The sequence below is a fragment of the Panthera leo genome, chromosome D4 (genome assembly GCF_018350215.1).
Source record: "Panthera leo isolate Ple1 chromosome D4, P.leo_Ple1_pat1.1, whole genome shotgun sequence".
Taxonomy (NCBI): Eukaryota; Metazoa; Chordata; class Mammalia; order Carnivora; family Felidae; genus Panthera; species Panthera leo.
This window is the reverse complement of record NC_056691.1, coordinates 59238699-59810523: the sequence shown is the minus strand read 5'-3', so window position 1 is coordinate 59810523 and position 571825 is coordinate 59238699. Positions and strand designations below refer to the sequence as shown.

Genomic DNA, 571825 nt, shown 5'->3' with positions numbered 1-571825 from the left:
TGCCAGCAGTGTATGACAGGTCCAGTTGCTCTAAATCTTCTCCAGTCCTTGCAATTGTCAGTCATTTTAAGTTTAGTCATTTTAGCAGATGTATACAGATATCACATTGAGGTTTTTTAATTTGCATTTCCCCATGACTAATGATATTGAGCATATTTTCATGTGTTCACTGGCCCTTCATATATGTTCTTGGGTAAAGTGTCCATTCTACAGGTAGATTTTTGGCTAAGACATACCAGGAGGTTCTCAGAAGTCCATGGAAAGCTGACATAGCAAGGACAGGTTAGGAAGTTTGTTAACTTTCTTTGGAAATGGCCCCAAACCCAGGGAATTCAAGAATTAACTCCCATGCCCTGGATATATAATTGCATTTCAGGGAAATCGGAGATGATATCAAAGGATGACAAAAACTGGTTATTCTTCTGACACAATGGCTCTTGCCTCTTGTGGGATAGGAGGTCAGAATATGGGAGAGTAACACATGGATACGAAATTTGGCATATGATGTCAGAGAAGATTTTGGGGGCACCTTAAGTCCCACTAGGAACCTGTATTAAAAACTGCCTTAGATGAGGGCATATATCCTGAGGCCAAAGAACGGAGTTTTCAGAATGAACAAGACTGAGGTGGAAGGTATTCTCTCTCAGCAAAAGCCCAAGCTCATCTTTGGATGACTGGAGTCAGGGCCAGGAGCATCTGTGTCTCTCTTTCAGGAGAGGCAGGAACACTTCCCATCCTCAAGGGCTGTTGAGAGGTTGTGATCTGCTCGGATGGCTTTTGAGTGTAGGCAAGACAGATAGTAGGGGGACCAAGACCAGCTGGCCAGTGGGCAACAGCCTGGCAAGTAATCTGTGCCCATCCAAATACTTCCGAGAGGTTGTCATGGGAAAGGAGTGCTAATCAAGGCCCAGGCATAAGAAAGGAAGATGGCTTTATTGCCACCTTATCCTGGGCTGAGAAAGGTGGGAATATGTCCAGTGCGAAATGTCCACCTAAAGCCCTTCATGCATTTTTGTCTACACCTGGGGAGCCTGTTTGGAGAGAGCCACACTGGACACAAACACCAAAACACCCGTACAAGGCAGACAAGACCAAAGCCACTGGTTGAGGTGCATCTCTGTCTTTCCCTCCTTCCCTTCTCTCAGTCCAGCAAGCACCACTTAGGAAGAAGGGGAGACAGCAACCACATTCCAAGAGCACGCCTGTAGCTCATTTTGTTTTTATCTCACCTGATGGGGTTTCTGGCATTTGCAATGCGGTCTAAGAAAGAGATACTCCCAACCCTCCCTCACAGGGTCTCTCTGACGTTTCTGCTGTAGTGGGCAGTTCTTCCACTCTTCAAACTTTGGAGTGGCAATTTTAGACACCCCAGTTGTCCCCATTTCACTTCCCATCTGACCTCATCTGCCTCTTCTCTAGATTGTCTCCTATGAGGAAACCCAATCCCAAACTCTCATTTCTATCTCTTTGCCTACCACCAGATGAGCTGCAGGGACTTGGCTGTGGCATTATTTGGGGTCTTCATTAATTCCTCTCCTGGGAAATCTTCCTTGAAGCCCCACCCAAAAGTGACCTGCTCCCTTAGTGGAGCTCCTGTAGCACCTTGTCTGTCCCTCAAAAATGTTTACAGTAGGGGAGGATGTAGGAGATGGTCCCAGGTCTCATCTTCCTTGTGAACAACTTGAAAAGACTTATATTGTATTCATCTTTTTTCCTCTGAGTTATTTAATTGCAAATAATTTTAGCAATGATAATTCTAAGTCCTTCTTAAAGCTGAACAACACGTTCAAAGTTACATACGTGGACTAAGTCCAGCTTCACCTCACCTTTTTGCTTACATAAGGCCAGGAAAAATAGATGCATAACAAATGGAATCTTTGGACAAATCTACTTTTAATCGTTAACATCATGATCACACCCTCTCCTGTCAGCTATTGCCTCACCAACAAATGCAGAGGAATTTCTAGACAATTGCGTTTGTTTTAACTGAGTAAGGAGAAACAAAACAAAACAAAACAAAACACTGAAGGGAGAGATTGCTGGGGCGCTGCTGAAATCCAGGCCCTGGTAAAGCTGAGGATGTGCTGATCAAGCAAAACTCCCTAATCTGCCCACAAAGGCCTCCAAGGTGAGTCAGCTGAAAGGGGTTAATCCCCAGAAGGGACTGATCCCTAAAGCTGTAGAGGCCACCCAGCCACTGAACACTGGAAAACAGGGGATAACGAAAGCTTAAAGCCACATTGTGTAGAGCAAGGTCATAGGACCAACGGGGGAGGGTCTTGGCTCTCTAAGAGATGGCCTCTGCCCCTCTAGAGCTGTGGCTCATTTGCACAGCCCAGCCCTGGGCAAGGCCCAGAGAGAAGGACAACTCCCAGGATGCAGATATTAAGTTGGCAGCAGGTTAAGGACCCAGATGTGGGGTAGGGCATGGAGGTGGGGTAACTAATACTTTAAGCAAGGCAAGCAACTATAGCATTACTGATTCTGTAACAATCAATAAACAGACTGGTACAAAAATTATACTGCAGTAGATGCTAGGGGTGAGGAAGGAAGGAGGCAAAGAGAAGGAACCACGTAAGTCTACGGCTTAGTATAGCTTAGCTGATCCTGAAATCAAAAATGCGGACAGTATTCAAGAAAATGTGGTTTCAGAGCCCCCTGACTGGTATAGTTGTTAGAGCATGTGACTCTTGATCTTAGTGTCATGAGTTTGAGCCCCATATTGGGGGTAGAGATTACATAGAAAAATAATATCTTTTTTAAAAATGTGTGTTCAGATTCAAAGTGTAATACTCTGGGAGGATCATTGCCACTTAGTTGTTTGACCTTGAATAAACCAAAATCTTTTGTTAGATTCCCTTTAAGTGGCAAAATTAACCCAGTAAGTAGCAAAAGAGACTTCACTAGAGGCTTTTTGGACAATTCCCATTCTTTAGTGGGTCTCCATGAGAGCAACATCATCCCCTCCCCCCCCCAGGGCACGTTGGACATTTGTGAGGTTAATTTAGGTTTTCACAGTGATGGGGGGCACCTCCTCAGATTTAGTGGGCTTGGCTGGTTGCTTTTTGTCCTGCTGCCAGCAGAACAGCTCCCCAATATCCAAGGAGTTCCCTTTGTCCCAACCAACATGTGACTGTCTTGCCAGTCATTCATGTAGCTGAAAAGCCTCTGATGTATAAACACAAATAACTTTTTCGTAGTTTTATATATAACACGTTTTCCAAGTTATTTGATCTGTGAATTTCAGTTCAGGAAAGTAAAGGGAGGGGCTATAAAATATTCATTATAAAAGAGGGTGCTGGGGGCACCTGGGTGGCTCAGTCAGTTAAGCATCAAACTCTTGATTTTGGCTCAGGTCATGATCTCATGGTTTCATGAGTTTGAGCCCCACATTGGGCTCTGTGCTGAAAGCATGGAGCCTGCTTGGGAGTCTCCCTCTCTCCCTCTCTCTCTGCCCCTGCCCCGCTTGTGCTCTCTCTGTCTCTCTCAAAACAAATAAATAAACCTAAAAGAAAAAAGAGGGTGCTAGGTCAGATAGGGGTTGAGTGCTGCTTCTAGAAATCCCCCAACAGCCATTCTTACCCAAAGAGAAGCTGAACAAGACATTCTTGTTTACTCCAACAGACAGGGATGAATGCATGTCTTTATTAGAATTCTGCATCACCCCACTCCCAAATTACCTGATTTTCCCTAGCACTTACAACATGCTGAGGAGATTAAACACTGTTTTGAGAGTTCTTCCTGGAGTTCACTTAGCCCATAAGTAGAAGAGATGGTCTTCTTTCCAATTCTCTCTTCATCCTCTTGCACTTAGCCTTTTCCATTTAAAACTGGAGCCCCTGCTCTCAGTAGCAACTTCCTTCAAACAGGGTGTTTTATATTTGCAATTAGAAAATTATAGCACCTTGGGGCACCTGGGTGGTTCAGTCTGTTGGGTGTCCGACTTCAGCTCAGGTCATGATCTCGCGGTTCATGAGTTCGAGTCCTGCGTTGGGCTCTGTGTTGACAGCTCAGAGCCTGGATCCTGCTTCCGATTCTGTGTCTCCCTCTCTCTCTGCCCCTCCCCTGCTCACACACTCTGTCTCTCAAAAATAAATAAACATTAAAAAAAAGAAAAAAAATTATAGTACCTGGAGGCTAGCTGTTGCCTAAGAAAGGAGCTAACAAGGTATTGGCCAGAGCAAGCCACCAGAGGAGATTTCCTCCAGATAAGTGGTTCTTAATATGAAAGTAACACAGTCTGCAAGCACTAACACAGCATTTCCCTCTCTTCGTGCAGTACATGTTCCAAAAAAATGGATTTGAAGGTTGATATGTATATATATCATATATATATTCATATATGATATATACACAACCACATATATATATCATATATATATTCATATATGATATATATATGTGGTCCCTAATCAGAACGACTGCAGTGTTCTAGCGCTGGGAAATGCATAGAAAGTATAAAGACAAAGTAAACATCCCTCCCCCCCCCATGAAAATCTCTAAGGCAAGCCATAGACCTGCATAATAGAGGTTAACAAATGGCTTGCACCAAATCCAGGTACCAATTTACTGGCTGACAATTGTTCAGAAAGAGACTTGATCTTTACTTTGCCATTCTATATCCATGGAATTTTTCTTTTCACGTCTCCAAATGTTTCCAGTCAATTCTTCCAATTTTCTTCTCTACACCCTTTCCATCCTGGGAAGGCACTGTGTTCACCTCCAAGCCTGGTGGACCCTGGGTGGTAAGGTGGAGAACAGGCTGGAGGAGTGTGACCTGATACTTCTCCAGATGCTTGCTGACAACAACAGGCCAGACAGACAGACAGCCCTTACAGACTATTTGCAAAATATTGTTCCTCTGCACGGACCACCTCTGTATCAGTGGGGAACTTCCCCTTGTGTATGAGCCCTGCCCTTATTGGGAAGGCAGCTATGAATGTCAAAATGCCATTTTGATCTAAAAACTCTCTCTCTAGAGTGTCTACCTGTGAACTTTAGTGTTACCTGTTGGCTAAAGAGAAAGAATGGAAACTTCCCTAAAGCGGGGTTGTTTGATATTTGGAGAATGCTGTCACAACCTTCTTAAAATCTTCTCTTGGTCAATTGCCACACTTACCTCCTCTAAGCAAGCTTTAATTAATTGAATTTCTTGAAAGTGGCACTCAGAAAAAAGTTCTAATTTCCAGCTGGCTATTTCTTTGCAAATAAACAAGACCCATTTAGAAGGTATTTGTAACTCAGATAATGGCCAGTTGTTCTAAATAGCAGAATTGGTAACTTGTCAGAATCTTTCCTTGGGTGTTTTGGAGCCTATACTGCTAAAGTTGAAAAAAGCATTGCTCTGGGTGATTCCAAGTCTCAATCCTGATCTTGTAATGTGTCTGGGAAGATCAAGTGGCCTCTATTTGAAACTACAAGATTTGTGGGTGGGTGTTATGACATGTTGCATAAACCCCATTGCTGGAAAGCTGATTTTATAACTTGTGTGCAATGTTTACAACATCACCAGCAACCTGTTTAGGGCTGTGGTGCTAACAAGATAGAAGTGAAATGGAAATCTAGGTCAATGTTGTGTAAACCGGTGTTCTTGGACTTATTCTTAAAGGTCTGAGGTTCTCAATAAGAATGTAAAATATTTACATTTTCATTTAGATGATTATTTAAATAAATACAGCCACATTTTGCATCTTCTGATGACTACTTTATAACAAAGCAGTGCCATGCTAACAGTTATATATAAGATCTTTATGAGGAAAACTACAACTCTTGCAAAAGGAACCAAAAAACCATTAAGTGGAGAGATATTCTATGTTCATGGATAGGAAGACCCAATATTGTCAAGATGTCAGTTCTTCCCAACTTGATCTATAGATACAGTGTGATCCCAATCAAAATCCCAGCATGTCATTTTATGGACATTGGCAAACTGATTCTACAGTTTATATGGAAAAGTTAAAAAAAAAAAAACAACAGAATAACTAACACAGTATTGAAAGAGAAGAAAAAATTGGAGGACTGGCATTATCAGACTTCAAGACTTTTTATAAATAAAGCTACAGTAATTGATATAGTGTGTTATGGATGAAAATAGATCAATGGAACAGAATAAAGAACCCAGAAATATACCCACAAAAATATAGTCAACTGGTCTTTAACAAAGGATCAAAGGTAATTCAATGGAGAAACAATAGACTTTTCAACCAATGGTTTTGAAACAACTGGACATCCACATGCAAAAAAAAAAAAAAAAAAAAAATTAACCTTGATACAGAACTTTCACAAAAATTAACCAAAAATGTTGTGATGTAGAATGTAAAATTATAAAACTCCTAGAAGATAACACAGGAGAAAATCTAGGTGAACTTGAGTTTATCAGTAACTTTATTTTATTTTTTTTAAGCTTTTACTTATTTTTGAGAGAGAGAGAGACACAGAGAGAGAGAAAGCACATTTGCACACATGCACATAAGTGGGGGAGGGACAGAGAGAGAGGGGTAGAGAATCTTAAGCAGACTCCATGCTCAGTGTGGAGCCCAATGTGGGGCGCAATCCCACAAACCATGAGATCATGACCTGAGCTGAAATCAAGAGTCAGATGCTTAACTGACTGAGCCATCCAGGTACCCCTGTCAGTAACTTTTTAGATAAAACACCAAAGGATTGATCCATAAAAGAAAAAATTGATAAGCTGAACATTGAAATTAAAAGCTTCTACTCTGCAAAAGACATTGTTGAGAGAATGAGAAGATAAGCCACAGACTGGGAGAAAGTATTTGTAAAACATATTACATGATAAAGGACTAATACCAGAAATACACAAAGAACTTTTCAAACTCAACAGGAAGAAAACAAAAATTAATTATTGAGGGATGCCTGGGTGGCTCTGTCAGTTAAGCATCCAACTTCAGCTCAGGTCACAATCTCATACTTTGTGAATTCGAGCCCTATGTTGGGCTCTGTGCTGACAGCTTGAAGCCTGGAGCCTGCTTCTGATTCTGTGTCTCCCTCTCTGTCTGCCCCTTCTCTGTTTGTGCTCTCTCTCTCAAAAATAAATAAATAAACTTAAAAATTAATTACTGAATTTAAAAATGGACAAAAGATCTGAACAGACACCTCAGCAAAGAAAATATGAAGATGGCAAATAAGCATGCCCAAAATACACAAAGAATCCTAACACTCAACAATATCTCAACAAATAAAATTTCAAAAACAAAATAAACTCACTACCTCCAGAAAAAGTATCTCAAACAAACCATTTTAAAAATGGGCAATAAAAAAAAGGGGCAACAGATCTGAACAAATATGTCATCAAAGAAGACAAGAAGATGGTAATAAACATATGAGAAGATGTTCAATATCATATGTCATTAGGAAACTGTAAATTAAAGCCACAATGAGATACCACCAAACACCTATTAGAAAGGCTGAATGCAAAAAATCCCTGGGGGCACCTGGGTGGCTCAGTTGGTTAAGTGTCTGACGTTGGCTCAGGTCATGATCTCATGGTTAGTGGGCATGAGCCCCACATCAGGCTCTGTGCTGACAGCTCAGTCTGGAGCCTGCTTCCAATTCTGTGTGTCTCTCTCTGCCCCACCCCCGCTCCTGCTTCCTCTCTTTCTCTCAAAAAATAAACATTAAAAAAAAAAAAAAAAGAAAATTTAAAAAAAAAAAAAAAAGTCCTGATCATGTCAAATGCTGACAATAGTGTTGAACAACATTCCTGGTTGGAATGCAAAATAGTACAACCACTTTGGAAGACAATTTGTCAGTTTCTTAAAAAGCTAAACATAGTCCTACCATATGATCCAGTAATCGTGCTCCTAGGTATTTACCGAACAAGTGTTGGAAACATGTCTACACAAAAACCGGCACACAAATATTTAACAGCAATTGTGAATAATAACCCCAAACTGGAAGCAACCAAGAGGTTCTTTAATAGGTGAATGGATAAACAAGCTATGGTACATCCAGATGATGGGTATGATTCATCAATATAAAGAAATGAGCTATCCAGCCACAAAAAGACATGGAGGAACTTTATTATTTTTTTATTTTTTTTTCAGTATATGAAATTTATTGTCAAATTGGTTTCCATACAACACCCAGTGCTCATCCCAAAAGGTGCCCTCCTCAATACCCATCACCCACCCTCCCCTTCCTCCCCCCCCCCCATCAACCCTCAGTTTGTTCTCAGTTTTTAAGAGTCTCTTATGCTTTGGGTCTCTCCCACTCTAACCTCTTTTTTTTTTCCTTCCCCTCCCCCATGAGTTTCTGTTAAGTTTCTCAGGATCCACATAAGAGTGAAAACATATGGTATCTGTCTTTCTCTGTATGGCTTATTTCACTTAGCATCACACTCTCCAGTTCCATCCACGTTGCTACAAAGGGCCATATTTCGCTCTTTCTCATTGCCCTGTAGTACTCCATTGTGTATATAAACCACAATTTCTTTATCCATTCATCAGCTGATGGACATTTAGGCTCTTTCCACAATTTGGCTATTGTTGAGAGTGCTGCTATAAACATTGGGGTACAAGTGCCCCTATGCATCAGTACTCCTGTATCCCTTGGGTAAATTCCTAGCAGTGCTATTGCTGGGTCATAGGGTACATGGAGGAACTTTAAATACATATTGCTAAATGAAAGAAGCCAGTCTGAAAGGCTACATACTGTATGATTCCAACCATTTGACATTCTGGAAAGGGCAAAACTATAGACAGGGTAAAAAGATCAATAGTTGTCAGTGATTGGGAGAGGAAGAGAGGAAAGAATGGGTGGAACATGGGGCCTGAGGGTTGGTTGTACAACTGTTCTGCATGATACTATAATGGTGGATACATGGCACTAAAGCATCTGTCAAAATTCATAAACCATGTAACACAAAGACTGAAACCTAATGTAAACTATGGACTTTAGTTGGTCCGTAAATTTTAACAAATGAATCACACTATTATAGGATGTTACAAATAGAGTAAACTGTGGGGGCAGGGGATGGGATATATGGGAAATTGGTGTTCCTTGCTCAGCTTTTCTATAAACCTAAAACTGCTCTAAAATATGAAGTCTGCTAAGTATTAAAAAGTTTAAATGAGATAATATTTGAGAAATATACATAGCACAGAAAGTCAACTGTAGTTTATCTACTTTTATTATTAATTCATTGCAATTATTTATGTCAGGATCAATTACTTTTTATGTAAGTTGATTTGGGGTTCATATCATAATTTACTGATTATAGATTCTGCTATTGTAAATTTTAGGGATTATTATTTTTAAAAAAATTTTTAATGTTTATTTATTTTTGAGAGAGAGAGACAGAGAGACAGAGTGTGAGCAGGGGAGGGGCAGAGAAAGAGGAAAACACCAAATCCAAAGCAGGCTCCAGGTTCCACACTGTCAGCACAGAGCTCTACATGGGGCTCAAACACAGGAACCTTGAGATCATGACCTGAGCCAAAGTCAGACGCTTAACTGACTGAGCCACCCAGTCATCTCTAGGAATTATTATTTTTAATAATAATTAAAATTATGCATATCAAAATGTTTTCCAAATGTATTTTTTCTTCCATTAATCTTTAGTCCATGATAAACTTTGCCACGAGAAGTTTTAACTACTATTAGTTTTATTTTGTGTGTATTATTTTTCCTAGTATTCACCACGAGGGTCAAACATGGTGGGGTCAACAGATTCTATTCTTTGATTTACAGACATATGATTTTGACTCAGCTTTTTAGGAACATGTTGCTTGCCTACAAGACTTCACAACCCCACCTCTCTCCACCCCATTTATGAAATAGAAGAGGGTTTTCTGAGGTCTTCTTATAAGGGACAAGCAGATAAAAATCAACACAATCCCACTCACACACTGGTTTAGAACAGACTTTTTGTTCTCTCTGTGAATGAGTGAACACCAAGGAAAGAGAGGCTGTGGATGCCCCACGCACCTGGAAATAACCCCCTCTCCTCTTCATCTTGAAGTTCTGTGCAGGAAAGAGCACTGGTAGTTTCCACATTTTCATTCCCACTTTGCTTAAAAACCAGTTTTGATTTGGGAAGCAATTCAACAAATGAAAAGACTAAAGTTCTTAACCTCTCTGACAGCTAAGAGTGACCGAAGTTTAGGTCAATGACATGTGAACAGAGTATGATGGGGGACTTTGGGGAGGCTGGTCAGATGGGACAGATACAGCTGGGAGGGCCTCTTTTCCCTCCTTCTTTTCTCCTGCCTGCAGTCTCAAGTGTAGACCTGGACCATGGGCAGCCTTGATGATAGAAACCACATGCTAAGATGCTGGGGAAGGACAGATGACCCGTGGTCTTCCATGATGAGCAGTCAATAAGGACGGCCTGCCTCTAGAGTTTTTTTGGGTTTGGGGGATTTGCTTTTGTCTTTGGTTTGTTTTATTAGCAAATGTCCTCCCCCATAGGGGTTGTAGGAAAGTTTTGTGAATACAGAAAAGGGCAGGTTAAGAGGACGGCCCCTCTCCTGGAACATAAGTGATTTTCTCTGGTTATTGTCAGTAAGTCACAAATAAGTCAGTGCTATCGTCCAGTTGCCTGGGGTGGGGGTTACTGGAGTTGTCCCACAACAGAAAAAAGAGCTCTTTTATGTGAAAGAGATAGAAATCTCTTTGTTTGTGCCGCATTATTTTTCTACTGGATTTTCTACTCTACATAGGCAAATGTAGGAGCTTTGCCATTGAATCACTATGTGACCTTGTACAAGATAGGCCCTTTCTCTGGGACACAGCCCTTTGTGCATAGTGGCAGAGACAGGTATGCAGGCAGCTTGCATGATTCTGAGACTTGGTGTTTCTGCCTGGCTGACATTCATGCCCTCTTCTGTTGGGAACAGGACATTAGTGTTTCTTTAGGGAACTGCCCCTTCCCCACCCTTCATCCTAGTGGCTAAGTGAGACTGACAGCCCTTGCTGGGTCCAGTGGTGAACATATGACCCAGGCCTCGGCAGCTGTGGGGTGCACAGAGCTGGCTGAAGGAGACCCACCTCATGTGTGGAGCTACTAGTACAATGTACACGCGTACACGTCAACTTGCGGGCTCGTGTATGCACTCTTCTTGGGTCTTCCCCAGGACCCCTTGTGTGTGCCTGGCCATGGACACAAAGCCTGGCTACCATACACTGTGTTCCTTTCTGTACCCATATCACTCCATCTCAACACCCCAACCTGTTTCGATGGAGCTGGACCTCACTGAGCATCCACTTATGTGGTTCTGTATCAGGCTTTTGTTGCACAATTGGGAAACTGAGGCCAAGAGTGAGTCAAGGACCAGTCTGGGGCCCAGGAGGTGGGCAGAGTCCGGAGGATAAGGAAGGGCTTTGGCCTTGTAGGCCAGGGCTCAACACATCCTGAAAGAGTTTACTTGGTGATGAGAAACTCTAGGATCCCAGGGGGCCCCTGCCCACCTCCTCTCCATTGTGGAGGTCATTTTCCTCTCCACATCCTCACGTGTGCTCAGGCACATTCACTCACACTGACTTCTTGGGTGGGGAACATGGAGGCATGGTCAAGAAAGAGCAGACATGGGAGAACTTACAAGAGGGAGAATGGAAAGAGGTTGGAGGCAGCTCTATCATGGGGCAGTGGCATCCATTTCCCTAACTACCTGCTCGATAGGGAAGTCCCTAAGGTTCCAAGGGTAGCTTTGAGAGAAGGACTGGGGTCTTGCAGTCCACCTCTGTGAGCACCTGGAACTACAATGAGCCCACAGTCCCTAGTGTGGACAGTGGCTACAGGAAAACAGGTCAGGAGGTAGGTCAGTGACAGGCCAGGGGACAGGCAATGCAGGGTGGGGGACAGGTGAGGAGGACAGATGTGTCTGGTGTGTGTGGAGGAGGGTTAGAAGGGGTCTGGAGCAAGGCCAAGGCTTCTTCCAGGCTCCCCTTCCCCATGACCTCATTCATGCTTCTTGGGATCATCTCCAAAACAATGGCTTGCCCCCAAGTCTTTGTCCACTTTTGGGGAACCAAAAAGTACGCTGAGGCGCTATACTGGCTGTATACCTTTGAGGAGGTTGTCTTGACCTTCTGAACTTGGGTTTCCACATCTGTAAATGGGAGCAAAAGCCTACCTCATCAAGTCATTAAAACAGGTAAAGCATAGGAAAATCCAAACTGATGCAAAGTCAAAATGCAAACCAGGTAAAAGGAACAGGAGTTGATGAAATCAAGGAAGGAATATAAGCAGTCCATCGAAGTGCCACGAAAAGTATTAACAAATGAGATGTGGCATGGTTAGGCCATTTAATCAAGGAAGAGAAAATCAACAAGGAAGATGCAAGATGGAGGCTTCCAGAGGGAAGGATCTGAGTCTCACAAGATTTAAGGGGCCCCTAGGAAAATTAAGGAGTCCTGGAAGATTTTCCTCAAAATACTATAATTTGGTCAGGCAAGTTGCCAGGCAGATACCCAATCAAGACTGGATGAATTCTTTGTGGGTTGCATGGTTGCAATTATCTTACACTTTGTTAAATGTAAATATACCCATGCCCAGATAGTTTTATTATTTTCTTTTCCAAGATGAAGTGCCAAGCATGCCTATTGGAATTATGTCCTCTGAATTACTGGTCTCTATTTTAAGTGGCCCACTCCTGTGACCCACCAACCCTGATAACCACATGGAACCCCTTTCACCTCTGTCCTCCTTACCCATCCACGTGGGCAGGGACCACACCATGTCCTGGTCACTGATGAAGCTACAGTGCTGCGTATAGAGCAGGGATGGATGAACGGATGGATGGATGGATGGATGGATGGATGGACGGACAGATGGATAGAGAAGGAGTCCATAAAAAATGAACCTTTATGTGGGGTGGGTTGAGGGTGTCACAAGTATAGGCCCTGGATGGTATCCACGGAGCGCTTCCAGCTGTCCTTCCAGCGCTGAGCCTCCTTCACCTGCAATGTGTTGTTGTCCTGGATCTTCTTCAACTCCTCTTCAAATAATGCTAAATATTTCTGGGAGCAAACCAGCAGGAGGAGGCCAGATGAGGAGGGACTTTTGGATTCTGGGACCTACAGGAATGCAATACCCCACTGGCGGGTGGTTTTTAACCTACTCCAGACACTGACAAGGGTTCCACAGATCACTTCTCATGTAATCTGTCCAGCAACCCACTCGGCAGGTCCAGTCGTTTTATAGATGGGGAAACTGAGGCTCAGAATCTTGCCTGGGGTCACCCAACTAGAAAGAGGCTGAGCAGGGACAAGGACCCATCCCCCTGACTCTGGACTCTGCACCATTCCTAACTGCCATCCCGCACTGTGGCTTCCTTGGAGCTCAGGGGACTTGGTTTCCATGTAAGGCTGATCCCTCCACACCTTGAACCCTTACTGAACTCGACAGAGGTGTCCCCTCTGCCCAAGCTTGGCATAGTGGCCAGGGAAGGGTGTGGGCTCTCCCCCAGTGGGGTCAGCCTATCTTGTACCCTGGGCAGGACAAGATTTCTCTCTCGGCACCAGGACCAACACTGCCACAGGCAGCATCTGGGTGCAGCCTCCTCTTTAGACAGGCCCCAGGGGTGACTAATAGGCACTGGGCTCAAATCCTGCCTTTGTTACTTCATAGCAGCACGAGGGGGACACATTTCTTTAAGCTTCAATGTCCTCATCAGTACTAGGTGGACAATTCTTTTCCTCATGGGGCCATTATGAGGAGTCAGTGAGATGCCTCATGTTGAGAGAAGCGTGGCAGGTGCTCAGTAACTGCCAGCTGCTCTACCCACTGCCTCCCACTGCTCCCATGGCCTCTGTGCCTCTTACTACTCTGTCCCCTCACTCTGACTCAACTGTTCTTCCAGAGGTCTTCCTTCACCCCTCAGTCTGGGTGGTGTCCCTCAGCTGGGCTCCCCCTGGCACTGGGGCTCATGCCATCAGACCCACACTATCACTGGGATTGGACATGACCCACGAACATGGGTCTGCGAACATTAACTGTCTTGAGTGTTGACACTGTGCTCTGGGGCCCCCTGGCATGGGTCACCTTCCCCATGGGCCAAACATGAGGGCACCTTGGGATGGGAAGCTCCCTTCTTCCCAAGGCAGCCAAACTGAGCTGCCCTGTGCTCCCTAGGACATGCCCATCTGCACCCTGTCTCTCGACTCACCAGGTAGACGGCATCTCGGGCTTCCACGGCCGCCAGGTGGCCCAGGGTCGTTTTGGTGGTGATGATGGATGATGTTTTCCGGAGGAGAATCTTGTTTTGGATGGTGACGTCAGTGGGTTTGATTCCTGGCCACTTCCTACAAATAAACATGCATGTAAAAGTCTGACATGCTTGTCATCGTCCTTCATAGCGCACCCTCCAATCCCGGTGGAAACGTTTGGCATATCTTTGCCTTTTTTTATTTTTTAAAAGATCATGTTGTGAATGTCTTCCTTAAAAGAAAAACCTCACTGAGCATTTAACATTAAGTTTCTTCAAGTTCTTTTTCCTACTTTCACACTGAATCCGTGTGTGTAGCCGGTCTTGGCTTCTGCACAGGAGAGAGGAATGCTGCACTTCTAGTTGTCTCCCTTTTGCAGGCCTCAGTTTCCTCAGCAGTGGGCCAGCCAGGTGGCAGTCATCGATTCCTGGCCCATTTTTCCCACTGTGTTGGGCAAATCCCCGCCTTACTTCCTCTTCCAGAGTCACATTCTTGGGGCACAGAGAACAAGGACTTTGACAGCTCTTATCACACATTCAGCGCTCCACAGTGCGACCAGTGACTCAAGAATGTGCCCCATACTGGGATGGGCCTCCCTTTCTTTGGGGGCCCCTTTGTGGGTCCTTATCAAAGGAACTAATAGCTGCTGAGCTCTTAACTGTGTGCCAGGGGCACTCTAAGTACAATCTCATGAAACTTTCTCTTTGTAATACCACAGAAGGTGGGCTTCCATGCCCATTTCACAGGCAAGGAAACTGAGGCTTAGAACATAATGCCTTTCCAAGGCTTCCAGTCGCCCCTGACTATGCCGCTGCCTCGTGCTCCAGCAAACTCAGCCATTGGTGGTATTCTTCAATGCTCTTGGCTCTTACCTGCTCCCCCGCTCAATCAGGGGCTTCTCACTTTCTTCCTTCAGGGAAAGCCTAGCGAGTTTCCTCCGTATGAGGATTGATGTTTTCTGTTTGGTAGGTTCCATCCCTGGCAGGCAAAAGACAGGTTATGACCATAGCTTCACACACGGGCTGAGATCAAGGGGATTTCCCCTGACCCTACGTTTAGAGGGATGAGGGCTTGCTCCCTTCCTCCCGACTTGGAGTGTCCAGTGGGAGGCAGAGCCCAGTCCCACAGAGAAGCTGAAAGCACCAGATCTGAAGGCCCAGTGGGGGTGGGGGGGCTGGTGATGGGAGGTGTGATTTAGGCGGTCTTCCCAGCTCCAAAGCCCAGAGCCCGACGCTCTGACCTTCACACAGCTTCCACAAGCCTCCAAATAAGCTTTATAGACCCCTCTTTGGCTTATACCAGCTCAAATGGGTTCTGAACTATCCCTGGGGCAAACACATTCAATGTTGTCCCTCTGGCTTACTGACTGACCTGTCCTTTCAAGTGCCTTCCTGACGGGGCTGCAGCAGCCGGGTGACAGCCAGCAGGCAGGAGCTGCCCCGATCTGCCAGGGAGGGCAGGGCCAGGCTGCTTGGCCCAGAAGCCGGAGTTACAGCAGGAGAGGCCTCCCTGGGGCTGGTACGGGGCTCTTCCAGCTCCACAGTTCCTTCCAAGTTACCAAGAGTGGATTCCCTGCTGCTTGCTCTGCCCAGCCTCCTTCAGGCCTCATCTCTAGTGCCTCTGCAGGCCCTGCTTTCCCAAACAGGGCCTGCACTGGACACAGAGACTTCCAATATGGGAAAATGACCACTACCTCAAAATGCATATACATTGTGACCCAAAAAGTCCACTTCCAGGAACCTATTGCCCTGGAATAGAGATATAAGGATGAAGATGTTCCCTTCAGCACAATTATAGGAGTGAAAAATTGGAAATGGCCCCACGTTCAACAGCAGGGGACTAATGAATAAAGTACAATGCACAGCAAGTGAAAATGCTCAAGAAGATGATTGACTGGCTTGGCCAACGTCCACCCGAGGGCGAATTAGGTCATGGAAGAGCACACACCCTGTAACACACACACACACACACACACACACACACACACACTCAGGTCTGTGCCCAAAAGGAAAGGACTGGAAAGATGGGACAGCAAACATTAAGGGCACTTAGTTCTGAGTAGAAGGACTGTGTTCTTCCCTTTCTTTGTAATTAAGATTGAGTTTTTAATTAAAAATAATTTTTTAATGTTTTTATTTATTTTAAGAGAGAGAGAGAGTGATCAAGCAAGGGAGGGGCCGAGAGAGAGGGAGACACAGAATCCGAAGCAGTCTCCAGGCTCAGAGCTGCCAGCACAGAGCGTGATGCAGGGCTTGAACCCACGAATTGTGAGACCATGACTTGAGCCAAAGTCAGACGCTTAACCAACTGAGCCACCTAGGCACCCTAAGTTTTTAATTTTTACCATAACAATGTATTGTCTTTGTAATAAAAACTTTTGAGAGTGCACGTGTGAGCAAGTCGGGGAGGGGTAGAGGGAAAGGGAGAGACAGTTAAGCTGGCTCCATGCTCAGAATGGAGCCTGATATGGGACTTGATTGATCAAACCATGAGATTACGACCTGAGCCAAAATCGAGAGTCAGACACTCAATCAGCTGAGCCATCCAGGGATCCCAAAAGCTCTTAAAAATAAAAGTAATCTATTTTAATTACTCAGTAGGTAAGTAAATGGATAACATTTACTATATGATTTAAACCTTGGGGTGCCTGGAAGGCTCAATCGGTTAAGCGTCAGACTTCAGCTCAGGTCATGATCTCGCAGTTCAAAAGTTCGAGTCTGGGGGCGCCTGGGTGGCTCAGTCGGTTAAGCGGCCGGCTTCGGCTCAGGTCATGATCTCGTGGTCCATGAGTTCAAGCCCTGCGTCGGGCTCTGTGCTGACCGCTCAGAGCCTGGAGCCTGTTTCAGATTCTGTGTCTCCCTCTCTCTGACCCTCCCCTGTTCATGCTCTGTTTCTCTCTGTCTCAAAAAAATAAATAAACGTTAAAAAAAAAAAAACAAAAAACAAAAGTTCGAGTCTGGCATCAGGCTCTGTGCTGACAGCTCAGAGTCTCAGCCTGCTTCAGATTCTGTGTCGCTCTCCTTCTCTGACCCCTCCCCTGCTCATGCTCTGTCTCTGTCTCTCTTTCTCTTTCAAAAATAAACAAAATAAAAAAATATTAGTCTTTATATAGTTATAAAAGCAAAACACACGTTAGAAAAAGTTTAAACATCACCTAACGGGGGAAAAGAAAAAAATTTAGGAGTCTGTCACCATTCCACCCACCAGAGGTGATCATTGTCAACAGTGTGGGACCTGTCCCTCAGGCTCTGTCTTTCTCATTCTGTGTCTGTCCCTCACACAGATTCACATACATATATGTGAATATATGTTTATATCACATATGCACTTTTTAAAAAAAATGGTATCATAGATAAGTACTAATTGTGAACTTGCTTTTTCCCATAACAGTATTCCTTCCTGACTCTGCACACTGGCACGCGTAGACACGCTGACCCCCTTTAACGGCTGCCCAGTATGCACTTGTACATCGGGACCATAATTTACTGATCCAATCACCTACACGTGGATGTTAGTGTTGTTTCCAGTTCTTTGCGACATCAAATGATGCTGTGATGAATATGCTTGGAAAGATATCTTTGGAAAAATTGTGTAAGTATTTCTGTCAGATATATTCCTAGTGTTAGAACTGCCAGGTGAAAGGTATACACCGTCTGAATTTCGACAGGTGCTGACAGAGGGCTCTCCAAGACAGGGATATTGATGTACACCTCTCCAGGGGTCTCTGTGGTACCTGGGCTTTCTGACATTCTCACCAGGGGTGGGTGTCACTCAATTTGCAAACCTTGCCAGGCTGTTGGTGAAAAGTGATATCTTAATAGTGTTTACATTCTCATTATTCATCCTCAGTGAGGTCAACATCTTTTACACTCACTGGACATATGAACTGCTTCTCTTTTGCATTGCATGTGTTTGTCCTTAGCCTCTTTTTAGAAATGTAACCTCTACCATGGGGGAGGTTACGTCTTTTTCTGGCCTATAGCCTGTTAGGAACATTTGTCCAGTTGTGGTTTTTCTTTCAAGTTTTTGACATTTTTCTTCATTTTTATTTTGGCCATGGAGGAGTGCCAGCCATCGCCTTCACAGCTTCTGGCTCTCATCTCCTACTTAGGGAAGCTGTCCCTACTCCAAGATTATGAAAATATTTACTATTAGGGTTATTTTTTTACATATAATTTTTGACCCATTTGGGATTTACTTTTTTAATTAAAAAAACAACAACACCTTACTGTTAACGAAAACCAAAAACCATCAGTCCTCTCGGTAGAGAATCTGGTTTCATTCCAGTGAGCTGGGGAAAAGCAGATGCCCTGGGCCCGTCTGCCTCCACCTCACCCCCACCCCTGGGGCTCAGGCACAAGGTCCACGGCACCACTTACTTGCAACCCGGACATCGTCGATGGTGACCACTTCATCCAACTGCAGCAGGAACTTCTCGGTGAAGGTGGCCAGGCTGGCTATGAAAAACCGGCCGTACTTCCTGGTGAATTCCTGCAGGGAACATGGGGAGTCTGCTGCTGCAGGGAGAGGGGTCTGCCCCCAAGGCCAGCTGAGGGAGGACTTGGGAAGCTGGCAGGTGAGACGAGACCAAAGCCATGAGTCAACTATGTCCGAGTTAAGTGGCATCTGGTCCTCAGCCAAGAGGCCTCTCCCAAGAGCTGACTGGGCTCAAAGATAGGAAATGGTTTAGAACTGGTCAAGCTGGGCGCCTGCGTGGCTCAGTCAGTTAAACGTCTGACTTCGGCTCTGGTCATGATCTCACAGTTTGTGAGTTCAAGCCCCGCATCGGGCTCTGGGCTGACAGCACAGAGGCTAGAGCCTGCTTTGGATTCTGTGTCTCCCTCTTTCTCTGCTCCTCCCCCACTTGCTTACTCTCTCTCTCTCTCTCTCAAAAATAAATAAACATTAAAAAAAAAGAGGTGGCCAAGGAACACCCAGAGGTTATTCACTAAACACAAAATACATAGATGTGGGTCTTGAAAAAAGTTCTCATTAGTAATTTTGTAATTAATTCATTTAGAAATCAAAAGATGCAAGTTAAGCCAGCCAGTAATGACCAGCCAGCTCTATGAAACCTGCTGGCTTTCATGCCCCCTTTGGCCAGGGTACCATCTAGGGGCCATGCTCAGTGCTGTTGCTGGACTGTCATTTGGGGGAGACTCTCTGGGGGCAGTACAGCCCTCAGCACCCAGGCCTGGCAGCCAATGGCACCACTGACCTCAAGCTTCTCCCTGGTTGCCATAATCACAGTGTCTAAATCGTTCTGCCTTTTCTCTTCCACTTGACACAGAGACTCCATTTCTTGGATATGTGCGGGATGTCCGAGATTTTGATGGAGCTTCTGGGCATTTTCATCCTTTAATCAAACAATCCAGAAATCAGTGGGGATTTTGACCTGGTCTCTAGGTCAGGGCCAGAATGTCACGGGCCCATGCCCTCTGCTAAATGGCCATAGTCAGACTTGTGTGCTCTGACCCGGGTGTGGGAAAGGCCATGGATGGACAGAGGAAGGCAGAGAAGGCAAGATGGGGGCATGACTAGAGCTGACTCTGAGGGCTGGGGAGTGGGAGAGCTGAGCAGCAGCCCCAGTATAACCAGAGCCTTAAGTCCAATAAAATCAATGGCATCCATGTCTCTGCTCCAAGAACCAGGTAGACCTTTGCTGCTCATGTCAATGACCACACTCCCACAGAATCAGCAGACCCACTCATTAAATCCAAAAAAGGAGTTTATTGAACACCTTCTATGAAGAAGAAGGCATTTCTCCAATGCCCTGTGTCCCTTAGTCCCCATGCAACGATGCCAGCCTGGCCAGTTCTGCCTATTCCTTGCCCCCATTTCTGAGCTCCCAGGGGCCCTTGGTCCCAGAGAAGGAGGACTAGTCCTGGGGCTCCCACCTTCCTTATCTCCAGCTTCTCCTGATAATCCCAGAACTGTCCCCGGATCTCTTTGGCAGATGCACAGAATCTTTTCCAGTGGTGTTCTTTGAAGTTCTCCATCACCAGCCAGCAGACCTGGGGCAGCAGCTCCTCAAATCTCCTCATCTGGGCCCGTAATTCTACAGGAGTTGGGAGGTGGGGGACCAGGCAAGGGAACAGAGCAGAGCCAAGCTGCTGAAGTGATCTCTCCCACAAAGCCCCAAAGCAATTTCCCAAAGAGAAGGACTTGGTCTACAATGTGGTCATAGCTATCTCATTAGGAGGGATCCTATGGTCAGAGCAGTACAGAAAATACTAGATTAAGCAAATTCAAAGGACTTCTCTTCAATACGCTACAGGACTTCCCAGCTTATGAAAAGTGCATGGAGCCTTGAGGAGTCTGTTTTATCCATTATCTCCTCAAAGATTGCCTCGACCCTGGTCCCCTTCTGTCCCTGGGGACCCCTAAGTAGCTCTACGTTACACCTACCTTCTCATCCATATCCCTTTACCTCTCCCAGACTATCATCTCTTTGTTTCTCTGCATTGTGTTTTGGAAATTTACTCTGATAGTAGAAGCCATTCACAATTTCAAAATTTCAGCTATTTATTTTTCCAATATAGAAGTTCTATGTGGTTCTCTTTCCTATCTATTTGGTCATTTTCATAGTCTCTCACTCCTTCCTCATGTTTCCAGTATCCTTTTTAATTTAACTGTAATAAATACATTATTTTATATTCTGTGTCTAATAGGTTCAGTATCTGAAGTCTTTACTGATCTCCTTCTGCTGCCTCATGCTTTAGGGGCCTTTTCCCTGTGTGTGTGTGTGTGTGTGTGTGTGTGTGTGTGTGTTGTTTGTTTATTGTGAGCTCTTATTCTGGGAATTTGACTTGTGAGAATCCTTAGAGGCATGAATTGAAGGTGGGTTTCTTTTCTAGAAAGGATTTATGGTGTCTACCAGATAAGCATCTGGGCACCACTAATTCAAGACCATTTTAAGCTAAATTGTCGGTTGGAAGTCTTTTGGATGATCTACAAAAACAAAGTTAACTTCAGGCACCAAGGCCATTTTATAGCTACAGATTCTTATTAGAGTTTCCCTTCTGCTTTACCCAGTACCAAGGTTTTTTAATAAGACAGTTTCCTTCTAGTTGCTGCTGCTGGTGGTGCTGAAGGACAGGGGAGGGGGACTTGGTTTCTGTCTCATTTACCCCACTTTGCAGCTAGAGCCCTGAGGGGGTGGTCCCAGTTTTCTGTGGCTTGTGTCCTTCCGGACTTTGCACCATGGGTGGTCTGGGGCTTTGTCTTCTGCTCCCAAAGCCCTGGAGGCCATGAAAACAAAGGCTCAAGCTCACCTGGGAGTCAGCAATATCCTTACGGCAATGTGTTACTGTTCAATTTCTTTCTTGGAGTTCCTATTTTCACCCAATGTGGGACCCTTGTGTATTTCTTACTTTATGGGTAGCTCATCAATTAAAAGAGCTCATCCCAAAAATGGTATATCCAATACTTGTAAATGTTTTCAGTGGGAAAGGTGGTCAGGATACTGGACTCCCAAATTTCAGGAAATGGAAGTCTCCATTTAATGGGAACTGTGACTCTTCCAGAGAGGGACATAATCTTCGGCATTTCCCAAACCCATACATTTGACCACAGAACCTTTCTTTTGAGGAAGGTCACATAGGATAGGATCCCAGACTTCACATGGGGACATTCTGAGCTAGAGAAACAAAATGCTCCAGTAGTTTCAATGCCAGTCATTCTACAGCCACAGTAGTGAGAGCCACCACTGGTTATTTCCTCTGTATATGGCAAGTCTGTGTAGTGGGCTTAATCCTCAAAACACTTGCACAGTGAGTGTTGTCTTTATCTCCAGTTTACAGACAAGGAAACTGAGGCTCACAGAGGTGAGGTGACTTGGTCAAGGTCATAAGGCAGAGAGAAGGCAGTGCTGGGCCTTGAAACTAGGTCTAGCTCTCCTCCAATCATTTCCCCCTTCTACCCAACATAGCAGGAATAATTAGGACTTACAACCGCATAAAACACGCGTGGCTACGGACAAAGATGCAGAGGAACGTGGAGAAATGGGCAAAGGTGGGCGCTGGGCATGTTTTCACAGCCTCTTTAATGTCATTACAATAAATGTAAATGGCAAGATGTATTCTACCTGCCTGTTTTCACGTCCCTATTCTCCAGGAGGCTGTGTCTATCGGGGTCATCAGAGCCCAGCATGGGCCAGGCATACAGTTGATACTTAACAAATACCCATGGAAAGTTTTCTTCAAACGTTCAAATACAGAGTTACCACATGACCCAGCAATTCCACTCCTAGCTATACATCCAAGAGAAAGGAAAACGTACGTCCACACAAAACGTGTATGTGAATGTTTATAACAGCAATATTCACAGTAGCCAAAGGTGGAAACAGACAAATGTCTACTGATGCAGGGTAAACAAAACGTGGCATATGCACACAATGGAATAAGAGTGAGTCATGAAAAGGAATGAAATACTGACACATGCTACAACACGGATGAACCTTGAAAATGTTATGCAGAATGAAAGAAACCAGTCACAAAGGAGCACACAGTGATTCCGTGCATATGCAAGCTCAGAATAGGAAATCTACAGAGGCAGAAAGTAGTTGAGTGGCTGCTTAGGGCTGGGGCAGTGATGGAGGGACAGGGAAGTAGTGATCGTTGCCCAACTCTGAGAATATACTAAAATCCACTGAATTGGAGATTTTACACGGGCAGATTGTGTGGTATGTGACTATCTCAATAAAACTGTCAAAATTACCTGTGCAATGAACAAAACATTTTTGGTGATACATATCACTAGATTTCTCAAGAAAAGTGATTTTTTTTTCAGCGTTGTTGTGCCTCCCAGTTAAATCTGATCAATGTTTTTACCTAATTCCAAGATGGCAGCTTTTCACAGGGAGGCTCCTGTGCCTCCCTCAGTGACCTCCGGGTCAGGAGGGCACCCTCCAGGCTGTGAGGCCCAGGCTCTGCTCAATTGGTGGCATGTGCCACACCCTCGACCTGCCTGCCCACCTGCCGCCCAGACCCACCTATGAGGCAGGAGTTATGGTACTCGTCTGTCTGGACGTGGTATTCCAGGATCCTCTTGCAGATATTTTCTGCACACTGGTCAAAGTTTTCGTACATGCAGTCAGGCCTGGTGACTGAGTGCTTCTCTTTGCGGTAAAACTCCTGCAAAAGAGGTTGATGCTGTCTGGGCAAGGATGCTCACCATGGGGCTCTGGCCCATGCTCCTGCATCCTCCACCCCACTCTCCACACCTCCTAGCCCATTCTCCTGATGTCACTCTTCCTACCCAACTGCCCTTTTTACCACTGCCAATATCCCAGTACTCAAGGCATAAGTGACTGAATGGCAAAACTCTTTTTTTGTCCTTCAAGACCCAAATGGAATCTCATTCCAATGACCAGGTTGAGAGCGTTCTATGAAGTGCCAAACTAGGTACTAGGCCAAAGGCCACAAATATGGATGACTCACAGACCCCATTCTGAAGGATTTGCAGCCTAGTGGGAGGCCGACAGGAACGCACACAGACAGCCCTGTATGGGGTGTGCTGGAACTGTGCACTCGGTAGCTCCAGCAGCCCCATCCATCTCCCTGTGGTGCCGCCATGTCTGTTGCCCTACGCGGGGTGCTGGCCTCCCAGGGACAGAGACTGGGCTTGTTCCTCTTAGCCCACCCAGTATCTGACATGTAGTAAGTGTCCGAGAAATGTTTGGTGGCTCAGTAAATGGATAAATGAATGAATGAGGTTTAATTTTTAGGATGAAGAAAACACCACATGAAGTGACAGAAGCTAGGTAGCTGTGATTGTGGGTCCCTTTCTCTCAATTTCACCCACAAAGCCATTATCAGCAAAATCTAAGAGGCAGAGGTGGCTGGGGACATATGGCCAGCAGCCAGTCCAGGGGCACGCAGAGGCCTCTGGGCAGCAGCCCTCACCTCCACAACATTCAGCAGATGCTCATTGCTCTCCCAGAGGAGGGTCAGGATGATCCCTTTAAAATCCCTGAAAGACACAAAAGACAGATCCCTGAGGGGTCTTGTCTAATCACACCAAATGGTGTGGACAAAACCAAATGGACAGAACATTCTGAGTGCTCAGCAGCCCAGCCAGGATTGGACAGTTCATGTGATTCCCAGGTGTGTTCTCACCTAATATTTCTATTTGTCTAGTTTAATGGCTCTTGTATGTGATAAGCTGGGTTTGGCCCCTTCCAAGAGTCTATTCTCTTTTGGCCTCATCACTCATTGTAGCTACTTGCTCCTGCCCTGGGACCTTTGCACACACTGATTCCTCCCCAGAGAACATGGTTAACTTTCTTCTTGGTCACATTTGCTCCTGCTCTTCCTCAGATCCTAACCTGGTGGCAATTCCTGACCATCCTGGTCCAATGCTCTCAGAGTGGTCCTCAGCCCTACAACACTCCCCAGAGGGATTTGGGATTGATTTTTGTGACTGGCTTCTCTTCTAGAAGATGGTAAAGTCCATCTAGACAGACCGCATGTGTCTGTTTTGCTCACCATGGGACCCCCAGTCCTGCTACAGGGTCTGAACTTATTTGTACCTCAGTATTGGTTGAAAGAAGAAAGAACAATTTCTTATTAATCAAATAAGCAGGACTTCCTGTAGGACCAAACATCCGCCTTCCGGTACCTCTGCCATTTAGGCTGACTCTGCACACACTGGGGCTTTATTAAACAAAGTTGCACAATACCAGTGGATATTCCTGGCCAGTTAAGTCAATTATCTCAATAGTAAAAGTGAAATAAGGGAAGGGATAGATGTATTAGAACTTAATTTAACTTAGAACCTTAAGATGTAGGACACTTAATTTTTCACAATTTTTGTTAAGTGATGCAGCCAATTTCTAAAACATATGTATATAGGCCACTCACTGTTTCATTTTAAAATTCACTCATCATAACTAAAGAAAATTAGAAATATACTGAAAAGCAAAGGAGAAAATGAATGCCAACATTTTATTGTATTTCCTTCTGGCTGCTTTTAAAGTCAGTTTGGAATTAGGTTCATGTGTATTTTACATTCTGTTCACTTGTTAAGTGTTCCCCCACATTAAGATATCTTTTTAAATGGCTGTGTAACACCATCTAGTATGTAAGCACCATGGTTTGCAATCCTCTATTTTTGGACTGTTAGGTTTTCTGATTTTTTTAAATCTTTCTTTTTTTAAAATTTATTTATTTAAATTCAAGTTAGTTAACATACAGTGTAGTATTGGTTTCAGGAGTAGAACCCAGTGATTCATCACTTACATGTAACACCCAGTGCTCACCCCAAGTGCCCTCCTTAATGCCCATCCCCCATTTAGCCCATCCCCTACCATCTGTATTGAAGAGTCTCTTACGGTTTGCTTCCCTGTTTTTATCTTATTTTTCCTTCCCTTCCCCTATGTCCATCTGTTTTTTAAATTCCACATATAAGTGAAATCATATATTTTGACTGACTTATTTAGCTTAACATAATACATTCTAGTTCCATCCAGGTCATTGCAAATGGCAAATTTTCATTCTTTTTGATTGCCGAGTAATATTCCTGTGGTGTGTGTGTGTGTGTGTGTGTGTGTGTGTGTGTGTACCACCTCTTTATGCATTCATCAGTTGATGCACATTTGGGCTTCTTCCATAATCTGGCTACTGTTGATAGTGCTGCTATAAATATTGGGGCGCATGTGCCCCTTGAAATCAGCATTTTTTAAAGTTTTAAAAAGTTTTAAAAAGTTTTAAATTTTTATTTTGAAAGAGAGAAAGCACAAGTGGGGTAGGGGTGGAGATGAGAGAGAGTTCCAAGCAGGCTGTCAGTGTAGAGCCTGACGTAGGGCTCAAACTCACAAACCATGAGATCATGACCTGAGCCAAGTTCAAGAGACAGATGCCCAACCAGCTGAGCCACCCACGCACACCCCAAAATCAGCATTTTGTATCCTTTGGATAAATACCTAACAGTGCAATTGCTGGTAAGATACTTCTGTTTGTTTGGGGTTTTTTTGGAGGAACCTCCATACTGTCCTCCAGAGTAGCTGCACCAGTTTGCATTCCCACCAACAGTGTAAAAGAGTTCCCCTTTCTCTGCACCCCTTCCAGTATCTGTTGTTTCATGAGTTGTTAATTTTAGCCATTCTGACAGGTGTGAGGTGGTATCTCATTGTGATTTTGATTTGTATTTCTCCAATGATGAGTGATGTTGAACATCTTTTCATGTGACTGTTAGCCATCTGGATGTCTTCTTTGGAGGTGTCTATTCATGTCTTCTGCCCTTTTCTTCACTGGATTATTTGTTTTATTGGGTGTTGAGTTTGATAAGTTCTTTATAGATTTTTGATACTAACCCTTTATCTGATATGTCATTTGCAAAAATCTTCTCCTATTCTGTCGGTTGCCATTTAGTTTTGTTGATTGTTTCTTTCGCTGTGCAGAAGTTTTTTATCTTATTTTTTAATGTTTACTTTTGAGAATGAGAGACAGACAGAGTATGAGCAGGGGAGGGGCAGAGAGAGAGGGAGACACAGAATCTGAGGCAGGCTCCGGGCTCTGAGCAGTCAGCACAGAACCCGACACGGAGCTCGAACTCATGAACCATGAGATCATGACCTGAGCCAAAGTCAGTAGGTTAACCACCTGAGACACCCAGGTGCCCCCAGAAGCTCTTTATCTTGATGATGTCCCAATAGTTAATTTTTGCTTTTATTTCCCTTGTCTACTATTTGACTAGGCCTCATCCTTGGACACCGCCTTTGGCTTGCTATGTCCTATGTTAGTAAGAATACTACTAAGTCAGGGGCACCTGGGTGGCTCAGTTGGTTAAACATTGGACTATTGATTTCGGCTCATGTCATGATCTCACTGTTCATGAGATCGAGCCCCGTGTTGGGCTGTGCACTGACAGCATGGAGCCTGCCTGAGATTCTCAATCTCTCTCTCTCTCAAAATAAATAAATATTTTTAAAAATAAATAAATAATTAAAAATACTGTTAAGTCAGTTCAGATACTACCCACCCACACCCACCCAATATCTGAGCACCTCTGATTTCCAATAGCCATGGCCTGCCTGCAGCAAGAATCCTGCTAAGTAGGCAAGAATCCACTACCGTTGAATTTTCAATCTACTGACCTCCTCACTCTGCATTTTGGCTATAAATCTTCTCTTGTCCTTATTGTATTCTGAGTTGAGCCCCATCCCTCTTCCCTGTTGCAACAGTCTTGGCACCTATTGCAATGGTCCCACATAAAGTATTCCTTACTGTTTTAACAAGTATCAGAATAATTTTTTCCTTAACACCTCTCACTGGCAGTGCCTGGGAGGGACCATCTGCACCCTCCCTTGATAAACTGGGAACTTCCTCTAAAATCTATTTACATACTGGTTAATGTTGGGCAAAATATGGAATGGATTTGTTCCCTTTTCATTTGTTTGCATTCTAGTGAGAATTAGTGTTTTGTCCACATGTTTGTTCCTAATTTTATTTCTTCCTCGCTTGTGGTCTCTTCCAATTCTCCCCTTACCCTATTGTGTGCTGGAAATTTCTTTAGCAATTTTCTGGGGGAAGGGGATGGGGAGAGGAGCCAATTTTTCCTTTGTTGTCTTTATTTACCACTATTGTGTCTTGACTGGTTGTTATCTAACTTTTAATTGCATTTTATCTCAAAGGAGTTTAAAAATTTATTTGCCAAAATTTTCTATCTTTTTCCTTGTGATTTCATCTAGTGCTTCTTGGAGTGATGATCCTGCATTACTCAAGGGCGGCCTGTAGACAACTTGCTGGCTTGTCTTCACAATTCCAAGAAGAGGACTCTCTTCTACCCATGTGCACAGGGAAGGTGAAGGCTTGGGGAGAAGTCACTTAGCCAGAGTCCCAAGGTAGGGGTAAAAACATCATCAGTCTGATTCCATTTTCTGAGCAAGTCACCACTGTGTTATGCTAGGTAAGTCTCTCCCTTTCAGAGATTTCATAAGTGCTTGATTTTTTTTTCTGTTTAGCCTGTGATCTTTTTTTCACCACTAAAATACTGTGGTGCATCTATACTGTGGCTAACTATTTAGCAATACAAAGGGATGAACTACTGATACATGCGACCACTTAGGTGGATCTCAAGGGCAACATATTGAGTACAAAAAGCCACTCTGCAAATATCATACACTGTATGAGACTGTTTATATGAACTTCTTGAAATGACAAAATAATAGGGATGGAAAATGATCAGTGGTTGCTCAGGGTTAGGGATGGAGAGGGAGAGGGCATGGGTACGGCTATAAAGGGGTGACAGGAGTGACATACAGTTGGTGGTGATGGAACAGTTCTGTTTCTTGATTGTGGTGATAGTTACATGAATATACACATGTGATAAAATGACAGAACTATAAAAAGTTGAAAGTCAAGATTTTGATGACGAGGAATGCCTTTTTTTGAATGGGACAAGGGAGCATCTAGCTGCTGACTTGGACCCAACTTCTAGGTCCTGAAGTCACTCTTCTTTTCTTTATTTTTTAATGTTTATTTATTTCTTAGAGAGAGAGCTGGGAGAATGACAGAGAGAGAGGGAGACAGAGGATCCGAAGCACGCTCTCCGATGTCAGTTCAAAACTTGACATGGGGCTTGAACCCATGAGCCATGAGATCATGACCTGAGTCAAAGTCAGACACTTAACCAACTAAGCCGCCCAGGTGCCCTGAAAACCACCCTTCTTTGCAAACTTCACAAACCCCAGAGATAAGACCAGTGGGGCAAAAAGGCTGATGGTGAGTTCCCTGATTAAGGGGGAGAGGGTATCTCTGAGTCTCTTTGATTGCTTTCAATTTTCTGAAGTTGCTTATTTGCTTGAAATGCAGCCATTAAGTGGAACAGAGTTTGTTTTAATAAATGAAATTAAAATAAAGGGAAAGAGGAAAGAGGGAGGTGAGGCATTAAAAAATTGAAGAAAAAAACCCACAAACAAATCCCAGACTTGAAAGAGGTGTGCTTCCCACTACCCCAAAAAGCTTAACTTAGAAAATGTGAAATTTTGGTGAAAATGTCTCTCAACAAATTTAGGTGAAATGGGATGAGACAAACTGACCTTGACCCTCATCTTTCCCCTTGCAAATCTCTCCTGCTCTGCCCCCCCACTTCTTATTTTCCCCTCAGCTGTGTCAGATTTAGCCACCCCCTTCACAGAGACAACAAGTTAAAATGGACTTAAAGGAAAAGGTGCCACTTACTCAGCTGGTGGCGGTGGCTTCTCCCCGAGCACCTGGTACTTTCTGTCCATTCGGTTGGGCTTGGAGTACCGTGTGATGCTGTGGGACAAAGGTGGATCAGTGTTCTGGAGGCTGGGGTAGACAGGCAGGTCTGTGGGAGCCCCACCTAACTTGCTGGAGGCCCTGCATCTGCCTGTGGGACACCGTGACCCCCATGTATGGGCCTGAATCCTTCAAGATACTTCCCTACTCCTCAAAGCTTTGGAGATGCTTATCGTGGGGGTCAAGTCCTTATTGCTAAAACTGACCCAAGGCCCCTGGGAAGGGGCAAGGGGCCAGAAATTCATATCCTTGCTTTCCTGTGGGGAGGACCCAAAGAAAAACAGGTTGAGGTGCTTTTCAAACAAAAATACAATGTGCCCAGTTAAACTTGAATTCCATATAAGAAGCAAATAATTTTTAGTGTAAGCATGTCCCATGCAACATCAGACAGCCCCAGCAACATGGACTTCATTTTGTAACCACTGAGAGACTGAATATACAGATGGGCAATAGCTGGACTGTACAAAAATACAGAACTCTGACCCAGAACCTGCAGCAACGTGCCCAGGAAACCAATTCCTTGTCTATAATAAACAACTCGGGAAGCCAGCCTGATAGAAGTCAGATCTGGAGGAAGCCATATTGTCATCTCTAGTGGCAATCCAGAATGCCAAACAATAACTCCTGTAACAATCATCTCCAAATGGCCGGGACTTGATGACTAACTGACAGCTTCCCTGAATTTTGTCCCTGCTTGCAACTTAGAACCAATCAGGGAAAGTCAAGTACACACCCCTAAATAATCACATAGAATGCCCTGCTGCTAGTTGGCCTGCCTCCAGCTTCCCCACATCAACAGCCTCCAATAAAGGCACACTTAAAGCCTTCCTTTTCTCCACTATACAGTTTTTCACTCTTGTCTGCCTTTGAGTCTCTGCTAAAACATAAGTAATGATGGCTGACTCCCTTGCTGTACCAAGCTCCGAGTAAATAGCCTTTGCTTTTCTCATTTGGTTTGTCTTAGGTTTATTTCCACGTTGCAAATGGCATTCATGTTCATGGACCTTTTGGAGGTATGCAAAGCAGGAACTGCCTCACTGCTACTTCCTCAAAACCAGGAATCAAACCATATAAATGAGGGCTCACAGAGGACCCAAAAGTCAGTTCAGCCACTGGCTCTGTTACTTGCCTTCTGTTGAATCAGTGTCACTGTGGGCCCACATTCACTGAGTAATGAGTCTAATGACCCCTACAAGGGCATAATGGGCAGAGTGCCTGGCCAGGATGCAGAGGCTCAGGATTTCTCCTGGAGAGAAAGCTATCTCCAATGTCCCTCTTTTTGACTGGGAAGAATGGGCATGGGAGGAGGGCTGGGATCTACCAGTTGTGACCATGGAAAACCACTGAATGCCCAGATGGGCTCTCAAGGTGGGAGGCTGTGTGAGCTGCATCACTCAGCAGGAATGAGCACAGAGCTGACTAACACCAGCTTCAGAGCAAACTTCTCACTGGGTCCATTGGGGTCTCAGAGCTGTGAGTACAGGTGGTACTTTCCGAGGACAGTCTGATAAATGGACAGGGTGGTCTCTGGCCTATGTCTAGGGGGACAGGGAAGGCATCTGGGAAGGGGAGATCCTCAGCAGCCCAGCAGACCTACCTCGTTGTTGAAGTGGCACTGGCACTGGACAGGGCCTTTCTCACGACATGTTCTCCCCGGTTCCGGTGTCGCTTCAAGCCTTTGGGTGATGAGCACCCAGGACAAGAACAGAGGACCCAAGGTGAGGATGGACCAGGTGGCAACACTGGCTTTCCCACCGCCAGTGCCCCAAGACCCACAGGCCTGTTTGTCTCTACCTGTCTGGAACCGATCTTTGTCGCATTGCTGGGTTGAGCATTTTGAGTTGGGAAGTCTGAAACCAAAGGAAAGGATATGAGCTTTTCCCCAGTGACCATGAGGACAGCTCAGGGCAGGCATTGGGTACCATCCCAGTTAGCACATAATACCATGTGAATGTGTCCTATTATGAGGCCCATTTTAGAAGAGGAAACTGAGGCCATGTACACCCCATGGCCACTCACTGCAGGATCTTCTTGACCACTTCCACAGCTGGGTCTTCAATCATGGACTTCCCCATGCGGCTCGGCTGGGCAAAGGACTCAGGGGTGACCAAGTCTACCTTGGCTTCCTCTTCAAGGACTTCTGAAGACACCAGGATGTCACTCTCCACCTCCATATCGATCATGATGTCATCCTGCAGGCCCAAGAGAAGAGCCTGAGTGTGTGGGCCCAGTCTACATACTAGGGATGAAGGCAGCTGGGTTCATGTTCCAATACCACCTTGCCCAGGGGCTGCAGTGGGAGGCTAGCTGCCTGATTCTCTGAGTCTGTATTTTCCTTCTAAAAAATGGTAATGGTCATATCTCCTTTAGAGAGTCATTCATTCATTCATTTATACGTGCATGTGGCTTTCAAAAATATTTCCCAAGTACCTGCTTTCTGCAAGGCTCTGGCTGGGTCCTGGGACACAGGGTGGAGAGGTAACATGTGATCTTTGTTTTTATAGGGCTTACAGTCTAGTCAGAGAGACAAACATTTAACATGCACTTCTACAAATAAACGTCTAGTCAAAATTGTGACCAATGCTATGAAGGAAAAGTTCCAAAGTCTTCCATGAGGCTGAGGGTCGTGGATTTACAAGGCCAGCCCATAGATGTGTCCAGGCAGTGTTCTTAAAATGGGTGAATGAATGAATGAATGAATGAATGTGTGGACAAGTGAGTGGCCAACAGGCCCTACAAGTCGGACCTTAGAGAAAGGGTAGGAGTAGTGGCCCGCAATGAGGGCTTAGTTAGGCTATTCCCTATTTTATTTGAGTCTTGTCTCAGCAGTGGACTATAAGAGGGAAGGACCCTAGCTGGACTCCAGAGTTCTTTCTTGAAGGGCGCAGGTGGTATGATGCTGGTGGTATGATGGAGGGTTAGTATTGGTGGCATGGTGGGAAGCGCCTCCCCATAGAAGGAAGGACTGGTTCAAAACATGGCAGTGAGAGCAGAACTTGAGGGATGTCCACTTATTCCCATATTGTTCTATGTCACACACTCCTGGAAGTTGGTTGAGTGTCTCTGGTGTTCAAAATCTGATGTGAGGGGCTGAGTGCAGGGTGGGGGTGACAGAAGCTCTGCCCTCTTGGGGTACACAGTCTGGAGAGACAGCCCCTAAAAATGGAGACATCACTGTGGTCTGTGAGAGAAGGCCCAGTGGGAAGTGATGTCTTTTGGGTGGGAGTGGGGGTGAGAAATGAAGAGACCATGGAGGGCAGACCAAAGAGGCTGCTGTGAAGGCTCAGTTGAAGGATGTGGATTTCACCCTGAGTGATCAGGAGAGTGGCACAGTCAGACTGACCTTCTCCAACATTATGTCTGGCTGTAGTTCAGGGAGTGGATCATGAGGGAACGTGAGAGGAAAAGGGCAGCCATGTGGGCAGGAAGAGGTTGGTGGAGGTGGGGTGGGGAGAAGCCAGTGGTTGCTTATGCGCATGGGTGGGAAGGAAAAGGCTGAAAGGCAAGGGTAGCCTGAGAGCTGGCAGCTGGTAGGTCTTGGTGAAGGTGAGGAGATGGTGCCAGGAGTGAGGAATCTCCTAAGATGGCAGGGAAGTGGACTATTTGGGATTTGAATCCCAGATCTGACTGCACAGCCTATGGTCTTTCCAAGGCAACCTGGTAGGCCTGGTGTTCAGCAGGACCCTGGGAGCTGTCTCTTCCCTTAGGCTCTACTGAGCTCTGCAGGTCTCCTGAGAGCCCAGCCGTGACAGCTCACCCACCCTTCCCCACTTCCCATTCCCTTCCTCTACTGTCTGTTCCTTACAGTAAAGACAACTTGAGTCGTGTATACGATGTCCAGCCTGCAATTCAGGTACTGAATCCTCTGGCCCAGTTTTTCTTTCCAAGTCCGGACCAAGCCAAGGAGGTCATCCGTGGCCACCACCTAGGAGAAGAGAGCTGCAGGAAGCAAGCTGCAGGAGGGCCGCCTGCCTCCATCTGAACCACAGGCCTCTGGATTCGATGGAGGCCCCTCACTTGCAGGGAGGGCCCTAGGAGAGTGGGCAGTGCTGGCTGGCTCTCTCGGGCAACTGCAGTGGGGCAGCAAATCTTTCACTGACGGGGCATCAGGAGTTCTAGTCCTGGTTTTATGGGTTCATTCTGGGCAAATGATTTGAGTTAGCTCAACTTGGTCTCCCCATCTGTGTGGTGGGACACAGAATGTTCCTTGGAATCTCTTCTAGCTTTGACGCTCTTAGAAGGAAATGTTTGGCCCCAAATGGACACGTTGTGTGTGAGTGAAATGACCACAGCCTTTCTGGAAAGTGATCTAACCATTTCCACAACAAGGTCAGATACACACCCCCTCAAGCAGCAACCCCACACACCCTGCCCCCAGGTGTGCAGGAAAGAACGTGTAAGGACGTTCACCTTTACGTGTACCCACACATCACTTGTCAGTCCTCACACTTGGTCCCCTGCATTGTTCACTGACCTATGTATATGACCCAGGCCAGGAGGTGCCTTGGCCTCTTCTGCTTCCTTCATTTCTAGTGCATTCTGAGTCCTAACCATTCCCCCTCTACTCAACTCTGGAACTGGAAGGTGTCCCTGGTGGTACCTTGTCCAGGCCACAATTCTCTGTGCTTCAGTTATGACACGCTGCCTCACTCCTCCCTCCCTCCCTACCTTTCTGCACACAGCAACCTGAAGCCCCTCCATGTATGTGGCACTGAGCATGTGACCCTGGCCACACCTGTCCATGGTCCCCACTGCCTTCACCATGCAACTGATGCATCGTTCCCATCTCCTGATCACTGTTTTGCAGAAGTGTCCAACCAGTCTCCTCCATCAACACAGGATTGCCTGCCCACCCAAGTTCAAGTTCCTCTGACCTGGCCAGAAGGCTGTGAAAACCTTCCCCTGTCCAACACTCTGATACCACAAGAAGAGGGCAGTGAGGGGGTTGGAGAGGTGAGGAAATGCAGGAGAGCAAATGTTTCTGCTCTGGAGAGGCAGAGCTGTCCCTAAAGGGACTGATAAAGAAGTCATGGCAGATTAAGCTGGTTTCCCCCTGTTCCCCAGGGGTCATGCAGAAATAACTGCATGAAAACACAGAGGTCACAGGGGCTCTGCAAAAAAATGAGAATAATATGAGGGATGTGTATTCACTTAGTGCTTTGTGGATGTTTGAACTTTTCTCAAGAAGCATGTGTTACTATGCAAGAAAAAGCATAGAGACTAAATGTCCTCTCAGTGCTAACAAACATGAAACCTCAACTCAGTCACTGAAACGGAAGAGAAAAGACAAAGCTTGGTGAGGAAGGAACATCCCATTCAAGAAACCTCCAGTTGAGACATCTGGTTCTCGAGTGCCTGGTCGAGCTGTTGGGAAAAGATTGCCTGGGGAGGCCGGGACAGATGTGGAACAGGGGACAGAGATGTGTGCTGGTGGCAGAAAAACAAGCATGTAAACAACGTAAACATCCAGAGACCTGATGTGCTGATCCACACTGCTCTAATTTGGACATTTTAACCAGTAGTAATCGTAGAAAACAGTAGTAACCAGTTCATGTGCAATGATCAAAATGAGCAAATGAAAAATCAAACAAAAAGTGGTTGTTCAGAAGGCAGAGTCCTGCCTGCTTCTGTTTTTCCTCTAGGGCTGAGTTCCAATTACAGGGAGGGAAGCCTGGTGACATCAGCAGGGGAGTGAGATCAGACTGAAGCCCCACGTTCACTGGACTCTACATGCTTGCCAGGGAGGGGCTGGGGGCGAGAGAAGGTGGCTGTTTTCTCTTCTCTTCCTTAATTCCAATGGGTCCAACAGGGGTTAAGTAGGAAGGCTCAGAGGCCCCTCTGGAGCTGGAGAAATCTTGATGACAGATGTAAATTTACTTTCAGTTTGATTCTTGTATAATGGCATCTTTACTATTCATAGCTTAGCAAATACTGAATACTTACTTTTTTATCTCCCTTTGAGTTTCGACACATTTCTATTTTCCTTTGAAGCTGTTCCAGAGACGAATTCAATCCATCTGTTTGCAGATTGGATTTTGCAACCTAGAAAAACCAGAACTTCCAAGGTTTGTTTCTAGAATACTTATTTTTTTATTTATTATTTTTTAAATATGAAATTTATTGTCAAATTGGTTTCCATACAACACCCAGTGCTCATCCCCACAGGTGCCCTCCTCAATACCCATCACCCACCTTCCCCTCCCTCCCACCCCCCATCAACTCTCAGTTTGTTCTCAGTTTTTAAGAGTCTCTTATGTTTTGGCTCCCTCCCTCTCTAACCTCTTTTTTTTTTTTTCTTCCCCTACCCCATGGTCTTCTGTTAAGTTTCTCAGGATCCACATAAGAGTGAAAACATATGGTATCTTTCTTTGTATGGTTTATTTCACTTAGCATCACACTCTCCAGTTCCATCCACGTTGCTACAAAAGGCCGTATTTCATTCTTTCTCATTGCCACGTAGTATTCCATTGTGTATATAAATCACAATTTCTTTATCCATTCATCAGTTGATGGACATTTAGGCTCTTTCCATAATTTGGCTATTGTAGGAAGTGCTTCTATAAACATTGGGGTACAAGTGCCCCTAGGCATCAGCACTCCTGTATCCCTTGGGTAAATTCCTAGCAGTGCTATTGCTGGGTCATAGGGTAGATCTATTTTTAATTTTTTGAGGAACCTCCACACTGTTTTCCAGAGCAGCTGCACCAGTTTGCATTCCCAACAACAGTGCAAGAGGGTTCCTGTTCTAGAATACTTGCTTTGATCAGCAACATATTCAGCAAAACATTATCTAAGAGATGAATTAAATATTGGAAAAATGAAATTGGTGGGGGGAGATGCACAATGTTATCAGAAACTAGATCAATGCAAATGTAAAAGTTTTTGTTTTAGGGGTGCCTGGGTGGCTCAGTCGGTTAAGTGTCCGACTTCAGCTCAGGTCATGATCTCACAGCTTGTGAGTTCAAGCCCCGCGTCAGGCTCTGTGCTGACAGCTCAGAGCCTGGAGCCTGCTTCAGATTCTGTGCCTCCCTCTCTCTCTGCCCCAACCCACTGGCATTTTGTCTCTGTCTCTCTCAAAATTAAATAAACATTAAAAAAAAATTTTAAGTTTTTGTTTTGTTTTGTTTTTTTACTGTCAAACAGATAAGGTTTAAAAATAAAATCGACAACCCACAGTAGTGGTTGAGGGTATGAGGAAGAACACACTCATGACCAGCTGGTGATGAGTTGTCTGTAAAAGCCACCTGGAAACATGTGAAGCCTTAAAACATTCATGCTCTACCCCAGTAATTCTAGCTCTGGGAGATACCTTACAGACATAATCAGAGTTCCCTGTGCAAGGGTATTTATCATATCACTGGGATAATAAGTGAAATCCAACAACTATTTCTCCAAAAAGGATTGGCTAAGTAAAAATGGCAACACATTCAGGAGAGGGAAGCCAGAACAATAGTGTTTTCAAATAATCTTTAAAGATTATATAGCTTACAAAATTGTATAAAATAGAAAGAGGCTGGATTTTGTGTGTGTGTATGTATATGTGTGTGTGTATATCTTTTATATATTATATAATATAATGTATATATAAAATCTTTATATGCATAGAAAAAAGCCTAAAAATAATTCAAAGTCTTTCCTGGCTTTATTGAGATATAATTGACATGTAACATTATGTAAGTTTAAGGTATACAACGTATACCTTATTATAAAGGTATAATTTGCATAATTTGACATGTGTATATATTGCAAAATAATAGGAGATTGGATTAGTAATCAAAACCCTCCTGACAAAGAAAAGCTCAGGACCTGATGGTTTCATGGGTGAATTCTACCAAACATTTAAAGAAAACTTCACACCAATTCTTCTCAAGCTCTTCCAAAAAATAGAATAGGAGGGAATGTTCCCAAACTCATATTACAAAGCCATCACTACCCTGCCGCCAAAGTCAGGTAAGAACACTACAAAGAGGGTGCCTGGGTGGCTCAGTTGGTTAAGCATCTGACTCGGGCTCAGATCATGATCTCATAGCTCATGAGCTTAAGCCCCACATAGGATGAGCTCGTGCCCTGCTTCAGGTAGCACAAGCCCTACTTCCAGTGAGCATAAGCCCCGCTTTGGGTGAACACGAGTTCCATTTTTGGGTGAGCCCTGTTTCTCTCTCTCCCACCCTCCCTCTCTCTGTTTCTCTCTTTCTCTCCCTTCCCCTCCCCCCTCTCTCTGCCCCTCCAGGGATTTTCTCTCTCTCTCTCCCTCTCCATTGCTCACTTGCGCCCTCTCTCTCTCTTAAAAAAAAAACAAAATAGAACACTACAAGGAAACTACAGACCAATATCCCTTAAGAATATAGATGCAAAGTCTACGGCCATACCACCCTGAACGCGCCCGATCTCGTCTGATCTCGGAAGCTAAGCAGGGTCGGGCCTGGTTAGTACTTGGAAGGGAGAATATAGATGCAAAAATCCTCAACAAAATATTAGCACATGAAATTCAACAGCACATTAAAAGCATTGTATACCATGATCAAGTGGCATTTACCTCTGCGATGCAAGGAGGATGGTTCTACAAATGCAAATCAATCAATGTAACACCACATTAATAGAATAAAAATAAAAATCATTTGATCAGTACAATAGACACAGAAAAAGTAATTGACCAATTGGTCTATTCAGATTTCCTATTTGTTCATGATTCAATCTTGGTAGATATATTTCTACAAACTTATCCATTTCTTCCAGGTTATCTAATGTGTTGGCATATATAATTGGTAATAGTCTCATGATTCTGGTATTTCTGTGGTATTAGTTGCAATGTCTTTCATTTCTGACTTTATTTGAGTCTTATCTCTTTTTTTTCTTAGTCTGGCTAAAGGTTTGTCCATTTTGTTTATCTTTGAAAAACCAGCTCTAGCTTCATTGATCCTTTCTATAGTTTTTCTGGTCTCTATTCCATTGATTTCTGATCTGATCTTTGTTATTTCCTTCATTCTGCTAACTTTGTTTTTTTATTCCTAGTTCCTTGAGGTTTACAGTTAGGTTGTTTATTTGAGATCATTGACCTGGGTTCACATTTTGAAATTTAAAAACAATTTTTTTAATGTTTATTTTTGAGAGGGAGCGACACAGAGCACAAGCAGGGGAGGGGCAGAGAGAGAGGGAGACACAGTATCTGAAATGGGCTCCAGGCTCTGAGCACAGAGCCTCACATGGGGCTTGAACCCACAAACCCCAAGATCATGACCTGGGCCAAAGTCAGATGCTTAACCAACTGAGCCACCCAGGCACCCCTGAGCTAGGTTCACATTTTGGCTCTACCATTTAAGAGCTCTGTGTTCTTATCTAAGTCACTTAATTATTCTCAGCCTCAGTTTCTTTATCTCTAAAGTAGGAATAAAACAGTACTTGCCTCCTACAGTTCTTGTGAGGACTAACATTGCTAATCAAAATAAGTCAGTTATCAGGATGCATGGTGCGTAATAACTCAATGAATCCTAGAGGCTACTGTGATTTAATCTCTGTCTTCCTGGCTGGAATTTAAGTTTCATGGGGGAGAGCCCACAGTGGTATCCCCAGCACTTGGGACAGTGCCTGGCATGCAGGTGTGTGTGTGTGTGTGTGTGTGTGTGAGAGACAGAGATAAACATCTACCAGGTAAAAAGTGAATCTGTCCTACCTCGCTCTTGATGTTCACTTGTAGATTTGTCAGCAACCGCTGGATTTTCTCTATGAAAATAAGGTCCACAGACAGGTTATGAAATTTGCTTTCAAACTTATTGATGACATCATTGGCCTGTAGAGAAATATAAAAAGTAAAGGAGGGGGCCGCCTGGGTGGCTCAGTCAGTTAAGCATCAAACTTTGGCTCAGGTCATGATCTCACAGTTTGTGAGTTCGAGCCTGCGTCTGTGCTGGCAGCTCAGAGCCTGAAGCCTGCTTTGGACTCTGTGTCTCCCTCGCTCTCTGCCCCTCCCCCACTCACACTCTGTCTCTGTCTCTCTCAAAAATAAATAAACATTAAAACAAAATTAGAAACTGATCCTTTTTTTAAAAAAAGTAAAGGAGGGAGGTTTACTTGGAACGTATGAACTTTGGAAGCAGAGGGGGACAGGCTCAATTTTTTGGAAAGGGGGCTTGGCAGGGCTCATCAGGCAAAGTACAAGGGCGCCCCGGATGCCTGGCTGGAGGTCAGGGGCAGGGCTCCCCAACCTGGTCCAGGTATTCATTCTCCATCTTCTCCATGTTGATCATGATTAAACTTTCAACAAACTCTATTCGAGAAGCTTCCTTCTCCAGTCGATGACACAGTGAGTCAATTTCTTCAGCAGAAAAGTTGCCTCCATCAGAAAACAATCTGAAAATAGTTTGGGAGAAAGAAAAGCCACTGATCAGACATGAAACTTCCCACCCATTCCAAATCCTGTGGTCGACAAGGCTTTAGATTAAAAGTTTAAGATCATAGAAAAATGAATGCAGGTCGTTCAAAGATAGAAGCAGTGAAATAACCCAAAAGTCCTTCAAGGGATGAACAGAGAAACAATATGTGGTATGTACACAAAATGGAACAGTATTCGGAAGGAATGAAATTCTGACACGTCACATGGGTGAGTGTTGAAGACACTATGTTAACTGAAATAGGCCAGACACACAAAAGGACAAATATTGTGTGATTTCACTTATACGAGGTACGTAGAGAAGTGAAATTCATGGAGACAGAAAATGGAATTGTGGCTGTTGGGGGCCAGGGGGAGGAGAATAGGAGTTAGTGTTTAATGCGTTCAGAGTTTCAGTGTATAAAGACGAAAAATTTTGGAGATGGATCGTGGTGATGGTTGCACAACAATGTGATTGTACTTAATGCCACTGAACTGTACACCTGAAAATGGTTAAAATGGACAGTTGTACGTCCTATATATTTTGTCACAACAAAAAATGGAGGGGAAACAAGACCACTTCTCGATAGAGAAAGCCCAGTGTCCACAGAGGCCCCGACGCTGGCTCCCACCTGCAGTGCTTGATGAACTCGATGTTGGCGTAGTGAAGCTTGCCCAGGTTCTCCTCCAAGTACTGGCGGAAGCTGCGCAGGGACACCTGCACGACGTCGATGTAGCTGAGCAGCTCCTGGTGGAGTGTGCTGCTGAGAGTAACCAGCCTGGGAGACACAGGAGGGCAGGATGATGACGTGGGCATGGCAGGGCAGCCTGGGGGCACTGCTTGAGCTCCACTGCGGTGCCCATCTGTGGGGCTACCAGAACCACTGCCATGTTCTTCTGGGTAGAAAAAGAGGCTTTGAAGGAAGCTCAGAATGCCAGTGTGTGCAGGGCACAGTGCGGAGCTCTCAGTGTGCTGGGTCAGAGGACATCCCTCTCCTCTCTCTGGCCCTTGCCATCAAATTACTAAAGGAATTCCTAGGTCCAACTGATCTGGCTCCTCCCTGCAGCACAAACTTTCTCTCTCACTCCTGCGCCTGGTGTTCTCCTGAGGGAACACCCTGCAAGTTCCCTCTTCACCTTTAAGTCCACCCTAACCAGCGATCTCTTGTGTATCTGACCGCTGTCCAGACACCTGTGAGGGCTCCTCACCTGTTACCTGAGGTCTCCCTAAGCACGCAAGGGCCTCCATCTAAAATCCCTGAATGGCTTCCTTGGAGCCCTTTGCTCTGCCGTGAGCATATCCCCACCTCGAGCTGGGCCAGTGCTCCTTGCTGAAGGGAAAAATTCTGTCTCCTCTTCACCTTCCTCCATCTCAGACCAGGAGGCCTCCTGCAGGAAGTTCGTCCCGATTTCCCTTGATGGAAGTGGTCTCTCCCAGCACAGATGTTTCAGGGCAGGTTAGTAGCATCCCTGCATCCTGAACATGTGTGCCCTTTTCTCCCTAGCTGCTCACCCAGCCCCCAGCCCCCTGCCCCCGGAAAGAGAGTTCATACAGTTAGACTCACTTGTGTGGAGAGGAGAGCTGAAGAGCTGAAAAGAGAAGGTTGCTGTGGGGCCTGGCAAATGGACTCTTTTATCCACCAGGGAGGAACCACTCCTTTGAAAGCAGCCACCTGGCTGAGATTCTAGGGCTATGGGGCCAGAGCGGAGACTCCCAGGGCCATACCTCTGGCTCTTTGTGGCATTCAAGAAGATATGCTCCATGTCGTAAATCTTGCGGCGGAAGTTTTTGCTCTTTATGTTTTGCTCTTCTTGGAACCGGTAGAACATCAGCCTCTCCTTCCTCAGCGTCTCGATCACCCCAGCACAGTGGCTGTCCAGCTGCTCTTGATGAAGCAAGAGCTCAGCTGGAAAAAAATGAAGGAGAGCTGAGGCCCTCTGGGATCCCAAGTCACCTCAGGACGTTCCCCTCCCAGACAGTGACAGCTGTCCGTGCCAGGGGTTAGCTTGGGAATGGGTGCAGATCTCAGAGAGGCCAATCTGACACTGCCCCTGGGTGTCTAACTAGAGAAGAGGCTGTCCAGGCTGTGTGAAGGGAGGTCTCTGCTGGTGGAGACACCTGGGAACAGGTGGGATGGGTGGACATGTTGGGAAGGGCAGGGGTTGTGGTGAGAGGCTCTGGAGAAAACAACCAGCACAACACTGGGCAGTCAGAGTTTATTGCTTTAAATCAGTGACTACTCTTTCCAGGAGCTTGAATTCCAACAGACTTCTACGGTGGAGTAAACAGAAACAAGATTTGGCTTCAAAGCCTCCATCATAGGCCTTTAAAACTGACAGATAGCCCCAGGTCAGTCCACCCTACCTCCCTACTACCCACAGTGGTGAAAATTCTGTCATCCCAGCCATGCCAAGAATGAGTGCAGTGACTCTGGGGCATTGTTTCTCTGACCTTGATCTCCCGATCACGCATTGGGTCAGGGAGCCAGGGAAGAGCAAGAAATAGAGCATCTCAATTTATATTTAGTTTTAATGCACATATTTTCTAAATGAAGACAATGAGGTTCCAAAGCCAAGCAGGTCTCCCAAGGCCACAAGCATTGGGACTCCAGGCCAGGCAGGAAGAGTTTGTCACTGCTCCAGGCAGGAAGAGTTTGGGTCGGACCATGTGTGGTCTCTCTGGGAGCTGGAAGGGTCTATGAAGAAGCTTGAATTGTGACATAAGTGAAAACCAAACAGGGTCATTGAGGATCCAACTAAAAGTATGCCACCCCCTAATGGGGACCTCTGCCTAAGAGAGAAATGGCACCTCTTTTTAAGTTATAAACTATAAGCTGAAATTAATGCCTACCACTTGCTCAAGATTCCTCACTGTACCATTCCAGGGAGAGTTGATTACCACCAACAATATCCCCTTCTGCAAGCAAGGGAGGGATCAGAGAGGTCAGGTAACCTGTTCAGAGTCACATAGCTAGAGAGGTTGAGCCTGATAGCTCTGATTCCTGAGCTACAGGAAGCATCTGCTATGCAGGTATATATCTGACAGGTGTGTGAGCAGATCTGAGATTCACACTGCTAAAGCATGACAATACTCTTCATTTTAGCATCTAAAAGTCCTGTTTTTAAAAGAAAATTTTTTAAAAATCTCAAATGTGGGTACCTTCTCTGCCAGCCTTGGAGATGGAACCCTCACACAGGGGCACCTAATGAACGCAGAACTGTGGTGGCACAGACACCAGCTGTCTGGGGCAGGGTGGCCTTTCCCAGGATGGGTCTGTACCTGCTCTGACATTGTGGATGTCCTTTTCAATGTACTCAGCTCTTGGCTTGTGTAGGTGCAGATGCAGCTCTAGTTCTGAGTCCAGCTCATCAATCTTGGTGGCCACAGTGACCTGGGTTTTGAGGACACGTTGGTCAAACCACTTCTCTAGGTGCTCAAAAAAACCAGCTCGAAGTCTGAGGGAGAAACCAGTGAGGGTCAGCCAGTAGCAGTGGCCACAGAGAGAGCTTCCATATTGTTATATAAAGCATTTCCCTCTTTCACTTCTTATTTTATTTCCTAACTACATGATATTCTTTTGTCTGGATGGACCATCATTCATTTAACCAGATCCCCTTCTGGCAGACACTTTATGGTTTCCAACCATTTGTTCTTCAAAAAAGGCTGCAGTGAATAACCTTGTATATAAGTCAAGCGTAGAAGCATTCCTGTAGGATAAATTCCCTGAACTGGAATTGTTGACTCAAAGGCTAAAATACATATGTGGTTCTTGAAGATATGGCTTGACTGCTTTCCTGGCAAGGCAGTCTGTTCCTATTTCTCCGCCGCCTTGCAGTGTATTGCCGAACTTTTGAATTTGACAATTTTGTCATGTTATGACCAAAACTGGGCATATTGTCATATGTTTAAGACTATATAATTCCTTTTTCTGCATACTATGCATTAATATATTTTGCCCATTTCTCTGTTGTGAAGATGCTCTTTTTCTTTTCAATCTCTTTATATGGGAGCTCCTTATATATTAGGAACGTGAGGTCATTTGACTGCAATGTGAGTTGCAAATACTTTCCCCAATTTATCACTTTTTCCTTTTCAAAATGTATGTATTGTTAAGAAGGCTATGTGTTGTTAAGGTGTTGGTTGTCCCCAGATTTATCTATAGATTCAATGCAATAACAATAAAAATCTCAGGAGACATCTTCTTATAGACACCAGTGAGCTGATCTCAAGTTTATGTAGAAATGCAAATGGCCAAAGATAGTTGAGGAGAAGACCAAAATTGGAGAACATACTCTACCAGATATTAAGACTTGATATAAAACTGTAGTAATCAGGCAGGGTGAGGCAGTAATGCAAGAATAGATACACAGAAAAACAGAAAGGAGGTGTGGCAGAGCCATGGGGAGAGGGGAGTCTTCTGGGGTCAAGTGATTATCCATATGGTAGGAAATGAATCTGACTCCTATCTCACAAATTAATCCCAGGTGGATTTTACATATAAATGTGGAAATGTAAAACAATAACATTTGTAGTAAATACCATAGGAGGATATTTTCATGACCTTGGGGCAAGCAAAAATTTCTTAGATAAGAAAGAAAGTACACTAACCCTAATGAAAAAGGTTGATGAAAAGGACCTTATTACAAATAAGAATTTCTTTCTATCAAAAGATACCTTAAGAAAGTAAAAAAAGGCAAGCAAAGAGAGGGATAAACATTTGCCAGGTATTTACCTAACAAACGCCTCATATCTAGGATAGGTAACTTTCTCACATAAATTGATAAGAGAAAAGATTGACAACCCACCAGGAAAAAAAAATGGGCAGAAGATTTGACTAGACATTTCAAGAAAGACAACCAAATGTTCAACACTACTACACATACACCAGAATGGCTAAAACAAAAACTGCTGACAATAATCAAGTGTCGATGAGGATGTGGAGCAACTGGAACCCTCACACACTGTTGTAAACTGTTAAAACAAAATCGCTTTTGAAAACTCTTTGGTGGTATCTTTTGGTTGTATCTCCTCAAGAGGGACACACATATTACCCTATCTCTCAACAATTCCACTCTCAGTTATATATCTAACAGAAATGTAGCCGTATGTTCACCAAAAGACTTATACAAGAATGTTCAGAGTGGCATTGTTCCATTCCCCAGTGAAAAACAAGCCAAATGTGCATCAGTAGTAGAATGGATAAATAAAATGGGTTATGTATTTTTATAATGGAATACTATACAGGAATAAAAATGAGCTAACCCCACATTCAAAACTACATATGATGTCACTCATATGTGGAATTTAAGAAACAGAACAGATGAACATATGGGAAGGGAAGGAAAAATAAGATTAAAAACAGAAAGGGAGGCAAACCATAAGAGACTCTTAAATGCAGAGAACAAACTGAGGGTTACTGGAGAGGAGGTGGTTGGGGGGTGGGCTAAATGGGTGATGGACATTAAGGAGGACACTTTTTGGGATGAGCACCGGGTGTTATATATAAATAATGATTCACTGGGTTCTACTCCTGAAACCAATACTACACTGTATGTTAACTAACTTGAATTTAAATAAATAAATTTTAAAAAATACATATGAATTTTACAAACATAAGGAAAGAATCCTGACATAAAAGAATGCATTTTGTATGATTCCATTTAAATAAAGTTCTAAAATAAGCAAAACTACTTCATAAGTTAGAATATTTGCTGTCCTTGGGGAAGAGAGGTCAATGACTTGAGATGGGTACATAAGGGGGCTCCTGGAGAGTTGGTAATGTTCTATTTCTTGGGGGTGCTGGTTACCAGGTGTGTTCCCTTTGGATAATTCATTGAGCTGTACATTCATGATTTCCATACTTGTCAGTATTGTATCCTTCAACATGCAAATACAATCAGTTTGATCCAATTTTTTTTTTTTTTCTGGTTAGTAGCAAGGCCAGATGGCATAGTGTTTCTTTCAAAACTCTGGAATCACATGGTCTAGATTCATATCCTAGATCTAACCACTTCCTATCCCAGAGATCTTATCCAAGCTACTAACTAAGCTTCAGTTTCTTCATCTGTAAAGTAGGCTAATTATTGTACCCCTGTCATAGTTATTGAGAGTATTAAGTCCTCTCAATGCATATTAGCTCTGGTGGTGATCCTTGCTTTTCTTCTTTAAGGGGAGAACAGAAAATGGACTGTGGCAGAGGAATGAGAAAGGATGAGTTTCAAGTCAAGAGATGTTTTCAAGGTGAGATGATGCTGAGGTGAAAGAGAAGACTCCAAAAGCCTGACTTAACTCCTTCTACTCCATGCCCATGTATACACATAGGAGATAGACTAATCAGGTGATCTCTGTCTGGTAAGTCCTGCGATGATATCATAGAGTCAGGAGTGCAGTGGAAATGCTATCCTAAAGCCAATTGTAAATTTCCACATTTGGTCCAAATTCACTCCCAGAAACTTGGGAGTTAGGGGAGGTAAATTCTCAGTGGGAGAATTATGGGTCATTTTTATATTTTTCCTTGTACTTTTTCAATTTTCTAGTTGTCTGCAATTAATGTGTCATATAATCAGAGCCAAATACCATACTGATATACCTAGCATCTATAGTTATATAATTACCCCCCCCCCAAAAAAAGAAAGAAAGGAAGGAAGGAAGGAAGGAAGGAAGGAAGGAAGGAAGAAAGGGAGGGAGGGAGGGAAACCCTAAGGTTACATATATGCCAGGTTAGAATCCCAGAAATATCTTGCAGAGAAAGCACTATTTCTTATGTACAAGGCCCAAGCCAGCAAGGCATCATTGGACAGGTGAAGGGGGTCACTCTCACAGAAGATATCTGTAACTACAAATAATTACTGGAAATTTGTTATTTTTGTTTGTTTGTTTCTCATCTCTACCTTCAGTTACCTACACATTTTCTTTTTCCAGCTGAAACTAGTCCAATCTTTTGTTATAATACCTCACCTTGTTAATAAAACTCAGGACAAGAGAATGAGAATAAAGGGTTTCTACTCACTGCTTCTTAATTCCTAAAACTAGTCTGGATGGAATTATCACTTGGTCTAGGAGGTTGGCACTGGAAGTGTCATTGATGAGAATGGTAGAAAGGTTGGAATTGGGCCTTTTGAAACTCTCTTCTTCTTGTTCCAGGGGTAGAAAGACAAAATAAGTGTGTCCGCTGGAGGTTGTGAAGGACTCCATGTCTTCACAGGAGATCTCCCCCAGATGCTCTTCCTGGGCTTCGGCCTATGCAGAAAACAAGACTTTAGACTTGACATCATCACACATACCTGGGGACCCAACCCAGGATATATCCTTGATATCCAACCCAGACTATATCCTTGATATCAGGGTTATGGATCTGTGGGTGAAATCCCGCCTATAATTATTTTTTGCCCATATAGTGCTTTCAAAATGGGAAATTCTACAAATAGTCTAGATTTCTGATTTCTCTTAAAAATCAGAAAATCTGGCAATTCTGAGTCTCTCCATTCCCACGTGGCATTATTGTCTGGAGCTGAGTAATGACTGCCTAGTTTCCATAGACTGAATATTGGATGCTCTCCAAAATTCATATCCCCAATGTGTTGGTATTTGGAGGTGAGCTTTTTGGAGGTGATTAGGTCAGGAGGGCAGAGGCCTCATGAATGGGATTAGTGCCCTTATAAAAGAGACCCTGGAATGCTCCCTTGCTCCTTCCACAGAAACACAGTGAGAAGATGGCTGGCTCTCTATGAACCAGGAAGTGGGCCCTCACTGCACACCAAATCTGCCAGAACCCTGATCTTGACTTCCTAGCCTCTAGAATTGTGAGAAATAAATTTTTGTTGTTTATAAGCTGCCCAGTCTATGGTATTCTGTTATAGAAGCTCCAAGGGACTAAGACAATAATAGTTCTCATCACTTGTCACTACTTTACACTTGGGTCTCCAGACCTCTTCCTATTACATGCCTGTGGGCATTTGAATTTGGGATCCCTGTTGCAAAACAAGTATGCCAATTCTCCACAGCAATATAGGAAAAGGGTCTTTTTCAATTTTGCAATTATGGCATTCAAGTTACATTCAAGATTTATTAATATGAGGGTCACTTCCCTGCACTCCAAGGAGAGCTCTATCTGCTGACTTGGATGTGGATCTTTTGTGCTACACAACAAGAGAATGGGAAAAGAGGAGGAATGGAGAGACTAGGTTGGTCTGTACTGTAAAGAGGAGCCGGGAAAGAGATGACCAAAAATGGACAAGGGAAGTCATACAGTTCACGGGTGAGTTCAGAGTAAGTTGCAGGGTAAGATGTTAGGAGAAGAAGGTAAATTTTTAAAAGCATTGTTATCAGATAAGAATTGGATCCCTGTTGGTGGAAGTAAAAGATGTGCACACATGTGTAAATCCCCACAGAGACTGCACCACTGGGGACTCCAGCTTGTACTAGGGATATGGACAGAGAGCCTAGCACACTTTCTCCATACACAGGAATGAATCCATTGTTGGCCTACCTCATCCATAGATAAACTCTCATGTTCTTCCTTTTCCTCCTCCTCCTCCTCCTCCTGCTTTTCTTCCACTTCATGTTCCTCCTCTTCCTCCTCCTCCTCTTCCTCTTCCTTCTTCTTTTTCTTCCTCCTCTTCTCCTTCTCCTTCTTTTTCTCCTCTTCCTCCTCTGTCTCCTCTTCTTGAACCATCACATTTTCCTGGTTCTGGGATGGTTTTAAGGAGCTGTCTCTTTTAACTTGCATTTCTTCTAACCCCTGAATAGACTCCTCTCTGGACTCATCCATCTCGTCGCTCAGTGCAGATTGTTCCTGCTGGCTCGCTGCCATCTCTTCATTTAAGGAAGACTCGATGTCTTGATCTTCTCCTTCCATCTCTTCCGCTAGCCTGGATGAACTTGTTCCTGCGCTTTCACTGTCCTCACTTCTGCTCATTTCCACTTTAGCTCTCTGTTTACTCCTCCGTTTTCTCATACTCTCCTGGAAGAGCTTTTCCTGTGCTTCTGTTGATGACCAACCCCAAAGCACAAGGAAAAAAATGTTACCAAGGTCACCTGGATTGGGCCAGCTGGCCAACAAATGTACAGAGTGAAGTCAGAGAGGATCAGACTTGAATTATAATAGTGTTACCTGGTTCCCTGAGTTTGAAAATGACTTCCCCATCCAAGGTCTACAAAGAAAAAACACAGGACACTGAGTGAGAAGCACTGCCTTTCCCAGAACGCCACTTCTAAGGGCATCTCTTTTAAGTAAAAGGACCCATCCCTCCCCTTCATCTGATACAGGCCTTGATTACTTATTTCACTGGGATAATCAGAGTATTCCCAAACCAGGGAATCAGTTTTCTTTAATCCCAAGCAGGCTAGCAAATCTTTTTATCACACAATAGGTGTTAATAAATAAACTCTCATTCTGACATTTTGGTAGTGATCTGGGGCAAAGAGCAAGAAAGTATAAATTGAGAGATGCAAACAGGCGGAAAGGAATCTGCTGCTCCCAGTGCTGGATGTGAACATACAGAATGAACATAATTTACATGACCTGGGAACCCCTTCATTAACCCTATAAATTCTGAATGAAGTCACGAATGTACTGTGTTGTGGATAATGTCGATAACATGACACAGTGTGGGCTGTAGAGTTTGCAGTCTGGATTTGAATCCCAGCTCCTTTCAAGCTGAGTTACCCTGGCCAAGTTCCTTAAGCCCCACGGGACTCAGTGTCCTCCCTTGTGACACGGAGATCCTAATGGCACCTAAACTTTAACCCAGGCAACCAGACTGATCTCAAAGTGCAGATGGTAAGCCCACCCTTGTATAACTTGAGCTCCACCTTAACCCAGGTACCATATGAAGCATTTACTAACAAGTGGAACAGAGCTCCATCCAGAGAGGAAGGATTCTCTGAGGATCTGGGGACCCTGTATATATGAGAAAGCCTCATCTAGTTTCAGTGTTAACCACAAGTATTTTCAGGTCTGGCCATACAAGACTCCGGCTGGGTGTGTGGGAAAAAGACAAACTCTAGGAGTGTTGGACCAGGACATTCCAGGTATTCATACATTTACCCAGGGAGCATTCATTGTGTCTGAATCATGTGTAAGACACTGTGCTAAAGTCAACTGAAGCTGAATCAAAATTAGTGACGTGTACCTGCCCTTCAGGAAATATCCACTCTGGATGCTCTGTAACTGCTGTATTTGACTGCAATAGATATACAAACACATCCAGACAGAGAATGCCTGAATTCAGAGCCCTTCAACCTCTTTTAATCTAAGCAAGAGATGGTCTCTTTTAGAAATGCCTCTAGCTTCTTCCTCCTTGATTTCCTGATAGATTCTCACTGGGCAGGAGTTAAGAAAGGTGTTCAAAGTTAAGGCAGATCAGAGCTAGAAGATATCCTCTCCCCTTTGCTCTTTGGTGAGGGGCTGGGTTTTTGCAGCCCTGTCCATACCTGTTCAAAAATCTCACGAACATAGAAATGTTGGCTAAGGGTGGAGCTGTAGGAGTTGAGTTCTCTCAGTGTGAGCACTGGGTACTCCATCACTTCCTTTGTCAGGGTCTTGTGGAAACACTCATACCTGGGAGGGAGGGAGGCAAGAACTAAGTACTGCAATCATTTGACAGCGCAATTTCATATCTGTGAATGGTCCTTACAGAATTAGATGTACAAAGGCATGAAGACTTAAGGTAATTCACAGAGAACTGTTTTTAATATTGAGAAATTGGAACTAATCTTAAAAAGCTAATCAATTGGGAGATGGTTAAACCATTATGAAGCATCCATATTAAAGAATTCTACATGGATATTAGAAAATAGTTGGGGCGCCTGGGTGGCGCAGTCGGTTAAGCGTCCGACTTCAGCCAGGTCACGATCTCACACTCCGTGAGTTCGAGCCCCGCGTCGGGCTCTGGGCTGATGGCTCAGAGCCTGGAGCCTGTTTCCGATTCTGTGTCTCCCTCTCTCTCTGTCCCTCCCCCATTCATGCTCTGTCTCTCTCTGTCCCAAAAATAAAATAAACGTTGAAAAAAAAAAAAAAAAAAAAGAAAATAGAAAGATATCTGCAGTTATAGATATATTTGCATTGGATGATCTAGACTTTATTTTAAAACACTCTGTATGTGTATATATCCACATAAAAAAATGTACATGTCCACAAAAGAAAGATGTGGGCAGAAATGAGGGGAAATTTTCTACATGTTTGTATTGGTTAACTTTTTTTTTCTTTTACAAAGAACACATATGTTTTAAAATTTCAAAAGGTAGTAGGAGGGCCCATCCCCTGACTTTTTAAAAAAAATTTTTTTAACATTTATTTTGAGACAGAGAGACAGAGCATGAACGGGGAGGGTCAGAGAGAGAGGGAGACACAGAATCTGAAACAGGCTCCAGGCTCTGAGCGGTCAGCACAGAGCCCAACACAGGGCTCGAACTCACGGACCGTGAGATCGTGACCTGAGTTGAAGTCGGATGCTTAACCGACTGAACTACCCCTGACATCCCAGGGGATGAGTCCCCCATCCCCTGACTTTTAAACTACATGGCCCTGGGGTGCCTGGGTGGCTCAGTCGGTTAAGCGTCTGACTTTGGCTCAGGTCATGATCTCACAGTTCGTGAATTCCAGACTAGCATCGGGCTCTGTGCTGACAGCTCAGAGCCTGGAGCCTGCTTCGTATTCTGTGTCTCCCTCTCTCTCTGTCCCTTCCCTGCTCACACTCTGTCTTTGTCTTTCTCTCAAAAATAAATAAACCTTAAAAATTTTTGAAAAAAAAAATTAAACCACATGGTCTTGAAATAGCCCTCCATAAACATTTCGGATCAAAGTTCTCCCTGGAAGCTTCTGTGTTGGCTGAAAGCAGACCTGCTAAGGACCAGTAGGAGATTCTCCAAAGCTAGAGGCAACATTTTCATCTTGAGCTTGCTAAGCACACCCTGGACTCGAAAGCAGGTAGCCTCTGACCTTGATTATGAATTTCAGGCCATCCCCTTCTGTCTTTTGGGGTCTGGCCTTCCTACCTGTGTTTCATATTCTTCAGAAAATCTTTGGCCTTTTCCAGGTGAAGCTTCAGTGTTTCCTCAAGGCTTTGCTGCCTCAGTTGGTCCAAGAGCTTATCAAGGTGGGCTTCCTGGGCCTGGAAGTCATCCCCAAAATAGGAAGAAGTAGATGTGAGTTACCAAAGCTCAGAGAGGGCATGTGAGTGGCATACAGAGACCCTGCCACTGCAGATGCAGGCACCCCAGGGCAAATGCAGGACTTTTTCCTATAAAAAGGGGCACCAAATGTGCCACCACATTTACCTTCAATATTCCAGGCTCTTCTCTCTGCCTATATTCTTCTCTGTCTACATCCCTGGAAATCCAGCTCAGATGGGACTCCTCAGGGACCACCTGTCCCTTACACCCACCGGGCCCCGGCAGGCCCCCACTACACCTTCCCATGGTGCCTGCTCCTTGCTCTCCTTGTCACCAATTGTATTTGAAATCAGATGCTGGGTGTGCCCCTCCATTCCCTAGACCTTGTGAAGGCAGGTGGGGTGGGGGCCCAGATCATCTCCTGGGGGCACAGGGTGACTGCCGTAAGTAAATGCCCCACATCCCTGGTCTGTCTGTCTCTTATGCACACTCTCTTACAAACACATTTGGATCCAAGGACCCATCACTAGCCCAGACCTGACTCAGGTACAGATTTCTTCTATGACCATCCAGGCCCATGACCAAGGTGAGCCTTGGTTTCTCCATCTGTGCAGGTTTTTTAGCTTGAGGCTTTTACATTTGAGTCTAAGATAAGTTTGGGGTTAATTTTTATTTACGATGTGAAGTATACATGGTGGGATTTTATTTTTTTTTCATTTTCTTTTTCTGGCTTTGCCTCTGAATGCTGGCTAAGGTTACAGGCCACCAAACAGAGTCATCTGGGCATTGACAACCTGGGTGTGGCCCTTTCCTCATTCCCTGCAGGGGCTCCCCTGGGTGCCAGGAGCCACACCTGTTCCTCCAGGATGTGCTTCTGCCGCTGCTGTTCCATCCTCTTCTCCAGCTCCAGCTCCTGCTCGGACAGCGTGCTCTGATGTGCCTCCCACAGCCTCACGGCCTCTTGGAAGTAGTTGAGGAGATCCGAGCTCTGACATTCTGTCTGCTTGGCCAGGTCCTCGAAGGATTTCTGCAGGGGCAGAACCCAGAGAAGGGGCCCAGGGTGGGGAGAAGGCCCTCCCTCATGGGGCTCCCTCACCAGCCAGTGGAGGTCCCACGTCGCCAAGGGCTGGCTGTCACTGCCTGGGCACCATCCTTCAGGGTCATCTTCCTGGATCCCACATTGGCTCACGGCCCTCCCTCCTCTGGGACAGCTTCTGGTCTGCCCAAAGCCAAGCCTTCAGTTTGGCTGACCCCGAAGTCCCATCTCTAGACCTGTCCCATGCCCACCGAAGTCCCTCATGGGAACAAGGAGAAATTTCAGACCTAGAAGAAAGAAGAAGCCATCCTAGACACCAGCTTGGGCCCTTGGGTGGGCCACACCCATCTCAGCCTGGGAATCTTTCCTTCTTTGGAGTTTCTTGACTCTCAGCATCTGAGCCAACCACCACACTTTGCTGTTAAATCCTCACCTCTCCCCATTTTATAAATGTATTTTATGCATTCATTGGGGCCAGGGGTCAGCAAACTTAGCCTGTGAACTGAATTTTGCCTTCGGTCCATTTTTGTTTGGCCCTGAGAGCTATGCATAGATTTTACATTTTTTTAGCTGCAAAAAAAAAAAAAAAAAATCAAAAGAAGATATTTACTAATGTGAAAATTATATGAAATGCAAATTTCAATGTCCACAAATAAATAAAACTTTACTGAAACACAGCCACACCCATTCGTTTCTGCACGGCCCCTGGCTGCTTTTGGGTGACAGCAGCAGAGCGAGAATTTGTTACAGAGACCTGACTGGCTCACAGAGAACTGAAATATTTACTATGTGGTCCTTGCAGAAAACGTTTGCTCACCCAGCTCCAGACTCTAAGCCTCTTGGGGGCGGGGGCTTATTACTGCTCCTGGCCCTTCAGTGCCCAGACTCAGCAGGGGCTCCAAGGAGCACTCGCTACCTGAGTCCTGTGCAGCACGCGTGTCAGAGGGCAGCTGGGGTGTCGAGGATGAGCCTGGAGCACCAAAGGGCTGGCTGTGAAAAGGGGGATGGACTCACTAGTGACAGGAAAGTTGAAGGCCCCTGGACTCCTGGTCTTCTCACAGCCTGGCACTCCGGGTAACGCCCCCTCCCCGCTCCCCAGCCGTGCGGGTCCCCAGCTACGCACGTCCAAGAGCTCCAGCTCCTCTTCCACCTTGCTCTGGAGCACTCCCACCATCTGGAAGAAGTATGGGCTCACCAGGCTCTCTGCCTCCTCCTCAGTGAAGGCTTTCCAGTCCAGCAGCTGCTTCTGGAGGGGAGCAAGGCCGAGCCTGGCTTAGGACCAGTGGGGGCTTGACCTCGGTGCCTGGCCCTGCTCCCCGAGGGCTGCCTCTCACCCACCCTCAGGGGAGACCCTCACAGCGGGGGAGATGGTCCATCTTTATGGTCCGTCCGAGGCCAGGTGCTGTGTGTTGTCCCTGTTGTCTCACAGAGTCCCCTGAAGGTGTTCCAATTAGCCCCGTTTCACAGATGAGGAAACCGAGGCTCAGAGAAGTGAAGGAACTTGCTGGAGGCCACACCTCCGGCAAGGGGTGGGGCCGGGATCTGAACTCAGAACCGACCTACCATAGATTCTACAGGTATAATCAGGCCTCAGTGTTGCTGCACGTCAGACCCGGCTCCTATTTCCTAAAACTGAATTATGTCAACTGGCAAGCAGGCTCTTCATATTAATAAAGCCTTGTTTTTTGCACAAAATCTACTATAAACCAATCTCCCCCAAAATGAAAACTTGTCCATAGTTGTATACTTCCGATGCTGCTGAATAGGAGTAACCAAGTGCTCTTCCTCTGTCAAGTCTAATACGCTCCTGGGGTGTGTGCTGACTTCAGCTTATCCCCTGCTGTGCCCGACAAAGGAAGGGAGGATGGGCACAAGGGTCAGCACCCAGGACTAAGGGCCACTGGGCTCCTGGGAGGTCCCAGGCAGCAGGGGGATGGGAGGAGGCTGTCAGGGTCATGGTCCTGGGAAGGTTCTCCTAGGGCAATGGTTTTCCTCCCTTCTCTCCCTCCAGGCTTTACTTCTGAGGTTTGGCGCCCTGATAAAGCTGACTGACAGGCATGTGGCTGCCCCGAAGGCCACAGAGCAAATGGGCAGCCCTTGGGCCCTTTGCAAACTTGGTCTTCTCATCGCCAGATAGGGCCAGGGACACCCACCCTGCAGGAGCTTGTAGGATTCAACGCGAGTGTCAGCCCACAGGGATGCAGCACCAGCCCCACACGGCACTGTAAAGCACTCTGCCCCCTGTGAATTCTGCTCACCTCCGAGTCTTGGTGGCAGAACAAAAGCTCTACAGACTCATGAGGGGTGAAATAGCAGGAACTTGTTGGAGCCAGGATGCAGGGAGGGGGCATATCGACAAAACATCTCCCTGCACCCCAGAAAACCAGGCATTGTAATCGAAGCGGTTTGTGAGTGAACTCACCATCTCACTCGGTAACAGAGGCAGGCGGGGTGGACCGAAGGGCTGGGTGTGACAGCAGTGGTGGCACTACTTATAAAAAGTGAAGCCCTGGAAATAACCTCCCCCCCATACGACCTCCACTGAATAAATAATGTCAAGTGCTGTAAGTGGTACAGATGGTCAAGGTTGAAGTCTGACATGATCAGAGAGTGTACAACTTCATCCGTGGGGTCAGGGAAGTCTTCCTGCAGGAGGTCATGCAGGGCTATACCTTGAGCGATGGGTGGGAATAACTGGGGGTGGGGGGTCTGGGAAGGGGGATGCCCAGAGGCCATTGAGGGCCTGGGGCACGCGAGGAGGAAAAGCAGGGGATCCAGGCTGGAGAGGGGCAGGGGCGGGCCAGGAAGGGCACCCACCTTGCACTCCTGCACGCGGGCCAGGCACTCCTGCCAGGTCTTCTCGTACTGCAGGCGGATCTGCATCACACAGCCCATGTGGTAGGCATCTCCATGGGCAGAAACAAAACATGTCAGCTGCTCTTCCAGAGGGAAGAGGGGAGATTAGAGTTTCCCCTTTGCAAGGGAGGCAGTGTCTCCCTTTAGCGAAGATAACTGAGGTGAGATCATTGGCCCAGAGGCTGGAATCTCCTTCCTTACAAAGTCCCAGACAGCCCAAGATAAGGACCTCAAATGAGTTGTCTTTATCTGCTTTGAATCCATTCTAACCCTCATTCTTGACTCCATTTCAAGGCTAATAAAACCCTTTTCAGATGGCTGTACCAAATCATAAAACAAGGGTGTAAACTAATCAGAGTTTACAGATCGTGTCTGTGGTTAATTCCTTAAGTGAACGGACTAGCAGAACACTCAGATGCTGACTGATTGATTTTCTCTCCTACGCTTCTACTGCTTCCCACTTTACAATCAACTCAGCACAACTCTTGGTATAGAAGATAAGCAGCTGATGTTTAACGTTCCTGGCAGTTCTAGAAACTGAAAGACAGCACAAAGATGCTGCGGTGGTTGGTCTTTGACAAGGGCTGAGGAAGAGGATGGGGCAGAGGGAAGCTGGGGATAGATTTAGGACCCCAGGGAGGGCAGACATGCAGTGGAACTGTGAGGAGAGGCTCTGAAGCTGGTTCCTCCATCCCCAGGGCAGCTTCCTACGCCGGCACATCCTCACCCTGATCTGTGCTTCCACACTCCTGTACCACGCTGACCTCTTCCCGCTCTGACCTCATCGTCTCCAGCTCAGAACTCTGTCCTGGGTTCCCACTCCCGCAGGACGAAGCCCAGCCTCCCCCACAAGGTCACGTGGCCAGTACAGTCTGGCCCCTTGGCATGTTCCCGCCTCACCTGCCATGTTCTCCTTTCCCCCAAAGCCCCAGCTCTGTCTTACCCCTGAGCCTTCTCATGTGTGCTATTCTTCCTTCCTGGAAAGCTCTCCCCAGCCCTGGGCTTGGCTGACTCTAACTTGCCTTGCAGTTCTTGACCGGATGATCACTTCCTTGGCAAGATCTCATATGACCCTTAACCAAGCTGTGACCCCAGAAATACGCTGGTCACCTGTCTGCTCTGCTGTAACAGCCTGCGTGGTCTGATTCTGCTCTGGACTGGAAACACCCAAGGGGTGATCCACCCTGTTGGTTACCAGGGCCCAGCACCATGTCCATCTGTAGGAGGTGCCTGATAAATGGCAGCCATTGCTATCACCTAGGGTCTTGGGACATTTACCCTCGGCATTGTAAGTATATCTTTGCAATTCTTTTTTTTTTTAATGTTTTTATTTATTTTTGAGACAGAGAGAGACAGAGCATGAGCAGGGGAGGGGCAGAGAGAAAGGGAGACACAGAATCCAAAGCAGGCTCCAGGCTCTGAGCTGTCAGCACAGAGCCTGATGTGGGGCTCAAACCCACAGACTGTGAGATCATGACCTGAGCCGAAGTCGGACGCTCAACCGACTGAGCCACCCAGGCGCCCCTACCTTTGCAATTCTAAACCTGAGAGCCCTGGGAGCAATGGTGGGTACTATTAACCAAAGTACCCAGGTCAAGTGCAGGTGTGACACTTCATCAGCTGTGTGACTGTGGGCGGGATACTTCACCTCTCTGAGTCCTTCTCTATCACAGGGGGACAATGACACCACTGACCTTACCAGTTGCTGTCAGCCCCAAAGGAGATGGAAATATCATATATCTTCTAAATCAAGGCTTGACAAACTTTTTCTATAAAGAGCTAGATAGTAGATATTGCCGGCTTTGCCAGCCATAACGTTTGTGTTGCAACTACTTGTTTCTGCTATTGTAGAGCAGAAGTGGCCAGACACAATATATAAGCAAAGGAGATCAGCTGTGCTCCAGTGAAACTTATTTGCAGACAAGCAGGGACCCATGGCTAGGAGTTTGAGGGCCTTTGATATAGAACATTTTTAAATATTACCATTTATTATTGAACACTCTCCATGTAAGCCAGGCATTGAACTACAACTGGACTGTAGGCTGTAATTCTCATATCAACTCCACAAGGTAGGTACCTTTATTATTCCTCTTGAGATCCCTATATTATACAGGAGCAGTTTAAAGCCAAGAGACACCATGACTCCCCCAGGGTCACAGAGCTGGGACAACACAGAGCTGGGGGTAAAACCCACAACTCTCTGACTGCAAGAACACATGTTTGGCATCTCACATGCTTAGGATCTGACCCCCAAGCTGTCCTCACAGGAGGCCATTGGAACCATTGCTCTGACTCCTTGCTGGGGTCAAGGTTCAGGGGTCAGAGTGTGTGGCTGGTGTGGCTGCCAGCTGCGCAGTGACCAGGAAGCTGTGGGAGGGAGGAAGAGGGCTCCACCAAGCAAGGTTTCAGAGATCCTACATGAACTCCCAGAGTTCACTCTTCCATCTACATTCCCTCCTTCCTCCAGGGGGACTTGCCCTCACCCCTGAATTCATGATAGACTCTCACAGAAATGATTGGCTACTACTTGAACAGAGTTCTGAAGGGACCCGAGTGGAATCCCACAAACTTCACTCACCGAGGTGCTTATTTAGGGAGTTGAGAGAAGAATGCCATTCAGTCAGCTGAGCTTTGCTGTAATTGGGGGGCAGAAGGTCACTGGGGAAGGAAGATATGACAAGTAAGCCACGCTTGGGTAAAATGTTCACTTACCAGAATTGGTAGCATCTTCAAGGAATGTAGCCCCAGAGTAGTATCTATATAAATACTGAAGAAACAAATGATGTGCTGGGGATTCCTGATGCCAAAAAATATCACTCATAAAAGGTCTTTTTTAATATCAACAAGTCTGCTATTTAGAAAATCAAATTGAATTTTCCTAATGGGAAAAAAACCAAACAATTCACATCACTTGACAAAGAAAGGAAGTCTACGTCTAGGAATAGAATCCAAGATAACGATATGAAATGCATACAAAGTTTATGCATTAAGAGAGTTGCTTAACAGTACTGTTTATAAGCACTCAAAAAAATCATAAATAAATTTCATATCCAACAATAGGGATCTAAGTAAAGTACAGTGAATTCTCTTGTGAAGTCATTAAAAATAGTGTTGCAGGGGGGCTCCTGGGTGGCTCAGTCAGTTGAGTGGCCAACTTCAGCTCAGGTCATGATCTCAGGGTTTATGAGTCTGAGCCCCACATCAGGCTCTGTGCTGTCAACCTGTCTGCCAGAGCAGAGGCTGCTTGGGATCCTCTGTCCCCCTCTCTCTGCCCCTCCCCCACTTGTGCTCTCCCCAGAATAAATAAATATATTTTAAAAAATACTGTGGTAGGGGCACCTGGGAGGCTCACTCAGTTAAGCTTCCAACTCTTGATTTCTGCTCAGGTCATGGAATCAGGAAGGGTGAGATCTAGCCCTGCACTGGGGCTTTGCACTGACGGTGCAGAGCCTGTTTGAGATTCTCTCTCTCTTCCTCTCTGCCCTACCCCCCAAAACCCCCTGTCTGCCCCTCCCCTCTGGCTTGCTTGCCTTCGCTCTCTCAAAGAAAAAAAAATAGTGTGGCAGATTGAAAGATGGACAATATCATTAGCTCCTCCCGTCAGTCTATTTCTCCACCCCTGGGGCTGGGCTTGGCCCCGTGATTTGCTTTGGCCAATGAGACATTAGCAAACAAGTGGAGGCAGAGTTGGAAAGGCTTGGGTATTTGCCTTGCCCTCTCCTGTTACAGGCAGACTCTGCCACCACCACCAGGCCTCCCAGCTGGGATTAGCCTCCTGGAGACTGAGAGAGCAAGTGGAAAGAACCTCAGCTGCCCCAGCCTAGGCTCCAGATGCAGGAGTGAGGCCACTCTAGACCATCCAGGCCCAGCCAAGCCAGCGCAGACCAGGGGGAACACCCTGTGGGAAACAGCCCGCAGAACAGCGAGAAACAAGAAATTCTGGTTGTTTTAAGCCACTAAATTTTGGGTGGTGTTTAATGGTGTGGAAAGATGATCAAGGCTTTGCAACTTTAAGTTGTACGTTCCAGCCTGTGTTTGTAGTATACACCTCCAGACACAAATTGTGTCGTGTCTTCACCCCTTTCTATACTCCCTGTGAAGGAGCTGCTGGGTCGCGTATCTGCACACCCTTGCCTCTGATTTCATAGAGTAGCCTCCAACTTCCTCAGGTCAGGTTGAGTCACACACCAGCTCCATGCTCTGCCTGCAGATGCTGCCATTTTATAGTGTTTCCCAGTGGTGTCCAGAAGCACCAGGGAATACATTTTTCTCTGTGTCTTTGGCCCTGTCTCTCCCTTCCATTCAGGCAGGTAGCCAGCCAGCGCCATGTTCACAGTCTGTCAGAGATATGGTGGTGCAGAAAAGACAGCAGCCTAGAAATCTTTCTGGACTTTGTTCTCAAAGACTAAGTTCTGGGGAGAGCCTAGAGCACTGATGATGGAAGCCTGAGCTGGAGTGGGCCGAGAGCCCTGCAGGGGGAGATGGGCTGGCAGCTGAGAGCTGAGGACCAGGGTTCTCTCCTCACCCAACAGAAGGGGGCTGGAGGCAGGGGTGGACAGAGAGGATGGCAGGTGCCTGGCAGTGGCAGCCTGGGTCCTGCTTCCTGGTGGAAGACTGTGGGGGCAGCTGCCAAGACCCAGGTCCCCGGAGGGAAACACTGCCTGGGCATGAGGACATTCGGGCTCAGGGTAGCCTCCTCAAGATTCTCGCATCCAGCTGTCTGGAAAGGGCAGCAGTTGCCCTCAGGCATGTGGGTGGATCAAATATAGAGGAACAGACTCTATCACCAGGCCTGCATTGGATGGGGTTTCACAGTTCCCCTCCATGGACAGGACCCCAAGAAAAACTGAGTTTTGCCCAGTTCAGGGACTCAGAGTCAGAAATAAATATAGAGTGGGGCACCTGGTGGCTCAGTAGGTTAAGCGTCCGACTTGGTTTAGGCTCAGGTCATGATCTCACGGTTCGTGAGTTCGAGCCCTGCATCGGTCTTTGCAATGATGGTGCTCAGCCTGCTTGGGATTCTTTCTCTCTCCCTCTGCCCCTCCCCTGCTCGTCCTCTCTGTCTCTCTCTCTCTAATAAACAAATAAACTTAAAAAAATTTAAATTAGTATAGAGTTACAGGAAACAAGAAAAACTATTTACTTTATGTTGATATTTTTATTCACCTTGTTAATTTTACACCTGCACGAAAATGTGTCTGCCCTGAAGGAGACTGTGTGAGGTTCTAATTGTCACTGATACTTAGAAGAACTTAGGTTCTGTGGTGGGGAGACAAGAGGGTAACCCAGGGTTACCAGGGTTAGGGGTAGGAGGGCCCAAGTTTCATAGGAAAAGGAGGAGCATTTCCCAGCATGTGAAGTGTCTCCACTTGCAGAACCACGCAGGCTCCATCCCTTTACTGAGGGTGGATGCTATAGGACCCCCACATAGTGGGCTTCCAAGGTCTAGAACATTCACTGTGCCCCTCACCAAACAGCTTATTAAGGATCAGAACTGAGTGGGCCTCTACACATCCACAGCCTCTAACAGGTTCCCTGTCTGATGGCAACAGCCTCCTCACTGACCTCCAGGTTTCAGCCTCAGACCCTCCAACTCACCCCCGAAACCGCAGGGCTGCTGGAGACACTCTGCTCCCCACCAGATCTTAGAAAAAAATCCAACCCCTTAACCTGGCCCCTCCTCCCCCACTAACACCCCACCCCCTTTGCCATTGCCTCCTTCCACGTTTCTTGGCACAGTCACACTAAACTCCTTTCCCCAGCAAATGTGTCATGTTCTTTGTCACCACTGGGGCTGGAACGCCCCAGAACAAAGGCCCAGCCAGCCAGCGCAGGACCAGAGAACAAGGAGATGGCCAGGCCTGGAGGATGCCCCAAGAGAAGGGTCAAGGCTGAGGACTGTGACTGCCTCCCCCATGAACCCCCAAAGGCACCCATCCCCAGGGACCCCTCTCAGTGTACCAGATGGTGCAGAGATGCTCCAGCCGCTTTTGCTGCAGGGCTTTCTGGTTCTTCAGCATGCTCTCTATCTCCTTCTTCACGTCTGGAGGAGCCCGGATCCTCTCACTGGCCATGAACTCACTGGGTGTCCAGACACGTTGGCACCATGGAGAGGAGGAGCAGGGTGGGGGGGTGGGAAAGAGGGGATGAGGCCCATGGTAAGAACATTCACAATCTAAGCACCCTTACACCACTTCAGCCCCTCCCTCCCCATTGTAGGCCTCTGGGGCAATGATGAGAGGGGGGATCGAAGAGCCAGGGGGCCACCAGTGAGACTCTGGAGTTAAGAGCATGTGACCACTGGGCACAGATCCGGGTGTGGGTCCCGACTGTGGCCTGCCAGCTCTGTGACCTTGGGCAAGTCAGTCCCTTCCTCTGAATCTGTTTCCTCTTCTGTAACGGAGCTAATGAGAATACCTTCCACAGCAGGACCCAGTGAGATATTGCAAGCAAAGCCCCTAGCACCATGCCTGACTCACGGGAACTGCCCAGTAAATGCCAGCTCCTGCCATCACTGTGGATGATTACTGACATTTGTAACTTCCAGGCCCAGACCTAGATCAGTCACTTTCCATAGAGCACCTTGCTGATAATCACTGAAACCCTGTCACTGGCGCATCATCACGCCTGTCTGCATAAGGAGAGAAAGGCTCCGAAATGTTCAAGTGCTTGATCAAGGTCACAGGGAAAGTACAGGTGGAGCCAGGTCTCAGTACGCTTTTCTTTCACCCGGGGTGTCAGACTCTGGTGTTCTCCATCTGGAAATCTAGGTGTACAGATGGCCTCCCATCCCCAGACCCACAGCACAGACAGACAGACATTCTTTGGCATCCTCAAATATCTTGACCTGACAAGCAAAAGAAAGCCTTGTTTGTTGGCTAAAAGCTGCAGGATCCTTGTGTCGGTATTAACAGAAGTGCCACCTGGCAGAGGAAGCAGGGAGATGAGCCCTCTCTTCACCCCTGCTCCCATGGGGACCAAAGCCTGAGGGACCACCATTTGTCTTGGCCCAGTAACACAGGGTTCTGAGTAACAGTCGAATGGAAATTGGGAAGATAATCAGACGGGTGTTTTCAAACAATTTGTACTGTGATAATTCAGAAAATGCTTATGCGATAACATTTATGAAGAAAATAAGACAGAAAGTGACATATACAGTATGGGTCTAAAGAAGCCTGGGAAGAAATACACCAAAATATCAGCTGTGCTTCTCACTGTGGTGAGAAATTAGTAATGATTTTTAATTTCTTTTTTATACTTTTATCTACTTTAACTTTTAAAAAGGAAAAGAGCACATATTTTTACCCCCAGAAGAACAGGAGTGTTTTGGAGCGAGGACAGAAAGGAGGGTGAAGACCACCGGCTTGCTGGGCCGGCCTTCCAGGTGGGCTGGGGGGAGGCTGTGGGAAGTGTGGGCGGACACGGACCTGAAACTCTGCACCAGGGCCTGCTTCTTGAGAGCCTTCCAGGTGTCCACCAGGCCCTGCCAGCGGTGATGGGCCTCGAGCTCCTGCTGCAGCGTGGCCTCCATCAGGTTGACAAACAGCTGGGCGATGGCCCTCCGGTTGCCCAGGAGGGCCTGGTTTATGACCTGTGGTACAGGTGGGCAGGCTCTACATGAGGTGGGGGCTCTCCAAGGTCAGAACAAGGTTCAGTTGGAGATGGACAGGGGGAGGCTGCAGAGGGGCCAGGTGAGGTGCCGGCAGAGGGCCTGGGGCCCAGCGGGGCTGAGTAGGGCAGTGGCAGCATCTGAGGGGCACTGAGGGGTCACTGGGCACTCACGGAAGTTGCCTGGGGCTGAACAGCCGTGGACTGTGACAGGGGTCTTTCCTGAAGACTCACCTATGAACCTTGACTTAAGCATGTGCCTTCAACCCAGCCCCAAGACCGTATCAGATTGTTAAAGAAGCTGATTTTAGCTCACTGGAGATACGTACTCCAGTGGGTTCTTAGTGTTTAGCTGTTTTCTTTCCTTTTCTTTAAATGAATTTGTTCCAAAAGCAGAGTGCTCATGCCATCAGGGACCAGTCAGTCACCTATGGTTGTGATGAGAACGAAGACCCAATTACCAAATGAGACCAGGGCTAGAACATTCTTCTGCAGTCCTCCCAGTGATCCTCACCGGGCATCCTTGGAATGGCAGTGGGGACAATTCTTCATGGTGTGGTACTGTTCTGCTTTTAGTAGCCTGTCCCCCTCAATGAGAGCAGTCTCTCCCATGCCCCCAGGGAATGGAACAGCCAAATGTCTCCAGAATTCCCCAAAGCTCTCGGGGCACCTCCCTGGAGCAAGGGTGGGAACCTGCCAAGCTCAGCGGGTAGACATTCCAGTAACAATTTTCACTGGAACCTGAGTTTTATTGCTGGCTCTACTTCCTAGCTGGTGGTGGGGGGAGAGGGGGACTGGCAGGTATTTCCTAAACCTCCAATTCTTCAGCCATAAGGCGAAGATAATGTTATTGGCAGCACAGGGATTCTGTGAAATTAAATGAGATAAATGCACATAGAGTAAGTAGCAAGTGCCTGTTGTTGTAATGAGTAAAATACGCATATGGACGTCAGACATTGAAACATCCCCGGGATACTGCTCTGACCCCACCTAAGGGATCAAATGGATAAAAGTTAGGAACTCTTGTTTCTTTCAAATGACAGTGGCTACTGCTGAGACCTCTTTTGTCACCCCCTCCCCCCAACAGGTACTGGTTTAAGTATCGTTACCCCTGTTTTATGGGCAGGGAGTTCCAAGTGCAGGAGCGGAGTTAGTTTGGGAGCTTGTGTGTCTGGGCAGTGGAGAGGGAGGTCTGTGCTCACTCCCTGTCTGTGCTTCATCCAGGACTCCAAGATGTGGACCCGAACAGGAGCCCATCTGTGATTCTGAGTGCTGGGTTCCTTTCACCCCGTGTATTGCCGGGAGGCCTCCGCAAACCCGGCTTTCTGCACAGGCCCTAGAAGCCCATGCAAGCAAAATGTGCTTCTGAGTAGCCAAAGGAAGCAACAACATGGATGGGCCTAGAGGGTATAACGCGAAGTGAAATAAGTCAAAGAAAGACAAATATCGTATGATTTCACTCATCTGTTGAATTTAAGAGACAAACAAAGAAAAAAAAGAGACAAACAAAAAACCAGACTCTTAACTGCAGACAACTGATGGTTGCCAGAGGGGAGGGGGGTGGGGGGATGGGTGAAACAGGTGAAAGGGATTAAGGGTACACTTGTCATGATGAGCACCGAGTAATGCACAGAATTGTTGAATCGCTGTACTGTGCACCTGAAACTAATATAACACTGCATGTTAATTATATTTGAAGAAAATACATACACACACAAACATCCGTACATAGTGTCTTTTCACATGGCAGAGGAGTCAGGCTTAACTCTGACTTTGGAAATATTATGAACAACCTTGAATTTCTTGTTTTCTACACCCAAAGAAAGCAGCTGGGCGAGGGTGGGGTATGGACAGGGAAGCAGTGGGGACAGAGACCGGAGACAGGCCTGGTTCAGCACTAGACGCTGATGGCCAACAAGAAGGCAGACAAGCACCACTAGGAAAACAAACGGAGCAGGCTGGGGTCACCTGTGAGGGCACAAACCACTATGAGACCAGGACAGCTCCACCATCCAGCACCTATTGCATTGCACATGGTGGCTGAGACACGGCTCAGTAGGTGCTCGTAAAACCGTCAGTGATGAAACCAGTGCTGCTGTGTTAGGTAATCGGGATTAAGACAGCAGGGATGTAGGACACGCACTTTAGAGAGACTTCTACTGAAAATACTTAATAAAAACTCTGGTTCTGAACCCAAGCGACTAACCCGAGTTAGTTGGAAATGTGACACGTGAGAAACCCATCGGTCCTGAGACACCAGGTTCTGGGGCATCCTCAGGTCCCGCCCCTTCTGTGGGTTGATCCCCTGCACATGAAAACCACTCACCATGGCTTCCTTATTTATCAGCGTGTACACGTCGGGCTGCATGAGATAGGAAGTTTTCTCTATGATTTCCACATATTTCTTCAACACGCTTCTGAGCTAGAAACAACAAGGTGTCATTGTTAATGACTTTCTTTTCCTGGAGACCTGCAAGCAAAGAGACGATGCCTCACAAACCCCACAGGTGAAAATCACCAAGAGCCCATTCACAGGCCAACTCACTTTATCTGCCCGAGAGAACTCGGTCGAGGTCAGTGTCTCATCCAGCTCCTTAATCCCCTGCTTCTGGAACTGGAACTTCTCAGCCACCTGATCCCACAGCTCCATCAGGGTCTATACCAAGAAGCTGGGGTCAGGCCGGGAGGACAGATGGCAGGGAGGGAAGGAGTGGGACCCCGGTGGGGCAAGCCCAGCCACAGGGAAGCCCTACTTGGATGGTGTAGTCTTCAAGGTTGATGTCACTTTCCACCTTTTTGAAGAGCTGGTCGATTTCCTCATCAGACGCCGCCAGCTTTTTTAAAAGAAGTGCTCCTGGCTCTAAGATGAGAGGTTCCATTTCCTACAACAGGCCAGTAGGGCAATGCCTGTGGTCTCAACACCACCAGGGCAGGGGGAGCCCGTCCCTTCCCCCAATTCTCTGCCCTGTGGTGGGAAAGTGCTAGCTGTGGTCCTGCCTCAAAACTAATAATCATTACCTAGACCTAAGGAGCTAGGATTTACTATTCACAGCCAGAGCACAAGGGCAGGCACCATTTATCTGGGCATGTGCCATGTGCTGGACACTCTGCTCTAGGCTAAGCCCTTGTCCTCAGACTCACTTGGTCCTCACCACAGCCTGTGAAGTAGGTACTGGCATCAGGCGTGGCCCATGGTTGGGGCTCAACAAACATCCATTAAAGAAGTGGCCAGTGAAAGGATTCCAAGTTTACTTCAGATAAGGAAATTGAGGCTCAGTTATGTTGTATGACCAAAGCCACAGAGTCATGGACAAAAGTAGGGCTCATATACAGTTGGGACAGATGAGTAAAGCAATGACTGGCTGGGGGAGCTTCTTGGTGCTTTGGGTACAGAGCCAGCTGCATGAATCCAAGGGAATGACAGAAGTCAGAGAAGACATGGGGAGAGAATGGTGACTGCAGTCCAGGGCTCAGAGAAGAAGGGCAAAGAAGGGCCTCATTTAGGGAATATTCTGGGGACCAGGGTGGTTAGAGACGGAATGTCTCTGGAGAGGAACAGAGAGCCAAGTGAGGGTGGTACCAAAAGGCCAGATAGCATGAGGGGTGGGAAGCCAGAGGGCCAGGCCCTTTGGGCCCTCATTAGTAGGACTGCGTAGGGAGATCATGGGCTGGGCTTTGGCATCAGCCCTGGAGTCCAGTTCCCAGCTGGCCCCTTATGTGCCAAATCAGGCAAGACTTTGTGAGCCTAAACTGTAAAGTGGGAGTAACAGTGGTACCCGACTTAGAGACCTGTGCTCATAACGAGCGCTCATCATGAGCCACTCAAGCTGGCTACTCTGATTTCATCTACACCACTGGTGAGCCACTCAGGGCCTCTGAGCTGGGCAGGAAGGGAGGGTGGGTGCAGTGACAAGCCTGCCTTGAGAATGGCCCCAGAACAGAAGGGGAGAGAGGGAGGAGTCTTACCATCCCAATCTGAGCAATCTCCTCCTTAAAACTCCCCAGAGCACTCTCGTAGCCCTGCCTCTTGGAGTCTCTGTCCAGGGTGGTTGTGCGGATCCTCTCTGGAACTGGGGGAGAACAACAGAGGTGAGGAGGCTGCCCTCAGAGCTCCAAAGCAAGGGGAGGGCTCCCAGGAAAAGGCAGCAAGGCAGAAAGTGCCTTGGTTCAGGAGATGGACCCCCAAACCAGGTCACAGTGTCAGAGGCTTAAGGAAAAAGAGAAAAAACAAAGGTGATCTGTAAGTGCCATAAGGAATGAAGTCTCACATACACAGTTAAATGCCAGAAAAAGTTTCCAAATGGTAGGTACAGAATGGGACCATTTATGTTTTTTTTTTAAGTTAATAGAAGCAAATACATATACAAAGAAGAATAACCAACACTTATATAGCACTTATTATGCACCAGGCATCGTTCTAACTCAATTACCACTCCTGAAGAGGCCAAGAGGCAGGTTCTATTTTTTCAGCCCCATTTTACAAGTGAGGACACTCAGGCATGGGGGTTAAAGAACAAACACAGCAGTGGCTGAGCAGGGGTTTGGACATGAGCCATCTGCTCTAGAGTCTGCATTCCCGTCTTGTGCTCTGCGGTCCCCTGAATCTGGACACCATGTGATTTCATGGTGGGGAACATTCTTGGGAAGAGAAGCAGTGCTATCATGAAGGGAGAGTTTTTCCTTTCTGTTTATCTCCTTCCTTTGCTTTTCCACAGTGAGCCTGACTGGCTCAGTGGTAGATAGCACATGTGACTCCCAATCTCAGGGTTGTAAGTTCAAACTCCATGTTGGGTGCAGAGATTACTTATGGTGAGTATGTATCATTTTTTTTTTTGATCATAAAGGAAAAGAACCTTCCTCTATAGTATGAAGGAAGACAATGTAGATTGAAATGCTCTTGTGAAATTGCAATAAAGCAAGGAATATCCTTAACCAGCTGACTTTCATCGGTAAATTCTGACTGCGCAGAGCCCCCTGCTCCCTCCCCAGCTCCCTGCACTGAGGAGAAGGTCCAGAGGAGTAGGCTCAAGGGAGGAGCCAAGGGGAGAAAGCCAGCCCTGCCCTCATAGCTGAACAGAGACTCACCTATGGTGTCCATGAGGCCCCGGACCTCTCTGGCTTCAATGATGCTCTCACTTTCTTCAGCTTTTTTCTTCTTGATTATTTCCTTTTCCCTGAGGCACAAGTAGAGGAAACAATAACTCCCAGCCCCCTCCCCTACCCCAGGGCAGCTCTGGCACAGAAGGGAGTCTTCAGAGAGACCTCACACATTGGTGATAAGGTCCACCCCATTCCAGAGAGCCCCGAGGCTATGCCAGACTCCCAACAGACGCTGCCTGGGTATCTGCCACCAGTAGGCACCATGGTCCCTAGACAAGAAATCAGGGTCTGCTTCTGTTCTGGCTGCAAACCAAGCGTGGGTAGTAGGCAAGAACCATTTCCACATGGGGAAACTGAGAACAGTAGGGCATGATCAGCCTGGGAAAGGCAGGCCAGTGCTGAGTATTCAGGATTTGCTCCTTCAGCAACTCATCATCCTATGAGGCAGTCACAATAACCCCCTTGACAGGGATGAGGGGAGGGCGCTTAGAGAAGTGATTATACAAAGCACAGCTGAGACTCCCTGACCCACATGTGTCATGCCAAGGTCCATGGTCCTTGGGGTTTAGGTGTGGGAGGAGAAAGCTGAGACCCCAGAACAAGCTATCTCAGCAGGGAGGACCAGGGTGAGTGAGAATGACCTTAGCTTTGGAATAAAAATCTCTGAACGCACTGTCCATAGGACAAGCACCACAGAAATGCAACAGGTCTCAATGACACCTGCCATTCCTCCAGGCCTCCACATGTGCAGCGCTTTCTAGTCATTTCTCATCCAATCCTCACTGCACACCTACCAGCAAGGAAGACTGCAGGGTCTAGACTGACCCTCCAGAGGTGGGTCTTTCAGTCTTGTCAATCAGGTGCCCGTGGACTAAGGTGGCTCTTTGGGAACCTGGGTGCTCTGACTACTGAGCTAATGGCTCTGGCTCCTCGGGCACTTGACCCGAGGACTTGGGTCTACACTAGTGCTGATCTATCCCTACCTTGGGCTCCTCTTCTGCTCACCCAGAGGCCCTGCCCTGGGTGAATGAACACACAGGTTCACTGGCTTTGGCTAGCTGAACTTTCAAGAAGGGAACAAGGGACTTCAGAGAGACGCCAATGCTGAGTTAGTGACCCCAGTCATTTTGAGGGTGGCAGAGCCTGGCAGGTTACAAACACATCTTTCTCCCTGTCACAGGCCACAGGAAGTTGTTGTCTAGATCTACGTCCAGGGCAGAGCTGACTTTGTCTCGGGAAGCTAGCACAGCACAATGCCAGCACCCTCTATGGAAAGTGTCTTTCCTAAAACGCTGTCCTGTGGATGCTAAGAGCTCCTGATGGATGCTGTATCTGGTTATTGGGATAATGGGTGACCTTAGGCTAAACTCTGGGGAAGGGGGGACCCTTAGGAGTGATAGGTAACTCGCAAGTCAGCTGAGAGGGGACTTAGACCCTTGTAGGAGCCAAAGTCACAGCCAGGGGCAGCATCAACAGGCCCCAGATGTCTGTGCTTCAATCCCCACACTGGGCATCAGGCACATGGGCTAGAGAACACCGACCTCCAGTCTGGGCTTGGTGGCCAGTGGGTTTGCCCATCAGTAGGTAGTTAAGGGTGCTGAGGGTCAGAAGCCTCAGGGGAGATTTCTCTGGGAAGAGTCAAAGGTCAGGTCATCTCTGCCCCAAAGCAGGTGAAAGAGAAAACAAAGACAGGTAGAGAAAGACCGACTTCCCCTGCCAAGTCCCAGAGGGGACTGCGGCTTGCTCAGAGCTTGAAGAGCAAAGGGAAGATCAGCTCCAGGCGCCCCAAGCTCCCCGGTGAGGAAGATATTGCCCTCCTTTTCCTTTTCTTTCCTTTCTCCCTGCTTGAGGAGTCTGAGCTCAGGGAGTTGAAATGGCATACTCAGGAATCTCAAATTTCACTCCTGATCTCTCTGCTCCTAGACCATATGCACCCATCTCAGGGAATGGCGCCTGCTCTGTCCACCCAAGCACTCGTGGTACAGACCTCAGGCTCTTGGGACCCCTCTCCTCCCTCCAATCCACCACCTAGTCTGCCTCTAAAATACACCTGAAATACCCTACTCTCCCTCTTGTAGCCCTACCAGGCTTAGAGGGACAGCAGCAGCCTCCTCCCTGGCCTCCCGGTCTCTTCTTGCCACTCCCTACATTCTGCAAACAACAGCCAAAAGGCCTTAAAAAGGCAAATCAGCTGCTCACTTCAGTAGTCCAAAATCCCGACTGTGGTCTGCAAGCCTATCCCAGCCTCATCTACCGCCCCTCCCCTCCAGGCCCACTAACTTCTTCAGCCTTCCAGAGTGGACCAAACCCTCCCTGCCTCCGCACCTTGCCCCATGCATCTATTCCCTCATCCTCTGGTCTCCGCTGAGGCCCCTCCTCAGGGGCTTTCCTGACCCCTGTGCTACCACTGTCCTCTGGGTCAGAGCCTTCCCACCTTTAGGGGGACTTGCCTATTTATTTATTATCAAGGCCTCAAGTTCCAGGAGAGTGGGATCCCCAGACCCAGTACCTGGTCCTAGGCACTCAATCAATAATTACTGAGAGGGGAGGAAGAGGAAGAGAGGGAGAAGCAAATAGTGGAGCAAAGTAGGTGCTATTACCTCTCTCTCTCAGAGGAGATACTGGGACTTCATTCCTAAATGGCACTCATCTTGTGTGAGGGCTTTCTGAGTTTCTAAAGACTCTGGCACACCCCCCCGGGTGGGGAGGTACAGTGTGGACCACAGGACCCACCTGTAGAGAACAGGATTTTCCGTGACCCAGTCATTGGGTAGGCTGTGAGCCCACTTCCGCTGCCGAGGACACATCGTCTCCCCTTCAGGAATATCCATCTTCTTCATCAAGGGCTTCCTGCCATTCTTTGGGGTCATGGAACTCTCCACAGCGCGCTTCCTGGTGGCTGCCAGAGAGCGGACCAGCTGCACCTGAATGCACAAAAGATCCGGTGGGGGGTCGGAACTGCAGACTCCTCAGCACCCAGGGCTCACTCTGCAGTCTTAGAAGGACACGTGAGAACTTGCCAGCAGGAAGGCACTTTGCAGGGAGGCCTTCAACCCTCGGGTACATTCCATGCAAGTACCCCCCAGAAGACATTCAGTCATCTAGAAGGGTATCTCTTAAGAAATTTAGTGAGGACCAAGATGCTTATCCTAGCATCTTTTATAATCACAAGGAATTAGAAAAATGGGGCTGTCCAATAGCAGGGGACTGGTCGAGTAAACTTCTTATGTCCCTCCAGTGTAATGTTAGGCATTTATTAAGAATGAGACTTACAAAGGACTATTTATGACATAGGGAAATGTTTATGATATGATATACCATAAAACATCTTAATTAAAAGCACAACTTAAAAAAATTATAACCCAAACTATACAGTGTGATCTCAAAATTTTAAACTCATAGAAAAATGACCAGGAGAAAGTGTGCCAAACGTTAAGAATGGTGTGCTGCCTCCAGGAGGCAGGATCATGTGAGTAATTTGTTTCTTTGGCCTCCTTATACTTTTATAATTTCCAAGCCTCCTACATAGAGCATTATTTAGGGCTCAGAGTAGGAATGAAAATTCCTTTTAAATAAGCAGTACAGAACATCAAAGGAAAGGTTCGAGTTTGTGTGTTTCTTTTAAGATACTGTTCTTGTCTGTGCAGTTTTTTATAGACAAGTTTTTTATAGGCAAGGCAATTCCAGCAACCTATTTGGCTGTCAAGAGAGTGTTACTTTAATACACTATGGGAAGTCCTGGATTAACAACTGGGCAGCCTCTAAACATCTTGAAGTTGCATTAATGCCCCTTGACATGCAAAAGGTCTGTGCAATACTGTTAACAGGGAAGAAGCAGGTTTCAAAACACTGTTATAGAATCAAACCCAGGTTTTAAAAAGAAAAATTAGAAACGCTTTGGTGCATAGGAAAAGGTCCCAAGACACCCACTGGTTAATTTTGGCGATTTCTGAATAATTTAACTTTTAATTTAACTAAAACTTTAATGTACATTTTTTAATTTTCAAGAACAGACATTCTAATATTGTATTCCTACACTTTAAGAACCAATAAGAATTATTTTTTAAATCAAAACAATTTCAAAGCCCTTATTTCATTGGGTTCCCGGACAAAGAAGCCTTCAGAGGGAGGGAGGTTTGGGGTGCAGAGGGAAAAGGGCACAGAGGGACACAAGGGACACACCTACCTCAGCCTCGAAGATCTGCTGGTAGACCTTCCCGCTGGGAACCTGGGTCACCTTCCCCACTGAGGACATCTTGGCCGCTGGCTGAACGGGGCGCCCCTGTTAGGAATTCATTGTCTGGGAATCATGTCAGAGGTTTGGAAACCGAAGCCCCAACCTCCAGGACAAGTCCTCCGCCTAGGACCTGCGCCCCTCCCCCCCCCCCCCCCCCCCCCCCGCGGGCAACCAGGCTGGGGCAGGACCCACCCCACTGCTCTGAGAAAAAGCAAGCCCCGCCCCCCTCCCTCAAGCCTCAGGGGTTTCATTTTAAGCAAAAGTAAGGAGTGGCAAAGAAGCAAAAAGGAGACAAACCTCCAGCAAGAACCGAACTCCCGGAGAAGGCTGGCTTTTCCGGCCACGCAGTGTGCAAATCCAGAGGACTTTGGTGGGGAAGAATAATAAATCGTTATTGTTTTGTGCTTCACTCTCCCAAGCTCTCCTGGGAAAAGTGCTCAAGGTGTCACCTTGGATTTCAACCTGGCCTTGACCCCCCAAACTGGAGCTGAACAAAGTTGAAGGATCCCTGACTCCCTCCTTCCCCCACTCCCCGCCAAGAGTGGACAAAGAGAGGCGGAAGTGGAGGGAAGGAGCAGCCTGACTCTGGCCGTGCTAATTAGGCACCTAATGTATGCTGAGAAGACCCAGCAAGCTCCTCTCACGCCACCAGCCCGCCAGCCTACCGAGGAGCGCGGTGCAGTCCCCGGCCATCCCCTCTAAACCCGGCCAATGGAGGGAGGCCCTGCGCCCGGGGCTGGCGCCCCACCTGCAGAAGGCACCACTAGCCAGGGCCAGTCCAGCCTCAACTGCAGCTGGACGCACTCGGTCTCCAAGGCAACGCAGAGGGGCGGGAGCCCCGCTGGCCCCGCCCTCACTTCCTTTCCGAGGAGGGAGGGGATGATGGCCCGCAGCCGCCCGAGCGCCCCACTGGGAGTGGGGAAACTGTTAGCAAGTATTCCCTCCAAGCCCGTTTCTCCTCACAGCAAGGGGGCGCCCCGGCGCTGTCAGGAGCGTCCAGAGCAGTACACTGAATGTTCTGAAAACTGTAGGAGACCTGAGATGTAACTCCGAGCCACGGCAGTCAAGAAAATCCACCCTGTCTTCTTTACTTGATTAAAACCAACCTCTGCTGGCAAGCAGCACAGTGCTTGGCTGTAAGATGCAGAAAGCCTCTCTAAATAAGGCCAGCTCTTTCTCAGATTACGAGATTGAAGGGCTCAGAATTCAGGCATCAGGCTTGTATGGCATTACAATGAAAAGATTAATTTCTAGGACTCTTGAGGTCCATTCATCCTCCCACCACTGCCACATAACCCTGCTAAAATATGGCTCTGACCTACCCTCTCTCCTGCTCAAAAGTCCCTCATCAACTCTGCAGCCCCTGCAAAATCCAACTCATTCTTAGATGACCACAGAGCACCCCCCCCCAATCTGGTTCCCACCCTGACTCTCCCTGCTTTAGCAAACTCTCCACTCCTCCTGCATATGCCCCTGCCCCCCTGCCCTTCCTCATCCTGCTCTTCTGCTGGGATCCTTCTCTTTCCGCAATCCCAGACCCAGCCAGCCTTCCACTATCAGTAACAATTATCCCAACCACTCATTTGCCTCAGCCCCTATAACCTCTCCTCTCTCTGGATGTTGATTGCAGTCAAATACAGGAGTTCAGGACCTCTAGAGTAGGCGTTTCCTGAAGGGCAGGTACACCTTATTAATTTTGACTTAGCGGCAGTTGCTCTTAGCACAGTGTCTTGCACATGATTCAGACACAATGAATGCTCCCTGGGTAAACGCATGAATACCTAGAATGTCCTCATCTGACACTCCTAGAGTTTGTCTCTTTCCCACACACCCAACCATAGTCCTATGTGGCCAGACCTGAAAATACTTGTGGTTGACAGTGAACCTGGCTTGAGGGTTTCCTATGTTTTGTGAGGTACTCAACTCCCCCAGAAAAATCCCTCTCCTCGGCAGGGATCTCTGTCCCAATTGCTAGTAAATGCTCCCTATGACAACTTCCTAGAACAAGTGATCATTCCATCCAGACTAGCTTCAGAAATTAATTAACAGTGAATAGAGAACACTTTTATTCCCCTTCTTTGGTCATGGATTTTATTACCAAAGTGAAATATTGTAAAAAAGATTGGACTAATTTTAACTGGAAAAAGAGAAAGTGTAGGTAACCAAGGGAAGGGGTAAAAAAAAAAAAAAGAAAAAGAAATGTGCAGGAATTATTTGCAGTCATTCATACCTCTGTTTATGCCATGCTAGCTTGAACCTTATACACCAGAAACAGTGTTTTCCCCATCCAGATGTTTTCTGGGTTCTAGTGTCTAGCACATCTATAATCAGGGTTCTTTTTTTTCTAGATATTTGGATACATATATGTAGGTATGGATATATCATGTGTCGTGTTTTGTTCTGAGTAAGCAACACACTTATTGTATAAAGTAGGAAAAAAATCCATGGAGAACATAAAAATAACCCATGGTCTTACCACTGAGAATTTGCCTCCTTTAGCTCCTGAGTCTGGGCCTTTGTGTTTGAGTTTGGATCAAACATGGGAATTTGTGTTTGGCTTTTGGATGGCATTTGCATTGCCCTCCCAACTCTGCAATGTGATAACCAGCTAGAGATCATCTGGTTAGTCCCTCTCACGTTAGAGGTGGGCTGGAGGTGAGAGACAGGGAATGGTCTTTAGTGGAGTCCTTAGTGGAGCCAAGCCTTTAGACTCTTTTTCTGCACCTCACCATCATATCTTCCCCCTCAGTCTTCATCTAGAAAATGTCTCTTGACTAGAGTCTCATCCTTTTCCTTCCTCTTCGACTGGTCATTGTCTATCTTCTCCACAGTCCATAGAACGGAGACCAGTAAGGACCGACAAGAGCTAATATTCATTGAGAGGATTTAATCCCCTCATAACTATGCTCAGGGTAGCATAATAAGCCTATTTTCCACATGAAGGAACTGAAGCTCAGAGTTAGTAACTTGGCCAAGATCTCCAAGATAGGAAGGGGTTAGATCCAGGATATGAATTGAGTTCATGTAATTCTAAAATCTTGAACCAAACGCTATGCCATCTGGCCTTGCTACCAAATGGGAAAAAAATTCTGGATCAAACTGATTGGATCTGTGTGTTGAAGCATAGCATACATACCAAAGAGTATGGAAATCATAAGTGTATACAGCTTAATAAATTACCCAAAGGGAACACACTTGGTAACCAGTACCCCCAAGAAATAGAACATTACCAACTCTCCAGGAGCCTCCCTCATGTACTTACCCCAAGTCACTGCCCTCTTTTCCCCAAGGATAACACATATTTTAACTTTGAATTAGTTTTGCTTGTTTTTGAACTTTATCTAAATGGAATCATACAGAATATACTCCTTTATGTCAGACTTCTTTCATTATGTTTGTAAAGTTCCAAACATTTTTTAATGTGGCTGTGAGTTCATTTTGATTTCTGTATAGCATCCCATTATTTTAAAATGCCCCATTTTATTTATCCTTTCTATTATAGATGCAGTTGTTGGGTTGTTTCCAGTTAGAAAATTACCAAATAATGCTGCTCTGACCATTCTTTTGCATGGTGAACATATGTAGGTATTTCTACTGGGTATTTACCTAAGAGTGGAAATTTGGGGTCATATAGAGTATGCATAAGTCCATCTTTTTTTATTAAGTTGATTTATTTTGAGAGAGAAAGAGAGAGAAAGCACAAGTGGGGGAGAGGCAGAGAGAGACAAGACAGTGAGAATCCCAAGCAGGTTCTGCACCAGCCCAATGCAGAGCCCAATGCAGGGCTTGAGCCCACGAACTGTGAGATCATGACCTGAGCCGAAGGCAGGCACTTAACCAACTGAGCCACCCAGGCGTCCTTGTGTAAGTCCATCTTTAGCAGATACTACAAAAGAGTTTTTGAAAGTGGTTGTATGCATTTACACCATGGCAATGTATGAGAGTTCCAGTTGTTCACGTCCTCATCAACATTTGGCATTGTTAGCCTACCTGGGGGGCTCAGTCAGTCAAGCGTCCGACTTCAGCTCAGGTCATGTTCTCATGGTTCGTGGGTTTGAGCCCCACATGGGGCTCTGTGCTGACAGCTCAGAGCCTGGAGCCTGCTTTGGATTCTGTGTCTCCCTCTTTCTCTACCCCTCCCCCCCCTCAGAAATAAATACACATTAAAGAAAACATTGGCATTGTTAACATTTTTTATTGTAGCCATTTTGGTGTGTGTAGTGGTGTTTCATTTTGGTTTTAATTTGCATTTTCCTGATGAGTAATGAGGTTGTGTAATCTTTTATATACTTTTTGGCCATTCGGTTATCTTTCTGTGAAATATCTGGTCAAATCTTTTGCCCATTTTTTTCTGTGGATTGTCTCTCTTATTAATTGATGTGAGTTAGTTACATATCTTATCTGATGCTTTTTTCCATATAAACATATGACAAGTGTTTATTCCCATTCTGTTCTTGCCTTCTTACTCTCTTTTGACAAAGAGAAGTTCTTAATATTAATAAGGTCCAATTTATTAATTTTTGCCTTTATACTTAGTGTAATTTATGTCCTAAGAAACCTGTGCTTGCCCCAAGGTCATGAAAATATTCCCCTATATTATCTACTACAAATGTTGCTGTTTTAAACTTACACATTTAGCGGTGCCTGGTTGGCTCAGTCAGTTAAGCGTCAGACTTTGGCTCAGGTCATGATCTTGTGGTTCATGAGTTCGGGCCCCACATCTGGCTCTCTGCTGACAGCTCAGAGCCTGGAGCCTGTTTTGGATTCTGTGTCTCCCTCGCTCCCTGTCCCTCCCCCACTTATGCTGTGCCTCTCTCAAAAATAAATAAAACATTTAAATTAAAAAAAAAATAAACTTACACATTTAGATTTAAAACCCACCTGGAATTGATTTTGTTTATGATGGAAGGTAGGAATCAAGATTCATTGTGTTCCCATATGGGTAACCGGTGACCCTGGGCCATTTACTGAGAAGACTATCTTCCGCCCATTGTTATGCGTGCCTCTTTTGTTATATACAAAGTGTTCATATGTATGGGTCTCAGTTGGACTCTGTCTATTGCTCCTTCTGTCTGTCCTCGCACTATTATAGCTCACTGCCCTGATTACTGTTGCTTTATCCTAAGGCTTACCATCTGGTAGCGTAAGCCCTCCAAGTTTGTTCTTCTTTACGATTGTCTTGACTATTCTTGGCCATTTTTATTTCTATGGAAATTTTGAAATCATGTAGTTAATGTCCACCAGATATCTGCTGACATACTTTATTGTGATTGTATGAATCTATAGATCAGTTTGGGGAGTAGCGACATCTTAACAATACATAGAAAAACAAGCAAACAAACACACCAGGCCAAAAACACCACCAAAGCAACCAAAAAAAAAAAAAAAAAAAAAAAAAAAATCCCAACAAAAGAAGAGAGAAATGATAAACTGGGAATAACTATCTGCAATTCGTATTACAAAGGGGCTCACACCCCTAATACCTAAAGAGTTCCTAGAAATTGATAAGAGAAATAACAGACACACAGTGGAAAATGTGGCAAAAGACATGAAGCCACAGTTTATAGAAAAAGAAACATAAATAGCCTTCACTATATGAAAATGTGCTTAGGCTCAGTCATAATGTGACAAAATTGTGAAAAATTTGACAAATACATTCTAAAGCTGAAGGGGAAAAATAGAAAAGGAATTCTTGCCTCTCCAGGCTCTTCAGGCCCACCAGGTCCGACACCCTGTGGACCGACCTGACTGTACTGGGAGCACCCACAGGGCTCCAGAGGACTCACGGTGCTCAGAGGTGGCGGGCAGGTGTACAAAGAACTCACCTGAGCAGAGCCGTGGGTCCAGTGAGCATGGTGTGCAGGGAGGTGGGAATGCCAGATCCTCAGGAGCTTCTGCTCACTGTATGCCATTTGCCCGCTGAAGAAGACGTGGGGAAAAGTTTCCAGGTGGGTAGTCCTCTCTCCATAGGAGCAGGGTGGGTGAGGAATCTCCCAGAGGACTGGCATTGCCCCCTCTTTCAGCTGGGACCTTTTGGGAGGCAGCAAACCTCAGGGACAGGGATTGAGCTGGGGGTGGGGCCTCTGAGCCTCCCTAGAAACTTAGGCCACCAGTTCTGCTTTGGGTCTCTTCAATGTCAGAGATTGGGTTGAGCCAAATTGGAGATTTTTGAGTGCTTACTTTGTAGCAACAAATTGTATGTCCAGTTGGAACCCAAACTGGTCAAAATAATGCTGCTTAGAAGAACTGAGAATGGAGACCCCAGGTGACCACCATGAAGGCTCCCCTCCCCAGGCCCATAGAGCCCTTTGAGCTCAGAGGAGCCCAGTGGAAATGCTCATGCAGACAGTTTTGATCTTCTGGGTTCTCAAATAAAAAGTATTTATGCTCACACCCTTCCCATCAATCCCTCAAATTTTCCTTCCTTCTTTTCCTTCTCCTCCCCTCAGGAAGAGCTCCTGAAATTTTCAAAAACTTTGTAGCAAGACAACTCATGGAGCAGGGACGCTACTTATCAAGGTAGAGTGGAGGCTGGAAGTCTGGAAAGAAGGAAGGGGTGAGTGGAGGGAGGGCTACTGGACAGGGTGTGGTTTTATTTCTCACTTAAAATCTTTGAAAAATTCCAGTCTTGTTTACATTAACAGAAAGAAGGATCTGTTTGGTCCACGAGCAGGTGAGGAACACTTTGCAGGGCAGATGGCCCTGGTCATAGGATACAGTGGTGGCAGCTGGGCTGTTCCACGAGGGGGTGCTGAGCTGGCAGAATTAGCAGGTGTCTGGCTTCCATGGGGTCCATCCTGCTGGCACGTAGCTTCCTCCAGGCTGTTGGGGATCAGTGGGGGTTTCTTTCTTCCCTAAATAAGCCTGGCCTGTCCTCAGGAAGCCAGGGCCCTACTGCTCCTCCAGTACTCACTCCATCTCCAAGAGGAGGGCACCCTGCCTGCACCAGGGTGGGCGCTGCAGGGGAATCCCATGGGCCAGGTGGACAAACAGACACCTAGCCTTGGGTGCAAACGGCTGGGCCAGGGAGAGATATGTGTGCCTTCTGTGACTTCCTACTTTGCCCCTCAGGCATCAGTATTAATCAGTCACAGTCAGGAGACTCATCTGGGTGTCTAGTTGGCCATGACATATGTCCCAAATACCTTATAAGAGTTTGGGGGAACTAATGGATTCTTAGAGGATCCTTCCTGAATGGAAGTCAGAAGCTTCAAAAAGAGGAAACAAGGTGCTACCACCCCGTGCCCCGATTGCTCTCTACTCTGTCAGTCAGAGATGGCACCTCAGCAGTCCCCTTCTGAGTGGATGAAGAACACTGCTGTGGAGAGGAATGTCCTGAGGGGTACCTTGGGGAGGTGAAGCCTTTGGCCTGGTCTTGGGCCCAGCCTGGGTGGTAGAGACTCCAGTGGTCTGGAGCAGGCAGGGGCTACTCAGCCAAGCCCCCAAGACCCCTGTCCCTCTTCATCCATGGCTTGGCTGGGCTGGGGGCCTGGACACACATTGAGAGCCCAGAGGACAGGACTTGGTCAGCGGTGGGGCTGAGTTGGGGTAAAGGCAGCTCTAGGGCAGGACCTCTGGCTGGAAATGGCAGCTGCCTCTCTTTGGCCTCTGAGAAAATCACTGCCCCTCTTGGGGCCTCTGTCTCCTCATCTGGAAAATGGAGGGTGATGATCCCTCACCCTCACCTGTGAGGGTGCAGGCCTCACAGGGTGGTGATAAGGTTAAAGGGAGGAAAGGAATGTGTTGGAGGTATGAGAGGAAAATAATGATGATAGTAACACGATATTGAGTCCTCTGGAGACCCTGTGAGGTAGGTGGAGTTCACGCATTCTTCAGATGAGGAAACAGACTCAGGGAGGCCAGGCCACAGGCCCAAGGCCACGTATCGGGCGAGTACTGGAGCTAGGATTGTTCTAGAATCAGAACACACTAGAGGACAGAGTAGCACTGGTAGCCACTGACTTAAGTCAGTTGTCCAGGGTGTGAGGTTAGGGGATCTTGGAAGAAATGGGGTGAGGAGACAATGGCCTCACTGACCTTGTCCTTGACCCTGGCAGGAGGCATCTCCAAGTTTGTCACCCTGGAGATGATCCCCCAGAGAGTCAAGAAGAGACAGCAGCAGAAGGCAAGTATGCCTGTGGAGAAGGGGTTCTAAGGTCAGAGGAGAGGGGGCTCTTCCCTCCCAAACAGAGCTCTCCACACCCAGAGGAGGGGCCTTCCCCCTCCAGCTTTGCCTCCTGTGGTCAATGCCAAAAATCCTCCATTAGAAGTGACCAGGACCCAGGACCACACACCCTGTGATTGCGAAAAGCAGGCCCTGAGAGGTGATTAGTAGGAGTCTGGTGTTCTTGGAGGGCGGGGGAAGGAGAACTGAGGAACCCTGGGGTGGAAGCTTGAAGGTGAGGAGTTTTCAGAGTAGGGTTCCAGGGGACCCTGAGAGCCAGTGCTCATCCCCACTCCCACCCTGATGGCACAGGGTGTGTTCCCCTTCCTTGGCACGTTTCTCGCTGACCTGGGGATGCTGGACACTGCGATGCAGGATTATCCGGAGGTGAGAGAACCCGGGGCGGGGCAGCACGGCCAGGAGGCCAGGATCCGGGTGGGGGTGGGACGTGGGTGGGTGTTGGGAGGAGAGAGCCCCCTGCGAGTCCAGAGGTCACAGCGCCTGGCAAACCTCTCTGGCACTGGAGCATCCTGCTCCTCTTAGGGATGACCAGGCCGAAGAAGTTGCCTGTCCCGGTCACCCAGGCTGGGGGAGCAGCAGAGCTTCCCCACTGCAAAGCTGCGGGAGGTTTCGTGGGAGTGGGACCTCTCCTTCAGGAGGTGCCCACAGAGGGGAGGGAGATGTAGGGTTCCTCCAAGTCACTTCCTGCCTGAGGCCTTAGTCTCCCTGTCTGTCGTCAGAGTGGGTTGGGCTAGAGGGTCCCTGAGCTTCAGCTCTCTCGCGCCCTGTTCTCCCAGCCCAGAGCCTGGCCTAGGTCCCACGCGTTTTCTGTGCATGCCCTGCCCTCTGGAGGACCTCGGCGGTAGTGCAGCGTGAGATGGGGCGGGGAAGGGAGGCTAGTTGTGGGCTTGAGGGTCCCCCTTTTTTAAATTAAATTTATTTTTTTATTTATATTTATATTTATTTTATTTTTTATTTATTTTTGTCTTTATTATTTATTATTTTGTTTATTTTTAAAATTAAATTTAAATTAAATTTATTGTCAAATTGGTTTCCATACAACGCCCAGTGCTCATCCCATTGAGGGCTCTTTCTGATGGCTCCTGGCTGTCTGCCTCTCAGAGGAATTTGATCAACTTCCATAAAAACAATGAGGTGAGCAGCTGTGGGAAGGGAGGAGGGAGGGGCATCAGAGCTCCTCCCCCCGCTGGAGGGAGAGTTTGATAACAGACCAGTGGGAGACCCATCAAATTGGTGGGTGGGGTAAGTCCAACTTTGTGAGGAGGGGCTACTTATGCCCATCTCAGAGAATAGATAGGACCTGGATGGAATTGGAGGGTTTCCCTGTGTACAAAGACCCGGGAACCAGCCTCCTGCCTCTCTCCTCGACCACACATTGTCCAGGAAGCACCGCCCTGCCCTGGCCCTGTCTGCATCTGTCCTTCCCTCTGGCCCCAGGAATGCAAAGTAATGCAGCTGCTCCCTGTGGCTGCAAATCATTACAGCCTTGAGCCTGAGGGGCAGTTTGAGGTGAGACCAGGCAGGAGTGAGCAAGAGCAGGTACAGACTCTCCCTGGTCTCTCTCTTGTGGCTGGCTCCAGAGATCCTTTGGCCGTGACTCCCTTGCTGACCACAGGCCCTGTTGCCTGGGGACTAATGGGGCGCCTGGACTACACCTGCCGGGTGGGCACTGGAAGGGACATCTGACCGTGGCTCCTGGTAGGCTCACGGGTGAGCCTGTCCTGTAGCTACAACTTGTCCTGCTGGGGGAGCTCCTGTCCTATTTGGCCAGCAGAAAATTCAAGGCCAAAAAGAACTGGTCATCAATAAGCTCAAGGATGAGTGAGCACCCAGGCTTGGCAGTAGCTGAATCCTGGGGGCTTAAGGTCAAACTTCAGACTAAGCGTGGTCTTGGGGAGTGAAATTCCAGCTCCACTATCGACCAGCCCTGTGCCTGGGACAATTCACCTTAGGTTTCCGAGACTTAGTTTCCTCATCTGTGAAATGGGTGATGCTGATTGATCACTCGCGTGGCAGGGACAAATAGGGTACTGTTGACTAAGCATTTAGCGCAGTGCCCAGAGCACAGTGCAGTGAGGGCAGGGTGGGGAGGGTGGGCCATGACCATGGGGGACGTCCCTCTCTTCCAGCCAGCCACCAAGCCCCCAACAGAGCCCAGTACCAGCATCAGATCACACCCCAGAGGCCAGCTCAAGTGAGACCTCTTCCTCAACACCTGGGACCCTCGGAGTGCATTAGGTCAGCTATCCCATCTGAGGTGCAGAACATTGTGAGCCCTTTCTGGGGCTCCCCGGAGGACCAGAATAAGAGGAGGTGACCCTGCTTCATCTCCCTCTTTGTTCTTCCCCAAGGCCTATTTCCCTGTTATGGAGGGGTGTATCTATTTGTAGCAAATAGTAAATGCTGGATTTGAATATTATCTTAAAATCCTCTTTTTTTTACAGCCTGAGAATTAAGGTTTGGGTCTTTCATTTCCCATGCTAATATAAATGAGATACTGACTTTCACATTCCTCCATGAACTAAGAAATCCTGCAGGGTCACCAGCTTATTGTACGCGGGGAAAAGGGAGATGGGCCAGGCCCCTTCCCTCACTACTGAAGGAGGCCCCAAATCCCACTTCTGCAGAGGACATGTCATTTCAGTATCCCTAAACTGGGCCAGGAGCAGAGACAGCCCCTCAGAACTCTTGGGAGTCCAGCGGTTGAAGGCACCTCCATACGCATTAGCTACAACCACGGAAGCTGGGTGTCTAGAAATAACACTTACCAGGCCCCTTTCTGCCCCAGGACAGTGGCTGCCTTCCTACAGCTTTGAAAGAAGAGGAAACATTCTCTGCTTTTCCTGTTGACGTTTCTTTTGGCCACATATTAGGAACTGTCGTTTTCTAGTTCCGTCTCTGGAATTAGTACATCAGTACTATGTAGAGGAATCATGTAAAGAAATCAAACGTGTGTGGAAAGGACAAGACCAGAGAAAGAGAATTTGCCAGTGGATGAGGTCCCAGGACTTTCTATCCTCCGTCTCCCTCTAGGGGCTCCGTGTTTCCTCTTTACCTACATGAGAATCCTCCTGGGATCCTTGTCCGTGACCTCCACACTCTTCCTGCTTGCTTCATGTCCAGGGGCAAGATTTGTGAGGCACCTTTCAAGGCTACAGCTGGGCCTCATTCCATCAACATTTATGCTACCTATAAAGTAGGATTTCCAGCGTTCCTGTACCTCTTTATACAATTCTTTTAAAGACAGACATTCCCTAGAGGCCCCAGCCTGTCAGGTACATTGTGGCCACTCCTCCCTGGTGGGGACCTGATGGGTCATGGATGACTTCTGACTTTCCAGGTGTAGGGTCCATATATGTGGCCATGGGACGATCTCCACACTCTCCCTTGCTAGCCAAGATGCCTTCTGAGGCCAAGTCTACTAGTAGGTCTAGAAGCAAATAGGGCCGATGAGTGTAGATCCTGGGGAAAATAAGCACTAATTTGCAAGGCAACTACCTCAGGGGAGACCATCACAGGCTCCTTTCTTCATGCAGCTGAGAGCATAGTGAGGTGAACAGACATTAATCACATCATAACGAAGTGACACAATGAAAATGACAATAACTGATATTTATTCAGTTTAGGATGTATCAGGCACTAACTTAGGAGTGTTTGCATGTATTAACTCATTTTATCCTCAAAATAATTTTGGGTGTTGCAGGTATTGGGTTTTTTTTTTTTTTTTTTTTTTGAGAGAGAGAGAGAGAGCAGGGGAGAGGGGCAAAGGGAGAGGGAGAGAGAATCCCAAGCAGGCTCCATGCTCAGTGCAGAGTCTGATGCAGGGCTCCATCCCACGACCCTGGGACCATGACCTGAGCCAACGCTCAGGTTGGACGCACAACCAACTGACCCACCCAGGTGCCCAGGTATTGCCCTTTTTATTCATAAGGAAAAAGCAGCACAGAAAGGCAAAGGAGTTTAGCTGGTGTTACACAGCTGGAAGTGGTCATGTGGGGATCCCGACACGCCAGTCACAGTTTTCTCAGTTTCTGAAAGCGGAGTGACAAAGTCTAGTCGCAAAGGTTAAATTAAAAGAGATGAGTCTGGCAGACACGTCTAGCAATAGGACTAGGTTTACAGTAGATGCTTAATGTGATTACTTCAATGGCTCTGGGACTCATGAGGTGGATGGGGACTTCCCTCACCCTGTTGATATGTCCTCCTGGCACTTGCACAAGCTGCATGACTTTGGTCACTTTGTACAAGCCCTGAACCATCAGAGACCTTACACGAGGGTATGAAGACTCAGGGTGAGGACTGGGCCCTCTGCACACAGAGAAATGTCCAGGCCTGGCGTCTTCCAGCCTGGCGTCTGAGCCTCCCTAGGTGGTCTAACCCACCCCTGATTCCCTGCACTGCAAACACCAGAGGCCTCCCCTCCTCCAACATGCCTGGGGCTCTCCTGCTCCCACTCCTTTGCTCTGTTGTCCTCCAAGGAGAATGCCTGCACACCCCCATCTCTGACTCCACAGATAGGCAGCTTTCCTGGGGGATCCCCTCCTCGTCAGATGTGTATATCTTCTTTGTGCCCAAGACCCAGGTCAGTTCTGATCTGTTCCTCATCCCAGTGGCCATGGCAGGAAGAGCCCAATGTGTGCCTGCTCACACCACCAGATTAGAGGCTGGGGTCTCTCCCACCACCAGGAGGCCTGGAAAGTGGGGGAGCAATGAGGATCCTATTGGATTAAGGCCATATTGTCTCCCAGAGAACTGTGTCCAATAGTCAAACTCTCCTGGTATAGATAGCCATTTTACCACATTCTTCACTGACACAAAGTTCTGCCCTGTGGTCAAACTGTTTGTCCATATGGAACTCCCCAAGGCTGCCTCCTAACCATTGATAGTGGAAATCATTGAGAAAAGATTGTTCAACAGAAATTCTCTTTAGTTCTTGATCATTTTACCAGAGGAGTGAATTATTAGGGCTGAGACTTCATGGTTCAGCCCAGGTGCCATCCACGAGTGTCTGGTGCTGTATGCAGTGGACAGGGACTGTGCATCCTGTCACAATGCAGGGGACAGCTGCTGGGTAGCCTGGGTCCTCTCTGGAGCAGTCATCCTGGAATGGCCTTATAGCAAGGTCGGAGGTCACTGTCAGCTCTCCGAGCCCATCAAAAGAATCTGGGTAAACTCCCGGGAGCTATGACCTGGTCTTGATTTTCTGAGCATGACTAGTTTGGGATTGTTGACCAGGGTCTGCAGCAGAAGCCACCGCGTCCTGGACCTGGCTGAGACTCGGGGACCTGGGAGAGAATCAGAGCAGACAGACCTGGAGGACAGGGCTTGTCTCTGTCCTTCTCAGAGGCTATTGGAGAAGCTGACTGGTAGGTGTGAGGTGTGGGAGAAGGAGCTGCACCAGGACCCCTGGGGACATGAGGGTGACAGAAGGGACATGAGTTTGTCCCAGAGCCGGATATATGTTGGATATAGCTGGATATAGTTGGGAACAGTGATGAACTTAATCCAGACTGGTGCCCACAAAACATGACTAATTGGTGGGCTTCCCAGCAGAAGGCAGAGCAGAGTAGTAGGGGTGGAGGGGTGGAGTAGACGGTTATAGAGCCTTGAGGAGGCAGGTGTTGGGGGCCAGAAGCACTTGTGGTAAGCAAAACTGAGCCCCATCTTGGAGAGCACCTGTTCTGAACCCTGGGATATGGGTGGGGTCTCAAACAAATGGAATAGTGAACTCAGACAGTGGAATTAGAGCTCATTTCTGGGAACAAGGGAGGAGCCCACTTAGAAGGACAAGGACACCAGACCTCAGGGGTCCCATGGCCAGGCTGGCTGAAGACTAAGCCTCCTGCTTTCTCAGGTCAAAGGTCTCCCAGGGCAGGGAGTATGGAGGAAGGGGGACAGGGAAAGGGGAAGCTGGAACATCTCAGGGATCCCAGAAAAGCCTTAGGGTACTCGTTCCCTATTGTCCAACCCCAGCATGGGTTCAGACAGAGCCTTACCTGCTGACTGATTTAGGCACCAGTATTTGATGGCCTGCTGCAGCCTCCGCTCCCTGTGCCCTGTGATCAGGATGTTACAAAAGCTGACAAGCACAGGGTTGGTATGATAATGATCCACATAGAGCATGCCAATCCAGGCGCTGAACCCTGAAACCCAGAAGGCAAGTCAGGCCATGCAGTATGCCCTGTGTCCCAGGATGCCCGAGCTTGTGCTCTTGATGATGTGGCTGCAATGCCACTTTGTTCCTATATGGTGCCCATGTTCTCACTGAGAACATAGAAAACTAGGTCAGAAGAGCAGGAAGGGTTCTTAAGATAGCATTCTAATCCAACCATGTTATGGAGAATGTGAAGCTCAAAGCAGAAGGAGAGCTGTGGCTGATACGGAGAGGCTGTCAGTCCTACAATGAATGGACGAGTGAATGACTGGACACAGGTCAGAAATAAGACAAAAGCTGGGGCGCCTGGGTGTTTGGTCGGTTAAGCATCTGACTTCGGCTCAGGTCATGATCTCATGGTCTGTGAGTTCAAGCCCCGCGTCGGGCTCTGTGCTGACCACTCAGAGCCTGGAGCCTGTTTCAGATTCTGTGTCTCCCTCTCTCTCTGCCCCTCCCCTGTTCATGCTCTGTCTCTCTCTGTCTCAAAAATAAATAAACGTTTAAAAAAAATTAAAAAAAAAAGACAAAAGCTACTTTCGCTCTACAGAAATGGCTTGATTTCAGACTATTTCAACTGAACAGACCGTTTTCATAACTAAGTTAGGTTTCCAACTAATGACACACCAGTCATTCCGAGATGTGTTCTTTCTCAAAATTTTCAGAGCTGTGCATTCATATTTACATTCTGACTGTTCAGATGGAATTTCTAGTACCTCTTACTGCTCTCCATGATATCTTGAAGGTCTGTCAAATATGCAGCAGTTTACTTGCCTGAATTCTCTTCTGACCATTAGGCTGAATGTGTTTTTCTTTTTCTTTTTTTTTAAGTTTATTTATTTATTTTGAGAGAGAGAGAGAGAGAGCAAGCTAGGGAGAGGGGTAGAAAGAGAATCCCAAGCAGGCCCCGCACTGTCAGCATGGAGCCCAATGCAGGGCTCGATCTTATGAACCATGAGATCATGACCTGAGCCAAAATTAAGAGTTGGACGCTTAACCAACTGAGCCACCCCGGAACCCCCTGAATGTTTTTTGCTACTCAGCTTTATAGCCTCCATAAGAAGCTGAGCTCTGAGGCAAAGAGTGTGAAGTCCAGGCCTCTGGTACCCAGCCTGCAGGCACCACAAAGATACAAGACTAGTCCCCTCCACCTGACTCAATGCGTGGCCTCAGGGACTGGCCACTTACCCATGTCTGCACCCTCATAGCCATTCTGCATGATGGTCCTGTCGATGCGGGCAATCAGCCACGTGCCCAGGATGCAGCTGATGAGCAGCCTGGAGAGGCAGGCGCCCAGGCCCAGGAGCACATTGTAGAAGAACAGAAAGTAGTTGAAGTTGTGGAAGGCTTTCCTGCAAACAGAAGCAGGCAGACGGGCAGCACCCTTTCAGTATGAGGAAGTGGCTAGCAGGCTGGTTCAGCGCCCCATGCCTGTGATCAAATCCTGCTGCTCCCATCTCCCAGCCCTGTGACCTTGTGCTGTAACTGGGAGCTGACTGTCCCCACCACACAGCACTGCTGTGGGGACTGGCTCAGACACCACATAGAAGGCGCTGAGCCCAGTGCAGGACAAGTGGAGACTGTGATGTTTCATGGGATCCTTGGGTTTTGAGGTTTCCTGTATGGGAAGGAATCTCATGTGGCTACAGCTGGCTTTGTGGTTACAGCAGAGTTTGTGGCTTTCCCACTGTCTGTTGTAACAGTGACCTGCCCCCAGCTGGAACTGTTCCAAGTCCTCCAGGGGAAACTTTTCAAGTGACCACTTGACCATGCAGTTTCCTATTGCCTATGGGATAAAGCCCAAACTCGGCATGCTGGATTTCTGGGCCATCTCTGAGAAGGGCCTTTCTGGGATCATCACTTTGTGCCTCCTCTCTGCCCCTCACCATCTACGGTGACCACTGCATGGTCACCATATTGGATTCTCATGGTTCTCTCAGCACATCTTGCCCTTTTATGGCTTCCTACCTTCATCTGTGCAGTGAGGGCTGCTGGCCATGCCCTCTCCTCAGCTCTCCCCATAGGAATCCCACCACCCTACTGACCTCAGCTCAAACTCCCCACCTTCAGCTGAATGAACCACCCCGTCTCTCTTTCTCCATTCCCTGTGCTGCTCTTATGAGCCTTTCACACCGTCTGGAGTGTACTGGGGCCACGTGACTGTGCCTGCTGGCTCCTGTGGACCGTGAGCTTCTGCAGGCAGGTCATGTAGGAATATCTCTTTATCTCCAGTGGCCCTGTTGTTTCCTCCCCGAGTGAATGGCTTCAAATGAATGAGTTCCAAAGGATCACCATGGGCCAGGTACTGTTGTTCTAAGTTCATATTTTAACACATCTCATTCTCAGAATACCTCTGTGAGGAGTGTGCAATTATTTGTAAAATGAGGAAACTGAGGTTCGTAGGTGTTCAGTAAGGTCACATAAGGTCACACAGTTCATAAGGGGTGGAGCCAGGATTTGGACCCAGGCGGTTTGGTTCCAGAGCCCACTCCTGAGCCACGGCCCCTCACCCTCTCAGAGAGGGCACTGTCCCCCCAGGAACCTGCCATGGGTGAAGAGGAAGGAAGGAGAGACTGCTGAAGCCAAGGCCCCCGAGCCCCATTTCCTTCTTTGCCCTCACCTGTTGTTGAGAGCCAAGGGCTTCTGCTTGTCAGCCATGCTCATCTTTGGCTGCAGGAAGAAGCTGGTGGCGATCCATACCTGCAGGGTCATGAGACCCAGGACGATGGATATGGTGAGGCTGAAACACAGGGCGAGACTGTTGCGGCACCTGCTCTGTGCTTGATGCACACCCACTGTCCGTTGAGAAAACGGAGGCTCACAAAGGGGAGGTGACTTTCTCAAAGTCACACAGTCAGGTCGTTTGGCTCCATACTAGAACTCCAGGATTTAATTATATCCCTTTGTCCACGAGTGGCAGCTGGGATGCGTGTTTAACAGCATGGGAATCAAAGAAAAGCATGAAGTTTTTAAAGCGCTCATGAAGGTCCTGAAAGTGGACGGGCAGGCTCTGCCCAGCCTCCCACATAGCTTTGGGGGAGTGCGGAACCAAGGAGCTCAGAGCAGGGAGGTCCCCGGAGAGTGCCACATCCTGTGTTTGCATCGCCTGAGCAGCAGTGTGGGTGGCAGTTAAATGGGGCCTCGGCTTCAGATCGCTAGCTCCCAACCCTGCCTCTTCCCCTCCTTGGACAAATCGCTTAGCCTTCTGTGCCTCTGTTTCCTTGTCTGACAAATGGGTGTTAATATGAGGCCCGGCCTTTAAAGGGTTCTTAAGAGAAAAGATGCACAGTGAATTATCAGTTACGTCAGCCTTCACTCTTATCTTCCATATGGGATAAACTGAGGCTCAGAGAAGTAATTTACCCAAGGTCACACAGCTGATCTAAAACCTGAACTCAGATTCCCTCTATAGTGTCCGAACTCCCTTGTCACCTCCCTGCACTTTAACCTTCCCAGCTATACAATGGATATGTGTGTGTCCCCCCCAGACAAAACTGTGAGCACCCCACTGAACAGTGAGAATGGAAATGTCTTATGAACTGTAAGGCTCCCATTGTGATGAGTTGCTATTTTGGCCCATCCTTGGGTCTGAGCTGAGAGTGTCGGTCCAGGAATGGGTGAGAGCCCAACAGCAGTTTCGAGGCTACACCAGTGCCTAGGCCCTGGGCAATGACAGAGAGCCCACCCTGCACTTACGTCCCGATGCCCAGTCCTTGGAGCATCTCCAGGCCCTGGTTGTGGACGACAGGCAACACCAGGCTGTACATGATCATCAGGCCACACAGGCTCTGTACCACATGGATGATGAGGTAGCCTGTGGACCAAGGGAACCCATAGTCACTCAAGGCCCTTCGCGACCCAGTCATGACTTCCTGCAGAGCCCCTCTATCTTCCTCCCACCAAAGGTCCTGGCATTTTTGCTTATGCAGCTTCTTCTGCCTGGCACGACCTCCCTTTTCCTCCCGCTCACCTGTGGCTCGCCCTGCAGTTCAAATGTCAACTCCATTAGAAAGCATTTGTGTCCTGCCTGGGAGAGTCACTTGCTCCTCTAAGTCACCACCACCTGTATCATTTCTGCCCCATGGGCTTCGGGCAGGTAGTAATGATAGCTTTGTGAGTGTGGGATTCTCCCTCCTTCCTGAAGGAAGGTAGGTGATTCCCTTTACCCATACCTACCCCCCACCTCCTTCTTCCTCACCTCTCTTCTCTCTCCCCACAGCCAGGACCCCATAGGTGCCCAGGGAATGGGTCACATGATGACACTTACCCCACAGAATATAGGCTATTTGCCAGCCAGAGTACCTTGCAATGGCCACCTGAGATTTAAAAAGGAAAAGGGGTCTCATAGGGGTGAAAACACTGATTACCTCCAATATACGGGGCCAGAATCTCTGCCTCATTTGAGGTTCACCCACCAACATACCAGGGCAGATGCCATGACTGTCATTGTTTTACAGATGAAGAAACCAAGGGCCAGATGGGGATAGTGACTATCCTGGGTCACCCAGCAGAAGAGTATACTAGAATTGAGGACTCTGGATGCCCAGTGCAGGGCTGTCCCTCCCCCCGGATGCTGCCCCTGCCTAAGAGGCAGGAGAGCAGGACTTGGCCACTTAGTCTCAGAGCAGAGACAGGCCTCTGTAGACTTACCACACTCTTCGATGAGGAAGGATGATGGAACTTCAAAGGGAGAAAGTGTTTATTTCCTGCCCACAGCCTCTTCATGTGCTTTCTAGAGAAAAAGTGGGGAATCAGTGATGCTCATAACCACAGCTCCTTATGTACTTAGAGCTCAACAGATACCAACAGAAAAGCCTGCAGAGGGAGATAGAAGCCAGCTCAGCTTCCTTGTATTGACCGTGGCTCGTGGGACAGTTCTCACTAGCCTTAAAAATATTTTTAAAATACGTTTTGGGCACCTGGGTGGCTCAGTTGGTTGAGAGTCCGACTCTTGAGTTTGGCTCAGGTCATGATCCCACGGTTCTGGGATCGAGCCCTATGTCAGGCTCTGCACTGAACGTGGAGCCTGTTCAAGATTCTTTCCCTCCCTCTGCTCCTCCCCAGTTTGTGTGCGTGTGTGCGCTCTCTCTCTTAAATTATACAAAAATAAAATAAAATAAAATAAAATAAAATAAAATAAAATACATCTTAAACTGAGATATAATTGACATATAACACTCCATTAGTTTCAGATGTACAACATAATCATCCCATATTTGTGCATGTTGAAAAATGGTCACCACAGGAGTCTAGTTAACATCCATCACCTCACATAGTTACAAGTTTTTTTCTTGTGATTAGAACTTTTAAGATCTACTCTTAGCGACTATCAAATATGCAATATGGTGCCATTAACTATAGTCATCATGCTGTAGAGTACCTCCCCGTGACATTTATTTTATAACCAGAAGCTTGTACCTTTTGATTCCCTTCACCCACACCCATCCCCTATCCCCACCTCTGAAAACCTCAAATCTGTTCTTTGTATCTATAGCTTGGGTTTTTGTTTTGTTTTGTTTCAGATTCCATATATAAGTGAGATCATACAGTATTTGTCTTTCTCTGACTTCACTAAGCATAATGCCTTCAAGTTCCAACCATGTTGCTGCAAATGGCAAGATTGCACTCATTTTTCTGGCTGAATAGTATACCAGTGTGTGTGTGTGTGTGTGTGTGTGATACATCTTCTTTGTCCATTCATCCATCAAAGGACACTTAGGTTGTTTCTATATCTTGAATATTGAAAATAATGTTGCAATAAACGTGGGTGCAAGTATCTTTTCTAAATACTGTTTTTGTTTTCTTCAGATAAATACCCAGAAATGGAGTTGCTAGATCATATGTAGTTCTATTTTTACTTTTTTGAAGAACTTCATACTGTTTTACACAGTGGCTGCACCAACTTCCATTCCTACCAATAGTGCACGAGAGTTCCTTTTTTTCCACATCCTCGGCAACACTTGTCATTTCTTGTCTTTTAGGTACTATCCATTCCAACAGGTGTGAAGTGATACCTCACCATGGTCTTGACATGATTTCCCTGACGACTTAAAAATCTTAATATTATATAGTTCCCAAATCTCAATGGTGACCGAATGTGATAGTTGAGTCTCTGTGTGGCTTTTATTTTCTTCAATTTGCTCTATTACTTTTTCTGTGACGTGTATGTATTACTCATGTAATAATATTTCAAAATAGGTAAAAATGGAAAACTGTTTTTAATGATAGACCCACCTTATAGCAACATCAAGGAAACAGAGAAGCCCAGCCCCCCAGCAAACCTCTGCATGCTTTCCCCACGTGCTGGTTTCGGCCTGGCCCTCAGCACGAAGATTAGGTTGGCAGTGGTTATGTTCACAACCCCTATTTACATCTGTGTCCCACTTTTCCTCTAACATTCTATATCCAGCGTTTTCCAGGAGGTTTTGCAACATTATAATCACTAAATTGGCAAGACTTAGTATGAAATAAAGAATGTAAATATCTCATTAATAGTTTGTGTATTTATTACACAATGAAATGATGGTTGGGGGCTATGTTGGGTTAAATAAAACATGTTATTAAATTATTTTCATCTCCTTTTTTACTTTTTACTCATGTCTATTAGAAAATTCAAAATTGCATCTGTGGTTTTTATTATGTTTCGGCTCGGCAACACTGGAGTAGAGTATGCCATCAGGAATACAAACACACAGATATATTTGCATGGTGCATAGGAAATTTCGGGGGGGATACAGAAAATGAATAACGTTTAGCTCTGGGGCAACAAACTTGAGTCTGAATGACTTCAGACTTCCTTTACACTAAATATTTTTTATAACATTTTTTAAAAGAGGTTGTATATAGGTTGTAATAATTCTAAGAAAAATAAAAATACTGGCACAGTGCTAGTGCTGTCCACTTGAAGGACTTTCTTATCCACTATTTCCTTTGCCCCATGGTCCTGTAAAGCAGACAGGGCAGGGATCATCATTCCTCTGTGACAGGTGTGGGAAGAAGGGGCCAGCCTGGACACCAGAGAAGCCTCCCCACCACAGAAGCCATTTCTTCCCTGGGCCCTCTACCATGTCAGTGCAGCCAGCTCTAAAAGGTGTCTGTGACTGACTGTGATCCAATGTCTCACTAATCATCTCCTAGGCACTCGCAGGTCAATGAAGGGAGGAGCAGACATATCCTTGCATCAGGCAGGGAAGGGGAGAGCAGCAGTGTCCAGCCCACCCACGGGGTCTGGGGAGAAGAAAGCAGAGAGAGGGAGCAAGCTAGGGCTGTGATGGAGAGCTGGGGCCTCTTTGTGCCAGGATGCGATCTGCCAGAGACCCACCTTTTGTGCAGCCAGATGGGGAGGATGTAAAGGCAGGATGCTTTGGAGGGGTAGGAGCTGGCCCTGGGCCTCCTGTGACTGCATATGAGTTACAGCCTGAGGTGGAGGGAAGAAGGAATTGAGAGACAGAGAGGAGGGATGGCAGATACTGCTGTCTGCAGTGGAGAGCTCACTACATACTGAAGGCCATCCCCTCCTCCTGCTCTGCTCTTCTAGAGACTGATGCACCTAGTGCCCTTGACCCGATCTCCTTTGATGTATCCTTGAGCCAGATGCACCTGCTGGGAACCCAATGTGTTTAGTCCTGGAGAGCGGGGCAGGCCTGACACCCAACAGGGATGCTGAGTGTAGCAGAAGTGACAAGACCTCTCAGGACATGGCCAGCTGCTAACGGCTTGGGTGAGATATTTTGTTGAGTCTCGGCCTTCTCAGCTGTAAAAACAGAGCTGAAACTACCTCTCACGGTTGTAGTAAAAATCAAAAGATTCTAAGCACAATATCAAGCTTATGGTAGAAGCTCAAATCAATAGTGTTTTCGTTTTGGGTTTTGTTTTATTACCGATCAATGAGGCTGTTCCTGGACCATGTACACCTTCCTGGTTCCAATTTGGGTACTGCTGTCACTGCTCCAGAATTTTTAGAAAAGTACTGGCTGAAGACACACAAATGACTCCCAGAGCCCTCTTACCTGTAACAGGCCAGTATGTGGAACAGATAGCTCACACACGTGAGGGAGGCGGGCAAGATGGTCACCAGCCAGACTCCTGAAGTAGAAAAAGAGACATGAGAGGCCTGAGAAGATGAACCAGAAACAGTATTTTCAAAATGCGGAAGCTCACACAGAAAGGGTTGTGTAAATAAAGTTTGTTTATATATCTGGTTCATTTCAGACACACACACCCTTGATATCCTTTACTTCCCGCACAAGCCTCTCCTTGGGTATTAATATTTTCCATCTACAGTGAGTACGGGGAAGAGAAAATTAGGGAGTATACACATCGTAGTTCCCTTCCATTCTTGTAAAACCATTGATAGTTGATTTCGATTGGCCACCTCTAGTAAAGAGCAACCATGTACAAGGATAACTGGAATCAAGAGGTCTTGAATGTTCTTTCATCCCATCCATCCTGTGGAGAATCTCCACGGACATTACTCACAGTTTTTAATAGGTTGTATCTAATGTGCTTTCATTGTGATCCTGTGTGCTTATGAGAAAGGGATGGAGAAACAGGAAAGAGAGATGATTTGAAGGTATGAAAGCTTCTGGACAAGCTGTTTCTCAGTCAGTCCAATCAAAGCATTTTAAAAAATCCAACACCCCTTTTATCCTTAACCTGATAAAAAGCATCTGCAAAAAAAAAAAAAACAAAAAAAAAACCACAGCTAACATCATACTTAACAGCGAAAGACTGACTGCTTTCCCCCTAAGTTCAGGAATAAGAAAATCAACGTCCACTTTTGCCAATTCTATCTACATTATACTAGAGGGTCTAGCCGAGGCAATTCGGCAAGAAAATGCAGCCAGACTGCAAAGGAAGAAATAAAACTATCTCTATTCACCAGTGACTTTTTCTTATATTTAAGGATCCTAAGCAGTAAACAAACAACCAAAAATATTCAAGCCCATTAATAAATGAGTTCAGTAAGGCTTCAGGACGCAAGACAAATATATAAAAATCAATTGTATTTCTGTACCCTAACAATGCACAATGTGAAAATGAAGAAAACAACTGCATTTGCACTAGTAGCAGAGGATAAAATACTTAAGAATAAGTTTAGCAGACGTATATAACTCATACACTGAAAACTACAAAAGACTGTTGAAAGAAATTAAAGAAGACTTAGATTAATGGAAAGACACACCACTTTCATGTACTAGATCTTTGGTAACATGTCAATGCTCCCTAAATTGATCTAAAGATTCAACCCAACCCCTGTTAAAATTCCAATGAAATTTTTGCAAAAATTGATAAGCTAATCCTATAATTCGTATAAAAATGAAGGGACCCAGAATAGGCAATACCATCTTGAAAAAGAAGAAGGAAATTTCGAGACTCACACTTCTTGATTTCAAACTCACTACAAAGCTACAGTAATGAAGTGTGGTATTGCCATACAGATAGACAAACAGATCAATGTAATAAACTGATAATCCAGAAGTAAACCTTCATTGTCAATGCATTTTCAAGAAGGATGAAGAGGCAATTCAGTGGGGGAAAAGAATATGCTTTTCAACAAATGGCACAGGGGCAACTGCTATTCACATGCAAAACAATGAAGCTAGAATCTTACCTCACAGCATAGACAAAAATTAACTCAAAATAGATCACAGGCTTAAACGTAAAAGCTAAAATTATACAAGTCTCAGAAGAAAATATGAGAATAAATCTTTGTAGACTTCAAGTTAGGTAATGTTGTCTTAGATACATACAAGTGATAAAAGAAAAATGAATATGTTGGACTCCATCAAAGTTAAAAACATTTGTGTTTCAAAAGACACCATCAAGAAAGTGAAAAAGCAACTCGCAGAATGGGAAAAAATATTTTCAAATTGTATCTCTCTTATGGGATTTATGTATAATATAAAGAACCGTTACAGATCAATAATCAATAAATAATTCAATTTAAAAGTAGGCAATGGGGGTGCCTGGGTGGCTCAGTCGACTGAGCGTTCAACTTCGGCTCAGGTCATGATCTCATGGTTTGTGAGTTCGAGCCCCACGTCAGGTTCTGTGCTGACAGCTCAGAGCCTGCAGCCTACTTCCAATTCTGTGCCTTCTCTCTCTCTGCCCTTCCCATGCTCATGCTTTATCTCTCTCTGTCTTTCTCTGTTTCTGTCTCTCTCAAAAATAAATAAACATTAAAAAAATTAAAAGTAGGCAACAAATCTCCATGGACATTACTCACAGAAGATGTACAAATGGCCAATAAATACATGAAAGGATTCTCAATATCATCAGCTATCAGGGAAATGAAAACCCAAACCACAAAAAGATGCCATTTCAGACTTATTAGATGGCTGTAATAAAAAAGACATATAGCTTAGCGCCTGGATGGCTCAATCGGTTAAGCACCCAACTCTTGATTTTGACTCAGGTCATGATTTCACTGTTTGTGAGATTGAGCCCTGCATAGGACTCTGTGCTGACAGTGAGGAGGCTGCTTGGGATTCTCTCTCTCTCTCTCTCTCTCTCTCTCTCTCTCTCTCTCTCTTGCTCTCTGCCCCGCCCCTGCTTGTGCTGTCTCTCTCTCTCTCAAAATAAATAAAAACTTAAAAAGAAAGACACATACCAACAAGCGTTGGTGAAGATATGGAGGGAATTGGACCCCTGATGGTGGTGGGAATACACAGTGATGCAGCTGCTTTTGAAAACAGTCTGGCAATTCCTTGATAGGTTAAACATAGTTACCATATAACCCAGAATTCCACTCTTAGGTACACACCCAAGATATATGAAAATATATGAAAAACTTGGAGATGAATGTTCATAGCAATATTACTCATGATAGCCAGAAAGTTGAAACAACCCAAATTTCCATCAACTAATGAATGAATAAGCACAATGTGGTATATTCATACAACAGAATAAAATTCAGCAATAAATAATAGGGGCACCTAGGTGGCTCAGTCAGTTGAGCATCCGACTCTTGATTTCGGCTCAGGTTATGATCTTGCCATTCTTGAGTTAGAGCCCTACATCAGGCTCTGGGCTGACAGCACAGAGCCTGCTTAGGATTCTCTTTCCCTCTCTCTCTCTGCCCTTCTCTCTCTCTCTCTCTCTCTCTCTCTCTTTCTCAAAATAAATAAATAAACTTAAATATTATTTTTAAAGTCCAGCAAGAAAGAATAATGAAATTGGGACACATGCTATGACATAGATAAACTTTATAAACATTGGCTATGTGAGAGAAATCAATGAAGAAAGACCACATATTATATGATTCCATTTATATAAGAAGTCCAGAATAGCCAAATCCACAGAGCCAGAAAACAGTGGTAATCTAGGGCTGGGAGAGTTAAAGGGAAATGGGGAGTGATTACAAATGGTCATGATTTCTTTTTAGGGTGATGGAAATATTCTAAATTTGATGTAGTGATGGTTGTGCAATGGTGATGGTTGAGAAAATACTAAACCCACTGAATTGTACTTTCTTTTCTTTTTGTTTTTTTAATGCTTATTTTGTTTTTGAGAAAGAGAGAGAAAGAGAGACAGAGCGTGAGTGGGGGAGGGGCAGAGAAAGAAGAGACACAGAATGAGAAGCAGGCTCCAGACCCTGAACTGTCAGCACAGAGTCCCGAATTCACAGACTGCAAGGTCATGACCTGAGCCAAAGTCAGATGCTTAACTGACTGAGCCATCCAGGTGCCTTAAAAATTTTTTTTTAATGTTTATTTTATTTTTGAGAGAGAGAGAGACAGACAGACAGACAGAGCATGAGCAGAGGAGGGGCAGAGAGAGAGGGAGACACAGAATCTGAAGCAGGCTCCAGGCTCTGAGCTGTCAGCACAGAGCCTGACACAGTGCTCGAACTCGAGAACTGTGAGACCATGACCTGAGCTGAAGTCGGACACTTAACCGACAGAGTCACCTAGATTTCCCTGAATTGTATTTTAAATGGATGAATTGTATGGTGTGTTAACTGAATCTTCAAAAAGTTCTCTTAAAAAGAAGGAAAAGAAACTGATTTTCATTCCTTTCAAGTGTTAAATATGCCTCCGTCCCAGAAATCACTAGGATTAGGCAACAGCTATATCCCAAACCTCAAGCAATACAAAGGAAGCTGGTAAACCACCAAGTGTCACCCCTGGGGGGTGCAGGGATCCTTGAAGGAAAGGATTAGAGGAGTCTGGCCACAAGCAGAGTGAGTGCAGACTCCCTCCAGCCAGCAGCAAGAACATGACTGCACACCTTTAATTTAATGCCTTTATCTTCCCAAAGATGAAGCATGTTCAGCTTGAAGTCTCTCTTGGCCAGAGGGCAGCTGTTTTAAAGCTGGAAAAAATCAAGACAGAGTGATTTTTATATTTTGATTCTCAAAGTATCTAAACATGTGAGCAAATCCATGAAAGAGTGGGTAAACAATGAATGAATGAGATGATACAGTTACTACAGTTCACCCAGAGCAAGTAACTGAAGTTGGCATTAGAAACTTGCTCAGGGGTGCCTGGATGGCTCAGTCAGTGGAGCGTGAGACTCCTCATCTTGGGGTCATGAGTTCAAGCTTCCCACTGGGTGTAGAGATGACTTAAAAATAAAATCTTTAAAAAAAAAAAAAAAAAAAACTTGCCCAGAAGAGGGGTGGAAATGTAAACTTAAAAAAGTATGACTTAAAATTAGTATTGCTGAATTTAAAGATTAGAGTATGCTTGCTGAGTGCTGTACTCAGGGACTCATAAGGCAGAGCATAAATCAACATTAAAGGTGAATACAGATGTTTAAGGGCAACAATAAACTGTGGTGATAGGGAAGAAGCAGTATCTGCCCCAGTGTTCACATAAAAGGTAACTTTCCAGCTACCCTATGACACAGCAATTACACTACTCGGTATATATCCAAAGGATACAAAAATGCAGATTTGAAGGGGCATATGCACCCCAATGTTTATAGTGGTACTACCAATAATAGCCAAATTATGGAAAGAGCCCAAGTGTCCATAGACTGATGAATGGATTAAGAAGATGTGGTGTGTGTGTGTATATATATATATATATATGTGTGTGTGTGTGTGTGTGTGTGTGTGTGTATACACATATATGTATATATGTGTGTATACACACACACACATATATACACACATATATACATATATATATACACACACATACGCATATACATACAATGGAATACTACTCAGCAATAAAAAAGAATGAAATCTTGCCATTTGCAACAATGTGCATGGAACTAAAGGGTATTATGCTAAGCGAAATAAGTCAGAGAAAAACAGATATGATTTCACTCATATGTGGTATTTAAGAAACACAACAGATGAACATAGGGGAAGGGAAGGAAAAATAAGATAAAAACAGAGAGGAAGGCAAACCATAAGAGACTCTTAAATAGAACAAACTGAGGGTTGCTGGAGAGTTGGTAGGTGGGGGGATGGATTAAATAGGTAATGGGCATTAAGAAGGGTCCTTTTTGGGATGAGCATTGAGTGTCATATGTAAGAGATGAATCACCGGGTTCTACTGCTGAAGCAAAGACTAGACTGTATGTTAACTAACTTGAATTTTAAAAAAAAGGTAACTTCCCATGTCGCATGTATGAAAGAGAATTTTCTTCAAATAATCCACACTAGATCTATTTCTACTAGTTTACGAGTCTTAAGTAAACATATCATTGGCAACACCTATTTCATGGCTTAAGGAGCATTTTGTATTTTATGGCCACTAAAAGTCAGTGCCACAAAGGCTTCTGGAAACCTTAGCACCCCTATCCAAGCCCCATTAAAATTTTTTTTTAACATTTATTCATTTTTTTTGAAAGTGAGAGAGGCAGAGCATAAGTGGGGGAGGGGCAGAGAGCGTGGGAGACACAGAATCTGAAGCAGGCTCCAGGATCCGAGCTGTCAGCACAGGGCCCGACACGGGGCTCGAACTCACAGACTATGAGATCATGAGCTGAGCCGAAGTTGGACGCTCAACCAACTGAGCCACCCAGGTGCCCCTCCAAGCCCCATTTTAAAGATGAGAAAACCAAGGTGCAAGAGAGAGGACCCAACTTGTCTGATGACACAGAGTTTACCTGACATCTTATCCAGGGCCTTTCTCAGCAGGCAAGAAGGAAGAACTCTCTTCCCTCTGTGGGCAATGGGCGCAGAATTAGAATGTTTTCAAAGAAAGCTGCTTTTTTAAGGTAAAGTGGCTGCTATGGGCAGATTCACATGTTGAAGCCCTAACCCTCAGTATGATGGTGTTTAGAGATGTGGCTTTTGGGATTAGTGCCCTTATAAGGGCACTTAAGAGACAGGAGAGGGCCTGCTTCCTCTCCCTGCTCTCCAGCATCTGAGGATGCAAAGAGACGGCCATCTGGAAATCAGGAAGCAAGCCTTTATGAGACACCAGATCTTCTGGCACCTTGAACTTCCCAGACCCCTGAACGGGGGAACAAGTGTGTGTTGTTTCTGCTACCCAGTCTACAGTAATTTGGTATAGCAGCCTGAACTAAGCAGAAATTAAATCTGAACAACATAAATACACTTTTCATATAATCCTAAAGAAAAGCCAAGGCTTGCTGTTTTCTTTTTTCCAAAGTGAAAAATATATGATGATTTTAGTTGTTCCCACTGGCACCAGAACAAAATAGGCTATTTAAAATGAGAAAATTCTCAGGGATGTTCAATTCAGCCCCAAAGAGTTTTTAACAAAGTGGCCTGGGTCCTGACCCCACTGGCCTTCTAGTCATCCAAGGAGGCATAGATCCGTTGTAACCCACTTTTCCTCCCAAACCAGTCACCTCATGCAGGTAGTAGCAATACTACAGCAATCATTATTCCAGGTGTGCACCTGCCACCGGTTGTAAGTCTTTTTCTCTGTTTCCCACACTTTCCCAACAAAGGGAGCGGGATGGTTTTACCTTTGCTGACGTTCATCAGCTCTTTCACCTGCAGGATGACAGGGGTCAGGGTCCCCGTCTGGTTCATGGAGGCGATGTAGTTCTCCAGCTCCCCTTCAAACACATCCAGCTCGTCTCTCACATACATGAACATGCAGAACTCAATGACAATGAACTGGTGCAGAGAGCAAACATTTCAAAGTCTCACCTGAGTCCAGCCTACTATGTAAATAACATATGGACCTCTCTTTGGTTTTGAGGTCAAACTCTTTGAAGTTCAAAACGCATATGAAATAGATTCTGACCACTGGCTATACCAAGATGAGTGGGATTGTGACTTCTCTGAAGACATCTTTGGAGCCACCCCAAACTCTTTTCTGCACCCCATAGCATATAAGACTAAGTCCTACAATGGCTCAAGTCAGTCCTCAAACATTAATTACCTCAAAGTGAAATGAATGTCTAACTTTGAATAAGAAGTGACCTTGGGGACAATTCCAGCCATATCTCTCCCCACTCTTCTTCTTGCATCTTGGTGGTAACCACGTTGGAGAAAGTACTGTTTGCTGTATACACGCCACACTTTCTCACTCCCATAATCCTGTCATCATGCCTTTATACCATCTACCACCATGCCAAAGCTTCTACAGTTCCTACTGCCATTTTACTTCATCAACCAAATTTTGTTTGTCTTTGCGCAGCTCAAATGCCACCATCTTCAGGCAGCTTCTCAATCTTGAATAATGCACTAAACTTTCAGAGCACTTTCACCTCATCTTTGTCTCTCTTTACATGGCACATACTTCATACCACATCATATCCCCTTCTCTTAGACCATGGGTCTCTCCCAGGCCAAGACTCTGCTGAATCAGCTCTCTTCTCTCTTCCAGGTCTTAGCATGGTGCTTGCCATACAGTAGATAACCACTAAAGACTAAAGGAACACAATGATTCCAAGTCAATTACTCACATTGCAGAGAACTCCACTTGTCAGTTAAAATCCATTCTCCCCTTCTTTGGGCACAAAGCTGGACTACATTTCCCAGCCTCCCTTGAGGGATGTGGCCATGTGACAAGGTTCTTGCCCATGGAAGATGAGTGGAAGGAATGTGTGCTATTCTACAAGGGCACTTTGAAAACCTCCCACATGCATTTCTCCATGCACCTTCCCCTTCTGTTGACTGGATGCAGAGGGTGAAGGTTCTCGGGATAATGAAGCACATGATGGAAGAATCTCAGTTACAGAATAACACATGGACGACTGTTGTCCCCCAAACCTGAACACCTACTCAACATTGTTACATAGGCAAACGTATTTATAGTGTTAAGTTACTAAAATTTAGGGGTTTATGTGGTACTCCAGCATTACCTAACTCATACATTCATTTAAAACTTAATCACAGGAGGGGCGCCTGGGTGGCTCAGTCAGTTAAGTGTCTGACTTCGGCTCAGGTCATCATCTCAAGGTTTGTGGGTTCAAGCTCCACATCAGGCTCTGTGCTCACAGCTCAGAACCTGGAGCCTGCTTCGGATTCTGTGTCTCCTTCTCTCTCTGCCCCTCCCCTGTTCATGCTCTGTCTCTCTCTCTCAAAAATAAACAAACATTAAAAACCTTTTTTAACTTTTTTTTTTTTTTTAATTTTTTTTTTTATTTTTTAATATATGAAATTTACTGTCAAATTGGTTTCCATACAACACCCAGTGCTCATCCCAAAAGGTGCCCTCCTCAATACCCATCACCCACCCTGCCCTCCCTCCCACCCCCAAAACCTTTTTTTAACTTAATCGCAGGATTAATTTATATAGGTATCATCCAGAAGACAATATGGTCTTCCACTTCTATCTCTCCATTTTGACTCTCCTTTTGACTCAGACGTTTTACCTCAGATAACTTTGACCACGTGAAATGTTTGGCTCTGTGCTTAATAAAATATGAAAGTCGGAATGATGGCAACATTAAAAAATTTTTTGTTGAGAAAGCAAACTTAAATAACGCACCTATACAAAAAAACATGATGATCACCCAAAGTCCATAGTTTACGTTAGGGTTCGCTTTTGGTGTTGCACATTCTGTGGGTTTGGACAAATGTCTAGTGACATGTATCTACCATATAGTATCATACAAAGTCTTTTCACTGTTCTAAAATCCTCTGTGTTCTGCCTATTCATCCCTCCCTCTCCCCAATCCTTGGCAACCACTGATCTTTTATTGTCTACATAATTTCACCTTTCAAAATGTCACGCAGTTGGAATCATATAACATGTGATCTTTTCAAATAGGAATCTTTCACTTATTAATATGTATCTAAGTTTCTTCCAGGTCTTTTCATGGCTTGGTAGTTCATTTCATTTTAGTGCTGAATTGTAGCCCATTGTCTGGATGTACTAAAGATTATTTATCCATTCACCTACTGAAGGGCTCTTGGTCACTTCTATATTTTGGCAATTATGTATAAAGCTGCTATAAACATCCATGCGCACGTTTTTGTGTGCACATAAGTTTTCAGTGCATGTGGGTAAATACCAAGCAGGGTGACTGCTGGATCATATGGTAAGAGTACCATTTGTATTCCCACCAGCAATGAATGAGAGTTCCTGCCAGTTCACACCCTTGTTGGCATTTGGTATTGTCAGCATTCTGAATTTTGGCCATTCTAATATTTTAACGTACAGTAGTTGTTTTGATCATTATTTTAATGTGCATTTTCCTGATGACATATACTACAGAGCATGTTTTCATTTGCTTATTTGCCATTTGTATGTCTTCTCTGTGAGATGCCTATTAAGGTCTTTGGTTCATTTTTAAATCGGGTTATTTGTTTTCTCATTGTTGAATTTTAAGAGTTCTTTGTATACTTTGAATAACAGTCTGTTTCAGATGTATCTTTTGGAAATATTTTCTCCTAGTATGTGGCTTGTCTTTTCACTCTCTTGACAGAGTCTTTTGCAGATTAAAACGTTTTAATTTTAATGACGTCCAGGTTATCAATCTTTCCTTCATGGTTCGTGTCTTTGGTGTCATATCTAAAAAAATCTTCACCACTGAACTATAGAAAACCAACTAGTGGTTATCAGAGGGGAAGTGGGTAGAGGGATGGGTGAAACAGATGAAGGAGATTAAGAGTACACTTTTCATGGTGAGCACTGAGTAATGTATAGAATTGTTCCATCACTATACTGTATACTTGAAATAATATAACACTATGTTGCCCACACTGAAATTAAAATAAATATATATACATACCTACACGCAAACATACATTCATGCATAAATTCACTACCACTCTCAAATAATTGGTAATGCCAAATAATAACAATAACTAATTTAATTAAAAAAATAAAAAGTCATCACCAAACCCAAGTTAATCTAAATTTTCTCTGATTTCACTTTCTAGGAATTTCATAGTTTTGCATTTGACATTTAGGTCTGTGATTCATTTTAAGTTAATATTTAGGAAGGTCTGTGTCTAGACTCATTTTTTTTTTGCATGTGGATGTCCAGTTGTTCCAGCACCATTTGTTAAAAAGAAAATATTTGCTCCATTGTATTGCCTTTACCCCTCTGTCAAAGATAAGCTGACTCTATTTATGTTGGTCTATTTCTTAGCTCTCTATCCTGTCCATTGATTCACTTGTCTATATTGGCAACATCACACCATCATGATTAGGGTAGCTTTGTAGTAAGTTGAAATCGAGTAGTGTCAGTCCTCCAACTTTCTTCTTTTCCTTTAATATATTGTTGGCTATTATGAGTCTTTTGCTCTCCCTATAAACTCTAGAACCAGTTTGTCAGTATCCACAAAATAACCCCCTAGTTTTGATTGAGATTGCACTGAATTCCAATATAGATCAATCCCAATATATGTAGATCAAGTTGGGAAGTACTGATATCTTGACAATACTGAATCTTTCCATCCACACATATGGAATATCTCTCCACGTATTTAGTTCTTCTTTGATTTCTTTTAACACAGGTTTGTAGTTTTCCTCATATAGATCTTTGTGCATATTTTATTAGATTTACATTTAAGTATTCCTTTTGGGGGTTGCTATTGTAAATGATAGTTTCTTTAATTTCAAATTCCTCTTGTTCAATGCTGATACATAGAAAAGCAATTGACTTTTGTAGGTTAACCTTGTACCTTGCAACCTTGCTATAACTGCTTATTAGTTCCAGGAGTTGGGTTATTTTCAAGATTTTATTTTTAAGTAATCTCTGCACCCAACATGGGGCTCGAACTTAAAACTTTGAGATTAAGAGTCACACGCGCTATCAACTGAACCAGCCAGATGCCCCTTCAGGAGTTTTCTGCTGATTCTTTTGGATTTTCTACATACGCAATCATGTCATCTGTGAACAAAGACATTTTTACTTCTTCTTTCCCTATCAGTATACCTTTTATTTGCTTTTCTTGTCTTATTACCTAGCTAGGATTTCCTAAGTAAATGCTGAGTGATGAGGGGAAACAGTCTTGCCTTTTTCCTGAGTTTAGTAGGAAAGTTTCTAATTTCTCACCATAAAGTATGATGATAGCTGTAGATTTTTTTGTTCATATTTTTTATCAGATTGAGAAAGTTCCCCTGTATGCCTAGGTTACTGAAAAAAATTATCATGAACTGGTGTTGAATTTTGTTAAATGTTTTTCCTGTATCTCTTGATAGGATCATGGGATTTTTCTTCTTTCGGTTGTTGATGTGACTGATTACGTTAATTGCTTTTTTAATATTGTACCAGGTTTGCATACCTGAGATAAATCCAACTCAGTTGTGGTGTATAATTCTTTTTATACATGCTGGATTTGATTTGCTCCATTCCATTGTAATTCTTTAGATCCACCTGTCTCCAATTTCAGGGACAATGGTTTGTGCCATGACTTCTCTTATGGATCTAAGAACTGTTGAGTTTCAGTTCAGATTTTTACTTGTTAGGATGGACTGGCATCTTGCAAGCTCTTTACATGGAACTGACAACCGGAAGTCTCCATAAATAATTCAATTATATTTATTAGTCATTCACCATGTGGGTAAAAGTGTCCTTGGAGTAAAAATGGTGGTCAAAAAAATGTACTTCTTTTATTTACAGACTCAATTTTGACCCAGCTTTTAAAGAATAAGCCCTGCCCTAACCCCATCCCAATTATAAAATAGGAAAGGGTTTGCTTGGCTCTACTTACAAGGTACAGGCATATGAAAGCCAACACAGTGGTTCCAATCATTCTGCTTGGGAACTGAAAGCAGGGGTCCCACTCATACACCCTGGCTTGGAACCAGGACTTTTTAGTCTCCCTGTGAATGAATAAATAACAGAAAAGAGAGGCTGTGGTTGGTAAACAAATGCCCGATTCTTCTGAAAATAACCTCTGCTTCATCTTAGAACTTAGTGAAGAAAAAGAACATCCTGGTAGATTCCAGTTTTCATTCTCCCCTTATTCTTAAGAACAGAGACTCAGTTTTATTCAGTACAGCAATTCACCAAACTAAAGGGCTATGGTTCCTGATCTCTCTTACAGCTAGAGTGACTAAGATTAAGCACAGGCCAATCAGATGTCACCAGATGTGGCAGTTTGGGGGAGGGTGCTGAGGTATAATTCACACAGCTGGGAGGGACCCCATTGCCCTCTTTCTTTTCTCCTGCCTGCTGTCTGAAACACAGACATGGTGGCTGATCCAAGCTGGAGCCCACCCCAGCATCCGTCTTGGACCACGGACAGCCTTCATAATGACAGTTACTAAGAGCTGGAGCAGAAAGACAGATGACCAGTAAGTTCCCGTGGTGGGCAGTTCAGGGTCAGTATGAACTACCTGCCTCCAGAATTCTTTTATATGAGAAAGAAATAAATCTCCCTCTTGTGTGTCCCACTGTTATTTTGCATTTTCTGCTACATGTAACTCAACGTACTTCTAACCAAAGTACTAGCTTTGCCACTGTATGACCCTGGATTAGACACATCCCACTTGTGGGGCTTATCCCCTTGTACACAGTGGCAGTGGCAGGGATAGGGTTGATCACTGCTTTTGCTTGGCCATGAGCTATGTCCCCTGGTATTGGTAACAGCCCCTGCACTGTTTCTCTGGGAACCTGCTCCCTCCCCTCAGTCCTACCGCTTAAGTGAGGCTGAACAACTTCCTAGTTCCAAAGATGAACATATGACAGGCTTAACGATCCATTTACTCTAATCACCTAGCCACAGTAATTGGTTCTGGGAATGCATGTGGTCTGATGCGACTCCCTGAAACCCACTCATAGGACTTTGGTTTGAATTACTAGAAAGGAAAGTTTCTCTTTCCTGTGATCTTAAACCAGGAGGGTACAAGCTTAGAGATTCTGAGGGCCACCATGGGGAGGAAGCCCACCTAACTACAATGCTAACACAGATCAAAGCAGAGCTAAGAGAAAATGAGGAAACCAGCCCTGGTTCTGATATCAGTGAAGCCACTGGATCCGTCTGCATCGGAACCGTCCACTTCTAGAGTTTTTAATTATGAAAGGCCACACGTTTGCTTTTTCTCTTTAATCTAGTTTGAGCTGAGTTTCTGTCATCAGCAAACAAGAGTCCTGACTAATGTGCCCATCCAGTCATCTCAGGGTCTCCCACACTGTCAGGGCTCATCAACACTGGCACAAATACCTGGGTGGGGGGGGGGAGGGAGGAAGGAGGAAGGGGGTCGGGGAGGGGGGAATGAAGCACAGGGGGGCTTACTGCAGGGGGGCCTTCCTCAGGAGCCGCTTGACATGCTCCGCCTGGTGAACTTCCAGGAAAGGCTTTTCTTCCTGTAAGAAAACAGAGAGGTGTATGCTGGGGCTCACAGATCCTTGTTAGGGTTTCGGTCCCTTTGACGGGTTATCGTCACAGAGGGCAGGAATCTGGGTAAAGCTGCTCTTTTAGATTGAGCACAGTGGTTAAGAGAGAGCCTCGACAACCAAACTCTCTGGCTCCAGGTCTGGTTCCGCTCCAGACTGGCGACATGACCTCAGGCGACACAACTCACCTTTCTCGGTCCACGTCTCTTCATGCAGAATGGGAGAAGTAAAAATAGCGCCTGCCTCACATGGCTGCTGTGAAGACTAGACCTGCCAGTGCACATACGGTGCTCATACTCAGTACTCACCATCTGCAGCTCCCAGCCCAGGTGGACTCTCAGCGACTTGACAAACATGTGAAGGAAGCGGCCCAGCAGGAAGGCCAGGCACAGCAGTGATGGCCAGTAGAACATGACGGTCTCGTACTTCCCCAAAAACTGCAACAGAAGCAGAGCATGGAGCCCGGGCTCTAGGCAGGGCAGGGCCAGGCTGCCCGGGAAGCTGTGGACAGGAATCTGCCTGCCGGGCCCACTCTCACCAAGCCCACCTTCCCAGGGCTTGGCGGTCAATGATCGATGTTCTGCTCCCCCAGCCCCACACCCCCACCTGAGCAGTGGGCCTAGAGTCCAGCAGCCCTGGATGTGAATCCCAGTGCCCCCATTTTTAAAAAATTTATTTATTGTTTAATTTACATCCAAGTTAGCATATGGTGCAAGAATGATTTCAGGAGTAGATTCCTTAATGCCCCTTACCCATTTAGACGATCACCCTGCCCACAACCCCTCTAGCAACCCATTTTGTTTTATAAGAAGGGCTTTCACAGCTTTTTCTGATTAGTTATTAAATGATGCTTTTGGAAAATATATACGACACAGAGAAGGAGAGAAAGAGGGGTGAGGAGGGGAGACAGAGCAGAGGGTTGGAGATGAGAGAGAGGGAGAGACATGTGGACAGAAGGAGAAACAGAGAGGAAGGAAAGAAGGAAGGAAGGAAGGAAGGAAGGAAGGAAGGAAGGAAGGAAGGAGGGAAGGAAGGAAGGAAGGGAGGAAAGAAGGGAGGAAGGGAGGGAGGGAGGAAAGAAGGGAGGAAGGAAGGAAGGGAGGGAGGAAAGACGGGAGGAAGGAAGGGAGGGAGGAAGGGAGGGAAGAAGGAAGGAAGGAAGGAAGGGAGGAAAGAGGGGAGGAAGGAAGGGAGGGAGGAAGGGAGGGAGGAAAGAAGGGAGGAAGGAAGGAAGGAAGGGAGGAAGGAAGGAAGGAAGGGAGGGAGGAAAGAAGGGAGGAAGGAAGAAAGGAAGGGAGGGAGGGAGGGAGGGAGGAAAGAAGGGAGGAAGCAAGGAAGGAAGGAAGGGAGGGAGGAAGGGAGGGAGGGAGGGAGGGAGGAAGGGAGGAAGGAAGGGAAGGAGGAAAGAAGAGAGAAAGGAAGGGAGGGAGGGAGGAAAGAAGGGAGGAAGGGAGGGAGGGAGGAAGGGAGGGAGGGAGGAAAGAAGGGAGGAAGGAAGGAAGGAAGGAAGGGAGGAAAGAAGGGAGGAAGGAAAGAAGGAAGGGAGGGAGGGAGGGAGGAAAGAAGGGAGGAAGGAAAGAAGGAAGGGAGGGAGGGAGGGAGGGAGGGAGGAAGGAAGGGAGGGAGGGAGGGAGGGAGGAAGGAAGGGAGGGAGGGAGGGAGGAAAGAAGGGAGGAAGGAAGGAAGGGAGGGAGGAAGGGAGGAAAGAAGGGGGAAGGGGGTCCCATAACTGCCATCATGTTGGCAGCAACACAAGTTCCTGGGAATACGGGTCTCTCAAAATGGTGCTCATAGTTTTTCTACGATTTTAGTTCCATTTTAATGAAAAAAAAAAAAGTGGGTTTTTTCACTGTTTTAAGACAAACAATATTGTAACTTATTTTTCACAATTTACTAGTTGGTTTCATGTTTTTTATGTTTCCAGAGTACTCGCCCCCATGGGGAGTAGGGTTTTGATGTTGTGATGTTTGAGTGTGGGACACAGACATGCTGAGATGTGGGGGCTCATATCTCCCCTTCATCTTCCTCTCCAATATATGTTCACCACTTAAACATCAGATATCGCCACTGCCAATATTCCAGTGTCTTTCCTCTGTATCTACCCTTAATCTCTATCTGTTATAAATTGATATTATACCAAATACATAGGTCTGTCTAGATCATAATCATCTCCCCATGTGGTTATGAATTATTCGCAAACATCACTTTTAATGCTGTATAACAGTACACTATTTAGATGAATCAACTTTAGAGTCTCTCCTAATATTAGGACATTTTAGCCTGTTCAACATCTCATTTTTATATCTAATGTTTCCATGAACATTCTTCATTTGAGAACATGAAGTGAAATCTTTATTATTACCTTAGTCTGGGTTCCAGTTCCATGATTTTTAACTAGTAAGTCCCGTTAGCCCCTGAGTCTCACTTTCTTACCAGTGAACTGTGGAGGTACTAACACCTTTCAAAGTGCCTTGAAGCACCTTGAACTATGCAGTAGTTAATCTGGGGGACTGAGCCTAGAACACCCAGCACACTGTGGTTCTTAACATTAGTGATTCTGAGCACAGAAGTGAGGCCCTGCCCTCTCTTTCAATTAACCATGAATGTTCTGAAGTTCAAAAGAACCCCAGGAAGACTGGAAGCTCTCCAAGACACCAAAGAAAATGCCTATGATCTGGAATTTCAGGCACTGTGAGCAGAGTGAAGGAGGGCATCTTTTCGGGTAGAGGTATGCCAGAATGTTCTTAATCCCAGCCCAGAGATGCAGAGAGAAGTCCCAGCCCCCAAGTTCATTTTCCAGTCCAGCTCCCCCACTCTCCATCACGCCCTGTAATCCTCCAAGGTTACTCAAGTCTGGGAGAGGTTTTGGCAAGGCTCCTGGCCCAGGTGACCTCCTGATGCTCCCCCTACCTGCCCAGTAACCCTTACAGATGCAGTGTGACTCAGTCTTTCATCTTTTTCCTTTTTATGGTGTACAAGGTTAAACGGATGAAATAGTTTCCCCCAATTCTGAGGACAATGCATGATAAAGCTGGAATGTTCATCCAGTCTGAGACTTCCATTTCATAGACAGAGAAACTTAAGCTACATGAAGGAGTGGAAAGAAATGAGCTTTGGAGGGTGTCTGGGTGCCTCAGTTGGTTAAGCGTCCAACTTCAGTTAGGTCACGATCTCATGGTTTGTGAGTTCGAGCCCCGTGTCAGGCTCTGTGCTGACAGCTGGCAGCCTGGAACCTGCTTCAGATTCTGTGTCTCCCTCTCTCTATGCCCCTCATTAAACATTAAAGAAAACATTAAAGAAAATTAGGGTTGCCTGCATGGCTCAGTCAGCTAGACATGTGACTCTTGATTTCAGCTCAGGTCATGATCTCGCAGTTCGTGAGTTCAAGCCCGACATAGCACTCTGCACTGACAGTGTGGAGCCTGCTTGGGATTCTCTCTCTGCCCCTCCCTCCCTCTCTCTCTCTCTCAAAATAAATGAACAAACTTAAAAAAATTAAAAAAAAAAAAGAAATGAACTTTGTAGTCAACCAGACCTGGTGTCAACTCTCAAATCTGTTATTTCTTAAGAGTTACTTAATAAACTTGAGCCTCAGTTTCCTCACCTGTAGAATAGGTCTGCTGAGAGGTTCCCTACCTCGAGGGGCTGCTGTGAACATCAACTGAGAGAACATCTGTCTGTGAATGAGCATCCTGATGAACATAAGATGCTATACAAATGGAAGCATCATGAATGGCTCCAGCTCTCCTTTCGGTCATATGAAGGAGCTGAGGCCCAGAGAGTGGCAGAGGCTTGTCCAATGTCACGCAGCAAACTGGTCGTGGTGATAGGACTGAATGTTCTAAACATAGTTCAGCAGGGACTCACCTGCCCATGGGGACACTGTATGATGTAAAGGATGGTGACAGCAAACCTGTAGGACAAAAACAAGGCTTGGAGCACTGTAGTCCCTCCCAGCCCCTGGGAAGAAGCCCAGATCCCATCAGCCTGCAGCTACTTCCTCTTTCCTTACTCCTTGGGAGGGCTGGTTGCCAGGCCTCTGTGTACACCCCACCCAGACTGAGCACCCTATTTGTGCCAAAGTGCATGCACCAAATACACTTAACATGTCCTTGTATAGGACATAATGCTGGAATCCATGCAGCAGAGCACAAAGACCCTGAGTGATCTCCTCCTCCCTGCCCTCACCGGACCCCAGAGAGGGAAAGGAATTTGTCATGAGTCACACCCAGAGCAAGGACCAAGGCTCAGGTCTCCTGACTGGTGTTGACGCTCCTTCTGGTGGGACTGGCCTTGTCTGGAAACACTGCCCTGAGGAATGAGCCTCAAGGCTTTAGTCCTGTGAAACACACACTCCTGGCCATAGTCAAGCTTGATTCATCTCCCAAGATGCACAAGCTGCTGAGTGATTCCCACCACCCATTCCTCCCCAGATCAAAGGTTTGTCAGAGGCCAGAAGATGGTATTACCCCAGGTCTAACCCCGGATACCCTCTCTTTTAATTTTATAAAGCAAGCTGTTTACAAACTTAGGAATGGTAGCCATGGTGTGTCAGGTGCTGGTGAGCCCCCCTCCAGTGGCCCACACACTGGGCCTGAGGACCCCTGCCTCACACAAAGTGCTGCAGCAGGAGATCCAGCTCAGTAAGGGGGACAGGGGCTAGAAAGCAGAGTGCTCGTGGGAGGGCTCAGTCAGCAAGGATTCCTGGGACTGGCTCCATGTTGGATCTGGGGTCAGTGCTGAGAGCACAGAAATCAACAGGAGGGTCAAGAAGTTCTCCATCTGTGGGGTTGGTGATCCATGAAGGATGAGCATGGATCTATCAATGGACCAAGTCAGGGAAGATAACCCACAGGGGAGAATAACAACATATAGACAAAGAGGCCAGAATGCATGATCCACAAGAGTCCATCTTGTTCTCCAGTGTACTCCCTGGCCCATAGCAGGGATATAACAGCATGTTTGCTGAGTGAATAAGCAGGTGGATGAAGGAACGCAGGAGTCTGGTGTGACTGGAGGTGTGTGCTAGAGACTGTTAGGGATGGACACACAGGGGAGGCCAGACTACAGTGGCCCCAAATGCCAAGTTAAGGCACATGGGTTTTCTCCTGGGCTCCCAGGGGAGACATGACAGCACAGAGAAGAAGCGTCCAAATGGGTCTCCTACATTCCCCAGTGGGACCATTGGCAGTTGACAGAAAAGAAGTTTTCTACATCCCTGACTTCTGGAATATTCTAACCGCGAGTGGCCTGTGAAGCAGAAAGAATGCCTGACCTCCTGCAGCCTTACATGCAGTCCCAGGGAGAGGCCACTGTGGGATCTGGGACCAGTCACTCCACCTGCCCATCCTGGGCCTCAGTTCTGGGCAAAGTTGCCCTCCAAGGGGAGCTCTCGGGTCACCTCCAGCCCTTTGTCCAGAGTGCAGCCACGGCAAAGGAGTCACAGGAGGGCAGACACGCAGCGTCCGTCTTACCAGATCAGAGAGTAGCTGAAGCCAAGGATGGAGCTGACCAGCCGGAACTCCGACGAGAGGCAGGCAAAGAAGGGGAAGTGAGACAGGCCGACTTCCATGCCTCCAATCAGAAGCACAAAGGCTGGGGGAGACAGGGCCAGAGATCCTGTGAGCTCTCTTCTCACAGGCTCAGGGGTGTTGCAACAAAGATACAGGGCTTTACGCCCACTTCCTGTCACAGGTCTCAGGTCCCAAGGAGGTGAGTGGACAAGCCCCAGCTCGGTAAAGAGGAATGGACGAATGTCTTTCATTCTTGCAACAGACCCTTCCTGGGACCTGTTCCACGCCAGGCCCTGGCTAACTATTGAGATGAAGAAGATTTGGTCCCTGCCCTTGGCTAGCTCACACTGTGATGTGCAGAGACAGGCCCCATAAGTGGACAAACAGCCATCACTGAGACTAAGGCCACCATAGCAACATGAAGAGTGGTGATGTGTGTGTGTGTGTGTGTGTGTGTGTGTGTGTGTGTGTACAAAACTTATAACTATCACATACTCTCTAAACAAGGCAGTGATAAGATTCATTCTGCCACTGACTAGCTCTCAGAGGATCTAATAAGATCCAGGAAAACCTACTCATGCAAGAGGATCTTTACAAAGTGCCTGCTTTGAGCTGGGTCTGGGGCCAGGCACTAAGGCTGCAGTTGGAATGAAGAAGTCTCTTGCTTTCTGAGGTGTTTACAGTCCAGTAGAGAAGACAGGGAGGAAGGTGAGTGATGTGTTAACAGAGGCATATTCAATCTGCTGTGGGGACAAGGAGAGGAAGCCACTGACTTCACCTGGGGTCTGGGTCGGGGAAGGGAAGTGGTGACATACAACAAGGCCAGAAAGTATAAGCAGGAGTTTGTAAGATGGAGAGAAGAAGGGAAGGGAGGGCATTCCTCACACAGAGGATGGGAAATGGCTGGTTGGGGCTGGTGAGTATTTATGTGACCGTGAGGGGTGGGAGGCTGGCAGGGAAGGACGACATAGAAGGAATACTTTCTGTGAGGATGGAAGCCATGACAGTATCATTTTGTAATCTGCCAGAAGCGCCTCTGCCCTAGAAGCAGACAGAGCAACTAGAATGGCACAACCCACACCTGCAGACAGCATCTACAACAAAGTCAGGTCTCGAGACCATTTGTATCAACACCTGAAGTGGGAGGAAGCGGAGGAAGGCCCAAGAACAGAAGAACCCCAAAGTGCCAGGAGATACAAGAGACCAAAGCTGCAATACCCGGATCGAGCCCCCCATGGAGGCAGACAAGAAGACTCCAAGATGACAAGGACAGGAACACTAGGAGCTGGGAAACAGGGGGTCCAGACAAAAAGCAGAGGCAAGAGGCAGACTCGGAAAGTATGAGGATGTTAGGAGGATACATCTATATAATCACTTCGTGGAAACAAAAGAGAGGAATCTAGAGCCACGAACCAAGAAATGATATTCTGACCCAGCCAGATGCTCAATAGCATTAGTCTTTAGGGAAATGCAAATCAAGATAGTAATTAGATACTACTTCACCTGTACTAAGATGGCTATAACTGTTTTCAAAATAGAAAATAGTGTGTGAGGATGTGCAGAAATTAGAACCCTCACACACTGCAGATCAGGGTCCAGAACAGAGTCCAGAAACAGACCCGTACTTATGGAGCCAATCGATGCTGACAAGGGTCCAAAGGCAATTTTGTGGGCAAAGGACAAGTTTCTGAAATAAGCAGTGCTGGAAAAAATGGAAAACCAAAGGCAAAAACAAAACAAACAAAAAAAAAAACAAAACAAAACTTCAATCTATACCTCACACTATATGCAAAAAATTAACTCAAAATGTATTACAGACCTAAAAGCAAAATATCGTAAGACTATAAAACTTCTAGAAAAAACATAGGAGAAAATCTAAGTGATCTTGTATTAGGCAAAGATTTCTTCTATGACACCATAAGCATGAGCCATAAAATAAAATGAATAAATTAGATTTCATCAAAATTTTAAGGCAACTTTTCAAAAGAAATTTTTGGTAGAATGAAAAAACAAGCTACACACTAGGAGCAAATGCAATTCTCACGTCCGATAAAGGACTCGTGTACAGATTAAAGAACTATCAAAACTCAGAAGAAAATAAAAAACCTAATTTTTATAAATAAGGAAAGTGATTTGGACATGTCACCAAAGAGCTATAGGGATAGCAAAAAGCACATCAAAATATGATCAGCATTACCAGTCATGAAAATGCAAATTAAAACCACGATAAATCACTACATACCTCTTAAAATGGCTAAGATTAAAAAGACTTTGTCTACTCATTTGGTATTTAGATTCTACATATGGGTGAAATGATATGGTGTTTGTTTTCCTCTGACCTATTTCACTTAGAATAAATACCCTCTAGATCCATCCATGTTGTTGCAAATGGCAAGATTTCATTCTTTTTATGGCTGAGTAATATTCCATTGTGTGTGTGTGTGTGTGTGTGTGTGTGTGTGTGTGTGTGTGTGTATAACATCTTCTTTATCCATTCCTCTATCAATGGACACTTAGGTTGCTTATATTTTTGGCTACTGTAAATAATATTGCAATAAACATAGAGTGCTTACAGTTTTTCAAATTAGTGTTTAGATTTTTTGTTTTATTTTAGAGAGAGAAAGTGTGAGCAGGGAAGAGGTTCTGAGGGGGGTGAGAGAGAATCTCAAGCAGGCTCCATGCTCCGTGCAGAGCCTGATGGCAGGGCTTGATATCACAACTCTGGGATCACAACCTGAGCCAAAATCAAGAGTCAGATGCTCAACTCACCAATCCAGGTGCCCCAATGTTTTCATTTTCTTTGGGTAAATACCTAGTAATGGGATTACTGGGTCATATGGTAGTTCTATTTTTAATTTTTTAGGAACCTCTATACCGTTTTCCACAGTAGCTATACCAGTTTGCATTCCTATCAACAGTGAATGAGAGTCCTTTTTTCTCTACATCCTCACCAACATGTATTATTTCTTCAACAAACAGCATCAGACCTATATTTACAGAGAACAAACTGATGGCTGCCAGAGGGGGGTGGGGTGGAGGGATGGACAAAATGGGTAAAAGGGACTTCCAGGCTGTCAGTATGGGAATGAATAAGTCATAGGAACAAAAAGGCACAGCATAGGGAATATAGTCAGTGATATTATAATAGTGTTGTACAGTGACAAATTACACCTCCACATTTGCGGTGAGCAGAGCATAACAGAGAGATGTTGAATCACTGTCTTGAACACCTCAAGCTAATTTAACATTGCATGTTAACTCTACTCAAATTAAAAAAAATGTTAGAGAGACTGACAACAACAAAAATGTAAGTAAAAAATAAAAAGACTGACCACGTGTTGCTAAGGAGAGAGAAAAACGGGAAGTCTCACATAAGTGATGGTGGTAATCTAAAATGGAACCATTACTTTGGAAAACAGTTTGACAATTTCTTTAAAAAGTATGATCTAGGGGGCGCCTGGGTGGCTTAGTCGGTTAAGCGTCCAACTTCCACTCAGGTCGTGATCTCACAGTTCTGAGTTTGAGCCCCGCATCGGGCTCTGTGCTGACAGCTCAGAGCCTGGAGCCTGCTTTGGGTTCTGTGTCTCCCTCTCTCTCTGCCCTTCCCCCGCTCGTGGTCTGTCTCTGTCTCTCTCTCAAAATATAAATAAACATTAAAAAAATTTTTTTTAAGTATGATCTACTACATGATGTGTACGATCCAGCCATTCCACTCATAGGCACTTACCCAGGAAAAATGGAAGCACAGCTACACACAAAGATTTGTACACAAATGTTCATAGCAGCTTTATTTTCAGTAGCCAAAATCTGCAAATAAATCAAATGTCCATCAAGAGATGAATGCGTACACAAATTCTGATTTCTCCATATAGTGGAGTGCCACGCAGAAGCAAAAAAGAATGAATTTCTGGCACACGTTAAATATGTATGAATCTCAAAATAACTACGCTGTGTGAAAGAAGGTCATACCCGTACACACACACACACACACACACACACACGTACATTCTGTATGATCCCATTTATATAAAATTCTGGAAAAAGATCAGTGATGAGGGTAGTGAGGGTAGTGGGAAGGAGAGATTACAAAAGGGGACAAGGAGACTTAAGGGGCTCCTTATCTTGATTGTGGTAATGATTTCATGGATATAAACATTTGTCAAAATTTATCAAATTGTATACATTAAAGAGGTATGTGGTGGTATATCATTTCAGTTTTAATTTGCATTTCCCTAAAGACTAATGAGGCATTGGTAGGTATTTGATCATATAGCTCTGGAGGCCCTGAGAGAGAGCCGGGCTGGACAGAGAGGTTTGGAGTCATTGTATTAGGATGGCTGAATCTATAAATTAGAGTTGATCCTTCAGGGAGAACATGAGTCATGGGGAATGACGAGACCTCAGGCCAAGGGACAAAGAAGTAAGCATTGTTCTGCGAGGAGGAATCCTAGGGCTCGTTGATATCAAGAAGGCAGCAATGACTAAGACTTAGGAGAGATTTTTGGGGTAGGTGATGGTGAACCTACTTTCTGAGCCTTTGTTCTAAGTCTAAAGGAGCTCTGAAACTCACTGGGGGAAAGCCCCATAAATAAGCTTTGAGACCTGGTGGGCTAGGCATTTTCCTGGGGCAAGTAACAGGTGGGGAACACTGACTGCTCACAAAGTTTATTTCCTGATCCCAGGGAACCCCGGCCAGGCAGTCTCTGAGAGCAAGACTTGCCATGACAAAATTCCCAGCAGGTATGAGGCAGCCCTTACCTTGTGCCCACTGAGGGATATGTAAGGGCTGGTACCCTTCTGAGAACAAGAACATGACTTTATTGGCTGTGGCCCCAAAGGCGATTCCATAAGACCATCGGTTACTAAAGGTGCCCACAAAGTCCAGAGGTCTGTGAACAAGAGAAATAGCTTGTGAGGCCAGAGAGTGGCTCATTCCCACCAATAGCCTCCAAAATAGCAACCCCACCCTGAGGCGGGATTATCGGGTAGCAAATTGTTCACTTCAGCTGACATTGTCTGAGGCCCTCGGTGCCAATTCTAGGGGTAGGCATGGATTCAGGGTACTGAGGTGAGGAAGACAAAAAATCTTTGCCCTTGAGGAGCCTTAGGGGAAAGGGTGTGGGGAGGGGGACACAAGCAAGGACACCAATAGCCATGACAACAAAAAAAATGGGATGGGTTTCATTTATGAGAGACACAAGCAGTATGTCTCGAGAGATCAAAATGAGGAGTATGTCCTAGACAGGCTTGGGGAGCCTGCCCCATACCCGGCCCCTGTGAGAGTTCCAATATCCCTGGGAAGGTCTGGGACTCATTGGCTGTGCTGGTTCCACCCAAGCGTCCCTTCCTGGCCACAGCTGATTGGACCAGGGGTGACCACCTGACTTTGGATGGGCCAATCAGACGCCCGGTCTCGTATAAGGGTTTCACACCCTGAGGACATGAGCCAGTCAGCTGTTAAAATTCTGTTCTGGAAAATCATGGCAAGTTGGAATCAGAGTCAACGCTAGAGGCAAGTGGAGATTTTAGGGAAGCAGAAATCCTAAGTCATATTATAAAGTCAGACAGCAGAGAGGACAATAGTAAAGTGGTGCTGAGGGGCTCCTGTGACACAAGGAGGCACAAATAAAATCAGTCTCCCAGAGATGCCCATCTCAAAGTTCCAGTTACCATGAGGCCGGCCTTGCCAGTTTCTGTGAAATCTCTGTAACTTTACAAAAATCCTTTCTTTTCCTTTTACGTAAACAAACTTTACAGGATAGCTGTTTCTTCTTCTGACCAAAATACTTTGTCTACATCAAAGTAAGCAATCACATTTGGAAAGAAGAGAATACTTTCCCATTGAAATGCCATCTGATGTGGCTTTGATGAAAACTCAGGATGGCACTGGGGAACTACACGTGGAGGTAGGGATCTGGAGGCAGGATCTGGATCTCACCTCATACCCCCTTAGTCTTGCTCATCTTCACTTTCAAGGCTCAGCTCAAGGAGCACCTCTTCCAGGAAGGCCCCGCCCCTGCCATTACTCTGACCACTTCCAGCAGGCCCACCTAGCTCCTGCCTTGCTGTGTCCCCCAAGCGCTAAGTGGGCATGTCCGTGTTTTAGCATGCCCCTCTGCATTGTTGCTTGTCTAGGAAACTACCAGCTTCAAGGGGTGGGGACCTAGCACAGAGCCTTGAAAAGAGTAGGTGCTCACTGCATGTTTGTGGACACCCATTTTGTTGAAGTGACCTGCATTCAATCAGTCCTCCCTGTAGAGCCTCAGAAATAAGTGAGACTGTTTACATATCTTTAAACAGATGGCAAGCCCCGCTCTGCTCATGTCACAGAGACACCATGGGCGGCAAATGAAGGGCTGCTTGACAAACGGTGGTATGCCACACACATGTGAGGGGTTTTTAATGAGTGAGGGGGGTGGGCTGGAACTACTCAGAAAAGCAGGGGTTTTGATGGGAAGGTGGCCAGGGAGCAAGCGAGTGGTGCCATTGTCAACTGAATTCAAAGCAGTTTGACATGACCCATACAGAACTCCCACTTCTTAAGAAGCCCTGCACCAGGCCCTGCAAGTCAAATGCCCAGGGCAGAGTCTGCCTCTGTGTCCCAACCAGTGTGGCTCAGACCTGGCAGTTTGGGAGAGGCTGACCCCTCCAACAGGTGATATCCAGGATAAGTCTGCTACTCAGAACTGGTACAGGCGGTCCCTGGACATTGCAGGTGGATTTGTCACCCTGAAGCCCTAGGTCACCGCTAGCCTTGGTCCTGACACCGTGGTTTCCTCTCCCTTCTCCAGAGCCCAAGGCTGAGACTTGAACAGGTTTACACACATGAGCCTGCTTAGGCTATTGTGCAGGGGAAATGAGAGTAAATAGGAACCAGACCTCAGTTAAAGCTCTTGTCACCTATTAGCTGTGTGGACTTGGGCACGTCACTCAACCTCTCTGGGCCTGAGTTTGTTCATCCATTACATGAGGATAACAACCTCCAGCATGCTACACTGGCAAGAGTGTTCATCCAAGTAATGCAGGCAAAGCAAATGGTCCAGTGCCTGGGTCACAGTCACCATGTGATAACTGCTATATGCGTTATGATCGTGATTATCATCAATCATTGAAAGTGAGGGGGCATAGATACGAGCAATTAGAGCTTAAGAAAAAATGTGAGAAGGGGTGCAGAGACTCAGAATGGCAGAGCCAGAAACCGGCCCTGAAGGCACCTGGTCCAGCGGGACCTCCTGGTGCCATGCCAGCACGAACGTTTGCTGCTGCCTGTGGCCAACCGAGAACTCTCTTCCTCCTGCTTCCTGAGGCAGCCATAGTGCTTACTTTGGGAAGGCCTTTTCCATAGTGAGCTGAACCTCCTTGAGACGTTTTAATCATATCTGGGCAGCCGTGGGTGCTGAGGCTGCAATGGCTTGGATGTCAATTCTGAACCCCCAGAGCTTGGTTGGGGTGAGGCAGGGAGGGGAAGGAGCGGTGGAGATGAGGCAAGGCTGGGGAGGTAATGGGGTGTTATCCTGGCCTTATAATGGGTGTTGGCCCAAAATACAGGGTGCCCCAAGCTGTAGAGATCAGCCTTAGCTCAACTCACATGATGATTCCAAAGCGGTTCCCCAGGAGGTGAGAAGTATCATCTCTCTGCTTACGGTGCTCTCGTCTTTGGAGAAAGGACAAGACCAAAATGATGAAAAGCTACAGGAAGAGAAGATGAGAACGTCAATGGGCCCTCCCTGAAGGAGGATGTGTGGGTGAGCAGAGGGCTCAGAGTGTCTGTGGCTCCTCAGAGCCCAGAGTCAGGGAGCTAGCTGCACACGCCCTTGAGCTTCCAGAATGCTTTGTACTGAGCTTTCCTCTGTGTTGCCCTGAACAGGTTCAAATTTAGTCTCTCTCACATATTGACTAGAAGAGAGACCCAGCTTCTCCAAGCCTCAGTTTCCTCACCTGTGAAAAGGAGATAACTGTCACACTGTGAATCCTTCTTTCCTTTTTGCTTTTTGAGAATTCAATCATATTCTCAGGCACTTGATGCCCTTTTTCTCTTCCTTTTACTAGAAACTTCCTGAGAACTGTCTACACTTGCTGCCTCTATTTCCTCACCTCTCATTGCTCTTCAACCCCCTAACCTGGCTTCTCCTTCCCATCCATGGAAAGAGCTATGGCCAAAGTTGAAAACTACCATGAATCCATTGGAAACTTCAAGCCCAAATCTGGCTTGATCTCTCAGCCGCATTCCAGTGTTGACCACTTCCTCCTCTGAGAAACACCCTGTTCCCTAGGCTTCCATCAACAGTGCTTTTCTGGGTTTTCTCCATTACCTCTCAGTCTCCTCTGCTGGATTATTCTTTATTCCACCACTAAAGTAGGGATTTCCTCATCATTCAGTCCAAGGATCACTCCTCTTATTAGCAGATCCTCTCACCCATGTCCATGCTTTCAATGGCCACCAATGCCCACAAGACTCAGCGTGACTCTTCAGCCCAGACCTTGTCCATGAGCTCCCCAACTGTTCATCTAACTACAGAGTTGGCACTTCTTAAATTCAGTATGTCTTAAATGGAACTCACGATTTGCCTCCCTGCCCTGTCTTCATCCACCCCAAACCCAGATCTCTTCTGGTTCTCCTTAACTAGTGAATGACAGACACCGTCTTCCTTCTGGCCATGCAAGTTAGAAACCCACGTTGTCCTCAACCCCTCCTCTCCCTAACTACTCTATCCAATGCATTAGCTAGTCCTACTGTCTTACTCCCAAACATCTTGAGCTGACCACCACCCATCCAGGATGAGCTAAAATCTGAACCATCTCCTCTCTGGCCCACCTCCACCTTGATCCCCACAATGCAACAAGAGTGATCATTTCAAAACAGAATACTGATCACATAAGCTCCACGCTGGAAAAGTCCAGTTACTTCCCACTGCACTTAGAATGCAGACACCACTCCTTCACACAGAGCCCCAGAGGGCTCCACCTGGCCCAGGCCCACTCACCTCCCAGAAAACTCTACCTCAGCTCTCCACTCCAGCCACGCCAGCCCTCTCGGCTCCTCACACTCTCCGTTCCCCTCCTCCACAGGGCCTTTGCACATGCTCTCCTCTCTGCTTGAAAGGCTCTTGACTACATCTTCCAACAGACCTCAGCTGTTATTGCTTCCTTAGAAGAGCCTTTTTTGAATCCCTAAAAAACCAGTGTCCTTGACTCTTCAGCCATTAAAAGCCTTCCTCTGCCTGTTTTTTGGTGCATAATATAAGAAAGCAAGTCAAGGAAATTCAATTGATGTCTCTCTGCTGACCTATTCAGGCCCTTTGGGGAGTCTGTGTATGGGAGGGACCCAATTCTCCTCCTCTCTGTTTCTTGCTCTCCTCTGCCTTTACTTACTGATGGGATGAGGGAGTAATGGAGGAAGAGCTCCATGTCCACTGAGCTGACACAGGTGCCATTTAGCTGCCTGGTTCTGAAAAACAGCCAAAAAAACACATTCACATCATCAGTCACTGCTGCAGGCATTGACCCATCAGCACTGAGCATCACTGTCAGGAGTTCAGCTTATTCACTACTAAGATCATCTTATCTTGTTTTTTGAAGGAGAGAGAGAGACATAGAGAGAGAGGTGGAGGGAGAAGGGGGAGGGCCAGACAGAGAGGAGAGAGAGAATCCTGACATAGGGCTCGATCTCACAACCCTGGGATCACAACCTGAGCTGAAATCAAGAGTCAGATGCTTGACTCACCCAGGCACCCCAATCATCTGATCTTTGTATTTGTTATTTTATTTTTAATTTTTATTTATTGTTGAGACAGAGAGAGAGAGAGGAGACAACAAGTGGGGGAGGGGCAGAGAGAGAGGGAGACATAGAATCCGAAGCAGGCTTCAAAGTTGGACACTCAACTGACTGAGCCACCCAGGTGCCAGAAACAAAAAGACTTCTATGTTATTCAGAAGTACTTTGATCAATCACATGATCATGTACTATGCAACCAGTATCAATTTGAGAAGAACATTGACTCAGTGCCTAGTAAACTCTGTTCTTGCTGCTCGGACTCCAATACACCCTGTCTACGTGCTCACCGGGACCCGCAGACCTGTGCTGACTCTGTCTCCCACCCCTGCAGCACGTCGGCCATCTCCCAGGCCCCATTCCCCTGCCAGCTCCTGCCTTTCCCTCAGAAGTCTCAGGGAAGACCACTCCTCTGGGGAACCCATGAGCAGGGCACACCCCCACGCCGGAGTTCTTTTAAAGCCCCAGTATTCCCCAGTTATGTCTAACCATAGGTCTGAAAGACCCTAGAAGCGGTGGAGAAGGTGCAGGAACTCAGGCCATCAGAAATGTGATAAAGCTGTAAAGCTCACACTTCTGCTTTTAGGAAGGTACACTGAGAACATGCATCAGTCTCCCCATCCTATATGAAACCCTCAAAATGATAAGGATGTTATTTTTTATTTTTTTAAGTTTATTTATTTTGAAAGAGAGAGAGAAAACACATGAGTGGGGAGAGGCAGAGAGAGAGGGAGAGAGAGAGAATCCCAAGCAGGCTCCATACTGCCAGCACAGAGCCTGATGCAGGGCTCGAACCCATGAACCGTGAGATCATGATCTCAGCTGAAATCGATAGTCAGAAGCCCAAATGACTGGGCCACCCAGGTGCCCCAAGATGTTATTTTTTTTTTTTAAAAAAAAGAAAGAAAACAGAGATTTTGAAAGCAAGAAGGGTATCTATTGGGGGCACAGAAACTATGGGGAGACCCCGAATGATGGAGAGCAACTGGGACTAAAACAAAGAGAAAAAGAGTGAGTCAATGAGGCCACAGACTGTGGGGCCACACAACGAAAGGTTCTACACTCACAGTGTAACAGGACAGGGTTGTCAGCAGCCCACGGAATGATGAACTGGGGTCTCACAGAGACCCAACTGTCTTCCCACCCCTGCTGACCAGTCAGAGGCAATGGGTGTTGTCCCCAAGAGTAGTGTATATGGGTCAGAGGTGGGGGGGGGGGCAGTGCTCTGGATCACAGATGGTCCTGCAAGGGACCAGAAGCTTCAGCTTCCAGACAGCCCCTGAGGCACCCCACCTAACAGTATCACCTCCATCCCACTGCCCTGACAGCAGCCTTAGGACTTGTCACCCTCCACAAAGCGGGTACCCCAGTGGCCAGCTCAGTCACAAAGATGAGCACACAATCAAGAGCCATCAAACATTTGAGGAAAGATAACACCACAAAAGGGAGTCAAAAATTCAAGAAAGAGGAACTTAGTCCTGAGGAGATGAAGTTAATATGGAACCTCTCTGAGGTCATTGCTACAGGAAATCCTGTAGAAGCATAAATCTAGGAGCGCCTGGGTGGCTCAGTTGGTTAAGATGGGACCCTTGATTTCGGCTCGGGTCATGATTCCAATATCATGGGATCGAGCCCTGTATTGGGCTCTGCATTGAGTGTGGAGCCTGCTTGAGATTCATTCTCTCTCTCTCTCTCTCTCCCTTTGCCCCTCTCTCCCACTTGTGCTCTCTCTCTCTCTCAAAATTAATTAAAATTTAAAAAAAATTTTAAAAAGAAGCATAAATCTAGGAGGAAATAGAGGGGCACAAAAAGCAATAGCAGGCAAAAAAAAAAAAAAAAATCCCTGAGCACAGGATTCTAAGTAAATATACATTTAAATAAATATATATCTTTACACATAGTTAACATTCTTAGACACACAAGGACTCAAAAGACCTTCTCTGGAAAAAAACAATGGAGGAAATTCTCAAGAAATAAGAAAGAGGACTCTACAACCGAAGCTGGAGGCATCGCAATCCCAGACTTCAAGATGTATTACAAAGCTGTAATCATCAAAACAGTATGGTACTGGCACAAAAAGAGATGCTCAGATCAATGGAACAGAATAGAGATCCCAGAATGGACCCACAAACGTATGGCCAACTAATCTTTAACAAAGCAGGAAAGAATATCCAATGGAACAAAGACAGTCTCTTCAGCAAATGGTGCTGGAAAAACTGGACAGCGACATGCATAAGAATGAATCTGAACCACTTTCTTACACCATACACAAAAATAAACTCAAAATGGATGAAAGACCTCAATGTAAGACAGGAAGCCATCAAAATCCTCAAAGAGAAAGCAGGCAAAAAACTTCTTTGACCTTGGCCAAAGCAACTTCTTACTCAACACATCTCTGGAGGCAAGGGAAAAAAAGCAAAAATGAACTACTGGGACCTCATCAAAATAAAAAGCTTCTGCACAGCAAAGAAAACAATCAGCAAAACTAAAAGGCAACTGACAGAATGGGAGAAGATATCTGCAAATGACATATAAGATAAAGGGCTAGTATCCAAAATCTATAAAGAACTTACCAAACTCAACACCCAAAAAAAAATAATCCAGTGAAGAAATGGGCAAAAGACATGAATAGACACTTTTGCAAAGAAGACATCCAGATGGCCAACCGACACATGAAAAATGCTCAACATCACTCATCATCAGGGAAATACAGATCAAAACCACAATGAGATACCACCTCACACCTGTCAGAATGGCTAACATTAACAACTCAGGCAACAACAGATGTTGGTGAGGATGAGGAGAAAGAGGATCTCTTTTGCATTGCTGGTGGGAATGCAAACTGGTACAGCCACTCTGGAAAACAGTATGGCAGTTCCTCAAAAAACTAAAAATAGAACTACCCTATGACCCAGCAATTGCACTATGAGGTATTTATCCAAGAGATACAGGTGTGCTGTTTCGAAGGGACACATGCACCCCAATGTTTATAGCAGCACTATCAACAATAGCCAAATTATGGAAAGAGGCCAAATGTCCATCGACAGAAGAATGAATAAAAAAGATGTGGTATATATATACAATGGGGTATTACTCAGCAATCAAAAAGAATGAAATCTTACCGTTTGCAACTATGTGGATGGAACTGGAGGGTATTATGCTAAATAAAATTAGTCAGTCAGAAAAAGACAAATGTCATATGACCTCACTCATATGAGGAATTTAAGATACAAAACAGATGAACATAAGGGAAGGGAAGCAAATATAATATAAAAACGGGGGGGGGGGACAAAACATAAGAGACTCTTAAATATAGAGAACAAACAGAGGGTTGCTAGAGGGGCTGTGGGAGAGGGGGATGGACTAAATGGGTAAGGGGCTTAAGGAATCTACTCCTGAAATCATTGTTGCGCCATATGCTAACTAACTTGGATGTAAGTTTAAAAAATTAATTAATTAATTTAATTAATTAATTTTTTAAAAAGAAGGAAAGAAAGGAGTCTAGGAAGAAGGATTTAAAGGCAACAGCCAACACAGAAATGAGTAAAATATCTTGTTAAATATCTAGGTAAGTAGTTATTGTGAAACAAAATGTGTGAAATGCCAATTTGGAGGTAAAATCCCATGGGGGAAGGGGCGAGCTGAGGCCAGGTGTGGATGCAGCGAGAACAGCAGGATCACATTCTCCTGTTTAGCAGGATGATGGAGAAACCTGTTTTCTCTTTCTGGGCTTTATAAGAAAAATGCAGTTCTAGGTAAGTATGTTAAAAGTACACAGGGAATTGCCAGAAGAATACAAATACAGTGTAAAACGTACATTAAAGGGTATCTATGAAAAAAAGAAAATTCAATCCCTCCAACAAACTACAGGAAGAGAAAAAAATAAAATTGAGACTAGAAGAGAAACACCACAAGAACAAAAATGTCCAAAGAATAGTAAGCCACTAACAAAGAAGAGATACAAATGCGTGATAAGTTCTTAAAATTGCAACTAGTAATAACAGTAGAAATTAAGATAAAGTGTTGTCTTATCTATTAAATTGAGAATTATTGAAAATACTACCCAGCATTACTGAAGATTAAAACAAGTTAGTATCCATTTCCTGTAGTAAGAGTATAAACTGGTATAAACATTCTGAGGATTAATTTTGCAACATATACATGAAGAACTTTTCAAAATATGGCAATTCCACATTAAGGAATCCTACTTCTGAAAAATATAAGCTAGGGAAATACTCAGAGAGGTGCCTAAAGATATGTACTAGAATGCCCAGATTCTTGCTCTCTTTCTCTCTCTCTATCCCTCACTCTGTCAATCTCTCTCTTGTGTGTGTATAATGTTTGAAATGTAATATACGCTCATTGTAAAACACGCAAAATGTCTACCAATGTATAAAGTAGTAAATAAAAGTCCCTTCTCCTTCCATAACTATGCGTGTTTATAACCTCCATAATTTTAAGCAAAAATGGGATCTCACTAAACTTGATTTCTTCATTTAATCAAGGAAAAAAATGTGTTTACTAAAGAAAGGAAATTTCTGTGTGGGTATAACAGGTCCATCAGACTCCTCTGGATGGGTGATTGCCTGTGCAGACTCACTGCCTGGTCTACGTCCTGCTGCCAGGGGTGGAGAGTGGGCAGCAGCTGGGAACAGGTGAGCTCCAGGAGGGTGGACAGTGCTGCCCTCTAAGGGGCCCCAGCTGCATAGTCTGGAACCCCTGGGGTGCACTTCCTCTCCAGCAGCCACTGCAGTGAGCATATGAAACATACTGCAGTCAAACCAAGTTCAAAAGCCACTGAGGCCCCTTCCCTGGTCTTTACTACTCATGCTGCTTCCTGGTGGGTCCAGGGCTGGTGGGGCAGGAATGCTGAAGGGTGGACAACACCTACAGGGCAGCCCCGAGACAAAACCCCCAAACACAGAAGATCTGCTTTCCACGGATGATGCCTTGGAAATATGTTTATGATATACCATAAAGTGAAAGAAAATTCTTTCTTGATCCCAAGTCGTGAAGAGTGGTCATCTCTGGGTAGTGGCATTTGAGGTCATTCGACTGACATTTTATGATTTTTTCTGAATTGCAGTACACAGAGATATGCGGCTTACAGCTGTGTCCGTCTATTGGAGAGCTTAGAACAGCGCCTGGCACAAAGTAGAGGCAATAAACCCATGCTGAATGAATGAACAGGTCGCTCTGTAATCAGGGAAAGACTAAAGGTAGTTCCTAAGCCATAAAACACCATTCTGAGGTAAAGAAGGGTGTGAAATCAGCATAAAGTGAAAACGTGTATGGTTTGGGGTGGTACAAATTACACATCTTTCATTAGTTAAAACATTCCTTTTTGAAAAATGTTTATTTTTGAGAGAGAGAGAGAGAGAGAGAGAGTGCGCATGAGCTAGTGGGGGAGGGGCAGAGAGAGAAGAAGACAGAGAATCCGAAGCAGGCTCTGTCTGCGCTGATAGCAGAGAGCATGACGTGAGGCTCCAACTCACGAGCTGCGAGATTGTGACCTGAGCCAAAGTCAGACACTTAACCAACTGAGACACCCAGGTGCCCTTCATTAATTAAAAAATTACTTAATAACATGCTATGATGGCCAATCTGAGGTGTGCTATACAGCTGGTGCATCTAGATGATGGGTCGTCTGAATTCCCAGCTCCTGTCTCCAACACCCCCCTACTGATCCCCTGCCTGTGGCGGGGGGGGGGGGGGTCTCTGCCCCACAATTCTTTTGCTTCCTTTGGCCCCAACATTATCCTTCCATAGTAGTAAGTTAAACATATGATAACAGCTTTCTTTGATGGATGTTACTTTAATATGTGTCACTATGGCCTAGAAATTCTGCCATTTTAGATTATCTAATCCTTGCACGAATCTGGTGAGGCAGGTTGTGTTATTTCCTTTGTAAAACAAGGAACTAAAGCCAGGAGAGGTTTCACACCCCACAGACTCATCTCTGATTCCTAAGGTCAGCCCAGCGCCTGGCACGGAGAGGCTCAGGAATGTCTGCTGAGAGGCAGGCAAACCCTAAGAGACTCTTAAATACAGGGAACAAACTGAGGGTTGATGGAGGGAGGTGGGTGGGGGATGGGCTAACTGGGTGACAGGCATTAAGGAAGACACTTATTGGGATGAGCACTGGGTGTTATATGTAAGTGTTGAATCACTAAATTCTACTTCTGAAGCCAATACTACACTATAAGTTAACTAACTTGAACTTAAATTAAAAAAAAAAAAAAAAACACATTCAGGGGCACCTGGGTGGCTCAGTCAGTTGAGTGCCCGACTTCAGCTCAGGTCATGATCTCACTATTCGTGAGTTCGAGCCCCACATTGGGCTCTGTGCTGACAGCTCAGAGCCTGAAGCCTGCCTCAGATTCTGTGTCTCCCTCTCTCGGCCTCTCCCCTGCTCATGCTCTGTCTCTCTCTGTCTCTCAATAATAAAGAAACATTAAAAAAATTAAAAAAAAAAACATTCCAAGGGAACTTCCCTGAGGAAACTGAAGCCCAGAGAGGGCCAGTGAGCAGAAAAAGTCAGGACGCCCAGGACTATTTCAGGTGAAACTCAGTGAGTTCAGGCACCTTGTGGGCAGGCAGCTGCAGGACCTTGGTGCTCAGCACAGAGAAGGATTAGGGAAGGAGGAAGAGGTGTGTGTGCATGTATGTTGTATGTGTTTATGTGTGTGTGGGTGCCTGCCTGTCCTTGTGACACCTCCAGCAATGCAGTAGTCTGTGTGTTGGGCTGTCCGCTTCTGGGCCACCCTGACCCACCTCTGGGAATCCCATCAATCCCCTGGTGCACAGCCTCCTTGCCATCCTGCCTGAGAGTTCCAGGCAGATGTAATAGTGTGCTCAGGCTGGCTTGAATCACCTTATCAGGAATTTCGCAGGCCCATTGTGAAACACCAGCATTGTTAAAAACTGAATTATATAAACTTATAATTAAATAAGTTATGCTAAAAAGAAAGGTAGCAAAGATTCAAAACCCATCACTTTTTTTTTTATTTTGGTGATGTCTTTATTTTTTTTTTCAATATATGAAATTTATTGTCAAATTGGTTTCCATACAACACCCATTGCTCATCCCAGAAGGTGCCCTCCTCAATACCCATCACCCACCCTCCCCTCCCTCCCACCCCCCATCAACCCTCACTTTGTTCTCAATTTTTAAGAGTCTCTTATGCTTTGGCTCTCTCCCACTCTAACCTCTTTTTTTTTTTTTCCATCCCCTCCCCCATGGGTTTCTGTTAAGTTTCTCAGGATCCACATAAGAGTGAAAACATACGGTATCTGTCTTTCTCTGTATGGCTTATTTCACTTAGCATCACACTCTCCAGTTCCATCCATGTTGCTACAAAGGGCCATATTTCGTTCTTTCTCATTGCCCTGTAGTACTCCATTGTGCATATAAACCACAATTTCTTTATCCATTCATCAGTTGATAAACATTTAGGCTCTTTCCATTATTTGGCTATTGTTGAGAGTGCTGCTATAAACATTGGGGTACAAGTGCCCCTATGCACCAGTACTCCTGTATCCCTTGAAAACCCATCACTTTCTAATTATTATACTATTATCTATGCTCCTGAAGTTATTTACATCTCTTGCATGTGTGTGATGGAAACTATGTTATGGCGTGCTACTGAGTTATCTCTTTCCACACCCATATTCAGCGACTTCATGTAGGCACCTTGAAACTGGCCACAGCGGGAATATTTACACCATGCAAATAGGCCAGACACTACAAATCAGGGCTTGCTTTATTGTTTTGTAGATTGTCTATAAAGTGACAGAGAAGGGGCACCTGGGTGGCTCAGTCGGTTAAGCGTCTGACTCTTGGTTTCCACACAGGTCGTGATCTCACAGTTCGTGAATTTGAGCCCCGCATCAGGCTCCGCGCTGACGGTGCAGAGCTTGCTTGGGATTCTCTCTCTCCCTCTCTGTCTCTGCCCCCCACCCTGCGTGCACTCTCCCTCTCTCTCTCAAAAATAAATAAACATTTTAAAAAAGTGACAGAGAAAATGTTAATAATGCAGATTACATTTAAACCTATGTTTGTAGCTATTACACTGTGAATAACAGGAAAAAAAAATTGAAGAAGTATTCTCCCAGAATTCAAAAACTCATATCCTATCTAGGAAATAGTTTCTGTCGATTGATGAATGAGGGAAGTTTTGACCTAACTCTTGCCTTCATTGTTTCACATTTGTCTTACTCATTAGTGTAAATAAAAATATCTAATAACATTCATGTTGAAACTATGCTCATTCATCAACTACAGGTTGGCTGTAGATAAAAGAGTTCAGTAAAAATCAATAAAAGCATTCTGCAAGAATTAATTGATTCTATGGAACCTGTAATAAAGAGCATTGTATATTTCATTACCTGTGAGTTGTGTGATACATCCATTATATCAGTATAATTTATATTAAATATATGTACGTATTTTTCTCAGACAGCCAGTTGTTACACATTCCCTGGCACACCGCTGGGCAGATGTGGCCCTGGCTCTGGGCACAGACAAAAATAAGGAGGCTGTTCAAGTTTGTAAACTGGTCTGAATATAAACTAAGCTTTGGGAGAAAGGTAAGTTTAGAGGAAAAAACACAGGACAGAGCCAGTGCTCCAACCAACCCTCTTCTCCCATGCTCTGCAAAATGAGGAGTTTGGCCCCGTTCAGTGTTTTTAAGTTTTCTGACTACGAGTCATAGCTGTAGTCAAGTACACGCTATAGCCATGACCCAGTTCATGTGTGTGCGTGTACACACAGCCGTGCACAAACATGCAGAACAAATTTTCGTAACACAATACCCTTCATATCCTCTACTATTTTTAATCTGATTCAATTCTATTCATTTTGTTCTGGTCCATTCCATTTTGTAAAGTGCTGGTCATAACCGTTAAATTAATTTTACAGCCCACTAATGGTTGTCCATCAGCCGTTTGAAACCCTGACCATGAGGTGATTGCCGGGGCCGGGGCGCACCATCCCCGAAGGCCTCTGACTCACTGCACCTTCTGCAAGTATTTGTCCTTGTATGGAGGGGTTCCCAAACACCAGGCCTTGCTCTGACGTGTAACAGCAGGTGAGGTCATCTGGAAACTCTTTAGCCCTTATCACCTGCCCTTCGGGGTGTTGCACCAGCCTCCTGCCCTGGCTCGTCTCCCTGGTGCCAGAGTCCGTCCCTCCAGCCTCTTTGGGAAGGACCCCCCCCCCCCCCACTCCTTAGCCTCATCGCTCTCTGGCACTCATCACTTCTTGCTGCAGGGGCCTTCTTCAGGCCTCGGCTTTCACTTTTAGCCTGGGCTGTTCCAAAGCAAGGAGCATTTCACTCAGCTTTAAACTCCAACCATCTTCCACTCCAGCCCTACCTCCAGCTTCTGACTTGGGACAGGTACATACATAACAAATCCAAGTAGGTGCCGAATGAATGAATGAATGAATGAAAAGAAGGAAGGAAGGAAGGAAGGAAGGAAGGAAGGAAGGAAGGAAGGAAGGAAGGGGGAGGAGGGGACGGAGACTGAGAAGCCAGCAGTGCTGGGTGCGGTGGACACGCGTATGGCACAGCTGCCTCCTGTCCACCCCTGAGATAGAACATTCATCCACTCAGTCAGGATCACAGACACCCACCTGGTCACCTAGAAGCTCTGGAATCCAGCCCCTTCAGATGCTTGAATGCCTTTTAGGACGTTCCCCAGCCCCACACCCACACTCAGGCAGCACTTCCAGGGGTAGGAATCCTCTCCAACCCTTCCATCTCACGGGGCCTAGAGGAAAAGCACAGGGAGCCAGGCAGACCTGAGAGCGAGCCCAGCCCCCTCCCCCCCCCCCCCCCAGCAGCCGTGTGATGGTGGGTGAGCCATGCCTTCTCTGGGCCTTACTCTCCTCCTCCTGAAAGTGGATCTAATGCCTCCTTTCCAGGCTGCCTGATGATCAGACACAGTGAGAGTCAAGTGCTCGCCTCATGCTCAATGAGAACTGATCTTCTTTTCCACCCCCTTCCCGCTTCTGCACAGCTCTGACCAAAGATAAGGGATTTGCCTTATGTTGGGCTGAAAAGGAACTCTCCCAGGCTCCATTTCTACCTCCTCAGACCCCAGACCCTGTCTGCTCCTCTGTCCCTGGAGTCTGCTGCCAGCCCTTCCCAATCCAGTGCATGGCACGGGCAGCCAGCCTGGCCCCCCGTGAGGCACCGGGGTGTCGGGGACTCTGCTGCCCTTGGCCCCTGACCCTGCAGTGAGCTGAATCGAAGTCCTTCACCTGGTTAACCAGTAGCCATGGCAGCTGCCCACGCCTGACTCCATGACCCGTCTCCCATTTCCATGCTGCTGGCAGGGTGACCCAAAGCACAGCACCTTTGCCCAGAATAGCCCCGCCGCCCTCCAGACCCACCCGCTTCTGAGACCCTCATGTAAGAGGACTGGCCGGGAACAACTGCCTCCAGGCCACCTGGCTCGGCTGCTGAGCGCCTTGGCTCCTTAGGCTCAGAGGACCTGCGGGTCTCAGTCTGGCTACTTGTGAATGGAGAAGGCTGAACTGCTTGGGACACAGCCCACTGTCATAGCAGCCAGGCCACTGCTTAGAAGTGTCTTTTCCTGGGTCTGTGTCCCCACTGGATGGGGAGCTCCCTGGGGACGGAGACCCTTCTCATGCATCTCCGCATGCCCAGCTCCTGGCCCAGCATGTGGCACCAGTAAGTGCTCACTAACGTTCCCTAAGTGGGTAGAGGGACAGATAACATTTCTCAAGGGCCCACTGTGCCCCAAGCTATGCTTTAGCGGCTACACATTTATTAACTAACTTCATCCTCCTGACAGTCCTGTGACAGAGGTACTATTATCAGCCCATTTCACAGATAAGAAAACTGAGGCACTGAATGATCAGGAAGCTCATCCAAGCCTACCCAGTTAATAAGTGGAGGAGCCAGCAGGACTTGAACCCTAGCAATGTGGACCCTCACATAGGTACTTTCTGACTCACATTCTAGGACCTTTCAATGTAATTTTCCACTCCTGTGGCCAGGGTCATGTGGGTTCTGTCAGATGAAGACGAGAGGCTCATGGGGGCTTGTGAAGAGTTGACTTTGTGTGCGGCTCATTTGTGCACAGCTTCTAGAATTCCATGGGGGAAAGCAAACTTCCTTTCAAAACTGAAATCCATGATGAGATGCTGGGCTGTCTGGAAGAGGGGGTGCCCCTGAAACAATGCTGGCCATGGAATTTGGCAATGGGAATACGTCCATGGGTTTAATATACTAGTCCCTCTTCTTTTGTATAAATATACATACTTCCAATTTTAAAACTTTAAATTGTTTAAATAGAATAAAATTAAGCCCATGACTATCATAAAACCCACACAGGCAGCCACCTTGCTGACAGATCTCTCGTTTTCTTCCCAGCCCCACAACCCCACTTCAGGCCTGCCTCTGACAGCCTTTCCAGAAAGTCCTACGTGTCTTCTGTGTGATTCCCTCTTACTCCTTGATGCTTTGCCTCTGTCACTTTCTCTGGCTCTCTGGGAATCAGGAGAAATACATACACATCCTGTTTTTATTCCATTTTTGGAATAAATGGGATTTGGAATCAAAGAACTTGCAACCTGGGGTGAATCATTTGTCCTTCTGAAGCCTCAGTTGCTTGTCTGTGGAATGGGTGGAATTCCATCACCTCCCTGTATTATTTAAATAATGGGTATGGGGGTGCCTGGGTGGCTCAGTCAGTTAAGCGTCCGACTCTTGATTTCGGCTCAGGTCATGATCTCATGGTTCATGGGATCGAGCCCTGCCAAAGGGCTCTCACTGACAGTGCAGAGCCTGCTTGGGATTTTCTCTCCCTCTATCTCTTTCTGTCCCTCTCCCACTCATGTGCACACACAAGCACTCCCTCTCTCTCTCTCAAGATAAATAAACTTTAAAGAAAAATTTTTTAAAAGAATGGGTATGAAAGGTGCCTTGTTAACTGAGGCCTGCATCCCCCTTCCCTGCAGCTGCTTCTCCCAGATGCTGTTCCGCAAGCTAGAGGTAGATTTCAAGCAGCAGCCTGGCCCGCAGGGGAGCCCGGGGGCACTCTCCTAGGGTAGCACCAGCATTATTGAGAGACACAGAAGCCATTGTACAAAAAAGCTGGACACCCTGGCTGGGTGCCCCGGGTCCACCAGTGTCTCAGAGAGACAGAATCAGCTTGGCCAGGTTGGGAACAGAGCTCTCTACTGGGGCATGAGCCATGGGATGGTCCCCTGTGCCAAGCTACGGGCACCATGGGAAAGATTGGGGCTTTACGGTCCACACAGCGTTCTCATCCCCGAGGTCTTGCTGGATCCTTAGAGAGCGAGGTTCAGAAACAGGCTGTCACTTGTCCACAGGGGGACTCAAACACAGATACTAACGTGAAGCTGTGAGGATCAGAGATGAGGTATTAATTGGTCTTTTGTGTCTTTATTCCATTTTCTCCCATGACCCCCTGTTTGTCCCTCTGTGTCCAGGTCTCTGCTTTCTCTCCTCTGCTTTCACCTCGCCCATTCATTTTGAGCTTACTGCAAAGCTAGGAATGGTCAGCCTGGCTGGGCACCCTGCCTCAGACGGTGAGTATGGGGGGGTGTTGCACCCACGTCTGAGAAGTTCAGAGAGAGTTGCCACAAAAAAATGTATGACTGAGGAGATAAAAGCCCCTTTTTGTACTCCCTACTCTATTAAATGTCCAATAAAGCAACGTTCATTTTCATTTCTTCTCCCTTAATAAAATAACAGTAATATTAGGTACCGTTTATTGAAGGTCCATCCCGTGCTAGGCATGGGGCTACGGTTTTATAGTTATTATCTCACTTAATCCTTTCACAGCCTGTGCAGCAAGGACTATTATTCCCACTTCATGGATGGGAAAACTGAGGCTTTGGAGAGGTGAAGTAAATACCCATAGTCACTCAGCTTGCAAGTGGCAGAGCTGGAATTTGAAAACTTCGTATATTTTCTAAACAGGAAACAGACTCACACATTAAAATTACATGAAGACATTGATAAAGGTTCTGTGTCTGGGGTCCTCAGAGAAGACAGTGACCCCCTACTCTTCACTGGGCAGACAAATCTGGACGATGTGCTCAGGCCTGAGCCCTGCCCTGTAAGAAGAGCCGGACAAGCCAGCCTGGGATCCGGGGAGATGACCATGATAAAGAGGCGGTCCTGGGAGGAGTGCACAGAGGCCGTGGAGGGCATGGGGCTGATTTTGAAAGAATGTCCGGGGCCCAGAGGGTACAATGACCCCATGGGGTGGGCCACATTCTCGGGGTCCAGCTCAGACTTTTATTCTGAGTCCAGACCATATAGCCAATTGCCTGCCTCCTGGTCATCTCGTTTGGGATGTCCTGTGGCACTCCAGTCTAACATGTCCCAACTGAACAGTCCTGCCAATCTGTTCCTCCTTGGGGAACCTCATGTCAGGAATGGCACCACTGTCCACCTGTTAGGCCAAGCCAGAGACGTAGAGGCACGCTCTCCAACACACCCCCAGATCAAGCCCTGTCAGGTAGACCCTCCAGTCCCTGCTGAATCCAGACATGTCTCTGTCCCCAAAGCCACCACCACAGTCTAGGCTCCCCTCACCCTCACCTGGACTTCAGGGTCAAATCCCTGCCACGTCCCGTACCTCCTACACTGCCCCCTTATCCCTCCTCCACCCCGTGACCAGAGGGACCTTCCTGAAGTCCACATCCAGCCACACACCCCTGCTCCCTCTTAGCCCTCCCCTCCCAGCCCAAAGAGCCCAGCTGGAATGAGGGGAGAAAGAGACCAGTGCCCTCAGGCTTCCTAATCGTGTCCCCCAGCACCTAGCTGACTCTCCTTTCCGTCCACCTGTCCTTCAGGACACCCTCTGGTCTATTTCCTGTCCCATGTCCTTCTCCACCCACTGCCCTCACGCTTCGTCCCTCCTTCCCTGTGCCCAGGACTCCAGGTACAGGTATGTCCCACTTTTCAAAAGTTTACATTATGCCACTTCGCTTTTATAAACGACCTACACTACTACTTGTTTTCACTAACCGAAAGAAATCCAAAGAGGATTTTCCCCTTTATGAGAAAAGGCCAAAAGCAAAAATAGTGTTCGGCGTTTGTTTTGCAGCGAGCCATTATAGAAGCAGCAGGCACCCCAGTAGGGAGATGGGTCCCACCAAGCTCCTTCCCCAGGGAGCACACTCAGCATCTCCATCAAGCCGCCAAAGCTTTGAACTGTCTGTGAGCATTGGTACTTCATCTCCATCTATTTTTGTGCACCTGTTGGCAAGATGTGTCCGAAGGCAACAGAAAAGCCTAAGAGAGGTTATTTTTGGGGTCTGGGAATGCTCAAAAATGTTTCCACGTAATGGCTTGATAGCATTCTGGCTCATGAAAGGTTTCATAGGAAGGAAGCTCTACCCGCAGACAGTGGGGAAACCCTCATCTGCTTTCCCAAGGGACTCCCATTAGACAGTCTAGACTCCGTCTGTCTTTCCATGATGCCTCTTCTGTCTCTCACCCTCCATGGCATCCCTAGACGATCTAACCAGACACACGACGACACCAGAAAGTGACAGTTCTATTTTCTGTCATATTTTGGGCTAGTCTTTTCAGGTCTTTTAAGATTTAAGTAAGATTAAAAAAATTTTTTTAAATTAAATATTTAAGTTTCAATGTTTGGCTGGAGACAAGTTTCAATGTGAGAATTCTTAATTCCTGGCATCTGTACAGCACTTCACAGACCTCAAATCCTTTTACATTCTTTTTTCACATGATCTTCACAAAGCTGGGGTTATTACACTTGATTTATAGGTGAGGAAACTGAGGTTTTCAGATTTCCCAGAAACTACAGAGCCAGGATTCCAACTCAGGTCCTTCAACACCATATCTGGGCTCTTCCCATTCTACTCTGGCTCCAAACTGAAGATAAACAGAAACCTGTTCATTGACCCAGGAACCCATCCATGGTTTCTTCCCAAATATATAAACCTAACTAAACCTATAAACCAACTATAACCACATATATATAACCTACATACATAAACCTAACTAAACCTATAAACCAACTAAACCTATGCCTTTCTCCCAGCTTCCATGAATCGCCGACATCAAAGAAGACAGTTGCCATGAACATGTGGTTGTCCTGTGTGACTTGTGTGTCCTGTGTGTCCCGTGTGACCTGATAACTCACCTGGAGTTTGCAGAAATCATCTTGGTGGGAAAGCACTGCCTGTGGTCCCAGTGAGCGATCTCCTTCTCTGGATTGTTCTTTGAGCTTCTCTGGCCTCGTGGTTATTGACTGCTTCTGATATTCTGGTGTTCTGCCCAGTTCTCTTCACAGCACCCAAAAACCTCAGAGAAAAGGCAAACATCCAGTCAAATATTTACCAGAGAAATGGAAACAGGCAGGAGGCCTTCTTCCTTGTTTCAGAACATAACTGGTTATTTTTCTGCCCTTCCTCCTCTTCTCCTGCAAAGCAGGAACATCCCTCCTATTTCCTCTCTCCTGGACACTTGCTATCTCTTTTAGCCCCCTCGTGTGGGCAGTGGGCCCCCTGAGCTATCAGAACTTTGCCCAGCAGCGAAGGCCTCTTTGGCTGGCTATAAAAATTATGACAGGTAATAAAGTAGGACTCTGCCTCAAGGCAATAAAGTGGGAAACTAGGACCACGGGCTTCAAGATTCTCCTTGGAAACAAGGTCACCCATTGCTGGGAGAAGAGGCTGGAGACAAGTTCAAAACTGAACCCCACCCATGCAACAGAACCAGCTAGCTGTCCACCAGGATTCCTGTTCCCTTTTCATAAAGTGAGGCTGCTGCTTGGAAGCATCTGTCCAGACAGGGCCACACTCCCCAGGCCCCGGCATCTAGGAACAGACATGGGACTAAGGCTCACCAATGGAATGTGAGCAGAGATGATAGGAGTTACTTCTGGGCCAAAGCAAGTGTGTCTTTACTACCTTCTTCTCCATCTGCTGGTTTTGGACTCAAACACCCTAAAGAAATGGGATGGAAGGAGCCTGGGTTCCTGAGTCACTATGTAGAGGAATCTGTCCTCTGCACCAACTGTCCTCTCACACACTGGTCCGTGAGCAAGAAATGAAGTTCTACTGCAATAAGCCAGCAAGCGTGGGCTTATTCATTATAGCAAATGTTGCCCTAGCTGATGCAGCACAGAACACGGAGGGCTTGTAAGCATCATGGTGTCCAAGTCCTTTATGTGAAGGGCAAGCAAACTAAGGCTTAAGAGGGGAAGTGTACTCACGGGATTGGCCAAGCCTCAGAAAGCCTGCCATGCCCACAGAGCTGTGCCAAGGGCATGATCAGATGCCCTGGTGCCACAGGACTCTGCCCCAGGGCACTGCCCACCAGACCAGGTACCGGGCCCAAGAGCAGCCTGTCATAAACTATGTCAACCTATTATCTGTGATGGACACTCTGCCCAGCAGACCATCTGTCTTGGGAGGCTGACCTTGAGACACAGAGCAAGAGTTAAGCACTTGTCAGCGGGGCCAAGAACCAAATAACACACACAGAGATGCAGGAATATAAGGCGTGGCTGCATCCTGATCGGGGCAGAGCATGCCTCTTGCTGCTGAGGATGAATTAAGATTTCCCGGTTACCACAATGGCCATGGATTCTCAATGGCCACACTGTTCCCAAATGGTCTTCCAGGCCAAACGGGAACTAGACCCCAGATGTCCCCGTCTGTCAGTTCACCACATCCATCAGCTCCTAGGCCAGGTAATGGCCCCACCACGTTCTCATCCCCCATAAGTTTTCTGTGGCTCCTCCCCGGGTCTCGCTCCATTCATTCTGCCTCCCAGTGGTTCTCACCCATCCCTTCACCTCTGTGTGGGAGGGCTGGCTTCCTCCTTTCCCTTCCGCCTGCTCGGAGGAGGTGGTGTTCGGAATGGTGCAACCACAATGAAGAAGGAGCCTGGGGCCCTGCATCAACACTAGGAGACAAGGACCTTCCTCACCCTTGCCAAGCACCCTCCCATGGCCTGCACTCCTGCCCCTGGCATTCCAAACCTTCCAAGGAGTTGCTTCAACCTGCTTTTCCAGCCTGATCTCCACTAGTTTCCTGCACACATTACACTTTTTGTGAGTTGCCAATCTGTCACTAAACACAGCCCTTCATGCTTCTCTGGATCTTTCAGAAGGAACAGAGTCCACTCAAGTTGCCTTTAGCCAGCTGGGTTTCCTAATACTCCCCCACAGGGGTTTGGGACCCACCTGGGAATGAGCTAGAAACTGAAGCCACTCTTGGGAATGGTCCCTCCACGCCCATGGCTGAGGGGTCTTTCTCGTCTCTCTCTCTCTCTCTCTCTTCCTTTTGGCATTTTTGCTTCAATCTCTTTTATGGTTCAGCACATTTGCTTTTTTATGGTTTCTGCCCTCTTGTGGCTTCAACTCACCACTGCTGACTACCCCCCTCCTTTGCAGGGTCCCCCAGTTCTAACCGATAACAGAAAAGCTCTGCCCCAGTTTCTCTTTATCCCCAAGTAGGTCACAGGCCAGTCTATGTTCTTCTGTCTTTGGTTCAGTCTTACAGCCCTTTCTTACTTTGCTAAGGGCTGCCATAAAAAATACCACCACACAGTGGGGCTTACCCAACAGAAATTTATTCTTTCACAGTTCTGGAAGCTAGGTGTCCAAGATCAAGGTATCAGCAAGTTTGGTTTCTATTGAGGCCTCTCAGTTTGGCTTGCAGAGTGCTGCCTTCTCACTGTCCTCACGTGGCCTCTCCCCTGTACCTGTGTGTCCCTGGTGTCTTAATCTCCTCTTCTTAGGAGGACACAAATCAGATTGGATTTGGCCCATCCTAATGGCCTCATTTTAATTTTAACTACTTCTTTAGAAGTTCCAATCTTCAAACACACCCTAAAATACTGGGGTTAGGGCTTCAACATGTGAATTGGAGGGGGGGACATAATTCAGTCCATAACACCCCTGGTCTGATCACCTATAGTAGAGTGGGAGAGGATCATGCAGGGAGCAAACAGGCACCACAACTGACAAGTTCAGGCCATATGCGTTTGATCTCTTCACTCCTACGTGGACCACCTTCTCCCCCTCCTGCTTATCACCAGCGTTTTTGTTCAGTAAGTCCTAGTTCAAGCATAATATCTGTCACCAAGTGTCTCCTGGTCACTATGGTGTAATCTTCCTTTTCTTGATGTGGTCTACATCTCTTTTATGGCACATATGGAGGCCTTCTTTATTTGCTATGTAACACATATTTATGGAGAAGCACTCAGCTGCAGGGATTTTGAGTGTGAACTTTGGGGCCAGCTCCGTTGTGTCCTAGCTGGATAATTCTGACCAAGTTACTGTTAACCTCTCTGATTTTCAGTTTAATCTGAGATAAGGTATTCATGCTGCATGGTCATATGAAGTTGAAATGGGTTAATTCACATAAAGCGTTTAGGAGGGTGTGTGACACATATTAAGCACTCAATGAACCTCAGCCACCTGGGGACACCTACTCTCTGCTGGGTACTGACTGGGACACAGAATATACAGTCACATCACAGGTCACTGTGTCTGAGTCTCAGCTCCCCTCATAGATCATAGTGGCTTTAAAGCCATGACTAGATCTGGTTCAATGCATCTGGGATACAGGGGAGGCCTTGTAAATGCTTATTCTCAAAATTGAAAAAAATGAAAGGAAAATGAAAAAGTCAGAGACATATGAGGATCGGGTCCAACATAACTCTGTTATTGGATGTCCAGAAACAAAGAAACACTGGAAATGTGTTTCCTCGAAAACAAGGCCCTCTCCTCCCCTGGAAGAAGCAGTTCTTGGTGCATTCATGCCACATGGTTCAGAGAAAAGAATTGCAAAGTGAGCTCCTTCCAGACACAAGGAGATGCTATCTCTTCCGGGAGAGCCCATCTTCCAGGTGCTTCCTGGCTCCAGTGTCTGGGCTTCAAATGACTATTTTAAATTCTTGGATTATAATAGTGGTTTCCCTCAACTCTACAATCCTCTCTTTACACTATTAAGGAAGGGTCATTACTGAATTGCCACCAACTGCCCTGGGGAGGCTGGGAAGGCAGCCACTTTAAAGTGGGAGAAAGGCTAAAACAGTTGTTTTAAAATGCTCAAGTTCAGCAAAATTTCATCCATAGTAATAGGGACCTGTTTCTAAGGAATTACGATGCTCCAGACATGACCCCTTTGAACCTGGACACAACCCTGTATGATAGATTTAACTTACCCTCCCTCACGTTTTTTCATTTTAGTGTTGAATCTAAATAAAGAACTTGACGTCTATTTGTAGAACATTTCAACATCTGATTTCCCTCTACCGTTCTAACTTATGCAACCTTTCTGAATATTGCTTCTTCTATCCAATGCACATCAACACACATCTATCCCTTTTGAAGTCTGACGGCATTTTGATACTTCTGCTGAGTTCATCCAGGTTATCGATAAAAACCCTGAACAGAATAGAGCCCTATAGCACTCCATTAGAGACCTCTTCCCGGGAGCTACATAATGGTGCTGCGGTTGGCAGAGAGCGAGGAAAGAACCCAGGTTAGGCAGACTTACTATCTTGCAACCATGTATTTAGCAGGGTTCAGAGTTCTGGTGACATGACAGAAGGGAATCCAGCAGCACCTCACAAAGGCCATGCTTATTTCCTGAGCATTGGGAGCTTATCACAGAACAGCCTCTATTTATTCCAAAGACATATGGCCAGCTTAATTATTAAATTTAGAAACAGAGGAACCCAGATATCCAGATGATCTAGTGCAATTTCTTCATTAAGTAACAATGATGACTTTTGGGAGCAGGTATGACCCCCGACTAGGGACAATTTTTCTCACTTTGAAAAAGAATAAAATGAAATTTATAGTCTGATCCTGTCTCTTCTCTGTCACAAATAAGCCTGGCTCCCCCTGCTGGTAGAATAAAGACAAACTCCTTAACTGGGCATTCAGTGACCTTTGTGACTTTGGCCTGTATCTTCCTGGACTAGACTCAACTCTCGATAAGTCCACAGGATATCTGGACTGACCTCACAGGTACCATCCGACAACGCTGCCCTCACCCATTCATTCATGTCACAATATTTACGAAGTACCTGTGTGCCAAGAAGTATGCCAGTCTCTGAGGATAGGTGCTCTAGGGACATACCTTGGGCCCTCTTCCCATGTTGGCCAAGATCTTGGCTCAAGAACAGTGTCCTCCCTGAGGAAGGTTTTGGTGCTTTGCAACTGATCACAGATGGAATGCAGACAATGAAATTATTGCGCAAGAAGGCAGACTGGGTCAAGGTGCTGGGCTGGGGCTGCACAGGGACAGCCCAGAGCAGCAGACCGACCCTGCAAAGGCTATTTCCATAGCACCAGGAGAGGGACCCATTTAAACTGAAGGCAGACCACGTACTGGAAAAAGAGCTCTGGGCCAGGACACCCAGAGACCTGGGTCCTCGCCCCAGCTCTGCTCTTGTTCTGCAGGGTTCTGTAACTTTGAGTAAGTTTCTTCCCATCCTGTGCTTCAGTAACACCCCTCTGTAAAGTGAGGATGTCAGAGGTGGTCTCTAAAGACCCTTTCTCCCTACTTGACCCAGCTCAGATATCACCTCTGTGAAGCCTTCCCTGATCTCCCTCAAGAACCCCATTGTTTCAGGGAGGGAGACTCGTACCTCTGAGCACACAGTGATTATCTGTATCCATTTCTGTTCTCTCCTCCTAACCGAGAGTGCTTTATCTCAGCACGTTGGTTCATTTGAATTATTAGGAAGTATAGAGGGGGAACTAATGAATGAGGAATGTTATTGCTAGGTCTGTAATCCCTGCATTGTCCACCAGGTGGCAATGTGCACAGGTGGCCACAACACAAACCTTGCGTTTGGTAGAAGCTCTGGAAAAAGATGCTGAAGAGAACAGAGAACCAGGAAGGACTCTCCTCAAAGACTTATCCTCTGTTCAGTGCGTATTTCCTATCCCTTTTCACCCCACACCTTTAAAGTGTCAGTCTGTCAGACAACCACACAGGCCTGAGCTACTGGCCTGGATTCCATGTTTCCAAGCTTCTCAGCTGGCTGAGCCAGGACCGTGATCTGGCCCTCACTGACCTTCCTGGCCTCTGCACTCTCCACAGCACCGCAGCTGGGCTGAGACTTCTCCTCATTCCTGGCTGTGCCATGTTCTCTCTGGTCTTCATGCTTTCAGCCACACAGCTTTCCCTCTCTCTAGACAACGTTTACTGGCTCCTCAAGGATCAGTTTAGGGAACATGTTTTCCAGAAGGTGGACTCTTTTCCCCAAGCACTTTTCTGACCTAGCGTTTATTTATTGCCTCCAATCTGCCTTCCTGAGGCCACCTTCTTGAGCACACAGCACCTGGCTTACTCATCTACCCCGCCCCCCACCCCGGTACCCCGCACAGGCCTGGCAAGCAGTAGCAGGCCCTCTGAGAGATTGTTGAATGAAAATGAATCAGTGAATCTACAAATTAGGGATGTGATGCAGCAGGATGAACAGAGAACCATCTCCCCTGCAACAGGGAGACATCTGAGAAGAGAATAAGAAAAAAACAACTACAGTTGACCCTTGAACAGCGTGGAGGGGTTAGGGGCACTGACCATCTGCAGAGTTGAAAACCTGCATAGTTTGGGAGTTTGACTCCCTGAAACTTAACTACTAATAGCCTACTGTTGATCAGAAACCTTACCAATAACATGGTCAACTAACACATATTCTATATGCCATGAATTGACATATAAAATTATATGTCATTGAATACTGTATTCTTACAATAAAGTAAGCTAGAGAAAAGAAAATGTTATTAAGAAAACCACAAGGAAAACACATTTACAGCACTATACTATAAAAAAGCTGCATACAAATGGATCTGCATGGTTCAAATCCATGTTGCTCAAGGGTCAACTGTGCATTTCTATATTGACACTGGCTCCAGAAGAGACCAAATGCTCCTTAGCACAATAATGACATACTATTACTTTGAAAGGAGCAGAGCTAAGGGCATGTTAAAAGGAGACAAATGCTTTCCTCAAGTGAGACTAGACTGTGCTGTCTTCTAAGAAAATGAATCCTCCCCGTGGCAAGGTGACTCCTCCTTCAATTATTTAGGAGGAAGCTGATGGCAGCTGCTAACTCTCCAGGTGAAAAGGTAAAGTTCAAGGGACTTTCACCCGGCCCTGCCTCTTATAATAGCCCTGACTCCATGTGTCACAGAACTCATGTGGAGATTCTGCCAGTTGCCAATGCGTCTCTTCTATGCAGGACCTGGGAAGTAACCACAGGGGGATTCACTGTGATTTGAATGTGGGCCCTGAGTGAGGCAATGCCCCTTCCTTTCACTATGGGCTACAGGGAGCCACTCTAGTAAATGGACAGATATCCTTCTAGTTAGGCCTTAGGGAGGATGTATAGAATTTGAATAGCATCCTTCTGCAAGGGGACCTGACCTCTTCTACATTAGGTCTGAAACCTGGATAAGACACCCTGGTGATTCAAATCAGCTTTTGGACACCAGTTTTCCTATTTTGTGCAGCAAGTAACATTTTAGGAGGATGTTCACTCTTTCTTTCCTAGGGACACTGTGACAACCAGACACTGCCAAAGACCCCTGTGAGTCAAAACCAGGATGTCACCTCATCCTACTGGCCATCATGATAGCTGCGCCCTGCTATGTCTTTGGCAGTTAAGTGCTGCCACTTGGCTTCTGCCCTCTGCAATCCCACCATCCCTAGAGGACATCTCAAGGGTGGCATCTCTCAGTCATATATGCCAACAGAGGAGAGCACACACCGAGCTTTTCAAGGATTCCAGAACTCCCCTTGTTAATGAATTTCCCAATGTCATAGGGGAGATGTCTTCTGGAGCCCCTTGGGGAATGTAGTGGGTGGTTGTGCAGGGTGTCCGTAATTCATTTATTTCAAGATCTTCCCTAAGCCTTTTTTATTTCTTCCTTTACAACACACCAGGGAAGTACTGGTATCTCAACTTAACTAAATACAGATCATCATTAAGCCTCAGTTTCATTTAAGTAGCTAAGTAAACTATACAGTCACCCCCAGCTACACCAACCAAAACACTGAACCCAGAACACCTGCATCAACTCAATGAAGAGTTATATTCTGTCCTCTTTGGTCTTTCACCCTTAGAATCCATTCCTGCACATACTCCCCAAGTTGCTGCAATGTAATTTAGCTAAATCCTGACATTTTTGTGGTATAAAAGCTCTCTTTTCAAATTAGACTTTGTATTTGCCCTGCTCAAGCATGTGGAACTCCGATGCCAGTTGAGAGTCTAGTGGCCACAAGAGGCAGGTGGGGTAAGTCTTTTTTTTTTTTTTTTTTTTTTTTTTTAGTGTTTATTTTTGAGACAGAGAGAGAGAGAGAGAAAGAGAGCGCATGAGTGGGGAAGGGACAGAGAGAGAAGACACAGAACTAGAAGCAGGTTCCAGGCTCCGCACTGTCAGCACAGAGCCCAATGCAGGGCTAGAACTCACAAACTGTGAGATCCTGACCTGAGCTAAAGTCGACGCTTAACCAACTGAGCCACCCGAGCACCCCAGGTGGGGTAGGCCTTGAAGAGAAAGGGTATGCCTTGCAAGGTAACAGCCCTGGGTAACTTCATCACAGGGTCCTTAACCAAGAGAAAGTGAATCTTCTCAGACACAATTGGCAAACTGCTTCCACTGGCAGAAAAAAAAAGGGGGGGTGGGTGCTTAGAATAACTCAAAGGCTCAAGATTCTCAACTTCATCTGCTTCATTTGAATCCACCCAGCTATCCCTATTCAAGGCCAGCACCTGCAAACAGTTGTTGTATTAATGTTTCTAGGTGTTATAGTTATGTACAGCAGGAGGGCAAATCCTCTATCATATCTTGGCTGATCAGCATGTAAATTTCCATCTTTAAAGAGCTCCACATCTGGCTATGCTCCCTCTTACACAGTATCAAATTGGAATCTGTCCCTCTATAACCCCCTCTCCCATGCATGAAAACCCACCCCTCTCTCTGCTCTGGAATGGCCCACCAGGGGCTTGGAGGCAGGGATTTTGTTTTCTCTCAGCCTGGAAGAGGGCCTTCTATGAATGGCTTGACTGTTACACTTGAGATTCAAGTCTATGGCCCATTTATGGAGAAATCTCTGCTGACCCTAACTCCTCTCCTTAGCTCCTCAGACTGGGACATTCACACCCTTCAGCAGCTTCTGAGGATGCATGCATCCCCCCTAAGTGCAGTATGAGCTAGCCTCCCCTGTGTGCCAGCTGTGAGCAGAGAAGGTAGAAATTCACACCACAGGAACTCACTACCTGCCAGAAAACAGAGGGGCCTCAACCCCCTTCCCTGCCAGGAGAACTCATCTCTTCTTTTTCCCATAATCTCATGGGGCCCACAGATGTTGCCCACAGTGTTAGTTGGCACTCTGGGACCCAGAGTTCACTGGGCTATGGGCTTGCAGACAGTTTTATAGGAAAATGGACAACAATCCAAAAGGCCCCTCCATCTCTAAGAGTTCAGAAAAAGGAAAAATTGCACAGGGCAAATGAGGATTAAGGTGTAAAGGCAGGAAGAGCCATCCATACAGCTTGGTCAGCAAGTCCCTCCCTCCATCCAATGTCTTCACTTGGCCACACATCAAACTCCAGCAATCATGACTCCCTAGGGTGTCCTGTTTGGGTCCCCTGCCAGAACTGGGCCAGGGATAGAATACACAGAGCCTGGCTTCAAGCAGAGACCACATGAATAAATATCTGACTACAAAAACCTGGGTTACCATATCTTTCCAACATGCACTGCCCACGAACCACAGATATGCTGACGCTTGTGAGCCAGGACATTCATCACAGCATCATTTGTAGTAACAAAAGGATTGAAAACTGGCTAAATAACTGCAGGTTTTGTGCAGTTAAACGCTGTGCAAAGTTTGAAAGTCCGAGGTCAACCCAAAATAGATGACCATATCTCATCACAACCAAAGTCGTTTTTAACTGTGAAGTATACCGTGACTTTAGTAGCATGCGGGGGGGGGGGGGGGGGGACAATTAAACAATGCTCCATTGTTTGTACAAGCCTGATCCTCTTAGGAGGATTAAGGGACATGATAGTTGGAGCTAGCTTTGGATCTGGAGACCGTACATCCAATCCAGGCGCTACCACAGCGTGCTCGGGCAAGTTCCCGCCTGGAGTGGTCTGTTTCCCCCAAGAACCCACCAGGTCTGGGAGAGTAGGTCTCAGGACATCACTCCAGCTCGGAATTGGGGCGGCCGGGAGCCCACCCCTCCGCTCCGGTCCCAGGCCGGGCAGCCGGCTGAGGCGCCCCGCGGTGGAGCCCCGGCCAATCAGCGGCCGCGGGGCGGGCCGGGTGGCGGCGCGGCGCGCACGAAGCCCAGCGCAGCGCGAAGAAGAGGCGCCAGTGCCGTCCCGAAGCAGACCATGCCGCGCTCCACCTCGCTCTTCCCGCTGCTGCTTCTGCTGCTGCCGCCGCTGGCCTCGGGCCTCGGACTCCGCGCCGCCGGCGGCCGGCGCCCCGAGTGCGGTCCGTGCCGGCCCGAGCACTGTCCGGCGCCCGCGCGCTGCCCCGCGCCCGCGATTGCGGCGCGCGACGAGTGCGGCTGCTGCGCGCGCTGCCTGGGCGCGGAGGGCGCGAGCTGCGGGGGGCGGGCCGGCGCGCGCTGTGCCCCGGGCCTGGTGTGCGCCAGCCGCGCCGCGGGGGCGGCGCCCGAGGGCACCGGGGTCTGCGTGTGCGCGCAGCGCGGCGCCGTCTGCGGTTCCGACGGCCGCTCCTACCCCAGCGTATGCGCACTGCGCCTGCGCGCCCGGTACATGCCCCGCGCGCACCCGGGCCACCTGCACAAGGCGCGCGATGGCCCCTGCGAATTTGGTGAGTATGGCTTTTGCCCCGCGGTGCTGGGGTATGAAGAGAAAGAGGGACCCCTCCCCCCAACCCTCAGGAGTGTGGGGCTAAGGATCCCTCAAAGCACAGTGATTGACAGCCTAAGGTTTCCCATTCGGAAGCAGTTTTTATTACCTGGCCAGGTACTCAAGAAGACTGGGACAGGAATCCACATCCTGCACCCTTGCTTACCAAGCTCATGGAGATACAAGTCCCCGAGCTGGTCAGAATTTTGGTGAGCCTGTTGCCCCTTTTGGTATAGTACCAAAAAGGCCTGCAGTTATGGGCAGGCCTGACATGTTTACCTCCACCAGCCTGGGAGTTGGGGGAGGAGGTGTCTTACTGGGTGCAAGTCCCCCTGGGTCTGGCACCGAGCCAGGCCAGGGTGGGGTTTTTGAAGCGAGAGGCAGAGAAAGTGAAAATCCTGGATGAGGAGGAGCTGAAGACAGGGGACTCAGGAATCACTGGGCCAGAACACCAGGGTTGGGGCTCTGCTGGGAGGACCTGAGGGCTCTCCCACCCAGGACAGGTAAGACCTTTGGAGACCTAAGCTCTGAAAAGATGGTGCCATCAGGGAGAGATCTGGGTTTTGTGGGTGTAAGGCTTATCTGATTCGGAGGGTGAAGAAATAGAAATTTTTCCATTGCTGAGTACCTAGAAACTTAAAGTTCATTAACTTCACAGTAAAGTCATCTAAAGTTGCCCACCTCTATATGTAATTTTTAAAACCCAAACAAAAATAAATGAAAAACATCAGTACAGGTATGCCCAGTGAAGCAGCCTCCTGCCCCATTAGGTTTTGGAGAACTGCCCCTGTCTACACTGCCTGGAGGGGGCAGTGAAGAGTTGAGGTGAGTGAGCTTGTGGCCAGGATGTTCCAAGGAGCCTGGCTTGGAGCTCTGGCCTAGGCCTGGAGACCCAAGTCTAGACCTAAATGCCCAAGTTGCGGTGATGACTTTAGCTCCAACAGGGAAACCTTGGCAGTGGGGGATGACCTTTTCCAGACCTTGGGAAATTTCTAGTATTATTTCCCCCCAAGCATTCCTGGTAGATGCACTCAAGTGCAGGAGACCCAGGGGGTTGTTCGGGATGAGACAGGAGGGCTCCTGTCCCGGAAAACAAAAACAATGTGCTGCCCTTTGAGGGGTCTGAGGCAGCCCTGGAGCACAATAAAGTCACGGGTAGCTGTTCCTGGCTGGGGCACCCAGTGGAGGAAAGAGCTGTCTGGTGCTTCTGTGATGCTGCTGGTTCCCTGAGTGACCTTGGGCTGTTACCTACCCCTCTCTGGGCCGAGTCAGCCCTGTGGAACCACTATTGAGGCCCCCTTCCACTTTGAACCTTTGTTTCTGCTGTGTGGCATTAAACAGTCCTGTCTCCTCCCTTCTAGTTCCTATTCCTCCTTTTTACAATCTGCTTTCCTTAGCAGTTAATTCACAGGCAGTTCTCTTTGTCTCCAGATAAGTAACTCCACATGCAGGAGACACAAGAAATGCTGACCAGGTCCCCAGAATCCAACCGGTGCTGATAGTCTCAGATAATTTCTCCTTGGAGTGATAGTCTGTTCCTAAGAGAGAGCCACCTTGAAGACACATAAACCAATTCTGCTATTATGCAGAGGAGACTGAGACCCAGGGGGTCAGGGGACACATCCAGAGTGACCAGTAAAGCTTGACCAGCATCCAGGACCCCGACACCTTGCGCAGTTGCTCTTTCAGGACAGGAGTTGATAGTGTTAAGTCAGGCAGGTGGTGGTTGCCATGGTTACCAGAGTGCGGCCAGATGGCAGATGGAAACCCCATACCCCTAATTCATTGAAAATTACCAAATGACAAGTAAATGTGACAGCCCCTCCAGTCTGATCTAGGGGGCTCTGAGGCCCACCCCAGGCACAAGCCCCAGGAGTAAAGATGTTCAAGGGGCCAAAAGGAAGGGAATTCAGAAGCTGCTTTTAATGATCCCATTAGTGACAGGCATCAGGCCTCCCCGGAATTTAGCTCTCCTTCCCCACCAGCAGTTGTATCATTTGCCACAGACCTGGGCACCGTTCCCTATCTCTTTTTGTCCTGAAGTGTTTGTGACACTGAAGTGTTTGTGACCCCTGTCCATGTGAATCATGAAGGTGTAGACAGGGGGATCTTTCCCGGCCAGTGAAGGTGGCACCTCGTGCTGTGCTGCCCTAAAGCCATCCTTTATTCAGAGGACATAGCAGGGGCACTTTTTAACAATGCCCCTAGGGACCCTGGTGGAAGGGAAACAGGCTGAGTCACAGCAGCAGCTGTTCTCCTTCAATACTGTTAATAAAATCACCCTCCTTGGCCCTCACCTATCCTTCAATAAACGAGCACCTGACTTTCACTGAATGAGACCAACGTAAATATTTATTAGGTTCCGCACAGTGTGGGAAGTGTTCTTACACATAACTCTGAGGGGCATTTGGAAACCATGTACAGGCTTAAACTCTGACCTTTCCTCCCATGCTCTGAAACTCCCCCAAAAGCCTAAGAGCGAGAGCAATCCTTTAACACATTTAATGAAGATTCCTCCTGTTCCCACATATGAATAGTTCTTTACTGTTGGAAATTGTTCTTTCATTCCATCTTCTTACTCAATTCTCACAACTACCCTGGCCAGATCTCACTCCTATTTAATAGAAAGGAAAACTGAGGCTCACGGAAGGGAGCTCCCTGGCTAGCTCCTAGCTGATGTAGGGCTCCAGCCTGGGGTTTCCTGGCTTTTTTTCTTCTTTAATGTTTATTTACTTAAGTGGGGGGGGGGGGGGCAGAGAGAGAGGGAGACACAGACTCGGAAGCAGGTTCCAGGCTCTGAGCTGTCAACATAGAACCCTACACGGGGCTCGAACTCACAAACTGTGAGATCATGACCTGAGCTAAAGTCGGATGCTCAACAGACCGAGCCACCCAGGCACCCCTCCTGGCTCTTTTCAGACGGAGCCATGCACCTCTAACCTGCTGGCCACCTGATTAGAAAGCGGCTACAAAGCAGCTACACTTGAATCTTGAGGGTTTCTCAGTCTGGAGCCACCGTCCTGTTTTCCCCCCAAGGCTTGCTGCTGGTTCGTCTATTGAGCACTGGGTGATGGCTCCAGAGAGGAACAGGGGTAGCTTTATAGAAGCGAAAATACCTGAGAGGAACCCTGAAGGACTGGCAGAAAATTCTTGGGCAGAGAAAAGGGGATAGGAAGGCTCAGCATGAACTAGGCATGAAGGTAAGAGCAGGTAGGAGGAGGTAGGGGGCCCATGATGGGTGTGAACAGTGACCTGCTGACAGGTACCCAGGGGGATAATTGGGGAAGGGGGTGAGACCCAGAGAGGTTGGGAGGGGGGCATTGCCAGCCTTGAGTGCCGGACTGAGGGATAAAGCTTTGTTCTGTACGAAGTTACTGTTCTCGCTTCTCTGTTGTAAGGTGGTGTGGCGTTGTTTTTGTTGTTAAAAGGCTGTGTTGTTCCATGTGTGCTCCCTGACCATTTGCTAACATTGGGAGGGGGTGGGGATCCTGCAGACAGCAGGTTGATAGCATGTTTTGAATGCTAAATTAGATAGGAACAGGGCCCCGTGCCAATACCCAACAGGGCACCAAGCCCCTGAGCTTCAGTGAGCTCTTGAGATCCTGAATCTTAGAAAATTCACCTCAGCTGAAATTCCAGTCCACTTAGAAATCTCAGTCTGTGCGAGGTGCGTGTTACCAGGTAACCAGGAGAGGCTGCGAATGCCACTTTGTGAGAGGGACAAAGAAGGGGGGCCTCGTGCTCAAAAGCCTTTCATGCCGAGGGAGGGGGTCTGAGGCACAGGCTGCAGGGAGCCGGATTAAGCTGTTTCTCCTTCCACATCCTAACATGACTATTAGCATAAATTATCAGGGCTGTTCAGTGCGTTGATGATTAAACTCTTTGGCTGTGCACTTCTTTGTACAAGCAGATGGGGTCCTGGGGGATGACTCTTGATATTCCTTCTTTCCTTGGCACTGTTAACTTTAAATAAACCTGGGAGGCATTTGAGAAGATTGTCCATTCTAGCCATCCAGGACATATTTAGTTGACCAGGTGGGGGGACAGATCAGCACACACTATAATAATAATATCGATCCTTTTCATTTGTACGGATCCACATGGTTAATAATTCAGTCACATCCATTCTGTCCCTTCACCCCAGAGGATGTGGGGTAGCAGTCATTGTCTTTGTTTGCAGACAAGGAGGAAATGGTTAGCAACTTGCCCAAGCTCCATTGGTTGGCACCTGGACCCCCAGGCATTTGAGTTTCCCTTGGTGCTATTTTGCTCACCCCCAGTGGGTGTACAGGTGGGTGACTATTCTGTTACCTGATGGACGGATCTGTGTGTGCCATCCCAGCATTTCTAGGGCTGTTGCTGGCACAGACAGAAAGAAACAAGTATTGAGCAAGAAAGATCTAGAGAAATGAAGCTGGCACATTCAGACTGGACCCACGAGGCACCATCCTCCCTCTTGAAATCCACATTACTCTTGTCAAATTCAGGTAGAAAGCCCTGGCTCTTCCAGGAGTGTGGCAACTCTGGCAACAGTGAGGTGAGAGGCTGTGCTCCAGGTTTGCCAGGATAAGGGCTATGGGCATGGCCTCTGGATCAAGGTAGATAGAGCCCACCCATAGGCCTGCTCCCCCAGAGGCCAGCAGGGGCTTTGGAGCAGGCAAGGCACTTCGAGGAGATTACCCTTGGGGTAGCACAGTCTGCCAAATCCTTGGGTCTCTCTGTGGAAGCCTTTTAGTTTGCAAGGGGTCTTGTAACTGTTCCTCCCAATAGCTGAGGGGGAGGGGTTGGGGTGGGGAACAGACTCCTGTGCCCATTTTAAAGAAGACACTGAGACCAAGTCACAGCATTGGGGTGTAGCAGAGACAGGATTTGAACCTGGGTTCATCCTGCCTGTGGTCATGACGTTGAGCACCCCAGCACGGCACTCGAATGAGCCCTTGGGGACAGTAGGATTGGGAATGACCTGCTAGTGTAAAGAACGTACCAGCCATTTAATAGTATCTCTACATCAATCCCAGGGGTGATGTTTGGAGGGTTTTATTCCCGTGCAGAAGAGAGTAAACGGAGCAGCCCAGAGACTGTATCCTTAGAAAGACCTGCTGGTGAGATTGACCCTTGGCTAGTGTCTGGGAACTTGGATTTCAGGAGGGTTCCTGCCATTTTCGGAACTGCTGAGGGTGGCTTACTGTGCCTAAACTATACCAACACTGTGGTTCATGGTGCACACCTGCTTTCCTTCTGGGACCCTTGAATTTTGGTACATAGTAAGCAGAGGGTGCCCAGGTGACCTACCGCCAATAAAAATCCTAGGCAAGGGGTGAGCCTCCCTGGGAGATGGCATTTCACACATGTTCTCACCATTCATTGCTGGGGGATTAAGCGTGTCCTGTGTGATCCACTGGGAGAGGTTCTTGAAAACTTGTGCCTGGTTTCCTGTGTCTTCACCCCGTGAACCTCTTTTCCCTTTGCTGTTTTGCTTTGTCTCCTTTCACTGTAATAAATCATAGCTGTGTATAAAACTGTGCTGGGTCCTGGGGGCACCTCGGTGGCTCAGTCGGTTAAGCATCCTACTTGAGCTCAGGTCATGATCTCATGGTTGGTGGGTTTGAACCCTCCATCAGGCTCTCTCCTGTCAGTGTGGAGCCTGCTTTGGATCCTCTGTCCTGTCTCTGCCCATCCTCCACTTGCATGTGCGTGCACTTTCTCTCTCTCTCAAAAATAAATAAACATTAAAAACAACAACAACAACAAAAAACACCTGTGCTGAGTTTTGTGTGTCCTCCCAGCAAACACTGAACCTGGGGATTGTCTTGAGGATCCTCAACACAATCCCTAAGGAACCCTTTCTTATTCTGGAATGGAAACAGGCAACAAATGTTTCACTTTAAAAATGAGTGTGGTGGGGCGGCTGGGTGGCTCAGTCAGGTAAGCATGCGACTTCAGCTCAGGTCATGATTTCATGGTTTGTGGGTTCCAGCCCTGCACCAGTTTCTGTGCTAATAACTCAATAACTCAGAGCTTTTAGCCTGCTTCCGATTCTGTGTGTCTCTCTCTCTCTCTGCCCCTCCTTACTCATGCTTTCTCTCTCCAAAATAAAATAAACATTACAAAATTTAAAAAGTAAAAATCAGCGTGGAGTTGATGAAATCAGGTGAGTTTGAGTCTCCACTCCTCTAGGCACTTCATCTTTCTGCGGTTTAGTTTTCTGATCTGTAAAATGGGGATAAAAGCATGTGCTTAGCAGGGTAGGTATAAGGATGAAAGGAGTAGTGTATGTGGAAGTGTCATCCAAGTAGAAGGCAAGACAGTGTGGGACAGAGCTCAGAGCCCAAGCCCTGGGCTCAAAGCCTTGCCTATCATTTAAGCCTGGGTAACTCTGGCTAGCTCTACAGCTGGTGAAATTGCTGGAAAGATCGAACAGGTTAATCCTCTGTAAACAGAATAGAGTGCCTAGCACACTGCAAGCTATCAGAGTCAGACGGTGGCATTATTACCATTGTTACTATTATGACGTCGATAGCTGATTAGAAAGAGCTATTATGGATAAAAATGTTTTAAATTTACAATCAGATATGTTAATATTAAAATGAGATTACTATGACAAAAGGCAGCATGAGGAAATTTTTTGAGATAACTGGACTCTTCTACATCTTGGTTATGGTGGTGGTTATGTGACCGTAGGCATTTGTCAAAACTTAGAGCTGCACTCTGCAAGGAATAACATGCTGTATGTAAATTTAAAAATAAATAAAAATTTGAATGTCACTTTATCAATGAAAGCTGGGACTCTTTTGTAAAAGAGGTGGTATTTTCTGCCACAAGATCAGTAGCAAAGACAGTATTTCCAAGACAGTCTTTCTTAATTGCAGTTACTCAAAAGAGGGAGAGGGAAATTCGAGGAGAGAGAACGTTGAAATGTGATTTACCAGTTTATTCATTTAGGACTGAAAGGGATTGATGAAACCTCATTTAAAATTGATGACTTTACATGAATGAAAGTAAAACATGTTGATTGAGTGTCCCTCTGGAATCCATTGAGGGCTCTGGAATAAGATGCGGTTGTGATTGTTCCCCCAGCGAGCCATTTGAGGACGGCTGGGCTCCGGGGAGGTGGTGTTGGCAGGAGGGGGTGGATAAATTAGACTCTCTTTGTCATGTTGCAGATGGGGCCCCTGCTGGAGAGGCGGGGGTGGGGGTGAGGGGGGTGGGGGTGTCCTTTGTAGCAGTTTGCAGGTGGCTGGGATGCATAGGGCAATGTTAGAAGCCTAAGACCTTGGTCCACTGGGGGGCCTTTGGTTATACTCAGTGTTGTGGCTAGAGGTGTGGTGCTTGGGGGCAATCATACAGGCACAACTGAAGGAGTGGGCTGATCAGGCTGAGAGGGAAGAAAGCAGCCTGGGCCTGGGGAGGAGGACAGTGTGGCAGTTCAGCTAGGAACTTCTCAGATGCCTGCATGGTCTCCACCCCAGCCAGCCTACCCACACCCTCCCTCCCCTTTCTGGGGTGGAGAAGGTAGCGTCTGTATTCATTGGAGGCCATTGGGGCACTCTCTGAGGGCTGTAGGACTCCAGGAGGCATCAACGTGTGGGAGTTATAGGGAGGTGGGTTTTAGCTCCAAGTGAAAACAAGCTTTCTTAGGAACAGAGCCCTCCAAAGATGGAGAGGCCTGGCTCCATAGGTAGTGAGCTCTCTATCACTGGAGGCATGTAAGTAGATGCTAGATGAGCATATCACAAGACGATCAGGCACAGGATCTTGGGGAGTTGGGCCCCTCTGGTCTGAGACTCTGGTTCTAAGACAACTTTCCAGAGACTTTTTTTTTTCTTTGGTACCAGCTTGACAAAGTCTGTCTAGAGAGGCCAGAGCAGTCTCATTTCTGTGCCCTTTCACTCCTGAACTTCCCTGCTCTTCCTGTGGCCTTCCGTCTCCTTCCTTTGCTCTCCTTTTTATTGCAGCCTCACCCAGGCAGGCGAGGGCCCTTTCCTTCATGCTTCAGCAGAGCCCTAGGAGCATAGACCCTGCAGTTTGATGGCCAGACAATGAATGTGTTTGCTCTTTATTTGCCATTTGCTTCTTCATCCAGTCATCTGCTTACCAAACCTGCTCCTGACCTCCACTTATGTGTCCTGTTAACTTAAACCATTACTCTAGCACTCATCACCTAGTAAGATGAGCTCAACAGCCCTGTGAGCAGGGGGTATTATCCCCATCTTAAAGATGAGCAGACCCAAGCGGAGAGCATTTTCCTCCCTATGCCTCCCCATTGCATCTTGCCCAAGAAACCAAGGGCCAGATGCAGGGATGGGCCCAGCTGCCGTCTAGTTCAAGTGAGGCGGGATGGAAGCACCTGGACGCCAGCAGGCTGTGCTCCAGCAGGTCAGAGAGGTACAGACACCTGGTCCTGCACTAGGACACATACCTTCTAGGCCCTGTGGAGTTGAGAGCTATATTCCATGCAGAGTGGGGGAGGCAGTGTGGGCAGGTCCATTGAGGGGCTGGGTGGAAGGCCAGAGCCGAGGTGGCTGCACTTGATTCTTTTAGCACCAGTGTGAGCAGAGGAGGCAGTGGGCCCAGGGAGGAGGACAGTGTGGCATGTCAGCTAGGAACTTCTCAGATGCCTGCATGGTCTCTATCCCAGCCTGCCCACACCCTCCCTCCCCTTTTGGTAGTGTTCTGGCAGCCTTGAGCTGCACTGCCTGGGTACCGTGATCCCGGCAGCTCCCTCTCTCCCTCTCTCCGGGCGTCCTCTGTCCCAGTGCCGGCTTCTGTGCCTGCAGCTCTGCCCACCAGGAGGGGGCTGTCGGGGCAGGGAGGCCTCCTGTGGAGTCTGAGAGTCTGAGAGTCTGAGATATGCAAACGAGCGTCTGGACCGGCCCCGCAGGGGGTCTCAGCTCGGTGTGTGCAGCTGTTCCGCAAGGCCTGTTCTTTGAACCGCCCTCCACGTGGAAGGAGAAAAGCCCATCTGTTAGAAGACTTGGCATTGGTGAGGTGACACCAGCCCCTCCCCACGCACGCTCAGTGTCTCACGGAGTTGAGCTGTAAGCAGATGGCAGCCGGAGTCCTGGAAGGGGCCCTGGGTGGGAGTGTGATGAGACCAAGCCCTGCCACAGACGAGGCGGGCGATTTGGGAAGTCGCCTCTCCTCCCCAGATCCCTGTTTTCCTGTTGATAGAACAAAGGCAAGGATGAGGAAACATGTAGGCATGCCTCCAGGTCTGAGGGAAACACAAGTGCGTTCTTTATGTGTGTAGAGCTTTCTTCTGCTGCTGCCCCCTCACGTCGGACTATCCCAGCTGGCTCTCTGCAGGTAGGGAGTTCTAGTGGTGGGGTGCTGGGAACCTGGCAGGGTAAAGCTTGTGATCCCTTGTCTTCTTCCTCCAGCCCCCATGGTAGTCATTCCACCCCGGAGTGTCCACAACGTCACTGGTGCACAGGTGTACCTGTCCTGTGAGGTGAGGGCTGTGCCCACCCCTGTCATCACGTGGAGGAAGGTACTTATGTCCAAGAATTCGTGTGTGTGTGTGTGTGTGTGTGTGTGTGTGTGTGTGTGTGAGAGAGAGAGAGAGAGAGAGAGAGAGAGAGAATGAGAGAAAGAGAGGTGTTTCTCATGTGTATGTCTACTATTTAAAAAAGATATCTTACATGTTCACTCCTCTACCTCCAGGTTTATGCCTCAAAACTTTCACCCCAAAGCTGCCCCCAGAGAAGGAGAGTGCCATCCTTCCTTGTGCCATTTGCTTCTTTGGCCACTTAGTGGTTGGAAAGTTCATCTACTTATCTAGCCTAGTTCCACTGGAATGAAGTTAGAGCCTGCTTCACTGGATCTGGGTTTTAGAAAGACTATCCAAGTCTTATTCAAAAACTATATCTTCCTGCAGATCAATTTTTGAGAGACTGGTGTGGATCACAGCATTTCTTGTCCCCCTATCTCGACGGACAGCCCAGAGAAGGGCCATGAAATTCTGAGCTGCTTCTGTGAGATAGTGATGGCGTCGGCATCGTTGCTGTCCAGCAGGGGGTGCTGTCTGCACATACATTTAGGTTTAAAAAGCCACTGACCTTTGAATAGGAGTAAGAGGTGCTAGGGTTTGGCCTTTGAGTCAGTAGGAAGATGTAGACAGCAAGGATGTCTGTGGTGCAGTTCTTAGTCAGAAATGCTCTTTCTAAATCACTCCTGGCTTTCCTGTCCTCTGTAGGTCACACAGTCTCCTGAGGGCACTCAGGTGCTAGAGGACCTTCCTGGGGACCACGTCAATATAGCTGTCCAGGTGCGAGGGGGCCCTTCTGACCACGAGGCCACAGCCTGGATTTTGGTGGGTATCTCATTTGTTTAGGATTACTTGGCTATTGTTCACTGGCCCTTATAAAGCACGCTTTATATTTCTATAGCACATTACACATTTCAAAGCTGTTCTTATCCCTTTCTTGTTGGACCCTACCATAACTGTGAGGAAAGTTTAACCCCGGAGAGCGTAAGTGGTCTTCACTGGTGGTCAGAATTGTGGCCTCAAAAAGATGTCCATGTCCTAATCCCTGGAATCCGTGGGTATGTTATATGCATGAGGGGATTAAGGTTGCAGGTGGAATAAAGTCAGCTAATCAGCTGACTTTGAAGATGGAGGAAGAGAGCCACAAGCCAAGGAACACAGGCAGCCTATCTAGAATGGGTTTTCCCCTAGGATTCCTAGGAAGAAGGCAGCTCTACTAATACCTTCTTCTTAGCCCCCTTTCTCATTCAAGAACTAAATAAATACAGGCGCGCCTGGCTGGCTCTGTCGGGAGAGCGTGCAACTCTTGATCTCAGAGTTGTGAGTTTGAGCCCCACGTTGGACACAGAGGTTGCTTAAAAATAAAATCTTTTTTTATATAATTTTAATGTTTTTATCTTTTAAATAAAGTCTATTTATTTTGAGAGAGAGAGAGCAGGGGAGGGGCAGAGAGAGGAGAGAGAGAGAGAGAGAGAGAGAGAGAAACCCAAGCAGGCTCTGCACTGTCAGCACAGCCCAACACGGGGCTCAGACTCATGAACCATGAGATGAAGACCTGAGCCAGAGTCAGACACTTAACTGACTGAGCCACCCAAGCACCCCAAAAATAAAGTCTTTAATGAAAAATTTTAAAAACCTAAATATAATAAATTTGTGTTGTTTTAAGCCATTAAGTGTGTGGGAATTAGTTCCAGCAGCCACAGGAAACTAATACACTTGCCCAAGACCATGTGGCCAGTGGAGGGAAGACCGCACACTGGCGCCCCCTCCAGGGCTCCTCTAGGCCACTTGCAGTAGTTTAAGTTGCTAGAACAGTGTGGTCTGAAAGAGTGAGGGAGTGACGGAATGGGGGTCCGTGTTGGGCTAGTCAGTCTACCTCTTGAGCTTCAGTGTCCACAACTGTAAGAGGAGGGCCCTGTGACCCAACAGTCTGTAACTTACCTGCCAGCCTCCTATAATGTCAGGATAACAATGCTCCCCCTTTCCCTCACCATCAGCATGAGTTTAAAATGAGATGGTGTACGTAACTCCCCCGCCAGTCTGCCGAGTGACTCACGATTGACAGAGACAGCAAGAGAGGAGAGAGCCAGTGTGGGTCTGCTCTGCAGGGGCGTGAGAACGGGCTGCTCTCTGAGGGTGTCTGTTTCCTTTCACTCCCATCTCTGCAAGGTTTGGTGACTTCTCCATCCAGCTCAGGGACTCAGAATGCAGCTGGGTCCATGGCTTTTTCAAATCAAGCACATCCCCCTCTTTATCACAAGAAAGGGTAGGGGGAGATGTTCTCTCTTGTGTTACTTTGTAAAGGCTGCCTCCATTGGGAGCACTTGTGCATCATTCCCCAGTCAGTAAATTTTCGTTCTTTTAATTTGCAGTATTTTCTTGTGATGTATACTTATCACCTTCAATAAGAGGACCAGGTAAGCTCACAGTAAAAGGCAGGAATGCAGAGGAAGCCTTAAAATGAGAGCTGCAATAGAGAGGGTACAGAGTATAAAATTTAACTCTTTCTTGGCAGCTAAGGCAAGAAGAGAAATAATGTGCTCTATCTTATTTTGAAAAAGAATAAGTGCTCAGACATATCATTAGGGACTAAATAAGGAAGTGATTTTGCTGTGCCATATATGACCATATAAACTTGCCTGTTTTATTTCTAGATCAACCCTCTGAGAAAGGAAGATGAGGGAGTGTACCTGTGCCATTCAGCAAATGCGGTTGGGGAGGCCGAGTCCCACAGCACGGTGACAGTTATGGATCTGAGTAAATACAAAGTCCCCCGCTTCCCAGCTCCAGACGACCGCATGTGATGGAGCAATGTACATGTTCTAAGTCATTTTCGGTATTTATACACCTGTGTCACAAAAGATTGAGATGCCTTATAAGATGTGTGATAAGAAAGAAGAAAAATACATAAATCGAGGAAAGCAGAGGAATACCCAACAGTGGGAACATATTACAGCTAGCAGGTAGAATCTCCAGGATGGTCAACACCCATACCGCTCTGTGCTTCCCACCTAGCAGGCAAAGTCGGGAACTGTGAACGTTGTGGGTGTCACTAGGTGGGAAAGACCAGTTGCTTGTGTTCTGTTTCTGAAGTGGAACAGAATATTTCCTTCAAGTCCTGGAGAGGGCACAGAGAGAGCAGACATTGTCATTGTGACAGCACCCGTGGGAAAACGTGCCCGCAGAGGAGGCTGTCTGTCCCTGGGTTCTTCCTGGGGAAGAACAGCAGGTCATGCTTAGCAGCGTGTCTCCAGGAGAATCTGCATCTCCTCTGGCCCCGTGGCTTTGTCCTCATAGTCAGCCAGGTGAGAGCTGGGGTTGCTTTAGTCCCTAGGAAATAAGCCCCCTAATTAGCCAGCTTTTGATGCTAAACAGCCCCAGGGCCCGCTGGTGCACAGCCATCAACATTTATGTCTTGCTCACATTCCTTGTCGTGGCTGCGGGTTGGTTGGCTGTGGCTCTGCTCTGAACGTCATATGGGGACCCAGCTGGAGGAGCAGCCCCAGCGTGGACTGGGTCCATTCTTTGTGGCAGAGGGGATGAATGAGAGATTGAGCCAGGTACACAGTCCCTTTTAAAGCTTCTGTTCAGATGTGGCAGATGTCACATCTGCTGAAGTGCAGCCATGCCCGGCATCAGTGGGGTAGGGGACATCTGCTGCCATCACAGGAGGCCAGGGGCCGGGATGCAGGATTTTGCTGTGGCTGTAATCCATAGTCTTTCCTATTGAGCCACTACTGTCATGTAGCTTCTGTGTACAAGGCTTTATGTCAGGTCTGTATGGATGCACAGAAAACCAAAACAGAGAACGTCATTAAGTGAGAATGGGGTACAGTGTTAAGGAAGTGAGGGGCGTGCATGAGTTTGAGGAGAGGGAAGCTGCTTAGAACTGGGGAAAAACGAAGATGTTGCTGAGAAAGTGGCATTGGGGATGAAGGATGGTGGATGAAGTATTTCGAGCTCTTGGAAACAGGGAGGAAGACAGAAGGTAGGAAATGGTCAGATAGGAATTCAGGTAGGAGATGGCTCTTAAAGTTGCCCTCCTGATACTCTGGTTTTTCTGTATATGTATTGTTCTATGCTGTCATATACATATCACGTATCAGGACTTTTTCCCTGCACACGTGTACACATATACATGCATATACATATGTATGTGTGTGTGTATATATATATATTTCATGTTTCAAATGTGTACACAATTTTTAAGTATATACGTATTTAAAAAATACAATGAACTCAGGCTATGAACGCAGTCTATTATAGATGAGTTTTCAAAAGAGAGCCACAAAGAACCATGGAATTTTAAGAACATGCCACCACCCAGTTCTTCAGTCCCCCCCTACAACAAGCAGTACTGTCCAGCTCTTGTTTGCATACCTTAAGTGGTGTGGAGCTCACTACCATCAGACATCTATCTTTGGATTTCCCAGTATTTGAAAGTTCTTCCTTGTATTAAGCTGCATTCTGCCTCCCTGAAATGTCCACCCAGTGGTCCCACTTGTACTTCTTGGACACCCACAAGGCCCCTCTGCTCTCCACCAGCACCACTCCTTGCTAGGAAGATTTAAGATTAAGGATCGTTTCCCCCATCTTCCATTTACCACATAGTTGATTGTGACAGAGTAGACTTCTTTTCTCTTATCCTTTTCTCTTTTTCCTTTTAGGGTCTTAGAAACCTGATGACAAGATGTTGGAAAAGTCAAGTCATGGATCATTTTTTTTTCGTGAAGAGTTGGAGAAACTGTTTGTAGATGACCCCTTTTGTATGTTTTTACAGATTAGATGCAAACTAGATTCGTATGCAGATGTAGTTTTTAGCAGGGCAAGCATTGGGAAACCAGACTGCATGTGGCTTTTTTATACTTTTGAAATGAACTGCTCCGTAAGAATTCTTTTTTAACTACTCCCTCCCAGGGAAGGTCACCTGGTGGTATATTTGTAATTCTAAAGGGCTGGAACAAGGCCTGTTTCAGCCTTGTGTCTTTACCTCATCTGTCTGTGACTGATTAGGAAAGCTCTGTGACTTAGTGTGTGTTGTAGAAGGAGGGAGAGAGTCCCGTCCCGCCTTCATCCTCTGCCTGCTCTCTGACACGCTGTGTGACCTGGATAGGCCCCTCCCCATTCTGGACCTTTGTCTCTAGCTGTTTGGACTAGCTGTTACCCAGGTCCCTTGGAGCCCTGCCATCCAGAGTAAGATGGCCCTGTGGAAAAAATACAGGAAGTGTAGTCTTAGCATTCGTTTTCAAAACTGCTCAAAACAGCTGCCACCGCTTCATACCAGAGTGGGTGTGGAGCTGGCCACAGCTCTTCTGTTCCTGCCATTTTCCCACCTTAAAGAGATGGAGTTCTAGATGGGACACTTTACCAGACTCCGGAGCCCCTTGGCTGGGTGCTTGGGGACCAAGGTGTCCCTTTGTCAACAAGCCCAGCATCCTCTAACCAGGTAAGCAGTAGACACCTGGCTTCTGGACATCAAACTGGAGAAATGGGGTCAGATGCTTCTTCCTCTGAGCTGTGGGATTAGAGTATTAGTAGAATACATTTTACTTAGAGACGTTTTGACCTCACCCAGAAATTAGGCTTACTTTCTTTCTTTTCTTTCTTTTCTTTCTTGTTTCTTTCCTTTTCTTCTTTTCTTTTCTTTTTTTAAAATATTTTTAATGTTTATTTACTTTTGAGAGAGAGAGAGAGAGAGCAAGTGCATGTGCGCAAGTTGGGGAGGGGCAGAGAGAGAGAGGGGGAGACACAGAATCCAAAGCTGTCAGCACACAGCCCGACACCAGGCTCGAATAAATTCACGAACCGTGAGATCATGACCTGAGCTGAAGTCAGAAGCTCAACCGACTGAGCCACCTAGGTGCCCCTCTTTTCTTTTCTTTCTTTCAGTGAGATGAGTATTTATTATCTGACTGAAAAAATAGATTCCCTTGGGTGATTAAAAATTTTTTTAAGTCAGAATTGGGATCTCACTTGTGTCTTGTCCTTAAAGTTCATGAAGTGCTTTTCTGTCTGTGGCCTCTTCACAACTCCAGCACGGCAGGCAGGGTGAACACGGATGTCCCAACCCCCTTTGCAGATGAAGAAACCAGGCTCCGAGAGGGAGACGCTTGCCCAAGGTCCAAGGGCCTCCGAGAAGGACCAGAACTTGGGGCACCCTTTCCATGCCATGGTGCTGCTTCTCGGGATAATCTCATGGCTATGGAAAGGAAGGGGCTTCAGGGACTCTCCTCCTGGTCCCTCTCAGCTTTTACAGCATACTCCCATGCCCCTCCCCCCTAGGTATCACATTCTGGTATCCTTTTTGGAATTGCATTTTCTCCCTTTGAGCCTGGCCGTTCCGTATCTGAAATATTGGGGTGGCATCACCCTGATGTACTACATGGCAGGAGCAGAGCCTGAAAATCCAGAAACATGAGGTCCATTTGGGGATTCATCCCTGGCTTGCTGCCTGACTCCGAGCAAGTCCCCTCACCTTCTGGACCTCCGTTTCCTCATTTGAGTAAGAAGGCAACGAAACTAGATGGGTAGTTTGCAAACTTTAAAACATTGGAACCCCTTTCTTTGAATAAAATCAGAGTTGAAACTGATTAACTGGAAGCTGTGCCTGTGTGTTGGAAGTTGGGGCTATGGAGGGTCTGCTCACATCCCTCCCTACTCAGCGCCCCTACCCCCCTCCCCGTACTGCAGGGTTTTTGTACCCAAGGTCTGCGGCTGAGTCTCCGTGTGATTTGCATAATTGGGAAAAGACTTGGTAAGGCACTTACAGTGCCTTCACTTACAGTGAAACTGTCAGAAGTAGGGATGCTGTGGCCCCAGACAAGGTACTAGAACAACATCATGCATGTGCTGATAAGCACATCCAGCAAAATCCATTGACTCACCTTACATTTGCCCAAAACAGTTGGAGAGCTGGGTCTAGATGCAGAGAGCAGGGCAGATGGAGCGCTTGGGTGACAGAGCTGAACATCAAAACCACAGGGGGCTGGGTTAGCATCGTAATGATGTGCAAAATGATAATAATAATATTGCACTCTCTGAAATTTTCACCAAAACCAAAAAGGCAGATTAAGAGGATTGTTCCAACCTAACGACTTTTTTGCACTAGGAGAGCCCCCAGACCCCTCCCAGGGCTGAAAGAAAGGGTGCTGTTGCCGTTCAGAAACATGGTGCCCCCAGGAACTGGGTTTTCTGCCCTATTTTCATAGATGTGCTGATATCACATGACCCATGCACCTGAAAATAAATGTTTTTAAGGACAGTCTTTGTGGTCTGTTTGTCCTGGGAACACTGCTGTGGGTGGGCGCAGGTCCCACTGATAGGTCTCCACTACCTCTGACCATCTTGTCCTTTCCTCATCCACATCAGCTACTTTAGTCCTAATCCTCCTTCCTCTCACACCTGAGTTCTCGTCACAGCCCCACCTGGACAGCTTGGGCGCAATTTTTAACCAGTCCTAATCACCTACCAGCCTGATCCTTCTAACTCTCCTGGAACTCATGTCTCCTGCTGGATACGCATCCCAGTATTTCATTCATTCAGCTTAGCTGTGCCCTCTGTCATCTCCCGCATGCACACGGAGTGGCGTTTTCCAGAGGCCAGAAGGGTGCAGACACCGGCAGGATGAAGATGGGTAGGAACTGGGCCGTCAGGTGAGACTCCAGTGGGGAAGATGAGGTTGCTGTCCTGCCAGGCAGCACAACGTGTCTGCTTGGTGATCAAAGCAGGGGGAGATCAGAGAAGACTTCCCGGAAGAGGAGGCATCTATGCTGCGGACTGGAGTGGGTATGGGGGATTCTGGACCAGGGAAACAGCATGCGAAAGGAGCAGGGACGCAGAAGTGCAGGGTGGCTTGTGAAGGCGAGTAGTGAGCTGTGACTGGTTGCCTGGAGCTGTGGTGGCAGGTGGGCTGAGCAGTCTTAGGCCACACCCCTAAATGCCACCTGGCATTTGGGAGGAGGAGGTTGGACCTGATGCTCCAAGTGGTGGGCAGCCTGACTCACAGTCTCCTGTTTATAACTGGGCTTAAGGGAGACCGTTCAAAAGCCAATGTTCAATCCCAAAACCTAACCACTTCCCACCATACACAAAAAAGTCCAATTTTTAGTCAAAATGGACTTTTTCTTCAGATTTTATGGTAAAAATTAATCCTATGTCTTTTAAAAAACATTGCCCTCCCCACTCCCCCAGGATGGATGACACAAGAAAAATTAATAAGAACAAGCAAATCAATTGACAGTGAACAGTCCCCTCTAATGAATTTCCTCATTCCCAGCCTTTGCCAGGGCCTCCTGAATGTTAAATCAGAGAATGATTATTATATGATATTTTAATTAATTAAAGGAAGCGAAAGTGGCCTGGCGTCTGTAGCTGAATAATGAATTCAGAACGTGGGAGCCTGTCACCCAGGACAGAGCAGATAGCAGTGATTGCCCATGCTTGGCTTGGTGGGACTGACTTTGTGTCCTGGAATGTGGACTTTACAGTCAGGGCTCCCTCTGAGTCCAGCTGCAAGTACATCAGGGGCAGCCAGGAGGCAGAGCAATCTGTCTCCTTTCACTATGGCTGTCTTCCTCATGCCTAAATCTCCCTCAGGGCAGTGGCTGGTTGTCGAGGGAAGAGGAAAAATCATTGGGGTGGGGATGGTGTGCAGAAGCTTCTCTTCCCTCCACTCATAAACCCACCCACCACACACATTTGCAGACCACCAACCTTGCTCGGTGCTGAGGGGCTGCTGCCACTCACAGCCCCCCCGAGTCGCTGGTGGCACCAAGCCACCAGCTGCTGTAGGTGCCATAGTTGTCCCTCAGGTAGAATGGGCATTAGCTTTGGAGTTGAAGACTCAGAAGCAAGGTCAAGCTGCACCACAGTCTGTAGGTCTGGGTCACTTCCTCCGCTTTCAGAGCCTGTAATTCCTGGTCGGTCCTGCTGCCCGAGCCTGCGTGAGCGAGTGGACATGCTCGGTCCACTCTGGAGGGGATGCTGAGGGCTGGGTGCCAGGTGGCAGGGGCTCAGGGAGACAGGTCAGACATGCTGGGGGGGCTTGTGGAAGACACCATCCAGTGGGACAAAAAGTGAGACCCATTTCATTATATGCTGACAAAAAAGAGCCGGCACAGAACAAAACTAAATGAAGGGTGGGCCTTATGAGCTCAAAGGGGCCAGAGATGGCTGATTAAGATGGTCAGAGAAAGCATCCTGGAGGAGATGGGCCCTCAGTAGGGGTCTGAGAAAATGGGCTGGGTTTGGATAGGAAAGAAGAAAGGAGGAAGGAATAACATAAGCAAAGCTGGAAGGTGGGGCGCAAATGGCCCATGAGAGGGTTAACTCTAAAAATATCTCTGTGAGGAACATCACACACACCCGCATGGAGGTGTCATGTGTGTTAGAGCTGGGATGAGCTATCTGCTGAAAACTGGAGACCTCTCCCCAGTGTCAAAATGTCCTTGTAACTACATTTCCCAGCCTCCTCCGGCACCTGGCACCTTGGTTGGGTCAGGTCATTTGGGCCAGTGGACTGAATGGAAGCGATGTGTTCCATGCCGAGTCCAGGGCTTTAAAGAAGTAGGTGGGCCCTCTCCACACTTTTGTCCCCATCTACCAGCTGACACGGAGGTCTCTGAGGCCCCATGCGGGGGGGTTTTCACTTGGGTCTGTGGACCCCTAGGGATTCTGTAGATGGATTCATGGGTCTGTGAGCCCCGTGAAAGTGTGCAGAAGTTTAAAAACAATTTTTTTAATGTTTATTTATTTTTGAGAGAGAGGGAGGGACAGAGAGAGAGAGAGAGAGAGAGCGTGAGTACGGGAGGGGCAGAGAGAGAGGGAGACAGAGAATCCAAAGCAAGCTTGGCGTGTCAGCACAAAGCCTGACGTGGGGCTCAAACTCATGAATCAGGAGATTGTGACCTGAGTCGAAGTTAGGCGCTCAACTGACTGAGCCACCCAGGCGCCCCAAAAGTGTTCAGAATTTTATGCGGATGGGCATGGGCTCAGTTTTTTCTAGTAGCTTTCATTGGCTTTTCAGAAGAATACATAACATAAATGGTTAAGAACCATTGCTGACAGTGGAGCCACAAGATGGAAGGAATCTGTGCCTCTGAATCTCCATGTGGGAGATAAGTGCCAATTAACTAGACACCTGCATTAGATTATTACAAAAAATTAACCATCGTTATTCATTAACCACTCGTTAACCACTGGTTAATTGCTTAACCAAGATTAAGTAAGAAATAAATGGTTGTTGAGTTGACCCCCTCAAACTTGGGCGTTTATTGTGGTACTAAAAGTTAGGCTGGGACACGTGGGAAGAGTATGTGGCTGGGGGCCAGGAATCTGTACTTCAGGCCACGCTCTGGCACCACGGAGCCCCATGGCCTTGGACGGGTTACTTGGTCCACCCCTCTACCTAAGTGAGTGGGGAGTCCGGGGCCTCTCCAAGGCCCTCATAATGTGCCTCCTTGCTTTCCTCCCAAGGTCCTCCAATTCTAGGATTAATGTATAGATCCCAGGGGTTTGAGGGGATTAAGTGGTGCTCCCAATCTACAGTAGTCTGGCTTCGACCCCTACCCTTCTGCACAAACTGCTCTTACCAAGTCTCGAGGGAACCCTGAGGCTTCAGCCAGGGCACACTTCTCTGTCCTCTTACCTGACCTCTTGGAAGCACTTGACTCTGCCGAGGGCTCCCTCCCTTTGCAAACTCGCTCCTTCCTTGGCTCCTTGACTCCTGCCTCTCAGGTCTTTTCCTCATGGTTCTCAGCTGCTTCTCCTTAGTGCCCTTTATGGAATTCTCATTCTTCACTCACCGATGTTGGCATTATCAGGATCAAGCTATCCTTCTTCTCCCAGCAATCTGTTGTCAACATGGCAGCTCCCGTGATCCTTTTAAAACATGTCAGATCATGTCCCTGGTCTGTTCAAAAACCTCTGATGGCTCCTTCATCATGCAGAGTAAAGGCCCCAATTGGCACAGTGACCTTCAAGGCTCTAATTACCCTTACCCCAAGACCCTCTACTTCTCTATCTCCATCTCTAGCCTTTGCTTGCTCCACTCTGGCTCCTTGCTTCCAGCCTTTGTGTTCTCTGAGCCCCCAAGATGTGCTCCATCCAGCCTCAGGGCCTTTGCACCTGCCATTTCCATAACTCTTGTAGTCCTTTGTCATCTCTTCAGTGAAACCATCTCTGAGCACCTTATTGAAAACTATAATTCCAACCCCACCATACCCACGTTCCCTATTCTCCTTCCCAGCTAGACTTTTCTCTTATCCATCTGACAGACTGTTTCACTTATTTTACTTGTGGTCAGCCTCCCCCATCAGGGAGAAGGTCCAGGACTGGTATTTAGCTCCCTACTGTGTCCCCAGCACCTGGAATAATAGTTCCTAGCACATGGTCAGCACTGAATACAATGTGTTGAATAAACGAGCAAAAAAATGAACTCAGCACCTTGTCCCCAAATCTGCCCCTCCAGCTAGGTTCCCTTTCATAATGCTAGCACTACTGCCACTTGGTCCCCAGCCGGGAGAATGGGTCACCGTAACTTCACTCTCCTTTTGCAGCAATCTGTCACCACACCACACCACCTGTGGGCTGCCAGGATCTGCCACCCGTCCTCACACCTGGCTCAGGTCAGCATCACTTTGGCAGTGGCATCAGCTCAAGGCCGACCCCCCAACCCATCCTCCCACCGAAGCATAACCAGCTTTAGAAACTACAATATGATCCTATCACTTTCCTTGGGAAGCCCTCATGGCTTCCCACTGCTGGACAGCATGTGAACTTCCTTGTCGGGCCTACAGCCCTTCATAATCCAGCCCCTGCCTCCTCTCAGGCCTTTCTTCCCAGGCTTGTCCTTTCCACACACCATTTCTCACACCCTCCATAATGTCTCACAAACCTCAGGCCCTTCTCCCAGAAACATGCTTCCTGTGTCTGCCTGGTTACCTCCTTTTCATCCAACAGATCCCCTGCCCCTCCCTTGGGCCTCTCCCTTGGGCCGAGTGGGGTGCAGTAGAGTCAGGACACCTGAGTTTGAATCCTGGCTCCACTTAATAGCTGAACACCTCTGGGCCTCCACATTTATTTAGCAAGTGGAATGCTAATAATAAGTACCTTGTGGGTGGTTAGAAGCATTCCATGAGTCCATATATGTTACTATAGGTGCCTTATAAATATTGTGTCGGCCTAATGTTCTTTCTTTCTTTCTTTCCGTGACCTCATGGCCTCTGTGCTTCTACTTACCACAGAACTTTCATCTCATTTGGGAATAGTCTCCCTGCCACATTGTGAGCTCCTGCAGGGTCAGGACTGCCTCATTCAACTCTCTTTCCCCACAACCTGCCTAGAACTGGCACCTGAGCCTGTTTTTTCCCCCCCAATGAATGAATGATCCAAGCAAATTAACTAACAAGGTGACCACCAGAGGTCAGCCTCACACCCAGAATAGAGTCAACCCAAACTATACTTCTTTAAAAGGCCTGGGATCTGGGATCCGGGATCTGATCAAGGGTAGCCTTGGTGGATCCAGCAGAGAAGCAGGGTGTTTGATCTTGTTCAACAGCATTGCTATGGGCTCTTGAGGTTTCAAGGTATGGTTAGACACTGGCCCCCTTTCTGGCCCCTAGTGTATGCCTGAGAAAATGAGTCCAAATGAGCTGCAGGCTAAACCTCTCAGTTCCCACTTCCTCATCTAAAAAGAGGTCAGCCCACTGCCTACTTTACGAGATTGTGAGGCTTTGCTGGCGTGTGAAGACGACTGGCAGAGATCATGCTCCACAGAGGAGGTGCTTGGTGCAAATTTGTTGAATGGGTGGTGGCCCAGAATTGCAACATCTAGGACCAAGTGAAATCCTGCCCTTAACGCTGTCCAGGTCAGGCTCCTGCTCACACCTCCCACAACCAGAGCAATGACAGAGGACAGAGGGGCCTTGGTGGCTCGGCTGACTAGGAATCTGACCTGACTCCTCAGTCTCAGAATTTCAGGGATCGGAAGTGAGACCTATTAGATTGTCTTTTCGCAGTCCCACCCACACTGGGACACCTTCTGACAGTCCCTCTTGGTTTAGAAGTAGAGAACAAATGAGGAACCAGGCTGAAAACATTAGGAGACCCCCACCCACCCAGCCACCCGCTCCCTCCCACCTCCCCCCACCAATGGCCTCCACGAGAAATAGGTAAAAGGTGTGCATTGCAAGGGTAGTCAGGGTCACCCCAGCCTTAGACAAATGGTGCAGAAAGTAGGCCCTAGGAAGGGAAGAAGAGGGGTCTGTTTGGGCCTCAGGAAGCAGTTTCTGGCCCACTCCCGAAGACACGTGACAAAATCACCTCGATGCCTCGGTGAGATAACAGGACATTAGAGATGACAACCAACGCTGTGCATTTCCAAGACTGAGTGGACCGGGAAGTATGGGGACTCGTGAGGTCTAGAAAGATGGAAGACGAGGAGAGAGAGGATCAGCATTGTTTCTGTACCGTGGTCTGGCTGACTTGGAATTTCTCCCTTCAGATGAGGAATGAGGTCAGAAGACTAACAATAAATACATTGAACTCTGAGGTGTGAAAGTCTGGAAACCCCTAGTATGTCAGAATGGCCCTGATGCTGGGCTTTGCTGGAGGGGCAGTGTGTTTGGGTAGAGGCTGGGTGACAATGTGGAAGCCCTGAAATGGGAACCTAAATGAACTTGCTCTAGGCAGGAGGCAGGGCTTTTCTCTATGGGCCTTCAAGTTGCACTTTGTCACTCAGCCAAGAGAAAACAAAAATGCAACTAGAAATATTGGGGAGGGGACTTTTGTACCTGGCTGGGGGTTGACTGGATGCCCACCTGGGTCCCTTCCATCCCCACGACTCTAAAATTTTCAGTTGTAACAGAATATTGACCCAAAGTTCATTTGCAAATGGAATTATGAGTATTTTTTATTTAATTTTTAATTGAAATTAATTCACATATCATAAAATTCACCCTTTTATGTGAATCGCTGTGCAACTCAGCACTTTTTAGTATGTTCACAAAGCTGTACAACTCTACTATCCAACTTCAGAACCCTTCAAAACTTCCCAAAAAGAAATCCTATACCCACTGGCAGTTACTCCCCCTTCTCTCCTCCCCCAATACCCGGCAACCACGGATGTACTTTGGGTCTCTGGATTTGCCTATTCTGGACATCTCCTATAAATGGAATCATACAACATGTGGCCTTGTATGTCTGGCTTCTTCCAGTCAGCCTAATGTTTTCAAGGTCCATCCATGTAGAATGTGTCAGTACTTCATTCCTTTTATGGCTGAGTAGTGCAAGGAATATTCCATGGAAACATTTCACTTATCCACTCACTCACTAACTGATGGACACTTGGGTTGTTTACTTTAAAGGAATGGTTATATAAATGCATTCTTTGCCCACTCCTTCCCTCAAATGAAGGAAAATCAGTAACAAAATGTAGGGTAAGCAAGCGAAACAGCCTGATAACTGGTAATTTAAAAAGGGAAAGCATCCTTAATTTTTAGGTTAAGTCACTGAAAAATGGGGCCAAGATTTGGCATCCACCTAGTTCGAAACTCCTAACGCCTTCCCATCCTGTGTCTAAGCCATCAGGTTAATCCACTGGGAAGTTCTTGGATCAGAAGGAAGAACTGAAAGCCACTGTCCAGGTGGTTTTCAATGTATTTTCTAGACTCCCAAGATTTCATGGAAGTAACTCAGGGCCACCAAGGGGGCTGGGACCAAAGGGCAGGTGGGTAGAACTTTGAGCCCAGTCCCCAACCCTGCTTTAACTAGAGCAGCTCTCATTTCAATTGCTTTATTTGGTAAGCTTCCCTCAAAGAGTTCATTTGGGACAAATACAGTGGGGGCTGGGGCTAAAAAATGATTTGGCAACCGCTGGTCTAGGTGATTATGGAATTCCTGGACTGGAGGAGGGTCTCTGTGGTGGCCATTCTTATGAGTTCTTCTGAGGAATCTTGATGGTAACTGTCTTCACCTCGGTGTAGGCCTTTAGCCCATCCTCCCCCAGCTCCCTCCCATTGCCAGATTCCTTAAACCCTCCAAATGGCGTGTGGCAGGTGACAATGTTGTAGGTGTTTACCCACACTGTGCCAGCCTGGAGTGCCTGTGTGAAGTACATGGCCTTGTCCAGGTCCCGAGTGAACACGGCGGCAGCCAAGCCATATCTGGTATTGTTGGCCCTCTCGATCACCTCCTCCATCTTCTTGAATTTAAACAGGGGCTGCACAGGCCCAAAGATCTCCTCTCTGGCGATCCTCATGTCATCCTGCACACCACCAAAGACCGTGGGCTTGATGAAGAAACCACGCTCCCCCAAACGCTCCCCACCGCAGAGAAGTTTTGCCCCCTCCTTCTGGCCAAGCCGGATATAGCTCAGGATTCGTTCGAATTGCTCCTTGTCCACCTGGGGCCCCTGCTGAGTGTCCAGCTCAAAGGGGTTCCCGACTCTTCTCTGCTTAGCCTTCTCCACGGTTCTCTCGAGAAACTCATCGTAGATGGATTCTTCGACGAAGGTCCGGGAGCCTGCACAGCAACACTGGCCCATGTTGAAGAATAGGGCTTCGTGGCACTGCTCCACAGCATGGCCCAGGTCAGCGTCGGCCAACACGATGCTGGGGCTCTTCCCTCCCAGCTCCAGGGTGACTCTCTTCAGGTTGGAATCACCAGCCGCCTTCTGGATCAGGTGGCCCACCTCAGTGGAGCCAGTGAAGGCAACTTTGTCAATATCCATGTGCTGGGCGATGGCCGCTCCTGCCGTCGGGCCATAGCCAGTGATGATGTTCACCACCCCAGGGGGAAAGCCTGCCTCTTTAATGAGGGAGGCCAAGTACAGGGCAGAAAGGGGGGTCTGCTCTGCCACCTTCATGACCACAGTGTTGCCTGTGGCAAGCGCTGGGGCGAGCTTCCAGCCCTGCATGACCAAGGGGAAGTTCCATGGGATTATCTGGCCACAGACACCAACAGGCTCGTGCCGGGTGAAGCAGAAATGCTCGCCATCCATAGGGATGGTCTTGCCGTGCCACTTGTCGGCCCAGCCGGCAAAGTACCGGTATACTTTGATGACCTCATCCAGGTCCAAGACATAAGACTCCTGGAAAGGCTTCCCGTTGTCCAAGGTCTCCAGTGAGGCCAGGTAGACACGATCCCGCTCCACAAGGTCAGCCAGGCGGTTCAGCAGCCGGCCCCGCTCTGAAGCATCCATCCGGCGCCACGGAGACCCCAGGCGGAAGGCCTCACGGGCTGCTTTCACAGCCCGATCCACATCAGCCCGGTCCCCTTCAGCCACGTGGCCAATGACCTCTCCTGTGGTGGGGTTCACTGTTGGGAAGGTCTTCTTGCTGGCTGCATCTTGCCACTCATTGTTGATGAACAGCTGGTTGTAGCGGATGTCTGGATTCAGGATGGGGCTGGGGAGGGCAGCTGCCGAAGAGTACGGGGCAGTCCTGCCATAGAGGCAGAGCAGTCGGGGCACAGGCACCAGGAAGCGCAGCATGCTCACGACTCTGGAGGGGGACAGGAGGAACCAGAGTGAACGGGTGACAGGGGACAAAGTGGTCCCCCAAAGGCCCACCAGCTAAGATGCTCCAAGATGCTAGCATAAAGGGGTGTCACTTCTAAAAACATGGATTGTAAGGGGTACAAAGGCCCTAAAGAACTCTGGCCCATCTCCTTCATGTCCCATCTTTCCCCCAGCTCACTCCCTCACCTCTTCTGGGTCTTGGGTCAAATGTCACGTGCTCAGCAAGGCCTCCCCTGACTGCCCTTTGTAAAATTCACAAAAGTGCAACTTTTCTCACCTCCAGCACTCTGTCCCCTACCCCGTGCCTTATTTCTCCCCATCTGACACACCAAATTGTATATTTACATACTCACATGTTTATTGTCTGCCTCTCCCAAATAAAACATCAGCTCCGAGAGGGCCGACATTTTTTTCCCCTGCTTTGTTGTGTCCCTGATACCTCGAAGAATGCCTGCTACAGAGCAGCTAGTTATTCAGTGATATATATCAAAATTTCCACAAAGACTGTTCATGATTTGACCTAATAATGGGTAGAAACCAAGGGACTGACAGACAGAGTTACCTCTGAAACAGGGGCTTGCTTCACTTTACCTCTGTGCCTCAGTTTCCTCTTATGTGAAAAGCCTCACGGGGCTACACTGAACAGAGCTGTGCACATAAAAAGCATGGTAAGCCTCCACCCCAGCATATCAGAGCTGGCCTCAGACACTGGCCCAGCCGGACCCAGGGCAAAGGTCTCAATTTCCCAGGAGTGCAGCAAGTCTGGTAGCAGCTGGGAAGAAGGGCCTGTTTATTCTTGCCTACAACTCTGAAAACAGGGCAGACTTTATTAAAACAACTAAAGGGGCACTTGGGTGGCTCGGTCGGTTAAGCCTTGACTCTTGATTTTGGTTCAGGCCATGATCTCACAGTTCGTGAGCCCCTCATGGGGCTCTGCACTGACAGCACTGAGCCTGCTTGGGATTCCCTCTCTGCCCCTCCCCTCTTCCTGCTTGCTCTCACTCTCTCTCTCTCTTTCTCAAAATAAATAAATAAATGTAAAAAAACCACTTTTTAAACCAACTATAAAATTAAGACAGTATATAAAATTTATTCAATGAAATTTAAATGGGGTATAAAACTTACAGATTCATTGAAACAGTTACTCTTTAGCCAGGACATCAATCCCTTCACCTTCTCTGTTTCACTTGAGTCTTGACCCACCCAGCAGCCAAAAGGAATTGCACCTGCCTTCTCCACCCCACTCCCCATCCCTGTATGGCTCACCCTCTGCCACTGGGAATCCTGGAAAGCAAAGCCCCAGCCAGGTCCCCCAGCTTCATATAAATCAGGGCCCTCCCTTGGAGGGTGGTTGAGCCAGCAGACCTATAAGGGATACACTCAGGTTCCAACCTGTTCAGAGCTCTGTGCTGTGTTGAGACACAAGAAACTTTGGGTCCAACAGACCTGGGTCTGAGGAGGGAGGGATCCCAGGGGAGGGGTAACAACCCAGGGGTGGGGGAGTGGAGGGGCTTACCAGGTGAGAGAGATAGTCATAGGCCAAGGCTGGCAAGTCTTTCATGCTAAGCCAAGGCTGTTCCTCCTCTAGGGGCTTAAATAAATAGGGTCTGTGCTTAGAGCTTCCACTTGCATATAGTAAGATCACTGCTCACAGCACAGCACACTTTACAGTTTGCAGGTCATTTTCTTAGCAGTAAGTCACTGAGACTCCCAGCAATCCCCGGGGTGATCTGAGCAGATGATGACCCCCGTTCTGGAAGACGGCTGGGGATCAGAGAGGCTAAGGGACTCACCAAGGGCACACAGCAAGTAAGAGTAGGAGTCTCAGCCAGGATTCCCATAGTCTCAGCTTTGTGTTTCCTCCGACTGTGGTCAATTTCTTACAGTTCCTGGTATTAGTGCCCACTGTGCCAAGGGCCGGCCGCCCTTCTGGATCACCCAGCACGTGGCACCAACTTCACCTTCTGCGGGCAGGAGGGTGCGTGTCACAGCCTCTTGGCTCCGGTCAGGGGCTCTAGGCTGGAGTGCGCTGGATGGGCGTGAGCTATGATTTCTAGCTAAGGCGGGCAAGGTTTGCTGGGATCTAAGTCCTCCGGGCCCCAACAGGAATCACTCCGTGCCCCGGGTGCAGGCACAAGCTTGGAAGCTGCAGCCTGCCCTCGGGATCGAGGGAGAAGGGCGCTAATTACCTGCGGCAGGCCCGGGTCCAGGTGCAGCTTCAAGCTCTTCCAGGTCTAGCCCAGCCTCCCGCCGCCAGCCCAACGCCGGTCCCCCTTCTGCGCAGCGGCTCAGCCTCTACCCCAAGCCGCGAGGCTCCGCCTGCGTCCCAGGGAGCGCCTATCTGCGGCCCGGGGCCAAGGCCGCTCCTCCCTCTAGGCGGGGGCGGGTCGGGGCTGGAAAGGCCGGGGATAGGGGAGGGCAGCGCTCCCCACTTCCCGGGTAACCCAGTCACCGCCTTCCCCACCCCCGAGTCTCGCGGCAAGCAAGAACGCCCTCGTCGCTTAGCGGCTCAATACTGCGGTCCTAAAGGCTCCTTTAAAAGCGGAAACAAAGACCCAGAATGGGGTAGGCCTTTCCCAAATCACAGTGATCACTCCGATTACATTTTGCATATTCTCCCGCAAGGTGCACCTAGTTAGGTCCTCATCCTCGAGCCTCTGCTTAACCTCTTCTGTGCCTCCCTTGTCTTCCACCTTCGCCGCTCTTCTTCCCTGTACCTTTAAGATTTTATTTGGGTGCATTTTAAAAATGCATCTTTTTTTGTTTGTTTGTTTTTTGCCCTAGGACAAAAAGAATATAGGCACAACGTAGAAAAGCTTGGAAAACGCAGAAAAGGATGAAAGAATTTTTAAAAATACCTTCAATGCAGTTTTTCTATCAATTTCTGAGAAACATGTTAAAATCTGTGACGATTGTGGATCTATTTCTTTTAATTCCATCAGTCTCTGCTTCATATATTAGGTACATATATATTTATGATTATTTTGACTTATGTATTGAGCTTACATCATTATGAAGTTCTAGTTTTGATCTCTAGGAAAAAAAAATAACTTCAATCCTTTCAACCAAAAGTTGCCATTTATCTTGTCCATATTTTTTCCTCCGTATTTTTCAAAAATCCACTTAATAAAAAGGAAATCTTATGGTGACCTCTATTTTGCTGCCTGCTTTTTTCTTTTTCTTTCTTTTCTTTTTTTTTTTCACTTAGTGATTTATTATGAACCTTTTCCATGTCACATTAATTAAAAAGCAACATCACCCTGTCCAAAGTGGGCACCTAATTCCATGGTAGGGTAGACTGCTGATGGACACTTAGATTGTGTCCATTTTGTTGTTGTCTTAAAGCGTGCTAAGCACACATCTCTGAGTCGCTCCACCTCCACTGTGCCTTCCTTCTGGTTGGAGAGAGTGGGAAGCTACAAGCTCTTGTAGCCTTGTTTGCAGCTAGAGTTCTGGAGTGAACTGGCTGCTTCCAAATAGCAGTACCCCTGCCAGCTGTGGAAGGTGGAGGTTATTTTCCTGCCCCTTTGGAGGCAGGAGATTGTGAAGGCAGGTTGTGAAGATTCTGCATTGGTGTTCCTCCTGGGTATGGGGTGGGGGCTGTGGCTGTGGCTTCTAGACTCCTACTACCTGCTCTTTGAATCATGGCTGCAGGGGTGTGTCTGGACCTAATAGCACCCGAGGTGGCCTCAGACAGTAAAGAGACTGGTGAGCCATGTCTTTCTTTGTTCTGGGAATCTGTCCTGAAGGACTAGTTCTCCCTGCTTCTCCCTCCAGCCCTTCCAACAATTCTATCAGCACCTGATTCTCCATATTAAATCCCTACCTCTGCACATATTTAGTGCTCACATTTTCCTCTTCGACCCTGACTGATTCATATAATTTTTTCTTAAGCTACATCTCTATGGAATCTTCTGTTACCATGTCATCCTTAGGATGTTTACAGCCCTTGCTGCAAAATGTAGTTCTTCACTAAAGCAGTGAATCTTGTGTCTTGCCACAGCTCTGTTCATGTCCTGCTTTGGTTCTCCCGGAAGTGTGGAGCCCCTGCCTAAGCCCCTTCTGCTCTCCCACAGCACATGGCCAACCTAGCACGTCTTGGGTGCTTGGCACTCCATGATGGGCTGATTCAATGATTATTTGGTCAGTTAACAGCCTCATTGGTAGAGGTAGTGAGTCCATAACAAAGGGAGTATCAGTTTTCATGACAGTTTGGAAAGCTGTGGCCAGAGGCCAGCTGGCAGATAGGAAGTGGCCCCACAGAGACAGGTTGAAGTCTGTGTCCTGTGAGGAACAGCTAAAAAACTGGGGTATCCACCCCTTGGAACTCACAGGACAAGTTTTTGCCCTCCAAATTTCCAAAGGACACAAGCAGACATCTGCAGGGTCCTAGAAGGCAGAGCCAGATCAGTGAGGGGAAGTTACAGGGGGCAGAGGAAGTACTTCCTCACAAATCAGTGCTGGCTAAGGAGGGATAGGAGGGTCTGCTTTGAAAGCCAGTGAGCACCCCCCGCCCCATCACTGGAGAAGTACAAGGAGGGATAGACAACCATTTGGCAAAATCCTGTGGAGAGGAGTACCAAATAAGGACTAAATAAGACAAGTGGCTTCCAAACTTAGCTGTGCATCAGAATTGCCTGAAAAGTGTCAAAAACAAAACAAAACAAAACACCACAATCTCCTGGATCTTACCTTCAGAGATTCTAAATTATTAGATGTTGACTGAGACCTAGGAATTTTTTTTTTTTTAAGTTCTCCATATGCTCCTGATATGCAACTCTATCTGGGAAGCACCGATCTAAGTGGTCTTTGGGGATTCTACGACTCCACCATGGATGGTTTTCAGAAAGGGACTAATCCAGTGAATGCTTTGTTTGTATCTAGATTCCATTCAGCTCGCCCCCCCCCCTTGACATTTCATAAGCTGTGGCTTTCACCAGAACTCACAAAAGTAGTCCTGTTGCAAGTTATTTGTAAATGCAGCCAAAAAATTAAAAAATAAAAACCTTCCACAATGTCTGACATTTACAGTTTGGAGAAAAGGATAAATGTGTCATGGCCCAGGGTAAAGTGCATAAATTATTTTTGCAGAGAGTTGACTATTGTTCAAGAATGTTTTGGATTCAGCTTTTTAATTTTTTTTTTTTTTTTTCAACTTTTTTTTTTTTATTTATTTTTGGGACAGAGAGAGACAGAGCATGAACGGGGGAGGGGCAGAGAGAGAGGGAGACACAGAATCGGAAACAGGCTCCAGGCTCTGAGCCATCTGCCCAGAGCCTGACGCGGGGCTCGAACTCACGGACCGCGAGATCGTGACCTGGCTGAAGTCGGACGCTTAACCAACTGCGCCATCCAGGCGCCCCTGGATTCAGCTTTTTAATTGGCAAAAAAGATCTAGGCCTCTATAACGGATGTTGGGCCTGGAGCCACTGTGAGTGTTTGTACTAAAAGGATTGAAGGAGAAATAGTGAGATAACACAAGCCACAGCCAGGTCATTGTCAGCAAGGAATGCCACTCAGGGATGTGTTTACACTGGCCTGGTGGGGGAAGAGAAGCTATTTCTATCCTTTGGTGTTTTGGAGCCTTATATGTCTAGGAAGTTACTAGAGAAGATTCCTGGCTCTGAGACAGTGAACAGATCAGATAGATTCCAAACAAAAGGACATGCAAGCTGCACTGGGCATTTATTCTGCACCGAGCATAACAGGTGCCTCCATTCTCTTCATTTGAACCGGAGATGGAAGACTGGGTCAAGACAGTGAGGGAGTTGCAGGGAATGAAAATTTAAAAATAAAAATGCATGTAAAAGCAAACCAAAATAGGGGCGCCTGGGTGGCTCAGTCGGTTAAGTGGCTGACTTCGGCTCAGGTCGTGATCTCGTGGTCCGTGAGTTCGAGCCCCGCGTCAGGCTCTGTGCTGACAGCTCAGAGCCTGGAGGCTGTTTCGGATTCTGTGTCTCCCTCTCTCTGACCCTCCCCCATTCATGCTCTGTCTCTCTCTGTCTCAAAAATAAACAAAAACGTTAAAAAAATTTAAAAAAAAGCAAACCAAAATATACCCTTCCCCCCCACCTTTTCCCCTGAGTAAATCTCTACACTGAAGTGAAGTTTACTCTGTGTGAACGTGACCGAAGTCTCAATGTTGTCAAACCAAACATGCCCTGAGTATTGACCATAAACTCTGTTTCCCTTCCACCTGCCTGACTTCTTCTTTTCCTCCCTCTGCACCTCAGTTTATAGTTGAGCAAACTGAGACACAGAAAGGGAAAGGGACTTGCCCAAGGACACACAGGAGATGCGTGGCCTGAGTTCGCGCTAAATCCCGGCTCTCACACAAGCACACAAATAACACTGACAGGGAAGCGAAGCACGGGGCAGCTCATGGCACCTGCAGTTAAGGGTCTTGAGGGAGAGAGATTATCCTGGATGAGATGGGTGGGTGCAATGTCATCACAAGGGTCCTTATCAGTGGGGTATGGGAATGTCAACAACACCACAGGAGATGTGATGACAGAGGCAGAGGAAGGAGTCAGGCAGCCATAAGCCAAAGAACGCAAGTAGCTGGAAAAGGCAAGGGAACAATTTTCCCCCAGTGTCTCCAGAAGGAACACAGCTCTGCCGACACCTCAATTTTAGCCCAGTGACACCCATTTCTGACTTCTGAGCTCCCAGAACTGTAAGATAGTAAGTTTCTGTTGTTTGAAGACACGAGGTTTGTGAGGGAAACGAATATGTTGACTCACTCATTTACAGCCCTTGTAGGCATTTGAGTTCATGGCCTCTGACCCGAGCACGAGCAGGCCTGGTGGTCAACATCTTCCACTATGCAGATGCCATAATTACGAGCAAGGGACATTGTTTCTTTCGTTCACCCAGCATTCCTTTGTTCCAAAAAGGGACCCTCTCCTGCCTCCACCCCAATCATGTTTTGGAGTCAGAACCGCCCATCAATGCATTCTCCGTATTCTGGGGACCTTGCTAATCCTGTTAACTATAAATGCCTTATATTTTGCATTTCTAACAAGTTGCCTGGTGATACCAATGCTGCTAGTGCCAAGACCGGGCTTCAAATAGAGGGTGGAAGGTGAGATCTGAAGGACAAGCAGGGGCAGACTAAATGAAGAGGCAGGTGAAAGGGACAGGCTTATGCACAGGCCTTGAGATGGGAGGGGTCAAGTGCACTTAAGGAACTGGGAGAAGACAAGCGGGAGGAGGGAAGGAGTAAATAGCTCTGGAAGAGGCTGGAGGTGTGGGCAGGGGCCAGACCCCACAGGGTTCTGGAGGCCCAGGTAAGAACTCTAACCTCTGGGCCAGGCACTGTGGATAAATCTAACGTGGTCCCACCCTGGAGGAGCTCAGAGGACAGTGGGAGGAGCCTGACTCAACAACACTAATGCAATACACTACCACCTGCCTCCAGCAGAGAGTAGCACCTAGCTCTGTGAAAGCAGAAGAGGGAGCCCTGAGATCCCCCTGCCTGGGACTTCTCAGGAGATGACTTCTGAGCTGAGCCCCATGTCAGTTAGAACTAGTTCAGACACGTATCATTAAACAAGTGGTTCTCAACCTGTGGCTGCGTGGTAGCATCACGGACAGCTTTTTACAACACCGATGCCTGAGCAACACTTCTGATTCCCAGTCAGAATCCCTTGGTGTGGTACCGGGTTGTCTGATTTACATTGTTGCTTTGGTCTGTTTTGTTTTTAAGCTCCTCTACTGATTCCAATATGAAGTTACATTTGTGAACTCCTGATGTAAGAGAAAACCCAAAATAAAAGTGGCTTTGGGGCACCTGCGTGGCTCAGTCGGTTAAGTGTCTGACTCTTGATTTCAACTCAGATCATGATTTCATGGTTCATAGGTTTGAGACCTGCATCAGGCTCTGAGCTGACAGCGTGGAGCCTGCTTGGGATTCTCTCTCTCTCTCTCTCTCTCTCTCTCTCTCTCTGCCCCTCCCCTGCTCTCCCTTTCTCTCTCTCAAAATAAATAAATAAACTTAAAATAAAGTGCAGAGATAGGGTGTCCATGGTGGAGTGGAGCTTGGCTTTGTCTTCATTTCTAGGGCAGAGAATTCTATTAGAGTTTGGAGGAAGAAGGAGGCGAGTAGACACGATCCAGTTTGCAGTTTGAGAAGATGATTCTGGTTGTAGTGTGTGCCTCCTCCAGTTTCCTAGGGGGAGAGATAATTCCAAGTTATGTTACCCCAAACAGCAGGTGTTGATAACTCCTTAAGCTAGCTGCTAGTGGACATAGGGGGGTCATTATACTCTATTTCTGTGTAGACTTAAACTGGTTCATAATAAAAAGTAAAAAAAAGTACCAAAAGATTATGTTACCAAGTCAACAGAAGGTGTTCTCTTGGTTCAAAGGCTCTGTAATATATCTGTCCCTTTGTGACCCTCATAATTGGGCTCAGTGGGTCCATATCTTTATCTCAATGCACAATTATGGGACAGCAATCACAGGATGGGGCATGAGTGGTACAAAGGGCATGGGTCTGGGTGTCAGAGCTTGGGCCCCAGTCTCTGCTCCAGCCTCTGTGTGACCTTGAGCAACTTCTTTCTCTTGGCCTCAGTTTTCCCTGTTGTTGAAGGAGGAATCTTGAGATACATGAAATGGCCAGGCCCCCAGAAAGTAATGATAAGGCTGTTAAATAACGTTCATTGTTAGCAGAATCCTTGGACCACAAACTTTGGCCCCGCACACGTTATTTGTGCAACTGTTAGTTGCCTTTCCTGTTCTGTTATCGTTACTGGTTATGGGCAGTGATGAGGCAATGACTGAAGTACAAAGTCTTGGCAGAAGCCAAGTGTATCTTTACACATGTGCTGACTGAGAAAGCCTGAGATACTGCCCCACCGTTTGACACCTGGTGCGGATTTGCCGATGAATGCACGAGGGCCGCTTAGATCCAGGAATATCTGACTACAGCAGGGGAGCAGGGATGAGCCTCTGCTCAGGATGACCTTGCCTTTCACTTCTGTCTCCAGTCATCAGTTCTTCCTGCTTCTAAGACTATTTCCACACTAATAAGCATCTGCCTTCCATCTTTCTTCCCTTCACCCAGCTCCTATTATGGATGACCCTGTTGCAGAGGCCCTGGCGTGCACAGATGAACCAGGCACTATCCCTGCCTCTGGGGAGGCAGACAGACATGGACACTGGTGTGTTTCTCTCACACAGTATGAGGAAGTTCCATGGTGCCAACACAGCAAAAAGAAATGAAATGGAACACCATAAATCCTGTGAAGGACCTGGGAGTCTTCCTGGAGGAAATAATACCTGATCTGAATACTGAAAGCTGAAAAGGGCCAGGGGAGAGATGGCATTTCTGGAGAACAGAGTTGCATGTGCAAAAGACCAGAAATGAGAGGTGCCTGGGTGGCATGGGGAGCTATGAGTAGCTTCTGCTGTCTGGCGCCTGGGCTGTGATGGGTAAAGCGGGGTACAGTGAGAGAGCCAAGGCTGGAGTGGTAAGGGGGACATATCATGAAGTGCCTTAAGTGCCATGCTAAGGAGTTTCAATGTCATCCTGAGCAGCCACAGAAGGGCCTTAAAGCAGGAGGGTGACTTGGTTAGATGAGAACCATTCAATTTCATCAGATCCCATGGCAGTGAGTAAGGATTAGGTTTAACTCTGAGAAACAGAGACTCTAATACCAGCAGCTTACACAAAATGGGAGTTGATTTCTCTAAATAAGTAAAATAAGCCTGGAGGTGAGCAGTGCAGGGAGGTGACAAATGATCCTCAAGGACACACATCCCTTCCAATTCACCATTTGGTCATCCTTAGCAGCAAGCATTCTTTGTGGTTCAAAACAGCAGCTTCCACATCCATATTTCAGGTGGCATGATGGAGGGAGGGATGTGGACAAAAAGGCAAATCATGTGTGTCCGCTGCTTTTGAAGCAGGGTCCCCAAAGCTACCCCAAACCGTTCCTCTTGCGTCCCATTGGCCAGAACGTAGTCACATGGTACAACCAGGTAGGCTGGGAAATGTAGTCTTTATATTGGGTGGTCATTTGGGGGAGATTCCATTTCTGTGATTCTGTGGGAAGACAGACACTGGAGAATAACTGAGGCTCTGCCACAGACCCTCCTAACTCTGTGAAGACAAATGTTATCAGCTTCGGTTGACAGATAAGGACCCTGAATCGGTGCACCTGAATTGCAAAGCTTGACTCTGAATGCTGCCCTCTTAAGCACTAGGCAAGCTACTGGAGGTGACTGACCTGGGTTGAACCTCCCCTCTCTGGTTCCAAAGATCCTGCCATGACTGCCTCGGTGGGTCATCTGGGAGGAGAAGCTCCCCACCTGAGAGGATTCCCATGATGGCTGATCCGGCCCCTGGCTTTACAGAATCAGGGACAGAGCAGGGAGCAAGGGGTGTTCTTAGAGCTTCTGCCCTAATGTTGCCATTGCACAGATGGGGAGACTGAAGCCCAGAGAGGCAAAAGGACTTCTCCAGATCCTTCAGGGAGTCCATGGAGGTTGGAGGGGAGAGGGGCTTGGACTACCATCCGTAACAAGAACCCACACATGTCACAGTCTTATTTATTATTCACCTGGTATCTAGTGTGGTTTTTAAACAACCTTTTCAGATAGGCTGCATCCTGGTTAAGGTGGCAGCTTCAGGTTGATGAAATTGCCCCAGGGTTTGAAAAAGAAGGGTGTTTCCCATAGCACATCCATTCATAAGGACTATGGACCATGGGACATTCCTTCCCCAGGACAGAATAATGTGTCTGCAGTGATGGGCAGGATGGAATCACAGAGGAGAGAGGACATGAGATTTAGTGGCTGGGGGCCAGAGGCCTGGATCCCAGGCTGCCTGCCTCATTGTGTGCTCTCTGGGCCTCGTTGTCCATATAGTGAGGGGACTGGGCTAGATCACACACCCAAATGAAATCTCACACAGAAGGCCAATGTCAATCCATGTGAAAAGGAGCTGTTTGCTGGACACCCCACCCTCCAGGACCCCCAAGGCAGCTCTAGGGGTCTCTGTGGCTCAGTTGTCTTTCCCAGCTTTGCCTCTGGGCTGAGGTGTCTAGGAATGCGCACGAGAAGGGGCATGAAGTGACTCAGGGACAGGAACCAGAGAGTGTGGCCCCCACCTGGTCTGGTGAGAGTCCTTCACAGGGTCTGGAGGACAGCTGGCCAGGTCTGTCCTCCCAGGGCCAACTTTTTGGACCAAATGACCTCCTAGAAAGGAGGGTGGATGGACAGATCAGGGGTCCCTCGCTGGGCAATGGCTTCCTAGCAGTCTGAGTTTGTCCACAAGCTGGACCCCACTCTGGTGTGTAAAGGCGGGTAGAGGCTCCTCAGAGAGACAGTATCAAGACTGAAGAGTGCTGAGCCAATGGAGGAGCCTAGGCGTGCTATTCAAGGCCCTGAATGCCAGAAAGTCGCACTGACGAGTGAACATAGAGCCTGCTGTAATTCTTCTATGCCTGGTCCTTGTGTCCCCCTCGCTGGGCCAGGCATGTCTCCTTTGGATGCTGAGTCACGAGAAGGTTTTGGGGGTCCTTGGGCAACAGCTAGGAGGCCAGAGTAGACACAGGTGGGCATCTGAGGGCTCAGACATTGGCTGCTTACAAACTGGTAGGTGATCATTTCATATTCAAGCACCTATATGGCAGTACTAACGCTTTTCAACTGAAAACGAGTCCTGCACTGTCATTTAGGACTTGAGCCAAAGGGGTTTATCACCGTGATGAGACGAATATGAACTAAGAGCATCGTTACCCTGATTGTACAGGACAGGAGACTGAATTCTGAGCAGGGACAGCAACTCGCCCTAGGCCAGGCAGAGAGACCCTGGCAGGTGAAATAGACCTGAAGTCTCTGCCTCACACCCTGAAGCCACTACATTGGTGGCCTTGGAGGTACAATTACTGCCTGCTGCGGACAGATCCATGCCTTTAGTAGGCGTGTTTATTTAAAGGGCTTCCCAACTCTCAACACCCAGAAGGAAAGAAGAGAAGATTCAATCTTGTTTTCAAACAAAAAGAAAACCAAAGAGGAAGGGTAATGAGGGGGCAGAATCATCCTCCAGTTCATGAGGCCTGAATCTCAGATTGTATTCCACCAAAGCCATCTCTTTTGCTGGGGACAAAGGAGCGGCTGTACTGAGTGGGGTTGTTTGTTCACCAAGCCACGTTTGCAAATTTGTTTAATCATTCTCTTCTAGTGTGTGTCACCATTTCTCTGCTTCACAGAGCAGCAAGGTGTGGCTAAGAGCGCCCTCCTGCCCTAGATGTATGGACTTCAGGTCCCACCCAACCTGGGTGTGCCCCTGCTCGTGGCCTTGATTCCAGCTCCCAGGGCTTGTTGCCTTGAGTTCCATTCCAAAGCTCTCTTGGGCTAGGAAACTGTTTCTGCCTCCATCTGAAGAGCACTGAGGAGCACAGAAGAGGAAAAACAATTGTTTTTGAAAACTCAAGGTCACCCCTTCAGGGAGCCCTCGAGTCCATAGTGAACCAAACTCCTGGTCTTAAAACTTGAAGGATTTAAAAAATCCTGGTCTGTTGGTCAGGCTCTTCCCTTCCTGAATATGTGTAAATGGGTAATTTCTTGCAACCTTAAGGTATGCTGGAGCAAGACACTCACCTAGGTGACACTGAACCAGGTGCTTACCCTCTGCTTTGAGAGGCACAGGAATCCCATGAAGCTGGAGAGATGTCTGATTAGACCCTGTCTTGTGTCTCCCTGGAGTTTTAAATACTTGATTTAAGTGTACCTGAAAATGTCACCATGTTAGTGATCTACTGAACCTTCCTATTTACCCTGAACATTTTAAAAGTGGATAGAGTAGGGGGCACTGAAAGATGACTTCTCTGCCTGGATTGCAGTATAATACTCATTAATAGTCCTTGAGGGCTTACTCTGTGCTGAGCACTTTACATGGATTACCTCGCTCAAGCTTTATCACACCCATGTGATAGATAGGTGACCAAACTCTGATTTCTATCTCCAAGGAGGAACAGATTTAGAGACGTGCTGATCAGCCTGGCTGCACATCAGAACCACCAGGGAGCTTAATAAAAACACTGATGCCCAAGCCCCCTCCCCCAGACCACCTGAATCACCAGAGTCTTCAGGGATGGGACCTGGCCATGGATATGATTTGAAGCATTCCGGGTGATTCTAATGTGTAGTCAGGGCCGAGAAGTTGGAGTTGTATAACCTGCTCAAGGTCATCCAGCTAATGAATGGTGGATTCAACCCAGCATGTCTAATTCACCAGGCCTCACTTGAACATGCTGGAAATCAGTGTCTTTTGTTACCCTCCCAAAGGAACTAGGTAGGGCTTAGGTGTGAAGTTCCTTCTCCCCTTAACAAAGGCATGTGTGAGCCGGAAACCTCTAGCACTTGCAGCTCTGGAACCAGAGGTGTTTATTTCCTGCTCTGCATTTTCCTGATTGTACCACATGGACGTGACACAGTGTATTTGTTTGCTATTGCCCCAGTACAAATGACTACAAACATATGGTTTGAACTCATGCATGCTTATTCTCTTACAGATCTGGAAGTCAGAAGTCCAAAGTCAGTTTCAGTGTGTCAGGGCCGGCACAACTCCCTCTGTTCTCCCTCTAAGGGAGAATCTACTTCCTTGCCATTTTCAGTTTCTGAAACTGTGTTTCTTGCATTCCTTATCTCATGGCCCCTTCCTCGATCTCCAAAGCCAAAGCCAGTAGCATGGTATCTGCGTCTCTTCAATAAGGACCCTTGTGATTGCATTTGGGGTGTAAGTGGATAATCCAAAAAGTCTCCCCATTTTAGGATCTTTAACTTCATCACATCTGCAAAGACCCTTGTCAATCTTTCAGTCAGCCCCAGGGGCATGGTGTGGGACTTTAGTATCTGTCCTCCCCCCATGGTTAATCAGCCCATTGCTTGAGAAAGAATGAAATCTGGCCATCTGCAGCAACATGGATGGAACCGGAGGGTATTATGCTAAGTGAAATAAGTCAGTCAAAGAAAGACAGAAGCCATATGTTTTCACTCATATGTGGATCTTGAGAAACTTAACAGAAGACCATGGGGAGGGAAAGGGGAAAAAAGTTACAAACAGAGAGGGAGGGAGGCAAACCGTAAGAGACTCTTAAATACAGAGAACAAACTGAGGGTTTATGGGGGGTGAGGGAAAGGGGAAAGTGGGTGATGGGCATTGAGGAGGGCACTTGTTGGGATGAGCACTGGGTGTTGTATGGAAGCCAATTTGACAATAAATTATATTTTAAAAAATCAGCCCATTGCTACAGTAGCCACTCTAGTGGCTTTACTTAAGTGAAATGGAAAGAATCTATTATAAGGGAAAGAGGTGGGTTGAAAAGCAGGAAAAAACAAAGCATCCTGCTGACAATAAAAAGGCAGAAAGGGGGCCCATCAAAGTCTCTCATAAACAACTGTGGCAAGATCTCATATTATCTGGGACCTTGAGAGAAAACATACACAAGCTCCAGAGTTGGGTCTTGCTAAGCCTAATGAAGGTGCTGCCTCAGGGAAAGCAGTTTACTCCTGTGAAGGAAGGCTCAGAAAAGCCCGGTGTGTTGGCAAGTGCCCTTCTGCTAACAGAAGAACTTCAGGGGTGGATTGCCCCCCATCCCTAGAGACCAGGGGTTAGGCTAACGTTGCCCTCTAGAGTGTATAATAGGGGTGACCAGAGGCCCTATGTTGAACGAATCATTTTTGGTCTCTCACTAACAGACTATATGAGCTCTAACAGACACTGGAGATGAGTGCACACTTATCTATAGAAACCTCTTGAGATTTTGGAGAGAAATAAAGGCTATTAATGGCAAATTTCAGGCAAAGACCCTTTTCCATCTAAGGTAATCCTTATCGGTTTCAGGGGTTAGGACCTAAATCTCTCTGGGAACCGTTACTCAGTTTACTACAAACAGGAAACAGGGAGATACCCTCATTCATACTTCCATTCAGGTTCAAGGGAGCCATCGGTGATCTGGCTGAAGGCAACTGGAGTGGAATCATGTTGGTGGATATTAGTGTGGTCCAAGTGAAAATTCGGTTAAGAAAAAAAAAAATGCTAAAGCTAGCATCCAAGATAGCCTCCAAGGACCCCTGTCTTCTGGCACTCACACCCTGCCTGCATTGTGCAGACTCCTCCCACACTGCCCTTGGAGGGTTGGTCTACGTGACCAATAGTGTATGATAGAAGTTGACGGTGGTATGTTACATCCAAGATTAGATCATGAAAGACTGAGGCCTCCATCTTGGGCTTTTTCTTTCTAATCTCTCACTCTGAGGAAGCAAGCTGCCATGTGAGTTTGGAGACACCCACCTCAGAGGAACTGTGGCCTCCTTTCAGGCGGCCAACAACCCATAAGTGCACTTGGAAGGGGACCCACCAGGCAGGTCATCAGGGAGCTGCCCATGGCTTACTCACAGCCCCATGAAAGACCTGGAGTCAGAACCAGCCAGCTAAACCATTCTTGCATTCCTGCCCCTCAGAAAGCTGCCCCTCAGTGCTAAGGTTGGGGACAATCTGTTTTGCAGCAATAGATAACAACTACAGCGACTGTTCTGTCTCTGTTCCAGTACTGGTAACTTTTAGTTTCTCCAATGGGGCATTTTGCAAACTTTAAGGTAACCTGAAGCACTTTTGTCCATTTTCCAGGAGTGTGCAGTAATTGAATTTTCTATTTTGGAAATGTTCAGCCATTGATCTCTGTGTTCTCATGTTTTAATATGAAAAAAGGCAAAGAGAAGATGACTTAGAATGATCTAATATCCAAAAATGGAGATTGGCTGGGACAAGGCACACAGTTCATCACTGGAGCTTCCCTGACACAGGCTGTGGGAAGTGGCTGGGACCTCCTTTATCAGGACAGACCATTATATCCCAGAGGGCCCATGGCCCCTTTCAAAACCACCTTCTCTTTCTTAAAACCTCCATCTTCCCCTCTACCCGCTCCCTCCTCCCTAACCTCCCCTTCCCCTTTCCCTTCACCAGGGAACTTTGGTGAGAAAAACTTCCTGCAGTGTTGGGAATCACCTTTTCCATTCCTGAACTGGGTCTCGCTTTATCTGCTTTCCTAATCTGGCTTCTGGGAATTTCTCTTCCCTACTCTTGACCTTGTTTTTCTCAACCTGCACACTTACTATAGTGAAATGACGCTGACTCTCTTTCCTTAACAACATTTCCACCTGCTCCATGCAAGGGAGCCTCAGCTGAAGGTCAGAATCAGAAGGAAAGCATGGGGTGCCTGGGTGGCCTCTGACTTCGGCTCAGGTCATGATCTCACGGTTCGTGAGTTTGAGCCCCACGTTGGGCTCTCTGCTGACAGCTCAGAGCCTGGAGGCTGCTTCAGACTCTGTGTCTCCCTCTCTGTCTCTCTCCCCTTCTCTCTCTCAAAAATAAATAAACACTAAAAAAAAAAACTGAGAAAAAAAAAGAATCAGAAGGAAAGCAAAGGGATTGGAATAATTTACACCAGGGGATGAATGGCTGATAGCTCCAAAACTATATCCACGCCTATTACTTATATCAGCCTTAAAAACAAAAACAAACAAACAAACAAATGAGTAAGAGTGAATTATCCTGGTGGTGTTTCAGGGGGACTGAAGAAGAACAGGGAACCACTCTGGTAGGTGAGAAAGATACGGAGAATGGAAACTTCCACAGCCTGAGGCCAGGCTTCAGGCTCTGGGATCACAGAGCTGAGGCTGAATCAGCTCTGCCACTGCGGGCTTTGTGGCCTTGGCAAGTTAGCAACCTCTCTGAGCCTCAGTTTCCACATCTGTAAAAGGCTGTCATGACCTCTGCCTCTGACTTGTGAATAAGCTACAAGCAAGTTAAGCACAGGTGAGGTGACCAGCACCTAGCAGAGAGCCAAGAGGGTGCCCCGGTGCGGGATTTCCTTTCTTCTTTCTCTCTTTCCACAGCTGAATGTGAACCTCCTGCCCGTAGCCCCAGGATCTGGTTGTGTTGGCCTTGAGCAGGGTAGACTGGGGGAAGGGAGACAGGTCTGCCCTGGCCATCAAGGATGGGAGGATGGTGGGTGACCTCCCTCCCAGAAGCCCCTAGTCCCACATTCACTGACTGGGTGCAGATGGTGGAAGCTGAGGGTTGGCTGTAGGACAGGCCTGGAAGCAGGCTCCCAGGTGCCAGGTGGGGTGGAGCCGGAAACAGCTTTCCTTCAAGGCAAGTTGGCTCAGCCCATTGCTTTGTTTAGCTTCAAACATTCAGCTTCTCGCTTCTGTTTGAAAACCTGCATCTGATGTGATGGCCTGGCAGCTGGTGAGAAATGTGCGGAGCTGCATCTGTGTGTATCTGACAGCCCAGGCTTCTCTGTGTCTGGGATCTTGTTCATTCATTCATTCATTCATTCATTTATTCATTCATTCATCAAATATCCAGTAGGTGCTTACAATCTGTGCTAAATACTGGGATCCAACTGTGAGCAAGACAGACATGGTCCTTGCCGTCAGAGTGTAGGTTCATGTAGGGGACGGGCTGTCAAACAAGGCACACAGGTTGGTGTAAAGTTAAGGCCCATAAGTGTTCTCAAGGGCCGGAATATGCTACCATCAAGGTGGGTAATGGGCCTTAACCAAGTAGAAGGGGCTGGTGAATTTAAGTGTTTCTGCTAATCCATTCATCCAACAATTATTTACATCTACTCTGCCCTGGGCATGTATTAATCATCCCTCAATGGAACTGTCAGAACTGTCAACTGTCGCCTTGCCTACCAGGAGCTTCTTGAGGGACATGCAGATATGTAATCATTCTTCTCTGGGCCCTCCATGCTAGACCCAGGCTTGATTATGCAATAGAGACTCAGATTCTGACACTGGAATGGAAAACCATGCAGAAAAGCAGAGAATCTTTCCTGGCTGAACAGGGATTTGAGGAAGCAGGGTGTGTGTGTGTGTGTGTGTGTGGGTGGGTGTGGGTGTGGGTGTGGGTGTGGGTGGGTGTCCCAGATTATCACTAGCATTACTGTGAACACCAGGGACCAGACAGACTCAGGTTCTGGCCCCGGTTCTCTTACTCAAGAACTGTGTGACTTCAGGCAAGCCCTCTCCCTCTCTGGTCTTCAGTTTCTCCTACTGTAGAAGAAAGGGATTGGAACAGAGCAATGCCAGGGTCCAAGCCCCAGAACAACATCTGGAACAGAGCAGGAACAACTGTGTCATTTGTCAGAGGAACCAGATGCAGTCAGGGTTGGAGACATGAGTCGTGGTGATGACAAGCAGTACTAAGTAGTGCCATAATACTCTCCTTCTCTCTGTTCATAAGCAGGGTTGTTTTGTAAGCTGAGGAACGCAGCATAGTATGTTTATAGTAATTCTCAGATCATTGGGTCTGACAGGTAAATTTCCTTTTAAAGCTGGATGTTAAATGTATTTTCAAATGATCATAGTTCATCAACTTTTTTTAAAGAACAATTATAATACGGTGATAGATTCTGGGATCCATAAAATAGGATTCTAGATCCTAGCTTTGCTTCCAAAGAAGAGAACATGGAAAGGAAAAAATAGTAACTTTCCAGCAGAGACACCTGGCAGACAGCACCTCAACTGAGTGATGAAGGACAACCTCACGAATGATGTCAGGTGTCACCGAGTATGACGTGACGAGAAGAACATTTCACCTCTGTGGTATCCTTTCCATAAATCTATAACCTCAGTCTAAGCATGAGAGTAACACGAGCCAAGCCCAGAGTAGAGGACACTATCTAGGATATTGAACCAGAACTTCCTGAGACTGTCAGGCTCATGAAAAACAAAGAAAGACAGAGGAACTGTCATAGCCCAGCGGGGACCATAGGAGGCATGACAGCTAAGTGTAACATGGTGCCCCGTGTTGGGTCATGTTGCAGAAAGAGGACATTCATGGGAAAACCGGTGAAATCCAAATAAAGTCTGGAGTTTACTTCCTAGTACTGTACCAATGCCAAATTTCCTTGTTTTGACACTTGTACCTTGGTAACCTGAGATGTTCGCAATGGGGAAAACTAGACGAGGGATATTTATGAACTCTCTGTACCGTTTACACAATTTATTTTTTCCGTGGAACTAAATTTATTCCTAAATAAAAAGTTTATTTTAAAAAAAGGAAGTAGAAACATTTTAAGACTAAAATAAAAGCATTTGGCAAAAAAAAAAAAAAGGAGGAAAGGATGATTAAGAGACAAAATAGTTTCCTTCTTAGAAAATGGCATAGAATAATTTGTTTTGTCCTGGTTGATGGGGTTAAGATTTTTGATAGTTAACGAAATTCCTAAGGAAACTAAACCAAACTATGAGGATTTAGGTAAGGTGCTGCCTTATAACCTCATGCTTCAGCTTGGTGCTAACATCGAGGGCTGCACAAGATATACTAAAAGCACAGGAGGAATCACTAACTCTGGAAGGGTTGCAGAAGACTTCCTGGAGGAGTGGGCATTTTGAAGAGTTGCTGAAAGGGTGTATAGGAGTTACGGAGCTAATGAGAAAGAGTAAGGATAGGAATCTCTATAACTATATTTAATAAACATTTATTGTTTACTTATTAAGTGGCAGCCACTAGGCTAGGCTCTGGGGATGTAGCTGTAAAGAAACCAAGAAATGTTCTCTGTTCTCATGGTGTTTTGTTTCCTGTTACCTTCCAGAACCTATGTAACTACATAGCTATAGTTATGGAGTGGCTGTGGATATTCAGGTGTGTGTATTCTAGAAATATCAACTACAGGTCTGCCCTGTCAGCACCCCGACTGCTCAGGGACACCCTCCATGCTAGGCTTCTGCTGTCCAGGCCACCATGTGTTTACCAGACTGGTTTGACAGATAGGTGGTCTGCACAATTGTACAGGACTCTTGGTTTTTTTTGTGTGTGTTTTTTTAATGTTTATTTTTGAGAGACAGAGACAGAGACAGAGTATAAGCAGGGGAGGGGCACAGAGAGAGGGAGACAGAATCTGAAGCAGGCTCCAGGCTCTGAACTGTCAGCACAGAAACCAACGTGGGGCTCGAATTCACAAATCATGATGTCATGACCTGAGCTGAAGTCAGATGGTCAACCAACCGCCTGAGCCACCCAGGCGCCCCAGGACTCTTAGGTTTTATTTTCTGCTTTCATCATCTTGAAATGCTGAATAACTTTACCTTTGAACTTGAGTTTGGTAAGTGAAGTCTGATGAGACAGTGGAGCACGAAGTGAGCAGAGGAGATATGCTGGTGGCAGGGCTCGGCCCCACGGGGACTGTGGGTGGTGCACAGCAGACAGCCTGGACACTGGGTGTGCATACACAATACACCCGGGGGCAGTTTTGGGTGCTGTGGGACCCCAAGGGGGCAGCCAGGGCTGGGACGTGAGCTCAGATCGATGGCAGTGATGGCAGCAACAGCCAAAGCAGCAGCGCTGGCGACAGCCAAGGCCTCAGGAGAGAGGTGCCTTCAAATCTGAGATATTGGTCCTTTACTTGATTGGTCCTTGCAGTTATGAAGGGGTTACTAAGTGTCAGGTCCTGTGTTTGATAGGAACTCTAGTTATGCCCCGCGAGAGGTGGGAGGAAATGCCAGGTTTTTTCCTTAAGTTTTTTGTCCCCCTAAAAAAATATTACATAGCAAATTTGGAAGAAATAAAAAAGAATGGAAAAAAACTCCAGAGAATCAAAACCTTGACAAATAACTATTACCATTTTGGTCCGATGTTTTCTAGACTTTGCTATGAACATTTTTACAGTGTTTAAATGATATATATAATATACATTTTATCAAGTGAATATACCACATTAATTTTCTTTGACACTTACGTGGTTTCCAATTTTTTGATAAGACTTTGCTTTACATCTTTGTACATAATTGTACTTTTCAATAAACTCACTCGGTTAAAAAAAGCATGAAGTTCTTCATGAATTTCAGATTATTTCCTATCCCAGAATTTCTGTTCTTTGTTGGCTATGGGCTTTTTAGGTGAGTCATTCACTTGTGTGTTTGGTTATTTCAGCACGGACTTATCCCTAGCTTTATAACAATACATTTCATAACTCAAAATGAAATGGACAAATCCCTTGGAAGACACAACTACCAAAGCTTCGCTCAGGAAGAAATAGGGAACAAGAATGGCACTGTATCTGTTAAACAAATTGAATTCATAATTGAAAACCTTCCAACAAAGGAAACTCCAGACTCAGATGGCTTCGCTGGTGAACTCAAATACCAACTTATTTAAGGAAGGAAGAATACCAATTCTACACAAATTCTTACAGAAACTAGAAGAGGAGGAAACACTTCCCAATAATTTTATAAGGCCAACATCTCCCTGTTACCAAAAGCAGACAAAAGATATCCCCCTCCCCTGCTGCAAAAAAAAAAAAAAAAAGAAAGAAGAAAAAGAAAAAACCATAGTCCGATACCTTATGAATATAAATGCAAACAGCTTCAACAAAATGTTATCAAAGCAAATTCAGCAGAACATACAAAGAATAATTCATAATCACCACATTGGGAAATAACCTAAATGTCTTTCAACTGGTGAATGGGTAAACACACTGTGTTTATCGTACATTCATATGATAGAATTCTGCTTGGCAATTAAAGAAATGAACTATGGATACACACAACATGGATAAATCTCAAATGCATTACAGTTAGTGAGAGAAGATGCACTCAGAAGCCATATACAGTAGGATTCTATTTATATGACTTTCTGGAAAAGACAAAATTATAGGAACAGAAAACAGATCATTAATTGCCAGGATGGGGAGAAAGGGTGACCACAGAAGGACAGCACAGGGGAATTTTGGGGGTGAGAGAATAACTCTGTGTCTTGATTGTGGTGGTGGTTACAGAACCATGTGGGTTTTGTCAAAACTCATGGAATTCTATGCCAAAAAGCATACGTTTTACTCCATGGAAATAATACCTCATTTATAGAAGAAGAAAAAAAAAGCCCCTCTATGCTTCCATTTATCACATTCTGGAAAAGGTAAACTACAGGGACATGAAATAGATCAGTGGTTGCAAGGCTGGGATGGAAGGAGGGATTTGAGTACACAGGGGCATATGTGTACGTTAAAATATCTCTATGCCCTGGTGCCCGTGATTGCTTGGTTCATATGGTAGCAGTCCTTAAAAGGACATGTGTATATATTTTCCTTTTAAAAAATGTCTCTAAAAATGTTTGTTTATTTTTGAGAGACAGACAGACAGACAGACCGCGAGTGGGGGAGGGACAGAGAGAGAGGGAGAGACAGAATCCAAAGCAGGCTCCAGGCTGTGAGCTGTCAGCCCAGAGCCCGATGCGGGGCTTGAACCCATGAACTGTGAGATCATGACCTTAGCCAAAGTTGGATGCTTAACCAACTGAGCCACTCAGGCACCCCTATATATTTTTCTTAAGGCATTGATTTAAGTCAAATTATCAAATACCCTGCTTCCAGATTTCAGCGGTCTCATCTGTAACATGGCATTTCGACCCTTGTCATGTCTTAGAATGGTAAAGAATGTGGTTTTGAAGTTGAATAATTCTGGGAACAAAATCTGTCTCCACTTCCCAGCTGTGTGACTTTGGGCAAGTTGTTTTAGCCTTGCTAGGCCTCAGTTATAGCTACAATAACAGCACTTGCCTCATAGGAATGTTGGAAGGATCAAATGAGATGGTCCATCAAGAGCATACATAGTGCAATGTCAGACACAGGGCAAACATTCCACAAATGGTACCTGTACGCTCCAGTCCTACCTGTCCTGACCTGTGCAGAAATGTAGAGGGAGATGAAGGGTTTTGGGGTGGGCATCTGTAGCAGGCCGAATAATGGGCCCCCAAAAATGTCCACATCCTAATACCCAGAACCTGTGTTTGTTACCTTCTATGGCCAAATGGACCTTGCATATGTGATGGGATCTTGACATGGAAAGATTATCCTGGAATATCTGGGTGGGCCCAAAGTATTCACTAGAGTCCAGAAAAGAGGGAGGCAGGAAAGTCAGAGTGAGAGACAGAGATGTGACAACAGATGTAGACGTTGGAGAGATGTGGGGCTGCGAGCCAAGGAATGCAGGCAGCCTCAAGAAGCTAGAAAATGCAAGGACACAGATTCTCCCCTAGAGCCTCCAGAAGGAAGGTAGTCCTGCCCTCCCATTTAGATGTCTGACTTCCTGAGCTCTAAGAATAAATTTTTGTTTTTTTAAGCCACTAGGTTTGAAGTAATTTGTTACAACAGCAAGAGGAAACTCGTATAGCATCTCAGGGAAAGGGGCCCTCTTTCCCAGACTATTGGGATTTAGCATAGTACATGAAGGGCATGTTGCTGAACATGTTCTTATAATTGGGCCTGGCAGGGCAACAGAGAATGCAAAACCCCAGCAAATGTGGAAGCTTGGAGAAAGGTCTCTCCCCACCATAATCTGATTATGCACAGCCTGCCTCTGTCCTGGCCCATGAAGCCACCAAGTAGAAGCTCAGTGACCTTGCCTCCATACCAGAGGATGAGTCCTTTCACCCGACACTATGAAGTTGCTGCCTGTGGGCTGGACCCTGCACAGAGTGCCCTGCTAAGTGGGTGCCTGACCTCTCCCGCCCCCTCAAAGACCAGCCTGGAAACTTTGCTGTGTGTGTCACCATGGGACCAGTCTGGAATTGGAGGTGATCCAGATCCTGCTTTCTCTGAGGGAGTCTTAGGGTGCTTTCTTTTGATGTCCACCAGAGGGCACTGTGTACATGTGTATAGGAGGCTCTGAACACAAATTTGGGCGTTCTTCCCTGCAAACATTCAAGTAGAGAAACTCGGACAAAGACATCCCCACACATGTGCCTACAATCAGACACATGGACACATACAAATCCACAAATCATCACACCCACAGCACCCACTCACTCACACTGATAGATATGTATATACACACCAGCATATGTGCACGAAAATCTATCCTCACGAACAGAGCCATGTGGCCATTCAACACAGAGACACACAACGTACACATCCACATACATTCAGATTCATACAGATTCATCGATATACACACACACACACCATCAACCTAGACATCCACGTAGCCAAGTATACACTTGGAGACAACGCACAGTCAACACACAGTACATGGTGTCATAAACACATATTCAGATACACAGACATAAGCACAAAAACACAGGCATGCACACACATCTCAACACCGACACATGTGTACCTATGTGCACACCTGGTCTGGGGCTTTGTTATCCTACTTTTGTGGAAAATTAAGTCCCTTGAGGGATGATTAATGTTGTGGTGTTTTCTAAGGAAAACAGTGAAAATGTCAACTTCGTAGTCTCCCCGGAACTGTTTTATTCGTTAAATGTTAATGAAAGTCAGGTCAGACAATACACTCAGTTTTTAAACTGAGACATCCTAAAACAGATACTGGTTTTTAAAAATGCCAAAGAAATTCCAGTAGACAAATCAAGATAAACCAAAATATCATGTTAAGATAAATAATAATAAGTCGAAGCAAGTCCTTCCTTCCCAGAAAGGGTACTAAAGAGGCATGGAGCCTTTGCAAATGATTATCAGATGGCCAGGCCTGGAAATTTGCCTTCAATAAAACAAAGGCATTAAAATAAAGGAAAACATAAAAGAAGGAGAAAGGGAAAAAAGCCTATAAAAATAGCTGATTCGATAACAACATTGTTTAGTTGAAAGAAGTCAGCTGTCAGAAATGCAGGCGGCTCTGGCCGCCAAGCCTTGGCATGAAACAGGTGAATGTTCTCCGGGCAATGGGCAGGGGATCAAGCAGAGGCATGAACGGCTTTGCACAGACATACACTGTCCATTGCTGTGTCTTTTTCCACAGAAGTCTTGGAGGCAGGGGAGAGAGGCTCAGCTTCTAGGCCGGGACACCTAGGGCCAAGTCCTGTTCTGCCCCCTCCCTCCCTGTTGTATGACACTGGCAGGTCCGGCCTATGCCTCGGCCTTGGTCTCCCCAGGTATACAGGGAAGTTCCTGGTCTCCCCAGGTATACAGGGAAGTTCCTAATCTCTGAAGTTCCTTCCTTCTCCGACGCCTTATCATTACAAGTCCCCAACGCTACCTTTCTGAGACCCCACTGCAGCCCATGGCAAGAACCTTTGCGAGTAGCTCGATTTGTGCATTTAACAAAGTGCCCGTTCCAGCCCATCAGTGCGATCCCAGTGAACAATAGCTCAGGAATAGATAAAAGGCATTCATCAGGCAGCCAGGCCCAATTATCATGTCACATTGAATGAATGTATTTTAAAATCTTTTCTGACAAGAAAATGTTCCAAGTAGATACCTTCAAATTAGCTGGAAAATCCAGAAAATTTGCTATTAGGCCTTCTTTGAAGAATCTTTATTCCCCCCTACTGTTCCAGAGGAATTCCTTGGATATTATTAATTCCCTCTAAGAGTATGACCTTGTGCCCCCTGCTGGGACTGAAACACTTTGTCTGTCTGCCCAACTCCCCCGGAGCCATGGCAGAGATGATACACGCCATAGTCCTAAGAGGGGATCACCTGTCCATCAATCTCAAGTGTCAGGTGGTCTCTAGTACAAATTCAGTTCCATTCAATTCAATTCCACCAACATTTACCGAGCATCTTTTCTGTGTCTGCGAACACCGTGATAAGAGCTGAGTCCACCCAGCTCTTGTCCTTGAAGGGACACTCCACTAACAGAGACATGCTTATAAACAGACCGGTGTCAGGAGGAGGGAGGTCCTGTAGCACAGGGGAAAGCCAGACAGACTACATTTTGAAGCTTGATTTGGCTACTGGCTGTGACCTTGGGCACAAGGTGTGACCTCACCTCTCTGAGCCTTGCTTTCCTCACCTCTAAAAATGGTGGAAATGGTATCTCCGGTGAGGAGGGTCAGTTTCATGGGACATAGACTGTCCCTCCCTCTGACCTAACTGTGGTCAAGACCCGGTGTTCCAATGTCATCTCTGCCTCCCAGGGTTGAGGGGTCCCCTGACCTCTCCTCCACCCACAACAACACAGCAATCTTCCTGCTGCTTTATTTTCCACTTCATATTGTAGATGGCTCCGCTCGGCTGAGGGCTGGGAGAAGAGAGTTCTCTAGTCTAATGAGAAATTGCATCAAATGCAGCAATGCCTGGAACTTATGGCTCTGATGTGGAGCTCTGGAAACGCAACAGCAGCATTTAGAGAAGAGACTGATTCGGGGAATTCATTTCCAAACAAATATAGAACAATATGCTTTAGCTTCTTCATATCACGGGTTTGTGCAGGAGCAGATTGTTAACGAGGAGAGATTTCTTATTGACCTTCACAATTTTAGGACTAGAGGGAGACTAAAGACCACCTAGTTCTTATTTTACAAGTGAAGAAACTGAGGCCGAGAGAGGGGAAGGGACTTGCCCAAAAGCACACAGTAAGCCTAGATCCCAGATGCCCTATGTCTTGGCTGCTGTCCTTCCTTCATCTCACTGTGTCAGATTGCTACCCAGAGAACTGGGAATGGGCCCCTCTCTCCAGCTTCCCTTCCTTGCTTCCTTGCTTCTGTCCCCCCAGGGATGCCCCCCAGGCCCTGTCCCCCACCCCCCGCCTTGCCTCGAGCTACAGACCTGGGGGGCGTCCCAGTATCCTGAGTGCATTAGATCCTGCCTCCAGCAGACCTGTGGACCTCAAGGCTGAGGGAGGAGTTCAACTGCCCTCTCTTCGGTAGGATTATGCCTAATGACTACAAGTAAGGCCTAGTGGGGTGAGAATTCTCACTGTGGAAGCCTATTCAGGTGATAATTTTTGTCTAGGGGAATAGAACTCAGATGCCACCAGATACCCGGGAACTTCTACTCAGCTTAATTAACTTCACAGTCTACAAAGCACTTCCACATCCATGAACAGGGTGGGTTCATCCATCCCATTTTATAGATGAGGCTTCTAGAGTGCAAGGGTGTCCCCCTAAGGCCACACAATGACAGAACAATGGAGTTAAGATTTGACTCCAAGTAAGCCCTCTAGGGAAGAAAGGAGCTTAGCGTCAACAAGAGAGAGGTTGTTTGTATTGACTTCTATATTCTCCCTAGTCTGAGGCTTGATGTAGCTGTTGTGCCTCAGGAAAACAAGACACCTACCTACATTCTTGCTAGTTACTTACTGGACAGCATGTTGCCTGATACTTTCCCCGAATACCTCTGGTTCATTTTACTTTGACCAGGGATGTGCAGAAGAAACTTTCAAACATGCTGCCTACAGGACTGTCTCAACTTGACCCAGAAAAGTGGAGAATGCTCTAAAGAGGTGATGTCCATCCATTCCTCTGGCAGGGAGGAGGAGGAATCTTCAAAGACAGGCAGCAAAGGTGTGGGAAAGGGAATGCCAGCCAGAGAGGACACACAGGCAAAGGCCTGGAGGAAAGAAGGCACATGTTTGGGAACAAGAACTTTGATCTGGGTTCAGTGTGGAATGTGTGAGAGTCTGGGGAGGAGAGACGAGGTCAGCACAGGGGACTGTAGTGAGGGGTCTTGATCATGAGCATAATGAACTTAATAAGATCTAGGAGACAGGGAGCAGCAGGATTAAGAAATGTTCTGATCTCTACGTGAGTGGACGGATGGATGGACAAGGGCAGAGATGAGATGAAATCCACCCATCAAATGACCACTCAGTGGGCAGCAAGTCCAGACCTGGTCCCGTGCTAGGGTCTGCCAAATCGGCCCAGATGGAAGGCCTTATGGAAGAAACCCACACCATAGCTCCAGGCCAGGCTCAGGTTGCCCACCTCTGGATGCATCCACCTCAGACTATATCTTTTGAGGCAACACCTTCATAAGGCAGCCTCAGAGGCCCACAGCTGCCAGATTCCTCCTTATCTCTCTTGTAAACACAGATGTTTTACTACCTTGTCAAAGGACTGCTCTTACAGCCTGCCTTGGGGAAAACAGAAATTTCAACCCCTTCAGCCTCCTGGAAAAAAAAAAATGCCATTGTGAGGTCTCTGGCTCCCATGCAAAATTGTGCAAATCTCTTCTTTCAAAGCAGTGGAGGGCCTCCCCCTCTCCAGGTCTCAGCTCCTTCATGTGGTAAAGGAGTTGGCAGAGAAAGCCTCCTCCTTATATTTACTGGTCTATCTCCCCCTAGCTTGAAGCCCCTGAGGGGGAGGGCATGGCTCACCCAAGTGGGAATGCCTGGCACCTGCCTGCTGTGGCGTAGCTGCTCAAGGAATGTTTGTGGAGTGAATGAATGAATGAACAAGCAGATAACAGAGGGTGCCTTCTTGATGTGTTGTCCTTGGATATCCAGGAGGTCTGTGGAACACAACTTGCCCCGCAGCACCCCGCAGCCAGTCTGCTTTGGGCAAGCTCTCAACTCCACTAGAGCTAGAATCTGCTGGCTGCTCCAGGGTTTAAGGCTCATCTCTTTGCCACCAGGCTCAGAGTTGGACATGGATTTCCCATTAGTCACCTCAGATCATGGGACTGAAAGGCTGGGAGTCACTCCCAGAGGACTCTCATTTCTCAAGGACAATTGAGTCACTCAATTCACATGACAGCCATTGCCTGGTTAAATGCCCACTTCCCATCACATTCCAGATAATGATCCAAAAGACCCTGTTCCCGGGACCCCACGATGAATGACTGTCAAGGTCAGAGGGTAACTTCCACTTTGCCTCTTTACAGCCGCGTCGGAAAGGCAGTGGGGGTGTGGGAGACAGAGAATTGGACATCGTGCCAGATGCATTTGGGTCTCTCAAGCCCCACCACTCTGTAGCTTTGTGATACAGGCAAGTTCCTTGATCCCCTGTGCCTCAGCTTCCTCTTTTACACGAAAGGAGAAATAATATCTGGGATCTTGGGCCCAGATGGCAAGACATGCTCAGGTAAGTTGGTTCCTGTCCTGGGTTCCAGCTTTACCTCCAGCTTCTGAGTTCCTTCAGTTGAGCCTCCCACAGTCGTCACCTGTAGAACAGGCATTATAGCCACCTCTGGAGGCTGGCAAGGGTTAAATGAGATAATTTACAGGAAAAGACTTCTAAACAGAGAAGGGGTGGGCACTGCAACGGAGCTAGGATTCTATTGTTTCAAACTGCTTAAACCAGATGCTCTGCCAAACGTGAAGCATGTGGACCTCAGTGCTGGGGTTTGAGCCCAGCCATGGCTTGTGTCACCTTCTCTGAACAGGTCAATGGCCACACATTGAGGGTGTGTGACAGTGGTAGAAATCTCTCGTGGTGACCATTATGGGTGTGGTGATAGGAGCTGATGCTAGAAAAACGATGCATGAAAATGACTGATTTGAGGCTTTACCCAGTAGGCAATGGGAAGCACAGAAGGTCTTTAAGCAGGAATAAGGCAGGATCATATCTGTAAATGAGAAAGAACATTCTGACAGCCTGTGTGGCTTGGGGAGGCTGAACTTGGAGCAGGGAAACTAGCTAGGCCTCAGCTAGCAATGCACAGTTGTCCTGAGACCCAGGTGAGGGATGGCAAGGCCAGACAAGGGCTATGTGACTCCAAGGTCGAGGTCCACCGCCATAGCACTTTGGTGCCTCGCTCATTAATTAGAAATATGAGGGAGGACCTTTTGCTTTTTGCTAAGAGCACGGCTGAAGATAAGAGCATTAACCTTTCATAGGAGGGGTTAAACATCACAAGCAGGAGGCAAGAAGTGGTTCAGCACAGCCTCACCCCCAGCCTCCCAAATGGCCCATCTTTGGCTTGGTAACGATTTCTTTGAAGTCCTTGAACAGACGGGGGAAAAAAAAGTCCCATGAACAAATGTGTACTTTGCTATACTTGTGTGAGTGGAGGCTTACGGAGGCTTTTATTTTTAAGGCCACTTTCTTCCATTTAAGGGAAACAACTATCCAGGTAACCGAGTGGTACTTGCCCATACGAAAATCCTGCAGCCCCCTGGTGTATGGCCGGGTCTCCCCCTGGGATGGTTTGGGTAAAGCAGCAGCAAGATGACGCCCATGGAGGCCAAGATTGACCCCAGTCTCACTTCCGTCAATATATTCCCCCTGGCGTCCTCAGCCTTGGTGCTACGACTGGAGTCGATATCTGCTATAATGTGTTTTGGTCTCATTAACATGGACTGGATTAAGCAGCCGCAAGGGCTTTTCAATTAGGAAGACAAGTTTCTGACAGTGTTTACAAAGGGATTAGATCCCTGCTTAGCAGGTGGCAATCCTTGCCTCTCCTTCCCCCTTTCCTTCCTTCCTTCCTTCCTTCCTTCCTTCCTTCCTTCCTTCCTTCCTTCCTTCCTTCCTTCCTTCTCTCCCTTGCTCCTTCCCTCCCAACCTCCTCTTCTTGCTTTCTCTCCCTGTTTCCTTCCCTGTGTTCCTTGAACAAATGGGTTTGCCCTGTTTCTGTTTTGGGGATATTTAGCCAGATGTGCATGTAAGAGTGGGCATATGATTAGTATCATTTAACCATCCTAGGTGACATCTAATCCAGCTGCCCACCCACACTTGGCTCTATTCCCGCCTTGGCTTACATACCTCCCACCCCTGGGAGCTCACTACCTCAGGAGCCAGCCCAAGTCACTGTTAGAAGGCTCTGACCATAAGAGTCTTCCCAGAGCTGAGCTGTCACCAGCCCCCAGAAACAGTTTCCCCTCACACTCCAGGCCTGCTTTTCAGGTCCACGAAATCCCTGCAGCTCCTGCTGCTAATCTGGAGTGACCTTTTGTGACTGAGATTCAGAAATCTCCTGTAGCAGGGTAGTGTCCCTCTGTGCAAACACCCCACTTCTCTCAATGGCTCCTCCTTTGCATGAAGGCAGTCCCTGCTTCACACAGGCACATGTGCATATAGTTTCAATCATACTGTAAATAGCCTTTTGTTCTCTTTTTTAAAATTAAAAATATACCATAAACATCATTCCACATGGTAGGCTCACTCTTCAAAACGTAACTACCCTTTTAGGCATTTCAGAGTATTTCATGTGGAAACGTTATGGCTTGATTCACCATCTACCATTAATGGATGTGTGCTCTCTGTTTTAACATTTTTTCACAGCATCTTTGTTCATTTGGCTTTTTCCTTCTGCTGAATGATTTCCTCAGGAGAAATATTAGTGAGATTCCTGGATCATTTGTCTTGATTTGATTTTTGGTACATGTGGTTAGATTGCCTTATAAAACATCCATGCCAGTGCAGGTTGCCACCCCAGCAGCTGGTGGGGTTTTGTTTTGCTTTTGCTAGAAACTTCACCTGGATCAGGTATCCTCTTTTTAATATTTTTCCTATTTTATGGAAATAAAGCCATCTTGGGGTTGTTTTAACTTGTCTTTTACTACCGATTAAAGAAGGAAAGAGAGGAAAAGACCTTTTTTCCTTGGGTTTGATTGCTATTTGTCTGTCTCTGGAGAGACCGGTCTATTTGTACCCTTTGCTCATTTACATATTGGGGTATTGATATTTTTCTTAGAAATTCTAATGAGCGCTTAGATTGTAAGGATATTAACCCTTAGTCTGTCCTCCTTAGACTTCCCCACAGCATGTTCACGTTCATTTTAATAACGCTAGTCTTGTTTTCTGCCTGGAGGAGCTCACTGCTGGGGACTGGGCACTGACTGCCCAATCCCCACAAACAGCACCTTTGAGACCAAAAAGATAATATGGACCAAAGCACCATACTAGGTGTTCTGAATGTATCTTCTCTGATCCTCAAAGTGATGCTGGCAGACATTATGCCTCTTTTACAGGTGAGGCAACTGAGGCTCAGAGAGGTAAAGTGCCCCACTCCAGGTCACACAGCATGGACACACGTCAGAGCTAGTGAAGGTAAGCATTGTCTCCGGGTCTGCCTGCCCTTTTCTATAAGACCAGCAGCCTGCAAGAGAAGTAAGAAAACATCTGCTGCCAACATCTCCAGGTTTGTGACTTCAAACTCCCCTGGCAGAGGAAAGAATTACCATATTTGGGGGCAATTTACATCAAATTACCATGCACCAGCCAACAGCTGCCGCCTGGAGCAGGAGGCTGGCTGCACGGATACGATCACATTTGTACACACGATAATGAAAACCCACGCTTGGGCCTCCACATTCTCCCATAAATATGGTCATTATGATCTTGTTGGCATTGCTTGTTGAATTCCATCTTGCAAATTGTTTCCTGGTTGCCTGGGGGAGCTGACTCGGGCTCTTCTCATTCTCCTTTTCTCTAAGATGTGACAGTGCTTGGGCTCACCCGCTCTCCTCAAACTGTCCTCTGCCACAAGCCTGACAATTCTCAGGATGGCTTCTACCCAGTCCTATGAACGTTCATCAAGTGCCTGCTGTGTGCATGGTATGTGTGTGCGCGGGTGACAGTGCTTTCGGGGCTGGCCGTCTCTTTCACTGCACTTGCAGATAAGGGCTGCCCAGAGAGGGTGAGAGGCAGGAGTGGGGTTAAATCCAAGATAAAAAGGATGCTTTGTGTTCCCTGCACTGGATCTCCCCATAGCACCTGAATAGGGACAGGTGGGCTATGGGGCTGCGTGCTGGTGCGCCCTATTTTCAATAGTTAGGGCTTCCTAATTGCAAATAATAGAAATCTTCTGAGCTGAAGGATAAGAAGGATAAGAAGAATACTCTAGCTGAAGGATAGGGGGTAGGAGGGAGAAGATTCTGTACAAGGACACAGGAATCTCATAAAATCCAAGGGCTAAATCAGGTCATGCCCCAGGGGGACTAGAAACAGGAAATGGAGAGCTAATAGGAACCCAGGCTGCCCTTTTTCCTCAGCTCTTGTCTGCTTTTCTCTGCAGAGGATCTGATCTTCTCAGCCTGCAAATGCTCACCCTCTGCTCCTCCATCCATGGGGTGGAATGTGACACCCAAAGTGCACTGTTGAAATGTTACAAGTCCAGCCATCCGACGGGTAACTCTCTCTGGTGTCTCAGTTCTAAACTGCCCCAAAGAACTGAGGAGTGCCTGTGATTTTCTCAGTGTGGATCAGATGCCCACTCCTGGCTCAGTTACATGCAGCCAGGAGGGTGAACTCACTTCATAGTACATGACTCCTGAGAGCCCACTGTGTGGGCAGAGCTGGGAGTTTCTGGGGAAGAGGCACTGAGAAGAAAACCACACTGGCTCTGCCCTACCCTCAGTCTAGCACTTTGTAGTTAACTAAAATTTGTATTTGGGGTGCCTGTGTGGCTTAGTCGGTTAAGCATCCAACTTCGAAGCTCGGGTCATGATCTCGCGGTTCGTGGGTTCGAGCTCCATGTTGGGCTCTGTGCTGACAGCTTGGATCCTGCAGCCTGCTTCAGATTCTGTGTCTCCCTCTCTCTCTGCCCCTCCCCCACTCGCACTCTGTCTCTTAAAAATAAATGTTAAAAAATTTAAAAAAAAAAAAAGGATTGTAGATTCACATGCAGTTGTAAGAAATAATGCAGAAGGAGTTCTTGTGCACTTTACCCTGTTTGAAAACTATAGTATATTAGCACTACCAGAATATTGACATTGATTCAACCTACCAATCTTACTCAGACTTCACGAGTTTATGCTTCTACTCAATTGTGTTTGCATGTGTTAGGTTCTATACAACTTTATCCCACGTAGGTCCACATATCCAACACCACCAGGATCCCTTGTGTTGCCCTTTGAGGTAGGCTAACTAATGTCATCACCACCTCTCTCCTGCAAAGACACCTACACCTAATTCCTGGAAACTGTGAATGTCACCTTCTATGGCAAAAGGGACTTTGCAGGCATGATTAAGATCTCAAGATGGGGCATTATCTTGGATTATCCAGGTGGGCCCTAAATGTGATCACAAGAGTTCTTGTAAGACACAGGCAAGAAGGTCAAAGGAAGAAGCAGAAAACATGATGATGGATATGAGAATTTGGAGTGATGCTTGGGAGGGGTCACATGTCAAAGCATGACCTCCTGAAGCCTAAGGGAAGGGAAGGAATGCAGTGTTCTCTCAAGCCTCCAGAAGGAATAATAGCCCTGTCACCACCATGACTTTAGCTCAGTGAGGCTGATTTTGGACTTCTGGTCTCTAGAACTGTGGGACAATAAACTTGTGTTGTTTTAAGCCACTACATTTCGGGCAATGTATTACAGCAGCAATAGGAAACTAATATACTCTTTCACAACTACACCCACCTCTGTGCCAGCCCCTGGTGTCCACCAGCAGCCACTCATCTGTCCTCCACTTCTAAACTTCTGTCATTTCAATAACATTATATAAATTGAATCATACAGTATTTTGGAATCGGTTCCCCTATCCCCATCCCCTCTGCTCAGCGGAATTCCTTGGAGATGCATCCAAGTTGTTGAATGTGTCAATAAAAAAGTTCACTCTTTTTTATTGCTGAGTAGTATTCCACGGTATGGATGTTAAGTCTAGCCCTCTTTAATGCCTGTATATCTTATCTTTATCAGAAGGTCTAATTAGGGATATGTAACAATTCTTTTTCATTGTTTATTTATTTTTGAGACACAGAGACAAGCCTGAGCACGAGTGGGGGAGGGGCAGAGAGAGAGAGGGAGACACAGAATCTGAAGCAGGCTGCAGGCTCCGAGTTGTCAGCACAGAGCCCAACGTGGGGCTTGAACCCACGAACCATGAGATCATGACCTGAGCTGAAGTTGGATGCTTAACTGACTAAGCCACCCAGGGGCCCCAGTCTAACTAGGGATATTTTTAGAATAGTCTCTTGAAGCAGGATGTAGGAAGGAAAGTTAAAAATCATTCCATCTTTGGGCACCTGGGTGGCTCAGTTGGTCAAACATCTGAATTTGGCTTAGGTCATGATCTGGCGGTTTGTGAGTTCGAGCCCGTATCAGGCTCTGTGTTGTCGGCTCAGAGCCTGCTTCAGATCCTCCGTACCCCCTTCTCTCTGCCCCTCTCCAGCTCACACTCATGTGCACTCTCTGAAAAATAAACCGTTAAAAAAAAAAAAAATCATTCCACCCTCCCTATTATCATATCAGGCACCCAAGTCCCCTCTAGAGCCTGCCTAGTGCCACCAGCTTCTGCTTGCATACCTTCTCTGACCTGGATGAAGTGACCTTCTCACTACCTGGATGACAATACCTATTACACAGTTGTACAGCTGTACCAGAAGTTCTGGTCTTGAGTTCAGCCAAGTACCTCTCTTAAGAGGGGGATGGGGTCAGACCCAGAGAACCTCTTCGAAGGAGAGCAACTTCAGCTGGAAAGGGAGCTGAAAGGGAGTCATCTGGGCACTGACGTGGGCCCTATTCACAAATCCTGGACACCTCCACATCCCGTTCCAGCTCTTCCCTAGGAGCCTCGTGCCTAGTGGCCCACAGCCAGGATCCCTACTCCATGAATCCTCCTCCTCCCCATTTGGCTGCATATTCCTCCGTCTTCTTTCCCCTCCTCCATGAGGAAAGAAACACCATCCTGCCAGCTACTTGAAGAAAAGGAGCCAGCCCAAGTGGGAAAGTCCAAAGACTCAGGACAGAAAGACCGGGCAGATCTGGAGGAGCAGGAATCAGAACCTGCCCTGCGCCCCAGGCGGTGCACTTTAACAAAAGGGCTCTTTCTAGGCTCCTCCCTTCTCTCCTCTGGAAGAAGGGAAGCTGGCTCCTCCCAGGCCCATGCTTCCACCCTGAACTCTCCCCACCCCCACCCCCTTGCCTGGAGAGAAGCACCCTGGGGATTCTGAACAAAGACATCAGGGAACTAGAACAAGAGCAGGTCGTAAACCACCCTTTGCGCTGCCAAGCCCCCCCTCCCATCCACACACCCCTGGGCTCCCGCAAACACTCTCTGGCTCAGGCCCAGCTCTGGGCCTTCTGGCGAGAACCCCTCCCTGGGAGTGCCGCCTTCTGGGCAGCTTTTCTCCGGGACTGAGCTGTCAGGAGCCTCTGAGAGATTTCAAGACAGCTCCCCTCCCCCAAGGGATGCCTTTGTCTTTGTCTCCACAGAGGAGGCAGCAGCAGGGGTTTGGAAGAAAGGGGAATATGAGGCTGGTCTTTCTTTGACCCTAAGGTGCTCAGGATTGGGTGTGAGGGGTGGCAAGGCAAGGATGCCTTTTATCCTTTAAATTTGGGGGAGCTCAGAGGACTGAGAGTTCACTGCCTTCTGAAAGGTGGTCAGGGAAGGCTTCATGGAGGAGGCAGACTTTGAGCTGTCCTGGAAGGACAGTGGGGTTCGATGGGCAGAGATGAAGAGGAAGAGTGTTCCAAGAAGAGCTGTGAAAGCACCAGGAATACTGGGGAACAGGAAGTGGTCCGGGGTGCAGGCCCTCAAGGGGGAGTGTGCTGGCACATGAGGCTGGAGAAGCCCCTTGGGCAGCCAGATTGTGGAGTGCCTGGATGCTGGAGAGGTGAGGGCTATTGCTCAGGCAATAGGGAGCCACTGAAGTTTTTTGAGTAAGGGAGCAACTTGACAGGAATGATGGCTTTGGTCACCTGAGTGAAAGATAGGTGAGGTGGAGGCAGGGAGAGCTTCCTTGGTGGCCTGGGCAGGGCAGAGGCAGTTGAGGTGAAGAGAAAGGTGCACATGTGATGAACATTTTGAACAGAAGGTAGAACTTACAGAACATGGGACTGATTGAACGAAGGCTGAGGAAGAAGAAGCAGTCAGGGCTGACTCCCTTGTAGAAGCAACAGGTTGAGTCAAGAATGGGAGGGGGTGGGGTGGCATCCTCTGAGCACAAATGTCTGTGCCCCTCAGGATGTCTGTGGCCCCACTTTTGTGTGTTTGCCCTGGGCAAGACTTTGTTGCCTTGGGCTCCCAGCTGTGGAAGCTAGAATAGGTCCTTGGAGCATATGGCAAGAGGCAGGGCTGGTGTGCTGTACCCAGGCAGGCCTGAGTACCCAGCAGAGGCTTGGGGAAAAGGGAAGGAGCAGGTGGCTGGCCAGCCATTAGACCACACATGGAATGTGCGAGCGAGAACACTATTTTTCTCTCCACTTAAAGTTGATGCTGACTTCGACTTTTCCATCATTCTAACATTGACTGAGCACCTCTGTGTGCTAGATAGTGGTAGGGCCATGGTGGGTTCCAGCCCAGGCCCCTACCCTCAAGGAAGTCTCAGTCAAAGCAGGGAGGCTGGTGTGGACATAACGGACTCCATTACTAAGGCCTACAGTGCTCAGTGCCATTAGCAAGAGACAGAGAGTGACAGGTCAGAGAAGGAGTCCTTAAGGGGGCTTTATCGCAGGGGCGTGGGGCAAAGGGCAATTCCAGGAGAGGACATAGCTTGAACAAAGACATGGAGATAGGAGTCTGCCAGCATGTACTGGAACCCAGAAGGATTTGAGTGGGAGACCAGAGACAGGAGGACAGTGGAAGCCATTCTGGAAAGGCATGTTGAGGCAGATGCAGAGGACCTGGGTGCTGGCTGGAGGTGGGAGGCTGCAGTGCAGGCAGTGGAAAGGGGCAGTGGGGGTAGGCAACGGGAAGGATGATGGAAGAGTTTCATAAAGGCGGAGGCCGTGATGGTTGCCGGGCCTGAGAGGCCACTGAGCCCTGGCCACCCCCGCCTGCCTCTCCAGGACCTCTCAGTTTACATTACTGTCTGGGTCCTGACTCCTTTATGTTACATTTTTGGATCACCCACTCATAAATCCTCATCTTGCCTGGGGCTGGGAGCCCTTGAACAGAGAGCAGCTTTGATTTAGAGACAGAAATGGCAGTAAAGGGGGAGCAAAACTATCTAGAGAAGAGCACGGGCTTCCCCTGGGGGCAACAATGTAATTAAAATGGGGCCAGCTCTCTTTCTGGGGTGGGGAAGTCTGGCCCAAGCTCTGTGTGGCCCTGAGAACCTCCCTAGAGCGCTGATAAGGGAAGATCTCCATGTGCCACCCCTGTCCATTGTGCCAGTAGACTTCCAGATCCAGGAAGAAGGGCCAAACTCAGAGCAGCCCAGCTCCCTGCTGTGGTAAGCAGACTTACAGCCCTCTATACTCGCCCCCTGCTAGTAGTCATGTTTTTGTGTATTTCCCTCCCCTAGGGTGGGAGTCTGGAGTGACCTAATGACTTTTTCTGATGGATGGAATGCAGCAAAGGTGTGGGTTGTCACTTCTATGATCAGGGTACAAGACCATGACTGTATTGCCTTCTTGCACACTTCAGTAAAGCGAGCTGCCACATTGAAGAGGCTCTCATGACAAAGAACTGAAGGTTGTCCTCTATCCATAGCTAGTGAGAAAATTAAGCCCTCCGTCCAAAAGCACACAAAGAATTGAAGCCTGCCAACAACTATGTAAATGAGATTGAAAGAAGATCCTTCTTCCCCAGTTTAGGGGCTCCTGGGTGGCTCAGTAGGTTAAGCCTCCGACTCTTGATTTCAGCTCAGGTCATGATCTCATGGTTTGTGAGATCAAGTCCCAAATTGGGCTCTGTACTAACAGTGCTGAGCTTGCTTGGGATTCTCTCTTTTCCTCTCTCTCTGCTCCTCTCTCTCTCTCAAAAATAAATAAATAAATAAATAAACTTTAAAAAAGAAAAAGATCCTTCTTCCCCAGTTGAGCCTCAGATGAGACCACAGATTCTGGGATGACATCTTGATTATAGCCTCTTGAGGGACCATGAATCAAAAGATATAGCTAAGTTGTGCCTGGATACCTGACCCACAGAAACTATGAGATAATACTGTGTACTCTTTCAAGCTGACAAATTCATTCATAGCAGTAGGTAAATTATATACCCACTGATTTAAGCCAGTCAATTCCTTACTCTAAATCTCAATGTTCTATCTGAATAAATGGGTTGATGATACTCAAGCCAATGTGTTGTTGTAGAGATCAGAGACAATGGCAGATGGGAAACAGGTCTGTAGACTGTGAAATGCTGTGTACATGGAATGCATTTTTGTGAATTTGATTATCTCAGTGAAGGGTTAGGGAGAGCATGTTCTTGTCTCAGCTTCTCAACTTACATGCCAGGTGACCTTGTATAAGCCAGCTAACCTCTCTGTCCTCAGTGTCCTCATCTGTAAAATGGACTTGCTGGGAGGACATTGCTGTCCCAAGGATGCAGGATGCTAATGGGAGATAAAGCGGGGGGGGGGGGGGGGGGAGAGTCCTGGGGACAACATGCATCTTGGTTAATCTTTTCTTGTCTCTATTGGGTATTGGATTCTCACTGGCTGGTCCTTGCCCTTCTCATGACCCACAGGTAAGGGGTTCTCTATACCCTCCTGGGTCAGAGTCAGCTGGGCAAAGCCATTGGCCCAGAGAGACAGTGACTTACTTGCTCAGGACCATGAAGCCAGTTGATGGAGGAGTAGGGAGCAGGAAATGTGTCTTCTTGACCTCAAAGCCCATGAAAAAAATTAGCTTGCCGAAGTTGAGGTTCTAAGTTTAGACTCATTACTGTTCCTTGCAAAGAGAGGATAAAATTTCAGAGTCTAGATTAAAATCTAGATTTTAGTCCAAAGGATGACCTTCCTGCAATGTCAGAGCCTGAGTATATTCTGTCCTATATGATCACAGAGATGATCACAGAGATGCTAAAGAAAAGAGTTAGCTTCTGAGAGAGACAATGATATGGGAGGCCTCATTGGGATAGGTGAGAGGTATAAAGAGAAGACTTTTCTGAAAGCAGCTGAGATCTAAAGGAGAGTAGGAATCACCCAGGGAAGAGTGAAAAAAGAGAGTCACAGGAGGAGGAAATAGCATGTGCGAAGGCCCTGAGGCAGGAAGGCACATAGTGTGTTCAGGTGATGGAAAGGACACCAGTCTTCTTGGAGCTTAGTGAACAATGGGATAGTAACTTGAGGCCAAAGTGTATAGTATCTTAGAAGCCTTGATAAGAAGTTTGGACTTTATTCTGAGTGATCCAATTGTCATTATAAACAGGCAAGACCTCTGGGCATGAGGTGGTGGGGTGGTGAGGCGTGGTAGGTGGCAGGAGTTTGGTTGGAGGTGGTGCTGTGTCCTGAGATTAGATGACCAGTAGGTCTGGAAGGCAGATGAAGAGATGAGTAAGATGAGGAAGCACCAAATCCCTTTGAACAAATAGCCTTGGATTTCCTGGGCAGCCTGATGCAGGGAGCTTGCTCCGGGTTGTCAGGCTGAACTATCAGAAGCCATGGCCCCATCCATGAGCTCTCCAAGGTCCTGTGGGACTGTGTCCCAAGACAGAGACTGCTGAAGCCTTGGCACATCTGGTCCAGGCCTGACACACCTACTGCCAAGTGACTGGCTGATGGTTTCTGGGGGCAGGAATCTTCTTTTTGTCCCTGTGACAGGCAAAATAACGTCCCCCTAAGAGGTCTGTGTCCTAATCTCTGGAGCCTATGAATATGTTATAGCTCACATGGCAAAGGGGAATTAAGATTGCCGATGGAATTCAGGTTGATAATCAGCTGCTCTTAAAAGATGGTGAGGATTCTGGACTACTAAACTGGGCCAACGAAGTCACAAGGGTCCTTAAGAATGGAAGGGGGGTGGGCAGGAGACAGGTCAGAGAGATGCGATGTGAGAAGAACTTGACTGGCCTTCTTTGCTGGTGTTAAAGATGCAGGAAGAACTCATGAGCCAAGGAACTCAGGTGGCCTTTAGAAGCTGGAAAAGGCAAAGAATGGATTGTGCCCTAGAGCCTCTAGACAGGAGCATAGCCCTGCTGATAGCTTGCTTTAGCCTGGTGAGACCCGTGTCACAACTTTATCCTACAGGACTGTGTGGTAATTTTACATTTGTGTTGTTTGAACCACTAAGTGTGTAGTAATTTGTTATGCCAGCAATAGGAAACTAATACAGTCTCCTTTCTCCCCAAGGGCAACGCTGAGGCATGCGGGCACCACCTCTGTGCCAATGGCCAGCTTATTCTCAAACAAATAAACACTATCCCCAAAATGGGGCACAATGGGAAAAGCACTAGGTCTGGAGTCTGGGAGCTTGGGCTGTCACTGTGGCTTTGCCAAATAGGTGTGAGAACATAGGCCGGTCCCTTTCCTTCTCTGGCCTCAGTCTGGACTGGGGCTAAACCCTGGCTGGCCCCTTCTGTCACCTTGCAGGGGGGACAGCACTCTGTGAACTATAAGGTGGTGCACTTGTGTAAAGGATGCAGGGGGTGAGAGCTGAGGAGAGGGAATTCATAGTCCTAGAAGAGCAGACATTTCAGCGAGGAGAGAAAAGACATGGGCACAAGTCAAGATAAAGTAGGAAAGCCACAGAGACCTGTGACTGGAAGGCACCAAAGCCAGCACTGGAGGCCAGGCAGCCCTGAGTGTGTTCAGGGAATGGTGAGTTGCCTGACTGCACTCAAGTCTGGGGCATGTAGGGGAGGGATGGACACAAGGCTAGAGCCTGGCCTTACAGCGCCTTGAATGCCAAGAAGAGCAGCCCAGACTTCAACTTAAAGACTGACCCTGGAGAGCCCTTGTGGGGACCCAGTAACTTATTGGAAGGCCACACAGGGGCTGGAGCACAAGACCACCTAGGAGACTGATACCAGAATCCTGGCTTTGGGTGCCCCTAGATGTGTAGATTCCCTAGTTTGCTTTTTCTGACTCATGACTCTGCTCTCACCAGCTGGGAGACCTTGACAAATCTTTGCCCTCTATAATCTCAGTCTTCCCTCTTGTAAAATGGGGCTGACAATGCTAACCCCGTTAAAGCATTGTGAGGATCACACAAGAAAACATGTAAAATACTGGCTGTGAACTCCCTAAATGCTACCCAAACCACCAGGATCCCTTCTCACAATACAGCGACTTCCACCTTGCTCAGGTGGACATTTTACACCTTTTCCTTCCCCCAACAAAAGCAACTTTTCTTTTCTGTTATCTGTATACTCTTTCCCAGCAAGAATTGTGGATATCTGCACGGAGCATCCCCACATTCTTCAAAAGACGTGTTTGGAAACAAGAAATTGCTAGAGAGATGATTCAGTCTTTGGCCTCAGATTGTGTGTGGACATAAGCAGGCCCATCTGCAGAGCCTACACTGCCAAATTCTGTCACTCTTGCTCCATATGGTCTGTGCCCCCCCACCCCCCCGTCTTGCCTCCCAGAAGCTGCAGCCTGTGCCTGTCTCTCACTCCACTTTGGTTGCTACACAGAAAATTCAGTGAAGGGTGTCTTGACTCCAGTGGGTGGGGCATTTCTGCTCCTCTGCCGTTATGCCTACGGCTGTTTAGGGACCAAAAGCCAGTAGACAGTGGGGGTGGGTATTGCTGGACTTCTTTGGGCCCCCTCACTTTTTGTCCATGTAGGGCCACAGTGTGGAGTCCGAGAGCTGAGAGGGACCAAGGGGGGCTGTCGGTTCCTGCTTCAGAGGCAGAGATCTCTCCTGTAATGAAGTAAGCTCCTAAAATGTTGTTCACCAGTCCATTCGCCTTGTCCCAAAGCAGAGTGATGTTCCACAGCCTCTTTCAACCACATCCTTGCCTCACAGGCAGCTTGACATGGCATTGGAAGACCCCAGTTGAAGTCAAGCTGTGTGACCTTAGTCATTGGCTAGCCTTTTTGAGTCCTCCTTTCCTCATTTGAGACCTGTGAGTAGTGATTCCTGCCCTGTTCATATGGTAGGTTGGTTGTGGGGGTCTAATAAGGTAACAGTTGGGAAAGAGCTTTGTAAATTGTAGAGCAGCGGACTCAAAGTGTAGCCCCAGGGCCATCAGCCGCAACATACAAATTCTTGGCCCCTCGGCCAAACTACTGACCCAGAAGCTCTGGAGGTGAGCCCAGCAGTGTGGGCTTCCACAAGCTCTCCCAGTGACAAGCTTGGGGATCACCACTGTGGGAAGATGGGCACAGGGATGAGATTGTCTCCACCCCATTGTCAGTTTAGCTCAGGGAGTCGCCTCAAGTGTACCAGAGCCTGTCCCACGTTGGGCTGTATAGATCTTTCATCACAAATGGTTTAAGGTTTCAAGATCTGCATGAGAAATAATGCAGGCAAATCCATTTCAAAATAAATTCATGATGTTCACGGTCAGATTGAAAAGCAACTTCCCAGGGAGATTTAAACCTTGGATGGAAAACTCAAAGCCTTCAGGAGCTAAGCAGGGGATGTGAATGAGGCAGAAGCTGGGTGGGATAGGAAGGGGGAGAACCGAGCTGTGATGCAGAGTTGAGACCCTACCTAAAGCCATTAAAAAAGTAAACCCATATACTGGGCCAAACAAAACACATATGTTAGACAGATCTGGTTCAATGCCTGCCAGTTTGTATGTAACTGGTGCAAATGTTGAAAAAAAGAAAAAAAAAAAAAAGATTTGTTCTTCACCAAGCTATGCATTGGCCACAGGCTTGATTGCCCCGGAAAAGAGTGTTTGGCACACAGTTATAATTTCCAGGTTCAGCCTGGACTAAACATGGTATGATTTCATTAATTCACTCATGTATTCATTATCAAAACACTATCTTCTAGGTCCTGTGCTGAGGTTTGTCAACCCAAAGCTGAATCAGACACTGTCTCTATCCTCCAGGGAAGCAGGGCATGGCTGTGAATGGCACCATGGCATTGTTTTCCAGCATTCTGTGGTATGCTGCTCAGTGAGATAATGAGTGTTCCATGAGAAAAGTGGTACAGGGTTAAACATGGAAAGCACCAAGTTAAACAAAATTGAACCTATTACTTCATTACAGGACTTCTCAGAGCCTTTACTATGCCCATGTGCTTCACCTATTACATGACCGCCAGGTACCTGGGCCTGTCTGGGGGGTCCATGATGGGCCTAGATGTCCTGACCTCTATTGGGGACTGGAGAGTGAGCAGATGTGGGGCTCCCTTCCCCAGGAGGTGGCTGAGTCAGGGACCTGGTTGCACTTAAGCTTGGGCCTCCTGATGAGTGGGCTGAGGCCCTCCCTTCAGGGTTCTGCAGTGCAATGCTGAGGGGCAGTCCTCAGGGGTAGATTTTACTTTCTGTGGCAGCAGGAAAACCTCAAAGCGTTGAATCCCAGGGCCCCCGGTCCCGCTGCATTTGAGAAATATGACTGCCCTATGCTGGGGAGGAGGCATCCACACCAGGGAATGGAGAGAGCAGTCAGTGTCCCATGCAACAGGAATGTTGAAGCCTGCTCCCATAGCAGTTTCCGGGTTTTATTACCAAGAAAGGGGGAGAAGGCAATTCCGTGTGTACAAACAGGGTTTGATCTCCCTCCCATAGCATAGGCTGCTGCTCTGCCCAGGAGAATAAGGAATCCTCTGACAGAGCCTACAGTTACATTAACTGCTGCTTTTCCACCAAGGGTGGCTCTGACTTCTATGAATAAAATTGCGAGGTTCAGGATGGATCTGAAAACCAATCTGCCCCTTTCTCTTCTTAACCCTCCCCACTCATTGTCTGCGGCACTCACTCTCACTTGCTCTCTCTCTCTCTCTCTCTCTCTCTCCCTCTCTCTGCAATATATGAAGTCATTCCAGTTTGGGACTCAATACCACTTTTGTTCTGAAAATCCCCACAGCGAAGGCAGAATGAATTGCGACTTGGTCAGGAATAATCTTTCACAGAATTGGGATGGAAACACATTCATGGAAAAACACAAAACACAACAACAAAAAACCCAGACTCCCTTGAAAACATAATTCATGGAGATCTCCAAGACGTAACTTCTCAAACCAAGAGAGACTGATTCTAAAAGTGTCTGTTGTGACTCCCTTTATGTTCAGTTTCAGGTACCCAAAGTACTTGTGCCTAAAGTAGAAAGGGTGGGAAAATCCCACTTTCTTGTAAGTCCTATTTAAGGATCGGGGTAGGAAAGTTTACTCTGGCAGAATCAGAAAAAGCTGGAAGCCAGGAAGAGGAGACATTTAAATCAATCAATTAATTAATTTAGTTACTTAATTATCTGTTTATTTATTTAGTTATATCGCCCAGGGTGTGCTCAACGCTCTTCTGAGACATTTCTATGTATTTCTCCCATTCACACTATCTTCCAAATGCCCCATGTTCTTTGTGCTCAAGAGAGTTGAAGGGACTTCCCGAGGCCAGATGAGCAACAAAGGGCAGCTTTCAGAGTTCAGTCTATTGGTTTTAAGGCCTGTCTGTTCTGTGTCTGGGATGGACCTCAAAAGATCTAGATATCTGGGGGGGGGGGGGGGTGGCAAGAGAGAGAAGTTTCCACTTGAAGGAACAGCAGGAAGTGCCTGAAGCTGCTTGTCTTTGTGACAGAAGGGAGAGGGATTCTCCCCACAGACGAGCCTGGGGATTTCTTTCCCTCACTTTGTCCTCAGTCCCTCTTGTTGGCAGCCTCTGGTCTGTCAGTTTGTGGGGCATACACCAGCCAGCAATCCAGAGTTCTGCTCCCAGACCAAGAAAAACTGAACTAGAACCTTCCTCCCAAACAGTGTGCAGGACACACAGCCCAGACTTCATGGGAATCTGCTTATGCGCAGCTCCTCATCAGCCGGGAAAGACTGCTCAGCGGCATGATTTAAGAGCAGGGCTCACATTTCTCACACAGTTGGAGGAGGTTATAACCCACAGAGGGCTCTGGCTTCGATCTGGCCAAGACTACAGAGAACATCTCTTTCTCAGCTAACGTGGACGTTTCTTGCTTTAATTCTTGTCCTGTCATTGGTCTGTGTGCTGAAAGCAGGTCTGAACTTGTGGGAGCATCCAACAGGCAGACAAAGGAAATGAATTATTTCTGTAGACACCAGAACATTGGGTCTAGAAGGAGGGAGGTCACAGTCCCACCTTGGCCGCAGCTAGGACATCAGGATCCAAGTACAAACAGCACCAAGCAAGTCCTCATGGCTGGTGGGTGACTGTTTGTATAAATAGGAGTGATGCTGCCAAGATACCTGTCCACCTGAGCAGTTTCCAAGGTCACAGCTTCTATTTTTGCCATTGTTAAGCTAATCAAACACTTCCCAAAGCATCTTTCCTTATGGCATGTTAACAGGTGCTATATGGGGGTGGTCAAATAAGTTTGAAGGGAAAGCCGAAGTCAAGAAGATTAATTCAATTTATTTAACTGAAAGACTTCTCAGAGGCGTTAGCACGCTAACGTGCTTTATGAATCTCTGAGAGGGAAGTAGTTGGTAGCATTCCCCAAATTTATTGATCAGAGATTCATTTTTCCCTCCAGAGCACCTCAGGGGATGAATGTTCCATGGAGCATATTGCTGGAAAGGTGGGTTTCATGTTACACTTTTCTTACTTTTGTAAGGATTGACATTAACCAAGGCACAGAAAAGGAGGATGTCACAGAAGGAGATGAAAGAGAGCATGGAGTGTGGCTACCCCCAGCTGTTGAGAGGTTCCTAATGGCCAAGGCAAAAAGAGAGACACTCGGCTACTCTAACAACTATTGTTTCATGTTCCCTGGGATATTTTCTTCCCAGCCCCTTCTGTCCATTAATGTTTTCCCTCCAACCTGAGTTATGTGTCATTTAGGATTAGATTTGGTTACTAATAATAAAGACTCCACAATAGTGGCTTAAGCAAGACAGAAGTACACCTTTCTCTCACATAAAAACAAAGAGAGGAGGCAATTCAAGGCTGGTAGGGCAGAGACATGGCATCAGGGATCCAAGCTCCCTTCTGTCTTGCTCCTCTGTCACATGTAGCTTCCATTCCATTCCTCATGATGCACAATGGCTGCTGGAGCTCTAGCCATTGCACCCACATTCCAGGCAATAGAAAGGAGAAAAGGGAGGAGAAAAGGACAGCCTTTCCCTTTTAAGAACTTCCAGAAATACCTCAGAGCACTTCTGCTTATATCTCACTGATCAGAAGTTGGGCACATGGCCATACCTAATAGCAAGGGAGACTGGGAAATGTCTTAACTGGACAGCAATATGCCCAGCTCAGAAACGGAGGTTCCAGCACAAGGGGAGAATGGATATTGGGAGAAAGCACTCTACCACACATCAAATATCATTCCCCTGACTAGAAAATTTTGGTCAAGCTGACCAGTCTGAGTTTTGCCCCTTTAGTTTGAAGCTAAAGGGGAAGAGTCTTTTTCTTCTATGGCTACTGAGCTGAAGAGAGTCTGAAGGTTTGAAGCGCTTCTCCCCAGTGGAGAAAGCAGGTTTAGATGGAGAGGACAAAGCCAACATGCAGAGAGACTGGGGAGGAGACTGGAAGAGGTGTGAGCTGACTGATGGATCCCCAGGTCCAGCCATCCCAGAGGCCAGCTGCACCCCCGGCCCCCTCCTAGTTACATGATCCAATAAATCCCCCTTTTGACTTAAAGTGTTTCAATTTGGGTTTCCATCATTTGCAATAAAAGAGCGCTGGCTGCTCCTTTCATTGCTGAGAGCGGGTACCACATGGATCACTCTTTTGACAGGGAAAGCTTTTTCCTGGAACTAAATCACAGAAGGACTTTATTGCCTGATTTCGTATTGAAGGACACTGGGTAATATAATCACACTCTCACCCATCTGTGCAGCTCTTCACAGTTTACAAATTTCTTTTACATCCGTCGGCTCACCCGGGTTTCACAGTCTCTCTGAGATGCAGGTTTTATTTCCCCCTATATGCAAGATGAGGACCCTGAAGCTCAGTGAGATAACCTAGTTCATCTACATGGCTGGTCAGCAGTGGCACCACTTGCCGTTCAAGTAGTGCTTTGTGGGCGGCCTCTGTAAAGATGAGGATGGTATGACTCTGTCACAACATGGGGAGGAACACAGTATGCAGGGTGGACGAGCTGAGGAAACCCGGCCCATATATCTTAGTTCAGGGCCAGACCTCAGAGCGAACGACTGGAGAGAGGGCATGGCCATGGGACTGTCTCAAGTACTGGTTGAGATAAAATTGTTTTCAGATGAATACTGAGGTTTGCCACCAACAGACCCTTTCTGAGAGAATTATGCTAGGATATACTTTAGGAAGAAGAAATTCAAACTCAGACAGGACAAGTAGAATGTAAGAAGGTATGTGGAGGAAAGATATAGTTAACATGGGGTTAAATCTAAATGTGCACTGAATGTATAAAATACTAATAATCTGGAAGATATGAAGATAAAGTGCGAGTAAAATACTGTACAACAATAAGACATAAGGGGTATGGTGAAATTCAGGGTGTGCTAAGGTCCTTGTATTGTCTGGGAAGAAGGATAGACAGTGATTAACATGCATGTACTATGCATATTAAAAAATCAAGGGCAGGGGCGCCTGGGTGGCTCAGTCGGTTAAGCGGCTGACTTCGGCTCAGGTCATGATCTTGCAGTCCGTGAGTTCAAGCCCCACGTTGGGCTCTGTGCTGACAGCTCAGAGCCTGGAGCCTGTTTCGGATGCTGTGTCTCCCTCTCTCTGACCCTCCCCTGTTCATGCTCTGTCTCTCTCTGTCTCAAAAATAAATAAACGTTAAAAAAAAATTAAAAAAAAAAATCAAGGGCAACCAATAAAAGAAGAAATCATATATATCATCTCTTAAAGATTGAAGGGGAAGCATGTGATAAAAGAAGATTCAATCATACTGACAGAAGGCAAATAAAAGAGCATGGTAAATCTAAAACATTAAATAAGATGGTAGAAATAAATTTAAGAAAATTGATAGTAACCACGTATGTAAATAGACCAAAGTCTCTGATGAAAGAATAGAAATTCTCAGATCAAAATTCTTTTAAAAAAATTTTGTTAATGTTTATTTATTTTTGAGAGAGAGAGAGAAAGAGAGACAGAGTGCAAGTGGGGAAGGGGCAGAGAGAGAGGGAGACACAGAATCGGAAGCAGGCTCCAGGCTCTGAGCTGTCAGCACCGAGCCCAACGTGGGGCTCAAACTGTGAGATCATGACCTGAGCCAAAGTCGGTTGCTTAACTGACTGAGCTACCCAGGTGCCCCCCCAATCAAAATTCTTATAAAAAGCCATATGCTATGTATTCTGGGCAAATATTGACCAAAGTAAAGGTGGCATAGATATTTGGATAAAATAGACATTAGCGTCAAGAGTATTATTAGGGATAAAGATGGTTATTACAAAATATTAAAAGGAACAATTGCTAAGAAACATATAAATTTTCAAATCACATAAAAATTCTAAGGTAGGGACAAGTTTGGTGAATTGAAGGGACAGAAAGATGACCAAGGTGGCTCTAAACTGTCCCCATCTTCTCTCACTCTATATCCTTTCTCAGTGTCATCTATCCAGTTTGACCTCTGTAATCACCTATAAAGAAGTAGTTCCCAGAGCTCTTCCCCAGAATTTCTGACTGTTTGCTGACCATTTCCATCAGTGTCCCCAGGCAGCTCACACCCAACATGCCCAAAGCCACACTCCTCACCCACACGTCTTCCACAAATATACTTTTCTTCCCCTAGTCCCCCATCTTTGTGAGGCTTTCATAACCAACTCATCACCCAAGCTAGAAAACCAGGAGTCTTCAAGTGGCCCGTAGTCCAATGTCCACAGGCCTTTGCGTGGTAAATCAACATGGCAAGACAAGTGGAATTTGGGAAAAGGTTTGGAGGACAGGAACCAGCAGAAGACTTAGATCATATTCCTTTCCATTTTTGTTAACTGTTTCTAGTAACAAGTAATCCAAACAAAAAGAAGTAGATATTAAAAGTCATTCAACATTACAGTTCCTCAGTCATTCTAATATGTACATCCTGTCAGATCTTTTAAATCCATATATATTTATAGGTGTATGTATATTTTAGATTGTTGCACAATTGTGAATATATTAACAGTCCAGTTTCTTGCTTCTTTCATTTAATATACTTCGATGTCTTTTTATATCAATTCTTTTTATTTATTTATTTATTTATTTATTTATTTATTTAGAGAGAGAGAGAGAGCATGAGCAGGGGAGGAGGAGCAGAGAGAGAGGGGGAGAGGGGATCCCAAGTAGGCTTCCTGCTGTCAGCGCAGAGCCAGGTGCCCCTCAAATCTTTTAAAAAAATTTTTAATGTTTATTTTATTTATTTTGAGAGAAAGAGAGGTGGGGGAAGGGCAGAGAGAGAATCCCAAGCAGGTTCTGTGCTGTCAGCACAGAGCCTGACACGGGCGATCTCACAAACCATGAGGTCATGACCTGAGCCAAAATCAAGAGTTGGATACTTAACAGACTGAGCCCCCCAGGCACCTCTCATATCACTTCTTTTTTTTTAACATGTGCATAATAATGCATTATTTGACTATGTCCTAATTCACTTAACAAATCTCCTAATGGACATAAAAATGTTTCAAACTTGCCACTTGTACAAGCAGATGCAGCGAACCACCTTGGGTGTGTATATGTGCATTTGAGTGAGGAAATGTGCAGAATAAATTTGTAGAAATGGAATGTCTGGGTCAATAGATATCCACATTTTAATCTTTGATGGATTCTGCCAAATTGCCTTTAAGACGTTCTTTCAATTTACCCCCTTCCCAACTGGGAACATATTTCCCTACCATCTCACTAATGTCAAGCATTATCCATCTTTAAAAGTGTTTTGCCAATCTGATAGGTGAAAATATATTTTTGTTGTTTTAGTCCATATTTCTTTGTTAGTTTAAGCACTGTGTATTTCTATTTCTTTTCAAGAGACTTTCTAATTCAAATCTTCTGCATATTTATTACTCAGGTGTTTTTCTTTTTTTTTTTTTTACTGAGTTGTAGAAAGTTCTTTATATATTAACACTATTAACCTTTAGTGTGTAATAAATGTTGAACATGTTTTTCCTCAGTTTGCCATCTGTACTTTTGTTTCCTTTATGGTATCAGTTGCCTTACAGAAATTTTAAATATTTATGTAGTTAAATGTTTTCTGTCACGATTTCTGGCCTTATTTTCATTTTACCTCCTTGTTTTCAATGATCTGTTAATGATTTTACTCTCTAGTTAATCATGAGTTCTTTGAAGGCAGAGGCTACCTCTTACTCATGTTGGTAGATCCTACTATAGAAATCACTCACCCCTCAGCCTTGGCTCTGATATATGCTCAATAAATAAACACATTTTAAATTTTTATTGAATTGACAGAGTTCTGTGTGCTATAAAATAAGCAAGCATGGAAAATTTAATTCCGAGATTGAAGTTGAGGGAAAAGCCAAAATGCACGGTGAGGTAGAAAGTGTAATTTCTATCAATATGTGGAATAAGATCTGGGTTAAATTCAGCTGGTAACAGAAAATTATTAAAAGGATCACAAGAAGTGTGTTCTATGTTTCATTTTAAAAGCTTGTTTTTGTCACTGAATTATCTGCTTTTAGAATCAGAATTTAATAGGAGTCATAGTTTAATATGAAAATAGTCACAGCTTAATACAAAAAGCCAAAATTTAACATAAAAATCATAGAGCGGGGAGTTCAAATGCTAATCTGGATCTCAAGCAAATCTTGTGCTTGATGCACCACTTTAACCATGCAAACGACCCTGTGTCTACCCCCAGCTGGTGGCAGCGTGCACTAACCCCAGGGTATGTAGGGAAGAGAGCAAAAGGCAGAGTTTTAAGTGCAACGACTGCAAATCTCAAGCTATAAAATGCTGTGACTTACATTCTTAATGCTGCTTCATCAAAACTTGGGAAAGCCATACAACTTTGGGGAAATCCCTTGGCCTCAGTTTGGCTATTTTAAAAACAAAGAGGTCACTGGGTGATCTTGGCAGCTCTTTCCAAAGCTGAGGTCCCAGGAGCCTATGAACATCTTTCTGTAAAATGGTTTCCAGGGCCCTGCCTTCGTGGGATTCCCTTGCGATTTAATCAGAGGTGTGAAGGCAAACCCATCGCAGCTGTTACCAGCTGTTCTGTGAGGCTGCTCCCGGAGCCCCCGAGAGTGTCAACACTGATGTCTGTACGAGTTAAATTAAATTCCAGGGTCTGGTGTGAAGCTGGAACAGGCCTTGATGTTTTTATCTATCTGCTGCTGGGTCCCTGCAGGGCCCATTGCTTCAGCTGAGATAGCATGAGGGAAGGGGAATGGAGTGGAATGGGCAGTCTTCTCTCTTTTTCATTTATGTATGGTTCATAAGCATTTTATTATATAAATTGTACCCCGGTCACTTCCTAAAAAGACTCAAGATGATTCATTAATTCACTTGAATAGCAGGTAGTCTATGCCTGCTCTATGCCAGGTGCAATGCTAGGGGCTGGAGGAGACAGAAACATATGAAAAAAACTAATACTGTCTCCTCCATGGTATTACAGAGGCACTGGATATATACCAAGGCTGTGAGGACACAGGAAGTAGTAAACAATTTTGATAGTCCAGGCGTGAACATGGTGAGGAACAGAGAGGGGAAAGGGGATGACAATTTCTTGAGTACCTTCTAGGAGGCAATATGGCATAATAATCAAGAGCCTGAGCTCTGGAGTCAGGGTTCAACCTCTCTAACCTCAGTTTCCTTATCTGCAAAAGAAAATAGAACTTCCTTTACTGAGTTGTTGGGAGATTAAATGAAAAATGCACGTAAAGCACTTAGCGCTGCATCCCACACATGGCAAGCATGAGATACATAATCGCTATTCTATTATTATTCTGTGATTAGTCACCAAGATAGGCTTTATCATTAAATATTGCATCGTAGGGGTGCCTGGGTGGCTCAGTCGGTTAAGTGGCCGACTTTGGCTCAGGTCATGATCTCACGGTCCGTGAGTTCGAGCCCCGCACCGGGCTCTGTGCTGACAGCTCAGAGCCTGGAGCCTATTTTGGATTCTGTGTCTCCCTCTCTCTGACCCTCCCCTGTTCATGCTCTGTCTCTCCCTGTCTCAAAAATAAATAAAACGTTAAAAAAAATAAACATTGCATTGTAGTCATTTTACAGGCGAGACAGGGGTTCAGAGAGCTTATGTAATTTTCCCAAGCCCACGCAGCTTGGAAGCAAAATTCTAACTAATTTCCAGGCCCATTTTCTTTGCACTGCTGTGATGCCTCAAGGTTTCCCAGAAGACTTGATATTTGAGTTGAATGTTAAAGAACAAAAAGAAGTCCTTTTGTGGAGGTTAGGAAGGAGGAAGCACAGGCAAAGTAAACAGTGTGTGCCACTAGAGCCCAGAGGCAAAGATGGAATGGGCTGTCTGGGAGTGGGGTGGCGGGGAGGAGCTGGTGGAGCTCTGGGTTTCTGAAGTTTCCTCCAGTAGAGGAGGATGGGGTGCAGGACACGGAGACAGACCAGATGGAACACTCAGTGATTCTGTCTCGTTCTCTGCCTGCCTTGAAGTTGAACCTTCCCAGCAAGTGGGAATCAGAACCACTCCTGTCCCATCTTCTGACCCTCAGGGTACATGTCTGATGGCCCTTGTGAGTCCCTGGTTCCCATTTAACCAACACTATGGTCATTGCTGGAGTCTCTAGGCATCCCTTTCTCCACTGTACTCTACCCCAGGCCCAAGAAGTGTTTGTATGTTAGTGGGTATTCTGTTTTTAAACCAGCAAACGGGAGAATCAAGATAGGGAGGAAAACCTCTTATACTCTGACACCATATCACTCACTAGGACTTACTTTATGGGCAGCAGATTAGGTAAGCCCTAAGTAGGACTAGGTTCTGGTTTTGGAGGAGTTCCTGGTCTGGTTGGGGAGACAGATAGCCAAATTCAACATTAGTGACGCGCTGGCCTCAAAGTGGGTCAGGGCTTAGGTCAGTGGCAATACCAAACAATGGTCTGTAGAGGAGAGTTTTGGCATCCTCATAATCTCTAACCAGCCCCTTCCCATTCTTTGATGGTCTCTCAGTTTTCATAAGTTGTGTTAAAGCATTTTTTTTGTTAGGTAAAATCATCTGTGACAGCCAGAATTCCAAGATGACCCTCGGTCACCCTCACTCTTGTATAATCCCCTCCCCTTTGAGTGTGGGTGGAAACTTTACATATGATATCACTCCTGTGATCACGTAATGTTATGTGGCAAAAGGGAGCTCATTCTGGGTGGTCCTGACTTCCATCAGGAGATCTCTTTAAAAGCAGAGCATTTTCTCTGGGTGGTCATAGAGAAACAACCCAGAGAGACACGCTCCTGCCGGCCTGGAAGAAAGCACACTGCTATGTTGTGAATTGCCAGTAAGAGACGTGGTCTCCAGTTGCTGACAGCAGTCCCCAGGTGATAGCTAGAGAGAAAACAGGGGTCTCAGTCTTACCACCTCAAAGAGCTGAAGTTGGCCCAACCTGAATGAGCTCGGAAGTGATTCGTTTCCCAGAGCCTCCAGAAAGGAATGCAGCCTGTCTGATACCTTGATTCCAGGAGACCCAGAGCAGAGAGTCTAGCCTTTCTCTGTACAGAAGTCCGACCTACAGAACTGTGAGCCCAATAGCTGTGGGAATTTGTTACACAGCAACAGGAAACTAATACAATGATTCTCATACAGATATAAAAGGAACATGTGTCAAATACTGTATTTCACTCACTCATATGTATTTCATGAGGTACTCTGTACGCTGTTACAACCCGTTCAAAGGAGGAGTCACGGAATTGCACATGTGGAATGTTAAAATAGCTACAAAAGTAGTCAATATCCACAGAGCAATAATCATTGTAACTTCAATGGACAAAATTCATTTGCATTTCTATGGGCAGGAATCACCACATTGCTATCCATTTCCTACAATTTATAAAGTCACAAAACAGCTTTAAAACAATGACAGGAACAGATTAACCGAAAGAAAAGGTCATCTAGAAGGACTAGATAAGAATTATCTAGAAGTTTCTACAAGGACATCCAGTATTCTTTATTGCCCAGTTTAAAAGACTTTCACGATGCTTCCTTATAAGTGGTATGCAAATGCAGCTTCGAGATAGGCTACCACTGCCACACACACCCCTCCCCAAGTATTGCCACCATGAAATCCTGTCACAGAGACTGTGGCTTGGCCTTGGACTGGATTCAGTGAGGCCAAGGGCTGGATGAGTCTTTTCATATCCATTATCTGGCTCATGATTCTGTCTTCTCATAAGACTTCAGTGGGTAAGGTAGAACTGGTAACAGTTACCCCATCACATTTCTTTGGAGAGTGGGGCCCAGAGAGGAGGGGTCACTCAGGGAGTCAGTGACAGGTGTGACCCTTGATCCTCTCCCTTCCCATTCAGGGCTTGTCTTCTCCATGTACCACCCTCCTTGTCCTCAGGTGGGTGAGCTTTCCGTCTCCCATCCCCTCCCCTCCTTTGTGCTGGGCCAGCCTCCCCTCCACACTACAGGGCTCGGCACCTGACTTGGGGATTGGCTAAGGCCTCGGACGCTCCGTGTCCAGTCTGCAGGCAGCAATCCCAGGCCTCTGCAGAGCCTGTCTGATCCAACACCCCCAGACCCCCAACTACCCTTTGTGCACTGAGCACATCCATGCCTGTGTTCCCCTCTTTTGCTCTAGCAGCCTGACAGTCCCCAGTCAGGCATGACTTGCCCAAACCTGCTGTGCCAGGGCCACCTGCTCTGCCTTTTGGGCTGCCCACCCCAGCCACCCGCCTCTGTTGGCTTCCCACTGGGACTCGGGCTGGGAAGTCATCTGGGAGGCCAGGCATGCCAGTCTGCCGGAGCCTCTTCCCAAACCCTCCTGACCGGTGCCAAGCACTAGTGCGGGACAAGCCACTCACTGATGCCAGGTCGGGCAGCTGGCTGGCAAACCGGCCACCTGCTCAGCCCACAGAGCATAAAGTTTTTGTTTTGCTTGCCTTTTGAATCCTGGAGCCAAGACTTAGAGCTGAGAGGGTTTGGAGAGAGGCTAGTCCAGCCCTACACCATTCAGACATGATCACTGCAGCCCAGAGAGGAGATGGGCTCTGTGAAGGCTGTTCTCACCAGCTGGGAGCTGGGTGGGGGGGGGGATGGGGGGGGGGTTAGTACTGCTGCCCTAACTTTCTGCTCCTTGGGGACCCCTGTGGGTGCAGATCACAGGGGAGTGGGATGTAGCTTGATCAGGACTTTTGGATTTTTAAAGAGGCAGAAAAGCTGGAGAGTCTGAGTTCTGGACTCCAGTATCGGCTCAGTTGTGCGACAATAGTGTCTCAGTTTCCTTGCTCCTCGTTCCTCGTCCCCTTCCCTGCCTCTCTCTCTCTCTGCCTCATGCTCCAGTCCCGTGAAGGAACCACATGCTGTTTCCCAGACATACGGCATTCTTCAACACCACTAGGCCTTCCATCGTGCTCCTGCTGCCCAAGCTGCCCTTTCCTGACTCCTGTCTGTTTCAAGATTCAGGCCAAGCTCCATGTGGATCTCTGCCCCTTTCTTCCTGCTGCACTCATGCTCCCTGCCAGAGGAATTCACCTGCCTCTGTTTGCTCCCCTGTGCCCTCTTTGCAGCACCTGCCATACCTGGTTCTTCCTTTTTTTTTTCACCTGTCTGTACCCCCTTTAGCTAGTGAGCCTCTCAGAGGTGTCATCCAAGCTTTATTTGCCTCCATAAATGTACACACAGTCTTTGCCAGATGTTTGCTGGATATACGCTACACTTAGAAAACAAAAAGGGGCAAATATCTTCAGAGATATTTACTAAGGCTTTCGAAAGCATCGAGTGTATTTAATTATGGAGAATCATATGGAAATGATTACAACTAAACTTAGAAATTTACCTTGGCTAAAAATATCATAATATAGAAATGATTTAAAGACGACTTAATGAATTACTGATCTTAAAATGGAATCTCATTTTAAATATTTTAAATACATCCCATTTATTGAAATGGTAATAACTTTTTAAAAGGTCCAGATGTCTTGGGCAATTCTTAAGAATGAATATTTTTGAAATGTGTTTTTAAACTTTTTTTTTTTTAAGTGAGAGAGAAAGAAGGAAAGAAACAGAACAAAGAAGGAGGGGAAGAAGAAAGAAAAAGTTGTCAGAAAGAGCCCTTTGGTTTCCTTTATGAGGGTCATCATATTCATGACACTGTCGGGACAAATGATGCTACCTTCCTGGGTTTTACCTCCTTTATCAAAAGCCAGAGCTGGGTGCTGTAATGAGAGAGGTGCTGGCTGTTGGCAGAGGGTCACTGCATTGTCTTTCAATGACCCTGGACCTGGCAGTGTGAGAGAGAGTTTTCTCTTTTAGGGAGGAGCACAAAGTTACTACCAAGGAGAGAAATGTAGGACAAGGAGCATGTTCTAGGAGGGCTTTGGTGTCAAGCTGGTCTGAAGTTGGGAAGCCTTTGGATACTGACACTCGAAGCCAAGTTTCTCTCTTCTCTGCACCTCAGTTTCTAAAATGAGTAAGTTGGACCCAATGACTCTAAGCTCATTTCCCATTCCCATAGTCTGTGAACCCGCCTCTGGCAGGCTGATTATGAAAAAGCAAAATGATCCTGTCAGGGCTGGAGAAAGTTCCAATGCCCAGGCTTTATAGGAGACACCTCCCTTTGTCTTACAATGTCCCCCAAACTACAGAGCCAGATGATATGGCCAGCTTCTGGGGACCTCTGATCACCCCCTCTACATTTTGCATCCTTTTCGTCCTCTGTGCCTGAAAACCATTCAGCTTAGCTTTGACCTGCTGGAATGTTCCTCATACGTCAAAGCAGCTGTTGGAAAGTAAAATGGTTGCATCAGAGCAACGGGGAAAGAGTTGTTTGTTTTAAGGCTGGAGACCCACGAAATGCACATGGCTCCTTTTGTGGGTTACATTACAGTGCATCTATAGGTCTTTGTTATTTCTAATTATAAAGTAATTTCATAGCTTAATAGTGTCTCTTGAGCTAATAAGGTAGGTAGAGATGGCCAGAAGTCCTGAATTCACATTGTAGCATGGCTGGAAAAGGCAGAATGGTTCTGCATGAGCATGTAAATGTCCACACTGATGGCCAGGGGAGCCAGGATTTAGAGACCCGAGCTTTGAGGATGTCGTGAGTGGCACCACTCTCACTGAACCCACACCCATAGTCAAGTCACATACCTCAGTCTTTTCACATGGGTTTCTGCTCAACTACACCTCCTTGTCCTGGGAATTAGGTTTTCATGAGGCAGTTTGGACCAAGCATGCTAAGTGGGACTGTGACAAATGGAGGGACAGTGAAGCAAAGGCCATGCTAACAGGAGCTGTCACAAGACCGATATTTTGATAACTTTTGTGTGTAAATATAAGCAGGACTCCTGAGGACCCAGGTGAGTTTTCTCTATTTGTGTCCAGGAGGCAAGGGGGCCAAATGCCCCATAGGCTGGTATTTGAGACCTATAACCTTTCCAGTGGCAGACGGGAAACTGAGGCATGAGCTGTGACTTGCCTCAGGTCCCACATCTGGTCAGAGGCAAAGTGAGAGCAGCAGCTTTGGGTCTGGCCTGACCTGCTCCTCTCCTTGCCCCACCATGTGGCCTCTTGGGGCTTCCTCTTCAAGCCTCAAGGCAGAGCAGGACTGTCAGGAGCACAGAGCTCAGGAAGCAGAGGGAATGTACTATTACCACAGAGGCCTCGAATCCGGGCCATTTAGGAGGAGCTAAGGAATAAGGAGACTCCGTGGGCCAAGAAACAGACCAAGAAGATGCTTGTCCATGGGTGGGTGGGGAATATCTTGGATCAGCACACATTTGATGTGATGTCTGCTGTCTACCATTTGGTAAATGATGCTGACATTGGCAAGGCACCCACGGCCAGGCAGAGCAATGAGCTCTGGCCTGGGCATGGGGGACCTGGGTGCCTGGTGTGGTTCTCTCTGCCTCACAGCCTTTTCCCACTTAGTGTTGAAATGCCTACTACATGCCAAGTAGTTGCTATATGCGTTGTCTCATTACATCTGGTGCTGTGTGCTTCTGTGGGTCCAGGGTGTGGACATGTACAATGGAGTCCTCCTTTTTTTTTTTTTTTTAATGTTTATTTATTTTTGAGAGAGAGAAAGAGAGCATGAGTGGGGTAGGGACAGAGAGAGAGGGGGACAGAGGATCCAAAGCAGGCCCCATGCTGACAGCAGAGAGCCAGACGAGGGGCTCGATCTCACAAACTGAAATCATGACCTGAGCCGAAGTGGGACGCTTAACTGACCAAGCCACCTGGGCGCCCCACAATGGAGTCCTCCTTAAAGCCCCTCCCATTATATCCACAAAACTGCCCTGTCATGTGGGAGTTGGCTACCTACTTTGAGATCAGGCAGCTGAGGCCCAGGCAGAAGAGTGTAACCACACGATTCCAAGTGCTGCAGCCAGGATTCAAACCCAGGTCTGCTGGACTCTCGACCTGTGCCCTTTCACCCCAGCACTCTGCCTCTCAAGGAGAAAGTACCAGAAGGCCAGGCCTCTTCTTACCATCCATTCTGTCTCTGAGAGCACTCAACATTTATGGCTTTGATGGTCAGAGGCTGAGTGAAGTCAGACATCAGATAGGAGTTGGTCCCTGTGGACTATAAGACAGACGGTGGGGGTGGGGGGTGGCGTCAGTAGCAGGAGGACACCTAGAGAAACCCCCCGAGGTGCTGGGGGTAACAGCGGGGTCCTTCCTACTTTGAGGGTGCCTGTGTCGAGGACATTGCACGAAGTGCAGCAGGCGTGGGCAAGCAGACTCCACTGCGCACATCCACCGGCAGTGTCGGCTACTGAACCCCAACTGTAAGTCAACATACTACCATGACACCTGTCAGGACTGGAATGCTAAGATGCAAGAAGAGAGTGCGTGCAGGATGTCAGAGAGTGGAGTGGAGTGCACAGAGCAGCGCTCTGCCTGCTCGCCACTCTGCTGGCACCACCTGCTGGCACTCTGGCCCTCCGCCCCGCAGGACCTCCCCTGGAGTTGCTTCCTACAGACAACTCAACTACCTGATTACTCCCTCGCTCCCATCCGGGGCGTGAGCCACCCACACTCCTGCCCAGCCCTGCAAAGAAGGAAGAAACTTGGGCAGATGGGAGCCAGAGGGGGCCTGCCAGGGGGCCATCCTGAGGGTGGTGGAGCAGAGGCTGCTGGTCAGGCTGCCCAGAGTGGGGGCTGCTGGAGCCCCCCAAAAAGCTCAGGCTGTATGTAGGAGCAAGGGGCTCTCACAGGACACTGGCGGGGGGAGGGAGGCAGGGAGGTGTTAGAGGACTTTAAAGGACTCCAGAATGAGCAGTGGGAGCCCAGGTGGCACGTGGTGGAAGGCTTCGGGGGATAGGATTCCCCATCTTGAAGTCAGTCTCTGGCATTCAAGGTTCCGGAGCCTGGAGAGCAACAAGGTCCTGGGTCAGGTTCCCCTGAAAGGCCCCAGGGCCCACCGAATACACCCAGTATTCTGCTGCAGGAGCAGGGGTGGCAGAAGCACAGAGGACAGCTGTGACTCATTAGGAGCCTTCAGCTCAAAGAAACCCCATGCAACCAGGACTCGTGTCTCTGGACAGCATGAGCCATGGTGTGGATGCTGCCATCCAGGGAAAGCAGGGCCCAAAGTGGGCAACAGTGCTCATGGGGAAGCTGGTGGAGTAGGAGGAGAGGGAAAGGAAAAGAAAGAGAGCGGGAAGGGAGGGTAGCAGACTCGAGGGTTTGTGGTTGTGGGTAGGAAGTTTTCTTGGCAGACCTTGGTGGTGGAGAAGCTGTGATAAGACAGGAGAGAGAGGTAGAAATGAGCAGTTCTGGGGCAGGAAAACTCAGCCAGCTCTGGCATTCCCTCCTCCCCAAGCTCAGAGACGTAGAGGGAGAGAGGAGAGAGGCCAGGAAGGCTCCAGAGGGCGGGTCAGTGCTGCCCATGCTTTGTACCCACCCAGTGTGCTCTGGACAGGCTTTAGGAGGACTTCTCTGTGCATATCCATGCCCTGGACCCCAGACAGGACTGGCGGTGGGGCAGGCGGAAGGGTGGGCCAATAGCAGCAGCAGAGGTCACCCTCTCTCACTGGGCTAGACCCAGGAAGGACTTAGATCACAGATGAACCAGAGGCAGCGAGGAGCACAGGCAAGGACCCCATTCTTCTTGTTGGGTCACAAAAGCCCCAGCACAGGGCTACTCTTCAGCCACAGAGGACCTGATGGAGATGCCCAGATTATCTGGGCTGAGCTCAGCCTGACATAGGATCCCTCTCCCGATGAGCCAGACAAGGTGGAGGGGACCCAAACATGTGCCCCCATGTCGCTGATACCTTATAAGTCCCCTGGTGTGTCAGGGAGTCTGTGCTAGGTAGCTAGGTATCACTTGGTGTGTATATTTATAACCAGCTGGAGCAGGATCCAAAGCAGAACTATATATTGTGCTTTTGCTTCCTCCTAACCACACTTTAAGAAAGAGACTGTGAACAAAAACTTTCTAGAGATTTTGGAAAGAAAACAGAAAAAAAAAAAAAAAAGGACAAATATAAGAGAATAAATCCCAGTGTTGGCTTTGGCCAAAATGAGCAGAGACAGTCTAAAACATTGCTTTCTGCTTCTTGAGGCTGTAGGTAGTGGAGGGAAGCATAGGTATTCTGAGCTTGGGCATGCCTGAGATGGTGGAATTATGAAAGAATCTGGTAATTACAGAGATTATGTCCATTTTTGTATTCCTAAATTGTTACTAGGTGTCCTACTAAGTAGATTCCTCTTGCCTAGGGGACATGGTACTAAGTTTTTGGCTTATGAAAAGTAAAGCCCAGAGCATTATCCAAAATGAAAAAGTTGAGACTAAGGGAACAAAATTTCTCTATATTAGAAAGCAATAGGAATTTCTAATTTATTGAGGGTGTGGAGAGGAGGGAAGGACTAAGTCGGGAGAAGTGGGTCTCATCAATAAGACAGTGGGTACAAGTCAAGGAGAGAGATGGCTTGGAAGGGCCTCTCTGTGGCAAGGAAGGTCAATGAACTTGAGCATCAGTAACATCTGGCAGGTAATTTTAAGTTGTTTCTTGTTCTGTGATAGCATTTCAATTTTTATGTTAGTGGTACTTTGGGGAATGATAGAGATGGGGTACAGGGGACTGGAGTTGTCCAAAGAGTGCTGGAAAATTATGGAGACATGGTGTGATGGTTGACTTTATGTGTCAACTTGGGTGAGCCACAGTATTTAGATCAAACATGTTGCTGTGAAGTATTTTGTAGATGAGGCTAACATTTAAATCACTAGACTTTGAGTGGAACAGATTACCCTCCATAATAGGGTGGGCCTCATCCAATCAGTTGAAGATCTTAAGAAGAAAACTGACTTCCCCTGAGAGAAGAGGGAATTCTGCCAGCAGACTACCTCCAGATTCAAATCACAACTCATCCCTGGATCTTCAGCCTGCCAGTTTACGTTACAGATTTTGAAATCTCTCTCTCTCTCTTCCTCTCTCTCTCTCTCTCTCCACACACACACACACACACACACACACACACACACACACACACACCCCTCCTGATGGTTCTAACATAGTGAAGAAGTAACCAGAGGTGAGCAAGTGAAAGCTATTATCTAATTTTGGAACCAGAGATGGCAGGCAAAAGCACGGACACGTGAATTCCCCATCCCTCACATAAAAATCTCGAGATATATTCAGGAGGGAACCAAGTTTCCTATCAAAACCAGGCTACAGGTATGTGAAGCAGGTTCAGTGCAGGAGACATGACCACTCCAGGCACTCCTGAAGGGAAGGGATTTGCCCCAGAGCACAGGGTGCTTACCCCGTCATTGGCATGACTGCAGGAGTAGGCTCCAAGCTGGTCTCCAGGAAGAACCCTCAGGACAACACAGAAGACAACACAGAACTGAATCCCAGGGGTTATAAATGCCTCTGAGAACACCAGTGGGGCTCTGCTTGCATAAAAAAGCTAAAACTACCACTGTTGCTGCAAAGGCTCTAGAGACCAGACAACAGGAGAATAATAGACATGGAACATGGCTGCAGGGAGACTGTGTGTCTCCAGCAAGCAGCAGGTACCAAAATGGATCTTCCTCCCTCTGGCTTCCAAAACTCACATGAGTGCACCGAAAGGATGGCACCTACTTCACATCCACAAGTCTCACCATGACAGGTGTAGGAAATGAGGCCTTGAGCTGTCCAAGCTCTCCAGGTCGGAGGGTGGAATAGAGGTTGAGCGATCCCCTCCACAGAATGTTCCCGGGAAATGTTCTGGGGCACGTGGGAGGCTCTGGAAGCACACGCATGGAGGAGTAAGGCCCACACTGACAAGTGTCTTATCGACGAGCACATGGCAATCAGAGACAGGGTGATAAGCCATGACTCAACTATGCCTGCCTTCCTAGGTGCAGGGCATGAAAAAGCACAGCTGCTGGCAGCTAGAAAATATTTTTTGCTCTCGTGCGGAAGATGGAGAGCATTAGTGGGAGATGGGGCATTGCACTCCAAATGCAGTTGAGATCATATCTTGGCTTTGTTCCCTGAATCCGCACAGTTATTTGTATTTCAGCATAAAATTCCAACTCCCAGGACCTGGTTAACAAAGGCAACGCGCGACGCATGCCCCCAGAGGCCAGCCAGATGGAAAGCCCAACGGAATTTCACTTTGAAGTGTTCTGTGTTATCGGACTCATTTGCAAAAGAAATGAGCTTTATGGGGTGTTCAAATGTTTCCAGACATAACCAGTTGCCCCCAAGCGAGAATAAAGTTATAATCTCTCCTTCACCTTGTGTACATGCAGGCGGACGTGGGCACGAATGTACACAGGCTGTTAGAATCGAATTTTGTCTCCTCCCCAGGCTCTGCAGGGGGTGAGCAGGAGGGGGAATCAAAATAAAAACACCTCACATCAAGAAATGATGGATTTGTTTTCCCCCCACTTTGACAGTAGAATCAGAATGACTGTATGGCTGGTCTAATGAATTACATACTCATTTGTCATCAGGATAATGCAAAATAGGTGACTAAATATGCTCAGTCATACGGCCTCAAAGGCTCTGTGGTTTTGGGTTTAAATCTCAGCCCTGCTGATTTCCAGCTGTCTGACCCTAGAGAAGTAGCTTCTGCCCTTTCAGCCTCAGTTTCCTTTCCTGTAAAATAAGCATAAAATGTTGATCTCACAGTATGGTTAAGAGGAGGGTGTGAAAAGGCTTCAGAAACCTCAAAGTACTGCTCACACATTAAGATCTCTCCCTCTACATACCTAGTGATCCTATTACCCCAAACCATCTTGTCTTGCCTGAATATAAGGAGTAATTTCCCCCACTATGTCTTTGTTCCTGCTCTTCCCTCTGCTTAAAAAGCCTTCTCCTGCCTATTTCTCCACATCCTTGCCAACATCCACTGTTATCTGTTTTTTTTGTGTGTGTGGGGGGGTGCTGCCCATTGCTGATCCAGTAGGTGGGAAATGGTGTGAGGCATGGTTCTCCTCACTTCTCAGTGACTTGGCATCCCGGAGCCCCCAGAATGTTAGAATCAAAGAGCCTCACGGATCATCCAGTCCAACTCCTCATTGATGACATAGGGAAATAGAGGCCCTGAGAGGCCAAGATGGATACTCCTCCCGTGCCAGGCACCTCAAGGAGCCCTGTAGCATCTAGGTCACTTGGCAGTGCCTGCATTGGCAAGGTCTTGGGTCTCTTCTATTCTCCTCTTTGTAGTAGTTAGGGTTCCCCAGAGAAACAGAACCAGTAGGATGGATATGATGGAGACTGCCAAGTCTAAAATCTGCAGAGCTGATGTCCCGGTTTGAATTCCAAGGCCAGCTCACTGCTCTAGAACCAGGAAGAGCTGCTGTTCCAGTTCAAAGGCCCTATGGCAGGAGAATTCTCTCTTGCGCAGGGGAAGGTCAACTTTTTATTCTATCCAGGCCTTCAACTGATTGGATGAGGCCCACCACAATAGGGAGAGCAATTTGCTTTACTCAGTCCAGTGATTTATTTATTTATTTTTCTGCATCTTTATTTATTTACTTTTCAGCAAGTTTAAATCCTTGAGAAGTACAGCATCATATGGATTCTGTGGCCAATGGATTTAGCAGGAAAGTTGCTTTGGAATTTGGCATGAACCATGACACTGTTTCCATGAGCAGGAGTTATTTTTCCCCAGCTTACTCTGGTTTTGTTTAGTCTGCCACCAGGAGTCACTGTGTTGTTTTTTGCTTTGTACCCATAAGCACATCTCTTGCCTAGACAGAGTTCAGTGTCATCTCGAGTATAAACACCTTCAATTTTAAGAAAAGTTATGTGCTCCTTCTGGTTCCAGAGACCCTGCTTATAGCCAGAAAAAACGGTCTCGGACTACAGCCTTCCAGACATATTTGTTGTTTCAAGAGTCCTGTTCCCAGGAGGCCTCCACAGGCTCCAAGATGGCAGAAGGAAAAAGGCCAGTATAGTGATTTAAATATTAATTTCATCCAAAAACACCATCTCAGAAACACCCAGAATAACGTTTGACCAAATACCTGGGCACCTCATGGCCCAGTCATGTTGATACATAAAATTAACGATCATACTCATGAAAGTCAAAAACCTCTCAGGAGTTAAGCAAGCAGGGGTGGGTCTATGAGGTGGATACTTGAAACACAAAGGAATTTGGAGAGAGGTGATTTGAACTTTTTAAAAAAATTTAAATATTTCTGGGGTGCCTGGGTGGTACAGTCGGTTGAGCTTCTGACTCTTGATTTTAGTGTAGGTCATGATCCCAGGGTCATGGGATCAAGCCCCTCATTGGCTCTGCACTGAGCAGGGAGCCTGCTTGGATTCTCTTTCTCCCTCTCTCTGCCCCTCCCCTACTGCATGCATGCGTGCTCTCTCTCTCTTTCAAAATAAATAAATAAACTTAAGAAAATAATAAAAATAAATATTTCTAAGTGAGATTTTCCATTTAAAATGGAACTTGGTTAGTACTTCCCTTTCCCACCCACCTCCATATTGTTGATAATACAATGATGAAAACAAACACACAAAGACTAAGGTAGACAGAAACTTATTCTCCAAATCTGAGAGGGCACTCAATGAATGATAAGACAAGTAAAGTAAAAAAAACCTTCTCAGGTTCATCTCAGGAAACACAGAGTTACTGAAAACAAACAAGAAGTTCCTTCAAACTTCCCCCATCATCCGATCCTTGAAAAACCTATAGTCACATGAGAATAGTGAGGGTTGCTTTTGGGGGTGGCCACAATTTCAGCATCAACCCTACAGGATACCATCTTCCTACTTAATTCATGCCTGGAGTCTCAAAGAAAACAGCCTTGTAAATCTCAAGGGAGAGTAAAGCAAAGTGAGATATGATTTACACCCACCAGATTATGGGAAAAAGCTTGACAGTACTAGTTACTGGGGGAGGATATGACCTCACCAATAACTTTCACACCTCGAAGGTTAATAGTGAATTCTCTGTCATCATCCAGACTTACCAATAGCTCTTGAATGTTTCCTCCTCTTGGAAAGACTTTCTTCATCTGACTTCTAGGAAACCACACATCCAGGTTTCCCCTGCTGGAGGCTGCTTCTCAGTCTTCTTTTCTGACTCATCTCCCCTGACTTATTACCACTGACATGCCCCAGGGTCCACTCCTTGGACCTTTTTCCCTCACTCTCCACACTGAGTTGATCTCTTTGGTCTCAATTTAGAGTTAACACCGTCTAGCTGCTAATAGCTCCCAAGTTTATATCCACACCCAAACTTATCCCTAGACCCTCCAGCTTGGATTTCCAATGGCCAACTCAGCATCTCTACCTGGATATCTAAGAGTAGTCTCCAAATTCTAAAGTCCAAAACGGACATGCCAATCATTGCCCAGACTGTGCTACCCTCCCTTTCTCAGTAAATGGCAACTCCATCTTCTGGTGACTTGGGCCAGAGACCTCAGACTCAATTTGGACTTCTTATAACAGATCATGTTGGCTCTCCTTCCCACAATATTCCAGATCTGATTTCTTCTCTCCACCTTCATTGAGACCACCCAGGTCCAAGCTGCCATCTTCTCTTGCTTGGAACATAGCCACAACCTATGATTTAGCCTCCTTCCTTCTACCCTGGTCTCCCTACAACCTGTCAGCCACACACTCCTTGAGTGGTCCTCCTAAAACGGAAGTCAGATCATGGCACTGTTTTGCTCAAAGCCCACCATGCGTGTCATTTTTCACTCAAAGCAAAAGTCAAGGTCTTTATAATCACTTACAAGGTCACTGCAACTGGCTCTCTTACCTCTTTAACCTTACCTCCTACTTCTCCCCCTTACTCACTCACTTATCACATGGGTGTCTCTGCTGTACTTTGAAGCCTCCAGGTACTCCTATCCTAGGATCTTTACTCTTGCAGGCCCCCAGATACCCATGTGGCACACTATCTCACCTCCTTCAAGTCTTTGCTCAGTATCACCTTCTCAATGGGGCCCTGACCACCCTACCTCACCTCCTCACTCCCCCTACTCTGCCTTGTTTCTCTTTACAGCATTTCTCACTTTCAAATGTAATATGTAATGTCTTTATTTATCATGTTGATTGTCTCTCTCCCCCACTCACATTGTCAGGAAGAATTTCAGTCAGGACTGGAACACAGGCACGGAAAAGGAAGACAAAGCAGAAGCCAGGATTTCAGCTGTAAGACCAGCCCTGTGAAGTCCCCACAGCTACCACCACTGAGTCCCGAATGTGCCATTTGTGCAGTTGGCAATAGGCCTTGGCCACTGCTGCTGGCCCTACTCAGCCTGGAAACTCAGTATGGCCACCATCAATGGCCAGAAGTAGATTTTTTAAGGTTCTTCCTTCTTTTTTTTTTTTAATTTTTTTTAATGTTTATTTATTTTTGAGACAGAGAGAGACAGAGCATGAATGGGGGAGGGGCAGAGAGAGAGGGAGACACAGAATCGGAAGCAGGCTCCAGGCTCTGAGCCATCAGCCCAGAGCCTGACGCGGGGCTCGAACTCACGAACCGTGAGATCATGACCTGAGCTGAAGTCGGATGCTCAACCGACTGAGCCACCCAGGCGCCCCAGGTTCTTCCTTCTTTACCTCAATAGACCCTATCCAAGGCAGCTCTGTTGACTTGGCTGAATCTAGGCCCTAGCAGCAAGGGAGGTCAGGAAAGCAAGCATTAGCACACTCAATGCCAAACATGGAAAGGGGGTTCAGACACTGAGCAGCCAAGAAAAATGTCTACCACATGGGGGTATACCAGGCCATGAAGGAAGCCCAAAGGTTTCCAGAAAGTTGGAATTGTACAATCTTCTCTTATCATAATCTAATAAACCATAGCTGTCTGGTTGAACAGACCAAATTCAAGAGTATGGAATTGTTTTCTGAAAAGAAGTTGATTCTTTCTCCCTGCTGTCCCTTCAAATTGGTTCTGTATAGATTATTTCTTCTCCAATCCTTGGATGAAATCTCTGGTGTTCCCACACCGTTTCCAGTCATCCTTGGATAAAACAAACAAGCCAAGAAAAGCCTCACCTTTAGTCACAAAAAATGTCTTATCTTTTTCAGTAAGGAAAATGTGCCCTATCTTCAGTTAAAGCTTCTCCCCTTCCTTGCTCTGGCCAGTCAGGGCTGGGACACCTCTGGTAGGGGAGGTGGCATAGAGCACCTCTGTCATATTTCCCCTCCTCCAGCCTCCCCCACCCCCAGCCTCTCGGCCCAGGGCTACTGACCCCTTCAGGTGGGTCCCGGAGGCAGCCAGTGTCAGGGGCAATTGCACAATCTGATGTGGCTGGTGCTGCTAGGGTCAGTGTTGGTGTTCCCTGGCACTTTTGTGGGTTTCACAGAAATCTCCCCACCTGGGACCCTGCAGTTATAATCTGCAGGACAGATAAAACTTGTCTCTGTCTGGTAACTTAGATCTCCAACTAATTCCAACTGACCCCAACCCCGATCCCTGGGCTGTCTAGAGGTCCCTTTCCCTCACATTATCTTTGTTGGGTTCATCAACCCTCCAAGTGGACTTCTGGGGCAAAGTCCTTATCAAGATGGCCCAGGTCCAGCCTCCCCGTGTGACCCACTGTAGGTCCATGAGAAAATGTATTCATCTTTGATCCCTTGGCAGAAGTGTGACTCATTCTCTATGCAGTCTTCTGTCTTTCTGCCCCCTCAAGTGGATGGCCTTGGCCTCAGGCCTTTGAATTTTCCAGTAGTCAGTCATTCCTAGACCAATGTTCCCAGACTCTACGAGACACATATGGAGATGAGAGGGAAGCATTCCCAGCCTCTCCCAGGTGAGGGAAGGGTAAAGGCCTCCAACAACTTTCTCAGAGAAATGTTCTCCGACAGACTCTTCACTGTCAACCCTTTTATAAACTTGAGGTGGATACGGGGTTAAGATGGTAAAACTCGGTTTCCAGATTCTTCCTTAGCAAGACCTATAGAGATGGTCTGGCTTTTCACTTCAGAATGTGGGGTTTAATTCCCAGGTTTGGGGGCTTCAGCCAAATTGATAGGGAGTCCCTATTACTATTTATTTATTTATTTATTTATTTATTTATTTATTTATTTATGAGAGAAGAAGAGAGAAAGAGAATCTTAAGCAGGCTCCATGCCCAGTGTGGAGCCCAGTGCAGGGCTCGATCCCAAGACCATGAGATCATGACCTGAGCCGAAATCAAGGGTCTGACATTCAACTAACTGAGCCACCCAGGCACCCCACAAAGGATTTAATAATTTCAAATTAAAAATTTTGAATAGAAAAAAAATTAGAAATAAGGTATATTCCATATAAGGAAAGAAGAAAAATGAAAATATATATTAAAAATTACAGTTAATTATGTTGTCCTCAGAGAAAATTTAATTATATATTTTAAAAAGAAACAATAAAAATTAGCCATCTAAGCATTTAACTCAAGAAGTCAGGGGAAAAAAGCAGCAAAATAAACGTGAAAAATAAGAAGAAGAAAGCAATAAAGATTAAAATAAAACTGAACACATTCAGGAACAAGAACCCAATAGAGGGATTAATAAAACCAAGAGCGGTTTCTTCCAAAAGTCCAGTAAATTATACATACTTCAGGAAAAAGTAATCAAGATAAAAAAGGGAAAACAGAAAATGTGGCATTAAAGTTTGGAAGGGTGACAGAACCAGATACTTACGAGATTTTGCAGTTGTAAGAGGACATTATGCTATGCTATGTATGTGTGATATGTATTTATCTATGCTAAATATCTTTAAAACTGGGAGAAATTGATAATTTTGTAAGAAAATATAAGTTCACAAAGTTAACAGAAGAAAGAAAATAAAAAACTATGGAAAGAGACAACACAATTATTAAGGAACCATTACCAAATAAGGTCAAGAGCTCACACTGTTTTATGAGCAAATTTCTTTAAACCTTTGAGAAACAAATAATTCCCATGCTATTTAAACAGTTCCAGACCAAAGATAAATATGGAAATCTTCCCAACCCTTTGTACAAACCCAGCATATCCCTGAGTCCCAAGCCTAATGGAAGTGTCACAATACAGCATGCTTGCCCACAGATTTTTTAAAATCCTAAATAAGGCAATGGCAAATAAAATTCAGAAGTATATTAAAATGATAATGGGGCACCTGGGTGGCTCAGTCAGTTAGGCGTCCTACTTCGGCTCAGGTCATGATCTCGTGGTTTGTGAGTTTGAGCCCCTCGTTGGGCTCTGTGCTGACAGCTCAGAGCCTGGAGCCTGTTTCAGGTTCTGTGTCTCCCTCTCTCTCTCTGCCCCTCCCCTGCTCACACTCTGTCTCTCTCTCCTTCAAAAATAAATGAACATTAAAAAAAATGATAATACACCTTATCAAATAAGGTTTATTTCAAGAAGTTAAGAATGGTTTGATATAAATCTATTTATATGATTCCTCACATTAATAGGCCAAATGAGACATATCGTATGATTATCTTAAAATGAAACAACAACAACAACAACAACAAAAACACAATCCAACCTTAATTCCAAATTCTGAATAAACTTGGAATAGAAAGACATTGCCTTAACTGAGTATCTCCTAACAAAAGCCAGTAACACACCCAAAGTGAAAGACACATCCCCGTTGTGGGCAGGAACAAGACGTGAATGCCTGTGATTACCACTCTCATTTGACAGAGAATAGCTGAGTGATTCTTAAACAAAGGGTATGAATAGCACAAAAAAGGAATCAAAGATAATATTTGCACGTGATATAATTTTCGAGCTTGAAAATCCAAAGGCATCAACTAGAATATTCAGTAAGGTGATCAGTTACAAAATAAAAAAACAAGAATCAGTCACTCAATACATTAGCAATAAAATGGGAGAAAACCCAGAGGATAAAAAGAGTCTATTCACAATAGTAGCGAAAATATAAATGACCCAGAAATTAATGTAACAAGAAATTTATGTGACAAAGACGACAATGCTTTACTGAGACATGTGAAGACAACCTGAATAAATGGAAGGGTAAATCTACAGCCCTTTGGGGCGCCTGGGTGTCTCAGTCGGTAAAAGCGGCCGACTTCAGCTCAGGTCATGATCTCGCAGTCCGTGAGTTCGAGCCCCGCGTCGGGCTCTGTGCTGACAGCTCAGAGCCTGGAGCCTGTTTCAGATTCTGTGTCTCCCTCTCTCTGACCCTCCCCCGTTCATGCTCTGTCTCTGTGTCAAAAATAAATAAACGTTAAAAAAAAAAATTAAAAAAAAAAATCTACAGCCCTTTGTCTATGGCCACACAGGCTGAACATTCACAACTCCAATGTTAATGGTGCCCTGTGGGGTTATGTAGTTTGGTGGCCTTGGACATCTCATGTTCCTGAGTGGAAAGATTCAGTAATGTGAAGTTATCAGTTTTCCCCAAATGGATTTGTTAATTTAATAAGTTAAAATCCAGCAGGACATTTGAAAACTTGGCAAAATGATTTTGAAGTTCATAAAAGTGCAAGGATAGTTACGAATGTTTTGAAAAGAAATAGTAAATGAGGAGACTTTTACTACCAGGCATTAAAACATATTCCAAAGTCACAATAAAGAAAACAGGGAGGCACTGGTAAAGAAATTTGATACATTCACCTCAATGGAACGCAGTAGAGAGTGTACAAACATGCCAATCTTAGGTGACAATTTAGTATATGATAAAGGTAACCATTTAAACACATATGTTGGGAGTTGGAGAAAATGGATCACACTAAAGTGGTGTGAGGACTACCAGCTAACCATTTGGAAAAATAGAAACTTTTTTTGTAATAACAGAGACCAAAATAAATTTCATCGGTAGACTAAATCTAAATGGAAAACATGAAATGACAAGAAAATATAGGTGGGCATTTACATTTTCCTAGCAGTAGTTTAGGACTCTTATTTAAGACAATATCTTTATTAGTTTAACGATGAATAAATCATCAATTATTTTTGTGGTGTGTTAGGAAAAAACATACAGAACTCCTAAATATTCCTAATTTATAGTTTTCTATACAAATAGAGCAAAAGTCCTGTTGAAGCTCTCATGAAAGAGCAGGTTATAAAGAGAAATGTAATTTTATTTTATTTATTTATAAATGTTTATTTATTTATTTTCAGAAAGAAAGTGAGGGAGAGAGGGTCAGAGAGAGAGGGGGAGAGAATCTTAAGCAGGCTCCACGCTGTAAGCACAGAGCCCAACATGGGGCTCAGTCCCATGAACCATGAGATCATGACCTGAGCCAAAATCAAGAGTCAGACACTTAACAGACTGAGCCACCCAGGTCCCCAGTGTAACTTTATTTTAGAGAACCATACAGAACTTTTAAAATATCAGCTTCACTGAGGAATAATTTACACATGATCAAATTTAGCAATTTTATTTGTATGAGTTTTTAATTGGAATTTTTATTGAGATAATTGTACATTCACATGTAGTTGTAACAAACATTACAGAGAGATCCCATGTAAACTTTACCCAGCTCCCCCCAATGATAACACTGCATACAGTATCACAACCTAGATATATACATTGATAACATCCACTGATCTTACTCATATCTCCCGTTTTAGTTGTACTCATTTGTAGGTGTGTATTTAGTTCTATATAATGTTATCCCATGAGTAGGGTGGTGTATCCACCACCACAGTCAAGATACCGAACAGTTACATCACCACAAAGACCCCCCCATGGTGCTCTTATATAACTACACCCTATCTCCCCCCACACATACAATTTAATAAGTTTTGACAAACACATGCAGTTGTGCGATCATCTCCACAATTAGAACAGAAAACATTTCCATCACCCCAAAATGTTCTCCCTTGACTTTTTTCAGTCAATTCCTTCCCCTCATACCTCACCCTAGTCAAACATTGATCTGTTTTCTATTCCTGTAGTTTTACCTTTTCTAGAATTTCATAGAAATTCAATCAGCATAAGGTTTTTGAGAGCTATCCATGTTGTTGAAAATATCAGTAGTTCATTCCTTTTATTGCTGCATAGTATCCCATCGTATGGATACGTCACATTTTGTTTATCCCTTCATCCGTCTATAGACATTTGGATTGTTTCCAGTTCTTTATTATTATGAACAAAGCTGTGAATATTCAAGTCTTCATCTGAGTGTTTTCATTTCTCCTGGGTGAATACCTAAGAGTGGGATTGCCAGATCATATGGCAAGCATATGTTTTATTTTGGATAGTTGCTAAAGTTTTAGTTTCTCTTCTTCAAAGTTCAATCTGGTATTAATACCATCACATGTGTTTTTTTCATTTCAGATACTATATTTCACATTTCCAGAAATTCCACTTGCGTCTAAAATTTTTTAAACTTCCATTTCTTTCCTCATCATGGTCACATTTTCCTCTACCTTCTGAACCTTGTGGATTGTGATAGCTATTTAATGTTCTTTGCTAAATATACCATTCTCTATCATTTCTCGGTTTGTTTCTAGTGATTAGTTTTCCATCTGGTGATGAGTCACATTTTCCTACTTCTTTGCCTATTTGGTAATTTTTTATTGGATGTTGGACATTATAAATTTTACATTGTTGATTGCTGGATTTTGTTGTATTCCTTTAAATACCATTGGATTTTGTTCTGGAGCACACATCGGTTAGATCCTTTTGAGATTTACAGAGCACCCCCTGATCTAGGGTTAATTTTGCTTCACTGTTAAATCATTACCTTTCTGAAGACCCTATTCAATGCCTCATGTTTTAAGGATGTCTATCCACTCTGGCTGGTGGGAACATGAAGAACGCCCAGCCCCATATGAGCTCCAGGAAGTATTCTGGAACCATTCCCTTGCCTGGAAACAGCCATCTTTGCTTAGGACTTTAAAGCATAACATGAAAGGCAGAAACTGTTAAGGAAAAGAGTTATAGATCTGATAACATAAAAATTTGAAGCCTCTCTCTTTGGTTTCCTCTTGAATTCACTTCAATTCAGCTGTGTTTCTCATTAATTTGAATGCCAGTTGGTAGAGGGAGAATATCGATGGGCTCTGGGTCTGGAGCCAGCCCTGCCACTCACCATGCAACCAGAGGGGAAATTCTCCTTCCTGGGCTTCAGTCTTCTGATCTGGAGAAAGGAGGGGTGCTCCCTGAGGCACTTTCAGCCTCAATACAATGCCCTCTAGGCAGGCAGTACCAGTTTTCTTGCTCACCTCTCTGCCTCCAGCTCAGGGACTCCAGCTCCACCTCAAAGCAGCCTTCTTATTCCTATTTCCCTTTTTAAATATAATTTAGTTTTTATTTGATTTATGGACTTGGTCCCAGTCACTGAACTTCATTTGGCTTAGACGGCTTATTGATTTTCAATAACGGTGGAGCAGAAGAATAAAGAGATGACAGCAGCACTTGGCTGCAGACCCAGGGCTGGCCGAGAGAGGCAGGAATTAATCATCTCCAGGGTGATCACTCAGGCTGTCCCTGGCAGGACAGCGACCTAGGAAGCTCGGCCAGCCTAGGACAGCCCAGCAAGCCACACAGTGATTGTCTGCCTCTGATAACATGAGCTCACCAGACTTCTCTGCCTGAGTTCTAATTCTAGCACCACCTGATGTAAATCAGTTACACATCCAGCGTCCTCATCTCCACTGAGCGGACGCTGAAAGGGTTCCTGAGGCTAGCTAGAGAAAGGCTGTACCATTTGGATCAACAGGGAGGAGAAGATGATTATGTACAAACGTGCCAACATGAAACAAATGGATGGAAAGATAAATAGATTATGAAAGGTGAGGGGATGCAGATGTGCTGGGTATGCTTGTTGATTTTGGCGTGGCTTCTCTTGGCTGCCTGCAGCAGCTGAAAACAGCAAGTCTGATCTATTTCTACCTCCCTAAAGAAATGAAAAAAAAAAAAAAAAAGCTTTCTTTTGTCTCTGTCTCTGGTCCTTTGCATAGGCTGTTTTCTGCACCATGTTCCAGCCCTCTCTTTGTGTGGCCAACTCCTGCTTCTTCTCCCTCATGTCTCAGCTTAGTTGCTACCTCCTCCAGGAAGTCTTTCCTGATTCCCCCCACCCCTAGTTACCCCCACCCCTATGCTACCCAGCTTCTGTGTTGACCCTGCTAGGACATTCACCACACTGTACTACAACAGTTATTTGGACAATGTCAGAGTTCATTGTTATAGCAATAGCAATGGCCTGTTTTCTTGATCTCCTACTTAATTCCCAGCTCCATGAGGGCAGTTACTGTGCCTATTTATTCATCCAATGTCCTGGTATATAAGGGATAATAAATATTCGCTGAATGGATGAAAGCTAAAAAGAATGATTTTCAAAGTTACACAGTGATTCACAGAATACTTATTGACAATTAATTACATATTAACATTGTGGGTAGGTGTTGAAGTCTATTAATACTTTTATTTAATCCTCTCTACAACTCTTTATTTTTGTAATGTTTATTTATGTGTTTTGAGAGAGAGAGAAGGGGACAGTGGCAGAGAAAGAAGGAGAGAGAGAATCCCAAGCAGGCTCCATGCTGTCAGCACAGAACCTGATGAGGGGCTCAATCTAACAAATTGTGAGATCATGACCTGAGTGGAAATCAAGAGATGCCCAACCAACTGAGCCATCCAGGTGCCCCTCTACAACTCTTTAACTGTATGCATAATAAAACACTCAGATGGCTAAAATTAACAACTCAGGATACTACAGAGGCTGGCAAGGATGTGGAAAAACGGGAACCCTCTTGCACTGTTGGTGGGAATGCAAACTGGTGCAGCCGCTCTGGAAAACAGTATGGAGGTTCCTCAAAAAATTAAAAATAGATCTACCCTATTACCCAGCAATAGCACTGCTAGGAATTTACCCAAGGGATACAGGAGTGCTGATGCATAGGGGCACTTGTACCCCAATGTTTATAGCAGCACTTTCAACAATCGCCAATTATGGAAAGAGCCTAAATGTCCATCAACTGATGAATGGATAAAGATGTGGTTTATATATACAATGGAATACTACTTGGCAAAGAGAAAGAATGAAATCATGCCATTTGCAGCAACGTGGATGGAACTGGAAGGTATTATGCTGAGTGAAATAAGTCAGTCAGAGAAAGACAGGTATCATATGTTTTCAATCACATATGGATTTTGAGAAACTTAACAGAAGACCATGGGGGAAGATAAGGGGAAAAAAATAGTTACAAACAGAGAGGGAGGGAGGCAAAGCATAAGACTCCTAAATACAGAGAACAAACTGAGGGTTGATGGGGGGATGGGGGAGAGGGGAAAATGGGTGATGGGCATTGAGGAGGGCACTTGTTGGGATGAGCACTGGCTGTTGTATGTAAGCGATGAACCGTGGGAATCTACCCTCAAAACCAAGAGCACACTTTACACACTGTATGTTAGCCAATTTGACAATAAATTATATGAAAAAAATAAAAATAAAAAAAATAATAAAACACTCAGAGAGGTAAGGTGACCAGCCCAAGGTCACACAGCCAGAATCTGGCTAGGCCAGTTTAGAACCTGGGTCTCTTGATTCCTAATTCCAGTTCTGCCCCTTTCCTACTAAGGGAACTCAACTGGTCCCTTCTCTTCCAAGGACCCCATAGTATGCTCCTCTGTGTGATGAGTGGATTGAACCGGACCAGTAGTTCTTAACCTTTGAGAACTGATGAAAGCTATGAATTGTAACCCCAGGGAAGGCACATATGCCCTGAAAAAATTACACGCAATTTCATGGGTTCATAGACCCCCATAAAACCTAGCTTCATCTTCAGATTAAGAACCCGGAGCTCACCGATCACGAAGACCTTGCCAGCCCTCTCAGCCTGCACAGCCTATGGTTCACCCACTGACATTGGTTTTATGAAGTGGCAAAATTCTTTCATTCGTTTTTCAATGAAAAACCCCACCTCTCCTCCCAAGTCGGCTGGCAGCAGTTCCTCCCTGCCGTGAGACCCCATTAGCCCCCAAACCCCAGGGCCCTGCCAGACTGCAGCTGTCACACTGAGTTCTGGTCCTGATTTATTCTCCATGGTGTCTCTCTGGATGAGAAGTTGTGCATAACAGTAGGACTCAGCCCCCGGTAGAAGAAATGGCCAAGTTCAACCCTTAACAAATAAAACCACTGCCGTTCAGTAATTCCCATGGTTCATGAAAAATGTGATTTCCTTGCTGCAGCAAATGTAGAGGGCGGGAGATGTAAAGACGCTCCCACTTCGGTCTAAGGAAGGAACCAGAACCGTAACAGTATAAATCAGTGAGATAGATAACCTTCTCCTCTATTCATTATCTGGGCAGGCCAGAGCTAATGTGTTTGTTTTTTAAATCCCCTGTTATCAGCCCTTCCCCCTCAAGGATGGCTGTACTATCTTTGTCTGAAATCCACCAGGAACACTACAGCAGAGAAACAACTTTCAGTTTCTGAAGATTATACCAATTCTCCAGGATCTCACATGCCAAGCCAAGAATTTTGCCTACAGGCCAGTGAGTCTGTAGGGGCATCCAGGGTGGGGCAGACCCCTGCTGAAGGCGCTGGTGAGGGTAATGGCACCAGTCTTTCGTGTTAGAAACATCATTTTGGGTGTGCATGGGGATCCTTTGGAGGGGCTGGTACAGATGAGGGGTTGTGGGGAGAAGCCTGGTGCAGTCAGGAGAGAGGTCTCCTGTTATTCCTTTTCCTCCTCTTCTTCCCACAATGGGGATGACACAATGTCCATTAAAACTATATGCAGATAGGATGGTCTGCCACCCTGAAGAGGGAGTGTCCAGGAGATGTAAGTGGAAGCTGTTGGGTGGGGCTTATTGGAAGACTCTTCTTGGGGCCCTTTGGCCCTTCTTCACATCTTTCTTTCTACCTAGAATGCAGATGGGATGGCTGGCACTACAGCTGCCTTCATGCAAGCATGAGGGAAAGGCCAAGAGAAGCACAGAGACATCAGCTCTGACATGCTGGAGCTGCTGAGTCAATGTCAGATGCTGCCTGCTTCTGGACTCATCCCTGCAGGGCATCAAATGGAGAAGTTAAATAGGTAGATGGATAAGTCTGGAGCTGAAGTGTCAAGGGTGCATTAAATGGGAGTGGGTGAGATAGTTCAGGGAATAGATAGATAAATGCTTGCTTGCTTGCTTGCTTGATTGATTGACTGATAAGAAAGATGGTCCCAGAGAACACCAACCTTCAAGGAAGAGGCTGGAGAAAAGGAACAGCCAGAGAGAGAAGGCACTTGGAACATGTAGAGTCTTGGGAACCAAGGGAGGTCAGAGACGTTGGAAGTGATGAGTGGTCACCAGTATATGTGACAGAGAGGGCCAGTGGCCGACAGCAGAGAAGGGGACTTGGTGGCCATCGTGACAAGAGCTGAAGAGACAACATTGATTACTCCATCCTGAAAATTCCATCTGGCATCCAGAATGCCCATCTGCCCAAGGGGTCCTACAGACCCTCGCTGTAGGACTGTTGGCACCTCGCAGGCTTGCAGCTCCCAGGAGTCCACACAGACAACAAGACAATGGACAGAGAATACTTCCTTCCCTGACACGGTGACCAGGAGATACTTTGGACATGATTACTGTACATGCGCTTTCTCCCTGTTCCCAGCCTGTGCTCAGATGCGCTTGATCTTGTTAGATTTGATTCTTCTTTGCTCAAAGGACATGCAGATAGGTGTTCAATACCAGCTCTGCCTTGTGCCCTGTAGGCCCCAGGCAATTCACTCGACAAGTTGAAGGCAGAACAGAGGCTAGAGCTCAGGTCTTCCGATTACAAATCCATCAGGCCTCTAAACCCACGCGTGGAACATTTCCTAGGTGTGGCTTTTAACAAATGTATTGGAGGGATGGCATGCTGCCAATGTTTTGCTGGCTAGGGGTAGGTACTGGGATATTTTTTGCAAATTGGGTACTCCGTCATGTAGAAAAACATCTTTTTAGGGGGTAAAACATCTGGAGTTATATTGCATGAAAAGAAACTGAAGGCCAGGTTACACACTTAGTACACAGCTCTCTGGGTTTTAATGATGCTCAAAGATTCAAAATGTTCAGCAAATCTGTTTGTTGTTGCTCTGACTTTCAATGTTTCCCTGGGGAGGTGCTGCTAGTTTTTTCTGTCTTGTTTAACCCAGTAGGATTCTTAGGGAAGGATGTGTCTCCCTGAGCTTGAACAATATCCCCATGAAAGTTCCAGATCTCAGAAATTCTAAGTCACAAAAATAAGCTTCTAAAAATAGAGACTGCCTGGCAAGAACACAGGTCTTGTCATACTCAACCCAGCCCCACAGGCAGATACCAGGCTTGAAGGTGTTAGTATATGGGGCTTCTGCTCAAGGGCATAACTGTAATCAGAAAATCTAGCAATGAGTAGAAGACTGGACACAGAATAAGGATGTGATAAAAGGTGGAGCTTTGTAAGGCTATGAAAGATTGGGCAGAGTGCCCAGAGACTTACAAAGCGCTGGTCTTGGAGTTGGAAACCCAAATTCTAGTTCTGACTTGCCACTGATTGTCTGTATGCATTTAGTGAGCCCTTTCCCCTCTCTGGGCTTTGGTTTTTGCATCTATAAAATAAGGATGGTAAATTCCAAAGCCTAACTACTTCAGAGTTGCTGTTGAAAACCGTATAGATGTGAAGCATCAGCCCATATAAAAGGACTGTCCTCTGGTGATGGGGCTCTGCTTAAGCAAGTCCAGACAGCCTGGCATTCTCTATGAGCAGCTGTGGAAGATTCTTCCAAGCAGAAGCATGTGTTTTCCTCTGAAAAGGGCTCTTATTGAGGCCATTTATGTGAGTGCTTACAAGGATTGTATGGGTCACTCACTAGCACCTGAAGTTAAGCTGGGAACCAGCCCCTTCCCTTGTCTCATCGACATAAGACTGAATCTCAGAAACCCAAGTGTGCAAGACAGATACTTTAGCTGCAAGTGCTATAACTGATGGCCTCTGTTTGGTGGGATTAAATCTACCAAAGCAAGACAACAGATCTGGTGGTGGGCTTATGTCCAGAGAAATTGACCTCATCTTCACTATCACCCAGTCAGGTGATTGCAGATGCTTCTGTGAGCAGGGGGACAAGCCAGTCTCCTGTGTTTAGAAAACATCTTGCCCCTTGGGAACTTCTGAATCTTGTGTGTGCATGTATGTGTATGTGCATGTGCATGAGTGTGCATCTGTGGGGTGTGCATTTTGTGTCTGTGTGCATGTTCATGAAGGCATGTGTGCGTGCTTATATGGGTGTGTATGTGTAAATGTTTGCATCCATGTGTATTTATGTCCATGCACATACATGAACTTGTGTTTGCGTGTATATGCATGTGAGTGTGTGTTTGCCCAAGTGTATGTACTTACTGTCAAAAGGAGGGAGGTTTGTTCAATTGCACCAGGACCAGGGGGATGATTTAATAAGCCCTGGGTCTCCTTGTCCAACATGCTGAGCTATGGAAATGGCAAAGCCTTTCCAAACCTGAAAGACAGATTAGTTCATTTTCAGGTTTTGCCGTGAATTGGTGGTTCTTGGGATGGCTAATGGCTCAGAGCGGCAGCATTTGCATCCAGCAATGTCAGAGTGGCTGTGGGATTAGTGGCTAGGGGGTGATTTAGGATAGCTATTTGGAAACATCTACCATTTTCCAATAATGCTTGAGAAATTGCCTCTCCTGAGAAATTTCACGAGGGCCTCGAACAGTGATGAAGGAGGCCAGGGAAAATGCAGATTCCTCTTGTCTGAGCAGCACAGCTGCAGGCATCGAGAAAGCCTGATATCCCAGATACCTCTAGGCAGATCGGCTGCATCGATTGCACTGTTGCCCGTCTGGGCCTGCACACGTGCTCGTCTCCCTGCACCTCCCCGGGGTCACCCCCCGACATCTATCTGATGAAATTAGTATTTGAAATACAATAAAGTGATTAGTTCACTTGACTGTGACAAACATATTTAATCTTCACCGATCGATAGTGTCAGAAAACCAGCACCATTAGTTAAATTATCCCCTGGACTCAGAGAAGCAAACAGCCTAATTGAAGAAGGCAAACACCCAAGGCCTCCTTTTAGCCCAGGCACTTCCCACCTTGCTAGTATGGAGGGCTCTGATTTGAACCATAGCCATAACCTGATTTCTCTTCAGTATCACTGTCTGGACCCATCTGGGCCTCAGTTTCCCCATCTGTCAGCATAGTGCAGAGATGGGGAAAGGAGAGACTCTGGAGCAATGATCTGTTCAGATCAGCACCACTAACTAGCTGACCATGGACAAGTGCCTTAACTTCTCTGTGCCTCAGTTTCTTCACTGTAAAATGGGGATGTTGATACTAGCATCTGGGTTTTGGGGAGGGGCAGGTGAAAGAGGCCTGGCCTGTGTTCTACCCATGGTGCTACACTGCCACAGTTTGACCACGTTGGCTCCTTCCCTCTCTCAGCCTCAGTCTCTCCATCTGTAAATGATAGGAAGTGAGATTGCAGAGGTTCCTGTAGTCCTAATGTTCCATAAACCTTGGAGCCTAACTTTCTTGTCGATGTACATTGGAGTTACTAGAAGTTAGCCAGGGCTGGAAGGCTAAGTGATCTCATAGCCAAGGGAGGATGCCTTTGAGGCAACATAATTGTTTTTGGATGTGGCAGGATAGAGGTTAGGGTTAGTAACACAAGGAACTATGCTTTCTGGGTGTGAAATGCAATCAATTCCATTTCATCTCAGCCCAAGAAGTCTCAAAGGCCTGGTGTCCACAGTGGGTCTGCTGGTGCCAGGGGGAGGAAATGTTTTACTTACTCACTCATCCAGTATTTGTGAAGCATCATCTTTATGGAAGACCTTGTATTGGGAGCTAGAGACATAGGGGAGGACCAGTCCCAGCCTTTGTCCTTTGTCTCCAGGAACTCAGACACATGAATAACCACCTCCAATATGATGTTGTATTAATTTCCAATGGCTGCTGTAACAAATGACCACAAACTCAGCGACTTAGAGCAATACAAATGTATTATGTTGCGGTTCTGGAGGTCAAAAGTCTAACACCAGTCTCATTGGGCTAAAATCATGGTCTTAGGAGGACTATGTTCCTTTCTGGAGGTTGTAGGGGAAAATTCAATTATTTGCCTTTTCCAGATTCTAGAGGCTGCCTGCATTCCTAGCCCCATCATCACTTGACCTCTGCATCCACTGTCGCATACCTTTTCTGTACCTCACACCCCTGTCCCCTTCTTATATGGATTAATTGGACCCACCTGGATAATCGAGGCTATTCTCCCCATCTCAATATCCTTAATAACATCTGCAAAGTCCCTTTTGCCATGTAAGGTAATATATTCAAAGGTTTCAGGTTTATTCTACCTACCACAGACATAAAAGTTCCAAACCTGGAATAAGAAGACTAGGGGTCACTCTTCCCCAGAAGGCTTAAAGGTACCATCAAAAGTGGTCCTTGAAACATAAGTAGGATCTGGGTTTCTGGAGCAGGAGGAAGAATGTTCTAGGCAATAGGAACAATAGCAGCAAATGCTTGGAGGTGGGAAATGGTGTAGTATGTTTACAGAAAACCGTGGCTAGAAATGAACAGTGAGGCAGAAGAGAGAGGCAGAGGCCAGCATTTGGAAGGCCTTGCATGCCATGCTTTGATGATGCAGAACCACAGAAAGGTTTTAGACAAGGGAGCAGTCAGATCAGACTTGAATTTCATGAAGATTATTCTGGCTAGAAAGGGAGTATTGATAGGAGGGGGGAAACTGAGGTCAGAAACACCAGCAAGAAGGCTGCTATGGAGATCTGAAATGATTAAGATATTGATGGGGACAAGAATTCTCAGAGGCCGCAGGTGGGGTGCTGGTACCTGGCACTGATTGGGAAAAGGATGTGAAGGAAAGAAGGCTTAGATGACCCCAGGACTCTGGCTTTGGTGATGGTGGAGAGCAGAGCCAGAGCCCCTAACTAAGAGAAGCCTCTTGTGTCTAAGTCCTTCCTTCAGGATGGCCACAGCCTCGGGCCACTGTGAGCTGCGCATACACAGGCATGTTTGTATACCCACCTATTGCAGGCCCCGGGGTGACTGAAGCAGGGCCCGCTGCCCCACTCCAGACCTGGCTGGTGCTCCCCCTGAAGAACGGAACACCAACGCTCAGCTGCTGCTGGAACACTGCCTGGGCATTTTCACATGCTGCAGACCCAGGCCGCCGCACCCTCTGACGGGTATATAATCTATTTTCTCTAGCACTGATTGTTGGAGAGAAATCCTCCTGTTTCCAATTACTCTGTGGGTCAGGCTGATAAAATGTTGGACTGAAGGTAATTTTCAATGAATAAAATGTGTTGGGTGTGGAGTATCATTAAGAGAGAACAATGCCCTGAACAAACACTTCCTGCAAGAAAGCCCACTGTGAAAGAGACTCAGCCCCCCGTCCTGCTCCAGTTCCCCAGGCTGGCAGATTTGTAGACCTCAACTGGAAAGGACTGTGAGAGTCACCTGAGCTACATCCCTCCCTTCAATCCACTCAGCAAGAAACAGGACAGCAGGGTGGTCAAGCCACAAGCTATGGAGTCTCACAGCCCTGGCTTCTCTCTCCCTCTCACCAGCTCTCCCTCTCACCAGCTAGAGACCTCAGCAAGTTCTTCAGGAATGCCTGTCAGCCTTATTCGCTTTATGGTGTCCTGGGGAGCACTAAACCTTTGCCCTTGGCATCCCTGGGGCCTCTCCTGGACATCACTTTGACTTAAGGCTCCCTCCTTAGTAGGGATGCACCTGAGGAAGGGGAAGAGCAATTAACACCTTTCCAATCCCTGGGGGATGGGCCCTGCCCCCTGCCAATTACTGCATCTGGACCCACCTGCTCTTGAAAGGGGTGACCAATTATCAGAAATAAGTGTGAAGGCGAGGCTGCTTCCCAGAGTCTCATTACCTGCCTCTTCAACAGCCTGTAGAGGAGGGAGAGCCCTATCTCTGCTCCCCCTAGAACAGGAGGTTCAAGGAAAGATGAGGATTTTCTGAGTATTAACCCACCTGCAAGAAGGAAGAAAGCTCTCTCTGCACTGTCAATTGAATTGAGTCAGAGGCTTCTGGGTGTTTATATATATATATATATATATATAATATTATATTATATATATATATATATATAACAATTATATGTGCATGTTTCTGGAAGATAATGCATTTAGATATTTGCCTGTGTTTCTTCTGTCTTTTCCCTCCTGGTTCCAAGAAGGAATCTGGCCTTTGCTCTCCATTGACTCTGGAGGAGCTGCTTACAGGCATCAGTTCCCACTTGGCCTTTATTTTCCAAAACCCTGAGCTACTGGAGGGATTCACCAAGGGAGGCAGGGAGAGAGGAGCTGGCTGTGAGAGGGGAGATGCTCCAGCAGGGTTGTGAGGGGCTGAGCCCCAGACCCACTTTCCTGAAGTACCATAGGAGGTGGCAGTCCTCAGAGGGAAATGGCTGAGTGCCCTCAAGGAGGCTGGACTCTGCCTGCACAGTGCCCAGGCTCAGAGACCACAGGGCAGCTGGCAGTGACCACATGCAGGCCAGGAAGGGAGCCATTATCCCCTTCTCCCTGCAGGGAGGGTGAGGTGATCACTCAATTTCCTAAGTGCCTGAGTCCGAATGTCCCCTGCATCCTGGCAGGGGTAGGGAAGAGGTGGAGGCTGGGAGTGTGAGCTAGAAAAAGTGAAGCAACATGATTTTTCATACTGATTCAGGAGTTTGAAAGAAGATACAGGTTATGAGGGATAGTAAAAGGATAAGCCATACCAGGCTCCAGCTTGTGGGATTGGGTGCCTGTATGTAAATAACTAGAAGGAAATTCACTAAATGGTCACAGTTTTCCCTGGGTGAAAGAGATAAGAGGGATTGGTATTCTGTTCTTTTGGTAACGGATCTCTCAAAAATGCTCTCTAGTAGGATGTTTTACTTCAATAGTAAGAAAAATAACTAGAATTGATGTACCATGCCTTTAGTGGCCTCTCATTACCTGCAAGCTAAAAGTGAAAAACTGCGTGGCATAGTTTTCAAGTGTTTCCTGCTTCCCAAATCTCCCCTCCCTCTACACCATTGTGTCTTCCTGTGCTCTGCCTCCCATCCTGGCCATTCATCCTTCAAGATTCAAACTCAGAAATGCCCACTGAGGGAGAGCCAACTCCTCCTCACTTACTTCTGCTATGGCCCTCATGATCCTGCACTGCAGTGCTCATGTCCATGTTCTCTCTCCCCAGCCAGCCTAAGATTGCCACAATCCAGGGACCAGGTCTAATTAATTCCTACCCCCAGCCTCTGGTTCAGGCCTGGGCACATAGTCGGTGCTGATTAAATGCTTGCTGAATGAGCTGTGGAGAACTGGGGTCATTTCCTCTTTGTACACAGGGCTCCTTCTCCCTCTGAGGGGGATGAGGTAGGCAGTGCTCCTCCCCCAACACATGCCTACAGATGGTAAGACCGGAGTGGGGACACATGACAGGCCTGCTTATCTCTGGGGTATTATCATCCCTGTTGCTCCCTGTGCTGATGGGCAGATCACAATGGGGACTTTCATGAATCAGGCTGCAATGGCCTTCAAGCAGATTCTTCAGGTTCCTCCGAGATGGCCGCTGCCATGCACCAACCCCTTAGCAGGCAATTTGGTTCCAAAGCACTCTGCTTCTCATCCCAGCTTTCCTTCCTTCTCATCGCACCTAGCAATCCAGAAGGTGTATTTACCCAAGGAGGGTGAGGTGGGAAGTGAGGAGGCCTGCAATGAATGCCATACAGGCTCACTCAAAACAACATGGAAAGAACTAGAAATGCAAGAGCCACTGCTACCCGGTGTACACCTCTTCTCCACAACTGCCCACTCCCATAGATCTCTTCTGTACATGGCCTTACTGGAGACAATTTTCCACAGATCTCATGTTTCTGCATGTCTTACAAACAGAAACACTGTCAGCTTTCACTCCAATCTCTCTTTTCATGGATATTTGTATAGGGAACAGTCTTGGAAAATAGAGATCATTTCTCCCTCTAGGGCAGAGGACAGGTATATTTGCTGTCCTCTTTATTGTAAATAAAGGTCATGTCTCTCTCTGGGGTGAAGATAGATTTGTGTATGAGCTATTGTAAAATATTTGGGCTATCTACACTTGGGCATCCTCGGATTTGGCACACATCCGTTATGCATGTAATAACTACTGAGGCTGCTCTGATCCCCCTGTAGGACTTGGGGAGGAAGGGAACTGGTGTGAGCAAGAAATGCATGCTGGTTGCTATCCAAGAGGTAATAAAGTCGTTCGTCTCTGACCCAGGAGTCTCATGTCTTCTGCCACCCTCCATGTAACTGTGGCAGGCTTGTTTGCTAGCTTTCAGGGAGGAGAAAATTTCAGACCTTCACAGTCCTTGAGAGGTTTACATTCAAAGGAAATATTGAATTTTATAAAATCAGCTTCCAGTTTTCCTGTAGTTTTATAAAACCAGGAGTGGGTCTGGAATTTGTTGAACTGGGTGCTAGTCCTTTATATACATCATCTCACTGAAGTGTGTATGATAAACCCTATCTTACAGATGAAGAAACTGAGGCTCAGGCAGGTGAGGGGACTCACCTAGAATGGACTGAATTAGAGGACCAATCTATTCTCAGTCAGCCCTGGTGCATCTATCTCAGATCCCAGCAGTGCAGAGAGCTCAGAGCAGACTTGGAGCCCACTTTGTGGCAAGAATCTAGGAAACAATAGGTGTTTCTATAGCAACCAGCTTCCCAAGGTCCACATCAATGCAGCAAGCCTCAACACTGAACCTGACCTGAGGGTCCCTAGGCTGCATTCTTAGGGCTTATTCCCAGGGAAATATTCTTTTGACCTCTCCTTGGTAGAATCAATTCAGAGAGAGGGGAGACCTCAACCCTGGTAACCACTGGAGTTGAGAAGTGCTGGAATGTGTATATGCTCCTGAAGTGGCTAGACATTGCCATGATGGGAGTCAAGCAGTAAATACAAACTGAAGACCAAGCATGTGCCAGACATTGTTCTAGGTAGTAGGCATAGAGCAGTAAAGGGGACAGAAAACCTCTCTGCTTTCATTTTAAAAGATAAATATATGATTAAGTAGGGGGTAGTCATAAAAGTGTTACCAGCAATAACAAACAAAAACAAAAATAACAATAAAAACAAAACAGGGTGAGGGCATAGATGGCAAATGAAGAAGGGCTGATGGTGGAGGTCAAGAAAAGTTTCTCTGACCAGAAGAGGTTTGAATTGACATCTGATGGAAAGAAGAAGTGAGCCAGATAAATACACAGGGGGAGAGCACCTCAGATAGTGAGGACAGCAAGTGCAAAGGCTCTGGGGAGCAGTGAGCTGGCTAAGTGGCTGAAAAGGAGTGATCAAAGGTGAGCCCAGTAAGAGATGGGGTCGGACCTGAGGAAATAAGGATGGCCACCCACTGAGGCCAGGCAGAGTGGTGTTTATATCCTGAGGGCTTTCATTTTCCATTTTTGAGCTTGAATTTCCTTACCTGCTCCATGAAGCCAGTGACATCTTCCCTGATGAGATAATGTATCTAAAGCATGATGTCCTGGCTACTGTAATTATCATGGGTTTATTATTGCTTAACTTCAGTGTCTTCTCCTCACTGTGCTCCTATTCTTGCACCACTAGAATTGGATGCTGTCACTGCAGTGACTTTGGGCCTGTGAGCTGGGGCACCAGTGGGGTGGAGGGTTGAGCCTTTACCAGTAATTACTGCTCCTGGGAAGCCCTCTTGGCTCAGCTCCACACTCAGCATGGCGAGGAAGACAGCCACTTGTCAGAAGCCTCCCAGAGAGACCACCTGGAAATGAGAGCAGCCCTGACCGGGGGAGCCTAGCTGAGGTGGGGGGAAGGGCGTGCGGGCCCCTTTGTCATTAGGCAGCCAGAGCTGGAGGGATCGCTCCGGTTTAAATTAAGGATTTAATGAGATGAGGCCAAATTAGATGCAATTAAAAAGACACTTTAGAGCTGGCAGACGACCAAGAGAGGCAGTAATGACTTTCCTAGAAGGGAATCCCACAGGCTGGGGGTGGGGAGGACCAGGAGGGCTTGGTTTTCTACTCCTGGAAACATTGGAGGTTGGGGGATGGGGGGATAAAATAGTGCTTAGTGAGGCCCTGTGCCTCAGAGTGCTCACAGTGCTGGACGGCGCTCAGATGTTGGCCCAGGAAGGGCCTTTGAGAGACTGCCAAGGCTTATGGTTTCCAAACTGGGATTTTTAATGCCTGCAAGGATCCAAAGAAGACCTTTACTAACTTTACCAAGCACTGTCTAAATATATATCTTAAACTATTTTAAATCTTGAAACAAAAATGCCGTGCATGCTTTCAAATTTTAGTCCATGGGGGCTAGCCAACATGCACAGTGGGATTCTCTGTTACCCTCAGGATAAAGCTTCCATGGTAAGCCTGGGCTTCCGGTGGATTCTAAGCAGATGGCACCATGGCTTGGGAAGGTTGCTCACCTCCCTCACTGTACTGCACCCCTTGGGTAATTCAGGCCTGGACCTAAGTTCACATGGCACATTGTCATGTGAGTCCACTCCCAGGTGATTAATGTCCAGCACAGTTAGAGGTCTGCTCTGGGCACCACAGATGGGCTGAGGAGTCCCAGGGGAGTGGGTAAAAGTGCCAGAAGTCTTGATACTATCATACTGGACTATTGCTTGGTGTCAGTTTGGGCACTTCTTGTTTAATCTGTTAACTCCAATGAGCTCAGTATGGTCCCATGGTTCCTCTGCTTACTATTCTAGATAATGTGTTTTAGATAAAACTGAATCCTAAAGCATGGATTTAACATGCAAAACAAAATCAATTTGACTGTCAGGAAAGTTTGGGTGAAGAGCTGTCAGAGATGGGCACTGAGGCATGAGATTTTCTTAAATGACAACCCTGAACATCCTTCAAACTGCATTTGAAAAGTATTTTTCTACCAAACAATGAATATTTAAACTAAGAAACCTATTCATCATCTCTCTCCAAATTTAACACTTACTGTTTAAGGAATGAGAGCAGGGCTTAGGTATTATTAATAATTCAACCCTGAAACAAAATAATTGCCTATTATTCCTCTTGAAGTTCCTGGATCAATTTAATTGGAGAATATTCTGGGATTGGAAGGTAGAGTGTTTTGAAAATCTGTTGCCATTTGCAACTACTTTTCTGGGTGGAACAGGATTTTAATAATACAGTGAAACCAAATCTAAATACTGAAATAAATTGGATATTGATACGGATACTGGATTGCAACTATTATTTATAGTGCCTGATTTCAAATTATTTGGGTTATTATTGAAATAGCCTTATTATTCTCATTGGCTGACTTTATAATAAGTAGTGCTTATACATTTGAAATGAAACATAAATTTATAATAATGTCACTCTTGTCAGTTTATGCAATGGACTTCCACTGACAAATGTGTTTGACTATCACTGCTGAAATGGTTGGAAACTGTTGACTTAGTCCAACCCCGTGGTGGTACAATCAAGAAACAGACCCCAGAGAGAAGCAGAGGCTTGTTCTTTCAGGACCACAGAGTCGGCAGCAGGGCTAGGCTTAGAAGGGAGATCCCCTGACTTCCAGCTATAAAGAGACCCAGCTCTGCCTCCTGCCTCCACCTGGTCCACACTCTCTGCTCTCAGTGAGACCCTCTCCCTTCTTCTCCCATCCATCCCTTTCCACGAAGTGCTAAGCTGTGACTAAGTTCCCTCTTTCAAACTCTGAGGTGGATTAGAACAGCAGTTTCAAACCCTTCTCCCTGGAGCCGCCATGTCATATGGGGGAATCTGGTGGCCCACTATCCGAGAAAGGGGAGACTGAGCAAACAAAGTGCTAGCCTCCAACCCCACTGCAAACAAAGACGGTGAGTGGGACATAGCACAGTGCTTGAGCACAGAGATGCCTGGTTCAAAGCCCACCTGCCCCCTTTTACCAAAGTAAACCAGGTATGGTAAATACTGTCTGCCGAGTAGGGATGTTATGAGAACTTAGGGAATCAATCCATGTAAGTCACATATAAACTAGTTGATAACTCTTAGCCATTATTACGATTTCTTTAATGTTTATTTATTTCAAGAGAGAGAATGAGCAGGAGAAGAGCAGAGAGAGAGGAAGAGAGAGAAAATTCCAAGCGTGGGAACTCGGGGCTCCATCTCACGAGCATAAAATCATGATGAACCAAAATCAAGAGTCAGACACTTAACCGACTGAGCCACCCAGGTGCCCTCATTATCTGTTTTATAATAAGGGATTGAAATAAGATGTTCTGTTTTCTAAAGGATTTGGCTGCTAAGGAATTTAGGGCAAAAAACTGGCTTAGAATATAAATCTAAAATATTTCACCCTGGCATCTGAAGTCTTCAGCCTTTTCCATCCCTCTACACCTGCCTTCCTATGTCTTCTCACTGCCCACAAGCTATACCCCGCCCACCGAGGCCTCCATGCCTTTGCACATGCCACTCCTTTTGCTCATGCCTCATCTTACAAGGCCTCCCTTTTACACCACCTCTTCCCAGAAGCCATCTGTGGTAGTGCACCTCGATAGTGGCAACTCCAGAATTTCTATAGGAAAGGTCAACGGCAGCACTGTATTCAGGCATGGGGACTGATTTCTATGCCACAGAGAGGAGCTTGGACCTGATCCTACAGGGTGCTCTGGAATGTAAGTCACGCCACTGGGTTGTCCTGTCCCAAGACCAAGGAGCTGGGCAACTGCCAGTCATTAGCTAAGGGAAAGCTAAATTCCCAGACACTTCAGTCTGTCTGAACTTTTGGGAAGGGTTTCCAGTAGCCTGGGGCAGGCTACTGAAGGGGAGTCACAGGTGTAGACACTGGAAGCAAAAGCACATGGAGGGCAGGGGAGGATAGCAGTGCACAGACCGGTAAAAGGCCTCTGAGGGGCACTGGGTGGAGTCCCTCCAGCCTCCACCTCAGAGACTACAACATCCCTGTGTTCAAGGAGCTCACAGAGGGAAAAATATATATGCCAACAGGTGATCTGGGGTGATTAATTGTCTCCATTTTTCCACAGATCACCTGCAAAGTGGGGAGTTACAAGCTGGGAACTGAAGTGTGCTTTGTACTGGGAGGGAGTGAGCTTGCCTTATCAAGCCTGATTTGCATCTCTCACTCCCCACCCCCGAGTTGGGGCTGCTGTCTGTGCTATTGCTCCAGGATGGTTAAGACAAGGCAGGAATCACAGGGCTCTGGCTCCCCACAGACTAATTGCAAGCCCAGGATATCAAAATGGACTGATTTCCCCATGGACACGGACATGTTTTCATGATTCTAAAATCCTCCTTTCATCCTACATCTCTGACAGAGCCAGGATGTTAATCAAGTCATTTCCTGTGCAAATCCACACCCCCACCTTTGGTTTTCAGGGCAATGGAGATGGGCAAAGGGGAGGAACGGGGCTAGGAATGTGAGATGGCTGCCTCTAAGTGACAAAACTGAGGATCTCTGAAGACGGGGCTCTGTCTTACCACTTGATCCTCGAACCCAATGCTAATCCTATTAAAAACTCATGGACTTCCAGAGCTGAAGGGCCCCTGGTCTCCAAGCCCTGGCTTCCAAACAGTGCTCCTCCAACCCAACATTGCAAGAAGGGACCACCAAGGTCCCCAGGAGGGAAAGGGCAAGCAACTCTGCCCCAGTCATGAGTATGGCCTTCCACATTACAGGCCACCTGCAAAGGCATCTGCAACTGGAAAGGAGTCCCAGATGCCCTGGCCCAGCAAAGCCACTCCTCTTAGGCTGCAAAGCCCAGTGGAGAAGGGGGACAGAGGGCAGGGGAGGGTCCAGCAAGCTGGGGAAGAGCCTGGCCTGGACCCAGAGCTCCTGGTTCCTGGTTTAACTTCCTCTCCTTCACTGCCCCCACTCTCCCCACCTCCAACTACTTCTGACCAAATCTGAAATTCAGAACATGAGGCCTTAGAAGGGACCCCGTAGGTGATTCACTGCATAGCTTCTCCTGCCATCAGATGCCTCAGTGCTCTCAGAGCAAATGCTCAGCCAACCTTAGCTTGGACCTTCGCAGCCACAGAGGAGCCATTGCCTTTTGTGCTGGTCCTTCCTGTCTTTGCATAGCTCTGTTACCAAAGTCTTCCTCCTGTTGTTCTCCAAACTGCCTGCCACTCAACTTCGTCAGTCTACCTCTGGGGCCCCATGAGGCACAACTGTTCCCCTCTCCTGGAAAAGAGCCCTTTAGATGGCAATAATAGCAACACAACCTTACTCCTCAAGAAAGATTTCTACTAACCCTCCCCACTCAACTGCCACCTTATGGGCCCTTCGTAGTAAGAGCCAAAATTCTTCACTGCTTTCCTATTCACATGATATTTTCACCTTCATTATGGCTCTTGTTTCTCATGAGAACACAGTCCAGTATGCACAGTAAGGAGCCTATAAGTCCATTGAATGGCAGCAGCCAACACAAGGGCCGGGATTTGCTTGAGATCCCATTGCACAGCTGGACTCCAAAGTTTCCCATTTTCCTTAGAACACTTGGGTGCTGGGTCTCTGTGACTGTGGGGCTTTCATTCTCTCATCTAGCAGGCGTCCCTAGTGCTTCCCTTAAGGGCCCATCCAACCTTGCAAGCCCCCTAATTGGGGTGACATTGAAAAGTGTGTCTGGTTCCTGTGGCTGTGATATTTAAATCATCAGAGCCCTATGTGGGAGGGTAGGGAGATGGCTACATGGCTCTGATCGCCTGGGAACAAGAGTCTGTGAGTATCCATTCCCTTCCTTAATCATGTGGGCCCCAGTGGTTAAATTCCACGTGGAGAGCTGGGCCTCTGATGTCTGACCTTCAAATATAGGGCAGTTCTGGCTGGCGGGAGGCAGCTGGAGCCGCTTACTCATAATGCCAGCTGACTCACTTTTTTTGGTGGGTGAATTAATTAAGTGATGCAGCCAGAATGAACAGCTACAGGCTTCACTCTGCTACCCTTAGCATCCTCTTGTTTCAAACTTCTTTAGATGGATGCGAGGAATGGGGGAGTACTGGGTTGGGACTTAGGAAGAACTGAGTTTGAATCCCAGTCCTGCTACGACAGCTTGGTTGTATTGCTCTGGATAAGTTCCTTCCCTGACACAAGCTTCAGTTTGCTGGTCTTTACAGTGAAAGGACTGGATTCAGGAAGTGTAAGGGGGCACTTTTCAGGATGTTGCTTTTCACAGCCTTGTGCATGAATGAGCTAGATAAATGATAAACACAGATGCATCGGTTGCAAGCTGATGGCCTGAGAGGTGCATCTGCCTCATGGATGGCTTTTATTTAACAAGCATACTACTATGTAGGGATATATTTATGCTTTGAATGTGCTGAAACGGAAGTACATGTTTCAGTTTGGCCCAGTCCCCATCATTCCCTGTTTTCTTATACCTAGTCTCTTTTAGGACCAGTCTGGCCTCTGAAGACAACTGAATGTGCAGCTCATTTTCTACAGACAGGATAGTGACAGTGAAGACAGTAATAGCCACACTTGTGGGGCACCTAGGTGGCTCAGTCAGTTAAGCATCTGACTCTTGATTTTGGCTCAGGTCATGATCTCACAGTTTGTGGGATCAAGCCCTGCTTTGGGGTCTGTGCTGACAGTGTGGACCCTGCTTGGGATTCTATCCCTCCCTGTCTTTCTACCCCTCCCCCTCTCATGCGCATGCACTCTCTCTCTCTCAAAAATAAACATTTAAAAAAATAATAGTCACACTTGTTTTATGCTTCTGTTTTTTTCCATTCATTGAAGTGTTTAGCGTGATGCTAGAGTTCCTAAGCAATTTTACAAAGTCTCAAGTTCCTTATTCTCCATCCACATAGAACTGTGATGAGGTTCAAGTTGGCCATGTGTGGTAGGGATTAAATATATTATTCTAAAAGCTGCTTGCCAGAATGATTGCATTTTAGAGATGAAAGCTAAATTCACCTTAGTGGATGATTGCTTTGTTTGGGGAAACACACTATTGGATCTTTGTTATCAAAAGCAAGGCCCAGGGCTTAGTTTTGGGGAGTGGGGGACGGTGGTAAAGGTTGTGATGGATGAATGGAAACAAAGCTGCTCCATGTAATAAAGTAAAATTAGGTCATACTTTGGTAGAGAGTTTATAAAGTTAACTGGTTCCAGGTTTCTTGAAAGCTCAAAAACAAGATTGGGGGGGGGGGGGACGAATTTAAGACATGGGAGAGAAGACATAAGAAAAGATTTTTGTCTCCAAAGAAGAACAAACCTGAGCAGCATGGGCCAAGGGAGATATAGTCAGCTGGAGACTCTTAAAGATGTCAAGTGGACAAATGTTAACACACTAGATCAGGAGTCATCAAATTATGGGCTGTGGGTCACTGCTCATTTTTGTACCGGCTGCAAGGTTTTTATGTTTTTAAGTGCTTGGAAAAAAATCAGAATAATAATTTGTGGCATGTGAAAATGATATACAATTTGATTTTCAGTGTCCATAAAGTTTTCTTGGAACCCAGCCACACTTATTTGTTTGCGTATTGCTTATGGCTGATTTTGCACTACAATCACAGACTCAAGTAACATCGACAGAGACTGTGCGGTACTGCCCCAGGGTACAGTCACCTCGGTAAATGTGCTTAGACCCCTTGGAAGAGGAATGGGGACTCATCACCCTATAAACTTGCTGTGGTGGTTTGGGATCATTCCTCCTAAGGATTAGCCTCCTCTTCCATCAATGGGTTCAAGGTATGAGAACTGGCTCAGGTCTATGAACTGAGAAATACGAATGCCTTTTTATTGGGGCAGCCATCCACCCTCAGCCTTGTCTTCCCTTTAGACTTGTCTTCCGATTGTAGATGTCAAGAGTGCCCTGGTTGGCTGACTCTATTTTGCCCCTAGGAATGCCAACTTAGCTTGGGCTGCTATAACAAGATGCTGTAGACTGGGAGGCTTAAACAATAGACATTTATTTCTCACAGTTCTGGGGTGTAAAGTCCAAAATCAAGGTGCCAGCTGCTTGGTTCCTGATGAGAACCCCCTTCCTGTCTCACAGATAGCTGTATTCTTATTATATTGTCACACAGTTGGGGGCCAGGGGTGGGGGAGGAAGTCTGTTCTACTATCTTCCTCTTCTCATGAGGATACAGATCCCACCATGGGGGCTTCACCCTCTTGACCTTATCTAAACCTCATTACCTCCCAAAGGTCCCACCTCCTAGTACCATCCCATTGGGAGTTCAGATTTCAACATTTGAATTTGGGGAGCAAACATACAGCCCATAAGAGATGCACTGCTCTATTTACATCTCCAGAGGGTCAATCCCACTTAGCTGCTGCTTCAACTTGACCAATTGTTACCATATTGGATCCCCTTCTCCTGCAGGGGAATAGTGCTGCTACCTGGCCTCTATTACTTCAGGGCCCATGCTCCCCATGGCTGTTTACAAACCCAGCCCTGTGACCATCTTTTGTACTGCCAGCTCTGGCTGGCAGAGGAGAGCCACCACCTAGGGATGCAGGGGCCCTGCTTACCAGCACAAACCTCATGGTTGGTGAATGGCAAGTCCTCAGGGCCTCCCATGGAATGCAATCCTCTAGGGGGTCTTCCGGTCTCACATGAGATATCCATTCCAGCATCCCCACCTCCCTGACCCCTTCTATCCCTCTTCTACTATCTCCCAGGGAGGTATAGGCATGTCCACCCTGCTCAGAGTGGCCATCACTATTGCCAGGCTTTTAAGAGCTGTCCCAAACTCTGGAGTCCTTGCCAGAGTGTGAAATGTTAATGTCCTGAAAAAGTGCCCCCAAGTCAATAAATTCCCTCTTATTCAGTCTCCTGTTCCAGCCTCCTTGTCAAGCATGCTCAAAATCCAATCCCAGGGCTACCCCCATGGCTTCCCCTGGAATGTGCTGGCTAATTTTTCACCTCATCCTTGGGACTCACCATGGTTATGCTGGGATTTAACTCCAGTTATCAACCTGGTGGCCCGCTGAAGAAGAGGGGGCAGCTCCTGAGGACAGGGTTCCTGTTTCTTTAGGGGTCGGGGGTAGAGAGTGAAAGGTTTCCTGAAAGGAAGAAGTGCTAGCTTCTACTACCAGAGGAGTCAGCCACCTCTGTAAGCTCTGGCAGTTCAGGTATGTCAACAGTCAGAATTCTCAGGGACAGCACCCAGAAGTCTCCACCCATGTTTCAAAGTCCGAGGTTTTCCTAGCCAGGATCTTTAGCACAACAGATCAAGCTTAACTAAGCATGTAAACATCTATGGCCCTCCACAACTCTAGCAAGTCCTGACTCTGCTTTCATTGCAACGATACCAATTTCTTTGTAATTTACCAAGGAGAACTCTGGCTTTCACACTTAACCTTTTTTTTTTCTTTTTAAATATTTATTTATTTTTGAGAGAGAGAGAGAGAGAGACAGAGCGTGAGTGGGGCAGGGGCAGAGAGAGACACACACACACAGAATCCAAAGTAGGCTCCAGGCTCTGAGCTGTCAACACAGAGCCCGATGCAGGGCTCGAACTCACAGACAGTGAGATCATGACCTGAGCCAAAATCAGACGCCTAACTGACTAAGCCACTCAGGCACCCTAATCTCACACTTAACCTTTAACTGTTTGATAACTGCCCTCAGTTTCTTATTATCCCTGTGCAGGCCCCCACATCACCTCTTGTGAAATCTTTAGAGGTTGGGTTACCACCATGTGGGACTATCGGTGTCCCACATGCCATTTGGGATGGGTCTTCCTTGACATAGCCAGCCAGTGAGTGAGCCAGGCCCCCATATCCCACCATCGTACTACCTGTTTTCTCATATCATACCTCTGTTAGTTTGAGTCCTCTGAGAAATAGACACCAATAAAGGGTTCAATGTGCAAGGGAATTATTAGGAGAAATACCTGAGAAGGGCAAAAGGGGATGGAGTAGAGAATAGGCAATGGTGTAGGTCTGCCATCTGTGGAAGGAGAGAGAGAGGGAGGATTGTCAGGAAGGAAAAGTGTCGGCTCCAATGCAGTACTAAAATGGTTTTGGCCAGCACCATGGGGAGTTCCCAAGCAAAGGTTTGAGGTGTTGCATGATTGGGAAAAAAGGGGCCAATACCAGTATCCCAGCTGTGTTTGACCTGTGGCTAGAAGAAGCCCTGGGGCAGTGTGGCCTCAGAATGATTGCCATGATGGATTCAAAGGTGGGCAATGGAGACTGACAGCCAACTGTGCCCTCCCGAAAAGTTCTCTTAAAGGAACCTCCATTGCCACCATTACATCTCCATTGGTTTGTCCCACCTTCAATACAATGCTCCCAAAATTAATTTAGTTTACTAACCATAGAGTCAGGCAAAGGCATGAAGTCACACAGAATCCAGTTGGACGTTATTTTAAATTTTAATATAAATGGTATCGCTGTCAGAAAGGAAAAATAGGAGAAAAAATAGGGAATTCAATTAGGTATTAAACAAAGTAATTCACTGGATGCAAGTAGATGCAATAGGGTTGGGGTGGGGTAGGGTGGGTGTTGCAGACTCAAATCAGATAAATCATTTAGGTAATGGTATAACTTGCACCTAGGGGAGCTGGGTTGTAAGTATAACTCAATTTGGACACTATGGACTTGGAATCCTTTGGTGTCACATTAAAAAGTACATGAGAGGTATCACCCAGGATGATTATGGTTCCAAGTCTCCAGGGACAGCCACAACCTCTGGACAACAAGCAATGGCTTCCCTTTTAGGTAATAACCAGAGCATGGCCATGAATGAGTGGCCCGAGACCTCAGCTCAACTGAAATAAGTGTTCCTGGAGAGGAGACTTCCAATTCTCTTGGGATGAGAAAGCAGTCCCCTTTGCGAAGAGGAATCTTTTTAACTTCTGGAAGGTATAAATTAAATACAGAAATAATGAAGTCCATTAAACAAAAGTATGAATACTTTTGTATTTAAATTTAGGAATGATCTGCGCGTGTTTGGTGTTTGCAGAGTTTGTGATTTCTTAAGAGAATTTGGCATATCTGAGATTACTCTGTAATATGTAACTGAGTAATTGATTTTAGACTTGTGATTTTAAATTAAAAGTTGTAAGAGAATTTGATTAGTTTTGTAAACAGTATTGAATGTTTATGAGAAGTTGAGATTTGCCATATTTATGATTTTGATTTATTAAATTCATAAGAGTAATTTAGGTGCTTGGAAAGGTTTTGCTTGTTAGATCAAGCACACAAAGTGCTCTGAGCCAAAATAGGATGCATCAAATTTATAAACACACTTTAAATTTTTTTTAATGTTTATTTATTTTTGAGACAGAGACAGAGTGTGAGCAGGGGAGGGGCAGAGAGAAAGGGAGACACAGAATCTGAAACAGGCTCCAGGCTCTGAGCTGTCAGAACAGAACCCCATGCGGGGCTTGAACCCACAAACTGTGAGATCATGACCTGAGCCAAAGTCAGACGCTGAATCAACTGAGCCACCCAAGTGCCCCTAAACACACTTTAAAAAGCTTAAGGGAATCAAATAAAATAAATTATAAATAAGACTGTTTAAGGGAATTTGGATTTACAATGAGGATAACAAAATTCGAAATTAAAGATTTAGGTTTTAAAATTTGTTATTTTTCTGCATCAAAAAAAATTATCCTAGTCATCAGGAACTCCCTCTAACACTGTCTAAAAAGGACTCCTTTGTTGTTCTCCACCCCAAACTGGTTCTTGAGTGGTGAACAGCACTCAGATGTCCAGATGAGGGTCCTGGGGGCACTTTGTCCTCCCTTCCTTCCTCTGCACATCTAAATAGCTCCCTGTTACTTAGATCCCCTTCATGGCATGAGATCTGCCCTCCTCCTATCTACCCCTACCCCCCCAGGACTCACTCCCCCAGGTTACTCATCCACCTCATGGGGGCCTCCTTGCCTCAAGTCTCTTCTCCTCTTTCTTTTCAGTTATTATAAGAATTACAAAGACATTGCTAAGAGCGGTGGGGAGCCCCAGCCTGCCTGGCCCTGGCTGCCTTTACAACTGCTGCCCACCCTGGCAGCCCCAGAAGTCTGTGGAGAGTCTCTGAGCACCTTGCCTCTGGATAGCAGATGGCCCTTCCAGGTCTGAGTCATAGCTTCCTATCTAAAATGGCAATATATTTCCATGAGCCCAGTTATTGAAGACTTACTGTTGGTGGTTACTGGCAAGAATGTGTGTGTTAGGAGATGTGCAGCCTTCTCTCTGCTCTTCTGCTTCTGCTGCACCTCTGAGTTGGGGTAGAAGCCCTGGAGAGGTTGAGGGTGACAGCAGCCACCTTCTCTGTGGGTCTTCCCCCTGCTGATCACTTTCCTCTAAGGACCCTATCACTGACCTAACTCTGAACTCTTGGAGGACAGACCCCTATTCCTATCTCCCTTAAGGCAGAGATGGGCATCGATTGGAGGCCAAAGAATCAAGGAGAGGACTCTACCTTTTGTAGCAAAAACATGGGAGCAGGAGCCCAGATCCAGCTCCACTGTGGGCTTCCTGTGTGAACCTGAATAAACCATCTCCCTCTCCAGACCCAGTTTCCCCTGCCCCCCTCTATAAACTGTAGGAGAGCCTTTTACCCAGCAAAGCCACTTTTTGGTGCTTGTCTGAGAAAACACTCTCACATGTGCACAAAGAGATCCAAATAATGGCAACCTTGCTAGCAACAGTAAACAATGTCCATCTCAATGTCAATCAACAGAAGCATCCTTGAATAAATCATAGTACCTGAGTAGACTGTGCCTGTCAGGGTACAGTCAAAAAAGAGAATTTGCACCAGTTATTTCCCCCCCACAACATTCTGCTATGAACATTTTCAAACATACAGGAAACTTGGAAAAAAAATGTAAAATGAATACCCATAAACCCACTAAAGTGAACATTTGGCCTTCTTTGCTTTCTCATGCATCTATCCCTCTATCCATCTGTCTATCTATCTTATTTTTTGATGTATTTCAAAATAAGGTGCAGACAGCAATATGCTTCACCCAGACACGTTTCAACATGTATATCATTAACTAAAGTTCCATATTTGTTTACAGACTTTTTTTGAAAGGTAAATTTTCATGTAATCAAATACACAAACCTGAGGTCTACTATTCAACGACTTTTGCCAAATTTGTCCACCTGTGTAATCCAAACCACCATCAAGATATAGAACATTAACATAATGGATAAACTTTGCTCCACAAACTTCCTTTTCCAGTCAGTCTACACTGCCTTCACCTCCCCCTGGAAAACATTGTACTGATTTTTTTCCAGTAGAACATAGTTTTTCTGTTCTAAAACATTATATAAATTGAGTCCTGCTGTGCAGGTCTCTTTCAGTCTGATGTTTTCAAGACCCACCCATATTATGCATTGTGGTTTGTTTCTTCTTTTTGCTGAGTAGCATTCTATTCATGATATGGATATTCCACCGTTTGCTTGTCCATTCTCCTGTTGATGGATATTTGGGATATTTCTAGTTTTTGTCCATTTGTGAATAAAGCTGCTATGAATTTTTTTAAACAAGTCTTTTTGAAGTCATGTTTTCATTTGTCTTGGGTAAATACCTAAGACTGGACTTGCTAGTTTATAGGGTAGGTTAATGGTCAGATTTATAAGAAAGACCCAGCAGTGCTCATTCCCAGACCCTACCATGATCAGGTCTGTGTCCCCTCCCATCCTTTGTCCCAGTGCAGATGCCAGCCTGCTGATGTCATCACCCTCCCTTCATGGTGAATTTTCTCTTGGGAGACCTCCTCCCCATTCATCCTTACCATGTGGCCTTGGTCTGGACCCCTCCAAGTATGCTTCAGTGATTGTAAGTAACATTCAAGGGGAAGGGCTAGTCTCTATCCCTTTTGTTCCAGGAGCCCCTGCCTCCTTATAAATGTCCCTATCACTCTTCCAGGGACCTCCAGGCTCCTCATGCAAACCAACAGGACCAAAATCAAGCACTAACATTGGTCTCTAAGCTGTAGGCCCTGAATGAACCCAAATGTTCCACCAGCAGGGCTGACCACCCATGGCCACCAGACTGCATTCTTCTCAGACCCACTCAGCTTAGCAGGGGCAGGGGTAAAAAACTGAACTCCCTGGGGCCTGGCCCAGAACCAACCCCCTGGCCCATCCAGGCTTTACACCCCCGTCTCCCCATGATGACTGTGAGGCATCACCAAGAGATCACCAGCGCTCTCCGGCTTGATGAGGGTCAGCCTTCACCTGAGCATATTATCGCATAGGAGTTTAGAGTGCAGACATCAAATATGGACACCCAGACTCCAGTCCTGACTCTGTCCTCTAGGCATTTCTTATTGCATTTATAATTATTCTACTATTGAGAAATTTCAAGCATATTGTAAAACAGAGAGAGGAGTCTCTGCTGAGCTCTTTCTCTTCCAGACAACCTGAGCTTGGTGCCCTGGATGAGATACTTAACATCTGAGCATTAGGTTTCTTATCTGCAAAGAGCTGCAGGCAAGCTACTGGGAGTGGGGGAGCCCAGGTGAAAAGAAGCCCCTCCTGTCACCTAGGGCCACCCCCTCACCCTTGAATTTGTACTAAATTCAGTCATCATCTATAATCCTCCCTTTGGCTTTGGGAGGAGGGTGGCTACTTAGGAATTATTAACCTTTACAGAGGAGGAAATTGAGACTGAAAGCAGGGGATCTATCTGTCACATCCCTAGGCAGGGACTCTTTATGTGCTTGTCCAGCTGTTGAACATAGTAATTCATGGTGAACTCTCACCTGTGGAGGGGGGTGAGGCCTGATGCTAAAAGCCTGGGTTCAGGAGCCAGACTGCCCGGGTTCCCATCCTGATTCCATACCTAATATTAGGCAAGTTACCTAACCTCTTTGTGCTTTGGTTTCTTCATCTATAAATGAATATTCTGAGAGGTCTTATATTGTTAATAATGAAGCATTAGTACTATAAGGCACTGTGAGAATTAAAGGTACACGGGTAAACACAGGTAAAACACAATACCTGCTGACATATGTTCCATAAACATTGGCTATCATGAGGTCTCCCTCTTAGTCTAGGGCACAGGGCCTGTGTCCCTGTGTCCAGCTTCTGTCTGTACTTCCCCCTTTCCCCTCCCCACCTCTCACACACAGCTGGTCCAAGGATGCAAGGTGCCCAGGGACTGTTTGCTGAATGACTGAATGCATTCAGATCACTGGAAGCCTTGCCTTCTATGGATGCAAAACTTGAGAAGAGGGGAGGCTGGCTGGTCTAGGTGAAGCATTCTGGAGTTACCCTTCCTGCGGCCACATAAACATGTATTTCCCAAACCCCTTCCCGGTAGCTCTGACCCTGGCAGGGTAAGCTGCAGGCATCTGTGGAGCTGTTCCTCCATAGCTCACGGCGCCTCTCTTGCTGCCAGCCACAGGAATCCCTCTCTTTGTTAAGACTCTGTTTCCCAAGTCAGACCTTCTCGGCCAGGACACTTTTCAGGTAATGATGTCCATGGAGACAGTGGAGGCTGTAATGCACAGCCTCGCCCCAGGAGTTGTTCCGGGGAGAGCAGTTTGCCAGGGGCACTGCATCATGGAGTGGAGCAAGGTTGGCAAGCACATCCCAAATCCTGAGTCAGGGCTGGAGGAGCCTTGCAAATGTCTCCCTCATCGACCTCCTTATCTGGAGAGGGGGACACTGGCCCAGAGGCCCCGGTCATGGGGAGTAAGGACTCAGCCAGTCCCAGAATCTGTTGACACCCCCCCCCCCCAACACACACACAGTGGGTCTCACACTTGAGGGGGCATTACAGTTACCTGGAGGGCTTGTTTAATCAGCAATTGACAGACCCCACTCCAAGTCTGGAGTAAGGCCTGAGCATTTACATTTGAATAAGTTCCCAGACATACTAATGATGCTCCTTAGGGACCACACTTTGAAAACCATTGTTTTAGGAAACAGCCTTGTGCTTAGGAAGGGGGAGTGGAGCCTAAGAATATGGTGTTGAGGAGACAGAGAGCAACTGCCTTCTGGAAGGAAACAGAACAGAATGTAAACAGCTTGAAGGTTCTATGATGGCAAGCCTCAGGGGAGGGCAGCATGGGGGAGGGGAAGGAAGACAGGGTCCTGGGCAGGTTCAGAGTGGAGCAAGGCAAGACTAGGGAGCAAAACTTAAAGAGACACTCTCTCTCAGGTTCGTGCAGGTGCAGGATTGGCAGTTTGAGAGGGAGTCTCTTTAAATGCACCCTAGGGGGGCGCCTGGGTGGCTCAGTCGGTTGAGTGGCCGACTTCAGCTCAGGTCATGATCTCGCGGTCCGTGAGTTCGAGCCCTGCGTCGGGCTCTGTGCTGACCGCTCAGAGCCTGGAGCTTGTTTCGGATTCTGTGTCTCCCTCTTTCTCTGACCCTCCCCCATTCATGCTCTGTCTCTCTCTGTCTCAAAAATAAATAAACATTAAAAAAAATTTAAAAAAAATTAAAAAAAATTAAATAAATGCACCCTAGGGCCTGGCTCACTTCTCCCCAGTCCCAGCCATGCTCCTGTGGTCCTAACAACAGCCCAACAGTGCCATTGCTAGCTAGCCTTCTCAGAAGCAGGGCATTTAAAACCCTAGGCCAGGAAGCTGTGTGTGTGTGTGTGTGTGTGTGTGTGTGTGTGTGTGTGTGTGTTTTAGAGAGAGAAATAAGACAGAAAGGTGGCAGAGAAAGGGCTCTGCAGGAGTATACAGCGCTGCACAGACCCCTTGCTAATTAAAGGATGCCTTCTGGACCAGCAGCATTACCTTTAAAATTTTCTGAAGTTCAGTCCACAGTCTAGAAACTGCATTTTAACAAGATCCCCAAATGACACAGCATAGGAACACTGGGCTCAGTTGGGTTTTTTTTTTTTTAAATACTGATGGTGGGTCCTGCTACCAGAGACTTGGATATAATTCTCCTGGGTTCTGTATGGGCAATGGATTCTTGAAACCGACCCAGGTGGTTCTAATAGGCTGCAAAGTCTGAGGGCTGCTGGTGGAGACAGCTTCAGAGGTCTTTAGGACGTGTGTTGAAGGCAACATACGTAGTAGAACTCACATGGCATTTTAGTATCTGGGGCATGAATTCTAATCCTGCCTCCACCACTAACTAGCTATAGGGCCTTGGTCCAGTCACTTGTTCTTTCAATTCCCTCAAAGTAAATGGGAATATGAACAACCTCTTGAGACCAAAATACTTGTGATTATTAGAGTTCAAAGGATCTTGGTTAATATTTAGGTCACGTAACATCAATTTTACCATTGAGAATGCTTAAGACCTCTTCGAGCCTCAGTTTCTCTGCTTATTACATTGGAGATTGGTAGGGGCGCCTGGATGGCTCAGTTGGTTAAGCATCCCACTTCAGCTTAGGTCATGATCTCACAGTTCATGAGAGCGAGCCCTGCATCAGGTTCTGTGTTGACAGCTCAGAACCTGGAGCCTGCTTCTGATTCTGTGTCTCCCTCTATCTCTGCCTCTCCCCCGCTCATGCTTTCTCTCTTTCTCAATCTCTCTCTCTCTCTGTCCCTCCCTCTCAAAAATAAATAAATATTTAAAAAATTTCATGGGAGATTGGTCACATTCTCCAATTCACATTGGAGATTGTATTGTCTAATACACATACATGTTTTTACCTTTGCACAATAGTTCCTTTGGGCAGCAATACCTGCTCTTCCTTTCTCAGTTCAGGACTTCCAGCTCCTCCTCCAAGCATGGCTCATGGTGGTCTCTCCCCCTGCACCCTCCACTCTCACCTACTCAAAGTTTAAGCTTCAACTCAGAGTTTACTTCCTATAGGGAGCCTTCCCCGACCACCCCCTCCCAAGCCCAGGTTAAGAGCCCGACAGTACCTGACTGTCCCCACTGCCTCCTGCCCTTCATCATGGGATATTCTAATTGTCTAAATAATTGTCTGATTCCCAACTAGACTGTGATGGTCCTATAGGCACCCTCCACATCCACCTTGTATCCCCAGTAGGTGTCCACCAAATACGTGCAGAATATTGAATGAGTGACAGCAGGAGATTGTGCTCAACAGACCTATAGCTAATTCTTGCTCCAAACTTGTGGCCTTTACCAATTTAATTCAACTCAAAGTTTAGAAGGGAACTGAAGCATGAGGAAGAACCTCTTTAATTTAGGTCTCTTCCCTCCTGACATTATCCTCAATTATCTAACTGCTGGAGGAACATAGTTTTCTGGATGGCTAGAGACCAACTGAGTTACGGGCCCAGGCAGAGCTCAACCACAGCCTCTCACAGGTGCCCCACAGTTTACAAAGCTTTCCCATCTGCCGTCTCCTCACTGAGAGGAGGTGGGGCAGGAATTATGGCCATCACATTTGAACCTGAACTGACTAAGGGCAGGCATCCCATGTATTTTATTTACTGAGGTTTCCTCAGCACATGGTAGTTGCTCAATAAGTATTTGTTCCATGAAGGAATCTCTTGTCTCACAGAGAAAGGAAAGGGAGACTCAGGAAGGCCACATAGTTTCTCTCATGTTTACAAAGCTGGGGCTTCAGAACTGAGGGATCCCCTCAGCATGCAATGTCTGACCTTGTGCAGAATTTATGCCCCAAAATATGCCAACCACTTTTATGCTCCTCTGCTTACTTACTACATCTTGTCAAGGGCTGGGGTGATGGTGTCCAGCATTCAAGGCTTGCATAAGTCCTGGGGGCACATTTCCGGCCACCCAGCATCTTCTCTGTCTTTGGCTCCTGTGGGTTTGCTGGTTTACAGGCCTGAGTGTGTCTGGTGCCAGTTTACTCTCCTTTACCTCTGAACAGAGTCCTCACTGCCCATCCCACTATAGTCACAAGGCAAAAGGATCTCCCCTCACTCTATCCCTCAGCTCAGGACCTGACAGAGTTACTTAGGACTCAAAGAAAAGAGCAAAAAGAGGCTAAACCAGACATTTCACACCTGCTTCTAAGTTGGGCAGGGAAGATGATGGCTGCAATGTGGCAATGGCTGGGGGGGAAGCTCAGTCAGAGTGAGAACCATGCCTCTCTTATCCCCCAGCAGCAAATGAACCACAACATCTGCACAGAGAAGTCAATGATGATCTCCTGACTGCAATTTCTAGTTTCTTTCAACACATTGTAACAGGGCAGTGAAAGTCCTATAAATACAGAAGGATTAGATTTCAGTCTTAGCTCCACCACTGACTCAGAATGTGACCTTAACTGAATCAGTCCACACCACCCAGAACATTTAGAAAGAACTGCCTTAAAGGAATGGACATGAGTGACAGCAGAACTATCATTCATTTAGTACTTCACAGTTTCCAAAGACCTTCCACACACATCATCTTGCTTAGTCTTCAGAGCAGGTCTGTGTGCCTATTTTATAGATGGATAAGTAGACAAATGGGTTTAAGACTTGTCCACGGTTGGTCACACTGGCATTATGAGGCAGGGCAGAGACATGAATCCTTATTTTCCGACTAAAGCCCTCATTTTTTCTCTTCCTTTCCTGTCAGTTGATTCCAACAAGCATTTTTCCGACCCTATAATACACACAGGGCTCAATGGACAGGCCAACAAATGAATATGCCATGCTGTCTACCCTCTAGAAGCCCAGAATCCAGTGGCAGAGTCAGACACATACTTTATAAACAACCCCTTTAGAAGAAGAGGTGGGAGGGCTTTGTGAAGGAGTTAGCATTATCTCACCCTAGAAGGATGAGTAGGAGCTTAGTAGGAAAGGGAAATGGGAGAAGAGGCAGACATATGTCACCACCAAACACCCAGAAAGTGCAGAGGGGACAGAGGTTCCCAAGTGCCCTGACAGAGATGAAGAGAAAATGAGGCTGGAGAGTTGTGACCCAGGGCAGAAAGGGCCAGGCCAGCAGACTGAGAGCCAATGCCTCTTCCCATATGTGGCTGGGAAACTTTGTCTTTAAACACCATCGACTAGCTCAGACCTACTTTAAAAACAAATTCAGAAAATAATTATCTTCATATATATTTTTTTTCTTTGTAAAAAATGGAGACAAGCAAAGGAAAGAAAATTAACCATTTAAATTTAATCACCTTTAATCACATTACCCAGAAGTAACTAAGGTTTCTATGAATATATATGTTTTTCTAAAATGTCTTTATATAATTATTCCTTTGTACCTTTTTCCCTACTCATTCTTTTGTTTATAATTTCCATGTCATTCAATATTCTTCCTCAACTGTGGCTCTAATTTTTGGAGGGACCATGGACCCCCTCAGAGATCCAATGGAAACACAGACCCTGTCCCCAGAAAATGCACATTCCCGAATACACACCAGTCATACTACCAGGCAGGACAGGCCTAAGGTTGCCAGTTCTTTGGATGTTTCTAGCAAGTTGGAAACCCATTTCTCATGTGAAAGTTGCTGGTTTACAAAGTTGGTCACATATACGAAATATTAAAAATAAAAACAAAACAAAAATACAAACAAGCTCATCAGAGGCCTCGGTCTGTTCTGAGGCAGCTTGTTTATAACCTCTGGGCAAGGCCAAGGTCACAGATACTTAGGGCTTATGGTCAGACCCAATTCGTGTTTCCAGCCTTGGCTTGCCTTCTTACACAGCCAAATCCCTCTCTTCAATTCCCACTTCCACACCTCACCTTGTGCCACTTTGTACATGAAAACACCTGCCCCAAGCCCCACCCCTGCCACGGGCATTGTCCACATGCCACTGGAGTCTACATAGGGCTTTAAGGGTCTGCACCTCAACACCTGCCATACCCCCTCTGCTCCTAGCTACCCGTGGTGCCATCTCCAGTCCTCTGCTGTGCTGGGAACTACTAGGGATGGCATTGTTTGAGTCCTCTCTGTGCCCCACAATGCAGGGCCCCCAAAAAGACAGGCCAGAGCACATGCTCAAGAAACACTAGCATGGGTGAGGGCTCAGGCAGCATTCATCCCGGTGCAAGTAAATTCCTCCTTTGGAGCAGAAGGATGGATAATTACAGCCTGGCTTTAGCAATCTGCTATGCATTCATCCCTCAGGGTGTGTGAATTGCTGTGAAATTCTTATCAAGGGGAAAGTGGAAAGTGACTCTTAAAGGGAAAGTTAAAGGAAGGACCAGAAAGGAAGAAAAGCCCTCATAACTCTGGAGCCAGACCTTTGTTAACCTTTGAGTCATAGAAAAAAGGAGACAGAGCCAGGCTGGTCCAGGATTGCCCTGATGTGACGTGGGGTAGGTGCCTTTTCCCTCTCTGAACAGTAAGGGGCAGAACCAGATCACTTCCTAGGGCCCTTCCTTCTGCATTAGCTCAGATAATAAGATCTGCGTGGCAGTCAAGGGGATTTATAGTGTTAATGAAATCTGCAGGTTTCAGGGACTGACTTTTCTGGTGGTCTCTCTCTGATGGGGCTCCAGCAGGGAAAGGGTAAGGCCAGGAGCTATTGCCCAGAGCCCACTAACACAGCTGCCCCCACTTTCCCTGGAGGTGATCTCTTGGTGAAGTTCTCTAAGCCTCAAATTGCATCTGGGACAATAGAAATCAGGCACTGTGCAGACCCTGAGACTCTTCTTGGGGCCATGAGAAGCAGGGCTGAGATAGTACCTGCAGGACCTTTAACTTTCCACCAAAACTCCTTGAGCCTCAGTTTCTTCATGAGCAAGATGTGAATAATAAATCTAATTCTGGGTAGCTGAAATGATGACATTTAAAAATCCAGCACAAACCCTGACACATGGCAGGTCCCTCATAACTGAGGTCTTTGTCTCATGAGCCTCACTTTGATATAAATAGGTCAACCTTTGTACACAGGCCCAGGCAGTTCTGCAGACTCCAGGAACCTGGTTTGATCTTCAACAGAAAGACCTCAGCCCCACTCTGATACAGCCTTAGGGGAAATCATCCTAGCAGGACAAGTGGGCATAGGATGGTGAATGCAGGAGGGAGAATTTAAGAGAAGTTGGGTCAGGTGCTGGAGAACCTGAAATCCCTCACTGAATGTGAGATTGTGAGTCCCAGTGGGCTCTCTTCCAAGGAACTGTCTCAATTATCTGGAACCGTCCCTAAGTGGGCAGGTCCTAGGTTACAGGGGTCAAAGATGAATGGGCAGAGCCCCAGACTGAGCAGGGTCAAGCTGGCACTTCCCAATGGCAAGGACTAGTGACCCCATGAGGAGGGGCACTGGGTAGAGTGAAACTACAAATGGAGAAACTGAGGGCCACAGCCAGTGGGAGGAAAGCACTCAGGGGCAGGGCCAGAACCAGAGCTTCCTGAGTCCTACCACTGCCTTCCAGGGGAGGAAACCAAGAGGAAGGATGGAATAACAGCTCCAGGCACACAGACCCAAGAGCTGAGAAGGAATAAACGATTGCAAGTATGGGGTCAAACATCACCTCACCAGGCACTCTGCTCACCTGTGGCAGGTGCTCCTTGCCTTCCAAACAAGCCCTTAGTGTAGCAGCACTGGCTTCAGTCTTAAAAATTAATTACTAAATTCCCGCCTACTTTCTGGGTTTGTATGTTCAACATGCTTGTTTCCTTTTAGCCTCTCCTCATTCTCCCCCTGCACTGCTTGCTCAGCAGCTGCACCCTCAGGTTGTAACGTGGTGCCTGGGTCGTAGTAAAGTTTCAATAAATGCTTGTTAACAAGAGGATAGGTCCCTTTGTTTATGAGTATGTTTTGTGGCCAGGCCCTGTGTTGGGGGTACAGAGACACATCTGAGGGGCTCCCTCACCCTGGATCACTACCTCCATTGCCCAGCACCCTCAGCCTCCATGCCTGGCTCCCTTGAGGGCAGACCCCCTGTATTACTCCACTCCCCATGGCACAGGGTCCAGCGCAGAGCAGGATCTCAGAGACCATGGGATTAGGTGAGCAGAGAAGATGTTTTGACCCCGATGAAAAGTCAAAAGCAGACAGCCAATAGCTAGAAGTGCTACAACCTCTTGGTGTCTGTCTCCATTTCTCTGTGTCTCCCTCTCTGGGTCTATCACTCTCCTTCCTCCACTTCTTCTCTTCTCCCCTCTCCCCCAATGTCTGCCTCTAGGTCACAAACATGCTCACGTTTTCCCCCCTATTGGTTAGCTTAAAATAAAGATAAGCCCTCAGTCATTCATCTAATGTATGACTAAGATGATTTGTAACAATAATCAGCATGAAATACATTTGACAAGGGCTAAAACCCCACATAGTGGAAATTCTCATTGACTAAAAATTGACTGAAAAATCAAATCTTCTTGACATTGATTTGCTAAATATGGCCCAGGAAACTCATGCTTGGTCTAAACAGTGGCCAATATAAGAAAAACCACAATGGCAGATGTTATCATGAGTCAAGTTTAAAAAAAAAAACACAAAACCTGATTGATACACAAGTCTTGGTGAACAACAGCCTTGATTGAAATAATGTCAGTAAGAGTGAGAAGAGATCAACTATATTGAAGAGAAAAATCACCAAAGGAATCAATGAACTTTAATGGTGCTTGTCTTGAAAAATATTCTTTTCTATAAAAATGAATCAGTGTTGATATAATTCTTATGAAAATATTGGTAACAGCAGAGTCACATGTACAGGCCTGGGGTGCAGTGGGGATATGGGTGAGTGGGCTTGGTTCACCTGTCTGCTTTCTCTTACCACTCACTCTGCACCCCCCGTTGCCTGCCCTGAGCTGACCCTCTTCTTCCTGATTTGTAATCAACATGGTCTTACCAGTGGTTTTTGTACTGCCAAAGGAGTTGAGTTTTTACACTAATCGCTGCCTCCTTAATCAATTAATGAGACTTAAAAGGCCATTTATCATTGGAAATTGCAACTGGAATCACTGGAACACTACATTGGTCCACAGATGCTAAGGAATTGCACCGTATATTGATAATTGTACTCTGGTTTTAATGAGATTCTTATTAACATATACATTATTAATTAGACCATTAATGCAGATGTCATTTTGAGTCACACCAGGATTCCCGATGGCTCACATGGTTATTAAACCTCACTAATTTGCAGGAGGAATTAATATTATATTAAAGGTTCTCTCCACTGTGTATTTTAAATTAAACGCTTGCTTTTGAATCTTACCCACAGCATCCACCTCCTACTTGTTAAAGAGAGGAATAAGAGGGAAGCATTTAATTCTAAGACCTGAGAGCTTCCTATTTTGCAAATAACTTTGGTGTCTCTAAGTATATAGGGAAGGAAAGGCAGAGAGAATGAGGAGGAGAGAGGAAGGCCCTCCCTCACCTTGGGAGGAGCGTACTGTTCTCTAATTTCCATTATTTAATTTGTAAATAATTCAGGAAATACACAAAGCAAAAAGGAGAATATTCTCAGCACCCATTCTCTCTGCACTCGGTAATTACCACTCTGAACATTCTCATATGCTATTTTAGTCTATTTTCTCTATGCTTAAATAGACATCTTCTACACAAAGAGAATAATGCTCTGTATATTGTTTTAAAACCTTCCTTTTCAACCTAATATTTTGTGAACACTCTTCTGTATCAATAAATGTTCTTCTACAGCATCATCGTCACATTATACATATCAATCTACTTCATTCTTTTGTTTTAAGTTTATTTAGTTAGAGAGAGAGAGAGAGAGAGGGAGAATCCCAAGCAGGCTCCACACTGTCAGAGTGGAGCCTGATGTGGGGCTTGAACTCAGAAGTGTGAGATCATGACTTGGGCCAAAATCTAACATCAGGCACTTAACCAACTGAGCCACCCAGGCTCCCCAGCTACTTCATTCTTTTAAACACCATGGGATGGTCAGCTTGATGCATCAGCGTGATTAGGCTATGACCCCCAGTTATTCAGGCAAACTTCCATCTAAATATTGCCGTGAAGGTATTCTGTAAATACAATTAAAGTCCATAATCAGTTGACTGTAAGGGAGATCATCCTAGATAATCTACGTGGGCCTGATTCAGCCAATTGGAAACCTGAAGGGCAGAGTTGAAGCTTCCCTGGAGAAGAAACTCCCTGTGGACATGCCCGAGTTCCAGCCTGCCTTTCCGGACAGGCTGCCCTATGAATTTCACTTACCTAACCAGCCCCCATAGTTATGTAAACCAATTCCTTGCAATTAATCTCCTAATACGTGTATCTCTTACTGGTGCTATTTCTCTGGCAGAACCCTGATACAGGCTACATAGGATTTTTTTATATGGCTACACCATAATTTATGTAACCAATTGCCTACTCTTGGACACTGTGCTGGATTGTCTTGCTGTCAACTTGGCACTATCCCTCCTGTTTCAAGCTGGAGCTATACTTCCCAGTATACAGTTTCTGGAATGGTTCCAGAATAGTGGAGACTGCTGATGAGTGGGACCCATGCAAATTTTGAAAAGAAGAAGCTAAAGGGAAGCCATTGTTCCTGGGAAGGCATGGCTGTCAGCCATGGTGATGGTGTCACCAGGCAGTTTGGACACATGTAGTGGCTTTGTAGATCTTCCCATGGGCTCCTACTCCACAGCCTCACTTTGTTAGCCAGATGCATGCAGCTTCTCGGACTTTCCCACAATCTCATCTTTCCCACCTGTGCCACCTGCACCACCTGTACCACCTGTGCTTCAGGTGGAATGGTTAGCAACTGCTTCTTGAACCCTTCAACTTCTCCCTCTAGAACCTGGCTCCCACTGCTACCCCCAGATATGCATAAGCCCTAACTCCTATATTAAACCCTTCATTCCTGTAATACTTGTAAACACTCTGTGTTCCTGACTAAAGCCACTAGTAGTTCATGGGAACATATCCTTAAATGGGAATGTGAAATTCTTTCACTAATATTAGAATTAAGAATGTTAAGGACTGGGGCACCTGGGTGGCTCAGTCGGTTGAGCGTCCGACTTCGGCTCAGGTCATGATCTCGCGGTTTGTGAGTTTGGGCCCCGCGACGGGCTCTGTGCTGACAGCTCGGAGCCTGCAGCCTGCTTCGAATTCTGTGTCTCCCTCTCTCTCTGCCCCTCCCTTGCTCATACTCTGCCTCTCTCTGTCTCTCAAAAATAAATAAATGTTAAAAAAAATTTTTAAAAGAATGTTAATTATACCACTGCTGAATCATGATAGTCCATGGCAAAACATCTAAATTATGTTAAATTATTATTACTTGTAGTAATCTGAAGTTAGGTATCTGTAAAAAGAAAGGTCATCAAATAGCTGCAATAGAACATCATATTGGAAGTAAAGATCATAAGGACAGTGGGAGTTAGGAAGTAAAGATCATAAGGACTACTTCTAATTGTGCTAAAGAATCTGAAAAAAGAAAGAAAATGGTGAGGCCAGGCTTTAAGCTCCCAATTCATGGTCTGAGTAAGAAAAGGTAAAGCTTTGGTGACTGCCCTGGAAATTCTCCAAGCTCACAGAATTTGCTGATCTGACCATGTTCCCATCAGTCTGAAATAGTGGACCTGACAGAACAGTGGAGTGGCCTTTTGAATACTAATTTTTGGCACCAGCTGGATAACAAACCTTTGCAGGACTGGGGTAATGTTCTACAGAATGGGGTATTGGGATATATTCTCTAACTCAGTAACCAATGTGTGGTACTGTTTCTCCCACGGCTAGGATTCCAGGGTCCAAGAATCAAAGGGAGGAAATAGAAGTGGCTCATATCACTGTTACCCTTAATGCTGTACTAGCAACATTTTTGTTTCCATCCCTGTGGCTTCAGGCTCTCTGACATAGAAGTCTTTGTTCCTGAGGGAAAACTACTTCCATCAATGGACACACAGTGCTCCATTCAGTACTCACCGGAGTGATTACTATACAGTGGGGGCTGCTATAGATTAAGTGTTTGTGTCCCCCCCTTCTCTGAATTCATATGTTGAAAGTAATCATCCAAAGTGATGGTATTAGGAGATGGGACTGTTGGGAGGTGATTAGGTCCTAAGGGCAGAGCCCTCATGAATGGGATTAGTGCCCTTATAAAAGAGACTCCACAGAGTTCCCTGGGCTTTTCCACTATCAATGTGTAAGCAAGCTCTCACCAGACACCAATCTGCTGGTGGTGTGATCTTGAACTTCCCAGCCTTTAGAATTGTGAGATGTACATGTTGTTTATAAGCCACCCACCCAGTTTCTGAAATTTTGTTACAATAGCCTCAACAGACTAAGACAGGGGCAAAAAGGAGTCTTTCTAGGACCCAGGAGACTTTCCGGATGTTTCCTAATGCTCCCATGTCCCATGGTAAAAGTTCATGAAAAATATCAGCACAATCTAATGACATAGACTCTTCAAGAATGAAGTTGTGAGTTATTCCACCAGACAGGGAAACATAACTAGCCAAGTGCATGCTAAAAGCAAAGAAGATTAAGGAATGGGTAGTAGAAGAAAGAAGTCAAAATTCCAGCTACAACCACACCACCAGTTGCCAAAATGAGAGCCATCTGTTTTCTTGTTCCTTGCTTTTTCAACATGTGTTAACTTTTCTGTTCCCCCCACTCCCATTCTTTTGCTGGTTAATATGAAGTACGTATATTAATAGTGGTTAATCCTACATATCTGTATTTAAGATACAGGGTGCAAAAAGGGAAAGTGACCCAGCCAGATGAGTTAATATCCAGAGACAGATAAAGTGACCTATGAGATGTCATGTTTCCTCTTTTGGGGGGGCAGGGGGGAGTGGGGAGTTAACACGTTTTTAGATGTACTAAGAAGAGTTGCATCATTTTAGGTGAGAGTGTGTCATTATTATTATTTTCATTCAGAATTCAGTCTTCGTGGAAGGGGTTTGCATGAGTGCCAAGTTAACAAAGGGGTGGACTCTTCTGGGATCTTGGCACCACTGCTCCTGTATAAGGCTGAGAACTGCATTTCCCAGAATCCCCTTCCCTATTTGGTTTGTAGGATTAGAGTTTGTCAGAGGAGAAGTCACATAAGATCTGGAAGGCAGAAGTGAAGCAGAAGCCATTTTTCTCAGGACATCATGGAAGTGGCTATGGTGGCAGTTAGATGTGGTAGCTTCACAGAGGGTCCCCACGAATGCTGACATCATGGCTGCCCTTTGATGTCGACACACTGGGCACCACAGACCTCCCCTTTACCATCTTCAGGGTGAAGTTGTCAGTCACTAAATCTCCTGACTCCCCTCCCAGACCTCCACTCACCAGCTCTCAGACACTGGCATGGCTGCCTTGTCACGCAGGCTCCTGAGTTGTGATTTTCACTGAATCCTCCCTACCGGGGAAGTATTATACCATCTGATTTTTTTTTTTTTTTTTTAAAGAAAAGTATTGGAAACGTGCAGAGATTATGGAAAGAAATATTGGAGAGAAGTAATTAGTTGTGCAAATGGATCCTTCACCCTCTAAAGTAGTGGTTTTCAAATGGGGGCTATTTTGCCCCCTAGGAACATCTGGCAATGTTTGGAGACATTTTTGGTCGTTATATAGGGTGGGGGTTGGGGTGAGCCAGTTGCTACTGGCATTTAGTGGGCAGAGGCAAGTAAAGCTGCTAAACTTTTTGCAATGCACAGGACAGCTCTCCTAACCACCCCCCAACAAAGGATTATTTGGCCTCAAATTTCAATCATATCTAGGTTGAGAAGCCCTGCTTTTCCATGCTTTGGTGTTAGTCTAGATTATGCAATTCCAAATGTTCTCTAGTGGGAACACCTTCAAGGTGGTCAAGGAGGAAGGAAGGAATTTGTTCCCAAAACTAAGCATGCAGCCTTTCCTGCTCTAAAGGGGTCTCCTTCATTGTTGCTTTTTAAATTTTTTAATGTTTATTTATTTATTTTTGAGAGAGAGGGAGAGCACACACAGGGGAAGGGCAGAGAGAGAAAGGGAGACACAGAATCCGAAGCAGGCTCCAGGCTCTGAGCTGTCAGTCCAGAGCCTGACACGGGGCTCGAACCCCCAATCCATGAGATCGTGACCGGAGAAAAGTCGGAAGCCTCACTGACTGAGCCACCCAGGCGCCCCTAAAGAGGTCCCCTTCTTATTGTAAGGACCTTTAAAATGGCACATTCTCCTAGGTAAGGTTTGAAAACAATATTCAGGTTACATAAAGTCAGTTTAGCTACAACTTTTCCAAGCCTCACCCAACTAGGTAAAGCAATGCCCGACTCTGTCCTGCAAGGACACACCGCACTATTGTTCCGAGGCCCAAGTGCTAGTCCACAGGGCATCTTAATACAAATTAGAACAAACCTCCCCCTACCAAATAAAGTTTTAAAGTTCTTAATAATAATAATTACAACGAAGTCATTTTGTATAAAATAAATCAACTGTAGAATATAAAAGAACACTTGAAATGAGCTGTACAAGTAAGATGTGTGTACCATACGTTCATGAAACCAAAATAAAATGTTTGAAATAAAATAGAAATTTTGAGCTTTTACTCAACTAGAATTAGCACTGGAATATAATTAGTTGTTTTTAAATCATTGTATGTTGTATCGGATACCTCTTGTGTCCCCCTCATATTCTCTTGGCCACCGTTTTACTCCAGCTGTTTCTAAAGCAACCAGCTGTGGCGCAAGGGTAACCTGAGAACATCTCACCTCAGCTGCCTCCCGTATCTCCTGCTCTCTGCCCTGGGGCTTTTCTACCGTGGTCCCATAGCACATTCTGACAAATGTGCAAACTTGGAAGTACAAGGGGGTTAATTCCTCAGAGAACAGCAACCCCTGAGCCATGGGGGATGGGCTCCAGTGGAGAAATGCTCCATTCTTCTGCCCCATAGGGTGCATTCCACATGGCTCCTCAGTGTCCCAGCCAGATGGAGCCCAGGTGCTCACAGCACAGCCAGCTGCACAACAGGGACATGGATTGACTTTCCTCTCTGCTGCATTTTTCCCAGTTCCTTGGCGCTAGTTTCCCAAAATGAACCACCTTCACGAAAACCCTTGTCTCAGCCTTTACCTTTTAGGGGAACCTAGACTAAGACATGCCTCTTGCTTTCATGGAAACAAAATGTTGATGATCATTTTAACGCTTGCTTGCTCCGATATCTTGTTTTCTCTAGAAAAGATCGCTAGATTTGACAGGTTATAAATCTTAAGCAATTTTAAATACATTTTAATTTCAAGAAGCTATGTTCTCCATTGGCAACCAATGTTGTCAAAGTTAAATATATTCTGAGAGCTACAGAAATATTCAGAAAGGCGTCCAGTAAATTATTGAGGCAAGTGTATTGCTAAATGTCAAGAGGAGAGTTTAGAAAACAGTTTAAGGTTTTATTTGCTCACAGATCAATGCCTTGTCAATAGCACAGAGGTCAATTTCAGTTGTAAATTTTCACATAGTTACAGTTGTTCAAGTTCATCCCAATTCTTCAAATTATGTATGTCAGTTAGAAGAGTGAAAGACCAGGACAGTTTTCAGCACTACAAACCTTTCTTATAAAAATGTATTGTTGTATCCAATATTTTTAAGTAGAAATTCATTTTGAAATTTTATGTACGTCACAAATGGGCTAATCATAGAGTCACAGAAGTAAAATGACTTTTCTTCTGAATTTTTGTCTTACATTTCCTTCTTAAGAGAAGCTGGCATCAGGGCGCTTGGGTGGCTCAGTTGGTTAAGTGTCTGATTTTGGCTCGGGCCATAATCTCATGGTTTGCCAGTTTGAGCCCCAAATCGGGCTCTGCACTGACAGCGTGAAGCCTGTTTGGGATTCTCTCTGTCTCTGCCCCTCCCCCAGAACATGTGTTTGCAAGCACTCTTTCTGTCTCTCTCAAAAATAAAGAAATAAATAAAACTTAAAAAGAGAGAGAGAGAAGCTAGTATCAGTGATTTCCAATTTGTTTAGCATTAAGAATAATTATTCGTAAACACTAGCATTTAATTTCTCTTTAGAGAACGTTTTAATTCCTTTGATGCTTTCAAAGCATTTTGTATACTGGTTTTGTTTCCTGCTTATACTTACATTACTAATTCTGCATAAAACATCATATCAAATTGGTACTAAGGAAATTAATTTAAAAGTGAATTATTTTTGAGAGTATGTCTCAGCTTGCATTCTAGAGTCTACTTTTTCACTAGGTCTTTCAGTTATAAAACATATTCCTTCTTCAAAAGTAGAAATAGGGTAATAGGTACCACTCTGATGATATATATTACTTCCATCCACCAGAAAATTGTCATGATAAATGTGTATGTTACCCATCTTTAGAGTGAAAACATGTACAATAAAAATATTTTCTGATTTTCTTTTTTAAAAAACCACATTGACTTACTTTTTAAAATTTGTTTGTTTGTTTACTTATTTTGAGAGAGAGCACAAGTGAGGGAGAGGGGCAGAGGGAGAGAGAATCCAATCAGGTTCCATGCTCAGTGCAGAGCCCAACATGGGGCTTGATACCACAACCCCGGGATCTTGACCTGAGCCAAAATCAAGATTTGGACATTCAACCGACTGAGCCACCCAGGCAGCCCCCCCCCTTTTTTTTTTTAAATTCATTTATTTATTTTGAGAGACAGGGAGAGAGGGAGAGGCAGAGACAGAGAGGAAGAGAGAGAATTCCAAGCAGGCTCCACGTTGTTGGTGCAGACACCAACACGGGCAGGGCTCAATCTCACAAACTGTGAGATCATGACCTCAACCAAAATAAAGAGTCAGACGCTTAACCAACTGAGCTACCCAGGCACCCAATATTTTCTAATTTTCAAAACAATGAGGTTGCTTGCAAAACAAATGATATTCTGAGACATGAAAACTTTGGGCAGTGCACAACATGAACAGCCACACATGGGAGGCCTGTGAGCAATGTTATCTTCTTAGCATTTTAGATCCCTCCTCCTGTAACCTGGCCGCAACCTACCTTAGTAGCCTCCCACTTCACATGCCTCTGCTTTAGCCAATAACCACTCCCTATACCATGTCTTTGCTTTTGTTCTCTCTGCTTTGGATGCCATCCTTGCCCTGCCCCTGCCTAGTGACATCTTACCCAGTGGGGCACTCCCTCCCACAAACCTCCAGAGCACTGTTTGGAAGTCATTTGGGCCTGACTCCTGACCACACCATATACTCTCCAAGATACAGAATAGATCTGTTCCATCTCAGCTTCCCAGGAGTCAAGCCCAGCCCACAATGGGCTCAGAAAAGCAGAACGAATTGAGATAGGCCTAAGATCCAGGAAACTCTCTGAGGACCATGGCATTTCTTGGTGGTGGCACTGACTGCTCTTTAACTTAGCAGTGTTGGAATGATAAGGGGGTCATTCTCTGAGGACCTTCATGGACAGAGAGGGCCCCCGTGCTGGGAAGCAGGGAGGCAAATAACCATGAGGCATAAACTTTCTACATAAGCCTTCCCCTCCACTTGGGCTCTCCTGTGGACATTGTGGCTTTTGTGAACTGCCTCAGCAATTTAGCCTTTATTGAGCACCAACTGTGTGCTAGGCCCTGAGATACACCAGACACAGACTCTGCCCCAAGAAAACCACAGTCTGGTGAGGAGGACACATGTAGATGAGTGAAAATAGCTAGTGTATTTATAGGAAGCGCTTACTAGAGGGAAGGGCCAGATCTGATGCAGGCACAAATCAGGCAGCAACTAGAGGAAGTAATACTGAGGCTGAGATGAAGGCTGAGGAGGAGCTTCTGAGGTGGGAAGTCTAGGGACGGAATTCCAGGCAGAGGAAACTGTATATAGGAAAGTATTGAGGTGTGAAACAGTGTGGTCTTTCTAGGGAAATACGGGTCAGCTGGTGTGACTGGGCATTCAGTTATGAGTAGTGCAGTAGACTCTAGAGACTGGTACAAGCCAGATTATGAGGCCTGAGAAGTTAGACTTTGTCCTGAAGGCAACAGGGGTCCTTTGAAAGGAGTAAGCAGCACAGTGACATGGCCAGATTGGAGTTTTAGGAAGGTCATCCCGGCATGATCCAAGGGTCTTGGAGGCTGAGCCAAGCAACTTGAGTAAGGGTTCATAAAAGGCAAATAAAGGACACATGGGTCCGAAGCTCTTTTTAAAACACAGCTTCAGATTCAGTAGGTCTGGAATGGGGCCTGTGACTGTGCACATCCCCAAAAGCTCCCACTTAATGCTGACACTGCAGGTCCATGGACCATACCTTGAGTAGCAAGGGAATGAAGCTGATTTTCTAGCCCAGTCACTAATGAATGCTATGAATTCATAGAACACCTTCTTTATTCTCAGGTTTTCACTTACAAAGGATTAAAACCATTTGCCCTGGGCCCCACTGATCGTACCACAGCCTCACGTACACAGATGAATCAAAAGGTGCCTATGTCTTTAAGTGGAAGCAAGGGGTCACTGGTAGATGGACAGTGGGTCACAAGGTCATGTGTCTCAGGTTGATATACATGCAGCTCCTGGTCCTGCAATAAGCATTCAAAGGACACACTCATCACAGGATATGTCCAGCCCACACTTCTGGAGTGCTGCGCTCAGCTCTGTGAGAGGGCAATGGTCAGCCACAGTATGTCAGGAGTAAGAGGAACAGATGCAGAGAGGACCCAGTGGCTGAGGGATCTGGGGGCACTCAACCTGGAGAAGACAGGCTCAATGGGACATGGTCACCTCCAAGTCTCTAAGGGGCTGTCACAGGACAAAGGGAGCAGACATGATCTGTGGTACCCAGGAACTGAGCTACAACTAATCAATGGATTGGAACCATAGCAGGAGAGATCTCCTTTCACTATAAACAGACACATTTCCAACGATCAGAGCTGTCTGAATAAGGGAAGAGCTATCTTGGATGGCAGTGAACTCCTCATCACTGGAGATGTGCAAGACTGTTTTAAATAGTACAAGATCCAGTGGGATGACCCCTAAATCCTGAGATTCTCTTCACCCACTTAGCCAGCTCAAGAGACAGTAATCACTGCAGTGAGCCCAGAAACTGTGCTGCTGCCTTCAACAGGATTCAACTTAGTTGTCCATACACTGTGCAAATAATAAAATACTGGGGCGCCTGCGTGGCTCAGTTGGTTAAGCATCTGACTCTTGATCTTGCCTCAGGTCATGATCTCACAGTTCATGGAATTGAGCCCCACATCAGACTCTGTGCTGACAACACGGAGTCTGTTTAGGACTCTCTCTCTCCCTCTCTCTCTGCTCCTCCCCAACTCATGCACTCCCTCTATCCCCCTCTAAATAAATAAATTTTAAAAAATAAATTAAATGCTAATCACATTTTCACACTGTCCTTTCATACCCTACCACCTTTTCCTGACTATACCATGCCTCAAAGAAATCCCTTGTTCTGCTGGAAGTCAGGAATTGTGGTTTGGGCCCCTCTGACCATCTTGCTCTATGGCCTTGGGAATGTCTTCCCCTCTCTGTGGAATTCAGTCCTGACCTTAAACATCACACCCTGACTCACTGCCAAATATGACAACTGGGAAGTCCACTCCAGATGAGGACCATCTGAGGGTTTACTGGTGGGACCCAGGCCCTAAACATAGTAGGTCTTCAAAAAATAGTTGATTAATTGAATTGTGCTCAGTACAGTGACTGGGACAGTTGAATGGAACTGAATTGAGTTGAGATTAATTGAATTGAATTCACAAATGTTTATCGCACAGAGCAACAGAATGTTGTGCTAGACTTATAAACAGTTTAGCTCCAGCCCCTCTCATCACTCACTCTTCCTTCCATACCCTACCCCCATTTTCTACTGAAGGACAAAGGGGTTGATGTGGTCTGTTACTCCTCACAGAAAACACTATCCCTGAACTACCTTATTTGTGCTAAAATGTTCTAATTTTTTGCTTGCAAACTAGACCTTTCCTCTAAGCTCCAGATCTGTTTGGCCTTTGCTCACCAATATTCCTATGATGATTCCACATGCACCACAAATCAATATGTCCTACTTCTCCCAAACCTGCCCCTCTGCTGAGTTCCCATCTCATCCCCACAGTCCCTTAGTCAAGAAACCCAGGGTCATCCTGGACTTCTCTGATTTTTTTTTTTTTAAACTCAGCTGACTCCTGAGGGAGGAAAATAATGAATGATTCCTGAGTTTATTATTTTTACATCAGTAATAAACTCAATTTTGCAAGCTTAGAATAATAATTTGAAAAAGACGCAGTGCAGAATTGATCTGAAAGTGCACCTTTCAGCAACGCACGCAAATATTTGCTGAAATAGCCGGATTATAAATTCCATACTCATCACGGTTTTTTTCCAGAAGCAACATGCCCTCCCCATCAGGTTGGCCTTGTTGGCAGTCAACCTGGATCATGCTTTCTTTCCTAGAAGGAGAGCATCTACTTGAAGTGCTACCAAGGGGCTATTAAGTGCCTGAGGGTCAGGAAACCTAGGGTCTTCTTTCCCCATCTGTGTAATGGGGCCAGGGAGTCAGGCAGAGCATCAAAATGCAGCCCCTTGGACCTCACTGATTTAGTAGGTGGGTCCCTGGAGCATGCACTTTCAACAAACTTCCAATCCTGAGGCAGTTGGTTTGCCAGCACCATTTTGAAAAGTACCCAACAAGAACATCTCAAGATGTCCTTCTGGGAGAGACACCTATGAAATGACAGACACCCGCTCCTCTCCAATGCTCGGATTGGAGCTGGTTCTTCTCTGTGACTGGGACCACAACTATGCGGTGCCCTGAAATGCCTTCCTCCTGAGGATGGGGTCAGCTGTGCTTGGAACCAGCTTAAGGGACAGACCAGCAGGACTGCTCTCTGGAGTGGTGATTTATAAGGAGAACTAAAATATTCCAGGAGATAAAACAAAACGCATTTCCCAGAACACTCCTCAGAGATGGAACCACGCATACCCGGAAAACATCCCTTAACATCCTGCTTTGTCCAGGACCAAGATGCTAACTTGCCTTCTCAGGAGGGAGGGTGTGGTATTAGCTTCAGGGCTCCTGCTGGGAAGCAACAGAAAAAGGCTCTAGCTGATAATAAGCAGAAAGTCAATTTAGCGAAAGCACAGGGAGCAACTCCCAGAACGGCTGGGACAGATACAGAACTAGTAGTAGAAAATGGGCCAGGGCCAGGACCGCAGCCACTGCACAAGTAGAGTATCAAGGAACCCATGCCCGGCCCCAGATCCCACGGGCAACGACTCACATGGCAGTACTGCTGGTACTGGGCACTAGGTGCCACCACCTGCCCCACTGCTGCTGTGGCCCCTACAGGCTGGGTAGTACCGCTGCATCCGGATGGAGTCCCCACCGTCTCTCTGTGTCACTGGAGCAGGTGGGTCTGAGTAACTGCAGCCTACTATTGCAAGGGAGGCCTAGAAAGGGAGATTCCAGCTTTTTCTGCTTCTCCGAGAGTCCGGACCCAACGTAGGAAGGATGTTCAGATGCTAAGATACTTCCCAACAGACAAATGGCCACTCCAGGAAGACCTGGCTGCCTCCCCGGCTCTGGTCTTTAGAATGGAATAGAATGGAAAAGAACAGGATAGCCATGTTTGGGGCCAGAAGTAAATATCTCAGGAGAATAGAAATAGGATTTGGGTTGCCGTTGCTACTTCCTCTCTCTAAATAAACGTCAAGGATTTCATTTTGAAGCTGAATTAAAGTACCCACCTGCCTGGGGCTTCTCCATGACTCAGTTAGAGCCTGGTCATTCCCTGATCATGAGTTCTGTTGTGGTAGGCCAGGAAGGAGCAACTTAGACTCTCATATGTGGGGAGGTCTAAGTTCAAAACCTCCGAATGAGTCATAGAGGTCTCTCTCAAATTGTGTGGCCCCAGCATGGGAGGAGGCGGGCCTGCACCCACCCCACCCCAGTCACGGCTGTGTGATCTGGAAGAAGATAGGAAAGCCATGTGGCTGACAGCGGGAACAGGGTGTGACAACTGTGCCACACACCTGCCTACCTTCTCATGGTGCCCCACCTGGGTCCTAGGGCTGAGGATGCCATGGTTGTATGGTCCCCACCCTCCTCCTCCTTACTGACTTTCATGTGTCCACAACCCAATCATTCTTCAGACAAAATTACTAAGGCCCAGAGAGGGTCATAGAAGGCACCTTGTCTGGCAAAACCCAGAAATTGCAGGGGTCCAGGAAGGAAGGAGAAGTTGCATCCCTTTTCCGAGATTCAGGTGGGAACCAGCTTGGAGTTGAAGGGGCCTGAATCAGCCAGCGTTTGCTAACAGCCCTAAAACGTCAATGACTCAAAATGAACACTTATTCCTGGCTCACACCCATATCCACCGTGGGTCAGCTTTGGCTCTGTTCCACTTCATCTTCATTTCAAGACCCAGACTAGATGAGAACACTGTATTTCAGTCCCTTGGAAGAAGGGAAAGAGCAATCATGGAAGTGTGGGCTGGCTCTTAATGCCTCTGTTCAGAATAGGCTCATGGCACTTTCTTGCACTTTCATGGGCTGAAACAGGTTATGTGGCTAAATCTGACATCAGTAAGGTGGGGCAATTATAATCTTCTCACAAGGAGGGCAGAAAACAAGGGAAACTAACACAATGCAGCATGGAGCCATCCCACAGGGAAGCCACAGAGGCAGCTCCCTTCTGGGTCTCCTGCTCTTGTGACCTACACACCTCCAGGCTCACCCGCCATCTGGTTCATCCCATTCCTTCTGCTCCTTCCACAATGTCCCTAGGGTTTCCACAGTTTTAGTCCCATTTTAGAGATGCAGAGACTGAGGCTCACTGAGGAGACCCAGGTCGCAAACTCCTTCCTGACGGCCTTCCCTGGACAAGGGGCTCCCTGCCCACCCCATCTTCTTCCTTCTCTACTCTGACTGCCTCAAATAACTGTTGTCTACATTGCCCCTGCTGCACATCTGTTATCAGTCTATATGTTCCTCACATAGTTGCTCAACCACTCTGTGAGGTCAGTAACACTGCTTATGCATATCCTTTCACAGATGAGGAAACCAAAGCTTACAGGGTCAATGACTTGTCCAAGGTCACACACAGAGAAGGCAGCAAACCAGCTCTGCCCAACTCCCAAGCTGCCACTGCCGCTCATGCTGGCTCAAATCCCTTCCTCCTCAGCCCCGGCCCACATTCACTACCACCTGTGCTAATGTCCAGTGTCAGGATGCCACAGCTATGGGACTGTTCACCCTCTCACCAGCACTAACTAATCTTTAATTCAGACCCACGAAGCCAACCCTTCAGCTCCTGTTGCCAGCCACAGAAATGAGGATAAATGCGGCTGTCAGCGGCTTCCTGCCTCTTTGTTTTTTAATTTACTTAGAGTGGGGCAGCAGAGATGGCAGGAGAGGAAGCAGATGGCTCAGCGTGACAGATGGGCTCCTATCCAGTGACACAAGGACAAGGTGAGAGAAAGCGTGATCAGGAGAAAATGCAGGCTCTGTGTGAGAGCGTGTGCACATAGGCTCCTGTGTTAGGGTCTCTGGGCTCCAGCCAGCTAGCCAGGCCCCTGGGTGCTGGGCTGGAAACTCTCAGGGCCAGGGCTCTAGTTTGCCCAGCCCCACAATTTCACCTGACAGTGAGGACACCAAGGCTCAGACTGGGGCTGCAGCCTGCCCAGGGTCACCTGGTCAGCCACTCAAAGGATGCCTGACTCCACAAGGTCCTGGCTACACTCTGTTGTCAGTGTGGGGTGTGATGTCTGTGGATGGGCTCCCTGGGGAATGTCCCACCCTCACGATCCCCACCATACGTTTTTACAGAATTCTACCTTCAGCCTCAACATACCTGTGCTAAAAACTCAAGGCAGGCTTTCAGGCCTGTTCCAGGCCTAGAACATCCCAAGGTCTCTAGCACATAAGTGACAGCATCAGGGCTCTGACCCAACTCTGGAGGCTTGGAGAGGGCAGCTCCCATTCCACCTCTGCTCTGAGTCCATGAGAAGGAACATGGGCGGAGGAAAGAAATAGGACACTGGAGGCAGAGCTCTGGGACTTCCTATGGCGCCCACCCTGGCTGTGTCATGAAGAGAAAATAGTTCTGTTTACATGGACGTGGGCGGCTGCCTTCAAAGGGGCGAGAAGTGGGCGAGGAAAGGCCCTTTCATCTCCAGGCACACTTGAGGGATTCAGGCTGGCACAGGTGTACTGCAGCAGAACTGGGGAGCAGGGTGGGACCAGGCTGCAGCGCTCAGCACAGCAGAGCAAGAGAATCTGGAGTTAGGAGGGCAATCGGCAGGAGGGAGTGAGAGAGGGGATGGAATGAGGAGAGGAAGCCTAGAGTCTGCAGTGGCAAAGTGTTCAGTTTTGTTCTAATCTGGGGAGGTTTGTTTTGTTTTCATAAAAATTGTAAAATGGGCTGCATTTATATGCCTTTTTAATTTAGGAAAGAAACAACATTAGTGAGATAAAAAGATGATTCAGAACTAGAATGAACTTGGAGGCAAAGGTGACCATGGGAAAAGACCTCCCCTCGGAAGTTACAGAAATCGTGGGGAGCACTGCATTTTTCTCAGACGGGGATTGGGGGTTTAAGTCTATTGTAACATAAGAGACTGCATTTGGGATACCGTATTATGAAGGTGATTTCATAGGAGAGAGAGAGAAAGGTGAGGATGGGGGACCTGCCATCTCCACAAGCACCCTCCTCAGGAGTGGGGAGCATCAGAGGATGAGCACAGGGGCGGCCATATCCAGCTCTTCCCCCCCCATACCACAGGCACTCCTCAGAGACCATCATCACTCCTGTGTTAGATGTAGGAACAGGGACTCAGAGATTAAGTGACTTGCCCGTGGCCCCTTGCCTGGGGCACTTGGGTGGCTCAGTCAGTTAAGTGTCCAACTTCAGCTCAGGTCATGATCTCCCAGTTTGTGAGTTCGAGCCCCACATCAGGCTCTGTGCTGACAGCTCAGAGCCTGGAGCCTACTTCAGATTCTGTGTCTCCCTCTCTCTCTCTCTGCCCCTCCTCCACTCATTCATTCTCTCTCTCTCTCAAAAATGAATAAACATTAAAAAAAATAAAAGTGCCACTTGCACATGCTGGGTTTTTTTTAATTTTAAATATGAAATTTATTGTCAAATTGGTTTCCATGCAACACCCAGTGCTCATCCCAACAGGTTGCACATGCTAAGTTTGAAGGGAAGGGAAGGGAAGGTCTTTCTCCTCCCTGACCATAGCTTTCTTCACCTGCCCCCACGTGAGCCACGCAGTATACTTGTCATTTCTAGAAACTCTAGGGCTGGGCTCCTGGCGGGGAAATACAGAGGCACAGCATCCTCAGACCAGCAACCAAGACCATGGATGTGTGAGCATTTCATATCCTGAGGGGCCCAGGCTCCCTGTGACAGAGAAGCCCAGGAGGAGAGCCATCTTAACAGGCTGAGAGATGAGTGAGAAGGGGGAGTGGGGAGGATTCCCTCAAACTGTGTGGATTCCTGGAGGATGAGACTTCTGTACCTGTTTACTGAGGGTTCTAAAGCCAGGCTTTGCAATCAGATCAGGGGTGTCCAGAGATGAACAAGGCAGGAACCTGATTCCAGCCTCAAATCTCTGTCAGCATCTTGGCAGGAAATGCAAACCCACTCAATGAAGGGACCACTTGCAGAGATGTGAGCAGGATGACGAGGCACCCAGAGACTAGTCACAGTGAGACTCATTCCACTTGCAGGCCTGAGAGGGCAAGGGGAAGACATCACGTTCTAAGAGCTTCGTGAGGGCTGAAGCTGTGGCGTGAGCTGCCTCGCTCACTGTGGTCACGGACGATGCAGGCCCTGCCAGAAACTCGATGCCAGACTGGAAGGGGAGCCTGGAAGAAGTACCCTGGCCTCTCCCTCCTACCGCCCTCCAGTCTCCAGTGGTGCCTCTCCGGGGCTGAACTTAACCAGATGTCCAAGGGCAAAGGAGGCAGTGCAATCCCTGAGGCGCAGGGCAGCGCAGCGAAAGTCAAAGACTGGAATGGAAGTGAATCACGATGGAGAAGAACCAGCCAGCTCTGGAATGTGACCATCCAATTTCTCCAATAAACTCCTCCTGACCAGGGCTTAACACATCCAGTTATTTTTAGGTCACGTGTTGGAAATGAGAATTCTACTGTTAGGGACAGGTAGATTTTCTTCACTGTTTCCACCCTTTTATGAAATTACTGACTTTCACCTTGACCCTGATCAGACCCAGGCCACTGTCTGAGACCATCAATATTTGAAGATTGCAGTTCAGGCTGGAGGTGAGGCCATGTTCCAGCTCAGGGAGGGTGGCTGAGAGGACTCTTCCCACATAGAGCCAGACAGTCTGCTGTGACACTAGACCTTCCCTTCAGACTGGAACCTTCCTAAAAGTGTTTCTGGGGACTCAAAGCAGAGTCAGCATGAAGAGCCATCTTCATAGATTTTCACTGCACACTGAAAATTACACGAGTCTCCAGTTAAACACAGACCTTGACCTTCCCCACTGAATTTTCTCCTCTCCCCTGAGCCCTGCTCCAATCTGGGACTGGCCACTAGGGCCACTAGTCTCTCTTGGGAGAGAAACTAACTCAGAACCTCTAAGTTGCTGGAAGAAGCACATACGGTCCTCAAAGCAATGCTCCTAGTGACTTTGAGAGAAAAGAGATGTGCATGAAGGAGAGACCTGTTACCCTCCATGAGATAATGCTGCAAAGATTTGTTGGACTTTAACAGATTAGCAAAACCACATTGTTAACATCAGCCAGAGCTGCAATTTGATATCTTACAATTTGCATGTTCTATTCTCCTGGTCAATATATTCCTGACACACTTGCTTTCCCCCAAATTCCCAAAACACTTTACATCCTTCAAGGTCTATCTCATCATTCATTTATTTATTCAACAGATATTTTTGAAACATGCTTTTTGCAGAGTATATTGCTGGGCACTGGAGCTGCAACAGTGATGAAGACAGACTTGACCCCTGTCCCTGGAGGCTTTCTTCATTATGCAGTCTCTTCCGTCTTTGACCTCGCCCTGAGCACCCTCTCTGATGATCTGATCACATTTGACCTTCAGTAACAATCTTTCCTGTGTCTAGTCCTGCACACCAGAACACGAGCTCTTAAAAGCCTATGCCTTCCTCTACATTAGCCAGGGTACCGCCAAACACATGAAATCAGAATCCAACAACAATCTTTCAAACAGATGAGGCTGATCACTTAACCTCAGCATCTTTATCTGTGTAATGGGAGACATTATCTCAGGGTTTCCTGAGTCCAGTTTTCTGACTTGATGCTTGTGAACACACTTTGCAAACTGCACACCTCTAAGCATCAGTGGGGAATGTGCCTTTATTTACCACGATAACCACCCAAAGCAGTTTACCAAAAAGGAACTCCGTCCAGCTCTTCTGCAGATCAGGGGTTACTGTGTGCTCCTGGGTGAACCTCAGCCAAATGGGAGAGACAATGCAAGTACTGATCAAACTGCCACCAACCACTCCCCGCCCCCCACCTCCCCTTGCATCTGTCCCTACAGTTAAAAGGCGGATCAATTACCATAGGCTCATTTATAATCATTACAGTTGTTGTCTCGAGTTTTCTCTGCTTATTGCCTGGGTTAAGAAGCCCCTAACCCATGGAAGGGGTACAGGGGCTTGAGAACACCTTTTGTCTCTGAGCCCCAGCCAGTCCTGCTCAAAGCTGGAGGGAAGGGTATCAGGAATGGGGTGCCAGTGTCTTCTGCCTTCCATATCCAAAGGCTTTATGGAGCCTCAGAGGCTTTTCTGGGCTGACCTCTGATGGAGGCGCTCAGGAGGTAATCCCATTATGGAAAGGCACCCCTGGAAAGTTTCATTACACTGATGCATACTGTCCATATTTCATCGTCATCAAGGCAGGTTTTCTCACTCTTCTGACACGAAAACAGACAGGTGGAGGCATTTTGATTTGGGCTGCCTAGTTTCTTCCTCAGGGAAGCTGCTTCCTCTGGCTTGCATGATAATTGAATTTCACGGATGGAATCTTCCACATACTTCTCAATTAGGGCTGTGTACAGGCAGCGAGATTTTTCAGGTGTTGATCTATGATTGTCACTCTTTTTTTAGCTTTAAATTAATCTTCTTAATTTCTGCCAGCTCCAAATCCAGCTTTGCTAAATAGCATTATTCTGACTTAAATGGTCTAATCTGTTTGTCGTAAACTGGGTACAGCTGAAAATCGTGTATGCAGGAGCCTTCCTCATTAATCACAGCTGACAAGAAGTCAGAAATCAAGAAGCAAAATTGTCTCTGAAGGCAAAGTGGGGAAGGATTGAAAAAAGCAGCCAACTAGGTGTGATGGTAGAGCTGGGAGTAAGTCCCTGCCCTCTCTGGGCTTGTTCCTGTGTGCATGTGCGTGTGTGTTTGTGTGTGTGTCTGGGTGCTCGGTCGGTTAAGCATCCGACTTCTGCTCAGGCCATGATCTCATGGTTCGTGAGTTCAAGCCCTGCATCAGGCTCTCAGGGCAGAGCCTGCTTGGGATTCTCTCTCTCTCCCTCTCTCTCTCTGGCCCTCCCCCACTTGCTTGCACACACACTCTCTCTCTGTCTCTCAAAATAAATTAATAAACTTAAAAAAAGTGAAGGAAGCAGGAAGGATGGGGGATTAGATCAGAGGTCCTCAGGGACCTTTTCAGCTGTAAGGTTCCCTGAGCCTATATATGACATCTCAGAAAAACGCCACAAAAATGACATATTGGTATTTAAATGCACGCTGTTATTGACTCTTGAGAACACTGAGAGCCTACAGTCTTAATACTTTACTGCAGCATTTCCAAAATGAGGAAGGCAAAGTGATTTTAGGTAGTAAAGGAACACAGAATTAGTGACACAGGAAAGCTGTGTCCGCTTTCCAGTCTCCATCCCCCTGAGCAGCTGCACAAGGACTGTTTGGCGGCACACATTTGAAGTGCCTCTCTAACTCTGGCCCCTCTCCCAGGTTAACAAAGAAGGAGCAGCCTCAGTCTCGGCTCCTTTGTCAGGCAGCATACCCAGTTAAAATCCAGTATCTGGTGCGGGTGTGTGTGGTTTCTTTGTTTTTCTCCATATAGGGTAGAGACTGTTTCCTTTTAAGCCATATTTATTAAGGAGCTGATTTGAAAGAACATTAAGTTAATGCAGAAGCTGTATGGCTATGGCAAAAATTAAAAGTGGCATGTAAATGTCCAGTTACTCAGGCTCCGGAGAAATATTTAGTGCCTCAGTAGATGGCCATGCATTATTCAGGCACTGGGGAGATAGGTGTGTAACACCTTGAGGTCCTTACCCACCCCTCAACTCCTTTACTCCCATATCCTGAGTGTCCAGGCCACCCTCATGCCCTTTGCATGCTGCCCCCATCTTGTCACCGCTCATGGGAACCAGCATTCTCATAGCCCTTGGATCCCCATGTTGTTACTACTGTTGGGTGGGTAACTGACAGTCCTGAGGGAATAGGTGGACATGGGACTTTCGGCCTTAAAATCAGGACAGTCCCAGGCAAACAGAGACAAATTAGTTCTAATGGCGAGCTAGCCCAATCCTGAAGCAATGCTACCCTTCACTTACTTGCACGACCTCTGTGGCTGCAGGTACAGGTGAATCAACCCCCACCCCGGCAGACTGGCACACTTCCAAATTCTAATCTCTTTTAGCACAGCCTGCAGTCTTTTATAGCTTCCCCCCACTCCCTGGCAAGAGCTATTTCACACTTCTCCACCCTCCCTAACACTCCTCTTCCACACATCACCCTCTCTCCCCAAAGAAGGGCTTGCTCCACTGAGAGCCTAGAGGGCAGTGATGATGAAGCTGCTCCCTCCCTGGTGGACCACTCCCCACTGTACCTGCCTGCATGCATCCCTCTCCCTCCCTCTGGACTTCCATCCTCCTGGCTCTCTCCCTTATCTGCAGTCACTCCCACCCTACAGGCACCTTCCTGTAACACAGGTCTCTCAGAACCCCTGAACACCTCCACTTGGAGCAGTCACCCTGTTCTCACCCAAATAGCTCTGAGGCGCTGTCTCCACTTCCCTTTCTCAACTTTCCTGGACACTCACTCCTCTATCCCTGCACTCTGGCATCTGTCTCCTCTAAAGCAGTTCTCGCTACATCTCTGATAGCCCGCTAATTGCCAAATCCAGTGGATAGTCAGTGTCCTTTGTTTTGACTGTTTCACAGATATCAGCTCATTTGAACAAAACTATGTATGTGTTGTTAAAGTAAAATAAAATGATACATCAGCCTACTAAGATAGGTATTCTATTATCCCCATTTTAAGCTTGAGGAAACTGAGGAACAGAGAGGTTAAGTAAATTGCCCAAGGTCACACAGCTGTATATGATAGAGCAGATGGCTCAGAAGTCTGTGCTCTTCACACTCCCCTCTGGTACCTCTCTGATGCTCTCATCTCTGATATCCATTCCCTTCCTCTTAATCTTTCTGTCCCCAGCCCCTGGGATAGGAGCTGATACCCAAAGGATACTCAACAACTGTTTGTGGCTGAACTAACTGAATTTTTGTGGCACGCTCAGGAAAACCAATCTAGGGGAAGATCAAACAGTAGCCACCAGTGTGTTAGATGGTATGCCAGATGCTCACAGGGCTCTGAAGACAGTGATGAGAAATAATAACAACAGCCACAACAGTGGCCACCATTTGTTGAATTCTAATATGCACCAAGAACTGTACTACATTATCTTGTTATCTCACTGAGTCTTCAAAACATTCTTCTGAGGTGTCATTCTTAACTTCATTTTACAGGTCAGGAAACCAAAGTCCAGGGAGCTTTTGTTCCAGGGAACAAAAGCATATGCAGGGGAGCCTCAGAGAGCAGGGAACCTGGAAGGCTTCCCAGAGGAGGTGCCACCTAAGCAGGGTTTTGAAGAACCAGTATATTTAGTCAACTGAAGGAGAGCTCAAAGGTGTTCCAGGGAAAAGGCACAATGCCTACAAAGGCTCAGGGTCAAAAGAGCATGTACCATTAGGGACCTTCAGATGGCCTGGGCTGGCTAGAGGTCAGAGGATGAAATGGGGAGTGGGTAAGGAGAATTTCAAGAGAAGTGAGAACAGGAGTCTCACAGGCCATAGGAAGGAATTTCAACATCACTGGGGCCATGGGACCATGGCTCTCAAGCTGAGTGCATAAGAATTACAAAACTGATCCTAGACTTCCTTACATAATCTGAATCAGTAGATTTATGATAGGGCTCAGGAATGGTGTGTGTGTGTGTGTGTGTGTGTGTGTGTGTGTGTGTGTTTGTGTGTGTACCTTATTAAAGCTCAAATACACTCAAACAGATTTATGAAATATAATTGATATACAATAAATTATACATATTTAAAGTATACAACTTTATAAGGTTTGGTTATATATATATAGTCACAAAACCATCACCACAATCAGGAGAGTGAGCGTATCCATCACCCCACAAAAGGTTTCCTCTGTTCTTCGTAATCTCTCCCTCCCACCTCCATCCCCACTGATCTGCTACTATTATAAATCAGCTTACGTTTTCTAGAATTTTATAAATAGAATCATACTATATATACTCTTTTTTTGTTTGGCTTCTTTCACTTATTTTAAGATTCATTTTGAGATAGACATGTAGTTTGTATTAGCAATCTGTTGCTTTTTATTATAGAATAGTATTCCATTGTCTGGATATACAGTATTTTGTTTATTCACCTGTTGATGGACAAATAATGCTGCTGTGAACATTTGTGTGCCAGTCTTATAATGGGCATATGCCTTCATTTGTCTTGGGTAAGTACCTAGGAGTAGGGTGGCTGGATCATATGATACACCTTTTAAAGAAATGCCAAATTATTTTCCAAAATACCATTTTATATTCAAACCAGCAGGTATTATATTCAATAGCAACTAGTGGTATATCTTACTGTGGTTTTTAATTTGCATTCCTCTGATAACTAATGATGATGAACATCTTTTTATGTTCATATTTTTCATTCTTATTCCTTCTTGGATGAAGTATCTGTTCAACTCATCAATTTTTCAATTGGATTCTTTATTTTCCTATTGTTGAATTTTGAGAGTTCTCTATATATTCTGGATACAAGTCCTCTACCAAATGTATGAATTGCAAATATTTTTCCCTAGTCTGTTACTTATCTTTCTGTTCTCTTAATAATGTCTTTTGAAGAGAAGTTTTTAACTTGATTAAGTCCAATTTATCAAATTTGCTTTTGTGAATTGTGCTTTTGGTGACATATCTAAGAAACCTTTGCATAATCCAAGGTCACAAAGATTTTCTCTTATGCTTCCTTGTAAAAAAGTTACAGTTTTAGGTTTTACATTTATGTCTATGACCCAATTGAGTTAATTTTTATACATAGTGCAAGGCATGGGTCCAAGTTTTTGGTGCTTTCAGTTTTTTGGCTTTTCTTTTTCTTCTTTTTCATTTCTTTCTCTTCTTCCTTTCTTTCTTTTTTCTTCCTTCCTTTCTTTCTTTCTTTCTTTTTTTTTTTTTTTTTTTGCATTTCTATTGTTCCATCCCTTCCTAAAAAGTTATCTTTTCTCCAGTGCATTGCCTTTGCACTTTTGTAAAACATCAGTTGTTCATATATGTGTGGGTATATTTCTGGACTCTATTCTGTTTATTTGTCTTTATGCCAATATTACATTTTTTATTACTACATCTCTTATTACTATATTTTGTTACTTTATGTCTTGCAATCAGGCAGTGTAAGTCCTTTAATTTTGTTCTGCCTTTTCAAAATTGTTTTGGCTTGTCTAGACTCTGTACATTTTAGTATGAATATCAGAATCAACATATCAATTTCTACCAAAAAGCCCTATTGGGAATTTGATTGGGATTGGGTTGCACCTACAGATCAATCTGGCAAGAACTGACCTCTTACAATGTTGATTCTTGCAACTTCATTTTTTTAGGGTTTTCTCTAATTTCCCTCAGCAGTACTTTACAGTTATAGGGTACTGGTCTCTCACAACTTTCCTCAGATTTATCCCCAAGTATTTTATATCTTTTGATACTATAATAAGTGGTAATTTTTAAATTTCTGTTTCTGTTTGTTGCCAGTATGTGAAATATATTGAGTTTTTATAAATGGATCTTGTATCCTGCAACTTGGTAAAACTTATTTATTCTGGTAGCTTTTTTGTAGATTCTATTAGATTCTCTATGCAGATGATCATGTTGAATGTGAACAAAAACAGTTTGACTTTTTACTTACCAATATGCGTGTCTCATTTATTCTTCTTCCCTGATTGCACTGGCTAAGACCTCCAGTACAGTATTGAATAGAAATGGCAAGAATGGATATCTCTGTCTCATTCTTGATCTTAGTAGGAGAGCATTTAGTCTTTCATAATTAAATATGATGCTAGCTATCAAGATTTTGTAGATGTCCTTAATCAGGATGAGTAATTTCCTTTCATTACTGGTTTGCTGACAGTTTTTATCAGGAATGATTGTTGAATTTTGTCAAATATGTTTTCTATTTAATTGAGATGATCATGTTTGTTTCTTTTTTAGTTTGCTAATATGGTGAATCACATTAATTGATTTTTGAATGTTAAACCAACCCTGCATTTCTGGAGAAAGTCTACCAGTCATGATGTATTATCATTGTAGTCCATTGTTGAACTCAATCTGTTCTCTTAAAGACTTATTGAACTGTAGTTCTCTTTTTTTGTAATGACTTTGTCTGCTTTGAGTATCAAGTTAATGCTGACCTCCTAGAATGAAAGGAAATATTCCCTCCCCTGTCCCCTACTCCTTAAAACTTTTTGGAGGAATTTGTGTTGAACTGGTATTATGTCTTACCTAAATGTTTTGTAGAATTCATCAGTATGGGAAGGTTTACATATTATATACATATATATCTTACAAATTCAATTTATTTAACAGATAAAGGGCTATTCAGGTTATTCAGCTTAACTCTTTCTCCTTGAGTAAGCTTTGGTAATTCGTGTCCTTCAAAAGACTTGTCTAATTCATCTAAGTTGTTGGATTTATGGGCATAAAGTTGTTCATAATGTTCTCTTATTATCCACTTATTATCTGGAGAATCTATAATGATACTACTTCTGTTATTCCTGATATCAAAACTGTGTCTTCAGAGGTGCCTGGGTGGCTCAGTCGGTTAAGCATCCGACTTTGGCTCAGGTCATGATCTCACACTCCATGAGTTCGAGCCCCGCGTTGGGCTCTGTGCTGACAGCTTGGAGCCTGGAGCCTGCTTCAGATTCTGTGTCTCCCTCTCTCTGACCCTCCCCCGTTCACACTGTCTTTCTCTGTCTCAAAAACAAATAAACATTAAAAAAATTTTTTTTAAAAACTGTGTCTTCTCTTTTCTATCCCTGGTCAGTCTAACTAAAGTCTTATCATTCTTATTGATCTTCTTTAAAAAAAACAGCTTTTGATTTCATTGATTATCTCTACTGTTTTCTATATTCTATTTCATTGATCTTCATCTTGATCTTTACTATCTCCTTTCTTCAATTTACTTGGGCTTCATTTGCTCTCCCCTTTCTACATTCTTAAGGTAAGAGTTGAGGTCATTGATTTGAGACTTTTCTTTTTCTCTAATATAGCCATTTAGTACTATAAATTTCCCCATAAGTACTGCTTTAGTAGCACCCCACAAAATCTGATGTTGCATTTTCATTTCATTCTATTCTAAATATTTTCTAATTTCATTTTTCAATTTTTCTTTAATCCATGGGTTCCTTAGAAGTGCTATTTAGTTCCCAATCATTTGAGGATTTTACAGAGAACTTTCTGTCATTGATTCAGAATTTAAGTCCAATGTGAGATAAGAAAAAACTTTCTATGAAGTGAATTGTTTGAAATTTTGGAGACTCATTTGTAGCCCCAAATATAATCTATCTTGGTAAATGTGCCATATCCACTTGTTAAGAATGCATATTTTGCTTAGGCGTCTGACTCTTGATTTTGGCTCAGGTCATGATCTCACGGTTCGTGAGTTCAAGCCCCACGTTGGACTCTGTGCTGACAGCATGAAGCCTGCTTGGAATTCTCTGTCTCCCTCTCTCTCTGCCCCTCCCCTGCTCACACACAGACACACATACACACTCTCTCTCAAAAATAAATAAACATTAATTTAAAAAGAATGCATATCTCGCCAGTGTTAGGAAGAGTATTCAATAAATGCCAATTGGGACAAGTCGCTTGATAGTATTGTTCAAGTCTCCTATATTTTTCACCAGTTTTCTGTCTACTTATTCTATCATTTTTTGAGAGATGGTTACTAAAGTCCCTAATGATAATTGTGTATTTTTCTATTTCTCCTTTTAGTTCTATGATTTCTGCTTCATGTATTTTCAACCTTTATTATTAGGCACATAACATTTAGGATTATGTTATCTTGACTACTCAACCCTGCCCCCTTATCACATCATGAAATGACCTTCTTTATCCCTGGTATTCTTTTCTTTAATGTTTATTTATTTTTGAGAGACAGAGACAGAACACAAGATGGGGAGGAGCAGAGAGAGATGGAGACAGAATCCTAAACAGGCTCCAGGCTCTGAGCTGTCAGCACAGAGCTCAACACAGGGCTCAAACTCATGAACTGCAAGATCATAACCTCTGCCAAAGTTGGACACCTAACCAACTGAGCCATCCAGGTGCCCCTCTGGTAATATTCTTCACTATGAAATATACTTTGATATTAATATAGCATTCCACCTTTTGACTAGTGTTTGAATGGTATATTTCTTCCCATCCATCCACTATAACCTATCTGTGTCTTTATATTTAAAATGTGTTTTTTTTATAGGCAGCATATAGTTGGGACTTGCTTTTTTATGCAGTCTGGCAATCTCTGCCTTGTAATTTGGGCATTTAGACTCTGTACACTTATTGTGCTTGTAGATGTGATTAGGTTTAAATCTATCATCTAGATACCTGTTTTCTATACTTTGTTCCCCTTTTCCTTTGTCCTTTGCTTCTTTATTATTATTATTATTTTAAATAAACCCTGTGTCCAACATGGGGCTCAAACTTATGATCCTGAGATCAAGAGTCACATACTCTACTGACTGAACCAGCCAGGCACCCCTCCCTTACTTCTTTTGATTATGATTCTATTTCTTACCTTTGTTGATTTATTAGTTATCACTGCTTTCCCTCTGTTTTGTTATTTCAGTAGTTAGAGTTTATAGAATACATATTTAATTTATCATAGTCTACCTTCAAGTGATATTGTGCCATTACATGGGGCGCCTGCGTGGCTCATTCAATTAGGTGTTCGACTGCAGCTCAGGTCATGGTCTCACACTTCAGAAGTTTGAGCCCCGCATTGGGCTCTGTGCTGACCAGCTCAGAGCCTGGAGCCTGCTTTGGATTCTTCATCTTCTTCTCTGCCCCCTACCCTGCTCATGCTTTCTTTCTCTCTCAAAAATAAATAAACATTAAAAAAAAAGAACTTTACAATAGTACATACCCATTTTTCCACTATCAACATTTGTGATTGTTGTTACACATTTTTATTGAGCCCTGTGTTGGGCTCCATCTTGTATGTGGAGCCCACTTGAGATTCTCTCTCTCCCTCTCTCTGTGTCTCTTCCCAGGTCATGCGTTCTCTCTCAAAATAAACAAACATTAAAAATATATGTATATATATTTACCATTTCTAATACTTTTCATTATTTCCTATGGAATTAAAATTTCATTTGGTGACATTTTCCTTTTGTCTGATCAACTTCCTTTAGCATTTCTTTTTGTATGGATGTGTTAACAATGAATTCCTTCTGTCTTTATATCTAAAAAAGTCTCTTTTGTCTTTGGTCTTAAACAATATTTTTGCTGAATATACAATTCTAGGTTGACAGATTTTTTTTTATTTTGCAGTACATCAAAGGTATGGCTTCACAATCTTCTTGCTTGCATTTTTCTTTTTTTGTTTATTTATTTTGGGAGAGAGAGAGAGAGAGAGAGAGAGAGAGAGCGCACATGCACAAATGCAAACAGGGCAGGGGCAGAGAGAGAATGAGAGAATCCCAAGCAGGCTCCACACTCAGTGCAGAGCCTGATGCAGGGCTCAATCTCCTGACTGTGAGATCATGACCTGACCTGAAATCAAGAGTCAGACGTTAAACCAACTGAGCCACCCAGGTGCCCCTTGCTTGCACTGTTTCTGATGAGAAATCTGCTGTTATCTTCATCCTTCTTCTTCTATATGTGTGTGAGTGTGTGTGTGTGTGTGTGTGTGTGTGTGTGTGCTTGCTTCTTGCAGCTTTTTGAAGTTTCTCTTTATCAATGCTTTCGAGCAATTACATTACCATATGCCTTGATATCCTTTCCTTCATGTTTCTTGTTCTTGGGACTCATTGAACTTAAATCTATAGCTTTATATTCATCATTAATTGTCATCAAAGGACACACTCTGCATGTTTTCAACTTTTAAACTTCATTAACATTTGTTTTGTTTTCTACCCAGCATATAGTCTATCCTGGTGAACATTCCATGGGCACTTGAAAAACCTAAGTATTCTGTAGTTACGCAGTGTCAAAGTGCACGATAATGTTGTTGAGCTCTTTAATGTCCTTACTATTTTTGTGAGAATAATTTTACCAACTACCAAGAGAGTAAAGATATGGTTATAGATTTATCTATGTCCTCATTTAGTGCTGTCAGTTTTCACTTCATGTATTTTGAAACTCTGCTTTTGTACACATTCCCATTTATAACTGTTTTGTCCTCTTGAAGAATGGACCCAGTTTTCATTATGGAGCTTACTTCTTTGCCTCTGATAATACTTCTTGTCTTAAAGTATGATATCTGATATTAATATAGCCAGCCACTTTAGCTTTCTTATAATTAGTGCTTCTGCATATTGTATACAGCAGTGTCTACAGAAAATAGACAGTTGTAGACAGAAGGTAATTAGCTCTTGCTGTTTTAACCAGCCCAAAAGTTTCTGTCTTTAACTGAAATGTTTAGTTCATTTACATTTGATATTATTCTTGATATGGCTGCCTTTAGGATGGCCATTTGGTTATTTGTTTTCTATTCATCCTGTTTTCCTTTTCTCTTTCTTCTTTTGTCTTCTTTGGAGTTAACAAAAATTTTTTAGTATTCCATTTTAATTACTCTATTGGGTTTTTTCCTCTTTCCAACATTTTTATTATGAAACATTTCAAACATACCAAATTTTTCAAAATGTTTTTCAGTGAACACCCATATACCCACTATCAACAGTTTCTGTAGAAAAGGAAAGACTTCATTTGTTCTAATCACCTTCCACATTGGATATGTGCCAAGTCTCTTAATTTAGAGTAGCGGTAAGTGCATTGAAAGAATTGTATTAATACAAACGTAACTCCCAAAACGTGGGGAACGAGAGTCCCATCTTCACATATATAGCAGGCCTTTACTGTGAGAGGGAACTAGACAATCTGGACTATTCCACAGAGGGTGACCAGGATCAGGCAGTGACTGGATGCTAGGTCATTATGAGGAAGGATCTGGATGTGCTGTACCCAGGAAAATATAGAGGCAGTTAAGAAGAGACATTTATAGGTCATAACCTTCCAGCCTCTGGGGAGGAGGGGAAGTTGTTTTTGGGAGAGACCAGTAGTCAGGACTAGATGAACACTCCATGGAAACAAATGTAGCATCAACAGAAGGAACAGCTAACAGGAAAAGGTGCTAAAAATGAGCAAGACTTCCTCAGGTGATAGTGAGCTCCCCATCACTGAAGGTATGCAAGCATTCACTCATTCAACAAATATTTATCAAGCCTTTATATACCAGACACTGAGCTAGGCACTGTGGATAGTACAGTGATTAAAACAGATTTCTTATCCTCATATGGTGGTCAATATTAAATAATCCCACAAATAAATCTATAACTATCAGTAATGATTCATACAGGACATCTGCTCTGGCAGGAATTGGAGAAGAGGATTACATGTTTTCTAACTTTAAGACCAAACAGCATAGAATCACAGGAAGCCCTATATAAGTGATGACTTCTGTAATTATATTATTAACATTATTATTATTACTACTTGTTCTATTACTCCTTTGTTTCACATTTCCTGGGTGCTCACTTTGAGCTCTGCAAGAAGGCCAAGCTGCATGAGATGGGTCCTTGTCCTCCAAGTAGAAGGGCGGCCCAGTTAACAGACCATCCAATGCAGTGTGGGAAGTGCTGTAATTAGAAACCAGGATCCCAGGGAGGCACTAGCTTTCCAGGAAGCAGTTAGAGATCCTGGGATGGGAGTGGGGCTGAGGGAAGCTTTAGAATAAGAGGAGATGAGCTGGATCTTGAAGGGCACGTGGGAGGACACTTGAAGGGGTAAAGTCGGCAAAACTGCTATGTTGATCTCCTCTTGCCCTCTGCAGACCTACAGGAAACTGACCACGGGAAGTGCCCCCTCCTCTCTAAACACCTTCCCCATCTCCCAGCCCCATCCCCACCCCCTACCCACTTGGAGATGGCGGGTAAGCTCAGCTGGGCCCCTTAGCCAATTAACACTCTTTGCATCTGAAAAGCTCAAATCAGCTCCTCAGAGGTGTTAGAGATCAGAGTAATTAAGGTCTCTTTCTCATGCAAATCTAAACCAAAAATTGAGTGTTTGTCTCCTTGGAAAATTAGGGCCCTAAGTTCTAGGAGGTGGTATTGAAATTCAGCATGGGGAGTTGATGGCTTCAAGAACTAGAAGGCAGTTTGTTGGGACGCTCTCCAGAAATATTTGATTCAATTAAATAAAAATGGCGGCGGAAGTGATATTCTTTAAGTGCCGATCAGATCCCATCTCTCCCCTGGTCTCCAATGCACTCACAATAAGATCCAAAGCACTTACAACAGCCTCAAGGCCCCTGCCTTCCTCCCAATTTCATCTCAGGTCCCTTCATAACGTGCTTGTCACATTTTGTAATTATTTATTTACTGGTTGGCCTCCCCCATATCATTAATTAAATACATTTCTGTTACTGCTCACCCTGGAGCACGATATATAAAGTTGTCCAACTGAAAAATAGCTCAATTGCAAATCAGTGCTTGCGATTTGGGATGTGCCCTAGAGCTACTGGGAATAGGGCTCATTTAAAATGCCCCTGCCTACCCACAGTGTACCCCTGGCTGGTGTCAGGTGTAGGGTCTGCTGTCACTAACTTCTAGTTGTGTCTCAGTATTCACTCTTCTGGAGAACAACTAACTGCTCTCTTTGAGATCCCCTACCTTCCTGAACACCCTTCACAAATGGCTAATTTTTAATCTGGACACTCATAAACATAACTTCCAGTGCAAAGAGAATTCCTCCAGCCGTGGGAAGAAACAAGAATGACATTTTCCTTAACGGAGTTGTTTACTGTCTTTCCTGTCTCCCCAGCTGGAGTGCATGCTTTGGGAGGGCAGGGACCCATGTCTATCTGGTCACCACCTATTCGCAGCACCTAGAACAGTGCCTGGCACTTGATGGATGTTCCAGAAATATAAATATTTTGAATTTTATGGATTTTCTGAGACTGCTCATGTACAGGCTTGGTGCCAGCCCCAGGGGCATAGAGGTGAAGAAACCCAGATTCAGCCTTGGAGGGGCTCATAGCCCAGCGGGGGCACGCATAGGACCCAGGACTCATTTTTTCACAAAGCTCTGAGTGTCCCCTACAGTGGAATCAGACCGTAAGTGCAAGGATACAAAGTAAGCAAATCTACTACATGAGCTTGGGAGGAAGAAAGGGAGCAAGAAATGACCATCTTCCCATTGTGGACAATTTCCCCAGCAAGAAAGGATCCCAACATTCCACTTAGTCATCAAACATTGTTGGAACCAGGCACTAAGAATACATTGATGAATTAAAGCTGTCCTTGTCCTCAAGCAAAGATGGTAAAAAAAACAAAATAAAAAGAACGCACACCATAATACCATGTCACATGGTAACAATAGATATATACATGAATCCAGAGCTTTCACAGAAATGAGAATGATTTACCACAAGGGAGAGGAGAATACAGTGAATTTTCTTGAAAGAGACAATGCCTGAGCTGGGTTTAGACAGATGAATAGGAGTTTTCTGGACAAAGGAGAAGAGAATGGCATTCTAGGCAGAGGGCACAATCAGTGCAGAGGCATAGAAATGTGAGCCAGGTCGATGCATTTGAGGAACTGCAAGTCATTTGGGGTCATTGCCGAAGTGTAAAGTGAAAAGGGAAATCTGGAGGCACCAAGACAGGAAAAGTAGCTGGGCCCAGATGCTGGAAGGTTTTGTCTGGATGTTATACCTCAAGGCACAGGAGACCAGCACTGGGATTACACACAAGCATGATGAATCAGCTTTTGCCTCATAATAAACCACTCCAAATCTCAATGGTTTAAAACAACAGTGTTGGGGTGCTTGGCTGGCTCAGTCAGTGGAGCAAGTAGCTCTTGATTATTAAGTCCGAGTCCCACATTGGGTGTAGAGATTACCTAAAAATAAAATCTTTATTTTTTATTTTTTTAATGTTTATTTATTTTTGAGAGAGAGAGAGAACAAGCACACAAGTTGGGGGGAGGGGCACAGAGAGAGAAACACACACACACACACAGAATCCGAAGCAGGCTACAGGCTCTGAGCTGTCTACACAGAGCCTGACATGGGGACTGAACTCATCAACCATGAGATCATGACCTGAGCTGAAGCAGACACTTAACTGACTGAGCGACCCAGGCACCCCTAAAAATAAAATCTTTAAAAAGTAATAAAAAATAAAATAATAGTGTTCATAACTTACCCATCTGAGTTCAGCTGGGGGATGGTTTTGGTGGACCTTTGCTGAGGCAATCTGGCTCTTCATGAGTCTCTTTTCTTCCTCTTGGGACCACCAGGCCAACATGGGTGGTGTCTTGATCATGGCAATGGCAGAAGCACGGAGTACAAAAGGAGACATGCAAGGTGTCAGGAAGCCTGAGCTTGGAAATGGCACATGGTTGCTTCCACCTCATTCTGTTGGTAAAGGGAAGTCACATGGCCTGGTCCAGATTCAAAGGCATGCACCTGCAAAGTCATACGACACAGATCATGGGTAAAAAGAGGACTGGAGAACTGGGTCCATCAATGCACTCTAACCCAAGTAATGTGATCAGATCTTTGCATTAGGTCCCTTGGCCTCAATGCAGAGGGTGGATTCAAGGGGTAAGGCAGTTTCCGAGATTCAGGCATGAACTAAACGAATGCCCCTAGGACCCCACAATTTGTTCTTTCTTCTATTCCACGTGCTGGGCTTTAGCCAGATGGGGCAAAGGGGGGCTTATCTTTAGTCTTTTGTTCGATTCTAAGAGCTCAGCCTGAGCACTTTGGTGCTTTCAGCAGTGAATAAGGAGACTTTGAAATAAGCAGATAAAGGCTAATATTCAATAAACTAGTGAACAAGGGTTTTCTTTAACTCTCTTGGAAAAGACATCTCTGAGACAAAAACAGAACTGAGCTGCAATATTGGATAAGCCCCACTGATCACAAGAAACCCTAACATAGGTAATTGACTATTGGCAAACGCAACAGAACCAAATAAAGCAAGTAATTAACAATTATTGTGCTCGGAGGTAATGGAACTACAAATCTAGGCCGCCTAGGTGTTTGTCCCAGGCATTGATAAGAACAGAATGTTTGTTAGTGGGTGAGTAACCCAGGTGTGAAATTCATTTTATTAGACTACATCTAAAAATAGACTTGAACCAGACAGTGGAAAAGAACAGAATTCATCCCCACTTGCTCACTGGGGCACATAGGTAATAAACTCAAGGCTCTGCTTTTTGTTTAAAACAAGGTAATTGTGGTAGATTGTTTGCAAAAATGGCCCCGATTATTTCCCTTCCTGAATCTATGCTGTTTTGCATATGTGATTTTGCAGCTCTTCCTAAGATGGGGGTCTATTTTCCCACCTCTGGAGATTGTGACTAATTCTGACCAACAGACTCTAGTAAAGGTGATATTATGTTACTTCTGAGTGTAAGCCTCAAGAGGCCTTGTACCCTGCCACATGCTCTCTTGGGACCCTTGTCCCCACCATGTGGACAAGCGCAGGCAAGGCTATTGGAGGGTGAAGTAATGAGTCAGCCCAGTTGTCCCAGCAAAGGCCCCAAGCATGTGACAGCTTAGCCAAAATCAGCAAAGAGGAATGATTGAGGAGACCTAGAATGGCTGGCGTGACCTTCAGTGTTGGCATCTAGAGCCATCAGGGCCCCTCAAGACCACCTAGAGCAGGATGACAAATACACAGTAAGTAAGCCCCCTCCTCCCGTCTGGTGCCCAGGGCAGGCATTGCTAATCTATTACCATACACTCTTCAACTTAGCCCAGAAGCAACTTCTGAATCCTTCTGGACATAGCACTGTAGGAAGCTCTACCCATCAGCTGTTCATTCCTGATGACTTCCATTACTCCCATTTCACAGAAGATAACACAGAGGCACAGGAAGAATAAGGGACTTGTCCATGGAGAGCTTTCCCTATGCCACATGGCCTCCACATGGTTATAGAGAACAAACACTTTTATGCCTCAGCTGTAATTCAGGGAATGATTCCAGCAGGTGGGAGCGGGTTTTATAAGCAACATCTTTTTTTTTTTTTTTTTTTTTCTTCTTCTAGCTCAAGTTGTTATTTGGCCATGTTTTAAAAAGTAGATTTGGGATGCCTGCGTGGCTCAGTTGGTTAGGCATACAACTCTTGATTTCAGCTTAGGTCATGATCTCACAGTTTGTGGGATTCAGCCCTGTATCAGGTTCTGCACTGACAGTATGGAGCCTGCTTGGGATTCTCTCTCTCACCCTGTCTCTCTGCCCCTCCCCTGCTCATGCTTCTCTCTCTCTCTCTTTCTCAAAAATAAATAAATAAACTTCTTTTAAAAGTAGGTTTTTTATCATAATAAAAGAATACAAACAATAGATTGTGCCCACTGCACTTAATAAAACCCTAAGGAATTCATTCATTCATACATGGGCCAGGCAAGATGCTAGGTATTGAGTTTATGGGGACACAATGGACATCCCAGGTGCCCAGGAAGCTAAAATGCCCAACTCTGACATTCCATTTAGTTGGGGGATGGTGAGACGGGCTCACAAGCAGGTTCAGTTCAACTCCTCCATCCCAGGGCCAGGAGGTACCCAGAGATTCCACACTATCACCCCTCACTCCATCTTTTGTGCAGTTCTCTCTAGGGCCCTCTGACAGGGCCCCTTCACACACCTCCAGCAATAGAGAGATCATTACATCCCAAGGCGGCCACAATTGCATCTTCAGATGGTTCTGCCTGCTACAAATTCTTCCTTTTGCCAAAAGTAAATGAGATTCTCCAGAACTCCTTGCCCTTGTACTGTGGGGAACTAATTTGGGGGAACCTAGGAAAAAACATTGAGGGGGAGATGTGTTCAGGGAAAGAGAGACAAGAAAAGGAGAGGAAAGACACTAAAACTGTCCTTCCATATTTACAGTGTGGTGAGACCATTACATATCCTTGCTCATAATTCTTACTCCTATTAGTTGAACATCATCTTGCCCATTGTGCCCTGGTATACTCTGAGATCCTTACAAACCCAGCACCTTCAGAAGACCCCCAAATGCATTTTCTGTGGTATTCTGTGCAAGAGAGCTGGTTGCTATGGTAACATTGGATATAAATTTCCCAGAACCCCCAACTAAACTATTAATCAGAAAGATGAGGAAAGGGCCAGGGAAGTAAATAAATCAGTTAAGAAATCGGCTCCTACCAGGAAGGGCAAGACCACCCCAACCCTGCTGAGGCAATAACTCATCCCTCCCTTTGATATTTTGATGGGGAAGGAGGGGCAGTTGTAGCCTGAGGGGGGCACTACTCACTCCGGTTTCCAGCTGTTTTATCCCTCATTCTTGCAGAGTCATAGAGGCTTGATAGTAGAAGCCAGGCATCTCATCTATGGAGAGTGAGGAGAAGGGCCCTGTCAGCAGGAATATCAAGGGTAAAATGCTGGACCCTGAAAACAGTGTTTTGGCCAGCTTGAAAGAAGCGTTCTACTGAAGTGTGGTGATAAGAGCAGGAGTAGAGTCAGCACAGATGGATACTAGATGGATTAGGGTGACGGGAGCAACATTTTAACTAGAAGTTTATAGGATTTGTTTGGTTCGGTTTTTTCCAAAGATTTTATCATACTTTGTTTAATGTTTGCATTTGGGTTTTAATTTAATAAGGAGTGGCATGGGAAGGCTTGCTAGGCCTCCTTGAAGTAAAGTAGAACCACCTGGAAACTGGTGGGTCCCACCACAATGCCTCCTGATGCTGGGGGGTGGGAGTGGGTGTTTGCTTTGATTATAGGAAACAAGGGAGGAAAGTTTCTTTCCTGGAAGGGAAGAAACAGAGGATGCTTTCCTGGTACATACAGAATCCCGCAAAAAGAACATCCACGTGACCAAAAAGGGATCTGAGGCCTCAGCCTGGGAATGTGGGCACCACTTCAGACCAGAATGTGTCCCCTGCTGACCAGGCCTGGTGGCGGCCCCACCCCTGGCTTAGGCTGGCAGGGCTAAGGCAAGTGAGCCAAGGGGAGGAGTGACTGAAGAAGACCAGCCCTGGCTTTGCTGCAAACTCATATTGGGATCTTTGGCAAAGCTCTTGCCATGTCTGGACCTCAGTTTTACAAACTGTACAAGGAAGAGCCTGGGCCAACTAAGGTCAAAGTCACCGTGTAACTAGCAGTAACGGGACTTGATGCAAAGTCTAACACAGGACCCTTCCCTTTAACCCTTGTTTCTCCTTAAGGGGAAAAGTGGAATACATCAAGGATGTAGAAATAGGGGCAAGGGAGAGGAATCCCACCTCAAAAGCCACCCTGTAAGAGATCTTACCAGAGAATACAGAGGGATGCCTCCAAGACTCCAACAGAGGGGTCCCCAATGCCTCTTTGGTGCTCTCTGACTCTAAATTTAAGACTCTAAAATGAGAAAAAAGGTTGAGAGAATGGAAGGGGGCTTTCTAACCCAAAGGCAGAGGTTGCATTAAAACCTCAAAGAGAAAATTGAATGGCACCCCACCTCTCTCCCCCACGGAGCAAGTCCTTCCTCCAGGGAAAGCACTGGCTACACAAGCCTCTTTGCCCACTGCCTCCTGTAAGCATCCTCAAAAAGCTAACTTAGGCTTGTCAGGGTGGAAAGGCCTTGAAGGGAGCACTGAGACCCAGAGTGGGGAATGACAGACCTGAGGCCTCACAGTGAGAGGTGGGAGAAGCAGGGATTGTAGACAGGTCCCCTGCCCTCAGACCTATGCAGTTTCCACTGCCCTGGCTGAGTATCCTTACATTGTCTTCCTTGGACTCTTGCTATAATGCATGCACATTCTGCAGTGAAAATGGCAGGGAGAGATCCTGCAGGGATTGGTAATTTTTCACCATGGGTGGCACTGAGGCTTCCCTGTTCCCTGGAGGAGGGAAATGAAGGGTTGATTAAGTACTCGAAACATCCCTGCTTGTGGACTGTTTAATAAGTGCCTCGTCCATCTCTCAGGCATTAAAACCGACATTTGGTTTGCTAATCCAATTTGGCAATCCTCTCCAAGGCTGCGATCGCTGGGCGCCATTTTGTTTGATGTGTTAGGAATCAATGCAAGCTCCCTGTACTTGCTCTCACTACTGCTTGATTAATTACAAATGAGACCTTTCCCTTTGCATTAATGTTCCAATAGAGAGAGAGAGAGCAACCCCCAATGGTCCAAGCAGCTTGGAGAATCCGATGGTGACCCAGCCATTCACCTGATTCTCTCAGCCTAAATTCCTGGATCTAAATAAATCAGCAGAAAGCAGGTATAGGGTCTGTAAAACCCCCCTGATCTTTGGCTTATGCTATGCTGTCCACTTAGCAAGAGGAAATGTATAAGGGGAGCCACAGAAGAACATTCAGCATCTTACATAAAAATCAACAAGGTATGGGTGCGCCTGGGTGGCTCAGTCATTTAAACACCCGACTTCAGCTCAGGTCATGATCTCATGGTTTGTGAGTTTGAGCCCTGCATTGGGCTCTCTGCTGTCAGCACAAAGCCTGCTTCGGATACTCTGTCTCCCTCTCTCTCTCTGCCCCTCCCCTGCTTGCTCTCTCTCAAAAATAAATAAACATTAAATAAATTAACAAGGTATGCTGTGATTTCGTTATGTAACGTCCCTTATTTGGGTGCAGCATTAGTGCTCAGTGCATCTATTTCTCTCAGCCAACAAGATCTCTGTAAGTTATTGGGGTTTCTTTTGCTTTGCCACCAGGAAGCTCAAAGCTAAATACAGTTCTGTGGTTCTAGATGCAGGTGTTTTCCTGCACACTCAGAGTGGTTTCTCGCCTCCTTTTATATAAATATTTTTAACTATTATATCACGTCTGTTCCTTATTTAAAAAAATAACTATGGGGGCGCCTGGGTGGCGCAGTCGGTTGAGCGTCCGACTTCAGCCAGGTCACGATCTCGCGGTCCGTGAGTTCGAGCCCCGCGTCAGGCTCTGGGCTGATGGCTCGGAGCCTGGAGCCTGTTTCCGATTCTGTGTCTCCCTCTCTCTCTGCCCCTCCCCCGTTCATGCTCTGTCTCTCTCTGTCCCAAAAATAAATAAACGTTGAGAAAAATAAAATAAAATAAAATAACTATGAAACTATCATTTTGCCCTGCAAACTTGCTTATGCTGCTGGAAATTTTCCTTCTTTCTTTCTTATAGGAGAACTCTCTTGGGAAAGGAAGATGGAGTGGACATTTATTTTTGCTTCCACAATATTCTTTCTTCATAAGGTACAACCCATGAGCCCCCACTCTTAGTCCAGGTTGTCTGGGTAGACCTCTACCCTCTGGCCAGTGATGGGCATCACATTCCTTGGGCCACAGTGATTGGGTTGGAGTGCTGTTAACCTAAGGCGGTCCAATTAGAATGAACATCATAACTTCTGCTAGGAATGCTGAGCAAAGATTCTTGTCCCTTTCTGCTTTGCTTGTGAGAGGTTATAGGCCCAAGCATTGCAAAAAGTCATCTTGAGAACCAAAGGGCAAAGCCTGTTTGAAAACGAGTCAATCTTGGGGCGCCTGGGTGGCTCAGTCGGTTAAGCGTCCGACTTCAGCTCAGGTCACGATCTCGCGGTCCGGGAGTTCGAGCCCCGCGTCAGGCTCTGGGCTGATGGCTCAGAGCCTGGAGCCTGCTTCCGATTCTGTGTCTCCCTCTCTCTCTGCCCCTCCCCCATTCATGTTCTGTCTCTCTCTGTCCCAAAAATAAATAAACGTTAAAAAAATTAAAAAAAAAAAAAAAGAAAACGAGTCAATCTTGAAGAGGAAGAAATGAGAGAGAGAGAGAGAGAGAGAGAGAGAGAAGAGAAAGAAAGAAAGAAAGAAAGAAAGAAAGAAAGAAAGAAAGAAAGAAAGAAAGAAAGAAAGAAGGGAAGGAGGGAAGATACGCATCCTGATAACATTATTTGAGCCCTATATCCAGCTACAGGAGCCAATACATTCACTTTGGGTGGGTTTCCAGTGGCTTGTAGCCAAAAGAGCCCTGATGGTTTCTGGGGCAGGGGGAGGCTATTAACTGCACCTGTGCCTCCAAGTCACCCTCTCTCAAGCCCCCTCAAGAGATCACAAGTGCCCCTCTGTGACCAGTCTGGTATCCTCCCCAGGGAGGTGAGGGTTGTCTTTGTGGCACTAGAGGCCTCTTTAGTGCCCTAATACAAGAGAGGTCAGGTTTTGCTGGTGACCTCCCAGGCCCTCATTTCTGAGTACCTGTCTGTGCAGACTAAAGGACAGTCTTCTCCCTTGCTCTCTCAGGGTCTTCCTCACCCTCTCTCCTTTCACGTTATCATCCCTCCTTTGGTCATCTACCTGCTGATGGCTTCCAAATCTATCCCCCAACTGGGCCACTCTGGGGCTCCTCACCTGGGTGCCTCCCCACCTCTATTCTGGGCACCTCAGCCTCAACATCTCCTACCTTTGTGAGGGCACCTTCCTTGGTCACGGCGGCTTAAAGGTTTAGGGCATCTCTTGCTCACTCACACTGTGCCTCCATCCAATTGCTCACCAAGTCCTGGCAGACATCTGCCTGATATCCCTGGAATCCACTTCTACATCTAGTTCCACTGTTTCTGCTTCAAATCAGGTCAGACACAGGTCTCCACGCTGATATTCTCCCCTCCTCCAACTTACTCCCCATACTTCCATCTGAAGTTCCTCCTAAAATACTGCTCTTACTTGCAGCTTCCCTTCTCATTACCTTCTAGGACTTCCTGTCACCAAAGTCTCACCTGAATGATCTGGCACTACACTGAAGATACTCCAGCATAAAGTACAACTTTCCCCACAAATGCCTCATACTTCCTCTACATCTTTGCTCATATATCCTATCCCCCTCAGTCTCTACCTGCTGAACTCCTACTCATCCATCAAAGCCCAGCTCCAATTCTACTTTCCTCTAAGAAACCTTTTACCTATGCCCACCTTAAGAGTGGAATCATACTTTTGGCTTTTGGCTTGGAGGAGGCAAAGGTGCAACTGTCTTCCGTCATACCAAATCTGGGTTCATCTCACACCAGTTGCCTCCACCATTCTGCCTAAGTTTAACACCAAGGAGATCAAAGTCATGTATCCGAGGTGCACTGGTGGGGAAGTCGGTGCCATGTCTGCCTTGCCCCTGAAGATTGGCCCCCTGGGTCTGTCTCCAAAAACAGTTGGTGATGACACTGCCGAGGCAACCAGTGATTATAAGGGTCTGAGGAGTACAGTGAAACTGACAATTCAGAACAGACAGGCCCAATTGAAGTGGTATTTTCTGCATCTGCCCTGATTATCAAAGCCCTCAAGGAACTGCCAGGAGACAGAAAGAAGCAGAAAAACATTAATAACAGTGGAATTATCACTTTTTAAAAAAATGTTTTATTTATTTATTTATTTATTTATTTATTTATTTATTTATTTTGAAAGAGAGAGAGAGTGTGTGTGTGCATGAGTTGGGGAGGGGCAGAGAGAGAGGAAGACAAAACTCCAAGCAGGCACCACGTTGTCAGCACAGAGCCCCACACAGGGCTTAATTCCAAACTGTGAGATCATGACCTGAGTCCAAATCAAAAGTCAGATGCTTAACTGACTGAGCCACCCAGGAGCTCCAGAAATATCACTTTTGATGAGATTGTCAACATTGCCCGACGGATGCAGCACCTATCTTTAGCCAGAGAACTCTCTGGAACCATTAAGGAAATCCTTGAGTCTGCCCAATCTACAGTGTTGATGGCCACCACCCTTATGACATCATAGATGATGACATCAACAGTGGTGCAATGGAATTCCCAACTAGTTAAAAATTACAGAGAAAGGATGCCTGAATGGCTCAGTTGGTTGAGTGTCCAAACTCTTGGTTTGGCTCAGGTCATGATCTCATGGTGATGGGATCGAGCCCCGTGTTGGGCTCTGTGTTGGGCATGGAGCCTCCTTGGGATTCTCTCTCACCCTCTCTCTCTGCCCTTCCCCCATTCATAATAAATAACTAAATAAATAAATAGATGTTTTTTAAAAATCTACAAAGGAAAATATTTCAATAAAGGATCATTTAATAACAACAAAAAAAGGAGGGGGGATGGAATCATAGACTGCCATAGATATCTACCTAACCTATAATTAGAAACATTATTTCATAAAAATCACACAGGCCTATCTCTGACAACTGAAGGACCCAGGACAAGTAAAAGGGGAGTTTTGTAGCCCACAGCACCTGCTCCCTTTCCTTCCACCTCTCCTGCCCTGACTCCATCCTGCACCGTGAGGGTCTTGTGCACTCAAGTATAGACTTTCAAGCCCCCATGCCCAAGGTCTACTTCACCCCAGTAGCTCCTTGGCAACTCTTACAGTCACTCTTTGAGCACCCCTTTTGGCCAGAGGTGCAACAGCCTTGCAGAAGAGGCCAATACAGGTTCTGGAAGTAGGCTTGGTCCATTTAGGCAGGAAATCTCCAAATGGCAAATGCCAGAGGGAAATCCAGAAGTAGTCAGACTCTAGGTGGGTCCTCAGCCCTGTGGGGAGGAACTATGGGCTCTGCAGTAGAACTTCTCACACTTGAGTGTGCACATGAATCAGCAGACTCTACACTTATAATGAGCTCCCAGGGGATGCCAAGGCTACCAGGCCACAGACCACAGTAGGGGTAGCAAGGGACTAAAGCACAAGGCTCAGGTCTGGGTACATGGAAGCTACAGTAGCCATTGGGAGTCTTCTTTGCCACTTGAGTAAAATACAATGGACGTTCGATTTTCCCAGCAGCCCAGAGAGGCAGTGACTAGGCAGGTTGGTAGATTTGGAACTCCTGACATTAAGTTCAGGCCTTTTGTCTGCCTACTGCTGTGAGGAACCCACCAGCCCACTGGGAGTAGGTATTAGAAGGAAATCAGGTTGTTTCCTGGGTACATATGACTGTCAGTGAAAACCAACCTTGCCATCAAAATTTCACAGCTAGAACAATCCCAGGTGGCATCTCAGGGATGTTGGAAGTGGGAAGACACTTCCCCCCGGGGGTCTTCCCTTCCCCTGCACTCTCTCATACTCTAATTTCACATCCTAGCTAACTACTTGACTCTCTTCTCCCCTCAGCATTGCTGACAAAGTTGGGCCTCCCTCCACCCTGTTTGGCCCCAGGCAAAATGTAGACATAAAGGCAGGAAGTAGGGGCAAGGGGTGGGGGGAGAGTGGTGCCTCCTGCCTTCTTGGTTGTTCCTGAAGTCTTAGTAAACCACTGAGGTTAAACTCTGGTTTACCAGCATAATTTGTTCCCGAAACATGCTTGTAATCCAAAGCACTCATATATCAAAGCAAATTTCAAGAACCATTGGCTCAGTTGTGATCATGTGACATTCAGTGTCACCTATTACTTGTATTGCAAGACATCGCTCGTTTATCAAGTTAAAATTTATTAGAAGTGTTTGCTCATCTTGCGGAACACTCACAGAACAAGTTACTCACAGTCCAGGGTTTTACTGTGTGTGTGTGTGTGTGTGTGTGTGTGTGTGTATACATATATATGTACAAATATGTATATATATGTATACACACACACACACACACACACACACACACACTTGCCTGGAGTTATGGAACATGGGGACTGAAAATACTATCCTACAATTCTTTCATGTAACTATGTGGAAACTGAGGCCCAGAGAGGTGTGGTGACTTGCCTAAAGTCTTACAACAAGTTTGTATGGAGCCATGGCTAAACACAGGTCTCCCCATACCCAGTGCAATTCTGTCCCCTGCTCCACACCGGCTCTTTGCTAAATCCGTCTCTCACCCATCTTGAACATATAAAGGGCCTCTCCCACTTAACATCTGAATGGGTTCCAGCAAACCATTTCATCCATCTGAGCCCCGGTTTCCTTACTGCTTAGAGCAGAGGAGCATGTCCTACCTCCGGAGTCATGGTAAGGACTAGGGGAGCACAGGCCTGGAAGCCTGAGGTAACATGAGTGAGTCCTTGCATCAGGAATCAGGAAGGACTGAATGGCAGAAGAGCTCAGGTGATATAAAAAGCAAGTTACCTTGTTAATTCCTTCCCAGCACATAGAATGAATGTTAGATTCTTACACAACAAAATATCATTTCCCTGTTGAGCCAAGCATCCATTTTCTTGCTTCTCTCCCAGCTCCAGTCCCCTTCCTGGAAGTACTCACTATTAGCAGGGCATTCACAACGGTTGTACATGGTAGCTGAAGAACATGTTGCCATCCTCAACACTTCACATTACTCTCAAATCTGCATATATGCAGGTCTAGACAGAATGTGCACAAAGCATGATATAAAGCATGTGCCTTGGCAATCATGTGGATGTTGAATGATAGCATGCCAAGTTTTACTTTCAGAGAAACATTTAATAAGATTTAATTAAATTTTCCAAAATAAATGTATTTAAATGGTGTTACTTTTCATGAGTTATAATTTGTACTTTATCTTTCAATTTGTTAGATAATTATGGCTTCTTTAGAAGACAAATAACTTTTCTAGAAAATGTATATGAAAAATGGCTTTAATTCTTTGGTTTTCACGTTCACTTTAACTTATGCTAATTTTTAACTTACACTTATAGATGGAAATATGCTCAAATCCTGTATACTTTCACTATAATTACATTTCATGTTTTAATCCCTTAGATCATTGTTGGCAAACTTTTACTTAAAGAGACAGAGAGTAAATATTTTAGGCTTGTGGGCCATTCAGTTTCTGTCACAACTACTCAGCCCTGGTGCTCTAACATGAAAACAGCCATGGACAATATGTAAAAGAATGTGCATAGCTGTGTGCCAATAAAACTTTATTTACAAGAACAGGCAGTGGGCCTGCAGTTTGCCAAACTCTGCTTCAGACCTTTATTGTCAATAGAATCCAAATTTGTGAAAATCTTGATAATATAATTATTGAATTTTGTTGAGATGAAAGAAAAATAAATTTTATGAAATAAATATATAATAACTTATGAATTATGTGTACCTTGATTTTATTATTCATTCAGACTTTTTCAGCTCATCAGCAGTATACCCAGATATGTTCAGTCATAATTAAATGCAATTGTCTTTGGTGATTTGTTGAGTTTCAGCCACATAAAAATTATAGCTTGACATATATTCTTGATTTTTGTCATTTTGAATGTGTATTTGTCAAGGCAGGAAGACGAATATATGTTATTTAATAGTACGTTGGGTTGAATTACAGCTCTTAAATAGATAAACACATGGCAGCTGAGTCTCCTTTTGTACTCTTGTCCTGGGGCCCTGCAATTATTGGGAGCAGCCTGAGCCCTTTAGGAGGGCACAAGCTTGGCTGGCTTTCCCTTTCGCCATTTTGACCTTCCTGCTTCCCTGAAACATGGATATGATAGTTCGAGTTTGGCTACCATCTTGTGACCAAGAGAAAGAGGCTAAGTAATGGTAGAAACTTAGGTCTGACACCACTGAACCCCCAAACCCAGTTCAGAAACCACCTACCCCCAGACCTTCACCACATGAAGAAAACCAATCACTATGTGGTTACTTAGGTTTTCTGTGAACACAACAAATTCCTAAGACATAAATCCGAACTGGGAGGCAGCTCTCCCTCCATAGCTCTTCTGATCCATGTATCACAGCTCCCACCACAGGCTGGTTTACATCACAGCACATTCATTCATTCATTCACTCATACAATAAATATTCACAAGCACCAATTCTGTGTCAGGGCCCAGGGTAGTGCTGGGGTTACCGTGAGGAACTGGAGGGAAACACAGGGAGAGATCATCAGAAGGAACTCACAGCCTGGTGATGGAGCTGAGCATGGAAAGAGTTACAATGAATCCTTGACTTACCTACAGTATTAGTTAAGACATAGATCTACATACATGCGTTAGAAGTTCAGACTAACAATGGCTTAAACAAAAGAAAAGTTTATTTCTCTTGTGTATAAAAGTCCAGGCTGGGGATGCCTGAGTGGCTCAGTTGGTTAAGTGTCTGACTCATGATCTCAGTTCAGGTCACGATCTCATGAGGTAGTGATCTCACAGTTTGTGAGTTCAAGCCCCATATCAGGCGCTGTGCTGATGGTGTGGCGCCTACTTGGGATTCTGTCTCTCCATCTCTCTGCACCTCCATCCCCCCAGCCTGGCTCACATTCTCTCTCTCTCTCTCTCTCTCTCTCTCTCTCTCTCAAAATAAATGAACTTAAGAAACAAAAAGTCTGGGCTGGTATGGCAGCTCTGGCTGTCACATTATCAGAGGCACAGTCTTCTTTCTTATTGCTCTGCCATCGTGGGGCTCCCTTGTACGCCTGGCCCAAGATGCCTAACCATATGTCCATATCCTAGCCCAGGTGGAAGGGGCAGGGGAGAACACGCCCCTTCCCTTTTAGGGTACAACCTCCAAGTTGCACACATCGCTTATACCCCATTGGGAAGAACTTTATTACACAGCCATAACTAGTTGCAAGGAAGTCTGGGAAGTAAAGTCTTTCTTCTGGGCAGCCATGTGCTCAGAAAAAACTCAGGGAAGAAGAAAGGGAAATCAGCTATTTTTGCCATACTTTCCCAAACATTGCTGAACCACCAAAATAATGAACTCAAACAGGTAGGCTTGTGACTTCTGGAATCACATTCCCAACAGGACACTAGTATTTCCTCTGCTCACTCCCACCACTACTATTTAACTGTCTTTTGAAGATTTCCTTAAAGTTTTGTTAATCTCTATTTATTGCACCAAGAGTGCACACACATACACCCACAACAAACAAAACATAAAAACAGTTTTAATCACTTAGGCAGAGTCATTCCCTAAGTGATGAATTGAGAACCCCCAACCTCAGTGAGAGCTGGATGCCAGGCAGACTGCTAGGTTCACTCACTAGCTCAGGATCTTGGTTCAGCATGTTGGCCTCACAACTCAGGATTCTAATCCATGGCTTTTAGGGTCTTCAGAAGAAGCCAACACAGGCAGAATTATGCCTGTGAGTGCTACAAATCCTGTGAACTGAAGTGAATGTTGTGATAAGTGTATGGGTGAAGCAGTCCGTTTTGGTGCTGCTATTTTCATTCAAAGGACCTTTTTTTTAATTTTATTTTATTTTATTTTTTTTAATTTTTTTTTAACGTTTATTTATTTTTGAGACAGAGAGAGACAGAGCATGAACGGGGGAGGGGCAGAGAGAGAGGGAGACACAGAATCGGAAGCAGGCTCCAGGCTCTGAGCCATCAGCCCAGACCCCGACGCGGGGCTCGAACTCAAGGACCGCAAGATCGTGACCTGAGCTGAAGTCGGACGCTTAACCGACTGAGCCACCCAGGCGCCCCAAGGACCTTTTTTTTTAAAAAAAAATTTTTTAACGTTTTTTATTTTATTTTTGAGACAGAGAAAGACAGAGCATGAACGGGGGAGGGGCAGAGAGAGAGGGAGACACAGAATTGGAAGCAAGCTCCAGGCTCTGAGCCATCAGCCCAGAGCCCGACGCGGGGCTCGAACTCACGGACCGTGAGATCGTGACCTGAGCTGGTCGGATGCTTAACCGACTGAGCCACCCAGGTGCCCCTCAAAGGACCTTTTAATGTGGTATTTTCAGAGCTCATTCTGAGCTGTATCAAAATATAAGAGCTATTTGTTTTCTGTGCAAGCCCACCTTTAATTTCACCCTGTTTCTCAGGCTCCAGCCACTTCTTGCTTCACTCCTTCCTCACTCATCATTCAACCACAAAATTTATGACCATAGCAAATGGCCCGTAATAAATGGGCCGTAGTAAAATATCTGTAAATCCACCATTCCTCTCCCAAGAGAGATTTAATAAAAAGGAACTCAGATAAAAATACTCATTAAGAATTGAAACAGACTGATAGACAGTGCTTAATTTATAATTAATACATGAGAAAATTATGGTCTTTCTCAGGAGTATTTGAAAATATTTTAGTCTCATAATTTTTGGCCAGTATCAAAATTGTTTCATTAGTTCTCATATTTTAATAATGTCTGTGGTAGGTTTTTTCTTTATACACAGAGATCATATTCTAGGTTTCTTTGGGGTTGGGCCTTGCACTGACAAATTTTCAGATGGCTTTGACTGGGTTGACATTTTTAGTCATTACTTTTCATTTTCCTTTCATGACCTGAACTAAGATGGGTAGAAATAATGAGGTTTAGTGGAGTGTATTTTTGACAACTTTGGTGGCTTTAAATAAGTGTCTTTGACCCAATTTAAAACGGTTGCAGATTTTAAGGTGCATTATCTACTAAAGCATCAGATGGAACCTCTGGGTCATTAGTTGCCACAAACAGAATTAAAAAAAAAAAAAATCCAAACCACTTTTGTTGACTGCCTTTAACTCTTCTTTGGCTAATGTCTTTTACAGGTTTTTATTTTTTATTTTTTATATTTTGCAGTAACTGTAAAAGATTTTAAGTATTCAAGAAGGTGGATCTGAATAGGTGGGTCTAATGTGTCCTGCTCCAAAACTATTACCACAAATATTGTTTCCTCGTCTGTAAAAGGGAGTAATTAATGGTACCTAATGCATAGCGTTTGAAAATTATGTTAAAATATGTAAAATGCTTAGCATGTGCCTGGCATGTAAATGCTCATTAGCTATTATTATATTGTTGTTATTCTTTAGGGCAAAGGGCCTGAATCTGGACACAAGTAGAATCAGACCATCCCAGACTAAGGAACCCACCCCTGAATGAAAGGCCTGTCCCCTCTAAAACTGTCAGAGAATTGCATGAATAGGAAAGACGGGGGGCGCTGGAGGGAGGGGGAACTGCTCTAGATTGAAGGAGACTAAAGAACCATGTTGGCCTGGATTGGTCCTGGACCAGAGACAGAACAGAGACTTTGCTGGGGCAGTTGACAATAATGGGAGCTCTTTGTACAACTGGTCTTGTAACTTTTCACTGAATCTGAAATTATTTCAAAGTGAATTACTATCATTAAAAGGTGTTCATATATTTCTTCATGCCTTGAGAAAGCAATGGGTTACTGTACATCTCCCTCAAGGGAGTGGCCACCAGCCTCCATGTACCTGAAGCGTTTTCTTCTGGGGACTCCAGGTAACATGAGATCATCAGGCAAATAGCAAACATGAGTGAAACACTTCCATTTCTGTTCATAAGGATTAACTGCCATAGAGGTTCCTGGGTGGCTCAGTTGGCTAAGTATCTGACTCTTGATTTCAGCTTAGGTCATGATCTGAGGGTCATGGGAGCAAGCCCTGAGTTAGGCTCCAAGCTGAACATGGAGCCTGCCTACGATTCTCTCTCTCCCTCTCTCTCTGCCCCTCCACCTCACCTCTCTCTCTCTCTCTCTCTCTCTCTCTCTCTCTCTTTCTTTCTCTCTCAAAAAAAGGATTAACTGCTACAGAAACTGCCCTCCTAGCCTAAGCAACTAAAAACCACCAAAATGAGTAAAGCATCATTTACAGATATTGAATTCAGGAAAATCAGAACTGTGATTACAGGAAAAACCAGAGGTGATCTATGGCTGTCCTACCTGACTGCCTAGAGTCAGGCCACATCACAGGGAGAAGGACCCACACTGAGCGCAGCAGACCTATTGAGTTGAGGGACAGATTAGAGTTCAAGGTGGCAAAGCCAACTAGAATCTGTAGTATCAGAAAGCCAAAGATGAGGGAGCCACACAGAGGGAGCTCCAGAGACCCACAGTAAACACATCTAGAAGACAAATCAGCAGCTGCCTATGACAGAGTGCGTGTAAAGGGAACTGGCTGCAAAGAAACACAAGGAAACTTCTAGGCAACGGAAAAGTTCTATTATCTTGATTGTGGTGGTGGTGGTGCACAGCTGAAGACATTTGTCAAAACCCATTAAATTGTATGCTTCAAATTGGTGATATTATATATAAATTCTATCTCAATAGGACTGTTAAAAAAAAAAATACATGACTGAGAGCCATCTTGAAGAATCAAACAGCAAAATCACTTGTGGTCCTGAGATGTTTAGAAGCCGAGCCCAATGTTTGCCCTGATGCCCTGAGAATGTCTGGTCTTATTTTCATTGAACTACATTTTTTTGCTGCTCCAATTTTTAGCGATTTCCCTTTCCAGGTGTTAGCAGCACCTTGATAGACCCCATTGAGAATTACAGATGGAGCCTGAAGAGTTTCTTAAACGGAAGTCTTGTCACCTTGAACTTCAGTACCCTCTGACACACTCAAGAAATTTTTCCCTCAGGGCTGAACTTCCCTGCTGTTACAGAATGAAGCAATGTGGCTTTTTAGTTCTGTGAAGCACACTTGTCACCATCCCAAAACCAAATGTCTTCTTTGAGCATAATTCTCTCAAAGTAGCATCAATAGCCATCCCAAACAGACATTGCCCTTGTCCTATCGACTTCTGTTTGGCACCTGGGTTAGGGGAGTAAAAATGCCTTGTGTGAACGGGTACCTGAACTCCTGCCAAAATCTTTATTTTGATCTGTTGCTGTGATATATTATATTAATGAATTTACTAATCTGAGCCATTTTTACATTCCTGAAATAAAACCAACTTGGTCATAATGTATTGCTCTTTTAACATACTACTGGATTGAACACTATTTTATGTGGGAATTTGCCTCTATGTTCTTCCCTTTTTTTTTTTATGTTTATTTATTTTTGAGAGAGAGAGAGAATGTGTACACACATGAACACAAGTGGGGGAGGGGCAGGGAGAGAGGGGGACAAAGGATCCAAAGCAGGCTCCACACTGACAGCAGAGACCCCGATGCAGGACTCAGACTCACAGCCTGTGAGATCATGACCTGAGCCAAAGTCAAGCGCTTAACCAACTGAGCCACCCAGGTGCCCTGCCTCTACGTTCTTAAGTGTGTAACCAGTTTACTGAACAGTCTAATGTCAGCAGGGTATAAACATAAAATGGTTTTATGTTTTGGTCCAGTTGCTTACCTTCAAATAAATTCTATTAAATTTTTCCTTCCCACCGCATAATGACATTGGAACACACTACAAAGCTTTCTGGTCACTTTCAGTTACTAAAGAGTCCAGGCCAATCTATCACTGGTTTAAAACTCCAGTTGCAGCATGGACACATGTGCAGGTTTAAGCATGTCTAGAACATTTCCTTACCTAAGATTGCTAAAGAAAAATGTAGAACTCAGATAGAACCTCACAGAAAAGCTTCAGAAATGTGCAGACACTACAAATAGCTTTAGATCCTCTCCACAGGCAGCATGAATGACAGCAGGCTAAGGGCATCCAGAAAGCTTGGAAACAGCCGATGTCCCATGTCAAGAACAAAGTGGTAACTGTGGCCTTGAGCAGGTGCTTATCTACATAATACAAAGACAATCCACAACAGGCCAGCAAGAATTTACCAGAAGTTACAGGTCTCTAGTCCACCCACCACTTAAAGAGGAAACAAGTGAAATGCTCTGGAATAAGCCATGCCCTAGCTGGAAACAAAGCAACAACATTCACCGAGCCTGAACTTGGAGGTCTCCACTCCATGGAGCCACATGTGGTCTGCTCACCGAGCTCCAGAGAAGTAACAAAGAAAGGAAGTACTGCTACATGCTTGCAACAAGGACAATCCTTGAAAACATTTATACTAAGTGAAAGAAACCAGTCACAAAAGACCACATACTATATAATTCCATTCATATAAAAGTCCAGAATAGGGAAATCTATAGCACCAATTGTAGGTTAGTGGTAGCTTAGGGCTAGAGGACAGACCGATGGGGGAAAAAGGAATGATAGCTAAAGGATACAGAGTTTCTTCTTTTGAGGTGATAAAAATATTCTAATATTGCCTATCGTGATGGTTACACATAAAACCATTGGATTGTACACACTTTAAGTGGATAACTTGGATGATATGTGGATTATATGTCAATAAACCTATTGAGAGAAAGAGGGAGGGAGAGAGAGAGAGAGAGAGAGAGAGAGAGAGAGAGAGAGAGAGAGACTGCCAACTACAGAATATGCAAGAAAGGCAATGCATTAAGGTGCAATAGGTCCCTATCTGCAGTTCCTTAGGTGAGATGTCTGAATTCAAAACGGCCATCGGATCCATGCAGCAGGCACAGATGGGAAAGTTTGAATCAATGGTGTATCAGGTCCTCAGAAGTATGGGAGAAGGAGGTAACTACCAGGGTACTCAGGCATGAAGACAGACCTCTCCCCCAGGTTACAGCCTTCCTCTTCCTGTCCTCCTCTCTCTGGGAAGAACTTACTTTGTTCTGGTCTGGGGACAAGGAAGGGAGACAAAGGACAGACTGTTTCTTTAAAAAAACAATAACATTGTCTGCAGGTAAATCCCTATGGTAGCAAAAGGGCCCTTTCTTAGAAAAGTTATGCTTCTTTTGGAATTTTCAATACAGAGCTTCTTCCAGGTCCTGGTTGAGCTGTAGGCCCCCAGATCCCAACAGCTTCCCTGAAATGGGAATGAGCACCAGAAACCTCAGAGCTGGAATTTCTTTCTTTTCTTTGTTCCTGGTTGGAATGGAGACTTGCTGAGGAACATGAGCTCCCTGATGGGAGCACCCTTGCCTTTGCCCCACTTCCCTATGCCCACTGGGAGGAGGCCTGCCATCCTTTAGTCCTATGAATGGCAACTACAAGAGAAAAGAGTTTATCTAACACAAGATATTCGGCCACTGCTGGATGAGTAAATAAGGTGAGTAGAATAGTCAAAAGGCATTTTTAATAGCCAGTGGTGACCTAGGAGGTTTTTGTCTTCTCCTTAGTGGTGACTCAAATGGAGGTTTCTGCCTAAATTGCTCCATTCATAGGGTAAAAAGGGATTGAGAAAAAAGCTCCTTCAGTGCATGTTCTTCCATTTCTATCACATTCAGACCCATTGCAGACCCTACTGTTGAGAGGCCAGGCTAATTCCCTAATTCCTGAAAGGGCCTGGGAACAGCAATACCCCAATAGCAATGAGGACATCTAATGCCCAGATCTTGGCTTCTAAATACCATTCTCCACTGAAAGAAATAAGAGTCCTTAAAGAAATAGCTGACTACAGTTTTAGAAAGGGAAAGTACGGGACCGCCTGGGTGGCTCAGTCGGTTGAGCATCCAACTCTTGATTTTGCCTCAGGTCTTGATCCCAGGGTTGTAGGATTGAGCCCTGCATTGGGCTTTATGCTGAGTATGGAGCCTGCTTAAGGTTCTCTCTCTCTCTCTCTCTCTCTCTCTCTCTCTCTCTCTGCTCCTCTCCCCTGCTCATGCTCTCTCTTTCTCTAAAATAAAATTAAAGAGAGAACGTGCAAGATGAGCCTGGAACACGTTGTCATGCTAGAAAGCAAGGAAGTACCCAAAGAATTATGGAGACATGTCAAAAAGGACACAGGAACCAGCGTAAAAGGGCTACTGAACACCAAATCTGAGACAATTTAGGCACCAAAATAAACAGTAGTAAACTATAACTTATTGAATAAAACAGGAAAGCATGAGTCTGACATAAATTAAGAAATGAATAAATTGAAAGTTTAATGAGGAATGAGATATTTACACACTCTCAAAATATTTCCCCTCAAAATACTTATTAATCACAAATTACAATGAAAAACCTTGGCAAACACCACCTTAATCACGTGATCAACATGAACCTCATGAACAATGGGTCAAATCAGAATCCCAAGCTACCTGAAAGATAGCAATGAGAAGATCATCACAGCATTGTTCCTGTGAATTGCTACCTAAAAGGCATAACCTGAATCTAAATATGAGGAAATATCAGACGGCCCCCAAGATATTCTACAAAATAACTGACCCATAATCATCAAAAATGTCAGTTATGAAAGTCAAGGAAAGACTAAGAAACTGTTCCAAAATGAAGGAGACTAAAAGACAAGAAACTCATCACTAAAAGTAACACATGATGCTGAACTGATTCTTTTTGCTAAAAGGGACATTCTGTGAAATGTGAGTAGGATCTGATGATTAGATGGTAATAATGTACTGATGCTAATATCCTGATTTTGGTAAATGTGGAGGGATGGTAGTAAGGGTTTGCTCCTCACATACCCCATTCTTCTATTCTGTTTTCTCTCTTGGGTTGGGGCAAAGACAGGGGAGATGGGAAAAGGCAGCTGTTTCTTAATTAGGAAAGCCTATTATCTTTTCCCTGGTTAATAATAACTAATGTGTGTGTGTGTGTGTGTGTGTGTGTGTGTGTGTGCACATTTGCTTTATATATTTTGATGCTGTGTTTTTTATTACACAAAGATTTATGATAGCTATATATTCAAGGAAACTGTACCCTTTATCAAAGTTAAACCTCTTTGTCACATTTAACCTGTTTGGCCTGGAATCCTGTTTAGCCTGAAATTAGTATTTGGGATCCTACTTTCTTTATATTTGTGTGTGCTTGATATGATCTTGCCCATCCATTTTGCTTTCTTGTATTTTTTGATTGTAAAATATGCCATTTTCACCATTAAAAAAAACTTTTAATGTTTATTTTTGAAAGAAAGAGAGAGACAGAGCATGAGTGGGAGAGGGGCAGAGAGAGAGGAAGACATAGAATCTGAAGCAGGCTCCAAGGTCTGAGCTGTCAGCACAGAGCCCAACATGGGGCTCAAACTCATGAACTGTGAGATCATGACCTGAGCCGAAGTCGTGTGCTTAAACGACTGAGCCAGCCAGGTGCCCCAATTTTCACCATTTTTAAGCATATAATTCAATGGCATTAATTACATTCATAGGGTTGTGCAACCATTATCATTATTTCCAAAATGTTTAAAAAAAATTTTTTTAACGTTTATTCATTCTTGAGAGACAGAGCACAAGTCGGGGAGGGGCAGAGAGGGAGGGAGACACAGAATCTGAAGCAGGCTCCAGGCTCTGAACTGTCAACACAGAGCCTGATGTGAGGCTCGAACCCATGAATTGTGAGATGATGACCTGAGCTGAAGTCAAACGCTTAACCAACTGAGTCACCCAGTTTCCAAAGCGTTTTAATTATCCCAAACAGAAACTGTTTACCTCCAGCCCCTGATAACCTCTAACTGACTTTGTATTTCTATGAATTTGCTTATTCTAGGTACCTCATATAAGTGGAATCATAGAATATTTATTCTTTTGTGTCTGGCTTCTTTCACTTAGCATAAGGTCTTCAAGGTTCATCCATGTTGTAGCATGTGCTAGAACTTCATTTCTTTTTATGACTAAATAATATTCCATCACATGTATATCCTACATTTTGTTTATTCATTCATGTGTTGATGGACACTGGTATTTTTTTCCACCTTCTGACTCTTATGAATAATGCAGCTATGAACATTGGTGTTTAAATATCTGCGTTAGTCCCTGCCTTCAATTCCTTTAGGTAAAAACTAGAAATGGAATTGCTGGATCTTATTTTACATTCCCTTTTTACTTTGTTTTGAAAGTTTCTCTTGTAGACAGCACACAATCTAAGAATTTTTGTCTTAAAGAAATGTAACCCATTTGCAGGGCACCTGGGTGGCTCAGTCGGTTAAGCATCCTACTTTGGCCCCAGTCATGATCTCACAGTTTGTGAGTCTGAGCCCCACGTTGGGCTCCGTGCTGACAGCTCAGACCTTGGAGCCTACTTTAGATTCTGTGTCTCCCTCTCTCTCTGACCCTCCCTAGCTCACACTCGCACTCTCTCTCTAAAATAAATAAACTTAAAAAAAAAAAAGAAATGTAACCCATTTACGATAATTGTTACAATATATATTTAGCATTCTATCACCTACAGATAATTTTAATTCTTTCTTGCTCTTTTTAGGGTTTGCTGTATGATGTGTTGACCATGTTTTCTTTGCTTTTTATCTTATCTAGAGAGAGAATATATATTTGTGTATATATACATACATATTACGTTACATACAATGTAACTATGTATTATATATTATAATGTACTTGTATTACATATATTAGTATATATGTTCTGCCTATAATTCAACAAATAGCTATATTTCATTTTTTTAAAGTATGTTTTAACTCACATTTTTTCCTATTAGTCAAGAGTAGATCAGTACTTCCTGAGTTCTCTTTGCCTCTTCTTTGAGAATATTTTTAAACTTTTCATTGTTTTGGACCAGTTCTACAACTTCTAAGATTCTTCTCCGTTTAACAGGCACGTGCCCCCTGTCCTTTAGTACCAGGGCTTCCTCACTCAGTTCCTAAATTTGCTTCATCTTGTGACGATCTTGAATACTTCTCCAAGTTCCTTATTTAGAAAGGTACATGGTGGTATGTTTTTAAACTCTTGCATATTTGAAGGGATCTTTCTTGAGACTTCAAACATTAAATGTACCTTTGTGGGGCATCGAGTTATTGGCTCACAATCTTTTTCTTTATTCTTCTGAAAACTCTGTAGACATTCTCCGTTGAAATCAAGGGCAACAAGAGTTTGAAGCCGGTCTGATTTCTCTTCCTTTGTAGATTTCCTGTGTAGTCTGCATGCATACTTGCAAAATTTTAAGACTCCCAATTCTTCAAACATTTTTGTGAGGTGTCAGGTATAGGTCTGATTTTTGCCTGGCACATAATGATCTCTTCCAAGTGGCACTCCCTAGACTGTGTGGTGTTCTCTCATCTATTGGACGATGGCTGTATCTGGTATCACCCTCAGACTCAAGGAGTGTCTGCACAATGTTGCTTTACTCTCTGGTACTTACATACTTTCCTCTTGTCATTTTAATTTCCCCTTCTCCCTGAATTTTTGATGAGATGTTTTGACCTCGACCTCTACAGCACTGATTTAATATTTTACAGCACTGATTCTATTCTTTAATCTCACCAAGGGATTAATGGTGAGTTTTAATTCTGTGATTACATTTTTAGTTTCTCTTACCGTGTTTCCTGTTCTCATTAATTCTTTTTTTCATTTAATCTTTTTTTTTTTTTTAAGTCTCATTCTGTGGCTTTTTAAACAATGTCTGTCCCTCTACTCCTTATGGCTTTCTGCCTTTATTTCATAGGGGCCGTATATTCTGACATATGTAACACAATGTTGAGTAGGATTTCCCCTGTTGATCCAGAGTTCATGTGAAGACCCATATTAGGACAAAGGGCTCGGTGTCCACCTTCTAGCTCAAGGGATGCAGCCCACATAGACCCAATGACTTGATCCTGTGAATTCAACAATTTGGGGGCTGCAGGCCACCCTTAGGATTCCTGAGCAGACATGAGAATGCTTCCACAGAGGAATGACAAAGCCCCAACTCCCAGCTTCCCCCCTCTTCCCTTGAAGCTGGCAAAGGCAGATCTTCCAGAGCCCAGAAGGCTCCGTTTTACAGGAAAAAGCTCCAGGGCTTCACCTAGTCAACATTGTCCCTGGAGGAGAACTCAGCCTGTTCCCCAGCTTTAAACTCCTCCTGTTTCCTCTTCCTCCCTAGCAGGTCCTCCTAGCCTCAGCCTAGGAACAAAGACATTTGAACAAATCCACAGGAACATGCTAATTGACAGACAGGCCGGGATCCTGTTGCCCTGAGGGGGTCATAAGCTTGTTGAGCACTGCCAGGGGAAGAGGAGAAATGAACAACTTAGCAATAGCACCCGCTCCTGTATTTTAATGTATTCAAATATGTTCCCTCAAGGAGTTTGCAGGCCCTGCGGGGTACAGGGAGTCTGAGCTGAAACAGTTTCTCCTAATTGCTGAAGCAGACACCCAAACAGAATCCTGGATTTGAGACTCCCATATGGAGATTGGCTCACTCTGGTTACATGGTTGAGGAAGACCCCATCGTAAATCAGGGGCTGCCAAAGTGGGTTTCTCAGAACACTATTTCTGCAGAATGTTAATAGGTATTTCTGAAAATAGGTTCCAGTGAAAATAAATTTGAGATATGAATAGTAAACAGTAGCAGTTTCCTTTCTGCAGGACTTCTTGGCATCTTGCATACTAAATGATTATTATTCAGTCACTCAGCCTGCATACACTGAGCATCTATTGTGTACAAAGTGTTTTGGAAACAGGTGAGATTTCCACATGGTCCATGCCTACAAGAAGCTCACAGCTGAGCATTTCAACACCTTAGTACTCAAATCACGGTTTAGGCCAGTCGCTACAATACCAACTGAAAACTGTTAGACATGCAGACTCTCCAGCCCCATTGCCAGACCTACAGAATCAGACTCTGCATTTTCACAAGCTCCCCAGTGATGTGTATATAAATTAAAGTATGAGAAGCCCTGGAATAATTCATTGTTAGAAGAGAAAAAAAAAAAAACACAAGGAGAAAGAAAGCGGGAGACCTTTTGCTGTGGATCCCAAGCAAAATAGTGGCAGCAGAATTAGAGAGGAGCACATTGTCCTCACTTCAGAATAGACACAGCAAGGCTCTGGACAGGAAAACTGAGGAGGACACAATTCTATTTTGGCATCACTATTGGTTGAGGTAGGGTTCACTTTGAGGAAAAGAAAAATCCTAAGTAATAGGGATTTAAATAAGATAAAAATTTATTCTCTTACTTTAGAGAAATCCAACAATAGGAAATACTGGGCTGGTATGGCATACCACAAAATCACAGACCCATGTTCCCTCTATCTTACTACTCTACCATCCATTCCAACAGTCAACTTACGGCCCAACATGGCTGCAAGGCCTCCAGCCATTACAGCTGCTTTCCAGCAAGCAGGATGTGAGGAAAAGGAGCATTTTTTCCTACTTACAAAGTCACTTCCTTAAGGTTTATACACCATCTCTATTTACATCCCATTGTGTGAACACATGTGGGACACTCTCGAGGAACAACCTGGAGAGAATATGAAAGGGGGCTGAAGACCTAGCAGAATTTAAGTTATTATTGTTAATATATCCTCCTTTGCACCAGCAATGAGTGAGAACCAGGAAATTTGGGTTACACTTGTTTCTAGAATCAGAGAGAATGAGACAGTTGGAGAATTCTCCAACCCTAGTGCTTGCAACTGCTTTTCTACTTTTTCAAAATAAGTGAATAAATGGCAAATGGTGAAATGAACATTAATAAGAAAGAGAATAAAATTGCAAGTTCAACAACTTTTCCACAAGCATATGGTTTTCACTATATTTTGCACACAGAAAAGAGCCATGTTTCCCTCAGGTAAATTATTTCTGGTTCTCATTTGCATGATGAACTTGAATGTATTGAGATTTCCCAGAGAACTACAAAAGGTACAATGACGTCCAGACACTCCATCCCTGAATGAAGCTAAAGTCCAGTGCTCCAGGAGAAGGCAAAGATAATCTGTGAAACCTGAAAGGCCAAATCAAATGACCCCACTGTCATCTGTGGCTCAAATCAGACCCTTGAATTCATATCAGAGTTGCCTTTGGTTCCTACCCCAGACATGCTGAATCAGAATCTGCATTTTAGCAAGGTTCCCACATGGTTCTTATGGACACTAAAATTTGAGAAGCACCGTCCAAGGAAAGGGGTTTAAGAAAGGGAATGTTTCTTAAAGCTGACTCCTTGAAGCTCTTGTGCGTGTGTGTGTGTGTGTGTGTGTGTGTGTGTGTGTGTGTGTGTTAGTGCACTTATGTGTGCCTGCACACAGGCATGTGAATATAAACAAAGAAACAAGGTCTTGGTTTGCCTGAAATAGCCAAGCTAAACAAAATGCTTTGTCTTCAATACACATGTGTATACTTTCTCATTCATTCATCCACCCATTCACATATCCCATACACTCTCACATGCACGCAGTAACATGCATTCACATGCAGTCACACATTCACAGGCACACCTGCCCACTCACCTGCATGTACATCTTCACATGTATTCATGCACACATGCAGGCCTGGGGTGACAATGACGGTGCCCTCTTAGCAGCACACAAAGGTCCATTTCCCTGGGGTGGTGATGTGCCATGTGTTGCTATCCTGGCCAGTATGTGGCAACCTCCAGATCCTTCTGTCCAGATTGCTGGAATTATGCTGAACTCTGCCCCTATCTGTGACAACCCATTTCCAGAATAGCCGCAGAATGAGTGAATCACCACAGTGTTTGTAATTTTGCCATGGGATGGTTTCTGTCTCTACCCCATCTCCCTACATGTGAGTCACAGGACCTCCTTTTTCAGCTGAAAAGTGTTTTAAAGATCATCCCTTCTGACTTCCTCAATGTACAGGAGACTGAGGCCCAGAGAGGAACAGGGATTTGCTCAAGACCATCCAACAAATCAGAGGCAGAGATGAACTTGAACCAGAATCTAGGGCCAGGGCCCCTTCTACCCTATGTCCCTCCAAAAGAAGCCTCCCTCTCCCCAAGCCCTGATCCTACTGCTAGGCCTTCCTGGCAAAGCAAGGGTGGGAACGGCACGAGATAGTGGCAACAAGTGGCCAGGAGTACCCACTGACACATTGGCCACATAGTTAAGCAGGGCAAGATGTGCTGCTGTCCAGCCTGTGATATATGACCCCACCCACCGCCCCCACTCCTTCATGAAGGCCCTTCGAATGACTCAACATTCGTAGACCTCCTGGAGCTCAGGGAAACAGAACCAAGAGAAGCAAGGGAACAGGGAGAGGGGCAGGCAGGGGAGGCAGTCAGAGTCCCAGCACCTCCTTTTTCCAGAAAACAAAATATGGCTCCATCATTCCATAAAAGTCTTCTTCTCTACCCATGCCTGCTCTGCTTCCTGCCAGCCCTGCTCATTTTCTTTGCCTGGTGTTCAGATCCATGACAGGTACAGGGGTACCAAGAGGAATCAGAGCTAAGGCGACCATGTCCCTCTTCAAATCCACCATTGCAACCCAGCGTGGGAAAAGCAGAGGGAACTCATTGGAGGGGCACTTTCTGGAGTAGTGGATACTCAAACAAGGGTGGCAGACTTAGCTGCATGAAGTGGGGAGGAGGGGCATCTTAGAAAGAGGGAGAGTAGGCATGAAGGCTTGGAGGGGAGAGTGCTTTGATTGATCATTTAGCGTAAATGGGGAAGAAATGCAGAGAGGAGTCAGAAGAAAAGACCAGAGGGACCTTCCAGGCAGGACGAGGGCAGCACAGGTCCCAGGAACACTCTGAAGGTATTCAGGCTGCCAGAAACAAAACACACTAAGGAACATGTATGACTAGTCCTCTCTTAGTACCAAAGGGAAAACTGAGGCCCAAAGAGAGGTGGAACACCCAAGATCACATCGTAGGCAGAAGCAGTATGAACGCCAGAAACTCAGCCCCATAACTATCTGATTATCAAGTCAAATCATTCCTTGTTCCTTGCAAGTCCTACCCATGCCAAGCTTGAGTATCAAAACATTCCTGGAGAGAGTAGTAAAAACACAAGGTTAGAGGGGGAGCTTTTCTTGCTGGAAACAGCCTGGCAAAAGCAGAGATGGGGGACCCAGAGGTCCCCACAGCTGAGCAGATGTTGCGTAATCAAGTGGGGGCTGGATGCCTTGAATGCCCAGGCATCTACAAGGAGCCCTGTGGCCGTGGGGTAACATGTCACCAGGGGCAGCTTCAGTAGGACAATCTCTGGCCTGCCTCCCTTTGCACAGTAAGAGGAGGACAGGGGATACCCCCACAGCCCCTTCAGCTCTGAGGCTGGGTGAAACCGTGAGCTACAGGAAGCCTCTGGAGACAGAACAAGCAGCTTCAGGTCCTGCTGAGTGTGTACTTGTCAGGAGAGTTATCTTGAGAGAGAGAAGAAGCAATTATATTTAGTATTTTCTGCCCCATACATGACTCAGTTGAATAAAGAATGTCACCTTTGCTGTAAAAATCAATTCTAATAAGGAAAACACTTCTACACTCAACAAAATCCTGGGGATGCACAAGCATTAATTAATAATGTCGCTGCTCCATCTTTTCTATCACCACTAATCCCTATTCAACAGGACATAGATTTAAAGAATTCCCAAGGTAGGAGAAACAGGAAATACCCCTTAGAGAGGGAGCCTTGTGATCTGGTTTCAGACCCAGCAGTAGCACAAGCAGGAGGAAGACAGCGGATTATCCTAGAACACAGGCAGAAGGGACCATGTGTCAAGGTCCAGGCAAAGCCCTCAGCTGCCCAGCTCAGCACAGGTGTCAGGAAGGGGATCCAACACACAGCTCTGCCCTTTGGGACTCAGTTCCTCCATCTGTATAATAATGAGGGAGTTGGTCCTTCCAGCTAACATGTTCTGTGACTCCAGGGTTGACAAACTACAGTCTATACACCGAATCAGGCCCACAGCTGTTTCTGCATAGCCAGTGAGCTGAGAATTGGTTTTACATTATTAAAAGGCTGCAGGAAGAATAGAAAATTGCAAGGAAGCTCTGTGACAAACTGCATATGGCCCACAAGGCCTAAAATACTTATTATCTAGCCTATTCTAGAAAGTATGCCAATTCCTGATCTAGATAATTTTGGATCTATGCTTCTGCCCCATTAGAGTTCATAGAGCTGTCTGGAACTCTTTGGGATAAGCGGGATTTCTCACTGGCTATGCAATCATTGTTTGTTTCTCTTTCCTCCACTGTCCTGTTGCTTCAGGAAGGCTTGTTCTGGGGTACTCCTAGACCCTAGCATGTAACAGATCTTCAGTCGGAATGAAGTTTGTGCTTCTCACATCCCTGATGCCTGTACCCAGCACTATTTGGGCTGCACAATTACTTCTGCATAATGTAGACTGTAACCATATGCTTATTTTATCCAATTAACCATCACTGAGGGCTTTATTAGGACAAGGTTCCATGCTAGGCTGGTAGCCAGGCCTGGCTCCTTCCACCTGGAGCTTACAATATAATAAGAAAAATCAGAGGTGGACTCAAATAACTTTAATACAAGCTAGACCATGATTCATGCCCCAAAAGAAACTCAAAGAAAGTGAAATGCACACACAAAAGGGAAAGGCAATTATAGCTGAACAGGAATTAGCACTCCACTAGATAAATTGGCAAAACCAGGAAAAGACAATTCACAAAAGGGAATAAATTCTAATAAAACAAATATATGGGAAAATCTTAGCTTTACTAGTAACCAGAAAAATACTAATAAAAAGTACAATGAGATATCTTTTTATGATTATTAAAATAGTAAAATATCTATTTCAAGTCATAATACCCAGTGCTCTCAATGGTACAATGAAATGACTCTCATACACTGATATTAGGTGAGAGGGTAAAATTGAATAACTCTTTGAAATCAATTTGGTAATAATATCAAATATAAAAATGTATAAACTTTATGATCCAGACATCCCACTTCTAACAATTGGACCAAAGAAAATAATTCAAAATAAGGAAAAGTTTATATGCTAATATACAAGACTACTACCTTAGCAGTTATTTGGAAGCAATATAAAATCTCACTGTGGAATTTTCTTCTCTGGATCCCTTTTCTACACCAGCTACCTGACTATTTAAGGATGACTCACATTAGTAGAATAGAACCCTGTCCCTAGAAACACAAGAGGAGTTTCCTCCTGAGAAAGAGTCTCTGTTGGGTGGCTGGATTGTCACATGTAAAGTTTGGGCATGGTCAGTGGGTGTTTTCTGCCACATGGACAGGAAAAGCAGAGGAAGTTGCTCACCTGAGGGAGGAAGGAAAGAATGAAGTTTACACAGACATAAGATACATCTCATGGCATTTGCATCCCTGTTCCAGGGGTCCCCAAAGCCCTGCCACATGCCTATACTTGGCTACTATGAGATGCCCTGATATCCTCTGTACAAAGATCCTTTTTCTGCTTCAGCTAATTTAAGTTTCTGTGTGTAACTATTAAAAATTGCGAAAGGGGCGCCTGGGTGGCGCAGTCGGTTAAGCGTCCGACTTCAGCCAGGTCACGATCTCGCGGTCCGTGAGTTCGAGCCCCGCGTCAGGCTCTGGGCTGATGGCTCGGAGCCTGGAGCCTGTTTCCGATTCTGTGTCTCCCTCTCTCTCTGCCCCTCCCCCGTTCATGCTCTGTCTCTCTCTGTCCCAAGAATAAATTAAAAACGTTGAAAAAAAAAAAATTGCGATGAAGACTGTAGATGCAACATGGGGAAAAGGACTTTTGACCCAATAAGGGTTGAAAAATAAACCATTTACAACATTACAAATGTACTACAAATTCAAAATTTGTGGACAGAAAAGGTAGAAAAGAATACATTAACATGTTAAAAGTTTGCCAGCAGTGGGATAGAAGTAATTATTTTCTCTATTCTCGTACTGCTATGTTGCTTTTCCTGAACTTAAAAAAAATTCTGAGTGAGGAGATGAATCATAGACCAACACAACTGTGATGTGGAGTGAACAGTGACTGTTGCCCGAACAGAGGGCAGATATGGGGCCATGGAACCCAAGGGAAGGATATTTTTATTACCTCCAACTGAGAGATCAGAGTAAACACCACGAGGGAAGCAGAATCTGAAATGGGCTTTTAGATAAGGAGGGATAGTGAGATGGAGAGAAAGGAGAAATGAAAACTTGGAGGTGGAAGATAATCTAGTTTGGGCCATTCACCATGGTAAGAGCAAATCAAAGGAAGATCAGTAGGAAATCAAGCTACACTGTAGACGTTTTGAACGGTTGATGGGTGGCTCAGTCGGTTGAGCCTCCAACTTGGATTCAGGTCAAGGTCTAACAGTTCTCGAGTTCAAGACCCCATTGTTCTCACTGTTGTCAGCACAGAGCCCACTTCGGATCCTCTGCCCCCTCTCTTTCTGCCCCTCCCCCACTCTCTCTCTCTCAAAAATGAATAAACATTTAAAAATAAAAAATAAACAGATGACCTTCAGCCCACACTAGCCCAGTTGCTTTTTATTTGGTCAACACAGTGATCACATATTTCTAAATTAGTTGATAGGCCTCTCATCTCTAACCCTACTCCTCTAAATTCTGCTTTGTGATTCGGGACCTGGGACTCTAATTCTGTTTGGCCACTTGATGCCTTCTTAGCCTGTGCCGATAGGGGGCGCTAGAGGGAGACCACAAGATCAAGGAGTAAGGGAAGCACCACAGGTGGAGCAGTCACTGATTTGGCTTTAACTTACAAGGTTGACTGTTCACACACCATGTGATCCACCACTCCCACTCCGAGGTATGTCTGAGAAACCCTGTGCACTGGGAGACATGCCTGAGAATGTTGCTAGCAGCATTATTCACGATAGCAAAATGTCCTTCCCACAGTAGAGGACAGGGAAGGGGGAACAGGACAGACAATGTGACCTGGGGTTGAACACTCCCTTCTTCAACCCCCAGAGCACAAAGCCTCATGCCCTCCCCTCTGGCCACCCAGGATAACCATCTCCGCTTAAAGTGGGCCTCAGTTTACCAGCCAGAGGATGCCGGAAAATCTGCTTACTTTCCTTAATGAAAAATTAAACAAAACAAAAGACCCAAACCTTTAGAAACACAGGCAGGTTCCTCCCTGGGTAGGGAGCTATGGTGAAGCCTGGGGAGAAAGTATTTTTGTTCCTTCTGGAAAGCCCACAGGAGCCAACAAAACAAGATACCAGTTAATGTTTCAATAATATAGTCTGTTAGCTAATCAGTGTTGGCCAAAATCCAATCTAGCCTGCTTTAAAAGAATAAGTCTTATCTCCCCATTGCTTAAATGCAAACTAAAAGGATAGAAATCTGTACGCAGTGGGTAAGTAATGATCTTCAAGGTGGTAGGAAGAAGTCTGTCTCATCAGGAAGAGGAGAGCTGTTGAAATGCATCGTGGGGTTTTGTTTAGTTTTGAGCCCTATGGTTGGCTCAGGAATGGCCCCAATGATATCCAGGTCCTAAGCCCTGGAACCTGAGACATAACTGATACCTGGGACATACCTGGGACATACCTGTGACATACCTGATAGGGCAAAAGGGACTTTACAGATATGATGAAGTTAAGGGCATGGAGATGAGGAGGCTATCCTGGATTATCTGCATGGGCCCTCAAAGTGATCACAAGTGTCCTTATAAGAGGGAGGCAGAGGGAGACATTATGCAGAAGAGGGGAAGGCAGTGTGACTGGGGAGGAAGAGGTTGCAGAGATGGAGCCGCAAGCCAAGAGGTGCCCACAGCCACCACAAGTTAAAAGAGGCAGGGAGCTGGGGCCTCCCCCAGACCATTCCGGGGAATGTGACTTAGCCCTCTAAGACTCAGCTTGAATTTCTGACCTCCAGAGCTGTCAGAGAGTCAATTTGTTGTCTTAAGCTGCTAAGTTTGAGGCGATTTGTTAGAGCAGCCATAGGAAACTAATACAAGCCCTGACCACCAGGACCCTGTGACTTCAATGGCACCGAACTTCTTTTCCTAAGAGACTTGAATAATTGGGTTCCCCCTGATTTTTCTGTAGGGTATAATTTGCACCTTGGAAGAAGGAAGGAAGTGAAACTGCATAGGTAAACTGAGGTCAGATCATGAAAGACCTTTTTTTTTTTTTAAGATTTTTATTTTTAAGTAATCTCTATACCCAACTTAGGGTTCAGACTCACAACCCTGAGATCAAGAGTCCCATGCTCTACTGACTGAGCCATCCAGGTGCCCCTGAAAGATCTTAAATGACAAGCTAAGGACCTTGACTCTTACCCCTAAATTCTGGGAAGTCAGAGACGGTCTGGAGTAGGGAAAAGGAGTGAGCAGATTTTTTTTTTTTTTAATACACCTTAGCTCTGTAAAGAAAGAAATGGGAAGAAGCAAAATTATAAGCTGAGACACAGCGAAGAGGTTGTTTCTATCATGCAGGAAAGAGATGAGGACAGGTCAGGTGAAGGGACACTCATGAAGGCCTTGGATCCTGGCAGAGAAGGGAAGAGTGGCTTTTTAAGAAGGGAAGTGGAGGAGATGAGGTAATTTTCAAAAAGGACAATCCAGGTTCTGTCTTGTTTGGATACATATACAAGAAAAGGAAGGCATTTGTTCAAACCTCCCTGCATATATTTCTAAATGGGAAAAAAACAGACAAATTATTCATTTAAAAAGAAATAGCCTTTTAAATTCTAAAAAGACCAGTGCAACTCTCATTGGTGCCATGATCAGTGAAAGCCGGCTTGCACACTCCCTTTGAGCCAAATTTTGTAAAGCATTTCACATGGGGCCTTTGAGTGATCAATGCAAGAGGGATGCAGAAGTGGGGCTTTTACAAGGCAGGTGGCCTGGTAAGGACAAAGATGCTTCGGGCTGGGAGGCAGGAGCTCTTGGGTTCAGTCCTGGCTTTTCCACTTGCTGTGTGGCCTCAGATAAGTTCTTGCCCCTCCCTCTCTCTGAGTGTGTCTCCCCCTAGATCAGCAGTGTTCAAACTGGGTGGCAGAGCTCTGGAATTCTGAAGAGGTGCCCAGGGGCCACAAAGACCTGAGAGTGAGTAGGGGGTTCCTCTCCTGCCTCCTGGAGGGGCTGGTAAAGTGTGAAAATTGTTCATTTTCTTCCTTCAGCTGACATTTTCGGACTCCTCACTATCTGCCAGACACTGTTCTAAGTTCCTACCTGCATTACTTATTTTACAGACGAGGGAACTGAGTCACAAAGAGATAAAATGGCTTGTTTGAGGTTGCAGAGCTCATAGAGGACAGAGCTGGGATTTGAACATGACACAATGTGGCTCCAGGGCCTGTGGTTTCAGAAGCTTGCTTCATGTCCCTGGGTGTTCTCTCCCTCTTCTGTGCTCCCACAGCCCCCCAGTTTCTCCTCCATCGCCTCTGTAGTACACTGTCCACTCTAGCTCTAGGCTGACCTGTCAGACTCTTCCAGGTTGCACTGGGAGCAAGCTGAGGTTGAGGACTGAGTCAGGTTTATCTCTGTCCCCGGATAGCACACCCTGGCCCCATAGACGTGGCTCTAGGTGACCATTACTGAGGGGCTGTCCAAATGAAGGTTTAAATGGGGGAGGAGGGAGCCCAGCAATGAGGTGACTCTTCTCTCCATTCACTGGGCACAGACACTGTGCCAGACCCTACACTGGCACTGTGAACACAGAGAGGAATCTAACTAGGCCCCTGACTTCCGGAAGCCTAGCCTGGCCAAGCAGACAGATCCAGAAGCTGATAACAGAAGCCCTGTATACTATTGTCTACATCATCCAGACAAACCCTGCATTACACTGGCGAAAATAATAACGAGATCACAGGAAACCTGCCTGTGCCCCTGACAGCCAGCCTTCTCCCCAGACTTGGAGCCTGGCTAGTTGTGGGGGAGGAGGGCAGGCAGATGGAGACACTGGCTAGCCAACCCCCACCCAGAAGGCCCTTCATTCCCTCATTCAGCTGAGCAGTGCCAGGGCTGGCCCTGGAGGGTGCAGATGAGATAGATCAGACACGGTCCCTGACCTTGAGGATTTCATGGGCCAGTGGGCATGGTGAGCTGCAGACACAAAACCATCCCACTAACACACAGGACTCAGACATGAGCAAAGCATCTCCAGGTGCCAGGTGGGGGGGCACGGATTCACAGATCACAACTGTTAAGCATGCACTGAACCAAACTTTGATTTTACAGATAGAAACTGAAGGCCAAAACTGGGTTAGGGGCTTGCCCACAGTCACACAGTGGTCAGTAACAGAAGCAGGACAGGAGCCCATGCATTCTCTCTCTCTTCACACCCCACCCTTTCCCCAAGTTTGGAAGGTAGAATTCTCCATGACTTAATACCAGCTTTCCCCAGCAGTTGCTGACATTTGGGGAACAATAGACAAAAGAATTCAATGCTCCCGTTCCCCATGCCCAACCCCTCGGCCTACAGGGGCAGTGGACACACTTCTGGTGTATTGCTGCTCTCATACCCAGCTTAGACCAGGGTCTGCCTAGAGATCAGATCCCTGATCTTCACACCTGCTTCCAAAGCCCCAAGGCCTTACCATCTGCTTGGGTGCTGGCTGGCCTCAACAAGCACTGCTCGCCCAAGCCTCTGAGCTGCAGTTCAAATCTCTGAGGTGGACCCAGAGAGGCTGGAATTGTGAGGCACTTTTGTCCAGAGCAGGAGGGGAGAGGGGAGGAGGATGGAGAGGGGAGGAGAGGGGAGGAAGAAGAGAAGGGGACTCCTACTTGCTGAGTACCTACAGGGTACCAGAGGTAGCACTAACACCTTCTCATTCATCCTTACAACCCCTGTCTGGGAGGGTAGGATGACTTATCTTTCTGACAAGGAAATTTAGGTCAAAAAGGGCTGCAAGAGTCACTGCTGGACAATCACCAAGCTCTGGAAGCCAGAAGGGCATTTGGTGTCACCAGTAGGGCCTGAAGGACTCACAGTCCATTTGTGAATACCATTTCCTGTAGCTTTGTTCCATAAATCACAGCCAGGCTTCCTTCTCCAAGTAAATGACAGCTGCTGGTAGTAGTAATAGCAGCATGAGCATGTAAACAGTGGAATGGACAGAGGCTTCAGGTTTCAGACTGAATCTGAAAGCCCTGGGGCTCTGAGGAGCTACCTCAGGGCTCAGGAACTACTAAACATGATAAATCAGGCAGGGAGGAATCAAAGCCTAAAGCAATTCAACTAATGCAGGGACCACCCTATCAAGTGTATACTTAGAGGTGTCATAAAAAGGTGGGCCCTTGATTGTGTCAATATCAATTCAGTCAGCAGTCCCCCATGGTATCCCATGCAAGGGGCCCAAAGGGTCTGCATGTAGGGAAGTGCCAAATATGTCTGCTTATACTCTATACCCAGTACCTAGCACAGAGCCAGACACATAATAGGCCATCAATAATTTTGTTGGATGGAAAAAGTTCAATCAGGCAGGGCTCAAACCCCCAAGGAGCTCCTCTCTTTTTCTGTTCTACATAACTGACTTCTACGTAGTTTTTCCTTTGAACAAAAGTTTTTTTAAAGACAGAATTGAAATCCAGTGACCTAGTTCATGCTCCTTCCTTTACAGAAGGGGAAATTGAGGCACAGAAAGGGAGAGGGCCTTGCCCAAAGGCAGAGAGCTCAGCAGTACAGTCAGTGAGTTTCCACAGACTTGGGCTTTTTACTCCACCCTGTTAGATCATCTTCCAGGACGCCGAGACCGTAGAGCCAAGAGGGGGGCTGGGCTGGGCACTGTGGAGCTGCAGCTTCCAGGCGCCTGGTGCCAGAAATGCAGGGAGGGTGAGGCTTCTCCTATCGCTCCCACTGCTGGGAACAGACCTCAGACACAGTCAGAGGGGTCGCCCAAGATTTATGCACCAAGATGTTTATCATTGTGTTATTTATAATATTGAAAAATTGGAAATGACCTAGAAACGGGTTAATAAATTATGCCACAGCCTTTTAATGAAATATAATGCAGCTAAATTCATCTCTTGAAGTCTGTTAAGTGGCAAGTTAGAATCCAGGCAAGTACAATCCTCTAAATAGAACCGACACCAATTTTTAAAAATATTTAAATTTAGGGGGGAAAAAAGGGCTTGTCAGTATATATCCTGATATTAAGAATGGTTATTTCTAGGGAGGTTGAAGGGGTACTTAAAGGGTGATTTTTTTTTTCCTTCTACATATTTTCTGTACTTTCCAAATTTTCTACAATAAACACATATTACCCTTAAAATCTGAAAGGAAAAAAAAATAATTAAGATTCCCTGACCAGGGACACGTCCCTCTGATAGGGCCAGACTCATTCATCCTTTGTTCAGCAAACATTCATTCAACATTTTGTTCCAGACCCTTGTGTTTCCAGACACTGGAAATGTCTCAGCTTAAAAGCACACAGATACTATTTTTAATCCATTTCATGAGGCAGTCACCATGTATTAATAGGATCCCTCTTAATTGATGAACGAATCATTAGAGATTCTGAAAATGTTGTAATACATATTGTATATTTAGAAAAGCAATTTAACATTCAAGCTTTAAAACCCCAAAAGATACTGTGGCACCTGGGTAGCTTAGCCAACTAAGCATCTGACTCTTGATCTTGATGAAGGTCATGATCTCATGGTTCATGAGTTTGAGCCCCACGTTGGGCTCTGTGCTGACAACATGGGGCCTGTTTGGGATGCTCTGTCTCCTCTCTCTGTTTCTCCCCTGCTCTCTCTTTCTCTCTCAAAAGTGAATAAAAACAAAACAAAACATTTTTTTAAAGCCCAAAAGATACTATTCATGTCTGTTGCACCCTGTAAATTGCCCATTGCCTTCTAAGAAGAAATCATGCCAGTTCTGACGCTTGCATAGACTTAATGGTTCTTTTTTTCTCCCAGCTGACCTTATCATTGGTGCTAGTGGTCCCTGGTACACTGTGTGACTTTGAACAAGTCACTTGACCTCTCTGGGCTTCAGCTTCTCCCTCTGTGAGAGCTTTTCCAGCTTGAGATTCTTAGCTTCTTTCAGTTCCTTGGCAGTAGTTAGGGGACTGTCTCAAGATAAAGAGTTCTTCAGCCTCCAGACGGACTCCTTGGCCAGGTCCTTACATGGTATCTCTCAAATGAAGAGTCATTGATTTCTGTATCCAGACTTCCAAGCATTTCAGAGAAGCGGCATCCTTCAGGGGCGGTGCTAAGATAGATTAGGCATCCTAAATGGGCAAATCATTCTGATCTAAATCTTTATGGGTTCCCAGTGCCTCATTAAACGTCCAAGCCCTGGAGGCTCTGAACCACAGCTCCTCCTTCCTCAAAGCCCTTCAGGAGGAGTTCTGATTACCCCATAAATTACATGGTGTCGGAGGGTATCTGCAGGCCCTTCATCTTGCAATCTAGCCGCTGTTTTTATGGGATATGGATCCTGCCAGGCTTGGGCTCTCCATCCCCATGGTTACGAGGGAGGGCCCAATGGAACGTCTTCCTTCGAGCACTAGCTCAATCTCCACTGATGTTTCTTCCCTCCCAGGAACACATTAAATTCTCCTGAATGGAGAGTTCTTTCTACCAGAAGCCTTTGTTGTCAGTTCTGCTGCCAAAACGAAGTCTAGGTGGCTTGCGGATTCTGTTGCCTCAATGAAACTGAACAAGCCACTTTCCAGACACATGAAGAACCGCACTTTTGATCCTCTCAGGATCTCAAAGGCGCTTGCCCAATGGTCAGAATCACTCTTAGGACCCCAGTGTCAGAGCCAGACCCCAACCAGCCAAGCACCATACTAGTGGAGCCATAAACATATAAAGTAGAAAGAAGGCCAAAATCTTCTCAGCCCATGGCCCGATCAGGCTCAGAGATCTTTGTTTTCAGCTCAGCAGGGCCTGCTGTTGATCTCCATGCCTGGAATGCCTCCATCTCACACTTCTGGACATTTAGGTCCATTGCCTGCTGTCTTATTTGGGTTTTTCCAGATGTTGACGATGAGGCAAGGATTCAAGCATAAATATATATTTGGGAGGTAACCCCAGGAAACACCTGTTGATGAGCAGGAGGTGAGGCAGGGAAGGAAGGCAGCCAATAAGCATATGTGGTCAGGGGTGCCTGGGTAGCTCAGTCAGTTAAGAGTCTGACTTCGGCTCCAGTCATGATCTTGTGGTTTGTGAGTTTGAGTCCCAAGCCTGGAGCCTGCTTCGAATTCTCTGTCTCCCACTCTCTCTCCCTGCCTCTCCCCTGCTAGAACTCTGTCTCTCTGTTTCTCTCTCTCTCTCTCTCTCTCTCAAAAATAAACATTTAATAAATAAATATTTAAAAAGTTTTTTTTTAAAAAGGGTGTGTGGTCAAGCTTCAACCCACTGGGGAATTTTAGCGATAACAGTTGTCCATCCTCCTCCCAGGGCAAGGTTGCTGAGGTATGCACACACTACTGGTCATGGGTTGGAGGCTGCTGGGGAAGACACTTTTAGTTCTGTGGCAGCTCTGACCTGCATGGGCACTGGCCAGCAGGATAAACCTTTGGGCAAAGAGATGCAGGTGCTGACACTTGGAAACCAGGTGTTCATCACAATGGGAAGGGTGAAGAGACCATCTGCTATAGCTACCCGGACACTTGGCAGGCAGCTCACCTCCTCTAGGAAGCTGTTCTGAACACCACATCCTATGCAGAGTTAGGCCAGCTGTGTCCCCTTTTGTAATATTGCCTTCCTGTGAAGAGGCAGGGAGAGTGTGGACATTGGGCCCCAGGGAGGGAAGGCTGTAGACACAGGACATGCCTGCTGATGACACCAGGTCTGGTGGCCTTTCTCCACCAGGATGCCCCTTCATTCCCAATGCTGATGTGATACATTTGCTCCCTCAAGAAGATTTGGGGGAACCCAGGAGTGCATGCTTGTTGATGCCTTCCCTTCCCTGTCTCACTTTCTCACTCTGCTATATATGTTTCCCGGGGTCGCCTTCCAAATAAACTACTTGCAATCAAACCCTTGCCTCAGGTCTATCTCTGGAGACCCCAAACTAAGCAGGCAATGGGCAGAAATGGTCGGAGAGGTGAGGGGGGCATTTTTCTGGAAAAGTCTAGATCGCAAGACTGAATAGTATAAAAATGCCAGTTCTTCCCAAATTAAATGCTCTGCTTAATACAATCCAATAAAAAACACAGTGGGACAACATTTAGAACTCAGTTTTAAAAAGGAATTTTTAAGTCAGTATATCAGTTTCCTATTGATGCTGTAACAAATTACCACAAACTTAGTGGCTTAAAACAGCACAAATGAATTCTCCTCCAGTTCCAGAAGGTCAGAAACTGGAGATGAGTCTTAAGGAGCTAAAATCAAGGTATTGACAGGGCCTGTCCCTTCTGAAAGCTCTAGGAGATAATTTGCTCTTTGCCTCTTCCAGCTTCTAGACATTGCCTATATTCCTTGACTTGTGGCCCCATGAGACCAACCTCTGCCCCCCACCATCTTCTCTGTTACTCCTGCATCCCTCTAATAGGGATCTTTGTAATTACATTGGGCCCATCTGGATAATCCAGGATAATCTGCCCATCTCAAAATCCTTCACCTAATCACATCTGCAAAATTGTTTTGCCAGGCAAGGTAACATTCCAGGGACTACGACATGGACTTCGCGGGAGGTGGGGCTGGGGGGCATTATTCAGCCTACTACTGTTATATTAGACAAACAGATGAATCAGAATTGCTAAGAAACTTTTGAAGAAATAACAAGTAATGAAGGTTACTTGCTTACTTGATAAACTCTAAAACTCTAATAATCAAAACGATATACTATTAGTAGAAAAATCAATAGTAACACAGTCATATAGAAATAGATCCAAATATGTTAAAGATTGGTTTAAGATAAATGTGGTAAATCAAATAAATGTAAAAAGAAAGAAGTGATCATTAACTATATAGTTCAACTGGTTAATTTCATGAGGACAAATGGTTTCCTTACAACTTTAAACAAAATAAACTGTGGGTAGATTAAAGATATAATGTTTAAGAGTTCAACCAATAAAGTAGTAGAAGGAAATATAAATAAAAGATATTTACTAGCTTTTGGTGTTAAGAAGGATTTCTCGGGGTACCTGGGTGGCTCAGTCGGTTAAGCATCTGACTCTTGATTTCGGCTCAGGTCATGATCTCATTGTAAGATTGAGCCTTGTGCTGTGTGTGGAGTCTGCTTAAGAGTTTCTCTCTCCCTCTCCCTTTGCCCTTCCCTGCAAGAGCTCTCGCTCTCTCTCTCAAAAATAAAAAATAAAAAAGCAATAAAATTCCTAAAAGAAAAAAATTTATGAATTTGACTACATAAAATTTATTTTATTTATTTATTTTGAGACAGAGAGAAAGCATCAGTGAGGAAGGGGCAGAGAGAGAGAGTGCGGGAGAGAGAGAATCTCAAGCAGGCTCTACACTGTCAGAGCAGAGCCTGATGCAGGGCTTGAACCCATGAACCTTGGGATCATGACCTGAGCTGAAGTCAAATGCTTAACCGACTGAGCCACCCAGGCGCCCCTGACTACATAAAATTTAAAGTCTCTAAGTCAAATATACTATTCTATGAATAGCCAATAAACACATGAAAAAGTGTTGGATATCCTAAGTCATCAAGGAAATGAAAATCATTATTATAATGATATACCACTGCAAGCCCCTAGAATGACTAACATTTGTAAAATTTACAACAGCACATGTTGGCAAGGATATGGGGAAACTGGAACCTCATATACTGCTGGTGGGAACGTAAAATTATATAATCCCTTTCAAAAATTGTTTGACAGTTTCTAAAATAATTAAACATATACTTACTATATAATGTAGCAATTCCATTCTTAGATATTTATCCAAGAAAAATAAAAACATATCTACAAAAAGACTCATACAAGAATATTCATCAGAGCATTATTCACAATAGCTAAATACTAGATAGATACAACCCCAATGTCAATGGACAGGAGAATAAATCAACAAACTGTGCTATATTCATACAAAAGAATACTACTAGATAATACAAAGGAACAAAGTGTATCGAAAGTAACAACATGGCTAAATCTCAAACACAATAGGTTGAGTGAAAGAAGCCAGACACAGAAAAGTGTGTAGATCGTAATTCCATTTGCATAACACGCTAGAACAAGCAAGACTGATCTGTGATGAGAGAAATCAGAGCGGTGGTTGCCTGTGGCAGAGCAGGTGGGGGCTGAGGATTGACTAAGGACACAAGAAAACCTTATCAGGTAATAGAAATATTCTATATTTTGATAGAAATGTGGGTCACACAGGAATATGCATTTGTCAAAATTCATCAAACTTAACACACTTGGTGCATCTCAGTAACAAAAAGTGAAAAGATAAGCAACAAATTAGAAATAATATTTGGGGGGGGGGGGCACCTGGCTGGCTCAATCAGTTGATCTTGCAACTCTTGAACTCGGGGTTGTGAGCTTAAGCCCCACATTGGTTGTAGAGACTACTTAAAAAATAAAATCTTAAAAGCAAAAAAATAATACTTGTGAAAAATATGTATGACAAAGTCTTATAACTTTAACATATAAAGATTATTTGTTAATAAATGAAAATTAACATCCCAAAGGAAAAAAAGTGAACACAACAGTCAATTCTTTCCAAAAGAGGAAACACACACACACAGATATGATAAGTAGTAATAAAATGGTATAGGTATATACCATACACGTATACATATGTATATAAATACATCCCTATATATAAAATATAATAGTAGAACTCTCTCTATATGAAAAATAGTAATAAAGGAAGTACTAATTAAAACAATAATTCTAGATAACAACTTGATTAATAAAAATTGTTCATTACAATGCTGAAACTAAGTGACTATTTGGATAAAGAAGGGGGAGAGTGCTCAATAACTGATAACAATGAAAATAATCCTCCCTCATCCCAACCTTTTTTTCTACTCTGCAGCACTGGCCTTGGAAGAGGGCCTCCGCAAGGAGCAGTGTCTACACCCGGGTTGGAATTCTGAAATGCAGCCATGATTGCACAGGTCACCCAGAGTTCCTTTGGAAGCTCAGAGACGAACTCTGAGCCCAGCATGTCTTCTGTGCTACCATGAATTTTTATCCTGACACAATTTCCTTTTCACCTCTCTCATCTCTGCCACCAACCGTCATTACCTAGAGTCCTATTCATTCAGTTCTCCCATCTCCACTACTCTCTCACTGCCACCCCCACGTTCTCATGTAAGAGACTCACTTGATAATCTGGTACCAGTCAGTAACCTCCCTGATGTTCCCAGTGCCTTAGAAAATAGGGTTTTTTCTGATAAAGCACATCTTATTTTCTTTGTATAAGAATGTGCTGTCAAATGAGCAGAGGAGAGGAACAGGCAGTTCAGAAAGGCAGAAATGCAGTTAATTAACAAACACATATTAAAACACTCAACCTCACTGCTAATAACAAATACAAATAAATTAAGGCCCTATTTTTTTAACCTATAAAATTAGCAAAAATTAATTTTTATTAACAATACCCAGTGTAGATCAGAGTATAACGAAATTGAGTATACTATATATTGTACTGTCATTTGAGAAAGCAATTTGACAGTATGTATTGAGTCATAAAAATGTCCACACTATTGACCTAGCAATTCATCTTCTGAAATGGTACATTAAAAAAAAAAGTCTAAAAGAAGAAGAGAAAAAGCCTTATGTACAAAGATGTTCACAGTCATTTAGAAACAGCATGAATAATCCACAAGAATAAAGTTAAGTAAATTAAGGCACATACATAAAATGAAATATCCTGTAGGCTTTAAAGAAATGTGACTCAGGGGCGCCTGGATGGCTTGGTCGGTTAAGCGTCCGACTTCGGCTCAGGTCATGATCTCACGGTCCGTGAGTTCGAGCCCCGCGTCGGGCTCTGTGCTGACAGCTCAGAGCCTGGAGCCTGTTTCAGATTCTGTGTCTCCCTCTCTCTCTGCCCCTCCCCTGTTCATGCTCTGTCTCTCTCTGTCTCAAAAATAAATAAACATTAAAAAAAAATTTAAAAAAATGTGACTCAGTCAAAATGAAAAAGCAATTTACCAAAAAAAAAAAAAAAAAAAAAATCAGCTACCCTCATGATTAAATAAATGCAATTAAAGCAATAGAGATACACAGTTTTTACCATCCGGATTGACAAAGATTTAAAATTGGGTTAATGTCCTGTTGGCATGGGGCATGCTATTTACTGTTCATGGGAGTATAAACATTGTAACTTCTTGTACATGTGTGTTAAATATCCAAGCATACAGAAAAATATGGGCAAAAAATGGTCCTATCCAAGTTTTGAAATATTAACATTTATGGGACTTCTTTGAAGAGCAACTTGTCTTTATCACATTTTAAAATGCATATGCTCTTATATTCTGCAACAATTTGATTTAATACTATGTATCCTCTTTAAATGTATATGCTATGATATACTCCAAGAATTCCACTGCTAGGAATTGAATGTACAAAAATAGTTCCACCTATGCACAAAGATGAATGTGCTAAAAGGCACAATGAAGTATTGTTTCTATTGACAATAAATTGGAAGTAAGTAGTAAGTCCATGCCACAGGAAACTGGTTGAACAAGCCCCACTCCAGCTCCCCTACAGAACACCATCCCACTCTTGAAACAGAATGAGCAATCTCTATATATTAATAAAAAAGTATCTCCACGATACAGCATCAAGTGAAAAAAGCAAGGTACAGAACAATATGCATTGTACCATCCCACTTGTCTATTTAAAAATATATGCATATACACAATTATATATGCATTAAAAGTTTTTGGAAGAATTCCCAAGAAAACTGTAAAAAGCAGTTACCTTGAAGAAGGCAGCCTGGGGGAAAATGGAGACTCACTTTTCATCTTTTATTCCTTTTTGAATTGTTTGCATTTTGTTTTAACATATATATGTGTCACTTTTATAATTTAAAATCTAATTTTTTTAATTTATTTTTTGAGAGATGGAGAAAGATGGATTGTGAGTGGGGGAGAAGCAGAGAAAGAAGGAGACACAGAATCTGAAGCAAGCTCCAGGCTCTGAGCTGTCAGCACAGAGCTCAACACGGGGCTCAAACTCATGAACTGCGAGATTATGACATGAATCGAAGTCTGATGCTTAACCAACTGAGCCACCCAGGTACCCCTAAAAACTACTTTTAAAAGACAAATATAAATATTATAGCAAATGAGAAATGTATATAATATGAAGTGACCAAAACAAAAAACCAGGATACAATGTGCCCTCTGAGACTCCAGAACCTTGTTCTTATGGCTTGCCACCTGCTACTTGCCTCATGTACTAGATGTTCACACACAGTTCCCTCTAAGCTTTTGTGCATTCTGTTCTCTCTAGCTGATCATTAAACAAGTCACATCCCAGAGCACCATCTCTCTCTTTTAGGCCTAGAACTCTTCTGCCTTGTGCTTTGTTCTCCTGTTCAACCATGATTGCCCCAAGTCCCAGGCTGCTCACAGCTCAGCCCCGACAGGACAGGGCATGCAGGAGACATCAATGAGCATTCTAAAAAAGTCCCTGGCTCACTGTTTTCTGGAGATAGTTCCTGACCCTGTAATCTGGGCTATGGGTGGGCACCTGACCCAACTCAGGTTGGGTGGAATCCTTTTAGGGATTTCTCCAACTGAACCTGGAGAAAAGGGAACCATCCATCTCTTGGGGCAAAGCTCTGAACTGTGGGACACTGGGCAGTGGTCAGCACTGTGTCCCCTAAGATGAAAGAAGCCGTTAGAAAGTGGGGCTGACACACAGATGAGCAGAGAATGAAAGATGGGAGAAGGGTCTTGGCTGCATGCAAATTCCCATGTCCCTGAAGTCAGTAGGTACATGATTTGTTAACGTGAGAAAAGCTTCTCCACAATTCGGTGACAGGGAAGGCCCAGTGTCTTTCCAATAACCTCCTTTCTCTCTTGGCCTTGTGGGAAGTAAGGGAGATATTCATTTTCAGAAATACCAAATAAAAGCTGTGTTGTCTAACATTAGGTTTACAACCTGTTAGAAATATGTACAACACCCCCCCCACACACACACACACAAACACACACAATGGCATCTCAAACCCTTAGACACTTCACTTCCTGGTTCTTCTTCTCCTCTCCATTTCGAGGGCTTATTTTCTTGGGCTTTGCAATGAGCATGAGCCAAAGAACAAACTGAGGATGGACTGAAAGTCTCTGCATCACCTCAGGGAATGTATATTTGTTCCAATCTGACTACTTTTGCCTTACATGGGCATAAGCAACTTCCAGGTAAGGCTATAACCTCTGGATTCAGCCAATGAGGAACCAGGGGGGAGGGACTTGCACGCTAGGAGATAAATTGTCTGCTGTAACTGCCTCAAGTGTGCTTGTCCGTCAGATATCCACTCTTCCAAGAACATTGATTAAAGCCTCGCCTCACTGTGCTCCTAGTGTCTGCGTCCCTCCTTTGATGGGGTCAATGGGCATATTACTAACTGCCTAAGCTTGTTTGAGTTCAGTTTCTATGACAAACAAAAGCATTCTTATTGAATGAACCAAATGCAATCTGAGAATTGCCTCTGCTGTAAGGAATCCAAGCTTGGAAGACTCCCTGTAGGATGAGGCCCCATTATACTCCCTCATCCACCTGGGGCAACAAGAGGCCTCAGCCATTGCCCTTGTTCCAATCTCCCTCCACCTTCCCTTCTAGAGAATTCCATGAAATCCCAAAGGACCCATCCTGTCCATCTTCTTTGGTTCCAGGAACACAAGCTCAGAGGAGTACAGCTCAGCTGTGCCCACTATTACTCACTCCTCCCTGCCCAGACTTTGTCTGAGGACCCCACACAGGCAGCCTGACCAGCAGAGGGGCACCTGGGAGGGAGGCAGGCCTGGGGTGGTTTCCACACCTGGGCTTGGGAGAGGGTCATGGAAATAGGGAAGGGTCTATTTCAGAAGATATACTGTACAAGTCAAGAACTTCTCTAAAGTTGATTTGAAGATCCCATCTCAGGACTGCCTCTTCAGTCCCTTATTCTTAACGAGATGAGACAAGATAAGACAAGATAAGATAATGGCCAGGAGATAACCTGAAGCCCTGGAAAACCCCTGGCTGTTTCAGAAGCCTCAGCCTCTAGTCCCAGTTCTGCACTGACTGGCTGACTGGCTGTGTGGCCAGGCTCCTTCCCTTCCCTGGGCCTCTCTCTCCAGGCTGTAAAATGAGGGGGTTGGGCAATTTCTAAGGACACTTCCAACTCTGATGTTGGTGGACCCCCCTGTTAGATGGAAAGGGAGAGTGTACAGAGAATCCCCAGGGATGGGAGAAGAGAGTACAGTACGTACATCAGGTGCGTGTAGACTAATGGCACACAGAGACCCCCATCCTAGGCACAGCCTGAGACCAACATCTGCCACCCTGCCCAAGCCCCTTAGCTCAGACCGCAGAGTGACATGGGATGAGATCACACCAGAGATGAGGACCTCATGGACAAGTTGTCTAGCTCCAGCCCCAAAATGCAGGTCCCTGCAGCCTAAAAAGGCATCTCTTCACATCCCACCATCTGACCTCCTTCCACTTCACCTTGGCACTTTTGATGGTAGAGAAAAGGGCAGGAGGACCGGGAACAAGTCCAAAGAACCAGCACTTTCAAGGGAGGTTTGGGAATGGGGGGTTCCAGGGGCTCAAGGGGGTTCAAGGCCAAGTTCTGCTACTGTTTTCTGTGCCCCAGGCAGTCCCTTCATCTCCAAGCCCAGGTCTGTCCTCTGCACAACGAGTGGTGAGACCATGTGACTGCTGAAAATCCTTAGTAACTGACATGTTGTCTTTCTGGGAGATACTACCCTAGTAATGACTCTGGGTCCTCGTCCTCCCAAGGATGGTGTGCCTCAAAAACCTAATAATCTCATTTACTGAGAGCATTCGATGACCAGCCTGAGGAGAGACAGAAACAGTCCTTTTTGCTCAACTTACAATCTTCAGCCATCCATGGGCAGCCAAGAAGCCTTACAGATGAAACCCTGGCCTCTTCCCAATGCCAGCCCTGCCACCATTTCCATCCTTAGGAGACAGGCCACATCTTTTATGTGGCCTAGAAAAGTGGGGTCAGAGGCCTTTGGGCAGAAATACCTACCTCCCTGCCCCAGGGAAGTTGTGGGCCAAAAGAATAGGCACCTGTGCTGTGGAAAGATGCTGGGAACTAGAGTCAGCCAGGTGGCCCCCAAGGATAAAGGAATGCATGGGGTCAGGAACGGGGAGGCAGTAGAAAGGGGAGTCTGGCCTTGTGGTCTCATAGTTTCTTTGTACCCAGAGCATCAGAGCTTCTGGTAGACCCCATGTAAATTCTGAGTAAACACCCCCCACATTGAAACATAGGCCCCAAAGCAGACCAAATACAGAAGAAAATGGTTTGTGGGTTGCCTCCATTGCACCTTCACTCTATATAAATAGATGAAGAAGTGGTTTTACCTCCACTAGGCCCTGTCCTCTAAGGTTGGGGCCCTGCCTGGGAACCTACCATATTCAACCACCAAGATCACAGGACTATTTTTACTACAAGTTGTCTACCCTAGTACACTAGCACAAGTAGATCCACCTTTCTTTAACTTTGGGGTGCCTGAGGTCCTCCCTGGTATTTTGAGGTCCTATTCCTCTAGGGAGTCCTCTGTCTACTCTGGCCATTCATGTCTGCACCCAGCACAATCCTCCCTCACTGCCAGCATTTCATCACCATCCTCCAGGCCCAGCATTCTCCCTTGCCCCCACCTTGCCCCCTTGACTCTTCACCTTGCCCCCACTACAGAACCATTAACCAGAGCCACATATGTTCACTGAAAATCTGAGGGTCACAGCAAGGAATTACCTTACAGAATAAGAAAACTATTTATTTATTTATTTATTTATTTATTTATTTATTTATTTATTTATTTATTTATGACAGCAAGTGCAAGCGGGGGAGGGACAGAGAGAAAAGGGTGAAGGGGAAGAGAGAGAGACTCTTAAGCAGGCTCTATGCCCAATGCAGAAGATCCTGATGATCTCACAACACTGGGATCATGACCTGAGCCGAAATCAAGAGTCGGACACTCAAACGACTGAGTGATCCAGGTGCCCTAAGAAAACCATTTAAAATGAGATATCAGGTTTCACTCCAGTTAAAGTTCATCAGCCAAAATTAATCATGGGGAGAGCCTTATTGCTTTGGTGTTTGGTAAGACTCCAGCCTCCCTATGTTTATTTATTCATTCAACAGTTACTGATTGTGCACCTGCCATGCCCCAGGCACCCCTTCTAAGTGCTGGGGAGATGCAGAAAACAACACTAAGTCCCTGCCATTACAAAGCTCCCTTTCTAGTAGGGACAAAAGACAACAAGCAACACAAGTAAACATATAATATGACTTTAGAATTAAGGAAAATTATTCCAAACATGAAAGTAAGTCCTGAACTACAGTTTTTTTGTTTTTTTTTTTTTTTTGAGAGAGAGAGAGAGTTGGAGAGGAAGCAGGAAAGAGGCAGCGAGAGGGGGAGACAGAATCCCAAGCAGGCTCTGCATTGTCAGCACAAAGCCTGATGTGGGACTCGAGCTCACAAACTGTGAGATCATGACCTGAGCTGAAATCAAGAGTGGATGCTCAGCCAAATGAACCACTCAGGTACCCCAGCTACAGCATTTTCTAATGAGCTACCTAATATCATCTGACTTCCTAGGGCTTTGTTGTCCAAAAGGGTAGCTGCTAAAATTTATATTAAAATTCATATTAACTTTATATGAATTAATAAAATATATTTAATACAAGAAATTATGTTTACAAATAATTTATATTTATATTATATTACTTAATTTATATTCTATGCCTATATTACATTCCATATTATATTAACATATACATAAATATAATATGTATGTAATATTTCAATTACATTTATTGAACTTTAAATAAATATTAACATTTTGTTTCCCCGTTACACCAATCACAAGAGATGACTAGTCACATGAGGCTAGGGGTATCATCCTGGATAGCCCAGCTATAGAACATTTCTTTCATTGTAGAAAGTTCTTTCGGACAGTGCTGTTCTAGAAGAGTAACTTTTGTTTGGCCATTTGCTATTAGGGTCCAGACTCTAAGAAGTGAAATGTTGATTTAAAGAAGATGGATAAGCTGCAAATGATTTTTGTCCAGCAGAGATGCAAATGATTTCTGTCTGGAAGAAAAGATAACCCCAAAGACTGTAGTTTTATTTTGCTATGGGACATTAACCAATTTGGCATCTAACTCTGCAATCTTATTCCAGCACTCTTTTTCAATCGATTATATGTATCAGGTTCTCATACCCCCTTTGAACCAGCTTTGGCATCCTGCTGATGCCCTCACTAATGAGTTAAATAAATCACTGACACGTCCCACTGGATGCTTGCTTGTGTGAGAGCCAGATTTTTTTGACTCTTTGTAAATTATGCTTTGTTTGATACCAGGTAATGATCGGGGCTTGAAGAAAATTCAAGCAGAGTGAGGAGATAGAGAGTGACAGGGTGCAATTTTAGCCAGGCAGGTCAGGGGAAGCCTTCTGGAGAGATGACATTTGACCAAAGACTGAATGAAATGAAGGAGCAGACTGCTTGGAGATCTAGAGGTGTGTGTTACAGCAGGGAGAATATAGGTGCAAAGGCAGGTATTGAGGCCGGACTGTACCTGGTGTTTGAGGTGAACTGGGAAGCTAGTATGTGTGTAGAAGTGTGATCCTCATGGGTGAAGAGCTATAGGAAAGTCCAAGTTAAGGACTCTGGATTGCATTTTACAGGTGGGTGAGGATTTTAAGATAGGAGTATAACTACTCCCTCTCATACTCCATGGGGAATATTGAACAAAGTCCTTCATGATTCGCCCTACTGTGGCCCTTCCTGGGTGGGAGGGAATGGAAACCCTTCACAACATGGTAAGTAAACCACAGAAGGCTCACTAGAACCAATGTGGGGAGTAACTCCCTTGACCGCTCCTGCTCTTCTGCTTTAGCCCCGCCCACCTCTGTGTCTCACCTAAAGGCTCTAGAAGGAGCTTCTCTAAACAAAGGAGCAACTTTCTCTAGAAGACTTTGACAGACTTCCAGAAGGTTCCAAAGCAGCCAGCTTTCAAAAGAGCCATTTTTCTTTTCATTCCAGATAGGTGAAGCTGGGTTTTCACCAGACATGGTTGCAGGTCTAGGGTTTCAGAGAGCTGGTGAGTTTGTTAGTACTAGCTCAAGGATTTGGGATGATAAGGAAGTAAAGACAGGAGGGTCTAAGGGACTGAGTGCAAATAGGAAGTTACAAAAAAGGCCTAGAAGTCTCTGTAAGACAGAAGAGCAGGGGTAGAGAGAAGCTGTGGCTGGGGAGTGAGATGTCACAGCTGAGATGTCATGGGTGAGGAAAGCACTGGTGAGTGCAGGTCCTGACACATAGGTGCCTGCATCAAATCCTAGCTCTGCAATTAGGACCTGCCTCACCTTGGGCAAATAATCTACCCTCTCTATGCTAGTTTCCCCAAATGTAAATGGTAGAATAATAGTGTTCCCTCTGAAGGGCTGTTGGAGCATAAAATGAGATAACATGTGTGGAGACCTTAGAACAGTGCCTGGCATGAAGCAAGGTGCCATAAACACTAGTCACTCCTACTGTTATAAAAGATGATCCCAGGGGAGTCTGGCTGGCTCAATCGGAAGAGCATGCGACCCTTGATCTCAGGGTTGTGAGTTAGAGCCCCATGATGGGTATAGAGATTACTTAAATTAATTAATTAATTAAAGAAAATAAATAAAGAAAATAAAATTAATTAAAGAAATAAAAGGGATTGTCGGGCTGAGGAGGAGTGTAAATCCAGGGACACTGAGGTCACCTAGGATGGTGGTGGGACTTGGGTAGAGAGGAAGAGTATGTTGAATTGAGTGCTGCCTGCCAGAGGCAGGAGTTGGCTAAGATTGTCACCAGCCAAACTCCAAGACCTGACCTTTGCCGCTCACCTGCTTGTACCCATTGACATTGGTCCCACAGTTTTCCTTAAAGCTCTTTCCTCTTAAAAGAAGGGCATAACATGCTGTGATGAAAACAGAAACCATCCCTCAAGCAATAACTGCCTGAAGGAAGAGCTCTGATGGCCCAGACCACCCAGTCCAGTTTGAGCTAAACCCCCAACTCATACCTGCATAGATGGACCATGGAGTGACCTCTGGAATGACCAGCAATTACCTTTATCTCACTATAATACTAAAATTTCTGCCCAAGAAGGAACACAAACCTCATTTACATAACATACAACGTATATATAGGCATACTTCCTTAAGGTGAGTGAGCGACCTTATGCCCACCTCTACATAGAATGACAAGGCTTCCATATCTAAATATTCATCCTAATCCTAAATAAAAGGAACCAATCACCCTTGCTCAGGGGTCATAGCCTTGGAAGTTATTCCCCATGACCTCCTTATTTGCTGCAAATAAAGTTTACTTTGTGCAACAACTCTACCTGGTGTAGTTTCTCTCTGTGACTCACCAAGGAGTGAACTCATGTTCGGTTACAGGACAAAGTGTCAGAATGACAACTGCCTGCCTGGATACCCTCCAGGGTCATCTTCCAAGCCCCATCTCCAGCTCCCCTCATCCCCAGCAGAGCCCAGAGCGAATCCCAAGCCTGTTGGAAGTCCTCAGCGCCTCCCAGCATTATGAAATCCTGAGAGCTTTACATGCATCACCACATTTGGTCCTAACAGTCCTGAAAGGCAAGTATGATAATCCCCATTTAACTTCAATCCCAGGCATAAGGGTAAGTTGACCAAGGGCTCAACTGGCAGAATCTTCTTTCTTTGCTTCAATTAGGGCAGCCTCTTTTTTGTTGGTGTCCATATTGGGCTTTCAGTGAAGATGCTGCTTGACAAAAGGATGCCCAGCTTAAAAAGTAAACAAAGAAGGATGCACTGAAAACACTTGGGCTTGATTATCTTAAAGGGACTCTTAACATTCAAACATTGTTGGCCCCTAAATTCTGCTGAAATATTCTAAGTAACCCTTAGTTTCAGTTGGACCCAAAGAGGTCTTTTCCCCCAATGTCACTGCTAACTATGCTCCTTCTGCCTCACATAAATCTACAAATAGGCAGAAATGTTGGGTTTTTGGGAGAAGGGGAGGGGTGAGACCAGAGGGGGAAGAGAAAGGGAACCTGATCTTCCTCTCCAGATCTCTCTTGCTCATTAAGATTCCACAGCAGGCTGCCTGATACGCTTCAATACGCTCTGTGCTCAGGAGTGACACACAGAACACAAAGATTCAGCAAAGCTTATCTGCTCACCCAGGCGGGTCACAGGACAAAGGGCAGGCAGAGGCAGAGCCCATTCTGCTCCACCCCACTCCACCCCACCCCTGCCCCACTCTGCAAGCAGTGTGTCCGTTTTCACTGCCCCAGGTGACACTTCCCTTCCTCTCAGGGAGGGCAGGGCCCTCATCTCTGCTGATGGAACATCTCCAACCTAAAGGCACCTTCACTCCATCCTCACACAGCTTCCTTCATCTGGAAGGGAATGTCCTGAGTTGGGATCCTCTCAACTTCCATTTCTTTCCTTCTTTTTTTTTTTTTTTAATGTTTATTTTTTGAGAGAGAGAGACACACACACACAGGGTATGAGCAGGTGAGAGGCAAACAGAGAAGGAGACACAGAATTTGAAGCAGGCTCCAGGCTCCAAGGGGTCAGCACAGAGCCCATCACGGGGCTCCAACTCATGAACCGTGAGAGCATGACCTGAACCGAAGTTGGATGCTTAACCGACTGAGCCACCCAATCTCTATTTCTGATGTAAAGATAAACTTCCTCTCCAATGTTTATGTCTAGGAAGTAAGATTTGGTGTACTTTAAATTTTTTTCTTTTTTGTACTTTTCTATACTTCTTGGTTCTGTTTAATTAGCAGTTATTACAAATATAAAAGCACTAAGACTATTAATTTTATGTAGATTTCATTTCTTATCACTATCTACCCTTCAGGGTCCAGAAAGGATTTGCTAATCCCCAACCAAGGAGAAGTTCTATCTCTTCCTCAGATCTCTTTACTTTCCTTCTTCCACATCCCTGAGCATGCCCATCTGTAGTTTTAGTGTTGATTCCAGGTCATACCTCCTTCCCAACCAGACAATCACTAGGTGACTTGTCTCCAATGCCCAGCTCTCCACCTCCAACATCTCCATCAACACCACACCATTCCCCCTCTGAACAATACAACTGTCACCACCCACCAACATTATCACCACTACCTCCACCACCATCACTACACTCACAATCACTAACAAAGCCACCACCACCAATCACCAATCATCACCACCACAACCATCAACATTGCCATCACCACCACCATCACCATCGCCACCATTACTCTATCAACATCACAATCACCACTGCCTAACAATACCACCCAACAAAAACAAAAACCCCATCTACCACCACTACCACCCATCATCACCAAATTTCCAACCTATCACCACCACCACCCATGACCACCATTACAGCATCAACACTACCATAATCACCAGCACTCATCATTACCTCCCACCATGAACAAAAGTATCCCCAACCACTACCACCACCACCACCAATGCCACCCACCTCCACTAACATGACCACTCTTGAGCACGTGCACCATGAATGATTGGTTGGTTGGTTACATGAGTGAATCAACAAGTGTGTGTATAAATGATTAAGTAAAGGGATAAAGAAAAAGACAACCTCAGAATGTTCACGAAAGGAAATCAGCTCCACCACTGGTGATTTGTGGTATGTAATGTAGGTAGATCTATATGTCTAAGCTTTATCTAGTTAACGGCCCTTTCATCTCCCTGATTTGCCCCTATCTGCTGCCTTCTTCAGCCACTGTCCTGTACCTTCTAAAGCCTAGTCAGGGAGCAACTCTTCTAAGATCATTCTCAGGTGTCTGTCAAGGCTTTGAGACAAAGGAGCTTAATGTCTGAGTTCCTGGTGAATGAAGGTGAAGTGTGCAATGAGGTGGGGCTGTCCACAGAGCTCTGGATAACAGCCTAATTCAAAGTGGGGGAGAAGAAGAGAGAAGCAGTACCACTCAACCACTCAACCTCAATTTTGGGGGATGTTTCTGGGGCATTAGTTATTCTTACTGGCTAAGAAACCCCTGTCTTTTTTTTTTTTTTTTTGCATTTTAAAATAATTTTTTAATGTTATTTTTGAGAGACAGAGTGTGAGTGGGGAAGGGGCAGAGGGAGAGGGAGACACAGAATCCAAAGCAGGCTCCAGGGTCTGCGCTGTCAGCACAGAGCCCAACACAGGGCTCGAACCCACAAACCATGAGATCGTGACCTGAGCCAAAGTTGGATGCTTAACCAACTGAGTCACCCAAGCACCCCAGAAAGCCCTAGTCCTGTCTTCCCAACTTCCCTTCATGCCACTTGGCATGTAGTCTGATGCCCTGGGACATTGCCAGGAGCCAGCAGATTCAAGTTCTAGCCTCTAGCTCCAGTTCTAATAATGACTTTCTGGGTCTCTGTCTTCCCATCTGAGCAATGAGAAACTTAAGAAAATGTGTCTGGTGTCCCTTCTGCTCTGATAGTCTGTGATTTAACATTTCCTCCAAGAAGATTTCTTTGCTGGACAAATCAATAGGTGAAGTTAGTCTCCTTGAATGGATAATCCCTTTCAGTACACATCCTTGACAGTAGACATGATCCCAAAGTAACAACTGGGGGTGAGAATCCAAGAAGAAGCGATGAAACCCTTTGTCTTTAGGTCCAATGGCTCCATCAGTCATGAAGTTCAAAGCTAGAAGGGCCTCAGGGATCAGTTGATCCAAACCCTAGTGTGAAAACCTTCTCAAGCCCCCCAGCCAGGCAGTGCCAGACCAAACCCCCAAACCAGGGCCAGAGTTCCCAATGAGCCTTCCCTCCTGAGCTCTTTCTGCAGCCACAGAAAACCTGGAAGAAGCTACCAGATCAACCTCAGCACTTTCTCAAAATCCCTCCTCATACACACAAAGCTGCTGTAGCCCATGCACCACCTGAAAAGTTGAAGCCCCAGCTCCCAGAAAGAAGTCTTGGGACAAAGGCCTCTAGGGCCACGTCATCCTAAAAGCCCCAGAGAACTCAAAGGGAGCATCAGCTGCCCATCCTTACCTTTGAAGTATTTCCCAGGGTAGGGTAGATGAAGGAGATGGGCAGTATAGAGACAGGGCTCTGTTATTGTAGTCTTTCTCTACCTCTGCCTCCTGTCTCTCTCACACTGTTTATCTCTCTCTGACTCTTTCTTGGTTTGTCTATTGGACTTTGGTCATTTTGCTTCTCTTTTTCTGTCCCTCTGTCTCCTTCTCTGTTCCTATCTCATTCTTTTTTTCTCCATCTCCATCTTTTCTCATCTCTCTCTCTTTCTCACTTTTGCTCTATCCTATCAGTGAATTTTCTCTTAGATTTAAAAGGTAGATGCCAATTTCAAGGTCTTATTAATCCAGCCCTACGAAAATCCCTGTTTATGAACTAAGATATCCAAGAATTACAAAAATTCTTATAAAACTCCACAGCCTGGTAGAGAGGGAAGGGCTCAGGGCCCTCTTGGGGCTTCAGCTTCTGTATCTATAGAATGAAGGGGTTGGGACACATTGATCTTGAGCATCAGCTCCATCCCTGACAACCCAGACTTGGAAGGATCCAGAAGCTCAGATTCCCTAGTTCCACCAGTATGAATCCTAGCTGTGGGGATCACTGACCACTTGCTTTTGTGGACATTGGCTGGGGATTCCACCAGAGCTCCTTGTGCCAGTAGTTGGGTTTGGCAGCAGATGAACCCAGCCACCCTTCAGAAAGATCTCTGATATATGAATTGGAGGGATCTCTCAAGTAGCCTGGTAGAGGAGAGAGTCTAAAGCCAGATACCAAGAGAAAAATGATTCCCCATTTCAATAAATGTGTTTTTTTAATGTTTATCTTTGAGAGAGAGAGAGAGAGAGAGAGAGAGAGAGAGAGCACAAGCAGGGGAAGGGCAGAGAGAGAGGAAGACACAGAATCTGAAGCAGGCTCCAGACTCTAAGCTGTCAGCACAGAGCCCCATGTGGGGCTCAAACCCATGAGCTATGAGATGATGACCTCAGCTGAAGTTGGATGCTTAACTGACTGAGCCCCTCAATACATGTTTCTGAGGGCTGCCTATGTGCTAAGCATCTGACCTAAATCAGACACTGTCTTTGCTTTTATTAGAATATGAAGAAGAAAGAAAATGATTCTTCTCTGTTGAATGAATAACATTCTGTGGGAATTTGGAAGCAACAGGGTTTTACTTTGAATAAGGAGATCAAGAAAGGCTTCCCAAGAAGGTGACAGTTGATCTGAGGCTTCGTGGGTGAGTAGGATTTTAATGAACAGAGAAGTATGGGGGGAAAGTGCATCCCAAACAGAGAGAATAAGCAAGAGAATAGAGGGACCATCCCTTCAGAAACAGCTGAGTGGGAAAATGAGTTGAGATTCAACGATTGAGGGTATGGGAGGCTAAGGAAGTAACCTTTAACCTGGGGATCTAGAGAGCCACTGAAGGTTTTTCAGCAGGGGAGTGACAAGCTCTGATTTGTGCTTTAGAAAGATTCCACTGGTCTTCACTGTAGGGGCTGGAATGGAACAGAAGAGACAGAAGGCAGAGTCTGTCTGAATAGATCAAAAGAACACAGAAGTAGAAGTTGTGCCAATAATCAGAATAAATGTGTACATCAGCACAAACATCCTAGGTTGCAGAGCAGGGGACAAAGCCAAGTGGAGTGAGTCAGGGACACGAAATAAAGTCTGCGGCGGACCTGGAAAAGAAGAACTTTCCTTAAAAAACAAGTCTGTCAAGGTAGGGTGAGAGGGAAGGAAGAACAACAACATTTCAGAAGCCCCATGAATGAGCCTTGTATTTGAAAAAACCACAGTGATAAATCATCATATGTCAGAGCTGGCAGGGGCCTTCAAGATTATTAAATTCTTCATCCCCACTGCATGGATGGGGAAACCAAAGTCCAAAAAACACAAAGGGCTTGCCTGGGTTCTCTGGCAAGCCATGGCAGAGCCTAGTCTAGAATCAAGAACTTCTGCCTTCAAATCCCACAGTTTACCCCTCTCCCACATTTGCCTGACTGGTGTGGGGCTCCACCTTGCTAGAAAAAATAACAAAGAGAACAGAGACGGCACAGGAAGGTGCCTGGAATCCTAGCTCCAGTGAGGTAGGCAGGCAGCTCTTACATCAGAGGCTGTTACTGCACTCAGAATTCACTGAGGGCAGAGCTAGAATAGAGTCAGTGAGGGTCAAAAGAAAAAGTGGGGAAAAGGATATTTTGAAAGAAAAGTTAGCAGGATCAAGCAAAGGATGCTCCACAATGGAAGAAAACAGGAACCTGGGCATGAAAAAGCTCTGGTGATGTTGGATCCATGTTGAATGTTATCATCATTAGTGAACACCACCAGGTCAGAGGTGACCCCCAAAGTGAGGAGGCTGGAGGGCTGGAGAAGGGAGAAGATAGAAAGGCCTTGTTTGGAGTGAAATTATGAGCTTGATTTGGATAGGTTGGATTTAAAGTGATGGTGGAACCCCAATAGCTAATATTTTTGAGCATTTACTCTACCACGAGAACAGAGCATTGGTGCTATCTCATTTAAGCCTCATGAGAACTCCTTGAAATGGCACTATCATTATCCTTCTTGGACAGATGAGAAACTGAAGAATGGAGTTGTGAATCAATTTGCCCCAGGCTCCTCAGCTTGTAAATGAATAAGTCAGATGGCAAACCCAGGCCACCAAACTCTGAAGCCCACTCCGATTATTACAGTGCTCCAGTTCCATCACCAAGGAGCTACAGAGGAGACCTCTCTACAGTTGGAGAAGTAAGAGTAGATAAGCACTTGAAAGTAGAGAGAAGAGAGAGAGGGAGAAGGGAGAGTACGGCAAACCCTGAGCCCAGTAAGGAGTCAGAGAGGAGAAGACAGAGCCCAACGGAGAATAGAGTCTTTGTCACAGAAGTCAAAGTTGGAAAAAGTTTCAAGTCCAATGTCAAGATGAGCCTTGAAGTCAATCCAGAATGTCTCGTGTGGTGAAGATGTGCTGATCTCAGTAAACATGGGAAAAGCCTTGGGTAACAGTAACCCCAGTGTTTGCAGTGCCTGGGCTGCCTGGAGGACTTAGAAGGGAGAATCAGAGTGCAGATGAGAGCTTTAGGTGGGGCAGGGCTAGAACAGCCAAACCTGTGAGGGCATATCAGGTAACATGCACTGACATGGAACAACAACAACAAATTCTGGGGTTGGGGAGAAACTCTGATTTCCAAGCTGCATATTATATTACTAAATATATCCAATTTTCAAAAACAACAGAAACAAAATAGAAGACATGCAAAGAAAAAAGAAAGTATGTATCATACACAGGAAAGAAAGCAATCAATAGAAACGGTACCTAAGGAAACCTAGGCACTTAATATCAGCTATAAAAAGCTATCTTAAATATGTTCAAAGAATTCAAGGAAACTATGTTGAAAAAACTAACAAGGAGTATGAAAGGGGTGCCTGGCTGGCTCAGTCAGTACAACATGCAACTCTCGATCTTGGGGTTGTGAGTTCGAGCAGCACAGTGGGTGTAGAGATTGTTTAAAAATAAAATCTTTAAAAACGAAGTGTGAGAATGATATCTCAGCAAATAGAGAAAAACAACAAAGAGAAATTATAAAGACGAACCAAGTAGAAATTATGGATTTGAAAACTACTATAACTGAAATGGGAAATTCACTAGAGAGGTTCAACATCAGAGCTGAGCAATCAGAAGAAAGAATCAGCAAACTTGTGGGTAGGTCAACTGAGATTATCCAACTGAGGAACAGACATTTTAAAAGAATGAAGAAAGGGGCGCCTAGGTGGATCAGTCAATTAAGCATCCAACTCTTGATTTCAGCTCAGGTCACAATCTCATGGATGTGATATTGAGACCCACATGGGGCTCCATGCTGAGTGTGGAGCCTGCTTGGGATTCTCTCTCTCTCTCTCTCTCTCTCTCTCTCTCTCTCTCTCTCTCTGCCCCTCCTCTGCTAGCACACACATGCATGCTCTCTCTCTGTCTCAAAAAAAACAAAAAAACAAAAAACAAAAAACAGAGAGAGAGAAAAAGAATGAAGAGAAACAAAAAGAGCCTCAGTCATTAGGGAAATGCTACTTTACATGTACTGGGACAGCTATAACAAAAAAGACAGTAACAAGTGTTATTGAGAATGTGGAGAAAGTAGAACCCTCATAAACTGCTGGTGGGAATGTAAAATGGTGCAGCTGCCTTGGAAAATAGTTTGGCAGTTCCTCAAAAGTTAAGCACAGAGTTACTATATGACCCATATATTCTATTCCTGGGTATATAACCCAAGAGAAGGGAAGACATATGTTCAAATGAAAACTTTTACATGAATATTCATGGCAGCATTATTCATAATAGCTAAAAAGTAAAAACAACCCAAATGTTCATCAGTTGATGAATGGATAGAGTGGTATATCCATACAATGTGATATTATTCAGCCATAAAAAGGAATGAAGTACTGACATACACTACAACATGACAAACCTTGAAAACATTGTGCTAAGTAAAAGACGACAGACACAAAAGGCACATGTTAGGGGTCCCTGGGTGGCACAGTTGGTTAAGCATCCAATTCTTGATTTCGACTCAGGTCATAATCTCATGGTTCATGAGATTGACCCCCACGTTGGGCTCTGTGCTGACAGCGTGGAGTCTGCTTGGGATTCTCTTCCACTCCCTCTTTCTCTCTCTGCCCTTCTCCTGCTCACTCTATCTCAAAATGAATAAACTTTTTTTTTTAAGGCACATGTTATATGATTCCATGTATGTGAAATGTCCAAAACAGGCAACTTCATACAGACAGAAAGTGGATTAGTAGGAGAGGAAAAGAAGGGGAAAGAAGAATAGAGAGTATCTGCCTAATGGCTATGGAATTTCTTTGGGGGTGATGAAAATGCCCTGGAATTAGACATTGGTGGTAGTTGCACAATCTGTGAGTATACTAAAACTACAGAACTGTACACCTTAAAAGTATTTTAGAAGGGTAAATTTTATGGTATGTAAATTATATCTCAATAAGAGAAAGAGAGAGCAGATATAACTTTCTAAAGTAAATATTAAATGATTGTTTAATCCTTCAGAGAACATCCAGAATTCATTCAGATTATATAGAAAAAAAGCAGATTTTATTCAGCTGTTTAATTCTTTTGGACTTATTATTTTGAAGGCTAGCTTATCCTGCATTTAGTACTACCTTCTGATAAAGTTATATGTTAATTATAGCTGGGTTTATAGTGAAATGTCTCCAAGGTTGTTACCTGAAATGGTAACAGCGGTTGCCTCTTGGGGATGGTGTCTTGTGTTGTTTTAAATTTATTCTTATGCTTTTATGTATCATTTACATTTTCTATATGCATATTTATCAACTTTATAATCAGTAAAATTCACAAAGCTCTTTTTGTTTTGGCAAAAAATAAAATAAAACAAAAAAAAAAAACTGGCCATGCTGAGAAAATGTTGATAAATAATTTCTCAAATTCCTTCTGCTTACATGAAACCAATATCATTTTGCCAGTTGCTCCCAAGAGGAGAAGAATGTCCAATTAGCCCAAGTGTTCACGATTCAACAATTATTTTTTGAACACTGAACATGGCCCTGTGCTAAGCCATGCTGTGTGAGAGAGAAGGATGTTTAGGGCACAGCTCCTGCATTCAAGGGTCTTTTGATGTAGTAAGAGACCTCAGATGTGTAAATAAATAACTGAAAGCAAGGTAGAACAGAAGCCTAGCATAGAGTGCCTGCAAGATGCTGCACAATCCCTGAGGAAGCTGTGATTTGCCACTGAGGGATTCAAAAAGACAGGGCAGCTTTGGAGTTTGGTCTTGAAGCTGAGTTGTGTGGAAGACAGGAGGGAGGGACAAGTGAGAAGGCAAAGAATGAGGCACTTCTGAGCCCTAGCCGCCTTTTCTGCCCCTCTCCACCTCACATTCGATGCCCTAGCCTTCCTGGGCTGCTACTTCTAGGCACAGGCCTGCAGTTTCACACCTTCATGCTGTTGTTCACCTGCAATGCCCCCTCCCCCTCACTCCTGCTATTCTGAGACTCCCAGTCCTGTCACTCTTCCAAGAATTCTCCTAGACTGAGCAGGTTGAGTTCAAGGCCTCCTGCCTGTGCTTGGACAGCATTCTGAGTCTGTCTCTATTGTCACACTCTGTACCCTGCATTGTAATGATCTGTTGGTTATTTGTTTCCTCCACCAGACTGTCAGTTCAGGTGAAGGAGGGGCCAGGAGCCTGGCACACAGCACTGGTGCTCAGTAAGCGCTTAACTGAATGGAACACACGCTGGGGCTAGTCTGGGGAGCAGGGATGATAGCCATGGCTCTGTGTACTCCCCTACGCCCTTCTTCTAGGAGCCTACCCTGTCCTCTTGGCTGGGGCAGCAATGCCAGCTGGGCCGTTTAGCGTTCACCAGGCACTAGATTCCAAGGATGCAGGTGGCCCAAGCCAGGTCAATCAGAGCCCCTCCCCCAGTGCAGCTGGGAGGAGGTATGCTTTCCCGATTAAGGAGTTAAGCTGACAGTGCCCATATTCCTTGCTATGGAGGGAAAACCTGTCTGCAGGAGAGAATGAAGCCTCACACCACACAAGCAGGAATGGGTGGAAAACAGAAATGGTGTGATGAAAATTACTGATGGTTTTGGAGACCCTGGTTCCAGTCCTTGAGATCCTCATAGCCGGGCTGGTCCAGGCAGATCTTTCTTCATTATGTGTCCTATCCTGGGACCTTTCAATAAATACCTTTGTGGGTATAAGCAAAATTAGGTTGGGTTTCTGTCACAAGAGTATCTCTGTTCAGTGCTGAGGTCCTCAGTAATATGTACAGCTAGAAAGATCAGCTGAGGCCAGATTAAGGAAGATTCAAGTATTACACGAGGGGGTTTAGAGTTTATACTGTAGGTGCAGTAATGGGTAGTAAAAGACTCATGAGAAAACACCAGCAACATGTAAGTTTTGAATTAGAGGGAGAGGCAAGACAGGAAGCCAGTTGGAAATGCAAAACAAAACCACCCCCATACATCACAGAGGTCAAAGAGAGAGGAGACTGAATAGAACCCTGGTTTTGTTATGTAGGGAAGAGCAGCAAGGCTTGTGATAAATGGGGAAGTAAAGGAGAAAGGTGGTCATGTCGAATAAATAGTCATTTCTAAAACACTGCAAATAGCCTCATGTGCAAACATTAGTCACTGATACAAATGGGATCTCAGGGGTTTTATAAACAAGTAAGCCATTGCCAACACTCACATCTGGCAGATGATACATCCATCATGTGTAAATACTTCACGTAGCATCGATTACCCTGATCAATTTTAGGCATCTATCATTTTCCAGGCCTGCAACCCAGCACAGAGAAATTACAAAGAAATAGAATGTTCTGATCATTCTACGGCTACAGCTGGCTCCTAGGAAAATAGTGAATAAATCCGTAGCAATACTCAGGTGGTTTTAAGGCATAAAGAAAAAAACTGCTATTTTGTTTTTCCAGAGAATTATTTCTTAAACTAGATCAAGAAACCATCATTTTCAAGATTCACTAGGAAAATCATCCTCATCTTGGGAGGGAGAAAGATCAATAATAATATACAAGAAATATAGACAACAAATGCTTAAAACTGGGAGCCGTAGTCATCAAATCTGATACTCCAGCCTTCTTAAAGAAAGTGAGCAGTGCCTGGGTGGCTTGGTCGGCTGAGCGTCCGACTTCAGCTCAGGTCATGATCTCATGGTCTGTGAGTTCGAGCCTCACCTCTGGCTCTGTGCGCTGACAGTGAGGAGCCTGTTTGGGATTCTCTCTCTTTATCCCTCTCTGCCCCTCCCGCATTTGTGCGTGTATCCACGCATGTGCTCTTCTCTCTCTCTCTCTCTCAAAATAAATAAATAAAAACTTAAAAAAAGAGAGAGAGAAAGTAAGACGGGAAAGGCCGAAGGTGATAAGGAGTTTAGGTTTGATCTTGTAGGCAAAGAGTAGTCATAAAAGGTTTTTGAAGCAGGAAAATGACATGGTCAATATGGTTCCAAAAAAGCCTTTTCTAGGTGGGCATGGAAGGCAGTAAGGTCCCCGCAAGCAGAAGAAGTCTGAGAACTCATGATAGTCAGTCAAGAGAGATGATGGGGGTTGCAGTGGGATGTGAGTGAGGATCCATCAAGACAGAGGTGGAGGCTGAGGTCCTACAAGAGGGCAGGAAAGAGTGACTGGCATGTACTAAGGAGTTAGGAAGGAGCCCGTGATCACTGAGTCCTTACTGGGTGCCAGGTAATACTCTGGGCACTTTCTGCACATTCTTTCATTTAGTTCTTCAAACAATCCTGCAGCGTAGCTGTTGTTATTTCCAAATTTCCAAATGACAGAAAGAGACTCAGAGAGGCCACACAGGTCTTTTCAACACAAAAGCCTGTGTTATTTTCAACTGGAGATACCACCTCCTGGTGGACAGAATTTATTTCTTTCAAACTCATCAGGTAGGAGCCGACTTTGAGATTTGAAAATCTAGTAACACTCCCAGCTGGTGAGTGCCCAGTTTTGGAAATGAACCCAAGCCTGACCTGTTCCCATTCTCCCTCACCTCCTTGCCCAGCTGATCTGTTAAATGAGTCTTTGTTCTGTCACTTTGTGTAGCTCTTATCCTGTTCAGTGTTAAACCACAAAGTCTTATTGGTTGTGTTTTATTTTTATTTTTAATTAAAAATTTTATTTATTTATTTATTCTGAGAAAGACAAAGAAAGCTCAAGCGGGGGAGGGGCAGAGAGAGGAAGAGAAGGAGAATCCCAAGCATGCTCCGCAGTCAGTGCGCAGAACCAGATGTGAGGCTCAGACTTATGAAACTGTGAGATCGTGACCTGGGCTGAAATCAAGAGTCGAATGCTTAACCAACTGAGTCACCCAGGCATCCCATTTGTTGTGCTTTAAAAAGAATCCCATGGGGTACCTGGGTGGCTCAATCAGTTAAGCCTCTGACTTTGGCTCAGGTCATGATCTTGTAGTTTGTGAGTTCCAGCCCCACACTGGGCTCTGTGCTGACAGCTCAGAGCCTGGAGCCTGCTTCGGATTCTGTGTCTCTCTCTCTCACTGCTCCTACCCCGCTCTCTCTCTGACTCTCTCTCTCTCAAAAATAAATAAACATTTTTTTATTATAAATAAATAAATAGGAACCTAGGAAGGGCTGGGGGTGGAAATGGTGGGGAAGGGATGGCTCTTCCTCCTGCCAGGAGGAGCCTCAGCGCCTTTGAAAACAATTCCCCCAAAGTCTCCTAAAACCCCAAGTCTCTACCTATCGGCCCCAGCCTGCCAAGGTAATTTCCAAAGCCCCAGCCTCACAAATCCTCTGTTCATGCTCAGACATATAAATTGCATTAGTGGAGAGGCGAACTATGCGTCTGGTGGTGTGATCTCCAACGAAGAGAAGGCTCTGGAGTTCAAGTGCGCACACGTGAGCACACTTGGGGCCTGGCCCATCTCCAACTGAGCCCAACAGGAAGGCTGGGCCTCTCCAACCCTCTCCATGCTGAGATAAAAAAGGAGCCCATTTCCCTCTAGAGCGTCCTAGGTGTGGGGGAGAAGGATTTCCCATACCAGCAGGCACACGCACACACACTCCAGGTCATTGTCACTGGAATTAACAAGTTTGCTCAAGAGGCCTGGCTCAGAGGGTCTGCTGGAGCATATGGGGCAAATATCTTTTCCTGCAGACAGCCCAAAAACTCTTGCTTTTTTTCCTCAGCACTTCCAGCTAGTAGCTTATTAGAATTCCAAAGAACAAAACATTTTTCAATCCATTCACATTTATCTTGAACTCCTGATCTGTTTTAGGTTCTGTGTTGGGTTCTAAAGATCCAGAGATGGATTGAAAATGGTCCCTATCTCAGGTTCTCAGTCTAGAGGGGAAAGCAGACACTGAAAGAAGTCAAGCACTTAACAAAAGGGCTCTGGGAAGGTTTGGAGGCAGACAGAGCTGGGTTCACATCTCAGTCTTCAAGCTTGCCAGTTGCGTGGGCTTTGGCAAGTCATTTGATAAATGAGCCTCTGTTTTTTCATCTGTGAGTTAAAATCTATCTATCAGAGGGGAACCTGGGTGGCTCGGTCAGCTAACCATCCAACTTCGGCTCAGGTCATGATCTTGCAGTTCATGAGTTCAAGCCCCACATCAGGCTCTGTGCTGACAGCTCAGAGCCTAGAATCTGCTTTCACATTCTATGTCTCCCTCTCTCTCTGTTCCTCCCCCACTTGCTCTCTGTCTCTCTCTCTCAAAAATAAATAAACATTTAAAAAATTAAAAGAAAATCTATCCAGCCGAATTGGTGTATGGAAGAGGAGATTGACATAGTACCCAGGGCAGAATAGATGTGCCATATATGCTACTGATTATTTAGAGAAGAGAGCAAATATTTTCAACTACAGGAATCAGTGAGAGTTTCATGGAGGAGGTAGCATCTACATAAGGCCCTAAAGGATGGGTAGATTTTGACATAAAATGCCAGAAAAAGTGGTTGTGAGGGGTTAAAGGGAGGGATAAACAGGTGGAATGCAGGCTTTTTAGGGCACTGAAATTCTTCTGTACAATACACTAATAGTGGATACATGTCATTATGCATTTGTCAAAATCCACAGAATGTACAACACAAAAGAGTAAACCCTCAGGTAAACTATGCACCTAATAATAATATATCAATATTGGTTCATCACTTGTTTTTTGATAAAGTTTATTCATTTGTTATTTCTGAGAGAGAGGCAGAGACAGAGAGACAGAGAGACAGAGTGTGAGTCAGGGAGGGGCAGAGAGAGAGGGAGACACAGAATCTGAAGCAGGCTCCAGGCTCTGAGCTGTCAGCAGAGTCTGACGCAGGGCTCGAACTCATGAACCATGAGATCATGACCTGAGCCAAAGTCAGATACTTAACCAACGGAGCCACCCAGGCACCCCATCAGTTGTTGCTGGTTTTTTTTAAATTTTTATTTATTTATTTGGAGAGAGAAGGAGAGAGAGAGAATGAATCTCAAGCAGGCTCCATGCTCAGCATAGAGCCCAACGTGAGACTCAATCCCACAACCCAGGGATCATGACCTGAGCCAAAATCAAGAGCCAAACACCTAACCGACTAAGCCACCCAGGCACCCCTGGTTCATCGGTTGTAACAAACATAACACGCTAATACAAGATACAAGCACTGGGGGAGACGGGAGAGAGGGAATATATGTAGGAACTCTGTACTTTCTGATTCATTTTTCTGTAAACCTAAAAACCTGTAAACTTAGAAAAAAACCCAAAAAACAAAAAGACAAGCCAGGAAAGACAGCATTAAACAAAGGACCAAGATAAACAAAGGCCAGGGGGCAGTGACTTGTGGCTGGAACATGGAGAACCTGGTAGAAGAGGTGGTTGAATATCATGTTAAGGTGTCTATGCTTTATCCTGAGACTATGGAGAGATGGCAACTATTCCAAACAAGGTGCTAACATGATCAGTCTGCATTTAAGGATGGTCAGTTAAGATTGCCACTGGACAGACATGAAGCTGTAACAAAGGCCAGGACAAGAAATGATGAAGATTGGAATTAAGCCAGCAGCAGTGGGTGGACTAATTGATTGATTGATTGATTGACTTGACAGGAGAAGGGGAGGAGACTAGGAGAATGCCTGGGTTCTGATTTATGCTAGATTGGGGCAGGGCTTTCCCTGCAGAAGTTAGAATGAAGGAGGGGTACATTTGAACATATGATGACCTGGCCAACATATTGTTGAGGAACATCATTTTGGATGTTGTGCAAAACACTTTGGAATTCTCCCTACCTAACCCCTTATGACTGACCAGGGAATCACTACCTACAGACATGGGCTCAGGCTTGCTGATGTGGACACTCAGTCTATTATAAAGGTGTTGTCAATGCTGAGCTGAAGCCTACCTCCCTGTAGCTTCCCCCACTTGGCCCAGCTCTGCCCTTGAAGGACTCACAGACCTGATCTCTCTGCCTCCAGATAGCCCAGTACAGATCTTCAGACAAGGCACATGTCCCTTGAATCTGGCCTTCTTCAGCTGAACAGCCCCCAAATCTTTCACTTGTTCAAACCAAGTTTCCAGGCTGCCCTTCCACCGCAGACATACTCCAGGACACAAAACCCCAAGAGTGTCCAGTGGGGTCCAGGATGCATGGAACACTCACCTCCCTCCATCTAGACATTGCTCCACCATTAGTGCAGGCTGAGATCCTCTTAGTCCCTGAAGGTGGCCACCTCATGCTTCTCACCCATAACCATCAATTCAATCCCCTGAGCCCTCCTCTCATTTAGCTCTGTTGAGCCAGGGTTCTGTACTTGGGTTTTTAGCTCTAAGAACAGGACTTGAAATTGAACCTGGATAAACCCTACACTGCTGTGAGGCCATCTATAGGACAAACCAGTTGGAAACTGGAATGCAAAGAGCTCCAGTCAAATCCTTTTGAGAACTCAGAGGCAGGTAAAGGGGAGGTGAGATGGTTCTGGCCCTGCTCTGGCCTCAGCTCCTCAACCTTCCATACGGGCATGAGTAATGCCTGCTGCTCATCAACCCAGAAGAAGGTATCATACCTCATCTCCCAAGAGCAACAGACTCAGAGGTCAACTCATACATCCCTCTCTTGTTGGACAACAGTGTCTCCAATCTATCTGAACAGAAAATTCTGCAGAAGCCATGATGTGGAAGCAAGTGTCTCTAACGGCTCCCTGGCCTTCTCGTGGCAGAGCACCATGGTGGCTGCTGGGGAACCCTGGCCATGATAAATTATAAACCTGGGTATTCAAGACCAGGAAGAAGAGCCAGTCAGGGACACAAGCTGGCCACCACCCACCAGCCAAGGGCTCTTAATACCTCAAAGTCATCCCTCATCTCAGCAGCTTGCTCTGTGGGAACCCTGCCATCTTTCCAAGAAATACAACTGTGCTGTTCTCAGCCCTGAAGCCCTATCCAGAGGCTGATTCAAGGTCTAACTTGCAAAGCTGGACCTTTATTTTATTCAACAAATAATTTAAAAAACAAAGGCAGGTGATGTTGCTGACCATAGCAGTGATCTAGAAGACAAACCTCAGGGTTACTTACTTTTAAAATTCAATTCATTTTGGTTCATCAAATACTAATACAGGGTTTAAAATAAAGTGTTCCGGGGTGGCTGGGTGGTTCAGTTGGTTAACCGTCAGACTTCAGCTCAGGTCATGATCTCATGATCTCATGGTTTGTGGGTTCAAGCCCCACATCAGGCTCTGCACTGACAGCTCAGAACCTGGAGCCTGCTTTAGATTCTGTGTCTCCCTCTCTCTCTGCCCCTGACCCACTTGTGTGCTCTCTCTCTCTCAAAAATAAATAAACATTTAACTAATTAGTTAATTAATTAAAATAAAAGTGATCCAGAGTGACATCAGCAAAATGGTACAGTAAGGATCTCCAAAAACCCTCTCCATACAAGCAATAAAAATACTGGCAAAAGTTGTCAGAATCAATTTTTTTCTGTACTCTGAAAATTAGCCAAAGGCTTGCCGCAATTCAGGGAGCATTTATTCACGAAAGCATATATCCATTCAAAGACTTGTACCTGAGTGCTCATAGTATTCTTCATAATACCACAAATGTGGAAACAAACCAAATGTCTATCAGCTGAGGAAAGGATGAATAAAATGTTCTAAATTCATACAACAGAATATTATTTGGCCTTAAAGAGAAATGATACGTGCCACAAATGGATGAAGTTGAAAACATGTTAAGTGGAAGAAGCCAGTCACAAAGGCCACATGGAATATGATTCCATTTCTATGAAATATCCAGAATAGGCAAGTTCATGGGCACAAAAAGTGGATTTGTGGTTGCTACGGGCTGAGGAGTGTGGGAAATGGGGGGTGATACAAATGGGTATGGAGTTTCTTTTCAGGGTGATAAAGATGTGCTAAAAATAGATCACAGTGATAGTTTCACAACCTTTTGAATTTAATAAAAACCACTGACTTGTATAAAGGGTGAATTTTATGGTATATCAATAATATCTCCATCTTTAAAAATACCTGTAAACTAGAAATACAAACAAGAAAAAAAAAAATCAACAATAGTAGAAAACATAAACTATATACGTTACTCTCCTGTTTAAAATTCTTCAATAGGGACACCTGGCTGGCTAAGTTGGTAGAGTGTGCAACTCCTGAACTTGAGATCATGAGTTTGAGCCCCAAGTTGGGCCTACAGATGACTCAAAACTTCAATAATTCCCAGCTGCTCTTACATTGAACCAGACCCTGATGACCCTCAGCCTACATCAGTCTCCCTGTTATGCTCTGAAGCCACCTCTGTTCTGTTCTGGTACTTGTGCCCTCTACCCAGAGCACCCTTCCCTAGGGATGCTCATTTCTCAGTCATCAGGACTCAGCTCACAATCCCCTCGGCCTAGAGACCTTCCCTCCCTCATCACTGTCTCCCCAGCCTGTTTACTTACTCCAGAGCACTCGGCTCAATCCATACCCACTGCTTATACCTTGCTTCCTTGTTTGTGATCTTTCTACCCACCCTAGAAGAATTCCTCCATGAGGACAGGAACTTTGCCTGCCTCATTCACTGTACCACAGGGTGGACATTCACTACATGCTTTTTATAATACATAAGTGACATAGCCTCTCAAAGCTCATTGTCATTTGGAAATAAATATTTTCTAATATTTTCTTTTATTCTTTGCCATAGGTTTCTTCATGAGAGAGAAACTTAGTCTGACTGGTCCCCTGATTAGGATTTTTTTCTTTGAAGTATAATTAACATACAGTGTTAATTTCAGGTATACAATATAATGATTCAACAATTCTGTACATTACTCACAGTGTTCATCAAGATAAGTGTACCCTTGATCCCCTTTATCTATTTTTTTGAATCACGTGAAAGATATATGATGATGTTGGGGGTTGGGGTTTGGTACCCATCTAATAATGGGATATTCCAATTCTCTATTGGAATGGCTCAGGCCCAGATGAAATACTGCTGTCCTACTGGCCATAATATTAGTAGCTTGAGAGCCACCAGAAGGGACTGCTGCCTGACAGGGCCCTTACCTTTCTGGAGGAATGACTTATTTTTCATAAGTGTGGCACAAATTGAAGTACGTGGGCCTAGTACCCTTCCCACATTGTCGGACCACCTGAGTTAGGCACAAGCCGTGCTTTGCCTTGCAAGCTGTCGATGCCGAACATGGACTGGGAGGAAGAGCTCCTCCTGGGTATTGGTCAGGGGAATTCTCTCAGATATTCTCCAGTTTTTTCTAGCTGGTATCGGCCCCTTCCTCAACCTAGAATGCCATGAAATTTCTCACGCAAATGTCTCTATTTCTCAAGCAGGTAGAAGATACCCACTTAGATTGTTTTCATATTTTTTCCACTAATACCAAAAATACTTCTTTCTATATACATCCTGAGGCACACATTTTTGCATTCTTGTTTGTTTACTCAGATACAGTTTTTAAAATACTGAGAGAGTATTCATACTTTACAATTTAATATTATGTGGTTGCCCTCCCAGAAGGTTGAACCAATTCATGCTCCTTCTAGTAGTATATAAAGTCTTGTTTTTGAAGGCATTTCTCAAGAATTATTTCCAATTCCTATCTCCCCATATCTCACTTTTCACAGAGATTGAAAGTAAACTCCCTCTCTCATTAGGGAAATTTAATGGAGAAGGATCTGTCCTGGAGAGTAGCACAGTGGGTGAGGCTAAGGGTTCTTCCCTCCCAGGCACATCCTGGGGTATACAGAACTGTATCTCAGAGGTCCTCCCCAGGGGTAGGAGTATCCTGAGTCACGGCTACTCTAAGTGCCCACGAGAGCTGGGAGGAGTTACCAATATCATGAGGTAACCTTTGTGCGATCCCCTTAAACATTCCAGACATCTCCATAGAGCCGCCTAGGGAGGAATCATGCCAGGTCTTTCCTCCAACCGTTCTCTCTGTGTCCTTCCCCACCTCCCCCTGCCCCCAGCTCTGCTGGTTAAAATTGGGCTCTTCCTTAATCAAAGAAAGGTGGACTGAAGCAACAAGAGAGCATGGCTCTCCCCCATCAAAAGGGCCAAGATTTAAAAAAGAAAACCGTGTTGGCAAAAGTATGGTGAGATAGATAGGAGAGCTGCTCTGGTGCTGGAGGGAGTGTGAGGGGTCAATAGGTGTCCAAAGTCACAGCAATGTTCACACTCTTTCCCCAGAAATTATACTCAGAATCTGCCCTCAGGGAAGACGCAGATGCCATTTTAGGTAAACAGGCTCACCCTAGCAGGATTCATAGTAGCAAGAAATTTGCAAACTACCAAGACAACCAATGATAGTGAAGTGGTTACACAAATCTGAAGAACAGAATACTGAACAGCCATTCAATATTATGCTTTTGAAGAATATTTAATGATATGGGAAAGAACTCTTAACATATGAAATGAAAAAAAGAGAGTGCTGCCAAATTGTATCTACACAACGATTTCAATGTTGTTAAACTTAGGTAAGAAGCCGGGAAGGTTACTCACTAAAATGTCCACAGTGGTTTCTCTGGATTAAGTGTGACTGTAATTATCTTCCTTACCTTTTTATGTATTTATGAAATTTTCTTTTAGGAGCATATATTATTTTTAAATTGGAAAAAAATATTAAAAATAAAAAGTCGTATCGTGGTCTAAGGCTCAGCTTAAATTATACTTCTTTTCTGGAAACACTCCCAATGGATGTGACAAGTGTTTCAAAGATGTGGCCATTAACATGACAAGTTCCTGTAACTGTCAGATATGGTCACTGAACCTTGGCCCTTGAGTTTCTTTTGCAGACTCATCTCAGTCTGTCTTGCTTTAGTTACTTAATAAAGTGCTCACCTGCTGCCCTCTCCCCAGTTGTCTTCCAGATGGGGAACAGAGGGACAGGGACAGTCTCTTTTTCGGTCCTGTTTTTCTAGGGCTGGGTACAGCGAATGTTTATTGTATTTGCTGAATGTGATCAATCAGATTACCCATAAAGTAAGAAATTCTAATTGAATTCAGAAGATCAAAGCCAATGAAGTTCATATTTAAGACAAACAGATGCCAAGATTAGGATAAAGACCTCTGCTTCTCACCATGGCCTACAACAGAGGGCTCGGTCAGCCTCTGGGCATCTGCACCAGCAGCGAGCCAGCCCTTGCTCACCACTCCTTGCACACTCTTGCTGTCTTCCTCAGTCTCTGGGCTGTGCCCTCCCCCTTCCAGCTTCAGGGCCTTCAGACCTATTCCCTTTACATGAAAGTTTTGTCCCCTTCTAGCTGGCCACCTCCTTGTTATCTGGCAAGTTTCTAGTCTATAATAGGCTGGTTTGGCCCCTCCCAATAGCACTTTCTTCTTTTCCTTCTTGTCCTTTTCCACAATTGTCATTCCTTATTTGTGTGAGCATTTGCTTCATGTTTATCTTCCTGCTACCCTGGCATTCCCAGAAAGCCAGGTCTGTCTTGATTATGGCTGGTTCCAGTATCTGGCACAGAGCTTGGCACAATCATGGCCTGAAATAGATGACATGGGATGGGCCTGGCACTTAGTAGGCATTTCCTATTTCCCTCCTTTTTCAGATTCCAGAACTTATCCAGTTCCATGCATTTAAGCTCCTGATGTAGCATCATCAGCATCAGAGCCAGCAACAGTGCAGAGAGGCAAGAGGCACAAAGGGCACACAGTTTGTTGGTGGGACGGTGGGCTCCAGAGCCCAGGCTCCTGATTCCTGGCACAGAGTTCCAAAGAGCTAACACATGGGGTTGCAAGCAACTCCAGGCTGGGATCTATTTTCCCATCACCCAAATCCCTTCCAAGAACGTGTCTTGATATGGTAGAAGGAAGCGAATAAAGTCATTCACACCACCATGTATCATCAAAGCAGGGAAACCAGAGCTGCTGTCTGTTTGGATCTAGCTCAGTGCAACAACAGTAATCCCTTGTATTTTTACCCTACATTATCATTTCCAAAGCACATTCACATTCACTTTTGTTCTCTTTTTTTAGCCTCACAGAAATCCTGTGAAGATAGGAAAGCAGCTGATCAATCCATTTAATACATGAGAAACAAGAGGCCCAGAGAGGTGTGTCAGTTTGCCTAAGGCCACACAGCTGGTCAGTGGAAGAGCCAAACCTGGAAGCCAGGCCTCCAGATTCCTAGTCCAGAGCTCTTTCAGCATTTCTAATATTCAACCATGACACTTAAATCTTTGTTTGCTTCATATAGCACTTTTTAAATCAATGGCATTTCAGCATTGTTGGGGATTTGTTAAATGACTGAGGAAGGAGCTGATGGGGTGATGGGTGTGGCCCCCACAACTGGCTGTTACCAGACCCCAGTTGCCATCACCCCAATCATGTGGTCTGGATCTCTGGCTCAACATTCCTTTCCTAGTCCCTCTGCTCTGATTAAGAGCAAAACAAATCCTGTATTCTGCCTCCATGCACAGCCCCAGCAAAGAAGGAAAGACAGGGATGGGAAAGTTCAAGGAGGTTTTTTTTTTTTTTAAGTTTATTTATTTATTTTTGAGAGAGGCGGGGAGAAAGAGAGTGCATGTGTGTGCACGAGTCAGGAAGGGCAAAGAGAACATCCCAAGCAGTCTCTGGCGGGGTCAGCGCAGAGCCCTACAACACAGGGCTTGGTCTCAGGAACCATGAGATCGTGACCAGAGCTGAAATCAAGAGTTGGATACTTAACCCACTGAGCCACCCAGGCGCCCCACAGGGAGTATTTTTTATGGAATCAGGACCAAGGATTATGCATATCAGAGAGGAAAGCACAAACCCTTTGTAGTTGAGAAGAATTTGGGCTGTGAAACAGAGAGAGAAAGGGGGTGGGGGTGGGGATTCAGAACTCTAAGAGCCCGATACAGACAGAGTTCATTAAGAACAAAGAATGATATATTGAGAAAAGCCCAGTGTGGACATTAAGTTCTGACTCTAGTTAGGTTTTCATGCTGTAACCTTTGAGAAGTCATTAGACTTCTCTGGGCTTTAATTTTTCTCATTTGTAATATTGCATGGGGAGTGGGGACGGTCAAGATGTTGAGCTTCCAGTCTTTCCAATTTGTCCTGACTGTCCCCCAAACTCTCACCATGACAGTTCTCACAAATACCTTACATGAATGAATGATCACTTAGCAAAACACCCACAGAAAGTAAGTTCTCATTATCTGGAACACCTTAGAACACAGTGCTTAAGAGCACAGGCTCAGAAGCCAGACACGCTCCCTGGGTTCAAACCTAAGTTTCCCCTTATTAGCTGTGTGACCTTGGATAAGTTACTATACTCCTCTGTGTTTCAGTTTTCCCATATTTAAAGCAAAAATATTTGTACCATTGTATAAGGTTGTTATGTGGAACAAAGGAGTTACTACAAGTAAAGCACTTAGACTAGGGCCTAAAACACAGAAAACATTCATTAAGTGTGACTCTTACCATTAGCCAGCAAAACCTGGTAATTCCATTTAAGTAAGATGTACTGATAACTGAAGCTTTCTCTGGGCCAAAATGTTAAAAACTATAATTATTTTGGATATAAATTAAGAACTACAATAATTTTGAATGTAAATCTTTCTAACATACACTATAAAATATCTTGCTTTCTTGAACAGTATCTGCTATGTTTCATCTCTTCTCTTGACTCAGGCTCAACAAGAATAGATCATCTGTGGACTAGGTCGCTTCTAGAAACCTTTCCAGTCTAAGTTTGAAGATCTCCCATGTAAGATACCTGAAGACAGCTCACCTCCATCCTGGGATAACTTGTGACATGCCCTGTCCCAGCCCAGGCCCCTAAGATTAGATGGTGCTCTGCAGTCCCCCTGGAGGACCACATGCCCAGGAACCCAGTGCTCATGCCTGTCCCCTTCTAGTTGTGGCGCTGCCAGACTCTCTAGGGTCTTCTTTGGCCCAGCCCCAGGGCTGATAGCAAAGTTATGATCCCAGACTCCTGTGCTTTCTCAACGTGTTGAAACCCAAGCCCGTTTTGCAAGAAATTTGGCCCCAGTGGTGCCAAGGATGGCAGCCTGCCCACTGCCCCACTGTGTGCCAGGCTTGGCTTGCAGGTTGGAGCTTGCTTCCTTTCTACCTAGTGTTTGTGTCAGACCAGGCAGGGACCAAGAGGCCTCCCGGCTTCCATTGTGGCCTTGGAGAAAGTTTCTGGCAAGCCCATGACAGCACCCTGCCAGTGATAGTGTGGTTCCTATCACTGGCAAAAAACCCTTTAACACCCCAAAAGGGAGAGTCTCTGATTTTTCTCAAATTGGGGAAACTTTGCCTCTTGAAACCTTACCAGAAGCAAGGTTAGTCTTGAACTCTTGAATTGATGAAGGAAATCTCTCTACAGGTCCACAGAAAATGAAAGGGATGTCCCTGCTCAGGCTTTTGGGTCAGTCAGACAAACATGGTCAAGTTATCTAACCTCTCTTGCATGATTCGTTTTGTTTTGCTTTTTAAATGCTCAGCATGGTATCTGGTATATAGCAGGGGCTTAATAAATATTAGTTGATTTTTCCTGCTTCCTGAGCTTTTCCCACCCTATATGCCCAACACACACACACACACACACATACACACAAACACACGCACATACTCATGCAAGCATGCATGCTCGTGTCTTTCCCGACCAAGGTTCTGAAGCCTAGATTAGGGAGGATTTAGAAGTAGATAAAGGGACCAATCCGCTCCCCATCATTGCCTCCATTCCAAGTGGGACTCCCAACCTCTACCTCACTACCAAGACAATCTAGGAGCCAGCTCCCTCCTCCACCCCATATAATAGCAATTACTCCAAACAATTATTAAGCACTTCCTCTGTACCAGGTGCTGTGCTAAACACCTTTCATGCATTGTTCTACCAGCACAGAAGCCAGGTCACGCCATCCTCAGGGGTCCAGGTCAGGCAGACCAAACTGGGTCTCCACCACCCCCAAACCCAATTCCTTTAGACAAGACCAGCCCCAAAGATCCCCAGACCTCTCTTCCTGAGGCTGGAAATTCCTGAGAGGATGCCTTTACATTCACGACTCTCCCACACTCTACCTTTCTTTAATCTTCAGATTATCATTTAGATTTTTTTCCTGAGCTGATATAACAGTGATTTTTTTTAAATTACATGACATTTACCAAAGTCATTCTTTTCTTGCCTTTTTGCTGGTTTATCAACTTTGCTTTGCAGTTGAGTTTTACTGATTTTGACAAATTGGAACTACAATAATAGCTTTCTAGTCCTTTCATAAATAAGAGACCCTCAACTAGGAAACTTGAAAGGAAAGGAAATTATCCATTTAAATAGACCAGTTGTTTCGCCCATCAGCTCCCTTTCCCCTTCCTTTTTGTCTCTCTATACATATTAACATAATTTCATAAGATGTCTCCAAGCAGCGTTTCCATTGTAATTAACAGCTTTTCACTCAAAGTGACACATCTGAGAAGTGAACTAACACAAAGAAGGATATATTTAAGAAATTGAGAGCTCAGTTAACTTTGCTACTGATTGCTGTGGAAATGAATAGCTCTTCTTCAGAAAAAGAGGGACTCTCAAAGATTAAAGTCTACCTCACTTATGGGGAAAACTACAAGAAACAGAACAAAATGTTACCAGTGGTTGCCTCTGGGTGATGGAATGAGGGATAAATACATCCTTGTTTCTTCTTTTTCTTTTTCTTTTTTTAAAATGTTTACATATTTATTTGAGAGAGAGAGAGAGAGAGAACAACACACAGCAGGGGAGGGGTAGAGAGGTAGGGAGAGAAAGAATCCCAAGCAGACGCTGCACCTTCAGGGCAGAGTCCAATGTGGAGCTGCACCTTCAGGGCAGAGTCCAATGTGGAGCTCGATCTCATGGTTCACGAGATTATGACCTGAGCTGAAATCAAGAATTGAACGCTTAAGCAACTGAGCCACCCAGGTGCCCCCATACTTCCTTGCTTCTAATGTTTTTCTGAGCTTTCTAATTTTTTTTTAAGCATGATTCATTTCAGTAACAAAAAGAAGAAAAAACACACTCGGGGCGAGGGCTGCTGAGGTGCAGGCATATCTAACAAGTCATTCCCTGGCTCTCCTTTGCTATCTTTTCCTTGAGGAAACGTCAGGGTGGAGCAGGGAGAGAAGAGAAGAAGGCCTTGTCCCTAGTGAGCAGATGGAAATTCAGAGGTTGTACAACTTGGCCACAGTCACAAAGTCATTGACAAAATTAGAAGAGCTCTCTGTCTCTAGGCTATCAGGGCAGAAGGAAAGAGGAGTTGTTCAGTATGCATAGAGTTTCAATTTTACTGTTTGTTTGTTTGTTTGTTTGTTTGTTTGTTTGTTTTGAGAGAGAGAGAGCTCGCAAGCAGGGGAGGGACAGAGAGAGAGAGGGAGACACAGAATCTGAAGCTGACTCCAGGCTCTGTCAGCACAGAGCCCAACGCGGAGCTCGAGCTCATGAATCATGAGATCATAACCTGAGCCAAAGCTGAAGGCTTAAGCGACTGAGCCACCCAGGTACCCCCAGAGTTCCAGTTTTACAAGATGAAAAAGTTCTGGAGATCTGTTTCACAACAATGTGAATATACTCAACACTATTGAACTGTACACTTAAAAGTGATTTTGATGGTAAATTTTATGTTCTGTGTTTTCTACCACAATTAAAAAAGAAAAGACTAGGTTGATGGTATGAGTAGGCTACTGTCTGCTATTTCCACAGACTTGAAGAGGAAGTATTATGTTACTATAATAACCTTGGCAGTGCTCCGACTTGGGTCCATAATCACTCTCCCATGGATCACATTGGTTCCTTTGTGTAACACACGTGTCACACCCATGACAAGGGCCAGGCAGAAGTGCACCAGACACAGAGGGACGGGAGCCCAGGAGCAAAGAGGGTGTTGGCACCAAGCCCGTTGACTCTTAGCTGAGAGCTCTGGGGAAAGACTGGATGGGCCTTAGAATCCCACTGGTCTGAGTCTCTTAAGAGAGCAGAGGTAGGTTCTGCCCCTGGAGGAAGAAGGTTGGGGCAGGAAGCTGGAAAGAGAGTTACAGTGAGGCCCCTGCAGAGTTGCAGAGGGTTTGCAAACCCTCTACAAGGATTGGTTTCCAAAGCAGAAACCTGGAAAGATCAGCCTCTTCCACTGCTGAGCTGCCTTTTAACTCACTGACGTGCCTAGGTACATCCCCCAGCTTGCCTTCTTAATAGTCTCCCTGACTCCTCCAGCTTCTGCTCTAACACCTACCTTGGGTTCCCCTTCTTGTGTCCTCCTATCATAATACCTGCTTCCTGTCTCTGCTTGTACATTCTTCCATTTGTTCTTCCATTTATTCTTCTGTTCACCTATTGTTTCAATGTATTACAGAGGTGAAGAGCCATACTGCCTGGGTTCAAATCCCAGCTTTGCCCCTTATTTGCTGTGTGATTATGGGTATTTACTTAGCTTCTCTGTGCCTCCATTTCTGCATTGTTAAGATGGACATAAAAATGGTGCCTACCTCAGAGGGTTATTCAAACATTAAATCCATGACAAGTGCTGAGAACCATGCCTGGCATATAGTCAGTCAGCACTCAATGTATGTTAGCCATGATCATTCATTCACTCATTCATTCAGCATTCAGAGTATGGACTACACATGAGGTGCAAACGAAGCTATATTGTGGGCCATGGGAAAAAGAATCTATATATTGCCCATGCCTCTGAGTTGCTCCCAGTCTGGAGGGGGAAATAGGCTTATAAGCAACTAAATATAAACCAAAATCATAAATAAAATGCTATGGGGCCAGAGGACAGAAAGGAAGGAGGAACTGATTTAGGGGGAAAATCTTCCAAAAATGTGGCATTTGAATTGGACCTGTAAGACAGTGTAGGATTCAAAAGCTGGGACTGGAGGGAATCTCTTTCTGGTGGAGTTTGAACCTAGAAAAGTGTTTAGTACTTAGAAAATGATGAGAAGTACTGGTGTCTCTGGGGTAGGGCTGTCAGAGAAAATACAGGAAGCCTAGTTAAATTTGAATTTCAAATAAACAATATATCTGAATTTTTAGTACATGTCCCAAATATACTAAAAATTTATTTGTTACCTGAAATTCAAATATAACTGGGGGTCCTATGTTTTTATTTGTTCAACCTGGCAACCCTACCCTGAGGTAGGAATAAACCTTTTATGGAGCCTATGCCCGGGGCCTGAGCTCTGTGTCACCATCCTGTCCCCCACCCTGTCACTCCTGTGCGGTCTGCCACCTTCATGACTTGATTTGGCATTTGCCAATGATTTGGCATTGTTGATTCCGGGCTTTAGAGGGACCCTGATGAACTGTCAGCAAGTCATTCGGTGCCACTTTTTTATTAACAATCACCCTCCCCATCCCCCAGACAGAGATGAACGGAAAAATCCCACATTTGTTCATTTTGTTGAAGGTCACTGTGTCTGCTGTTTTTATGTTATCTTCTTTATTTTTCTGAGATCCCATCTCTTTTTTTTTTTTTCCTTTGAGATTCATTAACACCATGATGGAAAGGAATTCATTCCCTTCATAGTGGTATAAAGGGAGAGAAGGAGAGAGAGAAATTAAAAAAAAAAAAAAATGCCAGCATAATAAAGTATCTGAAGACTGTAGTACTGGCTGTGAAATGCACCTGGGGGGCCTACGTCTTCATAGCGGACCCAGGGTGCTACAGACTGGTGGTATTTTGTGCCAACTCTTTGATAGTCTCTGTAGCTTCTGCCCAAGGTGGGGCTTTAAAGATTCAGGTGAGGGGCACCTGGGTGGCTCAGTCAATTAAGCGTCCAACTCTTGATTTCAGCTCAGGTCATGATCTCATGGTTGTGGGATCACGACCATGATTGGGCTCTGTGCTGAGGACGGACTTTGCTTGAGATTCTCTCTCTCTCCCTCTGCCCCTCCCCACTGTTTGCACTCTCTTTCTCTCTATAGTTAAAAATTAAAAAAAAAAAAAAAAAAAAAAAAAAAAGCTTCAGTTGAGCAGTAGCGAGTGAAGTGGATGGTCACTTGCAGAACAGGAACCTGATCAGCAGCCAGGTCAGAGGCTGGGGAAATCAAAGGCGGCCCTCGGGCCCCTCCTCTCATCCATAAAACATGCCTCACAAAGTCATTTCACGCCCCAGCATCTGCCTGCTGTTCCAGAAAGGTACACCTATTCATCTGTCTCAAAAATGTTTATGGAGAGAAATTATCAGCAGGAGAAAACAAATTCTCTGGTGAGATATCGCCCTTTGTGAGATAATGATTTCTGAGGAAACACTGACAATGGGGATGGTGTCCAGCTTGAATGTGGTATGCCTGAGAGGGCTGGGAGGAACCCAGCCTTACAAAACCTCTGGAGCAGGGAAATTCTGCCACCTTCGTGCCTGCCTGTGTGACTTGGCTGTAAGATATGGCTACGATGAAGTTTCAGAGATTAAAGGGAAGTAGGAGGAGGCATCCTTTTCTTGTTGATGCACTCACAGCTCACTCAGGCTTCCAGACCAGGGGACATGAAATAAAATGTAACAACTGAAAGAAATGATCCCCCCCCACCACCAACTCTGTCTCAGCTGCCTCAGGTAGGGGGGTTTTATTCATCAGGTGTCATATACACAGGACTGAAGATATACAAGCTTTTCAAGAGCCTAGAAAAATATTTGCACACCACATACATTCTTGTTGACTCCAAGATGCAAAATGAAAATCCAAAATCAAAAATTAACTAAATGTCTGGGCACCTGGGTGGCTCAGTTGGTTAAGTGTCAACTCTTGATTTTGGCTCAGGTCATGATCTCAGGTTTGTGAGGTTGAGCCCCACATAGGGCTCTGTGCTGACAACACAGAGCCTACTTGGGATTCTCTCTCTCTCTCCCTCTCTGCCCCTCCCTCAATCATGCTCACGCATGTGCACACATGCTCTCTCTCTCTCTCAAAAGAAACTTAAAAAATAAAACCTAAATGTCCACAAAATACATGTCAACTCCCTAACTTGCTCAATTTGGTAGGCATAAAAAGCTTATTATATCTAAAAACAATTAGTGGGTTCTTTCACTTCAAGGAATTCCTAACTATGCACTATGATTTCAAGAAATCATAGCCATTGGAAATTAAATTAGCAAAATAATCTTGAAAGCAAAATTATAAAAGCACCTTCAAGATTATTTTAAAGCACAAATAACTGAATATACTATGGGATGTGGGGACACTTTGATGTGTGCTGTGACATGGGGTGGTGCATCTAAAAGTTAGACTGCTTAACTTCTCTAAAGGTCTTTGAATAGCCCTGATTCCATGGGTCAGGGCCCATCAACAGTTTTAAAGAGAGCAGGTGTACACACACAGGGGTAACGAAGATATGTCTTTATGTCCAACTGAACTGCTTTATTCACATAACCCCAGAGACCAGTCAAGCAAGAAGGATTCCTGGCCACCATGGGGGCCCAGGGCAAAGATAGGACTGGTCTCTGAGTCTCCAGACACCAATCCTCTTTGTATAAGATCAGACACCTGAGGCTCAGAGAGGAGAAAGTCATTGCTTAAGTCATACGGCAAAAGCATTCATGAGGGCCGAGGACCTATAAGCTTAGAGATGAAACTCTAAGTCTCCTGCTTTCCAGTCTTTGCCCTTACCACTATACCACGTTTGGACTTCCTGCTTCCTTTGCCAAGGCATTGAGGCACCCCTTTGTCCTTAAGAAAATATCTAGATCTCTTAAAGTTCACTCACTTTGATTTTGGAGGGTTCTGATCATCCTTAGATGCCTATTGATGTCCACCATCCATCTGTTCATCCTTTGGCTTTCCTAACCTTGGTCCATGTACCCTGCTTTCCAGGCTTTCTGCTAGGAGGCCCACCTCATCCTGTGGAGGTTTCTTAGACCAAGATCTTTCCAATGCGGCTCAGCTAGCTGACTGGTTGGCTCATCCAGCTGCCGTATCTATACCTTACACCTGGGCCATACCCTCTGCCGCCCCCCTGTGGCCACTAGGATAGGGATTGCTTGGGACTCCATGTCCACCTCTTTTTGCCAAGCATATTTGGAAAGGCTTCCTTATTCCTGGAGGGCTAGTACCTGGACAGCATTCCTCTCCTCCACTCCTACCCCTCCAGTTAATTGCCCATGGCAACTTCAGCCTCTCCCCTGAGCTTATCAATCCGCCAACTCCCAAGTATCAACTAGGCACCATCAATGGTGATAAACCTGGGGATGGGCGATGCAGAGAAGAAGTAAGATGTAGTCCATAGCCTTGAGGAGTTAGTTTACATTTAATAAGAGAAGTCAAAACACACAAAAATTAAAAATAATTTTATGTTCAACTGTTCTGTGCCAAGAACTTCAAGAATTTAGAATTGGGGTGAACTGTGTAGGGAGGCCCCCGGAGAGAGCAGATTTGAACTGGTATTTGGAAGACAGGAAGTATCTTAAAAATAGAAGAGTATAGAAAAACATTTCTATATGTTTCCTTTACTCTCACAATGCTACCACACTACTTCTGATACCAGGTGTGTGGGTTTTTCACATATCAAGCAATTGTACAACATCAGCTGAGTATCCCCCAATTTAACTCAATTCTCACACTATCTACCTGGAGATAGCGTCAGATCTCATAGGTTAAGTGTTCCATCCCACAAGACTGCCCACCCCTGCCCCACTTTGGATGCCAATTGCAATTGCAAGTCCAAGTTACCTGTGTTTCTGACCAGCCAGTTGTAACTGGGAGGTTCCCACAACCCCCTCCTAGGGTTTGATTAATTTGCTAAAGCATCTCACAGAACTCAGGAAAAGTTAACTCACTAGATCACAGGTTCATTACAAAAGGCTACAACTCAGGAACAGCTAAATAAAAGATGGTGGTTAGGGCAAGTTATGTGAGAAGGGGTGAGAAGCTTTCATGCCTCTCTCCCCACATCTCTGTGTTGTCCAACCTGGAAGCTCTCTGAACTCCATCTTTTTGGGCTTTTACCAAGGCTTCATTACTTAGGCACGATTGATCAAATCATTGGTTATTGGTGATTAATTCAGCTCCTTCCTGGAGAGGAGGGTGGATCCTGACAGTTTCAAGGCTCTAATCACTAGGTTGGTTCCCCTGGCAACCAGCCCCCATTTTTAGGGGCTTTCCAAAAGTCACTTCATTAACATAAACAGGTGTGGTTGAAAAGGGCTTGCTATGAATAACAAAAGACAACACTTCACTTTTATGCTGTTAACACATAATAAATTCCAAGGGTCTTGGGAACTCTGTGCTAGGAACAGGATACAGACCAAATATATATTTATTATAAATCACAATACCACAAGAAGAAAAGGAAGAGGAGTATTCTGAAAGGAAGCAAAGGCCATGAGAAGTAAGAACTAATATAAAAGCTACAGCTAAAATAACATTTCCCAGATAAAATGGAGACGAGCTCCCTTCTTACATGGTCTCTGGATGCTCATACCACTTTGTTACTCCTCTTTGTATAGCACATACCACACTCTGTGTAATGTTTACATGTATCCCTCCCACTATTCATTAGGACCCTTTTGGTCATAACAGAAATCCAACTTAAATTAGCTTAGGCAAAAAAAGAAATTTATGGATTGCAATAACTGAGAATGACATGGATAGTACTGGCAAAGGTCATATGACCAAATCCAGGGCTGACACAATCTTATCAGCTTGCTCTCTCTCTCTCTCTCTCTCTGTCTCCTTCTTGATCTCCAGCTCTGTTTTTCACTCTGTCATCTTTTGAGGGCCCCATTCTCTCCTGCCACATCTGAGCTCCCTCCAAAAGACAGGAAAGATGGCTTCCACAGAAAGCAGTTTCATATGCTTCCAGCTATAATCACAGAAAACAGAGAAAGTTTTTCTCACTAGCTCCATCAGCAGAGTCTCAGGGAAAGACATTTATTGACCCAGCATTCCTTCTATGCTCTTCCCTATACCACGGTGTCTAGATGCTTGGGAAGGACATGTCCCAGAGTCCCTATCTACATACCCTAGAGTAGAACATATGAGTGAGAAACACTTGCCAAGATGTGGAAGGCAGAATAAGGCAGAAGCCAGATTTTTGTTCTTCTGGCAACGTCAAACTTGAGGCTTAAGGAGACATGACATTTTGCAGTGGCCTTTAAGTATATTCCTGAAAAACTTGGGCCTCAAGATTGAAGGCAGCTGTGATCATCTCTCTTGGTTTCCCAAGTTCCTTCCAATTCCTATCTAGGAGAGCTAGTGACAAAACTGGTGGCCTTCCTTGACCTTTGTGCAGACTTTTCAATGATTTTGTAAGTACTTAATTCCCTTTATTAAATATCTTCCTACTTTATTTTTTTAATGTTTATTTTTGAGAGAGAGCAAAAGACAGAGTGTAAGAGATGGAAGGGCAGAGAGGGAGAGAGGGAGACACAGAATCTGAAGCAGGCTCCAGGCTCTGAGCTGTCAGCACAGAGTCTGATGTGGGACTCGAATTCATGAGCTGTGAGATCATGGCCTGAGCCAAAGTCAGGTGCTCAACAGACTGAGCCACCCAGGAGCCCCAATACTGTCCTACTTTAAATTCCAGCAGCTCCTGTTTGTGACCATACTCTAACCAATACATGTATATATACCCAACAGTGGAAGGGAAGGGTCATCACTCTAATGAGGGAAGAGAAAAGATGTGCTAGCAGCCAAATCAAGAGCAATCACATTTCCCCATGGGAAACACGGGGAGGTAAGGTCAGGTAGGGTGGGATGAGGTCCAACAATGGAAGCTGTTGACTACCAGACATTCAGACTTGATGTACTGAGGAAGAAGGAAGTCAGGTGAATATGATAGCAAAGGACACATTTTAGGGCAACTAATGGTAGTACATGTGGGACAGATTGGGGCATGGGTGACAGAAAGGAGGCCATAAGGACAGAAGTGCCCTAGAATGGGAAAAAATGTGGAAGCATAGAAAAAGGTGCAGCTGGGAGATGTGTTAGAAGAAGAAACAGGATATTTTGAGTTGTACTTAAGGTATTTTGGTAGGTTGTGTCTAAGGTCAATCAGCTAGAGATCAGAGCCAGGACTTGAACTTGCTTCTGTTGCTCTTCAAAACCTGCCTTGATTCCTCAAACCTATGCTGCTTTTCTTCCTACCACTAGTCTTTTTAACTGTATCCTCACCTGGCAAGAGACTGTGGAGGACAAACCAAAAGGGCATATCTTTTGTCCCTCTGACATGAAGCCCTGAGAAGAATACGTCATGAGGAAACCATCCAACAAATCCAAATTGAGGGATATTCTGTAAAACAACAGGCCTGGTCTCTTAAAAAATGTCAGGGTTACAAAAGATAAAAAACAAAAACTGGAATACCATTCTAGATGAAAAGGCACTAAGGAGATGTGACAAGTAAATGCAGCGAGTGATCCTAGATTGAATGCTGAATCAAAAAAAAAAAAAAAAAGCTACAATGGACATTTTACAAACAATTGGTAAAGTAATTACCAGTTATTAAATAGTAATATATATTATGTCTCTCTCAATGGGATGGAGACCCCTAAAATGTGGGGTGACAATCAGGTAGAAGCTGGAGGAAGGTTGGGGTCAGTGCCAGGGCAGGGGCAGAGGTGGCTGGCTGGCTCAGTTGGTAGAGCATGAGACTCTTAAACTCAGGGTCAAGAATTCAAGCCCCACATTGGGTGCAAAGCATGCTTTAAAAAAAATGGGGAAGGAAGGAAGTATGGGGACATACAGAATTTTCCTTTTTTTGATAACTGTACCTGGTTGTAAATAGCCCATTGGTTAGTTAGGTTCTATGGATATTTTGAGGTGGGTGGCCTGATGAACCTGTCTGTATTCAGCCAGGGCGTTGCTGTGGGACCTTTTGCCTTGATCAAGTTTTCATTGCTCAAACCTGTTGTCTAAAAGCAGCCTCTACAATGTACTAATGTTAAACTTCCCAAGTATGATCATTTCATTGTGGTTTTGTGGAGGAATGCCCTTTTTCTTCAGAGATGGGCTGAACTATTTAGAAGTAATTCAACACAATGCTTCAAAATTCTCAAATGGATTAGCACAATTAGATAAGAGTGCAGATGTGGCAAAATGCTAACAATTAAAGAGTCTGGGGTTGATTGTATTATTCTTGCAATTTTTCGGTAGTGTGAAATTTTTCAAAGTAAAAAGGGAAAAATTATAAATGCATCCATTCCTCTCCAACCCCCAAGAAAAAGACCAGAAAAGAGGAAGTCCTTTAAGTTGAACATATCTGAGTCTACCACAACTAGCTGTGTGACCTCAGAGCCCTCGTCTCCTCAGCTGGAAAATGGCAGTGTTAAGGCCCAACGTGAGTGTTTCTACAGGACGTTGGCAGATACCATTGGTGTGAAGCCCGGAGCACAGTGGCCAGTACACTGTTCTCTGTATTCTCAGTGTTCACATCTGTTCTCTCCTCTTCCTTCAGCCTAATCTACACTTCTCAGAATCCAATTAACTGGCCACTGAGGGAGATTTGCTCAGGATAAATAGGAATGCACAACTGGAGGCTACATGGTGCCCTGCAGGGACACTTACCACAGGCAACCTGCCTGCCTGCCTGAGTGAGATGCAGGCAGGCTGACCCTCTGAAGGTCAGACCACAAGAACAAAAAGTCAAAAATGCCTTCACACACAACTTGTTGGCTCATGTCATGGATTGGAGCTCAGAGATGAGCTGGAGCTTCTCAAAGTGGGGTCCCTGTCCCATCTGAGGAGAATCAGCTGTGGTTCATGTAAAAATGCAAATTCCTGGGCCCCACCCACTAGGATCTGAGTCAGCTTCTCTGCAGTGGTTTTGCGAGTATACATTCTGACTGTTTTCTAGGTGATTCTCAAGCCTGAGCTCCTGGACCCACACCATGGCCATGGTGGATGTGCCACTTTATAGCAAAAGTGGTAATTGGAGAAGTGAATTCCTATGGTGAAAGCCTAACAATAACATAAAAAGGTTATCCACCACAAAGATGTCCACAAATGGGAGCAAATGGAAATATGAATAGAACTATAAAAATAAAAGCTGGAAATTCATGAAGAAAGCAATACTTTTCTCTGGGTTTGCTAGCTCCGGATCCAAAGTATATGAATGAAATGTTGCTCCAGTCTTGGGGGTGAAGTGAGCCCACAGTCTAGAGCCCCCAAGTTCATCACTCTCTGAACATTAGGACCAAATGAATCAGAGTGGGCACTGAGGACTGGGCAGAAGGATCCTTTTCACTCACCATGACTCTGGGAAGCTGAAAACCAACAGCTCCCTCCTCTGAACATGTGCAATAAGCAGTGATTCTACAGCACCTTGTAAACTCCAAGAGCTCCAGAAATTCCAATGACCTAGAGGCTCACTGAGATTCTGCCCCCATCTGTCAGTGCCTCTCCAAGCCGTACCCATTGGCCTTAAGGGACTCCATCTGAGTATGATCGTTCTCTTGGATGCCAGCTTGGTGAAAGAAGCCGATACCTGGTTTCCCGGTGACTTGGTAAGGACTGGTTAGTGGTTGTTCGGTGTAAAGTGGCTGAGCTCTTCTCTCTTTAAGCCCAGATCAGATCTTTTGGCCTTGAAAGTTCCCTCTGATCTAGAGAATCCCCTATTCCCAGCAGGCATTTACCCCTAGGGTCTGAGTTATTTTGGGAGACTCAATATCCTGCACTCAGCCCTAGGGAAGGAAAGAGAAGGACACACAATTGGGCAGTCTCCACCACCCCACCCCCAAACTGAGATAGAAGACAGACTGCCATTTGCAACTTTAACTCTTTCCTGGCTTTGGCTAAGACCAATGTATCCCACTTAGGAAAGCCTCAGATGGCAGCATGGTAACCATTTTAATTCAAGGAAAAACATAAACTGTAGTGGGAGAAAACTATGCATGGAAAGTGACTTTTAAAAACTGTCTTTAGGGGCACCTGGGTGGCTCAGTTGGTTGAGCATCCTACTTTGGCTCAGGTCATGATCTCGTGGTTCTTGAGTTCAAGCCCCACAGCGGGCTTGCCGCTGTCACCCTGTCAGAGTACCGCCCACTTGGGATCCTCTTTCCTCCCCCGCTCTGCCCCTTTTCCGCTCACCTCTCAAAAAATAAATAAAACATTAAAAAACTTGTCTTTAAATGTTACAGCCAAAGTGAGAGGATGGAAACTGCATCAAAAGAACATTTTTTGTGCAGGATATAAATCACTTTCCCAACTGTAGGGCTTGAAGTAATAAATTTCACCTTTTCAGGAACTCCGAAGTTTACTTTGGAGATGAGGAGAAGCAGATTAAACTCTTCAGATTTACAGTTGTACACACTAGCACAAAGCAATTCACATCAGAACCCATGTAAGTGTGATCATGGAGGTTTCAATGTTTGCTGCCTCTTGCCTTCTTTTTTCAGTTGTTCCCTACAAAGCGAAAAGCCCTCATGGCAAAGCTGGTCAGTAACATCTGGCTTTGCACAGGAGTGGTGCTCAGTGGAAGGAAGGGAGAAAGGAAGGCAGCAAGGAGGAAAGTCTGCAATGACTCTCCAAAGGTGACAAGTGCCCTTTTGCATGTGGAATGTCTGGGCTCTCTCAGTGGTGTGGTTTATTAGGGCCTGAGGTGATAACTCATACATAAGAACGATGATTTGTTGGATCTCTATTGGATTCGATTCCACACACAGTCACTCAGGGCCTAGCTTTTGAGCAAAGCCTGGGGGTGGACAGAAATGAATAATGCACAGTCCCTGCTACCTGCCCTCCAGATGTCTCTCAAGGACAAGAGAGTCACATATTCTGGGCACCTGGCATCCCAGAAGCAAAGAAACCTGAATGTGAGACCCCCAGAGAAAACCTGGTATGCTAGTGGGCTGGCATTTAAGCCCTCCTCCACTGCAGCAAAAATGCTGCTCTGTTCTTGAACACCACTTGCCTCTTAACACAGAACAAAGCAAAACAAAGCAAGAATAGCCTCCCTTCTCCACCTCTGCTACCCACCTGCTCTAGTCTGCATCAACTTTGGCCTGCCCTGGTGCTGGTTCCTCACAGAAGCAGTGTGACTTGGCCTAACCAGCCCTGGAGACACCCCTGATATTCACTGCCCAGTCTCCTTGGGACCTGGGCTGACCTAATGTACCCCCGACCTGTGGTTTCTTTCTGCCACACTTTCCACTCTTCCTTGCCCATGGGCTCCACAGCCCCTTTCTGCTGGGCCTTCAGGTTGCCTGACCCAGAACTTTATGCCCTCAGACACTTGTAGTCCATTTCTGGCTCTTCCCAGACTACCTTGTCCTATTGGCAATAAGCTTCAGGTGCCAATGGTAGCCTTCAAGACTGCTATCAGACTGATGGTTGGGACTGAAAAAGCTATTGTACCCAGTGGGTTTGCAACCTCTATAATTTATGCTGTAATTGCCAGATGTTTGACCATTAGGATGCATCACTGAAAAGCAATTCAACTAATTTGCTTTCCTAGCACCCACATATATATCAAGCCCCAAAAGACAGGTCATTGTTGTTATCTAAGGAACTTTAAAACTGGTTCTCAGACTTTAGCTACAGCAGAATTACCTGGAAGGCTTGCTGGGCTATAACCCCTAGCTTCTAATTCTGAAAGTCTGGAAGTCAGAATGACAATTTATATTTCCTTTTATTTTTTCCTTCCTTCCTTTCTTCTTCCCTCCCTCCCTTCCTCTTCCTTCTTCTCTTTTTTTCCTTCTTTCTTTCTTCTCCCCTTCCTTGCCAATATTTGTATTACTAACAAGTTCTCAGATGAAGCTGATGCTCTGGCCCAGGGACCTCACTTTGAGAACCCCTGCTCTAGTCCAGTGGTTTTCAAACTTGGCTGCACATTGGACTCACTGAAGGGGTTTTTTAATTAAAAAAAAAAAAAAAATACAATGCCTGAATCCACCACCAGAAATTCTGACTTAACTGGTCTGGAATACAGACTGGTCACTGGTACTATATAAGCTGTGTAAGTGATTATAATGTTCAGCCAGGGTTAAGAACATCTGCTCTTGTCCATTTCATTAGCAGAGTCTAGGCTAGGGGTTGGGAGCCTTTTTTATCTCCCACATGGACAGACAAATATAGGACACCCAGTTAAATTTGAATTTCAGATAAACAATGAATAGTATTTCACTGTAAATATGTCCCAAATATTGCATGGATGTCTTTTTTTGCTATTATTGTTTTGTTTTTTCTAAATTTGGCAACCCTACTCTTAGACACTTCCATAACACAGAATGAGAAACAATGATCTGCCAGCTCCTATTTTATAAATAGTAAGAGCAAGGCCTCACAGGTCGCATAGGAAGTCAGAAGACAGCCAGGATAAGAACTCAGGAGTCTTGACCTCAGTCCAGAGCTCTTTTCCTTCCATCACACTTAACTGTGCTAAAGACACTTGTACCTTTTCTAGTTAGGAGGTCATTGTCAGTTGCCTGGAGGTGACTTCAAAGGAATCAGTATGATTTATGTTCTCTCTGCTCCCATGCCAATCCTCACCTCCACCCCCTTTCTGCTGCTGCAGGTATCACAGAGGCTGTCCTAGGATGTGGCCATTCCCAGAGCCATATCTTTAATGGCCACCTCAGGGAGGAAGTGGACTGGAAGTGGTACCAGCAGAGACAGTTGTGAGCAAGAGTGCATAATTGGGTAACACAAGGACAAGTGGGATTTGGCACAGGCAAACTTCAGGCAAAGCATGTTGGGAGAGGCCCACTTAATTCGCAGAGACACTCAGAATTAGTTGTAAATTCTCTGGGAAGAGATCAAGGCAGCAGCATAAACAGTTCAATTAAACTGTCGGCTCAATGCTCAATGTGTGGTAATGGTCAAAACACAGCCTTTAATCTAGATATAGAGGATTATCTTTCGACCCATAATGAGATTCCTAAGATTAGTTGTACTCGAGGTGGAGAGAATAGAGCTGGCTCAGTGACACAAGGACAGGCTTGCATTCCAGCATGACTGGGACTCTTGTGGAAGGGGGCTACCTGGATGCCACAACCTTCTTGGAACCCCCTTCAGATGCTGGGAAGTCAGGCATAAATCTCATTCTGCTTCCTCTGCTTTAGAGACATAGCATAGGAACAGAACACCAGAACACACTTGCTTCAAAAACTTTCAAAAAAAAGTCTGATATGCTCCCACCTCCAGATCAAAGTTAATAGCCACTAGCACCGGGTCCACGGCAGAGATGTCAAGCTTTAGCTCTCTGCCTTTCTACCCTTCGTGATCGCCCACTCACATTTACTTGTTCACCTGAACAAATATTCATCATGTGCCTACTAGGTGTCAGGCAGTGTCCTAGACACTGGAGATATGCAGTGAACAAAAGCAAAGATCCCTTTCCCATTGTGGGGCAAGACAAGGAATAACAGACAAACAAAAAATAAGTAAAATATGCTGTGCATGAGATAGAGTTGAGTGATACTCAGAAAAACAAACCAGGGAAGGATAGGAAGTGTTGAGTGGGGAAACAATTCTAGAAATGGTACCCAGGGGAGGCCTCACTGAGTGTGTGATGTTTAAATACAGACCTGAAGGGAAGGAAGGATGACCCATGGGGACAGCTGGGAGAAAGCATTCTAGGCAGAGGAGATGTAGTAGGAAGGTTCCAAGGTGAGAATGTTCAACAAACACCAGGAAGAGGCAGCCTGATTGGAGCAGGAGAGAGGACAGTACAAAAAGAAGTCAGGAATTTGAGGGGACTAGGTCATGTAAGGCCTTATGGGCTACTATAAGAATTTTGGCATTTACTTTTAGGGACATGGGGATTTAATGAGAGATTTGAGCAGAGGAGGGACATAATCAGATTCAGTTTTAATAGGATCACTGGCTGCTGTGTTGAGACAGAAGCAGGGAAATGGGTAACAGATGCCTCTGATGATCCAGGCAAGAAAGAGATGGAGTGTTGGACTGGGGTGGAAGCAGTGGAGTTGGTGAGAAGTGGTAGGATTCTGAATACTCCTTCCTGAAGGGTTGGATGGAGCAGGAATGAAAGAAGGTGTCTAGGAGGACTGAAGGTTTTGCCTCAGGTCTTCTCAGAGCACTATTGGCTCCCAAATTTATGCTTCCAGGCCAGACTCCTGCCCTGGGGCCTGGCTCACAGCAGGAGACTGACATTAACATTTGTTGGCCCAAACTGAAAGAAGTAGATGAGTCTGTTGGGTTGGCGGCATCATTTTTTCCAGGCCTCTATCAATAACATAGCTACCTCCAAATACTGAAAGAAGGATGAAAAGAGCTGCCATGTCCCCAGCTTGGTCTGAAGTGAGAAATAGAGACAGGGCAGAAACAGACACAGGATCATACTCAACCCTTCCATTAAGAAAATCAGAGATGAGTGGTGGTGGGGAGGGGAGAGCTAAGAGTAAAAAATGCCAGAATGGGCATAGTGTTGGGTTTGTGATATCAAGAGACTGGGTACAAACCCCAGGTGTGTCTCTGGATTCTATCTCTTCCCTTCAGTCATTTGTTTTCCCTCTGTGAAATGGGGTGGCTGTTTCTCTGAAAGGAAAGTCTGTTTAGCTCTAACCCCCTATAGTGCCCTGAGTCCCTTCCCTGTGAGTTCCTGTCTCCTTAACCATTTGACATACTACTCCTCCAACATAGTCTTTAGGAAACTTTTCTGTTTCCTTTCAGAATGATTATTTCTGACTCTGCCCTTTAAGTTGTGTCTACACTAGTTCCCAAAGGAAAACACCCATGTGTTTTTGACTACTTGAGGTAAATACTACCTTCGTCCAGTTACCCCATCTGTAAACTGGGAATAACACCAACTCGCAGGGCTGATGAGTAGGGTTAATTATATACAGAATGTGTTGGGGTTGAGCAGATACACAAGTGCTCTGGAAGTTTTTGGCATAATACTATAGCATTACAATAATTTTTGGCTTGCAAATTATACCCCAGCAGAGGCATCACATGGAAAAGTGGGTCTAACCCCATGGTCCGCTGAAAGTGAAATGGAAAAAATAAGTTGTGAAATATAACTTTTCTTCCTAAACCTAAACCTAAAGGCAGAGATAATTTTTCCATGTGCAACCCACATGCAGGCAACAAGTTTCCAGATCCTGAAGAAGACTTTCTTGTCCTGAGTGGCCTGGCCTGTTGCCAGGACCTGGCCGCTCCTCTTTTCTGAGCCTACAAACCATTTAAATGAGAGGGGAGGGAGCCAGAGAGGATTTGTGGTTGGTTGAAAGGAGGGGCTTACAATGAAGATGTCCTTGCCTTTTGGGTTTTCTATTTGGGCCTCTCTTGCTTACAGAATAATTAAGTGTTTACACAGCAGATACAGCAGAGGAGTGATTTAAAGGATAATTTGAGATACTTCAGTTTAGGGTTACCCGAAATAAACACTTTGGCCCAAGTCAATTTCTGGGTCTTCCAATATCCCCTAGACACATTTCTCTCCCTCTCTCCCTCTCTCCCCACCCCCCCCCCCCCACACACACACACGCACACACAGATTATTTCCTGAGAAATGTTAAGTAGGTACATCTCAGGCAAAGAAGGGGCTGCGTAGATGGGGTTTGTGACTGTGGGAGTTATAATGGTGGGTTTAAAAAAATTAACTGGCTCATAGAGGATGACAGTCCTGTCTGACCAAAGAGGGAAAGAGCAAATGGCTTCATCCTGAAGGGACAATCTGCAGTCAATTCCATTACATCACTGTGTGCGGCTGAGTGGCCAGAGCACAGCCTTCAGAGTAAGATCCAAGTTGGAGTCCTGGTTCTGCCACTTCCCCACTGTGGCCTCAGGCAGCAAAGAGGCGACAGCTCTCAGACTGTGAATGGGACCTCCACATCCAGCATGGCCAGGGAGCCAGGGCTGTGTCCTGACCAAAAGAGCCTCTGGCCTTCCACCTGCCCTAACAGGTCCCACTTTTCCTACAGGATATGAAAAAAGAATAGACTCCCCCCAAAGCCCATCTATTCGAACATAGGTAGCAAGTGGAGACGATTAATGATTAGGGCCACTGTCCTAATAAGTCAGCCTTCTGAGGGAATTCCTCTGACTTGGGGGTCTCAGTCCTCACACCTCAGGGTTAATAATACCCTGGGGTTTGGCGGTCAAACTCAAAGGAGCACCAGCTCGTTTACCTCGTTTCCAGGCAGCTCCTCTGGCGCCTCTCAGGAGAAACTTCACTGGGCAAGCGGGCCCCCTCCCTCGGCCTCAGTTTCCTCAGTTTTGGTCAATAATCAAAGGACGATCTTAAGTTGCGAAGGAGAGACTAGTGGAGATGACATCATTTCGGCGCCACCAGACCGGGAAGTGGCAGCCAGGCCCACCTGGGTGGCCCTCCTTTGGTCCTCGGGTTGGCAGTGCACGGGGTTAAAGCCCCGACTTCCTCAGGGGTGAAAAGGGAAGCCAACGTCCGGCCTCCCCTCGGCCTGGCGCCGCGAAGGGTGCCGGGCCCCGGCTGCATCAGTCATCCCGACTGCTAACACGCTCGTTAGCATAGAGACTCCTCCGAAGATCTGGCACGCGGAGGCTGACCTGAGTCTCTGTCCCTTCAAGAAGGGGATTAGGCACCCTGTCCCCGAGGGGTCCCAGGCCGCACTTCCCTCGCGCGGATCATGCTGTACACTAGAAATGTCCGGGGATAATTAACCCCCCGTGTCCCCCCTCCAACAGTGGGGGTCCCTGAGGTGCACGGCGCGCGGGCACCCGGAGATGCGCACAAGTCTGGCCTCCGAGCGCGGTGGGCTCCTACTGGCAACCTCACGCCGCAGGCGGCGGCGGGCCGCGAGCGAGGCGGAGCCGGCAGCGCCGCGGGACCCCAGTGCCCTCAGGCGCCACCCCAGGGCTGGCGCCGAGGCGGCCGCGGGTGGCGGCGCGTGCTGAGGTGGGGAGTTGCGCCTGCTGAAGACCAGGGCACGAGGAGGGCGGGGCTTGGGCCCGCGGTCTGGCGGCCAGGCTCGTGGGGGTGGGCGGGGCGGAGCCTGCGGGGGCGGGCTGGGGGGCGGGGCGCGCGCAGGCCCGGGGAGGGCGGGGCCGCGGCGCGGGGCGGGCTCTGGCGGCCGGGGTGTCACACACGCGGCGGTTCGGGAGGCGGCGGCGGCAGCAGCGGCAGGCGCCGCCGGGACGGGCACGGGCGCACGGCTCGGGCGGGCGCTGGCTGCCTTCCTCCGTCGCTCGTTCGCTCTCCCTCCTGCTTGCTCTCCGGCTGGGGGCCGGGCTGCCCCCAGCGCTCTTGGGAAGGAAGAAGGGGGGTGCTGAGGACGCCGACAAGTTCCCGTAGCAGCCGCAGATTCCGGCCCAGGCGAAGGCTGCGGTTCCGACGGGGCAGGAGCGCGCTCCGCCGCGGAGCGCACGGCCAGAGTGTACCAGACGGGGGGCGCCCGGGCCTTTCGCTCTCCTTGGGGCCGCGGGCCGGGATCCCATGAGACGCGCCCGTGAGGGGCGACAGATCCGAAGCCGGGGAGGCGCGCGGCAGAGGCGGAGGGCGGTGCTGCAGCTGCTGGAGGCCAGGATCCGCCGGCAGGAGGCGGCGGAGAGAACTTGAACTTGGCGTCGGGAGCGGGCGCCCCGGACGCCCCCCGCCGGGGCCGGGGCGCCGAGGGACCTGGGCCGCAGCGCTGCTCTCCGAATGGCCGCGGCGGCGGACCGGGCTCCCGCGCCGCGGCCCTAGGCGGCCTCTCGCCATGGCCAAGTGGCTGAACAAGTACTTCAGCTTGGGCAACAGCAAGACCAAGAGCCCCCCGCAGCCGCCGAGGCCGGACTACCGCGAGCAGCGGCGCCGGGGCGAGCGGCCCTCGCAGCCCCCCCAGGCCGTGCCGCCAGCCCCCGCGGGCGCCTCGGCGTCCTGCGGTCCGGCCGCCGCCTCCTGCTTCTCGACCTCGTCGGGATCGCTGCCCGACGACAGCGGCAGCACGAGCGACCTCATCCGCGCCTACCGCGCACAGAAGGAGCGCGACTTTGAGGACCCCTACAACGGGCCTGGCTCTTCGCTGCGCAAACTGCGCGCCATGTGCCGCCTGGACTACTGCGGCGGCGGCGGGGAGCCGGGCGGGGGCCAGCGCGCCTTCTCAGCCTCGTCCGCGTCGGGCGCCGCAGGCTGCTGCTGTGCCTCCTCCGGCGCAGGCGCCGCCGCGTCCTCATCTTCGTCCTCCGGCTCCCCGCACCTCTACCGCAGCAGCAGCGAGCGGCGGCCCGCCACCCCGGCCGAGGTGCGCTACATCTCCCCGAAGCACCGCCTCATCAAGGTGGAGAGCGCCGCGGGCGGTGCCGGAGACCTCCCGGGGGGTGCCTGCTCTGGCGGCCGCACCTGGAGTCCGACGGCCTGCGGTGGCAAGAAACTGCTCAACAAGTGTGCCGCCTCGGCCGCGGAGGAGAGCGGGGCCGGTAAAAAGGACAAGGTAAGGCGTCCCTTGGTCTCACCCCTGGTTCCTGAGACACGGTGCGCGTGGGTAAACTGAGGCAACGCTCTGGTTCCTACATCAGCTTGGGGCTAGGACCCTGAGGTCAGGGATCCCACGCTGCTTCCTAGTTCTGCCCCCTCGCACGCGCTTAATCCTGGATCCTCGGCCTCCTGACACAGTCTCTTTAGCTGCTGTTCCTAGAACGTCCCCTCTCTGGGCCCACAGCCAGGTGCCCCCTTCGGAAGTAGTCTGACGGGAGCATCCTACCAACCTAGACCGAGAAAGACAGCCAGCCCTTCCATCCCCCGAGGACTGAAGTCTGAAAGTCAGAGCTGGCACGGATTTAGAAGAGCATTTATTCTTCTTTACCCCGTCCCCCCATTCTGTGGATGGGAAACTGAGGTCCAGAGCTGGGAAGGGACTCGCCCGATATTACGCAGCACTCTTGGTGGCAGATCCGGACCGGCTGTCTTTAAACGTGCATCTGTAAATTCCTCTAAAAGCCCTGCCCTGCCCCACCCCTCGCGCCAGGTTGCCAAATCCGAGCGGCCTTTTGTACTGGAGCTGCACCGGGAACCCCCACGCGTGCTTTTCCGGTTGAAATGTGCTGCCTGCAGGATCTCTCCACTTCGACCGGTCAGTTGCTCCCGCCGTGCACAGAAGGGGGTCCGGTCAGTCAATCCTTCCGGCTAGAAGGAGACTCACCCCTCCACTCCTCACCTCTTCCTTATCCCACCCCACCCCCTACTGTACCGGGAATGTAGGGGATGAGTTTATGACAACCCCCCCCCCCCCCCACACACACACACATATTAGGCCATTTTGATCCCTCTCTTTGAAGCAAACCAGTTACAGCCAAACTGGGCCCCCACTCCTCCTCCTTCACACTCCTGTGACACCCTCCCTTCCCCATAAAATAATACTTGTTCTGCCTACTTATGGTGGAAGGCAGTGTTTTGATTATATCTGAGGCCCAGTGCCCTGCGATGTCTGTCAGGCTGACGTCCCTCTTGTTCTCCTCATCACCCCCACATTTTCCCAAAGGTAAACTTTTGCCCAGGCGTGGGCTGGGGAAGACTGATAGAGAGTCTGAGTTCCTTTTAGGACTGGATGTCCAGACAGAAGGGAGACAGGCTCCTACCTGCCAGCTGGTGCTAGGAAAGGGATCTTTTTGTTTTTCAAGCGGGAGGACTAAAGGGATCCCCCTCTTTTAATTTCTCTGCTTGGCTTCTCTCTGAGGCCCCAGGTCCTGAGAGTCTCCCCTCTCATCTGGGTCTGCTAAAGGGTGGGCAGTCAGTGGAGGATCCCACCTACCTCTGGGACCAGTTAGGGGGCACACTTCTGAAGCATGAACTCTGGGCTTCCTACAAGAAGCTGGGAGCCAGGTGGTTCCCCCAGGTGCTGCCTTGGAGGAGGGGGAGGTTTCTCTGGGAGCCTCCAGGATCAAAGGCTTACGGCTGATCTGTGAGGGAAACACCAAAGAGACTCTCTGCTGCCTTATGCATGGCTCAGGCTTGGCTAGGTGCTGGCTTGGGAGACTCTGAAGTTCCCGGGTATTATGGTTGGTTTGAGCAAGGCCCCACCAGTGAAGGTAGAGAGATTCCCAGTTAATGGTGCTGACCTTCTGTGTCCCCTGTGTTATTCCATGACCACCTCCCAGGCGGGCAAATCCTTCTCTCTCACTGCTTGTGGTTCTGCTGCTTGCTAAAGTTTTCTTTAATGGCTTTCAAAACTTTAGTAGGCATTTTTTTTCCTAATTACAATTAAGACTATTTCAAATACTGAGGGAGGGATAATGTGTTTTATAGCTGGAATGTCAAATGTGTTTAAGAGTTGGCTTCGTTCACCATCATGTTATTTTATGGGTCTTTTCTGTGCCCTCCTCTATTGGGTGCTGGAGCAGCCCCCCCTTGAATTTTATGGCCCAGGCTGCAGTGCTAATGATGAGTTCTGTGATGGGAGTGCTGTTACAGCAGGGGATGAAGTGGAGGTGGTCAGGGAGGGCCATTGTGGGGGAGGGGCGGTGACGATGGCTGGCTGCCGAGAGCTTGGCACTTTAGGGGATGCCTTTGTGGCTGGTATCGAGAGGTTAGAGTTGTGCAGGACCCCAGAGGGGCATCAGGGCCCAGGTTAGGAAGGACCTTGTAAGCTAAGCACAGTGAGGACCAGTGAAGGGATTTAGCTGCTAAGGGAGGTTAGCAGATTATTTTTTTTTTTATCTCTCTTCGCTGCATTTCACCTACTAGGTTGTGACTTTGAGACCTTTGATCTTTTAAGAAATTGTTCTGATCCAGAGACAGGAATCACAGCTACCAGATGTTCTTTTTAACCAGGAAGAGGGGAGGCAACCACAGAGGGCCACACTACACAGTGGTTCTCAAACCAGAACTTGCAGTGCTCTCTAAAACACTGATTCATCAAGCCTGCTGTGGGTCCTGAGAATGTGCATTTCTAACAGGTTCCCAGGTGATCTTTGCTGCTGATCCTGGTATCACACTTTTGAGGACCATTGATGTAAAGTGGCTTCTCCTTAACGCTCCCCCTGGGTCTTCTGATTGGAACTGCTTTGGGATGCAGAGACTCTAGATCCCCTCATCTCTGCCCTCTGTGTGGGGCTGTCTCCTCATCTGGGGCCACCACCCATTCCTGGTCAGGCAGTCAGATCGTGGCCTGGTTTTGGCATTATTTTCAGCCAGACAGCTTTTGGAAGCCCGGGCGTACTATAGATCACCCCTGAACACCTCGGAGCCTTCCTTCTGCCTCTCACACATGGATCCAGGAAAACCCACTTCTGGTACTCCATTTAATCTCAGGCCCAGCTTCCTTCTATCAGTTGTTGGGGATAGGACAAGAACCCATAAGGCTGTTGAATGCCTCCCCACCCCCCACCCTGTCTGCCAGGCCCTATGTTTGTTTTTAACATCAGGCCTCAGTTGGGAGTTACTGTGGTGTGAAGTAGAAGCTGTTGGTCCACAGATCCTCCTTTTCGGTGCCTCCTGTGCCACCTCCCACCACAGGGGTTCCACCTCTTGCCTCCCTCTGTACCAGAGCCTTTCTGTATCACACACTTAGGCGTTGTTTTATTCTCCCAGTGAGTTCTATAGTGTGTGCGCGCGCACACACACACACACACACACACACACACACCCCAAGCATCCAGTCTTGGGTGTTTTCCCTTTTAGAATCATGTGGAAGAGGGGAAGGAGTGACAGCTACAGAAGACTTGTCAGTAATTTCTAGCATAAGTCTCTGGAGGAGATTGTCATACACTGTCTTCATCATTTGTTTCCCCTGGGTTTGTCTTGGGGAATTTCTTGAGGTCTTTACCTAGGAGGCAGCTTTGAGCTGGATCTAGAGATGGAACTGGGATTTTCTGTGCAGGGGAAGAGGTGACTGCATCCTGCATCACTTCTGTGTCAGTGCTGTGTATACGTGTGTGTGTAAGTTTGCATATGTAAATGTGTGTGAGTATATATGTGTGTACCTGTTCATACAGAATCTCAGCATGGAGTATGTTCCTGAAAACCAAAGCTTTCTTGCAGAGGGCCTCCCTTAGTGAATGGGAGATGATGTCAAGTAGGCGGGAAGCTGAGTTTGGACCCCCTCAGGGAGTCCTTGAAACTGGTGAGCCAGGAAAGGGACAGACTCAGAGCTATGATTGAGCTGTCACAGTGGGGGATGGGGGTGGGGTGGGAGAGAATGGGATCAGAGTTAAGGGACAGTTATAGTCCAGGTAAGAGGCTGAGAGAACCTGAGCTTCCCGGAAAAGAAAATGAAACTTTAATAGATAGAAATATTATTCCTTCAGGTTGTCTTTATTAAAAACTAACAATGACAAAAGAAGCCAGTAACTTGGTAGATCTCCCTTTGTGCAGCCAAACAGGTCTCATCCCGTTATGTTTTCTGCTGAAGTCTTGTTTCTTTTATCATAATTAAGTAAATGTTTCCACCACAACTGAGAAAGTCAAGATGCATGATGACATCAGTTTCCCAAGTTTTAAATACATGCTAATGTGTACCAACACTTTATATTTTGTCAGCATCCACAGGGTTGAGTTAAATAACACGTTTTCTAAAGAATAATATCATGTCTAACCGTTTGTTTGTTTGTTTGTTTTTTGTTTTTAAGATTCAGCAAACAGTTTCTGAATGGCCTGCTAGACAAGGGATATTCAGAGAATAAATGGTGGTCAGCTTTCCAAGAAGGAAGCTTCTCAGTTTGCAGTTGAATACCAGCTTTGCAAAGGTCTAGTCTGGGAGACAAATACAGCTAGAGAGACCTGAGGAATGCCAAGACAGAAGTGTGTGCAAGGGACTGGTAGGGCCTCGAGTTATGGGAAGTCAAAGAGAGCTTTCAGGAGGAGGAGGAGGTGATATTTGAGCTGACTCTGGAAGAATGAGTGGGAATTTCCTAGGCCAGGAACTGCGGAGGAGGGCTGTCCATGAAGAAGGGACAGGACAGCTTGTGCCAGGGTCTGAAGGCTTGGGAAAGAATGGTTTAGAGGCTCAGCAGGGCAGGTATTATGGGGGATTGCAGAGGGGGTAAGAGCCACAAAGGGAAGAGGGTCTTTCATGTGCCTTGCTGGGGAGTTGCAACTTGTTTTTTGGGGCTTTTTCACACGAAATCATTGATGTGTGGCTTGACTGAAGCCAGAGTCAAACATAAGTTGTCAGTTTCCATTTTGGTTAACAAAAGGTAAGAGCCAAAGTTAGTGTCTGTGGTTTGGCTTGGGATATTCTTTTCTTTTTAATTTTTTTTAATGTTTATTTTTTATTTTATTTTTGAGAGAGAGAGATTGAGCATGAGCAGGGGAGTGCAGAGAGAGGGAGACACAGAATCTGAAGCAGGCTCCAGGCTTTGAATTGTCAGCCCAGAGCCTGACGTGGGGCTCAAACTCTAGAACCTGCAAGATCATGACCTGAGCCCAAGTTGGTCGCTTAACCGACTGAGCCACCCACGTGTCCTGAGATACTCTTTTCTTTGAAGTCCTGTCCCTTGAAAGTAGTGTGAGAGAGATGTTGCATATCAAACACATTTTTCTGCATTGAGTCCCCAGAAGAGAAATCTGTTCTCTAGGCTTTGTGCTGACCACTTAATTGGTCATTTAATCCTCACAATCACACTAGGAGAGGTTTAGATACTGTATCAGTTAGCTATTGCTGCATAACATATAACCCCAAACTCTGTGATTTTAAAAACTAGGGGTTAGAAACTTTTCTTAAAGGGCCAGAGGGTGGGTAATTTTAGGCTTGAAAGCCAGTCTCCATCACAACTGTTCAACTCTGCCCTTAGAGCTGGAAAGCAGCCATAGATGATATATAAATTAAAGGGCATAACTGTGTTTCAATAAAGTTTTGTTTACAAAAACAGGCAGCTGACCTATGGTCTGTAGTTTCCAACCCCTCCTTTAAATGATAAGCCTTTATTATTGTCCACAAGCCCACATGTCAACTGAATAGTTTTTCTGGTCTCAGCTGGGCTCATGTAGGCATCTGTGGTCCATTTGGGGTGGATGTGCAACCCTACTGATCCTTGCTGGTCTCTCTTACATGCTTGGGGTAGCTGGTTTAGGATGGTCTTGACTGAGACAGTCAGGCTCTGTTCCATGTGGTCTCTCATCCTCCAGCAGGCCAGCCTAGTTCCTATGATTGTGGCAGGGTTCTAAAAGAACAGAAGCCCATGAGGTTTCTTGAGGTTGGAAACTGGCACACTGTTCCTTCTACTACATTCAGTTGACCAAAGCAAATTACAATGCCAGCCAGGATTCAAGGAGAGAGGAGGAGGGTCACCTGGGTGGTTCAGTCAGTTAAACGTCCCACTTGGGCTCAAGTTGTGATCTCATGGTTCCTGGTTTTGAGCCCTGTGTCGGGCTCTGTGCTGACAGCTCAGAGCTTGTAGTTGCTCTGGATTCTGTGTCTCCTTTCTGTGCTCCTCTCCTGCTCATGCTCTTTCTCTGTCTCTCAAAAATAAATAAATGTTAAAAAAAATTTTTTTTAAACAGAGGAGAGAGGAGGATCTGCATAATCTCATGGCAAAGGGCAGGGATACAGGCAGTCCATTAACCGAGGCCTTCAATACTATCCATCTACCACAGGTAGTATTACCCTTATTTTATAGATAAAGAAACCGACGCCTCAAGGTTAATGACTTGCTTAATGTTACACAGCTACCAAGTGACAGAATCAGGATCACATCTGTGCAGTCTGAATTCCAAGTTTATATGCTATTTATCAATTTGTTGTATTATTTTCTGTGATTTAAATGGAGATAGTAGGGCTCTGATATTTACTGAAATGTGCGTCGTGTGTCTCCTCCTCCCTTCACTTAATGTTCCTCTTTCTCCCCTCTGCCCTAATTTCCACCCCATTCAGTCTGGGCTTTGGGGGTCCCCAGAAGAGACCCCAGAGCTGGCTTTTCTCTCTCCCTCCCGCATCTGCCCCCGAGGTCCATAAATGAGATGTTAATGAAGCCCTTGAATTATTTTATAGAGAAATTCTGTGCGCAGAGTTGGTGCTTCTCAAGGGACAGCTGCGCAAAACATGTGTCTTGTAACTGTCATGTCTTCTCAAATGAGAAACACCAAGCATTCCCTGCCTCCAAGGATTGGTGAAGCTGTATGTGCTGCTTGGGGGTGGGGGTGGGGGGAATAAATAAATACATAAAAATAACCAAAAATCTAATGGTACATTGAACTTATCAAAAAGGAACCTAAGTTTCCTTAAAGGAGATCAGGTGACCATCCCCTAATCTGACAATCTCGGAACAGGACTGATTTCCCCCAACTTAACCCCCTAAGACTTGACCTCATCCTCTCCCCGCCCCCAAAACATTCTGACCCATAAAATAGACGTTAAAGGGCAAATTTGAAACAGGTGTGGCTTCCTCTGGTCATTTAGCAAAGCTCAACTCGCCTGTGTCAAGCGCTCCCTGGGCAGTTTATCTTGGGCTGACTTTTAGATCTTGTGCTGAGACAGCCAAGAGGTAGTGGCCTGTGGGAGAAGGGGGAGGTCAGGCTTGGCCCTAAAAAATAAATTGGGATGTATAACTTTGAAGCAGAGAGCTGGGATGTTGGCTGGCCGATGGCAGCACCTGTTGGCATTCTGAGCGGTGGTGGTGGGTTTCCTGCTGGATGGAGACAGGATGCAGTGGTCTCTACCATCCTGACTTCATGACTTCTGTTTGGCCTGTGTTGCCATATGCAGGCCACTGTCAGGAGCTGTGTGGATACAGGGATGAACCAGGGGGTATGTAGTGCCTACCCATAAGGAGTTTATTGGTGAGGACACAGGAACCAGGTGAGAATACAGATTTATGTGGCGGAATTTATCAATAAAGTGGTATGGGTGAGCTGAGAGCCATTCTGGCACAGAGGCTATTCTGGGCAGAACCTTGATTCCTTGGAGGTGAAGGTAGCACCTTCTGAGAAGAAGAAGCACCTTCTGAGGTAGGTGCTACTGTCCTTCCCATTTTACATATGAGAAAACTGAGGGCCAGAGCTGTTAAATAACTTGTCTGAGGTCCTACCACCAGTAAGTGGCAGAGATGAGATTTGAAACTGGATCCAGAGTCTTTGTCTTTGGCCACTGTGCCATACCCCCTCAGGCTGCGCAGTCTCATGCCTGAATTTCCTCTGCCTTATTTGTGGCTAGACTTTATAAAAAGCCCCTCTGTTAGCCTTGTAGGAGCAATTGATTCCTACATCTATGTAAGTATTCCATAACTTAAGAGCACTTGCATACCTGTAGTTAATTTGCTTTGTAGAGTCAGTCTGTAAGGAAAATGCTATAACCCCCATTTTACAGATGGAGAAACTGAGGCTCTGGGGAGGTGTGGAGGTACTTCACAGCAGGTACTGGCTTGAGTCAGTGGCCAGGCTATGGACCTTCTGTTCTGAGCCCAGTGCCCTTTGTGCTGTGGGTGTGGAAGTGGTTTGGCCAAAGCTCCAGTCCACAGGAAGGGTGACAGCCTGATTGATTTCCGGTTCTTTCCATGTTTTGATTCTGAAATACTTTACTGAGACCATTAAGGAGCATCGACAGAGGACCTTGCTTCCACAATGGAATTTTCCTTCTCTTCCTGTTTGGTATTTTCCAGTAATATTTCTATTAATGTTTCACTTTCAGAGGCACTAGCTTCCTGAGAGTTTTTCGCTTTCTCAACTGCTGAGCCAGGAAGAATTGAATTTTCCTCTAAGTCATTCAGTTCCTTTCCATTTTCTCCAAGGGGAGCGCTCTCTGGATTTCCCATTATGCTGTAGAGGAAGGATCTTGGAGGTGGGTCCAAGGGATGGAGAGAGAATTAGTCAAGGCCTTGGGGAATGACTCACACCCTGTGTTTTCCAAGCAGGACTTAAGAGTAATGGTCAAAAAGGGGCTCCCCAAGGTCCACAAGGGGAGAAGTAACTTGACAGGTGGGTGGGGGGAAGTGGATATCACTGGCCCACTGCTGGGCCTTCACTTACAGGCTGGACCTCCAGTCCTCAGCTGGACCATGAGAGCTTATATCAAGACTTTTCTCCCCATTCATTCGTTCAACAGATATTGTTGACCACTGCTTATGTGCTGGGGATTGTTCTATTGAGGTACTGGGGATAAAGTGGTGAACAATACAGATAAAAATGTGTGCTCCCTGGGGTACCTGTCTGGCTCAGTCAGTAGAGCACGTCTCTTGATCCAGGATTGTAAGTTTGAGCTCTACATTGTGCAAAGCATTTACTGGAAAATGAATGAATGAATGAATGAATGAATGAATAATAAAATCTAAAAAAAAAGTTTGTGCTCCCCTGAGTTTGCTCCCTCATGAGAGGAGTCAAGCAAATACAGTGTGTTGGGTGGAGAGTGTGAAAGGTAAAGCAGGTTAAAGAGGCTAGGGTGGGCCAGAGTTTGAGATATGGTGCAGTTTTAGATGAGTTCTCAGCTGTGCTGAGGATGTGAAGGCAGGATTCCCATGGTTTCAAGGGCAGGGCATTCCGCACAGAAAGAGCAGTCAGGGCAGGAGCCCAAGTCAGGAGCAGGACCGGGGGCATTCAGGGAAATGAGCATGACTGGGTGGGAGAGGTGGGCTGGGGAGGTGGGGAAAAGTGGGCCAGGGAGACTGAGTATGGTGTGCCTTGGGGGCACTGGAAAGGTCTCTCAGTTTAAGTCTGAATGAGACCGTGAGACAGGGAGTGGAGGGTTCTGAGCAGAGGAATGATGGGCTCTGACTTGGGTTTTGAGAGGATCACTCTGGCTGCCTAGTGGGGAACAGCCTGGAGCGGGGTGAGCAGGAGGCCAGCTGGGGCACCTGCGAATGTTGGATCAGGGGTGCTAGTGGTGGGTGAGGAGAAGACACCGCGCTCAGGACACATCCATAAGGTAGAGCTGCAGGATTTCCTGACAGATGAATGCCACGTGAGGTATGAGGGGCAGGAGAGTCAAGGGTGACCCTGAAGTTCTGGCCTGAGCAATAGGGAGGATACCAGAGGACAGTCATAGTTAAGCCTTGATGGGCTTGACCCAGCGGCCCAGTCCTGAGGCTTAAAGCAGGACACATTCTGCCTCCCAGGGTTCCTGAGAACCTGGAGGAGGCACGGGTGACCTCCGGTCCATCCCGGCTGGGGAAAAACACCCTATATGGGAGGTGGGTTTGGAGGAAGGTGCAGATGGGACATCCCAGACAGAAGGCATCCTGTCCACAGTGGTTGAGATCAGAAGGGGAGTGCTGCTGGGTGCATACAGGTGTGGCCAGAGCCTGGGACTCGCCTTGGTGTGACTGCCGGTGATGGAGGAAGGTGGCAGGAGTTGTGTGTAAAGGGCCTTACCTGCCACTGGTCTGAAATGGCCCCAATTCTCCAAATTCAAAAGAAGCAACTTGCTGTGTTGCATGCCTGAGCCGGACACTACAGAAGGGCAAAGATGAGTGCCATGGTTATGTCTCCAGGGACAGGGCTGGAGCCTGCCTGCTTTGCTGAGCAGAGCATTTCATTGCTGAGCATTTGTGATTGTTGGGAAAATTCCCCCTTCTATGGGGCCCAGCAGTACGTGGGCCACAGGGAGGAGGCAAACAGAAGTAGGAGGAATGGGGCTTTCCTGGTTTCTCCAGGCCATGACTACATTCTGAAAATGAAAGTGACTAGAAAGTTCTTTACAGTGAAGCTTCACTTTTTTTTGGATGTGCACTCCCAGAAAGCCAGACAGCCCCATAATCCGTCTGGTGCATTCCAAAGCCACGCATGTGATTTGGAGCCTGCGTGGCATTTGTGGAATGGTGCAGCCTCTACCTGCTCCTCTGTGGGGGCGGTTGTGAGTTGGCAGTGTGCTGAGGCAGTTCCTTAGAACCACAAGCTTGGATTTTTAAATATGTTTCAAGGTTTATATCTGTGAACTTTTTCTCCCCCTTTTAACAAAACTAAGACAAGTTTGGTGTAGAAAATGCAGATAAGCAAAACTAGCAAAACTAACAAATTCTATAATTCAAAGAAATCATCATTAGCATTTCACTATTTTTCAATTAGCCATTTTTTCAACGCATCTATCTATACATTTTTCCCAGCACAAAAATTAAGTAATATTGTACGTATTTATTTTCTTTTTGTTTAGAGACATGGAAAGATGTCTCCATTATCTTAAACATTAAACAACAGTAATTGAATATCTATATCATATTCAGTTAGGCTTTCCATAGTCTTCCCTAATTTAACAGTGCTCTAACAACCATCTTTGTAACAGAATTCTTAGCTTAAGTCTCTGAAGGTTTCCCTGGGACTGAGTCCCAGAAGGAGGATTGTTGGGTAAGAAGGGGAAAATTTTGATATGTGCTTTCAAATTGTATCCTAGAAAGATTTCACACATTTACGCCTGTTTTACTCTAATCCAATTTAGTTTCATTTGTAATTTCTTGGGTTACTGGTGTCCATGTGCTTTGACCATTTATGTTTCTTTTCTAAAAGTGTATACTTATATCTTCTGTCTGTCCTTTCTACGGTAGGGTTTATAGGTTTGTTTTGTTTTGTTTTGTTTTTTGTTTTTTTTTGAGAGAGAGAGAGGGAGGGCAGAGAGAGAAGGAGATAGAATCCCAAGCAGGCTCTGGTGGTGTCAGCATAGAGCCCAACCCAGGGCTTGGACCCACAAACTGTGAGATCATGACCTGAGTCAAAATCAAGAGTAAGTCGCTTAACCAACTGAGCCACCCAGATGTCCCTGTGGGGTTTAGGTTTATCTTTTTATTGATTTGTAAGAGCTCTTTGTGGATTAAGGATGGCAGCCCCTTACCTGCCATTTGAGTTGCGGAATAGTTTTTATTTACAGATTTATAATTTGTGTTTCAGTTCTGTTTGGTGATTGCTGTTGCTTACACCGAATCGTTTTCTGTTATTAAATAACTCCCAGTGGTCTTCATGATTTCTGGAGTATGCTGCTTAGAAAAGTCTTCCTTACTCCAATGTTAATCTGTATTTTCTTCTAATAGTTTGATTTTTTTTTTAACATTGAAATCTTAATCCATCTGGAGTTTGATTTCAGGGTATGAGGTAGGGTTTTAATTTTGTTTTTCTGAATGACCAGTCTGTGTCGGGGCATCTTCTCGTTTCTTGCTCTGTGATCTGTATTTCTTCAGGTGCCTTTTTAGGCTTAAATATTTTGACTGTCTCGCCGTGACTGAGTTTAGGTCTTATCAGCCTATTATGATAATGATGATTTCGCCTTGTCTTCATAAAAATGACACCTTGTGTCTGCAGGTACCCATGTGCTTATTACACATTCAATTTCTGACACCTGAGGGAAGTAACTGGGTATTAGCGCTTTGTCTTTGGATGCCAGGTGTGACACTGTGGGCGGGATAAAGCCAAGAAAGCCTCAACCCACCTCTGGTGGAGTCGGCATCCCCATCCAGGATCAGGGGACTGGATGTTTGTATATATTTGGGGTGACCACATTCTGTGTTCTGCCCTACCTGTGGGGCCTTATCTGGGTGTGTCTGCTTCAGCTTTCATATGATGACTTGTGGAGAAAGGGATGCAACATTCAGTCATCAGTGCAGCGACCATTTTTTAGATACCTACCATGTTCCAGCACTAAGCTAAGCCCTGTGGATATTCAGAGATGAGTAAGCCCCGTTCTCATCCTCAAAGCCCAGGAGGGGTATTGGAAAGGCCCAGGGCTCTCTCCAATGCAAGACAGAGTTCAGTGCCAGGATAGAGAGACAGGTGTAATGACTGAGTGGGGAGGAGAAGCATTGGAGCCCAAGGTGGGCACAGGCAGTAGTGGAGCTCTCTGTGGGTAAAAGAGCTCAGACTTGGGGCATGGCTAAGACTTGAAGGTGTGGCATATGAAGACTACAGTATTTTGGTCACTTGGCTGTTTTTCACACCCACCAAAGTCCAGCTCAAGTGATACGACTTCACAGAGTTCTCCCCTCATCCCCAACCTTTCCTGTCCTCCTTAGCCCAGGTGTCCTGTGTCTTAATCAGCAAGAGACCCTTTCTGAACCCCTGCTGCATGTTCCTCTTTCTCTGGCTCAGGCTGTGTCAGGATAATCCATCTTGTAGTGTCCGCTGTGAGGTTTGTGACATTAATGAATTGGTGTTGATGGCGCAAATTAAGTCCGGGAGTATTCACCGGGAATAAACCAAGAAAAAAATGCAGATTTTTGAACACTGAAGAACATTTTTATGGTCCTAAGAGGCTGAGGGTATCTACCTAGTTCATTATATTGTGTGTTACATCGCATCACTGAACACTAGACCAGCCCTCATAACACATTAGAATCACCTGGGGAGCATTTTTGAAAATTTTCAGTTCCCCACACTAACTACCATCATGGCTCCCTGGGCATCAGTATTTTGGGAAGCTCCCCAGATATTCTGATGCATGGCCAAGGTTGAAAGCTGCAGTCCTGGACCTTAGTTTAGAATTCCAGGGGAGCCTGGGGATCGCTCAGTCCAACCCTTCGGCATCCATGCCTAAAAACCTCCAGTGATGAAGGGATTCATCACTTCCCAGGCCACATAACTTACCCACTCCTTTGCACAGCTGGGCTTGAAAGGTTTTCGTTTTTGGGGTTTTGTTTGTTTTTTTTTTTTTTCTGTTCCCTCCAGCTTAGCACAGATTTGTTGAGTACTTGGTGTTACAGGAGCTCTGCTGGCTGACTTATTTCTCTCTGTAGACTCTACTGTTGTAGTTGGACTCCTTGAGGTCAAGTAGAACCAGTCTAACCTTACTTCTTCTACATGATGACCCTCAGATGTGTGAGACCCTCAGATGTGTGATCATATCTTCAAAGGCAGAGGGAAGCTGCAAGTTGTAACAGTTCCCCATAGAGCCAGGTTCCCAGCCAGGACACCCACTGCTAAGGGCAAGTACCTTCCAGTATTACAAGTGTGGAGGGCACTGATGGACCCCAAGTCCAGGACATTCCTGGACAGGAAGTGGCAGGCTAAACCAGGTCCTGAGTGGGTGGCCTGAGGTTAGCGCTGAGGAGTGAACAGTGCCAGTGCATGACCCAATGGGGAGCAAGGTTGGATTATCAGGTGGATTTGGGGGGTCCAAAGCAAAGAGTAGAGCAGCAGTTAGGAGTAGCTTCCAGGGGAGCAGGTGGGATCTTGCCACCCAGGACCTCAGTCCCAAACAGGTAGAAGTAGAGCAGAAATTGCCCAGATGAGAGCGGCATTGTGTAGGAGGCTAGGCATTCTCTGTCCTGGTTCTTCGTCCTTTGTGGGGGGTAGCCAGCAAGGCCACGAACCACAGGTGCCCAGAGCTATTGATTTAAACACTGTGAAACCCTAATGGTGTCCAACCGTGGTGGTGTGAAATGAGTACCAGCTTTGGGGTCAGAAGTCTGGATTCAAGTCCTGGCCCTGATGCTTGAAAGCTTAGTAACTTGGGACAAGTGATTAACTTCCAGGCCTGGAATGCTGCATCTGTCCTAATGTGGGTTTAACAGTAATAGATGGCGTTTCCTGACTGCTCACTCCATGCCTTGCAGCTATGTAACACTTTCCATGTATGATCCTCATGGCAGGTCTTTGATGTGGTCCTATTAGAATCCCCTTTTTTAATGTGAAACATTTTGGAGATGAGGTCCAGGGGCAGTACACAGGTCATTGTGAGGCTTTAATAAAATCATTTGTTTAAATGGCTGTGCACAATGTCTGGCATGTAGGAAGAGCTTTATGAATGTTTTCGTATTCTTTTGGCCACAGTCTATCCTAGGCCTCAGCCTGGAACTCTGGGCTTCCTATAGTCACAGTCAAGCCAGTGGAGCTGCCCTGTCTAGCTTGGTAAAGGCATCCTCAAAAAGTAGGCCTGTCCTTATTTTGATGGTCAGTTTGTATTGATCCATGATACCTTGCAGTGGGAGAGTAAAAGTAAAAACTATTCCTGGGTCATCATCCTGTTCCAAGTTCTTTATATAGATTAATTCACTGAAGTCCACAACACTCCCTAGGAGGTAAATTCTATTAAAAGTCCCATTTTACAAATGGGGAAACTGAGGCAAACAGGGCTTTGTTGTTTGTTTTGTTTTTAGTACCTTGTCATAGATGATGCAGCTACTAAGAGCTGCAGATGGGGGGCCCCACGCAGTTAGTCTAGCTTCTGTCTACCCTTAATCTCTGTGCTAATAGCTATAGGGCACATTGACAGAGGTCATAGTTCTATATCACCTGGTGGTCTCAAAACCATGATGCCAAAGTCATTTACAAACCAGAGAGTTGATAAAGCTTCTGGTTTGGACCAGGTACTCTCTATGTGTTCTCAGGATAATGCTGCTGAAGGAGAATTCAGAAGGCTTCATGGAGGAGGTGGCACAGAACTGGGCCTTCTTGGAAAGGGAGCATTTGGGTATTTGGACACTGGTGGGTGTGAGGAGGGCATCAGGGGTGGGGGGCACTGTGAGCAGTCTCAAGTGATGGAGGGAGAGGCAGTGAGAAGGTGCAAGGGGAAAGACGCCAGAATGGGAGCCAAGGCCAGGTGTCGGAAGTCCTGAGGGCCAGACCACAGAGTGTGCTCTTTATTCTATAATGGGAAGTGGTAGAGCCAGGGGGTAACAAGGTCAGATCTGTGCTTTAGGAAAACCAGTCTGTGTGCCGCTTAAGAGGACTGGTTAGAGAGGGTGGGAAGGGGGAGACCTAAGCGGAGCTAAGAGGTGGGGACCCCAGTTAGGAGACCTCAGATGCCTCAGGCAGAGGGAGAAGGGCCTAACCCCAGTCTGGATCCTCAGGCTGTAAAATACCGTGACTGACTACTCAGGCAGCTTGTGATGACACCGGTCAATGGAGGAAAATTGAGCACTTGTCAAGCACAGGTTTGCCTGGATCACCTCATCAGTAGCCGAGATGCCTTGTGTGTGAGAGTTTGTGAGTTACCCGGTCCACCGGGGCCTTTGTCCGCGTTCTGTCCGTCAGACACATCTTGTGCCAGGGATTCCTCCTGGGCCTGGGCTGGGAATGGAGGTACATCTCCACGTGTGGTCCTGCCAGTGGGAGAGTCGGACCAGAGGTCTTGTGTGAGTCCGACGGCACCTCAGCTGGTTGTTGCTGCAGAAACGCAGAGCAGGCAAGGGCAGAGCCACCACACGGGCAGCCTATCCCTGAGGGAAGCTGTGCAGGTGGTGGAGATGGGGGAGGGGGCAGTGTTTGTTCTTGGGGGCCGCAGAGCTAGTCCCCCGGTCTTGGACCGAGGCTCACTCTGCCATCGGGTGGCGGCACCTCACAGAGTTGGACGTTGGGGCTATCCATAGAAGGTAGAAGGAAGTCATGGTAAAGCTGTGAGTGGTGTAGCTGGAGCCTTCAGAAGAAGGGAATGCACAAGGGAGAGGAGAACGCTGGGGCTCTGTCCAGTGCCAGAATGCTGACCTTTAGAGGACGTCCTCTGCAGGGAGAAGCTCTTTGAGAAGCAGTGAGCACTCAGGAGCCATCAGGTCCCCAGAGGGGAAGAAACATTAGCCTTGATGAAGATGTTTGCTGGGCTCCATCCAAGGATCCCCTGAGGATCACCAACCAATTCCTTCCGCATTCAATACTGGATCAGAGAGGCCCCTCTGGCCAGCAGAACATTCTTTCTGAGCCCAGAAGAGATACTTTGTAAATAAATATCCAGGAATAATGTGCCATCAGTCCAGCTCAGGGGGTTCCTGCTGCATGCATGGGGCACACATTCGGGGAATTCAACTGTCAGTCAACTCCTGCTTGCTGAGCTTCTGTGGGGCTCGGGATCCATCTGAAAGCCATCTGTGGTGTGACTGCCAAGTGACAAGATGGTGGGAATTGGTGTCATCACTTCCTAGTCCCCCACAGGATGGCTGAGAACATTGTTGAGGCTCAGATCACACACACACACACACACACACACACACACACAGGCCTTGGGCCTGAATGTTGTCAAAGTGCAGACACCAAACCCAAACTTGCTACTGGGGTCTTGCCTTCCTTCCCCTTGTCCCACCCCATCCTGATTTTTGTCTGCACTCTTGTTCTGATTCTTTATCACCCACACACTAGGACAGAAGTGGGCCTCATCTTGAAAAAGCTGAGGAACTTATCTCTATCCTTTATTTTGAGAAGGCCTTAAAGATGATTAGACATGAAGCCTCCAGAGGAAGCAGAAATTGCTGAATGTGACAGCTCGCAGAGGGATGCTGATTAAGCAGCTTGGAAGTAAGAAGCTGTAGTCAATGGATAGGGGTGAGGGCTCATTCTTGATTTTTTTTTTTTTTTTTTTTGTACGATTCAATTCCTCTCTTCTTAAATTAGAAATGCCCTTTTTACACCTGTCTGATCCTTTGGGGAATGGTAATCCCAGAAAATCTCGTAACCCTTTGCTCTTGATGGTTTCTTCTGGTTTTACCTATTTCTCCACAACCTCATAAGCACTTCACAGTATTGGATTCTGTCAAGTTCAATGGCTCAAGGTTTTGTTTGCACTCAAACATTCCTTACTCTGAGAGTAAATTTCAGTTTTACACTTACAATTCAGAGTCATTTTATTTTGGACATTTCTGATGGCCACCTTATAGTTATGGATGGGAAAGGGACTTTAGATCTGTAAAGGGTACTGAAACAAAACAAGAAGTTTATATGTTCCTATCTTCCCCCAAACTTTTTGTTTAAAAAATTCAAAAAGGGAAATCAGGGCTTCCCTTGAAGGAAGAAGCCAGGCTTCCTTAGATCTGTGTATTTGAATTTCAAAGGCTTGTTTGAATGTGAAAACTAAGGACATCTTGCCTTCACAGTCTAAAAATCAGAGACTACTGAGTTAGATTATCATTATAAAGTTTATTCCTATAGTCATTAGGGGCATGACCTGTTCTACTCTTTAGTTCTTTAGTGGTAAACGAGAATTGTCCCCATTGCTGCATTGGTCCATGACTGGATGGTCAAAACATTGACAAACATTCACAAGTGGATCCAAAATCATAGGGTATGTCTTGGGGATTTGTACCAAGCCGTGTGTGTTGCAGATTCATGCATTGATTTTAGAATAGCCACATGGTACCTGTTCAAACGCTGGCCTAGGGGCCTGTGAGAGAAGCAGTATAGGACAGTGAAGGAGCACTGCTCAGGCTTAGTCTGGATTCGGAATTGAGGGTCTGTGATTTTGGGCAAGTTGCTTGACCTCTCTGAGCCTGTCTTCCCATCTTTAAAATGAGAGTGCTCATCCCTATCATGAGGTCAGCCGTTGAGGCTGCTGTGAAAAGACTTAATAAATTAAAGTTACCCTAGAAGTGTTGTACACTTGGTTCCAGGTCAGAAAGAGTAACAGCAGACAGTGAGGGAACAAGACAGAGAAGCTGAAAAGTTGCTGCTCCATGACCTAGTGTGTGCCCTGATAGGAATTTATCCTGAGGATAGAGTGAAGAGAGTCACAGTGACTTAGTTACCAGTAACCGACAGCAATTGGGAAAATGAAAAACTGGAAATCCCCTAAATACCCAAGCATGAGAAATGTCTAGCATGTGCCACATGCTAGGGGAGAGGGCCACAGCCAGCCAAAGTGGAGTTGAGTGACTCAACTGCAGAATAGTCAAGAGGGGAAGGGGTTAGATATAAAAAGCTAAATATTTGTATTCTCCCCCCTACCCCATTCCTACATACCTATGTAGGAAAAAAGCTGTAAGTAAATAGATCCAAATGTGAACAATGGTTGTCACTGGAAGATTGGGTATTTTTTCAGATTTTAAAAACAAACATTATTTAATGGCAGAGATACTTTTTTTTTTGTTTGTTTTTTGTTTTTTTTTTTTTACAAGCTAATGATATCTCAAGTGCAGAGGAGAATGAGAAGGTAAGCCAATGCAGGCTCTCTGCCTCTCAGCCCTGCCATCTGAATGAGTTGTTGAACTTCAAAGCCAGGGCTGAGAGTGTCTCATTGTGTTGGAATGTGGGCAATGAGGATCACAGGAAGTGGTGACAAGCCCTTTGTTATATAAGCTCACCAGGCTTGCTCGGTGCCAGCTCTGGCCCTTGGTGCTCCATCAGGGGCATCATCTGTCTGTGTCCGTGGTCACAACCTGAGCCTCGGCAGGGACCTATATTATCGGAACTGTGCTGCCAGGCACAGGAAGCCACAACTGCACACCCTCTCTCCTTTAACTGCCGGTGGTGCATTGGGCTGTTATTCCACGAAAGGAGAAAGGCCATTGTGGAGGGATTTACTGGCTTTATTCCCGACCTGGAAAGGTATGGGGATTTTCCCTTACCCCTTTGGAAGGAATATATCCTGGCTGCCTCTAAAAGCCCAAACAACCTGCTTTTCATCTGCTTCTGTTTCTCTGTTCCTATTTGTGTGTGCTGTGTTTACAACTGTGGTCGGCTGAAGGAGTTAGCTGGGAGAGGGGACTGTTCCCTTGGGCTGGGAATGTTGCTGCTCCAAAGGCAGATTGCAGTTTTTCCCCTCTGTTAACTTCCCTGTAGGAGGCAGGCAGAAGCGGGCCTTGCACATGACAGGTGCCCAGTGAAGCCTTGCAGTATTGAGGAGTTTCCTGTATGGAAGGGTGTCTGTGTGTATGTGCTTGTGGGTAAGAATCGTAGAATATTGCAACGAGAAAATATCTTGCTCTCATGCCTGAGATTATGAGCTGCTTTTTTTTTTAAGATTTTATTTTTTATTTTTTAAGTAATCTCTACACCCTACGTGAGGCTCGAATTTACAACCCCGAGATCAAGAGTCGCATATTCTACAAACTGGAGCCTGCCAGTCGCCCCAAGCTGCTTTTTATTGAACACCCATTGTATGCTGTACTCTGTTGGGTGCTTTAGGTACATCAAATCACTAATCCTCCCAGGAGCTCTATAAGGAGGATATTATACACTTTTCACATAAAGAAACAGATTTAGGTCAGGGGGACATGGCCAAGGCCTATCTTCCTTGTTTTTGTTGACATTCCCATCTTATTGGATACCAGGGACTCCATTCCTGGAGAACATGTACTCATTTTTTTTTTTTTTAATGTTTATTTATTTTCGAGAGACAGCATGCAAGCAGGGGAGAGGCAGGGGCAGGTGAGGGACCGAGGATCCAAAGCAGGCTCTGTGCTGACAGCAGACAACCTGATGAGAGACTCAAACTCAGAAACCATGAGATCACGACCTGAGCTGAAGTTGGACGCTTAACCGACTGAGCCCCTGTATTCATTTTTGATGTACCCCTGAAGCTCCTGGCTTAGAACCTGGAACACTATAGCCACTCTGGATAAAAGCCACCATGGCTGGGTGACTTTTGACAAGTCCTAGCCCCTCTCTGGGCCACAGTGTCTCCATGTATAAAATAACCAGCTGTTCTTCTCTATCACAAGGCCCTGTCGTTTTCAAAAAAAACTTTCCGGGACAGCCATCCCCCCTGTAGGTTCCTGTGGAATGTGGTTGGTCTTGTAAGAAGTAGTCACAAGCAACTGAGGCTTTTTTACTGTCAGGCTCAGGCCCAAACATCAGATGACTGTTGTCCCCAATTAATAAGACACAAGGAATAAAGTTGCGTAACTTTATAATGAAACCTCATTTCTCACTGCGGTTTTAATTCATCCAGCGTCTAAGGCACGCGTCCTGCCCCTGGCAAGCTCGCATGTTTCATTCCTTGGCGCAAACACCCACCTTTTCACCTGAATTAGTTTGGAAAAGCCTTGGGCAGTTTCCAGAAATTAAATCTAGAGGATGGAAGGTTTACCACCCCAAGATGTTCAAAGAAATGTGTGGCTTCCTGGGGGGACCCGACTCAGAGGGGAGCCCAGAAGGGCTTTGGGAAAAGTATGTTGCCTCCCAGGGTGGTCACTTGTTCTGGTTGGGTAAGTTCCCATGTGTGTCACATAGGAGCCACTGAACTTTCTGTAGACGGCCAGCCATTAAGTGTTTTAGGCTTTGGGGCAACTACTCATTTCTGTTTCTGTTGCAGCTATTCATTCCTGGCCTTGCAGGGCACAAGTGGCCAGAGACAATAGATAAATGATCAGGTGGGACTGAGTTCCAATAAAACTTGACTACAAAAATAAAACTTTGCAGACCTCTGGTCCAAAACCTTAGGCATGGGGCTCCTGGCTGGCTCTTCAGCAGAGCATGCATGTGATTCTTGATCTTGGGGTTGTGAGTTCAAGCTCCATGTTGGGCATAGAGATTACTTAAAAATAAAATCTTTAGGGGCACCTGAGTGGCTCAGTTGGTTAAGTGTCCAACTCTTGATTTCGGCTCAGGTCATGATCTCCCGAGTTTGTGAGATTGAGCCCCGTGTTGGGCTCTGTGCTGACAGCACAGAGGCTACTTGGGATTCTCTCTCTCCCCCTCTCTCTGCACCTCTCCCACTCATGTGCGCGTGCGCTCTCTCTCTCTCAAAATAAATAAATAAACTTAAAAAAAATCTTTTAAAAATTAAAAAAAAAAACTTAGGCACATATCTTCATAATCATAGCCTATGTTCACTTGTTCCTTCTGTGTTTTATACAAACCTGTTTTGACCTCCTGATTGTGTGGAAGTCCCCTCCCACCGCCTTGCTCTTACAAGCCTTCTCTGACCTAGACATGCCATGAGATCTTTGATCATTACTTAGTTGCACAAAAGTTGGCCATGTTCTCATGTCAAAAAGTTTGTCCTTTTTTTTTTTAATTTTTTTTTTCACGTTTAGGTATTTTTCAGAGAGAGATAGGCAGAGTCGAGTGGGGGAGACACAGAATCCAAAGCAGACTGCAGGCTCTGAGCTGTCAGCACAGAACCTGATGTGGGGCTCGAATCCACGAACTGTGAGATCATGACCTGAGACGAAGTCAGACGCTCAACTGACTGAGCCACCCAGGCACCCCCCAAAAGTTTGTCTTTATTTTTTTTTTTTTTTTTAATTTTTTTTTTTTCAACGTTTTTAATTTATTTTTGGGACAGAGAGAGACAGAGCATGAATGGGGGAGGGGCAGAGAGAGAGGGAGACACAGAATCGGAAACAGGCTCCAGGCTCCGAGCCATCGGCCCAGAGCCTGATGCGGGGCTCGAACTCACGGACAGCCCAGAGCCTGACGCGGGGCTCGAACTCACGGACCGCGAGATCGTGACCTGGCTGAAGTCGGACGCTTAACCGACTGCGCCACCCAGGCGCCCCCAAAAGTTTGTCTTTAAAGATGCATCATATTTTCATACAACTGTGTGATCCTGTGTAGGATCTCTTTTTGTATAGTCTGGTTCATTATAAATGTTTAGGAAATCGATATATTATCAGATGGCTCACTATTATAGCCTTTTCAAATGCTGTCAGAAGAAAAACATCACACCTGATGTCCTGTAGTGCTTAAGTCTTGACTCTCGTGGTTGGTCCTTCATCTTCTGTCTTTCAAAAGTGACTCTGGATGTGTCATTTCTTAAACACTCTTCATTGGCTTCTATCATGTCTAGACTCGTAGCATGAAGTTCAAGCTGACCCTTATCTCTCTGAAAGGCTTCCCACTGTTTCATGTTTCCTGGCCCACCAGCTGGAAACCTCTTGCCTTCCGCCAGGATTTTACCTACATGTCCCTCTATCTTTACATGTATTGTACCTTTTTCCTCTTCATCCTCCCCAGTCCAGCTCAGCTGTCAAGCATTCAGGAAGCTTCCCGGTCTCCCACCCTTCCTTTCTCTATGTACCCACGTCCATGCCACTGGCAGGAGCTGTCACACATCTTGTGGCTCCAGGACAGCAGCAGTGAGAACACCCCACGCAGCCTGGAGTGGGCCCAGGAATGCTCATCAGATGAGCGGCCTCATAGAGGTTGATTGAGGGTCCAATGTTCTGTGACACCCCAGGTCCCCAGATCTCCAGTAACTCCAGCATAGGGCAGCTCCCCAAACCACAGGGCCCTCCAGAGCAGCCAGCACACTCTAATGATAGGCACCTGGTAGGCCTCCAGCAGGCAGAATGGCTTTGGTGCCCACCTTTCTAGTGTGGTAGTGTGCTTTATAGGTGAGTGGGTAGGTGGGCATTTGAGAAGAGCATCTTCCTCCTTCCGCAGGGGTGGGTGGGAGCAATAATAGCTACCAAGTATTGAACACCTCCTGTATGCAGAGCTCTAAGCTAGGGGTTTGTGTGTGATCTGCACAGGCTTTGGGATGATGGAACCCAGGGATCCTTCAGTTCCTTTAGCATCATTCCCAGCACATAGTAGGTGCTCAACAAAGATTTTTTTGTTTTTATATTTTATTTATTTAAAAATTTTTTTTTTTTATTTTTGAGAGCGAGAACACAAGCAGGGGAGGGGCAGAGAGTAAGGGAGACAGAAGATCTGAAGCGGGCTCTGGGCTGACAGCAGAGAGTCCGATCCGGGGCTTGAACTCACGAACCTTGAGAGCATGACCCAAGCTGAAGTCAGACACTCAACCAACTGAGCCACCCAGGCGCCCCACAACAAAGATTTTTTGCATGAATACATGCATTAGACCAGAAGGAGGTTTTTCTGGAAAGATTTGTGGCCAGATTGAAGGGCCACAAATGCCCTACTAAGGAGTTAGTTGAGACTTCAGCCCACAAGGAGTGGGGACCCAAGGACAGGTTTGTGTAGGGAGGGACATCTGCATAACATGTGTCACGCTTACCCCATTATTTGCCCTTTCCGGTGTGGCTGAGATGCCAGATAATGAGGTGTTGAGCTGCACAAAGCTTCCTTGTGCCGGAGAGAGGCAGGGCTGGCCTTGAAGCCAGTTGGCCACTGGCCTCCTCCCTATAATTTATGTGCAGTGGCAGGTTGGAGTGGGCTGCCTGGCAGAGCCAGGGCTTGCCTGCCTCTCCAGGTCGCCGCCTCAGCTTGCTGGCTGCAGCACAGGGGCCATGGCCCTGACACGAGGCCTGCCCCTCTGAGCCTTCCCTGTTGCCAGCGTGTTCTGAGAGGATTAAAGGCGCCTGCCCAGCTCTCCCCAGGACTTGCTGACTCAGCTGATGGTTCCTGTGGCAGGGGACGGTAGGGGGGAGTACTATTGACCTTCAGTTTCTATCCCCACCACATTCTTACTACACATTCCCAGGCTCGGTCACCTTGGGCTTCCCTTGCCTAAAGGCAGCTGGCCCCACAGCTAAGTGGTTTTGCCCATCTGCCCTCAGAGACCACTTTTCCAGGGAGGATGCAGCTCACTGTTTTCAGACTGGGAAATACACAGTTAAGATGTCAGTCCCTGGAGTCTAAGTATGTAGAACTGTTAAGTCGTTCACGGGGGTCGGGGGGGGGGGGTGCAGTTAGCAGTTCAGTTCCCTGCACAGGTACTGGGGGAGCCCACTGGCCTGGGCAGTGGAGAATGTAGAACAGGGCATTATGGAGTAGGTAGGGAGAAGGAAGCCGGGGCGCAGGGCAGCAGACACCAGGCTTTCCACTGCATGGCAAAATGGTCACCATTACAATGGAATCTGATTGATTGATTCTGGGAAGGGGATCGGGGCAGGGTCCTTGGAAGAGGTGGGAATAGGTTTCAATCTGGCCCTGAAAAGTGGCTGCAGATAGAATGAGTACTCCAGGCAGAGGGCACAGTTTGGCCCAAATCATGGAAGTACAGGTGGGTCTGGTGGGAAAGGTGTGGGGTTGGAACTCATAAGGAAAACAGGTGGGACTCTGGGTGATTTCGCAGAGAGAGGCATTTGAGTGGCTCCAAGGACCTGGCCAAAGAGTGATGTGGTTCTGTGACATTAGTAATGGGTCTGAGGGGCCCCTGTTTGGACCTCCATTACCATAGGGATGCAGAGAAAACCTAGGGCCCAGCTCATAAAGGGAATTAAGAGGAATTTGATTTCTAGACTGGGCTGTGTGTCACCCTAGGAAAGCCCATGCTTGGCCAGGCTGGACATGAGCCCCTGCTGTTCTGGCTGTGGCATCTGTTTCCTTGGGCTGGCCTTCGAAGAGCCTGTCATGGTGATTTCTGAGGGAAGCCAACAGATGGGCAAGTTGGAAATGCCTCTCCCGCTGAGGCAGATCCTTTCTTAGGCTCCCAGCTGAAGTCGGAGGCAGGGGAGCACTGGCCCCTCACATGGGTACTTGATAGTTTGCCCTGGGCCCTCACATTTGTGTTGTCTCGGCCACTCCAGGAGGCAGAGCGAGCGGGCCTCCTGGGGTAGAGAAGTGAATGGCTGGAAATCACCCAAAATCAGGGAGCCCCTTGAGCAGGGCTGGGCCTCCCCACTCCCAGCCCAGTACATTAGTCATCACACAGCACAGTCCCTTAGTAATTAAAGGGCATATGCACAGTTTGGAGTTGAGGTTTGCAGTTAAATGACAACTGGAGATAATGGGTGATTTCACTAATACATACTAAGCTCCTACTTTGTGCCAGGTGCTGTGCTAAGCTCTTCTTTGCTTCCTTCTTGCAACAACCCTTGTCATAGGTATTTTTATTATCCCCAATGAGGAGACCCAGGCACAGGAGTTTATTGAGTAACACGTGCAGCACCCCAGCACAAGACAGACATGGCATTTGATCCCATGTGGTCCCACCATGGGCCTGTTTAACCCAATGCCCCAGTGCGTTTGTGAGGCCAGACATGGGCACGGTCCCCTCGTCTGCCTTGGCACTCCGAGCATGCTTTATAATTAGAACAGACTGCAGCTCCTGTTAATGACTTCCTCAGGGGATCCATACTCACAAACTCGGGAGAAAATTGAAGAATGAGAAAGGAAATAGGTAGAGAATGAGGTTGTTTCCACCGAGGCCCAAAGCACTATTCATAAAAAGTGTATTTGAAAGCCGACTGCGGCTGGCTACGTTTTGGTGATCCACAGGCGTCTGCCGTGACTCCTTCTCCGCTGTGCTTTGTGGGTTCAGTACCGGCCCACCTACGACCCTGTCCTGGAGGACAGCTGACATTACATGCCTCCAGTGAAAGCACAACTCTTCTCTCGTTACTTGGCTTCTCAGAATCTCTGAGGGCTTCCCACTGCCTTCTGGAATAATGTTGAGTTGCTATAACCTGGCATTCAAGGCCCCCCACAAGGTGGTCCCTGTCTCCTTTTTCTGCTATGCCAGAGAACGTCCTTCCCTAAACTCACTGGATTGCTTTCTTTTTTGTTGTTGTTGTTTAAGATTTTATTTTTAAGTAATCTGTACCCCCAACATGGGGCCCAAACTCACAGCCCCAAGGTCAGCTAGGCATGGGACAGGTGTCTTCTAGATCAACCTGGTCACCTTTCTCCAGTATGGCTACTTTCCATCCCACCCCTCCACTCCCCCCACCCCCCATACTTCATCCCCCCTCATCCTGCCGAGCACACGGTTCCCCTCCACTTCCAGACATTGACATGCTCTCCATTTCCAATAAAGCCCCAAAGCAGAGCCCTCAGAATCCACCCCAAACTCCGTTTCTGTGTGTCTTTGCTGTGCATCCACCACCCAATCTCTCCAGCATTATTGCCTGGTCTCTTTACTGCTCTGTCCCTCACTTCCACACCTGCCTCCAGATGCCTTACGCTGTTGCTCCCACCTGAGCCCAGGGGAGAGCTGCCCACCTGCCCACTCTCACTGGTGTGGAGCACAGTGGCCAGGACAGCTTTTCAGGAGATTGTGTCTCATCCCCTCCAGCAGAGTGGTCAGAACCTGTGGACTTGTCCCCTCTCTGCATCTCCTCCTCTGTCTCACACGGTATAGGTGCTAATGCATGTCCGAGGAGGCACCCTTCTGCAGCCGGCTTCAGTGATAATGGCCTCCTTGACCTTCGTATGGCTTCATACACATGGTCTCATTACCTCCTGACAGCCCTCAGGTGACTGTCTGTCTTCCCCATGAGGCTGCTGAGATTTGCCCAGGGTCAGACGGGTTGCCAGCCAGTGGCCTAGGCAGGACCACAACCTAGCCTTTCCTGGCTCTCTGCCTCTCTGAAGCTGGGAGTTTGCCCATTGTTTGCATTTCTCTGAAGGAACTGAGGCTCTGGGGAGGAACTGTAGGGGTGGTTTGTGAATTTCTGAGGACAAATAACAAGTCTTGCCCTCTGGGAACAATTGTGCTGCGAGAGCCAGGCTGCTACCATCACTGCTTTCTGTGGTGCAGCTCTAGAGCGTGGCCCCGGAACCCGGACCAACGATTCTGGCTTAAAACTGTGGCCCAGGGATTTGTGGAGGGCAGGGTACAGGCTGCCAAACTCCTGTTAGGAGCCCCCTGGCAGAATTCCTCCTGCTCTTCCCCGGCCTATCATGTCACCGTGCATGGCCCCTGCCAGGGCTGGCCATCAATCGATGGCAGGCCCCAGGCTAGGGGTGTTTTGGACTTACAAGGTAGTTGAACTTCCCCGAACTGTTTCTTACATCAGAGTTGTTTCCGGACAACTGCGGGTTGTGTGGTCAGATTAAAGAGGTTGTTCAGAAAGCCAGACTGGCATCTACAGGAAGTAGGATTACAAGGGGACCTTGTGGCTTTGTGACCTCTGCTCTGTAGATGGGGGAGGGCGCAGGTAGGGAAGGGCAGAGGGTTGTAAAATCAGAGTGCCTGAGCCAAGAAGCATGGAATCCATTCATTCACACACTCCTTTGCCACAAAATAGGATGCAGTCCTTGGCCCCAGGCCATGGCCCCCTTTCTTTGGATCTTGCAACCTTGAAATCTGCTGTAGCACAAACAGGCTAATGACAGTCATTCCCATACGGTAATAAAGTCTTACATTCAGCTTTCTCTTGGGATTATCATTCAAAGTACACTTTTTGGTAAAAGAGTCTGTTTGTCACTTTTCTCCTGATTTAGTTGCAATGACAAATCAGAATTGAGTTTTGAAATTTGTTTTTTAAGATGCCAGTCCCTGGGTTTGGGATTAAGTATTGGAGTAAAGGCCCAATAGCAGCATATGACAGAACACTTTATCTTAAGGATGGTTTTCATCATTCTAACAACAAATTATCTACATTTTTCAGGGAAAGAAAACTGGCAAACCCTTTCCTGCGTTCCATTGTCCTGGGCTGTCACGCCCTCCTGTCAGCCCTGCCTGATAAGCTTCAGGAGTTTAGAAACCTGTTCTTCACAGCTGCCAATCTGTCTCAAAACCTTCTATCTTCTCACCCCCTCTGGCCTTCTCCAGCCAGCTGAACCCCCAACCCCTCCCCCCCTCCCCACCTGTCTTTGTTCTCTCTTGGTCAGATGAAACCTCCCTGGGGTTTGATCTGCCTTTCCCCCCCACTTCTTTTCACCTTCCAGTCACCACTGCCAATGGCCCCTGCCCACTGTCACTCTCTACACCCAGCTTCTCCTGCTGACCTGCTGTTTCTCCTCACTGTGTGACCTTGGGCAAGTTTCTTAATCTCTCTGAGCCAGTTTTCTCACCTGCAAAATTTATTTTTTTCACTTACTGAACACCTTATTGTGTGCCAGGCCCTGCATTAGACACAGGTACCAGAAATATGCATGGATGTAGGCTCCGCCCTGGAGCCCCAGTTTAGGAAGACTCACTAATCATGGCATGATGACTTCAGGGGTTGTTGAGAAGAATAAGAGACACTCTGACCTGGAAAGAGTGTTGGTTACTGGGGCTCCTGGGTCCATTGCTTTTATGATAGAATAAGGCCTGCCTTGTGGCGCTTTTAAGTCTGGAGGTCCCTTCCAGCCTGGTGCCTGTGTACCCACCCTATTCTGTGGCTGCTGAGCTCTGGTGTGCTTGGAATACATGAAATGGGGCACACATCTTATGGGGGCACAGGATGGGAGAGAGTGGGAGTGGGACAGCCAAACCCAGACTGCAAAGTAAGGGAGGGAGAAAATTCTGGGAGCCTTTTGGAGCTTTCCAAATGTGGTTTGACCTGATTTTTAAAAACTCTTATACAACTTGTCAGGAGTTACTGAAACTGACTTTAGTCAGTGGGAAAAGAGCCAGATTTTTAAAAAATCTTGTGAGTGTGACAGGATGTGAAATGTCACTTCTTAGCCCCTCACAGCTATTTGTGAACTTGTGTCTGTCCCCCTGACTAGCCTGGAACTCCTGCAGGACCCCAGTAGTATCTGGTTCTGCTTCATGTCCTGGAGCCCAGCACGGAGTCTGCCCCAAGGGCGGCCCAGAGAGGCTGAGTGGAGGTGCAGACAGAACTAAGATAATACAGCTGAGCCCCTACCGTTGCCAGGCACTGAGTCGGGCTCTGTCACTATCCTCACTTTATAGATGAAGACACTGAAGCCCAGAGGGGTTGAGCAAGCTTCCCAAGGTGGCACAGCCAGAATTTGAACTCAGATCTAACTCCAGAGCTCATGTTCTCGAGCACTGTTCCTTGCAGACTGGGTGGAACTTGAATGTGCAGTGATTAGAGAAGGGAGTACCCTAGGAGGGCGCGGCTGGGCAAAGACCCATGGTGGGAAAGCTGAGGGCAGGCAGCTCTGTATGTGAGCTGCATGACTCTGGAAACAAGCATACAGCCCTCCCCACCCTGGAGGTGGGATGAGAAGTTCCTGAATGACAGGGGGTCTCCTGGACAGGCTGGTGGACAGAGCCAACCCACTGTCCAGTTGAGCAGGCCCTCAGCATCTTGTGTGAACCCATTGCTCTGTGTCATTGTAGATGGCAGGCCCCTTCTCGGTGAAGAGAGAGGGCTCTCTGAGGGGGTGGTACCTAGAACTGGTTTTTCCCAGCCCCTTACTTTCCCTGAGCCTGTTTCACCATCCCTGCAGGGAGGCTGTGCATTGGTAGATTCACTTTGAAGTCCTTTGAGCCTGAATCTGGGACAGAGCAGCTGAGCTTGAATCCTGAATAACTCACTGACTCCCCTGCCAACCTGTGCGTCGGTTTGTTCATCTGTAAAACGGGGACAATATGAGAACCTACTCCATAGGGTTGTTGTGAGTATTAAAAGAACTGAACACAGCCCCTGGTAGCTGCTTATTGTATTATTACAGTAATAATTAGGCCAAATGCTTGCTGTCTTGAGCCCCTGACTGTCCCCGTGGCTCCAAGGACAGGAGGGAGGGTCTGGGGCTCAGAGTCTCCCTGGCCACCCGCAGAGCTCCTGCAAGGCCAGGGATGCCTGGGTTTGCCCTGTCTGCCTGAGTGCGTTTGCTCTGTAGACGTTGAGATCATCACTGCCAGTGGCTGCCCAGCCTCAGCCAAGCTCTTGCAACATTCCCCAGGGTTCTGGGGGTTCCTTGTGCCCAAGTCCTGTGTGGGCAGAGCTCTGGGCAGGCGGCACGTTTTGGCAGGTCCTTAGTGGTGTCATTGGTAAAGAGTTTCCTGTGGCTGCACTTCTTAGGACTGAGGAAATACAGTTTTTACAGTACTCTTTTGTTCCTCCCAGATGCCGATAAACTGTTTAAACTTTGGTTAAAATGGTGTTTCTCAAAGGAAAGGGAGATGTTTTGGGAATTCTGTTCCTGTGTTAGTATGAGGTCACTGAGGTTCAGCCTAGGGAGAGGTTAGGTCCCATGCATTAGAGTGGGTTGGGTGAATGTGGTTGGTATTTCTCCCGGGTCTTCATGCTCCTGGAACAAGGGGCACTTGCATCCCAAGCTCTGGGAGGGAGTATGAGCCCATCTGTGTGTCTGCTGTGGTGCAGGGGAATGCTCATGGGCTGGGAATCCTTGCCTCTTGACTCACTGTATGACCTTGAGCGAGTCACTTCCCCCGGGCTGGGTTTGTGAAATCCTGTGGATTATTGTGAGATAATAGTTGGATTACAAGTGCCTGTCTTCTGCTAGAGATCAGTGATTCTCAGTCTTGGTTCCATGGTACAATCACTTGGGGGAGCTTTTAGAAAATGCAAATCTCAGGCCCCTATCTCTGACCACTTAAATTGGAACTTGGGGTGGAGTTCAGGCATTGCTGTTTGTGAAAAGCCCCAGCCTGTTGAGAGCCATTAGACTAGACCAAAGGTGGGCAAACTGTGGCCCTTGGGCCAAATCCAGCTGCTGCCTGTTTTTGTAAATAAAGTTTTATTGCCACAGAGCCACACCCATTTCTTTCTTCCTCGTGTGTATGGCTGCATTTACATTACAGTAGCAGTTGAGTTTGAGTGGTTGCCATAGACACTGCAAACCAAACTGTTTACTATTTGGCTCTTTATAGAAGAAATTTGCTGACCTCTCTTACTAGACTCTCCCCTTCTCGAGGGCAGACACTGAGCTATATTTATTCTTCTGTCCCCAGTACCTTACCCACCATGAGCATTGCTGAATTCCAGTACAGAAGTGTTGTGAGTATGATTCTGTGCCTCCCCCCCCCCCCCCCATAGTACCCAGCCTATGTGATGTGGTTAGAGTAAGAAGCCCTGTCTTGGCTTAGGCTGAGACCCTCCTTCCACTGAGTGGCCCAGGGCCCCCCACCTTGGAGATACCTAGAGATGCTGAGCTCATGCTCACCTCCTGTGTCTCATCTTCACCTAGACAATGACGGTGCCTCTCCGAAGGCAGGCTTATCTAGCCTCCCACCCTCACATGTTTTGGGGGAAATGAACCAGTACAACTGGTACTGCAGAGCTGGAATGCTTGGGGACTTTTTGTGGAAGTGAGAGAGATGCACTTTTATAAGGTTGGGCCGACGCCTTCAACACTGTCTCGCATGCCCTCAGTCTCATGCTTTGGGGTACTGTGAAAATCCCAGGTGACACACAGTTTCCAATGGCAAAGAATCTTAATCTAGGTCCTTCTCCTGGCTCACCCAGGTTCTGCCTAGAGATTCCTGTGGCTGGAAGCTCACTATGTCTCAAAATATCCTGTTCCATTTTGATCAGCTCTGTCTGATCAAACATTCTTCCTAAAACTGAGTTGAAATCTTTTCCATAACCTCTGCTGTTTGCTCCTCATTCTGTCCTCTTTAACCCAACAGAACACACCTACATCCTGTTCTAGGGATTAACCACCCATCCTGCACCGTGCACACATATCCCTGAATATTCTCTAAAACACCCATGCTCCTTGGTCTTGTCCACCATGCTCGTGACACATGAAGCCAGGCTCTTTGTCCTCCCAGTGGCAGCTCTAGATCTGAAGTGAAGGACCCAGAGCTGCATGTGGTGATGGGTGACCCTCGGTTTGTTCAGATTGAGGAAGACCATCTTCCTCCCCAGTAGCACAAGTCATACTCTCACACTACTGTCAACACAGCCTGTGGGCAGGTTTGCCTTTGGGAAGCTACGTTAGACCATGTGAGCAAAACATCACTTTAATAAAGGTCCCAGGCAGCCAAGACCCCTGGGTTCTTGCACACCTGTGGAAAGTTAAGGCCTTATTTCTCCCTCCTGCCCACCTGCGGTTGGCTCTGTGGTGTGTCAGTGGCCTTTCCAAAGGACTCTGTCCCTTTCCTGGCCTACCCCCAGGGTGTACCCACCCCCCTCACCTGGCAGATGGTAAGTGTGGTCATGAGAGAGCTTTGTGGGCCCTGGGTTTATGGGTTTATCACTGGGCCAGGAACAAGATTAATATTTTTAATGACGAAGCGTGAGCCCCATTATTACCCCAGCTCATTAATCAATGGTGGAACCCGTTTTACCTGTTAGGTGCTTTTGGTATGGGGAGTTCATGAATGGGAATCCAATTTCTCTTTAAACCCAAGCCACCTCTCTCCTTCTTAAATCTGGGAGGCGGTTCTGGGGAGGGTGTTGGCGTTTTATAGCAAATTTTTCTTGGGTGGAAAAGGTTGGGGGCAGCCTTTGAGGACCCTTCCTGCCTTACTTACCACACCAACTCTCCCAGCCAAGGGTGTGGGGAAGGTGGTAGGAGCTGTACAGCCTGCCCAAGCCAGTCCATAAGCCCATGACACTCCAGTTATGGGGTCCAGGATGGATGGGGAACTCAGGACCATCTGTTTTGACCTGTTGTCCACAAATCAGAGGATGGGCCTGACATTAACGTGAGGAGACAGGGAGTGTATCCAGACCACTTAGGTGGGCCCAGTCCTGGCCCTTTCAAAACAGCTGGTCAGCGGGGGCATTGGTTTAAATGTCTCCAGGAAGTGCATTCTTCTTGTGGGAGGGAGGAGGGTGTTGAAAGGACACCTCCTCCGAGTCAGGTTGCCCACATCACCTGTGTTATCCCCAAGAAATGGGCATGATGGAACCCCCATAAAGATGATGGGGTGCTCACTTTTATCCCAGGAGACTGCCACTTTGAGTTATTCCTAGACCCCATCTCAGGAACCATCACAGCCAACACCACCTCTGGGCTGCGAGGGCCCGTAGGGATTTCAGGCCGGCCACCTTGACCCCAGGCCTCCTCTTCTACAGATGGAACACCTCCAGTTCCTCTGGTCCTCACAGTATGTGTGGACACTTGTTTTTTTTTTTTTTTCAAGTCCAGCTGGGCTTACCCTAACAAGATGAAAAATGAACCAACTCTACCATAAAATTCCCTCCCACTTTACCAGGAGAACAATGAGGCTTACTTTACAGGCCTCTTTGAAAATAACAATAACTTAGTGCATGCTGGGCACTGTCCAAGTAGTAACTCTTACTAATGAAACAAGAGGTGAGGTCACGTTCACCTTCTAGCTCTCCTTCCCCTCCTATGCTGCATGGGGCTTCCATGTTTGGGGTTTGGGGACGTGAGGAGGGAGGCCCCGGGGCCTCATTCCCTCTAATGTAAGGATTCCTCCTGTGCTATACTGTGCTATTTTTGGTGGTGGTTGTGGGGAGGTGGAGGAGGTGGGATCTTTCTGGCAGGAAGGACGAGGCAGTAGGGGATGGAGGGAGGAAATTGCTGGAAGCGGAACGCAGAGTTCCAGGCTGCAGGCGGAAGCGGCTGCTTCCCCAGGTGTGGCCCAGGCAGGTTGCAGGTGTGCTCCAGTCATAGGGCGGCTGAGGAAGAGGAAGGGAGACTCCCAGCACCCAGCTGACTGAGGGAGTGTCAGGGGTGGCCCTTGCCCGAGGTTGGCACATCAGAGCCAAATTGGCAGAGCTTCCCCTCTTCCTTTCAAACCTCCCTTCAGAGATTTCCTCCTGCTGTCGAGAAGGAATCCAGGGTATTAGAAACTCATGCAACAGGCCGTGGGTGGCATAGGAGAGCCAAAGATTTGGAGTGAAGCCTGCACCACCTTATGTGCTCTATGGCCTTGGGGACACTACTAAACCTCTCTGAGCTTTGATTTTGTCATCTGGAAATGGTGTAATTAGCAAGAAGAAATAAGACCCTGTGTGTAAAAGCACATAGGCAAGTGCCTGGCACATAGGAGGTACTTACTTCATCGTCAGCATCACCTCAGTAAGCCTCTTGCCGGTTCTAATGCTCTAAGAATGCTCTGGCTCTTGGAGGGTCTAGTCTGAGGTTCTTAGGTCCTGGCACCAAAGGACCCTCATTCCCAGGAGTCAGTCCTGTGAGTTATGCATGACTTCAGCATGACTCTACAGAGAGATGTGTAAAGAGAGAAAGTAGAGGGTTGGGGAGGTCTTGAGATAGGTGTGTTATCAGCAAGGGGCCGGGCCTCCCCAATCACTTGATTAGCACAGCAGCAGTGGATTAAAGTTTGCTCTTTTGAAATTGATAAGTCTGGGATTCAGTTCAAGATACCTTTGCCCCCCTTTAAGGATAGAACGTTTCCGGCAGTGGGTGATTTATGACATTCCATTTGGAAGGTAATTTTACCATGTGCACCAATAAATTAGGGCCAGTTTGTGCCTGATACATGAGGCTACTGTCAAGCACCGTGTTGGTGTTTCATAGAGGCCAGTCCTCAGTGGTGGTCTCGAATATGCTGTTGGAGTGAGCGGGAGGGGAGGAGAACTGAGCAGGAAAAGCCAGTGCCCTTAGGCCATAGATATACACCAGAACTTTGTGTCCTAAAGGAGGGCTTGACTTTCAAAATAATGTTGGAAGGACTGAAATGCCCATGTGGTCCAGTGCTTTCCCTGAAAGTAATTAGAAAAGTGAAAAGTTAGGGAGTCTTTTTATGAAGTTAAATTCATTCTTTAAAGAATTGTACTTTATTCTCAATTTCCTTTTTACTGTTTATTGTTCTTTCCTTTAGAAAATGTCAATAGGGACATATGGTAGTTGGGTTTTAGTGTTGTGATCCTGTGTCTTTTCTCCTCCCTCTTTTGGTAACTATAGTGGTCTGTGAAATCCAGAATTCTGGCCCTGAAGTTTGCTCTCTCCTTCCCATTTTACAGATGGGGAAACTAAGGTCCCAACAGGGAGTGTGACTTAGCCAGTGGTGCCCAGTTGGAGAGAGGAAGGGATTAGAGTTTGGGTCCCAAGTTCCGCATGGGAACTTCTGGATGTGGAAGACCATCAGGATGAGCAACGTAATTTGTAGGGCTCATTCCACTGAAAAATAAGAATCCATGTGGGCCCTCACTCAAAAATTATTGACGGTTTCAAGATGGCAACAGAGCGTGAAACCACGTACAGAGCCCCATGTGACTGCAGAGGCCACAGGCTTATGTAGCTGGCCCTGGGCACATGTATGTTAAACTCCTGAAGTACTGGCATGTAAAAATAAGAACCTGTCATACTAAGCCCAACAAATAGAATGCTTTGGACTGGGCCTTTGAAACTCCCTGAAATCCCCACTTAGACATCTCCTCTGCTCTCCCCAGCCCTCTGCACAGAAGCTTGAGGTCAGATAAAGAAGCCTGTGAAGAGGATTATAGAGGTGAGGCCTCTTACAAACCTACAGGAAGGGGGCAAGACAGGCAGAGTTTATCTGGGCTCTCTGTGTGCTCTTGGCCACCGTTGTTTGCTCTGGTAGCTCCGTATCTCCAGGCAGAGGTGTCGTGCATCGCTGAGGTCCAGTGGGTCTGGAGTCACCTGTCACAGGGTTGGGTGGGGCAGGGTGCTCTCTGACTGGAGCAGCATACTGGTGTAGAAAAGCCTGATGGATAACTGGATTGGTACAAATGACCAGGGTTCTCAGTCATGGCTATTGGTCAGTACACTGGCTAGACTTTACTCAGTGGGTTATTATTGTTTAGGGCAGACTGTAGCCCTTCTCTCTTTGCCCATTGGCTGTGGTAGAGTACACATATTTGACCTCAAAATCCGTCTGGAAAAAGCAAATCAAGGTCATGCTCTGCTGGAGCCCATGGAAATGTGAGCATGTGTGTTTCTGTGGACATTCATGTGCACGCATGTCTAGGTGCAGGTGCATGTGCTAGACATGTATGTATATATTTACTTATTTTATTTACTAAATACTTCAGTGATGCTTACCTTTGCTGTGTGCATGGTTCTAAACATTTGACAAATATTTTTTTAATGTTTTTATTTTTGAGAGACAGAGACAGAGCAGGAGCTGGGGAGGGGCAGAGAGAGAGGAAGACACAGAATTGGAAGCAGACTCCAGGTTCTAAGCTGTCAGCACAGAGCCCGACATGGGGCTCAAACTTAAGAAACGCAAGATCATGAGCCAAAGTTGGACGCTTAAGCGAATGAGCCACCCAGGCGCGCTAGCATTTGACAGATATGAAAACAATTCTCACAGTGAACTCGTAAGGGAAACCTTAGTATTATTTATCCTTTATCAGTGAGGGAAACTAAGGACAGACCGTTCAAGTAAGTCATATGGCTTGCCTAACGTCATGCAAGCTAGTAAGCAGCCAAGCCAGGAAGTTTACAAATGCTTGAGTAAAAGTGTGCTTGTTTATAATGCCCTACTGTGAGAGGCCCCTTATGCCCTTATGGGCATGGACATTGGGCTTCCCTGCAGAGAGAAATGGCCCAGTAGACCCTCCCTGGATTCATTAACTCACTGACTCATCTAGCATTTGCTCGTACCCCTTTATGCTGTGACTAGACAAGGGTGGGGTGGGGATGGACAGAGCCAATCAGACTGCCCTGGTGTTGAAAACTTCTGGCACGGTGACAGCACTCGAGGATTTTCAGGGCAAAGGCCAGAGTGGTCTGAAATCATCACATGTTTACAAAGTAGACATCTCTGGGTAGGATACAGCAAGGGGTCCAGGTCCATGAGGGGAGGCTCTGAGACCATGGAGTGGGTGTGGAACAATGTGTTCCCTGAGCGTGGAAAGCTCAGTGGTCCTATGTCTTCTAGTCCATCACCCAGGTGCTGGAGGTCTTGATCAGAGAGAAGGCTTGTGGACCAGCAGGTGACAAGTGCTGTGTTTTACTGTATTTCCTTCTAGTCCTTTTTCTATGCACATAAGCACATTTCTCTTTCTCCATCTTTGTGTGTGTGTGTGTGTGTGTGTGTGTGTGTGTGTGTGTGTTGTACTTTAGAAAAATGGAATCCTCCTGAAAGTACTCTTGAAGTCTGATTTTTGTCACTTGCTGAGATGCCAAAAAGCATTTTCTTTTAATCCATAAAGATTCCGTAACTTCTTTGCTTGCTGCATTGTGGGTGTCCCCAGGTAACTCACCCCATCCTAGGATGGGCATTACCAGGTCAGAGTTTTTGCCCTTCTGTACTTCTGGTTGTGCCCTGACCTATATATGTGTGGAAAAGGAGAAGATTCATTTTTCCATTATCTCACTGGAGGCCACTACTTCTCTGTCTAGGGGGTGGGAAGCCAGCACCCCTGGCTGCAGGGTAAGAGATGTGGAGTCGCCGTAGTGCTTTGATGTATCACTAGCCAGTTGTAAAGAGCTGTGGCCTGTCCACACACAGGCTCACTGTGGTGCCATCTGCCTGGCGTGGCCTTCCCAGGTACTCACATGGTACACCAGCCCCACCCGTTGGACAACAGCTCTTCACGGGCAACAGCTGCCATGCTGGCATTTGGTCCCCCAAAATTGGTTTTGTCCAGGTGTTTCCTTGGGGAGCTGCCTACTTGATCTTTGGCCCAGGAGAAAATGACCCATGGGACTTCATGTAGGGAAGCTTACCTGTACTGAGAAGGGTGGCTTGTGGGGATAGCCTGATTCCTAGATTCAGTAACAGTCCCCATTGCATTTGCAAAATGATTATCTGCGCTAAATCCCCAGAGGGAGATGGGACAGGGATCTTTCTTCCCATTTCACAGATGAGGAAACTGGAACTCAGAGGAAAGCAGTGAGCTAGGCAGGTGAGGGGTCAAGTGGCATAGGAGCCCAGGTCGATCTGACTGGCCCTCCTATGGCTTCAACTGGGTGAACTTACCCAGTGGACCTCTCCTCTCACCTCACTCCTTCTCCATGAGGCTTCCTCTGTCCTAGGCAGCTATCTGATGCTGTCAGGCCGCACCAAGTCCCTCCCACCCCTGCGGTCTGACCTTCTTCAGTGGGCTTGAACCCATATCTGCCCCAGGGCTTCATGCAGAAGCTGGGATGCGGATAGCCACCCTTCCCACAAACACCAGCCAGAGTAGCCAAGGGCAGGGACCCAAGAGCAGCCTCCAGTGGTGACTCCGGGAGTTAGTTGGTGTTTGCCCCCCCTCCCCACCGCCCCAGTTTTCCTGTGGGATGAAGTTCTAGTTGCCCACCTTGGTAGTTGGCTTGATTAGCCAGCTTTTCTGCTGCCTTCCCTGGCCCATTTCCACATCCCTTGTAAGTTTTCAGGTCACAAATAAAGGGCTTTCACCTGAGTCCTGGCTTCAAGGTCTGTGTCTGGGGGAACCCAAACTAAGATATGTGGCCTGTGGCATCTCAAAGGTGAGAATAGCATCCTTTCCATGTTCTCCAGTGCCTCCTACCTTGCCGACACAATGTGCCAGCCATTGTGTTACCCGTAGGTCCATTGATTCAATCTCCTCCTGCTCCAGGAGGAAGATGTTCTCCCAGTGAAGGTGGGTGAACTCAGTCTCGGAAAAGGTAGACACCCTCCCAGAGCCCTACAGATGGTGAGAAGCCAGGAAGCACTGAAGCTCGAACCTCTGAATCCAGTACCGCCCTCAGCATCCCTGCCTGCCCTGGCTCCCGCCTGGCACACCTTGTAGGGGCCCTACTGCACGCCAGGGCTGTCCGTGGTAAAGAGGGAACCGGCTCCAGAACCTGCTTCCCAGGTTTGGCAAAGCAGACAGGTGTCCACATAGCTGCAATTCAGGAAAGGGTACGAAGGGGCCTCACCCGTGCCCACACTCGTCTGCCTCAAACAAGCCTGCTGAGTATCTCCTGCCCTCCGCGGGGAGGTAAACTGAATAATGCTGCTCTCCCTGGAGACTGGATGCTCCATGAGGCAGGGGTACAGGCCTGCCTCTGCTCCTTGCCGCATTCCAGCTCAGAGCTCATTGCCTGGCAGGTTGTGAGGATGGGGTAAATGTGATTGAACGAGGCTTTGACACCATTACAGACAGATTTGTTGTCGCAAAGCTCTGTCAGCAATAACTTTCTTGTACTTACATTGGAAAGTGCTGAGTACATATGAGAAGTGCTTTGGGGTTCAGGGGCAGTTTCTTAGCCTAGAGGTCTGCATGTGAGAAAGAGTTAATTGAGGCTTGATGGCATCATTTTAAAAAGTGAATCACCATTTATTACTGAGCACCCACTATTAAGCGGAATATAATTGGGAACCCTTAAATCTGGTGGTGGTAATTATGGCCAATGCTGCATGTCTTCAATAAAAAGGTGGTGACTTTGGGGGGAGGGCAGCTGTTTAGTGCTGCTTGTGTTTTAAGATGCTCTGGCCTGCCTTGCGGCTCTTGTGTTAGAAATGTGCATGCATCATCCTAATGGGATCCATTCAGAGAGAAGTGCCCCTTCATTTAGTACGGATCCCGGGGCCGGGGTTGCCAGTCACTTGGGCTGCACCTGGCCTGAGCCCTTTCTCCCCTTAATCTCAGTTCTGGGCACGGAGCTCACATGGGCTAGAGAGACCCCGCCTCACCCAGCCACTGCAGCTCATCTCCACAGCCTGCACTGAGGCCTGGCTTTTAAAGGTACTGTAGCTCTCAGGAAGGCCTTTGGCTTCTAGGCTCTGTTTTGCTTTACATACTTTTCCTGTGAGAACACTGGAGAAGTTGTTCTTACTGTACAGAGTCTTCTGTTACCGTGAGAAAGCCTCACGGGCATTCCTGATCCTTTCTCAGGAAGAAAGCAGCAGAAGGGCCGGGCCTACCAGGCACAGAAAGATCACTTAAATTCAGTTGTCCAAAACTCATTTTGGAAACAGGCAGGCTATACATACATACAAATAACAGGTTCTCCTGTGGTTATGATTTGGTGGGAGTTTGGTTTTGTCACTCCAGTAATGAGCATTCTCTTCCTGGATATCCAGGTGACCTCCATAAGCCCCTTTCCCTCTCCGGGCCTCAGTTTCTTCCCCCATAAGACGAGGGGATCCATCAGGCTAGATGACGGTTGAGATGATGATAATCACACCTGACATTTCTTGAGCACTTGCTGTGTGCTGGACCCATTCTAAGTCCATCACTTAATCCTGGTCCATTTAGTCCGTATCCTCTTGTCACCTTATAAACAAGGCAGCTGAGGCATGGAGCAGTAAAGGACTTTGAGAGCCATCCCACGTCCCTGCTCCAGATGATATGTTCTCCAACCCTAAGTGTTCTGCAAAGGAAAGAAGAAAATCCCACTCTTACCCTTCTTGATCCAGGGCTGGTCTGAGAGCATTTTCTAGGCAGTGAGCCCAAACCCCAGGAAGAGCACTTGTCCCACTTGAGCAAGAAACTTGCAAGAAAGGACTGTCTGGGAAGCTAGGTGGAAGTTGATGGGGTTTGTCGGAGGGCTGGGCAGTGCTGAGCCAGAGCCTAGGGGAGGACAAAGGGAGGCTCAGTGGATGCTCCTGCCTGGACACCTCCCACAGGGAGCTGTCTTGGGGGGAGAGGGGGAGATGATAGATGGATGTTAAGAGTGGTGGTCCTTGCAAGAGGCGCTAAGCTTTTCCTAGGGGTGGGGAGAGTTCTTGTGCAAATTGACAATGTTAGGAAGGATTTCTTTAAACTTTATTTATTTATTTATTTATCTATTTATTTATTTAGTCCGTTGTCTCTACATCCAACGTGGGGCACAAACTCAGGACCCTGAGATCAAGATTCGTATGCCTTCCTGACTGAGCCAGCCAGCTTCCCCATGTTAGGAATGATTTTAGAAGAAACATTAGATAGCCATATAGGTACTACAGAAACAACATGGACCTGTGTATTAGGAAACGTTGGGTTACCTGTTTTGGGTATTGACCTTTACCATCCCTCCTCCTCGGGGCCTCCTGCTCCCCAGTAAATTCAATGTTTTCAGATTGGGTACTGGTACATATTGGGGTTCCATGTGAGGTTTCCTTTACACAATTCCACACATAAAAATTTGAAACCCATTGGACTTAGATTATCTCCCAGGACTCTTCTACTCTGACCTCACATGTAATGCCACTGCAGACCCCTGTGTGCTTCTGTCCTCAGGAGGGATGCAGTGAATTCTGTCTCTGGTCCTAGCTGAAGGCAATTAAATTCTAGGATTGAGCTATTTCTGAGTTCAAAATAGAACCTTCCACTGCTGAGAGATGGTGAGAAGCCAGTCCCTACGACCTATTCAGCAAGCTTCTGAAGTAAACAGAGGCCTGAGCTGGGCTCCACTCCAGCAGCCTCCCACCCAGGACGCAGAGCCTTCTCTACGGGGTTAAACTGAGGGAGGGTGAGGAGTGTGTGTGTGTGACTGTGTGTGAGAGAGAGAGAGAGGGGCTGAGCAAGCAGGGCCTGAGAGGAGCTGACAGAGGCTGTAATTTGAAATGCGTTTTTCCTAACAAGTTGGAGCCTGCAGGTGTCTAGGCAAGCAGCTGTGGCCGTGGGAGGGGCAGGACTGGAAAGACCAGTGGAGACCACTTGAAACACCCCTGGCCTCCTGACATGCGGGGCAAGGTAACTGGCTGGTCTGTAAAGAAGCATGTGCAATAGAGCCCCCAAGGTCTGCACAAAGCAATGGGTGGCGCCTGCCAGAGGAAGATTGCCCACATGACTGAATTATGAAGTCATGAACTCCCGGCCACTGGAAGCACTTGACCTCCAAGCATGAAAAGAGGGGCTTAGAACTTTGGGCAGAATTCTGAATTCTGCATGGCTGAATCAGACCTCAGAGGAAAGAAAGGGAACCAGTCCTAGGTCAGTGTGAAAAAGTGCTCCCCTCCATCTGATTTCCAGGAGTTGCCGCTGAATGCGAGAATGTAGCTAATTAATCTTCCCCAGATTAATTTCCTTGCCATGTCAGAAATGATTTATTGGTTCACCTGTAAGGAGAGTTGTCTATGATGGTTAAAGCCAGGGACCGGGAGAAATGAGCAAGGGGGTGCTTGCTTGCATCTCCACTTGGGGCATCTCCGCAGCCCCCTGTGTGTCCCAGCCTGGTTCTCTGCACCGCTCAGAGCCCTGGACGCAGTCTAGAGACCAGGAGCACGCTGCTGCCTCCCAGCACACAGGTGGGGTGGCCCCGGGGGTCCCACGAGGTTCTCTTCTTCTTAGCCAAGTGCCCCCGAGTAGGAGGTTCATCTTACCCAAAGCATAAAAGGAAAAAAAGGATTGTTCACAAACATTTTTCTTTTTGTGGTTGAGAACTCTGACAGCTATTGTCATGCCTAATTGCAGCTAGTTTTCTCTGTCACCACTGGAGCCTTGATGGGTTCTTCTTAGGTCTCTGTTTTGTCTTCTTCACTAAATCTCCACCGCTTGTGAGCAGAGACTCTGCCCAGCACTTAGCTCCATCCTGGGCCCCCAGAAGTTGCCACCATCGCCTTTTCTTTGTAAACTGCTGACGCGTCCCCAAATCATCTGTGTTTTCTCCTCATAACATTCATGTGAAGCTGAGAAGCCAAGCCATCTTCTTGTTCAGTTCCACAGGTGAATTGATGAAACTCAGAGATAAAGCACGCTGTCCAGAGTTACTCTGCAGGGCCGTCCCTGCTTGGTGATGTCCTTCCTTTCTGTGGTGCCATTTTCTGTGTATTTTCATGGCCCCAGGCAGCTGCTGCTGGTCAGCTTTGAGCTTTGGAAATATCGCCTACCTTGGTCACAGTGGGGGTTCTGCAAACAGCCACCCATCTAGGCGGTTCTGGAAGCTGAACTTCTGCTGCAGGGTGGCTGAATCTGTGCTAAGAAAACAGAGCACAGACAGGTGATAGCCGGTGAGCTGAGCTCTACCCAAAGCAGAAACCCACCTTGGCACCTCTGTTTGGACACTGAAATGGTAGGAACTCTGGTTTCCAGGCAGCATGCCCCTTTATGGCCGTTAGATGTCCTTTCTGACTCCCCGAGCTTGCTTCTATATAGTTTCTGGGTATGTGCAGAACATTTGTCCACTGTCTTTTTCTTAGACAGCCTGCTGGTCATTTGAAGCTGTCTCCAGACCCCAACATTTCAGTTTCTTTAATGTCATCTCTTAGTTGGCATGGCAACAGAGCCTCCATCATGGGGACATCATGCCTGCCAGGGTTTGTGTCATGGTGGATCTCAAAGGAGGACCAGGACTCCAGTCTGCCCAGTCCCCTACTGGGGGACAGAGGCAGGGAGCCTTCTGGCTGCTGCTGCCGCCACCTCATGCCCTGCATGCTGTTCGGTCACCTTCAAGGATCCCTCCTGACCTCCACAGTGAGAGAAGGAGCCAGGTTGCCTTGGGTGCTGTGTGGCTGTAAGCCAAGATAAGTGGACTCATGCTGTCCTTTCCTGTGCCCCCCACTCCCCACCTCCAAATGAATGGGAGGCCAGTCACACATCACACTGTATTTTCAGCAGGTGAATGATGTGTGTTGAATTATGATAGAGTCTGCACCCACTGCCTATATAAGGCACAGAGAGTATGTCCCATCTTAGGCTGTTCTTTAAAGTGGCTCAATGCACAGGGACTTGGTCTTAACACAGTACTCTTGACCTTTCTGACATGAGCCCTGCAGCTTTGCAGTCATATATAAACTGGAGGGAGCCACATCTTCAGCTATCACATTTCCAAAGGGGTCTGTGACCCACGAACTGTTAAGAAAACTTGTATAGTTTTAATGGCAAACTGGTGAGGAAACGGTCTGACTGGGACCATGTAGAACATTCCCAGGTGTGTTCAGATGCAGTTTGCTCTGGGGTAGAAGTCATGGGCCTGGAAAAAACCCAGGACCTCATGGGGTGCTGCCCCCTCACTTCCCAGGGAAAGAAAAGCAGCACAGAATGAGGGAGAATTCTCTTGCCTCATCCAACAAGTGGTTGAGCTGGGGCAGCCCAATGCCACCAGTTCCCATAGGCAGCAGAGCTCGTGGAAGTGACCACATGGCTCAGAGGAGGTGCCCGTGGAGCAGAAGGGACAGCGTGGGTCACCCATTCCCAGAAGGTGGTGCTTTTCTGCCTCTCTTATCACGCCTTTTTTTTTTTTTTTTTTTTTTAAAGCAGGGATGCCTCACGCTTTTCAGCAGTGGCTACTGTCCACAGTCCTGTCAGCTTTCCTGGGGCTGTGTGATCTCCCTGCAGAGTTTGCTGAGAGCCATGTTGACATGGCCTAAAAGGGTCTATGCTCCAGGACAGAGAACCTTGCACATCCTCATGGCCCAGTCTCCCCTCATGGGGCGGGGCAGGGCAAGGTCTTGCCTGGTAACCCTCTCCCCCCTGCCCAGGCTGTGTTGCTTCATCTGGGGCCAGCCCTCAGAATTACACAGGGAATGCCATTACCTCTACGTCTTAGATTCTGGAGATGGACCAAGGCATGTTGGGCCATCTCTTACTCTACTTAATCCCCAGGGAAGAAAGCAAGAGAGAGCTGAGTTTAACATTGACTTCTTACTTCAGTTTAATGAACAGGGCTGAGAAATACCTGGGGAAAGTGAAATTCCAGAGTAATATCTGGAGGTTTAGCTTTAGATTGGTGGGGGAGGGGGCTGGCTGTAGCTTAAAGCTTCTCAAACTTTCCTGGTAAGAATCACCTGGGTTACTTATTAAATATACAGATTATTGGGGCTAGGGATCTGTTTTTTTAACAAGCATTCCAGGCCATTCCTATCTCCAGGCAAGTTTGGGAAACAGTTTATCTACTGTACCAAAAATAGCCTATGAAAAGAGTGCTTTTTTAAGAAGTTTAATTTTGCATGTAACACATTAATAAGTTTTCCTTATTTGAAAAATACATTAACATTACAGGCAAATCTCCTTTGATTTCCTCTAACCACTCAATCTCAGGCCTTCGCTGCCCCAGAGGAGATATCTGTTTAAAGTTTATATCTCCCTAGAGATGCCCAACTGGCTCAGTCCATAGAGCATGTGACTCTTGATCTCAGGATTGTGAGTTCACGCTCCATGTTGGGTGTAGAGATTACTTAAAAAATATATAAAATCTCTTTTTAAAAAAAGTTCATTTCTCCCTAGATCTTTTCTTTACATTAATAGAGCTTTCTGTTTCATTTTTCATAAGTAGGTATCATGTTGTATTTTATCATTCTACAACCTGCTTTCTTTCCATTCAAAGCTATGCTGTAGAGAACTATGTTAGTGCATATAGAGCAACTGCTTTTTTTTTTTTTTTAAACCTGCTGCATAATATTTCATAGCATGGAACTAGCATGGTTTATTTAGCAATTCCCCTATTGATGGGTATAGCAGGCGCTTACAGTTTCTTATTATTATGTGCTCCCATGAGCATCCTTACCTGGCTTCTTGTGCACATTTGGGAATAAATATCAAGAAATGAAATTGCTGGGTCAATCCATGTGCATTTTTGGATTTTCATGGGCTTTGCCAATAGCTGTCCCTTCAAAGAGGCTTTGCCAATTTACCTTTCCATTGAGAGCATGGGAAGAGGACCTGGCTCTCCCCACAGGTGTGGCTGTCTCAGAAAAGCATGTGGCCAAGTGTGGTCAAGTGGCAACACCCATCTTCCTCTAGTGCTTCCCTTTGGGCGTGAACAGGAAGACTACTTCCTATCACAAAGCAAAATTCCCAAGATAAAAACACCCAGGCCTCAGACTACTGGAAGGGAGGGACCAGTTTCACATAGCAGTGTGTGCAAACCAGAAAAGAGGGATGTGGAGCCGACTGCAGTCTGCAGCGAGCTCACAGAGCCTATTCATAAAGGCAGCAAGCATGGTGGAATTCTGAAACCCTCTGGGTTGCAGTGGGCTATTACAAAATGAGAATTTAAAGCAGGTCTCTCAAGGACCCCCATGAACCCACTGCTTTATAAGCCTGTGAAAGTCCTCTGGAGCACTGGGCTGACCTGAGGTCTCTAGTTTTGTTTGAAAGCAAGAAAAGCCTTGCCTAGGGTTTAGCCATAACCCTCTTCCTTTTTCGGAGATGGACCAGTGCACCCATCCCAGGAGGCCAAGAAGGCAATTGTGACCCGCTGGTTGGACAGGCTCCAACAGCCCACCTTTCTGCTGCTGCTCAGCTGCATAGTTGAGTTGTGAGACCAGTAGGCTGGCCCCCTCTAAGCTCTGTGCCTGTGGGACCATGAGCAGGCCCAGGTCCGATGCCCAATGCCAGTCAGGTCTTCACCAATCCAAGATCGAAATCAAGGAAAACTTCTCACAAGCACAGGTAGCCTGACCTGCAGAGAAGTCCCGACTGGCTCCCTTTGGGTTGAATTGTTCTATTAGATTCAAGGACATTTTAAAGCAAAGCAGTGTCAGCCCCAGTAGGAATCCAAACGCACATCTGGGGAAACTGCTTCCCTTTCTTTTAACTCAGAAAATCAGCAACTTTCACTCAAGCCCCCTGCCAGCCCTCCTGACTTGCAGTGCGAGCTGGGCAATTGGGACAGCAGTTACACTGCTCAGTGCTTGTGGCCCAGGGCCTGTGGCAAGTTGCTCGGGCACTCTGGTTAACTGCCTGCTCAACTCTCCCAGCACCTGGTTAAACTTTTACTCCAAAAACCAGGACATGATTTTGCAAAAGGTCAGACAGCTCAGTTAAGTGTTTGCCAAGTTTCAGGTTGCTCAAACCTCAGATTCCCTCCCCTCCACCAACCTCACTTTGAAGTTGGAAAGCAAATTGATTAAATATACATTTTAGGAACCTTCCGATTTGCTTCCTAAACTAACAATTCTAAACTTTTTTTTTTTTCTAATGGAAGGATTTTCAACTGTCAGCAGGTATAACTGGAACCATATGTCAGCAGAGACCAGGGGCTTTTCCTGGTTTTAGGATTTGTAAATTCTTATTGAAACGGAAGTAAGCAGGGCAGGCAGCTGGGGGCCCCTTGACAACCTGAGCTCAGATCTCGTTTTAATTAGAAAATACAGATAGTGTCTGCTGAACTGAAGGCCTCCCAGAGCTCCTGTCCCAGGGCGAACAAAGATTTGGTTTATATCCTGCAAGCCTTCCCTGTTTGCAAATTACAGAGCACTTCCGAAAGGAGCTGGAATGTTGATTTCCAGATTACGGAGACTGCAGCCCACTCCCTCCCCTGTCTTCCCCTTCCTCAGCTAATCCCCCCCAAATAATTTGGTTTTCTTGGGGAAATATTTGCTCCCTTCCTGAAATAGATGGAGGATGTTCATGTTGAAAAGAGATGGTAAGGCTGTATGGAATAGATGTCATCCACATCAGGCTCATGGTTTTCTCCATTTGGACTTCTAGTTGCTTGAACTCTGAGACACAAAACCCTACACCAGATCAGCCTCTGAGCTGTTCTATTTGACAGTGGTTCACGTGTATAATTTTCTCCCTAATGTATTCTGCAAATGGTAGAGTAGAAATATCAAGTGAAAGACATTGCCAGACCCAGCGCTCCCCCCATCCCCATTTTCCCCCTGCCTGGTGTCATTTGAGCTCAGTGAGTCTCAAGAAAGGCCACGATTACAATGTCAGCATCTGGAAGTGTCCCCGCTGGGACTCTAAGCCTGTCCCACAGCCACAATGAAGCAGTGGCAGAGCAGTGGCAGTGGGGTCACACATACTCAGATTTCGGGCGCTCCCGCCCTGGGTCATTCCCTGATAAGCTTGCTCTTGTTCAGGGAGCAGTGACTGCTATGTGCCATGCCTCCCATCAGCTCCCCCCTGCCCCCACCGGCCGCATGCCAGTGACAGGGCTGCTGCACGCTGTCCCTCCGCGGGCATCACATTCCTGGCAGCTGAAGGTCACTTGCTCCCTCTGCCAGGGCTGCTGCCACAAGCTGCCATTTACCAGGCAGACAAAGGGGGATTTTCCCTTCCCCTGGGTTTATAGGCCCCTCAAATGCTTTACATTCCAGGAGCTGGGAGAGAGAAGAGGCTCCTGTGGTTTCTAATTAAACCCACAATTTAAATAACAATTCATGTAACCCCAAGGGTTGAGAGAAATGCTAACCTATCCCCTCTCCAGAGAGGCAGCTGGGTGGCCTTGGCTGGGAGGCTGAGTACTTGCCCTTTGCCAGATGTGACCAAAGGGGCAAAGAACTCCACGGAGGTCACAGCAACTTTGTGGTGGGGCTAGGGTGCTGTGACAGGGAGTGGGTTTCCCCACTAGTAATTGTGCCCCTTTATGAAGCTTAGAAAGTCAGAAATGGGAGGAAAAACTGCCATGTTTACTCTTAGCCCAAGAATTTTTACTCTCCTCCAGGGAAAATGTGGAACTTTGTCTCCAAAGTGTTCACATCCCAGATTCTCACGTGCTCCTAGGACTCCCCTCCCTGCCCCTGCTGCCTACCCCGAGGTGACTCTGTATTTGGTGGAACTTTGCTGTTTTGTGAAATGCTGACAAGTGAGGAGGCCGAGAGAACAGCCCTTAGAGGCAGAGGATATGGCTGAGGGTCTTAGTCAAGCCCCTTCCCTCTCTGGACCTCAGTTTCCCCATCTGTTACCGAAGAGTCTTCCAGTTTATTGCTTCCGAGCCCCTTTCTGACCATGGCAGTCTATGGGCCCCTGAGCTGCTTTTGTATTTTCTTTGGGTCTGCCTGGGGCCACGGTCATGTTTGCAGTGTGTTGATCTCACCAAATTGTTGTCTGATTACCCAAGGCATGCTTGTGTTCCAGATTGGGGGAAGATGGAACGCTGAACATAATTATCTCTAGGCAGGCTCTTCTAGGCCTCAGCCAGCACCAGGAGCATGTCAGCATCTCTAGGCTTTGCTATCTCATTTCCAACTTTCCTCCATTTCCATTCCATTAAATTGAGCAACTCACATTCCCCAAAGATGCCCTCCAGGTCCTTGCCTTTGTGCTTCCCTACCCAGATGCCCTTCTGTTCTCATGGCTGTGCCCGGAACAGCCAGGCTGCCTGCTCAGAGGCCCCTCCCTTGTAAGGAGCACTGCCAGTGTGGGTCTCTTTGTTAGGGGTACGAGAATTGGAGCTCCCTAAGGGCAGGCACCAGCTCTTTCCTGTCTCCACCTCCCCCTCCTTGCTGGTATGAGGCAGGCTCCATTTATGTTTGTTGGAGCAAAGCCTGGTTGTGAACAGAAGTGAAGCAGAAAGCCAGAGGTGGATTCACACACTCCTGCCATCTTGCTCCCTGCAGGTGACCATTGCTGATGACTATTCTGATCCCTTCGATGCCAAGAATGATCTCAAGAACAAAGCAGGAAAGGGAGAGAGTGCTGGCTACATGGAGCCCTACGAGGCCCAGAGGATCATGACAGGTAAGCAGAGCTGCTGACACAGGGACTCAGCAGGGAGGCAGAGGGGCCGCTCCTGGCAGGTGCCCAGCCAGCCTCAGCAGGGGAAGGTTTGCACTTGCACCACGGGGGTTGGAGGATAGTGCTGTGTTGAATCTTCACTACAGTTCACCAGTTCATGTCTCACCTACATCAGGAAGAACCTGGCAGGGCACACGGAAAGTCCAGAAAAAGTACAGGGCACCAAGTAACAGTTACCCAAGGTAAGAACTAAAAAAATACGAAAGGAATTTCTGCTGAAGAAAAATACAGCTTTTGAGATCGAAAACTTAGCCTGGAGCTTCCTAGCAGCCAGGGCAATCAAAGAATCATGCTGGGTCATCTTACTTTCAGTACCTAGTAGAAGAAGGGGGGGGGGGCGGTGTTCGATCGTTGGGGACAAAATTATCCCTGGCCCCACACCAGGAAATCTTTGGCATGTAGCTGGAAGCAGCATTAAGTCCTCTGGTCTACGTGGCAGGTTTATAGAAAATACAGAGACTTTCCCCACTGTGGCTGTTTTCCTGTTGGCCCCAGATGACGAAACCTTGTCCAGATAGTCATGTGGGACCCAGAAGAAAGTGGCTGTGTGTGCAGTACCCTGCTTAGGGCATCTTTAAGGAGTGAATGGTTATGAGGTGTCTGCCATCTCAGACCCTTGGCATGAGCAGGCAGTAGGGAGAAACCACACACGTGGGTCCTCCTGGCTCAGGAGGATGGTCCAGAGACAAAAGAATAGTCCTATGGATTGGCCCCCTGTGACCCCACACCGGGCAGGAACATGAACAGGGGTACCACATGAGACTAGAGTGCAGGAGGGTGGCCAGTAGCAGGTTGGGAGCCGCTTTGACTTTTGAGGCCTAGTGAATTGGTGCCCTGTGTGTCTTGGGATTTGGGTTACAGATGCCACTTTCTAAAGTGACCCTCTTATGGTTTGCTCAGTGTTCATGTCTTTGGGTACATTCTCTTGATTCCTCTCAAATTAGAAGAAGAAAGGGAAAGGAAGCAACATTGAGCACTTAGTGTATGCTGCGCCCATGCCGAGTGTAGCTCATAGGGTTGAGGAGACCGCATGCAACAATTGCTGAAAAATACGGGTACAAATCCAGACCCTGCCTCTAAGACTCTGCCTCATGCTCTCCCGTTCCTGGGTACTGATTCTCTGGCCACCAGTGTGGCCTCCAGAACGCTTAGCCACTTTGCAAAAGGCTGAGGCAGGGAGTGATTAGGCCAGACTTCTGTAGCGCCTCCTGCTCTCTCCTGATCTCTCCTGGGAGAGTGGCCTCTGTGGGCAGCAAGAGGCAGAGAGCTGGGGCTGGCGCCTGGTGGAGGGGTAGCCTGCTCTCCTCCAGTGACTTAGGGAAACAGGTCTGCTGGTGGAATCTTGTTCACCTCAGGACTGTAGTGATACCCACTCCCGCTGCTACATGCCATCATCTCCACCAGGTTTGGTGAACTATCAGCTCTGTGGGAGCACCGGGGGCATGTCAGCCCAGGGTTAAAGGAGTGGTGGTTACAGGAATGACTTTGGGACCCTCTGCCACATTCAGATGTCAGGCAGCAAGGGATATTCAAGGCCACTTGAACCCAACAGCCTCATTTTATAGATGGGAAAACTGAGGCTACAGAGGGAGAGATACTTGCCTGAAGATACATAGTAAGTTGGTGGCAGAATGGCAAGTGTGGCCTGTGCTTGGCAGGGCAGTCTGTGGGGTGGAGTCCTGGAGGAAGTGTATGTTTGTGCTTGATGCTGGGGTATCCGGGACACAAGGAAATGGTGGGAGCCATCTGAGGCTGGAACCCCCGCCAGGCTCCAGGCTCTGTACTGGGCCCTTTGACATATATACTTTTAAGCCTCACCATGTCCCTGCAAAAGGAAGTAGTGTCTCACTTTACACATGAGGGAAACAGGACAAATCGCTTCCCTGGGGTCACACAGGTACAAGTGAGGGGCTCAGACCTACATCTGCAGAACATGGGACTGGGGTAGAAGGGCACATCTGGGAATCCAGACATTGTGGACACGGCTGTCTTTGGAATGGAGCTGGTTCCTCCTTGGTGCATCCGTGGACCTCAGTGTCAAGTAGCTGCTTAGCTGGACAGAACTGTTCTGTGGGACTTTGGCTTTTTAATAAGACACACCCACGGCAGCTAGGTCCAAGGCAGAGCGGTTTGATTTAATTAGAGATCTGTTAAGATCTTATGCATTCTGTCTCCAAAGAGTCATCCTTGTGTTTGCTGCTCTGCACTCTCTTCCTAGCTTACAGGCTATGCCCAAATTTACCCACATTTTCGGTTTCTAAGGAAATAGGTGATTAAACAGGACGTTTTCTAGCTGTAACGACCTTACTGCAGCTCCCTTTGACTCAGAATTCTTTGTGTGTAACGTCATCGCTCTGACTGATGGCAGGGAGAGGGGGCTGGGGTGAGCCAGTGCTGTGTAAATGTTCTAGGAAGCAGCTCGTCAGGGGAGAGGGGGGCAGTGGATCACGGGGTGCATGCTATAACATTTACGTGTGCATGCAACTTCTAGGAACAGGGCAAGCGTCTTTGGTAGATAGGAATAACCCTGTTGGGAAGAGCATCCCCTCTCTGCCTGAGATGGCATACCTCTCTGTACTACTGCAGAAGGAACCCAGGTGGAATCAAGCAGATCTGAGATGGCCACTTGCCACCTGAATGACCTTGGGCCTCAGTTTCCCCGTGCAAAGCAGTAGTCTTAGAGCAGGCAGTTGGTCATACTTCTAGCTGTTTGGTTTGCAAACTGGCTGTTTGAGCTTTGGCAACACATTTTGTGCCTCTGTTTTTACCTATTTGTGGTGGTAGCTGCTAGGCTCTTGTACTTGTTTACAGCATTTGATGTGAATTCTTGTTGGATACTCACCATCACTCTTTCTTTTCTTTTCTTTTCTTTCTTTCTTTCTTTCTTTCTTTCTTTCTTTCTTTCTTTAATGTTTACTTATTTTTGAGAGAGAGAGAGAGAGCAAGCGTGCACAAGTTGGGGAGGGAGAGAGACAGACAGAAAGACAGAATCTAAAGCAGGCTCCAGGCTTCAAGCTGTCAGCTCAGAGCCCAACACGGGGCTTAAACACACGAACAGTGAGATCATGACCTGAGCCAAAGTCGGACGCTTAATCTACTGAGCCATCCAGGCTCCCCTCACCATCACCCTTTAAAGTGTAGCTGCCCGTTTTACTGATGCAGAAACTGAGGCACAGAGAGGTTAAGTAAGTAGCCAGATAGTGAGTTGTGAGGCTGACTGTTGAGGCCCTATTTCAGCCACTGTGTAGGACGTTTTGTCCAGGGCCTGTGCAGCCCTGGGGTGCTGCAGCTTGATTTTCAGAACCCCCCTCCTACCCCGGATGACTCACACAGCCTGTGATTAGCTGATGGGGTTTTGTTCTTGCCTCCTTGACTCCATGCAGCGGGTGGATGGGGGAGGCTTTGGGGAGGTGTGCTTTTGTGAACAGAGAACTCACCCCAGCCCCACAGGCTGTGGTTGCAAAAGAGGGTGAGGAGAAGTGCACCTGTTTCCTCAGGGGCTCCTCTCACCTCTTCCCTCTGTCTGCCTCAGTTTCCCTCTCCATAGATTCCCCTTTGTATCACCCACAGGAATTAGGTTCTGGTTCAAGATGGAGGTGAAGCTCTCCACAGAACCTCACAACCCAAATGCCCATGAATTGCCTGGGCTTCGCTCTCTGCCCCCATTGCCTCTCTCATCCCAAAAGCAGCTTCAGAGGTAGCTCCTGAAAACCCGAGGGCTCTGTGGAACCCAGTGGGGAAGCTCGTGACCCAGTTCAAGCTTTCCTTTTTATAGGTAGAGAAACGGGCTCAAAAAAAGTCATAATCCTTTTGAGATGTTTTTGAACTTACCAATTAAATATGAAGCTGTCCTGTGAGGCAATGTGTTGCCCATCCCTAGAGGTATCCAGGCAGAGGCAAAACAGCCCACATTGAGAGATGACATAAAGATAGTCAAGTAACAGATGGGTGGTTGGCTCAAGCCACCCCTGAAGTCTGTGTCAACCGTGAGTTCCGAGATGTCATGATTCACTGTGCATTGCATCATCATTAGACACCTAAGACCAGGCCCGTGAAGGGAGTACCGGAGACCAGCTCTGAATAGGAAAGGATCTGGCAGCTTCCTTTGTCAGTGCCAGCCTGGCTTGTGCTAACTATACAGCCCTAATTCCCCTTTTCATCTTACACGACCCTTCTCTCAAGGTCAGATTCTGGCCTTGGCCTTTTCCATGCCATCTGGGCCTCAGTTTCCTTCCTGCACCAATGTCTTTGGTGTCCCCAGGCCAGCCCTCTGTCCAAAGCCCTACCTCATAGCCCATTCTTACCCTCTTCCCTGTGTCTTAACCCCAGGCTTGAGGGCCCCAGTCACATGGAGCCCTGCTGGTTTGGTGAGAAGGGCGCTGGGCTCCCAGTCAGGCTGACTCAGGTGCCTGGTGGGCCAAGATGTTTAGCCTCTTGATGGCCACAGTGTCCTCATTGTAAAATAGGGCACACAACACTGATGTGAGTCTCTGGTGGAAGAACATGCTCTGCACATGTGTATGAGAGTATTGTTATTGGGGAGCAAAGGGCCTATTTGGGCCTTCACTTGGTATTATGTACTATTGAGTTCTCTGGCCATTCCCTGTCGGGGTCCCTGCCCACCTGGAGGTAGGTGGCCAAATCAGCAGGATAGTGGAGCAGGTGGTCCTCAGGCCCTCTGCAGTGCATTTGGTCAGCCGAACCTGGAGCCCTTGCCCTGCCCTGTTGTGTTGGAGACTTGACCATGTAAACTAGGCACATACTGTCACTGCCTTTAGGAATATCTATGAAGAAGGGAGACAGGCATGGACCCAGGTGGTCAGTGGTGGGTGCGTGGAGATGAGTGGGTCAATCTCCAGGAGCTCAGAGGAGGGGTGAAGGCTTCCGGTTTAGGCAATCCAAGTGAGATGGGAGGGGAGAGGTGGTAGGAGGTAGTGATAAGAGCTGGGTCTGGCAGCCCAGGCAGAGGGAAGGGCTTGAGCAAAGGCATGGAGGCAGGCGTGGGATCTTTCTGCTGGGGAGGAGTGGCAGGAAATGAGGCTTTTGACAGGATAATGATAGGAAAAGCACGTGGGGCAGGAGCTTAGTATAAAGACTGATTGGGTCATGAAACTCTAGTTGACCTAAAGGTGTAGAATATTTCTCAACTGGGACCCTTTCTCCCCAGGCTTTCAGCCCAGAAGTTCTCAGAGGTACCCAAGGTAGTGGTGGTGATTGGGATGGAGATTTCCACCTTCCTCGTGTGTTTGACACCATCTCTGCCCCCTAATTCCAGGCAGTGCTGTTCTCCTTCCCTGTTATTCCAGTGGCTAAGAAAGTAAAGGGCCTTTCTGTCTGGGCCCCTGAGTCCAGGCCCTTCCCAGCTCTGCAGTTCCTGTGGACTCTGCTCCCAGAATGTCCACGTATTGTGTCTTCCTCACCTGCTCTGCGCAGCTCTGCTCCCCAAACCATCCCCACGACCCCTCACTTTCACTCTCCTCCCACCCACCTGCCTCGCCCCCTGCAGGCCCTGTGCTTCACACCCCGCCCCCTCCCTGCTGCCCTCTCTCCATGCCGCTCCAGGCTTCAGCCTGCCCTGGTGGTCACAGCCCTCCCTGAGCTTGGGAGCTGTCAGGATAGAACTTTCCTTGAAGAGCAGTCCTTTTCACCCAGCATCCTCTTTCTGCTTGAGGCGCAGAGAGGAGCACGAGCTGGCCAAGGTCACACAGCAGCGGGCTGCGGAGTGGGTCTCCTGACTTCTAACCTAGGGCTCCTGGGCCTTGTTTTGAAACCTGCCCTTCCACCCTCTTGCCTGGCTTGTCATGGACTGTGCAGAGTTCCCTGGCTGGTCTGTCATTTACCAGAATGACCTACCTACCGGACGGGAAGGAGATAATCAAGTGTAAATAGATTTTGTATTAGTCACCCAGTGGCTTTCCTGTTGTTGAGAAAGAGCCGGGCTCACACACCCAGCCCAGTGGTGCTCACCTGAGGAGCTCTAGGCCTGGGAAGCAGTGAGCTGGGGGAGTAGAATGCTGAGCAGGACTGAGAGCAGAGAGCAGGGTAGCCTGGGTTTCCATGGTGACCACTGGGCCCACTCCAGCAGCCACTTTCCTATTCTCTCACTCCACCTGGCACCTATCCCTTTGGCACTACCCACCCCCTCCAACCCCGACATCCTAATCCCCTCACCCCCCTGCCCCCCTGCCCAAAGCTTGCCCACCTTTTCAGGAAAGTTGCAACAGGACCGGGACAGGCCTCAGAAAGCTGACATTTATTGGCAGCACACCTGCTGTGTGCCAGACATTTGTCCCTGGTGCCCCCCATCACAGGGGGGAGGTTGACAAGGATTGATATCTGTTGTATAAAACAGGCAGAGAAGAACGTCACTGGCAAGAGACGGAGGAAGGGGTAGTACTGTCCCCTGAAGACCAGTATAGACCGCATAGAAAGGGTGGCATTGAGCAAGGCCACACTTAAGGTCTTGACTCAAAATGGCCTTTCCTGTAAGGCCTTCCCTGGCCACTTATCTTAAATTTCAACCCACTCTCAACACTTCCCACCCTGTTTCTCTGTTTTATTGTGTTCCTTAATACTGGTTGCCATTTAGCATACTACATATTTCACTTATCCTTCATCTTGTGTTTATAATCTGTCTACCACTAAGACGTGGCTTAACTAGGGGAGAACTTTGTTCCCTGCTGGAACCTCAGGACTAAAGCAGTACCTGGCACAACGCTGGTGCTCAGTAAATAGTTGTTGAATGGATGAGCATGTTAATTAATTCTAGGGACCCAGGGCTGATGCACAGACATGCTGGGTCCCCCTCAGGATCCCAGAGACCTCCCATCCTCCTCTGAAGATTGCCATATCTGGAAAGTCTGAGTGTAACCAGACTGCTAAATGGGTGGGGGAGTTGGGGAAGAAGCTGGTTTGGCCTTTGGGTGGGAGTCAGGCCGGTGACCCTTGTGCCTTGCTCTGTCTCAGAGACCTGTTCTGTGTCCATGCTGGAGGACTGCATGGGGGTGTCTGGTCATGCCTCTTTTCCCTGCCTCCCTCTCTGGGCTGAGAGCTCCTTGAAAGAAAGGACTGGGTCTCACCCATCTTCATTTCTCTTCTGGGCCCAGTAAATATTCACCAATGCAATGACTGAGTGTAAGAATAAAAGTCTATATGGAGAATAAATGAAAGAAAAGGAAGCAAACAGTAAACAGTTACCTGCTGTAAACAGCCTTTCCCACTTTGCCAAGAACTGCTTGCCTAAAGTCACGGGGCCTTAGGGAACAAAGTGTGATGCATTCAGTCACTGCATGGCTGTTTGTGAGTATCTGCTATGTGCTGCTGTGTACACGTTCTGTGTTCTGGGAGCTGTGCAGTGGACAGAACAAAGTCCCTGTTCTCATGAAGCTTATATACTTCAGCATCAAGGGGAAAGTGTTATTGAACTGTGATTCCTATAAACTCATTTCTGGGAGTGCTGGGACAGGAAGGTCTGTATCCAAGACACTGCCGCCTCCCCTGATCACAGCAGCTCTAGGTTATCGAGGCCTAGAAGTTAGAATCTTGCTCAAAGTCAAGAGCAGAGTGGAGACTTGTCCCCAAGGCCCTGGCCACCCTCAGGAGGCAGGATGGTCTCCATGATGTCTTTGGGGGATGAGGGGCACAGCCTTGACCCAGTGGCTGGCAGTGATATTCCTCTCTTTTCCTAACATTGGTGCAGGCCAAGACTCTGGGGGTCGCCATGGAATTTTCTAGAGCAGTGAGTATCATCCTGTGCTGTGGCACCCAGCCTCATAGGTGTGAGGGCCCACAGTGCTAATTGCAGTATCCTGCTGGACACTTGGCAGTGAGGGCCCAGACCCCCAGGAAATCAGCCCCTAAAGCCTTTTCTTTCCTGGCAGCTATGAAAGAAGTCAGCATTCTCCTAAAGGTAGAAATAAAGGAACAGGAACTGGAAATAGAGGAGCTCACCTCCCCACCTTTGCCCTTTGCCTTTCAGAATCCCAGAGACACGTTAAAAGATCTGAAGGCACAGAAACTGTTGATAATGCCCATCCAGAAATAGACTAGGGAGACTTGTGTGGATCAGCAGCCTAGCTCCTGGCATCCTTCAGCCACCCTACAGCACCCTGTGCAGGGGGCAGACCTAGGAGGCTGTGGGGAAGCACTGCCTGTTCCTGAGCAGAGGTGTGAAAGTGTTAGGAAGTTGTTCAGGAAGTTATGCCTGCCTGGGTGCGTAGGATGGATTAGAGCCGAGAGAAGCCAGAGGCAGGGGGACTGGTTCTGTGGCTGTGTGGCTACAACAGTCATCTAGGCCAAGGGGTGGGGTGAAAGAGCCTGTCAGCCATTGAGGTGCAGTGGATGAGAGAGAGGGAGGAGCTGGGATTCTGGTGAGTGATGAGAGTGTCAGTTACCCCAGAAGGGGAAGGACAGTTCTTGGGCAGAAGTCAGTGGGTTCAGATGTGGACACTTTTGCATTCAGATGTTCAAGAGGGTCCTGGAGTCAGGTCAGAGGGGGGCCCTAAAGTGCTCCCAGTGCCCTGGGGAGAGGAGCTGGTTTGCAAGGGCTGTCCAAGGAGACCACAGGCCACAGTTCCTGCCCCTCCAGAAGTCTGAAGAAGGAGATTCAGTGATTTGCCCCACACCCTATTATTTGACTAATTAATTAGTACTCTCCTCTAACTCGGGCTCAGGCTGGCTTTCTGGAAGCTTATAGGGATGACAGAGGGCTGTATTTAAGGGTGCCTTTTGTAGATTATGCCAGGAATCTCCCTAAGGCTCTAGGAGGGAGCAGTATGATTATTTCCATTTTGCAGGTCAGAAAGCTGAGTCATGGAGGCTGACTGGAACCGTGCCCCATTCTGGACCCCCCTCTCCCTCCAGGGCCTCTGCCTGGATGTATGAGGGAGGGGTGCTGAGCAACAACAGGTTTGCTGGGGGGTTTTCATGCAGCCCTTCCACCTCCGGGGTAACTTGGCAGGTGTCTGAGGTTCAGTTCCCGCCGTCACCTCCTCCCCCTCCTCCCCCTCCTCCCCCTCCTCCCCCTCCTCCCCCTCCTCTCTCTCCTCCTCTTTCTGCCTTTCAGCTCTCTCTCACCTGGCTTGGTCCAGGTGTTTTAATGTGGTACACTGCCTCAGGTCCTTTCCCCTAACAGGCAGCATGAGCATAAATAAGGAAAAGGCCGCTTCTGTCCCTTCCAGAGCACAGGCTTGTAATTATACCTGGCAACCTAAAAAATGATGCACTGGGAGAAGGTCATCTCCCAGGGCCTGAGCTTCATTGTGGGTCCTCCCTGTTGTAGCTACCACGATCACTCTCTGCATAATCACGCTGATACAGCACTCAGTGCACTACATCGTAATTCATCTGCCAGCCTGGGGGCCCCCTGGAGGGTAACGACCACAGGGCTTAGAACTCTTCCCCCAGACTGTCGGCGCCCAGTGTTTGAGATATTGGCCCGGACCTTTCCAGCAAAGAATGTCCCCAGGTCAGAACTTGCTGGTTCTGGTAGAGTGTTGTGCAAATGATCGTAAACTCTTCCCTGAAGATTAAAGGCTATCTGGGACTTGAACTGGGTGTCATTGCCTCCCTAGCCAGCTTACCTCTCAGTCCTTGCCAGCAGGTCCACATGCTCCTCCCTTGGGTCCTGGGCTCACCTGTGCCTCTGTAGGCTCACACCTGTCACCAGGCCTTGAGTCCCTATGAAGGGACTGGCACATACACACATGTCCCTGAGCCCCAACCACTGAGCCCTCCGTGAAGCCACCTTATCTAGCATCCCATTACCAGATTGGGGGTCCTTTCAAGTCAGCGCGATCCTTGTTGCCCTCCTGTGGCCCCCGTGTCACCACCTTCCCCTCCTTGTTCCCCCCCCCCCCCCACCCCAGCCGAGTGTCTGATCCCTACTCGTCTTCAGCTGTCACACTTTTCTTCAGACTAGCATCTTGCCTGCGAAAGCTGGGACAACCTCTGACCTGACCCCACATGACCTTTCCAGCCAACAGTCCTGGCACATAGTGGGAGTGGGAGAGAGTTTCTCCTGTTGATTTCTTCCTTGCTTGGCTCCATCTTGGTATCTTTGTTCACATTCTGCCCTTCCCTTCTAAAACCCGCCCGGCCTGCCAGCTTTGGATAACCTTCCCTTGAAGCCCTTCTGCATGCTTCTGCCCTCACAGCCCTGCTTCTTGGCCCCACAGATACAACCAGAACTGGACCAGTTAGCATTCAGTCATGAACCTGGCCTCAAGAGCACCCATCCTCAGCCTCCCCAAGGCCCAGGCAAGGCCGTTGCTGGGATTGTTTCCATTTCACTGATGAGAAAGCAGGATTAGAGGCCTGAGCAACTGTTCTGGTCACAAGGGAGGATTTCTGGTGTCCTGGGAGCTGTGTTCCAAAAGCCAGGTCAGGTGGGGTAGGGGTAGGATCCCTGGCTGAGGGAACTCCATGGGTCTGAGCATGGTAGAGACAGGGACAGGCAGCTGTGGGGTCAGACAGGCTGGCTCCATGGGGGCCAGATCCTGCCCTCCTGAGTAACAAAGAGCAGAAGCCTAAAGTGGGACAGGGGCCATAGCGGCAATAACTTTACAACCTAGCTGAACTGAAAAATAGTCAAGGTAGCTTTGCCCAGCATCTGTTGAGCCCCTGCTGTGCCAGGAGGCAGATCCCACCTGGGCCTTGCCCCTAGGAGGGTCATTCTCATAGAAGAAGGTGGCCATGTGATGTGTAGTGGTAGTCAGTTTTTGAGGTAAGTCAGGTGTGGGCATAGGAGCCTGTACCTGGGAGCTGCGGGGGCGGGCATTGTCTGCCCTGCTTGGGTCCGGGGATGTGGGTCAGAAGAGAACTTCACCTGGACACTGGGCTGGCGAGGATGGTAGGAACAGAGGCAGCCAGGGGTGTGGCCCAGCCCCATGTTCTAATGGTAGACCTGGAAGGAAGAGCTGCTGGACCGGCCTCACCAGGACCCCAGGGGGCCCCTGTGTTGTACCAAGGAGACCTTATCATTGAGAAAATCTCCCACCCGGGACAGGTGCTTATGAGGCTGTTGGCTCGCCCACCTCTGCCCCATCCCCAGCTCTACTCAGGCTGCCATGGAAAGGAGCCTTGTCGAATTGAGCCTCAAAGGAAACTAGGCAATGTTTCCATTATTTTCATAATTTACACCCAGAGATTAGGAGGAAAGGTTTGTTATTAATGTACTCAGCCTGGTTACCCCCTAGACTTGAAACCAATTTTTTATGTGGACCAAGATTTGCTGTAAATTCCCGAGGCTCCCGGTGCTAATGAAAAGCTCTGGGCTGCCCTTTGGGCCCCAGCCCCATGCTCCACGCTCAGTCCCAAACATTGGCAGAGGTGGGGAGTCTCTGGGGCTGAGGCTGAGCTGGGATTGCCTGTGGTTCCGTCAAACTTTCGGGCCTCACAGCCTCCGCGGGGACTTGATGCCATGTTCTAGAGTCCCCGGAGCTAGTGCTGCTGACTCTGGCCTGAGCTGTGTGTGGTGCTGTTGGGAAAGCTTACACTCAGGTGGTAAAACCTTTCCACTCTCCGGAAATCTTCCTTCATAGAGTGAGGAGTTTGGAGCCAGGACTATGTGGCTGCCCCCTTGTTTTATCGCTGAAGAAACAGAAGGCATGGGGGCGTGGGGGGGGCTGTCTGGGCAGGGCTGGAGAGGGCAAGTCCTTGCCCAGGCCTGCCTTTGGTCCCCACCATGTGGTTCCGTAACTGTTCAAAGCTTCCCGCAGCCAGTGTCCCCTTGCTTCTGGGGAGTTCATTACCTAGAAACGACCTGTCTTCTCTCCTTTGTGAACTCCTGGGGCTTTGCAGTGGCTCACACCCTTGGGAGTTGTCACCCCTGTCCAGTCATGGGGAAGTGTGAAGCAGACCCTCCGCCCGCCTCCCCTCCGTGGATGCCCCATCTTGGTGGGTCCATCTCTCTGCCACCAGGGCCTCATCTGCGGGGAGTGATGTATTTTCCCTTCCGAGGCTTAAGAGTCCAAGGGAGGCATTTTAGTTTCGGGAAATCTGTTGGTCTGCATATATTTCTTTTTTTTTTTTTTTAACATGAAATTTATCGTCAAATTGGTTTCCATACAACACCCAGTGCTCATCCCAACAGGTGCCCTGCTCAATATTTCTAATTAATATTGTCAAATTAGTTGGCCTTCCTTTAATTTTTCTAGGACCTCGGCTATCAGTTATATGTGTGGGGTTATTGTCATATCAGTTAATGTTTACTTTTCCTTTTACTGAGCGCTTTCTCAGACATTATCTCATTTCATCCTCAGAACAACCCTGGAGGCAGCCCTGTTCTCCTTGTTTGTAAGACAGCTGAGAAACTAAAACCAGAACATCAGGGCAGCCCACACAGGGTCACCCAGCAGCAGGCCCAAGGTGTGAGCTCCAGTCTCAGGACTCCCAAGTCCAGTGCTCCTTTTGCTGTATCCCCTCAGTCTCTGAGCCAGATCTTGCGGGGAGGGGTCGAGAGATTAAAGACAGTCACAGAAGCTCCTGCCCTCCAGAGCTCACAGAATGGAAGGGAAGGGAACCTCTTATCTACAGAGGTTTTGGTGGCTACATGTGGGAAACTGCCAAAGTCCTTAAGTCCTTGGTGGACACTGGGAGAGAGAGCCCTGTGTGCCAGCCAGTCCTGCTCTCAGGTCAGGGACTGCCTGTTGCTTCTGTGTCCCCAGCAAGGGAGGACTGCAGAGGACCCAGCTCAGAGAGTATCCAGCCCAACTCTCCTGGACCAAGCTTCCAGGTAAAGCATCCAAAGAGCTAGGCCCACACAAGCCACCCTCAGCAACAGGATAGAGCTGCGCAGGCTCTTCCCGTCCACAAAGAGCCTTGTGTGTTTTCGCACACAGGGCAAGAAAGCCGCAGTCGTGTCTGGAAAGAGCCCCGGGTTTGACACTAGACACAGAGCTATAATTATCATCTTTAATTACACGACAGAGCCTCTGCCAGGGAAACATGCTTGACGATTATCTCCTCTCCTGACAAGGGTGGTTCCGTCTGCCTTTATAAGTACTGACATAAACATACACGCTCACTTGAGATTTCAAAATTATAAAGGGCCATTTCAGAGTTGCCTGCCGAGGACCTCAGGTTTCTTTTCCAGGAGAATTGGGTGAGCCAGGAATAAGCCATGCAAATGCTTTCTTGCCTACTGCTGAAAAAATAGTGCCTGTTTACCTCTGAGTTGACTTGATCTCTAAAACTTCAAGAAAATAACAAGCCTTTTCCTGAAGACTTAAAAAAAAAACAAGGAGAACAAAAATCTATGTAATAGTAATGCTGTGTTCACGTTGACACACTGAGTCAATCTGTGCTCCTTTGATTTTCACACACACCCCCACCCCGGGAGGTAGACCAGGCCTGTGATGCCATCCCTGTTCTGTAGAGGGGATAGGAAGGCTCAGAGAGGGTAAGGGACACCCCTTTAGCCCCCACAAGCCAGGCTTCCATGCTCACAGGGCAGTTTTTGTGGTTCATTTTGTAAGCTCCCCCTACCCTCGACTTACTCTGGGGCCCAAGTCTAGTGAGTAAAGTTTGGAAGGCAAATGGCACTTGAGTCCCCAGGTGGACTGTACAGGTTAGCTGTGAGCTGTGGGCAGAATTGGTCTGCTGGGCTTCAAAGCAGGCCCACCAGGGCAGGGGACACAGTGTAGGAGGCTCAGTGGGACACCTGCTATGCCATCTCTCCCCAACTGCTCTCCCAGAGGCTCCTCACCACAGCCACTCTCTTAAGACTTAAGGAGTGTCACCTGCCCACCACCCTGGGCCAAGGTGAAAGACAAGCTGCCCTCAACACCCATGAGTACAGGGCCTCCTGAAATGTACCATAGTCACATGGGAAGTGAGGGTGAAGTGGGTGGGCAGTGTTGAGAATGCAGGTCCCTAGGCCCTGCCCCTTACAGGCTCTCAGTGGAGTCTAGGGACCTGCGTTTTAATACAGGGCTCCATGATTATGGAACAGACGGTCCCATGGTTTGAGAGGCCCTGCTTTAGCCTGGGGTCTCCTCAAATTCTTGAAGCCCTGGTCCCTTCTGCCGGCTGCATCATTCTCCCTGACTTCTTGGCTCATTCTCTTTCTTCCTCCATTGCGAGGGCATGGACATCCATTCTGTTGTCTCCTTGACATTCCACATACACATCCTGAGCACCTGGGGCTGCAGAGAGGCGCAGAAATCCTCACCCTGTGAGTATGGGCCGAGAGTGTGGGAGTGAGGGCCCAGCTTTGCAAGACCATCTTGTTAGCTTCGCAGAACTGCGATCTTACAGCTAGAACCGTGTAAATCTTTGAATGACCAAATAGAGCAGGGCTGGGTGCAGGGTGGGGTGTGGTTAGGGGTAAGAATCTCACCATCTCAGCAGCTCATCCCAACTCATCCACTGATTCCTGGTTTGAGTGTGGGTAAGGCGCTGCCTATGCCTCTCTTGGGCCTTAGTATCCCCGTCTTTAAAGTCAGAGTTCCAACCTGATCCTGAGGTGACTTTAGTGCTGACCTATTCCAGTGGTGTCAGTAGTAGCAGTAAGACACCTGGAGCCCTCAGTTCCTACTAAGCTCAGGGACAGGAACTCCCGCAAACAAAAAGCCTTTCGTGTGCTGACCGTTGCATTTGGCTAAGTCTATGGGTATCTTTCTGATCAGGTGACAGTATTGGCAGATTCCACCCAGCACCCTGGAAACTTGTTTCTGAGCTAAAGTCACGCTTGACTCCCTAGGGGATCTTTTCACAGAAGCCTGCTTCCAAATGGAGCATAATTTCACTGTGCCCACTTAAAAAAAATTTTTTTTCTTATATATTTTAAAGAGCTGTCATTTTGTACATGCATCATCCTAGTAAACAGGAGCAGCCCTTCAGCTTCTGGAAACCCCATTAAGTGCAGCAGTGTCTTTCTTCCTCACAGGGCAGCTCTCAAAGAGGGAAGCCAGATAGGGAAGGTTCAAGGACCAAGTAAGGGGCTCCCCTTCACTGTCACCAGATGATTTTCCCAGGCATGGTCTTTATTATTTTCCTGCTCAGAGACCTTCAGTGGGTCCCACAGATCCAAGTGCAGACTTTCTAGGCCTTGCTCAAGCCTCACCTTCCTCTGCATCCAGGGTTCCAGGCAGCACCCCCAACGGCTTCCTGCTCCCCTGGGTCAATTCTCAATGTCAGCTCCTCCCAGGAGCCTTCCCCAGATTCCTCACTCCCACCGCTTGCTGAATACTTCTCTTCCCTCTCTCTCATTCTTTCTCTTGCTTCTGAGTCCCAGGCCAGCCTCTTGTCTCCACCAGCAGCATGGGCAAGGCCTGAGTGACTCAGTCGGCTCCTCAGAGCCCAGCACGAGGCTTGGCACTTGGGCAGAGCTCGTTGAAATGGGATGAAAATGAGCTTCTCCTCTGCATCCATCTTAGCCTTGTCTTTGAAGTTGATTTAATGGCTGCAAACATAATAATCATTTGGACTGTTGGATCTCCTATTTGTCCCTGAAAAATGAGCCCCCCCCACCCCCCCACTTCCAACACACACAAAAATGAATGATTTTGAGGCTATCAGAGCACGTGGTGTCCTGAATTTAAAAACAGGCAATGCTGGGGCGCCTGGGTGGCGCAGTCGGTTAAGCGTCCGACTTCAGCCAGGTCACGATCTCGTGGTCCGTGAGTTCAAGCCCCGCGTCGGGCTCTGGGCTGATGGCTCGGAGCCTGGAGCCTGTTTCCGATTCTGTGTCTCCCTCTCTCTCTGCCCCTCCCCCGTTCATGCTCTGTCTCTCTCTGTCCCAAAAATAAAAACAGGCAATGCAGAGGTGGCTGGCTTGTCTTGTTCTGGGGGGAAATGTTGTGAGTCTCTAGGGCGCCTGTGGTTCTGGGAAGTTTACAGTTTATGGAGCTATTCGTGGTTGGGGAAGCTCAGGCCAGCAGGGTAATGGTCTGGTCTGGCCCTGTCCCTAGTGCCTCCCTTCCCTCCTTCCCCCTCCCTCCTTTTCTCCTCCCTCCTGCCCTCCTTCCTTCTTTCCCTCCTCCCTCCTCCCCTTCTTCCCTCCTCCCTCTTTTCTCCTCCCTCTTTCCCTCCTCCCTCCTTCCCTCCTCCCTCTTTCCCTCCTCCCTCCTTCCCTCCTCCCTCCTTCCCTCCTCCCTCCTTCCCTCCTCCCTCCAAGCTGGTCACTGGCCTTGGAATTATTCTGAGATCTTAGAGCGATAGAAATGCTGTAAATCCCCATCACCTTTCCCTTTACAAGAATGCAGGTGAGCAGGGTACTGCTTTACAAGGGAGAGAAGCTCTACCACAGCAAAATGCAAAGTGCCTGTCACACAGCTTTCCTGCCTTCTGTTTCCCTTTGCTTTGTTGTATTCAATGGGTACCATAAGCCAGGAAGAAACATAGCTCATATTTGTCTCCACCCTTGTTTCAGGGCCCTCTGTTCCTCAGCAGGGTCTCCAAGGCCCTGTTGTGCAATCTCCCTCTTGCCCTTGTCCCAGTGAGAAACTTCTGTCCACTGTGGACAAATTGACCAGCAGCCTTGGGGTAAGGGAGCAGATATGCATCTATCTGTCTGTGTGAAGTGAAAGGCATAGGACTCCAGGTATTAGACAAGAGGAGGATGGAGCTGGACATCACCTCTGGGCATCTCAGGGCAGCCACAAAGATAGACAATTTGGGGGTATCATGGCGGTACTCCAGGAGAGCTTTGTCCATTCGGTGGTCATTTTGCAGCCTCCCACGTGCCAGGCACCAAGGACACTAAGATAAATGAGACCCCGGGAGGTAGCCGTGGACTGGGTCAGGCATTAAAGTGTCTTAGACTTCGCTTCGTGGGGTGAAGGTCTCCACAGAGATGGCACAATCACACAGATTCCAAGGGAAGAGGCAGGAAAGGCTTCCTAGGAGTTGAAGCTTGACCTAAGTCTTAAAAGACCAGCGGTCCAGGAGGAGGGTATCAGCATGATGGTCCTGGGGACCCACCAGCAGGTCTCATGGGTCCCCATGAGCTGGGTCCTGAGGAAGCTCAGAGGTGGGTGCTGTGTGGCGAGGAGGGAAGGGATGACCTTGCAGGGGAGAGAGAGACAGCCTGTGCCATGCCCAGAAGTGAAGAGAGCAACCCAGTAGCCAGTGTGGCTTCAGCATCAAGGTATGTGGGGAGATGTGTAGCTGCCAGGTTATTTGATGGCCAGTTCCTGGAGGGCTTTCTGAGTCCCTGGAAGGAGTTTGGGCCCGAGGTCAAGTTGGAAAGTTAGTCCAGGATATGAAGTTGAAGAAACAGAGTCACATAGCAGTTAAAGCCAGCACTGAAAGAAATGTCTTAAGGCTTTGCGTGATTAATTGACATGTGAATTGGACAAATAATCAGTGCAAGAGTGTGCAGCAATGGGGGCAAAACGCCTCCCCAGGGAGGCTGGGGTCATTACTTGAAGGAGGTAAGATCTAAGCCTGGCCCTGAAGGCCTTTGGTGTCAAAAGGAGGAGCTGAAAAGAAAGGTCATTGCTGGTCAGGGGGGCAGGGAACGGGCTCTGACCTTGGCCGAGGGCCCGGCACAGAGTGGCGTGCTGATGTTTGTGATTCTGAACCTATATAGTGTTCAAGGTTTGGGGAGTTAGCCAGTGTTAGAGAGATGAGGGTTTTAGACTGTCACCTAAGTGTTAGTTGAGTTATTTAAGAACTATTTAAGTACTTAAAATAAGTCTGTGCAGTCAGGACACCATGTGCGTTAATTCTGCACAGAGATTCTGCACACAACCCAGGCCTTGGGATCTGGTTTAGGGACCCTCCATCCAGGATCTGCATCCAATGGCTTCAAGGCCATTGTCCTAATATGCTGCTCCTGCTTCCTGAGCAGGCTTCCCCCTGGGCGTCCCAGCTGGGCTCAAAGGTTGTGGTGAGAGCCTGGGACGGAGGTGGGCTTCAGATCTTCCTGCAAATTGAGATGCTCACCCAAGCCTATGGATGGGAGGCCACCCAACATCTGCTCCAGCGCATCTGTAGACCATGGTTGGCTGTGGGCTTACCTAATGGCTACAGCCATGGTAGCTTGGACGCTTTTCAAAACAGCCATTTTGTGTTATCCACCACAAAAAAAAAAAAAAAAAAAAAAAATCTTCATAAAGCACCCCGGTATGTATTTAAAACAGCAGGAGCTTTCTGGTGAACCCTGTAAGAAGAATTAGTTGCAAATTAAACCCCCAGGAAACAGAATGATTTGACCTATCATATAGAACTGTTGGATGTGAGCCAATTAGATGTTGAAAGACATCTGCCTAAGATGATGATTTGGCTCTTGGAGTAATTGGTCTTTAGCCCTTCCTTCTGGTAGATGTAAGGGAGTGCAATTGAGGGTCCTAACAACAGCGACCTTCTCCACAGAGTGGATAGGAATGACCAGAAATTAGCCAACTCCCTTTTGGTGCATAACTAGGGCCCCTGCAGGTGCTGGTGGGTTTTCTTAGTACATTTGTTCTCCTCCTAGTTTTGAACACCCCTCTTCTCTCTACTACTCCTGCCCTGGCCCCCACAAGATTACTCCTGCTATTAATTGTACTCGATGTTGTCCCTGAGGAAGGCAAGAGAGGCAGAGGGAGCCTTCTTTCAAGTGGAGATGGATGAGATTTTAATGGACTTCGGTGACAGGAGGCTCCTCAGCAGGACCCCTGAGGTCCTGTCCTGCCTCAGGCTTGGAGCACACTGTGACCATTGCCTTTGGAGGGGGCATTTTTACAGACCGCAGCCAATGGCCAGCCCTGCTGAGTTGGTCGTGAGGCTCAGCACAGCAGAGCCTTCTCCCAGGCGGCAGTGGGGCAGATGGCTGACACATCAGGTCCAGAGTCCAGCAGGTTTAAACACCAGAGGAGACCTTGCATTAAAGGGGAATTGAGAGATTCCATGGGTGGGTGGGATATCTCTGGGGAGGCACAGCCTCTTTGTCTCACCAGGAGGACGAGTGTGGAGTCCCCAGTCATGTGGCCTGTGCCTGGTGCCTCGTCAGGGGGACGTGAGTGAAATCTGAAGTGTGTGTGTGCGTGGCGCGGCTGTAACGTGACAGCTGCCACCCTCCCCCCACTCCTCCTTCTTCCCAGCTCTTGCCGCCCCCGCCCCGTTTCTGAGCGAGGAAGCCTGTCTGGCAGCACCGACTCAGCTGTCATACCACATCAGTTTTTGTAGGTTCTCAGCTAGTGGAAAAGTGCCAAACGCAAGCAGATGATCTACTTAATGAAACGCTCAGGAAGAAAGCTTCAGTTCCAGTTATTAGGGGGTTCACATATGACATAAAGGCAGGCCTTTTCCCAGAGCCTTACCGAATTGTTCGTGCTAGATGCCATACAAAAACTGTGATGTTTCTGAACCCTGGAATCCGACCGTGGCTTCCCAGAACCTTGTCGCACATTGCAGGGTCCTTCGCTTTGGGGGCAAACATCGAAAGTATTGAACAGGGAGAAGTTGATTCTATTTGTTCAGCATCAGTGAAAGGCACTGTACCCAACTGATACCACAAAAGAAAATGAAATGAGACATCTCCTTGTGGACATAAACCAATTGAACAGCGAGTCATTTATACCAGATGTCAGCTCGAAATCAGGTTGTATATCTATCTGTGCACATGTATGCGTATGCCGCCCTAATCTGTAACATCTGCATAGGGTTTTATGGTTTACAAGGCTTTTTTATATCCTTTGTCTGGTTTTATTTCATAACAGCTCCATGGAGTTGATATTAGTATTCTCCCCACCGCACAGCAGAGGCTGCCGAGGCTCTGCTGGGGCAAGTAACTCCCCACAGGGTGTGAGCCAGTAAATGGCAGGGCCTGAGCTTGAAGTGAAATCTCCCAAGTCCAGTTCCAAAATGTGCACACCAGTATACAGAGTTGCCAGTGTGTTCGGTGCTTGGGATCAAAGTGCTGTGTTATCGGGGAAGGTAGGAAGTTAATTACATGCATTACATTTGCATTTATTCCAAGGTAGTCAAGATCTGAAAACTACTGGAGTAAGGGGTGGGGCAGAGGACAGTATTCATGTGCACAGTGCTTTTCATTGTTACTCATTGAGGTCTAGTGACGTCATTTGGCTGTTGAGGACCTGGAGGCCCAGAGAGGTTGGAGGACTCACTGAGGTCACCCAGGTGGGAAGTAGCCATCTGGGGCGCCTGGGTGGCTGAGTTGGTTGAGCGTCTGACTTCGGCTCAGGTCATGATCTTGCAGTTCTTGGGTTCGAGCCCTGCGTCGAACCCTTGCATTCAAGCCCTGCGTCGGGCTCTGTGCTGACAGCTCAGAACCTAGTGCCTGCTTTGGATTCTGTGTCTCCCTCTCTCTCTGCTCCTCGCCTGCTCGTGGTCTGTCTGTCTCTCACTCTCAAAAATAAATAAAAAACAAACATAAAATAATAATAATAAATGCTCTCTTTCCTAACTTTCCTGTTTAAAAAAAAAAAAAAAAATAGTCATCTGATCCTGTAGACACCTTTTTTCCCCTCTGGTGCTACTGGGTTATGACAACCACATAGAAGTATAGAATGTAAATACATTTTATATGAAGAAATAAATGAAAAAAGGGATTCAGTAAATAAATGAACAGCTAAGATCAGTTGGCCACCTAACCTGGAGCCACTTTGCAGATGAGGAAGCAGCAAGGAGAGGCCTGCTCGGGGTCTGCTAGCAGCAAGCTCGAGCCGGGTTCCTGACCCCCAAATTGAGTTCCGCCCTTTGACCCACCCCCCGCAACCTGGGTCTCAGCTTCAGACAAGCCCTTGGGTGCTGAGTTTCCCGTAGGTCTTTGAGCCGGCAGGTAGGAATGTTCCTGGGGTTCATCCAGTTCTGTATCGCCAGCTCCACAGCTGGAAGAGAACCCTACATTCCACGCTGCAGCAACTCCCCCTAATAAGTGAGACAGTAATCTCAGCCTCCCATCAAAAATTCCGTATTTCTCAATGGTGAGTCCACACTAGGACTCACAGTTATTTTTAGATGGGAACTTGATATTTTCTGTTCCATCCCACTTTGTTTTCCCGCCTAGCTGGGGTGATATTTTCTGTCTAGCAATAATTTGGAACTGCCTTATTTTTAGCTTCGTTTTTCTTCCTGTGATTTCCTTTCTCTTCCAGTTTAATCCACACTCAAATATGTTCCCTTTCCCACCCCACCTTCCCCCAGTTCTTGTTCACTGTGTCACAGAACTGGATACAAATGGCAGGTGCTCAGCTTCATCTTGTCCTAGGCACAAGCAAGAGGGAGAGTCTTCTGCAAGCCCTGAGTAGCTGCTTGTAACCTGGGCTGCTGCTTGTCACTTTATGAAAGCTTCTTCACCTGTCACTCACCCTGGGTGCTCCTGACTCCCTGCACAAGTACACACCTGAGGAAAAAATGCTTCCAACCCATGCACCCCACCCACCTCCAACCCACCTCCACAGAAAAACCGACAGACCAGGGGTCTGAGGGGCTCAGGCATTGGGCTACTAGAGTGCCTAACACATGAGCATATAACTGTGTGTGTGTGTACGTATATAAATGCACATACTCCCATGGACTCTGGTGCTCCACATGGAGCAACAACCCATGGTTGTTACAGCGCATTGCCTGTGTTTATTTCATTTACACTGCCCCATGTGCAGTGGCAAAGCAGCAGTGAAAATCTAGTTTAAAACTTGAGGAAACAGGTCCCAGGGGACCTGACCAGACCAGCCCAGCCTCAGGCACAAGCTAAGGACCGGGGGGCCCCTGAACACCAGTTGGCGTCCTCAGAAGCCTTTGATGGCTCCCTATTGCCTCACCACTAAAATGTGAGCCTCTTAGGCTAGCAGTACTTGAGCAGATGACACACTTAAGTAAATAGCCCTAGAAAAGATTATGTTTTAGGCTGTGAGCTCCTCCTTTAGGGAAGGGACCAGGTTTGATTGATCAACATGTTCCCATCAACCAGCGGCACAAGTGCTCACTAGGGTGACTGAGTAAAAGAACAAACTAGTTAAACTAGTTGCCATATATGGTCCTCCTTCCTCATTCCCTCTCGCAGCAGGGATTTCCAGAGTCTGGGCTCTCAGTCCATTTCCCAAAGTACATTTCTTATGTTGGAACCTAGAATCCTGTGGATAAGAACTTTTGTACTGCTTGTAATCCCTCTGATCCCCCTCGGCAAGGAAACACCTTTCAGGAGGCACCCACTTCTATAACTGGGCATCAAGGTGTAAACCCCACTCATCCCTGAGCACACCTCCTCTCCAAAGGGCCACCTGTTTGCTTATTGCCCATCTTAGGTTGATTTTGGTTCACAGCTTGCTGATCAACATTGGTTGATGGGAATTAGCTTGACTTGTGACTTAGAAGAACAGATCTCAAGCTCCTGGGAGAGTGGGGACACTTTGTGGTGAAATCATGGACCCCCAAAAGTGATCAGACTCACCCCCGCAGCTGTGTGTCTTGGGAAAGCTTTCATCATTTGTGGTGCCCAGACTGTAACTGCAGATCTTTCACATGTCTTTAAAACTCGAGTGACTCCCTGGGTGACCAGGGCCGTGTTTGGGGGTCACATTATAATTAACATGCACATCTTAGAGCTAAAAATCAAGACAGAATTTCTTCTGAACTCTATTTCCTAAACTTCAAGTGTGTAAACATGACATGAAATGGAAATTGTTTAGAAACAGCCACAAAAGCAGAAGCTGTCGATCTAAAGCCTGTTCCACCGGAATGTTAAGTAAAGGATGAGGGAGTTCCACGGCCGGTGCCTCCCGAAAGCAGCAGGGAGTGAGTGAATGATAAGTACAGAGCGCATTGGCTCTGATGAAAGCAGTTGAAAGCAGGTGTGGCAAATCCCAGCTCCCCAAGCAGCCTTAGTTCCCTCCCCATCCTGACGCAGCCTCCGTTTCCTCATCTGTTCAGGGTTCTAAAATTCCTGGCACAGTGCCTGGTGCAAAGCAGACCCTCAACAAGTGCAGTCACCACCACCAGTAATGATAATAATAATAATAATAATAATAATAATAATAATAATAATAATAAGTGCCATCACCACCACCACCAATAATAATGACAACAATAATAGTGAGAACGGTTTCATGTGCCACATCTGCACATGAAACTTTTTAAATTTTTTTTTTAAACATTTACTCATTTTTGAAAGAGAGAGACACAGAGTGCGAACAGGGGAGGGGCAGAGAGAGAGGGAGACACAGAATCCTAAGCAGACTTCAGGCTCTGAGCTGTCAGCACAGAGCCCGATGTGGGGCTTGAACTCACGGACTGTAAGATCATGACCTGAGCTGAAGTTGGACGGACGCTTAATCGACTAAGCCACCCAGGCGCCCTGAAACTTCTTTTTGAAGTTTTTTTCTATTTTTTTTAATGTTCATTTTTGTAAGAGAGGGAGAGAGAGCACACATGCAGGTAGGGGAGGTGCAGAAAGAGAAAGGGGGACAGAGGATCCTAAGTGGGCTCTGTGCAGACAGCAGCAAGCCCAATGGGGGGCTTGAACTCACACACTATGAAACCATGACCTGAGCCAAAGTTGGACGCTCAACCAACTGAGCCACCCTGGCACCCCCAATCTTTAAAAAATTTTAAATTTAAAATGTTTTATTACATTAAAAAAATACATGCTCTGTGCAAGAAGATTCAATATACAGCAGCTTAGAGGAAGTGAAAGGTGAAATCTCTCTCCAGAGATAAGGATTGTTAATAATTTGTTGTGTAGTCATTTGGCCTTTGCCCATTTGCTTTACAGAACTACACATCTCCACATATTACAAGCATGTTTTCTACATAAACACTCTCCTACTAAACATCCTCCTGCATCACAGACCTTGTCCAAGGTTGTCCGTTCTTTTGAATGCTTCTATACTGTGACTCTGGCACACAGTATTCGTCATTTCCCCTATTTGTAGACTTGTAACTTGTTTTCAGTTTTTCTTTCTTACATTCGGAAGCAACCATCCTTGTGCATATACTTCTTTGCACGAGGGTCTGGGCATTTCTGTAGGATCGATATCCAGAAGTGGAACTTGAAGCCGTAATATTTAATATTTGTTAGGTCCACCAATTGTATCTCCATTCCAGGGCCATTTCCAGTTCTGCTCCTTCCACCAGTCTATGAATAATGTTCCCTTCCTCGGGTAGACAAATATTTTTTTAAATATTTTTTTCTGTGCTAATTTCTGCATTCACAAAAGGCTCTTTGTTTCTGTTCCTTCGACCAGTATTTACAGAGCATCTGCAGAGCCAGGTTCTGTGCTAGGAATTGCAGGGGATATGTCTGGATGGATTGGAGTTGAACTTGGCCCTCAGAAGCTGTGGTGATGGGGCAGCTGGGTGGGGTGATGGGGCAGTTGAGCATCCGACTTCAGCTCAGGTCATGATCTTAAAATTTGTGAGTTCAAGCCCCACATGAGTCTTGCTGCTCTCAGCTCAGAACCTGGAGCCTGCTTCGGATTCTATGTCTCCCCCTTTCTCTGCCTCCTCCCCCCACCCCCCCACTTGTGCTCTCTCTCAAAAATAAATTAATAAACATTAAAAAGAAGAAGAAGAAGAAGAAGAAGAAGAAGAAGCAGCAGCAGCAGCGAGCCTGGGAGCTGAGCATGCAAATGGCTAGAGGCATGGTAGAGAGGCCCAGGTCCCTGGGCTGACAGCGAACATTGAAGAGGCGGGCAGCAGGGGGTGGTAAGAGATGTCAGGACACCTTCCTGGCTTCTTGAAGGGAAGTTCTAGTGAGGGTGTTGGCTTCATGCTTTAGCTGTTGCACCACCACTGGCATGCACTGGCACTCACTGGCAGGGTTCAGTACACGGTGTCCCAAACTGAACAGAAACCTGGGACTTGGGGCTCTGGGGGAGCAGTTCAGGCCTGCGTACCTTGGAGGGAGCCAGGTGGAAGAGGCAGCAGTGGTGAGGTGGCTGTCTCCACCGAGAATCTCGAGGTGCCTTTGCTTTCGTGTTCTAGACGTTGATGACACCTTTCACATGGTATGGAGTCTCTCTAGGGCACCTTTTTAGGGTCCTGAGGAGCGGCCGTTCTTGTGTTTCCCAGCACAAAAACATCCATTGTCCAGATGTTTCTTTCCAAATACTTCTTGAGATGGTTGTACGGATGGCGTTATCTGTAATAGCTGCTGATGGGAAATTGCTGCTTGAAGGTAATTCTGAACAGTGGCAGTTTTCAGGTTCCTAATTCTTGTGCATAGCACCACCCACACATCTTCCCCTTCCCCACTCTTCCTTCAAATTAAACAAAAACAACTTCATTGGGTTTTTGTGCTGTGACGCCAAGAAATACAAGATGTGACAGTAAAGTTGGAAAAACCAGTCAGGTGGGAATTGTGCCGATTTCTCACTCTGACTTTGGCAAAAACCTTTCCATTCTGGGTTTACCATTTGCTCTGTTACACGGGGGCCCTGTTACATGCTGGCTCCGCCTATAGGATCTGTCTGCAGTCCAATGATTATAAGAATCAGATAACACAGAGGGCTCTGATGACCAGAAAGTACTGTATGGAAGGAGGGAGTCTTGCTGTTGTTGGTCTTTGTATTAAGTTTGGGTTGGTCCTTGGCAGATGGTCACTCCTGAATCAGGTAGGGACACCTGCCAAAACTCCCAGTCTTGTGGTCCAGGGTTCTCATTGTATATTGTAGTTGAATTGTTGAGGAATTTGTTGGAAGTTAGTTAGGATGCCAAGTCAGGGACCCCACACACCGGTAGGATGGGTGCTCTTGTATATGTCCCCTTCTCCTTCACATGCAGAAGCCACAGCACTGGAACAGGACGCATGTGTGAACATCCACTCTTATAGAAGCAGATTGAGAGACTGTGGAGCCAAAAAGTCATCCAAAGCCTCTGCTTCACCCCCTCCTGCCTTACCTGGAGGAATCTTAGCTCCCATGGATCAGGCAGCCAGCCAGGGTCACACAGCTGGTGAGCGGAGGGCCAGGCTGGTCCCAGGCCGGCCGCCTCATCATCACCATCCAGGCGGCTTTGGTTGTGTACAAGTCCCCAGGGGGATTAGTCCCTTTTGAAGCAGTTCCAGATTCAGGAGGGCTGGGGCAGAGAGCTTGCCAGATCTCAGCAAGTTGCTTCCGGCCAAGCAGCTGCACTAGGCACAAGGCACAATGCCAGTAACACCCCTCAGCATGAGGCAGTGACCCCACAATTGGCTTCAGGGCTGCCATCACCACCAGATGGGTCTGGGTGAGATTTGCCCAATTTAGCTGCAAACCTGGCATGGGGCAAGGGTGCTATCAGGTAGAGCTGGAGGGAAGAGTGGTGCCTGGAAGAAGTCCCTGGCTCTGCCCTGGGAGGCTGGCACCCTGTACCTGATGCCAGTTTGTAATCCCTTGTTTGGGGCCAGCCAGACCGGAACCAGCAGCATGTGTTGATCAACCCACTAAAGATTAGAATGCACTGGAACAACTCTTTAATGGGCATTTCTCTTCCTCATGACACCTCCCCCTATGCTTTCTTCCCAAAATGCCTGACCACAATGATTACTTTGGGGACCTATGTGTGGTCCTAGTCAGATAAACCCTGAGATAACCTGAGTCACCCTTCCTAATGAGCAAACCGGCAACCAGGAGGCAGTGACCCACTGGCATCACTTGACACAGTGGAGCCAGGACTCTGCTCTTCTGCTCCTTGCTTCCTTTGCTGACCTGAACTCATTCATGCAATTGTGGTACAGGGAGCACTGACCTGGGTTGGAAAAGCAGTGTAGACATCTGCACGGTTAAGAACATGGGCTTTGGAGCCAGGCTGCCTCCATCACTGGCTTGCTGTGTGAGTGCATTTAAGGTGGTGATGCCATCAGCAACCCCTAGTAGAGCTGTTGTGGGAATTAAGTGGGGAGCCAGATGCAGAGCACTTAGCGTAGCCCCCGCACACAGCGTGCACCCATCACTCAACCATTCTTAGAGTGCATTATTAAGAGTGGAGCCTTTGCGACTATGGCTGAACCATTCAGTTTGTCTGACCTGCAGATTTTTTTATCAGTCAGGTGAGGAGGGGGCTTGGGTTTGGTCATGACCCTTCCAAGGCTTGCTCTGTGAGGTTCCGTGAGAATGGGCCGGTGATGCTGCTCAGTGAGGGCTATAACCATGACTGGTCTGTCATGAAAGTCTGTCCCCTGTGGCTTTATCACATTAGTGTGTGGCCGGAGGCCTCTGTGGAAGCCGGGACCACACCGTGCCCAGCAGACCGGAAGATTGCACCAGGGGGGCAACTGGCCCTTTGTACAGTCCATCAGTGCTGGGAGGACACAAGATAGGACTTGCATCTGCCTCTATTTGCTAAGGCTTCAGGTGTTCCCTGCAGCACAGGGGTCAGGGGATGCCTGCCCCTCTCAGGATTGACTTGAGGATGCTGGTGCTACCCTGCCCCTTATCCTGATGGAAACACTCACGTTTGGGTTGCTTGCTGGAGTGTGTCTGTCTTTCTGGAACATTGGGCACCTTCTGTCCACTTCTTGAAAGGGTGAAGCCCTAATTGTTTGGAGGGTCAGACCCTCAGATCATCAGCAGCTGATTGCCACACCCTGGTGGTTCCTGTCAGCTTCTGAAAAAGGCATTTTGGGTGAAAGCATAAACCTGATCAGATCTCCTGATCCACTTTTCCCAGTTTCCTCCCCTTTCAAGTCTGCACCCCTCCTCCCAACCTTCAGGGCCAGCTCCAGTCTCCTTATCCAGCTACTCCATGTCCCCTCTTCTTCATGAGCACCGAGCCCAAGGCGGCTCACGGTATTTGGTTTTACCTCAGAACCCCTCAGGCTTTCCTCTGTCCATGACTTTGCTGCTGCTTGACTTGTCTGGGTTGCCCTTCTCCTGGTGTCCCTCATCTTTATCTGTCTGTCCTTTCCTTGAGCGTATTCTACCGAGGGCCCTCCATTCACTGTGTGTGACACAAGGCAGGTCCCTCACCCTGGAGGGGCCTCCTTGCACTAAGACTTGAGATTCTGTGAAGTGCCACCTCCCCAAAGTTTTTCGAAATCCCTGGGACAGCATTTGCTTTCTGCCTCCACTGAGCTGCCACTGTGTGTACCAGTTTAGGGTACTCGGGGCCAGTCAGAACTGGGTTAGTCCCAGTTAGGCCTCTGAATCTGTCTGAGCCTCAGTTGCTGCACCATAAAATACAGTAGCACTTGCCTGTATGTGCCATGGGGATGAGGAATGATATACAGCCAATACCCAGGTCAGTGCCTGGCATAGGCAGGTGCCCACTAACTTGCAGCTGTTATTAACTCAGTGCTTATGGATGTTGGCATCCCGATTCTCCTGCTAAACCATGAGGTCTCTTGGGGGTGGGAGCGTTGTCTAACACCATGTGAGTGCTCAGCGTTTGGCCTGGGGCCCACCTTAGCACACAGTAAGGACTCGGTGGATGCTTGAGAAAGAAAAGCAGGCAGGCTCCTTGATTGCCTGTGAATTGGGGTCTTGCAGTTGACATGGAATCAGAAAGCTGTCTCTTGAGAAAGTTGCTGCTCTAAATGGAGACTTGTTTATGCACTGCACTGAGTCCAAGGGCAGCCAAGATCCTGGAGCAGCAAGTTCGCCTCAGTGAGTCTCCACAGGGGATGGCGACAGAACTCTGGCCTGCAGCCTCTCAGAGTCCTCAGCACACCAGAGCAGTCCCTGGAAGAGTGCAGAGTGACAGGCAGGGCTGACGGACTCGGCCGTAATTGCAGAGAGGGCCTAAAAGCTCTGTGAAGAGACCCACATGGCTTTTTAAATCCTGAGGAGAGCATAATTGGTGTCATCGGGTGTGCGTTCTCGTCTCCCCTCTGGTGCCACAGAACAGGGGGGCTCAAGGGAAGACCCCATCACCGCAGATGACGGAGGGAAGGGAGAGCACACTGGGCTCCCTGACTCAGATGTGGGCCTTTCCCTCGCCCTTGGGCTGAGCACAAAAGAGCAAGTGGTACAGGTTCTGCCGGGCAGTGACAGGCCCTCTCTGCTCCCTCCAACGTGACCATTGTTCTTGTTCCACACCCCCTGCTTCCGCAGAGCTCACCACCCGCTTCTTGGGTGTTTCTGTGCACGCCTGGAAAAGATGGTAAGAGAACTCCAATTAGTCAGTCTCCTGGCTTCTAGACAGCTCCGGAAACCAGACTAGATAGAGGAGGAGGAGGTGGGGCCTCATGCTTGTGTTGCATTGGGTTTATCTCCAGGCTTTATCTCCGAACCTCCCTGCCCTGCCCTTGCTGGCCCGCACCGTCCACCCAAGAAGACCCCTGCGGCCTTGGCCTCTGCCTCGACCTCTAAGGGATACCTGAATTCAGATGTCCGTTGAAGCACCTCAGTCAGGAGTCGGGCCTTTTTCCAGCAAATGTTTTAACAGTTCAGATGGGGATGAATGTCCCCTGTCTTTCCTTTGATGTGGTGCCCTGGAAGTTGGCTGATTTTCAGCTGCATGCCTAATTAGGAACAGCCACCCGCCACTCCTGTGCAGTTCCTCACTCTGTGGTGCTGGGTGTGATTTTAACACCTCAGACCTGACTGAAATAGATGCCCCAGCCTCCAGAAGATTAAGAACTAGACAGTCTGATAAAAGAGATGTCAGGAAGCATCAGGGAAAGGCAGGAGGAGGAGTCCCGGCCCAGGAGTGAGAGGACCTCCAGCCTCATCCCTGCTACTTTCTCCCCATCCCCAGCTCTCAGTTTCCCGGATCTGTAAAATGTAGTGACTAGCCTGCTGATCGCTGAGACCTTCGCGTTGCACACAGGAGTTGATCCAGAGCAGGGCTCCCACATGGAGGCATGAGACTGCCAAAGCAACAGCGAGAATTGGAAGTTTGGGATCCAGAAATGAAAGTAGGTTTAGAGGTTGGTGTTGAAACCCTCCATCGCGAATGCAGAGTTGGCCCGTCAGATTTCCGTGAGCAGAACTTCTGTGGCTCTGGGAGATGAAGGGTCATCTCAGGGCAAGAGGGGGTCTTAGGATGGGGTTCCCAGGAAGCCCAGCAGTGGCAACCAAAACAACAACAACGTCCACAGAGTACTTTCTGTGCATCTGGCACTGTTCTAAACATGGAAGGTATATGAATTCATTTAACTCTCCTAAACGTCCTTCCAAGGTATGTACTGTTGATCCCCCATCCAGAGATTTAGAAACAGTGGCAACTTGCCCTTTTCCTCCGCTGGAGCCAGGCCTTGGGCCCAAGCAGTCTGGCGGAATCCGTGTTTGCAGCCACCACACCGTGCTGCTGAACCTGTCACTCACCTGGACCCACGGCTTTGCCTCCCTCCAGGTGGATGGTGCAGGGCAGCCCCAGTCAGTGGAAGGTGCATCAATCTCGTAAGGCAGCCCTAAGCTTCCAAGTCTAGTCTACTCCCATCCCTGGCATCTCAGCCTTCGGTCCTGGTGACCTCTGACCCATGTGAGAGAGGTCTGGCAGCACAGCCAGGCACGTCCACACTGGCTGAGTAGAGGTTTCTTGGCCTGGGAATGGAGGCTTCTGTGGGCCACATCCCTACTGAGCTCTGCCACCCTGTGATTTGGCATCTGGTGTGGATTCCCAGACAAGCCCAGCTGGGAAAATTAGAGGTGAGGGGCCTGCAGGCCAGCGTCTATCATTTCCAGCTAGGCTTCTGCACGTCTGTGCCAGCCTTTCTCTGCCCAGCTCCACCCTGCCCGGAGGTTCTAAGACACCTCTCCTTAGACACTCTTGGGGGTGCCATCCTGTGTCATTCAAGATCATCCAGAGCCCACTTTCGCCTGCCTCCAGCTTCCTCTCCCACCAGGCCCTCTGGACAGCCCACCTTCCCATGTATTATGTGCGTCCAGCCCCTGTGCCTTTGCTTCACTCCTTCCTCCATCAAATGTCCATTTTCCTCGCCACACCATTGTGCAATGACCTCATGTCTAAATTCCTTAAGCTTTCCCACGTTTCCCCCAACTGCACTGTAGTATTATGTCTGCTCCCTGGTGAGGATCCTGAACCATCTCTGTGCTGGAGGCTCTGGCCCTCCCTCACCCAGGGCGTCTTGAAGACCAGGATCATGTCTCCATCTGGCTCTTGTGCCAGGCATTCAGTAGATGCCTGGCTGGGTGCACAGAGTGGTGGATGCCAGTGCTGCCAGAGGAGGCTGGGTGCTCCAGGGATGCACATGGATTTCCTCCCCTTCCATCTCCCAGAGACCTCCTTTTCCTGTTCCCGAAGGGAAGGTAAAGAGGTATAGTATAGGTTTCTTTTCTTCTAGTCTTTTGGCTGGTAAAAGATATTGACCGTAAAGTATGTTGCACATTTGTTTTTCATTTATATGTGTATTTATATGTGTTTTTATTTATATGTGTATCCACCTGCTTTCAAAATATAGATTTGGGGATGCCTAGGTGGCTCAGTTGGTTGAGCGTCCAACTCTTGATTTCAGCTCAGGTTATGATCTCACAGTTTCATGAGCTTGAGCCCTGCATTGGGCTCTGTGCTGACAGCATGGAGACTGCTTGAGAGTCTCTCCCTCTCTCTCTGCTGCTCCCCTGTTTGTGCTCCCTCAGTCTCTCTCAAAATAAATAAATAAACTTGAAAATACATATTTGAAGTTGTCCATAACTTTCTTAAATGTATATAATGAGGCCATTATAATGGAAATCAAAATCCACATTGAAGGAAGGGCAAATGAATGGATACAATATCTAAGATAATGTACTTATTGAAGTCAAGCATCAGAATTAACCCTGAGCTTTCTGGCAGCCAAAACAAAGAAAAGTGGGGATGGGGGGCTGGGAGGGGGTGGGTGGTGAGAGGGAAGCAGCACAGAACTGGTGAACCCTGGAGCAAAGTGTAGCTTGTTGCTCATGGACTTGGGGAACTCTAAACCCTCATCAGACCCACTCAGGAGATTCTTGGTTTGCACCAAGCTCTGTCCTGGGCCCCTTACTCAAGATAATCCCCTCACCCTTGCTTCTCCATAGCCACAATCCTTGTGCAGCACGCCCACCTCCCTCTCCTGGCTCTGTGCCTTTGGTGAGTGTTCCCAGGGTCCCTTCCAGGTCTTAAGTCTCTTAATTCCAGAGAAAGTACTGTTTTATTTGTTTGTTTGTTCTTGTTCTCTTTCTCTTTATGTAGTCCCACTTGAAAACCTTTCTATTCCAGAGATTAACAGAAATCCCTACCTGTCAATTTAATGTTTCTGCTCCCTGCCTAAGAGGCATGAAATCACAGCCTGCCACCAATATTAAAGGTCATTTTCCATGAACCTATAGATGGTGAGGTCCAGATAACTTGTGACTTAAAACATATGGTCCCCTATTAGATCAGTCTCTGGACCATCAGAGGTCGGTCTGGGTAATAAGGAGGATGGGCCTGGTCATTAGGCGGGAGACAGTGACGTCTGGTGAGCTAACCTGATGCAGTGGCCCTTGACTTCTGGAGCCCCTGGCAAGCCTTTCCTGGGAGAGAAGATGCTCTCTAAATGAGCATCTTCTCAGAAAAAGGCGGCTGCTTCTGAAATGCACATAGCTCCTGTAAGCCCATCTTGCTTAAAACTGTATTTACTTTCATGTCCTCCTGTCTTAATTACCTTTTTTCTTTACTGGCATCCTTATTCATTATTTAAAACAACTTTCAAAAATAATTATGCAATAATTCCTTCCTCCATGCACCATAGCTCTTTACTTTCCTGTATCAGGTTTTCGGCCCTTTATTCATTTGTATCTGTAGTGACAACATTGCTGTCATCAGAGTCTAGATATTGTGGGCAAAGTGTGTGATGACAGTATTCAGCAGTTCCTAAGCAAGGGCTAGAATTCCCTTTGGTGCATCGTTCACAGTGGCCAGGACTTGTTTAGAAAGCCCACATTATACGGTTTGCTCAACACATAAACAATCTTGTATTTTACTTTTTAACTTAGCATAATTTCATGCATGCTTTTCCATGTAGCTACATAATCTTCAGATTTATCATTTTAATGGCTGCTTAATATTCCATCCAGTTAGCGTGCCATAATTTACTTAACTGTTCCCAATTGTTGCAGCCTTAATGAAAATTTGAATTCACCATGTACTACAGGGGGAAGCTGGTTTTAATGATTACCATTATAACATCCCCTGCCCTAACTGCATGCCATTAGTAACCCAGCTTTAGGAAGGCGCAGATGCTTTTGGAACAATAAATTCTGTAGGAGAGGTGTATGCACAAGTCCCTCTGATTTAATAGCTAATCTGTTCACTGCACATGTTTTCCTTTTATGCTGGTGTTTATGTAGAATATCTACCTCTTCTGCATATTGTGTAATACTAAACTACATGCATTTGGCATATTGCTCCCGATACTTTATCACTGCTGTCAGGAACTTCCATAAATTAACAAGAATTTGGGGGTAAGGAGTGGTTTCTGGCTGTCGATTGTCGTTCATTTATCCCACCCACACTCTTTGAAGATCTGTTTGCAGCCAGGCTCTGTCAGGGAGAGAGCAAAGGCACTTCCGATTATTGGAAGCCCACAAATGTGCCTCTGTGAATTGCTTTGTGGTGCCCAAGAGTAAATGGTGATTCTCATGCGAAGTGCTTTGTAAACCGTACAGTGCATTAAATGGTTGCTGGTCTTGCTGATAAAGTAGGGTGAAGAGGAAGGTGGTTTTCCTGGGTCAGTGTCCATCAGCTGTATCCCCAGTGTCCTCAGACCTCGGAAATTTCCAAGGACAGGAGGCTAGACTGCACTTCTCAGAACCAGCGAGAGTGATGATGATGACCCCACAGAACAGATTAGATAGTTTGGTAGGTTCAGTGAGTTTCAGAGTTGTCTATAGTGCCTTACAGTTGGCGTTCACTTTAAAGTGACCAAGTCCTACCTTTCTTTCTTTTTTTTTTTTTTTTTAAAGTTTATTTATTTTGAGAGAGAACATGAGCAAGGGAGGGGCAGAGAGAATGGGAGAGAGAGAATCCCAAGCAGGCTCCATGCTGTCAGCACAGAGCCCAACCCAGGGCTCAAGCTCATGAACTGTGAGATCATGACCTAAGCTGAAATAAAGAGTTGGATGCTTAACCAGCTAAGCCACCCAGGTGCCCCTGAGTCCTACCTTTTATAGCTCTTCTCTTTTCCTCTTCCTCCCCCATAAAAAGAAAAACATCATCCCTAAAACTAATAAACGATCCCAGTTTACTCATGGAACCCAGTAAAGCCATATTTTGCCAAAGTACAGGACATCTTTTCAGAGAGGACAGGATTTTCAGGGCCCTGAGAAGGTGAGAAGGTTTTTCCATTTTCTTCCTCTCTCCTTGTAAAAAGAGAAAGTGTTTTCCAAAGAAAGTATCTCTGCGCACTGCCTACACCCCCACCGGCTCTCCAGCTCAGGTCCCTTTCCAGCAGAGAGAAAGCAAGCCTTGGGCCAGTACCTACCTACTTGGTTTTGTTCTCATTCATTCTTTTTATGTGTATCAACTGTTCTAGTAAAGGATAATGACTTAAGGATAGTGATGTAAAATTTTTGTAATGAATTTACTAACTCTAAAAAGTGAGGCAGCATAAATAAAAATGGAAAGTAAGAACCCAGGCGGTACCTGCAAACAACAGAATCAACAGCAGTTGGTGTGTGTGTGACTTAATGAAGTCTGGGAAACACTACCGTAATGTTATTTAACATCAACGCTAACGGCACTGGCGCGGCATCAGCTGGCTTCTGTGGTATCAGGGCATGTGCACACGGAGTTTTGCCATCCCCACGAGCTGGCCCTGGACCATGAAGCCCAGCCTAAAAACAAGCTTTTGCTTAGAAAGGCTGACATCACCATGCGTTTTGTCCACTGCTCTTCAAGGCACATAAGTCCCGTGGGTTTCTACTGTGTCTTTATGCCATCGGAACTCCGATTTGGAGAATGCCTCCAGAGTCCTTTTCAACAGCTCACTCTCAACGATCCTCACCCCTTTTATATCAAGCCTTACCTCTCCCCTCTCATCTCCTTGGACCCAGTGCTCCAGCAAAAGTGGACAGTGAATAGACCAATTCAGCCTTAAATGGAAAGGAAATTCTAACACACACACTACCATGTGGAAGAACCTTATAAACATTATGCTAATTGAAATAAGCCCATCACAGACGGGGACAAGTACCATATGATTCCTCTTGTAATGAAGTATGTAGGGTAGGAGAGTGGTGTCTCCCAGGGGACAGGGAAGGGGAAGTGGGGAGTTCGTGTTTAACTGGGACAGAGTTTCAGTTTGGGAAGATGAAAAAGTTCTGGAGATGGATGGCGGTGATGGTCGCACAATGGTGTGGATGTACTTAATGCCACTGAACTGTACCATAAAAATGGTTAAAATGGCAAAGTTATGTTATGTGTGTCTTTTACCACATGAAACAGAAAGGCAGTGAACAGTCTTCTCCAGCCACACTGCCTTGCCTCAACATGATCCGACCGCAGGGAACTCTGACCCTCCTGTTTTCACTTCCCTTGTCATTCTCCCCCCCTGCCTTGCCCCTCACAGGCCCTGCACTGAGCCCTTTGCTACAGAGAATTATGGTGATTTAGATGCGTATGTCTACCTCTTCTGGAAGCAATGGGCTTCCTGAGAACAGCCTCTCGAGCAAACCCTCCCTTCCCTGTGTCCCATGCAGGCCCTTCACACAGGGGGGTCTAGGATCAAAGCAGGTGAAGTGTCACTGTTTGGCTCAGAAGCACCTGATTCTGACATCCTAGCATCCATCTTCGAGCCACCACCGGCCTCTCAGAAATGAGCAGCTGACATGGATGCCCCTGTCTGGGGCCTGATCTAAACAGGCAGTCACCCCTCAGCCCACAGAGGGCCAGGCCTTGGCCTCCCTTCCAGAAGATTTGGAGCCGCCCCCCCCGCCCCACACTTATTCAGAAGTGAAGCTGGGGGCGCCTGGGTGGCTCAGTCAGTTAAGCGTCCAGCTCTTGATTTCAGCTCGGATCATGATCTTGTGGTCCCTGAGTTCGAACCCCACGTCAGAGCTTGTGATTCTCTCTCTCCCTCTCCCTCTCTCTCTGCCTTTGCCCCACTCGCACACACTCGCCTGCTCTCTCTCTCTCTCTCTCTCTCTCAAAAATAAAGGAGTGAAGCTAGATGTCTGCTCTCAAGTCCCTCGGATGTGCTAGTGTGTTAGACTAGTCCTAGTGGGGAGGCCTTCTACTCATCTGTAAAGTGAGGGGGTGAGGGCTCTTTGTGATATCAGAACACACCTGGAACATCATGTGCACATCTGGGCCTGTCCTCACAGACTACAGTGCACAACCAGATGGCCGCAGTGAGCCTTCTGGTTCTGTCATTAGGTCCAAGAGCCTGAGATCTTTGTAAGGAAACTTTGCCCTGTCAGAGCAGAGACACTGCGTTCAAGGGGTGGGGAGGAACAGGTAAGCGCAGTAACGGGCCTGTTGCTGTGCAGTCCTCACCTCCTTGGCTGGGACTGAATTCCTGTGGGTGTCACCTGACAGATCCCAGATGAGGAAGTAAGTTCCGCACATCCATTACATCCCTGCCTCCTTTCTTGTTGCTTGCAGAATTTCAGAGGCAAGAAAGTGTCCGGTCCCAGCACAAAGGCATCCAGTTATATGACACCCCTTATGAACCTGAGGGCCAAAGTGTTGACTCGGACTCAGAGAGCACGGTCAGCCCCCGACTACGGGAGAGCAAGCTGCCCCAGGACGACGACAGGCCCGCCGACGAGTACGACCAGCCATGGGAGTGGAACCGGGTCACCATCCCAGCTCTGGCAGGTAAGGAGCCAGTGGCCCCGCTCAGAGGGCGCTGCTGACCCATGCTCAGTAGTCGCCTTTGGTAAAGAGGGTACATGCACTGGTCCCTTTTGCTCAGGTAAACCCACAGGGCTTCATTTGATGGTCCGGCTGGGCCCCTCAAAGATGATGAGGGTCCTAGAGAGAAGGGAGGCCAGGTCAGGCCAAAGGGAAATCCTAAGTCTGGCCTCCAGGCCCTCCGTTCCGGTCTTTCCTAGTCTTCACAGATGGCTCCGATGATTTCATTGTCTGACTGTGTTGGTAGTTCACTGAAGCCAAGATTTCAGAAGGAATTTTCTTATAAACTAAAAGAAAACCAACTGCAAAGCGGTTCCCACTGAGCCTGAGGGAGCCAGTGCTTCTGTCTATTTGTGTGGATGTGATAGGCCTGGTATACCTAGGGCCACCACGTTTCCTGTTCCAGCTTTGGCATGAAGCCATTCATAGAGCATAGGCATGGGCACATCCTGACCTCAAGCTGGCTCTCGCCCTGGCCGAGAATGTCAGGTGCCCCCCATCTGCCTCACTCTGAGACTGGTTCTCTAGAATCTGGGTATCTGTCACAGCACTAAAACTCCTCTCCCACAGCCTTTTGGAAAGCTGCCTGCTACATGTGTCACAGGTCTTAAGTTTATGTGCTCACCCTCTGATTCTAATCCCAGCCTATTGGATCCATGCCAAGGTTATGATCTAAAATTCAGAAAAGGCATTGTTTATGATCATGAAAGGTGGGAAACAACCTGAATGTCTAGCAAACAGGGATTGATTCAGTGGAATACTGTACAGCCACTAACAAGTGATATTGACAAAGAGTTTATAACAACACAGGAAAAATGCTTATGTTTAATGTTAAGAGGTGGAAAGCCAGATGCAAAAAATTTCTTATGCATCTAAGAGTTTAGGCATGTGAAAAAAGGGACATTGAATGACTCATTTAATTCTTGCCACACTGAAGGTCAAAAGGGGGGGGGGGAGGGTGGTTTTAATTTTTAATTTAAGATTCATTTTTGCCTGAAATGTCTCTTTTTCATACCCAGCTGGACACTTCCTTTCTAGTCCCCAGCAGCGAGGCCTCGGCCCTACCCCCACCCTGAACAACAATTGATGTTCTAGCTGCTCAAGCACATACTACTCACAGTTCCCTGGACGTAGTGTGCGTCGTGCAAATTCCATTCCTTCTGCCTAAGTGCCCTTCACTGCCATGGAAAAAATCCTGTGCCTCCTTCCAGGCCCAGCTCACACGTTGCCATCTCTGTGAGCCCTTCCTGGTACACAGCTGTGCATCCCAAGGGCTTTCTTACTGTGTCTCTGGGCCTGTTGAGCTTCTTGCACTCAACCCTGGCATGACATTTCTCTCATTGTACGGTTAGCCCTGTCAGTACCAGTCTCCACCTGTCAGACTTTGAGCACCTGGCCGAGAGCCAGACATAGGAGTAGTCGTGAGGTTGAAGGTCAGGTCGCTCCCATGCATTTCACAGCCTCCTGTCTTCCTTTGGCACAAGGGAATCCAAGGACTGTCTCTGTCCCCTGGCATCGCCAATAAGGGGCTGTGCTCTTCTCCTGGCCGTGAGGGGAGCTGGAATGGGGCCATTGCTACCCAAGAGCTTACTTTCTGCAAACACCGGTTTGATCAAAGGGCTCATGTGGCAGCTCTCCCAGACACCCAGGACCTGTGGCATGAGATAGCACTGAGACAGGTGGAGGGTCTCACACTCTCCTAGACTGACCACCTGTGGGTCCCTCGAGGGTAGGGTTACCTTTGATGCTCTAGTGTGGTCTGGCACCGTGCTTCTCACAGCATGGTCCCTGGACCAGCAGCATTGCATCCCCTAGGAGCTGGTGAGAAATACAGGGTCTTGGGCCCTACCCCAGACCTACGGAGTCAGAATCTGTTTTAACAAGACCCCCGGGTGATTTGCATGCATATTAAAGTATAAAAGCACTTAACCTATAGGACCTCAAATGTTCTAAAGGCTCTCAGATCAGAATTTGCCCACTTCTGCTCAAAGGTGGTTTTAGAACTCCTGTACATTCTATACAAAGGATCACAAGGTCTCAGCTAGAACGGTCTCCTTCTAAGTTTCTGGGCCGCAGGTGTCCATTCTGGACGTGGCTTTATGTCACTGAGTTGCTATCACAAGTGTCATTATAGGTCTACTTCTTAGGCTGCTGAGAGAAGACAGACTCAGAATCAGGTCCCTGTCTGTGTCTCATCAAGTCACTTATCTGTGCATGGCCTGCTCCAGAGTATAAACCAGCTGTTCTCTTTCCAAGAAGCTTTTGGCTTCATTCTGATTTCTGGGGCCTAGAAGGAAGCCGTTTCACTCGGGCTGAAGGGATGCTGTGAGCACCCGTCATTAGTCGTGACCGGATGCCTCCCCATGTCTGAATAGCCCGTCGGTGCAGTGTTCGTAGGTAAGAAGCACCTGGTATCCTAGCCCAGAGTGAAGGTGGAGTGAGAGGTGGATGGGCCACTTTCCAGGTAATGAGGATGAGTTGAAGTGGCTTGAGTGGATAACTCAAGTGCTGCCATGGTCCCATTTGTAAACCCAGAAGTGTGGCTGCCCAGGATTGAAGGACGGTGTCCTGTGTGAGTCAGTAACGCACGTACATGGGTATGTCCGGACGCACACACTTTAGCAAGTCATTGGTGTCACTGGGGAGCAAGGCAGTGCTTGGCCAGGCCCTGTCCTCCTTATAACACCCGTTTGAAATGGTTTCTCTAGACTCTCAGGAAGCTCTCTGATGCTCACTGAGACAATGGAGTACAGGAGCTGGGAAGTGTCTGTGTATGGGATAAAGTTGGCTGGGCAAAATCGTTACCATCTCTTTCCTCCGTTTGTGTTCTCTGGTTCTGCATGTTTAGCCTGAGGGAATCTGGGCAGTGTTTTCAAATTTCCAAAGGGTATGGATTGTGAGGGAGCCCCAAAGGGCAGAGCTGGACCCACCAAGAAGGAGTCACCAGCATTTAGGGTCCAAGTGAGTGGTGAGAATCTCATTTACACCTGGAAGTATAATGAGCTTCCCCTCACTGGGAATTTGCAACCAGCAGCTCATTTGAGGCAGGAATGATGATAGAGACTTTGCCCAGCAGTGGGGGGTTGGTCTGTCACTTTGAGGGTTGTGTCCATCCTTCAGCACCCCACCATGCTGATCAGAGACAGGGAGAAGGGAAGGCCTCCGAATTATCTCCATGATTCAATCTATGAAGCAAAAGTCCTTCCTGCCTTTCAAAGTGCTGTCCTATACTGCATTCATGGAAAGAGGCACTCTCAAAAGAGTTCTTTGGCATTCTCCGTAGAAGTAACCCTTCCCAGCCAGCAGCTCCAGACCAGCCTTTATGAAAGTCAGGCCCTTCCCAGCTCAGCCACACTCTGGCAATCTGGGGGCCGCTGCCTCTAGAAGGCTCAATTACCACTCCCCGGTTGTGGTGAAGACAGCTGTTGCAGGGTATGAAGTGGTCTTAGCTTCTTGGGTATGAAAGTCTTCCCTCCTAGAATTCTCTGGCCAGGTGAGTGAGAAATACCACAAGCTCTCCAAAAAACCTTGGGCCTTCACTGCCTGCTTTTCCTCCAGGAAGCTGACTGTGGCCTCAGCCAGAACCTCCACCTGCCCTGCACTGGAGTTCCTTCCCACACGCGTGGCCTTTGTTGATCCCAGCCCGCAGAACAGATGCCTGGTCAGGTTTCTTGCACCGCCAACTGCAGGAAACAGACAGGCTGCAGCTCCACTGTGCACAGAGAGGTGGTGTGGCTTCCATCAAGCTGTCAGCCCCCTTCCCCATGGCAGAGACACCTACCCTTAGAGCTGGCTATGTTCGGTTCCCAGCCTGCTTTGACTCACCCCTTGGGAGTCTTTACAGCAACAAATTGCAAGGTAGCAGGTGGGTCTAGAAATGGCCTGTGGCACTCCCTGCCCAGTGTGGGGCAGGAAAAGCAGCCTAGGGTGATTCCACACTGTCTTGGGGCAGCGTGGATTGGTACAGAGGGTCTAACCAGCCCTGGGCCTTGTGGCAGGGATTGTGACATGGACAAATGGAGCCTGCACCGGAAGTATCCACACAGGGAAGGGCAGAAGAGCTGAGAGGATAACCTAGAGAAGCAGACATGGGCTCAGGGTGGCACGGATTAGGTGTCTTCACATCTCTGAGTGGCCACTGGGAGGATGAGGATTGAACCTGTCTTAGGAGCCTCCCATTTTCTCACCCAGGAAATGTGTCTGCTGCAAAGGGTCCTGGTGAGGCTTAAAGGACACGGCATCAGGAAAGTGCTGGCATCTACTGAAGCACTTTCTGCCTGCATTATCTCCTCTAATCCTCTCAGCCACGCTCTGGGGGACTAGTTTCCTCATTTTACTGAGAAAAAAGACTGAGGCCCAAAGAGAAGGGGCCCATAGCTAGTCAGCCACAGAGCTGGGATGTGAAGTCCAATTCCAGAGCCCAAGCCCTAACCCAGCGGCTGTCTGGGCTCCCTGCTGCCGTCAAAGATTCTGCATAAGATATGGTTGGAGCCCATGGGAAATGTCACCTGCCTTTTGTTGCCCTTGTACAGATTCCTCCCTATGTCTACATCTGGGAGGATACTCTACTGGGGTGTGCAATCCTACCTGGAGTGGTTCCAGCTGAGGATTCTGCAGGAGCCCAAGTTCTGGAAGTTCATGCCTGTGGCGGGGGGTGGGGGTGGGGGTGGGTGGTGGCTAAGCAGAGCCATCCCATGGGCTAGTCATGCTCTGCCACCACTCAGCTCCCACACCATGGCATCCCACTCCTTCTTGTCCAGCTGGAGAAACTGAGGCCTGGAGAGGAGAAGAGAACCCCCAGAGACTTCATAGCAGAGCCAGTCAGGCCATACACAGCAGATAGATCAATATTTTCCTTTTAATCCAATGAGTACGGTTAACAGCTATATCCTTAATGGTTTGTAATTGCTTCTGAGAAGCAAATGATCAGAGTGCTTGGTCAAAGAGCCAGGTGGCAGGGAGTGTGTGAAGGTTGCCCTTGAGATCTTTTAAAGGAACAAAGTCATTTTTTTTTTTTCATTTTCGACTCACTGTCTGAAGATTCGTTTCTGTTGAAGCTACTTTTTGGGCGATGCCCTGGGTTCAGCCGGCAACAGGTCTGCTTCCCAGCAAAGATAGAAGACAGACAAATGAATCAGTGCTGAACATAGTTATTTGGGTATTTATCTGTCTTCGCCACTAGCTTCTCAGCGAGTTTCTCTGCCCTCAAAAGCTCAGGACAGGTGCCTGGGTGGCTTGGTCGGTTAAGCGTCCGACTTCGGCTCAGGTCATGATCTCACGACCCGTGAGTTCGAGCCCCGCGTCGGGCTCTGTGCTGACTGCTCAGAGCCTGCAGCCTGTTTCAGATTCTGTGTCTCCCTCTCTCTCTGCCCCTCCCCTGTTCATGCTCTGTCTCTCTCTGTCTCAAAAATAAATAAACGTTAAAAAAAAATTAAAAAAAAAAAAAAAAGCTCAGGACAGTGTTTTGCATGGAGTCAGTGGGGCAGTTGAAGGAGTCAGACAATCCCAAGTTCATATGCCAGCTCCACCACTCACCAGCTGTGGGACCTCAGGCTGTTCAGTCTCTGAGTCTTAGCTTTCCCATCTACAAAACGGGGATGCTCACAACCCTTTTCACACTGGATCCCTGTAATGATTAAGGGCAAAGATCTGGATGAAAAGACTTTGTTAGCCCTAAAGGGTCTCACTTGAGAACATGGTTGTCAGTGTTCAAGGAAGGCCTACTGTACTAAATAAAATTCAATTTAATGTTAAACTAGTACCCCATGGGGAGGTACTTCGAAGGCTCAGAGGCCCCACTTACAAAGTCCATTCCTCGTTATGCCTGGCAATGAGAAACATGGATGGTGTGGAAAGCAGTACTTCTATAGGAAACCGTAATCTATTCCTATAGTAGTTCCAATGGTGAGCCACCCAGTTTTTCTATTCTTCAGTCCTTCCCAAGATTGCACCACTGGTCCCTGGGTGTGAGAGGGTCCCCATTGCCTTTCTCCCTTCTGTCCCCCTCCCCATTCTAGCCATGACACACTTGTGAATTGGTTGGCTTGCCCCAGAGCAAGCAGGGGACTCACCCAGAGGAAGCATTAAATAGATTGCTGGGTCACACTCCTCAGAGTTCCTGATGCAATAGGTTTCAGGGACGAGGCATGAGAATTTACATTTTTAATAGCATCCCAAGTATTATTGATGCCGCTGACCTGAGGGCTTCACTTTGAGAACCTACAGTGTACCCTGTATATGTTACATGTTAGGTACCGGGATCAGGGGGAGTTAGAAAGGGGATATCACAGCTCAGCTCAGTGGTAGCAATGCCACCTCCTCCAGGAAGCCCTTCCTGGATATCTCCAGTCCCTTGCCCACCCTCATCCCAGGTTGGGCTGGGACCTCTGTGCTCCTACCACAGCCTGTACGGGGTGCATTGGTTTATTCTGGTAGAGCCAGATACACACTTGCAGGGGAAGTGCTAATGATGTGTTGGTCACCCCACCCCAACACTCAAGAGACACCCTGTTGAGTTTTGACACCTGCCCAACCTCATCAAATAAGGCTGAAAGGGCAGAGAGAGGGCAAGTAAAGTCCTGGATATGTCTATTTCCTCCACAATTCTGAGTCATCTCTGAACCAGCTCAATTGACCAATTTAAAATAAACCTATTAAGGTAAAGGGACAAATGTGGGAAGGACAGGAAATTCACATTTAGAGAACACCACTTATGAAGCCCTGCAAGGTGGGTGTGGTTTCATTGTCCTCACACAGGTGACAGGGCTCAAGCTCAGAGAGGATGAGCTACTTGCCCACAGTCGAACAGCAAATGAACCCAGGTCAGTCTGACTGCAAAACCTTTGCTCTTTCTACTGCTGCATTGACATCTCAAGTGTGGAGAAGGCAGGTCTGAACATTCCCTTTACCTTGTGCTGGTGCGATGTGCCTTTGGTTGCTGTGGAGCAGTTGTACCCACTCCATGCTGACCTCGTGACTTGTCACTGTCAAGTGCAAGTGCTCTGAGTCTGGTAACTCTGATAATATGTGCATCAGACACTTCCTCTGGGCTTGCTGCTCCCACCAAGCCCCGTGACTCATCGTCATGCACTCAGAATAAACAGGCTCAGCCCCTGGAGAAGGTTCCTCCGGGAGTCTTAGACCTGCCACTGTCACCTGGCGCACCGAGACACATGCCACCTCCTGCTCACCATGGGCCCCAGAGGGGCTTTTGTGATGCTTCCTGTCCCTTGCACAGCTCCCAGAATACCTTGGGCCTGCAAGGAAATTAACAATTTTGTTTGTATGGGGAGCTTTTTGCAATGTAATGAGTAACAGTTGTAATTAATGTTTAACACGTATGAACAGCAGGTCTGCAGAGAAAAGGGGGGTTTAAATGACTACGAAGAGAACTGGGATCACTCACTTCCTTTGGCTAATATCTTATTGAGGGACAGGTTTTTCCAGTTGGCTTTTCTACTTGACATATGAATGAATTAATTCATTCACTAGCCCCCCCCCCCCCCCCGCCAAAAAAAGAAAGAAAGAAAGAAAAGAAAAGAAAAGGAAAGAAAAGGAAAGGAAAAGGAAAACACTATTGTTTAATAGCTTTGGTTTGTCTACTAATTACATTGATAGATAGAAATGTTCCTTCGAGTGCCTTTGTCTCCTGTGTAACAAAAAGCACAAAGATTTGATAGAATCTTTGCTCTTCTGTTTGGCAGGGCAGACATCTTCATGTCAATAGAGATTTTTGTAAGCTCTGTGAGGTCAGAGACTCTGCCTGGCTTGTTCACCCCTCCAGAGTCCCCACCTAGATCCATGCCTGACACATAGTGAACATACAGATATTTGTTAAGTTACTGAATAAATCATGGCTCAGGAAAACCAACCCCATGACTGCTTCAGCTCGCTGGAATACCTAGGTAATTGTGCAGCCTGCTCACACAGAGATGGTTTATTTTCATATCATTCTTTCATGCTATATGCCTGTCTTCTCTCCAAATGTGGCTGAGGGATCTGCACCTGGAGAGGCATTTTTGCCTGGGTGTTAACTGCCGCAGTTGCTAACCTCTGTTCTGAGTTCCTAGGAAGAAGCCAAGAGTGTGTCCCTGGCTGTCTGAGGACTGACCCAGGAGTCCGGATACCACATTGAGGGTGGAGAGAGTGGTGTGCTAGTGGGTGGCATGCAGCCCCCTGAGAGCCATGCACCTGGCTTGTCCCCTCCTGTCACTCTTCCTTTTCCTCACTGCCATCTCCAGAGCGATGGCAGCAGAGACATATAAACAGCTTGGTGGGGGCTTTTGGGCTCCTGGATGGGGGGACTTGTTTCCATAGATGCCTACCATGCAGGTCCTCTGAGGCTTGTGGATGGGGGGAGAGTCTCTTTGCCTGGCCCTAGGATTCTAAGTGAGCGTCTGTGGGTGTCTGTAGGTATAAACATCAGGAAACCTGCATCAGACACAAGCAGGCGTTCTCCATCTAACAGGTGAGCCCGACTCAGAACTAGGAGTACATATGAACTCAGGTGCCAGAGCCACGGGGTCTGGATTTAAAGCCCCGTGCTGCCACTTGCTAAGAGGGTGACCTGGGGCAAATTGCCTCTGTTTCCTCATCTTAAAATGGGTGGTAATTGGTGCCGAGAGTTAGGACACAGTCAGTGCTCGGTGGATGCAGGCTTTGGTATCACTGTCATTGTTAACTATGTTTTTGAGAATGTATTACACTGTAGACAGGATTTGTGCTGACCTTGTTAGAGGCCTCTGGGATTGAGAAGACTTGGGTTGGAGTCCAGTTCAAATCTAGCTGTTGACTTGGGGCAAATCAGTCTCATTTCCAGCCCTCCAATTCTCATGTATAACATGAGTTATGACAAAAAAGATGGCTTGCTTCGGCAGCCATCAAGGCCTCTGCATTTGGATCATCCCATCATTTTCATCAGGATTTGTCTTATTTCCCATAGCCTAGCAGCAGCCCTTGGGGTGGGGTCTTTGCATCAGACAGTGGTGCCTGTTTCCTATGGGGGGTGCAGAGTAAGGGGACGAGGACACACCCACCCCTTGTTCCAGGCCCTCCTTCCCCAGCCCAGACTTGAGTGTACATGCATGGACAGCGTTCCTGGAACCCAAGCAGCATCCCGGTGCCTGCTTCAAAACCCGTCCAATGCCCCGCTTCTCGGGGAGTCACCACTGCCTCCCTTCACAATGGAGACCTCTGTTCTCAGACACTGCCCAAGAGATGTGGCAGCGTGGTGCCCTGGGGCTTGCATGTGTCTGCCGAGGTGAACACAGAGGCCTCTTGTCGGCAGTCCTGGAACACAAACCAAACATTTGCTGAGCTGCCTGTTGTCTCCCAGTACCTGGAGGCGCTGCTCTCACGCACAGGGCAGGTGGCGTGGGGGGAGGCGGGGAGTGAAGCCTGCTCTTGAACTGGAAGGAAAGCGGGGGCCTCACCTCTCTGGGCTTCGATTTCTCCATCAGTAAAATGGGAATTCTAATACTGATCTTGCCGTGAGAAGCACATGAGGTAACCTAGAACATATGTTTAGAAAGTTGAAGCAGCAAAGACCATTGTCGTGGGAACAGAGTTTCAGTCAATTGCAAGTGTTTGCACATTGTCGTGAAAGTCTGTGGTGTTTCCAGAGGCTCCAGGGGTCATGTGGTCCACCCCAGCCCCCCAGACCACTGCACTGTCTCCCTCCTTGCCCCATCTTGGGGGCTCACTACTGCCTGGGCAGCAGCCCCTTGTATGCTTCTCCACCCCTCCCCTCACGCTCCCTTCCCCCCTCACACACACAGATAGACTAGACTAGAGTTGAGGCCTAGCTGTTGGCAGAATGGAAGCGTCAGCGCCAAGGACTGTGTGAAAGGGGTGCTTTGGACACCTTCATTCTAGTCCCTGTGGCCTTGTGTTTTCAGAGCATAGGGCAGGCCCCTCCTGTGAGCCCCATGTGATTTACAAGGTTTTCATTTCTGCTTCATCCACAGAAGGCCTAAAAAAGCGTCTTCAGTGGGCTGAGAACTCCTTGCAAGGCCTTGTTTTCGGTTGTCTAATCCTTGTTGCCTTTTCTTAACAGACTCTGTCCTGCATGGGTTACTGGGAGGGTCAGAGTCTATTACTAACTACCTCCGTATGGTATATGGTATAGGTATATGGTATATACCTTTATGGTATAGGTATTGTCAACCCTGTTTTACAGAAGCGATAGCTAATGTTCAGAGAGGCCTAGAAACTTGCCCAAAGTCACACAGTAATGGCAGAGGCAAGAATCAAACATGGGTCTTTCTAACTCCATAGTCCACACCCTTTCCATGATGCCGAGCCACTATGGTTCCTCCATTCCCTGGCCTTGGTGTAGCCCATAGGCGGTTCTTTAAAGTCGGCTGCATGCTGGCTGTGCAGAAGTTCAGAGGAGGCTGAGGTATGAATGAGGCGCAATCTCCATTTGGTTCTGAAAAGACACCTACCTATACTAGAGACTGGGGTGGGATTAGACAATGGCATAGACTGGGGATGTTAGGCACAGAAGAGGAGAAGGGAATTACTACCTGGAGGGTCTAGGTCAAAACCTCCCCTAGGAGGAGGTAGCACTGGAGCTGAACTTTAAAGAATAGCTAGGATTGTGCACCAAGAGATAGTGAAGAAAGGGATTCCAGAGGGCAGGCAAGACAAGGCAAAGGCCTAGAGGTAGTTGGTGGATTTGGGAAATGGCTGGGGTTTTTTTTTGTTGTTTTGTTTTGTTTTGTTTTGTTTTTTAAGTTTGTTTATTTATTTATTTTGAGGGAGGGAGGGAGAGAGAGAGAGAGAGAGAGAGAGAGAGAGAATGAATTCCAAGCAGGCTCTGCACTATCAGCACAGAGCCCAACACGGGGCTCAATCTCACAAACTGTGAGATCATGACCTGAGCCAAAACCAAGAGCCAGTCACTTAACTGACTGAGCCACCCAGGCACCCCTAGGGGACTGGCCATTCTTTGTGACTGGAGCCAAGGGCTGGATGTGGATCCCAGAGGGGTTTTGTAGGAAAAGGTGGGTCCAGAAGGTTGGACTAAAGTCCAAGTCACTGAGGATCTTGAGCACTAGAGTGAAAAGTTTGCCCTCCATCCAGGGGTACTGGGAACCAGCAAGGGTTCGTGAGCCCAGCAGAGCTGTGCTTTAGAAACCTATTGGCTTTTTGGAACTTGTTTTCTCTGACCAGCCCTGAACGATAAACAAGAAAGGAGCTAGACTCTGAAGGAACACATTTATTTCATCTAAGCAAACGTTTACTAAATACCATCTCCATAACAAGCACTACTTTAGGTTTAGGAGCAAACGAAATTGGAGAGGAAAAAGAGAAAGAAAATAAATCCCAGGCACTGTCCCCACAGAACACCCAGGCTGACTGGGGAAGAGTGGGAGGGGTGTCCGTGGAGCTGTGCCAAGTGTTTCTGGGGAGGAAGGGGCTCCCAGCAGGCAGTATCCGGGGAAGCATTGTGGAGGGTGGCCTTTTGCCAGGTCTTGGAAGCTTCTAGATGTCATAGAGATGGAGTAGGAGGGTGGTCATCCCAGGCCTAGAGGTGGGAAGCACACCACAGACTGAATGAGGGAGGCACAGCCCCTGCCTGACCACAGGGAAGGAGGACCTGAGGGGACAGAGGGGGAGCTGGCAGTGGTGACCCAGAGGCCTGGGCTCCAGCCTTGCCTTCCCTACCCCCATCCCACCCTTTAGCTTTGAGACCCTTTGAGGTGAGTTCTTCCTCACCTCTGAGTCCCGATCCCTCACCCATCACACACAGGGTGGTGGGGCTATTGTGAGAGTCAGAGCCAATGGGGGTGCCTGAGACACCGTCTCCGTTATTGGCAGTGACTAAACACAAGACCAGTTGGTATAAAGTCTGTAATACAAGTAGGAGGGGACCACCAGAGTTGGAGGCTAATGCAGATGGAGGAAAGGCCTCCTGGAAGGGCAGTGCTGGGGGGCACCTGAGCTGGGTCTTTAAAGGCTGAAACCTGTTGTTAGACCGGAATTTTTGGAAGGACATTTGAGGCCTCTCATGTCTCCCACTGCCTCCCAGGGCCTGGTCCTGCCCACCTGAGCCTCCTCTCCCTCCTGCACAACTCTGACTTCCATTTGTAATTGCCTATAGGTGCAATTAATTAGGTTCTGTCGTTCTAATGACTCACAGGGGTGGCATATTTTTTCTCTAAATGCAGATATTCTTTTGAGGGTTTGTGTCTTTATCTTTTGCAGAAAATCACTAAATTAAAAGAATTGCCATTTTAAATTGCAGATTAAAGAGAAACTTAATTAGAAGGAATGAAAGCAGTTGTGTTTGGAGCTTTTGTTCTTAACATTTTTTTTCTTTTGCTGCTGAATCACTGTACTTGCAGTTGGTGTATTTTATTTTAGGTGAAATGATTTGCCTAATTAAGCCTGTCATTCATCACCACCTGTTCCCTCTAAATATATGGCTATATTATTAAGCTTGCAGGCGAATGTATAAATTAATTCAGTGGGGAATTACAGTGTTGACTGGGATATTATTAGGTTTTATCCAGTTTATCTGGTATGAAAACCGATATTTTCTTCCAATAAAGTGAAACAACAGCTCATTAAGCTTCTTCATTCATTCATTGGGCACCGGTTATGTTGCAGGCATGTGCGAGGCATAGGGCACAAGGGTAAATGTGGTACAGCCCCTGCCCCTGAGGGTCTCATGGGGCACCAGACCACGAAACTGGCCATTAGGATGCCATTAGGAGCAAGGTGAGTCTGGAGAGAGGGTGAGGTCAGGGAAGGCTTCCTGGAAGAGGTGGCCCCTGAAGGGCAAGTGGAGTCAGTTAGGTGGAGAGGCTGGTAGAAGGTTGTGGGGTTGTGGCCATTCAGGCAGAAGAATGGCCTTGAAGTGCTCATGGTGCAGACTAGGCTGGACAGACAGCCAGGTCAGTGGCTGTGCTGCAGAGCTGGGGTTCCTTCTGCGATCAGTGCTCCATGCTCCATGCCTGTCCTCACCTTCTGTGCCAGGGGGTATGTGGTAGGATTTTATATTGACAGAAATCTCCAAATTCCAATTTTAGTCCCGAGGTGAACATGTCTTAAAGTTCCTCTGGTCTCTCCTCCTCTTTAGCCTGTGGCAAAACTATACCTAGAGCCTCATCTTCCCCCCCAACCCCCACCCCAACCTCTTCCCACATCATGCCACTTCCCTGCCCACCTCAGCACTCTTAGCCCCCCGGGCCAGAGGTCTGCTGAGCAGCCCCCTCTCCATTCCTAACAGTCTCAAAGTTAGCAGAGGGAGGGACTGTGGAAAAGTGCACACTGGTCCATGATCCCTGGCCCCCCTCTCCTTCTGTGCCCCAGATCTCCTGTCAGTGGAGCATCACAAAGAGTCTTGGCTGGCTCAGCCCATGAGTAGTCAAGTCCTGTTGGAGTCATCTCTTAACATCCCTCCCCTCACTGAGGTATTCACCTCCATTACTTTCCCTAACTGGTCTCCCTGCCTCCCTGTTTGCCCCCCACATACCCTCTCCATCAACAGAGTCAATCTGAGGATGGCATTCCCTGATTGACCCGTCCATAAGATCAAGACCCAGCTCTTTAGAAAAGGGCTGTGTGACCAGGTGCTCACCCCTGCCCAAGGTCACCCATCCAGAGCTCTGCAAGGCAGGTGATTCACCTCTTCCCAAGAGGTGACCCCCCCACCCCCACCCAAGAACATACACCATTTGACTAGTTGCCATGAGGGCTGGTGTGTTCAGCAGGAGCCCTGGTGGGAGAGCCAGGTTGCTGGGAAGCCAGGCAGGGGCCCATGGTGACATGTGCCAGGGCCCCAGCTCTGGGCTTCACCCCTTCACTACCATGGTGAAAGCCCAGGTTATCAGCCAGATGGAAGAGGGCTCTCTCAGACACCCAGCCCCAGGATGTGTACCTTAGAAGGGCCTTGTCATTGCTGTCTGTCCCTGTGGTTGGGACAGAACTGTAGCCTGAGAGGAGGGCAGAGCCCCCAGCAAGCCCTCACTCTCTCCCCTCCCCACACTTCCAGTCCTGGTCTCCCAGCTTGTCAGTGTCTCTAGATTAGAGTTTGGCCTCTGTCCTCCTTCCTCACGAATTTTAATTATGATTTTCTGAGTCCTCACCTCCTGGAGAATGCCAGCCCTGTCCCTCCGGTGCTCAGGCCAAAAGGCTGTAGCCCATCGATCCGCTTTCCCGCACACTCCACTGGGAATGCACAGACAAGCCCTGTCGGCTGGTCCAGCAGTGGCATCCTCACTGCTCTCCTTGTGCACCTCTCTCTCTCTTTCAATTATAAACTTTTTTAAGAGCAGTTTTAGGTTCACAGCTGAATTGAGCAGAAAGTGCGGGGAGTTCTGATAAACCCCCGTCCTCCACCCTTTTTGGCACAACTGTCCTGTTCAAAAGTGCCAGGTGAGACCCTCAGAATGACTCTCCCTTTCTCTCAGAATAAAACCAAAGTCCTTCACAAGACACAATGCCTGATGATCTGGCATGGTTTCCTCCCACCAACCCTCCATTCCCACTGGACTGTATTGTTTCTGTCGCCCGAGGCATGTTCCCACCTCCGGGCCCTTGAACTTGCTCTTCCCTCCGCCTGGAATGTCCTTCCTCTGGGTTTTCTTCATGGCAGTTAGAGCAGCTGGTAGGTATGCTGTAGCTCAGACGTATCCCCCTTACTGTGTCTATCCCTGCCCGGACTCTGAACTCCTCCGGCAGGATTTCTGTCTGATTTGCTCACTGCTCTTTCTCCAGCCCTGACCTTGCCTGGCACATGGGAGTGAGGGTTGAGGAGCGGAGCAGGTTGATGGACGGGCTGCCAGCCTCCCCTGCAGTCATGAGAGTGACCATGCACACGTGGGTCCGGCATGTCTAGAGCCTTCCATTAGCAGGAATCTCCCTTCCCGTTGTTTCCCATCGTGGTTAATGCAGAGTGTGTTTTGGAGGGATGGAAATGCTTTGCAGTCCTGATGGATGATCTTGCTCAGCGGCAGAGACCTAGAACACGTTCACCCACATTCCACTCCCCCCACAGTCAGAGCTGGGTTTTCCCACCACCTCTCCTGAATGTGAGGTTGACGGCTCGCCACTTCTGTGCTTGCTCTTTGGAGATCGTGTGTCCGTGGGCCTGCAGCTGGACCTGGCTTTGGGAGCTTGTTCCGCAGGCCCTGGCCCGTCTCACTCTGTGTGCTAGGCCCTTAAGAGGTTATTCTGTCATCTGATCTTCACAGTAATGTGGTGATGGGAAATGGGGCCTCAGAGAAGTTGAGTAACTTGGCCAAGTCACACAGCTAGCCACTGACAGTCTTGGGAGAGGAACTCGGTTCAATTTGGAAGCTTGTGTGAAGTACCTGGCATGGTGTCCACACTGAGCAGACATGATAATAATAAAAGTAAATATTTATTATAATGTTAATTGAATAGAACTACATGCCAGGCACTGTGCTAAACTCTCGGTGATGTCACCTGCCTGAATTCTCGCAACAACCTCATGAGGTAGCGACAGTTATCATCCCTTACAGAGAAGGAAACCAAAGTCCAGAGAGATAACTTGCAAGGTGGACTAACTGGTCTTCAGGAATGCTTCTGGCAACTCTGGGTTCAACTCTGTGTTTTCTTCCCTTTGTGGGATATCTCCAGGGTCCTGCCCTTGAGAAACATCCTCCCCAAGTCTGTGGGGGTGAACGATGCTCCCACAGGCCCAGAGCCGGGAGAAACATATGGCGGGGCCTGCCCCCGTGCTGTGAACTGCTTCAGCCTCACCTGGGTGCAGGGTGTGGGACAGGGCTCTCTGCGTGTGGGGCGTCCATGCAGAGGGCACTGAATGAAGAGGAGCAGACATGGGGGGTGCAGCATGACCCTTGATTGGAACTCTGTGGGCTTATCCCAGAAGAAAGGGAGCAGATGTGGCTGGTGTGCCCTGCAGGGGATGGGAGTATGGGAGGAGAGGAGCCACTTGGAGGCAGAAATGGGAAACACCTGCCCCCCTCAGAACTGTCCAGGGAACTGAGCCCTCATGGGAGTGCCATGCCCCCCTTGCTGGAGATTGCAGGGGGTGTCCTTCGGGGATAAAGCTGAGCTCAGTGGCCTCTGGAGCCCCTTGAATGCACCATCTGGTTCTGACAGCACCTGTTGTGGGAAACTTAAGTCTCTTGAGCCATGTTCGTTCATTGCCTGGAGTTCTTCCCCCTGTGAATCGTAAAGCCCCAGTAAAAGCAGTCGACTATTACCCCACTGTGCACCACCCAGTAACCTCTTGGGTAACACTCTGGTGACCACGCACTTTCTTTCTCCCCCACAGCTCAGTTTAACGGCAATGAGAAACGGCAATCATCCCCCTCACCTTCCCGGGACCGGCGGCGCCAGCTTCGAGCTCCTGGAGGGGGCTTCAAGCCCATCAAGCATGGGAGCCCTGAGTTTTGTGGGATCTTGGGAGAAAGAGTGGATCCTGCTGTCCCCCTGGAAAAGCAAATGTAAGTTCTAAGGGAGCAAGGCACAGCCTCAGCTGCAGTTCATACAGTCACTGCTAAGGCTGAGAGAAGATCAAAGCCACCATCAAGTCAGTGGCTGATGAGATTAGGGTACATGTCTCCTGATTCTTAGCCCCATACCTTTTCTCTTCATAGTGTATCACCACCTTTACTTTGGATTATTATAAATTGGATTCATTTTCTAGCTACATTGATAGTTTTGCCTTACATCTGCTTGGCATTTGTTGGGCAAGGATTTAAGGCTCTAGATTTGCGTTTTCTCAGCCCCTTTCCCCTGAGATTTCCCACCTCGTGACCCAGTCCCATCCCTGCTGCCGCCTTCCCTCCCTATTCTTCCCTAACACTGTCACCCCTCCCCTTGACCATGGTGGTCACCTCCCTTCTCACTGTGTGCATGCCCCTGCTCTGCTCTGAAACCTTCAGTGGCTCCCCATCACCTCCAGGATAGTCTCATCTCCCTAGCCTGCCACTCAGTCTGTGAATTGCCCCCAGACTGCTTTTTCAGTGTCTCGCCATTCCATATACCTGGACTAAAGTGAGCTTCTCCAGGTACTTGATAAATCGGGTCCTGCATCTTCTGCTAATACCTTTAGCTGTATCATCCTCTTAACAAGCAAATGTGCGATAAATGGGGTTATCATCCCCGTCACGTAGCTGGGAAATCAGGACTCCAAGAGGTGCACAGCCTTGGGATGTCACAGCCCACAGTGCAGAGGCAGGATTGGAACTCCAGCCCTGTGCCTTGACCTCACTCTCCCCTCACTCACCTGTCCTCGTACACACTCTTATCCCTCACCCTTCGCACAAGACTGGCACAGAGGAAGCACCATAAGGACAGGAGATGTGCTGACAGCTCGCCGATCCCTCATCAGACTGTCCCACATGTGTGTCACGTACTATATTAATCTCCAGCGGGGGATTCTGGCCTCAGCACAGCCGGCAGTGCATCCCTCACAGGAAATGCTCACTTGGCGAACAGATGCAGGGTTTTCCAAATGACATCATGTGCAATGGGCCCCTTTTTCAGCTATCATCTGATAGATATGCTATCATCTGGGGGGGGGTGCGCAGCCTCCTCTGTGACCCCCCATGCCTGCTGTACCGAGCACATGGGGGAGCACTCCCAGTGGGCGTCTTTGCTAACTGTCTGTCACAGCCACCCAGATTGGGTGGTAGGTTTTGCTTATTTCTGATCACTGTGTACTTTTTAATTAACAAAACATGATCCAGAGATAGCTGGGTGCTGTTCAGCCTGCATCCTAACCATTTCCACCCAATATCCCTCTCTAGCTCCTGCCCCTGTTGGAACATAAGCTCTGTGAGGGCAGGAACTGATCTGGGTCACCACTGCATCCTCAGTGCCTTGGAACGATGCCTGGCACATAATAGGTGCTCAAAAAACAGTTGTCCAGGAAATGGATGAAGTCCTCAAAGAGCTGTCAGTGCTGTTTCTTTCCCTTCCATCACCTCCCATTCTCTCTCACTCAGCACAGTAGACGACTCCCTCCTTTGAAGATACACTCTGCTCCTGGTTTTTCTCCTGCCTCCCTGGCCACCTCTTCTGTCTCCCCAACTGGCTCCTCACCTCACTCAGCTTGACCTGAGGGCGGGATGGTCTTGGGCTGGATTTCCAGCTACGTGTTCTCCCTGGGTAGTCTCAGCATCCCACATACCACCTGGAACTCCCAGCTCCTACATCCAGCTGCCATCTTGGCATCTCTACTTGGCTGATGAATGGGCTATCTCAAATTTAGTATGTTTAAAACTGGGCTCCTGATCTTCTCCGGACACTTGCTCCTCCCCCAGCTTCCCCACCTCCATAAATGGCATCACATCTACCTACTTATTCAAGCCACCAATCTGGAGTCTTCTTGGATTCCTTTTTTTTTGCCTTACACTAGCATCTAATACATTACTAGGTTCTGCTAGTTCTCCACGCAGAATAACAGGCTGAATCCATCTGTTCCTCTTTGTCTCAGAGCCACCTCCCGTGTGGACCACCACAGAAGCCCCCTACCTCATCTGCCACTCTACTGCCCCTCTGGCCCCTCTTCAGGGTAACCTGGTTGGTCTTTTGTAAGACCATCCAGAGCAAGTATCATCCTCTTTTTAATACTCATTGCCCTCTGCTGTGCTTAGATGAAATCAGACTTCTTCCATTGCTCACAAGGCCTCGGGAAATTGGGCTCTGCCCCCCTTTCCACTCTCATCCTGTACCACTCCCCATGCTCACAGTGCTGGGCAGGGCCATTCTTGCTGTCTTTCTGTTTTATGAACACCCCAAGCACATTCCTACTTTAGGACCTTTGCTGGTTCCTCTGCAGAGAACATGTTTTCTTTGGCTCCTTACATGATTGGCTCCTTCTCACGATACAGATTCTCAGGTCAGATTTCATCTCCTTGGGAGCCTCCCCATTCTGTTCATTCTAACTTAGGCCCTTCCCGTGCCCCAGTCAATGCCTATCACAAACTCAGGATTCCTACATAGCAGTTGTCACTTTCTGATATTGTGTCCTTAATCTATTTGTTGACTCTCTGTCTTCCCTGCATCAGCCCCATGAGATCAAGGATGTAGTCAGTGGTGAGTAAATATTGGATGAGCTAATGGGTAATGCATAGGCTGAATGGCAGTGGTTGAGTCTTCTTAATCCCCAGGATTCGGGCATGACAGGCCAGCCCCACAAAGTCCAACACATCCCCAGACAGCCTCCTGCCTAGATCCTGTTTGCAGTCCAAGCAGAGCCTGCTTGGGCCCAGCAGTTGGCCCTCAGCCCCCCATGGGACCACCCAGGCCCACCCTGTTTCCTGGTGGACAACCTCATGCTGTCAGGCTGGCCAGTGGCTGGCCCTGGCCCCCTGAGTGTGTCCTTTGGCCCATCTCTCCCAAACTGCCTGGGTCTCCTTTGAATCTCGACCCGAGTCCCTGCCTTTCTCTCAGTGTGCAGTAGCTGGGGCAGCAGGGAAGGAGCCAGCAGCTCATCCTGTTTACCCACCAGGGATTACCTTTAACCAAGATCCCGAGCCCCCGGAGGCCCATCTGCTACCAGCTCAGCCCCTGTGCTCAGGGAGGGGCAGAGGGTGGGCGGCACTTCCCTAGAGACTTCTTCTAGGCCTTTCCCTGAGGATGGCTCTGCTTCAGATGGCTGGAACTTGTTTTCCTACTAAAACATGTTTGTCAGCTCACTGGGGGTATGTTACACAGGTGAAATTTCCCAGAAAACGACCTTGCCAAATCTGTTAACTCTTAGTTCTAAAGTCCATTCCATCCTTGTCTGGCTGTTTCCCCAAACTACAGTCATGAATCCCTTCCAAAGTGTGGCTTCAGCCCTCATATCTCTGGAAGTGTTTTAATTACAGGAGCCTATATTCCTCTTCATTTCTCTGTACATCTAGAAAAGAAGGCAGTCTACACTTCCCCTGCCCCTTCCCCTGCAGAGATCCAGCCCCAGAGCTGACCTGCTATGGGTGGTCACCTCCTGGGCGGTCAGTGACCCACATGCCCACTGGGCAGGGACACTTGTATCTGCTCTTCCCGCCCTTGCTTTCCTGAAGCAGTTGGGTTTTGAGGTTATAATTATGTCATCACCACCACTGCAGCTAACTGTTCAGAACGCTGCTTTGTAAATGGCAGAAAGTGTGCACTGAAAGGCAGTGCCGTGCTTTTCCCTAAGCAGAATGCCTGTAGCAGAATGCTCAGAGGCACTGTTTGCAGGGCACCCCTGGGCCGGGACCAGGAGGCAGCAGCATCCCTGCTTACACCTGGGAATTTGAAATGTGGCCTACGGTGGGCAGCAGCCTGAATAATGATAGTTGGGGGAGTTACCCATGGCCATCTGCAAGTTCAGTCTCTTTCTATGGATGCTGGGAGCTGCCATTTGTTGAAACTCACCCCACCCCAGGCTCTGCATATGCCCTTCTGTGCCTCATCTCATTTAATCCTCACATCCCAAGGCGGGAGTGGAGTGACCCTAACCCAATTGAGAGCCGAAGTGCAGCCAGGTTCCGCCGCTTGTCCCTGACTGCCCAGCTGGCGAGTGGCAGAGCGGTCTGTGCCTCTGTGGCCATCCAGCACCTGTGGTTCTCTTCCTGGCCCAACTCGCCGCCCTCCCACCACCCCTGCCCCTTAGAGACTGTGATGTAAGCAGAAATGCATTCTGGGTAGACCCACTGACTACCCCCATCTTGTGATCTTCACTCTTCCTCTGAAATTTTACCTTCAACTCTCCCAATCTTGAAAATCAGTTGTTCGTCTTTTGTCCTACAGCGGGGGGGCCTTAGTCATGTCGTCTGCCATTACACCCCTACCTTCTGATTCTGCTGCTCACCACCTAGTGTCCAGAAGCAGTGATGCCGGGCTTCCCACATGCCCGACCGATGCCAGATTTGCTTGACAGGAGCACTGGTGTGGCTTTCCCACCCAACCGTCTGCTGTCCTGAGTGACAAGCACCACCCACTTGTCCCGCAGATGCCACGGAGAGTCAGCACACGTCCCTCCTGTTAGCACCCTCTGATGGCCTCCGTGTCACTCAGATGGAGAAAGCCAGGGTCCTCTCATTGCACACCGGCCCCCTGAATGGCCCTGCCTGGTGGCCTCGTGGATTGCACTGCCCACCCCTCCCCTTTGGCTCCCTGCAGCCATGCTGGCCTCCTTGCTGTTTACCAAGCACATGGGGCACTCCTGCCTCGGGCCTTTGCCACCCCTCCCTCTGCCAGAAGCACTCTTTGCCAGTTACCCTCTTTTGTGGCTTCCTCCCTCAACTCCTTCAGGTCCACATTGAAAATGTCACTCTTTCCGGAAGGTTTCCCTGGCTCCTGCTTAAAATAGCAATCCCTACCACACGCTCCAAACCACACTACCCTGCTTCATTTCCTGCATAGCACCAAATTGTAGTGCAAGCCCTGTGAGGGAGGAGGCTGCAGGCTTGTTCACTGCTCTCTCCCCAGGATCGGGCATGCGGTACACGCTCGGCAGTTCCATACTGAATGACTGAATGCACACACACACACACACACACACACACACCTGCCTTATAACGAGGAGGCTGGGACATGCCAGCTGCCCCCAGACGGGGCTGAGCCTCCCCAAGGAGGAGTTTGCAAGGGTGTCAGCTCTGAGGGTCCTGTCCTCTTCGGGTTCTGACCCTCTCTCTCCTCTCCAGCTGGTATCACGGAGCCATCAGCAGAGGAGATGCCGAGAACCTTCTGCGACTCTGCAAAGAGTGTAGCTACCTTGTCCGGAACAGCCAGACCAGCAAGCACGACTATTCCCTCTCCCTGAAGTGAGTACAGCCTCGCTCACCCCTCTCAGCCCTCCTCGGCAGCCTCAAGTGAAGCGCTGCCTGGCCCTTGTGTCTGTGGCAGGAAGACCCGCCAGTGTTCCCCAGGAAATGTGCCAGTGTGAGATATTTCAAGCCTTGGTTTTTCAATTTGATCCTATTCTCCTGGAAGGCAGAGGAGTTCTTAATTTCCTCCGCCCTAGAAGAGGAGGGGCATTTTCCTAGGATTCAATATTAAATACCCAAGGAAAGCTTTCATATCTGCTGTGAACCAGGAACTGAATGAAGCTCTGAGTATACCTCATCCCTCCCTCAAACCTCACAGGAGTCCTTTGATGAGAAACATATGGTCCCCATCTTGCAGATGAGGAAACTGAGGCTCAGAGAGGGACTTGGAAGGCCCAAAGGGCAGAGCCAGGACTCCAGACCAGCTGTTTGACTCTCCACAGCACTGCACTGCCGCTGTGAGAACAGCCCTTTCCCTATGTTCCAGGTTGCTGTTTGGGTGGGTCTGATTTTTATGTGTGTCACAAAGGTTGTGAGGAGTGCTGGGAAGAGCCAGGGAGAATCCTGCTGGTGTTCTCTGTGGCTGCTTTGTAAACTGTTGGGCCTTTCTGACCCATGAAGCATCACTGTTGAGATAGGCAGCCTCAAAACGAGAAAAGGGTTTTTTTTTTGCTTGAGTGCTTCATCATTCAGTGCTATTGCTAAAGGGGACCCAACAGATTATCTAAACCCCATTTTACAGATAGGAAAACTGAGGCCTAGAGAGAGGAGGAATTTCCCAAGGAAATATAGAGAGCTAGTGGCAGAATTGGGGTTTAAGAAACCCAGGCCCTTTAGCCAGCACAGACCCCCGGGAACATTGAAGCCTTCTGCCTGGCTTCCTCTCTGCACTGCTCTCCGTTCTTAGAGCCTGTGACAGAGAGAGGGCCTGCTGTGATGTGACTATCAGCTGTGTAGACATTGGCAACAGTGCAGCCAAGGAATGAGAGATTGGCCTGCACTCTGTGCTCAGGACTGAGCCCACCCTGTCTGCTGGGCTCTGCCCTGAGAGGGACCATGACAAGTTGCAGAGCATGGTCAGCAAGCAGAGGCACTGGATATCTGCCTGGGGAAGAAAGGACGTGTGGGCACATGGTGGGAACCACAAATCTCTCAAGGATTATCAGGACAGAAGGAGCAGATGTGGTCAGGGGTCCCCAGATGGGACTTATGGGCAGGCAGATTCCAGCTCAGTGAGAGGAAAAGTTTTCTAACAGTCAGAACTGATCAAGAATTAGATCCATCCAAAACTGCCTCGATAGGTAGTGAGTGTCTCATCACTGGGGGTGTGCAAGTGGGGCTGGATGACCCTTGTCAGGGAGAACATGGAGAGGATTTCTAACAGCAAAGAAGGCACTCAGGACATACAGCACCTTCATACTTCACTGTCCACCATCAGACCTGTTGGCATAAAGGATCTGTTTGGTTTTCTCAGCCGAGAAGATCTCAGTACTAAACTGCAGCAGGGCTGGGAGGCTGGACTGGCAATGAGCACAGTCGGAGATCCCTCAATGGATTGAGGAGCGGGCGGCAGGGGAGCAGATGCACATCACCAGCCATGCTGACAGGGACCAGGGGGTCCTCATCTGCCCGCTGCTGCGTGCAGCCCCGCTCCCTCCCTCACTGTCCAAGGTAACTGAGCAACCCAGGTGCTCTGAAGTGATTCTTCCAGGTCTCCAACCCCACCCCCACCCCTGCCTCAAGGTGAACTGTGCTGTTCTGGGTTTCGAGAGGTGAAGGAGGCAGGTGACAGCAGAGATGGGATTCCCACGTCACTGTCCTTCCACAATGACTGAGGCAGCCCACCCACCCCCTGGGCTTCCTCAGTGCAGCACTCAGTACGCTGCCGATCTGCATTCCTCTGTGAATCTCTTCTCTCCTGGAATCTAGGACCTGGCTAGAAGACTGTTCCCAAAACCACTGATTGAGTGCAGCAAGGAAGGGGGGGTGGAGCACCCCATACCAGTTCCGGCTGACCTTCCATGACCCTCCATGAGCTGGACAAGGGCTGAGCCTCTGCACTAGGCGGACCAGGCCCCATGGGCACCCCGGCACAGCTCTGCCTGCATGGGAACAGTAGCCTCCCCAGTACCCAGCAGTGTCCAGTTGAGGCACCAACATGGAGCCATATAAGGAATCTCAAGCCAGTTGCAGAAGTAATCATACCAACAATACCTTCAGGGTCCATTTCTCAGTCTCCTGTGAAATGTGCCCTGTTATGCAAACAGGCCTAAAATCCACCTCCTGGATGGGTCTCTAGAAGAATATTTCTATCACAGCCCCAAGTGTGCAATTCCGTTTCATCCTGGGTGTGCACCGTTCCCTAAACAGTAGTACCACTCCAGAGGGATGGACAGCACGTTGGTTCTGTTTTCACAGTACAGGCTTATAGTCCTGTGTGCAGGGCTGCATGCAGTGGAGAAAGCAGGGGATAAGCTTCCCCACTCCACGGCCTTATGGCCTGGGCAGCCGTGTCACTTTTTTGAGCTTTCTCTGTGCACAGGGGATGGCAATGCTCTTCGTACAGAGGGAAAACATCTCTAACCCAACCAGTACAGTGTAAACATTATCTTGTATTATTCCCACCCTGCCCCTGCTTTCCCAGGTTGGCCTCATGGTTTCATTGAAAGCTGTTTTTTTTTTTTTTTTTAAATGTTTTTATTTATTTTTGAGAGAGACAGAGACAGAATGTGAGTGGGTTAGGGGCAGAGAGAGAGGGAGACACAGAAGCAGAAGCAGGCTCCAGGCTCTGGGCTGTCAGCACAGAGCCCAGCGCGGGGCTCGAACTCACGAGCTGTGAGATCATGACCTGAGCCGAAGTCGGACGCTCAACCGACTGAGCCACCCAGGCGCCCCTCATTGAAAGCTGTTTTTAAGGGCAGCAGAGAGAACCTATTGTCCAGAGTTCTGGACAGGAGTCCTGACCTACCACTCACTGCTCACTGTGTGACCTTGGGCAAATTCCTTCCTTCTGGGGCTCAGCATCCACATCTTTACATTGGGACTTTGATGGTTGCTAAGGACACCTCTGACATCAAAGAGTCTCTGACTCCCTAGATTTCCCGTGTCCATGGGCTCAGCCTTCCTTTGTCTTTGGAGCACTCTGGTCAGATCCCCTGCACCTCTCAAGCCAGGGAGGAAGTGGAAGAGACTGAGAGCTGGGCCCAACAGCCTGTGGCAGAACCCCCGATAAGAACACTCTGCCATCAGGCCTGAGTTTGGGTGACTAGTCTCTGCCCACGGGTGCTAGAAGTTTAGTTTTGCATGCTTGTCTAGAGCCATAAGATCCCAAAGGCCAGATGAGCAGTCTCACACGGCCAGATTTCCCTTGAAGAAGCCCAAAATTGAGGAGGCGAGCTGGGCCATCCTGTGGCTGGGCAGGGCAGCCTGCTAAGGGGAGGTGAGCTTGCTTTCCAGCATGGCCCTAGTTCACGATAACCAGCTCGGGAGCCAGCCAGGGGGTGATACCTGGCATTAATCACCTTAACCACAAATGGAACGACGCTGGTACTGAATGTCACGGCTGCTTGGGACAAGTGCCAGCTTTGCCAGCCACCACATGACGTGTGAAGTCTCTCAGATCTCCAAGGCCTGCCTGGTAGGGGCAGGGTACGATCAGCCTTCCCCGTGCATGGTGTTGTCAGGAGCATGGTGTAAATTGACATTGGGATTCCAGCTGTGTTTTTATGTGTGGATCCTTTGTGAGGATGTTCTAGGGTGGAGGAAAGATTTGGGGGAATCCAGCCTCAGATGACAGCCCTCCACCTCTTCCATCCTTCTCTCAGCAGATATTTACCAGAACCCACTGTACCAGGCACTGGGCAGGGCAGCATAGAGAGCTGAAATGAGAACAGCTCAGCTTAGGCCACAGGAGCTCACAGCCTGGCCCATCCATCCTGGGCCTTGCTACAGCCAGGTTTGCATGAAGGTCCTTGGGGACCTGGAGTTGGCACAGGAGTGGGCAGTCCCTGACATGGAGGGTTAGAAGTTGCAGGTGCACTTGAGCCTTAAAGAGAGGGTAAGTGGTCCCCAAGCAGGGACAGCTTGGGGGGATCTCAGGTGGCAGGGACAGCCCAGGCAAAGCCCTAGAGATGCAGAAGAGCTGTTGGCAGGCCTTGTGCCTGCCTCACAAAGGAGTTGAGACTTAATATTTAGTGATGGAGCCACTAAAGTGTAGGGCCACTCTCAAGGACCTGCCTTTATGCTTTAACCCCACTTCTTGACCCTGTCTCCCTGAGTATCTGCACGACCTTACATCTTAGAAGGCCTGAGCTTTTGCCCTAGGACAGCCCCACCAGGTGGCGAGGGCAGAGAGCACCATCTTTTTCATTTTAGGGTAAAGGCAGCTGAATGAACTTCCAAAACTGGAATGGAGGCCACGGACTCCCAGCCCAGTCTCTTCCCACCCCTCTCAAGCACTTCTTATACCAGGTCAGAGATCACCTGGAATGACCTTAGAGGCCTATCTGGTCCTGCCTTTCCTTCATGGGTGGGGAGACCCAGACCCAGAGGGGAATCGTGATTGACCTCAAGGCTACCTAGGTGGCAGCTGACCACACTGACAATAGAGACGGCGACTGCTCTCCACTGTGGGGACTGGCCCAAGCTGCCACCCATCTGCCCCACTAAATGCTCCCTGCACTCATGGTGATCCAAAATGACGCCTGCGCTCCTCACCTCACTGCCGGTAGATCCCCTCCCTGGCAGATACCCCCCACCTGTGGAGCAGCTTTACCGAGACCTTGCCCAGCTGCTTTGGAACACTGCCCTTATCCCCTTCTCCCAGTGGAACTCTCCCTCTTCCCAGTCTCCAACCTGACTTGGGGGCGGCGGGCCCTTAGGCTTCTTCTCAGCTACTAGCAGACACATTGGCCTTTCAGAACACTCATTCCACCCTCAGGGAAGCAAGGGGTTGAACCTTTAGATATTGGCAAGAAAACACCACACTCTAACAACTTCCTGTCTGGAAAGGCAAGCAGTGGGGGAAAGGGATGAAAAGTTGAAAAATCTCATTAAAAAGGTTCTTCAGGCACTTTGGACTATGAATGACTTTTTGCAAGTTCCAGTTTCATGAGTTTTTGCAAAGGAATCTGGACAAGATGAGGGAAATAGGACTTCAAAGACTGGAGGGCTTGCAGCTGGTGGGGGCAGGGAGGCAGGGTGAGTACCAGGGCTCCCCTCCACATGTGCTGGGCAGGCTCTGCCTGCACTGGGCCCATCCCTGGGAGCAGGCAGAGTGGCATTTCAAGGCCTCGCAAGGATATCGCTACTCCTTTGACAAGGTCCCCGCCCTGGCTTTCTTTAGGCAGTGAGAGTCCCAACCCCAGTGAGGGACATGGCCCCAAGGAACCCACATAAGTAGATCATCAGCTTTCGAATCCCTAGAAGCAAACTGCACGGCACCCTAGTAAAAGTGGCCCAGATTCTGACCTCAGGAGACACTTCTGGGGTCTGGCCTATTTGCATCAGGATGCAACTCAGTCTTGATCATTCAGGAGCCTTCCTCAGCCCCCATAAGCTCTGCCTCACTGAGCATCAGTTATGTACTGGACTCCAGCCCTCCAGGAGTTCGTAGCCAGAGGAGAGAGGATATTTATACCTGTTGACTCATACACTCACAGGACTGCTTGAGGGCCACTCAAGGCAGAAAGTGCTCAGCACTGTGAAAGAGGGAAGGCACCCAAAGAACAGGGTATTTGTAGGATGATCGGGTCATCCTATAGACAGGGCAGAGAGGGCAGCCCATGCAAAGGCAGGTAAGTGCAGACTTGTGTCAGAATGACAAATAACACTTCAGTGGGAGCTGGGGAGAGGTACAGCCCTAGTCGCCAAGCTGAGGAATTTGGGCTCTATTCTCTAAGGTAGGGGGCATCCCTGAAGGTTTTGAGCAAGGTGCAGTCATGTCCTCAGCTTTATTCTAGAACCATTAGTGAACCGGGATGCACCATGAGTATTGTCCAGGAAGGACCCCCGCTTCTGCCTCCCTCGGTCCTCCCAAGCCCTCCTTTCCCCCCACATACCCACAAACATGCCACTTGAGCTAGCACAGTCCAAGGGGCTAAGAGGCAGGCATCCCAAGGAGAGATCCAGGGCAGCCCTTTCCAAGATGTAGAGGGACAACATGGGCTCTGCAGTCAAAGATATTGAAGACTTTGGAGATTCAAAGAGTTTGAATCCTGTCTCCATCTTTTACTTGCTGTGTGATGCTAGGCAAGTGACTTTTACTTGCCTGATCATTGCTCAGAAAACCGCGTGGGCCACTCTTATAAAGCTGTTGCAGGAAGTAACGTGGCTCTGCAGGTTCACCCTATGCATTTGCTTCCAGGTTAAGGGCTCCACAGTTAGGGTGAAATACCTTTCCCCTAGGTTCCAAGGATGGTGGGAAGACTCAGCCCCATCTCCTTCTCCAAGGAGGAGGTGGGACAATTTATCAAGAACATGCCTCTTGCTCTGATTGCTTAAGGACACCTGCCTGGTTCCTGCTTGGAGCTCCACGTTTGTGCTGATGGCTGGGCAGCCCAGTCTTCACCAACAAACGCTTCCTGGGGCTCCAGTGTGGGGTGGTGGGTGTAGCAGGGCCAGGAGGAGCAGATGGGTTGCATTCCAGGGGAGCTGGGGGCACATTGCTGTTAGAGTTGTTTTTCTTTCTTCTCTCCCTTCATTGATTTATATAGTAAAGGAGAGAGTTTTCAAACAGTAGGCATGTCTGGGTCTGGGCAGGCAGGCTAGTGATTAATCTTCGTTTGTTGCTGCTGACAGCTAGGAGCAAGAAATAATAAAGGTTTGCAGGGTGAGGAGGGGTGGAGAGTGCAGAAAGGCTGCTCACTCTTTGGCCTTCGGTAGGGAGCACAGACTTCACTTCCCTCTACCATCAAAGCACCCCTTGTTGGTCAACATTTGAGGCTCCAGATACTTCAGGGTGGCTGCCTGCTCCCGAGGGTGAGCCCCAGGATGGTCAGGGCCTCCCCAGTTGCTGTTAAGCTCTCCGTACTGTGTCACCTCCAGCCCCAGAATGCCTGGACTTCCTTCATCAGTGGCCCTTTTCCCAGCCCTGCTCCTGAGGGCAAGGCCTAAAGAAAGGCAGGATTGTGCACCCAGAGGACTGTCTGTCTCTGATGTGAGGGACCCTCTGACTCCACGCCTCTCTGAGCTGCCAAGTGGGTGTGAGGGCTGCAGGAAGGGCACACGGAAGGGAGTTGAGGGGGGGGCAGACCGTGACAGCAGGGGCTACTGGGGACCTTGAGGCTTAGAAGGAGGAGGGGCTCTGATATGGTCCGAGGAGGACTGAGGCAGCTGTGAGTGGGCAGGGTAAGGAGCTGCCCATGCTGGGGAAAGAGCAGCACAGGAGTAGAAGCTTCCTACTTTCCAGCCCACAGTTACCAATATATCGCATCGTGAACATCTTCTCCGCCCCCAAAGGAGGCAGCTCTGTGCAGCTAAGCCATGGACCTTTAAACCCAGCTCTGCCTCTTAATAGCAGGGTGGTCTTGGGCAGAAGATGGTCTTAACATCTGTGAGCCTCAGTTTCCTCATCTATAAAATGGGTTTTACAGCTCTATTAAGAGACGTTGTGTGAGGTTTTTAGCATGTGCCTAGCATACAGTAAGTGCCCGTTCAGTAAATGAGTGGTAGTTCACAGTCTTTGTTATAGACTTTGGAGAGCTGCAGGTGGTTGGAAAGAGCTCAGCGCGGTCCAAAGCCTTGTGGATTATCTGGGTCTGGCTTAGAAGTCTCTGTCTATACCCACAGCTGCTCCCCTCTATTAGGGTGGGATTTTAGAGTTTATGCAACTCAAATGCAACTCAAAACCCTGCATTGACTTCGAATTGCACAGAGCTGGAGTCAAATCCAGGCTGCCCTCTTCCTGGTTGTGTGACCTTGGGTAAGTCACTTAGCCTCTGTGATCTCCCAGCTGAAGATGATGAGCACCTCAACAGGCTTTTCCTCATGTTCTCATGGTGAAGCATTTTTGTGGCAAGCCAGAGCAGCTACTCTGGGACATAGAATACGCTAAGCAGAAATCTTGGGATTTAGGGAACAGAAGGAGATCTTTTAGATCACCTGGCCCAATGCCCTGTACAGGTGCAGAAACTGGGGCCCAGAGACAGCAAGAAGCTTGCTCACCTCCTGGCTTCCCGGCCAGACTCTGTTTTCTGGCAGCATTTGAGTCGGGCTGAGACAGAGGGCAGGAGGGACAGGGCTGGAGTGGGGGCAGGTCCGTGTCTTTGTTCCCACTATGTGGAGGATTTCACATCCTTTCAGGGCTGGTGGAGGAAAAATGAACTTTTAGCTCAATTAGTGTGCACTGTGCTTCCTCCTTCTAAAAGGTTTAAAGGAAATGCCACAATTAGCTGCTACTGTAGGCAAAAGAGGCTCCTCAAACGCTCTTCACAGGAGGCCAAATAGCAGTGAACTTTAGAATGTGCAGATGCCTCACAGGATGAAGGGACAAGCCATCAAGAGCTAGCATGAGGAATGATAGATGTTTCCCTGCACTCAGAATTACTGAGAAAATATGCCCTGCCAGTGGTAAAACATTTCCATGGATGCTATCCTTACCACTAAAACAGGCACCTCTCCTACATTCCATATATGGTGCTTTGGTGATTCTGGCTTGGACCCAGGAGACCCGGGTTCAAATCCTGGCCCCACCTCTGTCTAGCAGTGGGGTTGTAGACCAGTCAGAAGCCCGTTCTTTTCTTGAGGGGCACCATGATTTGGGGGGATTCCCTGTTGCAGTTGACATTTTCAGAGCTGTGGGGCCTTGGTTTGGGTTGCAGAAATGGCTATAGTGAGGTGGTATGTGACAGGGCACATGGCGTGGTTGCTGATACTTACAAATACTGGGTTTTCCTGCCCTGGTAGTTAGTGTATGGGGAGAAGGGCAGGAAAGATTACCTTTATCTTAACACATGCAGAAACTGGGGCTCATTCTGTCCTGCAAATGAGTGAAGAGCTGGGCTTAAATGCAGCCCAGTGCCCTCTTTTCTTCCCTCTGGAGCCTCTCTGAGCAAAAACACCCCCAACACTTCCCCTCCAGCCGGGCCCAAGAAGCCCAGGGAGGGCCCAGGCAGGTGTCTGGATAGTGTAGCCCCAGGACCACTGGATAGTGTAGCCAGATTTTCTGAGCAGGACCTGGGCCACAAGCCCTTTGCCAGGCATTGCCTGGCATCTTCCCTGAGGTGACATGTAGAAGGCCAGAGACCCTAAAGCTCCTTCCCTCAGCTTGTGGGAGCCTGAAAACATTGGGATTTTTCTGGCTCTGAGGTGACAGTGTCAGGATACAGACCCAACTATAGAGTCCACTTTTCTTCTCTGGGTCCGGCTCTCAAGCAGCAGAAGCTGGGAGCATCCAGGGATCTGGTGGCAGAGAGGGAGGTTGAGGCCAGCTCAAAAGGGACAGTGGTGGCCTCCATAGCTGGTGAGACAGGTTTTCAGAAGCCGCCCAACCGTGGATGTGTCTGGAAGGCGGATCAGGAGTGCAGGCTGGCTGCTGGGGAGGCAGGAGTAAAAGGGAGTACATGGAACTGATGAGGGCAAGAAGGGTGGAGGAGCCAGGACCTCATCCAGATTCCTGAATGACTGGTGAGCTATGGCATCACCAGCTGGAATGGACCTAGAATGGTCAGATGGACCTGGGATGGTCAGTTTTGTAAAGACTCAGGAAAACACACTCTCCCTAACTCAACTGCCCTCTTTCCACTGGTGCCCCAAACCCGGAGGTGACAGGCACCTGCACTCACACTGCCAACCCATTCTCCAGAGCACCCACTGGCCTGGCAGGGCCAACCGTGCCCATTGACAGGCTGGGGTTTCCCTCTCCGACCTGCTGCGTCTCCCCTCTCCCAGCCAAGCATTTAGGTTTTGCTCCCCTGAGAGCTCCCCAGTCCCCTCCAGCATCTGAGCCACCCCGATTACATTTCCAGCTGGTTTTTAATTATCTCCTATCTGCCTACATAAATCTGCCTGTGTGGCACGCCCGCCAGGGGAGGCGTTCCAACTGCCCATGCGTCGCCAGGAAACCTCTCATGCCCCGGGACAGCTTCTCTTCGGAGGCCCTGGGTGGTCTCTCCAAATGAGAAAAACATTTCCAATCACATTTCTAACATCTTGTTAATAGGACTTATTTAATAATATTTTTGCAAAAGCCATCTGGGAATGGCTTGGTTGGGGACTTGGGGAGGGCATATGGGTGCTGCAGGGACGGTCATGGTGACAGATACAGACTTTGGATCTGCCATCAGGGAAGGGGCAGGAACATGGAGAAGGATGCAGCCCTCGGGCAGAGGACCAGGGCCTGACTCCCAATGCTTCCACCTGTGTGAGGATCACCCAGCAGGTAGCTTTGTCAGGTCTCTGAGCCTCTTAGCCCGGAGGCTCAGGAACACAGTGAAAGGAAGGAAAGCCCTTTGTAAACTTTGAGAGGCTGTGCTAGTGCGGGTGGCATTATTTGCTTGCCCCAGGAAAGTATCATGGTCTTCCTCTGCTTCTAGCTAGGCAAATAACGCAAAGGTCCCCAGAGGAAATATGTTGAGCCCCCCAGAAGCATTTGGCAGGGCTTGAAGCAAACAGCTTCATACACTAAAACCCTAAGATGCAGGATTGCTGTTCCCCAGACCTTCAGGCCCTTAAAATCAGGAATAGGGTCTTGAATCGTCCCAGTCAAGACCCTGGCTTTGGGATGGGAGAAGCAGGCACAGGAAGGGGAAAAGACCTTCCCAAGGTCCTGGGCAAGTTGGTGACAGAGCCCCAATGTTATTACCCTTCTGAGCCCCACAGCACTATATTTTCTTCTCCCATTTTCCGCATAAACCCTCTTGGTATTTGAGGCAGATTTATAAAATCAGATGTCAGATTTTATAGCTCTCATCTTTGCTCCCACAGTTCAAATGCTATAACTATAAAAATAATGTTTTGCCACGTATGAGTGTGTGTGTGCATGTGTGGTGTCACACTCGCACACATGCACACCCTTCCACTTTGCTGGGTGAGGCGCCCCTGCTCCTGGTTCTTGGTACCTCACACCTGCTTTTTCCTGGGCAGGTCCCCTAGTGAGCAACCACTGTCTTCTTTCCAGCCAGGGGTGATTTCTGCCATTTTTAATGCCTTTTTTTTTCTTTTTTTTTTTTTTTAAGATTACTTCACCCGAGAGGAATATCAGAAACAATTGCCTTGGCAAAGCTGGCTTATTAGAAATGCTTTAATTAGAACTTTTTTTTTTTTTTTTTTTTGCTATTTTCCCTTTGAACATCCACATGCTGCTCATGGTCCCAGCCAGCATGGGAACCAGCCTGCCACATTCTCAGCAGACCTTCAAGGCAGGGCCGACAAACAAGTCAACAGTGTGGCTATCACTGCTGTGTTCCTACTGTGCACCAGGCCTCTAACTGGGCAGGGAGACAAAGACATATCAGACTCTAAGCTAGTAGTCCTGGCAAGGGGACAAGCAGGTAGGTGAGTGCTGTGATATAGGGAGGTATGGCAGAAAATAAGCGAGGGAGGGAGAAAGTTAAGTGAAGGCTTCCTGGAGGAGCTGGCATTTGAGCAGGGCTGAGGAAGATGACAGTTTATTGAGAATAGCAAGGTAGAAGGAGAGTTAGGTTTGGGATTGGAGGAGAGGTCTCTGCAGGACCCATTCTTCCTCTAGTCCCAACTAGTTTTTTCAGTTGTCCCTACCACAGAACCTCCCCACTTGGCCCAGGTGACCAATAATATTATGGACACAGACATGCCTTAAAAACTCTGAAGTCCTAGTCAGCCCTCTCCAGCTCTTCATAACATCCCCATTTCTCCCGCAAGGAAAGGTGTTCAGCAAGACTTGGGCCTTACCTGTGGCCATGACAGCTCTCCGCATTCCCAGCTCTTCATTCTTCTGACCTCCTGCTTTGCCAAAGAGCAGACCACGTGCCCATCATTTCTACTTGACACTCAAAGTGTATACCCCGCCCAGACTGGACAGAGCCTCCCAGGGAGAAATGCATTTACACAGTGCCCAGCAGGGCTCTTTGTGGTCTCAGGTACCTGAGAGACGTTGATTGGAACAGGCCTCTGCAGAGTGTCCTGTGAGGTGGGTAGAATTATACCAATAACAATGATTAAAAATATGGGGCGTTGTACAAGTGAGGATAAAACCACTGGGGAGGCAAATGTATAAGATCGAGTGATCTGGGCAAGCCCAGGTTTCAAATCCACAATCTCCAAACGTTAGCATAATCCCACTTGGAGTTCATATTTTCAGGCCATAAAAATACCTTTTCTGTCTTGAGTTATTCTCATCTTAACCAAAAATGTATTCTATGAAGAATCTAGGGCTGTTTTACTTTTTTGCAGGAGTTGTGCTTTTAAAAAGCAATCAGTTCCGATAGTAAGTTAACTTTTTGAAACTCAATTACTTGCAGCCATGCTGAAAAAAACTATAATTAATGTGGTCAAATCCTAGCCAAATAATAAAATGAAAGCTTTGTTGTGTATCAAGGCAGAAATCAATTTCATTAGGGAGCAAAGAGCCAGAGATTTAATTTTGAGGAAATTCTCCACCCTGTGGACAGAGGTTGTCAAGAAGCTGCCAGAATGAATGCCCAACACAAGAGGACTCACCCTCCAGAGCCCAAATTACTGAGGACTGATTGACCTTTCAAAATTGCATTTGCATACCTTCCAAGTGTGGCCTAAGCCAGTGGGCTTTTGCTCTTTAATGTTCTTGGACCTGGTACCCCTTTTGGTTTGGGTCAAGAGGTGAATGTTATCTGCACCCAATGACACTGGCATGTCAAGAAGATCCTGTCCTTTGGAACTCGGGATGAGGTGGCCTCAGAAGGTCAGTAGACATGAGAAAGGAGTTTAGCAAGGACTTGGGGTGTGCACATTGATGGTGGGGTCATTTCCAGACAGCAGGGCTGAGGGCAAAGCCGGACAGACCCACTAGGGACGATGCCCAGTTGCACGACCCCAAATGCAAGGGGAATAGTGAACAGCAAGTGTGACCAGAATGGGAAAGGACAGGAAATTCTGCCCTGTGAGGACATCTGGAGAGAGAGCAGCCTAAGGTCTGCTCCTGCTTCTGTCTTCTGGTATCTAAGAGGCCTTCCCAGGGCAGAAGGAATGGGCTGTGACCCGCAGGAACCAGAGCTCTGAGCTGAGGCTACTATCAGTGAGATGCACTAAATTCAAGATGGACTTTCCTGTGGTCAGAGCCATCAGAGCTTGGAAGGGATTTCCTGGCTGGGGAGTAAACTCCCCAATGCTGGGGGTAGGCAACAAAAGCTGGACACCAAGTATTATGAATATTGCAAAGGCATTTCCATCGTGGGACCACACTAGAATGGGGGTGCTTAGACCTGCATGTGCATCAGAATCTCTTGGAGAGCATCTTAAAAGCAGATCTGGTTCCAAAGAGGCCCAGGGAGCCCCAGGTTTGACAAGTCTTGAGGGACTCTGATGTGGGCATTCTGAGGCACATTGGAAGAAACTATTTTTGAGAAACATCCACTCTTCTCCCAGCCCTGGGATGCTGGAACTTCTGTAATGCAGATTGAGTCCTTTTGTTTAATAGCCGAGTTGTCATTCCTTCCTTGTCATGTGATGTGAGCATCTCCTGTGTGCCAAGTTTCAAAGGTTTACAGGTTTGGGGAGCCTGGGTGGCTCAGTCAGTTGAGCATCCAACTTCAGCTCAGGTCATGATCTTGTGGTTCATGGGTTTGAGTCCCACATCAGGTTCTATGCTGACAGCTCAGAGCCTGCAGCCTGTTTCAGATTCTGTGTCTCCCTCTCTCTCTGCCCCTCCCTCTCTCACGCTCTGTCTCTGTCTCAAAAATAAATAAACATTAAAAAAAAAATTTTTTTTTTTTAAAACGTTTACAGGTTTGCAGGACCTCAGGGGTCATCTAGTCCTGTCCCTTCATTGTATTGATAGGGAAATTGAGGGCTGAGAGGGCAGGAGCCAGGGCTGGGATCAGCTTCCTGATGTCCAATTCAGAGATCTTTTCACTTGCTTTCAGTGCACTTCCGGGAGCATTGAAAACTACTCCCATTTCACACATGAAGAAATTGAAGCCCAAATTCCAAGGACTGTTGGGAGTTCTTCCACTGAGAACCACTGTCATTCACATGATTTGCAAATGTCCTTAGCCAGGGTGTTTGGGTGGCTTACAGTCAGCAGTGTTTGAAATTCCAGAGAGGAGAAAACTACCCTCGGGTTAGATACAAGGTCACTGAGCAGATAGATCTGTTTTGTTTTGTTTTTTTTAATTTTTTAGGTTTTTATTTTAATTTTGATAGAGAGTTCAAGTGGGGGAGGGGCAGAGAGAGAGGGAGACACAATCTGAAGCAGGCTGTAGGCTCTGAGCTGTCGGCATAGTGCCTGATGTGGGGCTCGAACTCACGGACCTTGAGATCGTGACCTGAGTTGAAGTCAGATACTTAACTGACTGAGCCACCCAGGTGCCCCAGATCTGTTTTAATTTGAAGTCTTTAAAGACCCCTGTGCATTTTCTTTTCTCTCTTTACTTTTTTTTTTCTTTTTTGAAGCAAAACTGTAAGCTGGATCAGGTGCTTTGTGAGCAAGTCCCTTCCTTGCCATGCTAATGGACTCCCTCTTTCAGTTAGCAGAACTGTCCAGCCCCCACCAGGACAGGAGTTGGGTGGGAGGATACTGGGGGCAAGCCCTGTGATTTAAGGATGAGATTCGGGGTGTGGGAGATTGCTGCTTCCCCCCTGTCTGCACCCCCACCCCACTCTCCCTCTCCACTTTGTCATACCCCATCTCTGCTGACAAGACGTTATAAAGACTATTGGTAGTGGCCAAGACTCCCCTACAACTGATAGCATGGGGGCGTGGCATTCTGGCCCCTGATTCGCTGGGAAATTAGAGCAGACCTCCACCACTCTCTGGGTCTCAATGTCATCTGTAAAATAAGCAGGGAACCAAATAGTCTCAAAAGCCTCTGCTTGGTACTTTACCTGCCTCAGAATACATGGGTGCCTGGGTGGCTCAGTCGGTTAAGTGTCTGACTCTTGGTTTCGGCTCAGGTCATGATCTCACGGTTTTGTGGGTTTGAACCCTGCATCGGGCTCTGCACACTGCTTGGAGCCTGCTTGGGATTCTCCCTCTCTCTCTGCCCTTCCTCCACTCGTGCTCTTTCTGTCTCTCTCAAAATAAATAAATAAACTTAAAAAAATAATAATAAAGAGGGGTGCCTGGATGGCTCAGTCGTTTAAGTATCTGACTTCGGCTCAAGTCATGATCTCGTGGTTTGTGGGTTCGAACCTAGCATTGGGCTCTGTGCTGACAGCTGGGAGCCTGGAGCCTGCTTCAGATTCTGTGTCTCCTTCTCTCTCTCTGCCCCTCCCCTGTTCATACTCTGCCTCTCTCTCAAAAATAAACAAACATTAAAATACAATTTTTTTTAAGAGCACCTGGGCACCTCAGTTGGTCAGGCATCCAATTTCAGCTCAGGTCATGATCTCACAGTTGGTGAGTTCAAGCCCCGCATTGGGCTCTGTGCTGACAGCTCAGAGCCTGGAGCCTGCTTCGGATTCTGTCTCTCTCTATCTGCCCTTCCTCTCCTCATGCTCTGTCTCTCTCTCTCAAAAATAAACATTAAAAAAAATTTTTTTTTAATTTTTTAAAAAAGAAATGGTGAATACAGAGCAATATGCACAGTAGTACTTAATAAATACAGTGCAATCATGTATGACCAGTAGTTTTTAAGCAGAGAAATTTCTTTCCTCATCTTTCCTATTCTGTTTTCAAGTGGAGCCCTGTGTGTGACAATGTACTTTTGAGAGGGTCATGAAATACCGCTTGATGTTTGGGGAAATTGATGCCAGGGAAGTAAACACGCTTCCCATTGTCACCCAGTGGCAGAGCTAGGGCCAGAACCTAGGCCTCACCACCAGCCACGGGGGCTGCCCAGCTGGAGGAGATGGTCCTACAGCCAGGAGTCTGCCTGGCCATCCATGGCTTCTAGGCTGCCAGCATGGCCATGAATGACAGACCGGAAGACAGGAAGACACATTCACTGCTCAGCCCAGACCACATGGAGCCAGCAAGACAGACCAGATGGGCAGCAACTTGTATGTGGGCTCCTGCAGAGCAGATGGAAACAAAGCCATGTCAGAACCCCAAACCTCGGCACCCGCCAGACTTGCTCATGCACTGCCCAGCTCAGACCTCAGACAGTCTCTGTTGGGGGGGAGAGGTGTGTGTGAAAGCTCCATTCCACAGATGAGGAAACTGAGGCTGAGGAAGCCACAGCTCAATGTAGCAGGGCAAGGACTCAGACCCAGGTGGCGGTTCCACAGGCGGTGGTTCCTTTGAGAATGGTTCTACTTTCCTTGCCAGGCGCATCCCCCCTTGTCTCGGCCTTTCCTGGGTCAATCCCAGGTCTCCAGCTCCCCTGTGCCTTTAAAAGCCATTGTGCGCCTCCAAGTCCTCTCAGCCACTGGTGCTTACCGCCACAGCTGCTTTTGCCCACCCTCTGCTGGGTCCCTGGTCTGGAGCTTCCTTCAGGTCTGGCCTGCCCCCCACCCCCATCTGCTGTTTGTGAGGAGGGTAGGAGGTTGGTCCTTGAAAACAGCCTGGAGCCCTTTGCAGCCAAGCAGTTTGGCAAACTCTTTGTGTGTCAAGCCCTTAAATGTGGAGCGGGATGACCTGACCTTTATCAAGCGTTCACACTGCATTCATTCACAGCTAAGTTCTCACTTACCCTGATAACTACTGTGAGGGTGGACTCTTGTTATTCCCATTTCACAGACGCAGACTTTTAGGCACTGGAGAATGTGGGTGTGTGGCTTTAACCTCAGTGCCACCAGAAGTTGAGACTGGATTGTTCTTTGTTGTGGAGGCTGTCCTATGCATTGTAGGTTTGTCAGCACCCTTGGCTTCTACCCAGATGCCAGCAGCACCTGAGTTCCCAGGCACTGCTGAATACCCCCCAGAAGGGATGAACTCACTCCCACGGAGAACCCCTGCTCCAAGGAGCGTATGGGCTGGGAAAGGCTTGTCCCAGTACATGGAGACCACTCTGAGCTGAATGCATTCTGTCCATCTGTTGGCACAAGTGTTAGGACTGCTCTTATCATCGTGCTGTCCCTAAGCCTGGGCGTCTGCTGTGCCCACTGCTCTACTTGTCTTTCTTCCTGCACTGAGGCCAGCCATCCTGCCCTGCCTTAGTGCTCCTGGCTGGTGCTGGGGTGACCTCTACCCTCCTCGGACGTCCCTCATTGGCTTGAGAACTTTAGTGCTGGAGGGACCCCCTCCACCTTTTCCAAATGAGAGAAACTGAGGCCCAGGGAGAAGGTACTTGCCTGGCGCATGACATCATCAGTGGGATCAGAGTTTGAACTCAGGCATCTGACTTCAGTCTGGCCACCACCACCAGCCCCCACCTGTCCTAAACACAAAAACTCATTCCCGTTCCCAGAAGAGTACTGATTAGAAGTAAAGGGGAAAACAAAACAAAACACGCTAGACCCTCTTGCCTCTTCCCAAAGCTCTGACAGCATTACACATGTCACCCCCACCCCACCTCCTCCCCTCCCCTTGCAGTTTTCGTGTGCACTTGGCAGAGCCTGAGGACTGATGGGAATCCTAAACAAGGGGACTGCAAAAGTTATCCAGCCTACCCTGAAGCGTCATTACCCTTTTCACGCCTCCAATAATGGGAGGCTTACTCTGCTGTCAGCCTTGATCATTAAAATCCTCCTGTCTAAAAGTTTGTTAGTCTTCTCCTGAGAAAATTGCCTAAAATGGATTCATTTTGACCTACCCGCTGCTCTGTGTGGCACAAAACAAACCTATGCCTTTCCATGTTTGCTGGGAGAGGCTTCTGCCAGCTCCCCTTCTGCCTGGAGATGGCTTTTTGTCATGATTTACTGAAGGCTCTCACCCCGAGCCGCCAACTTAGAGCTTGAGAAATGCCCGCGCGTCTCAGGAAGGCTAATCGCTGCTGATGCGTTTATTGAAAGTCCAATTATTTGGTTGTAAATCAAGTCATTTGGCTCAGCAGCATTTACATGTAGACATTTGTTCGCAATAACTTGACATATGCGTCTTTGGTTTATCGTTGTGAAGGCTGTTTCAGAAGGCCCTGGGCAGCACGCAGGTATTTGCCATGTGGACTTCTAAGCCCCTTCCCCCAGCTCCCTGGACTCCTAGACTATCTCAGCCAGAGGGGCCTCCGTACCTCCAGCTCCTTGCATTGCAGTTGAGAACCCCAGCACACAGCTAGAACAAGTTGCTGCTCCCTCCAGTCCCTGGTCCTCTCCCCTGTGCCATGGGCATCTTGCAGATAATGATGCCAGCCCTCCCAGCATCTTTGTGAAGCCACAGGCTGGTCTGGTCATGGGCCAAGGGTGGCGGCTATCACTGCTGTACATCTTTGTGTCCCAGACTCCTGGACCCTTTTCGGGAAGTTCACAGCATGTACAGATGCTAGCCTGCATGCAAGTAGGGCCTTGGGAGCTGTCAACCAGGTTGACAGGGACCTGTCCCTGAAGGCTCCCGGCACTTGAGTTCTGGATATTTCTTTCCCAATGCAGGCCCAGGGCTCTCACATCATGCTTCTCTGCAGGCACTTGTGAATGTTTCTGGGGTTTCTACGCATTGCTCACAGGTATGTTGAGGAGAATTTCTCTGTAGACACACACACCCAGCCAAATATCCCATCTCACTGGAGGTCAAAGAGAAGGGAGGAGGAAAGCAGACATTCTGAATCACAGAGCCATCTGCTTGCACGGTCAGTGTTGCCAACTGCAGGGCGGAGTTAGCCGGGAACAACCTTTTTTGTGGGAACCTAGGTGGCCATGAATATAGGAGGTGCCTTGCCATGGGCACCCCTCCAGGCTGGCTCCCTGGGGATGCCAGGTCCCAGGGTCATGACAGATCAGGGTAAGGGCCAGGCCTAGGACCACACCTACCCCCGCATGGACAGCACAAACGTCTGTGTCCATCTCTACTGCCACAGAGGGCTGGGCTTTGAGCGGGAGCACTGGCTGGCATTCTCATGCTCATGGAGGACGTGGGAACTGCGACATTTCATCCCTGAGAATCATCCTGCAACCAGTTGCTGAGGGCACTTCAAATGCCCAGGAAGTCCATGGCTCTAAGAGGGAACTTGTCTCATATTTGTGCTTTGTTTCTCTAGGCCTGGGCAGGGGGCATTGGCTGCCTCAGTCACCCCAGCAAGGATTTCTTCTAGAAATCTGAGGAAAGAGGGGCTTGACCCATTCTTCCTTGTGACCTCCCTCAGGCAAGACTTGTCTTTTGACTTGAGAGGTGCAAGACTTTGTACCCCCTAAAGGGGTGACCCTCTGGGTGCTCCTCATGACTCTGCCCCTCACTAAGCTTGCTCAGCTGGTCCTCACTGGCTGTCCTAGGACCAGGGCTATCCAGACAGAGCAGCTACTGTATCTGACCTTGGAGGAAGTGGCTTCTACCCTGTCTGGGCCACACTAAGGGACAGGGTACAACAGCCACCAACCTGCCCTTGGGAGCTTATAGACCAGAGAGGGGGTTGTGTGGGGCCTCATTGCTGGCTCAGGGCAGACCCTCACCAGATAGCTGATAGTTGGATGGACGGATGGATGATGGACAGATGGACCAAGTGCCCAGCTGTGGGCCAGGCTTATGCTGAGAGCCCAGAGAAAGTAAGGCTTGGCCTACTGAGAAACGTCACAGTGAACAGACAGGATTCTTTTTTTTTTTTTTTTTAAAGTTTATTTATTCTGACAGAGAGCATGAGCAGGGGAGGGACAGAGAGAGAGAATCCTGAGCAGGCTCCACACTGACATCGTGTAGCCTGATGCAGGGCTCGAACTCAAGAACCCATGAGATCATGACCAGAGCTAAGACCAAGAGTCGGACGCTTAACTGACTGAGCCACCCAGGCTCCCCTGAACAGACAGGATCCTTGACCTCAGGAACTCACAGAGCTACAAGGAAGCCGTGTCTCAGGACAGAAAGAGTTCAAAGGCCCACCTAGACACCTGGATCCATCTGGTTAGGTGGCTGAGCAGGAGAAAATGAGGCTGCAGAATCAGACAGCTATAGTGAAATCCTAGCCCCGCCATGTGCGATGGGACTTGGCACTCAACCTCGCTAGCATCAGTTTCCCATCCGTAAACAGTGGTAGATCTACCAGCTTAGGAGCATGGCTGTGGGCTTCCATGCGATAATATGTAGCAACAGCTCAGCTCCCTGCCTGGTGCACAGTGTGGTTTGAACAGTGCAGGTGGCATTCATTGTGCAGTGGCCATGGGGAGCCATGGTTGGTTTTGAGCCGAGAGACAGTGTTCTGGGGCATCTCCGTCGAGAGAGCAGTTCCCCAACCACCTTTTAGTAGAGGTGGACCAGAGATCCTTGCTGTGTGTGGATTCCTGTAACCAGGTTCTACGCGATAGTCCCCAAAGGCAATTTCCTTGCCTTCTCCTGCATAAATATTATATGCAAGTATTTTTAAGTCATTTCATCATGAAAAGAAGCGATTTAACATAACTATTACTCAGGATTCTTCATGAAATATGCATCAAGCAATTAGGTCTAAAAGCGAGAGGTGAGGCCTTGTACCCTGCTTGGGCCGGCAGCTGCGGGCTGAGTGATGTTTTATTAAAGCCCATGATTATGAGACGAGGTAGGGCCTGTTATTAGGCCCGGCACGCCAGGCACGTTTGATAATCCTGGTGATGAGGAGGTGCTTTTTGTGATGATAATGAGGGATCTAAACGCAGTGACAGCCCCAGCACCCCCAGCCTCCGCCAGCCTTACATGACTCATTAGACAGGTCACCCACCGGAGACACCCTTAATTGTGACTTTGCTCTCGCAAGATGTCCTATCAAAGGAGACAGGCCTGACACAGGAGCCTCGCGGGCGGCCACAGCCTGTCCAAACTCCCTGGGGACCAAGGCCCTCCCAGAAGTGATGATGGCGAGGTGGCGTGGCCGGGGACCTGGCCCACCTGGCCCTGGAGGCAAAGAGCTCTGCGTTCTGGCTTCAGCCAAAGCCCGCCCTGCCGTGTGCCTTGGCCCAGGGTGTTGCTCTCTCCCACCTCAGTCCTCCAAGGCACCCCAAGAGAAGCTCTGTCCAGAGCATCCACAGCACCCCTGGGCATGCTGGTTATCTGATGCACCCTCTTTTCTTGCTAGAAATTCTAATTTTTTTCTATTCTTATGCTAGTTGTCTTCTGAATTGAGTTGGGAGTAATTAAAGCCATCCCTTCACAGTTGTTTTTATTTTTTTTATATTTTTTATTTAAAAAAATTGTTTTAATGTTTATTTATTTTTGAGAGAGAGGGAGAGCCAGAGCATGAGCAGGGGAGGGGCAGAGGGAGAGGGAGACACAGACTCGGAAGCAGGCTCCAGGCCCTGAGCTGTCAGCACAGAGCCTGACATGGGGCTTGAACCCACAAACCGTGAGATCATGACCTGAGCCGAAGTCAGATGCTTAACCAACCAAGCCACCTAGGCGCCCCTTCACAGTTGTTTTTAAATCTTCAGCTGTTGTAAAGTATCATCTCATTCATGGGGACCTTGTGACCCATCAGGATATATTATCAGGATATATTACACATCTCTTGGGTGTGTGTTGACAAGGTTTTACCTGACCTATTCGTGAGTCAGAGTTTGACAGATTGTTTCAAAAAGCAAGCTCACCTCTCAGGGCCTGCCAACCTCATGTGACGGGTCTCCATAGCTGGGGCCTTTAGCAGTCAGGACAAGCCATCCCCAGTGCCTGAGATGACCTTTCCATGCCAGCCCTGTGCTGTCTCTGGCCCACCATCAGCCCTGTAGGGTAAGTACCTAGGGACTGAGGCCAGAGTCAAAGAGTCCCTTGAACAGGGTCTAACGTCTCTCCCCTGCCACCTTACCTGGCCTCATACGGAGTGTTGAGGGATTCTCTCCTGGAGCTGGATGGTACTAAGTCAGGAGCATGGACCCTGGGAAAGGCCCACCAGGGAGGGAAGCAGCACCACCGCTGATTGCTGTGTGACCTTGGGTCAGCCACCTGACTGAGCCTCAGGACTTGGCACACAGCCTGAATCACAGGAAGTGCCTGGGAAACATTGGCCGTGAAGACCATTATGAACAGTGCCCCGTGAGAATAAAGACTGGGGGCTGTGAGCAGCAGTGGAATGGGGCATGAGGCTGCCTCCAGGCCCCTTCCTGCGAGAAGTCCTCACAAGGGGGCAAGAGCTTATGTTTACACACATGGAATCCAGGACCTTAGGCCCAGAAGCACCCTCAAAGGTCATCCGGTTAGCCTCCCCACAGATCCAGTGGTGCCAAGGACAGAACCCACCACCGCCAAAGGACCGCCTCAGGTCCAGAGAACCACGGGGTGCAGTGCTTGAGCCCAAGGGGAAGGGCCACTCCTGCTGGGGGCTCCTGATGTGGGAGCCAGCTCGTGGGCCTTTATCCCTCTACCAGGGGATGGTCATGCCTTGGACTGGGCGGTCATAGGGCCTGAGTCCTCTGCCATGGTCTGAGTTTTGTGACTGGCCTGCCCCACTCGGCACAGCCTAGCTCAGTTACAAACCTGTGTCTACTGAAATACATGTGCCAGAGGCACTTCAGGGAGGTGCTAACAGCTGCCCTGCCTCACCTATGTCTGTTGAGGAGGAGGCATCATTGTGGAGTTTCTGATAACCTGGTGGCCATTCCGAACCTGTGGCCTGGGAACAGAGGGGCCTTCTCTCCCTCTGGTCCCATCAGCTGTTTTCACCATCCCTGCCACTTCTCTTGCTGGGTGTTTTAAGAACAACCACTATAAAAACGTCCCATTAAACCATATGAGTTACTTCTCTTCACCTCCTTAAAAAGTAAATCATCTCCTCCTGCCACTTCCTTTCTGTGTTGCCAGCACAGCTTTGGCATTCTGGCCTGGCTCACAGCTATAGCTGCTGTGATCCAGTCTTCCACATCGTATGCTCTGCACCCCAGCCGCAGATCTGTGGTCTGGCACCCAAAACATCACCCCACTCCACTCACAAAGAGGAGCATGACTGTCCGAGGCTACACGCCCTCTGCTCCCTCAATCACCTGCAGCTCCAGCCGGTGCTCTGCCCCGCCCCCCCCCCCCAACCCTTTGTCCAGGCAGAGCTGAGCTCATGGCCTCAGTGCACAGAGCTTTTTAACTAGTCCTAGTTTCCTTAGCCACACAATCTCAGCACTTCATTCAAGCAGTTACCACCCTATCCAGGCCGGCACAGATTCGTGATCTCTCCCGTGTGATGGGTAGCTAGTCTTCGCTTAAATGGGGTTGTACGTTTTCTCACTTACTGCGCACGCCGTTCCCTTTCTAACAGCTTAAGCAAGTGCGCCTCCTGCTTCTCAGATGTGTCGAGGCAATTCTCCAATGAAATGACCCTTCACTGAGGAGCAGAACTTGCCACAGGCTCTGTAATTAGAACATTGTCAGCCTTAAAAAATCTTGATTTAAATTTTAGTTCTTTACAGGAATTATTCTCTCTAGAAACATAATTGCTCTCCGAACGATTTCCTTTAAGCTGAGGGTGACATCTCTAAATACATTATTATGAGCAGATGTATTGCTCAGTGCCCGCACTTCATTAAGCATTTGCTCTGCCATTTGAAAATGGTGCTGGAGTCCAAATTGATGCATTAACAGAGCAGGCGTCCGTGAGCGCGGGGAGCCCAGTCCTGACTGGAAGAGACGTGGTAAGCCCTCCAGTGCCCCTGTGGGAGCAGTCGGAGCAACAAGAACTGGAGCTCAGCCTCGCCAGGGGCTGGGCCTTGGTCTCCCAGAAGCAAGGCCCCTGGGGCTGGTCACAAGTTATCAGTGCCAGGGGACAGACTCTAGAGAAGGCAGCAAGAGGTCAGAGTGCCAGCTTTCTCACTAAGTGACAAATGTGAGATAAATTGGACTGTGCTTTGGAAACCAAGCATCTACAGGTTTGGCAGCAAAATCATAAAAGGCCAGGCTTAGAGCTGAGTGGGCAGGGAAAAGGCAGCTTGGGCAAAGGCAGATTGACAGAGGAGTGAGTGATCTGATATGGCCAGAGACCTGGGTGGAAGGTGGGAGGACCAGGGCCAGGTACTAGGGCCAGGTGGAAGCAGCATGGCCATTGCCATCTGAGATCTGTGCCCCAGCCAGTGTATGCTGGTGTAGGGGCACGGGGCTGCAAGGGGCACGGGGTCCAGCGTTCTACTCTGATCTCCAAGGGACCCACCCACTGCCCTTTTCAGCAGATGCCATGCATGGTGTGTCCAGGGACCGGGCCCTGATCTGTGGAGCTCTCAGGGGAGTTGGGAAAATGGAGAAGTAATTGCAATTCAAGGAAGCAAGTGATGGAGGCACGAGTTTGCTCGGTGCTGTCAGAGGAAGGAAGGAGCTCTGCTTGTGGTAGCCTGGAAGACTTCCCAGCAGAAGAAACACTCAGGTTGGGCCTTGGAGGAGGAGGCAGAGTTCACTGAACAGAGGGAAGATGCACAGAAAAGGGAGTGCCTGCAAGGGGGCAGAGCTGGGGAAGAACACACATACCCCCGACATTCCCTTGGCTAAAACTAGTAACATGTTTACAGAGGCTGCAAGGGAGGCTGGGAAATGTAGTCCCTGGCAGGGCAGGCAGCCCCTTCCTAGTGGCAATAAAGTAGTATGGAAGGGAGAGCATCAATTTTTGGAAAACAGCTCACCTGTCATCCCTGCTATACTGTTTTCTCACCTATAAACTGGGGGTGATGAGACCTGCCCCGCACACTTGCCAGGGCACTGGGGACTTAATCATACTTTTCGCCTGGCACACACAGCCTAAAAACTTGTCTGTGTCAGCAATAAGAGGAGCCAAGTCTGGGGGCTTGTTTTCCTGAGGAAGCCTTTCAAAAGCTCTCAAGATCCTAAAGACTCTCCAGCAGTGTTTGCTGCTGGTTCCTGGTCTATGCTGGGCTTGGGGAGCTCTGGGGTGCAGCTGCATTTCAGTTGGGCCTGAGCAGCATGGCTGTTTCAGCCTTTGTCACTGCAGATCCTAATAATAACCTCTGTGTTTTGTTCACAGGAGCAACCAGGGCTTTATGCACATGAAACTGGCCAAAACCAAAGAGAAGTACGTTCTGGGTCAGAACAGTCCCCCATTCGACAGTGTCCCAGAAGTCATCCACTACTATACCACCAGAAAGCTGCCCATCAAAGGGGCTGAGCACTTGTCCCTCCTCTACCCTGTGGCTGTGCGGACCCTCTGAGCGGACAAGCCCCACCCTGCTCTGTGACGGGCCCAGACTTGGAGGAGCTGGAGGCCCCCGCCCACCAGCCCGGCCGCTGTTGCAGGCGGGGTCCAATTTGTGTCGTGTGTATGGTACTAGCACACCACTGCATGTCTCTAGAATGCTGTTGCCACTTATGGGGGCTGGAGAAAGCCTGGACAAAGACAGAAGGACAGCCAACACGCCACCCCAGCCCCCACCCCCGCCCCCTCCTTGAGTTTCTGTGAATTAAAATATTTGCAAATCCAAAGAGATGCCTTCCAAGATGAACAAAGGAGAGCAGCTCCGGAGGGGCGAGGGGCGGGTCGGGAGCTCCCCGGGTTGCAGCTCTTTGTTCTCCAGCTGTCACGAATTCACACCTGTGGGGGTGGGGGGGGGCACTACGGTTTTCCCACCAGGGCCCCTGCTGGTGCTGGGAGACAAATGCGGGTGCTCTGAGAGCCCAGAAAGCCCCAGGAGTCTGGCTTCCCCTGTGGTGTGTGTGTATGTGTGAGTGTGAACACATACACGAGAGAGCATGGTCACACACAGATGTGAGTAAGCCCACTAAATCCACTGTTAGTCACTCAGTGTAATCACTAGGAGATCTTCAAGGAATCATTGTGCAGTCACAAAGAGGATTCAATTATTTATGAATAGGGTGTGTAAATAAAATAGTCATTTAATACATATTCTTATCCCTTTTTTTATATGTACGTATATATACCACAGGGGGTCTCTGAGGAGGGCAGTGTTTACCTGCTGGTTTCGTTCCCAGAGCAAGGTGTGTCTCTGGGCGTGTGTGGTACGACAGGCCCCAGGGAGGGAAGGAAGCAGAGAGGGGTTTTCTTTGCCCGCCTGAGAGCCAACCTCAGGACCGTGCAGCAAGGCCCTGCGTTCAGGCTCCAGCAATGGTAGCCTCAAGTGTTGACCCACCACCCAAGCTCTCCCTTCCGCCTATAGCAGCCCAGTGATGGCAAGTCTGTGCAGAGCACCCAGCAGTCTACAAAGGGCTCTCCCGTTATCTGGTCAGCGCCACCCCGTGAGGCATTTAATGTGGGGAAAGGGCGGCACAGAGAGGGAAAGTAATCTGCGCTATGTCACATAGCTTGTAAGCGAAAGAGGCTTCTTGAGTCCAGATTGGCAGCCTCCATGGCCAGTGCTTTGGCTATCCATGGCTTCACTGTTAACCCTGCTCCTGAGGGAAAACAAATCCTAACCTCTCAGGGGGACATGGAGTTCTCTTGGTCATCCATCCACACTGCTTCCCCGCAGATAACACACACATTCCCCCGGTTCACCTCCATCTTGCCTCTGCCCTTGACTGGAGCAGGGATGCTCACCACACCTTCAGGTCAGGCTCCTAAGACTGTGAGGTTGCTTTTACTTGGTTCCTCCTCCTTTCCCTCCCACTCACCCACCACCACGCTATGGTTAAATGCTGGTGGAAGACATAGAAGAATCCCACCCAGCAGCATGACAGATAACGGCTTCCATCTGCTGAAGGACATGCAAGGATCCAAATACGGCCCAAGTTTGAGTTTCAGTGCCTTCACCAAACACACATCTTCCTGCCTGTCCAGATTGTCTGAATGGAGTGGAAGCTTGGTGACCGTCATCCCCAGCAAAAGGGGCTGAGTTCGAACATCACCAGCAGTTCTAGACATTCAGCACTGCCCAGGCTTCAGAGATGCTTCAGGCTCACTGTTCAGATGTGGTCTCAGAGGCCCAGCAAAGAAAAAGGCCTTGCGGCTGCTGCCTGTCAAACCAGGCAGAGCAGGACTAAAAGCTGTGCCTCTTTAGGGTGCTGCTGTGGATTTCCCAGGTTTGTGGCCAAAGCTGTTTCCTTAGCAACCAGTCTTTCTGCTCAGTCCACCTCGGGTCATTCTCCCAGCCACCACAACCCCCCCCCCCAAAAAAAAAAAAACCTCTCCCACCTGCAGATCCCACAGCCTGAGCTGCCTCATGATTACCACTTAGGCCATGGCCTGACTCTGTCCTGACCTTTTGCCTGTTGTGCATTTTCCCAAATGTCCTTTGAGGCAAAAGAGTACCTGGAGTGATTCACATTCCCCCCACCCCCCTTTCTCTCTCTCTCTTTTTTTTTTTTGTGAATGAGAAAATGAGTGAGGAATTGGCACTTGTCCAAACAGAAGTGCCAAAGGAGACCGGACCCCAAGGATCCACTTAGAGGTTGGGGCTGTGGGAGCAGCCCCTCAAGCTGGGTGGGGTGAGACTGCATTAGCTTTCTCCCCCCTGAGCAAGCCCAGATGCCCACGGGGCACTTCCACTTCCGAGGCTGCAGGCTGGGACCATCCAGCAGCTGTGTGAGCCTTCCCAGTAGACAATCTTCCACAACAAATTCCTCCTCAGGAAAGGCTCTGTGCCTGTCTGAGGAGGAACTAGGTTGTTTTGCCCCTTTGCTCTTTTAAGGGATTCCTGGGCCCTCCCTCCTTCTTCCTGAAGTTTCCCCAGGAGGCCCAACCCCCAGCTGCCCTTAGGGACAGAGGCCGGCAGAGGAGCCAGCTTACAGGATGGGAGCTGCTAAAAGGAATTTTTGCCTTAATTTTACGAACCTCTCCCTCTTCTTCCTCTAATTGTGACCATTTCCTCTGTCGGTGTGTATTCATGTTTTCTTGGATATCTAACAATTGAAATGGCTTTTCCCTTTCAGAAACACTCACATTCAGGTTACTGGCATTGGTTTGGTTTTTGTTTTGGCTTTTTTTTTTTTTTTTTTTTTTCATCTGCTGCCAATTAATGGAAAAAATGAGCTGGGTTTCTTTGAGGGGGAAAAAAAAAAAGCTCCCTGCTACACATATCTTGCCCTCAGCATTTTGTCTCAGAACACTACCTCCAGCCACTAACAGGCCCCATTGCTCAGAGCCACTGGACTGTTTTGTTGTGTGGTGGTTTTTTTTTTTCTTCCTTTCTTTCCCTTCTTTGCTGGCCTCATTATTGACCATAATGCCCCAACCACTTCAGCAGCTCTGTCCTTGAGCACTGAGGAGTCAAGGACCTTTTTGGCAAACCCCCCTCCCCAACAAGATGGTGGCCACAGAAAGAAAGAAGCTTTGTGGGGAGAGAGAGCCCACCTGCCTGTCAGGAGAAAGGCTCAGGGAGCAGCCTTTCTAAGGACAATGCTGAAAGAGTCTGGGTCTCCAGGAAGGCTGGGCCAATTCAAGCAGAGCTGTGCAACCCCTCGCAGAGCAGCTCAGGGCTGGTGCCCCTCTGTGGCTAGTGATTGAGCAGAGGGGATCCTGACCTAGCTTTTGGCAAGAGCCTCATGCCAATGAGTAGAGCTCTTGGCAGGCATTCTGCTTCTACTACAGTCACAGGACCTGGAGATTCCCCTTTTAAGATTTTAAAAATAATTTTTTTAATGTTTATTCTTGAGATAGAGCAGGGGAGGGGCAAAGAGAGAGGGAGAGAGAGAATACCAAGCAGGCTCCATGCTGTCAGCACAGAGCCCAACGTGGGGCTCCAACTCAAGAACTGCAGGATCATGACCTGAGCAGAAATCAAGAGTTGGCCACTTAACCGACTAAGCCTCCTAGGTCGTCCCCTGCCCTTTAAGATTTTAACCCCAAGATCTGGCCAGCTCTCCAGGACACTCAAAGGTGGTTAATGTCACTTGACCAAGGGCCTCACAGGGACAACGGTCAGGCTTAACCATTCGCTCTCACAGACTCTAGGGACGGTGCGTGCAGAAAGCCAGCAGACGGGGCAGGCTGGCATTTGGAGTTGGCCCGTGGGTGCCCATGAAGCATCCTGGATGGATCAGGCAGCCATCCAGCAAGCTGCCACGTCTGTCTCTTCACCCTTCCAGAATCAGTTACCAGCAAAGACCAAATGGACCAAGTTGTCCAGAGGGAGCCAGCACAGTCCAGAACCTTAGCTGCAGGAGCACCTTCCAGAACCCCACAGAGACCCACTCAGGTGCCTCCTGGGCACGGGCAGCAGCCCTCAGCCTATCCTTCCCCTCGCTTCAGAGCTGTGTGTTACTGCCAAGAGCCCATGCCAGCCGCCTACTGCTAACAAAGTGTCCTGTAAAGCTCTAATTCTGTGTGATAAGCTGTATGATAATGTATATTTAATGTGAAGCTTTTAACATACGGTTGTCTTGTGGAAATGTACCTCATTGAGCACACCTGTGTTATTTCTTTAAAATGCAACAGTGAAATCTAGTTTGATTGCCTTTTGTTTACAGAGGCTGAGGTTCTGCCATCATCTCCCAAAGGTGGATTGTTACAGGAACCTCCTGCTTCCCAATTAAGAGGAAGATAGACCCCTAATGAGTTCGTTAAATGAAAACAAATTAATTTGTTCAGCAGACATTTGTTGAGAGCCTCCTGGTCCTCGGACCTGTTGGATACACAGGAGAATGAGATCCAGCCCCTGCCCTCAGGAAGTTTCCAGTGTGGGAAGAAACAAATAGGTAGCTACACTTGGTGTAATGGGGGGGGGGGGGGGGGGGGGGGCGGGGAGGGGTCCAGCAGCTGAGGGGGCCCAGATGGGGGAATTGAATCTGCCTGCTGTGTTCAGGAAAATGGCCTTGAAGGATGAGGGCTGGGTGTTCCAGGCAGAGTAACAGGTGCTGGGTTCATCAGGGAGCATGGAACAGGTGTGGTATGGGGGAAATGGCAAGGCTGCTGGGTCTCTAAGGGTTTCATCCTGTGGAGGCAAAAGAACAGAGCAGGGCAAGAGGAGAGGTGTTCACCTTCTCCAGCCAGAAAGCAATTCCCTGAAGACTTGGGGAGGTGCTGCCCCTCTGTTTCCTGGAGGGGTGATTACTAAAGGATAGGCTCAGGGTCTCTATCATTTGCCCTCACGCTATCATCATGAATGACGTCATCGCACGGCCTGAGGTAGGAAGGGTGCAGGAAGATCTGCAGCCCAAGTCCACCCTCACACACAGATCAGCACCTGAGTTTGCACTAAGTCCCCTGCAGCGCTCCAGGAAGCCTGCTATGAAGTGACCCCTGACCCCCACCTCACCATGGAGGAACTCACTGCATCTCCTCCTCCTCTCTCCCGAGAGCCTGGCCTTTTGCCCCCAGCAGGCTCCTTCCTCCCCCATAGCCCCAAGGATTCAAGCTTTGGTTCTCCTCTCCCCTTCCATACTGCAATGACCCCAAATCCACTCCTCCATCTCCCAATCCCAAGCCCCTCAGAGCACACTCCATGACCACACCACACACACACACACACACACACACACACACACACACACACACGCGTGTGCACGGGCGCCCAGGACCGGGACAAGGGCAATGCCAGTGCTCTGCAACCAGGAATTTCCTGAAGGGCAAGGAGGAAATGTCTCTGGTGGTCGTCTCTAATCTATGTTATGTTCTAGGGAGGGTTTCATTTCTGTTTCAGTTCAATTTAACAAACATTGAGTGTATAAAAGCGTCCATGACAAGCTGGTGACCTGAAGCAGGAAGCTGGGCACAGGAAACATCTTCAACCATAGTCGACAGGAAGCAGTGAGCGGCCAGACGCCTGCCCCCACGGCATCCCTGCACAGAAACCCAACAGTGCAGGGTGGAAACTGAGACCCAGAGAGGGACAGGGACTTGCTCAAAGTTACACAGCAATTCCATCTTAATATGCCTCAGGTGCTTGAGGGGGACCGGTTCAGAGGGTCACCTTGGCCAGTGTAGCTCTGGGAAGACTGGGGTGGAGGAGGGGATTCTTCTTGGACAGAGTTTATAATCCAACTCTTTCTCGCTGGCTCCCTCCTGAGTGGGAGCATCCCAGACATGCAGTGATTGGTGTCCTAACTAGGAGACAATTTTGGAAGGGGCCTTGGTCTGACTGGGCGGCAGGATGTCACCAGTGTGGTTCTGGCGCCCTCATGTGGTTATCTTCAGCATTGCAGCCAGGACCAGGGGGAGAGTAAGACCGCTCCAAGTCCCGCGCTTGTTATAGAAAGAGAACACAGGCCCAGAAAAGGAATAGGCAGGCATGTAAATAAATAGCGTACCAGCACAGTGGTGGGTGATGGGTGTTGTAGCAGAGGTATGGCTAGCAGAGGAAGTGACAATTGAGCTGGGCATTATATGCAAGGAGTAAGCGCATCCCAAGGAGAGGAACCAGGAGTAATCAAGAGCAGGGAAGGAGGCTTCCTCTGATTCCCAATGCAGTGCTCTCTCAACTACCTCCCACTCTAAAGCCCCACTAATTCATGACAACTGAGAAAGAAGGTCAGGCAGAGTTAGAACAGCTCAGTACAGAACAATTTTATGCAGTATTTTTTTTTTTTTTTTACATTACTGACTTTCCGATAACATTTACTCACTGAACTAGATTTGTATGTCAGGAAAATGTAAAGAAGAAAATTAAAATCACCCTAAAGGCAAAGAAAAGCACTGTGAACATTCTGAAGTATCATCTTAGTGTTTTTTTCTGTGCATACATATAATTCTTTTCCAGCTTTATTGATGTACAGTTGACATATAACACTGTAATTTTAAAGTGTGATGATTTGACACATGTATATATTGGGAAGTGATTACCACAATTAGATTAGTTAACACACCCATCACTTCATATAATGACAAATTTTATCATTTGTGATCAGAAATATCACATACGTGTATAATAAGAACATTTAAGATCTACTCTCTTAGCTATTTTCAAGTATATTATACAGTATTATTAACGATAGTCACAATGCTGACTATTATATCCCCAGAAGTTACTCATTTTACAGCTGGAAATTTGTACCCTTTGACCAACACCTCCACATTTGGCTTCATCCCTCAGCCCCTGGCAACCACCATCTCCTGTCTGTTTCTAGGAGTTGGCTTATTTTAGTTTCCAAATATAAGTGAGGTCATGCAGTATTTGTCTTTCTCTGCCTGACATTTCACTTAGCATAATGCCTTTACGGTTCATCCATGTTGTCAAAATGGCAGAATATATTTTCTTTTTATGGCTGAATAATGTTCCATTGCATTTATATACCACATTTTCTTTAATCATCCATCAAAGTATAAATCTAAACTTAGATTGCATACATTGTATTATTTTTTTCTTTTTGGTTTTTTGATTCATTAAGTATTCTCTACACCCAACGTAGGGCTCAAACTCATGACCTAGAGATCAAGAGTTGCCTGCTTTTCCAACTGAGCCAGCCAAGCGCCTCATAAATAAAATTGGGTTCATGCTGTGTTTATATAGTTTTATGCTTCATTTTCTATTTAAAATAATGTCTTCATGGGGCGCCTGGGTGGCTCAGTCGGTTAAGCATCTGACTTCAGCTCAGGTCATGATCTTGCGAGGTCTGTGGGTTCGAGCCCCACATCCAGCTCTGTGCTGACAGCTCGGAGCCTGGAGCCTGCTTCAGATTCTGTGTCTTCCTCTCTCTCTGCCCCTCCTCCACTGGCACTCTGTCTCTCTCTCTCAAAAATAAATAAACATTAATAAATTTTTATAAAAAAAGAATAGTGTCTTCATGTTATTAAATCTGTGATATGATTTTGTTTTCTTAGCTGCATGAGATTCTATTTTAACTCATTCATGTTTTTGTATAACCAGCTCTGCTGGGAATATCTTTGTTCCAAAATCACTGTCAAAAGAAAAATCACTGTCCATATTTCTTTTTCTTAGGAAAAACTCGTAGAAGTGGCATTCCTGGTCAGAGGCTAGGTACATCTTTAAGGCTTCTCGTCTTCTAGAGAGACAAGTGTATCTTCCACTATTGTGTCTGGGAGTGTCCCTAAACGCTTCCAGTTATATTAGAGAACTTTAAGCGACTTAGACTTGCCTAAAATGTGAGGCATGAGCTAAGCCATTTCCTTTCATGAAACACAGCCTGAGTTCTGGCATGGGGCCACCGGGGGGCAGGACAGGAGGCTGCCTGGGGTCTGCTTATAGGTGACCAATGGTCCCCATCTGCCCAGGACTGTGGAGCTCTCCAGGATGCCCAAACTGGGGTGATCCCAGCCAGACTGAAACTGTTGGTCACGCTAACTACCGGCTCCTGACATAACTCCCAGCAAGCTCTTCACCCTCTGCCCCTGTGAAGGTGACTTACTGGGCTGGGGGCCAGAGATGGGAGACCCTGAGAGGCTGAGAAGGGGTCCTGCCCTCCTGGAGTTTGGGAGGCAGACAACAAGAAGAATAGCTGTCACCCCTACAGAAGCATTGAGGGGCCCAGGCTCACATCCTAATTCCATCCTCTCTGGCTGTGTGACCTGGGCAATGGGTAAAAAGCTTCCACTTCTTCTGTAAAATGGCATGAGGGGGCACCTGGGGGGGCTCAGTAGGTCGAGTGTCTGACTTCAGGTCAGGTCATGAGCTCTTGGTTTGTGAGTTGGAGCCTGCCACCGTCAGCACAGAGCCCATTTCAGATTCTCTCTCTCTCTCTCTCTCTCTCTCTCTCTCTCTGCTCCTCCCCCACTTGCGCTTTCTGTCCAAAATAAACAAACATTTGGAAAAGAAGATAGTGTGAGAAGTGACCTCCCCGGGGTTACTGTAGAGATGACAGTGTGAAATGAATACCCTAAGCATGCCTTACCTTCATCAACCTTCAGATCATGTCAGCCAGATCAGGTGAGTTTTCAGGGGAAAGGCAGGGGCTGTTACAGCCACAGAATTTCAAAGGAAAGAGGGTCTGGGGTTCTGGGAAGGCCTCCTTTACGAGGTGAGAACGGAGTACATTTTACAAAGTAAAAATGCCCTAGCTCCACATCTGCGAAGTAAGGGGCAGAACTCAAGATCGTTTTCCTCTTCAGACTGAAGTCCAGGGTGGTTCTTGCCATTCCCCTGTCCAGGCACCTTTTTTTTTTTTTTTTTTTTTTTTTTTTTTTTTTAATTTGAGAGAGAGAGGGAGAGGGGTGGAAGGGAGGGAGGGAGAGAGAGAGAGAGAGAGAGAATCCCAAGCAGGGGCTCAATTCCATGACCCTGGGATCATGACCTGAGTGGAAATCAAGAGTGGGATGTTCAATCAACTGAGCCACTACCACATTTGTTGTTTACTTCAATATTGAAATCTGTTTATTGTCTTTGTTATTTATTTGTTTGTTTTTAATTAAGCAGGCTCCATGCCCAACATGGGGCTCAAACTCATGACTCTGAGGTCAAGAGTTCTCTACCAACTGAGCCAGTCAGGCACCCCCTGTCTTTGTTATTCAAATATCAAATCTATGCAGTGTTTTTACTGTTTAAATATTAAACGTGTATCATGTTCATTATCTGTCTGTCTCCACCCACTAGACTGTAACTAGAATGTAGACTCCACACAAGCAGGGATCTAGGAGAGTCTCTGGCACATAGTAGGTGCTCAATAAGTGTTAAATGATATAATAATTATAAAGTCCCCATGGATGGTGGGCTTACTCTGTGTGCCCATGTTGTGCACACGCTGGTTTCCCCTGATGAGATCCCCACTGTACAGATGAGAAACAGGATCAGAAGGTGAAGGGAATATTAGGAAACACAGAAATTAGATTTAGTGGTGGCTGCCCAGAGCTCATGCTCTGTACCTCTCACCCCACAGGAGGGTCAAGACCCACAGTCAGTAGGGTACAAAGGGAACTATGTAGTCCCTTCTCAGGAGCAAGAAAAAAGGGTGGCATTTCGAGCTTTGGGTGACCCAGTCCCTAAACTCCATTGTTCCTTTCCCCCCACCCCACTCCAGGAAGGAGAATGAGCCATCCTGGGGAGCCTCTCTCAGGGACTCAGAAGGTGGGCACCAGCCAGGACTGTCCTTTTGAAGAGGGATAGTGAGGTTCAGAAATGGGGAGAACTTTGCCCTGGGTACACAACCAGGAAGTGATGGGTCTAGGATTGAAACCCAAGTATGCTGACCTTGCAACAAGTTGTGTCTCTGGTAAAGTACAATTCCTAAGTCCTTTCTCTTGGAAATCTTGATTCAGTAGGTCTTGAGTGGGTGCTGGAAACCTGTATTTGTAACAAGTTCCTCAGGGAAATCATATGATCAAAGAGTCCTGGGTAAAGGGCCAGTCTGCCATTCACCATCCACAGATCTTTTTCCCAAAAGCTAAGCACCAACTACTCAACTGTGCTTCTGTTCTCAAAAATGGTGGATGGTAGGGTCCCAGCCGTACCTTTCACTAGGTACTAAACTCAACCAGGTCACGGGGCTTCTCTGAGCACAAAAATTATGTGAAAATCCGAAGAAATAACTATCATGTAACTGCTTGGAAAACCCACAGAGTATTGTGCAAATGTTTGATGTTATTTTATTGACTCAGTCCTTGCTAGATAAAAATGTGTTTGTATTGCACAAGTATGTGTCACTTAAATACCAAGTAAGGTGTCCCATGATGCCACGCAGAGGTCAGCAACCGTTCTGAGCCCTGAGAGCTACCAGGGGGCATAAGCTCTGCCTGTAGGTATGCTTAGGACAAAGGCAAAGTTGGGGGATAGGAGCAAGGTCAGGGAGAGTCAGAAACCTAGTGTCTCCTTCCTTACACATTCCTTCCCATCCTGTGCTTATTCTGGAGCCTACCTTGTTTAAATCCTAATCATGATTTGTGGGTCACCTTTTCCAGGTAGCTTTCCCTGATTGCAGCTAGTGCATTTTTGCTCTCCTACGGACACTCTTAGCACTTGGTATGTGCCGGTCTCAAGCACTGATGGTTTCTTCTTAGGGCTGGATCCTAGTTTTCCCCCTGGGCTGCATACTCTTTCACTCGTACATTCTTGAGCCCTGCAAGCCCCGGTGTTTCAAACTTTAGGTCACTATCATGGGTCAGGATATCCATTTAGAGCTGTTGTTTCCCAAAATTGCCTGAGAAGAATCACCTGGGTCTTGTGTTAAATGTACACAGGCCAACTGGCCTCTCCCTTGGAGATTCTGATCTTGCAGTAGGTCTGACTTGGGACTGGGGATCTATTTACCAACCTTCCAGGATGTAGAATCTAGCTTTTCGATCTGTAAAGTGCATACAAGTGCATACACTTGATCTCAATAATACAGATCCTAGTTTACTAGGTCTGGGGCAGGCCAGGCAGAATAACTTCTGGGGCACCTGGGTGTCTCAGTGGGTTAAGCATCTGACTTCAGCTCAGGTCATGATCTCATGGTTCATGAGTTCAAGCCCTGCTTTGAGCTCTGTGCTGACAGCTCAGAGGCTGGAGCCTGCTTCAGATTTTGTGTCTCTCTCTCTGCACCTCCCCTGCTCATGCTCTCTCTCCCTCAAAAAAATAAACATTAATTTTTTTAAAAAAAAGGAAGGATAATTTGTAACAACCCCCAGATGATGCCAATGCTGCAGGTCTAGGATCATAGGCTGTTTGGCCCAAGTTCAGGTGATTCTTACTTTTAGGCCCCACTGGAGAAGTCAGGATTTGGTGCTGGTCTCAACATCAGCACACCTGGGGAGATTTTAAAACATACTAAGGTCCAAAAGCCAAACAAACATACTAAGGTCCAGATCCCGCTACGGGCCATTTTAAAGCAGAATCACTCAGGTTTTTTGGTTTGGTTTTTAAAGCTACTGAGATAATTCTGATATAATTACATAAGAATTATCAGAGGTTGAGACTCACTGACTTAGTGGGTCCCCACCAGGATGAAAATAAATTAATGAATAAATGGAATAGAATAGACCATCTCACAGACTTGTGGGATAAAGCCTTTGACTCCATTATGTGCATGGTATATGCAGATCATGTGAGTTGCTAGATCGATGTAGGTTTGAAAATGAGTGAAGGAGAAATGAGCATGTCCAGGAGTTCACGGACAAGCTGTGGGGACAGACAGACTGAATGAACTCAAGGGCACCCAGGCTTCCCACCACTACCACCCGGGGGCTAACAGCACAGATGGAGAACTCCATAGCCTCAGGCAGTGAAGTCATAGTCAGAGAAAGCCTCAAGAAGCCTCTGTGTAAGCTAAGTGGTTCAGGGTGAACAGGGCTTTGTCATGAAGCAGGCAGGGCCTTCAAAGCACAGAGGACAAAATGTACGCAGTTTGGAGGTATGTAAAAGAACACAGCAGGTTCAGGGAAGGGAACTAGCAGTGGCTGGCCATGTGTCTGGAGCCTGGGGGGTGTGAAGGGGAGTGGCCGAGATAGGCGCAGAGGATTGCAGGGGCCTGGGGAATGTGAGCTGAAGAGAAAGGAAGGTCACTGGCCCTTTGCTAGGGAATGACCACAGGTGACTTTTCTTGGCTCGTAGTAGCCAAGACTCCACTGGCAGATTGTGTAAAGCTGTTTTTGTGGATATAAGGGCCCATGGAGACTGAGGGCCCTAGACAACTTTCTAGAAAGCATTTGGCAGGGGTGGGGGAGTCAGAGGGTGCTTAAGCAATCGTCTATCAGCAACATTCCCATGTCCCTTTTCGCAAGACCCCAGACCCTCTTGGGCAAACACCCTTTTTGCCAAGCACTGAATTGGAGGGCCAGAAACAAGGCAGACAGCCCTACCCCGGTGAGCTGGCAGTGGGAAAGTGATTCACACTCATGAATTATTATAACATACAGCAGGGGCTTGGAACTTCCCCAAACTTTGTGCTATGGGAAAGCAACGGCAAGAGCCATCAGTTTTGCCTGGGTTGGTCAGAGAAGGCTCTTCTGAGGAGGCAAAGAGCCTTGAAGGGTTAACATGTTTAATTGGAGAAGAATCAATGGTGAAAGGGGGGAAGAAGCTTAAGGAACCAAGGATTTGCAAGACACTGAGAGACTGCACAGGGCTGGAGTACAGAATGTCATCGGGCATGAGGTGGACAGTAAGGCAGAGCGGCCAGAACACAGTCCTCACACCAAGTTAAGAAGTTTGTACGGATTGGGGAGGCAAGAGAGAACCATTGGAGGTTTTTAACCTGATTATCGAAGGTGGGTTCTAATACCTTCTAGGATATTATCTGGCAGCTGATATGGAGGCTGGAGGTGTGGATAACAGTTTAAGAGGCTAAAGAATGAATGAAAAAATGAGTAGATGAGGACCGAGAAATGAAACGCTAACTCTATTTATTTACTTTTTTAATGTTTATTTTTGAGAGTGAGCAAGTGAGCATGAATTGGGGAGGGGCAGGGTGGGGGGAGACACAGAATCTGGAGCAGGCTCCTGGCTCCGAGCTGTCAGCACAGAGCTGTACGTGGGGCTCGAACTCACCGACCGTGAGATCATGACCTGAGCTGAAGTTGGATGCCTGATCAACTGAGCCACCCAGGCACCCCCAAAACATTAACTTTGTGATGACTCCTGAGAAAACAAAGGGTTTTCAGTTCCAACCTTAATATGCCCCAAAAGAGCCAGTCAAGGGCCTAGGGGTTTCAGACCAGGAACTAAGACCTGGAGGGGTAGAGGCTTGCCCTGTGACCTGCAGCATGACAGAAACACACTGGCACAGTTCGAGACATGGGTGTTCCTGTTGGCCTGGGATTTCCTCTCTTTGGAGTCTGGTGTGTGTGCCCCAACAGTATTTAATTTCAATCTTTTCCTCCTCTTTAGGTTCTACCACAGGAGACTAACTCCATCCTAATCTGAAATGAATTATTTATGCTTCTGAAAACGCTAGATGCCTGCCTGATTTATTTTTCAAATAATACATCTGAACAGAAATTCACACAAGACGGGGCAAACAGAATTTTGAGTTGAATGCCCTGCCCCAACTGTTGCCCGATTTATCATTTCAAACCAGTGTGTGGCCTTGTCATCATCCCATGGAGCCCCAAATCTAACCCCACGCACTAATTAGATGCCAAATGCCTGTGTCTGACAGTCAAGATTTGCCTATCAGACCCTGCCACCTGACCTTTACGGTCTTCTGCTACTGTGACTTTCTCCACTAGTCCAAATTCCAGTCATTCAACCCAGGCCCAGCTCAAACACCTCCTACCGTCTGAAGCCATCCCTCGTTCTCTCTCAAGGGGAAAAGGCCCTCATGCTTCTGAATTTCCAGAGTCCTTTGTCTTTACACCCTTCATTAGATTCTAAGTTCCCCCAGGGGGCTTGGGCATGAACAATGGCACACAGCAGGTATCTCAGAAGAGTTTGCTGAAATTAGGTGGCACAGTCTCCTACATCCCAAGCAGCAGTTAAACAGCCAGCTCAAGCAGACCAGACAAAATTTTGGAGTTGATAGTTACAAAGCGCACTCTGGACAAGTGGGCAGGGAAAGCCACCCACCGAGAGCTAATCCCTGACTGATGCTTCCACCCAGTGGAAGTGGCCTCTTGGACTAACCCACATCCTTCCCGCGTATTTCAGCAGCCTCCAGAAGTGCTTCTCCTCTCCTGGCTGACTTTTCACGTTTCCTTCAACCCCTCACACCTGTTGTGTTGCCTTCCAGTTTACAAGTCAGAGTCAGGTCATAATTCGTAGTGATTCTTACAAGAGCCAAAAGATGCACACAAGGCAGGCATTACTTTTCGGACAGGGATTTGGCGCTTAGGAACCAGTGACTTGTCCAGGGTCGCTCCCAAAAGTGACAAGGCTATTACTCTACTTAAGCCTCCTATCTCCAGGTGCAGTAGAATCCGAGACCTGCAGTTGTCTGAGGGAACAGTTTAAGCGTGATCTGTATGTCCTAAAGCACACACAGGTGTTCCTCTGTGGCCTGAGGCATCGGTAGCTGACAAAAGGCCCCTGGGAGGGTGTCATGAAATCTAACCGAGGCTACAGAGGGGAGCCAGGCGGGGCACTTTCAGCGTTTGCCACCCACAACTGTCAATGCCCACCGGCCCTCCCCCAGACTGGACGCGGGAGAACGCGCTGGCTTCTCGTGGCACGGCAAGGCCACCGAGTGGCGCCAAGTCAACGGTGTTCTCGCTAGTAGAGGCCCAGTGCCTTACGACAGGTGTGGTGGATGACCCTACACCTGCCCTGCCGGTGCCAAGAGTACTTGTGCGGTGTCACCTGACTCTCCGCGGCTTTAGGGAGGGGCCGCGCGGCTGCGCCTGCCTCACGTGATCGGGCTCCGGCGGCGTCGAGCGCGTCAGGCCACGCCCCGCGCGCCGGGTCGGTCACGGCCTGCGCCTGCGCGGCCGGTGGCTAGCCGGCTAGCCGTCCTGCGGGCTGGCGGCTACCGCGCGCGGAGCCGGACGCCCGCTACAATGGGTGAGTGCAGGAGGCCGGCGAGTGGGCAGCACGGGCCTTCCCCCGGCCTGTGGGTTGAAACAGCGGAAGCACGAAGGACGGTCTGAGGAGGTCGCCCTACGCGAGCTCTCTGGCGCAGCCCCTGGGGCCCACCCCTCTCTGCGCGCCTAGTCGCTCCCGCGCGCCCTCCCGGGTGGGGCCCGAAGCCGCAGGAGCCGGAGGAGGCGCCGCGCGCGCGCAGGGTCGGTTCCGCGCCCACGCGGCTCCCGGCTCTCCCGCTGGCCCTCCGACTTCGCAGGGCTTCGCGGGGCGGGGGGGTGCCATCTGGCTGCCGGAGCGAGCCTTTCCGGCGAGGGAGACTGCGTTCTTTCGGACGCGCCCCTGCCGGGGAGGTGCCTCACGCCGCGCACAAACCGTAGGGCGGGGAGGGGCCCGCTGCGCCCGGGGAGAGCAGCGCTGGCGGCGCTGGGACGTCGGAAGGGCCCCTGCCCCTCGGGGTTTGGGATTCCGGGTCTCCGGAGCCTGTTGACTGTCAGAGACGGAAGGGCCTTCGGTAATCCTGCCCAATTTCCACCCCTCCCCCTTACGCCAGATTGGGGATATGGACGCTCAGAGGGCGGTAAATTCAGCCACAGTTAGGCAGTGCTTATTCTGCGACACCATGTTGCATTGCGTTGTGGGAAACTCAATTGTACAAAGCTTTCGGGGTGGGGGGGTGGGGAGAAGCTGGCAGGCGGGCGATGTTCATTCTGAATCTCTGTAGTGATTATTTAGCACTGAGCTTAGGTAGGGGGAACATGTCGGTGCCTCAGCTGTATTTACCCTTTACACTTAACCTTTATTTTGCCCCGTCAGCTATACACAGCTGGTCTTAATTCCCACCCTTGGTTTCTCTTGTCAGCAGTGAAACAAGCCCTGAAGGTATATGCGTAGTGACCTTGCGGGTTCGAGCCTCCTCCGCCTTTGCTTGGAAAGGGATTCAGTAAAATCAAAAGGTGCCAGAACTGGTCAGGTCCCCTAGTGGTTCCAGAGCACAGGTTAGGCACTTTGGATCTGGAGTCACGCTTATGATTTTTTCTTTAAATGCACTAAGCTGTTACTGCTGACCGGAGGTATTTGGTTTCTCCTTTGATAAAGTAAGCTTAGAGAATTGGATTTTTAAATTAGGGACGTTGCTATGTGTATTCTAGCAAGATACTGTCATAACTAGGACTGGAACCCACCCAGACCGATCTGGTTCTGAATGCTGACTCAGACCTGCTGACTTGTGGGAGTTCACATCCTTTGAGAATTACACTTGCCTTCCCCCCACTTTTTGCACAAAGACCTTTGTGCTGGGATCATATCTGGATCTTGTTTATCCGTGTGGGCTGTAAATTACAGTGAGTAGACTTTACACTGTTGGGTTGTGCAGCAAAAGTGCTTCACACTTTTCAAGTGTTGCTTGAAAGTCAGCTTGTTAACTGTGCTTCCTATTGATAGATAGGTTGAGTGTTTTAGGTAGCAAATAGGATAAAATTTTGTTAAGTTTTGCAGTAAATTGCACAGAATTATCCATGTTAAGGAATTGAAGTATAGAGGTTAGTTTAGTAAAGAAATTGAGCCATGTTTGCAATATAGATCAACATTGTAAAATTCTAAACTCCATTTTCACAGAATACTGTGCACCCCATCCTTCTGTTGCTAAATTAGGAACCTATTCATACCATTCTGGTGTGTAGGATGAAACTAGAGGGAAAGCTTTAGTTTTATTTCTTTTCCCATGTGCATCTGGTGTCTTTGAAGACATCAGTCTCAGGAAGTTAAAATTTAGAGGGAAAGTTTTAAATCTATGAAGTCTAGGAGGGTTTCATTACCTTCCTTTTTCTATATCCAGCCCTGTTAATTTGATACTCTAAATGTAGAGTGATGTTCTTAAAATATCTTAAAATAGTTAAATACAGTGGTCAGTAAGCGACTAACTTCTGTGAGCCACAGTTTACTGTTTGTTTAATAACAGTCTCCGTTATTACAAAGAGCTGTGACAAACTAGATGAAGTAACTTTAATTTGCAAATTTAGAACGTAAATCATTCCAGGGGTCCCTGGCTGGCCTAGGAGGTTAAGCATTTGACTTCGGCTCAGGTCATGATCTCACGGGCTTAGGGTTCGAGCCCCGTGTGGGCTCTGTTCCGACAGCTCAGAGCCTATTTCAGATTCTGTCTCCCTCCCTCTCTCTGCCCCTCCCCCGTGCAAACTGTTGCACACTCACACGCGCGCGCTCTCTGTCTCTCTCTCTCTCTCTCAAAATATTAAAAAAAAGAAAAAATCATTCCAGTCAAAACTAAAAGTGAACATGGACAAAATTTGGTTAGTCAGGTGTACAAATAACTTGGTTTGTATTATCAAGAAACAATAGATTGTTAAACAGCTTGTAGGTGGTGACTGTAGAATTTCAAGTCTGTTATGTATTTATTTAAATGAAATTTTTTACATTCATAAGTTGTCACAGTATATTATATAATCTATACATTAATCTGAGTATTCTTAGTCCTGAGACTGAAGAAGAGCAAAGTTTTACGTAGATATAAAGCATTTGTATGCTAAGTTTTTAAAATGTTGGTTGATCCTAGATTGGCGAGTGTAGTACTTACAAATTTTTAAATTCACATCTGTCAGCTAAAACAGTAAGAAGTAATGATGGAGAAGACTAAGTGATTAATAATTATCAAACTCTGTACCCTGACAAACTTCTCAACCATCTTTAGACTTTTTCTTTTTTAACTAAAATGCCATTGGTTTCTTTAACTGGTTAAAAGCACAAAATGTATGAGGCAGAAGGTGTGTTTTAAACAAATTAAAAAGCTGTGGGTTTTCTTTTTTCAGTTCTCCCCAAGTCATATAAAATACCCACAAAAATAATGCATGATGGAAAGCTGTCCTATGCAAGCACTTGTATCCTGAATTCAGGGAAACAGCTATTGAAACAGGAATTAGCATAATAAAGTCAGTAACAGGTTAATGGTTTTAAAAATTGAGTCTTTGAGGCACCAGTCAGGCTCAGTGAGTGGAGCGTGAGACCCTTGATCTCAGAATTATGGGTTCGAGCCCCACATGGGATGTAGAGATTACTTAAAAAATAAAATAAAATCTTAAAAAAAAATTGAGTCTTCAAATGCTGCATGGCATGATGCTATACTATATAAAGACTGAAGTACTGCTACGGAGGAAGGAGGAAGTCTGTATGGCTTTTAGCAAAAATGCTTTAACAGAAAAGCAAATCATAACAATGTAGTCATCAAAGCAGGGAGGCTGTAGCTAGATATCAGAGCTATGGCTTCTCATATCTGTGCTGGAAGATCCTGTTTCCCCAGGATGGACCAAAATTTCAGGACAAAACAGGGACTTTTAAAAAACATTTCTTTACCCATTTTAAGTTCTCTGTTTCTTTCCCTTTCCCCCTGCATTTCAGCATGATCTAGCAGAAAGATGGCTGCCAATGGCTATTTTATTTTTCTTTCTGTGGCAAGATTGTCATGGAGCCTGGATATTTCAGGTTTGTATACATCTCTTCCCTTTGTCCTGCTGTGGTCAAAAAACTTAGTAGTGGACTTCATATACTCAGCTTGTTTTGCTGCTGCCGCAGCAGCAACTGCTGCTGCTTTGTTCTCCCACTAATCAAGGTCAGCTTCAGGGTGTATTTATCATCAAATCTTTTGTGACTGGAGGACGACTGCCAGATACTGAGATCTGTCCTTGTCTTTACTGTAGGCCACAAGAAAGATGCATAAATAGAGGATGTGAGACGGGCAGAGCTAAAACAGGCTTGGATTCTGTAGCTGGGTGTGAATAATCCCATCTAACTTGAGAAATTAGAATACAATAAGCCTAGATAAAACAAGAGAAAAGAGATAAAGAGGAAAAACATTTAACAACTGAAAAATAGTAAAACTGGTAAATCTGAGAGCTTGTTTTTTTTTGCTGAGATGGGGGAATGTAAATTTGATAAACTGCCTGCCCTGCTCAAGACTAGAAGTATTTTTTAAAAACAGCAAGTACTATATAAGACTATATAAATAAACCAGATTTTTTTTTTTTTAAAGGGAATCCAGTTACCAAAATGACTCCAGAAGAAAGAACCTAACAGACCAGTAACAATGGAAGAGATTGAGAAAGTTACCAAAAAGCTACCATCCCCCAAAACACCAGGCTCAGATGATGTTACAGGTGAATTGTTTTAACTTTCAAGGAACAGATAATTTTGATAAGATTTAAATTGTTCACCAGCATAAGGAAGGAAAAGTGACAGATTCTTTTTACAAAGCCAGTGGAACATTGATGCCTGAACTTGGCCTGAAGAAGGTACTAAAATTGAAAACTTGGTATGTTCTCATGATGTGAAATTTTAAAATATTAGCAAATGGTATCTAGTGATACATTTAGTGATACGTTAGCAAATGTATCTAGTCATACATTTAAAAAAAACATTTCATCATTTCCAAAGAGGATTCATTCCCATATTACAAGGGCAAGTAATTAACAAGAAATATGCTAACATTAACCCATCAGAGAGGAACAGTAATAATAGTTCATCCATGTTGAGCACCTCTGGTGCTCTGGACTACTCTCCTGGATACTTTACATGCAGTAACACAATTAATTGAGCCAACCTATAAAGTAGGTAACATCCCTATTTTATAAATGAGGAAATTAAGCCATAGAGACCTTGAGGAACTTGCTGAAGGTCACACAGTGGGTATGTGGTAGAGGCAGTATCTGACCCCGGGCTGTAAGCTGCAGCTCTTAAATGTTATACTGGCTCTGTCTCTTGTATTCATATGATCATCTCAGTAGCTCCCTGAAAGCGTTTGACCAAAGTTCCTGATTTAGTGGTGGTGGGAAGGGTTGAGGGTGGTTGAATTTCAGTAAAACAGGAATAAATATATTCCTTTCCCATGTTTGAAAATCCTCTAAGCCCTTACCATTTGATCATTAGTATTAGAAAAGTGGAATCCAGTTTTAATGGGAAACATAATTTCCTAGTAAATAGTGAGGTAAAGGGGCTTAAGTTATAATTAAAGATACAGTTCTTAGGATGAATGCAGGATGAAGTGTTGGGGTTTTTAATGTAATTTGATGAAATGTGGTAGTGTTGGAAAGGCATGCTTCACTCCATGTTTGCAGCACAATCCTAAAGCTGGGTAGGGAGAGATGACAGAGAAGTTTACTTGAGTGGGTACTCAGTATGTTATAGGGGCCAGTTAATCAAACATTTTTGTGTCATGATGATCTGTTTCCCTGTAAACTGCTAGGACTTAGATTATGAATACTCCGATGACAACTTCTTATCTCTCACACCAAAAAACCAGTGTCATATTTAACATTAATTCCTAGCAAAGTTCCCAGAAATGTCAAGAAAAATATAAAGAGGAGTGCCTGGGTAGCTCAGCTGGTTTAGCATCCAACTCTTGATTTCGGTTCAGGTCATGATCTCACGGTTCGTGAGATAGACCTCCTTGTTGGGCTCTGCACTGGCAGCACAACTGCTTGGGATTCCCTCCCTCCCCCTCAAATAAACATTAAAAAAAATATATGGGGGGGCGCCTGGGTGGCTCGGTCGGTTAAGCGTCCGACTTCGGCTCAGGTCATGATCTCGCGGTCCGTGAGTTTGAGCCCCGCGTCGGGCTCTGTGCTGACAGCTCAGAGCCTGGAGCCTGTTTCAGATTCTGTGTCTCCCTCTCTCTGTGACCCTCCCCCATTCATGCTCTGTCTCTCTCTGTCTCAAAAATAAATAAACGTTAAAAAAATTAAAAAAAAAAAAAAATATATGGGGCGCCTGGGTGGCTCAGTAAGTTAAGTGTCCAACTTCGGCTCAGGTCATGATCTTGCGGTTCGCGAGTGTGAGCCCCATGTCAGATTCTGTGCTGACAGCTTGGAGCCTGGAGCCTGCTTCAGATTCTGTGTCTCCCTCTCTCTCTGCCCCTCCCCTGCTCATGCTTTATCTGTCAGTCTGTCTCTCAAAACTAAACATTAAATAATAAGGACATTCACTATTACCATAATTTTGTTCAGGAAGTATTTGTGAGTCTAATAAGATAGAAAAAAGACATATAGAGGAGAAATAAAAATAATTTGTGGTATTTTATATGGTGGAAGCTGAATCAAATCCAGTCCAGAAAACTGAGAAGTTGCGAGAGGATTCAGTAAATTGGCTGGTTCTGACCTTAATACACAAAAATTGGTAGCTTTTTTTGTATGCAGACAAAAAGCAGTCTGAAAATTAATTGGAGGGAATCAGCACATTCATAATAGCAACCGAAAAGATAAACTATCTAGACACAAATTTCAGTATCTATATGGAAAAAAAAAGTTTACCAGGAAAAGCGTGAGAGCCAGAAAGCCGAGAATTCTTAGAGTATGGGGAAGCCCTACCAGATGGTGACACGTGTCCTGCCGCCATAGTGGGTCAGAGCAGGTTGGCGCGAGAGAAGTGCTTGTGCCGCTCCCGGGGCAGAGCGAGTGCGGAGGGACCGTGCACATGCCTATGAGCATTTAGTTTATGCTCACCAGTCACTTCCAGAGGCATCTGTTCTCTGCCTCAGGCCTTACTGTGTCGTTTGACAGATCACAGTATGGATGGATGATAAAGCTATAGAGGAGAGCAGCTGTAGGTTACTTGTTCATAATTTTAGAGTAATGATGGCCTTCTGAGGACATTACAAAACCTAGAAGCCAAGATGAATAGATTTAATATCCATATTGAGAACTTCAGCACCACAAAAAAGATAAAACAGAGAAAGTATTTGCTGCAATTTGATAAATTTAACTAGGATGGACTTCTTTATATATAAAAGGATTTTACAAATCAGAAAAATTTTTTCTGTGTACAGGAAAATGGGTATCGTGAAAATTTATAGTAAATCCAAATGGTCAAAAGTAAAAAGTGCTATATTTTAATCAGAAATTTTAAATGACAGGCACCTGGGTGGCTCAGTCGGTTAAGCGTCTCACTTCGGCTCAGGTCACGATCTCGTGGTTTGTGAGTTCAAGCCTCGCATCAAGCTTCCGGCTGTCAGCACAGGGCCTGCTTTGTATCCTCTGTTTCCCTCTCTGCCCCTCCCCTCCTCACACGCTCTCTTCTCTCTCTCTCTCCCAAAAATAAATAAAACGTTAAAAAAATTTTAATGACAAAATGAAGGGTTTTTCTTTACCCATCAGATAGGCAGAAATTACAATTAATACCTGCTGCTGGAAATGGTATCAGAACTGGTACTGGCATACATGTAATTTAAGGTGTAAATCATAATTTTTCTGGGGCAATTGGGAGTAGCTATCAAGTAGTATTTGAGCCAGCAATCCCATTCTAAAACATTTACCCTACAGACAACCTTGTGGGAGTTCACCCAAGCAAGGTGTATGTACAAGGCGGCCCAATGAATCAATCTTTAAAAAAAAAAAAAGCAAACCTAAACAAAAAAACAGGGACTAAAATAGGAGATAGAATAAATGATATGTAATACATCCAGTTGTTAGAATGCTATGCAGTTATCCAAAATACTGGGGTATCTCTGCTGCTGTTAGAAAATTCCAGAATGCATTGTATCACTAGTGGCAGGCTGACTAGTAAAGAGACTCTGGTGTGAGTTAGGCAAGCCTGAAGAGCCCTGAGCCAGGGCAGCGAGCCTGGAGCAGAAAGACGTCTGTCTGTTTAGTTTATTTACAACTTTATTTTCTCTTAAAAAAAAAAAAAAAAAGGTTTTTTTTAAATGTTGAATTTCTAATGTGTACTTTTTTCCCTAAAAATTAATACGTGTTTCTTTTGTGAATTTCCATTTAAATGATTCATTTGTTGTTTTATTGGATCTACAAGCAGCCCAACTCCAAGGAATGTGGCCTCTCTCTGTCGAACATACAGGTGACTTCATAGTTTAACTGTTTTCATACTTGCCAAAATTAGAACTAATTCCTCTCTCTGAACCAGGCCTTACTCTATTTACATTGCAGTGGAACAGATTTTACTGCCCCTTGAAACGGATAGACCATGTAGCTAAGCAGCATTCAGATGCATTTCCGCTCCTTCCAGTGCCCCTGCCTGAGGGGGATGGTGTGGCTCCCCTGTGGGTGGACAGTGAAAGATTGTGCCCCTGGCACTGTCATTTTCTGTCAGTGTAACCAGGGGATTTCGTGGCAAGAAAAGTTTCCTGACCCCTTTTAGGACCTTCCTTAATGGCAGAGTTTGGGCCTGCAGTGGTGTCACGGTTTTTCTCAGCTGAGGGCAAGTTTATCTTTTCTAATAGAAGCATGGAGCAAGCCAACTGGAACTCCAAAACAAAGAGACTTTGGGCCAAAGGTTCAGTGTTACATTTTCTTTTTA

The 571825-nt window shown here is 46.9% G+C and overlaps 6 protein-coding genes and 2 pseudogenes across 14 annotated transcripts in view; 4 read left to right on the top strand and 4 right to left on the bottom strand.

Annotated features, from left to right (window-relative positions):
* Positions 1–12808: 12808 nt before the first annotated feature.
* Positions 12809–73483, bottom strand: CCDC180 (coiled-coil domain containing 180). Its single transcript, XM_042913554.1, has 39 exons — positions 73416–73483; positions 73048–73115; positions 72700–72795; positions 71247–71437; positions 68499–68587; positions 67380–67483; positions 66167–66295; positions 65959–66069; positions 65740–65835; positions 63233–63396; positions 61767–61886; positions 58384–58463; positions 55767–55855; positions 54073–54195; positions 52767–52940; positions 51797–51912; positions 50234–50360; positions 48912–48951; positions 48288–48784; positions 46809–47038; positions 43079–43254; positions 41525–41705; positions 40431–40577; positions 39635–39779; positions 39103–39219; positions 35376–35474; positions 33238–33357; positions 31452–31624; positions 31227–31282; positions 31030–31108; positions 29352–29429; positions 24075–24141; positions 23162–23303; positions 20067–20227; positions 19388–19525; positions 18549–18660; positions 15042–15147; positions 14130–14265; positions 12809–12981 (listed from the first exon to the last, which is right to left on the bottom strand). The coding sequence occupies exons 1-39, from the start codon at positions 73441–73443 to the stop codon at positions 12850–12852; spliced, it is 5037 nt and encodes a 1678-aa protein (XP_042769488.1). The 5' UTR covers positions 73444–73483; the 3' UTR covers positions 12809–12849.
* An 11356-nt stretch (positions 73484–84839) lies between these two features.
* LOC122205492 (stimulated by retinoic acid gene 6 protein-like) lies at positions 84840–149305 on the bottom strand. 2 transcript variants are annotated; one of them, XM_042913911.1, is made up of 20 exons: positions 149241–149305; positions 139227–139387; positions 133684–133820; positions 123650–123725; positions 121866–121966; positions 119036–119166; positions 114239–114359; positions 112632–112677; positions 109073–109201; positions 108664–108734; positions 107137–107248; positions 101985–102138; positions 95096–95171; positions 91737–91818; positions 91354–91402; positions 90783–90900; positions 89707–89826; positions 88275–88438; positions 86932–87078; positions 84840–86220 (listed from the first exon to the last, which is right to left on the bottom strand). In XM_042913911.1, exons 4-20 carry the CDS (start codon positions 123683–123685, stop codon positions 86072–86074), a joined length of 1806 nt encoding a protein of 601 aa, XP_042769845.1. In that variant the 5' UTR covers positions 123686–123725; positions 133684–133820; positions 139227–139387; positions 149241–149305; the 3' UTR covers positions 84840–86071. The 2 variants fall into 2 exon arrangements, with proteins under 2 accessions (XP_042769845.1, XP_042769844.1); XM_042913910.1 differs by lacking the exon at positions 133684–133820.
* A 157-nt stretch (positions 149306–149462) lies between these two features.
* Positions 149463–165079, top strand: IGFBPL1 (insulin like growth factor binding protein like 1). Its single transcript, XM_042913063.1, has 5 exons — positions 149463–149910; positions 159329–159438; positions 160144–160260; positions 162090–162248; positions 164103–165079. Exons 1-4 carry the CDS (start codon positions 149463–149465, stop codon positions 162237–162239), a joined length of 825 nt encoding a protein of 274 aa, XP_042768997.1. The 3' UTR covers positions 162240–162248; positions 164103–165079.
* Positions 165080–173646: 8567 nt separating this feature from the next.
* On the bottom strand, positions 173647–414164 carry ALDH1B1 (aldehyde dehydrogenase 1 family member B1). 3 transcript variants are annotated; one of them, XM_042913350.1, is made up of 3 exons: positions 413855–414164; positions 318989–319251; positions 173647–175934 (listed from the first exon to the last, which is right to left on the bottom strand). In XM_042913350.1, exon 3 carries the CDS (start codon positions 175922–175924, stop codon positions 174365–174367), a length of 1560 nt encoding a protein of 519 aa, XP_042769284.1. In that variant the 5' UTR covers positions 175925–175934; positions 318989–319251; positions 413855–414164; the 3' UTR covers positions 173647–174364. The 3 variants fall into 3 exon arrangements, with proteins under 3 accessions (XP_042769284.1, XP_042769283.1, XP_042769285.1); XM_042913349.1 differs by lacking the exons at positions 318989–319251; positions 413855–414164 and adding an exon at positions 178141–178239; XM_042913351.1 differs by lacking the exons at positions 318989–319251; positions 413855–414164 and adding an exon at positions 177745–177967.
* On the bottom strand, positions 240324–240656 carry LOC122205192 (annotated as a pseudogene).
* LOC122205194 lies at positions 326706–327519 on the top strand (annotated as a pseudogene).
* A 642-nt stretch (positions 414165–414806) lies between the features above and the next one.
* On the top strand, positions 414807–549125 carry SHB (SH2 domain containing adaptor protein B). 2 transcript variants are annotated; one of them, XM_042912616.1, is made up of 7 exons: positions 415146–416113; positions 464678–464798; positions 501225–501440; positions 517750–517921; positions 523100–523219; positions 535061–535328; positions 548272–548345. In XM_042912616.1, exons 1-6 carry the CDS (start codon positions 415400–415402, stop codon positions 535284–535286), a joined length of 1569 nt encoding a protein of 522 aa, XP_042768550.1. In that variant the 5' UTR covers positions 415146–415399; the 3' UTR covers positions 535287–535328; positions 548272–548345. The 2 variants fall into 2 exon arrangements, with proteins under 2 accessions (XP_042768549.1, XP_042768550.1); XM_042912615.1 differs by lacking the exon at positions 535061–535328 and having other exon boundaries at positions 414807–416113; positions 548272–549125.
* A 14265-nt stretch (positions 549126–563390) lies between these two features.
* SLC25A51 (solute carrier family 25 member 51) overlaps positions 563391–571825 on the top strand; it is a 16028-nt gene continuing 7593 nt past the window's right edge. Inside the window, exons 1-4 of one of the 5 annotated variants that reach the window (XM_042912909.1) lie at positions 563391–563494; positions 566924–567007; positions 567555–567678; positions 571325–571366. The gene's annotated coding sequence lies outside the window, so the exon portion shown is untranslated. Of the gene's footprint in view, positions 563495–563561; positions 564027–566923; positions 567008–567554; positions 567679–571321; positions 571367–571825 lie in introns of those variants that run through there. The other 4 variants (XM_042912911.1, XM_042912908.1, XM_042912910.1 and 1 more) reach the window with 4 other exon arrangements.

Excerpts from the sequence above, each read along its gene's own strand:
- LOC122205492 (XM_042913910.1), bottom strand. The coding sequence starts at position 139,246 with ATGATTTCTGCAAACTCCAG. Across the intron at positions 114,360-119,035 it reads TATCCCTCAGTGGGCACAAG|CCTTTGTGCTTCTGATTGGA; the intron begins GTAAGGGCTGCC and ends TGTCTCCCCCAG. Across the intron at positions 109,202-112,631 it reads TACAGTGTCCCCATGGGCAG|TTTTTGGGGAAGTACGAGAC; the intron begins GTGAGTCCCTGC and ends CTTCTGTTGCAG.
- SHB (XM_042912616.1), top strand. The coding sequence starts at position 415,400 with ATGGCCAAGTGGCTGAACAAGTACTTCAGCTTGGGCAACAGCAAGACC. Across the intron at positions 464,799-501,224 it reads GGCCCAGAGGATCATGACAG|AATTTCAGAGGCAAGAAAGT; the intron begins GTAAGCAGAGCT and ends TGTTGCTTGCAG. Across the intron at positions 517,922-523,099 it reads GTCCCCCTGGAAAAGCAAAT|CTGGTATCACGGAGCCATCA; the intron begins GTAAGTTCTAAG and ends TCTCCTCTCCAG.
- IGFBPL1 (XM_042913063.1), top strand. The coding sequence starts at position 149,463 with ATGCCGCGCTCCACCTCGCTCTTCCCGCTGCTGCTTCTGCTGCTGCCG. Across the intron at positions 159,439-160,143 it reads CTGTCATCACGTGGAGGAAG|GTCACACAGTCTCCTGAGGG; the intron begins GTACTTATGTCC and ends TGTCCTCTGTAG. Across the intron at positions 160,261-162,089 it reads AGGCCACAGCCTGGATTTTG|ATCAACCCTCTGAGAAAGGA; the intron begins GTGGGTATCTCA and ends TTTTATTTCTAG.
- ALDH1B1 (XM_042913350.1), bottom strand. The coding sequence starts at position 175,924 with ATGCTGCGCTTCCTGGTGCCTGTGCCCCGACTGCTCTGCCTCTATGGC.
- CCDC180 (XM_042913554.1), bottom strand. The coding sequence starts at position 73,443 with ATGGCCGGGGACTGCACCGCGCTCCTCG. Across the intron at positions 40,578-41,524 it reads AATGCCACAAAGAGCCAGAG|GCTGGTTACTCTCAGCAGCA; the intron begins GTATGGCCCTGG and ends TGTGTCTCCCAG. Across the intron at positions 18,661-19,387 it reads CAACCAGGGAGAAGCTTGAG|GAATTCACCAGGAAGTACGG; the intron begins GTCAGTGGTGCC and ends TGTTCCCTGCAG.